The sequence below is a fragment of the Mauremys reevesii genome, linkage group 8 (genome assembly GCF_016161935.1).
Source record: "Mauremys reevesii isolate NIE-2019 linkage group 8, ASM1616193v1, whole genome shotgun sequence".
In the NCBI taxonomy this organism is placed as follows: Eukaryota; Metazoa; Chordata; order Testudines; family Geoemydidae; genus Mauremys; species Mauremys reevesii.
The window spans coordinates 86,412,788-86,989,503 of NC_052630.1; the positions used below are offsets into that span (position 1 = coordinate 86,412,788).

At 41.3% G+C, this 576,716-nt stretch overlaps 7 protein-coding genes and 1 long non-coding RNA gene across 25 annotated transcripts; 4 read left to right on the forward strand and 4 right to left on the reverse strand.

The window, feature by feature from the left end:
* Nucleotides 1-95,855: 95,855 nt before the first annotated feature.
* On the reverse strand, nucleotides 95,856-106,763 carry TYW3 (tRNA-yW synthesizing protein 3 homolog). Its single transcript, XM_039485493.1, has 6 exons — nucleotides 106,456-106,763; nucleotides 104,401-104,481; nucleotides 98,823-98,921; nucleotides 97,897-97,968; nucleotides 97,516-97,649; nucleotides 95,856-96,417 (listed from the first exon to the last, which is right to left on the reverse strand). The coding sequence occupies exons 1-6, from the start codon at nucleotides 106,627-106,629 to the stop codon at nucleotides 96,210-96,212; spliced, it is 768 nt and encodes a 255-aa protein (XP_039341427.1). The 5' UTR covers nucleotides 106,630-106,763; the 3' UTR covers nucleotides 95,856-96,209.
* A 10-nt stretch (nucleotides 106,764-106,773) lies between these two features.
* CRYZ (crystallin zeta) lies at nucleotides 106,774-122,638 on the forward strand. Of its 2 annotated transcripts, none has more exons than XM_039485491.1 (9): nucleotides 106,774-106,891; nucleotides 111,963-112,079; nucleotides 112,414-112,566; nucleotides 114,352-114,515; nucleotides 115,569-115,620; nucleotides 117,870-118,019; nucleotides 120,615-120,716; nucleotides 120,806-120,901; nucleotides 121,209-122,638. In XM_039485491.1, the coding sequence occupies exons 2-9, from the start codon at nucleotides 111,969-111,971 to the stop codon at nucleotides 121,368-121,370; spliced, it is 990 nt and encodes a 329-aa protein (XP_039341425.1). In that variant the 5' UTR covers nucleotides 106,774-106,891; nucleotides 111,963-111,968; the 3' UTR covers nucleotides 121,371-122,638. The 2 variants fall into 2 exon arrangements, with proteins under 2 accessions (XP_039341425.1, XP_039341426.1); XM_039485492.1 differs by lacking the exon at nucleotides 106,774-106,891 and adding an exon at nucleotides 107,371-107,605.
* Nucleotides 122,639-138,750: 16,112 nt separating this feature from the next.
* ERICH3 (glutamate rich 3) lies at nucleotides 138,751-213,267 on the forward strand. Of its 8 annotated transcripts, XM_039483212.1 has the most exons (16): nucleotides 138,751-139,096; nucleotides 155,071-155,164; nucleotides 156,887-157,012; nucleotides 159,676-159,765; nucleotides 163,077-163,205; nucleotides 165,376-165,537; nucleotides 167,893-168,108; nucleotides 170,200-170,380; nucleotides 171,831-172,017; nucleotides 176,762-177,060; nucleotides 180,361-180,597; nucleotides 190,476-190,961; nucleotides 195,888-196,025; nucleotides 200,749-201,320; nucleotides 201,387-202,901; nucleotides 203,628-204,938. In XM_039483212.1, the coding sequence occupies exons 1-15, from the start codon at nucleotides 139,035-139,037 to the stop codon at nucleotides 202,881-202,883; spliced, it is 4,476 nt and encodes a 1,491-aa protein (XP_039339146.1). In that variant the 5' UTR covers nucleotides 138,751-139,034; the 3' UTR covers nucleotides 202,884-202,901; nucleotides 203,628-204,938. The 8 variants fall into 8 exon arrangements, with proteins under 8 accessions (XP_039339146.1, XP_039339143.1, XP_039339145.1 ...); XM_039483209.1 differs by lacking the exon at nucleotides 203,628-204,938 and adding an exon at nucleotides 213,134-213,267 and having other exon boundaries at nucleotides 200,749-202,901; XM_039483211.1 differs by having other exon boundaries at nucleotides 138,751-139,253; nucleotides 200,749-202,901.
* Nucleotides 212,392-378,927, reverse strand: LOC120369671 (serine/threonine-protein kinase TNNI3K). 2 transcript variants are annotated; one of them, XM_039483218.1, is made up of 25 exons: nucleotides 378,829-378,927; nucleotides 378,074-378,182; nucleotides 367,187-367,272; nucleotides 365,334-365,431; nucleotides 362,418-362,528; nucleotides 343,335-343,433; nucleotides 341,014-341,152; nucleotides 329,311-329,455; nucleotides 329,120-329,224; nucleotides 328,083-328,177; nucleotides 326,970-327,119; nucleotides 319,076-319,162; nucleotides 317,548-317,604; nucleotides 316,137-316,229; nucleotides 315,994-316,051; nucleotides 315,672-315,866; nucleotides 315,219-315,323; nucleotides 269,950-270,002; nucleotides 267,904-267,956; nucleotides 266,610-266,742; nucleotides 254,378-254,487; nucleotides 235,099-235,158; nucleotides 233,045-233,214; nucleotides 217,677-217,756; nucleotides 212,392-213,853 (listed from the first exon to the last, which is right to left on the reverse strand). In XM_039483218.1, exons 1-25 carry the CDS (start codon nucleotides 378,866-378,868, stop codon nucleotides 213,777-213,779), a joined length of 2,508 nt encoding a protein of 835 aa, XP_039339152.1. In that variant the 5' UTR covers nucleotides 378,869-378,927; the 3' UTR covers nucleotides 212,392-213,776. The 2 variants fall into 2 exon arrangements, with proteins under 2 accessions (XP_039339152.1, XP_039339153.1); XM_039483219.1 differs by lacking the exons at nucleotides 367,187-367,272; nucleotides 378,074-378,182; nucleotides 378,829-378,927 and adding an exon at nucleotides 366,004-366,062.
* On the forward strand, nucleotides 244,027-250,746 carry LRRC53 (leucine rich repeat containing 53). Its single transcript, XM_039483216.1, has 2 exons — nucleotides 244,027-244,612; nucleotides 248,102-250,746. The coding sequence occupies exons 1-2, from the start codon at nucleotides 244,027-244,029 to the stop codon at nucleotides 250,744-250,746; spliced, it is 3,231 nt and encodes a 1,076-aa protein (XP_039339150.1).
* A 10,072-nt stretch (nucleotides 378,928-388,999) lies between the features above and the next one.
* On the reverse strand, nucleotides 389,000-399,013 carry FPGT (fucose-1-phosphate guanylyltransferase). The gene is made up of 4 exons (XM_039483230.1): nucleotides 398,876-399,013; nucleotides 396,521-396,688; nucleotides 394,872-394,964; nucleotides 389,000-393,621 (listed from the first exon to the last, which is right to left on the reverse strand). The coding sequence occupies exons 1-4, from the start codon at nucleotides 398,952-398,954 to the stop codon at nucleotides 392,174-392,176; spliced, it is 1,788 nt and encodes a 595-aa protein (XP_039339164.1). The 5' UTR covers nucleotides 398,955-399,013; the 3' UTR covers nucleotides 389,000-392,173.
* LRRIQ3 (leucine rich repeats and IQ motif containing 3) lies at nucleotides 399,003-501,154 on the forward strand. Of its 9 annotated transcripts, none has more exons than XM_039483222.1 (10): nucleotides 399,003-399,122; nucleotides 399,602-399,664; nucleotides 408,280-408,392; nucleotides 410,048-410,345; nucleotides 413,498-413,821; nucleotides 417,995-418,128; nucleotides 449,661-449,829; nucleotides 458,923-459,064; nucleotides 464,710-465,424; nucleotides 483,250-483,455. In XM_039483222.1, exons 4-10 carry the CDS (start codon nucleotides 410,085-410,087, stop codon nucleotides 483,431-483,433), a joined length of 1,929 nt encoding a protein of 642 aa, XP_039339156.1. In that variant the 5' UTR covers nucleotides 399,003-399,122; nucleotides 399,602-399,664; nucleotides 408,280-408,392; nucleotides 410,048-410,084; the 3' UTR covers nucleotides 483,434-483,455. The 9 variants fall into 9 exon arrangements, with proteins under 9 accessions (XP_039339156.1, XP_039339163.1, XP_039339160.1 ...); XM_039483229.1 differs by lacking the exon at nucleotides 408,280-408,392 and having other exon boundaries at nucleotides 464,710-464,747; nucleotides 465,297-465,424; XM_039483226.1 differs by lacking the exons at nucleotides 408,280-408,392; nucleotides 483,250-483,455 and adding an exon at nucleotides 501,047-501,154.
* A 35,898-nt stretch (nucleotides 501,155-537,052) lies between these two features.
* LOC120369674 lies at nucleotides 537,053-540,696 on the reverse strand. The gene is made up of 3 exons (XR_005583314.1): nucleotides 540,637-540,696; nucleotides 539,712-540,081; nucleotides 537,053-537,123 (listed from the first exon to the last, which is right to left on the reverse strand). It is a non-coding gene; the product is annotated as an uncharacterized LOC120369674 (long non-coding RNA).
* Between the last annotated feature and the right edge of the window lie 36,020 nt (nucleotides 540,697-576,716).

Sequence of the window (576,716 nt, forward strand, 5' to 3'; positions counted from 1 at the left end):
GCTGCTGCTACCAAGGGTAGTGACTCTGGGAAATGTGCAGGTTATAGTGGATGGCTTTGCTGCAATGGGATTTCCTAACTGTGATGGGGCAATAGACGGAATGCATATCCCTATCTTGGGACTGGACCACCTTGGCAGGCAGTACGTAAACTGTAAGGGGTACTTTTCAGTGGTTCTGCAAGCACTGGTGGATCACAAGGGACGTTTCACTGATATCAATGTGGGATGGCCCGGAAAGGTCCATGATGCTCTCATCTTCAGGAACTCTGGTCTGTTTGAACAGCTGCAGGAAGGAACTTACTTCCCAGACCAGAAAATTACCATTGGGGATGTTGAAATGCCTATAGTTATCCTGGGGGACCCAGCCTACCCCTTAATGCCATGGCTCATGAAGCCATACACAGGCATCTTGGACAGTAGTAAGGAGCAGTTCAACCAGGGCCGGCGCCAGGGTTTTTGCCGCCCCAAGCAGCAAAAAACAAAAACAAAAAAACCTGCGATCATGATCTGCAGCTCTACTGCCGCCACTTCAGTCTTCAGCGGCAATTTGGCGGCTGCTCCTACATTCAGAGAGGGAGTGAGGGACCCGCTGCCGAATTGCCGCTGAAGACCCAGACGTGCCTCCCCTCACCATTGGCTGCCCCAAGCAGCTGCTTGCTGGGATGGTGCCTGGAGCTGGCCCTGAGTTCAGCTATAGGCTGAGCAAGTGCAGAATGGTGGTAGAATGTGCATTTGGACATTTAAAAGCTCGCTGGTGCAGTTTACTGACTAGGTTAGACCTCAGCGAAACCAATATTCCCACTGTTATTGCTGCTTGCTGTGTGCTCCACAATAGAGAGAAACAAAGACAACTGTCACACCGTAGCCTGGCCAGTCATGAAACTGGTTTTCAAAGCTTCTCTGATGCACAGCACGCCCTGCTGTGCTCTTCTAATTGCCCTGGTGTCTGGCTGCAAGTAATCGGCTGCCAGTTGATTTGCTTCAACCTCCCACAAACATCTCTCCCTTACTCTCACAGATAGAATCATAGAATATCAGGGTTGGAAGGGACCTTGGGAGATCATTTAGTCCAACCCCCTGCTCAAAGCAGGACCAATCCCCAGACAGTTTTTTTTTAATTTTTTTTTTAAAACCCAGTTCCCTAAATGGCCCCCTCAAGGATTGAACTCACAACCCTGGGTGTAGCAGGCCAGTGCTCAAACTCCTCATCCCTGTTGCCTGAGACTCCCCCCTTGCAGGTGTCCACGGACAGTGGTGGGATAGTGTTAGGGGCCACCCCTAGAATTGCATGCAGCTCATCATAGAACCAGCATCTATGGGGCTCTGACCCGGAGTGACCATTTGCATCCTTTGTTTTTTGGTAGGCTTGCCTCAGCTTCTTAACTTTCACACGACACTGCTGTGTCCCCCTATTGTAGCCTCTGTCCATCATGCCCTTGGAGATTTTGGCAAATATACTGGCATTTTGTCTTTTGGAACGGAGTTCTGCCTGCACGGATTCTTCTCCACATACAGTGATCTGATCCCGTACCTCCTGTTTGGTCCATGCTGGAGCTCTTTTGAAATTCTAGGACTCCATGGTCACTTCTGCTGATGAGCTCTGCATGGTCACCTGTGCTGATCAGCTCACCACGCTGGCCAAACAGGAAATTTAATTCAAAAGTTTCCGGGGCTTTTCCTGTCTACCTGGCCAGTGCATCTGAGTTCAGATTGCTGTCCAGAGCGGTCACAATGGAACACTCTGGGATAGCTCCCGGACGCCAATACCGTCAAATTGCATCCACACTACCCCAAATTCGACTCAGCAAGGTCGATTTTAGTGCTAAACCCCTCACCAGGGAGAAGTACAGAAATTGATTTTTAAGAGCCCTTTAAGTCGACAAAACAGGCTTGGTCATGTGGACGGGTGCGTGGTTAAATCGACCTGACGCTGCTAAATTCGACCTAAACTCATAGTGTAGACCAGGGCTAGGTAACCCATTCCAGTGCTTCACCATCCTCCTAGTGAAAAAGTTTTTCCTAATATCCAACCTAAACCTCCCCCACTGCAACTTGAGACCATTGCTTCTTGTTCTGTCATCTGCCACCACTGAGAACAGTCTAGATCCATCCTCTTTGGAACCCCCTTTCAGGTAGTTGAAAGCAGCTATCAAATCCCCCCTCATTCTTCTCTTCTGCAGACTAAACAATCCCAGTTCCCTCAGCCTCTCCTCGTACGTCATGTGCTCCAGCCCCCTAATCATTTTTGTTGCCCTCCGCTGGACTCTTTCCAATTTTTCCACATCCTTGTTGTAGTGTGGGGCCCAAAACTGAACACGCTTCTCCAGATGAGGCCTCACCAATGTCGAATAGAGGGGAATGATCATGTCCCTCAATCTGCTGGCAATGCTCCTACTTATACAGCCCAAAATGCCATTAGCCTTCTTGGCAACAAGGGCACACTGTCAACTCATATCCAGCTTCTCGTCCACTGTAACCCCTAGGTCCTTTTCTGCAGAACTGCTGCCTAGCCATTCGGTCCCTATTCTGTAGCAGTGCACAGGATTCTTTTATCCTAAGTGTAGGACTCTGCACTTGTCCTTGTTGAACCTCATCAGATTTCTTTTGGCCCAATCCTCTAATTTGTCTAGATCCCTCTGTATCTTATCCCTACCCTCCAGCATATCAACCACTCCTCCCAGTTTAGAGTCATCTGCAAACTTGCTGAGGGTGCAGTCCACACCATCGTCCAGATCTTTAATGAAGAAATTGAACAAAAAGTGCTATTCATTTTTTCTATTGCTTGTCTCTCTTGAGACCCTCCTTAAGACAGGATCTATGTATTTATGCATTTAGCTGCTACCCTGATGGGAAAAAACGCATTCAGTAGAAAGAGAGATGGTTTTTGTGTCTATCATGTTTCAGTACAACACTAAGCATACATTGCAGGTGCATAACAAGTGACTAATGCACATTATCTCTGAATTAGTTGGGTTTCCCTGCAGAATTATGAGTACCAAAAAAGAGGGAGTTGTTAGGATAGGTGAACAAAGAACCCTTTTTTGTACAGCTGTCAGAACTTCCTTCCCCCAGGCTAGGGTGTCTTCATGTACAGTGTGCAGGGTAGTAAAGTTATGGCCTGCATACAGTAACCAATTCAAGTGAATAATGAGCCTGTGTTATTCATACAGGCCTCTAATAATAGTTGTTAGGTGAGTTTTTAACTATAGGCCTGATCCTGAAAGTGCTGAGCACCATTTGCTCCATTGCAAGCAATCAGAGTAGTGGGTCCTAAGCACCTCACAGCTGAGCTGTAAGGAACATTTATTTATCTAGATGTTTAGATTCCTGATCAGGATTTACAAGAAAGGATTTAAGATTCACCTAACAATACTGTGTTTATTTTTATACATTTTTTATTTAACAGCAGAAGTATACAGATAGAAATACATTAAAGCAGGAGGCATGAATCTTAATATGAGACACATAGCATTAATAATAGTCAAGGCCGAAAAAAGTGTATATTATAACCTGAACCCAGACTTATTCTTCGGTGTTATTTTAAGAAAATAAGCTAATAATGTGTCATAAGCCCTGCTTTGGCTGCAATTCAAATCAATCACAAAAGTCCCATTGATCTGAATGGGAGTTGATTCAGCCCTTTCTAATACCAGCTATTGGTTGGTGTGTTATGTACAGAAGTTCTAATGACTACATGAAACCTTGTATAATTGAAAATCAACCAATGATAGCAGAGAAAGAGAGAATGTGTATGCTTTTGTTAGTTTCATTTGGCAACTGGATTTGCTCTTGGTCACTGTCTGCACCCACTGCAGAAAGGTACGGGACAGAGTTAATTAAAATAAGGCAATTTTGCCTACAACAGTGTGTTTTAATTTAAACTAATTCTCATTGACGACAAAATGTATTTGTCATTTTGTCATTTTCAAGAGCCATTTTTATACACTCATTAACAAATAATCATATGTCATTTCAAAGACAGATAAAGATCAGGCGTTTACTAGTTAGGGTTAATGTTAATCCTTCAAGCCCTGATGCTCTGAGGTGCTGAGTCCCCTCTAATCTCATTGAATGAATGGAGAGTTCTTGTTGTTTTGCACGACCTTTTGAGCCCAATCCTCTTTCCTTTGAAATCCCTGTCAAAACTCCTATTCTCATCACCGGTGCAGGACCTGTCCATTCACGTACCTCCTTTCTGTTGGTGCTGAAGACTGGTACTAAACAAGATTAAGCACAAGTACATGGATCTGATGAAAAGCATTTTAAAGACACAATGATGCGATCAAATAGAAAACAGGAGAAGTGATACTTAAAATATATTCTGAGTTGCAAATACACACTTCCTACTATTTAAAGCTCCTCACTCAAAGCAGTCATTTTAGGGAAGGCTTTGAAAAGTTAACGGATCCCTTCATCAGAGGCATCCTGCCACAGGACTCTGTCGTTTTTTATAGATCCAGACTAACATGTCCCCTCTGATAAAGGAAAAGGTTATGTTAAGATTATATGTGTGCAATTTACAAAACTAATAAACAGTCTTGGGGACAGATTTTATAAAATGCCTTTCAGAGCCATTTAATTCATGTATTCAGCATTTGATCCTGCATCATTGGATGCAATAGAGGTTTTGCCATTGACTTCAGTGGTAGCAGGTTTGTGCCTTATATAAGAGATTAACAATCTGTAACATGCCTCTGAAAAGTTTAATTTAGACCTGGATCGGCCTCAAATTAGGTCTCATCCTGTTCACACTGAAGACAAAGAGCCTATTGATTTCAATGGGAAAAGGACTGGGCCCATTGCCATTCGCATGGAACGTTACCCAAACTAAAAGTTCTCTACTTAGTTTCTAGGGCCTCTAATTGTTGTTCCTGTCACTTGACTCTCATTTGAGTTTCAGTGGGTTGGAGGTCCAGCTCATTATCCAGTTTCATAGCCTTGAATGGAAAATGTGTTCTAATACTTTAAAAGTCTTTATGGTGGGATTTTAAAGAGCACTCAATGCTGGCCTGACTCTGCTTCCATTGCAGTGGGAACAGCGTTAGGCTAACATTGAATGAGTGCTTTTGAAAATCCCACCCAATATCTACATCTCATCCTTGAGTGCATGCTTGATTTTTGTCATAGAAGAATTTTGGAACAGGCTCTTTTTGTGTTTTCAGGATAACCAGAACTGGAGTGAGCATCTTTCACTCCTTGCTACTAGAACACTACGTGTCTGTATGCTGTTTTTCTGGCATACACATATGTGTAAGGTACCAGTAAGTCAGAATAGGATGCTTGGAATGGTTCCTTTCACATAGAGGAATGGGGTGTGTGATTGTACAATTTAAATCTATATTTATGCTGCTTTTACAATATGTACATAGACCTGTTTTACTTGGCCAGAGATAATTTAGAGTCTTTTTGACTTATTCTGTACACAACAGGCCAGTTTGTAGTTAAAATATACCTCTTGAATTTAGAATCACAATGTTTTAATTGATTGCATTTTAGAATAGCTTATATTTTACTTTAGGATTAGGTGTCTTTTCCAAGAAATTTTTTTTAGCCAAGAGGTTCAATCCATATAATACAGTATTTACATTTTAAATGCTGTTCAAAATCTGATTACACGTTTCACAACTACATCTGAACATGTACATGTTATAATATTTTTTAAGTTTTCCCTGTTTATGAGTTAAATCCTGCAGTTTTTGGTCTGTCAGAACCCCCATTGATTTTTGTGGGAGATTTTGACTGAATAATGGCTGCACGATTCGGTTCTCTCTGTGAAGATTTTTAAGAGTTTCTAATGGAAACACACTTGTATGCCAATGAAATACAGATGTGTTTTTTTTCTTCCTGAAATTGAATGTTTAGGTGGATATTTTAGAATATGTTACAGTAAATCCTCTGAGATGCATTAATGATATGAAGTACAGCTGTGTGGGAACTGGACTCTTCATTATGGGGAGTCTCATAATTTTGAAATTTCTTCAATTACAGAATGAAAACAAAAAAATTAAAATTTTCCATGCACTGAAAGTTTGAAAAAAAAATTCATTTCAGGTCAAGTGAAATGTTTTGATCTGATTTCATTTTTTAAATTTTATATTACTGATATTATAAATAGGCTTGGCAGAATTCAATTTCTATTTTCTTTATAATCTCAGTGGAAAATATAGATATTTTAAAATATTTATTTTTATTGATTTAAATTTTCACAGTTGTGGGAAACTATGGAAGGTCTGAAAATGGTAGAGGTCAGACAATAATTATTTAATGATAGTAAACGTTCAGATTTACAGACTTAAAGCTTTATGGCAATTAAAACACACAATGTCAACATCAGATGTCAAAATATTCAAAGTAATTATCCTTAAATCAAACTCTAAGTTCTCGAGCAGCATTTTTCTTACTTTGCCTATCTGTAGATTTTGATTATAATCAATGGGAATATTTGGCATCACTTTGTGTGTGTATGATGAAATTGATGTTTATCAATACTTGCTGATAAAAACCTCATCCTTCCAAGCCTAAAAATAAAATAAATCAATACATCAATCAATAAATAAAAATGAAAAGTCATTTTGAAATGGAAAATCAAAACAGTCCTTTCTGAAAAGTGTGAAATCGAATGTTTCACCTTTATGAAAATGCTTTCAATTTTCATTTCAGAATGAATGTACATTAATGGCAACATGTTTTTGTGAACGTTTCTACTTTGGACAAATTGGCATTTGCAGGGCTGCCCAGAGGATTCAGGGGGCCTGGGGCAAAGCAATTTCGGGGGCCCCTTCCATAAAAATATGTGCAATATTATAGAATACTATATTCTCATGGGGGCCCCTGTGGGGCCTGGGGAAAATTGCCCCACTTGCCCCCCTCACCTCTGGGCAGTCCTAGGCATTTGCTGACAGAAACATGTTGCACTGGAAGATTTCCAACGAGCTCTAATATCAAGGTTTTTTCTTTTTTTTCCCCCAAGCATGACACCCACATTTTTTGTCACATGTGCACTTGTGGATATTCCCAAGCACAGTCTGTAAACCCCGCATCATGTGTGAATACAGGGCTGGGTTATGTGTGAACACACAAGTGGGGATTTGCCTGCCTAAATATTAACATAAATCTCTTGGAAAATTTGGGCTCAAATTTACAAGAGAATTTCTTGAAGGTTAGCAGATAAACCTGGACAGATTGTGGCTTAATCTCATTTCAGTTGCTCTATAGTTTTAAAATCATTTTACATTAAGAACATACAAAATATCAGGGGTTAGAACCTGACCCTGCTGTAGTCAATGGGAGATTTGTTGTTGACTTCAGGTGGCCAAGACTTCACCCCAGTATTATACATTCAGAAGAGCAGGGTCATAGGCATTCTCCTCAAGCCCTACATCAAGCTATAAAAACACATTAAGGGCAGTGGATTGGAAGTCAGGGTATAGTTCTATTCATACATCCACCAGACACTAGTGTGGCTTTGGACAAATTACTTAGTGCTAAAATCTGCTCTCATTACACCAGTGCCAAGCTGGGATCATTATTCCCCTAACTTCATGGAATTATTTCAGCTTTACACTAATGCAAAGCAGAGTAGAATTTGATTCTATACCTCACTGTGCCTCTCTTTTCCTATCTGTAAAATAATTCTTCCCTTGGACAGAGGGATGTGGGGGGTTTATTTCCACTGTGTTTGTAAAGTGCTTGGAGATTCTCTGATTTAAGACATGCCTTGTCCTGATCGAAAGCCTTTTAAAGTCAATGGAAAGACTTTCTTTGCCTTTAGTGGACTTTGAAACAGGCCTCCATGAAAGTGCAATGTATTAAGTCACTCGCTTCAGTAAAATAGTGCAAATGATGTGAAGTTTCTCAAAAGCTTTCAAGTAGCAGCCATCCGCCTTTCTTTTTTCTTTTTCAAGATGCAGCTTTTTTTTTCTTTTCGGTAAAGATGTGGCTTCTGACTGGGGCTTGAGATGTTAGATTTTTAAGAGCTAAAATATATCTAAAAGGGAACCTCTAAAAGGCATAAATCTGTGTGTCACAACATATTTTTTCCTCAAGACAAGCTCAATCCTATTGTCCTCCTGCCTGCAAAAACAGAACTCTCCTTATGACATTTCCCCGAGACCTTAATGAGTTTAGTCTGTAGGATTTCCTTTTTTGGTGACATTATCAGAAGAAATTACCCTGTACCATTACCTATGGCCAATGAGGCCTGACAGGCCTCCTTTCTCTTTCCTCTCCCAGGCTTCCTCTCTGAGACAGGAAAGTATCGTCTAGACGTGACCCTTTGAAGTTTCCTTTACCTCCATCGACCAGCTCACTGAAATTTCAGTGCTGTACTTCCCAGTACAAAACACTCAGAGCTTGTTGATGCTGCCGTGCTTATTATAACCATTTACTGTACTACTCTGCACTGGAGGAAACGCCAGGCTGGCTGTGGAATTTGCCTGGAATTCATTCCGCTCTAGCCCTGGGTGGCCCCGGGCCGGCCTGTGGTTTTAGGCTGAAGTGGGAGGGGTGGGACTGCAAAATGAGAAGGCCCAAGATTGTGTAGCTCTATAAATGATGTAGTAGAATTATTTCTCAGGAGAGGTGAACCTTCAAAGCAATTTAAAGAAAGAAAAAGCATGTCCTGAAAGAATGGTCACTCAGATGGTAATAAAGTAACATCTGAGCAAAGTGCCAGATTTAGGCTTTTGTGGTTATTTTCTGAGACTTCCTTGTCAGTGCTGGAATCTGACTGTCAAAAGTCGGGCCCTCACTTTCATTTCAGTGTGACCTCCCACCTTGAGAACTATGCAGGATCAACCCTGACTCAGCACTGGGGTTCTAATATATCCAGAACTCCCCGTGGGGCTATTGAAATACATAAGCAAGACCAGCATTTTTAGATGAACAAAGCAAAACTCACTGCATTCCTATCACTCAAGTACATGATTATAAGCCAGAAACTCATGGGTTCTAGTCCTGGCTTTGATATCCGTTTCTTCTGTGGCTTTGGGAAAGTTGCTTTGTCATGTACTGACTTAGATATGAGTGAATGAAATGATGATGTGCTCTAGTCCTCGGTCTACTGAGTATCTGCTATTATGGGTAGCTAAGGCAGTTCTCCTGCAGCTCAAATGGCAGCAGCTAATGGTTTTGGAGCTGATGGATGAGGATTCTAATCTCTCTCTGATGTATCTATTAATTTGGCTGTTGTGAAGACGTGTTTGCATTTCAACTTCTGTGTCTGAGTTTCCCTCTCTTTAAGAAGGGAAAATAATATTTACCCCATTCACAGAGGTATTGTGAGGCTTAATCCATGTTTTTAAAAGGTTTGGAAGAAGAAGAAGAAAAGCGCTCTATGATTGCTCATTATTTCTCATACTATTAACTCATGAAATTTAGGACTCTTGTCCTTCTGTGAAAGGCTGCACATGATTTCAGTGTAAACGGTTAGCATAAAGCAAAATAACATTTTCCTGTTCTAGGAACGTTTTCAGCTATGACACACTAAGACAGCCACATTGGTATACTGGCTGGAGGGCTGAGTGGCAGCCCCGATGGGGAGCTGCAAATGTATTAACTCCTGCAAAGCCAGTAGCCTAGATAGGTAAGCCTCTAACCTCTGTATAGCCTGAAAGGCAACGAGCCTAAATGTAAACTGTTTCTAAACACCCAGTAATTGGGTTGCACCAATTTGTTCTGCCCTCCAATCACACTTTACGAATGTCGAATCCAGTGAGTGAGGACTGAATTGGAAAACAGTTCAGTAAGCTTGACAGACTCTGCATATTCCGCGTTTGTATATATGACAGTTCAATCATTTATAAACTTTCCCACAAAATCAAACAACACCCTTTTTAGGGAGTGGTTTTCTAGCTATTCTGAAAAACATGCTATGTGGCATCTAGGGTATACAAAACTGCAGCCAAATAACACTTTTGTTAGTGAGATTTTCCTTTCTCTAATTTTTCTTTTAAACATTTGCTCATCTCAGAGATTTCAGAGGGGCATTACTTACAGGGTATTTTCTTTGTTTAGTTTTCTGCTGGCCTTATTTAGCACTGGGCTACAGCCAGAGCCATTCATTTTCCAGACTACGTTATGTGACTCCCAATGGTTTCAATTTACATCCACTTTATCATTCTGTATCTCTCATAAAATTGCTAAAGCCTCAGAACTCTCTGCTATAGAATTATGCTAAGAAATAGGAACTCTCCACATGGAATCTCGGGCATTGCAAATGCCACCGTCTAGTCAGCAAAAAATCAGAATGTCTTTGTAAACATTAATGTGTCAGCCTTTGTTCGATAATTTTGGGCCACTCACATAGGACACTCCTGTGGACTCACCCATGGGAAGGCTCAGGGAGATGCAGATTCTACAGAGTTTGCTGCCTCTAGGCGGTTGTGGGCTCACAGGGGATGTGAAAATTTGTGCTGCTAACTGGGCACTCATCATCATCATCATCATCATCATTCAAAGGCATAACTTCTGCCTTTTTTTTTTTTCCTGGCCCAAACTGCTGGATTGCTGGGGAACATGCCATGGCTCTGTTCCTGTTCTGCCTGCTAAAAAGCACCACCCTGCTGAGCCGCTGAGCCCCATCCATGTGGAGTTAGCTGGGAGGGTTTTCCCCCAGCCTATTCACAATGAGAGAGGATGCTATGGCCAGCGCTTGCTGATCCTTGCAGAGCATTTTGCTCTTTGCTTCTCTGGGTGTCTGTGAGCAGAGGGATCTTCACTTCCTGCTCCCACTTGAGGCCAGTGACAAACAAGAATAAATCTGTAATGGGAGGAGTCACTGTGGATTTGCACTGCTGAAACTGGTCCTCAACCTGCATCTTTCCCGGGGCTTTATTAACCCCGTTATCCAATTCACAGCTTTGCGAATTAGCATGAATGGTTTTCTCCCACCATAAGGACTCGGGGTAAAGATTGATCTGGGTGTAATTTTCAGTAACTTCAGTAATTTTATTGGACCTCAAAGTGTTCTGTGGTTGGAGGAAATATTCTGTGTGAAACTCATAGCTTCATCTGGTAGTGATTTGTCATTTACAGTGTTTTGGGATTGCTGCCAGGTCAGCTGTTGGCAAACAAAAGGAAGACAAGGGAATAAAATGATTATCAAGAAAAGTCTTAGAAATGTAGTGAATGAAATAAACTAAGAATAACTTAAAACTAAACTAGGAGATAATATAATCAGTCACAGAAACAACAGGGAGTGGGCAGCAAGGGAGATCATGTTCCATCTTATTCACATTCAGAATATTTGAATATTATCCTTAAAATCTATGTAATCAGTTGGACCATGTGAACAGGTCTCTCCTTCAGCTCCTGGACACCTGGCAGGTAAGCGTTTTAGGTGAATTAAACAGCATATACAGTTCACAAGGTACCTTCGCCTCTGGGTCCAAGAGACTGGGCTTCAGCCCGAGTCCGGATGTCTATACTTCAATTTTATAGTCCTGCAGCCCAGGCCAGTGAGCCTGAGTTAGCTGACACGGGCCAGCCACAGATATTTTATTGCAGTGTAGGCACACCCATCGGCCAGTTCTACATTAGAAAATTAGATTGGTTTAACTACATCACTCAGGGTGTAAAAAATCCACACCCCCGCTGACCTAAGTCCCCGTGTAGGCAGCGCTAGGTCAGTGGAAGCATTCTTCCATCAACCTACCTATCACTTCTAAGGGAGGTGGATTACCTATGCCAAAGGGAGAATTCCCTCCTGTTGGTGTAGGTAGTGTCTACGCTCAAGTGTTAGAGCGATGCAACTGCAGCAGCACAGCTGTGCCGCTGTAGTAATTTAAATGTAGACAAGCCCTTATTCTGCTTGCCTTCTCCCAGCTATTGAGCTGGTGAGCTAATTACTTCATTAGCCATCGGGTTCTCTGCAGGAGCAAGTGATCCCTTCTCACTTTCCAAGCCCACTCCTACTCTCACCACACCCAGAACCCAGGGTGCTCTAAGTGACCAGAGTGCTGGCTTCCAAAAGGCTCTATTTGTAGCTGCTAACAGCACCCTTTCACAGACCACCAGGAACATATTTCCTGTGGTGATCTTGTAAAGCTGTAGTTACATATAGGTTAGGTACGTGTGACACTCTGTACCTCAAAATAACACCCCGAAACCACCATATTCACCACTGTGATATGAGGATGATATGTTTTGTACAAAGTATGCTTTGTGAGGTATCATTTGAGAAGTCATTATCTATTGAACATTACTATTCTGTTGAATTGTATGTGTTACCATTGTATCTGAAGTTATGGAATTTAGCTGTGTGTGTGTTACTGAAATATGTTGTGAGCCTGGGAGATGACCACAGCTGGCCAACAAAGGAGCAACTAACACCCCCAGACAGATTTACATTGGGACTCTGCCAGTGGTCCCCTTCCAAAGCACATAGACAATGGAGGCCCAGTGCCTTCCTATTGGCCAGCCATCTCCATGATGGCCATCAGAACCAAAACAGGGCAGCATCTTCCCTTTCATTTCTGTCCTGTACCTGGATCTCTTTTGCTCCAACTCTCCTACTTGTACTCAGAGGGTCCTGAGTGGACTTTTCATAACTATTTAATTTATTTTTGCCTATAGATGAGGCTTGGTTAATGGAGCAGCTGCTGGTCTCTAGGAGGTGACACGGAAGATGGTGTAAGCTAGACTGGGTGAGTGTGGGTTGGGTATGTTTTTTTGCCCTGTCTTACTAGTAATGTATTACAAGTTTTTACCTACTTTTGGTTTTCATATCTATGAGTGTAAGGTCTCAATTTGCTTGCCCTTGTGGGTGGTTCTTGAAATGGGGTTAGATTAAATGGTTTGAAATTTAGACTATCCTTGGATAGGAATTCATGATTCCCCATGCCTGAGGTCAGAATCTGCCCCCTAAATTGGTGAATGGATCAGATGTAGCTGCCTTGGAAATGCCAGTAAGCCTATGATGGGGCGCTGTGGAGATTGAGTAGTTATAACATTATTGACATGAACTGTGACCGTATAGATCATTGTTGCAACCAGGGTCCTATGGTTGTATCAGGTCTTGTACAGAGGAGGTCAAGTGGGGTGTCTATGGAAAGGTTGTAGTTTGTTGGTTATGATTATGCTGTCTGTATATGTGGATCATTTTTGTATTTGAAGTTATGAATATTGGCTATATACCTGTATCTCAATGTATTTGATTCTAAGTAGCCTTAGTGAAGCATTTGGTCCGCTTATTGAGAAAGAATTATTTCCAGTAAGTGCCCAATCATGAAACACTTAACTGACAATGGACTTTGGGAGATGCCATTCCACATCTGAGCTTTCTGGGAATGTTCAAACTAACATGTAAACAATGGCATCTGCCTGCAAAAAGCTGAATCATTCATGGACATGTGACTTGCCTGGTGGCTACAAACTCCATCTTGTTGCTGTGACTTTGCACAGTAGAACAAAGGGGTTTCCACCCACAAGAGAGAGAATATAAAAGGCCCTGGAAACCCCTCCATTTTGTCTTCAGCTGGCTTAAGAGACGGCCTCTCCACCCCAAAGAGATGCCTGAAAGAAACTGGAACAAAGGACAGTAACTACGGGAGTGTGAGTGATTGCTGGATCCAGACTAGAAAGGAGTCTAGTCTGTGAAAGAATCTTATTGGAACATCTCTGAGGGTGAGATTTACCCGCATTCAGTTTCCTACTATATTAGGCTTAGATTTGTGTGTTTTTGTTTTATTTTGCTTGGTAACTTACTTTGTTCTGTCTGTTATTACTTGGACTCACTTAAATCCTACTTTTTATATTTAATAAAATCACTTTTGCTTATAAATTAACCCAGAGTAAATAATTAATTCCTGGGGGAGCAAACAGCTGTGCATATCTCTCTATCGGTGTTATAGAAGGCAGACAATATATGAGTTTACCCTGTATAAGCTTTATACAGAGTGAAATGGATTTATTTGGGATTTGGATCCCATTGGGGTCTGGGTGCTAGAAACAGGAGCACTTCTTAAGCTGTTTTCAGTTAAGGCTGCAGCTTTTGGGGGACACAATTCAGACCTGGGTCTGTGTTTGCAGCAGGCTAGCATGTCTGGCTCAACAAGACAGGGTGCTGAAGTCCCGAGTTGGCAGGGAAAACAGGCTCGGAGGTAGTCTCAGCACATCAGGTGGCAGTGCCAAGGGGGTTTCTGTGATTGAACCCGTTCCAGTGGGTATGGGGAAGAGTGGGCAGGATGGGTTAGAACAAGAGGAAGCATGTCATCCTCTCTGAGTCCCCAGGAGATTCCCCAGAGAAGAAGATAATAGCTGATGTAACTGACACACTGAGGAGCTGGGAAGAAGGTGAAAATTAAAATAGCTTCCAAATGCTTTTAGCTTATTCCTCCCTTTGCTCTGCAGCACCTATATTGCACCATCTTAGGTTCTGAAACCTTGGCAGGGTGGGTGTTTGCAGGTGTAGGAGAGGCCGAGTGTAAGGAAACTGAAGGCCTGTCCCAAAGCTCAGTTTGGTCAGTGGAAAAACTCCCACTGACTCCAGTGGGCTCTGGAAGAGGCCCCTAGTTAGTGTGAGGCGTCTCGCTTACACCATCTTGCATGTCACCTCTGAGTTGGGCCCCTGTATCTCTTCTCTGTGTTCCCATTTGTCTGATCCAGCTCCTACACTGCTTTTACCGTGTACCCGCTGACTATTTTTCTTCTCAGCCCCACTTCCCATTCTTTATCACCCCACCCCTCCTATTTTATCCATCTCTGTCACTATTGTTGCTTTTCACCCCTCCCCTCACTTCCAAATCCATCTCTTCTCTTCCTCTCTCTAATTTTTCTCCTGCTTTGAAATGCATATTGCCACTGCTTCTCTTCCCCCCTGCTGTGCTAAATTGATACTCAAGGAAGCAGTGCCTTCCATCAGTGCATATCACTGCTGATTTCCCCTGGCTGAAAGGAGTGGCTGCCTTCTGAGCTACATTGTAGTTGAGGATAGGCAGCCTTTCGTCTGTTGTGGTGGTAGTCTACAACTGTGTGATCTGGAAGGATTTTCTTGCCCTGCTAATTTTTCTTATTCTCCATCAGTATGAGGAGAATAAGGAACTTAAACTGCGTCAGCAGCAGGGTATCTGTAGAATTAGCATCCTGAGATACAATATTGTTTTGAGGAGGAAGGCAGCAAAGTGTGTACTCTTGATTAAAGATATGGGGAAGTTATCACTACCTTTTCTCCCTTCATTTAGCAGGAAGATATCTGCAGGAAGCCTTGATGAATAATTATTACCTATGAACCTTTAAAGGTGGTGAATGGGTGACTTGCAACATTATTTTTCAGAGGTGCTAGTGTAATGTGTTATCTATTGGATTGAGAGGAGGATTGAGAACCAGAAACCTCCTGGCTCTGGCACTGACTTCTGTTGTGATATTGTGCAGGGTGGCATGAGGATTAATTAGCTGATATCAGTACAATTCTTTGAAGATTAAGTGCCCTCTTTTAATGTTGAGTATTATTATTTATTATTTTATGAATAGAAAAAAGTTTTCCTTCTACAGAAAAAGAATCCCTCCCTGTTTCAAAACTGGTGTTTCCTCCGGCAAGTTTTCCAATCAGACATTCCAGATGACTTGTGATTTCATGCTGGCTTGTTTCAGTAGCGTGTCATGCCAAGTAATACAATACAACTGATGCACTGTGGTGTGTCAAGTCTTGACATAGCCCATCAGCTGCATGTTTTTCAAGAAGATTCAGTTCTAACACTGGAGTTCGTAATTATTTGCCCCCTTAAGACTGAGAGATGTTGTGACACGGTTTGAGCACACATGTCATGGATGGTCAGTGCAGAGATATGTCTATGGGTTTGAAGCCATTCTCCAAGAAACAGCTGAAAACGGAGGGTTTCATGTTTACCCACTCAAGGACATTAGATAATGTGGGCATTGCAAGGGAAAAACACTTTATAATAGACTCCTAAAGAATTCAGTAAACCCCCCTTCCCAAAGGGTATGTTTGCCTAGAAGCCCTTCTCTAGAGACTTGGAGGAAAAGAGCTAAATCTACTATGAAAACATGAGTTATTTTATGTTATTGTGAATAGTCAGACCTATATCAACCAGACAGTATGCTAGGGGTCGGCAACCTTTGAGAAGTGGTGTGCCAAGTCTTCATTTATTTACTGTAATTTAAGGTTTCACGTGCCAGTAATACATTTTACATTTATAGGGGCCGGCGGCCGGAACCCCAGCTGGCAAGGGACTGGCGGCTGCAACCCCAGACCGGCAGCGAGCTGATCTTTAGTGGCATTCTCCTGCCAGCCGGGGTCCTGGCCGCTGGCCCCACTCAGCCCACTGCCAGCCTGGGGTTCCATTCATCCAGGCAGGCAGCGGGCTGAGCAGGGTTGGTGGCCTGGACCCCGGCTGGCAGCAGAGTGCCACTAAAAATCAGCTCGCATGCCGCCTTTGGCACGTGTGCCGCAGGTTGCCAACCCCTGCAGTATACTGTGCTAAAAAGGGAAGTATGTCCCAAACTGAATATGTTTTGTTGCCTTCTGAGGTACCTATAGGAAACGATAGGAAAACTCTTATCTAATTTATTTAATCTATACATATTCAGGGCTCCTATCACTAACAAAATTCCATAAAGCAATATTCTTTCTGAAGGTTTGTATTCTCTGTCCGTCCATTGTTAAAGTCTCTCGCTCGATATGTACATACATTAAGTGTAAATCAGATGTTGCTTGAAAAGCTGCTAGGGTCTCTGGGAAAACAGGTACGTTAGAAGAAACGTTAGTTTGTTGTGCTTGAATTTTTGATAAGTGAATGAAGTGACCCTATCAAAATGGAGCCCAAGAAAGATGGATTGCCATGTTACTAACTAGATTTTACTAAGACAAATCCTGTATCAATATTGCTTTTGTATTCCGTGGCTACATCAGTGAATTTATACACCTTCAGGGAGACACTAGTTTCATTTCTCACCTTGCACCAGACAGGCAGATTTTCTAAACTGTGAAAAACGTTGAGTATGTTACATATAAGATTCCTGCTGCATATCTGTTTTCTTCCATGCCATTTGGTCTGTCTGGGTCACCTGCTACCATTCCCCTTACTTGGTCCACCATGAATATTTATTTGCTATTCTGAAAATCAGATCATCTACATTAAGTCAAATCTGGAGCACCTGAAATATTTGTGGGAGATGAGCCAAGGCATTCAGTTTACTCAACCTTTGAAAGGTTCTTTTGAACAATCTGAATTGTTATTTGAGACTGGTGTTGGAAATGACTTATGAAGCCCAGGTAAAGAAACAAAGGCACTTCTTGTTCTTAACCACAGAGAAGGGATTGGGTGTTGTCATGGTGGTGCTGCCTGGCTTATCCCAATAGTAAAGTTCACTACCATGCATCAAAGGTCAAAGAAAAATAGAAATGCTTGTAGAATTCAAGACACTGAAAAGAGAGTCTGCTCAGTGTCCTAAGATCTAAGAAGCCCTAATACCATGTTACTGTGAAACTGCAAGAAAAGCTGTGGAAATGCTTACATGTCAGTTTTAGGTCAATAAAAAGTGGTTTAAGTCACAGCTAAACTGTCTGAAGTGATATTAAAAAATATACCCGTTCTTTAGATTCACACCAATTGCTCACCCCTTCAGGACAGCTAATCTGGTTAGTGGGCAAATGCTCCAGAGATTCATTTATTAAGGAAGGCAAGGTGTAACCTCGCTCTTTGGTTAATAGATTAATACATGTTAAAGCCCAAAGGGATGATTATGATCATCTTCTCTGACCTTCTGTGTAGTACTGGCCATAGAATTTCATCAAGTAATTTCTGCTTGAAGCCTATGTCTTTATCTAGCATAGATACTCTTGCCATCTTCCTGACACTTCATGCTACAATAGCAACATTTTAAGGAAATAAGTTTTACCTGTTAATTTATCATGCCTGTATCTCTTCATATATCCTTATTTACTGTTGCACTTTTCTGAGACTATCCCTGTTGTGTAATGACCTACAAAGATTTGCAGACATTTATTGATACTTTTGTGACTGATCTACTCTTCCTCTTTTTTCTGACAAAGACTCTAAGTGAGGACAAACCTTCAAGTTCTTTATGTACTACAGGCTAATGGAGTCCAAATACAGCAGAGGAGTGAAATTAGTGCCCAGTTAAATAATTCATTGTCATTTCTTTTTCTTTTAAGTAAAACCAAGTCTCCAAGGTTTAATTAACATTGCAGTATTCTTAAATAGGACAGGAATGCCATTTCCTGGCCCTTAGCACTACAATAACTTACTCTGGAAACAGAGAAAATGGAGTATGTAAATATTTATCCAAACAATATAATAGCTGTGAAAGAGACAGCACAAAGGTGTTGACAATAATCTGTGGAATTATGTAACTATTAGGGATAACAGGAAGGTGAAGAGACTAGCCTGGTAATTTACCTGAGGGCCTAACCTGGAATAATTTAGAACAATCTTTTTCACTTCATTGCTAGTGTAAGGAATTAACAGAACTAAAGAAAAACTAAAAAGGTCCCCAGAAATAACTTCTACTGACATCACGGCCTGACTTCAGGCTAACAAACAACTTTCTCACTTTTTGTTTTCAGACAGGGAAAGCAGTTTCCTAACGTGTTGGATTTTGACAAACTTGGTCCTGTCAGATGGCCAGGTCTTGCATCAGATTTACAAAACTTGATCGGCAGCTCAGTTCTGCCGAACATTCACAAATCTCCAAGTGATTTCAATGGAAGTGCTTGTGTATGAGTAAGATCTACAGGATCCTGAGTGTAAGATAGATGAGTTTTTTTTCATATACGAGCTCACACAAACAGAGGTGCTGGGGGAAGATGATAGGAGTCTGGTTTGAGCTGGTTTCTTAGTTTGGAGTGATGAATTGCATGACAAAGATATCATTGCTAATAAAGGACCCAGCATGTTGGGTAGCACCTTACTCCACAAGCAGCCCCACTGACACCAGTGGGACTATTTGTGGAGGGAAATGTTATTCACTATAAGCACAGTATTGGAATTTGGCCCAAAGAAGGCTGAGTGCCTTTTCCCCCAGGGACTGAGCGTTTCTTGGGAGCTGCCCCTGGGAAGCATTTCCCATTGAAGATTGTAGGAGTGGAGGGTCTCAGTATCTCACAGGGTACTGAAAGGGTAGCTTTCAGGTTTGGGCCCTTGGACAGATTTCTAAGGACTAACTAAATATGGGTAAGAGCTCCACCATTCATTAAAGTTCTCTTGAGCCTTTTCTTTAACTCAAACCTTTCAGTATGGTAATGTTGGGAATGCAATACATGGGGACACGGCCACAGTTGCCTGCTGGCTCCTTTGAGCAAAGGGACTATAAACTTCCCCGATGAACAGCCGTAGCTTAGGGGTCCCCATGCCACACAATCTGTTGGCTCTGCCCGCTCTCAGTTGCCTCCATAGCAACCCCCATCACAAATGGCATGTCTGTGCAGGCTGTGGCTGGCGGACAGGTGAGCCAGAGGAGGAAGGGGAAGACTGGGGACAGGAAGCGAAGTGGCCAGGGAAGTCTTGCATCTTGGAGGTTCTGCAGCCCTGCAGGGCCCCACTACTGCTGCTTTGTGCCTCTTGCTCTTCCAGGTGAAAAGAAGGAGCAGAGGGGATACAGCTAACCTGCAGCCCGAAGATCTGCTTGTATGGCTGTGCTAGGCGACTCTGTAGAGCAGTGCCCCACAGTGAAGAGAGGAGTATGATGTTATAGGGGTAAAACTGCCTGTGCCCTTTCTATACTAGTTTAAGATTTGGCAAGGAGTGGATTCTGGGGCCAAGGAAATAGTGGAGTTTTCAGGGCTCTGCTCCTAGTGTTACTCCCACCCCAGTTTGACCTATCTGTAATCAAGCAACCTTTCCAAGCAGAACTGCTGCTTTCCAAAGCCCTGCATCCAGTGTGGGCCACATTCTGACCTCTCCTACACTAGTCAAAATCCAGAGTAACTCGACTGATGTCAGTTCAGTGACATGGGATTTACATCAGGGTATTTGTATTCAAAATCTGCCCTCAGGTGTCTAAGATTTGCCTGAAAACCTATAAGGAAAATTCTTCTTTTTTTTTTTTTAATTTTTATATTTTTCTGATGTATAGAACATGAGACTTTTTTAGATCAATATATTTTAAAAAATGAACATACCTCATATATATAAAATACCCTTGAATGGTTAAAAAATGAATCTGGTTTTAAAAAAAGACCCATAAAATCAGATTCTCCTTGCTGATCAGCTCAACTTCTGATAAACCATCCATGAGTTAGAGTTTGCTGCTGCAAGAGGCAAAAAGCAAATGCTATTTAAAACAAACAAACGTACCTCCTTTTTTCCTGTTTGCTTATGCCACTATTCCCACTATGTAATGTGAGCATAAAGGAAAACACGCTGCTAAACGTTTTGAAATCATCCTTTAGCATACGACATGATGAGCTTTAAAAGAAATAAAACTAACAAGTAAGATGTATATAAAGAATCTTGGAAGATTATACAACAGATAAGGAAAATGCTTAGGATATTTTTTAATGTAATTCTCCTGCAACCTCCTCACAACACTATTCCCTGTGTGAGGGCCCCCTAATTATTTCATCATGCAGCAGGAAATCCTGGTAGGTCATATATAAACAGCCTGAGGCAGGGACCTCTTCATCAGATAGATCATGACATCTGACATCTGTGCAGCCTGCCATTCGCATGCCACAATTAACTAGGAAGTGCAAACGTTAACAAATGCAAGAGCAACTGGAAGCATGGGGATAACTTGGTATGGCAAAGGTCTTCCCTAATCCAGGATTATAGTTACTGGAGCACACGGCTGGTCCCTTTCTCAGTAATCACATGGCAGGCTCTTAACCAAACCCCGGCCTCTGTTCTACACAGATGTTCCCCTCAGTGGTTGAGAGGATGGAGTTATTTTCCCATCTGATCATTATTCACCTTAAATTCATTGCATCTCCCACCTCCATGGCTGATTGGGCTCATTCAGTGTGTACAGTAGGAATGCGTCTGCATTGCTGTTCTATCTCCACCCTTTCCCCAGTAAGTACCATAACTGGCACAATGAAGTTAATAGAGTTATTACACCACTGATGGATCTGGCTGGCTGTGCTTATACAATCGACTTCTCCAGATGGCTGCTGGAAGGAAGCCCAAGTTAATTTTTCAAAGCAGTAATGAAATAGGCCCAGATATCCACATGGATACCTTTGGCCTGGGGAGGAGAATGTCAGAGAGGCTACTCTGGCTTTGCTCTCCAGAGACTTGATTTCCACCAGTGCAAAGTGGGTCAGAACTGCTTCCTCATCAGAACGATAGAACTAATTTTGCACTGATGTCAATGATCATACAAGGTGCAAAGCAATGGGGGGTGGAGGGTGGAAATTGGGCTCATGGATCTTGATCCCTTTGAAGTTCCTACAGGAGAACTTCTGTAGGCTACTATGGTAGGGGGGATGGTGCTACAATCAATATCCCACCAACTTCTGCACTTTGTGGTGAAATACACCTGAACAGTGCTCTCTTCCACTCGAGAGGGAGAGGGGACAGTGTAGATCGTGCTCTGGAACTGGGCATTCAATGGTTTTACCCTTACTTGGGTCTCAGTCTTTAAAAGAACACCAAGAAGTAGAAAGTTTTGAGTCTGGTAGTTTGAGCCTTTGGTTCTCACAATTGTTCTCTGAGACTTCCAGGAAGCTTCCGATGACTGAAACTTGGGATGGCAAAGTTTTTGGCACACATTTCCTGTCCTTTCCTTTCTCTCTCATCTCACTGTTCTCTTTCCAAATTGTACATTCTGTTTGTGATGCTAAGCTAGGGAGGAAGATAAAACCTTGCAAAAGCAGATGTTAATCTTCTCAGCCCTCAATAGACTTTTCCCCATAACATTCTTACCATTAAGAAAGGAAGAAATGAGCGAGAATGAGACTAAATGAGTGTCATTTTGTCATATGACCTATCTTAAGATCATAAATTAGAATAGCTGATTTTTAGGGATTAGTAATATTGCTTTTTTAGAGGTCACTTCAAGCTAAAACTAGCATGATAGTTGCATAGTACAACTGGGCTTTTTTATTTTCAGTTTAGCAAAAATCCATTTGGTTGGCATTATCTCATATGTGGTGTTAAACTTTGTGTTCTCTACACACTGGTGCTCATATTTTGCTATAGATTTTTTTTGTCTTGGTCCATCATTTGCACTACATTTTGCTGTGTAAAAGGGGCGGGGTCTGACTTTAAATTGAAAGGGCTAATTTTTTAGCAGCCTTATTGTATTCTTGAGTTGTTCCCTTTATTCCCGGTAGTTTAGTGGACCTACTGAATCTCTTGCTAAACTGTATGTTACCACATATCCTAGAGATACGCATTGGCACTTCAAGACATGGTAAGGCATGTGGCACTTGAATACACTCAAGTTTAGAAAGGTACCAGAGCTTTCAGGATATTGGTGAAACTATTCATTCTTGAAGGGATTTTTCTTTGAGAAACTTATTTTCTGAGATTTATAGTAATAGCACGTGAACTCAAGGTGGAAAAAGTAAAGCGATCCTTATACCATGTAATACAATCAATATTTTTAGTGTTGGTCATTATTCAAAATTATCAGAAGGCCCAGTGGATAGAACACCAGGCAGAGACTCAGGAGCAGAACTAGCTGAAATTTTTAATTCAGAACATATTTTGGTCCAAAAAAAGCTTTTTAATCAAAATGGAAATTTCTGTGGGAAATGTCCAATTTTTATGAAATTTTTCAGGTTTTTATAGAAAAAACTGAAACGGTTGCCAAGCAGTCTGAGATCGAAGGATGAAAAGCTCTGTGTAAAAGTTGGATATTAATAGTGTTTATTAAAACACTTTGACAGGAGGTTACCATCTGTGTAAGTGAGTGGAGAATTCTGAGTTGGGGATGGTGTTCAACCCCCATTTTACACAGTTGTGAACGGTGACTACATAAGAAGCAATGCAGAGGAGACTCAGGCCCAGTGTTCTTTCCAGTGTTTCATCTTTTCAGATGATTTTAAAAAATCAGGACCTTTTAAAGATTAGGAATAAACTGTTCTCAAACTTTGCTAGAGCTGGAAGATGCTGTTTCTGCTCCATGATAGTTGATTGCATTTCACCATAACCACAGATAGCCCCTTTACAAGAATGACCTTCCAGGGCTTACCAACTATTCTGAGGTTATGGGCCCTAGCAACAGTGTCACCATCTGAACACCTGTGAGAAGTAGGTCATATGATCTATGAGTCAGACTTTAACTCTTTGACTCCAATAAGAGTACCTGGATGAGTAATTTCTCTGCCACGTGAATAGATTTTGAACCCTTTGACCCCATATCATTAGCTACTTCGAAGCTGTTGGCCTCAGTCAGTTTGCTAAATTCATTGATTTTAGCTTGTATCAACTGGAAGTGTGTCACTTCTGAGATAACTACATTTCTGAGAGACTGTGGGTGTCTTAGAGTCAGCACATGTCTCATTTTAGATAAGCTGAACAAACAGATTTTGCAGCTGACTCTTATCCCCAGTGCTCTTTCACTGGCCCAGTTCGTTTGACAATGTAGTTAATATGACATGTGGAGCCAGATGGGAACAATACACATTCCATGTTACCTTGGTTTTCACACTATCTCCACTGCGTTTTCCAGAGATTTGTTTTTAATAGAGACAGGAATGTGAAAATATCAATGAAACACAGACAAATCTGTCAGATTCAAGGTATGTTATACACCAACGCCCCGACTCAGCAAAGCATCTTTATTTGGGAAGGGCTATTAAAAACATGCTTAAATGCCATTGAAGTCAATGGGACCTAAGCACATGTTTAAGTGCTGTTCTGGCTAGAAAAGGATTTAAGTATGTGTTTAAGAACTTTCCAGAATGCGGACCTAAGGCTGGAAGCTGATACCATTTTGGGTCTTATCTCATTTATGTGGGTGTAAATCTGGAATAACACCTCTTCAGGGAGATACTCCACATTTACACCAATGTAAATCAGAACAGCGTCTGGCCCTTTGTGTTGAATCTCTTAAAAATCTGAGAGGAAAATTACAAACTGGTTTCACAGTGAAATTTCCATCATAGCACCTGACCCTTGTGCAATCATGGTATCGGAATGACTCTGTTTAACTGTGTCTTTAAAAAATCGTTGTTAAAACTTAATTAATGATTATGCTATACAGTTACATAAAAGGGAGGAAATGCACAGAGCCAACGTGCTGAAGCACTCTGTGTAATTTATACATCACAATCAGAGAAATTATATGGAAGGAGTGTGCAATGAACCCAAATGAAACACATTCTGTAATTGTCTTATTCATGAAAATTTGTGCTCACTGAGTAATTCCTCTCTGACCTCAGCTCCACAGCCCCTTGTATAATAACTGCTGCTGAATAGAGGAGCTAGCTGTGATCCTGTGCCTCTAGTCTTTGAATTCCTTATAGGTAGAGATTTCTGATCTTTGTTAGGCCAGACCCAGAATCCAAACACTCCTGGGGGCGGGTGTGTGTGTGTGTCTAAAATCAGAACCTGGATCTGGATCAGAATTTCGTGAATGGTTTCTTTTTTTAATGAAGAGCCGAACCAAAATCCTGAATCCAAACACCTCTGAGCTTTGAGGTCTGAGGGGGTTGATTTGAAACCTCTAATTATTCTTAATGCTAGGAATAACATTCTACTCTCCTGTTTTTCCTGCTGATGCTGATTGCCCGCACTTTCCAAGATTATAGGAATCTTGCCACCTCACATAAATACAAACAGTGTATTTTCCTTTATTTTCTAATGATGGGTGACATGAGGCCATCTTGATTCTATGTGCTGCTATTTCAAGTTTTAGACACATTTCACAGTTGAGTCATTCCATTGTTGATTCATGCACATGTTGATTGGATTCTTAGTGATGTGAAGCACAGTGATGTCATAGTCCAACAACAGATACTTAAGATGTGGGCAAATTGTTTGCTGATTTATGCTCTCTGAAGCCATAGAAGAATGGGGACCAATATCTAGTTTAGGTATCTATATAGCTCCAGTCTCTATAGTATCTAGGTTTTTTGGTGCCTTCTTATGTCCCAGGTAGAATTAAAGTTTATGGGGGGAGGGAGCGGTTTCAGCAGCATCCAAATAACCTGAGTACAAAGTCCTGTTGAAGGTCAGACTTCCTCTTAATTCACTTTTGAAAATCTTACCCTGTATTCTTAGATTTGCTGAATCTCAATTCTAAGTAATTCTACGGAGAGCACAACTAAGGAGAAATAGTTCTTATTTTAAACATATTCAGGAGAAGAAATTTACAAAATGAAAGCATCCATCATGCTGAAACTACTCCCTAGGGACATTAAATGCATGCTTTCACTCAACAAGCATAGTCATCTGAGAATCCTGGAATGTAACGATAGGTATCTCAGGGAGCAAATATCAGAAGGCTACAATCTCAGGAAGACTGATCCATCTCATTTGTGTAATCCCCTGTAATGTGTGTTATTCTATTCCTCATTTACTCAGTGGACATAAATATTACCATGCAATAGAGGATTGTTCTTAAATACTGGCATACTTCACCTTCTCGACTTAAAAAATATATCTTTTATTTCTCGGTTTGTTTTGTCTGCTATTAACATATTTAATGAAACAGGAATCTTATACCTTGAAGCAAAAACTTAACGCCAATGGCAGCAAAAATGACAAATATTTTCATTATTTATCACTCCCAGTCAATATTTATATAACTTAATCCCCTAGGAAGCTGGGGGCAACATGACAGAAAAGGGAAAGAATCCTTGGACATATATTTTGAAGGAGCGCATCCAGTATGCAGTCATAGCAAACCAAACAAGCAGACTGAAGTTGAAAGGAGTAAAGAGCAAAGCACATGAAATTCTGGAAAGAGCAATGAACAAAACAGAACTTTGGGCACTTCTTAGAGTGACTAGGGCAGAGGGCCTGCTCAAGAACCCAAGCCTAGATCCTCAACAATTTTTAGGCACTTAACTCCCATTGAAATCAATGGGAGTCAGGTGCTTTTTGGATCTGGGCCCTAGTCCCTATACTTAAGCCCAGGGGTTTACATGGAGCCTAAGTGGTGCCTTCTGCACTGAAATTTTAACCTAGAAGAGCACCATGTTTTCAGGAGCCCTGAAGGAGAATGGCCACTGAGCCACCCATAGAGACTGTGCTATTGCTGGCCCATGTGGGGAGGGAGGGGATAGTTGGACTCTGGCTCCCTCCCCAGCACACCTCCCCTGGCAGGCTACTACCTATAGTGGTGCTAACCTGCTGGTGTTCCTGAGAGCAGGGGCTGCTATTGTGCATTGGGCCTGCAGGGGTGTGCAAGAGGTAAGAGGATTCCTTGTACCCTCTCCTTCCTCCTGTGTACCCACATTAGGTCAGGCCCATCTGAGGCCTAAATCCCTCCTTGGCAGTGGGGACTCAAACTCAGCATTTAAGACGGGGATCTCAAACTTATCTTGGCTGTAAATGTGCTCACTACTGGAGGGTTCTTTTGAATTAGGTCCTCAGTCCCCCATTGTACAATGGTCTGCTGCAGCTTTGGAGCCCCTGATTGGAATGTGCATTATACATTCTGCTGAGGCACTGTGGGCAGCTGTCTCCCATGGGTTTTTCAAAGGGAGAGATTGTCTGTTTAATTAACTGCTGCGAATGGCGGGTGCCAGGCGCCTCAATGAAAGTTCACTCTTTCTTTGGGCAGGCACTGGGCCACATTTTCCCCTGAGTTACACTTGTGCAATCTCACTGACATCAGTGGGATTATGCAAGTGTAATTCAGGGAAAAATTGGGCCCCACTAGTTTTAAAAGTAATGACACACGTCCTGTGGGAAGAGGAGAACCTTTGTCTCAGCAAACCTTTGTCAAACCAATAAGGCTGGATACAAGTGTGCATGTAAAGCAAGGATTTGGCATGCAGGCCAGAACAAATCATTCCTTTCATCCCTGAAAAATCCTGTGTTCATAAAATGCTAAAATTTACAAATGATTCCCTCATTTCCTCTGTTAATCCCTGAATTTGCTAGAAAAAACTTCTGGTGCCGAGAATGCTTTGTAAATTTTGACTGGTTAGGATAAGCCTCATCCCTAGTATTCCCTGAAATTCAGTTTTTCATTCTTATTGTCATAGGCCTATATGACTACAGTGGTTTTGTTTTAGCCATGATAGTATCCATGCTCACAAATGCTGCATATTAGTTCTCTCAAGAGGCTTTAAGTTAACTCTGCATGAAACAAGTGGTTACGTGTAACTATGGAAGTCGCCCAAAAAGTTATTGTTTACAGTACGTGGAGTTTTCTTTGTTTTTATTCCAAGCAGAATTTGGAGTTTGGTTCTGAAATAAAACGTCTTTTGCTCAATCACAAGTGAGGGGAGCGAATGGTGGTGAGCTTATCAGAACAAGAGCCTCCAAGTTCACGAAGAGCAGAATGTGCTTTTCAAAGGAAATTGTGCATTTGCCATGTATGTGGGCCGTTGCTTTTGATGCTCAGTAAAGTGAGTAGGGCCTGATTCTGCCTTCCCATGGTCAGTGGATGCTACGTGCACATAGGAGACAGTGGCGTGTGACCTTTTTTCTCTAGCAACACAATAGTTACATGGGAAGCACAACCAGTGGCTCTGTAACTTCTAAAATGCAATGGGAATACAGAATGTGGTCCTGCCCCATTGAAATTAATGGGAGTGTGAACATGGACTTCAATGGAAGTAGGATCAGCCTCTTAGAATAGATTGGGGAAAGTAAATATGAAAATACAAGTTGGGAGAGATGGGATCTCCCATCCATATTAAATGTAAAGGAGAAGGATTCTGTCCTTAGCAATTTCTACCATAAAGAGCAATGTCCCAGGTCTCCAGCATAGTTTAATGATTCAGTAATAATACCAGGTAATCACACCAAATATGGAAATACTAGGCAGCCTTTAAAAGAAAAGGGCAATTTTTTTGTGTTGGAAACAGCTCAGATCTCTTGCAGATTATCTCCACACTCATTGACATTAAGCCCTGTGACATTAAATTGTTTCCTTAATTCTCAGTAACTTTAAGATAAATCATGGCCCTTAACTCTCTCATGGGAACTGAAACATCCTCAAATGGCTAAAATTAATTGTTTGTCATAGCAAAAACAGTACAAGAATGTAGAATAATGGCATAAACCCAGCAGAGGCACTATCTAGAGGAGTTGTTCTCAACCCTCGGCCCACGGGTCACATGTGGCCCAATTAACACACAGTTTGTGCTAAACGGTTGCGGGGTCCAAGGCTGGGGCTGCCACGTGGCGGGGTCTGGGGTCGGGGTTGCCACCCAGCTCCCTGTGGCAGGGTCCGGGGTTAGTGGTGGGGTCAGGTTGGGGCTGCTGCCCGGCCCCCTGCAGCAAGGTCCGGGATCGGGAATGCCGCCCGGCCCCAAACAGCAGGGGTTGGGGTTGGTGGCGGGGTAGGGTCAGGGCTGCCGCCCGGTCTCACACAATGAAGTCTGGGGTCCCTGCTACCCGGCCCTGCTGCTAGGGCTCTGCTCCAGGCCCCACTGTGTGTGTGTGGGTCTCTGGGCTGGGAGCGCTGGGCATAGCAGTGGGGAGGGGGATGCTGTGGTTTTCAACCTGTGGCCCAAGTAACACATCATGGGCTGCATATCTTGAGAATCACTGATCTAAAGAGGCTGTGTGGTCCTGTGAATAAAGCAGTAGATTAAGACTCAGGAGAAAAGGATTCTGTTGCTGACCCACTGTGTGACCTTGGTAAGTCACTTCACCTCTTTGTACCCTGGTTCCCCTCCTCCTTTTACCAGTCTTCTCTATTTAGATTGTAAACTCTTCAGGATAAGGACTGTATTATCTTACTACGTACAAGTATATCGCCTGGCACAAAGGGGCCTGATATCAGTTGGGTCCCATATGTGTTACTGTGATACAAATCATTAATAGTTATATTACTGTGGGCCATTACCATAGTTTATTGTAGATTTACCTAAGGAGTGGTTTATTAAAAATGAACCTTGGCTTAACCAATCCTAAAACTACCTACTGTTGAGAGCCCTTTTGGCTAATGTATAAATGCTATTGCTTGTAAAAATGATTGTCTATGTATCTATTTCTACATGGGTCATCTTAAACTTCTGTGTTGAAATAATTAAATACTTTTGTCAGCTGCTACATTTGCAGTAATTCCCTTTTGAGCGCACAGCTTTATCCCTATATAGCAGAAGGGCAACTGAGAAGTAGTGCGCTCCAAGATGCATGTAGAATTGATTATTATTGTTTTGAAATGGTTGTTCTGCAGCCCACAAGAGGCAGGGATCACCGCAGCAAAAGGGCATCTATTTCTTTTAAATATTTGGAAGATTTTTTTTTTTTTAAGATTAATGAAGCAAAATCTACTAAATTTGGTTTTTGGCCAGGATAAACCCCCCAATACAGCAAGTGACTTAAGCACACATGTAACGTTAAGTATCTTAGCGTTCTCATTGACTTCAGTTTTGTTTGGCTTTCAGTTTATTCAACCGTATATAATACTAATAATATTTAAAATAATTGACATAATTGGGATTACTCACACGCTTAAAGTCACCATGTGCTTAAATGCCTCGTTGAATTGGGGCCAAGGAAATCAAATAGGATATTTCAGGCTATGTCATTTTCCAGTTCCTCTAAGGGATCAGTTCTCTAGAACTCCATGTCTGCCTTCTTTTCTAACTTTTTGTAGCTATTTTTGATGCCTGGAGAACTCCTTCACCGTCAGGTGCATGCACATTAGAGTTTGCTCTTTAGTTCCCCAGAGCAGAGCAAATAATACACATATTGTACTTCCTAGTATAACAGTTGCAGAACCATCAATTTTGTTGTACAGAAACCTCAGACATTGCCCAAGGGATCAAATTCCTCCTTGATTTTGAGAAAAACCCATCAAAGTCAATGGAGTTGCCTGGAGTGGTAGGACAGATTTTTTTCCCCATTTAAATTATTAAATTAAAGTCTAGATTATTATACAGCAGATGTTGGTCTTTTATTTTGCAGCACTGTTCTCAAAAGCATCAAATGGATGCATGGGCATGTTGTTGTTATTGATTGTTTTGTATTGTGATAACACCTAGAGGCCCAAATTAGGCGTTAGAGCTTCATTGTACTTGGCACTGTCCACACATAAAATGAAAAGATGGTCCTTGTAGAGAAGAAGAGAAAACTGCTTGCTGGACTGCAGGGAATTTTTGAACTTCTTTTCCTGTTCTTCTAATTTATTACTCTATCTTTCCCATTTCTCACCCACCTCTTGCCTTTTGTTTTAATGCCCTCTCAATTCTTTATGCACTCATTGGAGTTGTACATTGTTTGTAGCAATGTGAAGTGCTGTGTATTTGGTAGTAATGAGGCAAACGTAAGTGGCTAATGCAAAATGCCGTCCCTCCAGACTCTCTTCTGATGGTTTGTGCCTTGTCTTGATGTTTGTATGTGAAAGTGAACTCTGTTCCTTTTTGTTGTGGTTGCTGTAGGGCTTGGCAAAGAGTTCAGGGGCTGGACAGCAGAGAAACAGCAAAAATGAGGAAAGAAAGCAGATGAGAGACAGATGACTCTTTTGAGGCTAAGTGAGAGATGACTCTCTCTTCTGGGGGCGTAGGAGCGAAAGCAGTGAACAGGATTATGGCTCCTGTGGAGCATATCTCTGCCCAGCCTATTTATTTGGGCTAGTTGTATAAGAGGGGATTTGGTCCCAAGTGAGACCAAGAGTCCCCGAGGCAGAGTACCTTACAAACCCTTGTTAAATACTGCAATTCTTAAAGGGGGGTTGGGGTAGGTCATTGCAGCCCCTCAGAAAAACCTCACAAGATACCATCTCTCTGGAACCATAAACCTTTAAAAAGAAGATAAAGTTTCCCAAGGCGTCAGTGGAAAATGATCTGTCTCAGCAGAACTGTGAAGTCCCTGTCCTCTTTAAAAAAAAAAAAAAAAAAGCACATCCTGGAAGATCCTTGCAGCATCTTGAAAGGTCTAATCAAGGAAGCCCCTGAATAGCTTGTTACCAAGAACAAACAAGGCCAACAAACCCAATGGATCCGGGAAATGTGCATAGGGGGGAGGGATAGCTCAGTTGGTTGAGCACTGGCCAGGGTTGTGAGTTTAATCCTTGAGGGGGCTATTTAGGGAACTGGGGTAAAAATCTGTCTGGGGATTGGTCCTGCTTTGAGCAGGGGGTTGGACTAGATGACCTTCTGAGGTCCCTTCCAACCCTGATATTCTATGATTCTGAACAGCTCAATAGATGAGTAACCCTGTTATTATCATCCTTGTATGTACTATAAGCTTGTCCCCCGTTGCATCACAGACAGGCTGAGCTTCTGAGGTAACTAGCTACTGAAAACAACAGAAATTTGATGGAATAAAATGAAACAAAACAAAGCAATTATTTGTCGTTGTAAGTAAAGTGGAAATCAGTGGTTCTAAAGACAAAGGCACAACTCCCATATGTTTAAATTAAATCACATAGGGGATGTATCAGGTCCAAGGGCTAACGTGTCTCTGCTAGGCCATCAATGCACTTGCAGTCACTAACACCAATTAAACGATGTATGAATACAGTCATTTTAATTACACAGCATTTTCTTCCATTGCCATGCTGCAGGTCTTCCACAGCTAGTGTCCACATACATCAGCATATAGTAAAATATTTCCTTAGTAAAGGGAACCTTGTACAGGAGGATGTGCCAGCCTGGAACCAACATCTCTGTGTGGTGTTGCCTCTGCCACATTTGTAAATAATGTAGTGGTTATTCCAAATGAATAGGGCTGCTGATATTTAGACATGGCAGCGCTGTTGCCAGAAACAACATGGCAGAGTGTAAGCTGGTGGAATGGATCAGCAAGTTCAGTAAGAGTAATAAAAAAACCCAAACCCCCAAACTTTGTCTTACGATTTATTCCCAAGTGAGACCAAAATCCCTATTAGGTTTGCCACAGAGATATGTCGGCATTTTCATTCAGCAAGATTTTAGTTGTGAAGGTCTTTTGAGTGGACTGGTATTTGTTTTTGTAAAAGCATGTTAGACAAACACCTGTCAGGGATGGTCTAGATCAGTGGTTCTCAAACTGTGGGTCTGGATCCCAAAGTGGGTCGCGACTCTGCTTTAATGGGGTTGCCAGGGTTGGCGTTAGACTTGCTGGGGCCTGAAGCCAAAGCCTGAACCCCACCACCAGGGGGCCGAAACCCAAGCCCCACCACCTGGGGCTGAAGCCGAAGCCCGAGGGCTTCAGCTTTGGGTGGCAGGACTCAGGTTACAGGCCCCTTGCCCAGGGCTGATGCTCCTTGGGCTTTGGCTTTACCCTCTCTGCCTGGGGCAGTGGGACTTGGGCTTTGCCCTGCCACACATCTTGGGCTGTGAGGGTCAGGTGGGCTAAGGCTTTGGTCCCTCCTCCTGGGGTCATATAGTCATTTTTGTTGTCAGAAGGGGGTCATGGTGCAATGAAGTTTGAGAACCCCTGCTCTAGATAATAGTTGGTCCTGCCATGAGTGCAGGGGACTGGACTAGGTGACCTCTCGAGGTCCCTTCCAGTCATACAATTCTATGACCAAACACGAGCATAATAGTATTATGTAACCAGGAAACAGACACCCCCAACTTAGCTTGCAGTCTAGCCCTGTACCCCAATGGCTCTGGGCTTCTGCTCTCTCTCACGCTCTTCTTTCTACTGCCGACTAGCCAGTAGTTGGCAGTAGAGAGTTTCCAGTATTCCCTCTAAGAGCCTGACTGAGTTCTCAATTCCAACTCATTACTCTATCCCATGCATTATACAAGGCCTACGCAGGGAATTAACCAGAGTGGGTTGAAATTTTTCATTTGTTTTTTGATGAAAAATAGTCTTTTTGTCAAATTGGACATTTAAACCAAATTGGATTTTCACTAAACAATAGAAAAGCAAAAATCTTTTGGCTGGAAGCTGAAACACTGTCGTCGTGTGTGTGGGTGGGGTGATTTTTTTTTTAAATAAAACCCAACAGATTTTAAAGAAAAACTTCAAAGAAAATGAAACATTTTTTATTTTTGTGTAATTTTTTCTCTGTACCGCAAACCATTTTTCAGCCAGGTCTGGAATGAACTCTTTTTGGTTTAGGGAAAGCAAATGGGCTTCCGTACCCTAACAGCATTGCCACAGTCTTCCCAGAAACATCAATTTCAGCAGCAGTGGTTCCAGGAATGTCCAGAAACATATGGTGGCATCAGCTAAGGTCATAGTCTAGGCGGTTATCAAAATACTTTTTGTCACAAATTCATCCTCGATACAACTCCATTGAAGTCAATGAATTTGGCTTCTTGATCCTGAATGCACCTGAGTTTGGCAACCCCTTTGGCCTTTATTGCTGTTTACGGATGATTTCAGTACTCATTCTTTTCCTTTCTCCTCCAAACACAGTCACTGTAGGAAGGTACAGGAGGCAGCAGAACCAGTTTGTGTAACTTGGTAGGTAGAGAGGAGCAGGAAACTTGCAATGAAACACATTCTACAGCTTGGTTCTTTTATGCTGTGTCTGTTGAATCCAGATGGCTTTAAGAGGAAGCTACAGCTTCAAACTTTACCTGTTTTAGTTTGTTACTTTTTGATTCCATTTGTGGCTCTCTTCTGAATTGTCTATATGGAGAAGTCCATCAATTGTTGCCAATGATCTTTCCCTGACCAGGCTGAAATCTAACAACAGGCAGGTGAAACCAAAACACTACAAGAGGTGAATGATATAACCTCTCTTTTTAAATCCAAAATGGAGAGTTAGCTGTTAGAATATTTCTTTTGTTTAAAATAGAGAGAGAGGTTTTTATTGAAGTAAATAAGGCTGATATAAGCTTACTTCAGATCCCAGCTGAGATACAATAACCACCACCACCACAACTAATGATAATTGTCAGTCTCAGAAGGACGCCATGGACTTACTAAGCATGCTGGCTGAGGTATGCTTGTGGTGCTCCCTTCAGGCCAGGGTTCTTCTGTTGGTATTGGAGCAGAGAGGGGAAGATTGCACTGCTGCTGCCAATGCTGTATTATTTTATTATTAATTATTTCTATTGCCCCAGTCAAGACCAAGGCCCCATTGTGCTAGGCACTGCACAAACCTGGACTATAGACAAATAGAGCAACAGAGGGGCTGATTTTCCTCTCACACCAGTGTAAACCAGGAGTAACTCCAGTGAAATTCATGCAGTTGTATAAAATTGGTGTGCGAACAGACTCTTTGTTTAATGTTGAGCCTATAAAATGCTTTTTGTTGTTCATGCCACCTTGCGTCACATTGATCACTAAGCAATGTAACAGTACCCTGTTGACTGGAAACTTGTCTGACAATATGACATTAAAAGCCAAATACGGCAAAGCAAAATATAAATTGCTGAGCTTTCAGTGCCCTGTCTTAAATTTTTCTTTCTTGTCTTTAGGGTATAAATTGGAGATGAGGACTTTTGTCCTAAGGGCCCAATGGATTGTTCCATACAGGCCAATCTGTATTAAGCTTTTAAAAAGAGAGCCTCCTGCCAGACAATGCAGGTATCCTTTTCCACGTGTTGCAGGAGGAATATACATATGGTTCCGGCATTTGGATGAATAATGGCTTAAATGCTTTTGGGACAAGGTAGCCCCACTTTTCTGAGGGCCAGAACTCACAGTGTGGGGTCATGTTTCTGCATTTTGTGCTGCTTTAGGTTTCCCTCACTTTTTTTTTTGGTAATGCCATGCTGCATTTCCATTCTCTGTGGGTGTGTGTGGGGGGGAGAAATGCCATTACATGCGGTAATTATGCTGTTATTCTTATTGCATTCATGTATTGCACTGTTGCACAGACTTTGGAAATATACACCCAGCCATCTGATCCTCCTCTTTTTTTTTTTTTTTTTTTTTTTTTTGGTACTATACACAGTCACTTACTTTTCAGCTCCGAGGCATATAGGCATAATTCTCTCTGTTTTCAGATGCTGTGTGAGGCTTAATCATATCCCAAGGAAGAGGTATAATTATTAAACCACAGGAAAGTTAATGATTGGTATTTGCTATTCAGCATAACACATTTTGGTGTGCAGAGTTTGGCATGCCATCCAATGAGAAAACCAACTCGGATGAATAATCCTCAAACCACACACGATTTTCCCATCTGCTTTTGTATTCCAGATAAAACAATGACTTTGCTAGTCTTTATTAGAATAATACCTTTTTGACCAAGATTCCCTGTAGTTATTGCATAGCAGATGTAGTACCTACTGTATATTGTACCCTAGAATTATCTCATGGGTCATATATGGAGGAAAATGGGTATTTCATCATGTGCAAATTAGATTTTTACATACAATTTGCATGGTTGTATAAACGTTGCCTACTGTACTTGTCATTACACAAATGCATAATTCAGGGTATTTTGATAAATCAAGAGCTCCTAATGTACTTTGCTTATTATGTATAAAATCCTTAGAAAATTGGCTAACAATTGTTCAACATTTTCTTTATTGAAAAGATTACATAGCAATCTAGCAATGGCAATTGGTCTTTAGTGGCTCCCAGTATTTTTAACAAAGTCTGTTTTATTGGAGATTTGTCAATCTATTTCAAATTTTGCATCAATCAAAAAATAAGAGCTTGAAGATGAACAGTTCAGAGCACATTAGAGCCATTTTCACTTTTTTGTTCAGTGTCTCATATTTTGGCCAGCAAAGCAGGGTCTTCAATCAGCTCTCCATTTAGCCAATAGGTCTATATAGTTCATTTCTAAAATCCTAGCAACCCTTTCAGTTTTTGCATCTTTATATGCCTTGCCTGACCATGCCTCAATTTGGTCCAGTTTGGAATTTGTTTCCCTACTTTGCACCACTGTCCACTCAAAACAGGAACATTAGACAGTAGATGGAGGCTTAGGGGCAGATTTGATCCCCTTACTCATGTTTAATAGCATCTTACTTCACGAGTGCTCCCAGTCCAAATTAAATCAGTGGAGTAAAGTGCTACTCGGTATGAGTATGAGTAGAGGCATCAGAATCTGACCTTCCAAAACTGTTTAAAGGGACTGTTGATATTTCTGAAAATACTACAGATCCGAAAGTGGAGGATTAGCAATGGTTCCAAGAATGATAATGGCTGTGATTCACTTTCTGTTTTAATGAACTGTATAAACTGGAATTTTGCCAAGATAATGTAATATTGGCCAGTTCCATGCTGACGAATCTATCCCAGGAGCCTGTAACACTTTTATTGATGCTGGGTGTAACATTCCCCTTTCTCTGTTTGGATCAGTCTATGGTTTACTTGGAGTTGTTTTTAAAAACAAATCCAAAATTCAGCATTTGAATGTTAAGTCTGATTTTTGGCCTCTCACATACAGATTTTACACGGGTGCCATCCCACCAGTGTGAGATCAGAAACAAGCCCTGATTCTCCACTGTATCATTGACACCTGTGCAGAGTGGGTATAAAATCCTAGCATTTATACTCACTTTGCACAGGTGTAAATAATTAGGCAGTAGTGCATTAGGCTTTGAGAGTGAAATTCACCCTCTGCCCCTGGCACAAACACTCTCTACATTAGCTTCTGATTTCTATGTAAGTGACAATCCATTGACTCCATCCATGGCCCGGTCCCAGTGTTGACCTTCAGGTTGGTTGATTTGGAACAGCCTCAGAGTCCCCTCCCCAGAGCAAAGGGTGATCACACCCCCTATGTGCAAACATACCACATGGATCCATGTACTGTGAGGGGCCCTCCCAAAGAATGTGTATTCCACCTTCATGCTCTACAGGAATATTTATGGGAATAGAGGTAACTGGCTTGTTGGGAGTGAAGGCCTATCAGAAGTGTGCTGTGAATTTTAAGAATCTGTTCTGATAACATTTAACAGCCTAAACAGAACTGTGTATATGTAAGAAATTGCAGAGTAATCATGTTTGTGAGAAAGAGATAAGATAAAGTAATTAAAAGCTAGAAAAGACCATTTGAACTAACATTAAACCTGCACTGATGGAAGAGAGTTAATGTGGAAATGAAAAACCAATACATATGTATAAGAGATAACAAAGTTTTATAAATAAGATTGTGTAAGAAAGGAAAGTTAAAGCTGTATTGGCTGGTGCTGGAGGCAACCGGGATGAGATCATCCTGATGATTTTCTCACCTGTGAATAATTGATCACCACTTGCTAAGCGTTTTGCCATAATAAAGATTTCTTAGACCCCTTTGCTGAGTATGTGAATCTCCATCCAACATGGCTGAAATGCTGCAAAACTGACCAGACATTCTGATAGGGTTACTACCTCTGAGGTAGTGGCATTGGCACAATTTTTATCATGGGGATGTTGAAAACCATTGAACAAAACTGTAAACCCTGTATATAATGGAAACCCCTTCAAGCCAGGGGGTGCTGCCACACCCCTAGTTCCTGCACCCCTTCTCTGAGGTACAAAAAAAATCAGGATATCCACTATTTTAATGAGCCCATAAAACTGGCCAGCTGGAAGTGTGTACTGAGTACCCTTACCCATTTCCCAGAACCGCTACCTCAAAAAAGGGACATAATAAGAACATAAGAAAAACCGTACCGGGTCAGACCAAAGGTCCATCTAGCCCAGTATCTGTCTACCAACAGTGGCCAATGCCAGGTGCCCCTGAGGGAGTGAACCTAACAGGCAATGATCAAGTGATCTCTCTCCTGCCATCCATCTACATCCTCTGACGAACAGAGGCTAGGCACACCATTCTTACCCATCCTGGCTAATAGCCATTTATGGACTTAGCCACCATGAATTTATCCAGTCCCCTTTTAAACATTGTTATAGTCCTAGCCTTCACAACCTCCTCAGGTAAGGAGTTCCACAAGTTGACTGTGCGCTGCGTGAAGAAGAGCTTCCTTTTATTTGTTTTAAACCTGCTGCCTATTAATTTCATTTGGTGACCCCTAGTTCTTGTATTATGGGAATAAGTAAATAACTTTTCCTTCTAACTGAACCTAGGAAAACCTGGACAGGTGGCAACCCTACATTCTGACAAGTCTGTGGCTAAGTGAACACTAAATCCAAAGGAATCAGATGACTTTGCATGGAAATGTGTGTGGCATTAGATTCATCTCTATGTTTTGAAGGCATTTGAAATCTAGGAACGTACTTTTGTTTTCTTACATTTGGGGCTTGAAATAAAAGTCACTCAGCAAGTAAGGGAACAGTTGTTCACTGACAAAGTTTGAAAGTTGTTTTTGAAGCAGAACATAGTGGCTTCCCCCCCCCCACTCTATAAATAACTCTTGGCAGGCAGAAACAACCTTGATTGCATGAGATGAAGTAGAGCAACCAGCAGGCTCTACAGCAGAATAAATGGCACTGTGCCAAGAGCTTCATCAAATGAATAATAGCTTCCACTTGACAATCAGTAAAGTGCCTCTTCTCCTGTGGATTTAGTTTTTTAATGATGATTAGAGAGGATGGGCCCCTAAAATTTCTCTGGTAGAAATGACCTCCTATTAATTTCTGTTACTTGAAATGCTGAATTTCAAAGCTATTTTACAGCTGCAAAACCAAAGGCACTGACATAAAGGAACTATTATCTTTGTAATTGTAGCAACAAGTACTAGATTTGTCATTGATTAACAGAGACTTTTTAACTTTATGATCCTTTTGTTGGCTAAGTCCCCTGTATACTATTCTGAGCTTTTCAGATTTACTGACTTTGAAAGTCAAATGTTTGTTATAGCTACAGTGCTAAAGTACATTTGGTTAACAAAAAAAAAATCCCTCTAGAACACTGTCTCTCTTTTTATTTAATTATTTCATAGCTTTTGCTGTAACATCCAGTACTGATCATTATGGGTGGCAGGGAATCCATTTCAATGTGCACAATATATTGTGCACACTGTTTGCTAAAGTATTTTGTGGGGGTATGTGCATAGCATACACATGTAAAGAGGTATATCTTCTCAGGTGCATGCCTCACATCTATACAATAAAAACATCTGTCCTATGTCATATCTAAGATGAGGAAGGGTCCTTTCCCCAATCTGGGAGGTTTAATATTCAGAGGGTTCATCATCCTGGAAAAGCTGAAACTCTAAACTTGCTCCACATCTATTCACTTTCCTCATCTTTCCCAGAGCAAAGTAACAGACAGAAACTGAATGCAGCCAAGTTGCTGCTTTTATCTGATGTTAAAAGGTTCAGATCTGAGCTCACCTGTTCATCGGAATGTAGAAACAAATTATGGTCCAGACTAGGCTTCTGTCCTTGGGCTGCTTAAACTAAAGGACTGGGATGATGCACGTGGCTCAATGGTCCAAAACGTAATTTAACTTTCTATAGCTATAGAAACATTTTGCTCACCTCAATATCAAATTTCTTTAAGGTACATTTTTTTCCCTAATATAGGGCACATAAATGCTCAGGTACTGTGTGAATACCTAGACTAGGTTAGACAGGCAGTGCTTATTTCCAGTGCTCTTTACCTTTTTGTGGGTACACACGGGAATCTGGGGGAAAGAAGCCAAAGACACTGTCTTCCCCACTATTGGAACCTCTCCGCATCAGGGCAGGATAAGTTACCAGGACTGAGTGCCAGGGGAACCCCAGCGGCTTCACCCCAGGGAGGAAGTGTGTGCTGACTTCTCAGCAGGGTCACAAACTCAGCTCCACTCTCCTTATGCAGTGGTCCTCAGCCCCTGTCGGAGGTGGGAGCAGCCATAAGTCACACTCTCTTCCAGCCTCTTTACCCCGTGTCAGAAGGATTGCTCAGGGTTCCTGTGTGGGCTGACACCCTTCCCTCTTCTCAGCCTTTACAGGGCTACTCTGAGTAAGGGCAGGATTTTGCCCATAGAGTAACAAAAGTTGTGGCGTTTTTTAAATGACTTTTGTAACATGAGTGAAAGTTTTAACTGAAGTACTATTAATGGAGAAATGTGGCCACCTGCCTCTGCAACATTTCCCATTCCTCACGGCAAAACACGGTTATCGGCCTGTTTTGTTCTCGAATGTGGTATGGAACAAGCAAACTCAAACTTATCTCCTCTACAGCAACTGATCTGAAACGCGATGAGTGTTAGGCTGGGATTCTCAAAGGTGTCTATGGGAGTAAGGAGCCCAACTCCTTGACTTTCAACAGGAATTAGGCACCTCATTCTCCAAGGCCACTTTCAAGAGAACAGCTTCAGCCTGAAAGTATCACAAATGCATCACATTTGAGATGAATGAAAATAACTGATTTGTCGCTCAGCCCAGATGTTGCAATGTAGTTGCTCTCCACAGGTAAAGGTTAAGGGAGAGGAAGGATGGTCTGGTGGTTATGGAGTTTAGTCTAGGGTGTGGGAAAGCCAGATTCTATCCCTGCTTTGCTATAAGCTTTCTAGGCAAGAAACTTAGGGTATATCTACACTGCAATTAAATTCACAGCTGGACCATGACAGCTGGCTCCGGCTAAGGGGCTAATTACAGTGTAGACATTTTGGTTCAGGTTAGAGCCTGGACAGTGGGTGGGTGCCAGAGATCAAGCTGCAGCCAGAGCCCAAGTATTTACACTGCAAGTAAACAGCCCATTAGCTTGAACCCAAGTCAGTGGGCATGGGCTGGCCGTGAGTGTTCACTTGCACTGTAGACACACCCTTAGTACTAGATTTTCAAAGGTCTTTAGGTGCCTAAAGAGTCAGACAGACACCTGGTGGAATTTTCAAAAGCTCTTCGGTACCTAGAAGCTTTTGAAAATCACTCTGGATATGTAGCAAAGTGAGACTCACTAGCACAGCACCTCCTGCTGGTCACCCTAGGAATTAGCTCTTGTCCAGCCCAGAGTGCTCTCTGCAGACTGGTGTCTCACCTGCCTCAAACCCTGCGTCCCTCCCAGATCCCAGGGCCCTTTTCCTCAGGGTTCTGCCCCCTGCAGTACCCCCACACATGGGGTCTCCCATCCTAGGGAAACCCCCAACCCTCCAAACTCACCTGGCCTCAGTGGCACTGCCAGTCATCATCTTTGCCAATCACTGGGGCAAACTGCACTGTCACCTCTGCCTAAGCCTGGGCTGCAGTTTCTACAACCCCAGTACCTGTTTTGGCCTTGAACAAGGCCCGCAGCCTGGGGATTTACCAAGCTGGAGCTCCCCAGGACCTCTTGTCTTTCCCCAGCCCTCTTCTGTACGCTGCACTCCCAGGCAACCAGGTCCTTCTCTCTCCAGAGCAAGAGAGAGACTCTCCCAGCTCCTGGCTCACAGCTCTTTTATAGGGCCAGCTGTCTTCTAATTGGGCATCGCCCCAGCTGTGCTGCCTCTCCAGTCAGCCTAGCTTGGCTGTTTTAACTCCTGTTCTCCAGAAGTGGGGCAGCTGCCCCACTACAGGGTGCCTAACTGCATCTTTAAGCACCTAAATACCTTTGAAGATCTGGTCCTTAGTTTCTCTGATTAAACTAGTGCAAAGTGCATTAGGAGCTCTTTTCTTACTAGATATAGAATTCTTAGAAAATTTAGCTAACAATTGTTCAACATTTTCTTGACTGAAGAGATACTAGCATGCCTTGACCTTGCAATGGTGTTGTGTGGATAAATACATTGAAGAGTAAGGGGTGCTCAGATATTATGGTGGGGGGTGGACATTTAGCACCTTAGATAGAATGAACTTTTTATTGTATGCAAAAATAGAGTCAGAGAGTAATACCATGTTGTGCTTCAATGTAACATACAGGATAGAACGTTCACAGTAGACAACAACATAAAGAAAATTTAAATAAAGAAATGTTAAATCAATCTATCCATTCAGTTATTTTATACCACACTCCTCATCATGGTGTCTGATACAGACATGCTATATCTGATGTGATTGTTTTCATAGGAGGTTCTTTGCTATCACCACATGGGTGGCTTTTTTGTACTGAGTCAATACAGTGCTTTGGTGACTGTTATTGGTAGTAACCAAGAAGAATGCTAGATGAGCATCAGATTGACAAGAAAAGATTTTAGAATAATCTCTATGTCTCTGAACAGGCCTGGGGTGCCTGGAGTTAAGAACTTGTGAATGGGGTGGATGCTCTGTTCTTCATACCACCATTACCTTGGTCAGGATGAATCCTCTCAAAATTACCAGTGCAAAATTATTTCAGATACTTTCCAAAAGTTTAGAAAGATTCACAAAGCAGAACCCTTTATGGATGAAAACATTTTTCCCCATGGAAAATAAATCAGATTGCACTTAAAATGTTAATTAAATACATTGCATATTTAATTGATGGAAAAACAGCCAGTTCTTAGCTCTTTTTTCCTTGATGGACCTTCCAAGGTTAGCTTTCTCTCTCCAAGACTCATTGGCCTTGGTAGGCAGAATTCTATTTCCCTGAGCTTGGGCATTGTTAAAGGCTTCCTGCCCTCCCTATTGGCTCTGATTCCCTGTGAGTGGCTGTAAGTGGGAGTGAAATGATGCAGCTGGATTCTGTTACAATCTCTCCCAAACTTTTGGTCTATTAAAGTTCTCTTGCAACGTGCAAAGAGCTTTTCTCTTGGGGGCTTTGGCACATACCCTCTCCTCCCTGCCCCAAAGAAAGACACTGGCTCTTCCCTAATGATTTAAGGTGTGACATCCTGGCCCACTTGAAGTTAATGGGAATTTTGGCATTGGCTTCACTGGGGCCAGGATTTCACCTATACTCACCTCTGCCCCGATGAGTACACATTGCAGGGTTTCCTCCCAAGCTGTGGGCCAGATTGTGATTTCTCTTGCATGTGTGTCCAAGGGGAAAAGCAGCGAGAGGAGATGCAGAGAGCAAGAGGAAGCAAGAATGTCAGGGCGTGGGGTATGAAGTATTTCTCATCCCAAAGGTGGCATAGCTAGGCAGGTGCTAGGGTATGGAGGCCAAGCTGCACCCTGCACCCTTCTGAAAGGCAATACTCCAGAGTGTGCTCCCAGCACCCTTGGAAGCATTCTGTTTGCCTCAATAGTCCTGATCTTCAGTGCTCTTGGCCAGTGCTGACCGGTAATGCACTTCCACACCCTACTGATGGGGTTGTGGCTGCCAAAGTCACAAGATAGCTTGAGGTGTTCTCATAGAAATTCCATAGACCAAACCAGATTAAGATCATTATGGCTGGATAGTGACTTTAAAGGGCCAGATTTTCTCCTATGCCGAGATACGATCAGTGTGGGGTGAGATGTCAGGGAGCCCATTACAGCTGTCTCATTTTCAATCTACCCAGGCCCTGATGTACATTAGAGCACCCTGGGGGCTGCTTTAATTTATGACAGCTTGTTATTATCCCCAAGCGGCCATATGCCATCTGAGAACTACCACAGGGGAGGCCTGTCCCATCCCATCCCTGTCTACCCCACAACCTCTATGATGTCAGGGCAAGGGAAAATTTGATGTAGGAGCTGCCTCTGCCCGCTTTGTACCTACTGAGAATTTCCCTGGAGGAGGGGAAATTCTCAGTTGGCCAGATGTGGCCAGATTACATCTCTTCTGTACTGCTCAGGTGGCTCAAAGAAGACAGAACTGGGCTGAGATTCTGGCCCAAGAAATTAAAATCAAACAAACATGGAAGAGGATTAATCATCTTAGCAATGATTTTCCGTCCTACTTTCACTGAAGACAATGGCAAAGGATCAAACCTTAAATAAACGGCAAAAAGGGAGGATAGTGATAATACAAGGCAGGGCAAAGTTTTGAGGACAGTGTGTTATAATCAGCCGTTGCTCACATGGAGGGAATTAAAACACAATTTCTACGTACACTCTACATTACCCACCATGACACTTAACCAGCTCAGACCTAGAGGATGTAGCCCACAATGTGAGTTTATTTATTTAAGTTTTACTCATAACATTTCAAAGACTCTAGTAACGCTGCAGGATACCTAAGGCCTAAGTTTATTTTATTGTTTTGCAGCAGCACGTGTGAGGTTGGGCCCTGTTAGCCATGTGTTAAACAGGAATGGGTCAGCAAAAGGGTTTAAAACGAACACTGCCAGCCAAACCCTGAATTACTTACTCACATGGACAGTCCTACAGAAATCAAGTGAGTGAGGAGATCAGGATAGTACTTACAGCCAACAGTGTCAGTGAGAAACTCTACAACAGCTGGGCAAAAGAGTCCAAGCTAAAATACCAAAGGAAAACAGGGAAAGGTTTGTTTTATATTAAAAACCATATGTTTTTACTACTTTTCTTTTTTTCTTTTCTTTTCTCTTTCTTTGATAACACGTTCTTCATTAAAGTTGAATTTAAAGAGCTTTCCTTGCAGATTGATAAAGAAAATATCAAACACAGCTTTATACATGGGGAGGAAGGGAGAAAAACGGATTGCATTTGTTTTGCACCATTTCATTCATGAGCCAATCCAAGGAAGTGTTACTGTCAAATCAAATCCCATTTTGTGCTGTTAATGGCAGAAACATGTGAGGTGAGGTAGGATTATACATACACTGGTTCTTGTAGGTTTGACCTAAGTACAATTTGTTTTCATGTGTAATTTGTAGGTCTAAAAATCAAAGGGCTTTGCCATGAGCTAGGGCCAGTGTGATGTTGTGCTGCCCCAGGAGCAGCCTTGGAAGCAGATTATGAGTTGCCTCCTGGTTTCCCCCCATTCTATGGGGGAAGTGCCCTGCACCAGGCCTATATGTGGTACAGAATACTGCCCCTGTCACTCTGGCTAGCTATGCTATCTAGTGCATTGGGGTGACTCAAGGCCCCACCCATTACTTCCCACTTGCAGGTGAGGGGCAGTTTAGCAGCATCATGTAGGCTGATCACCTTCCCATGCTGCTACCTGCAGATTTGTGCAGCTGCACAAGCTGGGCCACAGTCTGGCCTCAAATGAATTAATAACACGTTAATAATTAGGACCAAGCAGACAAGCAAAGCAGTTAGTTGATCTGATGAATTTATCAATTTTTTCTCTTTACAAATTCTTCATGGGTAAATTGTGATTTTCTTCAATTTATCCATTGTTAGAAATGCTTTGCCAAATAATTTCTGTCAGTAATATGAGCTACGTTGCCAAGTTTTGGCAGGACAAACAGATTGCACAGCATTGTTTCTGTTTTCAGAACCAACAAGATAACACTTCAGTTAGGATTTGGGAGTAAGTGTTCCCCTCATGAAGACAGAATGTGCTTTCTGTCTATATTGTCCCAACTCTTGCTTAAAAGCAGCTGTATCTGTGACTATTCCCGCTGATAGACTCACCAACTAAACTGTTCATAGAAAGTGAACCGAAAAGGAGTCTGAACACAGTCAAAACAATTTCATTTTTTATTGGTATGAACATTGGTGGAACATTTTTGAGGTATTAGCTCATTTCTCTTAATAACATGCATCAAGCTGATTTGTAACTTACACAAAGAGATATACAGTATGCACATTTATCAGTTATCCTCCCCGCACTGCTGGGGGAATACCTCTTCTGCACAGCTTCTTTTCTCACCAGGGTGGAACCATGAGCATAAACCTCACCACATTAGAGACTGGAGCCAATTCCTACTAATAACAATTGGAGTCTTTCCATTGACTTCAATAGGAGCTGGGTTGGGGCCCTAAATCAGGACTGATTTGTAAGATAGGATATTTTGTGTGTGAATATGTAGTTTGATTGGCTAACTTCTTGTAGTTATCATGGAAGTAATGAATCTTTAGGAAGGATTTGAATGTGGAAAGCATGATGGCTTGGAGGGAGTATTTCCTTGAGAACATAAAAATGACCTCACTTATTAAATAACGTCCTCAGCTTTCAGGTTTGTGCTTTCAAATCACAATCTGAGTGATTTCTATTCCCTTAGACAATATTGTATAGCTCTGTATCAGGCACTATCTACAGTACACAAGCACATAACAAAAACATATGTAGTAATATTGTTTGTGATGGATTGATAAAATCAGGGAAATGCAAACTTCCAGGGGATCACCCACTGTCAGGGCAAAATCTCTATTAATTTTGCATGCAGGATATACATGTACCTTGCCCTGGCAATGGAATAACCTCAGTGATCCAAAGATTTTGTTTTCTCATCTCTAACTGTGGTGATCTGTAATAGACATTCACATATTGGAAAGAGATGCTTGACCTTGATTTCGCCCATTGTGGGTAGATATTGCTATTCATTTTGCATGTACTAGCCTATACTGTGATCATTGAGTCCCTTATGGGTAACATGATACACATTAATGGTGCACAGGTTACATTTTTGTAGTCCCTTTAGAGGTGTGTGTAGGAAACTCCTTTGGAAATTAATCAGACTGCTGAACAAGACTTTGAAAATATACTTGTGTGTTCACCTCTGGCAGCACCTCTTTTGTTTTCAGTAGATAACAGGCACTGTTCAGTAGTCAGCACTTTTCAAAAGATACTACAAAGGTTCCTGCTCTTATTACACTGCTACCCCGATATAACGCAGCCTGATATAACATTAATTCGGCTATAACGTGGTAAAGCAGTGCTCCAGGGAGGCAGGGCTGTGCACTCCGGCAGATTAAAGCAAGTTTGATATAACGCGGTTTCACCTATAACGCAGTGAGATTTTTGGCTCCCGAGGACAGCGTTATATCGGGGTAGAGGTGTATATGGGGAAATGAAAGTGTCCTGGATACCGCACTGTGGCAACTGTAGGCTGTTGGCTTGCTTAGTAACAGTGGCCAGTGCATGTCCCAGAGGTCATATTTAATTAAATTACATTTGGGGATGATAAGATAATTTTAGTGTACAAACCTAGGGAAAAGAAATTTTGTGGAAAACCTCAGAACAATGTGTGTGTGTGTGTGTGTGTGTGAGAAGTGGGTGTTCGGGGGGGTGGGGGTGGTGTTTTTTCTCTCCAAATAGGCAATGACAGTAGAATGTCATAGATCTGCATGATTCAGGTTTAAAATATATGGCAGCAAACAAATCTTCTTTTACAAAATTCCTCACGCAGACTAATTTCCCTGTGTCATATGCTCCTGTATCTTCAAGGGAGCCCAACTTTTTATTTAAAATTTGAAACAAAAAATGTCCGCAGTGCTGACTGGTCCCAAGTATACCAAGCTTCAGCAAGATTTAGAACTTACCAGAACAAGTGTGATGGGAGGCCATTGCTGCCTGGCATTTGGCATGTCTCTGTGTAAAATGAAATATACCTGTGCTATCTTTAAGGCTTTGGCATTGCCTTACATATACCTCATCTCTGTATAAAATCACCTAGATCTGTGGGTAATATTGCAAAAGGGATGTTGCCAACATTCTGAATTGAATTCCCCTAAGAAACGTTAAAGTTTGAGTTTATTGTTTCATGGTAATGAGTATAGCTTTAAATTCAAGGCAAAGACAAGGGCTAAAGCCAGATTATGTGGCTTTAAACCACACAAGAATTTCCCTTGTGACATTTTTTGCTGTTTGAGTTTAGTTTGTATAAAATAACCAAAACACTCTGTAGGAATTATAAGTTTTAAAGTGTTTTATCCCAGCAATGCGGTTTGGATAATTTGTGGCAGCCCAAAACTCAGAATGTGGTCAAAATAATTTATTGTAAGCATTAGAAATCAAAATTAGCATTAGAAATCAACCCCTTGAGAAATTTTTTTTCTGTGATTTCAGTTTGTAGAAAACAATCATGTAGGACTCATGAGCTTCTGGAGTGCTAAATTTATCACAGGGGTAGGAGTGTTTTGTGGAGCTCAGGTTTTACAATTGAATTCAGATTTATAATTAACTTTATAAACATATACATTCGTGTGTGTGTGCCTATATATACACAATATGTATAATCTTAAAAATATTAGATAACTGTAATCTGCTATGTTAGAGGACAATTCACCAATCCTATCTTCAAATTGTTACTAATTTCAAGAAAAAAAGCAATCAACCCAGTACTCACAGATGGTAACTCTCTGATATAAGATAACTGTGTAAGAGATTTGCTGGTTTTTCTAAAGTAAGTATGAGTTTGTCCTCAACTGGTGAACAGTGAAGTCTAACAAATGGTTATTCCAGTATTCCTGACTAGCGCTGAGCAACATGGAAACATTCAAGTTGCTTGCTTTGCAAATGTGACAGTAATAATAGATGTGCATTGGGAAAGTCCTGACCAGATTTTGCTGTCTGTTTTTTTTTCCTAATAATTTACATTACTAGTTTGTTACCGTCATTAATACTGATATCACAAAATCTGGCGGCATGATTCAGCTCAGTGACTCGTACAAAAGAAAACAATAGTTAATTATATGAAATAAGTGCAGTATTCTTCAGGAAATCTGAGCCCGAAAACCGCCATCCTGAGGCAATCTGATACATTAATGATAAAAGCCCCATACGGGACTGTGGGAGTCTAAATATTTGCCATGAGATATGTGTCCATAGAGTGATTGAGCAACTGACTGTTTTACATATATGGGTGGGATTTTCAAGGGAGCTCAAGGCTGGCCTACCCCTGATGTTACTGAAGTTAATGATTTTACCAGTGGCTGTGCCAATGGTTTTACCATGAATTTGAATGGGAGTGGAATTAGCCCAACACTGAGCACTTCTGAAAATCCCACCCCAAATGTACTTTGAAGCTGCAACACCTTAGAAGTCTGCCAACATTAGGATAAAGATTTGATAATTAATTTAATGGTAGATGATCATTTTGGACAAACCACGTCTCACCATACCGAGAACTCTCACTGACTTCAGGCCTATAATGAACTGAATTTCACCTTGTATGAATATAGTGAATGAATCCCGCTATATAAAGCTGGCACAAGGCCTACACACCATTTCAGTCTCACTTTAGAATTTCATAGGACTTGAGACAGCCTTCTCCCCAATGGTGAATTTCACCCATATGGTACAATGGCAGCAGTACATAATGTTTCTAGACGTCCCCTGTTCAACTAGCAAAACTCACGAGCTACTTCTCCCACTCTCTAACCTTCCTCTGCCCCTACTCTCTGTATATGTTATTATCTGACTGTCTGGTGGGATGGGGAATTTAATGCAAATGTTTCATCCCCAAGTAACACGTTAAGGGTCCCTCTAAGAGTGCAGGTGTTCTCCAAAGGGTTAGGTTCACTGGAAGCTTCACACTCTCAGTGTTCAAGCAGAAGGGCTTCATTTGATTTTCACAGTGCCTCCTCACCCTCATCCAAGCTCTTGGGGTGCTCTGCAGTCATTCATAATATATAAATGATAAAAGCACATCAAAAGTAACGAAGCATTAAATTCATGCCCACTATGCTACACATGGGTTTTAACCACAGCCCCGTGTTGGGGGTGAGGCACAGTCACATTGTCCCAGCAGAAGTACCAGGAGCTACTGTTTTTCCTGGAGCTCCCAGGCCCACAAAGGAGATCTTGCTCATTGCTCCATCCCTTTGAGGATAAAGCCAACGCATGTTCCTGTGTGTGGCTGGTGAAAGCAGGGGTGGGCAAGGGGGACTGGCAGAAAGGGCAGGCTGATAAAATAGAAGGAGACAAAGTTATTTGTTTCCCCTCAGATATCAACCTTCCTGCTTTGGGCTGTGATTCAGGAAAGCACTTAAGTATGTGCATAACTTTACAGATTCACTTCAATAGGACTTCAGCATGTGTTTAAGGTTAGGCATGTGCTTAATTGCTTTACTGAACTGAGGACTTTGAAAGCAGAAAGAATCAAATCTCTTCCTAGAGTGAGTATCTCAAAGAGCTGTCAGCATGACAACAGCTGGAAAGGCTGGATTCTGCACAGTGCCAAAGGCAGGGAGCTGAGGAACCATTGTTCAAGTGGTGGTGATCTGGCTGCACTGTTACTTCGATGGTAAGCTCTTTGGGGCAGAGACTGGCATTTGTTCTGTTTTTGTATTGTGTCTAGCCTCATGGGGCCCTGGCTACCATAATACAAACAACAGTAATAATAGGAGAGATGTCCTGTAGAAATCTAGGTCTATCTATCCAAGCACCTGACCTGAAGACCACCTCTGTGTAGCTCAAAAGCTTGTCTCTCTCACCAACAGAAGTTGGTCCAATAAAAGGTATTCTCACCCACCTCCTGGAATAAACATGGCTACAACAACATTATAAAACACCTGTCCTGGCATTCATATCGTGCTAAAAAAAGTGGCATCTTAACACCTTACAAATGCAAAATGCAAACACCACAAAGGATCCTGATCTTTCCTTCCGCTCAAGTCCATCCAGTTTAATTTTTTTTATTTTAAAATGCCCCAGATTCGACCCTGGCTCAACCACATTGATTTCATTGCACTTGTGTCCACTTACAGCCAGTCTGAATTTGACCCTTTGTTTTGGATCATTGCTCTGTCTCTCTGCGCAGAATACCTACTGCAGCTCCAACAAGTTTAGAATCTTAACGGTAACCCTCTTCTTCCTCCTAAACCAAAAGGTTTATATTTCTCATTAAAATGATGTCACGTCCAGTTTCGCTCAGTATCCCCAAAGTCATTTTTAGCAATAACATTTTTACTCTAAACGTAGATTTGATGGAAGATCATCTTCTAGAAAATCCGTTCTAGCAGAACTTGGAATAGCTTTATCTAAGTTTTAAGTTTCTTTTGCTTTGCCCTCCTCTTTAATAACCTTTACATACATAAAAGGAATCGTTTGTCAGTTTCACTTAACAAGAAATTTTTAAGAGAGAGGAGAGCCAAGTTTGCTTTAGAGGGTGTGTCTTCAAGATAGAATTCTTGACCTGAATATGTTCATCTCGGTGAGACTAGCAGCCGCTATCTGGATCTTCTTAGAAAGGAAGTCATGCGTTCATGCGGCTGTTTGGAGCCAGGAGAAGGAGGGAAATCCTGTGAGGACACTATGTTATTCCTGCATGAGTGTTGCTTTCTCCCAAGAGCAATGTACAAATCCTATGTGGATGGCCTGTTCTAGTAGGATTGTTTAAGGGCATTCTCATGCAATTTGAACTTTCATGATACCTATTTACCAATTCTATGGGAATATCCTGTTCTGGTGAGATCTGTGGATAGTGGCATGTAACTGTTGGATATGGAACGGGAAAGAGCTGGGGGGCTGAGCTGAGTCAGGGTAAATGATTTCTGGCTGGGTTCAGGTTAGGCTGGCTCCTGTTGTAAGTTAGGATTTGTAATACCTCTTGTGTATATATATTTTGTGGGTGTGTAACTGTAGAGCTCATGAGTTATTTTCTTCGCTAACAGCGGGGTCCATTGTACACCATGCTGCCCCGGCCCATAGCAATGAGAAGCCCTTGATTTCATCAGGAACACTGATAAACAGAGAAAACACACATGGCATTAATATCATCATCATCTCTGGATGATGTTGAAAGTAACACATGTTGTAACACATAAATCATCTCGATACAGCAGAGACCATAGAAAAGGTCCGTGAACCCCTCACTCCTATAAAATGCCAACTGTTACAAGTGTGCTCTCTGGCTGTATACATGTAAATAGTTAGTCAATAAGGTTCCAGTAGGTGGTGCTCAAGAATATGTAGCATAGTTCTTGTCTGACCAATACAGCTTTTGCTGTTCACTGCAAATGTATTTCTTTGTCATCTGTTAACATTTGCTCTTAAACACCAAGTGTGGAAACTCAAATAAGGGGCTGGAATCTAAAATGCTGAATGGATTGAATTTCTGCAGAGGATGCCATGACTAACAAGGGCTATGGTGACTTTGCTATGTATTGGACAGGGTATGCAGAACTGCAGTGTTTTTGAAAAATCTTTTCCATATGAGTGTTGGTGTGAGATTGTTCTTTCAGAACATTTCACTCTGTTCCTCAGCGTGTTGCGGTTTTTCACTGCTGTAGATCTGTGAGCAGGAAACTGATCTGTTTTCAATTGGTGGCTATAATGGTCACATTTAGATTGTGCATATTTTTTGGAATTGATTTATTTTGTGGGTACAGGGTTGTAGGTATGAAGTTTCAGTGCGTAATCATCTTGGGTAAAGAGAAAACTCAGATGAACTGCAAAGAGGTCAGGTACCTCTGAACTTGGAGATGCTCATGGGCTATAGTTTGGGTGAGGAAACTTGGGGCCCTCTACCATTATCCTACTGGGAAAACAGCCTAGGGCACCCCGTTGTCTACCTGCTAGGGAGATGTCAACTTCCAAATGAACACAGAACTTCAGGTGAGAGTATGTAATCATTTCGTACAATGTTAGAATATATTTATAAGATTTTCTATCTCTTTTTTTAATGTAATAAAAAATCCTATTTGCTTTTCTAGCCATTGCTGTGCATGAGGAGGCAGCAGAATCTAGTGGCTATGATAATGGACTGGGAACCAGAAGACATGGGCTCTAATCCCACTTAGGTCCTTGATCTGCTATGCAACTTGAGTCCTGTCTGTGCCTGTTTTCCCTCTGTCCATGTTGTCGCTCTAGATTGTAAACATTTTAGAGGCAGAGCTTGTGTGTTAACACGGTCCCTAGTGCAATGTACAATGGGACCTTAAGCTCAGTTGGGGGCATTTGAGGGCTACTGTAATAAAAATAATAACAATAATTGAAGAGGAAGGATAGCCCAGTGGTGAAGGGGCTAATCTGGGACTCTGGAGATCTGACACAGACTTCCTGTGTGACCTTGGGCAACTCACTTAGGCCCAGATCCTCCAAGGTACATAGGCTCCTAAATCCCATTGGGCACCTAAAACACATTTGAGAATCTGGGTCTCAGTTCCCCATCTGTAAAATGGGGATAATAGTAATTCCCTACCTCACAGGGGTGTTGTGAAGATAAATACATTAAAAGTTATGAGGTGTTCATATACTATGGTAATGGGAACCAAATAAGTACCTAAGGAACTGGGCAGCCATCTTCTCTGAGCCCTAAACAACAGCTCCTAGGTCTTTTCCCTACGATGATTCTTCCAGCAGCCGAGAGTCTATTGGTGCAGATGAAAGGTCGGGCTTAATAATTTTCATACACCTGTGTTAAAATTCAGCTGCCATTATTTGCTCAGTCCCTAGTCTGATAATGTCATCCATCGCTTCTTCATCACTACCTTTCAGTTAAGAAGAAAATATATGGGTGAATATTTTAGCTACACATTTCCATGCTGCAGTAGAACATGGTGCATGTGTGTGTGTGTTTACTGACTTATTCCTTGGATGTCCGTTTATATGGGATATTGATTAATTATTTTAGTTTTATTGCCTGCAGCTTGCTTGCTTATTTTTAAAGCAGTTCAAAGGTAGTGTCTGCTGGGGATTGTTCTCATTGTGGCCATTGGGATTCTGGAGGTTGATGACAGTTTCTTTCACTGTATGCTTGTTACTCTGATTTATTTTGAAAGTGCATAGCTTTTTGGTTTATTTAACAGAGCCCTAGCCATGGATCTCATCCCAGATTTTCTCTCAAAAAAATTTAAATTGAAAAGGAGAACACTGACATGGCAGCATTTTGGCTTCTACCTTTGCCAGGTAATGAGTAAAAGATGGTGTGGAAAATGAAAGCACGTGTTATTTACATGTACATTCAATAAGAAACAACAAGAATGGTAAGAAGAATTAGATATTCTGCCTTTGGACATCAGGAGCCTGGTCCTGTGAGATGGTAACTTGCAGAAGGTGCTTATCGATGGCTAGATGTTTAAAGGTATGTAGGTGCCTAACAACACAGATAGGCATAGGTGGTGGAACTATGGGTGCTGCACCCCGTGGCTCGGAGCAGTTTCCATCATATCCAGGGTTTACAGTTTGGTTCAATGGCTCTCTGCACCCCCAGTATACAAATTGGTCCAGCACCTCTGCATATAGGTGCCTAGTGGGATTTTCAAAAGCACATTGAAATCAATGGGAGCTATGCACCTAACTCACCTAGCTACTTTAGTAAATCCCACTAAGCACCTAACTGAATCTTTAGGCACCTAAATACCTTTAAAAATCTAGTCCTGAGAGCCCTTACTCCCAATGGGAGTTTCCCTGAATAAGGACAAAGTAAATATGGAGGATGGGGTTCAGGATTTAGCTTTTACTCTGTCTGTCTGTAAATATGTGTGAAGGAAGGAAGCACAATCTTTGCTGTTTTACCAGACATGGGAGGAGCGTGATCATAGGTAAATAGCTATTTGCTATACCAGAGCAAATAGCCATCTGTCCAGTCCAGTATCCTGACTCTCTCAGTGGGTGGCACTAGCTTCATCACAGGAATGTGCAATAAAATCTGCAGTGGGCAATTATGAAATAAGTAGCCCACTGGGGGAGTTTCCTTCTAACACCCACCAATGTTGGACTTGTTCTCTGAAACATGAAGGTTATTTTCCCATATTTAAAAAAACCAAAACTAAAACACTCAAATATTTTCCGATCTAATGGATCTCCTTATTATCTATGACCAATCCGTTTTTGAATGCTGCTCTTGGCTCAGCAATATAATGTGGCAATGAGGTCCGCAGGCTAATTATGCATTGTGTAAAAATAATAATTCTTCCTTTTAGCATTTTTAATCTCTGTCTTTCAATATCATCCCAGACACCCTTGGTTTTGTATTGTGGAGAGGGTAAACAGGCACACCCTATGGCTGATGGGTAGGAATAATTATCTCAACTTAGCATTTTCACCACCACCAAAGAAATAATAACAGCAGGTAAGAAGGAAGAAGATAGAGGAGAATGAATAATAAGACTTAAAACCCCTCCCCTAGCTGCCTTAGTGGGAGGAAGGAGGAAACTAGACTCATGAGTGCGCCTTTTTATACAGGTGGTGTTAGTTTTATTGGTAGGTGCACAGATATGGTAGTGAGGAATGTGGCAGTAGTACTTAGATGAAAAATGCATGGAGGTATGTTTTATTCTTTATACTCCAAAGCAAAAGTGTATACCAGGGATTGGCAACCTTTGGCAGATAGCCCATCAGGGAAATCTGCTGGTGGGCTGGGACGGTTTGGTAACCTGCAGAGTCCACAGGTTTGGCTGATCGCAGACCCCACTGGCCGCGGTTTGTAGCTCCAGGCCAATGGGGGCTGCGGGAAGTGGCAGCCAGCACATCTCTTGGCCTGCGCCACTTCCCGCAGCCCCCATTGGCTGGAATGGTGAAGCGTGGACAGTGGGAGCTGCGATTGGCCAAACCTGTGGACGCTGCAGGTAAACAAACCATCCCAGCCCGCCAGTGGATTTCCCTGATGGGCCGTGTGCCAAAGCTTGCTGATTCCTTGTGTATACCAAGCAGTTTAAGTCAAGAAGAAGGGTGATGCCTGGAAGATACTCTTTCAGATGAAGGCAGTATTAAAAAGAAGGCATGTGTCCACCATAATACAGATAAAAGGTTCCAGGGAAATCTAGGAATAAACTGCAGCAGAAAAGTAATTTTCATGCCCCGCCCTCTTTTTAAGTTATTCTTAGTTGTCCAGTGTCTTTTGAAATCTGAAACAAATATTTAACAGGGATATTAAAAATGTGACTTACCAGTCAACATTTTGGTCAAAGGGCTTAGTTCAGTGTTCATTAGGAAGTTCTAAGTACCCGTGGAATTTCATTTTGAAGAGTAACACTTGTTTTAGATTAAAAGTGTCGCAAACTGACAGAAAGTTCCAAAATTAAAGCTCTTAGTTTCTCTGATTAAAAATGGGTAATTGATTTTGATTGTTTTAAACTGGATTAAAATTATCAAGTTATAAACTCCCCAAAATGGGATTTATAATAGTGGTGACAAAAGCTCCTTTTTTATGGAGTTGAAAAGAACCTTAGGATATATAGGTTATCTCTGTGTCTTTCATTTAATAACAAAAAGGATGTGGCACTACTTTCTAAAGAAGGTGTGGTTTTATTTTATATCCCACTAATGATCAGACATTGCATTTTTATGGTCCCTCCTATAGAAGGATCTAAAAGTGTATTAAAAAAATTCCTTAAATTCAGGGCAAAGTGTGAGGTTGGTAAATAAGATTTTGCCTGTTTTAAAGATATGGAAAGTGAGGCACAAGAAAGGTAGGTGATTTAGCCAAGATCACACAGAGAATCAATGGGAATGCAAGGGATATAGACTCTTAATCTCCCAAATCCTAGGCCTCAGCTATAATCACAAAATCATCTGTACTCTCAATTACATGTATTGTCATCAGGAGCTGATTTATTATGTTCCCAAAGGTCATAATGTTCCCTATAGGAAGAATGAGACAATGCAACAAACTATTGTCTGCTCCATTTGCCATAATCTGATGATATAATTGTTTGTGTTAGCATTTATGTTTATTTATACACCTAGGAAACTCTTTTTACAGTTTACTTATGTTTGCTTCAGTTGAACATTCTCACTCAAAGAACTAAACCATGATATCCCACTGGAAACCACCATCTATCCTCAAATTATTTAAACAATGATCTAAGTGTGCAAAATGATGCAGCTACAAATCCCAGATTCCCATGTCTGTGTAAGAATACCTACTTCAGATTCCATGTAGAGTTTCAGCTGCGGCCTGATGTTATTTTCCAGTTGCATGCATAGATGTCTTATTTTGAGACTGCATAGTGGTTGTTTGTGCAATACAGATTTATGCTGCTTAAGCAACAGAAGAATTTAGTGCCACATTCCCATGTTAACTGCAGAATGAAGATCAGTATTGTTTGTTTTGTAGATTTAAACAGTCATAAGTTCAATATTCTCCTCTTGTTTTTGCCTTTAATTCTTGGTAAGGATGAAATCATGTTTGTATATTTAAAAAGATCTTATGCTGAAGCTAAGAATCCTGCACTGACAGAGGAGTGGCATTTTCTGTCTCTGATTCCTGTGATCCTATGTTTGCAGGAAAAAGTATGTATTTCCCTTACTAGTGAATGAAGTGAGGATTTCCCACTAGAATGTCTACTAAGAATCATTATATTTAAAACTCCCAGCAATAATAGCCATTATTGTTTTGACCATAACCTGTATATGAACAAGCACAGGGAGAATGTGCTTTAACGTAGCAGTAAAACACAAGGTAAGTGACATTGCTAGAACACACTGTTAGCAATAATGGGCTTTGTAACTCTACAGTCTTCCATGTATAAGGGGTGGCATGTAGCTGCACTGTCCCAAGAGCAGACAAATTGTGGCCCAGAGTTTCTGCCCTGCTTTCTCCTTGCTCAGGGAGGGAAGAGAGGGAGTTGCTTCACCTCTTTTCATGGGTGTGCCTCTTTTCTTACTCAGACAGCTACATTGGCCAGCAAACAGGGAGGGTGGGACTAAGCCTCCTTCCATTCCCCATTGTCCTCTGACCTCCCCTGCTGGGGAGAATATCAGGTGAGTAGCCCTTTCTCTCCCCGCTTCAGCTGAGTCAAGAGCAGGGCCAAAGAGATGTTAGCACCTTTCTCTCTCTTACTCCCTTGTGAAGCTGAGTTAAGGCTGTGATGATCTAGCCCTGGACAGTCAAACGCACTGATAAGTTAATAAAGACTCTGCTAGGGCATACTTTTGATTTGTTCTGCTGCAGTTTTCACTTCCATTGACACTAGTGAGAGCTCTGCATTAGACCAAAGGGTAAATAAGGACCCTCAGTTTTTAAAGAAAATGCAAGATCTGTTGCTCAGACCTGCTCTTGAACTTTCTCCACCTGAAGAGGGAGAACGAGCAGAGACTGCACAGGTGTAAATACTACGCAAGGTGCAAAGAGGTGGGGAATCAGCCCCCATGTCTCTTTGGCCAGCAAACTAATCAACGGGAACTTGTCTAGCCCATTGTATCTCTTATTTAAAAAAAAAACCTCGTTTTCATAAATATGGAATAATTACAAATTTCATAGAACTCAAACACTAACAGGGAGCAGTTGTAATGCACCTCAAATGTAACTGAAGAACGAGAGGCTACTATATAATCACAGAGTGATCCAACTAGGTTAAAGGTCTGATTCTGATCTCATTTAAACCACTGTATGTCAGGAATAACTCCACAGAATAGGGCACACAGGTGCAAATCAGTGTAAGTGAGAGCAGAGTCTGGTTCTGAGTCCTATCCTGCAAGTACTACTCACTGAATCGTTACTCAGGCAATGGAAGCTTTACCTGACTAATGCTTAATGGGAAGGTCTAAGGCCTTCGGGGCACTCCCGCGTCTGTCCTTTGGTTCGTATATAGCAGACAATATATGAAAAGCTATGAAATATCACATAGCAGAATAATCCTGCTGGCCTTTGAACCTAGCAGAATTGTAGAATCTGAGAAAAGAGCCTCAATTTTTTTTTTTAAATTTGCAAGCCCTTTGTGGAGAGGCAGTTTCTGTCGTTGGAGGTCAAGAAGAGTGTTGTAGCAATGGAGAGCCTGTGCTACATAGCACCATTCTGTATCTGCAAGTGTAAGTAAGAGCAAGTCACTAAAAAATATAAAGGCCCTCTTCGTAGCATCAAAGTGGCTGTTTTGTAAAAGTGATCCCAATGGATATAGTCTCAACAGAAGCATATGCCATCTTGTTCCACTTGCCCCAGCAATGGCTGAGAAATGTATACAACTTGGCTTGGAAGGATTAGATATTTATTGATAAATGTTGGTAAATGTCAATTCACCCCCCCCACCACCACACACAAATGAAGAATAAATGTTTCCATTGGTTAATAATTGAAATGTACAGAGGCAATGTTTGAAATATGCTGCTTGAGAGCTTATTTGAGTAAGATGCAAGTATATTTCCGTAGTGTATTTTGACATGTGCTATTGACAATTTGTATTTTATGGTTCCAAAGCTTTAATTTTTTAAATCTAAATGTCTATTCTCATGAAATAATTATTGTCTGGCCACCCCAACAGTTTTGCACAACACTGAAAAATTAATTCAATAAAATGGAAAAAGTGCTTAAAAATAAACATTGATATTATCCATCAAAATTATGAAAAATAAAAATCAAATTCTGCAAAGCCTATATATATATAGGCTTTGCAGAATTTGATTTTAATATATATAAAAACTGGGCTTTAAAGAAATACATCAAGAAAGCAGCCAGGAAAGCTCATACAGTGCACCATGTATTGGACCCGTTACGTTCAAGTAGCTGACTTCATTTATTCAGTGTGGCTCCTTATAGTAGTAAATTACCGGTGCTTATGAGTGCAGAGGAACTGCACTGCTAGAATTACAGTTCTTGCCGCTTTCCCTGGCTGGCTAAATGAACTAAAATTTCATACAGACAAAATGAGAAAGTAAGCAATGTTTCAATGTGCTGTGACACTTCTGTATTTTTATGTCTGATTTTGTAAGCAAATAGTTTTTAAGTGAGGTGAAACTTGGAGTACACAAGACAAATCAGACTCCTGAAAGAGATACTGTAGTCTGGAAAGGTTGAGAACCACTGTCTGATAGAGACAGCTGCCCACAGAACGCAACTCGGCATCACTCATTCCTCCCCTACCCTCACCACAGTGGAACTGTGACATATCTGCTGTAATTTGGACCTACTCCATCTACTAAGGGGCCAGGAAGATTTAATACTAAATGACTGAGGACCACAGAGAGATCTTGAGCTTATCCAAGGAGAGGTTTCAATGGATCCACTCCAGTAAAGCAAATAATAAATCCGTAATGCTGACAGAACAAGTTACCTGACATTCCAGATCCTTAAGAAACATTCATGTCATTTGGTAGTGCTGGGTCAGATCCAAGAACTACATTCACTTTAAAGTCTTCAAAGTCACTTAGAGATGGGAACCCTAGAACAAACATAACTGATGGAGCTCTATCCAGTGTCTGGCACACACTCACCATCGTGAAAAACACATACATCTTTTCTACAGAAAGGTAAAGTTATTCTGTGTCTCTTATCACAGAGTTGTGTGACTTTAGATCTTGATCATCTTATTTTCCTCTTGAATTTGTGTGCTATTGGTACTACTATCATGCATGTTCATAACTAATTCATAATAATACCCGTGGTTATTATCAAATGTAGGAAGAGTCTAAGAGGTATAATCTAGTGCAAATATTGGTAATAGTACTTCCTGATCCAAAATAATGGAAAAAAATCATAAATAAAATCCATTGATTTGTGTTGTTTATTGTGGGAGATGGGAACCCCTAATCTATTACAAGACTGCTTTATTTTCATTTGGCTTTTTCATCCAACTTGCTTTCCACTGCATGTTCTTCTAGGTCTTATTGTATGCCAAAGAGGGGAGAGTAGTTTGGTGGCTTTAAGATCATGCCTTAATGGACTGTAGATTTCCCCCCGTAAATTCCAGACACTGTTTTTGCCTGACAAGCAGCAGCACTATCAGCAAGAGCAGCCCAGCCCTCCTTGTGTGAGTCCTACATTATAGTGGCTTTCTCTAGTTGAGAGAAAGTTATAATGGGCCTTGGGAAAACTGCCTTCTACCTGATAGCCTCACTTGGTTTGGACAATACAGTAGATCATGTACTAAAGAAGGGACTTGGGCTGCTCCTATTTTAAATTTTGATACTTTCACTGGGAGACCTGCCTCTCAGTTTTGTCAGCACAGTTCCCAAGTGGCTTTTATGATCTGAGCAAGCACAGGCGCTGGCTTCCTCCAGGCTCTGGGGTGCTCAACCCCACACTCTTGTCACTGGCCCTGCCCTCACTGACCCCTTCCCCCAAGTCCCCCACCTCTTCCCGCCCTCCCACTCTGCCCCAGGAACCTCGCCGCCCTTCCCCCCAAACATCTAACCCTGCCCTGCCCCTGCCCCAGCTCTTCCCTGCCTCTTCCTGCCCATTCCACCCCCCCTCCAAGTGTGCCCCATCCCCACTCCTCCCCCTCCCTCCTAGTGCCTCCTGCATGCCACGGAACAGCTGATGGCAGCGGGCAGGAGGTGCCGGGAGGGAAGGAGAGGAGTTGATCAGTGGGGCTGCTGGCGGACGGGAGGCTTTGTTCCGTGGCTGCTTTAGCCCTGGAGCACCCATGGAGTCAGTGCCTATGGGACCAAGAATGGCTAAATATTGCAGTGTTGTTGATATAAGCCCATGCAACGTCTTGCAAGCTAACACTTGATTAACAAACCTTTGAAAGGCGACTCTTGTAGTAACCCAAAAGGTGACAGTCTAAACTCAAAAAGTCGCAAATCAGTAATGAAGGTGGATTTTGTTCTGTGCTTCACAGTGTTTGCAGGTTTAACAATTGAGGACAAATTAGAGGAAATAGAAGGCAAAGAAATGCATTTATCAGCAAAAGTTGGGATATACTTCAGCAAATTTAGTACAAAAATGGGAAGATTGTAACAAATATTGAATCATTAATGTATTTAGTGCTGATTAATTGTTTGTCCTCCCTCTCTCCACCCTGGGCTAAGGGGGGAGAGGGAAGAGCAGAGAGCAGTAACAAATAACAAACCAACTATAAAAAAAAAAAAAAAAAAAATTAAATACAGATAAATACAAATACTAGTGAGGTATTTGAGGGTATACTTTCTTTTTTTTTTTTTATGTTTGGGAGCCAAGGTGAAACCTGTTGAAAATTTTTGTTTTTTTTTTATGCATAAATGTTTTTTTTAAAATTTTTGGTTATGACATTCTTTATAACTATAATTAAAGTAAAAAACAAGTTTAAAAAAAAAAAAACAAAAAAAAAACATTTTTTTTTATTATCTTTACCTTTTATTTGTTTTTTTTTTTTTTTTTTTTTTTTTTTAAAAAAAAAAAAAAAAAAAAAAAAAAAAAAAAAAAAAAAAGAAAAAAAAAATTTGTTTGCAATTGCATTATTTATTTATTTCAAATATATAAATATATATATTATACTTTGAACCTTTTAACTTTTTTTGAAAAAAAAAAAAAAATATAATATATTAATTACACCCCACCAACCATGATTTTAAAATAAATGTATATATATATATATATATATTTTTTTAAAATAAAATAAACTTTTTTTTTACAAAACAAAAAAAAAATTTTGAAAAAAAAAAAATAGTCACACACACACAACAACACAACACACACACACACATGACATACAGAACAAACTTACAAAAAAAACAAAATAAAAAAAAAATTCTATTTATATTATACAAATAACACAAAAAAAAAAAAAAAAAAAAGGTTAAACATTTGAGTAAACAAATTATTACCTTATTTAAAACTTGTAGCATAAATTTGATACAATACATTTGCAAATACTTACTTATATTTAACATTATTTTAAAACTCTGCTATATGGAAATAAGAAAAGCCCATGTTACAAATATTAGTTAGTGGTTAGAATAAAACCATATCAAAAAAAGGAATAATTCCAGCTGCTGTGTATCTGAAGGGTGGGTTAAAATAATTAATTTACTGTATTTTTTTTTTTCTTGTTTTTTTTTTTTGTTTTGTTTTTGTTCCATTTTCAATTGCTTTATTTTTGGTTTCACAGTTTAGAAATTAATTCTGGGGCTGTGGCAGAGCTGGATACAGAGGGATTTTAGGAGCTTCAAATGAGGAAGATATAGAGTTAATGAAAATAAAAAACACAATGACTAAAAATATCTAAACAAATAAATATTTATAACAAAGATGGCATTTAGTAATAACTGATACTTACAAATACAAACTGCATATGTCTTTTAATGTGTTGTTTACTGAATGATGACAAAAGAGGGAGGGGGCAATACTGGTATGGCAAGTTCTACAGGATGTAGACAGGAACTCATCTCAACACACAGTCTAATGGGATTTGCCAATATGCCTTTATTATGTCCAGGGTAGTTAGGTATTTTACCTTGCCTAGAGTGTCCAACATAGCGTCAATTCTAGGTGTAGGGTATGCATCAGGAACTATAACAGCATTAAGCTTTCTGCAATCAACATAAAGCCTTATGTTCCTATCCTTGGGAACCACAATAACTGGAAAGGCCATGGACTGTTTGACTCTTTAATAATCTTAATTCCCAATATGCTTTTTATCTCCTTATGAATTTTTTCCTTCATTTTTCCGGTGGTCTGATATGCTCTGCTGGAGGTGGGTTGAGGCCCCACAGTGTTAATCTTATAGACTATTTTATGAGTCAAACCTGGCCTGCTGGAAAACATCTGCTGGTGATTCTGCAACACACTCCTAACCTCTGCCTTTTCAGCTGGGGTTAACTCTTCACCTACCTCAGTGCTCTCTAGTGAGGTCTCCCTTTGGCATTCAGCCATCAGATCAATGACGTCTGAGACGCCTGCTCTGCACAGTGTACCACATTTACAAGGGCTACTCGATTGTGATGTGCTTTTAACCTGTCTACAGGGACAGTTTGTGGAGCAACCTGGCTGCAGGGCCTTTGTACTGCATAGGTAACCTCGTTTACCCTTTCCCCCATTTCAGAAGTCCTTTCCCATTAGTTCTGCATTATGAACACTTTCACACAGAGTAACACTAGCACCAAATCCCCTACATCAAATGATCGCTGACAGGCTGTGGTCATACCACGCTTTCTGTGCAGCGTCGCTTTCGGAGCGGTTTTGTTGAACTCTTTCCATAATAGTCTTTACATTTTTTCCTAAACGATTGTACTTATTCAGCCATTGGTTGCCCCTGCCCTGCCACCTCCCAAGAGTCCCTAAGGAGATCCAGTGGACCACTGACCTTTCTCCATTATATGAGGTCAAATAGGGTGAACCCTGTGGATTTGGGGGTACCTCCCAGTAAGAGAAAAAACAGCCAGGGTAACATTACATTGCAGTCACATGCCCTCATGGTACATATACTCTCAGCATAGATTTGAGAGTCTCATTGAACCTTTCAGTTAAATTGTTTGTCTCTGGGTGATCTGGAGCAGATCACAACTGTTTTACCCCAGACATCGTCCATAATTCACTAAATAACTGGGACATGAAATTTGACCCATCAGCTGATAAGATCTCCTTTGGAAAACCTACTCAGCTGAATCTAGTGAACTGTGCCATTGTTTCAGCCTCTGTATTAGACAGAGCAACTGCTTCTGGGTATCTGGTGGCAAAGTTAGCTACTACCAATATAAATTTCTGTCCCTTTTGGGTTGGCCAGGGCATTGGCCCAACGTTATCTATGGTCACCCTGAACAATGCTCCCGTGATTACTAGTAATGGGCTCAAGGGAGACTTGCGGGGTCCTACAGGCTTTTTTTTGCTTCTGACATACATCACCAGTCTGCAGTAATCCTTTACCTCATTCTGAATGGTCGGCCAATACGACTTTTGCTTTAACCTTTCATGTGCCCTATCTGTTCCCAAGTTCCCTGCAAAAGGGCAGTTGTGCGCTCATAACATTAACTCCACATGATGTTTAGTGGCACAATCACTTGTTTGTAAGTCTCCCCGGGACTTCTATTTTTTCCCCACTGGGGCTTCTCCATACATCCTTCCCTCGTCTGTAAAGAACCTCTCTCCATTCTCTTTATCTGAGCCATTACTGAGGATGGCTGCTTTGATCGTTTCTAAAGCGGAGTCTGCCTCCTGCTCTGAAACAAAATCTGTTTGGCTTTTGCTTGCAAGAGAGTGGTCACAGGTAAGCAGACACCCTCCCCCTGCCTTAGAGATGCACTGTCTTTCTCTGCTGACAAGCCTGGCTTGTACATGTTAGCTATTTTGGTAGCTGCTCCTGCTACTTGAATTTTCTCCAATACAGCGGTTCCCACATCCTCCGTGCAGACCTCAAAGACCTGCATATGAACAATCAGATTTACCAGCTTGTAATGGGGGTCTGCCCCTTTACTGTTTATCCATTTTCTCAAATAATGCACCATCTTATGCATGTATTCTCTGTGACTTAAATTATCAACCTTTCTGAGGTTCCTGAATTTCAGGCAATATGCCTTTGGGGTAATTTGAAATCTTTTTTACAGAGATATTTTAAAACCATCTTATTTCATAGCCTCATTTACATCCATGTCATTAAACACCTGCAAAGCTTTACCCGTTAATTTGGAGAGCAAAACAGTCATTCTCCAGTCCTCTGGGATGTTTTGTACACTGCAGATCCTTTTGAAGGTGCTTAAATATTCTTCAGTGCAATCAGTCTCTCTGTAACTAGGATGTAGTTTGTCCTAGGATCCTTGGAGAGGAGAAGTACCAGAACTTGTTTTTCCAAGGATACTTATGGCAGGCAGCCTCTCCTTCTCTTTTTCTTGGGCTTCTGCTTCTAGGGACTCGTGCTTTTTATCTTCTAGATCCAGTGCTTACTGGTGGGCTGCTATCTTGGCTTCCATTTCCAGCCTTTTGGTCCACTCAGCTATTTCTGGCCCTCCATCTCAGTCAATTTCACTTTGTAGCCACAGAGATGATGCTTGCTTATGTTGCATAGAAATTTGCTGAAATGTAAGAGAATAGATTTTTGGGCCTAAATTTGGGTTTAATAATAATAAGGCCTAGTAAAATATGAGTGAAGTGAGACAATTTAGAGGCAAGTTAGAACGTAACCCCAGGCCATTTTGTAAACATGATTTGATTTTAACCAGTGTTTTAGATAGCGTGGATGTTTTGGAAGAAAGCTATCTATATTGATAGTTATTGGAATGATATTTACACAGATGTTAATTAAGATGATGTTTAATGTTAAATAGCAAATGAAAAAGTAGAAGATATTGAATTATGGTGGCAAAAACATAGGTATGGTAAAAGTTAGGCTTAATGCTAATTAATAAAGGTGTGTTGTTATAACTGATTATAAAAAGGGTAGTATGCTAATTTTACGTTAGCACGCTCATCCACCATCAAGGCACCATTCGAGAAAGGCTTATGTACCCATTCTTCTCCTCCAAGGACAGATCACCCTTGGTGTACCATTTCATCTTGGAATGTGAGTATCAGTGCAGTGTATGGTTATAGTGTAACACCTGATTGCATTACCTACTTATTTTATTTTAAATAAAATCTTTGATTCCATCACTCGTGTCATTCACAGCCCTACACTACATTAAGTTATCTGTAAGTGCCCCAGAGGCTCGAATCTTAAAGAGCTGTTTGCTTCTGTTCTTACTTTTAAACCCTTATTTAGGAACACATAAATCAAGGTTAGAACTTGTGTGGTGGCCTCACTGAGAATTGTGTCATGTTGGTCTTCTAAGCCTGTGCCACCCTTGCCTTCAGTCCCTTTCGGTGGATCAGCCTGAACTCTTTGCTGTCTATTGTGTTTACTCCTCTTATACTTTCCTTTGTTCTATCTCTCTCATCCCAAAATAACCTCCCCTCCCGCCCCCCAAAATAACAAACTGTAACTTTTTCTTTGTCTGCTTCCAACCTACTCATGTGTGAATCTCTTGGAATCTAGGTTATGAATGTTTGAAGCATGATCCTTAGCTAATCAGCAAACTGGGTGTAAGATCCTATTTACTCTGATGCTCCCCAGGGGTATCCATAGTTGTGACGTACCTCACCCCCACCTTCCCTTAGCGTGAAGCAATCTTGTCTGTGCCTGCTGCAGGTCAGCTCCCTGAAACCCCCAGCCTCTGGCAGCATGAGCACTGCCTTCCAGACTCCCACAGGCCTCGCTTTCTCTGTACGTGTAGCGACAGGCACACACCAACACCTGAGTCCTTGAAGCGTTCCCTGCAGTGTCCAGCCACTTATCCACAAAACACTCACAGAATTACCAGGCTTGCCATCCCCAAAGGAACGGTACACACAGCTTGTCAGATTCAACTCAGGACCAGCACTTTGCTTAATCCCGCAGAGCGCTTAGATATATTGATAGTGAAAACAAGAATAAGTTTATTATAAAAACAAACAAATACAGATTCAAGTGATTGTGAGTAAGAATATTGGAAACAAATGGTTACATGTAAGATTAAATCAGAACATGCTTTCTAGAGACTCAACTTAACTAACAGGTTAACCTTCTGGTTATCTTTCACCCAAAGTTTTCTCCAGAGTTTTCATCGAAGCCTGGTTGAAATTCCTTTTTCATAAAGCAAACTCACTGTCCATTTACTTCCTCACTGAAGGGTGATCGGGTGTCTTGTTTGCCCCCCAAATATTGTGGCGCAAACCTTTGAGGTGCACCTCCAGATTGCATTCGCTCCTCTCTGGCTGTTTTTCTTGTCCTATTAGTTTCTCCCTGAAGTTCTTACAAGCCTTCGTTAGTATTACTTCAGACTGGGGGGACAAGACCCACTGTGGACTATACAATGCTTAATTTACATGTAAAGAGTAAGCTAGATCAATATTTCTTGCCTGACAGAAAACCTGTTTTACATCTTTGCTGGTGACCAGTACCTAGACACAGACTTTAAGAACATACTTTTCAGTGCAAATATGTAATTCCTCATACAACATTTATACATGTGTTTTACAATGATATTGATGACCAGCGTGACACTGGCTTTTATTTGAGACATATTGGCAATATATAAAAAAAACCTGTAGAAACACTTCCCCCCCTGCACACACAATAGAGATCTTAAGGTGGCCATCCTACAAAAAAAACTTTAGGACCAGACTCTTTTATTTGAGACTTCACGTGACACTCTCTGGAGAATGTACATCCCAGACTCTGGGGATTCCTGTATCCTTATGCTCCCTTTAGGCCCTCTGCCAGTTGGCATCAAGGTGTGAACTGCCTGTCACTCACCCTGGGCATGATTCAAAGGAGGAACAAGTATTCAAAGGAGTAGATGGAGCTTTAGCTGCTCCAGGAACTGAGATGCACATCTGATTTTCATCGAAGCGTCTTATAGCCACTGGGTCCTATTGAATTCACAAGACATGTCAATGGTATGTATTTCTCCATCTGTCACTAGCCAGGACTCTGGAGATGGTGGCCATTTCTCTTGAATGAGAACCTTCCAATGGTCATCCATTCCCATCCCAGGCTTGACAATAGGAACATAATCTACTTCCAGCTACACCTCGAATCCACTTGGAAGCTCCTGTCTGTGGTGAACACAGCTGCCCTCTTCCTGAGTGGCATGAGCCAGTGGGAACTAATAACACCTTTGCCCTGTTTGGGTTTAGAAGCAATTCAAGGTACTGGTCATGATCTATAAAGACCTGAATGGTCTGGGATCCTGGTTATCTAAGAGATCAATTCTCACCCTAAAATTCCTCCTGGTAGTTAAGACTGGCTTTCTTTTGGTACTGTACCAGGGCGTGCCCAATGAATGCATTGGCTCTTTAAAGAAGACTGTGGGACAAGCATAATTCAGTCCCGGTTCAGCATGGAACAAAGGAATTCTAGGGATGTAGTTCAGAGGGACTGATGGACGGTGTACTCCAGGATCGTGTGACTAAGGAGATCATGTGATGGCAGGATTATATAATGCAAGCTGTGTGCTCAGTCTGAGAGGCAAGATTTGGGGTCTTTGGTTTGTTTCTGTAATGGCCCAGAGAAGAGCAGCAGCTTTGTGGAAGAATGCTGAGAAGAGATTGGGGATAAGACCCAAAGACAGGGAATGAGAGCAGGAGGGCTTAGCAGAGAAGGGGATGGGGAGAAAGACTGAAGGGCTTTTTGTTTACTTTGGATTTTTTTGGTTGCCCTGGAAGAGGAAGACTTGATAGTTTGGCTGGAAGGGAAACTGAGACATGGCCACTCGACGCTGGTAAGGTACGAATCTGTTATACAGGTACGTAAGTTTGATACCCGATGATGGGTCCTTCTGTCTGCAGTTTCTTACCCTTGCCAGGTCATTGGAATTGATGTATCTTGACCTTTGTAGCATGATACAAGTGTTAAATTGTTTTGCCTAAAATTTGAACTACATTTGTTCTTGGTTAGTATTTTCATTGCTGTTGCTGAACTTCCCTGTTGCCACGATGATAGTTTAGTTCAGTTCAGTTGTGCTTTGTACTAGTTTTCATAGGGTACAGCCAAGTTAACAGCATGAGGGATGAGAGTCATAGACTCAAGGGAAAATGGGAGAACTCCAGTCTCTGCCTCTGTTTATTTTTTCAGTTTGGAAGGCCCATACTTCTCACTATCACAATACTGCACTGCTGCCAGGTCCACTGATTTCCTTAGCATCATTCTCATCCAAGATTGAGAATATCATGCTGCTTTGTTTAACGGCTTTGTTTAACAGCATGCAGCAATCGTAATGTGCTCTGGGACTTGGATCTCTGAATTACAATGTCAACAACTCCATTGTTTTAGTTTTGTTTAGCAAGCAGAGTTATCAGAACCCAGATGACTCTGTCTGCTTCTGCTTTTGTTCTGTTTTCTCCAGTGAAGCCGTTCTTGCCTGTTTGTTCATGTTCTTTTGCTTCTTCCCATGTTTATCTTGAGTCCATTTCTGAAGCTACCATAGATATGGTTCTGTAACATCTGCAGCTGCACTGACAGTGGCTTTGGTGGCGATGTCATTATGATTCTGTGATGTTGGTGGTTCAATCATAATACTTTATTTATTTATTTATTGTAAAGATCAGCTCAAATGACAGCTGTTGCTTGTTTCCACTCCTTGCACTGATTAATCTGCTTCTCTTGGGTGTCTGTTTCACTTCTGACCATGGTATTTTGTTCTGTCACAGTTATGAATCTGAAGGTTGGAGCAGACTAGTAGTTTGATGTCACTCCTGGGACATCACTATGGCATTTGCTTTCTTGCTTTGATTTGCAAGTAACATTCATCTTTCCTTGTGTGCCTTTAGATTGAATTATCTTAATTTGTTTTTAGATGTTATAAATGTGCCCATCAGGCTACTTTCTGAGCATATGGAAAACAAGCATACTAAGCATCTTCATGAAAGACCCATTTCAGCCCACCCCCAAATTTAATAAGCAATATCTTCCCCACAACTACTGCACTCTGGGAAAAGCCTCAGATAATAGATGGGCCTTTCTTGGTGCCCTGAAGGTCAACAGACTTGCGTTCCCATGGATTAATGGCAGGAGTTAATTTCAGAGTCGGGGGTCAGGAACTTCTTGCCACCATCCCAGAATGTTTATATCTTTGGAGAATAAACAATTGGATGGCACAGAAGTTCTTAGTCACAGTTGTGTCTGCACTGCATACGAACCTAGAACAGTGGTTCCCAAACTTGTTCTGCCGCTTATGCAGGGAAAGCCCCATGCGGGCTGGGCCGGTTTGTTTACCTGTCGCATCCACAGGTTCGGCTGATCACGGCTCCCACTGGCCCTGGTTCGCTGCTCCAGGCCAATGGGAGCTGCTGGAAGTGGCAGCCAGTACATCCCTCGGCCCACGCCGCTTGCCTAAAAAAGCCTGGATAAAGAAAGCCAATGCAATATGGATTCCTAACATCACAAGATAATAAGCTATAAAAAGAAGTTAAAATGAAATCAAGTTTATTAAGCACAAATTAGAGAATGAAGCCTTGTTCCGTGTCAGCTGCCATCCGTGCAGGCTGATTACAAGATTGGGCCAAATTCTCTGCTAAGTTACTCTGGGGCAATCCCACTGGCTCCACTGGACTGCCCCAGTGTAACACAGGAAAATGTTTGTGCAGGTTTTCGGTCAAATCATGTAGTCGCCAGTGAGACAAAGCTCCCATTGAAGCCAGCTATTGAAAATGGCGTGTCACAGAAATCACTGGCTGGAGGGGGTTTGAATTCTTAGAGTTCTGCCTGAATGAGGACTTGCAGGCTTCAGTCCTTCACTTGCAGAGGAGGATCACACACCAAGGGGATCATCCAGAGCAGATCTTCAGCGTGTTAGAAGAGTATGAGTGACATTCATTAGTTAATGAATTAATTGGGCAGCGTTAGCAAATCTAATTTTCTGACAGGTTTTAGTCCATACATTTGTTTTAAGTTTGCAAGGTAAGATACCGGTAACTAGGATTTGTATTTGTTTAAATTACGTACACCATAGCAACTGCTGACTGATTAATTGTGACCCACCACCAAACAACTGTCGTGTGCTTTTGCAACTTAATTTGAAATACAATAGGATTATAGTGAAACATGAGTTCATCAACCTATTGGGAAGCCTTTGCATGTCAGCCTGCTTTAGGGAGCATATTACCTTGTCACAAAGCGGTGAAACGTCAGCAACTGATTTCTATGATACCCCAGTGATTTCCCTTGATACCTGCAAGAAGTCTATTGAACACACTTGGGAGGGATTACTTCCTGTAACTTGTTCAATCTCCACCCTCTCACCACATAAGAAGTCCTGTTGATTTTCAGTGAGGCCGTGTGCAGCTAAGGCTTGTAGGTTCAGCCCTTACATTATTTCTCAGGTCCACAAATACAATTGTACAAACATGTCCAGGCAGGATGTGTGATATAAACATTCCAGCTGATGCTGTAAAGGTAGAATCTTCGGAATGACGCTAGATTGCCAAAACTGTATCAAAGAACGCTGAGCCCTACAATTGCTTACTCTACTCTTTATCTGGCCTTCGGAAGAACAGAAGCTAGCACAGATCTGCAGATTCATCCAGCATAAGCTGTAGAAGTCAACAACTGAGGTTAGAGAATGATTACCTAGAAGCAAGCCTCAAAGGTTAATGCAAATATTCAGTTCCATTTTTCCTCCATAGTAGCCTGGTTGGTTGTTATACTTGGTATACCTTTCATATATCTGATATTCTGAACCTTCTCATTGAATCACTCTTTCCCTTTAACTTAGATTTGCAAATTCTTGGGTTATTTTTCAAGCCAGCATTGTCCCCATCCGCTGTTACCAAACCCTACTACATACTGCATACAGAAGTTTGCAAGGCTCTGTACAGATATATAGGGTACCAGGTCCCTCCTCCAAGAGTATATTGAAGTCCTCTGTTATCCAGAGTCACGTTTTGTTAGATATGTTGCAAACCTTTGTATCAGCAGAGGTTGTGTATCTTGTTTGTCAGGGACAGAGGATGCCAAAAAGAGAGACCCTTTGCACTGTCTTGCTGGTCTACATTTCACCAGCTCTGTGCATTGCCAAAATAAACCCCATACTGGTACAGCATTTCCAAAAACATAAACCCAGAGAAGAAAGATACTTTAATAACCAATAATACCATATTAAATATGAAAAGATCTAAAGTTACAACTGCCCACTACAAACAAAGACATAAAGCATGGGTCTAGTATGCCTAGTTATTAAAACAATTATTCTCTTAAAATCTGTAGTGCATATTGTAAGCTGCTGCAGTTGTATATGTTCTGCTTTAGGTTAATCCAAAACCAAGTCCCTTGGGGCTCTGACTCATTATGCGAATGTATACTACATAGCCAAAGCCCCACATGTTAAAGGGAGAATATAATCTACCTTACAGCTTGTTTAAAATAGCACATAGTTTGATGGATGCTAGCGGAACTAAACTCTCTATTGAATATATTGCAATAATCATGTCCCTAAACTTGTGTCCAGACTTGCTTTGTGGGTCCAGTCCTGTGCCACAGAAATGGATAAGAGTTCGATTGTTGAGCAGGACTGGACCTCTTGTCATGGAGTCGATCGTTGCTTCCTGAGTGCTCTCTCGCACTCCCAATCAGCATGTGATTGAGCACTACCTCTGCCCCAGTCTTTTAAATTGGGTGCTCAAAGGTCTACAGTTTTCCTTTGCCTTTTGGTGCGATCATCAGTGTCCCCACTCCTGCCTGGCTATGTAAGGAGTATGTGCTGGACATTACACACACAACTGCACTCCAGGGAAGGGGCCAGGTACAATCCCAGTTACACTCTAGAGGGACAATGTTCAACTGTGGAGGAGGAGGGGATGAAAGTAAAAAATGACTGTAGACCACCTTTATGCCTACTGATTCTGGGCTGGTTGAGGGGAAAACTGGGCCCTGGCTCAGGTTAGAGCAGCCACAGAGCTGCTCAAACCTGTGGTGACTAGAATGGTCCCCTAAGGGCAATGTCACCCACTGGAGATCAGGTGAGTAGACTCCAGTCAAGCCTGCCCCTGCCATGCTCCCTCCCTGCCCTGTAACACCCCCACTTTGCTCTCAGATGTTGCTGACATGTCCCCTGTGCTAAGGGTGGAGAGGTGCTAGGGGCACCCACTTGAGTTACCTACTTCAGAGGAATCTTCACCAGCCCCTTTGTCAGGTTTAAGGTGCCTTGACACTGGGCCAGGGTAGTGAGACTCACTAGAGTGGAGAAATAGGGCTGCTAGACACAGAGTGGGAGCAGGGAGAACCCAAAGGACCGGAAGAAATCCCAAACCTCCCCATCTTCCATTAGGGAGAAGCCTGGAGGCCGGCCTGATGGAGATACCTCCTTCCCCAAATGAGAGAGAAAACAGGAGATGCCAGAGTAGGAAACAAGTCTGCCGAGCTCCCTTGAAGATGCTAGAAGGTGGCAGCAGGCCACTGTGCTTTTTTTTTAAAGGAAGGTAGGGGGTAGAAGGGACAAACCTCTGCTGGCCAGGATGCAGAATGGAGAAGCCACTGGGGTAGGATACGGGCAGGAATGGGGGAAGCGATCATATGGCATAGAAAGGAGTGGGGGCAGCTTTTGGGGAAAGAAGCAAAGGCTGAGCCATGTGTTGGGGGCGGTGGGGAATGCCACATTTTTAAAAGGACATTTTTTACATTTCAAATAAGCTTGAAGGGAGGGATTGGGGATTGCTGATATGTTCTGTGTGCGTTTGGGTGAATGGTGGGTTTTTCCCTTTTACACATTATGAAGACAATATCTTGAAAAATTGCCAGGATACACATGCATAACCCTGTGGCAACTCGGGGAGCTGTGGCTTTCTTGGAAAGCTGACCACAGCAAAACTTTTTCCAATGTTGAAAACTATGCTCAGGCAATATGTCTGCTGACATCACTGGGAGAATTTTGCTGCTATTAGGCTTTAAACTCAAATCCTGCAGTCCTATTTGAAGACTTCCCGGGTAGAAAGTATGGGAAACAAGTGTTCTCTGACCTCAGTAAATGGAAATAAGCCAATCTGGCCATCTTATAGAATATATACATACCTGCATCTCTTGCAGTTCTCTTACATACTGGGTGGGCATATGGATATCTCCGCTGTACAATTTCTTTTCAGTGTTACGAATCTCCAGTGTCTGGTTTGAATTTTATTACTGTGTATCATTTCCAGATCCAGAATTCTAAGTTTTTTGGTAACTCTCATCTTCCATAAAGTTACAATTATCAAGTATGTATGGACTACATTAGATATTTTTTCCATGTGGGTTTCAAACTCTGGAAAGCTCTGCCATTGTTTAATATTCTCATTGTTCCATGGCACATTAATCACATTGTTACAAATTATTTATGAGTAAACATTTTTCAAAGTTAACAGTCTCCAGTACAATAGAACCTTCAGCGTTCACACTAACAATTGGGAGACCCACTGTAAATATTTGTGGTAAGTGCCTTTCCCATCAGTTCCTCAAAGATAATTAAGACAAGTATTAGAGAGTAATTAGCAATAAACATAAGGAACAAACCAAGGCTAATGGGTCACCAGGGCTGGCTCCAGGCACCAGCGGAGGAAGCACGTGCCTGGGGCGGCACATGCTAAGGGGAGGCATTCCGTCCATTCTTGGGGCAGCACAGTCCGAGCGGCTTTATTTTATTTTATTTTGCTTGGGGCGGGAAAAGATGTGGGTCACAATAGTACACTGCTCACATACTTAGCAAGTGTGGTTGATTTTATTATTTGATATTCATGACAGGGTGCCATCAGCAGTACCCTGATCACGGACATTGCTACAGCCTGCAGAAGGCTGCAGGCCCAGCTGAGGGCAATTGTACACTTTCTGTTAGGGCAGTGATTCCCAAACTTCTGTACTGGTGACCCCTTTCACACAGCAAGCCTCTGAGTGCGACCCCCCCCCATACATTAAAAACACTTGTTTATATATTTAACACCATTATAAATACTGGAGGCAAAGCAGGGTTTGGGGTGGAGACTGACAGCTCACAACTCCCCACATAATAACCTCATGACCCCCTGAGGGGTCCTGACCCCCAGTTTGAGAAACCCTGTGTTAGGGGATTGTGAGCACCTGGGTGACAATCATTGTGCTAACAAGGTAGTTGGGGGAAAATATAAGGAGGGAAAACAGGACATGATGGGCTTGCTTGGAAGGAAGCTGAGATGGGGAGCCGGGGGGAAGTGAGGACTGCAGGGAAGCCTAACCTTGTTGAAAGTCTGCATTGCAGGGTATTACTGTGTAAGAGAGGAATAAATGCACACCTTGGTGAAAGATAAACAGCCTGGTGTGTGTTTGTGACTGTGAAGCTACCTGAACGAGCCAGGCAGCGAGGTTCATTGGGTAGCGATGGAGGTAACCTGTGACAGCGCTGCACAATGTTCCTTGGTATATTCTATAAAAGAAGAAAGTCTTCAGGTACCCTGTGCAGCACTCCGCTATTAAATCTGTGCTGAGAAATGGTGAGCAAAGTGCAAACTCATGAAGCTCCACTATCTGCTTCTAATAAGCCTGGGAGCAACTCCAAGGCTATGGCAGATTGCTAGGATTTTATAGAGGTAGTTTGAGCGACTATTTGAAGGCCTAAAGTTTTAAGGGAATGGGAGAGCCCCCAGAAGTGAAGACCTTGTTTATTTATAGATCAAATAGATAATCCCACCTCCATGACTCTGATACCGTGTGTGTGTGTGTGTGTGTGTATAAACACACTAATTTCAGGACTGATCCTGCAGCTACTCAATGGGATTTTACATGGGTGCCTGCTGAAGGATCATGGCCTAGGTTTTTCCCTCCTACCAGGCATTTCAATGCTTTGTATTAAAAATGGTTGGGGACCAGAACTTCAATTCCACGGGAAATTCCAACAGTTCCAGTTTTGTTTTTGCTCTAAATCAAAATGTTTTGACATGAAAGTAGACATGTTCCTGCAAAACACTTGTTTGAAAAAACTATTCCATCTCAAATTTTGTCAACTAGCTCTGCTGACCTTTGTCAGTGAAAAGATAGAAAGAGAGGATGATGGTGGATTTGGCAAACAGGATTGTTTTATAAATGTACTTAATTAAAAGAGCAAAAGGTAGTTCAATAAGAACTCTTTTTAATTGGGTTAGACAAAGAAAAGTGTTGTCCTAAATAAGACCCCAGACGAGGGGTAAAGACAGTCAATGCAAGGACATTCTGCATGAACTCCCATGCTCTGCATGAACCTAAATGCTCTGGTCACATAAAGGTATGTCTACACTGCACTAGTAGTGAGCATCTCAGCCTGGGTAGACTGACTCGTGCTAGGGCGGCTCGAACCCGGTGTGCTAAAAGTAGCAGTGTGGATGTTGAGGCTCTCTAGCCCACCTGTCCCCTAGCTGTACTGTAGATATACCCTAATGACCTAGGGTATGAGATGTAAATTTGCCACTTTGTGGTGGGGGAAGTCTGATTCTGCTCTGTTACAGTGAGGTAAATTTAGAGTAATTCTGTTGACTCATTGGAGTCCTGCTGAGATAGAACTATTGTAAACGCCAATGGGACCAGGCCGCACTGTGCTTGGAGTGTCTCTGCAATACCTCATTCATTACGGGAGGGTCTGTGTTAAGTGCCAAACTGTACAAGTATCTGCGTGATGTGAGTCATTCCACTAGAAATAGACCTCAAACTACCAAAAGCTCATTGTACTGTGTTAGGAATAAAAATTGGACAGGAAACAGAATCCTTGGCTTTAAGCATCTGAAGTGAACCCCTTGTGAGAAGAATTTGCAGTTTCAAGTGGGATGAGTGGAGGGAGGGATATACAAATAATGCCAGAAAACAGACTCACTCTTTTTGGCACACAGAGTAAGGAACCCTTCTCAACGGATGATAGGGGATATAGAAACAATGTGGTGGGGGTGGTCAAAATTTCAATAAATGGAGTTGCCTGCCTGTTCCGGTCAACAGGGTTTTCAAACAGATCTTGGACAGCCTGCAGTATGTTGCAAAGTCCTTTTGCATGACTACAGCAAAACAAAAAGCAGAGTCTGAGTTTCTGTCAACCACCATATATTCATATTTCACTGGTGAAAACAAACAGAACAGCTAGGCTGCTTTTTGAACTTGGTTGTAGGTGTATACAATGAGATCATGTGGGTCCAGGTGCAGTCATTAAGGAAACATCCGATATTGCTCAAAAGTTCCTTGAACTTTGAATTTTGGTACTAGTGAAAAGGTTTTAGTTAATGAAAATATAAATACCAGGAATGGAAGGGAGCTGTTTTTATAGCTTCTGGAGGTCTCACATATTCCTAACAACGTGCTTGAACATGTAAAGGTTCAAGTATGTCTGTCTGTGGCCCGTTCCTACTCTCATTGTCTCTCTCTGGCACAGCAGGGTCCCTCTCAGACTATCACAGTGGCACATGGATAGATCTGGATCTTCTTAAGCAGAGGCCCCCACCACATAAGCTAAAGGAGAACCTTTGTGAGTAACGCTGATTCTATCCCACAAAAGGGCAATGGCATGCATGCACATTAACCCGTTCATTGCCATTTCATCCACTTGTCATACAAATGATGAATTTTAATTAGCCAAAAAATGCAGAATTTGTCAGATTATTCCTCTAGAATCTGCTGCTAACGAAGACTGTGCTGCTACTGCTCTCTTGTGACACCACCAAAACTGGCACCTTCTCTTCCTTTCTTCCCCCATTTACTACTTTAAACCCAAACCTTCTACTCTGATAAAAGTAAGGTTTTCCATTCCCTTGTGAAACACAAATGCCTTCTTGGGGGGAGCCAGTCTTCTCTTCTCTCTCTCTCTCTCTCTCTCTCTCTGCCCTCTTCAATCTCTGTACCTTGATCTCTGAGCTTTCTTTTCAGAACCGATTTAGAAACATGTTAAATACATTACATTTAGCCTGCCAACCTTCTTGTCAGTTTTGGCTGACAGGTTTTCAGCACTGTTCTGGTTTGCAGCAGTCACAGATGCTATGGGTGGTCTCTGAGCCACATGGTGCAGAAGCTGACAACTGAATTCAGTACTAGGGAGCAGTGAAGCAAGAGGAGGTTATATACATTGAGGCAAATTCTTGCCTCCAATCAGTGGAGCTGCACCAGGGATGAACTTGGTCCATTTTATTTCCCATGTTTCTAAATCTTGGGCACACAGGAGGGGTACAAAGTAAGGTGGGAAGGGGGAACCACTCTACTGACTGACAGGCACTAGGATTTAAAGAAGGAACAGGCCTGAGATGGTGGGGAAGAGTGAAGATTATTAATAACAATGTTCATTTCTCTTGTAATGAAGAAAGGGCAGCCGCCTTGTTACCTAATTTTTCTCAGCAGTAATCTAGTTATTTTCTGAACTATGAGGACTCTTAAAATGGAGCAGCGTTTCTGCTCCCTTTTAAATGAAAGGATGGGTAATATTCACTCTAGTCTATGTTCAATGCCTGTCACTGATGTGGAAGTGATCTTGGTTAGATCTTAACAAATAAAAAAAACTGGAATATTATTAAGCAGACTGCAAACATCCATTGATTTCGAAGCAGTAAGTTAGGAGTTGTATTTTCTCTTTCAGTGTTTCAGTTCTCTCCCTTTTTAAATGGCTTCCAGTTCTTAACAGCCTCTTAACATTATGCCCTTTCCCCAGTAAAGAATCAAAGCAGTAAAAATGTTTGCCTTTGCCACAGTATTAGATTTTCAGTTGATCAGTGTATTCTAAAGGCAGTTATTGGGGAGCAGAGGTGGGAAGTGAAAGGCCAAATATTTATCAACAAAATCTGAGTTTGAATTAAGCCATCCACAGATATTTACACTGTGAAACTATGAGCACACGATCCCTTCAAGTCTAAATATTCCAGTATTCCCTTTTTAACAATACTCTTCAGTTCTCAGATCCTAATATCAAACACAATCACTCAGAAATAACAGTGAGGTTCTTTCCCATTTATATTGACAGGTTTAGATCCCAACATTTATCAGTCATATCTCTTAAGTCTCTTTATAAAGAGCCAGAAATAAATTATCTTAGGTCAAGTTTTGTTTATACAGTGGACGGTTCTTCCAGAATTACCTTCTTGACTTAATAGCTTCCTTTTGGGTGACATTTCTCCCAGAGAGAAGACAAATTGTCTAAGGTCAGCCTGCAGATCAGCTCAGAGTGTAGGAGGAAATTGTAGGGGATCAGTTAAATTGCACCAGGTCTACCAACCAGCATTAGGCAGCACGCCACTAGTCAGAGGTGCACTGAAGGAATACAGCCTCCCTTCCAGGATGGCCTAACATGCAGCTAAGCATATGAAGGGCTCTTGAATTACACTTTGAAATAGAGTAGTACTTTAGTTTTCCCAGTTCAGGCTGTCCTTGAATCTGATGAACTAACCTAGCACAGTGACAGAGAAATTATATCACCAAGGTATCTCACCAGCCTAATAGTGAAGTGTGCATTTTTTTCTAGATTTCTCATATAAAACCTAGCAATTACTTGCCTATATTTGAAGCAGTTAGATTTCTCTGAAGATGTTACACAGTGCAATTTTCTCGGCATCTTCTCTCCCATCACTTCTGCTGCTTTTTTGTGGGAACTGTTGTCTTGTGGATCAGACTGGAAGCAGAGATCTTGGGCCTGATTCAGACCCAAGTTAGTGGAACTGCAGTGATTTCAGTGGAGTTTCTCCTAACATATACCCAGGGTAGGAATAAAACCAAGGGCATGATCTGAAGTCCACTGTCCTTTATCTTTCTATGGGGCAGGCACTGGTCCTGTGGAAGTCAATGACTATAAATATATGGACTTGATTCTCCAGTCATTAGGTCAATCAAGAGTAATTCTGTTGAAGTCAGTGGTATAAAACTTGGGTTAAGAGAAGACAATCAGGATGGTCGATTTCAGAGTGAACAGTAAAAGTCCATGTGTATTTTGTAAATTTTCAAGTGGTTTCTACGTTTCTAGCACAAAATAAAGTAGTATTAGCAGAACTAAGCTAAAACAAAATACTGTGCCTATTGGGAAATATTTTAATCCTGTTAAATAAACAGTGACTTATCCACTTCCGGTATTGAAGGTCTAGAAATAAACAAGGCATTATATTCTAAATGGTACCCCAATATCCCATACATGAACTAACACAAATGAACAACTGCTCCATATTTATAAAATCATGAAGGGATTATAAGGATTTGCCAAGGGAAAAAGGTATTTTTCCTGCCTTCTAGAAAAACAAAAACAAAACCAAAACCCCACAAAAAAAGTCCAAGGCTCTTTTTAATTAAGCTTTTTATCCTTTGAAGTTATTTCTGATTTTTTTTCACATTGATGATGTAATTTATGTAAATAATCATCTATCTATGAAAGGAGTGTGTCTGTCAAAAGCTAAAATAAAAAACATCCGTCATTTTGAAGTGATTAACATTCTCCAGATGTTTAAATCATCAGATTTCAGGAGTTTCTCTTTGTTGTGATAATGATATAGTATCCAGAACAAGAATGTTTACTTTTTTGTATGGGTCAAACACAGATTTTTCACAATCCTATTAAAGCATGCAGTTCATCGTAATTGTATGTACAGATGAAAGCGTATGCAGTTATTATTATTCCCCTTAATTGTAAACTGCTGCTGGTAATTTTACTGTAAAGCTGAAACAAAAGGAGCATACTTGAAAGGACCACCACTGCCCACTTATGTAATCAATTTATAGATGTCAAGTTTGTACAAAGATGGTTATCCCTTTCTGTTACCAGACATGTGACATGCTACCTCCCTGCAGCACTGGGAAACATACACTTGGTCCATCTCTTTATTTCACGTTGCTTAAAAATACAGTAGATGTAGCTGATAATGTTAAATGACAGCTTAGAACTGTTATACCCAAGTGGGTTTGACCTTTGACTCAAAGGAGTCACCAAAACACATATTCCTCCATAAAGTGGTAGACTTAACTTTACAGGATGCGGGGTAGACTGAGAAAGCTTATCCCATTCTCTTACCGCCAGCTTGCTATGGTAACGAGATCTGCAGAAACTTGATTGAAAATTAGGTTTTTCCATTTGTGAAAAACGGCTAAGCAGATATAATATTGCTTTGCCCTCATTCCTTTCTATCGTCATGCACAGCTGTATATTTTAATGTGTAGCTAAAGTTGTTCTATCTACTTAAAAGGTGAATGTGCTTTTATTGTTTTTATTGATTAATTTATAATTAAATGTACAATTTAATTTAAACTCGCTTGTGCTACATACAGTTAATAACCGGTTGAAACTATTTGAATTTAAATTTTTGATGTAACTTCTTCAAAACTGAATCTTGACCAACCCCCCTGCCAGAAAAAATATGAACTTTTAATATTTTTTTTCAGTTTTATAACCAGCTATAGGACTGATCCAAAAGTAATATATAATATAAATGGAGAATTTTCCCTTTTCCCCTACTGTCTCTAAAATATGAATAAATTACTCTCCCTGGAGGTCTGATATTATGTGATAAAGGCAGACCAATTTATATATATATTTATTTAGCATGAAAATTTGACCACCCCACCATCTTTTCAAATATCTCTCCCAGGATTTAGTCTAACATTCTGACTTCCCTCTCCCATTCAATAGCTTCAAAGAGAGACTATTAAAAATAAAAATCTTCAAGGGAAATATTTCTTCCACTTTCCTCCCAAAACATGGAATTTTTTCCTAAAATTGCGCCTGCATGAAGTCCTTGAGCAGAAAGGTTCAGTCTATTATCCCATGCCCCTCCTCGCCTTGAATTGGAGAAGGAGATTTGTTTCCCAGTATGATCCAGCATTTCCTTGTCACTGTGGATGGACCTGAAATAACAGATTGAAACTTCTATTTACCACAAAGTTATTGTAGATAATTTTTAGAAGTTTCTAAAAAAATTTTTTTAATCTGCCTCTTCAATTAATCTAATGTTAACTGAGACAACATGGGGATACAGCTACTCCCAATACAATATCTAAAAACTCTAACACATTCCTAAAGTTGGTCTTCTGTAACATGTGAACTATAGAGTACATGACTATGTGGTTCAGCATAAAGGTTTTAACATACTTGTTTGGAATGACTGGCATAGTTTACTCACGGTCTAAAAATTTGTGAGTAATATATCCAACCTCATTCTGTTAAAACCTACAACACATACTATAGTATATTCTAGGGTATGGATGTAATGTCTGTTGGGATAGTGTGGTATAAACATATATACCATGTATTATAGGCAGAGCTGGTACTGTTACCTATTATTCAAATTGCCTGACACTTCCTTTTATAGCATTCTGGCTTTAGTTGCTTATAACTTTGCCAAATTTAACTGTTCAGGCTGAAATTTTCCATGCTGAGTGTCTGTCTCAGGGTGAATTTTTCCTTGGAAATTTTTAGCCCAAAGGGGCTAAAGAACAGTTTCTGAGAACAAGGTTGGGGAAAACACACTGATTTGCCCTGTTAAATTTTTTTTTGATCTTTTCTTGGAACAGCTCTAGTTCCCTCATGCTTTGGAGCAGGGACTTGAAATGTGATGGATCGGTGACCTTTGTCTCCAATGTGTTCTTTGCTATCCCCATGCAAATCCACTCAAACTTGGCTGAACTGTAAGCCTTTGAAAAATCACCTTTCCTCACCTGTGTGAGGGAGAGATTCCACAGGCAATCTTAAACGTTAGAAAATGTCAGTTCCAAGTGCTCCAATTTGAACTTTAAACAAACATGTAATGTATTGAGTTTAACACACATGTACGTTCTTATTACTATTTTAAAACACACACTAGTAATTTGTTAGTAGACTACTTGAGAGAGTCCTGATCTGATAAGTGTTTCTTTTTATCGCTGGTGAATTCTATGCCAACAATGTTTTGATAGACCAGCTGTCTCAGTTGTTCCCAAGACAAGGTGGGTGAGGTAATATCTTTTTTTGGACCAACTTCTGTTGGTCAGAGAGACAAGCTTTTGAGCTTATACAGAGCTCTTCTTCAGGTCTGGGAAACGTAGAGTGTCACAGCTAAATACGATGTGCAACAGATTGTTTAGCCTAAGGAGTTAACACATATTTCAAGGGACTGTTCCTGGTGAAGCTGTTCCTGACAGCTAGGCTATAAGGTTGATGCTTTTGTAGTCCATCGATGTCCTTGCTCACCTCTTGTAAATGAGGTAAAAACAGTATTGCACTTATAAAATTATTCCTGTTGCACCCCAGATGTATTTGGCACTGTATGACATGTAAAATGTGCCAAAGAAATAGCAGAGCAGCTGCCCTGAAGACATTACAGCCTAAAGGGACATGCTGATACAATACAGAACAGTGCAAAACAGTCTGTTTTGCAACAGTAAAACACAGGAAGCGGTGCAGCTTCTTCCACTTGAGTGCTTCTCAGAAAGGCTGGATTTTCAAGAGTATTTTGGAGGAGAAGGAAGGGTAGCTGGTGAACACGATTTGGAACACTGTTCCAAACATAAGCAGCAACCTGAAACAAGGTCTGGAGTCAGGAGTGAGCAAAGGAGAAAAAGAGAGACGTCAAGAGACAAGGGCAGAGTGTATGGAGCAAATGGGAGTGTAGGAGATTAGGAAAGATTTAGGTGAGACTAGAGCTGGACAGAGCCTTGAAAGTGAGCGTGAATACCTTGAACACCTTTCTCTCTCATGCCTACTGTGACAAACCATGTCCCATCCTAGTACTGAGCTCCATCTATCCCTTGTTAGATGGATGGTAATACTGCCTTCCCCCTTACTTTGATGATGCCACAATCACTTTCCTTTGCAGTAGTAGTGTATGTACATGTGATATCTTTCCTTGCTCCTTACGCAAAACACAATTGAGTCTTTTACTCCATAGGCCAAGTCCTACTTGCCTTACTCATGTGAGCATGACACCCAGCAGGACTACTCATGTGAGTAAGGTGACCTGGATTTGGCTCAACATACTGTATATTGTAAGTGTATCAACAGAATGATGCTTCATGACCGCCTCTCTCTCCTGCTATCCCCGGATTGCTGTCAGGAGAGCACGTAGGTTGGTGCTCTGAAAGAAAATGTCTGTGTGTGTTGTGGCTGTTAAGAAAGTGAATCTTGCTTATCATTCACCACATTTTGGCTTTGCTGTGCTTGCTCTGTGTCTGCATAGTAACAACTTTTACAAGCTTGTCCCTGGATAATGCTGAAACAGATTCTTCACTCCTTTAAAGCAATTTCTTTTCATAAGTCTCCCATTACCTCATTCGAATAAGCGGCCTAACTGGGCAGAAATATGACCCAGTTGTGAGGCTAGCTTCCCCCCGGCCCCGACCCCAAATGGACTCTTAGAAATGACAGCTTTGGACAGTAAATGTAAGGCAAAGGGAAAACGAACTACAAACTGGAAAACTAAAAGATCCATATTCCTATCTTAGTTCATATTTAACTTACAGTATTAAATATTACCGTTCTAATATCACATTACACTACATGGCACAATTTGGCTTGTGTATTAGAGTGGCGCCTGTCTCACCATTACAATCAAGGTTTTGGTACCATTTCAATTCTAAACTGCTAGCTTTAGGGGTTATGACTAGGCCATGAAAATTCATTTCAGGCTGCTCCTTGACTCCAGGTCTCTGCCTGTAAATGTTTTTTTTTGTTTGTTTTTTTTAAATCAAATTTGAAGCAAAATGCATTCGGCCATTTCTGAGCAAAAGGGATAGAAGAAAAAAATAGGTATTTGTGGCTTCCGATGCATTTATATACTTATATAACTCAGAAGCAGTTGTGGGTTTAGCTAAATTGGCTTCAGAGTTTATATGGGCTCTAACAAGAATAGATGATGATGTCCTTGGTTGGGTCAGGTATGGGAGCATTTGTAATATGGGTTTACACTTACAATATGAAAGCTTCCAGCTCACTGAAGAGTGAGTGCCTGAATATGCGTTGGGTCTTATTCTGCCATTCTTAATCAAGCAAAGCTCATGAGATCTTGATCCCACAAACACTTATGTGCACAGGTAACTTCACACACATGAGGAGTCCTATTCAACTCAACTGGACTACTCACTTGTGTAAAGTGTTTGCAGGCTCAGGCCCTTTGTCCCTACTCCTGGTGTTGCAGGCCATTTATCCACAGCAATGTGAGTTTAGAGCTGGAATGTCAGCATTATATTTTACAAAGTCTATAACTCAACCCTATTTAAACTTTACCCTTGGAATTAAAGTCCACATTAAATATTTTCACGTTTTTTTTTTTAAAAAGCAAACACAAAAAGCAGTTCTCTTAAAAATATATTCTGCTTGATGGACGCTAAAAGGTGGCAGCTGTGCAAAAGTAGTGGACCCTAAATCGCAGAGCAAAAATGAGTGGGGAAAGCTCTGATTGCTCCTAGTACAGTAGTGAATATGCGCTCTCAACCACAAATCAAGAAAGCTTAAAAAAAAAAAAAGACTCAATCAAGGCAATAATGGCCTCCACTTCACAATCAGACAAGTGCTTCTACTTCAGAAATCCTACCATTTATGGTTGATTGCTAACCCTGGCCTCATTTCTAATCTAAAGGGCGAGTAATAATTTAGAAAAGGAATTATAACAACTTCCCAACAATTTGGCAAATTGTTATTATTTTAAGGGGGTGTTGTGAAGCAGTTGCTGTTTGTCAGATATTTTTTTCCTGGTGCTCTACCCTTTCCACCAGATTGATTACCATTGATGTCATACTAGAAGGAAAGGTAATGTTTGATGAAAATATATAAAAAGACCATGAGCTTTAGCACGTTAAATGAGCTTCAGCATGTTTCTAGGATGTTACGTATTAATTATTAGTGTTTGTTTATACTGTAGCAGCACCCAAAGACCCCAGATCGAGATTAGGGCCTCACTTTGCAAAGATATAGGAAAACAGAGTTTCTACAACAGATCTTGCATTATTATTTGGTTTCTGGTAGCACCTATAGTGTGCTAGGAACTTTCCAAACAAAAAGTATGGTCTGTGCTCCAAGAAGCTTGTGCATGAACTTTTTTGTAAATATCCTCTAAAGTATTTAATTTTGGGATAAATTCTGCTCCTTTGAGTGAAAGTTTTCATACATCCTCTGTATTCTGAAAATTGATATAGTTAGTTCTGGCTGTGGGTGGGGTTCCTATAGTCAGATATCTGCCTAGGCTGCTTAAATAAGATTGTGTTTTGAATCTATACTTTCTTTATGACTTAGGCTGCCTGGTAATGTCTTTACCTGGAATGATATTGACCATTTTACTGATAATGTGTCCCTATAAGAAATACATTATGTATTTGTCTGTGTTTCTAATATCCTAATGATACCTGTTTGGGTCACAAATAAATATACTCAAGCCATACAACATACTCGGTAGCTATTCAAAAATTCTCTGAAAATCATTTCCATTGTGATTTGTAGAGACACTTTCTGGATTTTTGTGTGTGTGTAGAAAACGGGTTCAAGACTATGAAAAAGAATGTAATCCAATCATTGATCTGAGTGCTTCAGGGAGTGTCACAGTCTCTCAGGATATCAGTGTAAGATTTTTGCAATTTAGAATTCTTACTTCCAGTTGAAAATATTTTAAAACTCATGCAGTTGGTCACTGAGCAAAGATCAGTTGCGACTTGTGGCAAATCTACCTGAGCTAGATAGTAAAGTACAAAACATGTCAGTGTTTCGGTAACAGCAGGCATTTCTGCTCAAAACACCACTTATTTTAGTGATCCAAAATAATGGATAAATAAGAATTCCATGATAGAACAATGATGGAATATGCATCACAGAAAGAAAGAGCAGGGAGTACATATTTGAGGCTGGCAAAATTCCAGTGACTCATGAGATAAACATGGCAGCTTTAATTTGACCTTAAATAATTTACCTTTACAACACAAACCGAGACACAGGATGTAAACCTGACTATTTATCTGTAAACAATAAATACATTTTGGAAAGAGATTCCCATTATATTTCATTGGGTGATTGAATATATGAATTAGCTCATGCAAGACAGAAAAATAACACTCAGATCAAAATAACTACTTGGAATGTGTTTTATTAAATAATGAGTTCATCTAATATTACCATAGAGTACTATGGGTTTTGAAAGCACATTCTTGAATTTGAACATTCATATCCAGATAACAAGAAATAATGAAATGAAAATAGCCGTATATAACTGTGAATGTATTAGGTTGGCCACACTGTGATTCCATATGCCACTAACCATAACATGTAAGAACATACATTGCAGAAGTTATAATACGCTCTCAAATTCTAGTCGACCATTCCTGTCACTAACATGGCTAATATGAGTACAGGAAACATTGTACAATAAATTCTACGTCACATTATTTGTCTCACAGTGCTAGCAGGTAACACTCTTCTATAAGATTACAATTTTTGCAGTAGTGAAGAGCAAAATACATTTCAATCTCTATGAAAGAGAAGAAAATTTGGTCCAAAATATGCAACTGAGAGACTTTGTGCTACAGAGGGTAATAATCAGATATACAAAACTCTGGCATCACTTATTTGTAAGTGTCCCTTGATTTTTGTCAGTGCCCATGCAAGAAATATTTAAATCAGCAGATTAAAATACAAGTAATACTCTGTGATCAGTTAGATATCTGAGTATTATAAAAGATAGAAAAACTTTGTATAAAGTAATGGGATCCATTTACATCTCTATTAGTGGAAAATTAGTGGTCAGGTCAGTTTTTCCAGTACAGCTGTTTTCTAGGAAATGTTGTATTCTCTTAATGTTTAGTATTTCACAGCATGACTACAAGCTTAAATGACCCCTAGTGTCAGAAAACAGCATGCTTAAGACAAATCACAAGAATTGTTTTTCTCTTTTGAACATAGTAGTGTGAGTAAAAATTACTCTGAACCACATTAACAGTTAGGAATAAGAGTAACCTGCTAACTGCTTCACCAGTTTTTTTAAAGGAAAAAATGGAAAGAGAAAAAACCTCTCTTTGCTTATAATAATGAAAGAAAACAGTCATCCATTTGTCTGTCTTGAAACATCACAACTTCCTCTGGGTAAAAGGTGCCCTTTCTCTAAATTATCTTAAATATGTAATTGCTTCACAAATCCATATGGTACACATACATTTTTCAGCAAGATGAGACAAGGGATAATATCATACTATCAGAATTGCCAAGGTTGGGAGCTCTGTAAGGGATAGTAGGAAATTGAAAACTCTCTCATGATAAACCCGCTTAGAGAATTAAAGTAATTCTAGTGTAAGATACCAAATGAGTAAAAATTCCTGTTAGTGAGCTGCAAATTCTAAAAGGCTCAATTTAAAGTTTATGGAATGAAATAATTATGTAAGAGATTTGGGTTTTATATTTTTTGTATGAAAATTACATGGAAAATAAATATCTTTTTAGTTTTCTTAACTGGACATGTATTTGTGTATTTTACCCAAGGAACTCTGAAACGGAGAAACAGTTCATAGTGAAATAAAATGAATGGCCTAGATTGTAATGTGCAAACTGCAGGCTAGAACACATCCTTCAGCAGAATAACCCATACGGTGGATAAAATGACTTCAAAAACTCAGAGCTCACACTTCGTCAAGTTTCTGAGGAATTGTGCTAGTGAGACATCAGAGTTTTTTTCCCCTTGGAAAGGAAGCAGTGGTCTTGACCTAAAGAAATTATTGAATATATAGCAAAAGTGTAGAACGTTCCCAAGGAAACCACTTCTTGTGGGAAAAGTCCCATGATATTTAATAGCAAACAATAACCTTTCTATAGGTATTTGACTATTAAAAATAATTTTTTTCTAGATATCAATTGTGGAAAGACTATAAAATAAATAGAACAGTTGAGTCCCTCTCAGTATTGATTAGAGCAGGCTCCTTACTGCATGCCCAGCTACCTATGGTCCTGTGGGGCTTGCACTAGTTTGCGAACCCTAAGGAGACAGGACCACCTCAGCCACACCCCCTCCTACTCCAGAATGCCCAACAACACCCTGTGTCTTGTGGTTGTTTTGTGGTCACTTTGTACTGGCATAGCTGCCACAAAGTTGCCACAAGGTAGCCATGAACTGGGCCCTTGGAAAGGATATAAGACTTTTTAGAGAAATTTCTATATAACACTATAGGATTGAAATTCTATAGGATTTTTTCATAAGGGAGAGGATGGGGGGAGAGGGGAATGACTGAGAGTCTATTGACCTCACACAGGTCTAGAACAGAGAAGGAGGCTGCTTACATTATTGGGGTACATAGGGTACACAGAGTCAACATTCAGTCACATACATATTTGTAGCATATTTTTTGTTTCCTTTTGGAGATGCTGCTGCAGACAAAGTCCCTTATGCACTTTCTTAACTTTATATCCATGAATAATCCTGAATTTCTGCTTGAAAGGTGAAATTTTGTAAAGTCGTGAGTGACTAAAATAAATTAGAATAAAAACAGTAATCCAGCCTTCTTTATACTGGTCACTGCAGCTCCTATATAACTTATTAAAAAGTAAACTTTGTTGAATGCCATGTATGTAAAGAATAAAAAAGCCTATTCTCATTATATGCTTATAGGGATGGATCCTCATTGGTGTAAATTGTCACAGCTCCATTAACTTCAGTAGAGGGATCTGTAGTGGAAAAGTACATTATGTATTGATGTATCTTATACCAGTGTTGGAACACAGCTTATTTCATTTAAATCTTTCAGATATTTTTCCATTCTTCAACTGGCACATTTGTATGTTCATGTGATGAAGTGCTGGAACTGGAATGTCTGCCAAAGATACAAAGTGATATTAACAGTTAAACTGTCCTAATTTTTAGTCTTCAGGACTTTTAGTAAAAAAAAGCATAATTATAAGAGTTATAAAAATATAATTACTGTCACTTTTTGATGAAAAGATCTATGTTCATGTCAGAAGAAACTCAATCAGCTGTCAGGAAAATACACTTTTCCCCCCCCATTGGATGACGCAGAAACTAACAGCAAAGCAAGTATTTACAGTATAAAATAGTGTCAGAAGTAGCATATTTTGTATCTGTGTCCCAATCAGTTACAGTAAGTAAACTGCACCAGAATGAAAATATGCATCTGATTTTATTCTGCATATTGGGATTTGCTTTTCTTCGCTCTGCTTTGAAAACAGAACATAATATCACTTTGACTTACAGGAATTTGTGTGTTGATATCCCACTAGAGTTAGTGCAGTTGAGACAGTAATTCCTATAGGTTTATTTAAAAAAAATGTATTTAAACAGATGGAATGGATATCTGGGAGAATTTTTCACCATTCTGCAAGCCAAAAATTGTTCACTTTCCTGCCCGAGTCTGACTTTTTAGTTTTGTAATCGAATGCCCTCTCAATCAATACCATATAAAAATGTACAAGAAGCTGCACTGGAATTATTTTTTAGCTCTTGGAAGACAAAACGAAAGTTAGACTTATCTTCTTTAATATCATGTTATATAAAAACTAAATTTTGCATTACATCAGTGATTGTATATTTCCAGCAGCAAACCCTGCTGAAGACCTTCCAAAAATATATCTGATATATTTAATAGCAGCAAATAATTTTTATAATCAAGACTAAATTTTAAATGATTATCACAGTGTTAAGAAATACACATATCCTAACAGAAACCCAAGCCAAAAATGCTTAATGCTTTATTAGGAGTGAAAATTGAGAACTGCTAAGATATCCTGTAATTATTAGTATTTTAACCTCATTTTAAAATATTAATTTCACTTTAAATTAATTGCAATTACCTTTTCAATTTCAGTAAACTGATTTACTTTTACTATTAAGACTAAAGTAATAGAGGGGAGGGGAAGCTGCCTTACTTATCTAAGGCAAACATTTGCACATGTTTATTCGCTTGAAAAGTTCCTTTAGGGTTTATAACATTAATGAAGTTACTTGCATATGTAAGTATTTGCATGATTGGGCTCATATCATGCAATGTATTTTCAGGCAGAACTTGCAAGTGCTTTGGTTCTGACTTAAAATTGATGGCATGATGTGACTTTTGGTATGTAGGCTAAAAAGTTGCAGGCAACAGGCAGAAAATAAACTAGAGAAGGGATAAATATGTCAACTCCCCCAAAACATATGTAAGTCATAAAGCAAATGCAACACTCATAGAAAACATTTATTTATTTTCACTAATCAAATATGTACACTGGAAAGTACAAGATATTAAGCTGAAATTGTCCTTTGACTAAAAATTAGCTATACGTTTTTTTAAAATTGTACCAATTTTAGGACTCTCTAGTTGCACATCAAGGACTTCCCTTCCTCCCCAGGGAACCTCAGAGGATTTTCCTCCATAATCTATGCCATCGCCTGAAACTACTTGTAAGTCTGTTCACAGGTGTGTATACTCAAAAGCTGGACAAACTGTCCATTCTAAATACAGCAGCAATTACTATACAAGTTGTAATTAAAATACAGCTCATCAAACCTCAACCTGAATATTAGTAGTAATCCACTGAGGTTTAGGGTAACAGAATCCATCCCCCAACATACAGGCAAACTATAGGCCTAGAGTGCAGCCCCCCAGATAGTGACCTCTGCCCCTCTATGTCCCCTATATGATAGCTTTGAATCTGTGAAGGCTCCCAATAATCCCTCCTGTAGTGTGCCTCCATTCAAGCCCTCTGTGTTGGTGGTGGGGGTTGCACAACCCCCCTGACTAGATGCTCCATATGCATACCTTATCTGGACTACACATCATTCAGAGGGGTTTTTACAAGCCCTTTAACATGGGGTAAATGTCACCTCAAGAGAATTTGTAATGACAAAAGAGCTTTGTAAAAATAGTGCAAGATTTTGGACAACGGCTAACATACCAACCCAAATCCTGCTCTTATTCACAACCCTGCACCCTGCTTTAAACCATCCGTCTCTCTTGGGTCTTCTTATAGGATGTTTCCAACTGACTTGAATAATTGGGTTCCAGGAGTGTACACTTGAGAGGGTAAAATATGCTAAACCTCACCAAGCTCCGGACAGTGATACAGAATAGATTTTTTAGTATAGCTTGTTTGAGAGGAACGCAGATTGTACCACAGTGATTTCTGAACACCAATAGCTTGTAAAAGTGTTCAAAACACCGTACTAACTACACTAAAGTAGAGGTTTGAGCTGTTGCTGTAGTGCCTATACCATTTAAAATGAAAGTAATGAAAACGGTATTTTTCTCAGCAATAAAATAGTTGTGTGGAATACTTCATTACTCTAAAAGCATTTACCTTCCTCATCTCAACATATGTACACATGCTGAAGTACTTTTAATGTACAATATATAACATGAAAACGCTTTTAAGTGTATTTTTCTAATACAAACACACTGCATGACTGCACAGTTATGAGCAAACACTTGTAACTCACGAGATACATTGCATTTTGCAGAGAGCCTCCCAAGGATTCTCAGGTGTATACAAATCTTTGGACTAGCGATTAAACTCTGATATGGTTTAGTTGTACCCCATCTTTTGCAGTTCTTTATTTTGTCTTTCAAATAGTACTGTAAGAAGGTGGTATTTGTTCAAAATGTCTTTTTTTAAAGCATGTGGAAACTCTGCATGATCACTGACTGGATACACACCCAAACTGACTAGATGGCATTTTAGGTTTTTCATTTTAGAAACTGCATTTAATTCAGAAAGTGGTCATGGTTTTCACAACATTCTGAACAAACCGAGTGCAAGGCCATTTCCCAAAGACCATTTTTTTTTAAAGAGGGGGGGACATGTTTAAGCACAAATTAGCCACATAAGCAAATAAAACTTCATCTAAGTCCTAAAGCTGAAACACTGTTCACTGTGTTGACTCTGTGTAGCACCCCACCATCTAGTGGCCTGTTGTATAAATCTAAACATGTAATGGTACGCAGTTCACCTAATCTCTCTACTGCAGATTTCTCTCCAGTCACCAGCTATGTGAATTCATGAACATATCCCATCTTGTTGAAGCAGCTGTTTCTGCTAGTCGCTAGAACATGCTGGACTGCATTTACCTCACTTCAAAGAAGAAATGCAGATGTGCTGCAGCATGGAAACAAAGATTTATATAAATATTAGCATGTTGAATGGCTGAGGCAGAAGACACTTGATGCATAACTACTATATTGATGGAAGTGGCTTATCTAGCAAAAGAGTACGCTGTCCCCAGCATAGAGGGGGCTGTAGGGGTGCTGTCCTACCCTTTCTCTCTGGAGTTGTTGCCACCTCACCCCTGCCTCTGTGGGGCTGTCAACCCCGCAGCTGCAGTGATCTCTTGGGCTTTTGCCACCATTTCCACTCACACACAATATCCAGTGTGGGGCTCCTGCCACTCTTTTTCAATGCAGTGGGATTTGTGGGGCTGTCACTCTTCTCTACACCCCTTCCCGATGCACTATAGATGCCACTGACCCTACCTCACTAGCAGCCTGGTGGGGCTGCTCTCGATCCCCAGTTCCTCTAGCTTTCTGGGACATACACTGCCCCACCCCCCTGCCACAATTGGCTCATGGAGCTGCTAGCGCACACATACATTCCCATCCAGGTAAAGTTTGTGGTGAACTGGAGCTGCCTGCTGAAGTCTGTACAACTACTCATTAATGAATATCAGTCCAGGTATACTTCTGTGAACTTCAGTCTCTGGCGCTATTGTTCTGGGGCCTTACATAATTATGCAATACCTTAAAGCAGTGGTTTTCAAACTGGAGTACGTGAGCTCTGGTCAGGAGGTAAGCAAGAAAAATCCTGTAATGGTAGACAACTCATTTTATTTAGTAAGACTTGGAAATCTACCCATAGGTATAGTATGACCCTAGCTCAGATGGAGGTATGCGGTACACTACATTATTTGGTAAGGGGTACGCAGCCTAAAAAGTTTGACAAGCACTGCCTTAAAGAAATAATAAAAGCGATGCTCCGGGTCCTGTCAAATCTGAGATATCAAATCCTACCCACCTAGTTACCCCCTCCGAGGGGATGAAAACAGCAAAAAACTATAGACCTTGCTTAAAAGGAGGTGCTATTTCTGCATGCAATCAACTTCTAAGGACAGCACTAAGCCAATTGACATCTCATCTGGTAACCCCAAAGAATGATTAATGGCAGTCATAGAATATCAAGGTTGGAAGGGACCATCTAGTCCAGGGGTCGGCAACCTTTCAGAAGTGGGGTGCCAAGTCTTCATTTATTCACTCTAATTTAAGGTTTCATGTGCCGGTAATACATTTTAATGTTTTTAGAAGATCTCTTTCTATAAGTCTATAATATATAACTAAACTATTGTTGTATGTAAAGTAAATAAGGTTTTTAAAATGTTTAAGAAACTTCATTTAAAATTAAATTAAAATGCAGAGCCCCCCCGGACTGGTGGCCAGGACCCGGGCAGTGTGAATACCACTGAAAATCAGCTCGCGTGCCGCCGCGTGCGATAGGTTGCCTACTCCTGATCTAGTCCAATCCCCTGCTCAAAGCAGGACCAATCCCCAACTAAATTATCCCAGCCAGGGCTCTGTCAAGCCTGACCTTAAAAACCTCTAAGGAAGGAAATTCCACCACCTCCCTAGGTAACCCATTCCAGTACTTCACCACCCTCCTAGTGAAAAAGTTTTTCCTAATATAAACCTAAGCCTCCCACAGTGCAACTTGAGACCATTACTCCTTGTTCGGTCATCAGGTACCACTGAGAACAGTCTAGATCCATCCTCTTTGTAACCCCCTATCAGGTAGTTGAAAGCAGCTATCAAATCCCCCTTCATTCTTCTCTTCTGCAGACTAAACAATCCGTTCCCTCAGCCTCTCCTCATAAGTCATGTGCTCCAGCCCCCTAATCATTTTTGTTGCCCTCTGCTGGACTCTCCAATTTTTTCACATCCTTATTATAGTGTGGGGCCCAAAACTGGACATACTACTCCAGATGAGGCCTCACCAATGCTGAATAGAGGGGAATAATCATGGCTCTCGATCTGCTGGCAATGTTCCTACTTATACAGCCCAAAATGCTGTTAGCCTTCTTGGCAACAAGGGCACACTGTCAACTCATATCCAGCTTCTCGTCCACTGTAACCCCTAGGTCCTTTTCTGCAGAACTGCTGCCTAGCCACTCAGTCCCTAGTCTGTAGCAGTGCATGGGATTCTTCCGTCTTAAGTGCAGGACTCTGCACTTGTCCTTGTTGAACCTCATCAGATTTATTTTCGCCCAATCCTCTAATTTGTCTAGGTCCCTCTGTATCCTATCCCTACCCTCCAGCGTATCTACCATTCCTCCCAGTTTAGTGTCATCTGCAAACTTTCTAAGGGTGCAATCCACGCCATCCACCAGATCATTAATGAAGATATTGAACAAAACTAGCCCCAGGACCAACCTGTGGGGCACTCCGCTTGATACCGGCTGCCAACTAGACATGGAGCCATTGATCACTACCCATTGAGCCCGATAATCTAGCCAGCTTTCTATCCACCTTACAGTCCTCTTACAAGAAGGCTGGTAACTGGCTGGTTACTTTTTCCCCACTCCAGAAGCAGGTGGTGGGCCAGCATTATTTTTAGTGACTGGGCATTGGGTTTATATAATGCAAAGCTGTGGAGCTGAGTAAAGTTTAGAGGAGCACAAACACAGATACACAGGCCCATATCTATTTTTCTTGGCATTCCTGATACTGGAAACACACCCCAATAGACTTATTTTTAAATCTATTAAAAGATCCTCCACATTTTCCCCCCAAGACTGATATCTCATATGACATATTTCAGCTAGAAGCACACTTTTCCAGTGGAATTAAAATCCCCTGAAGACCCAGGGTTATGTAACGGAAACAATGAGAGCTCCTTAACTACAATGACCTCAGAGCACTACTATCCCCCAAATAAACCATTTCCTTAGCACAGCTCTCCTGACATGGTTGTTAGAAACCATTGAATAAGTTTCATAACAGAAGTGATAACTTAGAATTCATTGTTTCTTCAATTATTAATTAATTCACTATAGCTTCATGAAAAACAAAGCACTACCTTTCCCCCCATGGTCAAACGTATGAGCATGTAAATTGTAGTAGCCCAAGAATCTCTAATTTTTTAATTTAAACATTAGGTATATGTTAGTAGCCTAAATATAATTCAGAAAGTTCATTATTGTCTATTACAGCATCCCCCAGGTTGCTTTAACTTGTGCCAAGGCAAAGGCACATCAGGAACTGCAAGACTCCCTAATAGCATCCTGCTTTGCTGCATCCAGCACTATATCTGCTCCAATGGATTAAATTAATCTCTGGTGCTACTGGATTGATTTCAATAATATACAAAAGCTTTTGCTCCAAGAAGCCTTCAGGAGAGTACTTGTATTAATAGGAAGTGAAGACGGAAGTACAAAAAATGAACACTTTAGTAGAGGTAGTGTTTTCATATGCATAGACTTTAGTCTTTTGTTTGATATTTTAAATAAGGAAAATATATATAGTAAATCAATCTTTTATTATAGAGATGTATCAAACATGGTTTAAGGTATAACTATGTACATATGAAAGCTGTTAGCTGTTCTGTTCACTGTTCTTAAAAATTATAAAATATTTATTAAGTCCATGTACTTCTGTTTTCCATGCGGTGTTTTTATGCAAATCAAAGAACATTTCATAATTCTGTTACACTGAATTGCTTGGTTAAGTGAACACTTCTTCAGCATAAACTTTCATGACAGCATAACTTCCTAGAGCACAGCAGTATGAAAGCTCTTATAAAGAGCAGTACAAGAGAAGCATCATTAAAGCTAGCAATCTGCGTTAACATAACTACACCTATATTAGAAAATAGGTATCCTGTATCAATAGATTTCAGGAAAAAATATTGAGATTGGCTTCTGGGTCATCTTCGGTTTCTGACTCTTCCTTATTCTCTGAAGAGGTGCACGCGCTAGGCTCTTTATCTGGTTTTCTTTTTCTTCTGTGAGTGTACACAGAATGAGTCTTCTGTATCGTCTCATGAGGTGAGTTACTCATGCTGAGTTCAGTTTTCAAAGCTAACTGTAGGCAGTTGTAAAACCTGGAAAGGAACAAGTACGTATTTATTATGTTTGCTTAAGTTCTGCAAACAGAACATTAAGACTTCGGCAACACAAAATGTCGTGTATAACGTTTCATATAATTCTAACTAAAATCCAAAGGCCGACCTGATCAGTACTGTGGGGGGGGGACTCAGGGATACCAGCACATGTGTTCTGTGCATGTTCTGTTAGTTCTCTAATCTCTGACCTTCTAGGAATCTAATTGACAGTTATGCCCTATGTATAATGAAAGTCCCACTCATATTGCTGAAAACTACACAACAGATGATCTCAAACACTTTTATGGTTTGCATCACATCTTAATAGCGTCTAATGGTCAATCCTATTCATAATCAGATGCACCATCATCACTCCCGTTTGCAATTACTTTAACATCCCTGTGGCAACTACAGCAATTAATTCAGAAAAATATTTTAAAAAAATCTAAATAAGTGTTTTGTCCTGTATCCTTTTGCTCTGTATTTCTTCTGCCCACCCTCTCTCTTTTGTTTCTCACAACTGGAAATGAGTAGAAAATCCAGTACTGTGTAACTAGTCACAGGCAAGTGTTCCACAGACCAGTTTGGGAACCTTAGACTAAAATTTGTTCAGCAACGTTAACAGCTGCATTCTAATCTGAATAACCTAGGAAATTATGTGTAAATTCCTGTAGAATAAAATGAGATATTCCTGGCTTTATCAAAAGGTGAATCTCCTGTCCTTAAACATTGTAAAATCTAATCAAACACAAACTCCACATGAAGATGCAGCTGTGGAAGTTAATACTCTGAGACTAGAACTCAATGTGCTATTCATGCCAGATATATGGAGCAACAATGGAAGTCCTGTATGGACTTTTTAAAAAGCTCTGTAACAAATCTTCTCTCCACTACCTGATACTGTTGCTTATATATGGTTAAATGATCCTCTAGGGTCATCCATAATTTAAAAATACCAAAACCCTCTGAGATCAGATTTTCAGTTTGTTATACTATTATTTTTTGTGGCTAATCTTCCTGGTCTACTGGTTAGCAGACAAATTTTACACTTCTCTGGATTTAGATGTAGTGACACAGGATGCACATAATCTAACAAACCTGTCAATTCTCTTCATGTTTTCTTCCATCTTCCGATTAGCTATCTGTACCAGAAAGTCAACATATTCTTCAGTGACCATCAATTTCCCCATGTGACTTAGTGGAACTTCTAAGCAATGAGTACTCCGGACAGCCTAGAGGCACACACAGATGTATTCATTTGAATTACATTAGGAGATAATAGCTCTAAAAAGTAGGTGCATTCATTACAGGAAAACCACCTGAAAAGATCTGGTTGTATTTCTTTGTGAGGAGAGTGATATGCCATGTCAGGGAAGTGTCATTTTTAAAGTATTATTCAAATCTCCCACATACTTAAAATGTGCTCATGTTAATAAATAATTGCTAAATTCTATAGCGAAGTAGAAAAATAGTGCATACCATCATAATTTTACCTCTTCTGCCAACAGTAATACCAGAGTTCCTGAATCCAGAATCTATAGCCACCGAATGCTGTGAAACAAAAACATTTTAAACAGCAGTTCGTACGTATTTTGTCAGACTGAAAGCTTTCTGTGGATTATATTGCAAGTTAAGGTCCCAATTTTGCAAAAGCTTAAAGGGCACAGTCCCAACTGACTGCATTAAGAGCCACAATCACTAGTAAGTGTTTATAGGATCAGATGCTAATACTGTAACAAAATACTTTTAAATTAAATTTCAGTGACAAAGACAGATGGTAGTTTCAGTCATGACCCATTCCATCAAGACAAAGGGGGAAGTTCATACCACTTTTGGCACTACATTGTTCCAGTTTAAATAGCGGCTAGTCGAAGCCAATTGTGGGATGGATATGGTCTTAGATGTAGATTCTGCAGACCTCAGCAAAGTTTGTAGAAAGAATCTAAGTAAAGATTTTCTTCCTTATATTAATCAAGGCGGGGTGAAGATGAGGAACAAAATGATCCTGTGCAGGCCTACAAAGCCCCTTTTGAAAGGCAGAAGGCACAGCATTATCCAATGGGCTGAGGTCTGGGAGCAAATGGTCCCAGTCAGTAGTGAACTAATTTCTAAAGAACACTGCCATGGGCCAGGGAAAGCAACACAGATAGTTCAGGCTCTCTCTAGCCAATCTGCCTCAGCTAGAAGACTGAAGTGCATTTAAGTGGTTTTATTTTCTAGAAAGCACCTGCAGAAAGAATCTTAATCCTTATTTGCTCCATCAACATACTTTTACTACCCCAGTTATTAAACATACATTGCTCCTGAGACTATTTCTAAGTGTTAAAATATTGAGGTGCCAACATTTTTACTTATGCAGCAACAAATGTAAACAAAACAATACAACATTGTTGGTCTAATTTTACCAGAAGCTGTGCATCCTGCAACTCTTGACACTGCACATGAAGAATGAATGGTTCAAATTTGAATACAGTGTCACCAGTGGCTTTCTGCAACGCTGTCATCTGGAAAATGCAATGAACAATAATATATTAATACTACAAGGGTGAACTGTTACTATTAACATTTCATAATAAAATAGCTAGTTTGTGAAATGTTTAAAAACACCAGGAATGATTTGGCTCAAACTATCATGTTTGTTATTATTTAATTGCTTTTAACTTCCCATTGCTCACAATGCTGAGGATCTCTGCTGATTTTTAAGTATTAAACTGATTCTCTTGCCAGGAATTTCTAATGGATCTCGACTTTTTTAAAAAATTATTTGCTTCCTTGTTTGATTATTTTGGACATAAGAAAAACCAATGGTGTCAGCACAGCATAGAGAGTATTGTTTTACTACAGTCAGCAGAGGAACCTTGAAGCACAAAATATTACTACTACACAATTATAGTTTGTTTTTGATTTCTTACATTATTGGATATGATCACGGACATGTTGATTCTGAAGAACATTCTTCTTAAAACGGTACAATAGGTTAAACTTGTGGCCTGAACTACATGACCTTATTTTAATCTAGGTTTAAAAAATGACTCATTATACTACTTCTATGATAATGTTAAAATAAGATAAAATAAAAGGATTTATAAACTGAAATTAAACTCATAAGGCACATCAAGGGGAAAAAATAGATCACAAACAGTTACATAGCTTAATAATACTCTAAAGGATGAATTTCACCCTAAGGTCCCAGTTTTGACATAGGGCTCTAAGTGGAAAATCTTCCTGCAACATTTTTCATGTAGATCACTTGAATTTTGGCAAATATGAACACAGAGCAATTAAAGAGAATGCGGCATAATGTACAGTTATAATTTATTATTGTATGCTATGTTTATGTAAAATAAACTTAAGGATTGAGATTATTGGTTTTAGTATATAAAGGCTGCATTGAAACAAGTTACATTGTTCATTGCAGTTTACACCACAGTCTACTACTATATAATGTTCTAACTCTTTTGTTCTTATATCTAATTGACTTCCTCCCCCCACTCCTCCCCCCAATTCCGTGAGCATCTTTAAAGAAAATACTAGTAGCTACCAATTTACTATACTTATATTTAGGGGAAAAAATTGAACTGCTGCACCGTGCTTAATTCTTTTTTGGCTAGCATCCTTCCTCAATGTTTCCTTTAAATTGAAAATATTTCTTTAATCTTTTTTTAAAATTGAGAACTGTGAAAAATTCAACTATTATCTTAAAACATCCACTCAATGTGCAGTGGCAGTCAAAAAAGCGAACAGAATGCTGGGAATAATTAAGAAAGGGATAGATAATAGGACAAAAAATATCATGTTGCCACTATACAAATCCATGGTACACCCACATCTTGAATACGGTGTGCAGATGTGGTCACCCCATCTCAAAAAAGATATATTGGAATTGGAAAAGGTTCAGAAAAGGGCATCAAAGATGGTTAGGGGTATGGAACGGCTTCTGTATGAGGAGAGATTAATAAGACTGGGATTTTTCAGCTTGAAAAAGAGATGGCTAAGAGGAGATATGACTGAGGTCTATAAAATCATGACTGGTGTAGAGAAAGTAGATAAGGAAGTGCTGTTTACTATTTCTCATAACACAAGAACTAGGGGGTCACCAAATGAAATTAATAGGCAGCAGGTTTAAAACAAATAAAAGGAAATATTTCTTCACACAGTGCACAGTCAACCTGTGGAACTACTTGCCGGAGGATGTTGTGAAGGCCAAGACCATAACAGGGTTCAAAAAAGAACTAGATAAATTCATGGAAGATAGGTCCATCAATGGCTATTAGCCAGGATGGGCAGTAATGGTGTCCCTAGCCTCTGTTTGCCAGAAGCTGGGAATGAGCGACAGGAGATGGATCACTTGATGATTACCTGTTCTGTTCATTCCCTCTGGGGCACCTGGCACTGGCCACTGTTGGAAGACAGGATACTGGGCTAGATGGACCTTTGGTCTGACCCAGCAGGGCTATTCTGATATTTTTATTAGTTTAAGATACCAGTAATAGTGGTGTAAAATAAAACTGCTGAGGAGCCTATCTTCCCCTGTAGACTATTGTACAAGATTTAGATGTTCTTATGTAGCATTCTTTTTCTGTAACTATCCTTGTTATTAAGGTATCAATCTTACAAATGTAGGCACTAAAAGTTAGGCCCCTAAATAAATGGCCTCATTTTTAGATGTGCTAAGCACCCACTGCTACTAGTGGAGCCAATGGGAACTGGAGATACTCAACAATTCTTAAAAACCAGATGCCATAGGCCCTGATCCTGCATTATGCAGCATACAGGTTACCTGCTGTGCCTGCATGAGCCCCACTGGCTTCCACAGGGCTTCAAATGGACACAGCAGTCTGCCCATACACTGGGCTTACATATGGATTTTTCAGTGTCTGAAAATTCTGGTCTACCCACCTGAGTTATATAAACAATATGCAGCTTCAGCACAGTTGACTAGTGTTCAATGTAATAGGAAGCCAAGGTAGACAGACTTGTCTCAGAGACAAGTATTATAACAGAATGTAATATTGACTGTGATCAGACTAAGTGATGTTGGTGGGTGTACTTTGTAAAGGGTTTCTGTTTCACTGACCAGGCTAAGTAATTTAGCAGACACTCTAGGGACAGTTTTTTCAGTGACAGTAAACGGGCAAGAAAGTCATACTGACTGCAATGGTCTGTGTATGTTAGTATGTCCCAAGGCCACAGTGACTTACATTGCCTGTTGCACCGAAATGCTTACTAAATGAAATAATTGTGACCAAAGGATTTTACCTTATTGCTTCTAGACCACCAATTTCCTGTAAAAGGCTCAGAATTTAATAAGAAAATTCTAAAAGTAATTTCCTATTAAGCCTACAAAGTCTGAGGCCCAGCCCTGTCCCCAATGGAGTCCATGGCAAAACCCCCAGTGAGAGCTGGATCAGACCCTTAGTCAGTAAACAGTGAAAGCATAACTGCTGTAAATAATTAATAAAAAATGACTATCACTGATAAGATATGCGAGTGACAAAGAAAGAAGTTCCCTTATTTCAAATACACTAATGTTTAATAAAGAATTATATAGAAAAGTTTTGTCATGTGTTGATTTAATGACCATGGACAGCGTGCTCACTGTCTCATTGCATTCTAAGGCTCTGAACCTACAGATGCTTGTGGGTGGATCCTTTTGGGTGCACAGATATCCATGGACTCTAACAGGAATCTGTGAGGGTGCAAGAGTCTTCCTATGAAGATTTTACAGTAGTCAAACAGCAGTCCTATAAATTAGGAATATAACTACTAATATTCCTCTGTACATTCAAAGAATAGGGTTGACAAAGCAATGCAGGTTTACCTTCACAGTCCATTAGGAAAAACTGTACACCACTTTGACATTGTTATATAATACTTTGCACAATTACAATTTTAAAATATTACTTTTTAATTACATTGTAATTGTTTTCTTCTTGTTGAATAAGGCCCAGAAATCTTTTGTGAAGGGATGTTTTATAAACAAAAAAACCCCCCCACACCTTTCCTCAAAGGATCTTAAAGATAGCTATAAAAATTAATTACGCCTCAAATTTCCTATTCCCATTTTACAGTGGTAGATACACACTGAGGCACAATGGGATTAAGTAGCTTGCCTGCTGAAAACTCAACACAAAATCCGGGAGTTCTGACTTCCAGTTCAATTTTCCACACTTTATGTTTGTATTCTATGAAAATATAACAATTTTAAAAGTAGTCCGGTAAAGCTTTCTCACACCTTTAATGGATGCATAAACATTTTTACCGTATCTACCAACTAGAAATCAATACAAAAATTGAGAAGGTTCCCACTAGCAAGAGCCACTGGCAACACCCTAGTAAGCTCAGACCCCACTCCTAGTAGATGGCAAATCAGAGGCTGCTGAGATTATTATGAAGGTGATATCAAGTAAACTAAGAAAAAATAAGATAGACGGGCTTTTTTAACTTTCAATGTATGTATATTATTGTTATGCAGTCTTTACAGTTAATTTTTTTTAACAGAATAACTAGTTTCATTTTATGGGGTACAATGTAAAGAGGAGCATTTGGAGAGCAAAAGGCAGTTTTGGAAGCACAAAGTAGTTCGTAAATATTCAAACTGTTCAACAGTTTCCTAAACTGATTTGATTTTAGGTTTCAAAACATTTTTTTAGGATATAATTTTAATTTAAAAAACTGCATAAGAAAGCCATTGTCTTTTTGCATTAGTTCAGATTTGTAGTTGTAAACTATGGCTGTTTCAATCTTAAAATGAAAGTTGTTAAAATTAAATCATAATGGAGTTTCTGCTGCATACAAAATAACAAATATGCTTTTTCAGGAAGCATGCCTGCCTTTTAAAGAAGAGGACAGAGGTCCATTTGTGTTTGCTTCCTTATCTGCTCCCCCATATAATCAATCATGCATGACAGAATATCCACAGCTCAGAATATTTAATTCTTGCAAGGATTACGAAGGGTAACAAGATTATTATATGGATAGCATGAATATCTAGTTATCATAATTAATGATAAATTGTAAGGGACATTAAACTTCATGCTTCAGACAATCTCTGACTATTAGAAAGTAAAAAGTAAAACCTAATGCAGGAGGCAGATTATCCTGCATCTGCATACTGTGGGCTTCTTACACCTTCCTCTGGAGCATCTGATGCTGGCCACTATCTGAGATAGGATACTGACTAGACATACCTTAGGTATGATTCAGTCTGACAATTCCTCTGTTCCTATTAGAGGAAAGTTTTGTTTCATTGCTACCATTAATTCAATTTAAATTGCTAGTGAAAAAGCCATTACCATCTGAAGACTGTCTGGTCTATGGAAAGTGAGTTTATGGTGTCAGACTGGTTCCTATTGGAGGTGTCTACATCAGTCACTCTTCAGCTGACATCTATGTTGCTTGCCTCAGTGGAGACATTAAATGAATGGTCATGGATGCAAAAATACATTCTGACCACAGAAGTGATCCTTCAATATAGAATTGAGGCTCATTTGCCAGAAACTTGACTGTACTTATTCTATGGATAAAGAAAGGGCTTCACATGCACTAAATTAATATTTTTAGGAGAAAAAAGGCTGATGTAGAATCAGCACAAAATGCTGGTCTTGTGCAAGCCATGCAAAATGTCTAACTAAAAACCACTGAAAGTGGTGGATTTTATAACCTGCTGACATTGTACTCTAGTTCATTATTTTAAGGAGACAATATTTTAACACTAGCCCTGTTTTTATTGACCAAGGGAGCCATATTACCGACTTAAACCATGCTCTTGCTAGAAAGGTGCTAACAGTGTCACCAGCTAACGTAGACAGAATTTTATCCTAATAACAAAACTGCTCTTAAATGAACATAGTCATTCTACTAATATGAAGGAAAAATGTAAATTCTTTTCTAGTTTCTATTTGAAATTGTGTTTTTAGGAGGGCTGGGATGAGGAGAGGGTAAGTACTTATGCATAAACATTGTACATTATTGACATCTTACCACATCCTCTTTTGCACAGAGTTGATGCGTTACCATGAGCCAAGAACAGTTTTTCTTCTGTACCTCATAGCCATTGAAACCCTAATGAAAAACAAATTATTAAAATAGCACTACAGTTATAAAAACAAATGTCCTTTGCATTCTTGGCTTGGGACACAAGGATGTACAGAAATATTCTCTGATCAGTAACCATAACTGTATCAACACTCAATGTTATTTATTTATATAATTTTCATGTGATTTTTTTTAAACTATCAAATCTAGGTAGGTATTTACACCACCTAGATAACAGTAGCTAAGCAGGTAGTTTAATTTCATCCCGAATATTAATGGAGAAGTGTTCTGATTTCACCCACATTCAGCTGTAGCAAGTGAGCTAGTATTTTCAGAAAAACCCCACAGGGATACTAATTCAAGATCTTTGAAAGAACTTTTGTGGTGTTGCACTGATTAATATGAAAAATCCAGTTAGATGTATCTAAACATGAACCTCATGATAGGAAGCAACAAAATACAATCCTATATGCTTTCCTTGTACCACAAAACACTGGGAATGTTCTCTATTAAAATGCATTTACATTTTGAAGTTTGAGTTATGCACACAACTAATCGAAGGACCTGTTTACAGTGGGGATATTTGTACTGATGTAGCTACACCACTGCAAAACTGCAGATGTGTTGCACTGGTGTATTATGGGATCTTAAAATTCTACATCTCTAACATTTAAAGTAAGAAACTAGCATGTTCTACTGTGTAATCTAATCTATGCTTTGCATATAAAACTTGTGGTTTTGATAAATCTGTGGAGAGTGCATGATTTTTTTATTTAAATGGAGATATCCTATTTCCTAGAACTGGAAGAGACCCTGAAGGGTCATTGAGTCCAGCCCCCTGCTTCACTAGCAGGACCAAGTACTGATTTTTGCCTTAGATTCCTAAGTGGCCCCCTCAAGGATTGAGCTCACAATCCTGAGTTTAGCAGGCCAATGATCAAACCACTGAGCTATCTCTCCCCCCCCAAGAAATAATGAAAATTAAGTCCATGAAAAGTCATGTAGTATAATTTGTTAAAGGAGATTGGTTATAATTATCATTACTACAAATCAGTGTCAAGGTTTAACAATCAGTTGCTTGGGAATAGCTAAAGAATATTAGGATCTAGATAGAACTGCCAATTTAAAACTCTATCCTCTGGGAGAAACATTCTGACTACACTATATTTTTGGTGTTGCTCAATCTCAAACTTATGGTTGGTTGCCAGATTAAAAACCTAGACAGATCATGTGATTCAAATTTCAGATGCTGGTGCTGTGTCAATTCTACTTTTTTTTTGTATACTTTAGTATTCTGTGCTCTTAGTTTACATCACATAGACAACAACAATGAAAATGAGATCATTGTATGAAACTGAGCAAGGACTATGAGATCATCATATAAAACTGAACAAGGACTGATGCCAAGTCTTCCTACAAGATAAGGTGGAGGGAAAAATGAACCACTTGCTTTCAGTAAAATTCTCTTCTACTCTAGTGCTGCTAATAACACCACGTTGAATTTGCTATTAACACCAAAAACTTTAACTGTAATATTCCAAAAACTATTTGTAAGCTGGATAAGAGACAAAGGTAGGGTGGCACCTGATATAACATCTCCATGTATTTGCAGAACAGGAAAGCCTACAGCATGCACGTAGCTAGGGATAACCTGGGCCAGGATGGCCACAAGCCTCGTGCCACTTGTGGGTTGTAAGGGCCATGCCTCCTGCACCAGTTGAGCTTGGTGTGGGTGTGTGGGGGGTATTATGGGGTGGGTTTCTAGCCCTGTGACCTCACGGGAGCCCCGGCTGGAGAACAGTGGGGCCAGGAGGGAATCCCAGCGCTGCACAGGTGATGGAGGGGGCGGGGGTTTGTCTGCGGAGCGGAGGCGCGCTCGGCGCTGTCTCCCCCCGTGACACGCCCCCTTCCCTCAGACCGGGGAGCCGCTCGCCCCACGCGGGCTTGAGGGGGGGCGTGGTGGGGTCTGCGGTGCGGCCCCGGCCGGGCAGCCGGACTCACTCGGGCGGGGGCCTGCGCGAGCAGGAGGCGGCCGGCGCAGGAGCTGGTGGTGCAGAATCGCTCCTGCCCGTTGAGGAGCTGCACTAGCTCCGCGATGGCCTCGTCCACGCTGCCCTTCCTGCTCTCATCCGCCCGGGCCAGGCGCTGCGCCTTCCAGCGCCGGAAGGCGGCCATGGGCAGCCGGGCCGGGCCGGGGCTGGCAAGCGGGCGAACCCCGGGCTCTACAGCCGCCCGACTGGCTAACGATGGCCTGGTTGGGCCAAACCTGCCGGCCCGGCTGCAAAGCGCGCGGGGCACTTCCGGGCCGGGGGCGGGGCTCTGTGCCGCAGCGGCGAGTAGAAGCCGGAAGAGGCGGGGCTGGACGGGGGAGGGTCTAGCAGCCCGGCCCTGGGGATGGGCGGGGCCGGGCGCTGGCTGAGGAGATCGGCCCGGGGAGGTGAGGCTGCCTCCGGGCCGGGGGGGGAGTTACGCCGTTAGCCGCGGGAGCTGGGGCCGGGGCGGCTCGAGGCCTGGAAGTGAGGGGGAGGGGCGCGGAGCCCCCGCCGTCTCTGGGGAGCCCCAGGGAGACCCCTGCTCCTGCGCCCCGGGGCTGGCTCCGTGTGTCCGGGCCGAGGCCGAGTGGCTGGGAACGGGCAGGTCCAGCCCGGGGCACGGGGCAGCGCTGAGCGGGCCGGCGGGCTGGGCACGGGGGCTCCCCTCGCTCTTCCCTCCCTGGGCGCGTCCTGTCCGCCCACCCCTGGCTGTCGGGGGCCGCGGCCCGACGCGGAGCTCAGCGCCGGGATCCCCGGGACGCCTGTTCCCGCGTTCGGGCCGGTGTTTGAAACGGCGGCAGCCTCCTGAGCCCTGCGCCGGAGCAATGGCAGGAAACCTTGGGGGGAAACAGCGCTGTAACCTGGGCCGGGTGTGGGGGTGAGTCGACCACGTCATCGGGTCTAGCTCTCTGGGCTCTGGTATCGGCTCCGTGCGCAAATCACGGAGATAGAATTTGAGGGTTTAAAATTATGCCCTGGAATGTGGGCTCAGACACCAAAAATGAAACTACGAAAAGGCTTTGAAACTAACCCGCCGCTCCACTACGAGATAGGAATTGATGCCATTTTACAGATGGAGGAAAGGAGGCACAGAGATGTTCGCGTGAGAACCTTCTAATGTGAGCACTTCGCTTCCTGAAGGAGTGGCGTCTAAATTCACTGTAGTGCCTTACTTTTATAATGTTTAAAATGACAGTCATTTAAAATCTGTTTTGCTGGACCTGCCCCAGGGAAGCCAACTGTACAATTCAAGAACCAGTTTTCTAGAAGGCCTTAATATCTTAATATGAGGATCCAATCCTTCTGAAAACCCAATGGGTGGTTTTAGAGACAATAGCTTATGTTATCAGGTGTCACTGGAGACCTCTCTTAATGGGGAGACAGTACTTTAGCAGATATAGAAAACCTACAAATATTTTATGGAATATGAAACATCCATGCTTTTGGATTTAGGATATTTGGATCTGCAACAATAAGCCAGTTTGGAATGATGTTTAATAATATACAGGGGCACCATTTAGTTTGAGTATGGTGTTAAGCCAAAACCTAGTTTTCAATGTAGGACTGAAAATTAGGAGTAATTCTGAACCTTGCACCTAGAAATGGACTTTGGTTTGAAAGTATAACAAATACACTTTCAACAGGGTATAAATCAAATCTATGTACAGCCTTGCAGCCCTATATTTCTATCGCCCTTATGTGGACCCCTGTTATTCAATTGGAACTTTTAGGCCCTAGTCTGCAAGTGAAATTGCAGTTATGGTTAAGAGTATATGTGTAAAATTTCTACACAGAAAATATAAAATGTGTAGTGTTCTCACAGTGTGCAGAAGAGACATTTAATGCGCACACAGGTAGTACTTTAAGAACTCTGAAGTCTGCTAGGGAACTCACTGCAGATTGAATTTATCTGGGAAAAGTGTAAATAGGCACTATAGAAAATCCTTAAATTTCGGTTTGTCTACATATGAAAATTATTCCAGATTAAGATAAATTCACAGCCTAAAGCCCAATAACTATTTCTGAATAACGTCATGTTTTGATGTAGCTTAATCCAGTTCCAAAGAGGATTAAGCTAATTTGGAAAAAGGCACTCTTATTCTGGAATAATTACTGTATGTATAGATAAACTCTGAGATGAGAGAGCTAATGAGAATTAGAAGTTCTCAAACTAATAAATGCATTTTGCAGTGCCTGTGGAAGCAAAACAGAACCTCCTGCCCCTTATCCAACCCCTCCGCTCCCCACCCCCTTACGATGCTGTTCAGAGCACCTGGACTGGCAGCCGTAAGTAGTACACTGTTAGTAGCACGTTCCTACGGGGAGCAATTTAATACACTATGGTGGTCCTCCATACAGTTTCAGAACCCCGTTGTGGCCCTCAGGCCAAAATATTTGCCCACCCCTGGCATATGGAGAAGCAGGCCCAATATTTCTGCATTGACAGTTTAAGTGAGCAAACTCTTCTTTACGGAAATGCGGTCACTTCCACCTTTTCATGTTCTCTGTACGGTAACGTCTCACTTAACGTACTTATGTTCCTGAAAAATGTAACTTTAAGTGAAACGATGTTAAATCCAATTTTCCCATAAGATTTAATGTAAATTTGGGGGGTTAGGTTCCAAGGAAATTTTTGGGGGGCAGACAAGGCATTATATACTGTACAGTACTGTACTGTGGTGGTGAGGCACCCCTGGCTTACCCCACACAGTCACAGCCTGCTGCAGACAATGAGGCAGGCAAGGATGCTAGGAAGCACCTTTCGCAGCAGCAACTTCCCCCCCAGAAGAACAGGTGCTGACTTTGCTGGGGGATGCTCCAGGCCTGCCTCTTCCTGTCCCTGCTCTGCTCCAAGCCCGCCTCTTCCCACCCCCACTCTACTTCCTCCCCAGAGCATGCCGTGTCCTTGCTCCTCCCCCTTCCTCCCAGCGCTTCCCTGCCGCCAAACAACTGTTTGGCAGCATGTAGGACTTTCTGGGAGGGAGGGCTTCCCCGCTCCTCCCACCAGTGGGGGATTTAGAGTTAGTGGGGCCCTCCCATGGGGGGAGCATTCTCTCTTATCTCTCCCCTCCCACCCCACCCCTGTTTTTTCATTCTTTTTTTCCCCTCCATTCTCCTGGGGCTCAGGGCTGGGGGTGTAGAGTCTGGGAGGGAGTTAACGGTGTGGGAGGGCACTCAGAGTGGGGGTGCTGGAGGAGGCTCAGGGCTGGGGCAGGCAGGAGGTGCAGAGCACTTACCTGGGGCAGTTCCTGTTTGGTGCAGGGGGTGTGCAGATGGCTCTGTGCAGTGCGGCATAGTAGTGATTCTGGGAACTGCCCCTCCCGCTCAGCAGGCAGGGCCACCCAGAATTTAGGAGCTGCAGGGCCCTGGCCTGCAGCTCCTAAAGCCCCTTTTGAAATGCGGCCCTGCGAGCAGGGGCTGGAGGACTCAGGAGGAGCAGGGTGGCACTTTCCTTTCAAAGGAGAAAGCACCGCTTCTCTCCAGCCACTGGCTGTGCGGCTGCCCCTGCTCTTCCTGAGTCCTCCGGCCCATGCTTGCAGGGCTGCATTCTGAAAGAGGCTTTAGAGCTGCAGGTCAGGGCCCCAGGGCCCACTTAGTCCAGGGCCCTGCAGCCCCTAAATCCCCTGCATTCCGGGTGGCCCTGTTTTTTTGGGGAGGGAGGGGCAGGGCAGCTTCCCCGCTCCCTCCTTCCCTCCCAGAAAGTCCTAAGCACTGCCAAACATCTGTTTGGCGGCGGGGGAAGCACTGGGAGGAGGAAGGGAGGGGGAGGAGACAGAGAAGATGAACTTGTGCAAGGCGCCTTTGTAAAATGAGCTAAACGACGTTATAAGGGAGCATCGCACAACTTTAAACGAGCATGTTCCCTAATGGAGCAGCGACATAACTTCGAAACAACGTTAAGCGGGAGGACGTTAAGTGAGGAGTTACTGTATGTGTATATATATCTTCTTACTATATGTTCCATCTATGCATCTGATGAAGTGGGCTGTAGCCCACAAAAGCTTATGCTCAAATAAATTTGTTAGTCTCTAAGTTGCCGCAAGTACTCCTGTACTTTTTTTAAAGATTTTTTTACACAATTTTTTTTTTTGTTCCCATACTCATAACTTCAAAATTACCTGTGCTTTGAGAACATGATGGTGCAGTATATATTAAAGCAGTTGCATCTTTATTATACTGGAAATTTTAATGTAAAGCAGTATGATGAGACATGGTTTGGAAAAGATTACTGCTTCAGAGAGAAATTTTAAATTAATGTTTTCTATGCTGTGTGATATGGTTAGGAGCCTTTTGAGATGAGAAGTCAGAATAGTAATGAAACTGAGAGAGCTCCAGTAAAATAGCATATATTTGGTAAATAAAAGGTTATTTCTTACATACAAATACTATACTAGGATTGTAGTATCGTATATAATAACTAAAGCTGGCCAAATTTTTTCAGCAGAGTTGTTTTCAGTCAGTAGTACAGTATTGTCTAAATCAAAATATTTAGCGGGAATATGTTGATTTTTGTCAACTTGTGATTTGGAAAATGTCAACGTTTCACTTCTATAATGTTGAAATGTTTTGTATAGTCTTCATTATTTTAAAACATTAATATAAACATTATATAATATTTATGTATCTTCAATATAAGCTAAAAGAAAAAAATGTTGACAATTGGAACCATTTTTTTTTTATTTTGGCATTTCCCACAGAACAGAAATTCCCATTTGCAGCCAGCTCTAAACCATGCCTGTCTACTGGGCTGGGCTCAGTACAGAGCTAGCACTTCTAGCTTAGGCCCTGATTCTGCAATCAGATGGATGGTGGGCCTCCATGTAGCTGCAAGAGTTTGCCACTGTAGCTCCAGTTACAAAATCGGATGTTCTTAAAATACTTCACAAACATGCATAGTCAAGCTAGCTTTTAGATACATTAACTGGACACCTCAGGATACATATGTATTCAATTTTTCTGGTTTCTTCCAATATATTTTAATTCCCCATTGTATCTTTTATTTTTGAGGGCTGATGAACAAGGAACTTTTTGTTGTCTTAAATAACAAGCATGAAGAGAACCTGGAAATCTACTTTTTAGACCCTGGCTGAATACTCACTATATGACCTGTTTGTTTGTTTTTTATCAGTGAAGTTGGAAATTCATTTTGTAAAATGCAACCATGGGCCCCAAAGTTGTGGCCTCAAGATGTGATGACATGATGTCTAATACAGGAACTACTGCACTCGTATTTTTAATGTGGTTATTTACATGTTTGATTCACTTTAATGCCCACACATTCCCATGAGAGATGGTGGTAACGGTCTTCGTTTGTAAGATTTGTAAGATGAAAGACCATCTTTTCTATGAAAAGAAATCAGTAGTGAGCCCCTAATTTAAACTGTTGCCTAAAAGTAGGGAGTTTGATTCGTTCCCTCTGATGTGAAAACTGGATTGTGAAGTTAATGCAATATTTTCTCATCTTCTGATATTCAGATCACTATGGCAACTGGAAGAAATGTGATGAGAGCTGTCAGAGTTTCTGAATTTGGTGGACCTGAAGTGCTTAAGCTTCTGTCAGATGTCTTATTGCCGAATCCGAAAGAAAATCAGGTGGAAATGATAGCTGTAAACTAAGATAATTGCACTGAATGGTAATGACTTGAGCATGATTTGAGTGAGTGTCCAAAGCAGAACCATCTTAATTCTGAATATGAGTAGGTTGAGCAGCATATACATAAATAAAGCCACAGGCATCAGATTTAACTAATTAGTTTTGTTATTCTAATGTAGTCTATATATTGAATACAAAAGACTTTCCAAAATTGTTTCACATCCATACTAAGGGCTCTTTAATAGTCAAGTCAATTGCTTTAATAATACTAAGCTGTTGATGCAAAATTATGGTGATTGTAATGATATGTAACAAATAACATTTTCTCTTCAGGTCTTAATCAAAGTCCATGCATGTGGTGTAAATCCAGTGGAGACATATATTCGTTCTGGTACTCATGCTAGAAAACCAGCTTTACCTTACACTCCTGGGACAGATGTTGCTGGAGTAATTGAAGCTGTTGGGGCACATGTAACGGTATTCAAGGTATTATATTCTGTTTCTTTTTTAATTGATTGCTTATGCTTTCCCTACATTATTGTTGCAGTACTTACTGCTACCTCTATAATTTATGGCCTGTCAGAATTTCCTCTGGGTTTTGGCGACCTCTAATTGGTGGTGAAAAGCATGCAACCAGGTCAAATTAGTAGCCTTAATCCTACAAGCTGCTGTGCTGGGCCATCCCTTACACCCATACAGAGCCGCATAGAGATCTGTAGAGTTCAGCACTGGTGCAGGAGCCTGACTGCATGGTGCTGGTTGCAGGATTGGGGTTTTGTTTACACAGTCTTGGTCCAGAACCGTTTTTACAGCATTGTAGGCATATTAGAAATGTCAAGATTGCTGTAATTATTGTCATCGTCATCCTGGACTGACAGGAAGGACTCTGAGGTTATTTTGCTGATATTTTTAATATTCAGACTTACAATGAAGGGGAAAAAAATGCAAGGTGTGTCTACTGATAACAATTTTAAATACTCAGCTGCTGTCTCATAGTGGTTATATTTTACCTGCTGCCCTTTTGGTTAAACCGTATCTTCTTGGGGAGGGGGAAAAGTGGGCTGTTAAAAGATAAATGTGTGCGGTTTTTTTAGTTGGCCTTCTCTTTTATTTCTTTACAGGTCAGTAAGATTCTTGGCCAAAGACTAACAGCAGAATATGTGTTTAAAAACTATTGGGGTAGAGATCTGGGATTCTCCTATTCTGAAGTCATATATGACAGTTATTGAGGAGACAAGAGCCTTTCTGGCCTGGAGATGGAAAATAAGGCAGAGGTGTTAACTTTTACAAATAAACAAAACACTTTCTGTTTCAGCAGATTGACAGCTCCATTTTCTTTGCTTTTAGTTTTTCATGTAAATTTTGGCATTTTCTGCTTAAACTGAAGGGAAAGAAGATGAGAGCAATAGTTGCAGACAAACAGCTTGAAAGGGCTGAATAGAGGAGCCAATCAGAATAGAGAGATTTCCATATTAATGGTATATAAGAAATAGCCACATAGCAATTCTGCAGATCTTGGCACTCTGGCTGCTAATAGGTGTCAGCAAATCAAAGGGCAGGGATTTACATGCTATGCAGGTACTAAGATAATCGTACAGTGATTTTGAAAGTCAGACACCCACAACTGGTCAGAATGTACGGAATTGAGGAAAAACTGTACAAAACATGAAATTACCATGTTCTAAGAACTGGGATGTGCCATATGCAGCTCACAACGAGTACCAAAGTAGTTGATACTGGGTAGCTGCCAGGGCTGGAAATAAGTGTTAAACATCCTGTGTGTTGGGATGTATATTGTTGCATGTTTCTTACTTGGTGATTGTGTGGAGGTTGTGATTTTATCCTGTTGAAGGACTCCAACAATAACTATTACCAATAACTATTCCTGTTAAGAATGTATACTTCTCAGGCTTCAAAAACTGCTTAAGTGCTTTCCATAAGCTTGTAAAATGTTTCTGATGTTTTCCTTGTGGAGTCCAGCTAGATGAATTTAGGTTCATTAAGGATCACCTTAATCATGCAGTAGCTTTGTGTGTGACAGTATAGAACCTAGGATGTAATCTACACACACACCTTTTGAAATCTGGATATACAAAATTGTGTTGCAGAGATTTCACTTCCTTGATTTTTATAAAATCCTGCTGCCTTCCTTTCGGGAAGATAATTATATATATATAAATAAAAAAAAACTTTTACAGAAGTGTTACGTAACAAACTTTGACTAAAGTACTTGGAACTTTTGTCTAAACCTTTTTTATTTTTTCCTGCCAGAAAGGTGACAGGGTTTTTACTAATGGTACCATCTCTGGTGGCTATGCAGATTATACAGTTGCTGCAGCTGACACAGTCTTCCCCTTGTCAGATAAATTAGACTTCAAGCAAGGTGCTGCCATTGGAATTCCATATTTCACTGCCTACCGTGCACTCTTCCAAAAGTAAGATGCCAAGCTCTGTTTGTATCTTCTGCTTTTGAAGACTTAAAATACAAACTATAGAGCAGACACGCCATCCATAATAGCCAGCTACATGGCTTACCATTTCAGGGCACACTGCAAGGCCTATTTGATCTCTCTTTCATAAAGAGATGGGAGACTTCTTAGGTAGGGTAGTGATGGGAGGAGGACTTTGGTGGGGATTCCATTGGAGGGTTAAATTAAACGTGTTGCCTACATTATTGTCAGAGGGTTGTGATCTGGAGGTAATTGACAGTCTTTTTCTTTTTAAGAATGTATATTTAAGAGTGCATCTGGGGCACCCAGAACTGGGATGGGCACTCTATATAATAAAAAAGTGTATACACTGAAAGAAATGAGTCAATTATTTTCCTCCTCCTACCCCTCTTTGCCTTCACCACTATCCTTAAGAAGGACTAGATAGGACTTGTTTCAGTCAAAATTTCTGCTTCTTGATTGAACCGAGGGGTTGCAGTTGCGTACCCTATCTTTCCATCACCTCTGTCTTCAGGAGATGTTGGCAGAACTCCTACTAGCTCATCTAGCTAAGTATTTAACCCTGTCAATCCCCATGGTATTGATTAATAAATCTGTACTATAGTGATAGGCAAGAGTGCCTTGTCAGGGGATAAGAGATCAGGACTGGGAATCCAGTCTAGATAAATGCGTAGAACAAAGCACTGGGCAATCTAGTTTGTCCTTTGAAAAAGTATGGGTAGATTATTTTAAAACCCGGAAGACTAAAGTTGAAAAAAATGTTGTTTTGAATACTAGGCTGGTGTTAATACACACCTATACCAACCATGAAACTGGTACTCCCATTGTTGTAGCTTATAACTATATTTACATTCAGGAATGAGAGCTTTTAGAAACCAGGAATTATTAAGAGATAAGACCCAATTTCTCATCTCTAATCCCAGACTGAATCAGGACTAACTCAACGTAAAACTAAAGAGAGGAAAATTAGGCGCATTGAATGCGTTCTAAAAAGACTTGTATATTAAATAGTTCAATATTTGTCATTTTGTCTTCTAGAGGGCATGCCAAACCAGGGGAAACTGTGCTAGTCCATGGGGCAAGTGGAGGAGTAAGTATTTTGAAAAGACTTAAGTTAGCAAGTATTTTGTATATCTATTTTTGTGACTGGTTCTAAGGCGAATGGTTATCTGTCATGAAGGCTCTTTAGACTTAAAAGTTAAATCCTATCATCCAGAATATAGCAGCCTGAAACTGCACAAATTACCACATATGGCCCCAAATGCTGATGTCATATGAACTTAATTAGATCATATGTAGGGCATCCCGTGGTGTGATCACAAAGTGGAGAATGGTCAGAAGCTGGTTCAGGAGCCATACAGCTAGTCTGCCTCAGAGAAAAGTTAAAGGAAAAGTTATGTTTTGAAAAGTTAGGCAAACTCTCCTTAGTTTTGCAAGAAATGCTCACTGGCTGGATAGGGACCTTCTGTGCTGTTTCTCACCCATTAACTGTAAGGTAGCTAGAAAATGGGAGATGTTGGAGGAGATAAAGTCCATTCAGGTTTGAGATTAAGTTTTCCCAACTAGCTTCTGTATTTACAAAAGGCTAACCTTTGGCTCTGCTGAATAAACAAGAAGGCTGAGGTAGAGTAAGAGGGAATAGTTAAAGTTTAAGTGGCCCCTATTTCCCCTTTCCAGTGGCTGGAAAAAACTATTGTGAGCTGGCCAAGTTTTGTTGAGTTACTCGGTTGGCTGCAAAAGGCTGATTATGAAAGTCTCACATGAAAGAAAACTCAGATCTTTTGTAATGTACTAGATTGGAGGACATTCAGCAATATGTTTTTTCTTTATTTTCATAAATTGAGTTTTGATTTTCTTTTTCCACTTCTTTTATATGCTTCTGGGAACACACACATGTTTTTGCTTTACAATGGCATGGTCCACAAATAAGATTATCCTCTATAGATTTGCAGACTGTTACAAAAACATTTGCAAGTGCAGTGAGAAGAGAGTAGGCAAAGGGACACATACTATTGTGATGTTTGTGGTATGTCTTTCATTGACAAAGGCTTCTACAATGATCCTTAAATCTTGCATTCTTTTCAGGTTGTTCATTGAACAACTTTAGGATGTTGAGATAATCTAGTCATGCCGTGTGTTAGTCTGAAATGTAAATGTCAGAGGTGACTTGGGTTTTTCAAATAGGTCAGTTGATAAACACCTGGCAAGAGTGGTCATGAGGATTTCTTATGGGAAAGGCAGTTTGTTTACTTTACGTAACACTGCTGGGTGCAAGTCTCATTAGCAGAGCCATAAAGGGCAGCAGATGGAATTCTGTTGGTAACAGAAGTGGAATGAGGTAGTTTGCTACCAGTAGAAGAGAATAACAGCACTTAAATTAGCCGAGGAAGTGTCTGTCTCCAGGGCTGGTCAGGATAGATTGCAGAACCTGCCTTCACAGGAGGAACCAGGTTGAGAGTAACCCCAAAAGAGAGGCAGAGTTTTGTGCATGCTTGTTCTTTGTTTTTCTTTTGCATTCTGCATACCATGTAAGCAGTGAGTGTGAGCCAGCTGAGACTGTGATGTGCCTCATGGACTTGAAGCTTGCTTGTCCTCCGGCACTAACAAGACTTTACATCTGCTTGGCACTAATAAAACACCTCTCATCACCAACTGAAATATAAAGCAGGGATGAGAGGATGTGGTGGTAGGGAATGCAGATGTTTGTTTGGCAGGATCAGTGTCTGACTAGGCTTCTAGTGGTTTTACTTGCTGCCTAAGAATGGAAGCTCATGTGTTTACTTCTTCCTCCAAAATCTGTTACCCTCTGAGGCTTCCCTGCTTGGGAGTTTTCTCTGGGGTCCCCACAATAGCTGACAACTACACTTTGCAGGGCTTCCTGAAACTAGAGTGTGGTTTCTCAGGGCTCAGCAGAAGGGGCAGTGAGACTAGGGAGTCTCATCTGTTTGTGGTAATGTTGGGAATCTGGGGAATGAGATGCTAAATGGACCTCTTCTGCGGTTAAGTGTCAAGGTTGTGATATATTATCTGTGGTATATGGTGATCATATTAGTGGTGTCTGTGGGAAGAAAAGATAATATATACTGTTACATGGCTTAACTTTTCACTTCCTTGGTTTTGTGTCAGGTGTGTTGTGTGTGCAGCACCTTTACTAGTACACAACGTTGTGTGTGTGTGAATGTAAATCAAAATACTGTTTCAGTTATGCTAGTGATGTGTTATGCATAAAAACATATTTTAAGTTAATTTAACATGTAAAGTACTGAGTCTCTGATAGGTGATATTTATATTAAAACTGGGAAAACCAATGGTAAAGGGAAATGTAACTCATTTTTCCAGGTTGGAATAGCAGCATGCCAGATTGCCAGAGCTTATGGTTTAAAGGTTTTAGGCACAGCTGGAACTGAAGAAGGAATGAACATAGTTTTGAGAAATGGAGCCCACAAAACATTTAATCACAGAGAAGTTGATTACGTTGATAAGATTAAGGTAATTTACTACCAGATTGAAGGTTTCATAGATCTTTCAGCCTCTTTCTCCTTCCATTAAAATATTCAAAATCCATTTTGGTTTCTATTAATTATCTTCCTTTTAATTGACTAGAAAATGTACTATAGATGGCAATCCTGTGCTGACAGCCAGATGAACTAGATAGATATTTTCTATTCGTAACTTTTATGAAATGAAACATTTGGTAAACAGCTCTTTAAATTTTTCTTTTGAACCAAGATTAGGGTTCTGTAGGGGTCTGCCATTGGAGCAGAGTCTACACAACCTTTTAATTTCTGCTCAAAGGAGAATTGTTCATTTTAACTGTATGGATACCAAGAATATTAAATCATAACTAAGGCTGTGATTCTTTCACGGATGTCACAGACGTCATGGATTCTGCGACCTCCGTGACTTCCTGCTGCTCGGGCACCCAGTGGCCAGCCGTACCAGCTGCTTCTGGAGTGACCCGGGGCCAGCTGCTCCAGCAGTCCCCAGGGCCAGCCACACCGGCCAGCTGGCTTCAGGGATTGCATAAGCAGCGGCCGGTGTGGCTGGTCCCACGGACCGCCCAAGCAGCAGTCCTGAGGGAAGCCCCAGAGAGTGACCGAGCAGCGGTCCCGGGGGTCGCCCCGGAGCCAGCCACACTGGCCTCTGCTTGGGCAGCCTCAGGCAGCTGACTCTGGGGACTGCCGGAACAACAGCTGGTGTGGTTGGCTCCAGGGACTACCTAAGTAGCAGTCCTGGGGGGTGCCCTGGGGACTGCCCGAGCAGCGGTCCCAGGGTGGCAGTCAACCCCCAGCACTGGAGCAGGCTGCCCCCTACCCCCCAGCAGGGGCCCCCAGACAAATAGGACCTCAGAAGTAGAGTTTTAGTCAGGGGTATTTTTGATAAAAAGTAATGGACAGGTCCTGGGCTGTGAATTTTTATTTATTGCCCGTGACCTGTCCATGATTTATACCAAAAATACCCATGACTAAATCTTAGCTTTAATCATAACTAGGGCTGTCAATTAATCGCAGTTAGCTCACGCGATTAACTCAAAAAAATAATTGCGATTAACCGCACTGTTAAACAATAGAATACCAATTGAAATTTATTAAATATTTTTGGATGTTTTCTACATTTTCAAATATATTGATTTCAATGATAACACAGAATACAAAGTGTACAGTGTCGCTTCATATTTATTTTTTATTACAAATATTTGCACTGTAAAAAACAAAAGAAATAGTATTTTTTCAATTCACCTAAGTACTGTAGTGCAATCTCTTTATCATGAAAGTTGAACTTACAAATGTAGAATTATGTACCAAAAAAAACTGCATTCAAAAATAAAACAGTGTAAAACTTTAGAGCCTGTAAGTCCACTTAATCCTACTTCAGCCAATCGCTCAGACAAACAAGTTTGGTTAAAATTTGCAGGAGATAGTGCTGCCTGCTTCTTGTTTACAATGTCACCTGAAAGTGAGAATAGGCATTCACATGGCACTGTTGTAGCTCTGTCAGATATGCTAAACATTCATATGCCCTTTCATTCTTCGGCCACCATTCCAGAGGACATGCTGCTGATGCTCAGTAAAAAAAGAATGCGTTAATTACATTGTGACTGAACTCCTTGCGGGAGAATTGTATGTCTCCTGTTCTGTTTTACCTGCATTCTGCCATATATTTCACATCATAGCAGTCTCAGATGATCACCCAGCACACGCTTGTTTTAGGAACACTTTCATAGCAGATTTGACAAAGCGCAAAGAAAGTACCAATGTGAGATTTCTAAAAATAGCTACAGCACTCAACCCAAAAGTTTAAGAATCTGAAGTGTTTTCTAAAATCTGAGGGGGACGAGGTGTGGAGCATGCTTTCAGAAGGCTTAAAAGAGCAGCACTCAGATACAGAAACTACAGAACCCGAACCACCAAAAAAGAAAAATCAACCTTCTGCTGGTGGCATCTGACTCAGATGATGAAAGTGAACATGCGTTGGTTCGCTCTGCTTTGGATTGTTATGGAGCAGAACCCATCATCAGCATGGACGTATGTCCTCTGGAATGGTGGTTAAAGCATGAAGGGACATATGAATCTTTAGCGCATCTGACACACAAATATCTTGTGGAGCCAGCTACAACAGTGCCATGTGACTGCCTGTTCTCGCTTTCAGGTGACATTGTAAACAAAAAGTGGGCAGCTTTATCTCCTGCAAATTTTAACCAAACTTGTTTGTCTGAGTGATTGGCTGAAGTAGGACTGAGTGGACTTGCAGATTCTAAAATTTTACATTGTTTTTTTTTTAAAGCAGCTTTTTTTTTGTACGTAATTCTACATTTGTAAGATCAACTTTCATGATAAAGAGATTGCACTATAGTACTTGTATTAGCTGTGTTTCCTATTTGCTTTACTATCTCATGAAGGGAGGGAGCATTTAGAAACTCAGATCCCAGCAAGTCACAATATGATGAAGATGGACTTTCAGAATTGCATTAGATATGTCAGACTTAACATGTAGAAACCCCAGGTTACCTACAGCCTGTGAAATATACAGACACCCAAATGTGAACTTTTCTCAATTGCTTATCTCTTTTTATATTCTGTGTAGGAATTCAGTGATGTGCAGGGAGTTGATGTGATAATAGAAATGCTAGCTAATGTTAATCTCACCACTGATTTACAACTACTGTCACCTGGAGGAAGGGTGATGGTAAGTATTTTCTCTGTCATTGCCTTCAAATTAAATTTATAATTTGTTGAACAATGTTTGGATTAAGTGTCTTAACTTTTTTGTATCAGATCGTGGGGAGTAGAGGTCCAATTGAAATATACCCCAGGGACACTATGATGAAAGAATCCAGCATAATAGGAGTTAGTCTGTTTTGTGCAACTAAGGTAAGGCATTTTTAGTTCAAAGAATTTACTTAGATGAGCTATTTTTATAAGTTATTAGCTTTTAGTTTAAGCAAATTAGATGTTTAGCAAAATAGCATAGGGTTTGATTTGTGGTGTAAGGATACAGATTTTATTAGATTATATGCATTTTATTTTTCTAAATGAACAAGTAGAAGAATTAAGATAAATCTCAGAAATGTAATAAAATGCATTTTAATTGTGAAATTTGGATTAAAACTTTGTATAAACATCTAATATACTTTACAAGTGCACATGACTTACAATAAATACTATCTTCACTATACAGAAGTCGATGCACGAATGTGAAACAGCGCTTCTTGCTGGTATAGAAGCTGGCTGGCTTAAACCTGTAGTTGGCCCTGAATATCCATTGGAAAAAGTGGCTAAGGCTCATGAACACCTTATTAACAGCAGTGGTGCTTTGGGAAAGATGGTACTCCTTATATGATAAGTCATGTAATAAAGTTTCTTTCCACTTATATTGTGGCTGTTCTAATTACACCCTTGCTTATATGGTTCATTTAGCATGTTTTACAAAACAGAGTTGATCACAGATATTCTGTAGTAATAGTAAGTCTAATTTAGACAGGGAGGATGCCTTAAATGAAAATGCATTATTATGTAATGAAAAGCAGAGAATCAGATTTAAGCTTCTAAGTACTCTCCCCCATTTGGCTAACCTGGAGATTGCATCTTTTTCCTTTCTACGTTGGTCCCTGATATCTGTTCTGTCCTACCCAGGTTGGAATATTGTACAATGCTGTACTTATTGCTTCCCTTGAATACTACAGGGAAGCTTTAGCTAGTGCAGAATGTGGCTTTCAGCCTGCCTTTTAAAGTGGAGCAACGTGTATGTGTAAGTAGGGCTCCATGTGTTCTGTAGCCACAAAATATGTTGCTATTCACCATCTGCCGCAGAAGTGTGCTTTAGAATCCAAACTTTGATTTTAAAATCATTAACTTTCTGGCCCTTATGATTGCTATGAGCCGCCCTAATGTGAATTGAATGTAAACAGGGGCAGCATTGTGTTCCTGAATCTGCCTCAAACAATATCCTGAGAGGTGTAATTGCCAAAATTATCTCAATGGGATGATGACTCTGAAGCCCAGTGTCATCATTCATATTTTACTACTGATCTCATTTTAGCAGAAATAGCCAGATAATGTGCTGATTCCTTGCTATTGAAAGGGAAGGCAATGAGGAGTTCAATTCCCTCTCTCTTTCTTTTGAATTTAAAGTCAGTTCCTTCATAATGGGAGGGAAAGAGGATCTGCCTCCCTCCTGGGTGCCAAGAATTCAAGCTATCTTTCGCTAATCATCAGTCCCCTTCATGGATACAAAAATATGCAGCATATTGAAAATGTGACCACTCTGTAAAACAAATGAATGTACTATGAAATGAGGACCTCTGTAATGATTGTATTACTCTTCATATCTAATACAATAGAAATCTCAATTTTTCAATTTATTAATCTGCAGCAGAAATTTGCGTTTGCCACACCAGAATCCTATAGAAACCAGGGGAGCTTGCAGCAGAATCCAGGTCTAGCTTGCCTCCATTTTGTAGTCCTGTTTGAAGGTCATTTCTTGAATGAATTTAATCTCTTTACCTTGTTGCCCAAGACAAGTACTAATAATCAAACATGGCTGTTTTGGTTTAACTGCTAGTCAGTGTTCTTGGTTGGCAATATCAATAAAGAGTAAACAAACTGTTATACAAGTGTGGATTTGTTTTTGCTTGCTTGCTTGCTGTTACCACATTCTGAATCTTATTAAACTAGTGAACAGAGCAGAGAACGGTCCTCCCCATTCCTCCAGGACATGCCAACGATAATTTAATCATGATACGAGCACATGTTTTGGATCAATATACTCCTGTCCTGGGGTTAGTCCACTAATGAAGTTGGTAGTACCATGTTGTTGTCCATACTCTCACTTTACATGCAAATATGAAATATTTTGGTCATTGGTTCTAAATAATAACAGATCTTGACATGGATTCAAACTGTATTATCTAGTTCTTGATATGCCAGAAGAGTCTTACTCTAAAAATCTGCACTATTTTCTAACATTTGGTGTGTAATCTGTTTTGAATTCCATAGGGGTAAAAGTAGCAACATTTGTTTTATGTATGTAATACAATTATCATTCAAGAGACAGGAAAAACATTTGTTAGTGTATTAAACTGGAGCCTTGCCAGTTGAAAGCTGTCACTGAGATGCTATCATGGCTCAGCAAAGGCCTTTCTTGGTTCTGAGGATAAGTAGTACTACAATAAGTACAGTTAGCTGACATCAATCGTTTATACCTGTTCTTTGGTTCAGTGCTCTTCCTTTTTTAAATGGATTCCCGGCCAGTGTATCTGTATAGGCTCCCCAGGCATCCTACTGTGAAACAAATAAATTTCATATCCAAAAGCTACCATTTATATTTGTAACTTTGAATCAATGAAAGAGCCTGTGATTATTAAAACATTGTTCATCTAACAGCATGTTTTACCCATTTTATTGAAGACACAAGCAAATAACAAACTACTCCACATCACTTCCTTTGTTCTCACTATCCTTTTAACTGTTTATAGGCTGGTGAAGTCATTCAGCAAAAACCTACTGGGTTAATCATTTGATAACCTGTGCGTGTGTGGGCAAATTTCATGTTTTGGGCAATACACAACCATTTCAAACATCAGATTGTAACAGTGTTTTCCGAGGTCATGGAACTCAGAATGGTGGCCCCAAATTAATCGTACTGCCTTCTAAATAGCCTCTCCCACCTAGGCCTGTTCGTAAGCCTGGTTAATTCATTTGCCAGGGACAAAGAAGTGCCTCTGCACCCTTTCACAGTGCTCCAAACAACTTTCTGGCCTTCTTATTAATCTCAGTTAAATACAGAGTAGATTACACTGCTAATATAATTAAGACTGTTCAAGATATAATCCAAGTAATATAAAATACAAAGTGTTTGTGATACGTGGACATTCGCAGCTTAGACTTTAAAGTACTGTTTGATATTACAGGAGCTTCCCTTAATGAGATGATTTCCCAATGATACTATTTGACCTATATCAGAACATTTCTACCAAGGGTTAAGGAAGAGTTCTCATAATTGCAGTCTGCTAGTCTGTACAGTGGCAAGTATTGAAAGGTCTCCATTAGAAAGGAATTTGTAGCAATTCCACTGTAAAAATTCATCTGTTATATTAAATATATAGCCTGAATTTGTCTGGTTCAACCTATCTTGACTTAAAATCCCCCTATATCCTTCAAGCGGATGCACAAGTTTCTCTAAAAGCCTTAAAGGGTAGTGGTCCCATTACACTTCTGTTTTCTACTCTTTTTGCTTTCTTTGAATAGCCACTTATTCCTACTGACATTTATCTTATTCTAAAGTAATATAGAAAAACCAGTTAAATTGAATCTTCTAAAACATGTAAATCTCTCTTGCTTTTGGGAGTACTCATTAAACTATTTTATTGGCTTGTCCTCGCAGCTCACTAAAATACCATATGTTTTATAAACCTATAATTCATGTTCCTTTTCAACATCTTGATCTGTAGTGTTTAAATTAATGCACCACAGTTATCTCAGGGTGTGCAATTGGGGAAAAATAACCCACTGACTCATTAAGTCTCCCAGGCATGGAATTATTTAGCTGTCTTACCTGTGTGTCATGAAGGAACAGTTGCCCTCATTTCGGAAAGTCAGGCATTATTAGTATTGAGCTGTTTGACTTTCTAATATCTCTCATTGAACTGCTGAGGACACCTGTTTTAAAAAAAAAATCTGTGCTCACCAGATGTTTTTGCAGTCTTGCTCTAAGTAATTGGAATCAAGTTTTATTTGCTAAGCTGCAGTGGTAGCAATGGTTCAGAAGAATACGGGCTATGTAAGCACACAAGCCATTTGAGCACTTGGCAATCAAGAAGAGTGATATGAATGATAACAAATGTCAGTCGGACCCTTCTGCCCCATTCTCTACTCCAATGAAATTTGAAACAGCTTGTGTATTGGGAGAGACTACACTGAGTGTGTCACGTCAGGGCAGACAATCCCCACGAACTGGTGGTTTATTCTATAATTAGCAAACCAGTAGCAAAAGAGCTTCTGTAGCACCAGACTGGTTAACAAGAAGCTTAACACAGTCCCTTTTATGCATTCTGGTCCTGGGCTCCTATCCAGACAAACAGGTCTGATACAGTGAGAGGTTACTGAAAACCTAATTCACCATATGTGAAGGTCTACTCTCAAAGGATCAGATGCTTACCTGCCATGTCAATATGTATCTCAGATCTTACCCAAATATCACACTGGTAGGCAATCCTTAGTAAACTAAGTGAAGATGTATTAACAAAAGAATAAAATGATTGCAAAGTCCTTACGTTTGTAGCAGTGATGGAATAGACTGCTGGCTTGCAAACATCTCTCTGGTAACTTCCAAAAGATTGGATGGTCCTCAGTCCATTGTTCAAAATAAGCATTTTAGGTGTAAATCCGCAGTCCAGAGAATTGGTACAGGAATGAGGCAAAATGGAGATGTCTCAGATGTCTTTTATATCCTCTGCCATGTACATGGAAATTCACTGTCCCAAACAAAGCCCACAGCCCCTTTGCATGGAAAATTACTGACAAAGATTGAGTCTGAGGTCACATGTCCACATCACATGATCTTACATCTTTTGCTGAATAACAGGGGTGGCCCTTGGCTCCTTGCTGCCTCAGGCAGCTGCAGGAAGACTCACTGAAGAGCTGATCTCCCTGAATGGTTCATCAACATTGGGCTGGCTAGACAGGATGTAAAACTACCTTGTGGGTGTCACCCAAGAACAAAACACATGTTTGAGATACAAATAACAAATAGTCATTACTTCAGATACAAAGATGAAACATGCATATAAGTAGGATTAACATACTTAGCAGATTACAACTTTTCCATTGATATTTTACATGACCTACTTTATATAAGATTTTTTGCAATTGTATAACAGTGGTAGCAACAATGATATAAATGGTCATCAATCATACAGCATTGCGGGGGTGGGGGGGACTATTTGTTTTAAACCTCCATTTCAGAAAGTATACTAGACTCCTGTGGCTTGATTTCTCCACTGCCTAATCACTCATCTCTCTGCAAAGGGAGCTGTAGAATGCTGTCAGATCAGAATGTGCAAGGCAGTGAAGAATCTGGCTGCCTACTCATTTTCCAAGTGTAGAGAGGGGCCTTACTGTAGTGGTGAAGTCTATTAATTTAGTAGGCCTGATTATCTCTTGCGTTGCACCTTGTATAGTCATTTACACCAATATAAAGTGTTGCCAAATCAGAATGGCAGCATTTTTTGTGACCTTTCTGCAGTGGTATTAATGACTGCAGTAGGTGAAGGGCAACACAGAATTGGTTCCCATGGCTCTAACAATAAATATTGTGGGAGAGCACAGCAATACCTTGCTAGCCATAAGAGTATTTTAAACATCTCTTTTTTAAAAAAAATTGTTTCTCTGATTTTTTTCCTTGTAGACAGAGGGGCCCAAGTTCAGAATCAATGCAAGTGAGTACGAATCCATTGATTTAATCCTTGCTCCCATTTACGCCAGGACTGAATTTGGGCCAGTGCTTGTAACAGACTGAGCTAATTAGACAGTGCTAGCTAATTTAGTCAGAACATAAGTTAAAGTACAATAAGCCCTCTGAACCAGTAAAACAGTTAACTAATAGCAGGTTCCTTGTAACAGATGGAACGTCATCTGTCAAGATTTCATATTTGATTCAGGATAGAAATTGGTAAAATAGAATTATTGGAAAGTCTGGGTCATGTCTCATTAAATTTTGGGTCCAGAGAGGATGTGATAAATTCCTTCAGGCACAGTCCAAAATCAACTCAATGGAAAGCAAATTGGCATCCAAAAGGATGTCAGTCAGGAAAGGCAGTTCATACTTGTCTAGATTAACTTTCCCCAATTTCGGGCTAGAGATGTTTTCATATGGTTGATTCTATATTCATCTAAATTTCTCATTTTTCCTAACAAACCTCATTTACTTAAAATCCTTGTGCTCTTGGTTTCTTTTTGATAGATTGACACACAGCCATCCTGGAGAGGGAACCAACCTTTAGATTCTGAGGAGGTGTAATACAGAAGACTTACATTTGAGGGTTTGTGGGATTTGGATCACTGACGTGTGTATGTGTTTGCCATTTTGGGGAGCACAGATCTGAAAAGATGGAGAGGATGGGAGCTTGTTGGGAAAGCAGCTGGTGCTGTTGGCATGGGATGGCACCCAGCTCCAGGACTTCGGAAGTGCTATTATAAGGGGTTGTAAAGCTGGCTTCACAGTCCCTTGCTTTCCCTGCCCCAGAACTGAGCCCTGTATGTTTGGGGGCAAGGTCAGACAGAGGAAATGCTGGATGTTGCTGAAGCAGGGGCAGAAATACTGCCCCAGTTCTAGTTACCTGGGATTTTTGCTGCTCTCAGCTGGAATGTTTACAGTAAACAAAGTGTGAAATAACTTCAGCTGAAGTAATGAATTAATTCAGCAGTAGAGCAACAGCTTGAATTACCTGTTTTACCTATAAGGAAGGTCCAATACAAAAGTTCAGCGTTTGAGGTGTTTGATTAATTTTAAATCTGTATGCACATTTTGCTATGCCTATGTAATTTTATGGGCATATATTAATAGGGTAGGCAAACCTGTGTCCTAATTTACTTGGAAATGTTGATTTGTGGTTTATGCTGGTGACATGATCTTTAAGAAATGCATTGTGATTATTTTGTAACGTATATTGAATGGATGTTTGGTAGAGTTTTGCTGCCTGACTTATTTCTGTAATAATACTTATTATAGTTGCAGTGCTTTACAGGTTCAAAGCATGATTCATACATTAACTGAGTAGTTCTCACAACATCCCTGTAAATTCAAATAAGTATTATCCCCATTTTACAGAGGGGGAAACTGATACAGAAAGGTGAAGTGACTTTTCCAAGGCTACGCAGTGGGTCAGCAGCAGGTCTGGGATTAGAACTCGAGACCTCTTCATTCCCAGCCCTGCTGTTTTCCCTGGATTACACTAGTTTGTGAGTATTTTCAATTTGTAGGAAGAAAATGAGCAATAACTTATTGATATTAGCACAGAACTTCTCTTATGCTAAAACTTTCATGAGAAACTGGACTTGTTTCAGAACATGTGATAAATGGGAAATGTGGTTCATCTGCAATCATGTCTTGTCTGGCAATATCCCCTAAACTAGATTTTAATCAGCTAATTTTATCTTTGTATCCCTTTTATGCCACTTGTGTTGTGCGATTTATAAGATATTTCACATTGAAGTGACTTTCTGTTTTGAGTATAGCTTGTATTTTTATGTGCAAGCATAACTTTCACCTTATCATAGATAACTTATCTACATTCAATTTGCATAATCATTTAATATAATTATTAACCTTGTGAAAAGTCATGTTATAGGTTAATAAGTTTAGCTTTTATTTGGATTAAGTTTGTGTGTTGTTCATGTCCTCTTAAACATAAGGATAAAGGACTTAAATCTCTTACAACTATGGTAGATTTAATGCATTTTAAGCAATTTCTTTTACAAGATGCACTGTTCGATATGTTGGGCACTATTGGGTCGTTAAAGCAATTAGTTGAGTTAACTGCATCCATTGTGCAATAGTTCTAATGCCTGGGAAAAGGATAAAGGGTCGTCTTAGAGTTAATGATGTCAGACTAATATTTCAATGCTTCCTTTTGGAAATGCTTGAGAGGAGGATAGCTGGAGGTTCCAGTTCACATTCCTCAAAGGTATAGTATGTCACTTCCCCCGTTTTGCACCCTATGTGCTGTTCTAGAATGCTGTGCAGATGCCCAAAGGAATAGAAGGCAGCTCATTCCACTTTCCTTTCCACTGCAATGGGGAGCTTCTGCTCTACTCAGTCTGAATTGGAAGGTGTAAGAAAAATTACATTTTTAGCCACATAAGTGATGTGAATGAGTAATTGGCTAGTGCTAAAAGTTGCTGATTATTGTTCCCATTCATTTAGTCAGAATGTAGTTTTGCAGTTGGAGTCTGTAATTACACATCTTAAAAACCCCTGGGTGAGGAAATACTTCTGGTCTGATTAACATACTGACTAGCAAATAAGAGCAGCAGTTGATGCATGTGACAGCGGTGAAGGCCATTGCTGGAGGTGACATGCTGGTTGCACACAATTTTGAATCTTTGGCCTTATAGCAGGAAATTCAATTTCTTTACACAGTGTTAAGGCCTTTGAACATTTAGGGCTACTTTTTTTAAATGGCCTCTGTTTTTCTGTTCAGACTACAGGATCACAAACGACAGCAGGTGCCAGAGATGGTATTTCAATATCTATGTGATTAGACCTACAGATCAGATAAGATTAAGAATGCTCTCATTTTCACTTGCAAATAATTGTGGGTGCAAAATAGAGGCTGAGTTGAGGCCTATTAAAAAGTTAGCATTTGGGGCCAAATTTTCAAGGGGGATTCACCCCAGCCTTTAAATCTGTGCCAGCAAGAGTCACATGCAGAATTGTTTGCATGTGCAGCCTGGATTTATGTGTGCAAACAGAATAGCTAAATGTGGGTTGTCTATGCAAGACATTCTGTTTGCACACATAAATTTACAAGTGTCTTTTCAAAATATGGTCCTCTGGGTATATTATGTGATAGCTAGACATGGGTCTTATAAAATCCATATATCAACACTCCAGCTTGCTTTTGCACCAAAGAATTACCATTCAACTAAACAGCTTTCAGGTACAGCAAGAAGGGGGAAAGCAATCAATTTTGTCTAATGGTCCTTCCCCAAATAATTTTCGGAGACTTGTAATGTGTTAGCCACTTCAAGAATTCTTACAAATTTGTTTGTAAATAAGCACTCACAAATATGTCAGCAAGTGTCTCTCTCCAGACTAAATATTAAAGTATGGTACAAAAAGGAGTTAACCCTCTTACCATCACTATGAAGCAGGTAAATATTAGTAAACAGACATGTCGTCAGAACTGGGACTAGAAATGGGATTTTCTGGCTTTTATGAAAAACTAGAAAATATAAATTATAAAACATTTAAAAATATAAATGGATGTGGTTTTGAGGACACTTGCTGATATATTGTAAGTGAGTGTGTCTACATGTTTGTGCATTTTTGGAGTCAGTAACATGACTAGATTCATTTGTGAAAGGCGTATTACAGACTATTAAATGTTATCTTCTCATTGCAGTTGACAGCTGCTTAGTATGGTGGTTATTCTTTGGTGAAAATCTATACCAGTCAAATGACTCTCAGACATTAATGAGATTCCAAATCAAACTGAGTTTCTCTTACATTTTAGGATCAGATTTATGTTCAGGATGTATATGACTCTCCCACCTGCTACCGCTACTCCTTTAAAAGAGTTCATTGTAAGTGTTCCGATTGCCTATTTGTTCTCTGATGTTCTTGACTGCATCAGTTTGTTACATTCAGTCATATTGGATTTTTATTATTCTGTACAACTTTGAACGTATTCAATTCACATTTTACTCTTGAAAGAAGCATTGTCTATTATCATTGGCAGGATGGAGCATGTAATAAGTGAAACATCAAGCATAAGTGAGAAAAATGGTAGCAGCGGTGTACATAGATAGCAAGAGCACAAATGTGTCTTTCAACCTACAGGTCCCCCATATGTCAGTGACACTTATTTTTGACATCTTCTGTTAATTTGCAAACTTGCCTCTGGCAAGAGGACAAGGAAGCAGTAGCACAGTGAGATGAATGAAAATACCCAGCTGTAATAAGTGAGGTGCACAATGATTATAAGCTGTGAGAACAAAGGGATTTAGTATGGAAGATCTGCTTGTTGGGATCCTAATTATCAGAGCTCTTTCTGCAGCTTTGGTAGGGAAACTGTTTCCTTTAGATTGGACAGAGCACTGAAAATGGCACTTAGGAAATGGTGCCATTGTGTGAATGCACTTCAATTGGTAACATTTAGTCCTTGTTTGGATGAGGGAGTCCAGTAAGAGATTAGAGCACAGGAGTTCCTGGTTCCTATTAGACCAGGTTTGACTGTAATAATCAGGCCCTTCCAGCTATCATAAGACTTTTTGATTTTGCCTTGAGTCTGAAAGTGTTGTATTAGCTTTGATCTTTTCTGACCCCTTACTATAGTTTTGTTTCTTATTTTTAAATATTCCCCATACTAGTTTTTTCCCCCATTCTACCCTCACCAATGCCATCGTAATCAGACAAGACGGATTACATGGACAAAAGGTGCATTAATTGCTCTTGCTATCTCATTTGCTTCGTGACGCCACTGTATTGAGCTAACTTTGAGTCTTTTAAGATCAATGTACTGAGGTAATGTTTCTGTCCATCAGTTGTGGCTGCTGTTAACAGTTTATTTCAGGGTTTCTTGCCAGCAGGTGTCATACTAGTTCTACCACTTTTGATATAGTTCATGCTTCACACTTGCCATTGTTTGAGAGGGAATAATAACAATAAATTAGACAGAGTTTGAAGAAACATAACCTTTAATTATTTTGCCCATTGCTTAATGAACCACACAAATTAGAGGGAAAGTTTTAATGTTAAAAGCAAATTGAGTTCTTTTTTGTTCATCATACTCAACATAGAACTGAAAATAAAGGAAGGAGGGAGGGACGGGGGAAGCCAGCCTGCAACAGAAAGGAAGAATGTTCTCATAGGATGGGACTGAGGTTCAGGAGACCTGGGTTCTAATCCTGGCTCTAATTCCCTAGGTCACCAGGTTATTGTGAAGATAAATCCATTAATGTCTATGTGGGTCTTGAATATTATGGAGACTATCAAATCCTATACATAAAAAGAAATTGAGCATTATACCATAAAGACATTGTATACGTGCTGTTCCAGAATAATTATGATCAATGCTTTAAGGACTGATAACTGCAAATACAACTGCTTTTGGACACTGTTAAATCACCCTCAAGCCTTAAAGTTTCCTTTGTTTATTCTGAAGCAGAAAATGAGACTCCTTGAGTCAGATTCTCAGATGTATCTGGGTTATGCTGGCGGCACCACCCAGAGAATACTTTATGTTGGAGTTCCCAGCTGTCCCGTTAGCACAGCTTTCTGTCCTTTTTGTAGAGCACAGCAAAGGGGATAGAATGAGATCTGGGGATCCAGCTCACAGCACCTTACTAAAGAGCCCTCTGAATGAGGCAGAATAGTCCTTTCAGCAGAGTTTGTGGTTGGGGTAGTTTGGTCAGGTGAGGCTAAGTGTTTCTGAAGTGAAAAGAGGGAAGTGTGCTGGAAGATAATACTTGTTGCTCTTACTATGCCTGGGAGCAGTGCTGACTCTGCACGTCACTTCCCCCTGTAGCAATTTGTGCAAGACTACATTCTTGATTTCTTTTTTCTGATGATAAAATAGCCTTTCTATATAGTAACAGCTAGCTGTTAGCCATACTTTCCAAATCTTGGCTTTTTTCTCTAGGGTGTGGTCTCCGTTGCTGTGTTTTACTAGAGCCCAAATCAAGGGGTCTGAGTCAATAAGGTCTTGTATTTCTAGAGTGTGGAACTGCCAATAGAAAGGGTGTCAGCTCCAGCAGGCAGTTTACATTGGGTGGGGTAGAGAGATGCATGGTAGGTTTAGTGAGATGGAAGAAACAAACCATATGCTCCTGACCTTGGTTTCTTCCCAAGACTACAGAGTTTTAATACATGCCAGATGGGAAGAACAAACCCAGAAGAATCTTCCTCCTACAAAGTTGGTTCAGTTACTGGACATTTTCACTTCTACTCTAAGGTGTGGTTTGAGCATGTAAAGTTTTTCCCACAGATTACTGAACAGACACAAGCTGTGGGCATGTTTGGGAAACCACTGGGGTTTTAAAAATCCTGCTCGTATGGGGCCTAAATCCTGCAAGTAACTGAGGGTCTGTCTGCACAGTGAGCCTCCAACCCAGGTTGACAGAAGTGGGCTAGTGGGGTTTGCAACAGTCCTCTAAAAATAGCTGTATAGACAGTGCTTTGAAGTTGTGGCTCCGGCTGGAGCGGTGGCTCTGAAGTCCACCTCCCCCACTCCCTAGGCTTCAGAGCCTGAGTGCAACTTCAAAGTGCTATCTTAACAGCTATTTTTAGAGTGCTAGTGTGAGCCCTGTTAGCCCAAGTCTGTTCATTCCAAAATGCTATGTTAGCGGTACCCTATGGGCCTTCAACTCTCATTCAGCATGTCATGGGATCTGGCTATTGATGCATGGTGTATGCTTCTCATGCGCTTGGTTGCCGTGTACAAAACTCCCCTGAGAAAAGCTAGCCTTTCACTTTATTTTTAATCCCCTTCTTACAACCTTTCTTTTACTTCCTTTCTTTAGATGGCTTTTTATAATCCGTACACACATCCTATTTTGCATTCTTAACTCTTTGGAACCCTTTAGAGAGCGAAAGTCACCTTTTCATTTTTTCCCCCTCACAAACACAGCAGGTGAGCATATATCTAAGATAACCATCTCAAAGTGGGTTTGTTATTGGCTTGACTGCTGCTCAGAGGTCATGTAAAGACTGCAAGAGCAATGTCAGCCAGGTTTGGGCTTTGTTTTAGGTTCTCAACAGATCTTCAAGGTTCCAGACCTTGTGATGTATTTTTATGCAACACCACTACTGCCGGACACTATTATAAGAGAAACTGTGTTTTGAGATAAGGCTTACTTTAGATTTTATCCCCAATCCAATGGTTTCCATATTTTAGGATGTCTGTTACTTCTCTCTTATTCTGTTGCCTTCTGAGTAGCCAAAACGTGTGTAGAAAATTATTACTATTAAAAAAGGTTAGGGTATTTTGTTGCTTCAAAGGTCTTCAGTTGCTCCAGGTCCCCGCCCTCCTACATGCTCACTTAATACACAGTAAACAAAATGGAGTATCAGGAACCTGTGTGAAACCTCTGTCTAAAAGCAGATGAATTGCGTATCCCAGAGCAGAATTTACCCTTTCCTTGTTCTTGAAAGTAACCTCCATAGAACTGTTACAAATCTGCTTTCTCTAAAGAACTGGGGTGTCTTTTCTTTCTTTTCAAGGCTAAAGTATCTGAGAATGAATACAAAGGGTTTGATTCAATCTCAGGCACACCGGTTTTACACACGTGTAACTCCACTGGCTTCAGGAGTTGCTTCTGATTTACACCAATGTGAGAGCTAAATCAGTCCTGCAATGTGAAGCTGAATCCTGAGGCATTCACTGAAAAACTTGTGAATCATGGTTGCCAGCTCCCTTCAGGTTGAAGAGGACAAAGTTGAAGAGTCCAGGTTTTTGTTACTGGTTTACATGGACAACAAAGAAATTCCTTGTATGGTTCTTGATAGACAACTAGAATGGCATGAGGAATTAGTCAGGGGAAGATATACATTTACTTCTGATAAAATATGTAAACTTGTTAACAAATTAGGTGTTTGCTTCAGGCTCCTGGCACAGTTTGGGCAATCCTGACTTCAGGCCTTGGTCCATAAGTCAAATAACAGATGAGTAATGGTTAAGAGAAGGCATGTGTTAGAAAATCATGAGTTCCTATGGGTCAGCAGTAATAATATCTCCTGACATAAAGCTCCACATCACAACAACCTATTGGTGTGAACGTCAAACTATACAAACACATCTCTGCCTGTCTGCGCTCTGATGTGCCCATCGCTGAGGTAGTGAGCCACCAATGCTAAGCACAGATGTACTCCAGTGAGGATTCTCTGAAGTCATTAATCACATGCACTGTTGCCGATATTAAGCTGAAGTCTGTCCAGCTCCAGGTAGGTAGCTACAACCTTCTCTTTAGTACAGTCTATTCACTTTTATTTTTTGATCCTTTGCTGTCTTCTGCTTTAAAAAGTTCCTTGGCACCTCATCCTCATGTCGTATAAAATGAATGAATATATAACATACAAAGCAGTTTCCAATTTATTTTTTCCTGACTTTTGATGTGACTGAAAAATTAATGAAAAAAATAAAATATGGTCTGACTTATTTCTTCTCTTCCCTGGGGCTTGTGTTTTCAGGCTTTTCACCATCTGGTCCCCTACCTCCATCAGCAGAGCTACATTGTGGCTTTTCTTTGGTAAATAGCTTGATGTATTACTCTTATTTTAGGTGCAGATCACTAAGGTGGGTCAGGCATATTTCTCCTGATCCAGTTGTTTTGATGCAAAAATTGCAGTATGCCAGCCTAACTGCCAGAGTAGCCCTGCCAAAAGCTGCTTCCCAGATCATGCTCTCAGAAGTGAAATATAATGATCGTGTTATAAAAGTGAAACTGCTACTTGGACTATGGTTTCTCGTTGCAGCCGTGATTGCACGGGGCCAAGATACCTCATCCACAGGACAGCCCTAAGTTAAGCACTCATGATGAAGGAAGGGTGAGGGTCAGTTGTGGGGGTAATGGTGGTGAAATAAACATGGTTGTACTTTACTTTTGATCTGATAGTCTCCATCTTTGTGTTTCCCTCCCCAACTGTGGAGCCTGTGGACATACAGAAATTGTACTAATTTAACAAAATCTGTTTCTAAATCAAATTAGTTAAATTTGTGCAACTGTCTTCTATGGACACTGCTTAATCATTTTAACAGAGAATAAAATTTATTTTAGCTGAGTTTAGTTTTTACCAAATATTCCCATTGGTTTCAAAGGGATTTGGATGAGGCCCTTAAAAAAGTGCAAACATACACTAAAAGACGAGAACGCATGCAGCAGCGGCTTCAGTGCAAACATAGTTGATGTTTAGGGACTTGGGAGTAGGTTGGTGGATGTTAGAAAAGCCAAGCCAGAAAATGAGATTAAACTGGCTAGAGACATAAAGGGTTTAAAAAACCCCTACAACTACCTTAGAAGCAAGAGGAAGACCAAGGATAAGGTAGGCCTGCTACTCAATGAGGTGGGAGGGAAGAAACTAACAGAAAATGTGGAAATGGCAGAAGTGCTAAATAACTTTGTTTCAGTTTTCACCGAAAGGGTTAGTAGCAATTGGCTGCCTAATACAGTGAATGCTGGTGAAAATGAAGGCGAATCAGAGGCTAAAACAGGGAAAGAACAAGTTTAAAAATTACTTAGACAAGTTAGATATTTTCAAGTCCCAAGGGCCTCATGAAATACCTAGAATACTCAAGAAGCTGACTAAGGAAATACCTGAGCCATTGGCGATTATCTTTAAAAAATCATGGAAGATGGGAGAGATTCCAGAGGACTGGAAAAAGACAAATGAAGTGCCAGTCCATAAAAGGAAAGAAGGACAACCCTGGGAAATACAGACCAATCATCTTAAATTCATTATGCCAAAAGATAATGGAGCAAACAATTATGCAATCACCTATAAGATAAGGTGATAAGTAACAGCATGGATTTGTCAAGAATAAATGTCAAACCAATCTGATAGCTTTCTTTGACAGGGTAACAAGCCTTATAGGTAGGGGGGATGTAAGGTTTTTGATACGGTCTCACGTGACCTCATAATCTAGGGAAATACATTCGAGATGGAGCTTCTATAAGGTGGGTGCATAACTGGTTGAAAAACTGTTCCCAAAAAGTAGTTATCAGTGGTTCATAGTTAAGCTGGATGGGCATATTGAGTAGGGTGCCACAGCAATCAGTTCTGGTTCTGTTCAATATCTTCATCAATGATTTAGATAATGGCATAGAGAGTATACCTATAAAGTTTGTGGACTATACCAAGCTGGGAGGGGTTGCAAGTGCTTTGGAGGATAGGATCAAAATTCAAAATGATCTGGATGAACTGGATAAATGGTCTGAAGTAAATAAGATGAAATTCAATAAGGACAAATGCAAATTACTCCACTTAGGAAGGGACAATCAGCTGCACACATACAAAATGGGAAATCACTGCCTAGGAAGGAGTACTGCTGAAAGGGATCTGAGGGTTCTAGTGAATCACAAGCTAAATACGACTCAACACTGTTGCAAAAAAAGCAATCATCATTCTGGGATGTATTAGCAGGAGTGTTGTAAGCAAGACAAGAAGTAATTCTTCCGCTCTACTCAGTGCTGATTAGACCTCAACTGAAGTATTTTATCCAATTCTGGGTGCCACATTTCAGGAAAGATGTGGACAAAGCAGAGAAAGTCCAGAGAAGAACAAAAAAAAACACAAAAAAAAGATTAAAGGTCTAGAAAACATGACCTTGGAGGGAAGATTGAAAAAAATTGGGGTTGTTTAATGTGGAGAAGACAGAGCGGGGACAGGATAAGTTTTCAAGTATGTGAATGGTCGTTACAAAGACGAGGGAGAAAAATTGTTCTCAGTCTCTGAGAATAGGACAAGACGCAATGGGCTTAAATTGCAGCAAGGGCAATTTAGGTTGGACAGTAAGAAAAACTTCTTGACTGTCCAGATAGCTAAGCACTGGAATAAATTGCTAGGGAGGTTGTGAAAAATCTCCAATGATGGAGATTCAAGAGCAGGTTAGATAAACACCTCTCAGGGATGGTCTAATATTTAGCCCTGGTCTACAGGGGATGGGGAATTGATCTGTTATGCAACTTCAGTTATGTTGACTTACTTAGATCGACTTATCCTGGTGTCCACCGCAGTGAGTCGACTGTTGCCACTCCCCTGTCGACTCTGCTTGCACCTCTCATGGTGCTGGAGTACAGGAGTTGATGGGAGAGGGCTCGGGGGTCGATTTATCACGTCTAGACTAGACGTGATAAATCGATCCCTGCTGGATCGATTGCTGCCTGCCAATCTGGTGGGTAGTGTAGACATACCCTTAGTCCTGCGATGAGTGCAGGGGACTGGACTAGATGGTCTCTCAAGGTCCATTCCAGACCTGTGATTCTATGTTGCAAGGTTGTGTGGATTTAGAATGGCACTATGGGATTGGGTGGGGGGCTAGCAGACCTGCTCTCCTTTGCTCCAATGCATTCTAATTCTGTTGCTAGTCCAGAGAATCAGAGACTTCTAGGCTATGCGTAGGAGGGTATTGGTAGAGACAGCACGGAGACCTACTGTGATCCAATATTTGTATGGATTAGTTCTCTGATCTAGAAGGGCTCTTACACACAATTTAAGCACATGGAACTACTCACATGCTTAAAAGTAAGCAAATGTGGAAGAGTGTTGCTGCATCAGCACCTTAAATTCTCTAACATATCTGGTCTGAAGCAGGATTTCCATTGACTTTATCAATGCAGGTAGGCAAGGCACTTTAATACAGATTTGATTATAGTGCCTGCCAAATGACATCTAGGCTCTTGTCCGCATACATAAGAGCCTCTGCTATCAATTCAGTGGGAGGCAGAGAACTGCACCTAATGTATATAGATCAGAATGTGTTGCCTATCACGGGGAAATCATAGAAGGTGTCACCCACAAAGAATAGGTCCCAGTACCTCCTGTCAGCTAGCTCTGTTTACTCTGGGGTGCCTGATCATCTTGATTAAAGAAAAATCCTAATTAACTAGAATGGTATAGAACCAGGCAACTCCAACCACTTTCCTTAAAACCTGAGAGCTGCCTCCCCATCCTCATTTACTGTTGTCTGTCTGTCTGCCCTTCCCGCTGGGTCTGACCCTTGCTGAGCATTAGGCCTTGTGTGATCTGTAGGATATAGAGAATTCCTAATGATACCAATGACATACGCGCCTGAGGGCCAGGACTGCATCATCTTATATGACTGCAAAGCTCTATGCCACCTGGGGGCAATACAAACCAGTACCAATAGCCCCACTGCTTGGATCAAGGGGCAGTGCCGGCCCGGTGAAGGTCAAAATGATCAAGGAGTCACACTTAGGACAGAGCCCACGTTACTCCTCTGCATTTATTTCCCCACACAATGATTAAACTCTGCCGGGCACCGTGCTGTGAAATCCAGAGCGCTGGAGCCATTTTTGCCACCCGCAATATCTAAACGCTCCCCGAATGGTACCTGGAGGCAGCTCGGAGGGGAGCGAGCCCTGGGGCTGTGTGCGCCCGTGTCCGGTTACGGGAGCCTGGGGAACCTGCCTACAACACAGCCTGAGTGGCAGCCCAGCTCCCCCACCCATCGGGGCCCTGGGAGAGAGGAGAGCCATTGGGCTAAGCAAGCCTTTCTGCCCGCCTCCGCCAAAGCATCACCACGTGGTCCTCCCCTAGCAACCGGAGGGGATGCCTTGGTACAGGCAGCTGGGGCAGAGAGAAGGCTCCGCAAGCTGGGGTATTTGTGTTAGGTAGGTGTAAGGCTCAGCTGACTGAACTCTCTAGCGTGAGCTGTGACAGCTGCCTCCTCCCAAGCACCCAGCCATTAGCGCAACAATCTGCAGCTCACTTTGCATTTCCTGCACGATCAAAAAGGCATCCTGCAAAAATGAGTCACCCTCACCCTGGGTAAGTGAGAACTGAGGTTGCCAGCTATGCAGCCAGGGGGTTGGGCCAGCTGTGCTTCCACTGGCTGGAGAAGCCGAAGGTGGCAGATTAATTAATGAATAAGGGTTGTGGGCCGATGCTTAATGGGAAGAAAACTATTTTAAAGCACACAAAAATACCTTTCAGCTTATTTCTTTGCTGAAGATTCTGAAGCCCTGTATGTTTTAAGATGTCATTTGTTTTTAAATAAAGACTTGTCACAAGCAGCATCCGTCACAGGCATCAGGCATTAGAACCTCAGTCACAGGAGTTGGTGGTTGCAGGATAATGTTTGCATGGACAATTATAAATAGGAAAAAAAAATGCTAGTTGGGAGAACTAGGACTAACCTATTGCACATTCTCCCGGAGTATGGCAATGAGAAGGAGAGTGGGGTAATTCAGTATTAAAAAGCTGTATCGACACTGGGGCTTCTATAGCTTGGTTGTTTTTTAATAGAGATTTTGACTCTCTTTGGCTCTCTTATTGTTGTTTAACCATTGCTACCTCTTACTAAAAAGAACTGCAGTCCTTAATAGAAAAAAAAGACCCAAACCAATAATAGGAATCTAGTATTCTCAAATTCCCTTCTGTATTACACAGTGGAATGTATCTTAGCCTAGTCTCCCCCCCCCCCCATCAGAAATACAAATAGTAGGCAGCTATATCATAACTTTATTTTACAAATAATTTAAATATGCTTTTTCGCTTTAATTGTATCTGTTATACATTTTAAAGAGTTGAACAGCCTAGTTAAAATCAGTGGATGTTCCTCATGTTTGAAATAAGACTCTAATCTTTGTTTATGGCTATTTGGCTTTCTAATTAATTTTATGGGAATAATGGAATAAAATTCAGTGAAGCAAACTACCTGAAAGAATTTAGGGCCTGCTCTTGCATTCAGATTTAGACAAAACTCCCAGTAATTTCAGTTACTCAGCTCTATAAGCCTTTGTAGAACTGAGCCTTTACCTGGCATTTCTAGGTAGAGCACATCCCTAGATCTCAGAGCTCTTTGCAAAGGTGGGTAAGTATTCCTGTTTTATGTATAGGGAAACTGATACACAGAGAGGTTAAGGCCAACATTGTCAAAAGCATCCCATATTTTGGGTCCCTCAGTTTTTGGGTGTGCAACTTGAGACACCTAGGGCCTGATTTTGAAGGTACACACGGCTCCTGTTTCAGTTCCTGTTGAAATCACTGGGAGCTGCAGGTATTCTGAACCTCTGCAAATCAGGCCCTATGTGTTGAAGTGACTTGCTCAAGATCTCAGTGCAAATTAATAGCAGAGCTGGGATTAGAACCCAGATTGCTGAATTCCCATTCCTGTAGCTATCCACTGGACCTGCTGTAAAAGGTGTAACTGTAACATAGTTTGGTGACAATTTAAAAACCTTTGGAAACATTTGTATCCTATATTTGTGAATCTGTGTGGTTTGTACAGTTGATAGGCTATAAGCAAAAATGTCTAAAAACCCTTTGTTTTTGGAGGGTTGTGTGGCATGAGTTATTGCACAAGGGATCCTTGTGTTACAACTGGTATCGATTGTACTTAGGGCTACAGACAAATGAATGCTTCAGTCACGGCTGTCTTAATATACTTCTCAAAATACTTGTGAAGTAGTCTGATTAGACTGGGTAATCATCTGTTTAGTGAAAACAGTGAAAATTACAGCACTGTGGATAATTAAGATCAGTGACTATAATTTAGGGAAAATATACTTAAAATAAATGAAGGCATTTTCAACAAGAACAATATGGATGGAAAAATCTTTAATGTATTCTGTCATTATCAAAACCACAACTCCTTAATGAAGCAGGGATGCATTACGAAATTGTCAAAAGCCAGTATTCAATATTTATACGTAAAGCTGATCCACAGCCAGCTGAAGTCAGTGGAAAGTCTCCAATGGATATCAGTGGGCTGTGGATCAGATCTGAAGGCCTTGCCTTGCTCTTGTAAACATTTAAGTAGTGTATGTAAATTTACTCATGTGAGTAGTCACACTGCTTTCCCATTGGCTCCATGGAATTATCATGTGAATAAAGTTCTGCATGTGTTTAAGTGTTTGCAGGCTTGGGGCAAAGTGATCAACCATCTGCCTGTTGACTTCAGTGGGTTTTGGATCAGCAAACCAACCATGTTACAGCCAGTGTTTAAAGTGGTCTTTAAAAAGTGTGTCTATCATTTCCTGCAAAAGTAAAAAGCAACATCACATCTTCTGCTTCTCCCTCCAGCCCCCACATCAATTCTACACCCCTCCCTCTAGCCTCATCTCTGCTCCTTCTGCAACTCCTGATGTTCTTTACTTCCCTCAGTGTGAGGGGGGTACAGCAGAGTCTCTTCTCCCTCTGCCCAGGCCTGGTATAGCAGAATAGGAGGAGCCAACCCATTGCTTACAGGAAGGGAGAAGCTGCTGGACTCTTTCTGCTGTCTCCTCCAACTCCCCACCTGTGAGAACAGCTTTGACTACAGGGGGGAGCAGGAGACAGCACTACTTGCAACAGCACTGATTGACTGCTCTTCCCAGGAGATAGGACAATGGGGAAAGAAGCAAGTCACAAGGGTTTTACTCCCCAGGCAGGGCTGAAATGTTTACCTCTCACTCAGCAACATTGTTCATGATTTTATAGATTTCTATCATATTTCCCCCCACCCTCCCTCTTGTCATTTTTTTTCTAACCTGTAGGGTTTGGCTCTTTTGTGTTGCAGAGTGTTGAGTAAGCTGTTCGTGGCTGATCATTAATGCATAAAGATAACACACTTCTCTTAGATTTCTTCTGTTTGCAAGATAAGTAAGAATAGGGAGAGTCCATGTATATCACCAGCTGGAAATAATGCAAGATTCCATAGCTTATTAAAATTTTTATTAAAGCTGAGAATGCATCTCCATTGTGGCTAGAACGGTTTGTTCTCATTATGGTTTAAGTGGAAAAGTGGCAATAAACTGCAATTGTACAATATAAAGCAGGAATTGTAATTCCCAGTGATTCTGCCAATCAATAAATAAGGCATTGATGCTCTCTTAGTCTATTTCTTTGGTAGAATATCACTAACTTAATTACACCATGAACAATTAGCCATGGAGATTTGATTTATAAAAATAACATTACAAGCCTACACAGACTTTGTTCAAATACACTTATGAATCAATAAAAATGGTCATAAAATCATTACTACAGAGACAACGTTGTTTGTCTCCAAGTTATAGTACATTGTTAACTGGTAAATGCCAGATATTGCTGAAAAATATCTGGCACTGATGTTGCAAATGAAAACTCTGTAGAGTAGAAAATTCCAAGTGAACAATCCCTTAATTCACTAAATGCTCAGTGGGCTGATGGTTTAACCAGGCTGTGCTGGGTGGTTGGGTGAAAATGACATGGTTCTAATGGGTACCCCACGGCTGTAAGAGAAACTTATCTGAAGTCATGTGCAATATGAATGAGCAGCACATACTCTGGTATTTGAATAACTTAAGTCTTCATTGCAGGGTATTTTGGAGAGCTGCAAAATTTGTTAGCCTGATAAATAATTTTTTTAAAAAGGCAAAATTCTGTGTGTTGGTTTCTATACATGTAGTTGTAGCTGTGTCGGTCCCCGGATATTAGAGAGACAAGGTGGGTGTTGGTTTCTAGGCATTTGTCCAGTCTGAGTATTTGTACTTGTCTTTATTAATTTATTACTTTTCTTAATGGAAAAAAGGAGAGAGGGCTCTAGTGACAGCAATTTATTTTCTTTAACAGGCTGTTAAGATGTTATCCTAGCAGTGTAAATGATACCAAAGTGTGAGTTGTAAGCAAATGAAATGATGCATATTCTGGATGATGTAAAGGCCAAGCTGTCTGTTATAGGCATTTTCCCCTGCCCCCAAACAGCTTTGCTGGAAATGGAGCATTTTAGCAAATTTCTTGAGTTTACTGTAGGCCAGATTGTGTGTGGTCCCTGTGCAGCTATACAAGAGTGGGGAGAGGGTACATGCTTTTTATGACCATTTTTATTGATTGGAAAGTATATTTGAACAAGGTCTGTGTAGACCTCTAACATTATTTTGATGGATCAAATCTTTATCGTTAATTGTTCATGGTGTAATAAAGTTAGTGACATTGCATCAAATAAACAGACTAAGAGACCATCAATGCCTTATTTATTGATTGCTAGAATCACTAGGAATTTTTTGAAAATTTTGTCAACATTTTTCAATTTTTTTTTTCAAATTCTACAAGCTCTAATTCCTTATTATAAGCAAAATAAAACTCTATTTACGTTAAACGGTATTTGTACATTGAAAGGTTGTAAAGTAGGCCAGGGGTTTTCCATGTTTACTGTCTCTCAGTAACTCCACAGCAAAAAGTTCTTTGTCCTGAGTATTATTCCATGACTGGAAGTTAGTTAAGAAGTTAACTCATGATGCATGAGCCAGAAGAGAATCCAGTTCAATCTCCTGTTTATATTTTGCAGTGCTAACAAGAATCAAAAATAAAATAAAACAAAACAACAACAACAAAAAACCCTTGCTCAGCAAAGTGAGCAGAGATGACTCCAAATATGTGCAGATCTCTCCCATGGTACTTCAAATAGGAGGTGGTTGCTCTAGTGCATTTACCCATAATTTACTTTCTGGTAGGCAGCATCCTCTGTCAGTTATTTGGCAGGCTGCTATTTGCTGCTGTACTTCAGTGGTTCTGCAGGCAGATAGGGACAAATTCACAGCTGTGAAGGACCTTTTCTCAGTGGAGCCACTGAGATTCTGCCACACAAAGTGGGAGGAAATGGAACTTGGAAATTGCAGAGATAGCACTTGTCCTCTGTGATATGAAGTCCTACTTGTTGGGGCTCCTTGTAAAGCAGCATGCAAGAAGTGGTTAGAAGCATGGCCAGAAGACCTTTCCTGCACAGATCCTCTGCTGCTCCCTTCCCTGGGTATGTTGGTTGCTTGAGGACTGAATTGTGGCTACTCTTGGACATGAGATAAAAATCTATATGGATCCTTCTGGAATGGCAATGCTAAGCCTTCTGTAGTAAATACCTGAAAAATGAATGCAAATATATGGCGGTCTATTAAGGCATCCATGCTAGGAAATTAGGATATTCATCTCCTGTCTTTCAGCACCCAAATAGGCATTTACATGTGTAAATGCCTATCTTAGGTGCCTAACTACTGACCTGAATGTTCACATGTGGGATTTGGGCATTCTACTTTGGCCAATAGAGAAATTACAAATCAAAAATAAATATAGAATAAAACAGTGAAACCAATGAACTGGTAAAAAAAAATATAGCAAGCAACGTAGCACATATGAAATAGCAAAGAAAAGGGAAATGGTAGTAAAATTTCCAGAGGAGATGGGCTTTTGAGCTTTTTAAGTCATAGCAATAACAAGCTATGTGAATATACCGTAGCAGAAGACCAGTGATACTAACTTGTTTATGTGTTGTCTCTGTCACAAATTGTTGGTTCGCTTCTGCTCGATTTTCTGCATCTAATTTATGCACTTTGTCTTCCATAAAGGAGCTTTGGGTGACATTTGTATGTAGCTTCTTAAATATCTTAATCTTTGGGATGTGGCCTTTAAAACATAACAACAGCAAACACACTAACATCTCCTTCCCCACAATATTTAGGAGTACAGGGACACAGGAATTGCTATACTAGATCAGATCACTGGGCCATCTCATTCAGTAGCCTGTCTCTGACAGTGGCCAATACAAAGTGCTTCATAGGAGGAAATCCTACAATAGCTAGTCATGGGAGAACCTGCTTCCAGGGAAAGTTTCAGCCTAACTCCCCAAAGTTAGAGGTTGCTTTATGCCCTAAAGCTAATTAATAACTCATCATAAAATATTTGCTGGTATCTAAACCTAAGTCTACAGTGATGCGATATTGTTACTTAATCTTTCTTGACTGTTTCCCTGCTTTTTTCCACCACAACCGATAAACGTTTTTCTGAATTTTATCTCAAGATATGATTAGTGAATTAGCTGGTGCTGGAGGTAAATAGCACTCCATAGAGTGTCTGGGAGAGGTAACGTGAGAAGACAGCTGCTGGTGCCCCTGTCACAACAACAAACATATTATATCTGTGCCATAGGTAGCTTTCAGCACCTGAGAACACAAGCCTAGTCTGAAATTCAGGCCTTTCAATAAACGGTGTGCCTTTTCATTTGGAAAGTAAAGTCTTACATGGGAATACATTCCATATGAACAACATGCATGCACACAATCCTTTTGGAGTGCTAACAGGGCCTGATCCAAGGCCTACTGATTTATTTCAGTGGGCTTTGGGGCCAGCCCCTACACAGTGTTAGTATTCCCCATGTCTGCATAGTCTTAAGCGATAGCAACCACCGTTGGTCATGTAAGCAGTTCAGTATTTACTAGAGGTTGGATGACTCTCCTGAGCAAGGCTTTGTAGAATCAGGCCCATACTCCATGCATGGGACTCAAGTTTGAATTCCAGTTGATGTCTCATCACACTGTACGGGTCAGTTACATGCTTTTTTTTTTATTTATTTTTTTTACAAATCAGACCCCAAACAGGGTAGAAAGCACAGGCTTTGGGTGAGCACTATGGGCCTGATCTCAAGCTTGTTAGTCAGTGGGACTCTTTCCCTTGATTTCAATGGGCTTTTGATCAGGCCCCCAAAGAACATCTCTGCCCCCCACCCCTCTCCAGTATCCAATTGAACTTTGAATTTAAATTAATTATTTTTGAGGAGCTGTCTGTTCATAATTCAAAGGAGACTCAAGATCATAAGTCTACCAAGAGCCAGGTTTGGTACATGCCCAGAGATCAGTTGTATTCTGACTTGTTATATGACCCATGAAATACTAAATGGAAGGAAGTAAATAAAAGGATATTGGGTTAAGTTTCTCTTCTGTCTTTACTAATACGGTACAGCATTGCCAAGTGATTGTGTAAATCAGTACTTGGCATAATCGCTATAATCTGGCAGTTTCAAATGCAAATGCAAACAAGGGATAAAGACAGTAACATAAAACAGTTGCTATAGTACCAATGTTTAATCTCCATGCATAACATGGTAAACTAAATTGTTTGTTTAAAGTGTAATTTGTCTGGTGTAGGCTACCTGTGAGATTATTGTGAAACCAAACAATATATTTCCGAGAAATCTGTTACCTTCCTCATGTTTTTCTCAGGATAATTTCCCCGCCTCTCCCCCCATCTCCTTGAGAGCTCTTTTATATATAGTACTTCACCACTATGTAATAGAAATGAAGCCTGTTTAGACCAATTGAAAGTTACAGGTAAAAATGTACTTCCTGGCTCAGATTGAAACAAACACAACTATTCAACAGATTGCTCATTCATCTACTGCGTCTTGCCAAGGTATTACACAAATATTAATGAGCTAATTAGTCTCAACCTTTCTCCTCCCTTGAGGTAAATATTGCTAGTCCCATTTTACAGAAGGGGGAACTGAGAAACAAAGGTGCTAAATTTTCATAAATATTTACTAATCGATGCCTCAGTTTTTGTTGCCCAGTTGGGACACCTTGGGTTAGATTTTCCGAACTTCTGAGCACCTGCAGCTCCTATTGAGTTCTAATGGAGCTGTGAGCACTCAGTACCTTTTGACAATCAGCCCCTAGTTATCTCAGACTGCGCACCCAAAAATGGAGGTGCCTACAGTTAGTGGAGACTTTCCCAAGGTCACTCAACATGTCTGGGATAGAGGCAGGCACAGAAGCCCTATTTCTTGGCTCCCTGACCATCCTCCTTCACTTGTTTAATAATGAAAAACTGAAAGAACGGCAAGAGACACGTTCATTGGTTATTCTGGATGGTCATGTGCATTAAAACGGATGTTTAATACATAGAAAATAGAGATGGAAGAGAGCCACTGGGTTAAATTATCTTGGACCAGATCCTGGACCACACTGGGACCCCTTTGTGCTTCTCTAGTGACATGAAGGCGACTTGAAGTTGCCCCAAATGGAGCTCTATGACACACGCCCCCAAACCACTAATGTATTGGGGCAGAAGCTGGTGTTGCCCCAAGCACTTTGCACGTCATCAGTCATGAGCCAGCACAATGGCCTGTGAGGGGCTGTTAGATGCAAATGCAGTTTAGAGCAGTCGTGAAGTTGCTCACATTGCACTGGGGCTGAGCCAGTTCCAGTACGGGAGGAAGAATGGGTGATGCAAACCCATCTTTGCTTCTACTTCCTCCCGTGTATCAAGTGTAGCGCAGTGCACCTGATGCTTGAGCTCTCCCCTGTTCTGCTAGTGGAATCTTGTTCCCTGTAGTATCGTTTGAAGCTCTCTGTTGGGCTGTTCTAGTGTCAAGGTTCCTCCCCCACTCTGAACTTTAGGGTACAGATGTGGGGACCTGCATGGACACTTCTAAGCTTAATTACTAGCTTAGATCTGGTAACACTGCCACCATCCAGAAATTTCAGTGTCTGGATCACTTTCTGTCCCCCCAAAACCTTCCCCTCCCTGGGCAGCCTTGAGAGGCTTTTTCACCAAGTTCCTGGTGAACACCGATCCAACCCCTTGGATCTTAACACAAGAAGAATTTAACCATCCCCCCTCCCGTCCCCCACCAATTCCTGGTGAGTCCAGATCCAATCCCCTTGGATCTTAACACAAGAAGAATTTAACCATCCCCCCTTCCGTCCCCCACCAATTCCTGGTGAGTCCAGATCCAATCCCCTTGGATCTTAACACAAGGAAAAAATCAATCAGGTTCTTAAAAATAAATCTTTTAATTAAAGAAAGAAAGGTAAAAATTATCTCTGTAAAATCAGGATGGAAAATACTTTACAGGGTAATCAGATTCATATAGCCCAGAGGAACCCCCTCTAGCCTTAGGTTCAAAGTTACAGCAAACAGAGGTAAAATCCTCCCAGCAAAAAGGAACATTTACAAGTTGAGAAAACAAAAATAAGACTAACATGCCTTGCCTGGCTATTACTTACAAGTTTGAAACATGAGAGACTGATTCAGAAAGATTTGGAAAGCCTGGATTGATGTCTGGTCCCTCTTAGTCCCAAGAGCGAACAACCCCCAAACAAAGAGCACAAACAAAAGACTTCCCTCCACCAAGATTTGAAAGTATCTTGTCCCCTTATTGGTCCTCTGGTCAGGTGTCAGCCAGGTTTACTGAGCTTCTTAACCCTTTACAGGTAAAAGAGACATTAACCCTTAACTATCTGTTTATGACATGTAGTTTTAAACATCCCAAGTAATGGATTTTCCACCTTTTTCTCTTGGGACAGTGTGCTAAAATCGGCGTGGACCTTATTTACTATTCCACAGTCTGGAAGGAAAATAATTTTTCTGATATTCAGCCCACATATTGCTTCTGTCATGTTTAATCCCATAAGGAATCAATGAGTAAGTGCAGGCTGGGAGTCAGGAGGTCTTGAATTATAATACTGGCTCTGCTGCTGACTCAGTGTGTGGCTCTATACAAATCTCTTTGCTTCATTTTCCCCATCTATAAAATAATTCTCTCATAGAGTCTTCCTAGGGATGCTGTAATAATTAATGTTAGTTTACTATATTAGAACTGTCATATATGCTTATAAATGCTGTATATTATTACTATCATAATGCCACTAAGCTTGGTTATACCCTAAATAATTCTCCATTCCTTAGTGCTCACACACTAAAATATGTGTAGAGGTTTATTATGTACACCCTTACTGCTCATTTGTGAAGCCCCCGCAGGTCAAAAATTAAAAACATGTAAAAAGTGAACAAAGCCACAAGGGCCTAATTAAAAGTGGACAGTAATACAAGGAAAGTCTGAAGTGCATAAGTTGGATACTTTTTTATACATGTTTATGTCTGTGTGTTCTGTTGTGATGAAGTTTCTGTTTCAAGTGAAACTGAATACTTTGTACAGAGAGAGATCAGGAGATGTGTTGGTGGCCAGAGAAGGAGAGGCAGAGGTGGAAGGAGGAGGCTGGTCACACAGAGGCTGGAGAGGGGAGAGAGAGGAGTTCAGAGCTGGCTGCCCAAGACCCACCCCTCCCAGGTTTTCTCGTTCTCCCCTCTGTTGACCTCACCTGATCTGCTGGTTGTGTGTTCTTCTGTTCTCTGTTCTGCTCTTGCTCTGTTGTCACTGCTGACTGCAGAACTGGGGGTGCACTGGCTTTCTCTGACATCTGACTGCAGAGTTAGCCACAGTGTGGAGGGTGCAGCGTGGAAGCCATGCTGTGGACACGAGGTCAGGAGCCAGGAAGTGGAAGGCAGGAAGGGGAAGGGCATGCTGAACCCAGGAAGAGTCCCCCTTCCTCCCCTGGCTTTGTATGGAGGAGAGAGAGAGAGGAGAGAGTCAGAGTCAGCACTTCCCACTGTATGGAGATGTCCCAAGGCACTGACACTCCCTCTCGGCCTTTGTCTCTTTTTCCAGGCATTAGAGGCCACCACCTCTCTCTGTTCCTCAACACCTTCAGTGGGCACCTTGCCAGATTTGATCTCACTGAAAGAAGTGAAAGCTGCCCAGGCCAAACTGGCAAGGCTGGACTGATTTTGAGGAAAAAAGTAAAGGGAAGTGCACTGCAGGGGTGGGGAGGGGGTGTGGGGATCATGGTGGATGCAGCTCTCTGGTGCTGAGCTGGGGAGGGGCTGCCGCTGGTCTGAGTGGCACAGAGCAAGCAAGGGGGGAGGGGTTGGAGTAGGCTGGAGAGGGGCAGCAGAGGGGGGGGAGGGGGAGGTTGGGGGGGGCAGAGGGGGCAGGGGGAAGGAGCAGGGGGAGGAGGGGGGGCAGAGGGTAGCAAGGGGGGGCAGGGTCAGGGAGGTCAGGGTTGAGACAGGTAGGGGAGGGGGGTCAGGAGGGAGGAGGAGGTGGGGAGGGGGAAGGGGGGGTTGGGAGGGGGAGGGAGAGGGGCCCAAGGAAGGGGCAGGGGGGAGGGGGGGGGAGGGGGAGGGGGGCAAAGGGGGGCAGGGGATGGGGGGGGGGGGGGCTTAGGAGGGGGGGGCTGGTCTGGGGGGGGGAGGAGGTGGGGGGGGCAGGGGGGGGTCTGGGAGGGGGGGGGGCTGCTGGCTGGAGGCTGGGATTCATTCAGCCTGGGGGAGCCCGCAGCCTGGGACAGAGGACCCTGGGAATCAGGCCCGGCTGGGAGCCCCTGGACTTGGGCTGCTCAGCCGGGAGCCCAGGAGCAGGCAGTCTTAACCCAGCGGCGGGGGGCTGGGGACTGGGCTGGCTCAGCGGCTGCTGGCCAGCCTGAGAACTGCTCACCTGCTGGGCTCTGCAGCCGCTGGGCTGCAAAAGCCGCAGAGCCAGCAGGGATTTAAAGGGCAGCTGCAGCCTGCAGCCAGGGGGGCAGCCTGCCGCCTGCAGCCAGGGCGCCGGAGCCCTTTTAAATCCCAGCAGCGGCCAATCGGGGAGGCAGAGCCCACAAAATCTCAGCCGAGCGCCAGAGCCTTTCTGGGCTGGTCTGCGCACTGGGCCTCGGGAGCTTTGCCTTTTAAAGGGCAGAGCTTGGGAATCCAGCCAGGCCGGATGGCCGGCCCCAGAATCAGAGGAGGCAGCAGCCGCGGCAGGCAGCCCATTTGCTGGGCTCCTCTGGGCACTCTGGGCTCTGGGCTCTGGGAGCTGCAGCGCTCGGCCCAGCTGCTCTGATTGGGGGCTGCCTGGGCTTGCCTGCAGCCGCGGGTTGGAGCGCAGGCCGGGCCAGCCAGACTGGCCCTCTTGGGCTGCTGGCTGGGCTCTTGAGGAGCGAGGCCCGGGGCCCCCGGCCGCCGGAGCCCAGAGTCAGCTGGCTCTTCCATCCCTGCGGGAGCCCAGAGGCAGAAATCCAGGGAGCGGGCGGGGAGCCCAGAGCTGCTGGGACAGGCTGCCGGCTCTGGGGGGGCAGCCAGGGCGGCAGGCCAGCGCGGCAGCCCAGCCGGCCGGGGGCTGGAGGGCGCTGCGGGGCTGGGGGCCCCGGGGAGCCAGAGCCGGGCCATCCCAGCCTTCAATCCTGCTGGCTGCTGCTGGGCGGGCAGCGGGAGCAGTTCGCGCCTTGCAGCCCAGAGCCTTTAAATCTGGGCCGTGGGCTGCCTGCAGCGGCCGGCGCGAGGCCCAGGGAGCCCTTTAGCCTCAGCCGCGCTCACTCAGGGCTCTGGAGCTGCCTGGGCTGCGCGAGGCCCAGAGCCTTTTTAAATCAGAGGGAAGCGGGAATCAGAGGGCTCTGGGCTGTCTGGGCAGCGGCAGCCAGCCCCCGAGCCAGCCAAATGCCGCCGGTCAGAGGCTCTGGGGCTGGCTGCCTGCTGCGGGCCAGAGCCAGCAAGCCCAGCGCAGCCGCCTGAGGGAATCTGGGGCTGCCTGGCTGCCCGGGGGGGCCGAGAGCCTAGAGCCTTAGAGCTGCTGCTGCTGGGGCTGGGCTGGCTGGCTGGGCTGCCTTGAGCCCAGAGGCCTGCCTTCAAGCTGCTGGCTGGAGCTGCTGCTCTGGGCTGCTGGGCTGCCTGGGAGCCAGAGCCTTTTAAATCCCAGCCGCAGCCCAGCCGGGAAGGGCTCTGGGGGCTGCGGCAGCACAGGCCAGCCCCCTGATTCCCGGCCCGGCCGGGATTTGGCTTTGGGCAGTCTGGGCAGCTGGCCGCGGCGGCGCGGCGGGGCGGCAAGCAGGGGAGAAAAAACATTGGTGGGGCAGAGCCCCTGCTTGGGATTTATTCATGGGGCTAAAGCCCCAGAGCCCCATATAAGTCGGCGCCTATGTTACTGCTCACTTACCTGCGCTATATGTATTTAGACTGAGCTTTTCATTGGAGTCTAAGCGAGTTAGGAGCCCAATTCCCATTTAAATTCAATGAGATATGGCTATCCAGCTTCCTTGGGTCCTTTAAATATCCCAGTATTAGCTTCTGTAATCATCTATTTTAGTTATTACTAGTTAAAACAAACAAAAGGAAGTACTTCTTCACAGAACACAGTCAACCTGTGGAAATCATTGCCAGGGGATGTTGTGAAGGCCAAAATTATAGCAGTGTTCAATAAATAATTAGGTACATTTATGGAGGATAGGTCCATCAATGGCTATTAGTCAAGATGGTTAGGAATGCAACACCATGCTCTGGGTGTCCCTAGTCTCTGATTGCCAGAAACTGGGAGTGGGCGACAGGGGATGGATCACTCAATGATTTCCTGTTCTGTTCATTCCCTCTGAAGCACCTGGCATTGGTCACTGTTTGAAGACAAGATACTGGGCTTGGACCATTTGTCTGACCCAATATGGCTGCTCTTATGTTCTCATGTAGTTATTACTTCTATTGCAGCAGCATTTAGGTGCTCCAGTCATGGACCAGGGCCCCATTGTGCTAGGTGCTGTACAAACACAAAACAAAAAGACAGACTCTGCCCCGAAGAGCTTACAATTTAAGTAGCTGGTTTCCTTAAAATCTCAAGGCCAGAGTGCAGCACAGGAGAGATGGGATATCTAACTACTTTTCCTTTGCAAGGTCCACGTTGTACATCAGGGTGGGTTGTTCTGTATCTTGAGCTTTCTAGGCTAGTAGCACTTACATTCTTGAAAGGCTAGTGACAATCTTTCACCATGTCTTCTTCTGTATTAGTGTTGGCCTTAGATGAGGGTCTTTGCCCAACCTCTTGGGCACGCAGCATATTCCTAGACCAAGGAGAGTACAAAGCTGATCTTCCAAATATGATAACAACATTTGATATCAGTTTTTGGAGAGGACAGTGGGAAGGCCTAGTATTCCCTTTCATATTTTCTGCTTCTGGTTTAAAATGTGTGTCTGCAGTTCTCAGGATGTCCATACAACGGCAGGTCCAGATTCTGATTCATGCAGACAGAACACTCATAAGAGATGAGTGTGCATGTTGGCCTTTTGTACCAGCTCTTCAGTGGCTTGTGGAGTAAGTTGACTTCCTTATTTAGCTTGAGATTCTCAACCTTGCAGAGTGGATCTAATGATTTTCTGTAATGGGCTGAAGCTACAGTGGGGGGAAGACAGAAGGAGCAATCTCACCATTACCAGCTGCACTTTTAACAAACAGCTGCCATATGGTGAGTGCAGTCTAAAGCATAGTACCATAGCATCATGATCTTGTAATGTCATGAAATGTGTGAATATGATGCAGTGCAAATTCTGTGCAGATGAATTCAGGCATATTTATATGGGACATGTAGGCTTGTGTGTCTTGTTTAAATAATATATTCTAGATGCATTGATGTACCTTTGACTTTTTTTTTAAACAGCTCCTAAAACAGGTGGGACAGATACTAATCCTATTGCCATGAGTTAGTCATCTCATCCCATACAGAGCTTGAATTCTGCCACTTTTAAGGCCCAATGCAGGACTCATTTCTTGAAACAGGCCTTTCCTCATTAGCGAAGTAGCCTGCTGGCCTAGCAACATTTCCTCCTAGGAAACAACCACTTAGCTGAATCCTTGTGGAGAGAGTCGTTTAAAATAAAGAGAGAGACTGGGCTCTTCTTTTGGACACACACAACTATGACCTTTAGTTTTCTAAACTAAATGTCCCAAGTAATGTCTGTAGGCATTGCAGTAGTGGAAGAATTAGAACTAGAGATACTCTAGAAAGACAGACGGATTCATAACTCCAGAAGAAACACTCAAGAAGAATGCTAAGGTGGAGACGTAAGCTAATCGACCATTTTTAGAAAAGAATTTTGCATCTTGGACTGACACCTTGTATGTTAATTTTCAAACCAGCACAAATAAAAAGGGTCCAGGGTTTATTATGGAAACAGTATTTAAGGATGCCAACGGCATGACTCTCATGGGTAGTGATTATATGGACACTACCTGGAAAGAGGAAAAAGAGCGTGACCTAGAGAAACATTTTGCAGAGCAATAGAGAAAGAAGCCAAATCCCTTGACAAGATACTCAGAAGCCTGAACATATCAGCACAAAACTGAAATAAATGGTGGAAACTGGCAGATGCCCTATGCACCTGCGGGAGGAAAAAGAAAGACAGACTGACTCGTGTTCTTTATATTTAGTGGGGCTAGAAATGGATGCTTTGATTGTATATATTGAAAGAGGCAGATTCTTTGGTCTGCTATCTCCATTTTGGGCTAAGTAAGTAGTACAAGAGGACTTAAATCAGCTGGAGAAGGCCAGTGGAGTTTCCCCCCCTGTGTAGGTGAACTCTGGATGCATAAAGTAGGCAGAGACCACCTTATGCACCATCCCCTTCCAGCGCCAGTGTAAAAGGATGGTGGGTGCATGTTGGAGGTGTGCTGGAGACCAGGACAGGGGTGTAAGGAAGCAGATTTCTAGTAGCATGATCTTCCACTGATGCAAATTAGAACTGGTCCTCTGTTACTCTAGCTTGCACCAGGGCCAGACATGTTGGGATTAGAGAGCTGCAACTGGCTCATTGAAACCTCCCCTTCCGATCTCACTGTACTCAAACTCCAAGCAGCCAAATCTGGCCACAAATTACTTATGTCTGAATGTTCATTGGTGCTATGGGTACGATATTAAGCTACCATAAATCCAGCCATTTCTTACTCTGGCAGACATCTCATGGGAAATTAGTCTGAGCAAGAACTGTGGCTTGGGGTCCACAGTGAAAACAGTCTTTACTGGTTGATATTTTATCTAATGTTGAGCAAACAAAGGGCCTGTGTATCACAGGATGAGTGTTTTCTGGAGAGGATGTAAATCATGGAACAGGGGGATGTTACCTCCATGGAGCATTTGAAGGTTATTTATCTGACAAAATGCCTGAATTGATTCCTCAAGACAGCACTTGGTGCATCTAAATTTCACACAGATTATTTATAACTTCATCACTAAACTCTGGGTTTACATAATGTCTCCATGGTGACTTCATTTATTGGTTTCAGGTCACTCGCAACCTACAACAGCCTTACAGACAGACACTTGGCTGGATACTTCAGCAATACAAGGATAAGACGGCATCTTCAGCGATCAGGGCTGGTAGGCTCCCTTTTTGTTACTTTTACCACACTGCTGGATATTTTTGCTTTTCAGTACAGAAGTAGGGTTGCCACTTTTTAAAAGTTTGCCCATCTAGACAGACACATATCATGGTGTCATCCCATGCCCACATGATGTAATGTGATCTTTTCATTGCGTCAGAAGGTCGTCCACTGCATTACCACCCAGCATCACAGTGTGATCACATATGGCAGAACCCTATGGGATTTGGGGTCCTGTAAATATAGCATGGTTGTGGGACACCGGGCTGTGCTGCTAAAATCTGGACAATTGTAGAGAATCGAGGACAGGTGCTAATCCTGGGCCTGATACTGCAATGTGCTAAGTGGCATCAAAGACTTCATTGGGAGTTGAGGAAGTTGCAGTTAGTACACTGCTGGAGGTACTTAGCACTTTGCAGCATTGGTGGCCGAGGGATGCTCATCTTATTTAAGATGCACAGCACCACCATATGTGATTGGGCTGTAAATGTGTTAACTCGTTATTGGTAGGGGGCGTGCACGTGACAAGGCAACGTTAACTGATTCTGCTCTTACCACGGGTGAGACAATTCTCATACCTAAGATAGGTATTAACTTAATACAAATCATTCATTTTCTCCCAATTTAATATTATTGGATTAAATTAATAATTTGTGGAGACTGGAGGAGAGGACACTGGTGGAATTCCAGCAGGAAAAATTCCAACAGCAATAAAAAAAATAATACCTCCTTATGACCCAGTTCGGATTTTCTAGTACTATGAAAATTCCCCAAGTGATATTAGCAGCAGAATAAAACTGCTTCTGAATGCTGAGGATCCTGAACTTTGATTGGCTCGTGATGAGCTATTAATTGAAACTGAGGCATTGTCTCTTAATAATAAACGATTGCCTATCAGTCATCTGTCTCCATGGCACTGGAGACCATTATTGGCATGGATCAATTCTGTACATAAACACTGGGTAACCTTAGCATAGGCCTGAGCTTGTGGCAGAATTGCAGTATGTCATTACCGCACAGTAAGGCTGCTATTAAGTCATGTCACTGTACTTGTATTTCAAATCTATTGTGAGGAGAACTTTTCTTTGAATGATGACAATAGATCCAGTATGTCTTTGCTGCATATTTCTGGTTGTTCTTCTTAGAATCTGTAAGTCATAATTAAATGCTATTAGATGATTGACTTGTTTTTAAAAAACAGTGTCAAAGTTAACCTATTGCCTATAAAGTCGATTAGCAATTTTACAAAATTCCAATTCAAAATTAAGTTAATACCTTTAATTTTATTTTTCAGCAATCTCTATTGTCTTTAATTGTTTCATGCAGTGTTTTTGTAGCTGGGTTGGTCCCAGGATATTGAGAGACAAGGTGGGTGAGGTAATATCTTTTATTGGACCAACTTCTGTTGGTGAGAGAGACAAGCTTTCGAGCTTACACGCCGTCTTCTTCAGACCTCCATGCCTCTCTGTGCTGCCTTCAGACCTGAAGAAGAACAACAAGCTCGACAGCTTGTCTCCCTCACCAACAGAAGTTGGTCCGGTAGAATATACTATCTCACCCACCTTGTCTCTCATGGTCTCTAATGGAAGTGGGGGACATAGTAAAGGTGCAGAAATGGTTCAAGTAGTTTTGCTCTCCTTTTGCACGTGACTTTCTTTAGAATACACCTTGTTCTCTCATCTCTTTTTCTCTATATTTATATTTTATTTGCTTATGGCAGATCTCAAGAAGTGGAAGAATAATATCTGAGAAGGAGTATCGGCTAAATGCTATGAGGAAGGATCACCAAAGATACGTACGGGAATGCCTAGCTCAGGCCATATTTCACAAGGTCCTTGACATGGAGGTATGAACACATTATCCACATATAAGCCTTTTAGAATAGTTCCCTAGTCATGTCTAAGGGCTGTTTACTAATGCTGGTGTGTCATGGGGCTGCCCCTGAGAAGAGGGGTATTTGGTGGAGAGCAGGGCATGGAGTCTCCACTCTTGATGACTCCAACCAGGAGAATGTTTCTGGAACACCCCCAAACTCAACACTCATCCCTCCATCCACAAGACTCTGTGTTTGGTGGTGGAAAATGTGCCTACTGTGCTGCCGCCAGCCATGTGAAGAGGAGAGGAAGCCACCTCAGCACTCAGAGTCCCAAGGTCACGAAGGTCAGATAAATCACAACCCCTCGTGTGTGCCAAAAGATCTAGTCACCTCAGTATATTGTTACTTATTAGCTTTAGTTAGAACTGAGAATTTGAATGTCGTTATACACTCTTCTGTGTTTTTTCTGAACTGTGGGTCTGGGTACAGCACAGCCCTTTGAAACTCCAGCCCTCACCATCTGTAGCTCAGTTTCCATTCCCGAAAATGAAAAAAAAAATGACTAACATCTGTTTAAACACAATTATCTCCATAATCATATTGCATTTAGCTCAAGCTCACTAGCCCCTTAAAGAATCTGAGCTTAAATTGATCCCAAGCTTCAGCTGCAAATTCCAATGGGTTGCAGAGCCTGGCATTTAAATACGGCCCTTGTCACTCTTGTTTGTGTTGCCCAGCTTGGCTCCTTAACAAATATTCAATTAATGGTTTTCTGATTAACACCATTCTTAAATCTGAATATTCAAATAATCCGATTCATTGTTCAAGCCTGCACCATGCAGCTTGTAGTGTCAAGCGTTAAAGCAGCTGCTTCAGTCCTGTTTTTGAGACCACAAATCTTATTGTCTCCATCAAACAACACAACATTGGAGTAGAAAATTTGCCTTGTGAAATTCATAACTAGATGGAATCAACAGACTGTCAGTAACACCACCCCACACAGTTTTGGGGGCAGGGACTGTTGTCCTGTTCTGCGCCTAGCAAAATGGGGTCCTGGTCCATGGCGAGGGCTCATAGATGCTCCCACAACAGATTACACATGTGGATCCACTTCATTTTATAAAATACATTCTAGATAGAAGGCCCAATCCTAAGTGGGGCATGGCTGTGAGTATCCAGTCACAGTTTCTCCATTGCATGATCCCCTCACTCACACAGGTGGAAGGGAGCATGGCCATGGCTTAGTAGGTCAGAGATCAGCTGGCAAATGTGCAGCCTCTTAGATCCCCAACAGATCTGCAGAGCAGGTCGTCCGCATGCCCTAGGTCTTGGTGTCCTTGCTGGTAGCTGGTTCTCTGCCGTGTTGCTACTGGAGTGCTCGGTGCAGCTTCCCTTTGTCACTTTGACATAGAAGGGAAGATGCTGCAGTTGGGGAATTACTGCTACCTCATTGCCTTCCACCTGGTGTAGTTGTTTACACTAGTGCACAGTGGGGTAAAAAGCTGCTCCTGGTGTAAGTGCGTGTGGAATTCTGATTTGGCAGCGCACTTTCAGGTGTAAATGCCTGCACAAAGTGCAGGGCAGTGGGGAATCAGGCCCTGGCTGCTCATTAACTGATTGTCTAGATCTTATAGCCTGCCCCTGTAAGCTGTGGAGTGCCTCCTGAGGGACTCCATGCTCCCTCGGACTTGAAGTGAGGGGGCTCAGCGTGTTTACGGGCACTCTCACCCGGTCCATATGGAGCTCCGTAGCACACAGGTGCTTGCTTCCTAATAAACATCAATTAGGGGCAAGATTCTCTCTTGCCCTCTGCTTCCACACAGAGGAATCAGACTGGTCCCCCTCCCGCCCCCTTGGAGTGCAGTCGCTCCCCCTCTCCCATGCAGCATTCTCCAGGAAGCTGAGACTCTCAGCTTTCCTTGCAAAGCATCTGTTCAACTGGTGCCTAAGTGACGTGATGGATGAAACCAGACCCAGTATCTTACTCAGAAGCCCCCTAAATCTCTGTCTCCTCGCCCCTCTCCAGCCTGCTTCCCGCCAGGTAAGCGCAGGCTCTACGCGATGGCATTGTGCAACAGGAGAAGAACGGGCACAGCGAAGGCGTTGCTCCCTATCTCCATCCCACCCCCCATCCTAGTGGAGGAGGAAGGAATCTGTTACAATGATAGTCCAGTAGCAATTACTTCCCCCTGGAGTAAGAGGGAGCCCTGGTCCCTTTCTGTGGCAGTACCACAGTCTGCCCCTCCCCCCACCCTCGTCAAGGCAGACTGCAGGGTCGTTTCCGCAGGCACATACCGTCTCCTATAGGAGAGCAGTTCAGGTTAATATAAATAATTAAACACGTTGTTTATGGCTGTGGTATTCACTAAGCTGATCATCGTGCAACTTTCCTAAGCAAAAGAAAGGAAAAAAACCCACCAACGTTCCCTCTGGCCGTACAATTCTGCCCTCTGTATCCTGCCCTGGCCGGGGGAATAGCCTCTGCAGAAGTAAAAGCTGACTGAGCCACTATAGCTTTAAAAATGTTAATGTTGGAAAGGGAACGATTTCACATGCTGAAGTGTAAGGCAAGTCGATGATAGTTACTGAGCAGTGATCAATGGGTGTAATAACCAGGAGGGCAGATGAGAAATACCCAAAGCTGGAGCTCAGCCTTGTTGTGTTCACTGACACCTCATTATGGTAATTAATAGGCTTTCTTGCACTGGCAGCGTCATCATCAGCTAGAAATAAAAAGAAAACTGGAAAATGTTGTGAGGAAGGAGCGGGTTCAGAGAATCAAGGTAAGGATGCGTCGCATGAGTGTCCTGAGCCCCTTGGCAAACTTGCCCGGTGTTACTTGCCTCAGCATGATTTTTATCAGAACCAGCCCCACGATGGGGTAGAGTCCCTTCAGGAGTCTTTATTCTGGAACCACTGTGTTTGGGCTCGATGGTGCAGCCACTGGATTTGTGGAAATCCCCTGCAAGTCAGTGGCTGTTCTAGCCAGGAAGCCAGACCTCACATGGCGTGAATATCTCTCCAGCTGAATTTCTTCAACTCCTGGCTGGAGTGCTTAGAAGACCATACTGGGGATCCCATCTTCTCAGTTGGTCTCTTATTCTTTATCAGTAAGAATGCATACACAGCAGAGGGCATGCAGTATTGCCAGACCCACATGTTAAAAAATCAGGAGATTGGCTTTAAAATCATGAGAGTATATAAAAATAATAGATTGGGTGTTCTGTTTTGGGGGGAGGGATAGCTCAGTGGTTTGAACATTGGCCTACTAAACCCAGGGTTGTGAGTTCAATCCTTAAGGGGGCCAAAATCTGTCAGGGATGGTACTTGGTCCTGCTGTGAAGGCAGGGGACCAGACTCAATGACCTTTCAGGGTCCCTTCCAGTTCTATGAGATAGGTATATCTCCATATATTTTTTTATTTGCCTTCTGCTTTTTGGTCCCTTAGGGTGCACTGGGGTCACATTTTGGAGCTTTCTCCACAGCCACGAGGGCTAGAAACTGACTTTTTCTTTAAGAATGAAGGCTGAAATCATCATATATCCTCTTGACTCCAGGAGCTGGGGCTCTAAGGAAAACAATAATTATTGTGAGACTCATGACAATCATGAGAGTTGGCAACACTGGGTATGTTAAGAAGCTGTCTGGTCCTTTGATGACGTGCAGAAAGAATGCAAACCTCTTAGGGGTTTGAATTTCACTTTTCTCTGCATTCCAGCTGCAACAGGGAGAAGGAAAAATAAATGAAAATACCAATCCTGTGATATTTACAGCCTCAGTTCCAGTCCAGGAAGTACTGGAGAGAAGCTGTGGTTTAGAGTCTGCCCAAGTTTATATTCAGGACCCTTTATGGCACAAGGCTCTTATGTAAATTAAGCTGTCATGGGATAAAAGGGAGGAGAAGGAAGGTGGATTGAGAAAGGTAGGAAGGACAGGAAAAGGAGGAGAACAAAGAGGTAAATTCTAAATGAAGAGAGAGGGAGGGGTTTGTCCCAAACTAATCTATTCTCCAATAATAGTCCTCATCTATGGAATTCATAAATAACAGTGAGGGAGCAAGGTGGGTGGCAAAGTTTAAAGATGATAGACTACTACTCAAGAAGATTAAAAAAGAAGCAGATTGTGAAGAAGAACTTCAAAAAGATCAAAAAAAACTGAAGCAACAACACAACATAAATAAAAATAAAAAAAATGAAATAAAAAAATATAAAAAAATAAAAAAAAAAATAATAACACACATACATAATGATGGGGGCTAACAGAGTGGGAAAAAGATCTTGAAGTAGATCTGGAGGAAGAGTAGGATAGTTCTCTCTGATGTGCACGCAGAGGTCAAAAAAAAAGCAAAAAAAAAGGAATCATTAAAAGGGAGAAGAATAAAAAAGAGAATATATAATTGCATATAATATATTTATATAAATCCATGGTATCAATACATACTGTACAGATGAGGTCTCCTCACCTCAAGATCTCAAAAAAAAAAAATAAAAAAAGAAAAAGTTCAGAAAAGAGCAAAAAAAAAGAGAGGGTGTTTAAGAGAGAAGAAAAGAGAAGGAAGGAGGAGACTCTTTAGTTTAGAAGAAGGAAAAAGAGAAGAGAGAGGGGGACATGATGATGATGAGTGAAAAATGAAAAGGATGTGGGAAAAGAAAAAAGATTTATTTATTTTACTATAATACAGAGAACTAATAGTAGGGAAATTAAATTAAAGCAAATAAAAAAAAAAAAAATAAAAGAGTCCCTCTTCATGGCGCACAGTCAACTTGTGGAACTCTTACCCTGAGGAGGTGAAGGTGGCTAGGACTATAACAATGTTTAAAAAAAAACTAATATTCATGGTGGCTAAGTCCATGGCTATGCTATAGGATGGAGGATGGGTAAGAATGGTGTCCCTAGCCTCTCATCAGAGGATGGGGATGATGGATGGAGAGAGGAGAGATGATCATTGCCTGTTAGGTTCTCTCTCTCAGGGGCACCTGGCATTGGCCACTGTCGGTAGACAGATACTGGGCTAGATGGACCTTTGGTCTGACCTGGTACGGCCTTTCTTATGTTCTTATGTTCTTAATGCCTGCTGCAGTGCTAGGTAATTTTGGATTTCTGACCAGAAACTAAAACTGCTCCCTTCTGTGGGAACTCTACGGTTGGTTCTGGTTGTCTTCTGTCCACTGGGGTTAATTCCCTTTGAGATTCAAGAGAGAGGCTGATGCAGGGAGGTGTAATTTACATCTTTCTCAGGGGTGGCTCTAGGTATTTTGCCGCCCCAAGCACAGCAGGCAGGCTGCCTTCAGCGGCACACCTGCGGGAGGTCCGCCGAAGCTGCGGGACCAGCGGACCCTCCACAGGCATGCCGCTGAAGGCAACCTGCCTGCCACCCTTGTGGCGACCGGCAGAGCGCCCCCCGTGGCTTGCCGCCCCAAGCACGTGCTTGGCGTGCTGGTGCCTGGAGCCGCCCCTGATCTTTCTTCACCATCTTCCGCTAATCTGGCCAGCAACTGATCTGAGATTACACAGTAAAAGGGATAGGGGGTAAAGGCACATCCAACCCTTCGCTGCCAGAGGGAGAATCACCACAATATGGAGACTTTGCGAGGGAACAGATGTCAAAGGAAGGAAGTTGGGGATTGCAGAAGATCCTCTAACTTCAGAAAAGAAATGGGGCTTCAAACAAAACAAAGTGTAAGAGACTGAAATACAGAGGGAGAGAGCAGAGATTCAAAACATATAGGGAAACAAGGGGAGGAGGAGTGGAACTGATAGGATTCATCAGGTGTTTGGACAAGACTAGAAGGGGAGGGAGAAGGGAAAGGGACAGAAAGATGGGAGAGAAGCAACAGGCCCGGGAATCAAAAGGAATGGGCGATTCTCATTCTCTCTTTTCTCCTTGCTTCTCTCCCATTCTATTCATCTGCCCCTTCCTTCTGCTCTGGTGTCAGACCTGGATCTCTTCTTCCATTTAAAGGATAATGATCTAAGCACCTGCCAAAGCTGATAGTTATTCGTGGATGCAGAAGGCTGGGTTAGTGTTCCATGACAGGATCTATAGCCTCCTCCCCCACCAAGAGCTCAGATGTATAACTTTCTCTTCCTCTAGGTGGGACGATCAGGAAGATCAGTGGAAGATATTAATCCTCTGCTCTCTCCACACCCACCTGCTGGCCCAAGAAATCACTATGGGCGCCATGCTTTAGTTGATGGAGAGCAATCTGGCCCTTCGCTATCAGTGAGTCTTATCAAATACCCCTAATCCTATACCATTCTACAGACATCTATTACATCTCTACTTTCTAGCACTGACTGTCCTGATTGCTCCAAGGGGAGTAGGATCAGGCCCTTATTGAGGAGAGTGGCATGCCAGTTCTGAGAGAACGGTGGCTTTGTTTCATGATAAACCTGTTTTAATACCTTTAATTCCCTTTTTTTATTTGCACTACCCTCCAAGATCACTACACTACATATTAGAGAGACAGTGGGTATGTCTACTTGCATGGCTGTTTCACCACTGCACATCTGCTGAAGACGCTCCATGCCGATGGCAGAGTGCTCTTCCATCAGCCAAATAAAACCATCTCCGTGAGTGGCGGTAGCTATGTTGGTGGGAGAAGCTGTTCTGCCGACAGAGCACTGTCCACACTGGCTCTTAGGTCGGTGTAACTTACGACGCTCATAGGGGGTGGTTTATTCACACCCCTGAGCAACATAGTTTATAGCAACCTAAGCTGTAGTGTGTACATAGCCTAAGTGGTCTAAATTTTGGACATCTTTATCCAGTGCCAAAGCTGGGAGAGTGGCGATCAGCTCGTTATAATCACAAGTGGGCAGCATTGTTAACTGACAATAGAAAAAGCTAGATTATAGTCAAGACTTTTCAGAAGTGAATAGAGAGACACGGTGGGTGAGGTAATATCTTCTATTGCAGTGGTGCCCAGCCTTATTACACAGGAGAGCCACATAAACCTAAGCATGATCTTGTGTGGGCCAAACAGATTTTACATATTTTAATAAGGGCTTGTTAATGTTGGCATAAGTTATGTCACTGAGGGGTGTGAATAAACCATTCCCCTGAGTGACGTAAGTTACACCGACCTAAGAGCCGGTGTGGACAGCGCAATGTCAGTGGGAGAGCTTCTCCTGCCCACATAGCTACTGCCTCTTGTGGAGGTGGTTTTATTATACTGATGGGAAAGCTCTCTCCCATCGGCATAGAACATTGGCACCAGATGTATTACAGCAGCACAGCGGCATCTGTGCTTCTAGTGTAGTCTAGCCTTAAGATTTAAAGTCCTCTGTACTGATTGATATTTTAAGTTCAGCTTGTTTCGTATGAATTTAGTTAGTGTCTATTTTCACACTTGTATAAACTAAAATGGTATAAACCAGATGACCATACGCGACTGAACCAGCCACTAGTATGTCATGTTGAAGCAGGCCGCTGTTCATAAGTTGGGCACCCCTGTTCCATTAGACCAACAGAAGTTGGTCCATTAGACGATATTACCTCACCCACCTTACCTCTCGAATACCCTGGGACAGACACAGCTACAACTACACTGCATACAGAAGTGAATAGTGATTTTGGGTGCTCCAGGTTTTGGGTGCCCAATTTGACACACCTTCAGGGGACATGATCTTCAGAGGGAAGGTTTTCAGCTCTTTCTGAAAATCATGCTTTCTTAATGTCTCTCAACTTAGGCACCCATATTCTCTTGTCAGTTTTGAAAATTTTGATCAATAACTTTTTTGTGTCCTCAAGAGATTTGTATCTTGGGATTACGCACTTTCTACCCTGTTGTAAACCCTGTTTTCGTAAAGACACATTTCTACTCACCTGTATTTTACAAGAAATCTACATGTCAAATTTCAAGGGCTTGATTAAATAACAGGTTAAAGGTTCATCTATAATTGTATTGAGTCCCTTATTGCAGTGGTTCTCCACCAGCGGTACATGTACCCCTGGGGGTACACAGAGGTCTTCCGGGGGTACATCAACTCAACTAGATATTTGCCTAGTTTTACAGCAGGCTACGTAAAAAGCACCAGCAAAGTCAGTGCAAGCTAAAATGTATTACAGACAATGACTTGTTTATACTGCTCTATATACTATATCGTTGTTTCTCAACCTGGGAGAAACTAGACCCCGGGGGGGTCACAGGATGGGTTTAGGCAGGGCCACAAGTGCAGGGCTGGCGTTATGGGGTGGCAAGCAGGGGTCCCACAAAGCTAAGATACATGCTGAAGCCAAAGCCCCATGGCCTGGGGCTGAAATCAGACTTCTGAAAGGGTACAGTAGTGTGGAAAGGTTGAGAACCACTGCCTTATTGGATTACTCCTAGGTTCTGGAATGTGCATGAATGCTCATTTTAAAGAGCTCTTCTCTTATTTCAATTGTCCAGTCTTCCTCTCCTCGGCCAAACACAGCACCAGGAAATATGCAACGCCCAGTCCGACTACAGCCACTTCCTGGATATCCTACAGCAGGATCCACACTCAAGACTTCTTCGAGATCCAAACAAAAGCTCTTGGAACTTGAACATGATCATCAGTTTCCCAATGGGGTTAGCCCTTTTTTCTTTTTTTTAATGAGAATTACATAGTTTCAGGAACCCATCAGAAAGAATGACTGACTTAAAAGTAGACTAATACTGTACATCTCAGAATCGTGAACCACAGACTGTGTTTAATGCACAATTATTTATCATCAGCTTTTTGTTCAGACTTTCCTTCTTTCCCTTCCTTTTGTTTTGCAAAAGACATTGTCCTACTGACTTCATATTCAGACCTGGATCACAGCACTGAAAAACACAGTGGATGCTTTTTGTATAGAGTAGTCTTTCTTCGTATATAAATTTTTCACTCTCTGTGGAGATTCTCTATAGGGGGAGTGCCTACCTCTTGAGGGTATTTGTAGAGGATCTAGATGGAGCTACTATAAGGTGGGTGCATAATTGGTTGGAAAACCATTCCCAGAGAGTAGTTATCAGTCGTTCATAGTCAAGCTGGAAGGCGCATATCAAGTGGGGTCCCACAGGGATCAGGCCTGGGTCCGGTTCTGTTCGATATCTTCATCAATGATTTAGGTAATGGTAGAGAGAGTACACTTATAAAGTTTGCAGATGATGCCGTTTGCAAGTGCTTTGGAGGATAGGATTAAAATTCAAAATAATCTGGACAAACTGGAGAAATGGTCTGAAGAAAATAAGATGAAATTCAATTAGGACAAATGCAAAGTACTCCACTTAGGATGGGACAATCAGTTGCACACATACAAAATAGGAAATGACTGCCTAGACTGTGGAAAGGGATCTGAGGATCCTAGTGGATCACACGCTAAATATGAGTCAACAGTGTAACACCATTGCAAAAAAACCCAAACAACATTCTAGGATGTATTAGCAGGAGTGTTGTGAGAAAGATGCAAGAAGTAATTCTTCCGCTCTACTCAGTGCTGATTAGGCCTCAGCTGGAGTATTGTGTCCAGTTCTGGGTGCCACATTTCAGGAAAGATGTGGTCAAATTGGAGAAAGTCCAGAGAAAAGCAACAAAAATGATTAATTATCTAGAAAACATGACCTATGAGGGAAGATTGAAAAAATTGGGTTCATTTAGTATGGAGAAGAGAAGATTGGGCGGGGAGGAAGGGGGACGGACAGACATGATAACACTTTTCAAGCACATAAAAGGATGTTACAAGGAGGAGGGAGAGAAATTAACCTCTGAGGATAGAACAAGAAGCAATGGGCTTAAATTACAGCAAGGACAGTTTAGGTTGGACATTAGGAAAAACTTCCTAACTGTCGGTGTAGTTAACCACTGGGTTAAATTGCTTAGGGAGGTTGTGGAATCTCCATCACTGGAGATTTTAAGGAGCAGGTTAGACAAACACCTGTCAGGGATGGTCTAGATAATATTTAGTCCTGCTGTGAGTGCAGGGGACTGGACTAGATAACCTCTCAAGGTCCCTTCCAGTCCTATATTGTATGATTCCAGCAAAGCCTCCCCTTCACCATACACAGCTGTAAAGGAGCAGCAACCCCCTCTCCTTTCCTCACCACAACTCCTCCTCCTAAGCCAAAGAAGTAGGAATAGGGAAGGGGAGCTGCTCAGACTAGTGGAACCTGCTCACGTGGATATGTAATTACCTAAAGAGGAAATTCAGTCCTTCTCCCATAGCTTTGAAAAAAAGGAAGTTAATAGGATTTATGTTGGTAAATATATGAGTGGTTCGGGGGCTGTGACCCTTGTGCAGGGCACTGCAAGGTACTGCAGTAAGTTATCATGGACCATCAGCCCTTCTCCCAGCCGGCTCCCATGGCTGCCGGCTCTCAAATGGGATGGTTTATGTGGACCTGCTGCAGAGCCCAGTTCCAACACCTGCAAGGGTCTGAGTTACTTCTGTACACCTGCCTCCTGCTTCAGGGCCTTTGGCTCCTGTGCCTTGGATGCATTTCATCCTGGAGGAGGAGTAACGTCATTTGAAAAGCACTGAGGTAATTTTGTGCCCAGTAATTTTATGAAACTCCTTAGTTTCTGGCCCACAAATGAAAGGAAATTAGTACTGCAAAAGCACTGTTAATTCGTTCACTATTCTGGCTGGCTGTGGTTAAGAGTCTGCTAGGATCATAAGTAATACACAATTTAAAATTTTTTTAATCAGTTCTTAGGTTAAATTTTCAAGGTACCTGGACCCAGGTCCTCTAGCTGTGCTTCCAGATTCATATTCAGGGTTTTGCTCGCACAAATCATTTCGCAAGCAAATTTGTGGGCACCGATTTAGAGGCCCCTGTTTGAAAATGTGAATGTAAAATGGAAGGAACAGTCAGATCATGTACATCCAGTATGGTCCCGAGTTGTGCTGAGCAGGCTCAGGGTTTGCATGAACTTGGGTTTGACGTGGTTAAATGTGATTGCAGGGAGAGAAAAGCATGATGAGGCTTATGAACTCAGTGGATTATTCAGGTGGATTATCCCCATATCAACTTCCCATCATTAACAATTACGTGATACCGGTGCCACCTCCACCCCAAAAAGGAGATAAGAACATAAAAGGAGTTAGGCATGGGACTTCCAGGGGCAGGCGCTTTCGCCCGACCACTGCACCAAATGGCTTCGAGCAGCTGTTAACAAAGGTACAGTATGTGATCTCTTTTCCACCCCCTCACCCCGATGGCTATATTTCTTGCTCCAGAGGTGCTTTTACCAGATATACTGTCTTGAGAGCATGAAGAGGCAGTGAAGTGGTTCAAGACATGCTGAATCTGGCTAGCAGTGGAAGTAGTGCCAGCCTCCTCAAGGGGCCAGAGAGAAGCAAGATCAGCAGGCCAGGGCCAGTGTTGGGGGCACACACCCATGGTGTTTTGTCAGTGCCAGAGTTACAGTGCAAATCTGAGTTTGGAGCTCTAGTTTGGAGAATGCTTGATGGCACAGTCTGTTCCTACATGTTTGCTTTCATGCGGTGCTGAGATATTGTATTGTCGTCTATTCAATGCAGTAGCTTGGAATTGTTTTCCACAGTCAAATTAGTTTAATCAAATATATTAATAACAAGACAGGCACTAATTCAACTGAGCAGGACTGAAATCATCACTTGGAAGTGAACCAACTCAAAAACTAGAAGCAGCAGCTAGACCCTACCTGTTTTTGTCCTCCTCCCCACCCCCAGTTAAAGCTCTGTGTACTCCTGAAAACCCAACTTTTGATTGTTTTGTTTTGTGAGCTCTTTCCAAGGATCCATCTATAAAGCATTTCCAGTGAAGAGAGTGGTTTTACACGTGTTCACAAACATGAATCTAAAATCATTTGTTAAAGAGAATCAAGTGTATCAAACCATTCAACAAGCAGGTGTGTTCACAGAATCAAGATCAGAATGTTGGGAGAATAATCTACTCATGATTTGTCCTTTTACCCCACCGAACCCATTGATAGCCCCATTCAGCTAAACAATGTATTAGGTTTCCATGCCACAGAAGAACTGAAAAATTGGCTTTTATGGTGCAGGCCCCTGGCGTAAAGGACTCAGTCCTTTCTCAGGCAGAACTACCATTAACTTCCATAAGAGTTTGCCAGTATGGGGCTGCGTGCTTAAGCCCACATTATAGTCAGAATCATACAAGGCAGATGTGGAAAAGACTGATTGGATCATTTGGTCCATTTCCCTACCAGGGCACGATTGTTCTTAAAAGCCCTTAGTCAGCAGCTGTGCTGGAAAATGCCCCATCCCTTTCTATGATGTCATAAGAGAGAGCAGAAACAGATTAAATTTGCGGACTACTTACATACTTAAAGTTAGCCACACACTTGTGTGTCTTGCTGAATCAGGACAATAGTGAATCATGAAGAGCTCAGAGGCTGAACTTTTTTCCCCCCACATAAAACCCTAATCAAAGAATTTTTAATAGTGTACAAATTAATAACAATCAAAGGCTGCTTGCAGAGCATTCACAAATGGAAACATGAAATTAAATACATGATTCGCTATGTAAAGTTCACGCAGCTCTAACTAGAATGGCTTTGCAAAGAGAATGGAGGAATTCTAAATGGATTCTATTCAAAAAGTAAACTGACATACAGGAACTATTTAGATGTTAGATCTATAGCTGGGAGGACAGTTGATTTGGGTTTTGGATACCAAATACAGGTTTGGTAATTTCAGATTTGGATAAGCATTTGCCAGATCAAAGGAAATATAATTCATCTATCTGGACAGCCTATGTCTGGTAAAGACACACAGGATCCGATCCTTGGGTCTGGTGGAGCTGTGCTCAATGCAGGACCCTAGGTGATGGGCAAACCTAGCTGTATGCTACCTTTGCACATCCCTGATCTGCAGGGTTGCCCAAGTGTGTGTAAGAGCAGCTAGATTGACCTAAGGGTCTATTACGCCATCTGGGGACTGCTGGAGTCCAGCAGTGCTCTGGCCATGCCCTTTTCTCCCATGTACATTCATGATATGCCCAATGTCCCCATGCCAGGGAATCCTCAGCTGACTCAGTAGGGCAGCCGGAAGGCCCCTTTGCACCACTGGAGTGTTACACAGAGTCTGAATCAAGGCCCCCGATTGGGCACAACAGTTTGATCTATTTACAGTTCAGGAAGGTTAAATTCAGTGAGAGAAAAAGAGGTGAATGAACACTTTAAAAATGTCTCACCAGTGCTGCCCCTTTGTTCACCTCTAGTTAGGAGTCTGGTTATTGAATGCATTTTTTGTGCTCCTGTTGTAGGACTCGGGAAAATTCCATAAGCCCTCATTACACAGCAATGCATCTGTTACAATGATCTACTTAGGAAAAAGTGTGCACTTGTCTCATGATGACACTGATTACAGAGATGAAATCAAAGTCTATCAGCAACATTGTGGAGGAGAAAACCTTTGTGTCTACAAAGGCAAGCTACTGGAAGGAGGTAAGGATTAAAAGTTGAGGCGTTCATTTTAATTCTGGCAACATCTTATTTTCTGGATACGCTGTTGATGTGATATCAAAATGATTTCAGCTGAGCTCACTCAAGATATGCGCATCCAGGGACTTATAAACCAGCTGCCTCCAACCTAAATCGAGATTTACTGTTCCATGATTGAAAATGAGGCTGCAATTACTTTTGCAAATTATGGAAGAAGGAATTTAGAGGAGTGATTTAACAAAATACTGTGGGTTAGATTAATTTGTGGATAGAGATGTATGGTTAATAAAATATTTGCAGGAGTAAACTGTCCCTGAATACTAAATTATCTGTTTCTGAGTAGCAGTAATACATCAGTGTATGCTTTTTATTGTTCCAGAAGGAAAATTATATTCTGGGGGTCTGATTCTGAGCCGTTTTACACTAGTGTGACTCCATAGACTTCACTAGAGTTACTCTGGTGTATATCAAGAGTGAGAGGAGAATCAGTCCTGGGAATCTACTATTCCTGATAGCTGAAAATCACCTCTAGGTTAAGATCAGAAGTCCTCAGATGCAATGAAATCACAGTTGTTCTCCTGCATGAGTGGTTGTGGTGCGGGCACAAGGGAGTTCTCCACAATCACTATACATCACGCAATTGTGCACGGTTTCGGCTCTGCCTAGCTGACTGTGGAGGAAGGAGGGGCATCTACAATTAAGGAGGGAAGGGTTACCACAGATCACAATCCTTATTCCAGCCTGGGGATTGGAGGAAGACTTCTTCCCATCACTGCCAATGTTATGGAGTTCCTCTGCATAAAGCCTATACCCAGGAGCAGCACAACCCACCCATGGTGCCATGCTAATGAGTCTCTGTAACCTGAAGTGATGACTACTATTGCTGAAGGGGTGATTTTAGTCTTCCAATTGAGAGAAGCATTTGAACCAGCAGTTCTGTTTCACTCAATGAGTAGTATGTAACTGATTGTGTTTGTGTTTGCTTCTGATTTTTCATTGAATATGATAAAGAGCTATGTATGCGTCCTACTGCCATTTGCTGGAGAGAATTAGCACTGCTCAGCTGTGTGTCATAAGCCCTATACTGCTAGCTAATAGCTAATGGATACCTTTCTGCAAATCAAGTGGTAGGGGCCTGTGTTTTTGAGATGGGAGGCTCAGGGTTCTATCCTTCCTGCAGCTGTGAAGTTTTGCATGGCTGCAGTGACAATGTCCTAGCTGACCACGGATATGTTACAGCACCTGCAGGATGCTGCTGTGGGGGTGGGGACAAGCTTGATTTTTGTGGATATCAGCAGGTGGAATTTCACAACATAATGATCTTTAATGCAGATGAGAGGCATAGAGCCTGATCTCACAGGATCCATAGTTTTGGCACATATGCAGACAAAATGGAGGTCACTGGACTCAGACTGTCAATAAAGCATTAACCCCATTCTCTCACCAATTACAGAGACCTTTCACTTTACCTCAAAGCGGCACCATGGTTTCCCCTTCAGTCTCACCTTTTTCCTCAATGGGATACAGATGGACAGGCTGAGCTCCTGCTGCGAATACAAGCATCGGAAGGGTGTGAGATTGGGAGGCAAGCATGGATACTTTGGCTTTGTGAATGTGGATAGAGCGTCTCCTTGCTATAGGTATGCTCACAAGTGTTTAGACCACAAAACTTTCCCCACTTTTTTTAATGCATCTATCAAACATTTCACCCATTGCTCTCTCCAGAGCCCAAGCCACATCTCAGATGAATGGGGATCTATTGCTTCCCTTGTCTTGAAACCAGTTATATCGTCTGAATATTGGATCTACTCTTGCAATCTTCCCATAGGCAATCTCCTATTGAAGTCAGTCAATTTTTTTACATTGTCCCCATTATGACAGTTCTCAGGGTCCCCAGGACTGAGTCACCATGTTACCTCCCATGCCTCCAGTGTGAGGGAGACTTGCTTGTGCTGAACTGGGTATCTGTTCCTTGACACCACAAGCCTGTGAGCCACCTAAGCCTTCTCCTCTGGGCTACGCCAGTCCTCACTTTGCCATGCAGGTTAACAGTTGGTGTACTCTAGTCCCTGAGCCCCTTTGCAGCATTCCCCTATAGTATCCAGCCCCCTTGCCACTCACCACTCACAGAAATACCAAGGTCAGTTGTCCCCAAGGGAACAATGTACACATCAGCTTGTAGGATTCAACTCAGGATCAGCTTCTTGCTTAATACCACAGCACTGATAATGACAACAACAAGAAGTTTATTATCAAAGATTCAAGAGACTGTAAGTAAGGATAATGGAAACGAGGGTTTACCTATAAAATAAAACCATCACACACTTTCTAGAGGTTAAACTTAACTAGTAGATTAACCTCCTGTTTAATGAAGTTCATCTCACCCAAAGCCTTTTGCAGCATGTTCAACCCAAGCTGGTGGGGCTCCTGTTTTCATGAATGTCTATGCACTGTCCGTTCGGAGGATCTTCTTTGTTCCCCAAATATAGTTCAGCAAACCTTTGAAGTGTATCTCAAGATAAAGTTCTTTTCCTCTGCTGTGTGTTCTTCCTTGTTGACGTCACATCTTTCTGTTGACTTTGTATGTAAATACCTCCAATGTGTTAGCTTACCATGCTTAATTTACGCACCAACAGAGAGACAGGTGAATAAACATCTTTTGACTGACAAGAAACCCGTTTCTCCACCTCTGCTGTGATACAGAATCTAAATATATTTTCAGTATTCCCACATAGCTCCTTACATAGTAACTGTCCACACATTTCACAATGATATTAACAATGTGTGTGACCCTGACTTTCATTTAAGACCTCACATGACATTCTTTGTTGAACCAGAATGCACAGACCAGAATCAGGATATTCTTGTAACCCCCCTTCCTAGTTGACACTGAGGGTTTTTTGGGTTACAACCATGTTTTCTGTTTTCAATATGCCAGAGAGTTTTGAACTGAAGATGTATAGCTATATCAGAGCATTTGTCAGGGGGAAGTTGGAATATATGTTAGCATGGGAAGGGGCAAAAAGGGCCTTTTGTCAACCAGAGAGGCATAGAAGGTGGTTTGGCGTTGTTGGATAAGTATGTCAGCTGGATGTTTATGCTAAAAATGATAAGCAGTGATGTAGTTTAACGGTGCCATTGTTACTTATCTGTAGGTTCCAGAGTTAACAATCCATTCATCTCAGTGAGTCATTCCCATCTCTCAGACCTATTGTTGACTCAGGCAGATATCACTAAATCAGTTTACACTCAGTTGTATTCTTAAGGTTTTTCTAGGCCACCATGAAAGCTAGATACATAATTTAAAACAACAAGAACAAAATCTTAGATTCAGGAGCACAACTCTGCCTCAGCATTTGAAGTCCACAGTAATTTCCCTGGCTGCAGAGTAGCCAATATAGGACATTGCCCAGGATGCAGAAAACAAATATGCGCACAACAAAGCATTCTGTTTGTTCATGGCCAAAGACAATGCCATGATCAACAGCTGCAGCGTATGCCAAGAAGTTTAAGTTTTAATTAAAAAAAAAAATCTGCTGGATTTTCAAGGCAGTGTCACACAGTAGAACTGCTGCTGCCATGTATAATTTTTATTCTTTTCATAATATATTTTTAAAACAATAAGCAGTTGGATGCAGCGGGGAAAGCGGAGAGAGGGGAACTCCCATAGAGCCAAACTAACTTTTTAGATAAACACTAAATTCTGAGGAAAAATTCCATGTCTTTCCACGTCAAACTAACATTTAGATGATTTATGTAAATGTTCTGCTATAGTTGCTGTGACAAGGTTTTCTGAGGAGTGAAAAGCAGCAGAATTAGGATGGAGGTACTGTTTCAGTAAATATCCAAACTAGCTCAAATCTCAGCCTGTGTGCACGTGTGTGTGGCGAAGAAAGTGAATTACTTTTATCTAAAATGATATGAGCCTTGAGAAATGGTTCAGATTCTTTCATATTGGAAAAAACCCAATGATTAATAAAATTCTTCTTTCTTCCACCAGCCCACCCAAATCTAGCTATTGACCTAAAGATGCCCGTTTGTAGGTTCCTTTCCCAGCAGTTACAGCTGTATTTTCATGTCCCCAACAAATCACATCCCATAAAGTCCTGCTTTACCCTTGTACGTTTTGGAGGGGCAAAATGGTGAGCACAAATAATTTTGGGCGTGATTTTGTGTCCACAGATCCCAGGCTCAGTGAAGGTTCCCATTGATTTCCATGGGTTTTCGGTCAAGCCCTGAGTGACTTTGCCCCTGATTCCACAATAGGTTCTGCCTGGATGCTGGGGTTAATCTATGCAGAGCTTACTGTAGGCTTGAAGCCTTAGATAGCTGTGCACATGCACATAGGAACTCCAATAGCTCAATGACCTTTAGGAAACTATGGGCACTAATAACGGTGAGGACAGAATGCCTAACACAATTATTCACACCTACATTTTGTGCTCACAAAATTGGAAGTCAGTTTCTGAAATTCTAGCCTTGGAAGTCTCTAGGATGCCTCATGGCAGGTTCGAAGCAGCTGTAGAAAAGGTTAGCATGAGAGGTTGCTGTATGAAAGCTTTATGTCAGAAGAGCTGTTGGAGAGGTCATAGCGTTCTAGGAAGGGAATGAAAGGTATGGGAAGGGGTTCCTGGCTATGGGGAGAACTGCTGAGAGTAAGGGAGAGGGATCAGCCCCAGAAGAGTTGTCTTGAGGAAAGAAAAAGGAATAAGCAGAGGGGGGTTTTCATTCTTCACTAGGCCTTGGCACTGAGCCTCTGGGTAATGTCTACACTACAGACATTACAGTGGCACAGCTACAGCACTGTGCCCAGGGCCGGCTCCAGACCCCAGCGCACCAGGCGCGCGCTTGGGGCGGCATCCCACGGGAGGGCAGCAGGCGGCTCCGGTGGCGCTCCCGCAGACATGCCTGCGGAGGGGCCGCTGGTCCCACGGCTTCGGTGGAGCATCCGCAGTCATGCCTGCAGGAGCTCCACCGGAGCCGCGGGACCAGCGGACCCTCCGCAGCCACGTCTGCAGGAGGTGCACCGGAGCCGCGGGACCGGCGACCGCCAGAGCGCCCCCCGTGGCGTGCCGCCCTGCTTGGGGTGGCGCAAATCCTAGAGCTGCCCCTGACTGTGCCATTGTGGTGATGTAATGTAGGTACTTGCTACAGTGACAGACAGGTTTTTTTTCCATTGCTGTAGTTAATCCACCTGCTTGAGACGCGATAGCTAAGTTGACCGAAGAATTGCTTGCAGCGTCTGTACTGGGCCTTGGTCAGCTTAACTGCATCTCTCAGGGGTGTGAATTTTTTTCACACCCCTAAATGATGTAGCTAGTTTGATCTATGTTTTATGTGTAGATCAGGCCCCAGAATATCCCCTGGATCCATATTATGTTGTGCAAAATTTCCTGGGTTGTACCAGAGTTCTGAAGCAAACACCACCTGCTATGAACTAAGAAATCTTTCAATATGTGGGAGGCAGATGAGGAAGCAGGGTTGGTTGGTGGAGGTTAAAGCAGCATTAAGAATTGTTTTTAAAAAAAACTAGAGGGAGGGAGAAGAGGAATTGGGCTTGGTCTACACTTAAGTTATGTTGGCATAGCTGCAATGGTCAGGGGTGTTAAGGAGGGAAGCAAGTAGGGAGTGTACTGTCTCTCAGCAACATGGTCCCGGATCTCTGTTCAGCCCATTGCTAGTTGGCCAAAGTGCACCTATAAAGATGCAATTTGGGGCTTGTCTACACAGCAAGTAGCTGCACGGCAAGCCAGGGTGTGAATCTACAGCAACCAGGGGCGGCTCTAGACATTTCGCCGCCCCAAGCAGGGCGGCACGCCGCGGGAGGCACTCTGCCGGTCGCCGGTCCCGCGGCTCCGGTGGACCTCCTGCAGGCATGCCTGCGGAGGGTCCACTGATCCTGCAGCTCCACCGAGGCCGTGCGGGACCAGCGGACCCTCCGCAGGCACGCCTGCGGGAGGTCCACCGGAGCCGCCCGCTGCCCTCCCAGCGACCGGCAGAGCGCCCCCCCGCGGCATGGCGCCTCAAGCACGCGCTTGGCGTGCTGGGGTCTGGAGCCGCCCCTGACAGCAACATGACAGTAACATGCTGTGTGGACACTGCCGCAGTGCAGTGAAAGTCCTGGAGAGTAGCTCAGTGCAGTAGCAGTACTGATGCAGTACTGTACGGGAGAGCAGGCCCAGGATTTGCTCGAAAGGGTTTTTTAACCCTTTGGATTCAAAAGTGCTTTACAGAAGAGGGTAAACGTTATTGTCCCATATTTAGAGGTGGTGAACCTGAGGCATAGGACAATGTATTTAATTTTAGTTTTAACTCACTAGGCATGTGGCAGGTTATGGAAGGACAAATGTGTAGTTTCCAAGTTTCTCGTGTTGTTTTTGTTAGGTGTATCATTGCAATGGGCCTGGACAAAAAACCCTCTCCTCCAAAGAAGAAGATGAAGGAAGACTATGGAGAAAAGCAAGAGGATTCTGTGAAGGATGAAGAGAACAATGAGCCAAGTGAGGGCAGCGTTGAGCAAGAGGTGACCAAACACTCGACAGTTGAAATTTCATCAGCTCACGGAGAGGGTCAGGAGCCTGCAGAGGACAGCGTGGAAATTGGAGAGGAGGAAAGAGAAGAAGAAACACAAAAAGGACCTGAGGATGAGTCTGAAGATGACCAGGAAAATGCTAGTAAAGATGGTACAGTATCAAAAAGCCCTATTAAGGAACACAAATGGGGAGGCAGAATTGTCTAATGGAGAGGGCATAGCACTGCTAGTCAGGAGACCTGGGCTCTATTCCCAGCTCCCAGCCTATGTCTAGCTTGTCTGTTTGGACTGGATGATTTTATGGCAAGGACTGACTCTTGCAGTGTGTTTGTGCCTAGCACCAAGGGTCTTGATGCACTCCGTGTGGTTCTGGGCTACAGAAAGTAACAACAGCAAATATGATTTCAAAATCTTTCATAATCTAAGTTTAAGGTTTTGTTTACATTGTGACTTTAGCAACCAGTGTAAGTGCATTGATACAGACAGTTTACTATGGCAAAGTAGGAATTGCCCCACTCCAGATTACTCTGGTAATGAAGGACAGAGATTTAAGAAGTGTGTGTGTGTGTGTGAGAGAGAGAGAGAGAGAGAGAGAGTGGGGGCGGGGAGGGAGGCGAGAGAGAGAGAAAGCATAGGCAGTGCAGGTAACAATTCCTATAGTTAAGGTTGCAGGAGCCATGGGATATATAGGAGCTGAGTGGGAGAGAGGGACAGGAGATGTGGGGGGTTAGGAGGGAGACAGAAGACAGTGGAGATGCAACAGAGGGGGAGAGGAACCAGAGCTGGTGATGGGAGGGGAACAGAGAGGGATCTGGGTGGTATATAGACACAGAGGAGGAGGTGGGGGTAGCAGCTGAGGGGTGGGAGATGGTGGAGAGTAGGAGCAGAACAGGGGGTGGTGGTCAGGAGCTGAGGCTTGAGGTGGGTGCATACGAGCAGAATGGGGACATGGCAGGAGTGGAGGGGTTAGAGGGTTAATAAAAGGATGGGGACGGGGCAGGAGTGGAGGGTTTTGGGGGTGTATAGAAGGATGGGGCAGAAGTGGAGGGGCTATAGGAGGAGGGGGGACGGGGCAGGAGTGGAGAGGCTGGGGGTTATAGAAGGCTGGGGCAGGGGCAGGAGTGCTGGGATTGGGGTTTATAGAAGGAGGGGGCAGGTGCGGAGGGGTTGGGGTTTATAGAAGGATGGGGAGGAGGCAGAAGCAGTGGGGCTGGGGGTTTATAGAAGGATGGGGATGGGTGGAGGGGTTGGGGGTTTATAGAAGGATTGAGGGGCAGAAGCAGTGGGGCTGGGGGTTTATAGAAGGATGGAGGGGAAGAAGCAGAGGGGCTGGGGGTTTATAGAAGGATGGAGGGGTAGGAGTAGAGGGGCTGAGGGTTAATAGAAGGATGGTGAGGGTGTGGAGGGTTAGGGGTTATAGAAGGATGGGGAGGGTTGGGGATCTATAGAAGGATGGAGGGGGCAGAAGTGGAGGGGTTGGGGGTTATAGGATGGGGAGGGGGAGGGGTTGGAGTTATAGAAGGATTGAGGGGCAGGAGTGGCAGGGTTGGGGGTTTGTAGAAGGATGGAGGGGGCGTGGAGGAGTTGGGGTTTATAGAGGGATGGAGGGGGCAGGAGTGGAGGGGTTGGGGGTTTATAGAAGGATGGGGCAGGAGCGGAGGGGCTGGGGGTTAATAGAAGGATGGGGCAGGGTTTGTGGGTTCTAGAAGGATGGGGAGGGGGTGGAGGGGTTGGGGGCAGGAGTGGAGGATCTATCTGCAGTAGATTATAATTTTGAGTTGCATAGTTCATTCATTCTTTGCATTGGTGATCAGCATCTGACTTTCAGGGTCATTCTTGTTCTGCTTAGATTTATAGTATCTCCTTTCTAAGGTCAAATCTAACACAGAAGTTTATGTCTTGAATACAGTATATCCTCATTCTATCATTCCTACTGGGGCTATAGCACTAAAAGCTGCCTATGTGGAGTGAAATAAATCTGTTCACCTCTTGGTTAGAGTCTTTTCTTGGTTTTAAGCTGGCAGTTTTCTTGTACCATATAACCACCAATGCCTTTTCCATCTATTGTTTGGCTTGTGCATATCTATCTATCTGTCGATACAAAAAATGTTAGCATCTCCTGTTTATACATTTACTTATTTAAGAGAAGCCTTTTTCATAATATATTGTATTATTTCTCCATAAATATTTTCCCACTTTTTACTCCTGTCCTCACTTTCATGAGTTTTCTGCACCCACACAAAACTCTCTCATTCGGCACTAGGAATATGCTTTTGTGATTAGCCAGGCCTTTTTCCCTTCAGGGGATGGACACCTCTCTGACAATTACTGAGAAGGCTTGCCACCTCAGAGGCAGCTGGAATCTCAATTGATTTGAATGTAGAAAATAAATCTACTCATTTTCTTAATTCTCATTTTAGAGTAATTGTTTATTTGCCTAATTGGTTCCACATCAGATACTCTTCCTTTCTGTCTTTGACATTTTGTCACTTCAACAAGAAAAAGAGGTGAACAATTAAATTTGAAAGGTGAGAAATTATCGCCCCGAGGGACAGCTGGAGTGTGTCTGATGTGACAATTCTCTTTCATGATACAGTTTTGTTGTCTCTCTGCAGATTGTGCAGCAAATTAATGGTTGCAAAGTAAATATTTTATTGTGAAAGGGATTTACGTATGTTCTGGTTTGTGGGAATATAATTAGTCTGTTTCTGGGTGGAGCGGATAATATTTTCCGATACACACATGATTTCAATTTTGAATTACATACAAAGCCCTGATGTTATCAAATGTTCCTAATCAAATTCTCAGTAAGAGACTTTGGTTGAAATCCTGTTCCCACTGAAGTCAATATGGGAGTTTTGCCAATAGTGTCAATAGAGCTAAGAATTCACCCTATAACCAAATGAATATATTAGAAGAACCGTGCAATAATCAGAGTATTCATCTGCAGTGTCCTTTGGCTGAGTCTGAATAATTTAATTTATTTTGTAGGACACCCCTCTGTTAATTAGCCTTGTCAGTCCACCTTTCTCTTACTTCCCATTATAGAAAAAACTTGCTGCAAGAAAAATTAATTTAAGCAAGGGATAAAGCATCAAAAGGACAATATGTTCTGTGGGATCTCTTCACTTTATATGTTATTCCTGCATTTGTCTATCTGACCTATCTTTGCTGATTTTATTCTTTACACTTGAATGACACCTGCTAGATCATTGAGTAGCTTTGTTCCATTTCTGTTACTCTAGATTTAAAGAAAATGATTTGTTTTTTGAGGTAATGTACTTTTGCAATCCCTCCTGTGGCCTCATATATTCACTTGTTGCAAAAAGAAGTGAGGAAATGCAAAGAGAAAAGAGGGTTAATGGAGTTAACCTCTCTCTGGTTAATAAGAACTTTAAGTAGTTATGAATTCCATTTTCTGTCTCACGCTAGAGGTCTTCTTTTATTTCAGAGTATGATGAAGATTTTGAAGCCGACGAAGAGAAATCAGATGAGAAAGTTAATGAAGAAGGACAGGCCAATGATCAAATGAATGGAATGTCAAAGTCACCCTCAGATGATGAAAAAGATAATTTAGACCATGAAAAGGAGAGTAAAAGCTCATCACAGAAGGCGCTGCAGGCTTCTGACAGCGAGAAAGATGAAAGTGATGGATACTCAAACAGTGACTCAGAGGAAGATAAACAAGGTTAGTTGTTTTTTCTTACCTTGGTGCAGGATACTTGACCTGATCTGTGTTTTACATTTTATGTATGCCCTATTGTGTACAGCTAGCCTGCATTTATGTTGAGCTACACATTACACTGTCATGAAAGTGACACTTTAGGGCATCATCCATCACACAATTTCCTTGGCACAATCCTTGGCACAGAAAGCTATGGATCCAGTCTCCCCCGCCCGTTTGCCGGGCTGTCCACAGGTAGCCTGGCTCTGCAACAGCATGCTGTGGAGCTAACCAGAAGTGAAGAACACAGGCCGACTCTATTCCATTTTAGCTGCAATATTCCTGATTCTCAAGACCCTTCGTCCCTCCCCGCTCCATCCATTCAGTTAATCCAGCTCTGGTCTACAATAATATTACTGCACAGCCATGGACGAGGAGAAAGAAAGAAGGGCACGTTATTAGCCACGTCACAGCATTGTAACACTTTACACTGCCATAGTGCCTTTCATCTGAGAATCTCAAATGTTAATTATACCCAGCAATATTCCTCTGATGTATATAACAGGTAAGGGACATAGAAGAATCACTTCACACCCCATGTAGAAATACAGTCATCTCTGGAATGCAATGCAACAACTCATAGCAATGTTGCAGAACAGTTCAGGATCAGAAATGAAGATGTAGCTACTAGGGGAATTTAGGGAGGAATTTAGGCAAACTAAATACTTTGGGGGCAGAGCTTCAGCTTGTGTAAATGTTCATATCTCCATTGATTTCAGTGGACGTATGGCAATTTACATCAACTCGGGATCTGTTCTTTTAGCTGTAATTTGGCCAGTAGACCTTGGTCCAAGACCCCCACTCTTATGAGGTGTGTGTATGGTGACCAGCTGTCCTGATTTTATAGGGACAGTCCCAATTTTTGGGTCTTTTACTTATAAAGGTTCCTATTGCCCCCAACCCCATCCCGATTTTTCACACTTGCTGTCTGGTCACCCTAGGTGTGTGTAGTCTTTAACACATCAGGTGTTTTCCATCTGACCCTCCTTATATGTGAGCTATTTGCTCAAGTTAAATGTAAATATTACTTTCATGTTTGTATTTCTATGTGAAATAGGCAAAGATAAAGCAGCTCTTGGGGAAAAAATTGCAGCTTTCTATAGAAAGACTAAAAATCTTCAGACACTCAAACCAGGTTTGAAACATGTTTGCATATAAAAATCACCACAATGATCAGAAAGAATCTTAATTTTTCATTTCTCTAATGATTATCAGGAATAATTTATTTACTGATTCCTGGACAATCAGTACACTTTTAAAAATGATTTTCTGCTTATTAGTATCTTGCATAATCAGCTTTCTTGTGAACAAATTAGTTGCTTCTTGAGCTGTATCAATTTTGTTATGGTCAGGAGAGAGAGAGAGAGAGAGAGAATGTAAAGATAGCTAACATAACAGTGAGGGTCCTTGGTTCTTCCTAAATGAATATACTTCTTATTTGACTATTCAGTACTGCAACACTGATAACATAGTGTAGTTAAGGTGTAGTGAGGTGTTTCCATTAACTTTGTTTCATGCCACCATCTGAAATACAAGAGAACCTCAAAGATACAAACACCAGAGTTAGGGATTGGCCCCTCAACTTGACACCATGTGAAACCAGAAGTAACCAATTAGGCAGCAGCAGAGACAAAAAAAATGTAAATACTGTACTGTTCCTATATTGCATCTTAAAGGTAGGCACATCTGAACTGCCTGTCCCCACCCCACCCCTACCCCCACCCCCACCCAGAGGGGCAGCCACTCAGCAAGACGCTGAGACTGCCAGCCCAAGGCAGCGGGCCTTCCCCCCATCCTGGGAGGGGTGATACACTGTTCTCTCTCTCTCTCTCTCTCTCTCTCTCTCACACACTCACCCTCTCATGCTGGAGCTGAGTAGGGAGCTCAGCTGCTGCTGAAGCCTGGCCTGGAGTGTTAGCTCCTGGATCTGGAGCCTGAACTGCGCTTTGTTCAGCGTTATGAACATTTCAGAGTTACGCACGACCTCCATTCCCGAGATGTTTGTAACTCTGAGGTTCTACTGTATATTAATACTCACTGTCTGTGAGTTGTGCACATGGATAAGGGCATGGTATGGCCATTCAGAAATGCCTGACATTCTTTTATAATTGACAAAATGCTTTCAAAAGTATGTGCACTGTAATTCTCACATTCCATCCCTTAAACTATTTTAATTTGCTTTGCTTCAATTGCAGTTTTTAATTAAACTGGGTAAATTCTATCATTTAGTAGCAGACATTGTATTTCCTGGAAAGCTCCCAGCATCATGCAAATAAATAGACACTCTGAATTTTTCCCAAGATCAGTTTTCAAATCAGTTGCTTTTTAAATGTAGCTCCTTACTGATTTTGTGGGCTAGTAATTGATCTCTTCCTCATGCAACCCCAATGAGAAATTATTTTTGGCAGAATGATCACACTAATCAGATAGCTATGAGACTCTTTACTGAAGTGCAGTTAGTGGGTTTGCTTTTGTTCTTCGTGGATAGTACTCACATTGCATGAACCACAGCTCAGAGAGTCAATATTTCTTTCTCTGTGGTTAAAAAAATAAAGAGAAAAGGCTATTAGGATGCCATGAGAAACTTGAAGACTGGTCAAGAAAGATGCATGTTTAGCACCATCATAATGGAGCGGTTAGAAATATTTGTGAGAGCCTTATTTTCTGGCGGTTGGTGCTGTAAATGCTTTTCAAGCTCTAGCTCGCCTCTCTCCCTGTCGACATGGAAGTGCTTGTCAGTAAAATTTACGGTTACACTGGCATTTGTATACTGAGGGTGGAAAGTCTGAAAGAGTCCTGTAGTTTTTATTTAGCAGCAGTCAACAGAGGGCTGTAGCACTGCACTTGGTTACAGCTAGAGATGGACCCAAACTGGAACAATGAATCCAAAAGCTGTTGGATTTCCAGCGGGTCTGGATTTGAATTCTTTGATCTAAAGCCAAAAGGGTCTTTTGGTTCTGGCTGCAATGCACCCAAAGTCTCTGGAGAACGACTGGTCTCCTTAAAGAGATTTCTCCCATTCAAGATGGCAGAAATCACCAGAAATGAGTTTGTCTTATGAGATTTTCATCATTGTGGGCTAAAATCTCACAAAAACAGCTTGTGAGATTTCACCACCATTGAACCCAAACTCAGTGTGCTTTCAAACATTTCTTTCTACTTAGAACTAAAAGTCTGCCACAGGAAAGATTTATCTTCTCCTAACATCCGTTTACTTTATTGGCATCATAATCCTTAGCCATTTTTATCTACCTCCAGTGTGCTGAGCACAGGGTTTTGTTCTTAGAGAGCCAGCTAGCAATAGCTCATTCAAGCAGGGCTCTTTTGCTATTGAAGTGAAAAGCTGTGTTTATTGAAAGTGAATGCTGAAAAAGAGGCAGCTTTTCAATGGACAAGATTCTGGTTCAACAATACAAAACAGGAGATGACATTGTGGCAGTGGAATTCAAGCCATCAGTAAATCCTTTCCATTGCACATGATTAACTATCTAGTTATTCATTCTTTGGCTAGGCTTAGTTTTGCCTAGATGACACATGCTCCTTGAGGGCAAGAAGTTACAAAATATGTTACAAAACTGTGAAAAGTATGGAAAATTTGAACTGCTGGCTAACAAGCTGATGCATTTGATAAATATCCATGCTGGGTGACACAAGTGTAAGATACAGTAGTGTGAGACTGGTAAGAAAAGAAGAATCTAGCTTAGGAATAGTGGATGAGATTTGTTTTTAATCATCGGAAAAGAACGACAGCTTTTCTTATTGTGTTTTTGTTAACCATCCCAGGCACTGACTCACCTGTTGAGAGTGTATTGTGATTGTCAGCAATGAATGATGGGCAAGAAAGCAGACTGTCAACAGACAATTCACTAGGATACTGCTTGTGATCAGTGTAGATGACCATTGCTAAAAATGATTGGCATGAGAGCTGTGAAATGAAAACCAAAAAAATCCACATTCATTTAAAAATATGTTTAAAAAAGAGGCTTTATAAGCTAATGGAAGAAAATCCACTCTTTTGTAGTTAGATATAAGACATACTGAGTCAAATTCTGCTCTCAATTATATCCATACAATTCTATTCGAGGTCTCAGTGAGAATTTTTTTTTTTTAATATATATTTGCCATCTTGGCAATCATGGACTCATATAAAGCAGAGAAGAAAAGGATCTATTTTATATCCTATTCCTCTCAAATATTAATGCAGGATTTGTTTCCTACAGCACTATAGCAATGCTCTTGTTTTTAGGGATTGAATGCAGTACCTTTTGATCTAAAAGCACGGGCATCTACTTCTTTAGTTAAGGGGCTGTCATAAACAGATAGTTAAGGGTTAATTCCTCTTTTACCTTTAACGGATTAGGAAGCTCCCATAACCTAGCTGAAACCTGACCAGAAGGACCAATAAGGGGACAATATACATTAAAATCTGGGAGTGGGGAAAAGTCTTTTGTGTGTGCTGTGTGTGTGCTTTTGCTGGAGACAGAAAAAGAAGGAGCCATAGGGTAGTGAGTATTTAGAGAAGGAATGTATTAGATTACTTTTATTTTCTTGTTTGTGAGTTCTTTTGCAAATAAGAGGGAGGATAAATTTGGGTTCTTTCTGGGCAAAACTTTAAAGTTTTGCCCAGAGGGAAACCCTCTGTGTTTGGATTCTGATTATCTTTCATTCTAATTTTACAGAGGTACTCCTTTTACCTTTTTTCTTTAATTAAAATTCTTCTTTTAAGAACCTGATTGATTTTTCATTGTTTTAAGATCCAAGGGTTTGGCTCTGTGTTCACCAGGCCTAAGTGGTGAGGGGATATTCTCAAGCCTTCCCGGGGAAAGGGGTGTAGGGGCTTGGGGAGGATTATTCTCAAGCCTGCCCAAGAAAGGGGGGTTAGGGACTTGGGAGATATTTGGGGGAAGGCAGAGTTCCAAGTGGCTCTCCCTAAATATTTGGTTAACACTTGGTGGTGGCAGCGGAATGTTAACCTAAGCTGGTAAAAAGAAGCTTAGGGGGTATTTCATGTGGGTCCCCACATCTGTACCCTAAAGTTCAGAGTGGGGAGGGAACCTTGATAGGGGCCAAGTCAGTTAATTTGGGAACAGTAGTAGACTCCTAAGCCCCTTTATGTAGTCCCACCACTATAGGAGGACAGAGATCCACAATGGGTTAATGCAGGGTACAATTAGAGATGGGCAGGGAATGGTTTCCCCTTCCTGTGAAAATGTTTCAGATTTCAAACATTTGCCTGTTCCGCACTGGGACAAAAATCAGAGTGAATGAAAGAGAGAGCGAGAGACCAGAATAGTCAATAGCGTGCGGTTTAGGGCACCTTCTGAGTCAGGCAGAGCAGGCACTTGAACCTGTTTTTCTCCCAGAAGGCCTGGATTAACCAGCATGCACTAAGTGTGCTCGCACTGGGCCTCCAGTCACCGGGGAGCCCCCTCCCTGACTAGGTATGGGCTGGCCACCCTTCCATTATGATGGAGGGACAGCTGGGCCAAATTGAGTGGTGTAGGGGGGACACACACAGAGGTTTTGACCCACCTGCATGCTGTAGTGTGAGTCAGTGGGCTGGAGCAAGCAGCTAGGCCAGCCCTGAGGGGGCCTGAGCTGCTGTAGGATGTGTGCAGGGCAGGCTCGCTCTCTTACCCCCACCCCTTGAACTCCGTACCCGTCTCCTTGGGGCAGGATCCAACCCCCCTGTGGCACCCACCGCTTGGAGGCAGCACCCAAATCCCCCCCTCCCTCTGGACTTCTCACCCCCTAGGGGCAGGATATCTAGGATCACTTCATGCCACCAGAGTGCTGGAAAGGGGATTGGAAATCCCCCCAAAATGGCAGGTGTAGAGATTTCACCATCTCCCAGTGTAGGTGGCATGGACAGAGCACTGTAGCATTCCAGAAATCCCTCTCGGGCTTTCAGCTGCCTTTGTTCTCCTGTACTCTCAAGACCTGAGAATCAGGGCCCATGACTAGAACAAGTGCTATTCTCTACTCTTACATTAGAATTTTTTCAGGGTAGGGGAACATGTCTCTCTGTATGGGCTAAATTCTGTCATACTGGTGACGTGGGTGGAAGCCAAGTTTTCTTGCAGGGAGCTTCTCCCTCATTCTCTTTGTGCATTAATCATAGAATATCAGGGTTGGAAGGAACCTCAGGAGGTCATCTAGTCCAACCCTCTGCTCAAAGCAGGACCAATCCCCAACAATTTTTTTGCCCCAGATCTTTAAATGGCCTCTTCAAGGATTGAACTCACAACCCTGCGCCAGCAACACTGGGCTATCTGTGCAGAGTGCTGGGCTGTGCTACTACCTCCTGGACTACTGCTGGGGGATGATGGGATGATGCTGACAGCAGACAGTGGACAGGCAGTTTGGGCAGTGGTTTTGTGGCAGTGGTGTGGCAGCCCCACCTGCGCCATCGGGCCAGCCCATCGGGAGCGAGACAGACATGCAGACATTTGCATTGAGCATCCTAGCCCCCCCCCCTCCCAGTGGCTGTGGTTTGCTGTTCCCAGCCAATGGGAGCTGCAGGTTGCTCACCACTGCTTTGGGGCCTCCCCAACACCCCTTGCAGACTGCAGGAGTGGGTGATGGGGTCGGGGCGGGGGCACCCAGAAAGCTCTTTCAAAACGGCACTAAGTGCTGAGTTCACTCTGCTAATGCCCCACCTTGAAACATTCGGCATGTTTGTGTGTCCATTATTAATAACCACTGTCATCACTAATTAAACTTGGTACTGCTAGCCCATCTCCAATGCTCAAACCACTGGGCTATCCTGTGCAGAGTGCTGGTACCGATACTCCTGGAGCACTGAAGATGTGGGGCTGGTATGATGTCAAGCACCTGACAGCTCCAGTGGGGCATAGCTTTTAGGCCAGGAGTGGAGAGGGGTGTGTGTGGGAGAGGTAAGGAAGGAGAAACGTAATTTTTTGAGCAGTAACGTGAGTTCTTCAGCTACATTATCTTTCAGCCACATGGTCACCTCCCACCCCGCATCTTCCTCTTGTGTTTAAAAATCCTGTTAACTCCTGAACAGGCGGGGCATTGCAACTGAGGGGGAGCTATCATGCCTCAGCGTTTCTACTTTCACCCTCTGGCTTGGCATATGTAGTCCGAACTATCATGGTTAAAATGTTGACACTATTGCTCAAACGGCTCCTAGAATCACACGGCACAGCATACTGTTCACTGACCCCAGAAATGGGGATATTTTGTGGGGCATGCTATTGGAGAACTCATAGTTCTGGTAAGTGGTTTACTTCCTCTTTGCTTCTAGATAAATGTGGAACATAACAGGGATGTGGGTCTTGTTCTGGAAACAATTGCTAGTGTTCTTAAACCAGTAGCCTATAGTAATTTGCTGAATTCATATTTAGGCACATAAATAAGTGACCTACTTTTCACAGGTGCTGAACACCTATAGATCCCCTTAATTTCAGTGGGTGCTCAGAGCCTTTGAAATCAGGCCACTGATTTAGGTCTCCAAATATGGAGTTAGGTGCCCAACTTTGAAAAGGTTATCCTAAAAGGTCTTGAAAAGCTCCATGTGCAGGGGAAAGAAGCCTGTCAAATGAAGTCTTGTAGGTTTTCTCTAAGTGAATTTTTGCTATTTTGTTAATTTGAATGCAGACTTTGTATGACTAAGGTATGTGTTCAGGTACCGGGTGCTTGTTACATGGAATGGACTTTGGCCTAAACTAGTACCGTGACTCACTGGTCATTTTCAGGACAAGTTTCCTTTTTGGTAAAATCCTAATGGCAAAACTCTTGTTACCATAACAAAACCACCGAGATATGCAAATTATGCAGCTGACTAGTTTACATAACCAAATTATTTTATTTTATTTTATTATCATCTTCCTTTCCCCTCCATCCTAACTACTGTGTGCAAAATTCATTTATGTCTTGAATTTATCTATGTCATGGTCCTGCAAACCCTTAGTCTCATTTTGTTCTCAGTGGGACTTCTCACTTGTTTAAATTTACACACGAGTGACTGCTAGCAGGATCAAGACCTTAGACTGCAAGCTATTTGGGGGCAGGGACTGTATATTTGTAATCTGCCCAACTCCTGTTGGGACCCCTGGGTGCTACTGTATTATGAGTAATGTCTGATGATAATAATGGGACAAAGAATAATACAGGGGGATCAAATCTTATCTGATTTCATCTTATCTCTGCATTTATATTGCACTCATCACCATAGCGTCTGAATTCAACAGGATTGCATAGGTATATCTGAAGGCAGAATTTCACCCTGTGTGTAGAGATTTAAAAACATATCCCGATAACTGAGTAGCCTAAGTCCTTATTTTTGCATGTAATGTTATGGGTTAGGCACAAATAAAGAGCAAGGAAGAAAGACTTTGGCACTCAAATCCTTATGGCCCATAAGCCGATGAATACATTGTAAAGAATCATTGGCCAGTGCTCCTGGAAAGAAACATACACTGCTTATCTGAGTGTATGAGAGATTTTTTTCTCAACTGGCCTGTTTATGTTCTTGTTAGTGTCTTTAATAATTTTATAATGTTGTTAGGGAGCTGGGTGGCCATGGGGATTCAGAACTTTTTACCTCTAGGTTGCAGGTTCAGATCCAGTGCAGACAGGTAGCAACTGGAAGTCACTACCATGGGATTGGTGTTCCGTAGTCTGTGTGTGAAATGTCTCTCAGTCAAGGTACAAGCAGGCAGATTCCACATCACAGCTGATACTAATTGTCAGTGTTGCTGTCAATCTCAGTGAAGATGACAAAGCTTGAATGGGCAGGTGATGTGAGCTAATACAGTGATGGCCTGTCTAGAACAGAGTTGAGGCACCCTGGAATTGCTCTGTGGGGATGTTTGCACTGTCCTGCATCTCCTGCATCTCCTCTGTGATAAATAGAAGACTTTAGCCTCCCAGTCTGATAATCTGTCACCCTTAACAAGCATTATATTAATTTAGGACCACATTCCCCACACAAATATACCCTCACAATTCTACTGAAGTTCATGGGAGTTGTATATGCATATCTGAAAGAAATGTTTAGCTCCTGTAAAAATATTGTATTTCAGTTAAAACAAAACAAACAAACAAAAACAAAAAAACCCTTCAGAATATTCATAACAATGCATTTGGAAAGAATAATTAAAGATGTGAGCACAGTTGCCAACTTTCACGTGGTAAATAAGCACCCCGACTTTCACAATAAGACACAGATCAAGCTAATCCTATTTCAAAACAAGGCCAAAACAAGCCAATCCCTAAGAACCCCAATGCTTTATGTGACTAGCCAACTCACAAGCCAATTAAGCCAAAAACAAGCCCAATTTCTGCATTTTTTTTTCCGTGAGTTTGGCGTGTCTGGATGTGAGGGGTGCTGGAAAACCAGAACTACATTGTAAATACAAGGATTAATACTGCATGGTGTTGGTTCCTGTGTGGTTCACAAGAGATTTCTAATAGATCCACCGAGATGTTATGAATGTGCCGAAGAACTCTGACTTGAAACTTCTTGTCGAATACAGCAGGAGTTTTTTGTCACCCCTTTCCAACTGTTTCAGAGGTGGTCTTGGAAGCAGATCTCATGTACCACTGGTAGAGATTTCCTGTGGTATGTTTACATTATCCAAAATAAAATATTTTAAGTGGCTTTGATTAACTGCTTGTTGTTAGTTTCAGGTAATGGGCCTATCTATACCATTATAAGGCATTTTGTGCCAGATCCTCAGCTGGTCTAAAGTCGAACAATGGCACTTTACCCCTGATGAGGACCTGGCTCTTCGGGCACAGCTAAATGAACTGGTGCACAGTGAGGACAGATGCTTTATAGAAAAATATTAAAATGAAATTATGTTTACTGTTTGTAGATAGGAACTCTGCATCCTCTCTCTCATCCAGCAGTACTCTGTATAGCAGTGAAGACGACTCTGAAGCTGAAAAGATGAAAGACCATGTTAAGGGCAATGAAAAGGAAGACATTGACAGGACAGCGACACGTGAGAAGTATGGAAATGAGACTTGGGAAAGCAAACCTGAGGAAAATCAGGAAATGGATGCAGTGGAGGAGGAAGAAATGGATGAAGCAGAAGAGACAAAAGCAGAGGCTGTGATGAGGGAAGAAGTTGAGGTTCTTCATGGACATATGATGGAAATACATCATCAAGGCACAGATGAACTCAATGGGGAACTCAGACCTGTAGGGTCAATAGAAAATAATGCAAGGGAAGAGGGGGAGAAGGATGGAAGCAACACGAGGGAAGATGGGAAGGAGGTTGTTCTAGTGCATTTGGAAGGCAGCACTGTGGAAGCAGAGGCTACAAACAAGGATCCTCCTGAGGTTGATGAAGGAGGTGGTAAGTATAGTCTCTTGGTGGAGATGTGATGTGTCATTGCATGTAAGTGTTGTGTCATTTGCTCTTACCATTAGTGATGGAGATGGCATTTTGATATAGCATAAGAAATTCAGTTTTTGGACTATTCTTAGTGTACAATGTAAAACTGTTAGAATGTCATTTTGCTGCGTGTGCCAAATAACCACCAGTGATGTGTTGTAAGTTCGTTGTTTGTTTGATTTTATGGGTTTTCCAATGTAAGGTTTGGCTATTCTTTTTTCATCTCTATCACTCGTTGGGGCAGTATGTGATAATAGATTTATATATATTTTTTCCCATGGACCACAATACCCTTAGGTTTGACATCTCATGTAATTTTATAAAGCTTAGTGCCCGTTTAGATCTCAAGCATAGGAAGTCCTGGAGAATTCATATGCCAGCTCAGATGAACTGGTTTGTCATTCTTATAATTCCAGTTTCCATAAGGACTCCTAAAAATCTCTTGTAAATCATGGTGCAGTGCATAGGCAACCAGATTGGGAGTCAACAGACATGGTTTCTGTCTCCGGCTCTGTCACTGACACACTGGCTCACCAGGAGCAAATCACTTAACCTCCCCGTGCCTCAATTTGGCAGTTTGTAAAATGGGGATATTTGTGCTCCAATCTCACAGCTATTGAGGGATGTTTTGGGGGCTGGGCAAGGAGTATAGCTATACCCACATGAGTAAGGCTGTGCAGGATTGCGTACTTGGGTGGGAAGAATATAAGTACTTGGTGTGGAATTTCATCTGGATAGCGGGAAGACTATCCTGATAATACTGGGAATGTCAATGTAAAGTAATGAAGTGGCCTTAGTGATGCAGATGTGAAGAAAGGGAGTCATAAGCCACGCTAGACAATATTTCTGACTGTATTTCTATGGATGTCGATTTTGCAGTGGATTATGTAATGCTCTCATTTAGTTTTAATAGATGTTTGTGGTTTGTTTCTATTGCTTTCTGCTCGAGTGCTGCATGTATCAAATAGCACCATGTGTGCAAAGCAAACACTGTTGAATGCTATGCTGTATTATTTGCAAGTCTCTTGGTGTTGGATTGCTTTGGATTGCACTGTGCTTTGGTTTTGCTATGTTATGCATTCAGAATTGAAGAAGAGGGAATAATTTATTATTCAGGGATTATATTGAATTATTTATAGGTGTGTGTTTCTTGAAATGTTCCTTTCACTTGCATAAGGCATCTCAGCTTAAGCAACTTCACCATTAGACTGTTAGATAAGTAGTAAGTGTGGTTGAAGATTGCTAATGATTTCAATCATACAAGTAGGATGAAGTGCTGTAATTTAAAAAAAAAAAAGGGGAAGAAAGGGATAATATGTACTGAGCTAATGACCTGCCACGGTTTTGGCATAAAATAAGACCATTGTTCTTATTTGATCAAATTCTTGGGTGCTGACATTTAACAGTCATTTTATACTGTAGTTATAGATTTGAATGATCATCGCATTTGGGATGACTTTTCTCTCTTTAAAAGGCCCTATTTCAGTTGTCAGGATGAGTAAGTGACAGACGGGATAAGCGTAGTCCAGATAAAAGAACGTATACTTCTCCATCAAATCTTACAGCATCTTTACTGCCTGGAGAACGTCTAAGACTCAGGGGCAGACTACGGAAAATGAGGACAAAACAAGGGCTATGTGGACAAAAATAATCACTTAATCATAGAAGTTAGAGATACAAAAGACCTAGTTGATCCCATCCAATCCAGCTCCTGGCCGGTACAGTATTGTCATGGTGATTTTGGGAGAAAATAAAGAATTTGTCAAGGAATGACATGTGAGTAATGAAAAAATAAGGGCAAGGACCTCTTTGGGGCATGGGTCACTTGCTGGAGGATTCTCTGCAGCTTGAGGTCTTCAAACCACAATTTGAAGACTTCAATAACTCAGACATAGGTTAGGGGTTTGTTATAGAAGTGGATGGGTAAGATTCTGTGGCCTGCTTTGTGCAGGAGGTCAGACTAGATGATCATAATGGTCCCTTCTGACCTTAAAGTCTACGAAAGGAAATTAACATTGTGAAAAAAAGGATTTGATGGGTAGCACATGCCACCTTGAGAATCAAACTTTCTTTAGGGCCTGATCCTACATTCACCCCCTGCTCACTAATCTAGGAAATCTTGGGCCAGTCCTGAAAATTTCTGATTGGCTTCCACTTCCAGAGAGAGCCAATGAGAGGTGAGCAGTTCAGCATCTTAAAGCAGTTGCAAAATTAGGCTCTTAGCTCTATTCTGCACCTGGGCTCCTTTATTTCCTTGTTAAACTTTCTGTTGCCACTGCCCTTCCTCCTATATCAGGTGTTTCTGCCCTGTTGGCTGGTAGCAGATCCAGTTATTGACTATGCTTCTGCTAACCAGTCTGGTTTTAGATGTTGCGGAAATATTAACCAGAGATGAATTTACATGTAAAAGGAGACCATAAGTGGAAAAGCTTGTGTGGGCTTATTCAGTTGCCAGCTGAGGCTGGGGAAGGCACCATAAACGTGGGAATTAGGATTTTAAATACCTGCTGTGTATTCTCTGATCTTGTTGTGGACTTTGTGACAAGAAGGAGATGTCACTCATTCCAAGAGACAGAATTACTGTGCGCTGTATTTGTCATCCTGCCTGGGGCTCTGTGTTTTGACTGACTGTCAATACTCCCTCTTGTCATATATGTAAACTGGGAAGAATGGGAACTGCCAGCTAATCAAATGGCAGGACTATAAGCAGGTCAAAGTAATAAGGTACGGACCATATCTAAGAAAGCTTATGGGGCTTCAGTGGGCCTGAAGAAAATGCCGTCTATGCTTCTTTATTCTGATGCAGCAAAGGAATCTCCTGGGGGTGAAGGTTTCTCCTCTTGTTTGCAGAGTTTAATCATCATTGTTATTTACTATTGATATTGCAATAGCGCCCAGAGACCCTAGTCAGGACCCTGCCCTGAAATGCTGAAGGGGGTCTGTATAGTGTCCAAATAACTCCAGGGAAGTGCAGTGGCTTCATGCTGGGGCTAGTACATTATTTAACCAGAACAAGAGTGGGTGGAGGTAAGGCCTGAGGAGAGAGAACAGAGAAGATGGGGAGAAGAAGCGTAGCAGGAAGGCTGAGGTGTGGGGAAGAGATGAGAAAAAAACAAGGAGGAGGAAGAAAAAATAATCATCTAATCACAGATTCAGAGCCAGGAAGGACCTAGTAGGTGCCATCTGGTCCACCTCCCTGCCTGCATGGATTGTCCTCTGCAGTATGGTTTGTTCAGGCTCCATTTAAAAGCCTTAAGTGAAGATGTCTCTCATCTCCCTTGGGAGGCTGTTGTGCAGCCTGAAACCGATCATGCTTGGAAAGCTTTCCCTGCCATTCAGACTAAATTTGTCTTTCCTTGATTTTGTCCTATTGCTCCTGGGAGCTAAGGATGCAGGGAACTGGAGGAGAAGGAGCGGAGGAAACAGTGTGGGGGAAGGAAAGGAAGGAAGACACTGAGAAGGCTGTGGTGAGGAGGAGAAGCAGGAGATGTTGTAGATAAATGGCAGATAAAGGAAAAACAAAAGGAAAATATAAAGGAAACAAAGTAGAATGGCAAGATATGGGTTGAGAATGGGGGAAACGAAGAATATAAGAATGGGGGGGAGGAGGAGTTTGACTAGCGACCATCTTGTCCCTAATCTCCCCTGAAAAGCCATTTGGACATAAATGTGTCACCTTTAGTTCTTCCAATAGAGTCCCTCATTGCCATGAGTAATTCTGAAATACCAGGCAGCTTAAGGCCCATTATATACACAGCTAGAAGGTTAAACAATGTTGGTGTTTATTCTCCAGTCTCAAAAGCATTAATAGCTGTTATTTTCCATGCATAGCTAGGAGGAACCTCTCCCTTCCATACACTCCCTCCGCCCAATGGTTTTATTTTTCTCACGGAGCATTTTCTTTGCATTTGCCATAACTCAGTAGCATTATCTGAAAGCAGGAAAGTTCGCTGTGTTGGTTTGGAAATGGGGGTAGATTGACAGAAATGCAGTGTTGGTAATACATCTCCCTTAATAAAAATTAAATGCAATATAACCATGTTATATAACTCTTGAAATTGAAGCTATAATTGTAGCAACCTGCGTGGTATTTGGAGGGAAAAGCCCAGTTTGGGAGTTCGGAAGAGGCACTAGGAAGTTAATTGTATACACGGCTAGAACCAATGCTAGCTGCCATTACAGCATCTCTGTAAATAGTTCTTTTAACAAAGAACCAGTGTAGTTTTACAAGTATATTATCCTCTAATTTTATTCCTTAGCACGTGGTACATGCAACGCTAATGGAAGGGATAGCACAACCTTAACTGTAATGCTACAAATGTAACACGTAGATTTTGACTATGAAACAAAATCTTAAACATCATAGATGTTGCTTTTAGGAGAAGCAAATATTTCTCTGCTTATATATAGAGATTTACATTCATGTATGACCATGCATTAAGATAAGACAATGTCTTCAGCCAATTTAAAGAATCATCAGAACTGTATATGGAAACTTTAGTATGTAAAAATATGGTGTAATTTTTTTTTTAAAGTCAGCACAGGACAATAAAAGGTTTCTGTTCATCAAACAATTTTGTTGCTTGTGCATGAAATGCATCTTAACCAAGGTAGTTTTGTGTCTTTGTGATGATTTTGTGGCTGATTTCTGCATGTATGTTTGTAGATCCTCCTGCATGAATTTTTATAATGGGTTGCCATTTGATTTTAATATACTTCAAAGCATTATTACAGGTGAAGGCTTACTGGATTTTAATTAACCCTGCACTGATAATATGGCTCTCGTTAAGCCAATTTCAGACAACTGAATGATTCCCTTTTCCCTTAAGCTTTCGATTATTTTTCTTCCTTGCTCCTTGTTTAATAATTTTGTGATATTTTTTGAAGATTGCAAATCAGTCCAAGAGAAAATAGCAGAGGCAATTGAAAATGGCCATCATTTGAGTTCTGAACCTGAGCCCAGTGATTCCAGTACAGATGAAGAAGAGGAGAACTTAACAAGTACAGCTCATGATATAAAAGAAGGTGAGGTCAACTAATATGATCAGGTGCATGGATTAAATTTCACTCTGCATTGAAAAGCCATTTATAGAACAGTTAGTTCCCTCTTTCACCTTCCTTTTCATACTGGCATCTCTGGCTTCTGTTTTCCTTTTCTTTCCTCCCCTGAATAAAATTGTTGCACTGATTGATTAGCCTCTAAAGCTGTAAAGCTTGTAAAATTGATACCATTTAGGAGCTGACAGTGATTCTGGATAAAGAGTTGAGGCCATGAAAATGTGATAGCTAGTGGAGACTGCTTCAAAAAATAGGAATCTGGTAAGTTTCACTTTGCTTCCAGCCTGTCAACCCGTATGTTAATATGAGGCCTATGGGAAAATGCAGATTTAAGACAGGATGCTTCTATTTCTATGAATGGAAAAGGTATCACCGTTCACTGGAATGATTGTCAATATGAATGAAAGTGCCAATGATCTGAGTCCCAGCCTAGAGTTCAACAGACTATATTGTGCCCCCAACTCACCTTCCTAGAGCTTGGCATTATTGACAGTAACACAACAAAACCTCAATTGGAGCTTGGCTTTTCCAAGAATTTCCATCCAGGATTTTCTCTGGGCTCACCAGTTCCTGCCTGGAATCTTAATCCAGGAATTTAACATCAGAACCAAGGATTGCTGAACAGAAGAGCCCAGCATTTTTATTCTGGGTTTTAGAGTCGGCCAAGTTATGTTCGCAACAAACCCTAATGAATGTAAGTGTTAAGGTTCTTCTTCAAAATAGAAGTGAGGTTCAGAGACACATAATGGAAAAAAGAATAAAGCCATAAATTGTTTGACTTTAATTTCCCTGATTGTACCTGATTATCACAGAATATATCACGGTTGCCTCTCAAATGCCTGGAATATTCTGTCCCCAAAGACAGAAAGAGTTCACTGGTAGAGTAGTGATGCTGCAGTATCCTCTGGAATAGCAGAGTGCTTTGCATCGGATGAATGTTTGGACTGAGCGTTTGGAACCCACCATTTCTGGTGGATTCAATTTTCTTTTTCATTCACTAGGGCCAAATTTTTCAAAAATGACGGGTAATTTTGGGTTCCAAGTTTCAGACAACTTAAAGGGAGCTTGATTTTCAGGTGGCTTAGATTGGGCACCCAGAGATTGAGATACCCAAAGGCACTAATGACTATTTGAAACCTTGGCCTAGATGTTTCTCTAGCTTTATTACACAAGACATTGCTTTTAGGCATTAGCAAAATGCGGCTGATTTGTGAGTAAAGCACATAGGCATAGACAACTTACTGTAAATGTGAAAAATAACCATACACATTTGGCTACTCAAATAAATGTAGACAATGTTTCTGTTCTTTGTGATAGTACCTTTCTTTACTCCTGTTCTCCTCCTTCATGAATTACAGAAGCTTTCAGATTCCAAAATTTGTCAGGTTTGATTGTGTTGTTCTGTGAACTTTAAATATAATGGCACAGATGGATGCCATCGGCACGTCAGCTCCCAGAATTTTTGCTGCAGACTGTTAAATTACACAGGCGTATGGGTCAAAAATCACTATCTTTTTGTGGATTCTATGATGTTTTTTTAAATTAACCTATAAATATAAGGCCCAGTTATTAAAAATAATTACTAATGAACAGTGGGTGTCTGGCAAAATTGCCATGGAGCTTGTTTTCTTACAAACTTCAGCCAGAATATCTCCAATTAAAGAACAAAAACTGTTTGTAACACATCAGTCTGTTGAAAGAGCATATGTTCCTACCTGGATTTTGTCCATTTCCTAACTCAATATAATATTAGTTGCTGGTTAGTTGTGTTGCCACCGGGAACAAAGGTGGTTTCAAAGAGCTGCATTGCTGCATTCAGACACTCCAGTTGTGCTTTGCAGCCTCAGCCAGGAAATAAAATATTCTCTGGGCCTGACTCTGTTCTCACAGCACAGAGAACGCCTTTGAGGTCAATGGAGTGACACTGATGTAGACCAGCATGAGCTCAGAATCAGACCCTCAGGGTTTCATCACAGTTGTACAAAGGAGCCGTGTTTCAATATGAGATAATTGCTGTCAAACAGGTGAGCAGACTGGAACAGGATCAGAACTAGAGACACTTTCTAGACCTGACTTTGCGTACAGTGCATGTCACAGCTCGTTCTGTGGCTAGTGCTAAGGTGCTAGCTGAAGTGTGTATGGGTGTGCATAGATGTGTGTGTGTTGCAGGTGGCGAAGCGTATATGTGCATGTTGCAGGTGGCAGAGCTCTGCCCTTCCCTAGCCTGCTCTGCCCAGCTGTGTAATGCCAGTTGGTCTTTTGAATGAGATACATTCAGAATGAAAGCAGCAAAGAGTCCTGTGGCACCTTATAGACTAACAGACGTTTTGCAGCATGAGCTTTCGTGGGTGAATACCCACTTCTTCGGATGCAAGCCGAATGAATGAAAGCTATTCTTTGGAGAGGGACCCCCTCTCATGGAACACCCAGCTGACTGACTGTTTTTAAATGCTATTTTAAATAAATACATACAGTTTATTTTTTCTGCATTGAAAATCAAATATTAGTAGCCTCTGTCCTATGGATCAATTACATATTAAGAGCAAAATACCGAATTAGTCCTAAGCAGGAGACAATAAAAGCAGCTCTCTACAAGCTCTTTTAGCAGAGGAGGAAAGGAGGTGGAATACGCTGACTGCAGTGAACAAAACTGAATGCATCACCAATCAGTTATAACTGGGTGATGATGACACTAAACTATCATCATTCATTGTACTCATAGCATACTGTATTTTTTCACCTAAGGGTTCAGGGTCACATTAGCAGAGGAAAAGAAAAAGGGTTATTGTATTAGCTATTTCCAACCCAGAATACTTTGTCCAGTGCCAGCTACTATTTAGTAAAATAGAAAGGAGATTATTGCCTCAGGGACGGTGCAGCATATGGCATAAGACATTATTCACACTGCAAATGAAACTTAAAGATGATTTATTAGACGTTTTAAGAATTATTGGCAATTGGACTGAGTTTGGATGAAGATTTGAAGTGACCCAAATTCAGGAGTGCCTGGATGTGGTATTTTTGGTCTGAGACCCTTTTCTATAAATTATGATGGGGATTGATAAATGAATGGAGAGGCAGGTTTTTTTTAACACTGCTAAAAGTCTAAAACCTGAGGGGCATAAAAATGAGGAAGCTAGCAGTAAATATAAATAACTCACTGCAAAGCACATCTATCTAGGAGGGTATTGGCGGAGGATGGAGGGCAGGATTTCTGTCAGGTAGCAAAGTGCAACGTGGGGGTTTTAAGCTGTTATTGGTCACATGACTAGAGATCATATTATGTGAGGTAAGGTGAGAGGAAAAAAGTGCCGCTGCTTCAGTTGATTTTTATTTACATTTCTCTTTTGCACGCCCTTCAACTCAACCCCCTTTTCTCTCTCTCTTCTTCCACCCATCCCTGATCTCTGTCTAGGGTGACCAGATGTCCCAATATTATTGGGATCATTTCGACATTAGGGGCTTTGTCTTATATATGGGACTATATCCCCTCGTCCCCCCCCAAAAAAAGTATCCTGATTTTTCACACTTGCCCTCTACTCTGTCTACTCCAGGGCACTCTCTTTCTCACCTGTTCTATCACTGCCATCCTGTTCTCCGTCTGCTATCAGCCTCTCCAGCTGCACAATGCTTCCCCTGGTTTTTGCTCAAATGGACCTGCTTACAGCAGTAAACTCTAGCCTCCTGAGCTCAGTACCACTTGCAGGACAGGATGAAACACTGCAGCATGTAGGTTCATTCACTGATTCCTCTCTTGTGTCAGTGCTGATATAGAGTGAGGAAAGTGATATTAGGAAGTTGGCCAGGCTGGCGGAAGGTCCTGGGAGAGCCAAATGGGGAAGGTGAGAACCCATCCATCTTCCTGTGCCAAGACTGTGGCCCACAGAGCAATGTGCTTCAGGCCAGGGATCTGAACCATCTCTAGGGAGACATTTTAGAGATGGCTGATGCAGCATGAACACATATTTAGGCCTAGCCAGGCTAAAGAACACAGTGACTGAGGGTTGTGGAAATATAAGAAGGTGACAGTAGAATAAATCAAATAAAGGCAGGTATTATGGGTGGCCTTTCCTCCACTTTGGATTTTTCATATGTCCCACCAGAGCACAGTGTCTGGAAAGCATGATTCTTTTATTCGCTTCAATGACATTTAGGCCAGTTTTTCCAAAAATATGACCAGATCCTGAATAATGTGTACAGACACAGGGGCACTGGCACAAATAGGTAATTGTGCTTGCCAAAAGCTTGATCCTGCGTCACTGAATTCAATGAAAGCTTTGGCCATTGATTTCAAAGAGGATAGGATCAAGCCCCAAACGTGCATAAGCCATTACCCATTTTGCATGCACAGATGTATATTCTGTCTCCTGTACCTGATTATTTTGCATGACCTCTTTCTGCATATTTAAATCTCCTATCGCTACTTCCTCTATTTACCCTGAGGTCACTTCTGGGCCATCCAACATCATTTTTGTTTCAATTATTTGTGCCTGATGCCAGAATGACAGCACTGGAAACAGCCACAGGACAGGTGCATCCTGGGAAGCAGCAGGCCAAGTTTCCCTCCACATTACTCAGCCTAAAATCCTTTCACTGATTTGGAAAATGGCATCTCTAATAATCACTTCATAAAAGCCTTAAAATTAACATATTTATTACAATAAAACTAATGTTTTGATTATTTCCTCAGATGGAGCCTTCTTGGCAGAAGCAGCAACAGCATGTGAAAAGCAGAAGGCAGCAGAGCAAGGGGTACAAGAGGAAAAAGCACTTGAGGAGCAGGAGGAGTTTGTAGCTGAGGAAGGAGCCACTGACACTGAAGAGGCAGGCAATGAAACAGCTCTGGAGTTAGACTTACTGGCTAAGAAAGAAGCAGCAGCTGTGATGGGACAGACAGTGGAGAATGTACTTACTGTAAAAGAAGCAGCATCTGAGGAGAAGGCTATAATGGAAGAAGCTCTGGAAGAGAGTAGGGTAGGAAAGGAAATGGCATTTCAGGGAGAGGAGGCATCTGAGGGAAATGTAGCTGTGGAGGAAGACGTAAATGAAGGAGAGGAGCTAGTAGAAAAGGCAGCATATGAGGGAAAGGTGGTGGAGGAAGTATCACCTGAAGGAGAGGAGGTTGTTGAGGAGGTGCCTGAGGGAAAAGAGGATGTGGAGGAAGCAGAATCCGAGGCAGAGGAGGCTGTGGGGATGGCAGGAGGTGTGGGAAAGGAAGATGTAGGGGAGGCAGCATCTGAGGCAGAGGAGGCTGTGGAGGAGGCAGAATCTGAGGGAGAGGAGGTTGTGGAGGATTCAGTTGCAGAGGCAGAGAAGGCTATGGAGAAGGCAGACTCCACAGGAAAGGAAGTTGCAGAGGGGATAGAATTGGAAGGAGAGAAAGTTGTGCAGGAGGCAGCTTCTGAGGGATGGGAGACTATGGGAGAGACAGAATTTGTTCTGGAGGAGTCAGTAGAATCAGTGAAGGTTCCCATACTGGGAGCAGCAACTGAAATGGAGGAATCAGTAGAATCAAGAAAGGTTCCCATCGGTAAAGCAGTATCTGAAGTGGAGGAGGCAGCAGCAGCAAAAACATCTGAGGAGGAGGAGGATGTAATGGAAACAACCCCAGAGGAGGGAGAGACAAGAAATGAGGCCACAGAAGAGGAGTCAGAAGTAGAGGAATCGCCACCTCTGAGGGAAGAAACCTCATTGGACAGGGAAATAAAAAGGGACACTGCAACAGAGGAAGGAGCACACAAAGATGGGGAGAGCATAGTGGAAGCATCTGAAGAGGAAGCAGCAGCAGAAGATCCAGAATCTGAAGAGGAGGTAGTAGAAGAAGGAACAGACATAGAGGAGTCAGTGCCTGAGGAAACACCATATATGGGAGAAGAACTGCTGGAGGCTGGTGAGGAGGAAGTGATAGAGGAAACAGAAGAGAAGGTGGTGTCCCAAATAGCAGTTCCTGAAAAGAAGTTGGTAATAGGAAAAAAGGTACCTGTTACTGAAGAGGCAGTAGATAAATCCACAATAAATGTAGAGGAGGTGGCTGAGGGAGCAGCAGTGGAGGGTGTGGTGGTAACTGAGGGGATGGCAATGGAGGAAGTGGAGGTGGGTGAGGGGGTGGCTGAGGAATCAGCAGAGAGAGAGAGAGAGGGAGAGGGAATGTCAGAAATAGAATCTGAGGAGGCAATGTCAGTGGACGCAGCAGGCAATGGGACAGTAATGGGCAATGAAACACCACCACAAAGGGAGGAGATAGTAGAGAAATCAGAACTTGGTGAGAAAGAAAATGCAGAAGTATTATCAGACTGGGAGGTGCAGACAGCGGACGGAGGACATGAGGAGGGCATGGAAGAGGAGGAGGCAGGATCGGAAGAGCAGAAGGTGATGACAGAGAGGATAACACCCGAAGAAGATATGAGATCAGAGAGAACATTGCCTGAGGTGGAGAAATTGATGACGCCATCATCTCTGAGGGATGAAGTGGAAGCTGTGGAAGCAGCACCTGAGGTAGAAGGTGTGACACAGGAAATGGCATATCACCCAGATGTAGTGGAGAAGCAAGCAGTCCTTGTGGAAGAGATAATGGCAAAAGTGAGACACACAGGTGGGAATGACAGAACAGAGGAGCGAGAGATGGAGACAGTGGAGGAGAAAATCACACTGAAACAATTAGACACAAATGAAAAAATAAAAATAGGAAAGACAGAGACTTTGGCTGAATATCCACATGGGATTCATGGGCGTACAGATCTGCTTGAAGTCCAGCACAAGGAAGAAAGCCTTGAACATATAAAGACAGACACCATAGAAACGTCCATTACAGAAGAGAAAAACTAAGGGGCTCTGTGGCACATGGTGAGTATCTGTATGAGCCAGATTGCTACCTGAAAGAGGAATTGATTTTACTTTTATTACATTCCTTTGTAAGGTTTCCAAAGCTGCAGTACCTAGGCTAGTGCTATCAAAGCACCAGCTCTACTGGATGGTGAAATGGAGGAGAGAGAGAGCCATGATTTTCTTCCACCATTTATTATATTCTTTATTTTCGCTTCAAGGGTTTCCTAAGGGTTTTTATTGCAAAGTCCAAAGTGACTTTGAGTTGCATCATGAACATTCACAGCTCTGTTTAATGTCTGTGTCTCATAACTTCATTCACACTGAGTGGTACTGTCATCCATGGGTCGTGCCATTGGTTACACTGAAACTATGTATAGGAAAAAAATGTACTTATGGCTGACAAGGCAATAGATAAAGTCACAATGAATGTAGAGGAGATGGCTGAGGTAGCAGCAATGGAGGTAGTGGCAGTGACTGAGGGGGTGGCCGTGGCCGAGTGGTGGTGGTTGAGGGGGGTGACAATGGAGGAAGTGAGTAAATGAGCAAGAGAGGTAGCCTCTGACCATAACATTTCAAATGATTTTGATATTATGGAGCTATAGCAATAATCAGCCCCTGTGTTTCTGCTTGCAATCTATCTCTCTATGAACTTGTATGGCTCATATTACACTAGTAGCCAAGCACCTCACAATCTTTAATGTACCTGTTTACCATACAACTAATACTTTGCTTGATGTTTCCCAGAATGCTCTAGAGCTGGACATAATTATCTTGCCTTCGATACAATCCCTGGATGGGGGAGAAAGACACATCTGAGCATCCTCTGCAGTTCCTTCAATGATCTTATTTTAGTAACATTTTTTTACAAATCACTGTAGATTTGTGTGGTTTGGGACATTCCTTCCCCATCTTCATTTGATTTGATGAGTAGCATAACCATCTGTTTGTTTACTAGACCAGCAACGGAATGTGCAACAGATAACTGAACTAAGCTTACAGAGCTAGTGTAGGAAATCACACTCCTTTATCATTATGACGACAATAATAATAAGGAACTTTCCACAGCTGTCATGAATTTCTTTTCGAACTACAGAGAATTCTTACATTGGTTGAACTTAAATTCCCCAGCCCCCAAAGAACTCAGTGGGTTTGTGATGACTAGCTTGAAGGGAGGAGGAGGCTTGCTGGCACTTTATGTATAATAATAGAAAGTGCAGTGTACGTATGTATATAAAATTGTATATATGTGATTGTATCCTCCCCCCACACACATCTGTTGCATGTCAATTGCATTTGTAGATTGTAAACTCTTTAAGACAGTGGCTATGTCCTCATGTATGTATATGTGGTTTCCTAGCACAATAAGGTCTGGATTCTGACTGGAGCATCAAGGTGGCATTGTAATGTAAATAGTAGTAATAACAATAAGAAGCCCAATTCTGATCTCACACATCGATGCCACTGGGAACTGTGCTATCTAATGGAGGAAAGAATTGGGGGCTGTAAGGGTAATTCCTTCCCTCTGTTGCATGCATCCATTAGTGGAGAAAATGGCCATAGAGAGGATTTTTCCCCCCTTCTACATCCAGAGGAGCAGGTCAGAACTGGACTTCAGAGAGCATTAGGTAAGGGGAGGAGTCAACACGTGAGTGCACCTTGGCTGTAGCTCTAATGAAATCTAGTCAGGCCCCAGATCCTCACCTGTGCACATGCTGGGGTATAGAGAATACAGTAGGTGGGCATGCATACTGCCTTGCTGCTACTGCTTAAAGGCATAAAGAATGGCCCACCAGGCAGGTTCCTGCTGCTCTATGCCCACGCTAAGCCAGCCTCTGCATCTGGGCCCCATCTGTGTTTGACTGCTGCGGAAGTGGTCACATAAATCTGACTGTGTTCCGCTGGCATTTCCAGCCAAGTTTGATTTGCTTCCCATAACCATTCACAGAAGCAGATTTTGATTTGGAAGAAAGTTCCTGGAAAGAGAGTTGTGCATGCTTGAATGTCCATACACTTGAGCATTCACTCGGGGAGGGGCGGTTTGACTATCTTTAAAGCTATCAGGAAGTGGTCAGGAAGCAGGACCTGCACCACATGACCTACGTGACCAGTCACTTAGCATGAACAGCAAATAACATGAAGCAGTAGGTATGTTAAACAGCCCGCAAGCAAATCAAGGGCTGAAATGTTCTCTCAAACCATTCACCCAATGGCTGAATGTCAGAGAAATGGGTACCAACAGGTAAGTCAGACACAGCAAAGGTGTCATTGTCATTGAAGAGATGAATGGCTGGGAATACGTTGCTCAGCTCTACTCAGCACCCCTGGCACCACTCTGCTTTGCCCATCTCTGGGGCTCCAAAGAGTAAGGCCAAGATTTTTTTTCCAGTATGTAGTAGTGTTTGTGTGGAGTGAATGCCAAGTATTGTCTTTACGAGGCTTACTAACCAGCACCAACCTGTTTGAAATGTGGCTCCTAATATTTGTTTTAGTCACCTGAAGGCTATTTTCCCCCTGCCTCCGTCTGCCCTTGGATGCCATTTAGTAACAGTTAGTAAGACCTTGATTGTGTCTTGTCAGCATGGCCTGGCTCTGAGGAACAGTGCGGAGCTGCCCTGGCCAGAGGGAGCTCTGGGACCTCCCAGGTATGCCCAGGGTGTACACCTGCTCATATTCCCTTTCTAGGCTGTGGCTGGCCTACCTCTTTGGGGCTGGCCAGTTCTATGGAGTGAGGAGGCGGTGAAGGTGGAACCCATGACTCAGCCCACGTTAGCCCCCTTGAGAGTGCTTTACATTCCCATGGATACAGGGACAGAGCAGTCCCTACGCTCCCCTAGGTAAAGCAACTGGAATTCTGTCTGGTCTTTACACAGGCCATGAAAGGGTCAGCTCTGTGCGCCATCCCCCAACGCGGGCCCGGCTAGGTTCTATGCTAAGTTCTATGATGGTTTGTCCAGTGGCCTGGCATTTCCAGAAGCTTCACTCCAGTGTAGAAAGATACATAAATTGCAATCAGGGCTCTGCACAAAATAACTGATATTAAATATCTCTGCTAGATTAGGGCAGAAAAAAAATAAAGTGATCAAACCCCTACAGTAAACCCAACAGCCAGCAGATTCCTTCAGAGTGAAAATTGAAAACAAGCACCATAATTTCCATGTCCGTTATACAAGTGAATAAATACAAACTTTGGATTCCAAACAGCACAGGTTTAGGTATAAACAGCGGGCCTAATCCTCCTTTCACTTACCTTGCAGTCAACCAGTAATAACCCGAGGGGTGTGACTGGTGTTATACTGGCATAAAACTGATGGAAGTGAGAGAAGAACACTTGGCAACAACTGATTTTTCTGATTTACATAATATTAATCAGACCACTCCGTTTTTAAAGCCTCACCTTCGAAGGCTTCCCACATTGGTGGCAGCTCTACCAGTGAGCCAGGCTACACATAGCATCTTTAAGAGCCCATGTGTGGCATGCATTCACAATTCGGCATTGCTAGTGAGTGCTGAGAAATGCTTCTCTCTCTATGGCCTCCCACATGCTGGGCATGGCACAAGTTTTATTTTCCATCTTAGGCAATGGAATAAAATCAAATGGCTTTGCAGTGCTTCATTACACTGAATTATTTTGGGTTTCCACATGGGGTAATGAATGTAAACATGGTCAAATACCTTGTGTTTGTTTTAATAGATCGTTGGATTTGTGTTTCTGGGCCAAAGTCCCTAATATGCACTTTGAGAAAGAAAAGTACCCAAGATAAATAAGCTAAATGCATTTATTGTAGTAAAAAAGGAATTTAGTGCGATTAAACAAGAATAATGACAGATTATATTTGTCAGTAATTTAAATTGAGGCACTGTGTGCAGTGAATCTGTGCTGTACAATTTAAATCCTTATTCTCGTGCAATTTGTGCAATACTTTGCTTTGAAAGCATGTACTTGAGTTGCGACCCTCTTGGTCTCTTTTTAATCCAAGGAATGTCCATAAAATATGAAACAGTCTCTTCCATGGACCAATATGTTTTCAAATTTGTTCAATATTAACAGCACAGTAAATGGATAATATATGTTTATGCCTTCTACAGGTGAATAAATCTGGGATGTTAATTGTTCTGAATTAAAACTTTTCTTCATGGTCTTCCATTAAAGATTTTCTTTGGGGGGGGGGAGGGTGTGGCGGAGGCGGAGGCGGAGGCGGGGGGCATGTGCACACACTCGTGTATGTGCATAGACTCACATATTTGCTTTAGTCTGTCTCAGTGATGCCAGTCTGGGAAGCTGTTTGGATTTTTGGAACGCTCGTCAATGTAAGAATACTAATACTTAGCATTCATACAAAGCTCCTTGAAGTGGTGATCTTTCCACTGGCTGTAACTGGCTTTGAACCAAGTTTGATACAGCTTCAAAGCATTGTTCCTACATTAACTAATTAATCATCATAATACCCTGTGACATAAGTACGCCTAACAGCTGAACTTAGCCTCATTTCCTGCCCCATAGGCTAGCCACAAACAGAATGAAAATGTATTACTTTTTTTGAAATGATGATGATGAGCTATTTTTTTGTTGGCAGTTTTTTAAAACTCTTTGGTGAACAGCTCTTTGTAAGCATTCAATAGTTGAACTGGGTCGAGGAATTGTGCTTGGTCAAATAAGTCACATGATAGGTGTTGCTGTTCTCTGATTGAAGGAGTGCCCAAGTACTACATGTATATTAAAAATGTGGTGGCGGTGAATATTTGTGCCGGGAAAATTTTTATCACAGGAATGTTTGCGGCAAGCAACAGCCGTAGGGACCTGAGCATTGCACGCACAAATCCATTTATCTGGTCATGGAAAACTTGTTCCAGTGTTTCTCAGCTCTAGTATGTGCCATTATCCAAATTTAATGGACAGACAAACTAAAGCACACAGGAGTAAAATGATTTGCTTGCACAGCAAGAGCCAGAACTAGCACTAAGTCTGTGCTGAGTTCACAAGGCCGCCCTGTCTCTTTGTCAATAGTTGTTTTACTGAACACAATGGGCGAGATTCACAAAGGGACATAGGTGCCTAATTGCCAGTTTAGGAGCCCAAAGCTGGGACTTAGGTGCCTCTGGTATTCATATAATCCCCACTCAACTGCTGCCTACCCTGTAGATGTCAAAAGTCACTGAGTCCCTATGTTTTGTAGGAAAAGCGCCTGTGTTTCTGTCTCTAAGCATGTGCACTGCTGCCTCACTCTGGGCACCTGGATGCCTGTCTCCTGCCGAAGCCCCAGAACCATTTACAAACCAGGGAAAGAGAGGTGCTCAGTCACCTAATTCACCTGCGAGACCCATTCCAGTAGGTGCGCTCTGAGTGCAGCTCATGCCACACACAAGAGGAGCAGGAGGCCCTCCCTTTCAGCCTTTAGCCCAGTGGTTAGGGTACTCACCTAGCACCTCCCGCCAGCCTGGATTCAGGTGTTGAACTCTCGGAGATGCAGGACGTAGAACACACATATCCCATTGGCTAGGTTGGGGAGCCACCTAGCCTGTTGACTGTTGTGAAGTTTTCTGTCTGACAGTGCTCATTTCTTTGGTCTCTGTTTTTACAAAATAAATATATTTGGCACGCTGTTTCTAAATCAAAGGAGCTGAGTCAAATTTTGGATAATCGTTATAGCTCTGGATGAAATTGATCATTTCAAATTCAGATCATCATTTGATTTTTTTTTTAACTTTGCTCCACTGGCTGTAAAGATGGCTAGTTCAGATAAAGTCACAATGTGGATATATCAGGAATCCAGGCAGGTAGAATTTTGATAAGGAAAACAAACAGGTGAAATTACAGCATTTTGTAAAATGTTAGCTATATGCTCCCTTGCTTACTTGTAGTTAGGTCACAAAGGAAACCTGAAGGACACATTTAGGCGAAAAAAATTAGGTATAAAAGAGACTAATGATTAGATGAAAAATGTGAGCCCATCAAAATATTTAACTGTGTTGCCACTGGCATAACGCATCCCTGGCTCAGCAAAGAAATCTTTAGCATTCACTATACCAGGTCAGTGGACAATGGCTACTGTACTTCATATGTACCATTGCTGGCTTTCACAGCTGAAATTGAATCTGTGTAATTTGCTAGAGTTAAATCCCAGCTGTGAATTAGATGTTTTGTATGCAAAAAGCGTCTTTGAATTCCAGCAACTGGAGAGTATGATTACAACAAGCCTGTGTCATCACGTGTGGGAGCATAATGTGGTGGGCTTGATTTTTTTGGGTGCTGTTTCTATTTCTATTTCTTGAATGGGGACCAGTGTAGAGTCCATTGAAGTTAACGGAAACATTTTATCTTATATGGAATATCTAAAGTGCGCACAATGAAAGGAAAGTTTTTAGTTCTGGTTTGTACTATGTCTGCTTGTTCCTTTATCTGTTTTTAATGTGGATCCGATAACTATCTGATTATCATTCATGTAACAATTTGTAATAGTGCTGTAGCTATCATGGACTGGATGGCATTGAAAATAAGGTAATTTATCTCAGCAGGGGCTCATCCTTTATAAATATTTCAAATTTCAAATGAACTGGGTTCTCTGGGTTTGTCCGGGAAAGGTAATACTAATTTGCCTTCTGCAAGCCATTTCTGGAGCACATTCTAATCAGTATTTCAATTTTGCAGAACTTCCATTTGTATTAATAACTGATCACTATGTTTTCTCCCTTAAGGCCTGATGTTTCATCTATAGAGACCAATTAACAGGGAGATTGTTTTCTTCAAGTACCAATTATTTTAAATTACTGGTAAAAACTGTTTGCTCTGCATAGATTCGATCAGTTGGGCGTGTCTAATGCATTACATTTCAAAGTTTGCTTTCATAGATGCTCAAAATTACTTTCCCGCTACTAGCAAATATCCCCAAATAACACATTGGGGTAAACTGATAAAAGCCCCACATGTAGTACTACAGCTCAGATAGCGGCAGTCACAGAGGGCTATTAAAACAAAGGCATTTTCCTTGCTGAGTCCTTTTTTCTTTTTCTAATCCAGATTCATTTCCAGATGTGACATGGAGCCACTCTGTTAATGGAGAGTCATTAAGCATTGGCTGCAAGTTAGGGGAACGTACAATACTGTCACGTCCCATGGGAAAACTTTCACATCTATGGGAAAACTATTGGCTGCAACAACAGACTGTTCAGATGGGCCTGTGGGTTCATTTACCACACCATCCTGCCTACTGCACTGGCCAATGCAATTATTTGAGGCCTGCAAGCAGAGGTTCTCAATCTTTTTCTTTCTGAGCCCCCACCCCTGCCAACATGCTATAAAAAAACTCCACGACCCACCTGTGCCACAATGACTGGTTTTCTGCATATAAAAGCCAGGGCCGGTGTTAGGGGGTAGCAAGCAGGGCAATTGCCCAGGGCCCCATGCTACAGGGGGCACTGCGATGCTAAGTTGCTCAGGCTTTTGCTTTAGCCCCAGGCGGTGGGGCTCAGGGTCCCGGAGTTCAGCCCCACGCAGTGGGACTTCGGCTTTCTGCCCTGGGCCCCAGCAAGTCTAACACTGGTCCAGCTTGGTGGATCCCCTGAAACCTGCTTGAGGCCTCCCCAGGGGGCCCCGGGTACCTGGTTGAGAACCACTGCCTTAAAGGAATGTGATATTGCTGTAATTACTCCCTACTCTCACTATCAGCCCACCCCCATGGTACTCCCGGACAGGTTTATAATCCAGCAGTGCCCTTCCAGTTTCCCTAAGAGAATCAGTATCTTCCCCCTTTCAGCAGCCCCTTCCCTAATGCCCTCACTCAGCCCCAGTACCACTCTTGTGTCTGGAAAAAGGCACTGCCTCCCATCCCTTGAGGAACCCTTTCATTTCATTTTTCAAGGGTTTGTTTTTAACTTTTTGATCTTTGACTAAAATGGAGGTACGAGTTGAAATGAAATGTCATTTTGAACTGAAAATTCAAAAGCATTTAATTTTGAAAATGGCAAAACAACATGTTTCAGCTTTTGGATTTGTGTCCCGCCAAAAAATTCAGTGAATGTGACACAAATTTGAAAATGTTTCAGTCTACCTAAACATGCATTTTTGGCAACATTTCGCCCAGCTCTATCGCCACACTAGCTATGCTTGAATGACTCTGTTTGGAAATGGTTCATGCACACACAGCCATTCTCCCATCTCTGCTGTTTCCCTACAAGAGGTTAGGATAGACCATGCACAGGTGTTACCATCGTGTTATCTAGCCCTGCTCCATGCAGGGAGCTGCACTGACTCTAGCAGTGGGGAGAGAATCTCTAGAAATGTTCAGTGAGCAATACAAAGCCAATAATGTAGATTTCACAGTCTGTTGCTGGGATGGTTAACGTTCTCTTTCTAGCAATAGACAAGGCTGAAGACCTCATGCTCTTTTTATTAGTTTTTATCAGTGGCTTTATGTAGCCAACTAGTGATGGCTGTGGGCAGGTGGTTAGTGGGGAGTCAGTCCTTTCTTTCCTGAATAGTTCAGAGGATGGTTCAGTGCACTTACTCACCTTCTGTGGGGTCACATACATGTCTCTGCTCCTGGTCAGCTATGAGATATTCAGGGCTGCAGTGGCAACACTGTGCTGACAATGCTCAGCTCTGCTTTTCATTGGCTCCAGAGTCCACAGTCTCATGGCTTTCCCAGTGTCAGATTGGGACAGTGATCTGGATGGAAATGAACTAGCTATGACTCAGCCGAGATATGGCAGACACTGTCCAGGCTGGCAGGCAGGAGGATTTAGACATTACCTATTTAATGAGTAAGAGGAGTGGAAGCTTTCTGATTTTGGCTTAGAAAAATGTCTCAAAGAGATGGTTAAAAGCGAGAGCAATGCTTTGTGGGCCTGCTCCTGCTCCCATGGAAATCAGTGTAAAACCAGATAGTAGCTACAATACAAGCAGGAGGACATGAGCTCTTATGAACACAAACTCCATTGGTTAGTTGTGAACCTTTGTGCCCCATGGGAATTATGACAGCGAGCAACACCACTCCACCTCTTTCCTTGTGATGGGGGGGTCCTAGGCAGAGACGTTGCTGTCTTGCTAGAGATGTCCAGGAGTAGGTGTGTCAGGTTTGGAAGCCTCAAGGGGGCTAATCAGCTATTGGGCTGGTGTTCCTGGTGGAGAAGAGCTTTCATTTCTATGGAGGGAAATGCTATTCTGACGATTAATCCTCTTGGTGAGGAGCTGGAATCTCAACAATTCTCTGTATGACTAGCCATAACATTTACATTTACCTAATTGGGTTGTTTCTGTAAATGAAGCCTCAGCCTGTCACAAGCCAAAGGCGTTGCTCAGGGGATGCCTGGGGCTGAGAGTGAGGGAGGGAAGCCGCATCCTGACGATGTTAATATTTCAGTTTTGTTTTTCCTCAGAATGCATCAGATAACTCTGAAGTAAAACAAATAATAAAACACTATGCCACCTACAAAACTCTCCAAGCTAAACCGTCCGCATTTTTATTGCTACAGGATCCTGAAACTAACAACATGCAGAGAAGACTCGAGTCAATAAAATGTATTACACATTTATAGACCAAATGCTATAGCACTTACAATGCCTAATCACAGAGCTCAAAATCAAACACCAGTCATGAGAAACAAACCTACAGAATATTCTCAGAAAGCCACAAATCTTGAATATGAGTTTCTACTCAGCCTGACAGTTATATACTGTAATGCAGCTAAGAAAAAAATATTATAGCAACAGAATCTGTCTGCTAAATTTTATTTTCCAAACAATATTAAATAGTTACTAAAGGATTTAACCTTGCATTAGCTCCCAAAACAATAGTTCAAGTTCTTTTTCTTTCTTTTTTAGTGTGTACGTGTGGAATAAAAATGGGTTTCCGGTAATTCAAATTTTGTCATAGAACCAACGATTGAAACACTTGCTGTGAAAACGCTGGAAGCCAATACTAATGTGTGTATCCTAGAATCACTAGATGGCACTGCAGAGTAGTTTTGCTTTGGATGAGTGAAAATGTAACCTTTTATCTTGCTGCAAGGTTATTACGTTTGTGACACAAAATTTTTATATGGCTACATTAAACTTAGATGGGTTGGGGTTTAGTTTCTTATCTCTCTCTAGCGGGTTAATTTTTTTTAACATACGCATAAGGGGACTAGAGAGCATTTTCTATGTAATTTGAGGATGTAAGGCACACAACCTGAAGTAAAAAGCAGATATGACAAAAAATCTGTTCAGGAGCCAATTAGGACAGTCAGCTAAGGATTTCTTAATTTTCATACAGAGGGGTTAAAGCATCCAGGACCCGGGATTGAGAAGAATTACAGGATTGAGGGCCTGGAGAACTACAGCTGTGTAACATAAGGAATTGGAGAACTGGAAGTTTCAAAACACAGACAAACCCTAAAAGAAAATGAGGAAAATGTTAGGAAGCTGGCACAACATTGGCTGTGCTGTGTTCTGCTGTGGCTGCAGGAATTATGAGTTGATCCGTTCCTGTGATTCAGGCTGGCTTTGTTGCTACTTTGTTTGTATCAGTCGGGAAGCTTGTGATATCTGCACAAGTCTTACTGCAGTCCAAAGTAAAACAACTTGCCCTAGACCTCTGTCACTTGAACAGATTTATTTTTGCTTTAATCTCTTTTCTCAGATTATTAATGTTCAAGTTTAAGGTGCAGCATTCCTTGTGGACATTTGCTTTTATTAAGGAAAGACAAAAAGGTGCACCACCAGAAAACCCTAAGCAGGCTGGCAGGAAAAATAGGTTACAGCATAATTTATGATAGAAATATTCACCATCAGTAAATAAACAAGCCAATTTAGGCATCTTTGGTGTAATGTATGATGACTGGGAGCTACGCTGACACAGTAAGAATTGCTGCTGTCAGTTTATGGGGAATCTCTCTCCAGGTAGATGGTTCATGCTGTCAGCTGCTGTCTTCAAAGCTGCCACTATTACTGCAGGAATGAAATCGCATAGAACTCATGGGATCAGACACGTAACCTGCATAAAGCAGAGAGAAGTTCACGTGTTATTCACAATCACCTCGCAACATAGCAACACTTTTCTCCTTTCCAGCCAGTGACCATGTCATAAAGATAATGCGAATGTCTTTTTGAGATAAATAAGCAATGCACATGCTGATGTCTTTTTGCTGCCTACGAACCCCAAGTCAATATAATCTTCCGAGGAAAATTTCAGAAATAAAACACAAAGCCTACAGCATGACCCTATCGTTCATGCAAGGAATTAACAGCAATCAGGCACAGTAAAACATCAATGCTTGACACAAAACTTGAGTCCAAGTATTTTAATAATACAGGGCATGTTTTATATTAAAATATCTTTTTTGACCTTTCAAATTGGGGTCCAAAAGGGCCCAAGCAAGCAGCCTGTTATGAATAACTCTTTATGCTTTAATTCTTGGAGGTTATCAAGAGGGGATCTACTGCCATTGCATTATGTTTCCAATTAAAGGTGAACTGGTTCGCTGGCCAACAGTTATGGCTGTTCTTATGGCTCTGCTGTAACTTGTCTAAATCTGACCCAATCAGCTCAGATTTCTGGCTACTGAGGAATTATACAGCTCTAGTCAGATGTCACGTAACCGAAAAAAGTTAATAACCCAAATATTTCTTGGCAAAGATAAAACATATAATAAAGAAGGAGAAAAAAAATAATCAAACAAAAACCTCGACAGCTAAGCTCAGCACCACGGCACATTAGCAGCCTGGAGAAGAACGGGCCTATGGGGGCCTAAGCAAACTCTGGTTTTAAATTGATTTCAAGAATTTGAATGAGCACTAGGCTCAAAGTGAGTGACCAGAGAATAAGATCACATGAAAGAAAAGTTGTTTGTGTTAAATGTGTAATGGCCTTGGCAAGAGCTGTGTCATCTTACTGAAGTTCTGTGCTGATCTCATAGAAATATAGGAAACCTGGTTCACTGGGCACCAGGGACAGGGTTTAGCCCTAAAACTCCTTTTTGTATCTTTGACTAGAGCCTAATAACCAGCTTGTTTAGTGTATAAAAAGCAAGGATTTGAGAAGTTTTAGTGTCAGAGCTTTTTCCTTCCCCCTTTGAGTCACACCTTGACGGGAAGGAATCTCCTGGGCCTGGTTCTGTTGTTGGTCTTTTGGCCAATGCTTATAACTGTATTGCTGCTAGGATATAAAATCTCCGTGTGTATGTGCTTGTATTGGCATTTTGGATGTAATTAGCATCACGTGGCCTTTGGACTAATAAAGGAATACTTGTGTGGAATCATGGTACACCTTCATATACTTAAAAGGGAAATGATTTCCAACCCAGCCCTATCTATGAATATAGCTGGGTTAGATTCAGTATTGTAGACATAGCCAAGCTAGCTTTATCTAGGTAGCTCAGGTGCCAGAGCAGTGAAGCCACATACAGTGTGTGCTAGCCACTCAAGTTATGACCCAGGGTTCTGGGTGGGCTAGTACAGTCACTGCTGAAACACATGCTGCTGTGGCTTCACTGCTCCAAGACCCAAGTTAGCTAGGTTGAAGCTAGCTTGAGTACATCTACATGTGCTGCCATCACAACCCTTGATTGCAGTATAGAGCAGTGGGCCCCAAACTTTTCCCAGTCATGCCCTCCCTTATCCTTGTCTGCGCTCCCCTCCTTCCCCGAAGCCAGGAGTGTGACTGCGGCTCCTGGGGAGGAAGGGGGGTCACGGACAGGGGTAAGCAGGCCGAGGCTGGGGCTGCAGCTGGGGGCAGGGCTGGAGCCGGGAGCAGAGCCACAGACAGGGCTGGGGGTGGGGCTGGGGCCAGGAGCGGAGATGCAGCTGGGCCGAGGCCGGGGGGGGGGGCCTGGAAGCTGGGACTGAGGCTGGAGCAGAGTAGGGCTGGGTGGTGGAGTGGGGCTGGGTGGCCAGCACATCCCTTGGCCCGCGCCGCTTCCTGCAGCCCCCATTGGCCCGGAACGGCGAACCGCGGCCAGCGGGAGCCGCGATCGGCCGAACCTGCAGACACGGCAGGTAAACAAACCGGCCCGGACCACCGGGGGTTTCCCTGAACGAGCGGCAGACCGGCTTTGAGATGCACTGGGCTAGGGGACTGATTGGCAAGATGTGTGTGGGTGGAGAGGCAGGAAGTCAAGAAAGCAAAGAGCCAGTGAGAGAAGCAGTTGTGAGTGTGGCCCTGAGAGGAAGCAGAGAGACAGTCATCCCTGGGCACAGAACTAACTGGAGAAGCAGCTTGTAAATTGCAAACAAGAAAACTGCCTGCTGTTGTTTGTTTCTACCGTGTTCAGGGAAACAGGGACCTTGTACATTCCCTGTAAATAAACTGGATTGCACCAATGAATATACCAGACACCTATAATCAATTTCTGCACCTAATGAAAACAAACAAATCCAATTATTAACTATGCGCGCAGACCAGAAGGGTGACAATATTATGAACCCTCCACTTATATTACATCTAGACTTTCAAAAAATGAAAGCCTAAAACCTGGCTCTGAACTCCATATTTTGGCACTTAAATAAGTGTGCACATTTTCCAATGTGCTGAACAGCCAGCACCTGTGATTAGGGGACTTCAGTGGGAGCTGCCGGGTGCTCAGCATGTTTGAAAATCTGGCCACTTATTCATGTCATAATCTGGATTCAGGAACATCACTTCAGGCACCTGCTTTTGAAAGTCTAGTCTCCAGTAGCTATTTAACTGCACCCTGCTGCTTTTAATTGCTGCTGTGGTCTGGGGGAAGAAAGCACAGGAGACATGGGTTATGTTCACATCCTTGCTGTGTCACCTTGGTCAAGTCAGTTCAACTTTCCGAGTTTCAGTTACTCTATTTGTAATACACTGGGGATAATCCCACTGGCTCTCCTTAGTAAAGTGCTATGGAAGAAGTGTGCCACATGTTATTTATTATTAGCATTATTTCCTGTGGAACTTCTCAATGCTACTGCCATTGAGAGCGCTCGTTCTTGATAACACCTCTGTGTTATCGACACAACCATTCTCTACTGCCAGTGGGCTAAGGCTATTTCTGGGCAGTGCATTTTCTTTTGACAGCTTTCCAGGTTTTACCAGTTGTCCCATGAATCCCCCTGCAACTGTGAGTAAGTGTCACATTTAAAGCAAAGGGTGAGAATGTCACATTGTGGAGCTCCAATTTCTTCTCAGAAGAATCTGTTCCCAAACCAGCCTGTGACATACCAGGATCCTTCTGACAAACTGAGCTGTACCACAAGAAGCGGCAACAAGTCTGAGGTACTTAAGCATCTTTCCTTAAATGTTTCCATTTGCTCTAGCACCATAAACCTGTTTTTACAACTATTGTTATTTTTTATTAGCACTACAGCAGTGCCCAAAGGCCCCAGTCAGGGCTCAGGGCACACTGGGCGAGGGACTTCACACACACTCTTAATGAACAGACAGTCCCTGCCCCAAAGAGCTCAGGGCTAGATTTTTAAAGGTATTTAGGCCTCTAGCTGCCATTGATTTCACTTGATACCTTTAATAAAATACCTTTAAAAATCTGGCCCGTACGGTCTCAGAATATGACCAAAGAAAACAGGTAGATACGACAAACAGCTACAAGGTAACAGTGTGACAATGCTGCAGAGGTGGTACTCCCCTCTACTAAGAGCCACTCCCAAGAGCCACTGGAGCTTTGGTCTTCTTTGCCGACATGGTTTGCCTCCCCTAAGGGCTGATCATTTTCAGCTTGGGGTGAAAAATGCCTCTCATCACTCATGCCACTTAAATTCAAAGGCAAGTATATCAGCCCCAAGGAAAACAAGTACAATTAAGCTCAGCTTTTGCTGAAGATGATAATTCTGCTTGGACTCACCATTTCTGTCAATAGGTGGGTACTGGAAATTCCTCCTCATGTCATCCAAGGAGAGGCCTTGAGAAGGGTGTTGACCAGTGCTGTAAAATTGACATGACACCTCAGTTACGGTGACTGAAATGAGTTGCATCAGATTTTCCATTAATAAACTTTGAGGCAAAAGACAGTAGCATGAAATATACCTGCTTGGGTGCCCTGCTACCAACATTCACAATGAGATCTTTGGCGTGAAGGGCTTTTATTCAGGATCGTGAATCAAACACATGTGCACACACCACACATTCCCAGAGTAACTGTCTCCAAATATCTCGTTTTGGCTTCACAACTGCTTGTAAATTGCTATTTTAGTAGCAATTCTAGGCATCAATATTTTATGCATCACTGCTATCAGGTTCCTGCAAATTAGTTTATCTGACAAAGACCATCCCCAAGCTGTCTTTCAGTGGGACTGACCACAACACTGCCAATGGGTTTATTTATCCTCGATCATCAAAAGCTATCAGGTAAAGATTGTCCTTTACCGGCTCTTCTCAGATAACAGGCAAACAGAAATTGAGCATGCCCAGGGAAAAGAAAACAAGAAGCCCCAAGAGAACTGTATTTCCAGGGAAACATAAAAGAATAAGGCAAGATATATAGTGATTTGCGGTGGTTACGGTGACATAGCATCTCCAGGCACACTGGTTGGAGACATCGCTGGAAAGGACACTTGAGATTATTTGCAACAATGCAGTTTCCTTGGTGATTTCAGTGAGGCAAGCTGCTAACTAATGGCAGGTAAGGTTGTCACAACCTGGCTGATTTTACCCCTGAAAAACTTAGATGACTTTCAAGAATGGTTAGACAGTGGTAATATTTTATCCTTTAGTCTCCATTGTACCAAAGCTGATTTTAGATCAGACCTTTTTCATTTTTAAAATCTCTCTGCTCTTCTGTTATAACCTTTATTACAGGAATGAAATGACTTTTCTTCTTCAAAAGGACACGCTGACTAATAAAAACATAAAAGATGTTCCTTTCCTCCTTGAGATAGCAACTTATTTTTGTATGTATAATGATACTTGACATTTTTATTCTGGATGAGCTTTTATAGGGAAGGAGACAAAAATTTGGTTTTGGGAGCAGCATCTATTGTTTCTTTGGAGAAAAAACTTTTTGGGGGAATACTTTTGCAGTGGGTGAGGGAGTTTACATAATAGTGTAAGCATTAACCTGAAAGGCTTTATTAATTTGTTGCCTCTCTGTAACCACTCAAATCCATAATGTCTTACAAATATTGATCAGCCCACTGTGATAACTATGAGCTACATTATTATACCCATTTTACAGATGGACAAACTGCAGCACAGAAAAGTTAAGTGGCTTGCTAAAGGTTACATAGCATGTAAGCAGGAGAACTAAGAATAGAAAATGGACACATGACTCCCGGCACCTGTACTAAACACTAGACCATACTCCGTCTTTTTAGAACTCTGAATAGAGCTTTGCTGTCATTGATAAAATGTCCTAGTAAATATTCTGCAATTGAACTGTGGAACCATTGCATATCTTAGACCAGCGGCTCTCAAACTGGAGTCCATGGACTCCTGGTGGTCCACAAGAGTACTCCAGGGGGTCTGTGAGTCATTTCCTGGGTTGCTGGCCCCAATGATTAATTCTTCTCCCTCCCTCCAAGTGCCTCCTGTGTGCTGTGGAATAGCTGTTCAGCGGCATGCAGGAGACACTGGGAGGGAGGAGGAGGAGTGGGGATGGGGCGTGCTCGAGGGAGGGGGTGGAAAGAGGTGGGGAAGAGGAGGGGCAGGGGTGAAGTGGGGGTAGGAAGAGGTGGGTGGGGTATTGGGGGAAGGGGTGGAGTGGGGGCCGGGGCCAGGGGCTGAGCGGGGGTTAAGCACCCCCGGGAAAAATTAGAAGCTGACTTTGGGGTTTGTGAAAATTTTTAAATCAAAATGGGGGGGTGGAGGGGGGCTTGAGTTGCTAAAGTTTGAGAACTACTGTCTTAGGTGGTTAATTCAATTGGCTTTTGACTTTGTGCCTTACACCAAGTAGCGTGCTTTAATTAGAGAGGAACCTGAACCAGATCTAACTTTCCCAAAGACTGTGGAGGTCTGACCCAAGAGTTTTGGTTTGTCCAGCCATTAACGTCAGATCCAGATCTGAATTTTCCCAAAGGTCTGGCATTCTGATTCAGGCCTGATTCCAGTTACAATCATCAAGAAATCCACTCAGCACTCAGTATATGGAAGATTTATATTTTTAAAAAGGGAATACATTTCCACGCCACATTTCCTTACAGCATGTCTCCTCCATGACCCCAGCAGCGAAGGTGCAGTTCTGTGGGACAGAGGAAAGAGAAAACCTTTCCCCCAAAATTCCTATTCTTAGTTGAATACAAATTTTTACTAATTTATCCACTAACCTCAACTCATGGCTTCATTCTGGCTATTTACAGAAGCAATACTCTGTCTCTGTCACTGCTCCATCTCCACAGTATCTTAAATTAATACTAATTTATGGCCCCCCAAATAGTGCCTGGGCAATGCTACCTAATTTGTGTCGTGGTCAAAAATGCAAAATATACAATTTCAATAGCATCCAAATCGCTCCCAGCAGTTTTCATAAAAGAAACAATGTCTCAAAGCTACATTTACCCAGGCAACTTATATAGCAGGAGCATCAGCCTGCTAATAAAGTGCGCTCATTTGAATGATGAGCTCAGAAGGCACAGCAATGGGGAAACATAAGTCACAAAAAAGAATAAATGCTTAGAGACCATTTTGTGTTCTTGTTAAAGTCAATGAGTACCATTTTCAGAAATGCCTAAGGCCTTGTCAGTTAAAGCAGTATAACACCCCACTGTGTGAATGCTATAAATGTGCTTAGACCAGTACAGTTTATTCTCATATAGCAAGAGGAATAAGTTACACTGGTTGGTGTAAGGCACCTTTATACCAGTGCAGCCACGTTAGGGGTTGTACCAATATAACTGTGTTGGTTAAAAAATCAGACCCCTAACCAACATTGTTATAGCAGTACAAAAACGGTGTGTAGCCCAGGCCTCAGTCACTTCAGAGCCCTGCAGTGTGGACTATGGGGTGTGAATTGCAGTGCACACTAGCCTGACGTGCTGTACCTCCCCCACGTGGCTGCTGCGGGCACAAAGTAAAAGGTAGCTAGTTCATGCTCACTTAGGCCTGGTCTACACTGGGGGGGTGTCGAACTAAGGTACGCAACTTCAGCTACGCGAATAACGTAGCTGAAGTCAAACTACCTTAGTTCGAGTTACTTACCCATCCTCACGGCGCGGGATCGAAGTCCGCGGCTCCCCCGTCGACTCCGCCACCGCCGTTCGCGGTGGTGGAGTTCTGGAGTCGACGGGAGCGCGTTCGGAGTTCGATATAGCGCGTCTAGATGAGACGCGCTATATCGAACGCCGAGAATTCGATTGCTACCCGCCGATCTGGCGGGTAGTGAAGACGTACCCTTAGTCCTGTTCAAAGAGGACTACATTAACCCAAACTAGGTACCCGTTAGCTTGTACCAGCAGTATTCACACAGGGCAGTTACCAAGCACCACTCTGGTGCACGCTGCATTCATAGCCCTGTAGTATGAACTGCAGAGCCACGCAAACCTAGCCTAAATCCCCTGGAAAGTCAATAGCAGTTAGACTAATAAGTGACCAGGCTGCTTTTGAATATTTTACCCTCATAAATAGTTGGCAAGCTGTTCAAAGGGTGTGCCCACTATTCCAGGGGAATGCTGCCAAAGTAAGACATCTAGATTCCTCAGCTGCCATATTAATCACATATGGTCTCACAATAGCAGGGAAAGTGCATTTGTACAGTTCAACAGATATAATATGCGCTGTATGTCTGGGATCCAACATTTTGACCTTCTATTTCCCTTCACTCAAGCATTATAAGTGTATACATATATGTATGTTCATAGAGAGAAATAAAAGTTTGTCTCTGATCACCTCACTTCTATGTGTTGGACCCTGAATATACATGACATGTCATGTCCAGTGAGTGGTATACAGATATTATGCATTAAGCCTGTGGCTGGGGTTTTTCAAAGGAATGCAAGGGAGTTAGGTGAATTTCAATTGGAGTGGGGCACCAAATTCCCTGAGGTTCCTTTGAAAATTCCAGCCTACATTGATACAATGGCTTAGAGAAACACAGTGACTCTGTAAAGCACAAGTCCATTTCTGTGAAGCACATTGGTTTGAGCTTCCTGTACAGAATACTGTTCCTTTTTCTTCTGAGTGCAGAGAACTCATCTTTATTTACCTCAGCGTCCTGTACTGGGTCACAAGAATTCTTCGAAGGAATCTCATGCTGCTCTGTTGTTAAGACAGGCCGGTATGAATCTAATGATTTAAAACTAGAGAATTCCTTCAACGTGCAAAACATGGATCATTGCCAAGTATTTGAAATATTCCACAGAGGCTACAAACTTATAACTATTGTTTTGTTTTTGAGTAAAAAGCATATCGAATCTTCGGGGATGTTTGCATTAATACAGGACTTTATAAAGCCAGACTCTCTCTCTCACTCTCTTTGTGTGCATGTATGGTGGGTACATACAAAAGAAAACAATGTATATGTCACTGTATTTACTCTGCACAAAAAATGTACAAAGGATCACTCTTAATATATCCCCAGTCTTAAGAAAAGAAAACTTCCGTTGAGCACCAATTTTTATCAGTCCTTTGAGCTTATGATGGCTTTCAGTGTGTGTGTGTGTGTGTGTGTGTGTGTGTAAAACACAACGAGGTAGATGCTGCAGAAAAGGATTAATGAACATCAATTTTAATTAAAAAATGTAAATTGTATTTTGAACCTTTTCATTCATTTCCCATAGACATTAGAACTTAGGATTTTTTGGTTGCTAGGGTGTCCATAGAAAGAGACAATGTCATGAAAACTTGTAGAAAGACATGCATGAACAGTCCTGCAAGCCCTTTGGAAGAGTCCTGCAGAACTGTATAACAATGAAAAAACAGGTTTTGATAGAAGTTATGTGAAATACAGACTTTAATCATGAATAAGCTCCTTTCCATAGGTTTCTTGGAGCAAGCTACAGAATTCTATCTCACAAAGATATGAATTTCTATTTAATTCTATAGGATGGTTTAAAAAACACATAGAAAGGCTATCGTTTTCTATTATATCCTGTAGGACTTTTCTGTAAAGAGGAAGCATTTGGTGATCCTTGCAAAATCTCTTTGTGGGGCTGAGGGCTGGTCTACACTGGGGGGGGGGATCGATCTAAGATACACAACTTCAGCTACGTGAATAGTATAGCTGAAGTCGAAGTATCTTAGATCGAGTTACCTACCGTCCTCATGGCACGGGATCAACGTCCGCGGCTCCCCCTGTCAACTCCGCTACTGCCGTTCGCGTTGGTGGAGTTCCGGAGTCGACAGGAGCACGTTCGGGGATCGATATATCACGTCTAGATATATCGCTGTCCCGGATCTAATCTCATTGCATCTACCATGCCACTATCTAAACTAATGTTTCGTATAATTAATATTCCATTTTAAATACAAATCAAAATTGATTTGGTACTAAAGAACAAAATTTTCTTTTTTTAAAAATGGGCTTTGCTATAGAAACAATATCTTAATTGTGTAAACCAGACCACCTTGAATACACAAATCAAGAGCAAAGTATATATCTGCAATATTGACTAAGCACATGGTTCATACTGCAGCTAGTTATTCCACTGGGCAGCCTTTGCTGATACAGCTTTTCTGTAGAAATTCTTTAGCTCCTTGGATAGAAGATACTGCAAGGGTAGCACCCATCTCAATACTGGATATAAACTATTCACAGAGACGGCTTCTAGATCAGGAAGCGGAAAACTTCCCTGAACTTGAAGAATATTTTTAAGAACCCTTCAGAACAGAGGACAGATTTTTGACTTCCTGAAGGCCCATATATTATTAAGTATTGATATTTTTTATTGCTATTACAGTAGCACCGAGAGGTGCTAACCAGAATTTGAACTCCATTGTGCTAGTATTTGTTCAAACACATAGTAAGAATCAGTCCCTGTCCCAAAGAGCTGTTAGGTATATGCAGTAGTAAAGTTTGACTTTAAATCTGTTTATTTTGTGCAAAATAAGGAGTAGATGGATTCCTATAATGATTTTCTGGTGCTTTCCCCACACTGAAATTTTAGGGGATAAACACACAATAGAAAGTCCTTAAATTACACTTGCAAAATTCTACTCACCCATTCAGCTGTGATAAAATAATATTTATTGGTGGGTGGGTATGTCAGACATTTTTCTTTCATAATCATCACCATCATCTAATGTAGGTGAACCTGTGTCTGCACTGATATTTTACCATGACATTTTTGCAAATCTGTTGTAAACAATTTGGTTTGTAAGAAGGACAGTCAGCCTGTTGTTCAGGATTTAAGGTCACTTTGCAAATGGATTAGCTATGGGATAAATCTTAAATATGTTTTTTAGTGAGCTAAGAAGCATAATTCCACAAGCACTGCTCTGAAAATGTACCCTGAAGTCTATGATTCTCTATGAGAAACTAGACTGAAAGGAAATCCTAGCTGAGGAATAGGTAATCTAATATTGCAAAGGTTCCCATAGGAACACACTTCTTTTATTTATACCTGTTTGGATCAGCCGCCTCATTTGGAGTCTGGCTCTTGGAAAGTGCAGACAGATGCCCCTAGAGTAGAGCTGCAGTAAACTGGTCTCCCTGCTGGCAAACAAACTCTTCAAAGCTCTTGAGCCTACTGCCTGTCATTTGTGTCTTGTATCTCACTGTACATTGTGGGCCTGAGCGCAGCAACTTTAGACTCATGACAAACAGCCAGGCAAAAAAATGGCCAAAGAATCTTGGTATAAAAGGAAAAGCCAAGCAGAAGAATATAATCTGAGTCACTCCTTCCCCTGCCTCCCTTCTTTGTACAGCTGCAGAGTAGCGGGATCAGGATACAAATCCTCGACAGGTAGTATGTTTTCAAGTGTGTGATTGGCCTCCCTGTGTCCACTGTTTCATCTCAGAAACAGAACTGGGAATGAAACAGTGATCATCTGAAGTTTACTGTCATTATTACTGAGCCATTGTCAGATGGTTGGAACGCTCATAAATTTCAGCTGAAATCTGCTCACAAGAGCCATTTCAAACAGCACCTACACCCATAGGGTCTTACAACTACATAATGCCTTCAATTCACCCAGTACTCAAGGGCTGAAATCCTGGTCCCATTAAAGTCAATGGCAAAGGTCTGAAACTCTGTGGCATATTTACTTGGAAGTATACATAAACTGTGTGCATGTGTGTGCAAGAGTTATCATTTACACCCATGAAATCCACTGGGCAAATGTGTTTTTTCAGTGCAAATTCTAAGCGGTCTATGTATGCTGAGGTTGGAATTTTTGATCTGTCTGTAGTTGGATGTGCAAGTATGTGCATTGCAATTTTGTGACTGCATAGGTGGAGGCGCAGCTGAAACCCTGACCATATACCAAGCAAGCCAATTAGTTGTAATTATTATTCTCGCACAGTTGGACATATTAGTTCCTGATGACAATGGCAGTTCTGTACAGGGACCAATTGCATGATAGGATATATGTTGCAATCTGGAGAACTAATACACTTTATTCATGTCTTCTGCCTGTCACCTACATGAGTACGAGCTCAGGGCATGTCTACACATACAGTGCTGCAGCTGCACCGCTGCTGTGTGTCTGGTGAAAACACGCTATGCTGATGGGAGAGAGAGCAAACTCACCTGTTGGCATAATAAAACCACATCTGCAAGGGACAGTAGCTACGTTGGTGGGAGAAGCTCTCCTGCCGACATAGCACTGTCCACACTGGCGCTTATATCCGTGTAACTTGTGTCACTCAGTGGGGTGGTTTATTCACACTCCTGAGCAGCATAACTTATGCCGACACAAGCAGTAGTGTAGATTTAGCCTCAGATCCCGAGACATTCTGTTTACACTGGACTAGAATCTGGACTAGAATGAAAGTAACTAAGTGTTCCAATGCACAACAACATGGAAATTGCAATTCCAGTGACAGTGAAATTTCACCCAATGTAAAATTGTTCTGTGAAGATTTTAGAAAGGACCATATGAGGGTTCTACTGTATTGGTACATATATGCATATTATATAAGCCAGCCATGGTGAGAACCTAGCAAATAATCATCCTCTTTTATATTTTCAAACAATACTGTTCGTGGGTATGCTTGGCAAACAGAGAATTTACTGAAATGCTTTTGAACTGTTCTAGGCATAAAAGTGAGCCCACCTCTATCAGACCATATCTGATACTCAGTTGGGAGAATAAACAAGGACTGTTGGTTTTAAATGCTCCATAAAAACTGCATTTCAGTTCTGTACTTAAAAAAGAAGCTTTTTCATTTGGTCTGCCTTCAGTGAATATGCTTACGTAACCCTTGAGAAGCCTTTGAATTGAAAATATCATTAGCCATGGCTCTAGGACTCTGACACTTTTCGAAGTGCAGGCAGAAGCCGCATTACTAAACAGAACTTTATTTAAACTTAATTAGTCTTTGGGGATATTATTTACTTCACAGAGTAAAGAAAAACAAAGGTCTGTCACCACTAGACATATCTGAACATAGCAGATGTATTCATGGCTCCTGGCTTCTATTAAGGATCTTCTAAAAATATGCTTTCAGGTCTTCCTTTTGTGAAACTTTGACAGGATAATAGAATGAGATTTGCTGGATTCCACTAAACTGTAAAGTAACGTGTCATCAGCTTCACTTACTCTTCAAATGTTTTTCTCTGGCAAAGCTCATCAATCCAGCTTTTCAACCTCTAAAACACAAAGCCATGAAACAAAAAAGGGCGACTCAATCACTTGTCCAAGTGACAGAACATGAAATGTTTAACGTTAGCTACCAATGGCAGGATACAGGCTGTTTGTTTTAGGTTTGCTTAGAGTTTGTCTGTATTTCCAGCCTCAATGCAAATATTATTCTAGGGCTGAGGTGAGTGTTGTGAGGCTCAGGCCTGTTCCTGGGGCTCTTGCTTTCCCAGCTGCTCTGAGACGTGCATTAAAAAGATAAAGTACTTTGCTCCGGGGACTGACAGATGCAGTTTTCTTAGAGTGCCACCGCTTGCTGATGCATGGAGTGGCACTGTCATGGCTCTGGAGGAAGCTAAGCACCAGCATCCAGTACAGGTAGGAAGCAGAAAGAGAACAGGGACAGAGAGAGATTCCTATAAAGAAGCAAGGAAAGCTCATTCTGTCTAAGCCTAATATCCTCAGTATTCTTCTTCTGCCTTACTCTCCTTATAGGCTCCTCCTGTCCCTTCTCTGTGCCCCAGCTTCCCTTCTGACTGGAACATGTATCCCTTTTGCCCAATACCCACATTGTGTCTTTTCATGCTACCCTATATTCCTGGGATAAGCTCCCTGCTCTGCACGCAAAGTTCTCTTCATCTCCTCCATGGAACAACTACGACTTTTCTGTGAACCATCCAATAATGGCCATGTTCCCCCCTCCCCTCACATTTATGTTCTGCTCTAGCTTGCTTGTGTGCCTGCCTTTAGATTAGAAGATCTTTGGGGCTGACCTACCACAGTATAAAGTCATGTGCATTTGTGGTCCTAGAAACATTATTAATATTAATTTGTAATTTATAGCCCCCCCCGCCCCGTTTGTGGACGAGCACACTAGAGGCAAAGACTAATGCAAAACATAAAATCATAGAAAGATAACTATGTACCTGAAAGGAACATAGCAACCCCTCTGTGCGTCTGCATGCTATTAGGGTGCAGCTCCAACAAAACTTGGGGGAAACTTGGCTTGAATTACTTAGTGCAGCATCTCACAAAATTAATACCAAGGCACTAGCCTAGAGAAAGCGGCCGAGATCCTCAGGTCTGGCCAACTGTGTTTTATACAGAATCAGTTGGGACTGGGGGTAGCAAAGCTTGCTTTAAGGAGCTTTGTATCCCTGGTCCAAGGCCTGATTTCTGCCAGGCCAGACTCCAGGCAAAAGTCAGTGTAGCATTAGCAGTGGAAATCCTCAAAGTGGCTGAAGGGCCACTTTCTACTTTCAGGCCAAAGCAGCCAGAGGGGACCGAGAAGCTCATGAATTTTAAATATCTACAAAAACCACAGAGCTGCTGAGAATTCAGCTGTTGGTAGGGGGACTACAATACACGTACACGCTTGCATGAAAAGCGGCAACCCTGTACCATGGCCTTGATTTAACAGGAGGCAGAAAAGCTAAATCTCTAAAGCTGCTCATCCTTAGAACATCTTTCTTAGCCCCATCCACACAAACACTTCACTGAAAGGATGACTCGACAAGTTGTTGTCAACTGGATAAAAAATGATAATAAACAACTAGAATAACAGAAACTTTAATAAATCACTTAACACAGCCTCTCTGGATGTCAGGTTTGGAGTGAGGGGAAACAGCAGCTTAAGGAAAGCAGAAGTAGCGATAAAGCTTGGAAAAATGACCTTTCCCTTAATAAAAATGTAAGGCCTTTTCCTTAGGGATTGTGTGGGGAAGAATTTCAACTTGGCTTTTCTCTCCTGCTCCCTCCTCTTTTTAGTGGTTAGCAAAGGACACAGCTCTGATCCTTACTCCAAGTGGACAGCTACCTAGGAAAAAGTTCAGTGGTGCCAGAGATGGAAAGAAGCTGGGTGGGGAATATAGAGCTGGTGTTTTAGTCTATGCTATTTAACAAAACAGAGAAGAGTCTTCTTGCTGGAGGAACCCGATCACTCAAAATGCCTTGGTCTTGCACAGCTGCTTCCTGGATGTATCATGTTTCTTTTCCAAACCTGTGCTGAGGCACTGCAAGTAGAATCTCCCGGCCTGTGGCTGGAATCTCAATGTGTGTGTGTGTCCTACACGTACACTGCCCAGATTCAAAATAGAAGCTCTGTGGTTTGCTAGTGGCACCACTGCCTTCTTAGGCTTCTATCTTTGAAAGATGTCCACAAGCAGACTCCTGTAGCTACAAGCCCTTTCGCTGGCTTGGCTTGAGACGTATTTCTATAGCGTTCACATGGTATTAATTATGAGGCAACGCATGGGCATACAGGTCTGACTGCATGCATATCTTTGCAGGATGGAGGCTATCTGGGGCAAGGACTGCATCTTTCCTATATCTGCATGGATCGCACAAAGTGCAATGGGGTGAAGATTCTGACTGGGGTCTCTGGCACGTCTGTACTATCAATAATATATGGAAATAAATAGTAGCGTGCGAGTGATATTAAATGTGTCTATAGTCAGGTCAAGCCAACGCAACACAATACAATACAAGGTGGGCCAAGTTCTGCATAGGAGGAAGCTATTCTTGCATACATCACACAAAAATGTAGGTCCCTGCCCACACTACAGATTGAACTATGTTGGTAGCAACCTTATTCAGAAGCAGTTATCAAACAAGGTTCTGTTTGAATGGTGCCAGGGAACTGTTCTTGTAGCATGTTTCTGGCATGACGCCCCTGTCCAGAATGGAGAGGGAATTCATTTAGTACCATGGTAGGTCACACCAGGCTCTACATAGAAATCTTTGGCCACCTGAGCTGGCCTACAGCATGGTTTCAAACACATCTACACCATAGTTTGTAACCAATGCTTAAGAATGTGTTAATTTCACACTTCAAAGAAAACGAGGCACAAAATCATTCTGCTTCATCCTAACTCCGTTGAGTCTGGGGTCTACTTAGAATAAGAGGAATGTTATTCTTCTGCAAATCTGCCCTCATATAAGAAGCGCTAAAGGTGTAAAGAAGTAGAAAATCAACTATTAAAGCTTCTACTGTGTGATGGGTTGATACATTAAGCAGCCTGATTAGACAAGCAATCAGAATGCATTGCTATTGCACCCAATTCATTACGAGGGCACTGTGACCCGCCTCTTATTACTTCACACATGGTAACTGCTGCCACGCAGGAGGGAGACTCACTAAACACAAACACTAAAGTTACAAGGCAAGAAGCAAGCAAATAACTTCAGTGTCATGCCTGCTTAACTCCATGTATGGGACAGGGAGATTTCATTAGATGAATTGTCTCAGCTGCGTTACCAAGCTGCACACTGCACAGTATTGCAGAGAATATGAAGTGGTCAGAACTGAGAAAGTAGAAGAGATGGAGAAATATTCCAGTGGAATGCAGCCAGAAATACAGAGCCCCTCTCTGTTCCAAACGTATACATTTCCCAAAATTAAAACCTTCAGAAACCATTGTCATTAGAAAGTCAAGTCATTAATCATCTCAGTATGTTGTATAATTGAAAAACTGCAGAAATCATTATCATTTTATTGTACATTTTGCCTCTAGGTGAAGCTTTCTAAGTTCTATTTATAGGGTAGCATTTAGTTAATTTTTGTTGCAGAGAAATTGAGAGCGGGGAGAGGGGACTTTCAATAACCCTTTGGGTTATAGAGGAACCCATTCAATGAACTAACGAGCATGGCTGGCATACTGAGAATACTAAATTATAGGAGCAGGCAGGCTGTAGCAATAGCTTCTTCACTCTCTCTCTCGGGTGTCTGCACTGTAACCTAAATATGTCACTCCCTCATTCTTTTCCTGCAAAACTATTACATTCCACAGCACTATCTGGTTCTTTACGGAAGAAGGATTAAAGCAGGGTCTCTCTTCCTTTCTCCTGACCCCAATCCCCACCTTCACTTCCCTCTCACATTTAAAGCAGAGCTTTTATTTCACCAGATGAGGATTTCTATTTTTAACATGGAAAGCCTTCACATCTAAGTGCAGCTGTGCGGTCCCTCCCTCCCCATCTGGGGCCACTACTTTCCAGCTCAGGCCTTTCACTCCCCATAAGAGCCAGGAGGGCAGGATGTCCAGGTGGTTTCTCTGCTGTTACAGTTTTTGACTGCTTGGTGGTGCTAGAGAGTAAAGCATAAATCTGTGTCTTCTAGCAGAAATTAAGTGTCATTTCATTTCAGCAGTGCTGTCAGTCCCCAGGAGACTGAGAAGGGAGATTGTTAAATTTGCCCTCAAACCCAGGTCTCCCAAGTGGTAGCACAGACTACTTCAGATATGAACCTTAATGTTACAATAATACAGAGAACATAGATCTCAGACAGCCACAGAAAATTCTGTAATGGCTTCTCTTCTGTAAAGAAATGTAACACATATATTAGCATCAGTCCTTATAGCATTTGCTGTTCCTCTGTTTTGATTTAATTGTAGCATATATTAGGGGTGAAGTCCTGACCCTACTAAAGTCATTGGGAGTTTTACTATTACTGCCAGGGGGTCAGGATTTCATCTGATGTCTCTTGAACACTAAGGACTAAATGCTCACTCTAGACAGAACCCTGGGCAACTCAGGGGCAGTCCCAGGAAGCCCTGTGACTTGGATACACATCTGGAGGCACAATTCCTTCCTTGCTTCCTCCCTCTTGTGGGAGGAAGGAGACAGGGTCAGGAGAGAGTAATTTGCTCCTGGCATATAGGGGCAGCGAATTGCAACATGCTGGCTGCCCATTGCGCAGAGCCAAGACTCCACCCACTCCAGGGATGTGTCCAGATACAGAATACCCCTGGACAGGTGGCCCACGCAGGTTCTCCTGCAGCATAGTTCTAGTCACAGTCTAGCCCTGCTGATTCCATTTAATATCAGTGCACCATCATTAGCGCAATAATTTTGTCCACAGGCCTCACTTCAGTCCTTTCATTTCGCTCAGATCACAATTTAAATTAAAACAAACAAACTAACAAACAAAAAAAGAGAGCCTGGCACTAAGAAGCATATTGCAAAACCACAGCAGCTTACTTTGCTTTTGTACTGCAGCCTTCTCCCACTACCTTAAACCTTTGTCTACTTAGAGTGTAAGCTGTTCGAGGCAGGGAGCTGGGCATTTTTTATGTCTGTGAAATCCAAATTTAGTACATACATACATACATACATACATACATACAACTACTAATTTACTGGAGATGATGGCATTTTATTGCTGTTGCAATATGCCACTGTGAGGAGAGAGTGTTCAAACACCACTCCAGATAATGGCTACACACTTCATATTAAAGTAATCTTAACGTTAAGCAAGGGTGGAGGAAGGTTTCCTGGTAACACAAATAATAATATAACTTTCTCCCCAAGCCTGGCTGTATGTAGTGTTCCCTGAAGGAATGACTCTCTCTGCCTCTAGTTCCCACTGGCCAGAAGGCCACGCCCATGTCTCTTATATCTCGGTAGAGTTCACACGCTATGTTTGTCATAGGGAGTCAGTGAAATCTACTTGGCAGATCTATGCAGGGTTTTGCTGCCTGCTAACTGGGTGAGCCACCAGAAGAGCCCTGACTTCTACTAGCTTGTTTTTATGAATGTGTCTCACATGAACACAGTTCCCTCTAGTGGCTAGATAATGTATAGACGTTTATGAATCTGCTATTGTCTCCAAGGTACAGACCTGGTCCTTTAGCTCAAGCAAGCTCAAACTTGCCCCAGTTCCCCTAATAAGAAATCGAATCCTATAACTGATGATAAAGCCTATTTTTAAAGACTGAACAATGCCCCCATGCTAAGAAAAAAACTTGACGGACTATGTGTAACAGCACCAACTGGCTACACCCACATATTGAAATGATTGTCAGCTATCTGACCTGGCTTTTCCATCTTGTAGCCAGAAGCCCCTATCCTAGTAGTTTACATATACTATTAATTATTCACTATTTTTTTTGCTAAGCATTTTGATTGCTTAACTTTTCTTCGCTCAGAATTTCAAATGCAAACAACAAACTATAATGTAAAAATCCACGGGCTCCTGCGGGTTCACTGGCAGGTAGTGGAAATATGTGTGTCTACCTGATGAACACTTGTAATGACACCCCTCGATGGGTAGTCATCATTCTTTGTTGTCCTGCGGTAGAGCAGTGTTGCTGTGTATGCAGTCCAGCCAGTGCAGGCAATTGTCTAAATACCCCCATCACTGTTTTTATTTTTTTAAATCATAAACAAAATCTATATTAATATTAGATTTTGTGAAACCTTTAGAATGAAGCACCCACTTGTGGCCTACCCAACCAGATAAAGTCCATCACATTTTAAACACCTCGGGCTCATCATACTGTTGTAGGACTGTCTGAGAAGCTAGGATTCCGAAACACTTTTCAAACCTTTATACAGCAGCAACTACATATCAGATGATTATTTAGTTATGGCATTGCCCACTATCTACAAGGTGCTTACCAAACACCCAAGAAGAGTGGTCCCTAATCTGGGAATCTCACAGTCTATGGAAGATGATGGATGTCTCCTTGGATGCACTTTCTTGATGCTGCCCACCACACTGTCCCATAGTAAGAGCTAGTCCAACCTCAAGGGGTTGCCACTTACCTTTGTGACCAAACAGCATAAGCTCTTGCATTCAAGGCGTATTCCAGCTCAAACCGGCTACGTAAAGCTGCAACATGGCTACGGCCAGGACCTCCTCGTGCAATGAGACAGTCAGAAGAAGAGGAAGGAGACAAAGAGCCACTGCTGTTGCTGGAGGCTGGAGACATCAACTGGATTTAAAAAAGAGCATTGTCAACATTTGCTCATGAGCCTTAACAGTGTTAAAGAGGCTTCAACGCACTGAGCATGTGCAACAGAACACAAAAATTTTGCTGCAGTCCTGGATTATTTTTATTCGCCTCTTTCTCATTAATATTTGTGTCTAGGGTGACCAGACGTCCTGATTTTATAGGGACAGTCCCACTTTTGGGGCTTTTTCTTATATAGGCTCCTATTACCCCCACCCCCTGTCCCAATTTTTCACACTTGCCCTCTGGTCACCCTATTTGTGTCCCTTCTTTCTTCTGCTGCATTGGCTGAAAAAAGCAGTGCCTCCTGACTTTGATCAGCAGCAGATGAGAGCTGCATGCAGCTTACCGAGGGAAGTGGTAAATTCATCATCTCTTGGAGTCTTTAAATCGAGATTGGATGTGTTTCTAAAAGATACGCTCCAGTTCAGCTGTGAGTTATTGGGCTTGATAGTGTTCACTTACGTAGCAGGGAAGAGCAATTCCTTCCACTTCAGGAATTATTGGGTGAAATTCTATGGCCTGTGTTCTATAGGAAGTTATGCTAGATGAGCATAGCAGTTAGGGTGACCAGACAGCAAGTGTGAAAAAAAGGGATGGGGGTGGGGGGGTAATAGGAACCTATATAAGAAAAAGACCCAAAAATCGGGACTGTCCCTATAAAATCGGGACATCTGGTCACCCTGACAGCAGTCTCTTCTGGCCTTATAACTCACGAATCTCTAAGTACAAACCCAGAATGGCAGGGCAAGCGTGTAGTGCTAGGACACATTTAAAAGTTTAAAAAGGAACAAAATTAATTTTGGGAGTGAGGGGAGAGGAAACAAAAGGGACAAAAAATCTTATCACCCCAGATTTCATCCTTTGTTGCTGTAGCACTTAACAACTCTCCACAGATTTTGTTCCTTAAAACTCTCCTAAACAGGGTTTTGCCATGGAGACAATGGAGCTTAAGACTAACTCCTCAGATAAATAAAGCTTCTTTTTTTGGTTCATAGCCCAGATTTCATCCTACATGCACTGCTGCCTATGTATCACAGAAGCCAGTTCTCCCATGAGACAGCATGGTTACTTGTGATATAGTACTTCACTGGTTCTAAAAACTTAAAAGCTTCCACCTACACATAAAGCAACCTGCTGCAGTCAGAGCATGAAGAAATGTAATAGATTATGGGAGTCTGCTCTGACCCTTTAGCTCAAGAGCAGTGATACATTTTAAAGAAAAGGGGGAATTTTTGCGTACACACACACACACACACACACACACACACACACACACACAGAGTAAATTCAGGACTGGAGTCCCTAATCAAGCTCACTTCCTGTTTGATCGGTTATCTTCATTGGGCTGAATGCTGATAGATCCATTTGTTTATTAGCCATAGAGAGAAGCAGAAATGCAGCGTTGTATTTCTCTTTTTATGTTTGCTCTTTTAATCCCCCTCCTGAAAATCCATGTCAGATTCTTCTTTCTAGCCAAGCAGTCCTGGGATTTCTGGGTGGGGAGAAGTGGGTCTGCCTAAGACTACTGCAAGGTACATCCCTGCAATGCTGAACAGTCTCTCTCTGCAGCATTATCATCTCTGGAAATGCAGGGAGCCAAGAGCAAGGGAGAGACCTGATCTCATATCATACTCACAACAGTGTGTTCTGTCAGGCTGGCCTTTGGCCTTCTTCTTCTTAGGGCACTCATGGGGCTATTGTTTACTGTATCACCTTAAAATTTAGTGGGGGAGGTTACAACTGGGTGAAGCGGGTCAACAAATTCTATGGTCTCTTTCACACTTGTGTTGCTCTCCAACTTGCATTCACATTTGCTCATTTGGTGCATTCACATTACTTAACTGCAGGAGCTTATATCTTTACCTCAATATTGCACAGGCATTCTTCTAATTTTGTGACTACTTCAGAAAATTCTGGTCTTCCCTGTGAATACAAGAGAGAGAGAGAGAGAGAGAGAGAGAGAGAGAGAGAGTATGCACATTTTGTATTGCAAATAAAAGAGGGGCTGGTAGTTGCAGTTTTGATTTTTAAAATGTGGATATCTGCGTTTGTAGGAGGCTCTGACTAGGAAAGCTGACACCATTTACAGATAAGCCTGTTCGCGTACAGCCGGTTCTAACCTTCCTTCTAGACACTATACCCAGGGCCGGTTCCAGGCACCAGCGCAGCAAGCAGGTGCTTGGGGCGCCAACCGAAAGTGGTGGCACGTCCAGCTCTTTATGAAGCGGCAGCAGTAGAGCTGCCGCCGAGGTGCCGCCAATCGCGGGTTGTTGTTGTTTTTTTTTTGGCTGCTTGGGGCGGCAAAAGCACTGGAGCCGGCCCTGACTATACAGATTAAAAGGGGGGGGGGAGTGATTGTGGAGCCTCTCCACTTCTCTCTGCATTCCTTGGTGCCACCATGAGTATACTGGCATGTCCTATACAAATGGCATGTTTAGATCTTATAGCATGAGCATTTTCTAGGAGCCACAGGTGCAGTACTTCTGGTTTTTATAGGGCCTGCCAGTGTGTAACTTATCAGATGCGCACTTAAGAAGACTTTAACGCCAAGACAGGGATCAATTCTTGGGCTGGTGGCAACCCCTCCCCTCCCGCGTCCCACTTTAAGAGTCTTAGGGTCAGTCCCTGCAGCTCTTACTCACATGAATAGTCACGCTGACAGCAGCCAGACAACACACATGAGCAGGACTTCAGAATTTGACTCTAAATCTCAGTGTTAGATTTAGTGGGGTTGTAGCCATACTACGCTAATAGGTTCTTATTGCTAATCTAAGGGCCTTGTGACACACTGTGCAATGTGTCCCCAGCAAAGGGCCAACTTGCGTGATGCTAAGAGCTCCTGTTACATGCTCCAAGCTGAGAAGTAGTGGGGACACTTTTGAAAGCTGTTGTGTCTCATATTTCTGAGTGCCTTGCATTAATACAACTAGACTCAGTACTTAAAAACCTATTCACTTTATTGAATAGCTTTTCTCTTCTATGTTAACACTGAATAGATTAAATTATTCCAATGTATCCTGACCCCAGTGCACAGACTCTTTTTTTTAAAACCAAATATGGGTTCTTGAAGACTGTCTCTTCTTCAGTTGTTCTATGGCAGTGATCAGGAGCATGGAGGAGCATTCTCTGGGCATTACAGAAGGCCTGGATGTGAAATTATTTCATGGGGTTTGCTTGATATCTCAATCTATTCATTATATTAAATGGACTGTAATTATGGAGATATCTGTCTGCCTGTCTTCTTGTACTGGGCCTGACAACATAATCTCTGTGGCAGTAGTTCTGCAAAGCACGTAAGCACATCTTACAGAGTGATTAAATCCCACTGACATTAATGATCTATTGGAGTTGATGGAAGGACTCCCACTGACTTCAATGAACATGGATTAGGCCCATAATTATTAACGTTAAGCATGTGTTTATGTACTTTGCTGAATCAGGACCTGATAGAATCACATAGTTTTATTTTGATCAAAACACAAGAACTAGCTCAATATAAAAGGAACTGATTATGAGTCACTGTCTTTTATTTTCTGGGAACAAATGTGCCTTTGAAACAACCACAATTATAGTTTGCAGCATGTAGATGTCTAAGTACCTGCAACATGGGTACAGTCTGGTGGTTAGGTGAGATGAGCCATGAGTTTGCCTTAAATTAATTGCAAATGCTAAGCTGTGCCCTCTAAATTTGAGGCCCTTTTAAGAACTGGACCAAACTATCACATAAACATACACTGTTGTCTTACTTGTACTGTATCTTTAATAAACCAGGAGTAATGGAAAATTTCAGTCATAAGTGCTGTCCACTGGACATCTTTCGGGCCGTAAAATTCACCATTCTCTCATGACAAATTAAAATCTCCTTAAAAAATGCAGAGGCCACTAATGTACTTAATTAGCCACTTGCAATTAATTCCTGAATAATAAATGTCAATACCATGAAATATATGCTCTTTTTCTTTTAGGTACATTGCTCATTCTACTTGCTTTGGTGATTCAGTTAATAACATCATGTCCCTCCTCATGCCTGGTATGCTCAGAAAATGTTACTCTGTGTCAAGGATTAACATATATACCAGGTAATTAAGTAAGACACTCCAAGAGAACTGATATTTATTATATATAGTGAGCTCACTGCAGTCCTCTAATTGTATTGACTGTTTCTGGACTCTGCTTCTGAAAGCAAATCTCTGCACACACTGTCTAAAGAGTGATAACATTGTTTTATTTCTCTTTGCCTAGCGGCCTTACCAAAACTATTCTAAGGCCTTCAGAGGTAATTGAAAACCTTTGTTACTGAGAAAGGAGTCATTTCATGCAGCAAGACACTTAAAAAAAAAGATTGTTTTAATAAGTTATTGTTCACATATTGTGCAAAGTTCAAGCCTTACACTGGCTGAACGAACTTTGGATTGCCAGGCAATTCTACAGCATTAGTAAGATTAAGTGATATTCCAGCGATAGAGATTAGAATCAAAGTGCATTATGACATTATAATTCTGAAACAATGGTTTCTTTTTATTGGGGCTAAATGAGCTGTGGAAATGCTACCAAGATACGTTGACTGTATTCATTACATATTGTTTGCTTAAGTCAACAATTTAATAAGACACCTTATTAACAAATTTAAACCGAATGTGACTTTCATACTGATGCTAAAGAACATACTTGGTTTATTGCTAAAAGCAGCACACCTCTAACACTAGCACAGAAAACAGAAAGGCATTATCGGCTTAAGAAACCAGAAGTACAAATAGTCATAAAACTAAATAACACTTGGCACTTAAACCGTCTTTCATCCATAGTTCTCAAAGTGCTTCACTAAGGTGGGTAAGTGTTATTAAGTCCAGTTTACATAGGGGGATGCTAAATCAAAGAGCGGTTAAGGTCCGGATGTAAAGCCCAGTGAAATCAACAGGCTGCCAGTGACTTGTCCAAAGTCATATAGGCCTTGATTCAGAAAAGTATTACATATACCTAAGTCCCATTGAATCAGTTAAGCAGGTTCTTAAGTGGTATCCTGAATCGGGATAGACATAAGCCAACGTAATTTTCTTGTGTAGACCAGGCCAGAGAAGACTAATGTTACTAATATTGCTATTCTATGTTACTGAACATATTACACAGATTGTATTTTGAATTCCCAGAATGTAACATTTGTAGGATCTGATTGTCTAAAGGTGACATCACCTGATGCCATGTGCAATTGCCATAATGTATGTGCTACCACATAATTAGTAAGTCAGTCAGTCAATAAATGTTTTCTGTTAAAGCAGCATATTTTCCTTAATGCAGAAACAGGAACAAACCACACAAACAAAAATAAAATGAGACTTCTTTCTACACCATTTTATGTTATCAGAAGGTTATTTGCTTGAATGTTACTGTGCAGTCTGTTGATTGTCATTTTAAAAACTGCCCTAAGAGTCCAATAGCTTAAATATGTTGGAGAGATGCTGCAATAACTTATTGTGATATCCCTTTTATCATGCAAATGCTGCTGGACTCCCGAAGAGAACATTCCAAGTCACCCTCAGGTGATCATTCCAATGGGATTGACCATAGTTTGAAGCTGAGAGGACGTTTTCCTTTTATCACACAGAGGAGTTTATTTAATGCAACACGTATCTGATAGGGGTCTGTGCTCACCAGCGCATATGGGGCTGCCATGTGAAAATCCTCAGGGCATCCATAACAGAAAAGGCCCCCTTCATGTTTATTAGTTTTAGTCGCAGGACAGGAATGAGGCCTGCTGACAGAGCTGTACGTGGGAAGTAAGCATAGCGCTTTGCCTGCACTATGTCTGGCACAAAATGTTAGTTTCGCACTTCCAAAAGCAATGAAAAATTCCTCCCAAAATAACAACAGTGACAGTAGTAAGCAATGCATTAACTTTGACGTCTAGTGGAACAGATGGTTTTCTGTTTCTTGAACAAATATGTCATGTCAGTGCACAGCTAAAAAAATAAAATAAAAAATCTAATGTTCTGATGCATGTGAAATGACATGCAGGTTATGATGAATAACCCAGCACTTAGATGAGCTCGGATGAGGGCTAGCTGGCTGCAATGTAATCTAGACAAGACAGAGATTATGCTGGTGGGTTGGGGGAAGCAGCTGGAAGAGCTGGCAGAATTTCCATTGGTGCCCCAGACTGAGGGAGTGTTGTTACTGCAGTTTGTAACACAGGTGTGTAACCTGGTGTGTTAAATCCTGGGCTGCTCCTGGATGCCCAAGCAGGGCCAATGGCCAGTAGCTCCTCCCCCCACATCTATGCCTGGCAAGAAGAATGTGACCTTTTCTCCCCGATGCAGGGACCTTGCCACAACTATCCCCCTTTTTTCATATTGAGATTGATTGCTGCAATGTCCTCTACATGAGGCCGAACCTTGAGATCACTTGGAAACTGATGCTAATGCAGAATGCTGCAGCCTGCTTATTACATGGAGTTTCATGCAGCAAGCGTGTTACACCGATGCTCTGGAGACCAAAACATGTCTGGGTGGAATGCAAAGGGTTGGTATTAACCTTGGAAGCTAGTCATCTAATGTAGAGACCTGGCAAATCCCCCAGGCACTGGTGCCATAGCTGAGACCAGTGAGGGTACTAGAGCTGGAGAGCCATTGCTGTAACTGGGAGAGAGTTGGCAGCAGGCTGTTCTCTGTGAGGGGCTCAGCCCTTTGGTCCACCGGAGGCTAGATCAGTTAATCATCCAAGTACACTGCAAAGTCCATCTTTCCTCCAGGTTTCTGGGGATGGGAGAGGGCTGAGGGGTTTGGATCTATTTTAATACCCTCAGTACATTTGCTTGTGAATATTCATGTACCTGTCAAGCTGGGATGAGCAGTCTTTTATCTCACAGTATTAATTTATTGAAGCGGTGCCTATAAAGGATTTCAGAAATCTAAATAAATAAAATATGAAGCATTTCCTTAAAATCAGAAGTGAAAAAAAACGATTGTCCCATCTGTAACAGCCTTTGTTAGTATTAAGATATTGATTGAGACCCAGCCCATGCCTACAGCCTGTAGATAATGCCTCTATTCCTTTTTTACAGCTGCTCCTGTAACCACAAAAGCATTAATTGTCACTGATGGAAATATCACTTCAGTAGAAAGCTTCAACTTGTCCCTCCTGTTCAACGTAACTCTACTAAGGCTGAGCAGCAACAGAATTACAGACATTAAAGAAAATGCATTTAATGGCCTTCGAGATCTGAGGACTCTACTGCTAGACCAAAACCAAATATCGAGCTCTTCTATCAGTGATAATACCTTCAGTGAGCTTCAAAAGCTGCAAGTCCTGGTGCTAAGCAACAATGCTTTGAGGAACATCTATGGGACCTGGTTCAAAAATATGAAGGGCCTTATGAGACTGCAGCTAAATGGGAATCACATCACTAATCTTACGGACAGCAGCTTTGGAACCGCATGTCTTCATAGGCTTAGGAGTCTGGATTTATCTAACAATTTCATTAGTTACATTGAGAAAAATGCCTTCCAACACCTACCTCAGCTGAAAGAAATGGACCTTTCCCGAAACAGGCTGGCGCTCATTCCAGATACGTTTTCTCACCTCCCTCAGCTAATTCTTCTTAGCTTAGATCAAAATCAATGGAATTGCACATGCAAACTGTGTGATCTAGCTTTCTTCTTAAGGAGCTATGTGAATTCTTCAACCAGGTTGCTCAAAAACGCCAATGATATAAACTGCAGAGCTTCCAAAAACCCTGCAGTTCACAATGTGCTTGAACTAACTGAGGCCAACTGTAACTCAGATCCTAAGAACTTTACTGCTGTTCTAAAAAACAAAAAGATGAATTCCTATTGGCGGGATGTTACTCTGGTAGCTGTGTTTTGCTTTGTAGGTAATGTATACTCTGGCCCTCTTTTTTTGTGCACATTAACTTAATATAAAAAAATACAGGCCAAAATCTTCAAACTTGGGTGCCTAATGTTAAAGGCCTACATTTATAGGTAGGCTCTTAAATACGCGGTCTGATTTTCTGGAGTGCTGAATACACTCTGATCCTATTTGTCAACTGTGGGTTTAGTTACCCAACTTTGGGCACCTAATTTTGAAAATTATGTCAACAGTGTTTATTAATTGGCCAGACTTTTACAAACCTTCATGTTATAAGAACATAAGAATGGCTGCATGGGATCAGACCAATAGTCCATCTAACTCAGGATCCTCTCTCTGACAGCGACCAGTGCCAAATGCTTCTGGCAGCTGGAGGTTTAAGGACACCCACAGCATGGGGTTGCATCCCTGACCATCTTGCTGGATCTATCCTCCATGAACTTATCTAATTTTTTTGAACCCGGTTATACTTCTGGCCATCACAACATCCTATGGCAATGAGTTGATTGTGCATTGTGTGAAGCAGCACTTCCTTTTGTTTGTTTTAAACCTGCTGCCTATTAATTTCATTGGGTGACCCTTAGCTCTTGTGTTTGTGAAGGGGAGATAACATTTCTCTATTCACTTTCTCCATACATTCATGATTTTATAGACCTCTTTCATATCCCCTCTTAGCCATCTCTTTTCTAAACTGAACAGTCCCAGTCTTTTTAATTGTTCCATGTATGGAAGCTGTTCCAAACGCATGATCATTTTTGTTGCCCTTCTCTTCAACTTTTCCAATTCTAATATATCTTTTCTGAGATGGGACAACAAGAGCTGAATGCAGTATTCAAGGTGTGGAGGTATCATGATTTATATTGCCACCTTATGATATTTTCTCTTTTATTATCTATCCCTTTCCTAACATTCTGTTGGCTTTTTTGACTGCTGCTACACACTATGCAAATGTTTCCAGAGAACTATCCATGACTCCAAGATCTCTTTTTTGAGCAGTAACAGCTAATTTAGTTGCCATCATTTCATATGCATATTTGGGATTATTTTTCCAATGTGAATTACTTTGCACTTATTAACATTGAATTTCATTTGTATATTCAGTAGAACTTTGGATGAACATTTTATCACTTAGCCTAATATTCGGTATTGATTCAAACTGGGACATGGCAGGCAACATTAGTAGCAACCACTGTCACAAATCATTTGATTGGAATGGGTTGGTTACAGTGTTTTTCTCCTCTCCGTCAAATTCCATCAAATACATAAAGAGTGTTGCCATCCTCCCTACGGAATGAAGGAACAATTGTGCCTGGTATGTTGCACAGATTCCTGTGCAGCTGGCAACTGCTGTCCTTGTACATACATATGTACAGTTTTACCTTATAATCTAAAGTCTAGCCTGCAGACATACCATTGCCTGAAGTCATACCACCTCAGGCTGTGATCTCGTTTGATTTCACAAGCTAAGAAAGGTTAGACCTAGTCAGTGCTTGGATAGAAGACTGCCAAGGAAAACAAACAAAACCAATCACAAGGGGTTTGCGGGCAATGGTAGGTGATATTTCTCCCGCTGAGTACAGAGAGAACCAATGCCCTGGAATATTGCTTGGGGCACCATGCAGCTGGAGATGCCATCAGGCCTTACATTCATCTGCTCAGGTTCCTTGAAAAAGCCCTCAACTGCTTACCTATCACTTGGATTAACCATTTGCTGCCTCATTGATGTGTTACCCATGACCATATGCCAGCCTCTGAATGGCCGTTTGGACCCATGAGACATGTGCCACAAATTCAGGAACTTGATCTTAGTTTTTGGAAAGCCACCATATTAAAAATTAGCATTTGTTTGTAATGTGCCCCGGTCTGCAGAGGTGCTGCTTTCCCTCTGCCTCAGAGCGGCAAAACCTCAGTAAAGGCTGTACTGAGCTACACACAAACACTCAGCCCTATCTTGGCAGGGCGGTGGGGGGGATCAACAGAGTGGAGTAATCCTTTCTCTCTGACCACAGACACAACCCCAACCTAATGGTGTAGCATCTGCAATGCTAGCACCCCTCCATTCACAGCCTGGAGGAAATGTCCCAGAGTGTCTGCACAGTAGTGAATCCTACGACCTGGCCCCTCGACCAACCATCACCTATGCCCTGCTACAGACTGAGGCCCTAGGGAGCGACCAACCCACCCCCATATGCAGCTCCCCCACATCTCACATATTAATACAAGACGACATATTTAGCTAAGGCTGTAAAAAACTCATATGACTTTATACTGTCCTGTTGGAGATAGTGATGATGCAATTAAACAGCACGGTAATGCATTCGCAGAAGCAGGCAGAGTTAAGGTTGTGGCTTAATTTTGGCATTTCCTGATTTTGGGTGCTTAAAGATACCACCTTAATACTTTCTGAATGTCGGTTTTCAGTACAGAATTTTATATATGACTTATCCTTTCTTGTCTATGTGTCGCGTTTGTTGTAGAGTTGCTCATTCTAGGCGGTTGGGTTTTTTGAGCTGTTTTTAACTTCATTTTGAAGAGTTTATATAAAGCTTCCTTCATTTGGGAGTCAGTGGGTGGCATTTCAAAATGGTAAAATGACCTTTCTAGAAAGAGGCAAGGGAATTTGAGCCTATCAGACTTGACAGCACCCTTTAATTCAGTAATTGTACCACAGAAGGAATGGAGTCTCAGCGTCTCACTTCTGCTAAAGAACTCTCAGACATATCCCCAGCCATTACAATGTATTTGCTTCTTGAATAATTGCTATAGAAAAAGTTGCATGAGCTATCTCTATGGAAAGATGGAATAATACAGATAAAATATTCACTGCTTAATTGGATATTTTTTCTATATTTTAAAAACCCTGTAAGGCAGGAAAGCTACCGTCCCAGTTATAATTAATTACATTCCTACATGTATGTTTAACATTGGATGATTTATACCTTTATGTACGTGATTGTGTCTTTGACGAACCTTGTATCTGTCGCAGGAGCTGTTGGTCTCACTTGCCTAGTTTTAGCCCTCCTTAACTGGAAACTTCAACAAGGCAAAGCAAATGAACACACATCAGAAAACTGCTGTTGCAGAACTCTAGATGAATCCCAGTGTGGTCATGAGCCAAGAAATTACCTCACTGAGGGAGCCTGTAACTGCCACTTAACTCAGGAAAATGAAATAAAGGTCACGTCCATTGTGGGGTCTGGCAGGGAAATGCCACTTTTACAGGAAAACAGGCATCGAGCAACAGTAAAGGCAGACGCTCTGTCCGTAGGGCTAGACACACGACTCAGAAGCATTCAGAGAGAGAATGAATATAAAAAGAGTGGCTCATTTTTATGCCTTAAATGCAGAATGGTAGAATCATGTCCTCAAGAGCCTTATGAGACTATGTCTATAACAAAGGAAGCAGGGGCCCTAACAAAAGATTTCCACAGGAGCATTACAAAACCAAGCACCTTTGATCAGTGGGAAGATCTACAGACTACAGTGCTGCAGGAACTTTCAAAGACTGATAAAGGTGAGTTTCCTTTTTAAAGACAGTACTGACAGGATCCAACGACAATGAAATATGAGATACAAAAGTAAATGTTCTGGGCCTGATTCTCCACTGCCATGTACCTTGGGCAGCAATTGATACTTGGGCAAAGTGGGTGATTTGGTAACATTTTACACCCACTCGGCATGGGTATAAATGACTGTAACAAATGCAATATAGTGAAGAATCAGGCCCGGACACAAGATGGTGAAAGTTTCCTGTGTCTGAAATTGGTGTAAGCTCCCTAACACTCATCTATCATGTCTCCCTAGTACCCCTTCACATTCCCAAAGCTTTTTCTCAATAACAAGCTTGTCTTTAAGAAGAAACACCCCATCCCCACACACCCAAATGACAATAATGGGAGGATACTGGCATTTGATATTGACATTTGATGGCTCCAACTCTAGAGTGGCTATCCATCTTGTTGTAATGATATCGCAGCTAATACTCCTCATGGAAGGTGAAAAATCAATACAGTGATCTTGCATTGCCCTTTCATGACGACAAGAAAGGCACACTGATTTTGTGGCTGGTGTTGGAAAATACCTGCATCTGCCACAGTCCCTGCCAGTGATGTACATTTTCTTGCATTAACAAGTTTTTAAAAAGGAAACACAACAAACTTCTGATGTTTGGGGAAATCCTAAAATAATGCATTCATGCTATTGACCAGGACTCCATGCACTCTCACAACCAGGGAATCTGGTCCCTAGGTGAATCTCCTTTCTGGAGGAGAGCTTTCTCTCAGTAAATGAAGTCCTTCTAGATCTCTCTCTTCATGGGGGGGCTCAGTCAGTGGAGTTTTGGCCTGCTAAACCCAACCCAGGGTTGTCAGTCAATCCTTGAGGAGGCCACTTAGGGATCTGGGGCAAAAATTGGTCCTGCTAGTGAAGGCAGGGGGCTGGACTCAATGACCTTTCAAGGTCCCTTCCAGTTCTAGGAGATTGGTATATCTCCAATTATTACCTTTACCTATGTCCTTTGCTCCCTCTTCTCTGCTTCCGTACTGTTCCCTAGGTATGGATTTCCCTCCTTAGCCTACCGAGGCAACACTCATCTTGCAAATTCATACGGTAACATTCACTGCTTTCAGGAAGCCTCACGAACACTCAAGCACAATAAAATCCTGCCAATCTGCCACTACATTAAACATAACTCTAGGCAGGCTATTCCTCTGGTTCTCCCTCTTCATTTTGTGATCTCTCTCTATTTAGGTGAATTACGCAGGACAACATGAAGCACATTAGCTGCTTTGAGAGCTCCTACGACAACAGCTCATATCCAGCAATTTATGGGTTTAGTTCATAACCAGAAATGTTATTGTAATATATTTGTTTCATACGTTATCTGCTTTCCTTTTTTAATGTAGAGATTTATTCCCCAGGGCTTCCAGGTTATTCTTCAGATGCCACGTTTATTAATTTATTTTCTAAAGTTGCTACTTATTTTAAATTAGGATTTTAAAGCTCTTTTATGACAGGAAACAAATCTGGATTTATTCATTTGCTTTCAGAAGTGTCACTAAACTAATTGCTTTTTATGAAATATTCAGGGCTAAAGGCAGAGCTTTGGGAGAGATATGCCAAAAGGTAAAAGTTATGGAGACAGATCATGAGAGGCGCTGAGCAAAATGGAGATTCTCAGCAACTTTCAATAGAGCTGTGTGAATAATGGATTTTCCAGTTAGCAATTCCAAAAAATCCGGAAAAAAACTGGTTTGGGTGGAACCAAAAATGAAATGTATCAGAATTTTCCACAAATCAAAAAGTAAAAAAAAAATCATTTCAGGTAGAAATGTTTTGTTTGACCCAAAACAAAAGGTTTCATTTCAATTTTGACCATTTTAAAGGTTTTGGATTTTTAAAAACATTTTAAAGGAAAAGTTGTTTCAAACCAAAAGATTAATGTTTCATGTCAAAATGTGTTGCAATGCAGTGTTTGGTGGTGGGTTTCGTTTTTCGTTTTTTTGACACACACAATTTTGCAAAACCAACACAAATTGGAAAAAAGTGTCAGTGTTGCCAAATCTGCATTTTTCACCAAAAAAAGTTTTGCTGAAAAAAATTTCACCTAGAAGTACCCTCAAGGCTTGATGAGAAGGAAATTTAGCATTAGATTCCAAGGCCTTTATTCACATTAGTGAGCAAGTTTCACAAATAGTCCCAGTGACTTTAATTGGGCTACTGCTCCCCTGAGTAACTGCTCATTATTGATTAAAGATTTCACAATCTGGCCCCTGGTTTGCTGGCTGCAGGTAATTCTGATCCTCCCACCCCTCTGTCATCGTCACTGTGGGCTCTTTACTAACCTAAAGGATGATCTACAAGGACACTACTGCTTGCTGTCATTCTATTATCTGAGGGTTCACCCTCTCCACCTCTCTTCTTATACCAGGTGGGGAGGACAAGACAAAACATCAATATTGTGTGAATTGGCTCACTGAAGGGAATGGGGAAATTGTTCCTATGGTACTTCCTGCATGGAGTCTGAGTACATCACCTGCATGATGCAATCAAGTTCTGTCAGTCTAGGCATTAGAGGTAACATTTTCAAAAGCACTTAAGTGACTTAAAAGCCTAAGTCTCATTTTCAAAAGTAACTGTTCCGTTGACTTTCAATGAGACATAAGCTTCTAAATCTTTTTTGAAAATGGGTCTTAAGCACTTCTGAAAATTTTGCCATAAAGATTCTTTCATTTCCTTCCAAACTCAAATTCCCATATGACAAAGCATCTCGCTGTCCCAAGACACTAGGTTGGTAAGAGCAGGGAAATGTCATTGAAGAAAAAACAAATACAATTATACAAAGGAAAACTGAATATGAAGATAAACTGGAAGGAAGTGGGGTTCCTACCCATTCTTTTGGTTGGCCTTTATTATTTCACTTAAATAACAACAACAAAACAAAGACTTAATCAAAGCTTTCTCCTGAGCTTGACTATTCCTAGCGTTTCCCCTGCAGATCACCTCTCTAGTGCCCTGTGTAGACACCTAACTCATTGATATTTTGGGTGGCACTAACAAAATCTACCTGTTGGCATCAGTCAGAAAAATACTGTTGCATCTTTATGCAGTATTCTACGTGCCAGACAGTATGGCATATCAGCAGAAGAGCCTTGTATTGCTATACCCAGTCTCTGAATATACCGCCTGTTACCCTGCTTTAACAAAACTATAATCACACACATTATTATATGGATAGATCTGATTAAGATTGAAGTTTTCTAAACTTCTATCGGTTAATTTTAATTCAACTGATTCAAAAGTGACCACAGTGTGTGAGTGTAATTGCCACAGCACTGTAGAGTTAAAATGTTTTACCCAGATTGGACTGAGATGTTAGCTAAATATTGGTGTTATGCCACAAACAGAGAGAGCTTTTTTGGCACTACATACATAGTTCCAAACATGCACTTAATCAGTGTAATAAAACCCTTCCATGTGCTAAATTTTAACATTTATTATTCAGCAGATATAAGGCAGGACACATTTACTAGAAGATGTGCAACTCCTACGCCTGCCTTAGCAAAAGAGAGACTTGAAAAGCATTTAACAAATGAATCGTGGCAGTCTCCACCAGAAGCAGAAGACAAGTGTTTAAAATCTCATAGGCAAAGATATTTTATTACCAGCCCATCAGCAGCACCTAACACATCAGTGGAGTCAAAGGAACATTGTGTGCAAAAGACTTTACAAAGTCATAGATCACAACATGATGATCAATGTGGATTGCTGGAAAGGAGCAAAAATATTTCTTTGCAGCTACACAACTCCCTTATCTGTAAATATGTGAACTGTGATAAATTCCAGGGCTATACAAAAGAAAAGAAAGAAAATCACAGGGAAAATTTAAAGTTGGAGAAAGAGCAAACCAAAGCTAATAGAAGAGTAGGAGAGGATTGCTTTATGAGTGATGAAGAGGTGCCGTTATCGCCAGAAGTCAAGAAAAGATATATACCAAAGAGTGTTAGCTTTTATGTACCTGACTTGGCAACAGTAAACAGGTTGGATGTGACGATGATGGACTCAAGTGAAGTAGGATCTCATAAGAAGAATGTTCAAAGAAACCAAGGTATCACCTTGGAAAGCAGAGAGCACAGCAATTCAGAAACAAGAAGTGAAGAAGGTAAATTGTCTTCTGCTAAGGGAGATATTGGAAGGAAAACCTGGTTGAGGAAAGATGAAGCCAACTGGAAGAGTAAAATGAAAACTAAAGGACAAGACTTTTTAACTGTAAAATTAAATTTACATCCCTTCAGAAAAGTGAGAATCCACCCAGAGAAATCACCATGCAGTGAAAAAACACAACGAAAATCCAACCATCAACACAAAGAACCACCAATTGAATCCAGGAAGAAACTGTCACAGGCTTCCAACAAAGAGTTGACAAGAAAAGAAAGAAAATCAAACCAAGGGTCTTCTGCAGTTCCCCAAAATCATCCAGGTACCAGAGAACAGAAGGAGATTTATTCCAAAAAAGTTGTTTCTCAATTCTCTGACAAGCAGACCTTGGCTAAGAGCAAAAATGCCAAAAGTGAAGCTATTATAACAAGTACTGATGCAGCAGAATTGTCTGAAGAAAAGTGCAATAATCCAATAGTGAGTGTCCCTCAGCCGTTCAAGAATATTTCTGATGTAAGAAATTCTAAAGATCTCACATCTGTGCTTGCAGAAGCTGTAATGTACAGCAGTAACTTACCTCCACTCTCAAAGGAGACTGCGAGAAGTATTACTCCAACTGTATGTCATGCAACTCAGAATTTAGCAAGTACTTCACAAAATGGGGCAAATGATATTTCCATATCCCTGTATCCTAGAGAAGTAAATGAAGAAGACACAGGGGCTACAGAGTCATATGGGTACCAAAATTCACAGATGACTACAAGAAAGGAAAAGGATTGGGATTCTTCTTCAGCTCTTATTATCCAAACACAAATCATAGGCAACTTGCAGACAAAAAATCCCAACAGTGAATGTGATTTGGAACTAAAGTCAGTTATGGAGGATACAGTGAAAAATGTCAATCAAGGTCAGATGGACAACCGAGTATTAAAAAGCCAAAGTGAAAACTTAAACAGGATAGAAAGATTGGAGAGCTGTGAAAAGGCTAAAGAACATGAATCATTAGAAGGAAATCTACTTGCTGTGGACTCTTATACTTTCACTGTTATACCACAGATTCCACCAGATATCAACCCAATTTCAACAGAAACATATTTTGTTCCCAAACAAAGTAGCACAGAGCCTCCAAATCACATCAGTAGTTTGCTTCTGTATACTGAAGCCAGTGAGCATTTAACTTGTAGTAGCAAAGATGGAACTGACAATACTGATAACCCGCATGGAACAGTTAACACTGAAGACGATGGGGTAAAAATAGAACAGAGAGAAAATAAACAGCCACCTAATGACAGTGAGTCATTGGCTGAAGTGCTAATCCCAGACACACAAATGAACTCGGATGGTCTAGCCGAAGACGTACCACAAACTCAGAATGATGTGGAGAGTGAAAAATGTAAATTATTTTCTACAAGCACTGTCAAAGTATCTATTATGTCTAATACATCCAGTATCCCCAGTTCTCCCAAAACTAGAAATATATCACCATGTAGCGACATCAATTTTCAAATAAACAATAATAGGCACACGAAGAATGTGCAGAATTTGCAACACATTCAAAACAATCAACCTGATGAAGATAACAATATACATGAAGAAGGTGAAATGCCACTGGGAGAGCATAAAGAGCCTTCGGTGTTACCAGAGTTAAAAGACATTAGTTTTGAGGCAGAAAATGAGGTGCCTTTAATTCCTAGCAGAATAAATGATGCTGAAAACTCTGCTCCAAAAGCTACACTGTACCCACCATCTGCTGAATATGCTAATACATCACCTTTAGAGTCAGAACAAAGTGAGGAAAATAACTCAAATAACAACCACATTCCTCTTTTGCTTTCTTCAAAACTACAGACAAACCACCCCAGCCTTTCTGAAAATTCAAAATTCATTATTGTGGCAGAAAATTTCAACAAGTCAATGAACATAACACAATATTTGATTGAATGTGATGAAAAAATGCAAGACCAACCAACTAGAGACATTTTACTTGATTAACTGAATACCATTTCTGGGGAAAGGAGAAGTCAGAAGAGAGAGACGCATGTCTGGTATTGTCAGAGCAGCCAAACAGTAGAATTCAGGACAAGAGACTCAGAAAAACAAACAAGAGAAAGATAAAACAGGGAGCAGAGCAGCAATTGATATTTATGATTTGGAATATATAGTGTGTATTTCAGGCAATGTACAAAATTACCTTTACAGCTACTATAAACACTAGTGCTTCCTACTACGTACAGGTTACATTATTTAAAATATTTCTGTGATCCATTTGTTGAAGATTATGTAAAACCTTCTTTTTATCTGTAACTGTTACGTTCTATTTTAAATTCACCTAGATCTCTAAGATTTCTGGTCTCCTGGAGCTGTAAAACCTTTTATACCCATTAAATTATTTTTTGGGGAAAGGAACGAAATGAAATTTGGCCCAGTCTTTGGGGCAACAGTCTGTATAAAGCCTGGTAAATTATGTTTAACCACTAGGTGGAGATCTCTGATTCAATCTTCTCAGACTCTCAGAACGATTAGCTAGACTAGCTACACGAACACAATGGTTTCTATACAGAAAGGGGGTTAAGCAGCTCCAAGAGACTTGCATCTCCTCATTGTTATAAACTCAAGGTTTTGAAAAATAAATATCTCATTAACATATCAGCTTCCTAGGACTGATCTCTTGGGCTAGGCAACACATTATCATTTGGTTTTAGCAATCCTTCTTACGAGAGAAGAATGGGCCTTGGAGAGCAGGAAACAAAATAAAAAAGAAAATGTATATTTATGACAATGACATTTCATGGAATGTACAGAAAGAAAAGATCCTACTTAAGAGAAGTATCAAGTTAAGAAAAGTAGAAAGCACCCAGAAGCATAGAACACTAGGGGCCAAGTCCATAAATCCCTTGCATAAAAATCTGTCCCAAATAATTGGGATACTGTTTCCCATTTCCTTCAGACACAAGAGTTATGAAAACTCATAACTCATGATTGCTGGCCATTTACCCTGTTTCAACCAACTCGCAGTGCGTCCCATACTATTGTGCACATTAGGGGCTCTTTAAAGTATTAATTTCCCTAGAAATTAACTGGAAATTTAACATCTAGCTTTCTTCCTCTTGTTCTGACTTCTACATGTCTCATTTTTTTAGAACTGTACTAATACAGAGGCAGGGAAGTTTGGACAGTAGCATCACCTGTGGAGTTACCTGAATCCTCTTTGAATATATGGATTTCATTTTGTCCAGAGAAGAGAAACCCAACAATTTAAAAGAGGATTTAGAAATGAGCCGTCAGAACAGGTTACAACCTCCCACTTCTTCGGTATAAGTTATAACACTGGCCTAATATTGGAAACACCAAAAGGTTTTTGTTGCATGCCTAAATAATTATTTTCTTCTCCACATAATCCATCTACTCTTTTCCTTTTCCCTCCTTTATTTGCAGGCTCTTGTAGATCCACTTCTCCTCTCTCTGCAGACCTCTTTTCTGCCACACCTTTCTCTTGCATTTCAATCAGTCTCTTTTCCTTTCTATTTTTTTCAGCCCTTTGGTTTCTTTTTTTCCCTTTCCTGCTCCTAGTCTTCCTTTTGTGTCTGGCTGCAAGATTAAATAAAATACTCCTCCTCCCACCCAAGAGAAAGCCAAAGCATATGATTAATTTGGCACTGAAAAACAAAACAAAGCACAACACCCCCCCAACCATAAAGTAAGCACAATGAGCAAAAGGAAAGGTGCGTTTAGCATCCCCCACAAGTAGTCAGTGTGTAGCAGACGTATGGTATATCTACCCAGATTGCCTTCACATCATTACCGTCAATCTCTTTTATATGTGAAGTTCAAATATTAAACAAATTAAGGGCTCGATTGAGACTTTAGGCAAGGGTGGTGCATAAGCAACATTACCCTAGTATTAGCCCTAGAAGGCTTTGTGACTCAGAGACACGCTGTTGAGTCTCAAATCCTTCCTTACTACCACCTTGTTGTTGTTTTTTTTTTTAAGTCAAAACATTTTTATTTTTTGCTTGGTATGTAAAACTGATTCCCTCCTGGGCAGAGGTCTAGCAGTTTGCTGATGGCTTATGTCAGCAGTAAATACAAAACCTGTTAAACAGGCTCAGCTGTGTTTGCCAGTCCATGGAGGAGGGACTTCTAGAGCCAAGGTCATGCCCACTCCTCCCCCCTCCCAGCCCACTCTCCAACCACCTGCGATGGACGGTGGAGTAAAGAGTGCCCTCTTATTCATATGTGCCCACACTGCTGGCTCAGGCAGCCCATGCAGAGGTATAACGGGAGTCCTGACTCCCTCATATGCACACACAGGCTAAGTCACAATTTAGCCCCAAATGAGAAGTTGTAAGAGCAAAATCCTGTCTATGGGCTATGCATAAGCCAAGCTCAGAGAGGGGATCGAGAGAGCAAAGTGTTCTTCCTTCTTTCTGTCTTCTCTAAAACCACTGAGAGGCTGCTTTACAAGCTGTCTGCCTGTCTGCAAGTGTTCCGTGAATGGTGTTTCAGAAAGGCATTCTAGGTTACGAGTCAGGGGTGTAGTTCCTGAGGAGGAAGGATGGTCCAGTGATTAGGGGCACAAGCCTAGAACTTGGGAGATCTGGATTCAAATCCCTGCTCTGTCACAGACCTCCTGTGTGACCTTGGGCAAGTCGCTTGGCCTCTCTGGGCCTCAGTTCTCCATCTATAAAATGGGGATAATTGCACTTCCCTCCCTAACAGGAACTCTGGGAGGATTAATATAATGAGGTGCTCAGATACTAGGCACATCTAAATACCTTAGATAGATATCTAGCAGATAGTGTGTGGCACTTACATACCTGGTCAAATCCTGAGACCCACTTCTTTCAATCTGCTCTGCAGTGGTGATCCTCGTAGAGCCCTACTGAAGACAGTAAGGCTCGGTGTCTGCCAGTACAGAATAGCTTGCAGGAATGGGGAGCTAGAGTCCCACAGCCTGGCCTTGAAGATTTAAAGCCATTTACTGATATAGATACCCAGCTTGTATTTAGAAATCAAAACAGAAGATGTTAATTATGATACTAGTTAGGTTTCTTTGTGAAGGGAGTAAGGACCAGCAGTCCCAGCCTGCACTGTTTCATGACACTGGGGTCTTGTCTACATATACCGTGCTGCAACTGTGCTGCTGTAGGGCTTAGTGAAGACGCGCCTACGCTGACGGGATAACTTCTCCCATCAGTGTAGGTACTCTACCTCCCTGAGAGGCGGTAGCTATGTCGATGGAAGAAGCCTTCTATTCAATGTAGTTCTGTCTACACCAGGGGCTAGGGTCGTTCAGCACACCCCAAGCGATGTCAGTAAAACTACATAAGCTTCAAGCCTGAATCAGTATTCCCTGCAGAGGTTTATGCTGGGATAGAGATTTGTCCACAGGAATTCATTTGTAAGAGACTCCTCAAAACAAGTGTGAGCCTTTTTGTCACAGTGCTTTTTATATTGTCAGGTCAATAACTAGGAGCCTTCTAAACCCAGAAAAATGGAAGGTGGCAAATTTAAAAATACCCACTTGCTCACCTTCTCTCCAAGGCTCTCGGCAAAATAGCCATTTACACATGACAAACATTGGTAATCACCACCTCATAGGTCAAAGAAGGGGAGCACTTACCTCAGGACATGCGTTCCAGCCTCTCATTAACAGTGATGATATGGGCTTGGGAATTGAATACCCTATTGGAGGCCGGATGTGATGATAGGCCATATCTGCTGCTGCTGCAGCTACAAATAAAACAGTATAATAATGCTTAATTACAATTCAGATATAAAAAAAATCATATGCCAACACATTTTACTTTAGTATTTGAATGAAAAACAGATATGAACAGATGGAAATGCTTATTAAACTTGCAAATGGAGTGGGACAAAGAAGCTTTCAAAACCATCAAAGCTAGACTAGACTAGATGACCTCCTGAGGTCTCTTCCAACCCTAATATTCTATGATTCTACGATTCTATGAAAGCACTATTTTTAATGCACTAGATTAAATCAGCCAACTGCCCTCCATTGATGTTGACACATTTCTGCCGATGTTTAGCCTGGCTGAAAATGATCTGATTCAGGTGTACCCTTAAACAATAACCTTTGAAAAAAAACATCAACTGACCCTCACCTCATATGTGACATAATAATAAAGAGAGAATGACTGAGCAGCTTTCAATAACATGCATTAGATGCATTTGACTTACAGATAAATTGGTGCCAGATTCTGACTTCCTAAAATAATCTCTAGTTAGCTCTGGTATGGCTGAAGACTAAAAGTAATTCCAAGCATTCATTTAACAAAAACAAAACAAAACAAAACAAAAAAAACTGGAGTGCCTTTTTATATGTGCTAGTTGCGACTGACTAAGAAAAAATTGCCAGAATGTTTCCCTAATTGTGTTTATATATACAGTGATTTAAAAAACATAATTAATCCCACTGTATTCTTTTAAAACAGCTTAGCTGTGGAAAGTCAAAGCAAATGTATGCCAGCCTCATAGCAGGAGCTAAGTAAAATTCTTTGTTAAACTGACACGATTAAGTGATACATCACCGGAGTATATAGCATTTGAGGGGGACCAGGAGATTGCAATCTTGAGATTGTAACAAGAATGGTTTAATTTTTTTTAACCATATCCCATTCTCATTACAGTCTTTGTCACAAGAATAGATTAATTTGTGCCATTGTCTGTTCTCATTGGAATCTTTGTCAATGTAATGAAGTTTCAGAATGTTAATATCAGATACATTCTGTGAAATGTTGCAGTACGCAGTAGGGATGGGGAAACACATTTTGCCTAATTTTGATCCCATTCTAATGTGGGTTTGAAAGTGTGATTCAAACATTACCGGGTTCATGTTCTGCTTAGTAGAGACAGTGAATAGGAGCAGATGGGGGAAAAAAGATGTTAATGAAAAATAAATATAACCTACTATCTTTCTATCTACACTCTCCTTCTCTTTTCCCATAATACACTACAGGAAGACTGTGCTATGTATTAGGGCTAGAAGAACACCCAAAAATGTTGGTTGACACAAGTAGACTACACATGGTATGATATATACATACACAACAGAGTACTGTGATCTCTCTCTCCCTCTATGTGTGTGTATCATACACACACACACACACACACAGGATAGTATGTGTGTGCGTGTAAAGAGAACTAGGTGCATGATGCAAAAAAAGCATTGATAAACATCAGTTTTAATAAAAATTGCAAATTTTTGTATCTTATTTGACCCTTTTTATTCATTTCCCATAGACATTAGTAATAGGATTTTTTTTGTTTTCAAAGGTGTTCATAGAAAGAGAAACTGTAATGGAAATTCATAGAAATACTTGCATGAACAGTCATGTAGATACTTTGGAAGAGTCCTATATAATTTTATAACAATGAAAAATAGGTTTCTATATAAGTTATGTGAAATACCATAGATTTAATCAAGAATAGTCTCCTTTCTATATGTTACACAAGCCATTCTATTGACATTATAAACAATGGGAGATACTAAGGTATACATTTTTTTTACTATAAAACTGAGGGAACAGTTGTATTTAAAAATCAGCCTTCTGACTCGGGAACGCGGTTCACCGTATTAAAAAGTCATGACACATCAAAGATGTATAGACTTGGACTGAGACTGAGATGGAAATAGGAAATAGACTTGTTGAAAGTCTCTGCATAAGGATAAAGGGGTAACAAACAAGGGTGATGTCATGGAAGGGGTCTACTATAGGCCACCTAACCAGGAAGACGAGGTGGCTGTGGCTTTTTTTAAACAACTAACAAAATCATCCAAAGCACAGGACTTGGTGGTGATGGGGGACATCAACTACCCAGACACCTGTTGGGAAATAAATACAGCAGGGCACAGATTATCCCAACAAGTTCTTGGAATGCATTGGAGATAATTTTTTATTTCAGAAGGTGGAGAAAGCAACGGGGGGAGACAGGCTCTTCTGGATTTGATTTTGACAAATAGGGAGGAGGAACTGGTTGAGAATTTGAAAGTGGGAGACAGCTGGGTGAAAGTGTTCATGAAATGATAGAGTTCATGTTTCCAAGGAATGGTAGGAGGGAAAACAGCAGAATAAAGACAATGGATTTCAAGAAGGCAAACTTTAGCAAACTCAGGGAGTTGGTAGATAAGATCCCAGGGGAAGCAACTGTAAGAGGAAAAACAGTTTAAGAGAGTTGGCAGTTTTTCAAAGATGTTATTAAGGGCACCAGAGCGAACTATCTCACTGCATAGGAAAGACAGGAAATATGGCAGGAGACCACCATGGCTTAACCAGGAAATCTTCAATAATCTGAAACTCAAAAAAGAGTCCTACAAAAAGTGGAAACTAGGTCAAATTAAAGTGGATGGATACACCACAAGCATGTAGGGACAAAGTTAGAAAGGCGAAAACACAAAACAAATGTAAACAAACTAGAGACATAAAGGGTAACAAGAAAACATTCTACAAATACATTAGAAGCAAAAGGGAGATCAAGGACAGAGTAGGCTCATTACTTGATGAGGAGGGGGGAAGACAAATAATAAAAAATGTAGAAGTGGTGGAAATGCTAAATGACTTTTTTGTTTCAGTTTTCAGTTTTCACCAAAAAGGTTAGTAGTAATTGAATGTCCAAAATAGTAATGCCACTGAAAATCAGAGGCTAAAATAGGAAAGAACATGTTAAAAATTACTTAGACAAGTTAGATGTCTTCAGGTTGGGAGGGCCTGATGAAATACATCCTAGAATACTCAAGGAGCTGACTGAGGAGATATCTGAGCCATTAGTGACTATCTTCAAAAACTTATGGAAGGTGGGAGAGATTCCAGAGGACTGGAAGAGGGCTAATATAGTTCCAATCTATAAAAAGGGGAAATAAGGACAACTCTGGGAATTACAAACCAGTCAGCTTAACTTCAGTACCTGGAAAAATAATGGAGCAAATCATCAAGCAAGCAATTTGCAAACACCTAGAACAGTGGTGGGCAACCTGCGGCCCGTGGATAAAAAAATGAAAAGTAACAGTCAACATGGATTTGTCAAGAATAAATCATGTCAAACCAACCTAATAGCTTTATTTGACAGGGTAACAAGCCTTGTGGAGGGGGGATGCAGTAGATGTGGAATATCTAGACTTTAGTAAGGCTTTTGATACTAAAGTAACTAGGGAAATACAACCTAGATAGAGCTACTACAAGATGGGTGCATAACAGGTTGGAAAACCATTCCCAGAGAGTAGTTATCAGTGGTTCACAGTCAAGCTGGAAGGCCATCTCGAGTGGGGTCTTGCAAGGATCGGTCCTTGGTCTGGTTCAGTTCAATATCTTCATAAATGATTTAGACAATGGCATAGAGAGTACACTATAGTTTGCAGATAATACCAAGCTGAGAGGGGTTGCAAGTGCTTTGGAGGATAGGATTAAAATTCAAAGTGATCTGGACAAACTGGAGAAATGGTCTGAAGTAAATAGGATGAAATTTAACACAGAAAAATGCCAAGTCCTCCACTTAGGATGGAATAATCAGTTGCACACATACAAAATTGGAAATGACTGCCTAGAAAGGAGTACTGCAGAAAGGGATCTGGGGGTCATAGTGCATCACAAGTTAAACATGAGTCAACAGTGTAACACAGTTGCAAAAAAGAGCAAACATTATTCTGGGATGAATTGGCAGGAATGTTGTGAGCAAGATGCAAGAAGTAACTCTTCTGCTCTACTCTGCTCTGATAAGGCCTCATCTGGAGTATTGCATGTAATTCTGGTTACCACATTTCAGAAAAGATGTGGAAAAATTAGAGAGAGGAGAGCAACAAAAATGACAAAGGCCTAGAAAACATGACCTATGAAGAAAGATTGAAAACATTGGGTTTGTTTAGTCTGGAGAAGAGAAGCTTGAGGAGGGGACATGATAACAGTTTTCAAGTACATACATGGTTGTTACAAGGAGGAGGGTGAAAAAATGTTCTCATGAACCTCTGAAGATAGGACAAGAAACAATGGGTTTAAATTGCAGTAAGGAAGGTTTAGGTTGGACATTAGAAAAACTTCTTAACTGTCAGGGTGGTTAAGTACTGGAACAAATTGCCAAGGGAGGTTGTGGAATCTCTTTCACTGGAGGTTTTAAAAACCAGGTTAGACAAACACCTGTCAGGAATGGTCTAGTTATTACCTAGTCCTGCCTTGAGTGCAGGGGACTGGACTAGATGACCTCTCAAGGTCCCTTCCAGCCCTACACTTCTATGATTCTATGACAGTCAGTTTTCCTGTGCACTCATGCTCCCAGAATAGTGGTGCTCTTATGGGCCAGGCAGGACATATGTGTTCAGTTTCTGCTTCCAGTTTCACATCCATAGTTTTAAAATACCTGTGACACTGTGCTTTCAAATTCTTCCCATAAATATATGCAAAGCTGGTTCATAGGCCTGGGCCAGAATAAATTTGTATAAGAGAAAACTATTCAAGAAGGCCTTGTACCACATTAGGATGCATTCCTTCCTCCAAGGCCTTACATGAACTCTCGGAAGCTAGGGATGTTGCCCATCAGCCCACATCTACCATTGCCTTTGAACATCACCTAAAAATGCAATAGGGTATTTTAAAAATGGAGAATCATGACTGTATTTATGAGAGACTCAGAATACTTGGACAAGGACAACAGACTTACAGGAAGTGGTGCGGGCTGAGGGATGTGCTGTCCGCTGCTTCCTGCAGCCACCCTTGGCCTGGAATGGCGAACTGCGGCCAGTGGGAGCTGCAATTGGCCGAACCTGTGGACGATGCAGGTAAATAAACCAGCCCGGCCCGCCAGTGGATTTCCCTGACAGGCCACGTGCCAAAGGTTGCCGATTCCTGGATTATAAGGTCCTTAGAGCAGAGATCATTTCTGTGCTCATTAAATACTAGCAATGAGTGCATTTTCTGATAACTCCTCAGTATACTTATTTCAGTTCTATGTTGTATACTGTTATCTCACCTGTTTTGGGAGTTGGCATTGTTGAACACATATAGTAGTTTTTCATTACTGACCATGGGACATGCTGCAGTCTTTGGTATTATAGAATTACATGATATGGTATTCAGCAAATATTATATTTGACTTAATACTGAAATGATTTCACTGGGGATTCCATTTGATTCAACAGATGCTCCATTTGATAAAATAAGTAGTGATTTTGATTGAATAGCCCCGAGACTCTTTATACAATCTGAAAAATGGATATCTAATTTTGTATACAGCATACCCTTACTGAATTGAATAATATACTTGATACACTAGGGGATACAGAGGTGTAATTACTGCAAAAATAACATCCATTTCAAGGGATGATGTATAGATTTTACAAGGGCTAAGTTTTATAGTTAGGTATTCTTTCCAACATCTAAGTATTCCAATGTACTTGACCTGAATGGCTTCCTATACTTCTGTGCATGTACAAAGGTCAATATTAGACAGAGGGAAGGTTAAGAGTATGTAAGTAAAGCTACAGAGCTCCACAGACAGCATACAAAAAAGTTTTAAAAGAAAATGTCTCTCTCATCATCTGAAAATGTATAGTTGGTGAAAAATATGGAATTTATGTTTTAAACACTCATCTGAATGTATGTAATAATGAGGGTGGAATTTGCATATAGGCTATGAAAGATGCCTCATCCCCACAAGAAGTGTTTGCAAGATTTGGCCCTAAATCAGATGTACACAATGAAGTTCAGACATAGTTTTCATATTTAAATATACTAGACTTTTCTTAGGCAGTATGGGTTGAGAGGCAGTGGAGTCTAGGAGAAGAGGCTAGATGACTACTCAGTTCTAATCCTGAATCTGACACTGGCCTGCTTTGTGGCCTTGTGCAAGTCCTTTCATTTTCTGTCTTAGTTTCCCCAACTGTAAGCTGGGGATGATAAATTTCCCCTACCTTACAGAGCAATTGGGAGGATTAATTAGTTGATATTTTGAAAAATCTAAGTGTTATATAAGGGTAATGATGATGGTGATGATGGATGGATGGGATTTTCAAAAGTGCTCGTTGACTTTCATGGGAGTAGAATTAGGCCAACACTTACTACTGAAAAGCCTTGTAGTAAGAGATCTTTTGGTTGGTAAGCAGGGAGTCATCAAAAAGAGACTATAGAAAGGGCATTAACTCAGAAGGAGTGTACAGACAAAATAACATGAGACTGAAAATGGACCTCTGAGATGCTGCAATAACAGAAAGAGAAATCAGTGAACCCATGCTCATCTAGCTGAAGGGGCATGTGGTTCAGCAGGTGAATATAAACAGAATAAAATTACCAAAGCAAAGAATACTAGACAGGGAAGAAAAAGATTAAATCATGACACCTTTCAGAAACATGGTGTGACATTCTGTACCTTGGGAGAGCACCCTGTAACCCCCATAGTCCTCATTTATATACGAGTGTGATCTTGCATATAAAGCAGGCCGTGTAAGGTATTAGGGGAAAGGTTATGATCTGCTGAACGTAATTTTTCTATCCATATATGTATATCATTAATGCATATGAAGTTATGAGTATCCTGTTGTATGGTTGTCACTAAAACATGCTGTAAATTGGGGAATCAGCCAGATATTAGCTCCCCAGAGACAAAAGCAAGGAGAGTAACCAACACCTGGGTGGGGTATCAAACAACCCATCAACAGCAATTGTCCAGTAAGGGAGCTACAATTCAATGACTCACCTGCATGAGGCCACACCAGGGGAACTGCTCAACATTGCCTGGAGACTCAGCAATGCACGCAGACATGCCTGGACTTGTGTTCTACAAGCACACGGGACTGAGGATATAAAACAGAACACAGGGCCCCGTGCTTGGCCTTTTCTCCTGCTCCCACCTATGCTGCAAGCAACAAGGATACTGAAGACTTGAGACTTCAACAGAGGACACTGGCCCAGATTTCAAGGGTGAAATCTGTGTACTATGAACTGCAATATACAGTGGAGTGAGAAAAACTGCTAATCTAGATGTTGCCCAGTCTATGAGAGGTTAGACTGCATGCTTATATTTTCTTTTCTTTTGGTAACTAATTCGAACTTTTTGCCTATCACTTAAAATCTATTTTTGTAGTCAATACTTTTAACTGTTTATCTTTATCAGTGAGTTTGCTTGAAGTGTGTGGCAAATCTGCTCAGGTTTGCAAAGTCTGGTGTATGTCCACTTTCCATTGATGAAGTGGTGAACCAATTAATAAATTTGCACTGCTCATCTTGAGCAGTGCAAGACAGTATATTCATAGAATCATAGGACTGGAAAGGACCTCAAGAGGTCATCTAGTCCAGTCCCCTGCACTCACGGCAGGACTAGGTATTATCTAGACAATTCCTGGCAGGTATTTGTCTAAACTGCTCTTAAAAATCTCCAATGATGGAGATTCCACAACCTCCCTAGGCAATTTATTCCAGTGCTTAACCACGCCTGACAGTTAGGAAGTTTTTCCCTAATGTCCACCCTAAACCTCCCTTGCTGCAATTTAAGCCCATTGCTTCTTGTCCTATACTCAGAGGTTAAGAACAATTTTTCTCCCTTTTCCTTGTAACAATCTTCTATGTACTTGAAAACTGTTATCATGTCCCCTCACAGTCTCTTCTTTTCCAGACTAAACTAACCTAATTTTTTCAATCCTCCCTCATTGGTCATGTTTTCTAGACCTTTAAATCATTTTTGTTGCTCTTCTCTGGACTTTCTCCACATCTTTTCTGAAATGTGGTGCCCAGAACTGGACACAATACTCCAGTTGAGGCCTAGACTAGAGCGGAAGAACTACTTCTCGTGTCTTAGGGTACGTCCAGACTACCCGCCGTATCGGCGGGTAGCGATCGATTTTTCGGGGATCGATATATCGCGTCTCATCTAGACGTGATATATCGATCCACGAACGCGCTCCTGTCGACTCCGGAACTCCACTGGAGTGAGCGGCGTTAGCGGAGTCGACATGGGGAGCCACGGACGTCGATCCTGCGCCGTGAGGGCCCGAGGTAAATCGATCTAAGATACTTTGACTTCAGCTACGCTATTCACGTAGCTGAAGTTGTGTATCTTAGATCGATACTCCCTCCCAGTGTAGACCAGCCCTTACTTACAACACTCCTGCTAATACATCCCAGAATGATGTTCACTTTTTTTGCAACAGTGTTACACTGTTGACTCATATTTAGCTTATGGTCCACTATGATGCCCAGATCCCTTTCCGCAGTACTCCTTCCTAGGCAGTCATTTCCCATTTTGTATGTGTGCAAATTTTGTATATTTTTGAGGTACATTGCTGGGAGCTGCAGGGATTTGGCTGGTGCCTTTCCCCGTGTGATTCATGAGTGGCTCTGGGAGCATTCATGCAATATTGCTGGGTGTGGGGCTCCACATGCGGTTGTGCTGAGTGATAACAGCACCTGAAGGGGTTTGCTGCTGTTCACTAGCAAGGCATTGTGAGAGACAGCCCAGGCTGGAGAGAGTTCAGGTGGGCACAGCAGTCCCACGGTCCCAGGCTGCACCCTGGGGATCCCATCACACATGGGTTTCATGTTCCCCTTTCTTTTGTTCTTCCTCCTATTCATCCATCTACTTATAATGCTTCCATCACTCTGGTAGCTGCTGAGCAGCAAGGTATACTTCTCTACACCATTTTGTTGATGTATTACGCTCTAGCTTATGCGCAGTGGAATACCAATGACATACCTAGTATATTTGGAGTGTTTTTCTCACACATCTGGTATCTTATACAGTAGACAAATGGTTAACACAGACTGAAATGGGATAAATGGCAGGAATAGTCATGTCACGCAGAAGCAGATGAAGATTTGGGCTACAGGGCACTGGAGCTATGTCCTAGATGGCATACGCTGGATCTTCAATTAAATGGTCAGAAAACAAGGTGCTGCAACTGGTGGAAATGGAGGAATGAGATTCAGGTTTGGAATCTCGGTTGACAATTAATAGTGTATATTACTAGAAACTGAAGTAGGATTGAGTCAGATATCTGACTACTATATTCAAATGTCAGCAGAGATAGAAATGAATGACTGGGAAGCTATAAACAGCTAATGCCGTTCAGAAACTCCACACTATATACTGAATTGGAATGCCCCTTGTTATTGATGTAATGACAGCTACACCATCTGTATAAGAGCACCTGACTTTTTGAACAGCGTGAAGAACTCCAAAGGACTGTAGAAGTAGCATAAAAGTAGCATAATTGTACAAAGGGCAGAGGAGAAATGAATCTGGATTTAATAAGATCTCAGAGGAAAGGAAACAAGGAAACTTCCCCCAACAGACACCAAAAATAGTACCAGACTCTGAGATCAATAAATATAACTTTAAGTGTATCAGAAATAAGGCCCTGAAAAGTTAAGCACTCTCTGTTAAGGAGAGAAAGGCAGACAAGAAAGCCTAATTAAACAGGAATCAAAGGATTTACACTTAGACTAGGGAAATGTGGAGTGTTAATGCGTGGCTACCACAGCATGACTGCTAGAGAAGAAATAGATACAAGGAAAAGAAAAGGAGCTGTTACTATTTGGGTTAATTCACTTAGCAAGGAGTCCTCCCTTCCCCATCTCCAATAAATTCCACTTTAGTTCAGAATGCTTCCCCCAGCTCTCCTCACTTCTTAACCCTGGTTTAGAGCTACCCATGGTGCACTGCTCTCTGTGTCAAGGCCAAAGCTGCTACTGTGGATCCATTCTGCCGATACAAGAAACAGCGGTTTAATTACAGAGCCGGCTGTACATCAACGTAATTTGAATCCACTTGACTCTGTAGTGTAGCTATAGCCTTAATCTCATTTATGGGCTTGAGTGGTGTGCTGCACTTGTGCCGACCCTATGCCCATTAGTGAATTTCACCCTCAGAGCTGAAACAGGATTTAACTGGCATGGAAAGCTTTTCATGAGCACGCTGTGTAGGGGGTGAATTTCACACAGAGGAAGCAGGGTTAAATAGCAATGTGTAAAGTTACCCGAAAGTGGTTAATACTATAGAACATCAAGAATGTGAAGATTTGCAAGAAGCACACAGGTATCTCAACCCAGGTGATATTTTTAGCATTGATGGATTCTAGTGAATTTCCAATTAAAAGTTAATACTATATCAGCACATAGTAATGTAGGATTTATTGTCACCATCACCAGGATGCAGAACAGCATGAAACACCAAGATGTTATCTTCCTGCCTGGAACATACTGTGCAGGAAGGGGAAATGAATAAATTGTGCTTTTCAATTCAGGAAAAAACAGGTGCATTACTCAAAAAAGGGACTATGGTACCATGCCTCAATACATAAGCCAAGATAGGCAGCAATGTGTGGCTACTGTGAACAGAGCCTGTGCTAGAAAAGGTGTTTGGTGGAGGAGGTGGTAAAGGAGTGAGAGAAACCAGAAAAGTGGTACAGGAAAAGAAAGAGACAGCGGAGATGATGCAAGTAACGGAACAGAGGATGATTTTGCACAGCTTCTGAAACTCAGCAAGGGTAGACAGCAATAGAATGGACATCCATTCCTTAGCAGGCCTGGAAGCAGGACTTCTGAAATGCTACAGTTGCTAGAATGCTGCTAAGAAACTGAATTGATGGGTATTACTGTCTGCTGCTTAATATGGCCAAGCTAAAGTCAGGAGATGGAAAGAGAGACTGATGAAAACTACTGATGTGTGAACCTTGAGATGCTGATCTGAATTTATCTCAAACTCTTTGTTCTGAAAATCAGATTAGAAATCATGTGAGACTAGATATTCTTACAAGAGTTCCTGCGATTCCTGCTTTTGACTCCAAGATAAGCTGTCATGTGATGTTTGGTACTTCCAATTCCAGGCCTGGCATAAATTATATATAAAAATAATTACCCCAATTGTTTTAAAAAAGAAGTGATTAGTCAAATTCCACTTAAAAAAATTTAATCAAGAGGAATAAAAGATAGGTTACTTCTACAGGATTCCATAAAAAAAAAAATTAATTCACTTCAAACTTAAAGAATATCAGAAAATTGGAGGCACTTGACGAGCCATACCTAAACAGGCCTATGTTAGCAACAGCTTTACAGCCATTTCACAGATAAGAGAGCTTCCAGTAAACTGTTTCCAAAGTTGATGTTTCAATTACTGTCTGATATATCATTAACAAGTTGCTTATATAATGCTACATACCACACAATACGTTTAATTTAATATTCATTTTAATAATGTGGGGATGAAATTGATTTGATAAGTCATGTATGAGATTTCATTTAGCATTTGAATTATTATTTTATAAAGTAATTGACCTAATCACGAGCTCCTGATACAACAGGGATAGGTACCTTTGAAACAAGCAGGATGATAGATAGATAGATAGATAGATAGATAGATAGATAGATAGATAGATAGATAGATAGATAGATGGTTGTACACAATTGTTGATGGTTATATTGTATTGGGTAAAGAATTCAATACAGTACAAGTGAAAACTACTTTTTCCTACAAAACAATTTTCATGCATAGCCCTTTCTTCTTCCAATTGGTAAGAAAGCTATTTGAAGTCCCTTTCTGATAGACCTTGCAGATATCACAGCTCTTGTCCTAACTACCATCCTTTCCTCCACTTCCAACTCCAAGAAAAAATCCGCTACACATCCATGGCTTTACAGTTTCTGGAGTGACATTCCTTCATTCCCCAAAGTTCCACCCAAATCCAGAAGCACACTGAATTCCCTATGTTTCCTGCTACCTTAACAAAGCTGAATTTTTAGGTGAATACTGCCTAATATGAATTCTAGTAAAATACGGATTAATAATGCTATGAAAGGCAGCTACTTTATTACAGTTCAGAGATATAAGTAGTGTTCATGTTAGTTCAGTGAGCATCTTACCTGGTTTGAGGTGAGCAAATGGAATTTCACCTGTTAACAGTTCCCAGAGACACAAAGCATAGCTGAAAACATCAGCTTTTATAGTGTATCGAGTACACTGAGTGAATACCTCAGGGGCCATCCAGCGTAGGTTCTGTGCATCAAAAAAACATTAATAATATGTTAATGGAGTGTTTTGTTCCTTTGCAGAGGATTTTTCTTTCTTTCTTTCTTTCACAAAATCTTCTAATAACAAATAGTTATGATAGCATAGGCAATTCGTGCAGTAAATCACCATACATTATATTGTGTCTTCAGGATTAGCATGGAATTCATTTCACCTGCATAAAGCTAGCATAATCAGGCTTTAGGTAAGAGAAGAGTAGCGTTGAGAGTGGTGCAGGAGTCAGGACTGGCTCTAGGCTCCAGCATAGCAAGCATGTGCTTGGGGCAGCACAATTCCAGGGGCAGCATTCCAGCCATTCTTTTTTTTTTTGTTGGTTTGTTTGGGCAGTAGTGCTCTTGGAGCTTGGAGTGGCAAAAAACCAAGAGCTGGCCCTGGCAGGAGTTGAAATCTACACTTCCAGTCTGAGACCAGGGTACAGAGCTTTAGCATGTCTAACTCCCTTTAACTACTACTCCAATTTAGGAGCTGGAATAATGATAATGACAACTATGCAGGGTATTAGAAGGACTGGATTGGTGTATACATTAATCCTTTGGCTTCTCTCCTGGGCTATCATTGCATTTTGCAGGCACACATCTATGTGGCTGCTTCACAAACAACCTGCCACCCACTGGGCTCATGAGGAGTAGTGGGTCTTACTCTGCTCCTCTGCTACAGGGTATTGTCTTTTAAAAAGTTGGGCCCATATGAGCAATTTATTTGAAATAACTATACTGAGAAAAGAACTCAGAAAGAAAATCCATGTTGGATAACTGATTCCCTGTCAGAAATTCAGACTATCAGAAAGCAATATATATATATGGGATGGTTTGCATGTTATGCCTAAAAATTCAGGGGTGATAGTGCTAAAATGAGAACCATATAATAATATTGTTTTTTGGGCACACAGTAGGGAGCTCATTTGTGAGTGCATAGTATGCATATTTTGTATCCAATAATTTCTGCTATTACAAAGGCTGATCTCAAACACTAAGAAAAAATTAGCATACAAAAGAAACAAAGCATTACACTGTCACTGTACAACATCATTGATTCCAGCAAAAACATATCTAATCTCATCATTTTCTCCTAGGCTGAGTTTGCACATAAATAGTATACTAATTAAATGGAAAAGAACAAGAAGGAAACCCCAGGTTGTTTTGTCATGTTGTCTTCATCCAGGGACTGCAGAAATCTAGATTCTGAGACAAAAAAAAGGAAAGCTTTTTAAATAAACAACACTAAAGATAAACCTCATTTTACAGAAGTCTTGGTGGAAACCCAGGACTTCCATAAAATTGGGGTTTTGTAAAATCAAGAGGAAATACAATATCCCACTATTAGATAAAGATACATGAAGGTATTCCCGATAAAATGGAGCGTCTTACATCAGCGAGCCAGATCTTCAGCTGCTATAAATTGGCATATATTCATTGGCTTTCATGGCGATTTATACCAGCTGAGGATCTGTCTCAGAGTTTCTAAACTCAGGGTTAACTGTACTGGTGTGTCTAACTTCATTTAGATTCAAAACAAACAACACCAAAAACCTATACTAAAATTCAAAGGCACAGAAGACTGGCACTCTGATTTAATGTCATACTCCCTTTCAGCTGGCTGGTGATATGAAAGCTACAGGCTGCTCTAGTAGACTTCAGTTTCATAAGATCTTGTATGACTATAGCAAAGGCAATATATGAAATATTGATTGATTTATTTAGATGTAAATGATACATAAGTGCCTACCCAGAACTTTGGTACTTTGAGACACGTTAAAAGTACACTCCTACCTGTACAAACAAGAACACACCTAGCAGCATCCCCAACCAGAATATAGCCAGCAGAAAAGAAAAATATTTATCCGCTCAGCCATCCCTACAACTACCAGACCCCACTGCATCCCTCCTTCTCCAGTAGCCTAGGAAAGTAGGTGGGATTTGCAAAGTGCCTTACTCTAATTTGGACTATTTCAAAGTTAAGGGCTCCTCACAGATGCTGTCCAGAGCATCGCCCTCCTCCCTCTCTTTAAAATTATGCTCAGGTACCTCTGCTGATTACAACTGCACTGATGTGGCACAGCGACTGAGTTGGTATCTCAGATAGGCAGGTCCCAGGACATTTAGGGCTTTATAGGTGGAAACCAACTCCTTAAATTTCACTCAACACCAACAGGCAGCCACATGTGCCTCAGCCAGAAAATCTACTTAATTAGTGAGCCATTGCATTTGGCATCAGCCTCAGATCATTATGGGGAAGCCCGGTCAAAATTTGTCACGACAAGAGGTATGATTACACTGCGAACACGCCCCTCCCCCCAAACCCGGGGCTGCGAGTCTCAGAGCCTGGTCAGCTGACTTGGGCTCATGCTATGGGGCTGAAAATAGCAGTGTGGATCAAAGGTGGTGGGTCACAGAGCCTGGGATCCAGCCTGAGTGGCAACATCTGCACAGCTATTTTTACCCCCATAGCATGAGCCCTGATAGCCTATGTCAGTTGACCTGGGCTCTGAGACTCGCTCTCGCGGGTGGTTTTGTTTTGCAGTGTAGACATACCCAGAGTTCCATATCTGAATGGAATAGCCACAATCTCTTCTCCAGATGAAGATGAAAGAAAGCTCTCCTGGCCCCTGCTGCTCTAGGATTCTGTGATAAAAGCAGGGCTCCAACACTACCCCTGGACTGTGAACTCTAGTAACAAAAGATAGGAACACATCCTCAATTAAAGGGGCAGACAAAACCCTTGCCATTTCCCCCAGTTTCTTCCTCCATCCTACCAGCACAACTGCCTTCTGATCTAGATTGAGGCCAGGCCATTAGAACCTCATCCAGGATCCAGTCTTGGCTAGACACTGGGTAAGGTGTTCAACTGCACTGGTTGAGTTAAATGAGATATGTGGAGCAGGGGCTTATTGGCATTCTGAAAGTACTGTAGCTTGTACATGGACTGCAGCCTTGCCTCCTCTCTTACTCTCCACACAACCCTATATGCACCTTTAATAAGAGAGAGTACAAGATGGAACCCTGCAGAACTCAGCAGGACACAACTGCAATTGCCCAAATCTACTCTCCGGGATATTTTTCAGAGAGATAATGAAGCAAAGTACAGCCTCATTAACTTTCTGATTCAGCAGAGAAAACAGAGCCCTAGTTTTTGAGAACTTGCTGACATTTTTCAGATTAATCACCAACACCTCACCTCCAAAATCAGCAACAACAGCATGGCCATCTTCATAGAGAAGAATATTGTGGCTGTAAAGAAAGACAATTGTTAGCATAGATAACAGTACGATAGTGCCCTGAAGCAATAGTGCATTTTAAGGTTCTACCTCTTTTAGGGTGACCAGACAGCAAATGTGAAAACTTGGGACAGGCATGGAGGGGGGGAGGGGTTAATAGGAGCCGATATAAGAAAAAGACCCAAAAATCGGGACTGTCCCAATAAAATCAGGACATCTGGTCACCCTAGCCTCTTTATTGTGCTTGCTAGTATCTCAACCCCTTTTCAAGCAGAGGCTTGTCTGTACAACTGCCATCTCGTACAACAGAGTATACCTACCCCCACTCAGAGGACTAAAAAAGGCAAACCTGACAATTTTATAAATCAAAATGTCAGAGACATTTTCTAATTAGTTGTGGAACAAATACATTTTCTCATTAGTAGTAGAGCAAATATAACAGATTTATGAATTACCGGTATGTGCACAGCATTACCAAAGTGAAAAAGATGACATTTGAAGATGAACCCAATGGTAGCCTTTAAATAAAATTATAAGGCCTGATTCTCCTCTCACACTAGTTTTACACCACTGTAACTCCATTAAATTAATCCCTAATTTACATGGATGGAAGAGCAGAAGCAGGCCTGTAGAGGCTAAATATTAGGGGATAACTGCTAGGAGGCACTGGAGCCTCATGAGGATGAGAAAACATAAATACATATTTGAAAATATTTTAGACTGATTTTCAAAAGATTATTTCCCTTTGCATCACAAAGGCCTTATTTAATTTGCCCAGAATTACATTCCACTTTGCTCTGATTTTCATCAGCTCTAAATGGAAAAGTGCCAATTTGGTATTGCTCACCTAGATTTCAGATCGTTATGACGCTGTCTGAGGAGGTGGAAAAATGGGGGCCCTTATCATATTTCTGCACAAAGGGACCCTAGGCTACACTGATCACAGAGGAAGTATGGTACAAACTTCACTGTTATGAGACACAAGCTACCTTACCTTTTACCTTAGATTTTTAAAAATATCTGTGAAGACATTATTTGTGTATAATTTCTCAAATGTTTTAGGCACTTAAGTTTAGACACAGTCTTTCCTTCAGCAGCAGATATACTGTGCACCTCCTAATTATGCCTGGTTTATTTTAACTGTCTGATGCTCACAGACCAGATGCCAGCTCATGCCAAGGCCCGAGACCTCACTGAACACTTATAAATGCATAACTGGAAACCAGTCTTACTTACCTGTGTGTTAGCATTATCAAAATAAATATTAAATGTTAGGTTGATGAGAATGTGTTTAGTGTTCTATAAAATGCTCGTAGTAGGCCACATGTATTCTTCTCAGCCAACTATACCCCAGGTTATAAAGTAAAAGCAAGCATTTGCATTGGAAACCTCTGTGACTATGTAACTCATCAAATAGGGAAAAAGCCTTGTGTAATGCAAATGATGGCCTCTAACAAGAAGTTAAATCCTGTTCATTAAATGCAAATGAGCTATTGTGTGAGGTTAAGGATCAAAGACTTTATTAAGTGCATTCCTCCTCCCGCTCCCACACCACGAAGAAGGGATCTTCATGGGAACTGTTGATGTCAGCTTTGTTTCTGTGAGAAGGAGACACATGGAAAAAATCTACATCTCTTTGCTGTTTGAATTCACATGGAGCCAGAGACTCTAAACTGAAGTGAGAGATCACCCAGTTATCCCTGGGTTTGCCCTGAAAGACATTTTGAATTGACAGATCACTACAACTCTGCCACTCTTAGGATTTAGATTGCAACTTATTTGTGTTATATGCCTGTTTGCTTTAACCTGTAAATAACTCTCATTTCCTTTTCCTAACTTTAGATAGTTTATTACAGGATTGGATACAGGCTTTGTCTTTGGTGTAAAATCTAGGGTGTACCAATTGATCTGGGTTAAGCGACTGATCTCTTGGGACCGGAAGCAACCTGAATATTTTGTGATGTTTGGTATAAGTGACCATTTTTCACTAAGTCCAGCTTGCCTGGATGGCAAGACAGACTGGAGAACCTAAGGGGATTGTTTGTGATTCTGTGGTACTACTGATACAGTGATCCAATCCAGGAGTTCACATTTGTTACTGGGTGGGTGAAATCTAATTATAGAACATACCACCAGTTTTGGGTGTCTGCCTGGTGTTTGACAGTCTACCCTGAGGTAGGCATTCACAGTCATCAGTCACTCCAGACAATGTGACAGACTGAACATCCATACGACTATAACTTACGCAAACAAACTCCAAGGTGAAATCCTGGTCTCATTGAAGTTAACAGGAGTTTTGTGATTAATTTTAATGAGTCCAGGATTTCACCCCTACACTCTATTCATGTTTGAGCTCCATGGTGTCCCTGTTTATAGTATCTCAGGGAATTAAGTATGGAACAACTCATGACTTTTGTCAAAACTTTTTTGACAGAAAGGGCTAGATCCACATCTGGTGTAAATCGACATCGCTCCATTGACTTCAGGGGTGTTAGTACCACTTAGTGCAGTGGTTTTCAAGTCTTTTCATTTGTGGACCCCCCAAAAATGTATAATTGGAATCTTAGACACAGTCTGCAGACGCCCAGGTGTTTGTGGAGCACAGGTTGAAAACCACTGACTTAATGTATTACTGCTTTATCTTCTGAGTAGTGAAATCAATTTTCCTTGTCATTGTGTGACTCTGGGGTGATTACATTTGTAATATAGTATTCATTACTGGACACCACATTACCAGAAAACTATTGAAAAAAAACTGGGGGGAGAATAGTAAAGATGCCATATATTCTGTCTACTCTGCTGGACACAGTATATGGGATAAATTTACAAAAATGCTTGAAAGTATTTAGGCCCAAAGAAGTAGACAGGTAGGAGTTAAGAAGGGAACTGATTTCAATGAGGATTAAGTGCCTCGGCATCTTTGAAAATCCGACTAGGTGCTTATCTGCATCTTTAGGCACCAAAATACTGTTTAAAAATGTGCTCCTTACAAGCCTATGCCCCATTGACTTTCAATGGTACTTAGGATCCTTAAATACCTACGTAACTTTGAAAAAGGAACTTAGGATTCTAAGTCTCTTAGGCACTTTTGAAATTTTTACCTTAGATCTTTAAAACTTGGGAGGTACAATAGCTTACTGGTTAGCACCCATGGTAGCGAGTTAGTGCACCTGAGTTCCACTCCCATCGATACACTAACTTGCTCTACAGACTTGGGATACCATATGCCCTCTCTATGCCTCAGTTTCCTCATCTGTAAAATGGAGATAATGCTTACTCTGCTCTTTCCTGGGTGCTGGCTGGTGAGTCTTGCCCACATGCTCAGGGTTTAACTGATCACCATATTTGGTTAGGGGTTTGTTACAGGAGTGGGTGGGTGAGATTCTGTGGCCTGCATTGTGCAGGGGGTCAGACTAGATGATCATAATGGTCCCTTCTGACCTTAAAGTCTATGAAAAGTGCTTTGAGATCTACAGATAAAAAGAGATATTCAAGTATCTATGTAGGTCTTTGTATCAAGCCAAACACCAGGACATCTGAGTATTATTATTAGATAAGGGCACAAAAATGGTTCGGGAGCTGACTTAAAAGGAAAGATTTCAAGAATTATAAAGACGTAGCTTGTTAAACAAAAGGTAAAAGGGGAGCATGATAAGTCTATACATTTTTTTAAGGTGTCGACACTATGCATAGAGAGTAATCATGGGATGGGACGCAAGAGGGAGTACAATTAGGAGTGATGTGATGAAATGTAAGAGGTCAAAGTAGCATTAGATCTGCTTCCAGTGAAGTTAGTAGCAAAACTCCCCTGAACTTCAGTGGGAGTAGGATCATAGCATTGGTTTGCACTGCAGGAATCAGTATTTAGACTATCGCTTAGAACTCTGCCCTTAATCATAGCACTTACATCGAATCTTCAAAAAGTATAAATCAAACCATGGAAGAAAAATTACTTTTTCATTATTTTGTGAGTGAAAAGCCAAACTTTTGGGTTTCACTTGTCATAGTAAGCTTGTCTCACAGTTCTAGTGGAAAGGACCAGCACTGGCTGATTTTTGGAACAACATATCAGTCAGTGGATCTCAATTATTTATATGTGTTCTGAATATATTGAACTCAAACGTGACAAATCTATGTGACAGGCCATTGGAAGTTCAAGCCAATGCCAATTGAAGAAGATGGACTATATGCAATACTCAGATACCACAGATGACTGCCACTGTATCTTCTCTTTTTTCTAAAGCCAGTCTCAGGGTTCAGGGGACTCTGGCAACAGGACTCAAGCGTGGTTCTGTTCACCTAAGAATATTGAGGGCACTGATCTGGATCTAAGTGAAATGGGGAGATTCCCTTTTAAAAATACCATCTGCCATTGCTCGGGGTTACTACCAAATACTCACAGTACTCATAGGCACCATCACCCATCATGCAATTTCATTATTCCCAGATGTACTACTTCCAAAAGGCACTTACCACTTGCCCATCATACTGAGAAAATGATGTCTCCAATGAAGTTGGAGCACTTTGTGATACATCAGTGAAAGTGATTAACCTGCATGATGAGAGAGGCATAGCCATAGATGTGCCTGGAAGCATTCCAAGGGTTAAATATACTGAGCTAATTAGGCTTCATTTTTAATCTCATCACATCATTAAAGTCATTAGTTTACAAACACATCTGCCTGATGTGAAATCACTCATATAATTAAAAGCAAGACAATATATGGAAGCTGGCTGTTAGTAGCTTGATAAAGTGCAGGAGACTCAGGTCTGGAGGTGAAGCAGGATTTCTTGATGCCTACACTAGCAGATCAGAGGCGCCAAAGAAATTATGTGCTAGGGTTTGGGGCTGGGGATGTGGGAGCATGCTGCAGCTGCTTACCAAAGAGGGTTCATGGGAAGGAAATAATGCTGTTCAGAATGAAGGGGTGGAGACTCCTTAATAATTGGCATTTGGTCATCTAGTGGCATGGGATAATCCCTGCTCAGAGCAGGGCAACTGCAGAGTTATTTGTAAAAGCTCATTAGCTGTACTGACATATGTAAAAAATTTAATTTCAGTGAAATCTTTGAAACGATAGCAACTGAAAACGCCAATAAATGTGAAGGATTGCAGAACTATGACGTTACCTCAGACTGTCAGCAGAGGTATATTTGAAGGCTTACAGCTAAGCCTTGGATTTGTCCAATAACCACTGGGATTCAAGAGGTGAATTATGAGATTTGTATCATAGTTAAACCCATTTATTGAGGGTAATGTGAACAAAACACTGCCCTCTTTATTGACTATTTGTTCAACACCAGGGAATGCAATGGGGGACAGTGATAATGTCTATGAATAAATCTAACTATACACATGTATCCTCTCTATAATGGGATTCCTACAAATAAGTTCCCAAGAATCAACAAATCAGCTACAAAGTAAATTTCTATGTATGGTTATAAATCCTTATCTATTTTATAGGCGTGTGATCTCGTGAGCAGTTAGGTAACAGAGCCACAAAGCAAAATAAAGCAGAGCAGTTCTGACACGGAAACTGTGAGTGAGATGATGCTCTAATTAGATAAGAACCAAATGGGCTTTCTTTTTATATTTTCACTTTCATAGCTTCAAATGAGAAGAAATGGTACTTGGCTCTTGGAAAGGAATGAATTTTGATTTAGGGGGCAAGTCACTGCTGGAACTTGACTGAACAGAAAAGGGACAGTGTGACACAATGGGTGAGCATGTTAGCCTTTTATGTCTGGAGATTTTGGCTCAAATCCTATTGTAATGGGCTGTTTTTGTGTCTATGAGTGATATTGCGCTATTGTCGCTGGCCCATCGAGAATCTCTGAGTCCTACTAACAGGGTAAGCTAAAGGCATCGTTCTTTAGCTCAAGTAGGAGAGGCCTGTATTTTTGGATGGGAAGAACTGGGATTCTAGGCCCTGTGTTTGTGCGGGTCATTTATATATTTATATTTACAATAAATGCCTAATTCAGCCTAATTCCTGGGGGACACTTACTCACATGAACAATAAAAATACAACTCAATTCAGTGTGTCTGACAGCTTCTGCTTAGGAGAAACCCAGGACAAAGACTGATAAGGGATGCTGTAATGTGGGATTTTGATGCAGGATGCCACAGAGATTTGAGATTTGTGCATAGAGCTTCATAGAGGAAGTTTGTCGCCAGCTCTCACTATACCTAATCATAGCCAGTTCCATCAGCTCCTCACTTTTAAGAGCACCAAACTCACCCATAAAATGTAAGAAAATCAAAATAAAGTTAGCTGTATTTCCAGTATGTTACTTACCTCCTTTATCTGTTTGTTAATCACTTAAACTTCCTAGGTCAACATTCTGATTGCTGGAACAATCACTCATCCCAGTTAAAGTTATAAAGAGAAGAGAAAGTTCAATAGCGAAATGAGAAAGGAAAGGAAGGGAATCAGGTTAAAATGCTAGAAATCTGAACATTCTTACATAGCCATTTTCTCATTAAGAGACATGGGGGGGAGGTGGGGGAGAAGCATTTGTAAGTTTTAGAGTCAAATGGAAGAGCGCTCCCAGAGAGAAGCAGCTGAGAAGAGCTGTGATTGATCAAGAACAAGGCTTTATATAGTTTATCAAAATAGATCATACTCTGGCAACTCTGTGACACTGGGATGGCTTAACTTTATCTCTCAGAAACATAAACTTCACTCATGCAGTTCCTCAGCCTCCAAGGATTTGAAACTGCTAACATCTGAGGACGTGCTGTAAATTACTACAAAAAATATTGGCTCAAGGATATTTGTCTCACCCATCCACATGAAGCTGAGATGTGTAACATCTTTAAATATACATACACAGAGATAACCCAGCAAAAGGAGCTGATGCTACTAACCTACAACTACTGCATGTTTGTACCTACAGTTCTCTGAGTAGGTTTCTCTCGAAATTTGAACTGAATCAAGATTTTAGAATTGGGTTCTGAGGGCTAGATCCAATTTTCACTGAAGTAATTGGAAAGCTCCTCTTGATTTCAATGACAGTAAGATCAAGGCCTTTGCGCATAAAACAGGATTTAGTGCAGTTATGCAGTGATGGGGGTGGTAGTTTACTGTTTTGCAAAATATTATCAATAATGGACCAAGTTTTTACTAAACAATAAGAGAATTAAACTTTTATTTAAAAGTAAATGCTGGGCAATTCCACATATCAGAGATAATACAATGCACATCCCATGGCTCTCCGTTTCTAAGTTACCTAGACCTGAATCCAGAGTCCAGCACAAACCCTGAGTAGCCACACTGGGCACTGAGGATATATGCAGGATGGGTAGGAATGCTCCCACAAGTCATGGAATTGCTGCATAGCTGTTTTGTGGTGTCTACTCCAACCCAATGGATGTGGTGGACTCCTGTAGCCCTTTAAGCAGATTGGAAAATGGGTGATTCTGCATAGCAATGAATACTATGGTTCATCCTGTATCTTGCCTACCCCTACCCCTATACATTGCCACACACACACAGAATTCATTTGCAACTGAGCTCTATGCAGTGCAGGTGTCTCACTGGAACTGAATTGGTCCGTGGCGGAGGGGCCTAGATTTGTTGTGCAATGCTGAGTTCCTAAGAGGCAGCTCACAGGAAGCCTGGAGTGCCTTAGGATCTTCAGAAATGAGAGGAGATGATTGATTATGTGGCTCTAGGAAGAAGGATGAAAGCGTTTGGGGCTCAACTAGTGTTCTTGTCCATTCTCCCTGTTGAAGGAACAGGCCCAGGCAGGGATCATTGAATCGTGGAAGTAAATGCATGGCCACACAGGTGGTGTTAGCGAGAGGGCTCTGGCTTCTACAATGAGCTGATGTTCCAGGAAAGAGGATTACTGTGCTGGGACGGGCTCCAGCTATCAAATACTGGGAAGAGCATTGTGATGGGGCGTCTGCCCCACACTGGCCTGTTAGAGGTTAATAGAGCTCTATGGTGGCTGCGTGAAAAGCAGCCAACAGGAAAGGAGCTGTGAGGAGCACCCAGTCAAGGCTGGACAGGCCCATATAAGAAGAGCTGCAGGGCACAGTAAGTTCAGTAGTGTCCTGGAGCTCAAGGTGGGAAGATCAGGCTCTTAGCAGGAGGAAGGAGAGCCAGCACCCTGGATAGAGCAGTGCTGCTAGCAGTGACTGGGCGGTGGGAGGGGACGGGACAGGGAGCTAAAGACCGCTCTGGGTTGGCTGCAGAAATTCAGTCTGAGGCCTGAGGCAAAGGCAAAGAGGGTGCTGAGGCCACAGGGAAGTGACCCAGGGAAAGATACTGAGAGGTTGGAGGGGATACAGCATGCGGCTGCCATCTACAAGGTTCCTGGGCCGGGACTCAGAATAGTGGGCAGGTTGCATCCCCCCTCACCACTGAGGAAATGGCCAGACAACTGGCTGCAGTTGCCACTGAGGGAAGTGGCTGGACAGCAGACTGCAGCTTCCCTGGAAGGGGGGAGAACAGAGTGGGCCATGGCCAGAGGGCTGTGTCATGAAGAGGATGCCGCAGTCCTGGAAGTGATGTGGGTCCTGGAGCAGAAGTGACAGCAGCGAGAAATCACCAGAAGAAGGTGTGCTGGCAAGTACAGTTAATTCCCAAGACAGCCAGCAGGAGGCGCTAGCATGGTGAGTCCCACCACATCACAAGCATCCTTTGGACATTGTCTGGCTAACCTGAGCTTTAAACTAGATCCTATGGGGGATGGTGACAAAAATACAGCCAATGCGCATGTAGGTTCAAATAATGAAGACAAGGGGAAGAGGTTAATTTCTGGAGACGAAACTAGAAACCAGAACTTCATTAAAAAGGCAAGAAAAGCAACAGAGCAGTCTGAACAATATTTTTGACGCCTGTAGACACATGCCAGGAGTATGGGGAACAAGCAGGACAAACTGGAAGTCATGGTACATGAAGAAAATTATGACAATTGGCATTACAGAGACTTGGTGGGACAACTCCCATGATTGGAATACCAGTATTGAGGGATGTAGCCTTTTACGAAAGGATATGTCTGGGGGGAAAGGAGGTGGTATTGTGGGGGGTCTATTACTGACCACCATATAAGGAAGAAGTGGATGAGTCATTCTATAAACAGGTAACAAGATTAGCTAACACACATGAGCTAGTATTAATGGGGGATTTTAACTTCCATGATATTTGTTGGAAGACTATTACAGCAAAACCTATATCCTGCAAATTCTTAGCATGCATAGGGGACAACTTTCTGATTCAATCAACTCGGAGAAATAGTAGACAAGGTCCCATGGGAAGACCAATTAGGAAGAAAAGGAGTTGAAGGGGGCTGGCAGTTTTTAAAAGACATAATACTAGAGGCTCAGCATCAAGCTATTCTGAGGCAGACGATAGATAAGAAGAGTCACAGCCCACCCCTTAGCATCCAGGCCCACCCAAATCTGAGTACGGGTGTAGTGCTAACACATCAGCCTGGAGCGTCACTTGGGCACCTGAAATCCAGGACGAAGCGGTGCACCTGCCCTTCAGACAGCTATGCTCTGGCAGCTCTGCCTTGCCATTTTCTGAGCTGCCCCATGTGCGTGCCCAGCTCGGCAGATGAAGTCTTTTGTCTGGGGGCACCAGGGTTAGAAAGAGGGAGTGGCGTTGGGGGAGAAGCTAAGCTAGCACAGTCTGTCATTGCGTGTCCACCCTAAAGTTGGGGCTCATCCAAATTTCCACTCCTAGCTACTCCGCTGTTATGCCGGGAGGGGGAATTTCACTCACAATGTAATAAACATTTCACATGATTATTGTACTGAGCATTCAGTTAAGTATTACAGCATGATTGTAACACATGGCTGGATGGCCTCACTTCCCAGCATCAGCATGGCCTGTACTTGGAATCCAGTGCAGAGGCAAAAGTGCCTCTGTGGGCACAGCCCTGGCTCGCAGCAGATCACCCAAGATCTGCAGGTTTTCAGGAGCTGGGCTGCCTTTCAGTTCTAGTGGGTGAAGCACCTGATAGCATAACCAAGTGGAAAGCCAGTGAGTCAAAACTTGTGGAATTTCTATTCTCCTTCCTGGAAACTATCCACACAGGTGACGATTTAGCTCTCTATATAAGGAGGTTGCGCATTAATCTTACATCAAAGAAGGGAAATGGCAGTTGAGCGCGATGTCATTTTCTCCAGTTATATCCTGCTTTTTGCACAGAGCTCCTGAGACTTTGCAGACCATATTCAAGTTGCAAATAGTTAGTATTCTAAAGATGTCCATGTCTTCAGACTACATTGCACGTTGTGGATACTTTGTATTCTGCACTTATCCAGCAGTTCAGAACTCTTTCTTCGCCAAGAATTTATTTTTTCTTATTTGGTAACTATGATATTTAACCTTAAAACAGTAGATACAATAATCCTGCTGAAGCTTTGAATGCATCACACATACTTTAGAAACTGATTTCTGAGTGGATCTGGCCACTGATTCTCTAAAAATGAAGTTTTTGAATACAACTAAAAACTACTAGGCAGCTGTGGTTTAGTTCATCCCCAAAGCAATGCTGCAGAGGGTGTGGGAGAGTCATTTCATTTCTTACTAGTCACAGAAAGACATTGTACAAAGTACGCAATTAAAATGATTATTTTTACAAGATTTAATATGAAAATTTATATTAACTATTCAAACTATTAGCTATTATATTTATATTCAAACTAATTAAAATGTCAGAGAAAGTCAATTTATAATATATTAAACTTCCTGTTTTCAGGCCAACTTCCACTCTCAGTTACACAATTGCAAGATCACCGACCAAGTAAAATGGAGGGTTTCAGTATAAGCAATTAAAAAATTAACAGTTATTTACAGAAGATTTCTAATTACTGTCAAAATGTCCCATATTTGAACATCCAGTGGAGTGTATTTTGCCTCTTTTGCTGACTTTTCCATTTCTAAAACCACCTTCTGGTAAATTAGAGATTACTACTGAACTTTTATTATAGCTTGACCTCAGACATTTTTATTAGAACATAGCTGGTTTATGATGTGACAAGACACGCAGACCACTGCAATGCTTGTTTGCTGGGTTTTTTCTTGACACAGTTGTGGGAAAGTCTGACCCTAAGAGCACCCCAATGCCAGCTGGCACACTGTTATCATGATATTTACCCCAAAGATGGCATGTAATATATCATTGGGAAAACAAATGATTCGCTGATCATTAATATTCCTGCATGATGTATGTACTGTCAACCCGCAAAGGATTTAACAGAGGCGCTGGAAATATGTGACTAAAATGTGTTTAAACCAGGCATGTTAGGGAAGTTGATAAACAGGCTTTCTCCAGACAAAAGAAAGAGGCCAACAGCTCACAATAAAACTCATTTATATTGGCTGTTGTGGGAAGAGATCACTTGCACTCTAAAAATCACCAGTGGGGGAGGAACCAGCATGGAGTCCACACCTGACAGCATGGTGACCGTCTAGACCCAGCAGGGAAAAGGAACTTTTTCTGGGGATACCCTTCAGAAGAATATATATCAAAAATGTATTGGACTATAAAGAGAGGGGGCAGTACCTCTATACTATCTTTCACCTGAAGAGACAAAGGAACCAAGCACTTGGAGCTCTGTGAAGGGCCCTGGCCAGAGAGTCTGGTCAGCCATGCTGGAAAAGAAACTTGGTGAGAAACAGTTCTTTGAACAAGAGACTCTAGTTTGTTAAATCAGGTTTAGTCATAGAAGCATATTCTTATGTTTGTAACCATCTCTATTCTTACTCCTGATATCAGTTAAACCTGTTTCCTTTTATTAATAACCATACTTTACTTTTACTACTATCCAATTCAGTGCTTTGATTTTAATAGAGTGTTAACACCAGGTAAGGTAGCAAGCTGCTCTCAGTACTCTCTTTAAAGGATCAGCAAATTTGATAAGGTTTTGTGAATGTTACAGTAAGGAGGAGCAGTGCACTGCAAAAAGGCTTCTCTGGGGAACTTGGGAATTGGGGTTTACTGATTGTTACTGGCTTGGCAAGGTTTGGATGGGCAGAGTCTGTTGGCAAGGCAGACAAGCTGGGGTGTCAGGGAGCTGGCACATACCTTAGCAGCAGCAAAACTCTCTCTTGCTGAGGCTGAGTGGGTGACAGAGGGGCCACAATTTTGGGAACCCCAGCAAAGTGTCACAGTAAAGTACAGGACTAGATTATGGAGCCGCAGCACCTGGCATAATTTAGACTCACTCCATTTATAGTGGTTTTCTCCAGAACCACCAGTGAACTGCTCTGGTTCCCTAAGATTGGCTGAGGGTACAGTAATTTGTTTGTTCGGTTTGTTGCTACCCTGGAACATTGCCTCATAATTTTGTATTTCTATTTTTTAAAGTTCTGAGTGCTTACACACGCCTGGCTGGCTAGCAAGCTCTGTTTACAAAGTTCTGCTAGCTCACCAAAGCCCTGTGTCTATAGGCATGCAACATCAATGAAGAAAAGGTGGATTGTAATTCTTTGGTCTAATTTTGGTTGCTGGGTTTAGTGTGTGGGTGCTGAGGGGTGGTGGTGGCCCATGATATACAGGAGACCAGACTAGATACTCCATGGTCCATTCTGGCCTGAAACTCTATGACCCCATAGATATGTCTACACTGATATAAAAAACCCATGACAGAGTCTCAGAGCCTGAGTTAGCTGACTTGGAGTACAGGGCTAAAAATAGCAGTTTAGATGTTCAGGCTCAAGCTGAAGCCTGAGCTTTGAGACCCTTCCCCCCATAAGGCCTCAGAGCATGAACGTCTATCTCTGCAGTTTTATAGCCCCCCAGTCCAAGCTCTGTGAGCTTGAGTCAGCTATTGCAGTGTAGACATACCGTGTGACTCTAAAACAGGGGTCCCCAACGTGGTGCCCGTGGGGGCATCTAAATGCGCCCGCATCCTGGCTGGCGGTCGTGCAGCCGCCGAATTTCTGCGGCGTTTCTGCAGCGACACCTCTCGATGATGTCACTTGTCAGGGGCAAGTGGCGACATCGAGATGCGTCGCTGCCAAAACGCCACAGAAATTTGACGGATGCTTGACCGCCAGCCAGGCAGATGCTCCACCACCGCCACAGGTGCCAGACGAAAAGGTTGGGGACCACTGCTCTAAAACTTCAAGAAAAGAAAGCTAGTCACTTACAGTAACTTCTCACTTAAAGTCATCCCGGTTAACGTTGTTTTGTTGTTACGTTGCTGATCAATTAGGGAACATGCTTGTTTAAAGTTGTGCAATGCTCCCTTCTAATGTTGTTTGGCAGCCGCCTGCTTTGTCCACTGCTTGCAGAAAGAGCAGCCCATTGCAGCTAGCTGGTGGGGGCTTGTAACTAGGATGGACCGGTAGCCCTTCTATCAGCTCCCCACTCTCCTAAGTTCCTGTGCAGCAGCTACCCAGCAGGCTATCAATTGCCGGCAGTTCAGCTGCCCCTCCCCCCACTGCCATGTGCTGCTCCTGCCCTCTGCCTTGGAGCTGCTCCCCAAGACTCCTGCTTGCTGTGCAAGGGGAGGGGAGCAAATGTCAGGGTGTCCCCCTCCCCCTTGCTCCTGCATCCCACTTACCCCATCTTCCATAGAGCAGGGGGATCACACAACAGGGCTCAGGATGGAGGGAGCTTGCTGGTAGCAGCTGCCGTCTCAGCAAGCTGATCTAATTAACAAGGCAGTGTACTTAAGAGTAGAGTCAGTGTATTTAAAGGGGAAATGCCCATCTCTCTCTCTCACATACGGTGTGTGTCTCTGTCTCTGTCTGCGATGCTGTCTCCCTTCCCTCCATTCCTGCTGCCTTGTAGAGTGTGAGAGTTAACCCTTGAGGGCTCAGCCAATTGCTAGTTCATCATTTAGCAGTAAGGCATTCCCTGGGAAATATCCCACCCTCTGACTTCTCCACTTCAACCAAGCTTTCACAATCATCATCACTGTGTACCAGTATTAAATTATTTGTTTAAAACTTACACTGTGTGTATGTGTGTGTGTATATATGTGTGTACACACATATAGTCTTTTTGTCTGGTGAAAAAAATTTGGAAATGGAAAAAATTTCCCTGGAATGTAACCCCCTCATTTACATTAATTCTTATGGGGAAATTGGATTAGCTTAAAATCGTTTTGCGTAAAGTTGCATTTTTCAGGAACATAACTACAACGTTAAGTGAGGAGTTACTGTATAGGGATTACATAAATAAAGATGACACTCTGTCTCTCTGACTGGTCTGACTTTCAGGTAAAACACTCAGGGCATGATTCTGATTTCGCAGTGGTTAAATAAGGCATGATTCCATGAAGTCATAGTTCTCCTCCAACCTCCCTTGAAACATAACAGATAGGCAAGCAGAGGAGGGGAGTTACCTGTGGAAATGTAGGGAGAGCAGCCATCAGCTCCATTTCTTCTCATGCAATCCCAGCCAATGACACAACTATGTTTTTCTGTCTTATAGACTTTATTAGGAGAGCCAGAAGCAGCTTGGCAAACCAAGATTGCAAGTATGGGTGGGCTTAGAGCAATGTCTGGGACCATCCCTTTCAGTGGAGGACCAAACTGGAGCACAGATTTCTGAGGACAGAAATAACTATTATCCACCAGCTAATGACTTAGTGTTTTCAATGTGTGCTACTGTGACCTCTAACTCCTATTCCACAGAGCTGGAGACAGGAGTAGGTCATGCAAGCCTAGAACATGGTTGGCTGGTTTTGGAGGTGCTGGCTCTCATACTGGTGAATAACAACAGTGTCACTTTAATGTTTATTCCCTGTATATTTTCCAAGCATTCTTCCCTACAAGGAAGAATCTGAGCTTGCTGGGAGTTTTCATTCTTCTATGGAAGGCTTCCACCGAAAAAAGGGTGGGACACTGTCAGGACATCTAAGCAACTAGCTGTGGCTGGAGCAGGAGTAGTGTGTCAGAACTAGCAGGGAGCAACCCCGACAAGGGTTAAGGAGACCAGAGAGACTACTTTCATTAGGAGCCTATATACCTCCAGTGGGGTCACCTGGTTAGACTCTTGCCTGCTTGTGCACTGGCTGGGTCCTTAGGCCTCTCAGGTAATTATCTCAAATAACGCATCAAGCTCAGAACACTCAGGCTCCAGGATGACTCATCAGCTTCAGAACACTCATCTCAGACATAATATTCTGAAATTCCAGAAACACTCTTTCCTCCCACCCCTTAACTAATTCCAGGTAGGCCCCCCACCGTTGCTGAGTAAATCCTGGATAGTACAAATGTACTTTAAAATCTCATACAAAATACAAATATTACTTCCCACTTTTCGATTTCCTTAATAGTAGTAAGGTGTGTTTAATAGGGAGGTTGCTATAGTCTCTCAAAGATGAGACTTGAAGGTATTCTTAACAATGGTGCCATTCAGTAAACAGTACTATCTAGCTTTTTATAGCACTTTCCATTAGTAGATCTCAAAATGGTTTACAAAGGAGGTAAGTACCATCATCTCCATTTTACAGACAGGGAAACTGAGGTACACAAAGGTGAAATGACTTGCCCAAGGTCACCTGGCATGTTAGCGGCAGAGCTTGAAGTAGATCTCAGATCTGCTGAATCCCAGTCCAATAGTCTGTTCATTAAGCCCCATCGCCTGTTATATTATCATCCTATCTACCCACTCCCAGTGTGAATACATGTGCATATGAGTGATGGACTCTATCTTGACTGATACAACTGGGGGTGCCTGGAGTTAAAAAGAATAGGCTACAACAGCTTGAGCTTAAGAGCCAAAACATGCGAGTTGGGACTGTAACAAGCTCATATCTCCTGTGGATCAGGCACAGAGGGGGACCTGTAACATGCACATTAATAACTAGCTACAAGTATGTGAGTAACTCACTTTCTACAAGCATTTGTGCTACTACAGTTTGACTGCTTGAACATTTGCAGAAAGTGAATACAAAGGGGCCCTGGATAGGGCAGAAATGAGCTCATGTTTCTAGCTGAGTAAGTATCTGTGGCTGTATTTTTGCACTGTGTAGTTCTGATTTAAACTAGCAATGTTGCTAAAGTCACATGTCCCCTCACCTTTCCCAAACAATCTCGCACCAAACAAAAAAATCAGACTGAGAATGAGATTACACAGCCAGGGTCTCATGTTGAGCCCTGTCTCATCTTGTTTTGGCAGCACGGTTATTAGCTGGTGGAGCAGTATGAATTCTGAAGGTCACCAGTAGGTCAGGATAATTCTTGGCAGCATTTCTGCTTGTTTTTGAGCTCAAACATAATGGGCAAGCAGCAGTCAGTTCACAGCTATGACCCTAAAGTAGCTTGTTAGCCAGAGTTTGAATCTCTGGCAAACAGCTTGATGCTGCATTTAATAAGTAACACATAACTTTATTTGAAAGCTTTAGATATCTTCGTTCCACTGTATGCAAGCTGATCAACATTTCCCTCATAAACATCCCCATTTCAATGGTTTATAGCACAGTCAAAAACATTAAATCTGTACTGAAACTTGGTTCACAGACAACCAGGTATAAGAGCTTAAATTAAAAAATTCTATGCTCTTGTATTTTCTACTTCTATTGTGACTTGGACGTGTACTCAGATGGCAACGGCACCTTTCATATGTGTATCGAGGGCTATATATAACTCCAGAACAACAATATTATTAGCACTTTTGGGGGGCTCGCATTACTCGGAGATGGTTTTGTTCTAAGAAGCAATTCCCCCAAGGGAAATTATGGGAGCCACATCACCTGGGACATTTCAAATAAGACTGGATGAGGCCCTAGTAAATGGACAACAGGGAACAATGCTGCATTGGTTGGGACATAAATTCATAGATTTTTAAGGACTTGGGGAAACCACTGTGATCACCTCGTTGGACCTCCTGCACAGCAAAGGCCATAGGACTTCCCTGAATTATTTCCTGCGTCAAGGTCAATAGCTGTAGCTGAACTAGAACATGTTTTTTTTAGAAAAACAAGACATGACCTTCATGGGCCAAGTTGCTGCTCCTGCTCTGAGGGTGCAAAGCAGCCAAAAGGCCAGTTTCACGGCTACCTGAGTATTCCTTTGCAGCTGGCCTAGAACCTTTATGGCATCTGTGCGTCAGGTCTCCAGCACAGGGACCATTTCCAAGGAGAAAAGAAGCCTGGGTCGGGAGCCTCTGAGCTCTGGCTATTCTCAGCTGGGATGGCCCCTTGGTACTGTGGGCAGCCAGACTACTCTAACTTACACCAGAGACCAGACTCCGGATCCAGGGCCTGCAGTGTACCTACTGGTTAGAACAGGAGCTGGGAATCTAGCTGACTTTTATGGCTGACTCTCACTCTTCTACTCAGTGGCTTACTGTGAAAATGTGAGCAAGTCACATAACCTGCCCATTCCTCAATTTACCTCTTTATAAAATGGGAATAATAATTATTCCATTGCAGACATGAAAGAATGCTGTGAGATTCAATCCATGTGTATAAAGCCTTGAGCTCCTCTGAGGAAAGGAGCTATATGTGTGCAAAATGAAGAGAAGTTGCCTAAAATGACAAAGGGCTCTATTGTGCCTTTAAAGTAGAGCCCCTGGCCCGTGGTGGGGCTGATCAACACTTCCCAGAGTGCTAGGAAGCACCGTTGCTCTGCCACCCTTGAAGAAGCTGCAGTGTCTGATCAGCTCTACTAGTGAGTGCATAGGGGACGGTGGTGGGGACAGGGGAAATGTGCCTTGTCCCTGCACTCCTTGCATGGAGAGATTAATGCTGGTGCCTGCTCTAACTTTCCACCCTTTGTGATCAGGGTAAGTAAGGGTCACATTGTGGCCAATTGCTCTGCTATTGCTGATGAGTGGGGGTAAAGGATGACTCCATACCTCTGACCTTAGCTGTGTATGATCAAAAAAGACAATAGCCAGCACCATGCAAATCCTGATGCTGTACCTTTTTTGCAATAAAAATTTCTTAAGGATTTTTAGCATGCACTCCTATCACACATGCCCAGCACAGGCATTGAGCTAATAAACCATTACAGCTCCATAACAGATCTGTTACTGTCTATCGACTCAATGATCCATGAAATAAAAAATCCAACAGTAGACTTTGATCAGAGAGAATGAAGGCCCTTTCAGAGCACTGATAGCCTCTCACAAACCTGGTACCTATTTAAAAAGGGGTGGTAGTTTGTAAGCACTGCAAAAAAAATTAGTATGCATCTTCTCAAAATCTATAATCATGTCAGTAATGAACAAAAAGTTTAAAGCACCTCTAAGCTTATATTCTCACAACACTGGCTACATCACAATAGTCTGTATTCAGGTTCATCTGCTGATGTGATAAATATTGGGGAGGCTTCCCCCCCTCCGACTTTTTCTTATTTATTTATGTTTGGACTTTCACATAACATAGTCTTTAGAATAAAACCCAACGTATTTCAGCAGTAAATCACCAATGCTAAGAGACAAGTTATGGGCCAAAGTCTGCCTTCAGTTAGGCCTCAGTCCTGCATTCTGATCTGCAGGGTGATGATGGCTGTGCTGTCAGCTCCATGTGTACATAGGAGACCATGTACTCATCAACTGCAGGATCGGGGTCAGAGGTATGTCGTTGTCTAATCCTGAGTCGCTTTGGATGAATGCAATGGAATGGAATGTCATGGGACTCTGGGATTGTTTGCTTTTGTTTTTTTACCTCGATGGAAGTCAAGGCTTTAAGGCAGTGGTGGGAAACCTGCGGCCCGTCAGGGTAATCCACTGATGGGCTGCGAGACAGTTTGTTTACATTGACTGTCCACAGGCATGGCCATCCGCAGCGCCCAGTGGCCTCGGTTTGCCGTTCCCCGCCACTGGGAGCTGCAGAAAGCGGCGCAGGCTGCAGGGATGTGCTGTCCGCTGCTTCCCGCAACTCACAATGGCCAGGAATGGCAAACCGTGGCCACTGGGCGCTACGGGCAGCCGTGCCTGTGGACAGTCAATGTAAACCTGTCTCACAGCCTGCCAGACGATTACCTTGACAGGCCGCGTGCAGCCCGTGGGCTACAGGGTGCCCACCACTGCTTTAAGGGATCTCTTTGTGATATTCAGCCTCCACTTCTATACAGCTATATCATATATGTGCATAGGTGTTAGAATCAATCACGTTTCAGAGGGATGTGTGTGTGTGTCTATGCGCATGCTGATGAAAAGTGAACAGGAATGTGTGCCTGTGCAGAAAATAATGAATGCACAAGTGGAAGTCAGGTTGAGGCCCCAAAGAAAATCAGCCTTTAAGAGTTACTGAAACAAGCTTCACTTTATGTCATGAGTAGAGCTGGTAAGAAAATGGAATTTTCATCCTCAATCAGAAAAAAAAAGTCAACATTTTTAAATGTACTGGAAAACAAAAATTCCAAATATTTTGTTTCAGAAACATTAAACACAAGAATAGCCAAACTGGGTCAGAACAATGGTCCATCTAGCCCAAGATCCTGTCTTCTGACAGTGGCCAATGCCAGAAGCTTCAGAGGGAATGAACCGAACATGGTAATTATCAAGTGATCCAGTCCCAGCTTCTGGCAGTCAGAGGTTTAAGGACACCCAGTGCATAAGGTTGCATCCTTGACCATCTTGGCTAATATCCATTGATAGACCTATCCTCCAGGAACTTATCTAATTCTTTTTTGAACTCAGTTATACTTTTGGCCTTCACAACATCCCCTGACAAGGAGCTCCACATGTTGACTGTGTACTCTGTGAAGAAGTACTTATGTTTAACCTCCGGCCTATTAATTTCATTGGGTGACCCCCTGGTGCTTGTGTTATGTGAAAGGGTAAATAACACTTCCTTATTCACCTTCTTCACACCATTCATGACTTTATAGAACCCCTTAGCTGGCCCTTTTCTAAGATGAACAGTTCCACTCTTTTTAATCTCTCCTCGTAGGGAAGTTGTTCCATACCCCTACTTATATTTGTTACCCTTCTGTGTACTTTTCCCAATTCTAATACAGCTTTTTTTGAGATAAAGTGACCAGAACTGAACAGTGTTCAAAGTGTGGGCACACCATGGATTTATATAATGGCACTATATTTTCTATTTTATTATCTATCCCTTTCCTAATGGCCCTTAATGATCTGTTAGCTTTTTTGACTGCTGCTGTACATTGAGCAGATGTTTTCAGAGGACTATCCACAATGACTCCAAGATCTTCTTTTTGAGTGGTAACAGCTAATTTAGACCCCATCATTTTGTATGCATAGTTGGGATTTTCCAGTGTGCATTACTTTGTACTTATCAACATTTAATTTTACCTGACATTTTGTTGCCCAGTCACCCAGTTTTGTGAGATCCCTTTGCAACTCTTCACTGTCAGCTCTGGACTTAACTATCTTGAGTAATTTTGTATGGTCTGCAAGCTTTGCCCCATCATTGTTTACTCCTTTTTCCAGACTGTTTATGAATATGTTGAACAGCACTGATTCCAGCACAGATCCTTGGGGGGACCCCGCTATTTACCTCTCTCCATTCTGAAAACTGATCATTCATTTCTATCCTTTGTTTCCTATTTTTTAACCAGTTATTGATCCATGAGAAAACTTTCCCTCTTATCCCATGAATGCTTACTTTATTTAAGAGCCTTTGGTATGGGACCTTGTCAAAGGGTTTCTGAAAGTCCAAATAGTCTATATCAACTGGAGCTCCCTAATTCACGTTTGTTGGCACCACGAAAGAATTCTAATAAATTGATCAGGCAATAAATTGGTCCTTTTACAAAAGTTGTGTTGATTCTTCCCCTGTGTATCATGTTTATGTGCGTGTTTGATAATTCTGTTCTTTATAGGTTCAACCAATTTGCCTGATACTGAAGTTAGACTTATTGGCCTGTAATTGCCAAGATCACCTCTGGAGCCATTTTAAAAAAAAATCAGCATTACATTAGCTATCCTCCAGTCATCTGGTACAGATGTAAGTGATATGTTACATACCAGAGTTAGTAGTTCTGCATTTTCATAAACATAAAAATACTCATAAATAACATATATTTTAAAATGATAGTCAAAACTAAACATTTGACCTTATCAAAATGAATCATTTTGATAATTTTCCATTGAAAATCTTGATGAAATACGTTATTTCAAAATGTATTTAATCTAATCAGCATTTTCTGATGGAAAACTAGCGGTGAGCAGGTTTTATATGCGGACTAGCCACTAGAGGGGGATGCAATGCACACTTTATAAGCATGTCACATTATCTCTGAATTTTTCTTCATCTATGGGTTGCTGTGCTTTTAAAGATATAGATTAGTTATACCCTTCAGTTACACTTTTAAAATTTAATTGAACATGTTCATTTTAGAGAGATACTTCAAATTATATTTACTTTACCAATAATAAGTAGTGCTGTGTAAAGAAGCAAAGTAAACAGTTAACAAGCCTGAGAACTGTCAGAGTAGATAAAACCATGTTTTTGCCAACTACTTTATCATACACAGTATTGTAATTTTCTGATAGTTTTGCACATCACTAATACTTGTCAGTGTTTTTCTGGATCAAAAGCTTAGCACACAGTGGGTGTTCTGTGGTGTAACTGCTTTTAAAAAAATATAAAAAGACCACCAAACCCTCAACCCCTTCTCCCTCCAAAACACATGCACGCTACCCTTTAATTGTCAAAAGGAAAAAAAGAGAGAGATCTCTTTCTCACAATCTCTTAATCCCCACAGGATGAGAGTGAGCAGTGAATGAAATCAGTCTGTTTGACACTCTTGGCTACATCCCTCAAAGACAGACACATCCTGTGATCATTTACACTCACAAGACATGATACTGTAGGTAGGGTTTAGCAAATCTTCAAAAAATTAATCTCATTTGAAGATCTATCTTTCCCCCACAACATCAGTGTTGGTGTCCTGACTTTTAAATGTTTGAGGGTATTTAAACTAGCACTGTTAGCTGTATTCCTTCCTGTTCTGTGATGCTTTCCCACAGAGGGTAGGGAATATAGAAAACGGCAGTGGCCTCAGAGCTGAGGTGATCCATTTCATGGTACCTACACCTTATAGGATTAGAGTGACCATATTTCCTATGCTGAATACAGGACACCTGGTAAAATTACTCATATTCAGGCAAGTTCAACAGCAATCAATCAGAACTATGCAGTACAAACATTCAAATTAACATCAAGTTGACTGAGCCCCTGTTAAGAAATACTGCGTAGTCGGATTCTTTTTTATTTACCTTCTTATCTTTAAGGCTTTAGGGTTCATACGGGGAAAGGTGACACACAGCCCTCCCCACACAGTCCCATATACCTCTCTGACACAGGAGGGGTGACTGACCTACCCGACCCTCCCTGCTCAGCTCTCTCTGTGGCTTGGCGCCTGGGATGGACCTTCAGGGACCTGGCTCCGCGTCCTCCTGAGGCAACACATGGGGTGTGTGGACACAGGATCACATGCTCCCCTCCCCAGATTTCTGCCAGGGTTCACACCAGAATGTGGCCAGTAGCAGCCTTTCGGCCCTGTGTGGGAGGGAAGGGGTGGGAGCTGCTTCCAGCCACAGGGGAAGGCGAGGGAAGGGATCACCTGACCCATGTCTTTGTAGAGTTCATTTCTTCTTCCCGCTCCCTCTCCCCTATGTGGCTGGAAGCAGCTTGTCCCTTCCTGCCCGCACAGTGTCGAAAGGCAGCTAACATCTTCAGGCTGCTGCTGACCATCGACATAACCCAGCCGCCTCCACGTACAGCACGGGCAGGAAGAGGTTAAGCCCTAAGGCTGCATTGTGCACCAGGGCCCAGGGAACCTGACTGCAGGGGCTTCATGGAACCTGGCCAGAGAGGAGGCACAGCAGGGGAGGGTCCCTAGGGGAGAGAACAGGCCCACACTCCCTGGGGGCAGGACCCAGGGTGGGATGGGGGAGGGGCGGGTGAAGAGGGTGCTAAGCCCTGCCCCAGGGGCTGCTGTGGAGCCTGTAGGTTTGGGGCAGGAACAGGCTGGAAATTGCTTCCCCCCACACACTCCAGAGCTTAGCTGAAAGGTGGAGAGGCTTCCCCGTGCCAGCGCTGTGCGGGGGCTTTGGCACATGCTCAGCTCCTCCTGGCCAGTGCCCTGGGCAGGAGGGTCTTGGGCTTTCCTGGGGCACCAGCCCAGCCAGAGGCAGTGGGGGAAGGAAGGCTTGCCGGCCAGGCTGTTGGTGAGCTGAGCAATCTGACCAGTGGCTGGTTCTCCACCCAGCGCTGGGAGTGGGATGCAACCCGCTGGGGGGGGATATGGAGGTGCAGCGGGGGCTGGGGGACGAAGGAGTAAAGCAGGGAGAAGACAGTGAGAGGGGGAGCACAGAAAGGGCCAATAGGTGGGCAGCAGAGGTGACACGTAACTGGCCGCAGCCTGGCATCTGACCATACTCACCGGCCACCGCAGCGCGCAATGCGCAGCCAGCACCAGCTGGAAATGGGATGGAGCCCTGCTGGCCAAGAGCCAGCACGCAGCAGGGACTGTGCTGACTGACCAGCACAGGGAGCGGCTGGCCCCACGTGATACATCTTTGCCCCGCCACCAGCCTTGCACACCCACCCCCATCGTTGGCCACTGGACCGCCCCCACTCACCACTGGCGGGCAGGTGGCTGGTGAGCAGGGATCCGGCCAGCAGCAGGACCCACCAGTACTGATGTGGGGGAGAGAGAAACTACGGGACAATTTGCCCATTTTAAAGAAAAAGTCGGAACACCTGCAGGAGGGCTTAAATATGGGACTGACCCTTTAAAAACAGGACATCTGGTCATCCTATATAAGATCTATAAGAGCAGTGGGTTTAATTATGAATTGAAATATTGTCAGAAATTAAGATTCAAAGTTGGCATAGTGTAGTGACATTATTATCCCTTTGGCGATGTAGTTTACCATTTCTCAGCATATAATGAACTTTGCTCTCTCGGTGAGTGAACCCCCTTAGACCTCCACCTGAAACAACTAGCTTTGTGCAAGGAACTATCGACCACCCAGCAAATTATCCCTCTCCCAGCCTTTGAACAGGTACATATGCTCACATGCACACACACATACTTTTGCTCAGCTGGCTATGGGGCTGCTTGGGGACATGAACTCCTTTCAGATACATTTATTCCCTTGTCTCCAATGTCATACACATTTCCTGAGCACATGGCATCAATTCCCATGATGGCATATAGTCACCAGAATTGAAGAGCTTGATCTTCTATTTTCATACTTTAATCATCGGTACTGAGTCACTAACCTCACTGAAAGGTTGCTGCTTTCACATTATTGCAACAAATTAGGGATGCTGAACCATTGACCAGTTCCTTAACATCAGTTCAACAAGTTAGATGTGCTGAGCCAATGATCTCAAAAGGCCTGTGCTGTGACATCATCCCATCAAGCTTGAGTTGTTAAGGCAAAGAGCACACAGAAGACCATTACTGGAATGCCATGTCCAGTTCTGGGGCCCACACTTAAAAAAAAAAAGATGTTGAAAAACTGGAAAGGGTTCAGAAAAGAGCAACAAGAATGATTCTGAGGTCTTGAAAATGTGCCTTACAGTGTAAGAATTGTAAGAATTTCAATCTTTTGACTTATCCAAGAGAAGGTTAAAACACAACTTAATCATAACCAATAGGTATCTAAATGGGGAGAAAATTTCTGATAGTAGAGAGCTCTTTAACCTAGCAGACAGATGCATAACATGAGCCAATGTCTAGAAGCTGAAAGTAGACAAATTCAAATTCGAAATAAAGTGCAAATTTTTAACAGAGAGGGTAATCAACCATTGGAACAGCTTAGCTAGAGATTCGATGCATTTTCTGCAAAAACAACAAGGAGTTTGGTGGCACCTTAAAGACTAACAGATTTATTTGGGCATAAGCTTTCATGGGTAAAAAACCCACTTCTTCGGCTGCATGGAGTCAAAATTATAGATGCAGGCATAAATGTATTGACACATGAAGAGAAGGGAATTATCTATCACTTGAAGTCTTTAAATCAAGATTGCATGTCTTTCTAAAAGATCTATATTTAGATCAACGAGAAGTTATGGCGGCATTATACAAGAGGTCAGACTAGATGATTATAATGATCCTTTCTGGCCTTAAAGTTTAGGAATCTACCTGAACAAGTACAATTTAGCAGTTGCAAGTCCCAAGTACTGGAAAGTGGTACTTCCCAAATGCGAAAAACAATGTGGTTCCACTCCCTGCTGTATAGAAACAGATTATCGTGGATCTTAGGCCTGGTCTACAGTCCATGGTTAAGTCGACGAAAACTGCCTTGCGTTGTTGACCTAGCTGTGGAAGTGTTTTCACTTAAATTGGGTTCCTGCTGACATGAGGGTCTCTCTCTGCCGATACAGTAATACCATCTCTGTGAGCAGTGTAGAGTTATAATCGATGTAATTGACACAGTGTCAATGTAAACACTGCATTGCTTACATTGACTGTTACTGGCTTTCCGGAGATGTACCACAAATCCCCACACTGACAATACAATTGATACAAGTGCTCCTAATGAGGATGTGCACCGCCAAGACAAGAAGCTAAGCATGTGCACTCACAAGTGATTTAATAACTGCGGGGACTGCATGCTGACAAAGTTAGCTTGACATAATTTTGTAGTGTAGACTTTGTTTTACAGGCTTTTTTAGGGTTAGTCTGGCTCAAAAACAGTGAAGCTCTGAAGTGAACTCTTTTTATAGGGGAGGTAAAAGTTGAGTGTTTAGGCATAAGGCTTTCCTGATGTCCTTACCTTAAGGGACAGGAAAACACCCAATTGTGAAAAATAATGTGCAGTTCCTTTCAAATAAAAGAAAATTACTTGTTAGGATAAAAGATAATCTGTTTCATTCATCTGATGAAGTGGGTATTCACCCACGAAAGCTCATGCTCCAAAACGTCTGTTAGTCTATAAGGTGCCACAGGACTCTTTGCTGCTGTTTCATTTTAGTGTATTCATATCTTGACTCCATTTAAAGATCCCTTAGTCTTAACTGTATAGTGGATCATTACAACTGCAATGCAAGGTATAAATGGTAACACCTTGCAAGGAGCTTGTCATTTCATAGGATATTATTCTATACAGACTTCTGATGTGAGCCATAGTACATACTGACTTCATCAATGTTTGAATTACTTTTCTGCTAATATTGACTTTTCTGCAAAACTATACAAGCGTGGGCAGAATAGTCTTCCCATTAAAGAGTCCAGCTTTCAAAACAGTTAAAACCAATTTCCATGCTGTCCTTTTGACACCCAGGCAATGTTCCTGAATTACAAATCTCAGGACTGTAGGTAGCTAAAAAGGTAGGCTAAATAAATCACATGAGGCACTATCTGACATTTGATTTCTACACATGGCCCGAACTGACTTCAGTAGGAGTTGTGGGTTTTCAGCATCTCTGAAAATCAGGCTGCTTGTTCAAGTGCCTAAATATACATTTAATTGTCAAACTCTAGGCACCCAAGTTTAAAAATGTGGTTATATTTCTTAGTTTCTTTCCTTCCCCTCCATTTTTAAAGATGCAAAGAAACTAGGTTAATGCACCATTAATGTGAATATAATTTCTCACAACTCATTCAGTGTTAAGGTTTCTGGTAGCAACCTGAGCGCTAGTCTGTTTAAGGGAGGGAACAGACTAGAGATCAGAACATAGTTACAACTCTAGGCTCCTATTTCTGGCCCTCTCACTAATTCTGTGTGATCCTTGGTAACTCATTTTTTCCTTCCTATGTCTCTTTATTGTTCATGTGTGACATGGGTTTAAAAATACATATATTGTACCTAGGGCAGGAAGCTTATTGATTGTTTGTAAAGCAGCTCCAGATTCTTAGGGGGAGAATGCTACAGAATTATTAATATTCCAGCAGGGGAAGGTTCAAGAGGGCAGGTGAAAAAAGATACAAAGTTACCATTTCTGCCAGTTTGCTCCAGTTCAATACAGTAGTGTTTGCTGGGGTATCATTTGCTGTTCGGAGAGCCATGATCATGTCAGATTTCCCCCTCCCCCCAATGAGTTTAGGATGTTTCATCTTGACCTTTTCTTTCTCCCCTCTCTGTCCTTCTGCCTCCTGAGGGATCAATCACTAATCAGCAGTGGGGATGTTTATTTCTCCTGTGTGCACCATGAGAGAATGGGATTGATCCACCACTTCATCTTTTTTTCCCTCAGTAGTTCTGCTTCACTGTTCTGTGAGTACATGTTGGCATCAGCATAACTTGAAGATGACAATTTAATGGACAGTTACATATTCCTATAGGTAGGAAGAAACAGCAAAAAGATAACTGTGTTCTACCCAGTGCTTTATAACAAGTCACAGGGGATTGGACCGGGGTGAGGGAGATACAAGGGGAAATATTCCAAAGGAAGGCCTACAATTTATACTTAGATCATCCATTTGGAACAATTCCCCAGGATTGGTAGGATGGAATAGAAGGATGCAGGCACTGCTACCAAAATTATCCTGAAGGTGATCTGAGAACTAACTCATTCACTCAAATGATTTACCAATCCTGAGAGATACTGAATACATGCAACTTCCACTGACTTCTCAGGATTTGCAATATTAAAACTGAAATTACAAATCTGCAGTTGGAGGTTAATAGTACTTCATTTTTAGCTCAAAGTGTTGCTGCTAAAGCAGATAGCATAGTCTAGCTAATAAAAGAATGGTGGTAGCTTAGGAAAACACTGCTAAATCTAAGAATACTGGGTTCACTGAAGGACTTGATAGATCATATTTACTCCCTATTATACTAGCAGAAAGTCTGGACAATTAAGTTTTTCTCCCAGTAAACACTGAACAAGCTTTAGAAATTCTAACTTCCTAGGAGAGATTTTGTAGAAGCACCGAAATAAAAAATGGACAGCAAACTTGTGAGGAGCAGATATTGGGGATTAATAGAACTGAAGCTTTGATTGTTTTTCTTTGTTTGGTTTTGGCTCTATGTTTGATCAAGATAAAGCACTGCCAACAGCCAAATGAAAAGGAAGCTCAGTGCATGTTCAAAACAGAACATTACATATATCCCATTTTGAAAAGACCTGTTCAAGCATTTTGTCAAAAATTTGTGAAGTCAGGTTAACACTGCAATCATTATTTTATATGCAGCACAAGTTAGGATAATTTTAAAAAGGCATTTATGACACACTAATGATTAGGAAAAGAATCTGCATGCACAGATGGAGTTAGAATACTATTCTAGTCAGATGTTTATACTGCACTCATCACTACGGTATCTGAGCACCTTCCAGTAGAGCATTAAGCAATGCCAGGAGAACCAGAGAGCACAGTTTGTTCTCTCATCCTTAGGCCTGGTCTATACTACATGTTTATACCGAATTTAGCAGCGTTAAACCGAATTAACCCTGCACCCGTCCACACAACAAAGCCCTTTTTATCGATATAAAGGGCTCTTAATATCGATATCTGTACTCCTCCCCGACGAGGGGAGTAGCGCTCAAATCGGTATTGCCATTTTGGAATAGGGTTAGTGTGGCCGCAATTCGATGGTATTGGCCTCCGGGATCTATCCCACCATTGTGACCGCTCTGGACAGCAATCTGGAGTCGGATCCACTGGCCAGGTAGACAGAAAAAGCCCTGCGAACTTTAGAATTTCATTTCCTGTTTGCCCAGCGTGGAGCGCTGATCAGCACGGACTGTATGGGAGATACTGGATCTGATCGCTTTATGGGGAGACAAATCTGTTCTATCAGAGCTCTGTTCCAGAAGACGAAATGCCAAAGCATTTGAAAAAATCTCCAGACAGAGGCCACAGCAGGGACTCAACACAGTGCTGCATGACAAGCGTAACGGAAAGCCAAAGAATCAAATGGATGCTCATGGAGGGAGGGAGGAAGGAAGGGGGGACTGAGGACTCCAGTTATCCTACAGTCCCCGTAGTCTCCGAAAAGCATTTGCATTCTTGGCTGAGCTCCCAATGCCTGAAGGGTCAAAAACATTGTCCCGGGCGGTTCAGGGTATATCTCATCAATTTACCCCCCTCCCCCACCGTGAAAGAAAAGGGAAAAAATCGTTTCTCGCCTTTTTTCAATGTCATCGTATGTCTACTGCATGCTGCTGGTAGATGCGGTGCTGCTGCGCTGAACAGCAGCATCCTCTCCCCTTCCTTTCTTGATGGTAGATGGTACACATGGTGGAAAACTGTCCTCATCATCCCGTGAGTGCTCCTGGCTGGCCTTGGTGAGGTTGGCCAGGGGCCCCTGGGCAAAAATGGGAATGACTCCTGGTCATTCCCGGCAGACAGTGCAAAAGGATTGAAAACCGTCCTCATCATAGCAACTGGGGGCTGAGCTCCTCACCCCCCCCTTTCATGTCTAATGAAGATTCTGTACTGCCTGGACTATCATAGCAGCTGGAGGCTGCCTCCCCCTCATTTTATCTCACTAAAAAGTCAGTGTTTCTTATTCCTGCATTCTTTATTACTTCATCACACAAATGGGGGGACACTGCCACAGTAGCCCAGGAAGGCTGGGGGAGGAGGGAAGCAACGGGTGGGGTTGTTGCAGGGGCACCCCCTAGAATGGCATGCAGCTCATCATGTCTGCGGGATCTCTGGGGCTCTGACCCGGAGCAGCTGTGCTCTCTGGCTGGCTCTGGCTCTCTCTAGTACACTTGCCCCATATTCTAGGCAGGACTGACTCTATTTTTAGACAAAACATAAAGAAGGGAATGACCCGGAGAGTCATTCCCATTTTTGTCCATGCACCCCCGGCCGACCTCAGCGAGGCCAGCCAGACAGTACAAAAGGATTGATAACCGTCATCACCAATTTCCAAATGCAAACGGTGCAAAATGACTGATATCCATCATCTCATCGCCAATTTACAATGGCAGACAGTGCAATAGGGATGGTAACCGTCTCTGCTACCTTGCAAAGGCAAATGAATGCTGCTGTGGAGCACTGCAGTACCGCGTCTGTCAGCAGCATCCAGTACACATACGTTGATAGTGACAAAAGGCAAAACAGGCTCCATGGTTGCCATGCTATGGTGTCTGCCAGGGCAATCCAGGGAAAAAGGGCGCGAAATGATTGTCTGCCGTTGCTTTCACGGAGGAAGGATTGAGTGATGACATTTACCCAGAATCACCCACGACGCTGTTTTTGCATTGGGATCTCAACCCAGAATTCCAATGGGCGGAGGAGACTGCGGGAACTATGGGATAGCTACGGGATAGCTACCCACAGTGCAACACTCCGGAAATCAACGCTAGCCTCAGTACATGGATGCACACCGCCGAAATAATGTGCTTAGTGTGGCCGTGTGCACTCGACTTTATACAATCTGTTTTAAAAAACCGGTTTATGTAAAATCGGAATAATCCCGTAGTGTAGACATACCCTTAGAGGAAGAAGCATGTGGAGTAGAATGCCTTGTTTTGTTAGGGTTTGTCAATATTATTTTATTTGTTAAATGTACCTGTTGCTATGTGTTTATGCTAGAGAAGGAAGGTCCAAGAAAAGTGCCTTGCACTTACAGCGCAAAGTGGTGACTTGTGTGCTAGTCCTCAGCTCCCAGGGGAGTTAATTCAAGAGGTTCTGTGTCCCACACAGACAAGCTTCACTCTTACAGTTAAATGTTGAGGGGGAAGAAGGTAGGATCCACAGAGTAGCAAAGTCTTTAGCTTTGGGGCTTCAACCTCACCTGCCTCTGTAGAGTGCTCTGTGCCATAGAAGGGCTCTGCACCCACAACATGGTCCCGCAAATCCTGCACAGCGTAATCACAGTAGTCTTGTTACTGGGCATTCCTCTGTAGCCAGGGATTCCCAATGTAGGAATCACGTGAATGTGCCTATCTCTCTTTCTCTCTCTCATATACACATACACATATATTATATATGGGTTGCTTAAAATGTTTTCAACAAAAAAATTATGTCAAAAATGAAGTTTAGTTGAAAATACATTTTTTCCATGAAAAAAAATCATTTTTGCCTAAATTTATTGTTTCTGGAGCCTTTTTGCATCCTCCTGATCCTGGGCTCCTCTGGGGGCAGGCAAGACCGCGAGGGTAATCTGGACAGTCTGGAAAGCCTGCCTAAATGATGACACCTTCTCTGAGACTGCCCTAGAAACTGCAGCACTGCCCAGAATCTCTGCAATACTGCATACTGCAGCCCTGCCCCGACACACCCCTTTCACTCCCAGGCCAGCCCCGCCCTGGCACACTTCCTACACCAGTGCTTTAAGGAGCTCCAGAGAAGGCAGCCTTATGGTTGTCTTGCTCAGTTCCTGAGCTGGAAGAGAGGCTTTTAGAGCCTCTTCACAGTGCTCCACCCTTTTTCTGGCACAAAGGGGCCAGAGTAGGGGTCAGGATCTCACCCATAATGTTACCATCACTTTATGTCTTTAAAAATGAAGAGGGGGGAAATTAGAACCTCTCCCCCCCATATTTCAATAAGCACTCTGTTTTGTCAAAGAAACCCAGACATATTCACTTGACTGTCTGATTCTCAGAAATGTAGGAGAAAATAAAACACTTCAAAGCCTGATGCAGGAAAGTAACCAAATGAGTATGTACCAAATAAAGGATTATGCTTATTTGTGAGGACCTGTGTCTGAAAACAGAAAGGCTACGAACTGAGCTAACGGGGAATCTGCTTTTTCTGTCAGTAGTAGTTCTATGATAGTCTGGGAGAACAACCATGCATGTCTTCCAGATTCATCTTGTCTTCCAGATCTCCTGTCCAAGAACTGATTAGGCCTGAACCCAAGCCCCAGATATGAGCCCCTTCCTGCAGTAAGGAGGCAGGGATAATTGAAATCTCATGTGACTATCAGATGGATGTGAATATAGCAAATGGTCACTGGGCCTGATTCTGCTCTTGCTTATACTGTTTTTGCCATAGTGAAACTCCTTATTTACAGCACAATGAGTGAGAGGAGAATCAGGTTCCTTTTCTTTACAATGAACTGAAATTAAGTTCCTAGGTTGAATGCTGGCTCCACTGAATTAAATGGGGCCAGGATTTCACTCTAGATCCCAGCATCTCTGGGGCCCACCCCGTCCCTCCTCTCCTACAGGTTCTGTGTAACTCCCATTAAAGCCCAATAGTTACTCATAGCTGTGATAGGTGGGTGAGAATGGTGCCCTGAACGTTAAACCCATATTTAGTTTTAAAGCCAGGTATTATCAAGCATATTTGGACTAATACAGCTGTACTTTCCCCAAGCCTGTAGCTCCCAGGACTTCAACTGAAACATTTTGGGACTCCCACAGATTTCCCATCCCAGAATACACCCATACATCTGTAGACCGTTAGTTTGGGAATGCTCTGAACCACTCTGCAGGTGACAAGGAGAGAGGTGAAAGAGGATTGTAAGTGCCAGAAGAGGATGTTGGGTAATGCCCACTATGGATAAAAGTTCCATAAGTAAGTCAACTTGCCAGATGATCCTTAAAATACAACTCAAGAGCTCTTTCCCTTTTCCCTCTCAGAACCTGATCCTAAAAGTTGCTGAGCACTAACAGCTCTCCCTGAAGTCAACATGATTTCTTAACTATAGTCAGCATCAGGCCCTCAGCAATGACTACATTTTCAGGCATTCCCAGCAATATGTTTCAATACATTGTTATAAAGCAGAGAACAGTATCCTCCTACTAATGGCTATAACTTTGTTATTACCAAACTAAATTCTTTCAAACAAAGCAAAGCACATCCTTCCTTTTCAAGGGAAGTATGTATAGGACATTCGAAGCTTCAATATTTAAAGTTGAACTCAACTCTAAAAAGTGACTATGTGAAAACATCTCCTTCTTACTCATCAGATCCTCTTGCTTTCATACCTGCTCACTATATTGACAAAAATAAGTTTTGACTATTTTTTTTTAAACTTGGGATAACACTGAAGAGCAACCGCAGCTATGGGAGAGGGTAAGCTGGGTTGAATTCTTTCTTGTGCATCATAAACATATTTGTTTATAACTTGCAATTGCTCACACCCATGTCACCTCAAGGAAAACACTGAAATTGCACAGGAATCACTTACAGAATATCCTGTACTGCAAATGTTCTACTTCTGGCAATAATGTACAACAAGGAAAAAACCTAGCTTGTCTTGAAGAGTTAAGGTTGAGTTTAGATGGTTGGTGGTTTAAAAAAAACCCTAAATTTTTTTTTCTCACTTGTACACAGAGGCCATTTGGCCTGTAAGTCATTGAGACAATAAATTTTGAATCCCACTACGCAATATTTTTTTTTACAAAGTTGCTCTTCAAAGTAGAACCACACTTTAAAACAAAACCACCTTTGAGTTACAAAGAGGGGAAAAAACAAAAAAGAAGAAAAAGCATCTGAATAATACTTAACTCTGAATAATACTTTTTTCCCCACATTTGGGTAATACAAATGGAGCTCTACAGCTCAATGGTGTTTTATAAAACTTTCACATAAAAATGTTCTTCTGGGTTAAGAATAAGCATAAGAAATTTCAGCCCAAACAGTAATTTATTGAAAAAGTTATAAGTGACTGGAAGTAGGGATTTACAACGGAAGTGAATTCTAAACCATGACTACAGCATTGCTCCTGCATCACTGTAAGGATGTACTGAATAACTTGTTACCACTATTGAATGCATATTTAGGCTGTTCACTAACCTTTTCATATTACTTTCAACTCCCACTGTCAATATTTCCCTTAATCATGGGTACATCTTGCTAATACAGAAGCTCAAGTGATTATTTTAAATATTCAATAAAACATTTATCACCTGGACATGTGGCATGTACTGCTGGCTAACTGGAAATGATCTTGGCTGCAGTGTCATGACCACAAGCTCACGCCGCCGTATGAATAACAGAACTATTTCAGGGATGAAATAAAATGACGTATACAGAATGTAAATCTGCACTTCTGTGGTATGTTAGATATGTACTTCAGCATTTCTCAATACCTTCAAAACAGGATCGAGTAACTTGTTTAATTCAGATGCTGAATGCAAAGATAAAAAAAATACTCAAGAGATATGCAAAGAAAGTGTAGAATGGCATCTTTCTAATTATGAAAGGAAAGTTTGCCATTTTTAAGTCATAAAAGCGATGCAATAACCACTTGCAAAGAAATCTCATCTAAGATATCAAAAGCAATTCATATAAAATGAAAGGAGTTGACATAAGTGAATTGGAAAAAAGAAGGTTTACTTTGATACTGTCACAGAATGCAAATGTGTATTGCTACAAGGACAAGCCATCTGCCATAAATGTTAGCATCCACAAAAGCTGAAAACTGATAGGAAGAGAGAGGAAGAACATATCCAGGATTGTGCATCCAGTACTAGATTCAGTTAAACAAGGTCTAGTCAGATACAAACAACATGTTCAAATATTTTAATATTCTGTAATGAAATGTGGAAATGTCTGCTTCTATTGAGGAAAGTTATTGAGAGAGGAAACCTTTAAAATAAATGAAAAAAATTGAATGTTGTCAGGGTTGCATACATTTAAGACCTCTGGAAAATTTGGAGCAAACTGAAATCACATATATAGAGAAAATGCACCTAAAAACCTTACTGGTTAAAGCAATGTACTGTATCTAAGAGGCAGTGCAAAATTGTAGATCATGGCCATACAGCGAAAATGGATTTTGCCTTTTGCAAAATGTCATTTAGGAATAAAAGCATCTACAGAAACTAATGAAAATTGATGTACTGACTTGGGAAAGCTATTACAATTGATTTAATTTGAAGCAAAGAACACGCAAGAGGAAGCACAAAAACACAGGTTGCATGCAACAAATACACAAACGGCAAGGCTTCTGGAAATTAGAACTATAATTGCTACGAGGATTTGGAAACCTAAGCTGTGAATATGGCTAAGGATTTAGAAAATGATATTGTATATGTCAAAAACGTCAAGAAACTGTGAAGATCAAAGTGTTTAGAAAGTTTTCATGTGCCAGCTACTATACTATATGTTCAAGGCACAGGGCTTATGAAAGGCAGAGCAAATTATAACATAAAGAGGTATGAATGTGGACACAGCAATGCTCTTATGATATTTATCAAAGTGGTGACTGATCCAAGTAGATTTAGGGTAGTGAAAAGTATTTGAAAAGAAAGAAATGAACTAGCAGGCACCAGTACACATGATAAAGGGAAAATGAAAGTAATATTGATGGTCTCCACAAAAAAAGCATAACATGCCCATATTTGAGCTGTTGATAGGAGAACAGTCAAGTGAGGAACACAAATTCTTGCCAGATAATAGTTTTCAAGACAGATAAAATTTAAACTCCACCAACCAGGACTCCTACAAATCACTGTCTTCAAGATTTTTAGCGTCACATAAACCAAAACCACAGGATGATAAATTTAATCATAAAAATGTAATGGGTTCATACAATGTTTCCACGATTCTTTGAGTGTCTAGTGAATTTGATTTCAGCTCCCATACTTTCCATCAGAATACGTAAGTGATTTGAATATGACAAGTAGAATAGTTTTGAGACCCCATGAGATGTCAAATGAAAATATTAATCAAATACAAAACTAAGCCAGACACACTCAAGAATGGTGTATGCTGGTAGTAATGTAAGCAAAAAAAAATCAGTATAGAATTATAGACTCCTCTAAATTCTTGGTTCAAATCTATTCTTGGTCAGTAGATCATAGTGGATAGATTGGCAGTGGCGGCGATCCCTCAAGGTCGAGGATGATCTCTTTCACAGGTTTTATCTTTCATAGGTCCTTTGGTGAGTGAAGAGTCCAAATCTTGAGCCACAGGCTCTTTGGCAGACATTGCAGGTGGCGTTGGAAGATAGGGTTGGACTGCGATTGCTGCATTACTGTTGTCTTTCCTTTCTTTTCTGGTGTTTTTCTGCAACCAGGGCAAGGCGAATTTCCTCAAAAATGGATGTTCCCTCTCTGACAAGTCTTCACCAGTTATCCCTATCCTGGGCTGCTGTCTCCCAGTGTGTGGTGTCGATGCCACATCTCTTGATGGTTATCTTGAGGGTGTCTTTAAAGTGTTTCTTTTGGCCTTCTCATTTCCTTTCTCCTTTGGTGAGTTGGGCATACAGCAGTTGTTTTGGTAAGCATACATCAGGCATGCGCACACAGTGCCCGCTCCACCTCAGCTGGTGCTGGATAATCAGGGCCTCAACACTGAAGATGCTGGCCTCTGTGAGGACACTGACATTAGTGCGATGATCCTCCCACTTTATGCTGAGGATCTTCCGAAGAAAGTGCTGGTGCTGGCATTCCAAGTTTTTCAAAAGCAGCAAAGAGTCTTGTGGCACCTTATAGACTAACAGACGTTTGGGAGCATGAGCTTTTGTGGGTGAATACCCACTTTGTCGGATGCATGTAGTGGAAATTTCCAGGGGCAGGTGTATATATAAGCAAACAAGAAGCAGGCTAGAGATAACGAGGTTAGTTCAATCAGGGAGGATGAGGCCCTCTTCTAGCAGCTGAGGTGTGAAAACCAAGAGAGGAGAAACTGGTTTTGTAGTTGGCTAGCCATTCACAGTCTTTGTTTAATCCTGAGCTGATGGTGTCAAATTTGCAGATGAACTGAAGCTCAGCAGTTTCTCTTTGAAGTCTGGTCCTGAAGTTTTTTTGCTGAAGGATGGCCACCTTAAGATCTGCTACTGTGTGGCCAGGGAGGTTGAAGTGTTCTTCTACAGGTTTTTGTATATTGCCATTCCTAATGTCTGATTTATGTCCATTTATCATTTCTGTAGAGACTGTCCAGTTTGGCCGATGTACATAGCAGAGGGGCATTGCTGGCATATGATGGCGTATATTACATTGGTGGACGTGCAGGTGAATGAGCAGGTGATGGTGTGGCTGATCTGGTTAGGTCAACTACAAAACCAGTTTCTCCTCTCTTGGTTTTCACACCTCAGCTGCTAGAAGAGGGCCTCATCCTCCTGATTGAACTAACCTCGTTATCTCTAGCCTGCTTCTTGCTTGCTTATATATACCTGCCCCTGGAAATTTCCACTACATGCATCCGACGAAGTGGGTATTCACCCACGAAAGCTCATGCTCCCAAACGTCTGTTAGTCTATAAGGTGCCACAAGACTCTTTGCTGCTTTTACAGATCCAGACTAACACGGCTACCCCTCTGATACTTGACAAGTTTTTCAAGTGTTTTCTGTAGGTCATCCAAGTCTCACAGCCATAGAGGAGAGTTGGGATTACCACCACTTTGTAAACTAACAGGTTAGTATGTGCTCTGATGTTGTGATTGTTGAACACCCAGTGAGACAGTCTGCCAAAGGCAAGGCTGGCACAGCAAATTCTGTGCTGAATCTCGATGTCTATGTCTGCCCTCTGTGAGAGATGGTTGTCAAGATAGGCAAAGTATTCTACATTTTCCAGTTCTTCTTTGTCAATGTAGATCTTCCTTGCTGGGTCTGATGATTGACCAGGGACTGGCTGGTGGAGAACTTTGGTTTTGCCAACATTCAGAGTTAGCCCTAGGCTTTTGTAAGCTTCAGAGAAGCAATTAAGGGCTGTTTGAAGAGTCTCCTTTGAGTGTAAGAACACGGGATCTAAGAGCTGTAAGAATACAGTGGACAGATATGCATTAAATCAAAACAGCCCAGGAATTGGTGCTGTCTGGAACCCATGTAACAGTTTATGCAGAGAGGTTCAATAGACATAGAGACAGTACAATGCTGTCATCCCCCTCAACTTAATATTAAGGCACCTTAACAAGACAATATTGGTTAACCTGTCTTGCCTCCTGTGTTGAACCCATCCTCTGGAAAACAGAAGAGTTTGCTCTAGAGGTGTCAATCTGGGCATCTGGCACCTTCCATCAGTACTATATGCACCAATTTTTCTACTTTAAAGAAAAAAAGAAATAGCCCATAGAAACAGAGCTCAGATCAGAGGGCGCACAAATGGTATTGCCACCTCAATGGCACTTAGAACTTTGAAAAGTGCAGACAGAGAGAAAGGAATTCTTAAGCTGCAGACTCGGGAAATACAAGAGAAGACACTTCAGTAGAGCCAAGAGAAGGTTAATAAAGAGTTCAGAGGAATCAGGAGTAAATTGTCTGATGTTAAGGCCGCATGCAGCTCGAGATGGTGAGACCAAGAATATCTTTTTCATTCTTTCACTTGTGGATTGAAAGAAATTAGAAAAAGAATTAGAAGAACATGTAATCAATCCTGTTCTTTACAAAATCCAGTAGTTGTGCTCGACTGCCAGATTCAAGAGCATCTTTCAGAGCAAAAGACAGGCAAAGCCTATTAAATGTGTGTTCCTTTTCCAAAGCAAAGGGTCACTAAAAGATCCTTCTACCTTTAATACACTGAAGATTTAATGAAAGGCAATGCTATTTTAAGATTTCGTAAGGGGCTTTTTATAACAAAGAAGAGTTGCAGACACCATCCTCATTACCGCCAAGCTTCCATCCACTCTTTCATCTGTATCACCAAGCCCGATCTTAAGAAACTTTTTATAGATAGTTAAAGCCATCAAATGAAGCTCAGTCGCTAAAAAGACAGATTCTAACATGGTCAGCTGTTACGGTTTAAATGATACCGATACTATAAGTGTATGTTTTTATTAAAGTGCTTTAATCATGCTGGTTGAGCTTGCTCACAAAAGTAATATTTGGTCAAGATGGAGTTCATCCCTAATGCTGGTAACCATCAAAACCTTGAAGATTAGTTGGGAAAGCAAAATCAAAAATCCAAATTATTCTATTAATGGTACAGAGGAGACAACCTCTAATCCAGGATACTGAATATGAGAGATGCATTTTGTCCTTAGCTTCCCTCGCCTCATGTTGAGGTTTCATTTAATTTATTATGTGAGACATTATGTGATTTCCAGAGATGAAAGTAAGCTGGTCCGGTCTGGCGTACTGGCAAGAGCGTATTGGCAGGGGGCAGCTTCCCCAGGCCAACAATTTAAAAGAGACCTGGGCTCCTGGCAGTGGCCAGAGCCCCTGTCCCTTTAAATGACTGCCAGAGCCCCAGAGCTCCCGGCTGCGGCTACTGCTACCATGGTGCTCCGGCAGTGATTTAAAGGGTCTGGGGCTCCCGGCAGCCACCACCGCTACCCCGGGGCTTCAGCGGTGATTTAAAGGGCCCAGGACTCCAGCTGCGGTAGCAGTGGCTGGGAGTCATGGGCCTTTTAAATCACAGCTGGAGCCCCATGGTAGCGGCAGTGGCTGCCTGGAGCCGCTGGCCCTTTAAATCACTGCCAGAGCCCCAGGGCTCCCGGCTGCCTCTGCCACTACCATGAGACTCTGGTGGCAATCTAAAGGGCCCGGGGCTCCCTGAAGCCGCCACCGCAGCTGGAGCCCCAGGCCCTTTAAATCGTTGCCAGAGGCCCTGGGGTAGCAGCAGCAGCGGCTGGGAGCCCTTGGGCTCCAGCAGTGATTGACAGGGCCTGGAGATTTAAAAGCCCCACCCCTTCTGCCAGAGGCCCCACCCCTTCCACCCGAGCCGCAGCCCTCCCTCCCCAGGACCCCGGCCCTGCGTACCGGCAAGTCTCTTACGTTACTTTCACCCCTGGTGATTTCTGAACTTTACAAAGATGATTATAACCGATGAACAAATTTGAGGTGAACAAATTTCCACTGACTTAACTGGAGTCAAGATTACACTCTTGGTGATTTGCTTCATCTACGACCAAGGAGCAATTCCCTGGACTTTCCCTCCAGGCTGAATGGGATTCATGCTGGGGAATGGGATGCATGCTTTTAAAAGTAAAAGTTTCAAAGTTCAAGCTACTCTAGCAGTGACAGGCATCACCAAAAAACTGCAAACATGCCTTTCACATCATTGACATGAAAGCAAAATGTCACCTTTTGGCAAGTGACTTGATAGAGATTCCAGCATGGCAATTATACGATCTATGGCCTTTTTGTGAGATGACATTTTGGATTTGGATTTGGGGTTTTGGTTTGTGTCACTGTAAACAGGAACCTAAAGGGGCAACAGTTGTGCTTCCCTTACAGAACATGGCCGCCTCTCTGTGCTCTCTGGTTGGGAAACTGGACAGGGAAGCATGAGGGCGGCAGGTTATATAGACCTGCGGTGCCCGGGCTCCAGGAATATTCAGGGCCGGGTGCCCTGCTCCAGCAATATTTGGAGCTGGGTCTCTCCCCCGGCCCTGCCTGGATGGGGCCCCGCCCGCCCCGTCGCGTCTCTGCCTGGAGCAGGTCCGAGCCCCCGCCTGCCACCCCCCCCCTCGCGTGTCCCCGCCGTGCGGGGTCCCTGCCTGACAGAAAGCAGGGTGTGCCTCTTCCTCATGCTGCCAGAGTAGAGCAGCTCCTGGCAGAACTGCTGTCTGCTGCCCCAGGGTCCTAGTGCCTGCCCTCCATTAATGGCAAGGCAGGCTGCCCTTACCCTGAGCCTCTCCAACGCCTCAAACCCTCAGCCCCAGCCAGAGCCCTCATCCCCTCCGCACCCTAATCCTCAGCACCAGCCCTGAGCCCCCCGCATCATGAACCCCTCATCCCCCAGCCCCAGCCAGAACCCTCATCCCCTTGCACCTTAATACTTCTCCCAAGCCCTGACCCCCCCCATGCATCATGAACCCCTCATCCCCTTGCACCCTAATCCTCAGCCCCAGCCCTGAGCCCCTCCTGCACAGCATGAACCCCTCATCCCCCCACACCCTAATCCTCAGCCCCAGCCAGAGCCCTCACCCCTACACCCTAATCCTCTTCCCCAGCCCTGAGCCCCCCCCCCATGCAGCATGAACCACTCATCCCCCTGCACCCTAATCCTCTGCCCCAGCCCTGAGCCTCCCCCTGCAGGATGAACTCCTCATCCCCAGCCAGAACCCTCATCCCCTCACACCCTAATCCTCTGCCCCAGCTCTGAGCCCCCTCCTGCATCATGAACCCCTCAGCACCAGCCAGAGCCCTCATCTCAGTTGATTAGACTTTTCCTGTTGTTATGCATACTTCCATCTTTTCATGTTCTCTGTATGTATAAATATCTCCTGTCTGTGTGTTCCATTCTATGCATCCGAAGAAGTGAGCTGTAGCTCACGAAAGCTCATGCTACAATAAATTTGTTAGTCTTTAAGGTGCCACAAGTACTCCTGTTCTTTTTAAGAGAAATAGTGAGAGTGTAGGCCAAAAACTGAAGAAGCCATAGCTGACATTTTGAAAAGCTAACTTACTTCTGGACATATCCCTGAACACTGGCAAATAGCAATGTAAAGGAGCAGTAACACACCAGGAAATTAGAGGCCAGGTAGTTCACTGCTAGTTGTAGAGAAAACATTTGGAAATGTTTTTGAAGATCAAGAGGTGTAACATTTACTGCACTAAAAGCACTGCCTGGTTAAGAGTAGCCAACACAGTTGCAAGAAAGGAATATCATGCCTCAGTGACTTGCTGCAATTCTCTGACGATGCTTCTGGCAGGGTAGATGAAAGTGCAATGAAGTGGACATCACATGATTTTTTTTTTTTTTAAAGAATGCCGTCTACCAATTTCCACATTGAAGGGTAATGTGTAAGGTGAGAAGTCATTAATTAGTAGGAAATCTGTCTGATTGGATTACAAGATGGCTAGACATGGGACTTTTTCAAGCTGGAGAAATGGAATGGGGATGCCATGGGGTCAGGGTTGCATCTACAGCTTGTACTTGACACAATAAGGATTTTAAAATGTAAGAGTTTAGAGTTTACAAATGAGAAAGTGGGAGAGAAAAAAAACAAATGTGCAGTATGCCATAGGGACTTCCTCTAACAGCTCATAGGAAACATGGCTTTTTGAATGGAGATAAACATTTCCCCAGTGCCTTTGCATTGTACAGAGCTGGTTATTGCAAAGCTTTACTGTCAAGCATTCCAACTTGTTTGATAAATGAGCTGCAATTAGTACAGAATGCAATAGACAGGCGTTCGACTTATTCTCAGAGTTTGGTTCTCATGATACCAATGTTCCTGCTCTGCTACTTAGTAATAAAGTTGCACAGTAAGGCTCAAATTTTCAGCTGGCCTCCACTCATATGCCTATAAACATTGTTGATTGGTCTATTTGTATTTGGAAATCCCCAAATCTGCACAGTCAAATCAAGTGATTCTGTGTGCAGTCAGGCAACTGGTGCGTAGCTATCCATTTCTGCATCATAATACAGGCATTTGCATGTACAGATAGACACACACAGGCATTTGGTAGGTGGAGTAATCAAAGCATGCTGATCATTTGAGACAAAGTATAAGGCAGAATTTATGCCAGGATTGCCATCCTGAAGCATCTAAAAATAATGAGTCAGGCCCCATGTGATTGGCTTAAATATTGTGAGATTTTAAAAATAATTCAGTTGTTTTCTGTTTTTTGAGACTTTATGGTTCATAATATCAAGCTTTTATCTACCATTATGAGGGATAGAATTACATTTTTTTAAAATGAAATGTGAGATTCTCACATAATAACATGACTAGGAGCTGGGGCTTTAAACAAAATCCCAGGTAATGTATTTGGGAAACTTGTGATAAAATCATGAGAGTTGGCCACACTGCTCATGCTTACTTTTAAAAGGACCAAACTTGAGAGATGGGGATGGTGGGGGGGGGGGAATTGTCATAGGCACAAAGGGTAGTTAGATTCCTGACTTCCATTGAAAGTCAGTGGGCACCTAACTCCCATGTATTCCTTTGAAAATCCCCCCTGCCCATTTCCCTGACTGAGATAACCTGGCTTACACCTCTTACAATCTTTCATTGATAGAATGTGTTGCATTGACTTGTAATTATTTGTAGGTACTGTGCATATATTGTATGGAAGTTATTATCCATATTCTAAATTTTTGGTTCCTCCTAAGTATCCTTTGCACCACCCTGGTGGCACAAAGTAGACTTACAGTTACTGCTAGGCAGCACCTGAAGATTTTCCTAGGGCAGGGGAATCACCAGCTGGGGTATGTCTGCCATATCTACTTTGTCTCTCCACCCCTGCCAGGGCCTAGCGAGTATTCTAGGGTGGGACGGAGACATGTCAGGGAAGGTGAACCAGAGCAGGGCCTGAGTCCAATGCAATGCACTCCAGTTATCCCATGTGGTGGAATGGCTCCTTAGGAGCTATTATCTGCCAGAACAATTTAGAACAGCTCTGAGGGGTGGAAAAGTGGCAGAACCCCATGAGAGCCAAGTGCTGCTCTTGAGGATTTTGGTCTATTTTTTTGTTGGGCTTCATATGTTACCATTCAAAATAGATATACAAGTAAAGTCAGAACTTAAAAAAGCCCAAAGGGTTAAATGTTACATTTGAAAGTCGTCAGTTTAAGTGTGGATGGAAGCAAGACAATATTACAGATGTTTTCAAATGTTAAATCCATACAATTAATTCTCTTGATGCTAGCCCTGACAACATCCAGAAAAGCTACTGCTGCCTCAGTCTCCTCTTGTTGGCACTGACTTGGGAGACAATACAATGAACGCTTCTATTTCTTCACAAAGCAAGAGGAGAAAAGTCCAGTTCCATCCCCCAGAGAAAGAAGTACTGGCACAGGAAGCTTTTAGTGTAGCTACCAGTTACAGTAGGACATGAAAGCTTTGAGCAAGGATCAAAAGATCATACAGAAAATGAGATGTGTGTGGAACACAGTTCTGTATTACAGCAGCACTAGGCTGGAATACTGGAAGTGGGTCATTGGGGAACACAAATGAAAATGAATACTGTAATTTCATTTACCAAAAATGCTTATTTAGTAACCGGAGAAGAGAAAAGAAGGTATATATGCCTGATATGGAAGCAAATCCTTTCTGTGCCTAATCAGGTCCTAGCCCTTTACAGTTTTTCATGTAAGGGATTTATTGTTTTACAGGGTGAATTCCATTGACTTAACAGCAAGTTCCTGTATAAAAATCATTTCCTTCCTTCCTTCCTTCCTTCCTTCCTTCCTTCCTGAGAGGATGAACTTAAAAAGACCTGGATTGTACATTGGAGAGAATATAGTTGTTGAACAGCTGCATCCTTTTGGAAAGATTACCTTCAGAATTCAGCAGACATCACCACGAGCAGTGGTTAGATATGGAACATATGCTAGGAGTGTGATGGGCAGCTGACAGTTTTCAAATCTGTTCCAACATTTACATACATGAATTTGTATAACCAGGTCTTTCATACTCGAGCCTCTCCTGTCACTTTGTACACACCAGGAAAAAGATCTTGGAGTTATCGTGGATAGTTCTCTGAAGATGTCCACGCAGTGTGCAGAGGCGGTCAAAAAAGCAAACAGGATGTTAGGAATCATTAAAAAGGGGATAGAGAATAAGACTGAGAATATATTATTGCCCTTATATAAATCCATGGTACGCCCACACCTCGAATACTGTGTACAGATGTGGTCTCCTCACCTCAAAAAAGATATTCTAGCACTAGAAAAGGTTCAGAAAAGAGCAACTAAAATGATTAGGGGTTTAGAGAGGGTCCCATATGAGGAAAGATTAAAGAGGCTAGGACTCTTCAGTTTGGAAAAGAGAAGACTAAGGGGGGACATGATAGAGGTATATAAAATCATGAGTGATGTTGAGAAAGTGGATAAGGAAAAGTTATTTACTTATTCCCATAATACAAGAACTAGGGGTCACCAAATGAAATTAATAGGCAGCAGGTTTAAAACAAATAAAAGGAAGTTCTTCTTCACGCAGCGCACAGTCAACTTGTGGAACTCCTTACCTGAGGAGATTGTGAAGGCTAGGACTATAACAGCGTTTAAAAGAGAACTGGATAAATTCATGGTGGCTAAGTCCATAAATGGCTATTAGCCAGGATGGGTAAGAATGGTGTCCCTAGCCTCTGTTCGTCAGAGGATGGAGATGGATGGCAGGAGAGAGATCACTTGATCATTGCCTGTCAGATTCACTCCCTCAGGGGCACCTGGCATTGGCCACTGTCGGTAGACAGATACTGGGCTAGATGGACCTTTGGTCTGACCCGGTACGGCCTTTCTTATGTTCTTATGTTCTTACCAGCTGACTACTCCACTGAATGTCAAGTAACTATATTAAGGGGTGCAACTTAGTGTAAATTACACAACAGATGTGTATTTCCCATGTCAATTTTATTCTTACTAGATGCATATAAATCATAAATCATTTCAGAATATGACACATTGCTGTGAAATAGGTATTAGTATGAAGGATAAATAAAATGTATCAAATAAATATTTCAAAATAAATGTGTTAAAGCATTCAACAACACTGACACACTTAGGCCCCATGATTCAATTGATCCACACAGGTGGCCCCATGTGCCTGTTGAGAGCCCCACAGATTTAAATGAGATTTTGCACAGGTACAAGGGTCTGGGTGTGCAGAATCAGACTGCAGAATACTGTATTTATTTTAGGGCTACATCCTCCACTGAATTTGAGGGACAAGGAGAGAAACTTACCTGTTCAAGTCCCGATGTATGATTGGCTGTGTAAGATTATGAAGATACTCCATACCTTTGGCAACATCTACAGCAATGATTAATTTAGACTGCAAGTCGAGATTCCTAGATTTAAAACATACAGTACTGGTCAAAACAGACAGATATAAGACAAATTTACTTGCAACATTCTGAAGAGCTCACAGTAACCTGAAAGTTGTGTCATCTGCAAATCAGAACTGCCTTTTTAGTTGGTTTATTTTAATTTGAATACAAAATCTCGCCAAGTAAAATGATAATTAGCTAATAGTTTTGTGATTAATTGATTGTTTACTTCATATACCAAATTGTCTGGATTAAAACAATGATTTGGTACATTCCTCTAACTGAAGTGGATAATAAATATTTGCACCAGTGGAGTTCTTATCTCCAGAATTATTTATAATAGGGTCATACAAAATGTTAATCAGATACCTCTTCTGTTCATGCAGCAGAGAAAACAGTGATCCTCCAGAAATATATTGAGTGACTATAGCAAACTGACTTGGATCATCTAAGCAAGCACCAACAAACTGGATGACGCAAGGATGATTGAGTCGACAGAGGATAGAAACTTCACGGCAAAACATGTCCACATCTGATTTGGAACAGTAGGTGTTGGCTCTGTAGCTAATAATTGACATGAAGAGAAATCAAAAGTAAGCAAAAAGTAGCATGAAAATTATGTGGTATGATTTTTTTGTACTCTAAATTAGGATACTAAAGAAGTAAAATGGAAAAGTCTTCGCAAACTTACCGTTTGATTGCTACGATTTTATTTCTGCATTTTCCCTTATACACTTTTCCAAAAGACCCTAAAATGATTAAAAATAAATGAGCACAAAGATATTTTCTGTGTGTATCAAACATTTTAAATGGATGCATTCTGCTTTTTGGTACCTGAGCCAATAATCTCATGGAACTCGATTTCAGAGAGCTGAAGATGGAAATGTGATGGCAAACCAGCACGGAGGAGGAGAACATCTGCCTTTTCTGCAAAAGAAAATCGTTATCCTTTTTTGTAAAATGCATGTGTGTGGGGGGAAATAAAAGCACTTTTAAATTGACAAAAACATTACACAGTAGCAGCTGATTTTCCTACCATAAATTGGTTAACTAGTAATCCCATTTCTTTTTGTTTCAAAACCCACGATATGCCCCAATAATAAACAAGGATTTGCAACATTACATCTGCCTCAGGGTTTCTTGGCTGTAAAGTCTTATCACTGATGAACACTGTCCCATAAGCATATTCTGTCTGGATCATGTGATTATTGCATAAAATCCTTTATATAAGGAATTTGTTCCCTATTCTGTGTATCCAGCACTCACTACCAATGCTGTGGTTTTTATTTGTGATCTGATCTACTGTTCAATGGCACTTGGAATCTGAACTCTGATGTGCAATTGAATTCACACACCAAACATCCCTAAACTGTTGATCCATGTGGTCTACCACAATGTGCTTATACGAATATTTCTAAATAGAACATTTTAATATGCATGGTGATTACATGTAAAGAATATAAGCACTAGAGTACACCCAGAGCTAACATTTGAAATGGAAAATCAAAAGGATCTCAAAAAATGAAATACTTTTAAATATAAACATGCAGCTGAATTTTTTGGCTATGTCTGCTTCAATACAACACCATTCATTTTTGGATAGCATCTTTCTTACAAAAGTATTCCCAAACATTTCACAGCAGATTTCAGTCTAACGTTTGTTAGCTCTGCATTCATCTATTCATGTTTGTTTCTTTAGTATCAATTCACACTCATATTTTTTCTCAAAACAAGAGATTTTGGTTTGAATCTTAAAAAAAAAAGTAAATTTCTCTGGAAATTTAAAAGTTTAAAGAAAATAAAGAGACATGGTGGGTGAGGTAATATCTTTTATTGGACCAACTTCTTCAGCTCTGTGTAAGCTTGAAAATGTCTCTCTCTCAGCAACAGAAGTTGGTCCAATCAAAGGTATTACCTCACCCATCTTGCCTCGCTAATATCCTGGGACCAACAGGGCTACAACAACACTGCGTAAAAAGAAAACAAATTAAGACCTAAATAGTATGGCTTTGTTCCTGTCAGAAACTGAGCACCTCTGTCTCCATTAAAGTCAATAACTCAGGGTAAGTAAATTGCTTTCCAAAACGCTCCCACAGGAATACAGCTCCTGTTTCGTCACATTTTTCTTTACATTTCTAAATAAAAAAAAGCAGGTAAAATTGATCATGTGCAGTATATTCAGGATGATTAACACCTTTAGCAACAGAATATAAAACTTGTTCCCCTCCCCCCACCATTAAAATACCTTTTGTCATGCTTTTAATTTTCCCTAGAGGGGATGGAACAGAGACGTAAGAACCATCTGAAATCAAAGAAGAGAATGAAGTTTATGGACTTTTCTGAGAACAGTACAAATGCCTTTCTTGATCAAAGAAGTAAGGCAATTGTTACTTAAAAAGTAGAGAAAAAGTGGGCAAAAATATCACTTTAAAAAACCTGATGGGACAGTGAGCTTGTATTTTTAAACACACATGCTAGGCCAGATCCTCAGCAGGTGTATTGGCATAGCTCCATTGGTGCCCATTAGAGCTACAGTAATTTATACTCACAGAAGGTCTGGCCTAATACAGTTATATATATGGACTGAATTTTCTAAAGAGCTTTGGGTCATATTTGCAAGTGCTTAGCATCAACCACTGGAGACAAACTTTCCAAAACATTCACCACCCAAAAGATCACTCTTTTGACACTTTTTGGCCAGATTCCTAAAAGAGCTCAGCACTCACTCTGCACTGAAAATCTGGCCACTTGTTTAGATGCTTAAATCAGAGCTGAGCTCTTTTTTAAGATTTGGCCTTGATTGCAGATGCTGAACTTTTAAAAACATGACCCTCACCATACAGTATACATGGAGGTATCAAAAGAGGTGATGAACTGATGAAAAAATCTGGGATTTAGCTGTTCCGAGCAGATTTAATTTCTGTGTCTGCATGTGTTTGTAGCTTGCTGGAGTTGAAATTCAACGATTTGTGCAAGCTCAGCCCTCTGGAGATACACATGCTTCGGAAATGCAGTGTACCTGAAGAGGAGCACAATGCACTTGGGCGATCTGGGCTTTCAGGGCCCAATATTAGTCCTATGGATATCAGTGGAAATTTTTCCATTCACTCACTGGGAGCAAATTCTTGCCCTACGTATAAATCCATAGAATCTAAGCAAGGATGCTTCATGTCTTATTTTCTCTGTAGATACTTTTCTTAACAAAATATAAAACTTTTGTGAGCCCATCCCACAGCTGAGATTAGCAAATTTACTTCTTGCCACTTGTCACTTAGTCAGCAATAGAGAGTGATATTTTTGTAACAAAAACAGTAATTAATCCTTGATAAGGGGGAATTAGGTAGCTAAAGACATTCAAAAATATGAAGGATTGGGTTGAATACAGAAACTTACTGCATGTGAATAATCAGACAGACATCAAAGGAAGACAAAACAAAGAGAATGCCTAAACAAGGTATTAAATATGTAGAAAGGTATGCGTAATGATTATTAAGGAATGATTTTTATTTCAAAGTTCAGTTTTTAATCTCTTACCAGTATCAAAGTGACAACACTGTTCTAAGATAAAGGAGAAGTTTGGACACACATCAGAGACGCATAGTACCTGAAAAACTGGGACACTCATGCCATTAAATTACCTTCAAATATAAACTTACTGTACCAGATAGGGCCTGATCCAAAGCTCACTGATGGCATGGGAAAGTTTATCATATATTTCAATGGGCTTTCAAAGGCCCTTCAGACGATAAAGTGACTAGCTTATCAAACTGTACCTCCTCCAGGTTGGGAGTATTCATTACAGGGTGAGTCATCCTGGGGTCTTTTATAATGCTTCAGAAGGGTAACAATGGCATCGTGTCCTAAAAGGAGGAATGATGGATTTGCATATTAAATGTCAATATTCGTTACTTATTATTTCTTTATACAAAAGTAGGAGAGTTTTAAAATAAACAGTGCTTCTGTTTTTGAAAACAAATTAAAAAAGCATTCAGTGACTGTGATCAGAAATGTGATGTGATTTTGAGCTAGGTGAACATGGGAAAAATCTGGCTGAAAAAAACAAATGTAATTTTTCACCACAGGTTGGAATGGCATGCTGGGTTTGATTACATTAAAACAAAAAACAAAACAAAAAAACCCCTATATACGGCAGCAAGTTTCAGACCCTAGGTCAACTGACGGGCTCCCAGGGCTTATGCTATGGGGTTAAAAATAGCAGTGTAGATGTTCAGATTTTCACATAATCACATGACTCCAAGAGCTGGGACTTCAAGAAACACACCATGAACCACGAAATTTGCTATGAAGTCATGAGAGTTTGCAATACTGAGCAACTGCTTCCATTCCATATTTCAAGGGGAAAAAAAGTCATATTGGACTAAAGCTGGAGCCCAAGTTCTGAAACCCGGAGACAGGGGAGGGTTCTAGCCCAAGACTGCACATCTGCACTGCTATTTTTAGCCCTGTAGCTTGAGCCCTGTGTGCCCGAATCAACTGACCCAGGCTGTGAGACTTGCTATTGTGAGTTTCTTTGTTTGTTTCTTTTTTGCAGTGTACACATATCCACAGTGATAGATGCCAGTATAAACTCCCAAAGTAAAAGCTGAGAAAAATCTTCATTAAAGTCAATGGGGAAAAAACTAAGACTGAAAATATTTCAGCTATTAAAGTCTCAGTAGGCAAACATATTCTCCATTTTTTTTGGTGAATATTTGTCACTCTGTTTCAGCAAGGAAGCAGAGGGGAATAGTACATGCACAGATTAGTCACTATATTATACTCTCAGTCTCTCAGATGCTTTCGTGATTAAAAAAACTCCTCGGCACTTCAAAGTGATGTTTGGGGTTCCATTCTGCACACTCAGATCGCTCAGAACTATAGTCTGAGCTTTCCCTCCTGTTCTCTCCTCTTTACCTATCGCAGATTTTTGAATACTCTTTTAAAAGGAGGAATTCCTTATTCTTTTGAGGCTTTGCTCTTGGTTAATTAGATGCATTTTCAACATTGTGTTTTTAATGCTTTTTTTGGAATCTCAGAATCCCCATTCCATTCTTTCCACTTTTTCCAGTCTAATGGAAAATGTTTGGGGGAAATAGCAATTTTATCATGGTTTCTTGCTCCAGGCATCAGCAAGGTTTTCTGTTTGCCTCTCACAAAGAGGAGAGCAGAAAAAACAGATACATTCAGAATGAGATTGTGATGCAGTGCTCACATACCAAATGCTACCTTTCATTTGAACAGCTCTCTTGGCTCTGTTTGCTTGGAAATATTTTAATTCCCTGCCAACTCAGTGGCACAATTTGTTGGCATTTTCTTAGGGATATTCTTCATCAACAGCCTAATGAGTGCACGCATTCTGGCTCATAATGAGCACAAACCTGCCAAGGAAATGCCAGTAAGCTCACAAGCGCTGAAAGGTTTCCTCACTCGAGTTCTAGAGTCCTGAAGATAGTTCAGTGCAGCTCTAGCAGAGTCCACTATAACATTTTTCCGTCTCCTTAGATGATCCTGGGGATTTCATTTGGAAACAGACATAACACTACCTTTGTGTAAAACTGGCTGGTATTTTAATACAGTTGTTGAGGCAGCAAAAATTTCTGCTTGGAGCAAATCTTAAGTAGAGCTATTGGCAACTGATCAATCAAGACAACCTACAACCTACTGATTGATGATATGGTGTTACTTATAACCTTAGCTATTGTATCGCTATATCTACTGTAACTGAACTTCCTATAATTCCAGTAAGTGATTGACTGCATGCAAGTATTCATTCAAAACCTGGGTCATACAGTTATCAACATGGAGTTAAGGAAAATGACAGTAGTTTATTATTTACTCTGCACTGCAGAAAGATTAACTGAACACTCATCACCTTAATAATTTGGTTTCAGAGTAGCAGCCGTGTTAGTCTGTATCCGCAAAAAAAAATCAGGAGTACTTGTGGCACCTTAAAGACTAATGAAGTGAGCTGCAGTTCATGAAAGCTCATGCTAAAATAAATGTGTTAGTCTTTAAGGTGCCACAAGTACTCCTGTTTTTCTTAATAATTTGGTTATAAAGACACAATAGTAAGTTAAAGGTATAATGGCAACTAGTGTCACATGTAAAAACATACTTGACATATTCATAAAAAAACCCTAGTGTTGCCCTTGATTTGAGGGGTGGGTATACCCCAGAATGTGATCAAGCTCATTACAACCATATAGAATCATAGACTCATAGGGTTAGAAGGTCATCTAATGCAACCTGCTGCTCAAAACAGGACCCATCCCCAGATTTTTACCCCAGTTCCCTAGATGGCCCCCTCAAGGATTGAACTCACAACCCTGGGTTTTGCAGGCCAATGCTCAAACCACTGAGCTATCCCTCCCCGCCATTCAATTGTGTGCATTCAGCCAGCCTGAAGTAATGCTATAGCACACAATATAGTTAAGAGTTAATTGGAGACAGGCTTTCAGAAGCAAGGTCAAAACTAGCTACAGTTTCTGCTAATCAGAATGGGAGGAAGGGACAAATAAGTAACCAACCGAGACTGAAAAACCTTGGTGGATGGAAAACCTTGAGTCTAGATGCCTCTGATATTAAAAGTTTACTGAAAGTTAGAAAAGTGATGATACAGGAGTGGTCATTTTGACCTACATGTTTTGTAGAAGTTAGTTATAAAAGATTTGCTAACAGAGCGTACTTTGGAGAAGTGGACTTAAAGATGATAAAAGAAACTAAATGGATTAATTGGAGATGATAAATGATCTGAGAGCCTTTGGAGCTTTTTGGCTGCCCACTGTGAGGGATGTGAGGGAGATTGAAGAATCAGAATGAGAGTTTGGGTGGAGTTGAGAATTGATTGAAGTAACACAGGAGGAAATCCGGGACCAGATGGCACACATTAAAGAGTAAAGAAAAGACAAGAAAGAAGTTTAAACAAACTAATACCCAAAAGTTTGAAATTAAGAACTATGAACTAATAATTGTAAACTGGAAGTTCAATTAAATCGGCTTAAATTTAAAAAGGCCGCTAATGACTAATATTTAATAATGTCACGATAATCTTTAAATAACGTATTAGGCAGATGAGTTAGTAGTGCCAATATAAGTCTAAAATAGAAAGAAAAAATTAAAAAAAACAACAAACACATAATAAAACAAAAAACTCAATAAAACATAATAGTGAACATGGTTTCTGTAAAGGTAATCTTAAGAAACTAATGGTCCAAGTTAATCTACAGGAGTTCAATGTGGACCAACAAACAGATGGACAAGGGGTGTCGTGGAAGTCCCTCACCAAGATTGACAAAGGTCCACGACAAGGTCCTCAAAAAAAGGCTAAGCTGTCATGGGATAAAAGGGGGGGAAAGGGAAGATTGATAGGGGATTGAGAGAAAGGTAAGGGAAGGGAGGAATTAATGGAATGGGGTAAGAATGAGGAGGGTAAGTAGTGGTAAGTAGTAGGGTATTCAATAATCAGTATCCTATTAATAATAGAAACATTGTGATCTGGAAAATGATAAACAGTAAGGTAAAAAAGAACTAAGATAACTAAAAACTACAAGAAAGAGAAAAGCAGATCTCAAAGAAAGAAGAAAAGAAAACAACAAAAAAAAAAAAAAAATTGGGGCACAAAAAAATAAAAAATAAATTTAAAAAAAAAATGTAAATATGCATAAACCAAAAATACACTACAAACATAACATAACTAACAAAGGGGCTTATCTGAGTCAGTCAGGAAAAAAGATTATCGAGTAGTTCTCTGAAGATCTGAAGATGGTGTGCAGAGTGCAGCAAAAAAAAAAAAAGCAAACAAAAAGGGAACAAAAAAAAAAGGGAAAAGAGGATGAGAATAATATATAAATATTATTGCCGCCATATAAATAATGCCATCTACAGATGTGGTGAATACTGTGTACAGAGTCTCTCCTCAACTCAAAAAAGATATTCTAGCACTAGAAAAACTAAAATGAAAAGGTTATTAAAGAAGGTTTAGGATGAGGAGAATATGAGGAAAGATTAAAGAGGCTTAAGTTTCAGAAAAAGAAAGGAGAAGATAGAGGGGGACAGGAAAGAGGTATAATAAAATCATGAGTGATGTTGAGAAAGTGGAAAAGTTATTTACTTTTTCTTATAATACACATAATATAGGGGGAAAAATGAAATTAAAAATAGGCAGCAGGTTTAAAACAAATAAAGTTCTTTCTTCTTCACACAGCGCACAACTCAACTTCAAAACCCTGAGGAGGGGAGGTTGTGAGGCTAGGACTATAACAATGTTTTAAAGGGGGACTGGATAAATTCTGGTGGTGGGTAAATAAATAAATGGCTAGCCAGGATGGGGTAAGAATGTCCCCCCCCTCTGTCTGTTGTCAGAGGGATGGGATGGCATGAGAGAGATCATTTGATTTGATCATTGGTTAGTTCTTCACTCAGGGGGCACCTGGCATTGGCCACTGTCGGTAGACAGATACTGGGCTAGATGGACCTTTGGTCTGACCCGGTACGGCCTTTCTTATGTTCTTATGTTATGTTCTTAAGTCCTCTGAAGACATCTTGTGAGACGTTTTTCCTGATACCCTTTCTCCCCAGTGGGTGAGCGATTGGCCACTGCAAACCTGCTGTTAATTACTCAATACCATTCCAGATGTTAGGTAAATATCTGGGATGTTCTAAACATCTTGCTTAATTTGTGTGTGCTTAAATCTAATAAACTGCAGTTTTAGATAGAGCACGCTTACTTGCATGAATCTTATCAGACAGAAGTGCTGTGTTCCTGTTGATTTATTCCTTATACCGCCTGGAGTGAAATAGTTAAGTTGCCCCTGTTGGGGGTTCTGAAAACCCTGAATAACACTAGGACTCTGACCAGAGAAATTCTGCTGACTCACCTGCCACCATCGTTAGTTCCAACCAAGGAATATAAATGTGTTTGAGTGTCTCTCTAATGTAGAAGAATCCAAGAACAAGAATGGGATCCTACAGGTAGCAAGCCTATGAGCAATGAAACTCAGAAAATGTTTAGACTGAGGTTTGTGATTTGATGCTCTATAACAGAGGTTCTCAAACTAGGGCCGCGGCTTGTTCAGGGAAAGCCCTTGGCGGGCCAGGCCAGTTTGTTTGTCTGCCGCATCCGCAGGTTCGGTCTATCGCAGCTCCCAGTGGCCGCGGTTCGCCGCTCCAGGCCAATGGGGGCTGCAGGAAGTGGCAGCCAGTAAGTCCCTCAGCCCGCGCCACTTCCCGCAGCCCCCATTGGCCTGGAATGGCAAACCGTGGCCAGTGGGAGCTGCAATTGGCCAAACCTGCGGATGTGGCAGGTAAACAAACCAGCCTGGCCCGCCAGGAGCTTTCCCTGAACAAGCGGTGGCCCTACTTTGAGAACCACTGCTCTATAATGTAACACAAAGGCAAGGAAGTGGGTGAATTTGGACTAGATTCAATGTATGTTAGGGGCAGAATAGGAGAAGCACCTGCGTGCACAATGCCTCTAGAATTCATTGGCATTTCTGGGCCAAAGCTACAGCTGCTCTTGTAGGATTGTAATAGATTTATGAGACTGTTCCTGTGCGTGCCCAAGTCTGTTTCACCATAAAATGCTATATCCATTGCATTGTATTTTGTTCAGATGCTCACAGATCCTTTTCTTCTGGAAATAGCAAAACAGTAAAATTTGAGGGTTACCCAGAGTAGCAGTGCAAAGCAGAACAAAAAGAATATACTGCACATATCATCCCTTTATACACAAATCATTTGACCTTCACTATAGTTACCCTGGGGGTAAATTAGAAATCTATTCTCTCCTTGATCTCTGGACACAGCTACCATTGATATCAACAGGAGCACCATACCCAGAAGAGGAGGAGAAAATCCTGGGGCAATTTACTGACTGGTCTTTGAATTAGAGATGGGCAAAATTTTTTGACTGAGACTGCTTTTGGCAAAAAAAAATGCAGATTCAGCAACATTGAACATTTTGAGAATTCATGTCAATTTTGCTGAATTCTTTTATTAAAAACAAAACAATACCTCCACAGCCTAAAAAAATTCCAAAATGTTTCCTCATTTTCTAAACAAAACATTTTGATTTTTTTATTCAAACCACATTTTTTGTTTAGAAAAATTCCTTTGATTATATTTAAAAAATGCACAAATGTTAAAAAATGCTCAAAATTGAGACAAAACATTTTGTTAGAAACAAAATGGTGGGGTGGTTTTTTTTGACTTTTTATTCACTGAACATTTTGAAAATTTTCATTGAGTCTACCCAAAACTTTTATTTTTGGATTTTGCAGAATTGCTAGTGAACTGAAAAATCCATTATTCTCCCAGCTCTAGTTTGCACATATTGCTTAGTGGTGGCAGAAAAAGTGTGGGGTCACAGGAGAGGACATGAGGGCTTATCTACACTGGGAAGTTAGTACGCAGTAAGCTAGTGTGTGAATTTAAAGAGCACTAGCCATTCTGCACTATCTCCCCATGTGGACACTCTTACTGTGCACTGAGTGTGCCCTTGGGCAGATTAGCTTAACTTACTTCCAAAGTGCAGTAAACTAAAAACTTGTCTACACTCTGAATTACTGAGCACTAGCAAGAGTGTAAATTTTAGTGCACACCAGGGTGTCGTGCACTAACTGTCCATGTGTGGGCTCTGCTGGCATGCACTAAAACCTCCCTAGTGCACACCGATGTAGTCCTGTTTCAAAGAGTACTATATCAATGTGCACTAAGGACCTTTTAGTGGACGCTAGCAGGGTCCACACAGACAGTGTGTGACATGCTGGTGCACACTAGAATTTACACCCCAGCTGGTGTGCACTGATGCAGCCTGTACACAAGCATGTTGGCAGTCTTAGTGAGCAGTTAGAGTGTCCACTTGGGGAATCAGTGCTGAGTAGCTAGTGTGCACTAACTACTATGGGCTTGTCCACATGTGGGAAAAGCCCTGAGGAATTTTTCCACTTGAATTCTGATTGCTTACCAAACCCACAGAAGCAGCAAAGAATCCTGTGGCACCCACAGAGAGACTACTCCACTAGCCCTCTATGCCATGAGCTATGGAGTGGTGCTATATGCAGGGTGGAGGAAGGGGACTCACACATTCTTACACCTGCAGCCCCCCCCAGCCCAACGATGGTTGTGCACAACTGGAAAAATTTTCAGCAAGAAACAAAGCTTTTGGGTTGAATAGGAAAATGAAAGAAAAGCAGACCACAAATCTGACATGTTAGTGAGGTGATTCTGTGAGACACATATGGGAAAGTATAGTAGGAACTACTGAAAAGTGCTCTGCTCTGAGGGATTTTTGCAGGAAATCAAGGACTGCTATATTCTAATGCACTGCTTCTTATAATGCGTCTTCCAGTCATAAAAGACAAACCCTCATCTATATAAAATAGTTCAGAATTTGCATTTTCTGAACTGTCTTTCTGAAAAAAATGGATTTCTTTTACTTTAGCAGCACATTTTTCAGCTGAGTTTGTGTGGAACCAAAGTGATGTTTAGCAGTTTAGAATATCTGAGAAGATAAACTCCAGCTTGGTTTTCATAACCCTTGATGCCAGGAGCTGGCATGCAGATGGTGGGAGCTCCCAATCTACTGATGCTGCAGGGTTATTTTGTGCTATTATCTTCTACCTGTGGTGTTCCTATGTATTTGCAGCAGAAAGTGGAGAACTGAAATACCTTTCTCATAAGCCCACATCAAACAGGTCTGCTCATCTTTTTCTCCACTAGACCTGCTGGGATCACAGGCTACCAGATTCATATCAGCTCCATTATCCAGTAAAAACTGTACTAGACGAATGTGACCATGGTAGCAAGCACAGTGTAATCCTAGAACATTAGAGAAGAAAGAACAGTCACTGTGGTAAGCACAGTTGTTACAACATAATTGAACTTGTAGTAATAGCTATAAAACTGGAATTGATTTCCTTGATAAATGAATATATTATCAGACAAAAGAACAGAGAATATTATTCTACTAGAGCCAATCTATTGCATGCCCTATAGTAAATGTTATTTTACAGTACTTATTTTATCATGTGCAATTCACTACCACAAACCTAGGTTAGCAACTTGATAAGGATGTAAGAACAAACAGAAAGAGAAAGGGCTCCCCCGACCTAGTTTGAGCAGGTCTCCTCCCTTCTTGTATCTCTGCACTGGTTCTCCATTTATTCAGTGTTCTCCTCTGCACTTTCAAAGCACTTCACACCCCCTCTGCCTATCTCTGTCCCCAATCCTTATCCACCCAACTTTCTCTCAGGACTGATGCTTTCATCTCCTTAAGCCACTCCCCTCTTTGCACCCTCTTCCATGTCGCCATGCTTAGTTGGAACAGCCACACAATTAATGTACTACTCCCCCTCATACACACTGCCAACATTTTCTAAAAAACCACTTGTTCTGTGAAGTGTGCTAGTTATAAAGATCACATGCTGCTTTGTGTTTGGTCATTGTTCTGTACCTGCTCATGCTTTAAGGCACAATACTGTCAGGTGCTCTATGCTCTCAATGCCTATTGGCTTCAGTGGGAGCTGAGAATGCTCAGTCCCTTGCAGAATTGGGTACTTAGTCTGTAAAGTTGGAATTTCCAAAGGAGCCTAGGAGTGTGAGAATCTCTTTGAAATTCAGTGGGAGACTGAGGACCTCACTCCCACAGGCAGGCACCTTTGGAAATCCCAGCCTAACCACTTCAGGTTGGAAACATGTCCTCTGCTTAGTATATTTTACCTGTTAAAAAGTGTGGTGTTATCTATATATGCAAATAATAAATCACAGTCCTCACGATCGTACCTGTATGCCCATCTCTTCCTTGATGATTGATGCTTAAAACATTCTGGTCAAGCAGAAATTTTACTAGTTCTATGTTCTTGCCATAGGTACAGGCACTGCAAGAAATAAACAACAAAATAAAAAAGAACTCCCCAGTCCCCAGAAATAGCAAAATTAACGTTGGTTACCTAAAGATTTCAAGGGAGTTACATTGGCATAAAACCCATGTAACAGAATGGAGAATCTAAATGAAGGGTTTATCTACTAAAACAAGTATGTGCTTTTCTGTTACAATGGAAGTATCCTGAATATCCTGGTGCCAATATCAGACACAGTTGTGCAAAATTAATTGGGTCTGTTCTGCAAGTGCTTTTAAAGAACTCTACATTTTCATAAAATTGTGGCCAAAAATATTTAGAACAAAATTTCACACAAATTTTGCTGTGCCACCTTGTTAGATGAAAAGTCTGGAGGACAAGTGGATTTTGGGTATAATGTTGTTATACATTAGGTACACACATTTAACTTTACACCCAGCAATGGTGCAAGATATGGAACTACTTCTTTGAGTGATGTTAAGCAGGTATGTAAATCTTTGCAGGATTGAGATAAGACATTTTGAGTCTCTGTCTCTTGCACATAATTATACATGGAAAACATATGATCCTGTGAGAGTTTGGGATGGTTGCATTATTCTTGAAAGGCAAGAACGTTTTATAGCAGTGTCATGGATTTTGTATGTGGTGGCATATAATGTGGTCCAAGCTTAGATTCCCTTGGTCAGAAAAAGGAAAAGAAGCAATGCTTTATACAACTGTTGATGAACTTCCAACATCTCTCTCATGCCTGCTATTACCATCTGGTTCTACCTCTTTTCTCTTTCTCCACCGTCTCCTTTGTGGCACCTAACTCTAGCCTTGCCTCTCTCTCAGACATGAGTCTAGCATCCACACCTTCCTGCAGTCCTGCCCCCGCTTAGGTTGAAGTGGCTGCTACTGCCAATTTTGCATGCATTTGTAAGCAGCAGTCTATTGACAATGGTGTTTAAAATGTCCTACCTGTGAAAAGCTGTTTCACTGAATATATTTTCCTTAGTCAGACTTTCTGTTCCTGACAGCTGGATTATTTCCTTGACAACTTCAAACTTTCCATTGTAACAAGCACTGAAGACAAAGTCAGCAGAGTGTTATTGATAATGCTATGAATTACACCAATGCAATGCAAAGCAGTGCTTCTGTGCATTACTCACAGGTGTAAAGGTGTGTCTCCATAAATATTGGCCACATGGGGCTGAACTTCAAAATTGCTTTGGAGAAGGAACTTCACTATTTCATGATGTCCAAATCGAGAACAGAAGTGTAGAGGAACATGGTCTTCATTGTCCTGAGCATTCACTATCATTTGAATCAGACAGAGGAAAGTGAACTGTTTATACTCACTTTTTCAGAGACAGCAAGAGAGAGTTTGCGCATGCACACTATGAAATCCCAAGACAGTTAATTGATGAAATATTTATGGACCTACTGAAGTTAATGGGAGCTTTTCCATTGACTTCAATGTATGCAGGATCAGACTATGTAATCTGACACTGTTCATAATAAATGACTAAGGCCAATTATTCAGGATGTAATTAGTTATTGCAACAGCAGATTTACTGAATCTTTCAATAAAGTTTTCAGTGAAGAAAAGAGGGAGGTATTAATGAATTAGTGGCCCTCAGAAAGTGGATTACTGCCAGTGTATTAACAATGTGAAACAAAACTATAATCCAAAGACATTAGGTATAGGAAAACAACCACCGGAGTTATTTCAAATGAGTGGAACAAAATTCATTCACTAAAAAAATCAGGAAGAAAATCTTTCATTGCTGTGGAATCCAGAGTTATTTTTAAATAATATATTAGGCTTCTTGAGTACCAGCATTAGAACCATGGAACCAGGAGCAGTTACAGAGTGACAGAAAAAAAATCAAAAACAGATGTACAGGAGATACAAGTAAGGATATAATGTTTCATGCACATTAATAAAAATAATTTATAAAAAGCAAACAAAGAAAAAAGGTATTTCCCTCTTCTGGATCTCACAAGTTTTCCCTTTTCCCTTATGGCTATGTTTTAGGCCTCAATCCTGCAACGTCTTAGAGTCATAGAGTTTAAGGCCAGAAGGGACCACCTGAGCATCTAGTCTGACCTCCTGTACCATACGGAGTGCATCGGCATGCTAATCCCAAATCCCAAAATTAGACCAAAGACCACAGGAGACTAGACTATTATGAGCCACAAGCAGAGAACGGGAAGAACTGAGGTGCACCAGTGCCTGAGGCCCCCAAAATGGCAGGGAAATGATTATGTGAGATATACTCAGATAATCCTGCCAAGTGACCTGCACCCACGCACTGCAGAGGAAGGTGAAAACCTCCCAAGGACATTGCCAATCTGACTGAGGAGAAAATTCCTTCCCACTCCCACATATGGTGATCAGTTAGACCCTGAGCATGCGAGCAAGAACCAGCCAAGCACTTTTGAGAGAAGACACTTGGCCACTTCAGAGCCCTGACCCTCCCACCTCCAATGTCCCATCTCTAGCCATGGCCATTCCTGATGCTTCAGAGGAAAGAGATTAAAAAAAAGAAAAGAAAAGAAAGGTACACATTTAACTTTACACCCAGCAATGGTGCAAGATATGGAACTACTTCTTTGAGTGATGTTAAGCAGGTATGTAAATCTTTGCAGGATTGAGATAAGACATTTTGAGGTTGGGACAGTCTCTCTCTCTGTCTCTTGCACATAATTATACATGGAAAACATATGATCCTGTGAGAGTTTGGGATGGTTGCATTATTCTTGAAAGGCAAGAACGTTTTATAGCAGTGTCATGGATTTTGTATGTGGTGGCATATATTTTACAAAAGATATAATCTACAGATGTTTTAGAAAGAATTTTAAAAAATGTATTGAGACAATTTCTTGTCTCCCTCCACGTGTAAAGCCAGTTGCCTTAGTTACCATGTAACTGTATAAGCCTGAGAAGGAAAGCAAAATTAAAATGAATTTAAAATACCTCTAAACATAACTCAAATCCACCAAGGGTCCTGTTGTGATACCAATGCCCTAAACTTCTGTAGGATTATGATTTCCCAGTTTAATTAATATATTTTTCTAAAAAAAAATGCTGGGGGACAGATTGCACTAATTAGCAATTGGTGCACTTCAGAAGAGTTGGGGTGAAATCCTGGTCCCAATGAAGTCCATGGCAAAACTCCCATTGACTTGAATCAGGACTTTGTTTCCATTAGCACTCAAAAGATTAGCAAAAATGCTATTTTCACTGAAAGACAATATCCTATAAAATCTTCGTCCTGTAAATAATAACTTCTACAGGGGAAGTTTCCTTCTAATCCTCTCAAATTAGCAGCTGGTTTATACCCTGAAGTGTGAGGGTTTATATAAATTCTTTTTATCTAAACCAGTGATACTCAAACTGAGGCTCGGGACCCACAAATTACTTTTAATACGTCTCCTATGGCTCTTCGCAACACATGATATTAAAACACTGTGATTTAATTATTAACCAATCTAAGTTATTAACCAGCCAGGATGTTTTACTACGTTATTACCAATTGTAGAATACTTGGTTAGTCATTTTGCTGTGAGTGTGTGTGTGTATACAAATTGTTTCATTTACAATTTATATACTGTATATAGTAAATGAAACAATGAATTCACACTACTGTAGCTCTTTTGGGTAATGTTGATCACTAATTTGGCTCCTGAACCACTGAGGTCTGAGTATCAATGATCTAAAGTAACTGTGGATGTTCACAGTACCCATATAAATTGTCCATCACCCTTTTGGAGCCAACAAACTCTTGGCTTCAATGATATATTGTGGCAATAAATGTCATGGATTAGTTATGCATTGTGCAAAATCAGTATTAAGTTTGTTGCTTTTCAGTTCCATCAACTGTCCTTTTGTTTTTGTAGTCTGAGAAGGGGTAAATAGCCTACAATTTCATTTCTCTCTAGACCATTCATTATTTTGTATAGCTCTAGTGTGTCACCTTTGAGTTCTTACTATTGTCACCTGTCATCCTGACAGAGGCTAACTCATTTGGAACTAGCATAAATAAGAAGGGAAATAAAATGTCAAAGTTCAACTCTCCTAGAAGACTTTCAGTCTGATAAGCCCACCAAGTGACCTGAGAGGCAGGAATACTTCCGCACATTCCAAACCACAACAAAAAGCAAGCCCGGAGAGCTGTGGAGCAGAGCTTGCCACATTCACTTATGCCCTGGAGAGTGAAGCTGAAACTATTTATAAAGCATTTCCTTTTGCTGAGGTGGGAGATAAGAATAACGTTGACATTGTTTTTTTAAAAATGCAATAAGCATTTTCATTCCCAAAAGGAATGTTATAGACAAACAGGGATATATTCCCCAAGGGAGCAGAGGCCCAGAAAAAGCGTGAAAGCTTTCATAAGGTAATTATATGAACAGGGAGTGCATTGTGATTTTGGCATCAGTAAAGAGGAATGTATAGAGATCTTCTAATAGTTGGATTTTAAACAAGGAACTTTTAGAAAAATCACAGGCAATGTCTGAGCTAACTGTGGGACAGCTGGTGCCACTAGCATGGCAGTCTGAGGTAGCAAAATGCAAGTCAGACAGCAAGAAAATAGTAGATGCATGGTAAATAAAGAAGAAAAGAATAAATTCCAATTGGGGAAAAAGAGAAGCACTTTCAGACCATCAAGTAACCTGGGCAGAAATATGACAGGTATGGCAATTGCCAACTAGCAGAATCAAGAAAAAGAAGCCAAGGAAATAGTCCATGTGAGGGTGAGTGATACCTCTTTACAGGAATCTGTATTCAAAAACAAGCAGGCTTGTCCTGTTAATCTTAAAATCTGATATCTAATTTCAATTTGACTTTAATTGGCAGAGGTGATTGTGATTTGCAGAGAGACTTTTAAGAAGATGAGCCACAACCCAGGATAACGTTCAGTAGTCCGAAGGGGCAGATAAGTTTCCTAGGTTAATTAAAAACCCATAGGACCTACATGGGCAATGAATACCTGTTTGACAACCACTGCAGCAATCTACTAGATCAAACTATGGTCACTGATATGGGCTTCATAAAAGGCATAAGAAGAAAAATGCATTATACCTGTGTGAAGATAAAGGACATACTTGTCTACTAGCTACTGACTACTTTTCTAGATTTGTAGAGATTCTACTTCTTACTATACCCACTAGGTTGGCAAAACAGATAAAAGGCATTTTTTTCTCATTTTGGAGGCACAGTCACCCATAACAGACCACAATCTGCCAATTTAGAGTTCCAAGCTTTTGAGAAACAATGATTTCAAGAATATTACTTCCAGCTCCCACCACTGTCAAGGGAATAGAATCTAAAAGAGAGCGTTCTAAAAAAATAAACCTGAATCTTGCCTCCATGTTCTGCTGAGTTAATAGGGAAACCCGCACATCAGGCACCAATAAGACAGTTCAGCTGGTTATGAGTCCACAGTTAAGAATAATATTGTCAAACTCAGAGGCAAATCTTCAACCTAAGTGGCCCTGTTTAAAGGATGTGAAGCTGAGAAACAATAAATATAAAAGGTCTCAGTCTTTCTTCTCCAACCATCAGAATGAATATCAAAGTTTCTCCAATCTTAAATTAGGAGACCCAGTCTTGATAATCCTGGAGACAGAATAAAATTGGACAGCACCAGCTGTTGTTGTAGGGCACAGTTGTACCAATATTCCACATGAGTCTTCATTCTGCACCCAAGGGGGAGACTGATCAAGATACTCAGCAGCACGGAAGAAACAGGTGGCATCTTCAGATGGATCCAAACCCAGCAGAATTGCTATATGACTCTACTTGAAATGTTCCTTTAGTGAACGGAGATAATGCCATTGAGAAGAATCTGAAGACTATTAAACTGGAGTCTACAGTCCTAGAATTTGATCAACTAAATGAATCAGCTGGACAAAACTCTCTTGAAGAGATGTGTTGTGTTTCTTTCAATCTGTAGCAGAGAGAGAGGCAGCAGAGAGATGAGGAAAATTCTAGGAAGTTCTACAGTGAAACATGATGGGGGTGTGTGTTATTTTAGGGATAATTCTCTCTTCTTATTCTAAGCAAGTTCCTTCTTCAGTGTTAAAAGAAAGTGATTCTTTACCATTGTCACATGACAGAAGGATCAAGTTACATGAAAAGTAGCATTGACTGACATGAAGTGTTTGCGGGATCTAATCCAAAAATCAGCATGTTTTGTATTGTAACCTAATAATAAAGAATTTACTACTATCATACAGTTTTATTTGGATTTTTTAAAATAGAACTTACCAAGATACTACATAATGCAAATAGGTAAAAATAATGAATGCATAAATAATACAAACCGCATATTAAAATAATGGGAGCACAGTGGGAGTGAAAAGAGGAGAGAAAGATAAAAACATACAAAAATGAGATTTTTCATGCTAAACAAATCAAGGTCAGCAATTAGATGTTTTCAATATTAAGGGAATTTCAAGTGATAATAGTTCTTAAAGGTAAATTAGACTTTTAAAATGTATTAGTGGCCTAAAATAAATTGAGAGTTTATAAGAATCTGATCAAAATGCACTGCCACTGTCTTGGTAGGGCCACAATATTTAAGAAAAATGTTTTATTTATCTGGTTATTCTACTAAGAGTTCCTTTCCAATGGCGTTCATATTGCATGTTAGGGAATTCCATGTAAACAAACTATAGGACTAGCATTTGGAGAGAGAGTGCACTGTGCTTGCAGCCTATTGGTTACAATATAAAATACATGAATAATGCATTTGTGTATTTCCTTTTATATATCTTTGTGATGGGGATGAAGCAGAACATTGGCACTCCCTGGATTTTGTAAAGGTTAGTAAAGTTTGGCCATGCTTTGACTTTTTCACTATGTTGCAATGGTCACTGATTTTCTTTCTCTATTTCGGAGACATGAAAGACAGGAATTGAATGTCCAACCTGTCAATATATATTAAAATGAATAGGTCAAACTCATTAAACATATTGCTGAATTTCAGAGCATGTTTTCAGATTCCTTTGGCTAATTTTATATCATAAATTATTTTCATTCTTAAATGTTTGAGTTCTTCCTCTGTTGTCATGGTGATTTCAAGTTTCAAAATGTGCCAGTTTGGGGGTAAGACATTTTCAGCTTTCTTTGCTTTTTCTATTGAGGAATTGTAATGGGGCGAACTGCCCCACTCCCTGTGAGAATGGGCTGTGGCAGGCCAGGGCACCTGTGCAGACAGGAAGCCAATCAGAGAAGGGCTTATTGTGAGCCAATCAGGGCCCAGTTTGGAGACAGCCAATCAGGGCCAGGCTCAGACATATATAAAGGCTGCCCAGAGCAGGAGCAGTCAGTCTGTCCTAGGCCTTTGAGAGGGGAAGGTCAGTCTCCAAGGGTGGACAGCGCAGTGCTGGCCAGGGCCCGGGGAGGCTAGAGAGCTTGAGCCCATAGCTGCCAGGCTGCAGGCCCTGAAGGGAAGGGCCTAGCGGGTGCGAGGGGCTGTAGGGGAAGTGGCCCAGGGAAGCAGACAGACGAGGAGAGAGAAGGAGGACAGCGAGGCTGCCACCAGAGGGTCCCTGGGCCGGGACCCAGAGTAGTGGGCGGGCCTGGGTCCCCCCCCCCCTTTACTCCTTGCAGTACACCCAGCCAATGGCCGTAGGGAGTGGCCATTATACTACGCCAGATCCCTGATGAGGGATTGGACTCAGGGGGCGGTTGGACATAGGGGCTGGGGTGTGGGACTGCTGATCACTGACCCCCGGAAGGGGGTGCAGATGGACTAAGGGGCACTGCTGGAGGGCAGTGGCCTCGAAGAGGTCGCCGCTGAGCAGGCAGCAATGCGGGTCCAGAGAGAGCAACAGAGGGCGGAACGATGGATGGGACACCACCAGGAGGGGGTGCTCCACTGGACAGAGCTAATTCCCGGAGTCACCAGCAGGAGGTGCCAGGTGGTGAGTCCCCACCCCGTTACAGAAATGTACAAATTTTAAAACAAATAATCTTGAATGGGGCCCTAATTTCCTCTTCTTTTGGAATAAATTAACTAAGTGATGATAAACCTTTTACAGCCTTGTACGGTGAATGCACATCTCTTCTCCTCTCCCTCTACCCCTTTATTATAATTATATTGGTTCAGTGTGCACATATCAAGACTTAAATATCAAAGGCTCACTGTTCAAAAAAATACTTACAAATCTGAGTCATGCTGTTTCCCCATTTTTTCCTAATGAGTTAGTAGGAGGGATGTAATACATTCATGACTCTCAGAGAACATGTTAAATTTATACTCCCAGATACCAGTAAGTGGGAGGAGTGTGGGTGCAGACGCAGTTACAGTGTAACTTGCAGAACAGGTCTATGACACTGTGGAAATCATGTATATGAACGATGCTGCTTTTGGCACCACTGGTTTTGGAGCTGTGCACAGAAAACCCGAGTCCTGTGTGAAATGATCAAAGGAAAAAGACATATGGAATGTTGCCTTTTGTACGGTGTGGTTATTTAGCAAAGGAAAGTATATTGATAGATATGAGAGTGAGATCGATATTAGAATAGATATACCCACACACATATATAGACCCAATTCAGGACAACATTTCTATTCAGAACAGCACTGAACCATGTGCTTAACTCTAAGCATGTGCTCATACTCCATTGAAGTCAATGGAAGTTATGCATATGCTTAACTGCTGTCATGAATAGGGATGGATTTCAGCACAAGCTCATGTGCTTTCCTGAATTTAGGATTTAGAATTTAGGCCATTTACTGCAGGCTTGAGAATGCAGTACTCCCACATACAAAACTCCCACAATGACCACTTCCCACTGAAATTAACTGAAAGATTCCCATTGACTTCAATGGGCATTGGATCAGGAACTAAGGACGCCGCTTGTGTAGGGAAAGCCCCTGGTGGGCTGGGCTGGTTTGTTTACCTGCCGCGTCCACAGGTCCAGCCGGTTCGTTGCTCCAGGCCAATGGGAGCTGCAGGAAGCGGCGCGGGCCAAGGGACGGGGCAGGTAAACAAACCAGCCTGGCCCACCAGGGGCTTTCCCTATGTAAGCAGAGTCAGGATGAGCCCTACCCTGACATCTGGTGGTAAATTATGAGGAGTGGGCAAAGGAATTTCAGGAATGCACATTTGCATTGGTAAACCCACTCCACTTAGCATAACACACAGCAGCATGGGATGGTTATTTTCACAGCTGTGGAATCCTCAATTTCTTTGTTATTGGGGCAGGAAGGAAAAAAAAGGGCTGTTACCTTAATTATGTGAATGAGGAACTATGAGACTGCTTTATGACAGAAATGACTCAACCTACATTAAATAGTACTTGCTAGACAAGGGACATTGGTTCCAAAACCCAGTGAAGGGAGAGAGGTTGGGGACTGGTGTGTGTACCTGATGGTATGGGCCCCTTTTGAGGGCCTGGAACACCAATTGCACTTCCTCCTCTCTCCACTGTTAAAGAGCAGAGCTAATTTTGAATCCTTTAGGAGTCCCTCTAGAGGTTGCTGACCTGAATTCACGTTGGGCCATGTGGCACTGGGGCTCTCCTACTACAAGTTGAAATCACTAAGAGCTGAAATCACTAAAAGAGCTAAGCTTACTGAGCTGAGATCACTGAGTGCTGTGTTAAGTAGTGGGAGAGCCTGAAGATCTATCACCAAGCAGCTGGCAGAGCGGAGCAGTCTGCAGCACGTTGGAGCAGCCCATGGAACAGTGAGCAGTGTGGAGCAGTTTGCGGGGACGGCTGATGTGGTTCACGGGTCTGCTGAAGGAGCGGCACAGCTGGTGGAGTGGAGCCAGTCGTGGTGAAGGCTGCAGCAGAACTCCACGGAGAAGCGGGGCAGTCGGCCCTGGCCCACGTAAGGTGTCCCTTAGCACCCTGTGGGCGTGACCCCCCCCCATTTCCACCCAGGCTGGGGGGGGTAAAACTCTGCAGATAAACTTTTGAACTCTGGGGTGGCACTGACCAGAGACTGAGACTTTTGGGTTGTTGGACTTTGGGGTGATTGGACTTAAGATCCTAAGGACAGTGCCAAATGTACTTGGAGGTGGGTTTTGCTTATGGTTTGTGTATAGTCCTGTTTGTGGTGTCTCTCCAACGTGATGCCGCATTGTATCCCTCCTTTATTAAAAGGATTTTGCTACACTCAGACTTCGTGCTTGCGAGTGGGGAAGTATTGCCTCCTAGAGGCGCCCGGGGGGGTGGTAGGTAATTGTCCCAGGTCACCGGGTGGGGGCTCGAGCCGGTTTTGCATTGCGTTATTGAAACGGAACCCCTGGATACTGAACCCGGCCCTTGTTGCTGCCAACTTAGAGGGGCCGAAGGGTTACACCTACACAAGCAGCATCCCAAGCATGGGAAACACTGAACTAAGGATTGCAAGACTGTGAATTTTATATGATTTTCAAATATGGATAGATAGAATCCTTTTTAAGCTTTGTCTGCTGTGCTCCATTGTGTTAATTAATGACTAGCTATGAATATTGATTGGCAGAAGACATTGAATGGGGTTCTAGATTGTGAGACTGAAGTAGAATAATGTTGATGACTTTGTTCTTACCATAGTATGTAGGATTCTTGTAGCAAATGCCAATTGCCCAGTCCCCTTCTGTTTTGCTTTTTATTAGGCCTCTCAAAATCACATGGAGATTGTCTCCCTGGGCAAAATCCTGACTCAACAGAAATCAATGGAAGTTTTCCCACTGACTTCTGTGGAGCCAGGAATGTATGCAATGTATTTGGGATATAAGTGTGTTAACAGTACTAATATTAAAGTAAATCGCTTTGTTAAAAATAAGTACTTTTTTCAGACCATGTGCTGTCACTTTTTGAAAGCTTTTTTTGTCCTATCTGAAGATGAGAAATATCCCTTTGAATAACTTGAATATAGGGCTGTGTCCAATTTGTCTACAAGAACATCTGAACTAATACATTTCACATACATTTTTTAGCTAGTTAATTACAAGTTTTAGTATTTATAATTTTCAAGGTGGCTACACACACACACAAGTATCTATCACATGAGTATCACAAAGACAGATACGTAGTAGAAGCATCCTCAAGATAAATTGCAGTCGTGATGAATTGCAATATCCAATTGCAGTATCCAATATATTGTAGTTATCACGTACCTTTGACTGTCTCACCCACACTCTGCTCACCACTTAAACTGTCTGACTTCCTCTGACATCCCAAATCTCTGAGCAGCTTCAAAGAGACACCATTTAATAAGACAAAAATCAGCCTACCAGAAAAATGCTTACGTCTCTTTCTCCCTCCCAAAATTGTACAGCCCTAATGTCCAGAAGAGGCAGCAGTCGGTCCCTCACAGATACCAGGATTAAGATTCAACATCTCATGATTCTGCAGAGCTAGACATGGGAGCTTTATGCCCTCGGCAAGAGCAGAGTCCCCCTCAAAGACACAGCACTTGCTGCTAGCACTGGAAGCTCCCAGGATGGCGAGGATGCCACAACAATTTTATGTGTAGAAAGGCTAGCTTAGGTTATTTTAGAGGTTTTACAAATGTATTATTTATAGTACTCCTCTCCCCATAGGCCCTTTACCAACAGACTCATGGGATAAGCCATTCCTTTCCTCCCACATGACACTAGGCTCAGGAAATGAGGGAGGTGGGAGTGGGGTAGCGAAGATGTCATTAAGCCACTTTGGTGTCTGCTGAGTTTTCAGCTTTAGGGCTGTTCTACTTTGTGCTTAGCTGCAACAGCCCCCTAGCAGCTGTTCCGCAGTGGAGAACAGTTGGAGCAGAGCAGTACTCTGCCCTCCCACACCAAGTAGGTCCCATCCCAACAAAGGTTTGGAGGGGGATTGATATAGAGTCATTTTCCTGTCTCTGCGCTGTACAGGGAACCTCCGTACACAGGGAGTTTTACCGTGAGACTTTTTTGGTAAGTTTTGTGCCCTTTATGTTATTGAAGCTGTATAAAGGAGATGAAATAGAACAGCAAATCCAGTCCATGGTAACTAAAGCACATGGTTTTACAACTAATGGGATGAAAGAAACCCTGACATATATTTCCACAACACATTTTTGTTCTTTTGCTTCATCTATGGCATATACAGAATATATAATGTGGAATTGTGTAGCAATTTTATTGGCATTAGCTTGGTATGACCTGTAAAACTCACTCAGATTCTGAGTTTGGGAATAATGCAAACATTTATGCTGATAAACCTTTACATTGTTCCATCCAGTCATGTATTAAACACACACAGACACACAAACTTATATTACACGTGAACATTTTATAATGAATAATGAATTAAAAAAATTCCATTTCTTTTTCCATTCACAAATTGTGCGTGAACAGATTATGGTTTTTCTCTATATTATTACTTGAAAATATTTACCACATAATTTCTACTTAATATCCTTCATCTGTAGCTTGTTCACTAACAGTTTATTGTGGGTATTTGATAGCCAAAATCTGAATTGTTTAGATTGGACAAATACATCACATGGTTTCTTTCTGTTCTCCGGTTGGACCAGCATATCTCTTAGAAACAAATCTCCACTGTGAGTACTTGTGACTATGAATTTCAAATTTGTTTCCTCCTAATATTCTCCAGTATTCACTTGCAACTCGTTGTTTCTACGAGCACTTTTGCCAAAAAGCTAATTCTCTAGTTTATTCATGAGAAGCACCACAAAGGGGGCAGAAACATAGACAAAGCATATTTGGAATGTGAATAAATATTCCCAGAATTTTTTTTTGCACTAGTCACCGACTTCAATACACAAACACACATGCACACACCATATCAGAAAGCAAAATCCAAGGCTGGTGCAAAGTATGTGTCAGCATTTGACACTATATACAAAATATAATTTTAATGTGCTTTTAAAATCTTCCCTTACCATCTGCCTTGCTGCCCTCTTCCATCAAGAGTTTTGCAATATTAAGAAACCCTTTGGCAGAAGCTAAGTGGAGGGGCCTGTCTCCAACTTCCCCACTCACATTCACATCAGCACCAAACTTCAGCAAGAGGTGGGTAACCTAAATATTTCATCAATGTAAATTAGAACGTCAAGTGAAAACAAACATTTCAATGAAACCAAAACATAAGAACAGCCATATTGGGTCAGACCAAAGGTCCATCTAGTCCAGTATCCTGTCTTCCGACAGTGGCCAATGCCAGGTGCCCCAGAGGGAATGAACAGAACAGGTAATTATCAAGTGATCCATTACCTGTCGCACATTCCCAGCTTCTGGCAAACAAAGGCTAGGGACACCATCTCTGCCTATCCTGGCTAATAGCCATTCATGGACCTATCCTCCAGGAACTTATCTAGTTCTTTTTTGAATCCTGTTATAGTCTTGGCCTTCACAACATCCTCTGGCAAGGAGTTCCACAGGTTGACTGTGCATTGTGTGAAGAAATACTTCCTTTTATTTGTTTTAAACCTGCTACCAATTAATTTCATTTGGTAATCCCTAGTTCTTATGTTGAAGTTTACTCTGTATTGGATTTCTTAACATCTTGAGTGAGAGATCTATTTTTTTAAATTAAAACTGGGTTATGTAAGTATATATAATTTATTTTCATTAAACTCATTATAAATTCCATTTGTAAGTTATATATCTATAAAATATTGTTCACTAGCAAATGGCAGTTCATTTTTTAAAATGAAATGGATAGCAAGGAGTTGGGAAAGACTTATTTGTTTAACTGACCTAGTCAGCATAATAAAGTAGATGTCCTTAACATCCATAAATTAGCTATGTCAGAGCCATAGCTTCCTTCAGAAAGTAGAGTCCCTTATCACAAAAGCACCATATGCGTTTTAGCATAATTTCACAAGACTGTGACTATTTGTTCAAAAGTGGTTCATGGGGAAATAAGCTAACTAATCTCTCAGCCCAACATGTAAAGAGTTTCTTAATGTTACTGGATGATGAGGTGAATATATAAAAAAGGAGGGTACAGGAATGCATGCTTTGTGCACATCCTTACTTCTATTGAACCATAGAAGTATAGAGTTTTCAATCATCTGTTCTCTTGGAGTCTGTCCTTTCAAAAGCATTTTCCTGGGAATGACTCTTCAACGTACTCTAAATAAACTTCAGTGAAATGAAAAATATACTCTACCTAGAGGTCATGCTTTGAAACTCTGAAAATGTCCCAGCATATGCATGTTTCCAGGAAAAGAAAGGCACAGGGACTCACTCGCATAAGCCAACACAGACACAAGGCTACTTTTGAACCAAAGGATTTCCTACAGTGCAAACGAGCATATTGCCCACTAAGCCACAGACACTTCTATATTAGCAAAGAGAAATAGAATTCGGAGGGTTTGATGATAACTTAGGGTCAAGGCTTCAGTGCTTTTTTAAAATTTCCCTGCTGGTGAGAGTAAGACAAGCAAGATTTGGCCCTTTGCAGCTACAACACGCTGGGTGAAATCCTGGCTCCATTGGATCCACTAGGAGTTTTCCCATGAACTTCCATGGGGCCTGGATTTCACCCATTAAATCCAAGGTGCACCAATCTGTTTGTTACTGAGTACTATGGGTCATTTATACACATTTCTGTAGAGGTATTTAAACTGATACACCTAATGCAGTGTTTCCCAAACTTGGATGCTGCTTGTGTAAGGAAAGCCCCTGGCAGGCCGGACTGGTTTCTTTACCTGCTGTGTCCACAGGTCTGGCCAATCGCGGCTCCCACTGGCCGCGGTTCCCTGTTCCAGCCCAATGGAAGCTGCAGGAAGTGGCGCGGGCCAAGGGATGTACTGGTAAACAAACCGGCCCAGCCCACCAGGGGCTTTCCCTACACAAGTGGCATCCCAAGTTTGGGAAACACTGACCTAATGGCTACAAGGCAGCTTCAAGGTTCAGCGTTGTATTAATTGTATCTCTGGGTGAGAAGCCCTTTCATAGGTTAGAAAAACTCTCTCTCATGAATGGCAACTAATTTCAAGAACTGTTTTGGGGGGGTAGTAAATTTGGCTGGTGATCCTAGCAGTGAGTAGTTAAAACGTGAATACCCACATTCCTATGAGCTTTCAAATACCTGAAAATGTCAGCAATAGTTCAAGGCATAACTTAAGGATGTGAAAGCCTCTCTCTAGTAGGACCCTTCCAAATATAAAGACAGGCTGGCTGACAGTAAACCTACATATGGCTCGTAGTGTGAATGCACTCTTTCATCTTTGTCAGATTCTGCCCATTTAGTTACCTGTTCATGGCCATAGTATGCAGCAATGTGTAATGGGGTGAAGAACACTGCATCTTGGACATTGACATAAGCTCCATGCTGCAAAAGTATATCCACAGCCTAGAGGAAAAAGAAATAAAAGATTCCAATTAGAAGCTCTGTATGTGGTCACCTTATAATAAAATTCTATAACATTATGCCAAGAAAGAACAGACACCAACCTATAAAGGCAGAGAACTCTGTACATCATATAAAAGTGATTAACTTACAGTACTATAACTGAACACTGAATGTCACTGATGCCTTATAAATAACCTGAAAATGTATTTGCCAATAAAATGCCTGTTTTGTGAAGGGAAAGCCCCAGAAATGACTGACTCAGAAGGCTCAGACTAGCCTTTAATTTTCTTTTAGGCTTCGCGAACAAACACCAATAAACATATCACAGTTCTTAAAATAAAATAAAAGACCCCTTTAAATGTAAATGCATGGAGGTAAATTCACAAGTATAATTCACTCAATGTATAAAGACTTCAGTGTATTTAGAAGATAATAGCCCTTAGACTTCAATATATAACCAAAGTGGTTTCTTTCAAATTTTCACTCTCTTAGTCATTCTGGAGGCCAATGGTTTGGTTGAGCAGCTATTAATTTTGAAGCATTGGCCTTCTGAATAACTGTCAAAATGGAAATTTGAATTAAACCATTTTGGATTATTTATTGAAGCCTAAACACTGTTATTTTTTTGAAGCCCAAGGGTGTCTTTATATCCACTCAGGGTCTTGTGCCACAGATCATTTGCATAATTCTACATACAGTTTTATGGAATACTATTGTTTTTCCATGTAGCCTGCATGTGAGTCTAATGATTGTGAAAGGTGCTGGAGTGACAGCCCTAGAAATTATCCACAGCATGGAGAACAGCAGGGAAAACACATTCCAGCTCAACCTACCCATATGTCTCAATGGTGACATAAAGGGACCACCTCTAGTGAGGGGATGAGTGGATAGTGTCGATTCCACTGCTATTCACTCATCCTCACTGCCAGCGATGGTCCCAATTAGTGCCAGAGATGATGATTCATTTGTGATGTGGGCTCCTGTCAACTAGTAACTGGACTGAGACCACCAATTCATTTCACATGGGCAACAAAGAAGCCAGTCATTTGAATCCGTCACTCACAAGTACTGGCAAAACTAAGACCTGTTACCAAGCAACATTGGTGTTCAGGGATTATTTCTTTAGACTACTTAAATGACAAAATATTTTTTTCAAATGTACTTCACTGAGTGAATTTTCTGTGTAAAGCCCTTTCCATACCACACTTAATGCATTTTCTCTTGTTTAATTATTTCACATAACATTGGCTGTAAGCCTCCCTAGGACTAGTGTTTTAGGGACTACTCCTGCCATGTACAGAGCCTCCTCAAATCCCATTAACTTCAATAGGCTCTGAAGGCATTTATCACCTTCTAAAAATGTCCCAAACACTGGAAGGCCCAAATGCTCTTGAGCAGAAGAGAACCTGAATTTGCAGGTCTGAGAACAGGATGCATGGAAGGGTATGTTCCCCTAGCACCTGGAAGCCTCTCTGCAGGGGCTCTGCTGATGTGGAGGGAGGGAAGATGCTGGCCTTACTTTACCCCCAGGGCTATGGAAACCAGTCCAAGGGAACACAGATGGCAGCCAGTGGCGGATGGTGTTGTTAGCATCACAGTTCCTCAAGCCGTATTGTCCAGGGGATCAAGGAGTTAGTCTAAAATCCTTAGCCTGACCCCCAGCAGGGGTAACTCAATATAGCTCCACTGACTTCAGTGGAGCTTCTTGTGAGTCATCTCACTCACCCATAAATGATAAGAGGGGGGAGACAGAGAAACAATATTGTTAGATTCACAGATAGTAATGCTTGTAAGAGAGAAGAATGGAAGCTTAGAAAAAACACAAAAGCTTTTAATTACTCTCAGAAATTGTAAATTCTGGGGTGATATATATATGGGTAGGCTTGTGCTTCCGAGAGAGCTTTGGATGAGAAGATAGTTTCAGAACCTCATATAAACAGCAGAGAGAGAGAGGAAGCAGGCACTGTGAATAAAGGTTTGACTCTTACATCACAGGAAGTTTTCATGCAGATCTGAGAGAGAAGCTCCCACTGATTTCATTTGGGGTTGTGGGTGTTCAGTATCTGTAGAAATTAGACCATAGGCATCTAAAGGTACCCAAATTATAAGCCAGTTTGGAAAAACTGAGCCTTAACTGCTAAGTGTCTCAGTTTCATCATCTATCACTGGGGGAATTGTAAAGCACCTTGAAATCTCTGGATTAAAAGCACTACACAAGTGTTAGCTAAATCATCATTACTGACAAAAAAAATCACACAAGAATAGCATTCCTATGAGATTTTGCCTGTATTTGAACCAAATCAGAAGTTAGGTCCTTTCTGGTTTTAGGTTTGAACCAGAAGGAAAATCGTAAGAGCGGAGATTTGCATCATTACAACCCAATATTCAAAGGGAGTTAGAGCTGAAATTCCAGTTTTGATGCTATGATACATATAGTATTTTCCTGCAATATTGTTGGAGATTTTACTGTATTAAGGTTATGGATCATTGTGGGCAAGGGATTGTACATAATTCTAGGAGGAAGAGTGACCGCAGCTTCTCCAGGAATTAAGAAGGGGGGGCGGGGAATGGGAGTGCATAGGCAAATTGAATTGCATTGGAACACCTCCAGAGAAGTGCCAGCTGCAGATGCTGCAAATACTAGTTCACACTAGATTCTCCAGAGACCAACAGACAAAAAAAAAACTTTTGGATCAATAACCTGAGTTTAGACTGACTCATGTCCTTCTTTCTGATCAAGAAAATGGACAGGACCAATTCTTCCTGAGATGGGACGGAAGGACTTTGTCCTACTGAGATCACCCATCATTGCCCTGTATTGCAACAGATCCATCTCTAATTTAAAAATGTCTGCAATTTCTCAATTGTTCTTAACTAATTGAAAATACTTAGTGCAATCAGCAATCTTCAGCAGCTTATTACCCGCTTTCTCCTCCAAAGCTTTAGTTTATTAAATAAGACTGACCCTCGTGGTGCCCCACTATTAACTTGCTTTCCACTCTGAAGAGTAATCATTCAGTACGACTCTATTTCTATTTCTTCTTGCTTAACCAGTTTTTAATTCACAACATGACTTTTCCCTTTACCCTCTTGTTATTTACCTTAATAGTCTTTTATGAAAGGCTTTATCCAAAGCTTTTTGAAAATTCAAGTAATTTATGTCCACTTCAAACAGAGACTGTTAATTAAGGTAACTTTGAAGGTTAGAGAGAGTCAACAAATGGAACATAAGATGGACTACATAAAGATTTTGTCTCTTAGAGAAGGGCAGGAGATAAGGATTCTTCTAACAAAATTAAATCAATGGATATTGACTTTCTAGTAGGTAAAATTAAAATGAGAGACAACTTCAACAATTAAGCCATATGCATCCGCATTAGCCTATGTATATCCCTGTGTTAACACATCTAAAGTATCTGCAATGCTTTTCAGAGCTTCTTTATTAATTAAGCCATTAAACCTAAATAAGAGGAGCATCAAGCACTGGCCTAATTCTTTCCAAATGAGCAGATATAGATATAATCAGTCATGTCCTGTAAAGATCCTTTGTACAAAACAGGCAAGTCTCTTAACTCTTTGCTGGTCTGTAAGAATTGTAGAATTAACCTTGATCAGAATGATGCAGTAAATGCCTAAAGAAGCTTCCAAATGGTTGTGAAACACTAGTTGACAGATGTAAGATACAATTAAAGGAGTTGTCTGACTAAGGAAGAAGTCTATTGAAATGTTTCAACATATTGGTTTTTGTTAGACTTGGGGACAGAAGAGAGAATTGAGACATGGTATCTGTACGTTCTCCTAGCCTTATTGGAGTAGATAAGATAAATACAATTGGGTCACAGATAAAATCAGTAATGAAAAATGCATAAGAACGACCGTACTGGGTCAGACCAAACTCTCCATCTCCTAGTCTGCGACAGGCCTCCTTTAATCAAATCCATCTGGGAGACTGGACAATTTCTGCTAAAATGGCTGCTGTATCAAGTCTCATTAATTCAGGTATCTCTCCTCCCACTCCTCAGGGTTCAGACAAAGGCAAATTCTGGAGAAGACCTAGGCCTGATTCACCGTTGCCCTGCAATTTGTGTAGTCATCTACATCTATGCAAAGTGGGCATAGCCCTACTATCCTGGTTTGGTAGCATTTTACATTGACTTTGCACCAGCATAAATGACTACAAAAAAGCTTCAGACAAGTTGCAGGGCTGTGAAGATTCAGTGTCCCTGAATTCATGAGATTAGATTTTTCTAGCCAGCCAGACTGTAACAGAGAAATACAATAAAACTTCAGACTAGACCTCTCCATTCATGACATATGAAAGGGAGGGGGCATACTGGATGTCAGGTGGAGGAAACTGGAGATGCCTGAGACTGAAAGTCAGGAGAAAAATAGAATTAGGAGGAAGGGAAAATATGTAACCGTAAAAGTTGGAAGGATTAGTGTGGAATGGTAAGAAAGATGAAGGAAAATGAGGACTTTGAAATATTCAGATAAGTTTCAAATAAATATGTAAACTTTCCAAGGTTTCTCAAGTTGTTTGAGGTTCACCCATAACTAGTAATAAAACTATTCAAGTGAAAACTAGAGATGAAAAATATTCCATTGTAAAATAGGATCTACATGTAAAAATCTATATTTTATTCTTTGAAAGCTATCCTTATAAGACAAATTCCGTGTTTACCAACAAGTCCTTGTTGCAAGAAAACAAATGCATTCACTCATTAGAGTGTCAACTGTACATGTGGCAAAATGAAATAACACTCCTCTATCCCAACTGGAATCTCAGCTCTGTTCACAAACCTCTCTGCACTGTAATCTGCAAATGCCAATTTTAATTTATAAAATGAAATAGGCCACAATATTAGTTTTTCAGTGTGGAAATATTGGATAACACATCAATGCATATTAAAAATGTATTATTAATTCAACAGTGACCTCTCTGGGCTTGAAATATTTAATGTTTTTAAAACACCAGGTTTAAGAACGGTTTTTTTAAACTCATCTGAGTATCTAATTTGGTTTCCAGCATCTCTTATTTTTCTCTAATTCTGTACACTTCCCACTGAGGACTCCAGTCCTGGGACTGTGCTCTGAAAATGTCCACTAAACGATAAAACAAACCAGCAAACTAGTTTTGCTAAAGTAAACAAATATGACACAAAATACAGAGAAGATGAAATATTTATGTACCAAGCTGGCTCAGCTGAGTTGGAACATCTCATTTACAGCAGTGTCCTTCAATCTCCCAGTTTTATAGAGGTGATTACCATCGTGGTTTCAGGAGGTGTGGAGATTGAGCCAAGGTCACAAACTGGCCCTGCAGCAGAACTGAGAATCAAAGCTAGGTTTTCCAGTTGCTCTTTGTCTGGCTCTGAAATATAATGAGTATCTTTTCTCAAGAAATGGAAAAGTCAAATAATATATATAATAGGCTGGTGTGTATGTTTCTTTTATTTATTTAACTGAATAAATAACATTTATTTTCTTATTTTATTGAAATGGAGGAAATGTCAAAAATATATTTTCCCTCTCTGACTTACACTTCACTGCACTTTTTACAGTTTTTTTTATAGTTCCAATTTCCATGAATATTAATGAAATTCTGTGCAAAGTAAGCTATTTAACCTAGCAGAAGAGATTCTCAGTAGACTGACAATTTCAAAGTTCTATAAAAAAGAGAGAGAAAAAAGCAGAACTATAAATCTTCAGGTTCCAAATCAGCAACAGAACCAAATGAGGTATATGGAGTACAACTCTCTGTAGGGGATGTTTCTGGCAAAGAGCTGATCATTACTAACAGAGAAAACAATGGGTCTTTTCTAAATTGCTCTCGAAAAATGATTCCTCATCAAATTAGGGGCTTTATCCTTGCAAGGAGCTGAGTATCCTCAGTTTTCATTGACTTCAGTTGGAGTTGAGGGGACTCCGCACATTGCGGGAGGTGCTCTGTTACTCATAGGATCAGGCCCAAAAGTTTTAAAAAAGCAACTTGAAAAAGTAAAATAAAGCAAGGTTTTTGCTCATCGTTCTTCATTTTAATGATCAGATCTGAAGCACATATTTACTTTATGTTCTTGTGCATCTCATATGTATTATTTACATTAGAGCATTTTTCTGTTGAGCAACAGAAAATACAGAATTATGCAAAATCACACCTCCCCCCCGGCTTATACTTAACACTTCGATCCTTTAATAAACTCTGTCATGAGGAGTGTATTGCAGGATTGGTGCCTTATTCGTATAATTTTCTAAGGGAAAAAACATTGACAGAAGTAGACATGGGAAACAATAGAAATGGGGAGAGGAATGGAGGTTTGGAGGGCCAGAATTTCAAAATATGGACTCTAATCTGAAAAATTCTTTTCCACTAGCACATACTGCAATTTATCTGCTTTAAAAAAGGAAGTTAGATCTCATCCTGATACAGATATATTGAAAAATCATGTATAATTGGATCAATGATTTTTTGTTTCGTTTAGTCACTTAATGATAATTAAGTAACAAAGAACTCAAAGTTGTATGTGAAAGATCAGTTCTGGGAAGCTAAGAACCTGCAAATTGTAAATTAATCTGTCTCCTTACCCAGAAATCAAAATTTATTAGTGTAGCTGATTCATTTCTCTCCGCAAATAATTCTGCGTTAGTAAAGGGGAAATAATGAAAAAAGTTGCATTTGCAAGAATGATTTTGAACTCAATACACAGTATTTTTCTGCAAGCAATACAAAGAAACCAATCAACATTATGTGCTTAAATTTATAGCCCAGCTTCAATATTTGTTCCTAAATATTTTATGTAACAACATCCACACATGTTAAGTATTAAATTATTTGATTTGTGCAAATGTAGGATTTGTGAATGCAGTATTTTTCTGCCCATATTCATAGGCCAGACTGAAAATATGGCTTTTCATGTTGTAAAATATTAAGGGAGAAACCTTGGCCACTTTAAAGTAATTGGACATTTTCCCATTGACTTCAATGGGGTCAGGATGTCATCCTATATGTGTCTCATTAATATTAGGGCCTCTTTACACCACTCTGGAAGTTTGCATAAATTACATTTATACTAGTTTTAAGCCATCTTTTACAATACCAGAGTGGTAGAAAGGGGTCTTAGTATATGACAATCAGGCTTCCATTATTTATATTTAATATATAAATATTTCTTCACTAATGAGTGATTCTAACTTCTATGTTGCCTTTCTGTAACTTCTGATCTGCTCTCACTATATCTTTTAAAATACATTGACAAGTTGTTCTCTCTGCATGTCCTGTCCTGGCATTTCGTACAAGCAAAAAAACCCTTAAGAATTACAAGGTCCAGTTGGCTCAAACCAGCTCTTGTTTCTGTTTGACAAATACAGATTCTTCATATAGGTTCCATCATACTTATTATTTTCCTTGTTCGAACTGGCTGCTCAGCACTTGTTCACATGATGCTGATAATGAAAGACTGCACTTCAAAATTAAGGCTACTTGGACTGGAATTTCCAAACATCAGTGCATTCAGTCCACATGCCAGAGAGATAATCAGCATGTTGAAATACATTGAACTGAAGCAAAACCTTTGAAAGTGTGCAGGGAAACAATGACTTTTCTAGATTTATTTAGAAATTATCTGGAATGGCAAAGTACTTTTCATAGTCTCCAGCCTGTGAATAAATCTTCCTCACTTCTGCCTAGAAGCATTTATAGAAATGGTCAAAAGCCACAAAATTCATGGCTGGATCTGATTTTTCCCAGGTTTCCAGATCTGAGATGAGGAGGAGACGATTCAGCCAATTATGACAGAGGCCAGCCACAAGTTTGGATCCAAATATGAGTGTTTATATCTTGGCTTGTTTTTCAGGCTCTTCTCTAGCTATTTGGTACACGACTAGAAGCCAGCACACAAGATTTCAGGGCCTCCTTTACTTTACTGAACATTTCTTTTGACATGTCTGTCAGTATGTCTTTTCCAACCTCCTATGTCTTTCAGGGTATGTCTACACTACGGGATTATTCCGATTTTACAGAAACCGGGTTTTTTAAACAGATTGTATAAAGTCGAGTGCACGCGGCCACACTAAGCACATTAATTCGGCGGTGTGCATCAATGTACTGAGGCTAGCGTTGATTTCCGGCGCGTTGCACTGTGGGTAGCTATCCCGTAGCTATCCCATAGTTCCCACAGTCTCCCCCGCCCATTGGAATTCTGGGTTGAGATCCCAATGCATGATGGGGCAAAAACAGTGTCGCGGGTGATTCTGGGTAAATGTTGTCACTCAATCCTTCCTCCGTGAAAGCAACGGCAGACAATCATTTCACACCCTTCTTCCCTGGATTGCCCTGGCAGATGCCATAGCATGGCAACTATGGAGCCTGTTTTGCCTTTTGTTACCGTATGTGTACTGGATGCTGCTGACAGACGCGGTACTGCAGTGCTCCACAGCAGCATTAATTTGCCTTTGCAAGGTAGCAGAGATTTCTACCATCCCTATTGCACCGTCTGCCATTGTAAATTGGAGATGAGATGATGGTTATCAGTCATTTTGCACCGTTTGCATTTGGAAATTGGTGATGACGGTTATCAATCCTTTTGTACCGTCTGCTGTTGTCATGGGTGCTCCTGGCTGGCCTCACTGAGGTTGGCCGGGGGCGCGTGGACAAAAATGGGAATGACTCCCCGGGTCATTCCCTTCTTTATGTTTTGTCTAAAAATAGAGTCAGTCCTGCCTAGAATATGGGGCAAGTGTACTAGAGAACCAGAGGGCACAGCTGCTCCAGGTCAGAGCCCCAGAGATCCTGCAGAAATGATGAGCTGCATGCCATTCTAGGGGGTGCACCTGCAACAACCCCACCCATTGCTTCCCTCCTCCCCCAACCCTCCTGGGCTACCGTGGCAGTGTCCCCCCCTTTGTGTGATGAAGTAATAAAGAATGCAGGAATAAGAAACACTGACTTTTAGTGAGATAAAATGAGGGGGAGGCAGCCTCCAGCTGCTATGATAGTCCAGGCAGGACATTAAAGGGTGGGGGGGCTGATGGAGCTCAGCCTTCAGCTGCTATGATGACAGTTACCAAGCCTTCTGTACCGTCTGCCGGGAATGACCGGGAGTCATTCCCATTTTTACCCAGGCGCCCCCGGACGACCTCACCGAGGCCAGCCAGGAGCACTCACGGGCTGATGATGACGATGGATACCAGTCATTTTGCACCATCTGCCACCGGGAAGGGGATGCTGGTGTTCAGCGCTGCAGCACCCTGTCTACCAGCAGCAATTGGAAAAAAGGCGAGAAACGATTTTTTTCCCTTTTCTTTCGGGGGGGGGGGGGAGAAGGGTGTAAATTGATAACATACACCCTTAAACACCCGGGAAAATGTTTTTGACCCTTCAGGCATTGGGAGCTCAGCCAAGAATGCAAATGCTTTTCGGAGACTGCAGGGACTGTGGGATAGCTGGAGTCCTCAGTACCCACTCCCTCCCTCCATGAGCATCCATTTGATTCTTTGGCTTTCCGTTACGCTTGTCACGCAGCACTGTGCTGAGTCTCTGCTGTGGCCTCTGTCTATCATAGCCTGGAGATTTTTTTCAAATGCTTTGTCATTTCGTCTTCTGTAACGGAGCTCAGATAGAACAGATTTGTCTCCCCATACAGCGATCAGATCCAGTATCTCCCATACAGTCCATACTGGAGCTCTTTTTGGATTTGGGACTGCATCGCCACCCACGCTGATCAGAGCTCCACGCTGGGCAAACAGGAAATGAAATTCAAAAGTTCGCGGGGCTTTTCCTGTCTACCTGGCCAGTGCATCCGAGTTCAAATTGCTTTCCAGAGCGGTCACAATGGTGCACTGTGGGATACCGCCCGGAGGCTAATACCGTCGAATTGCGGCCACACTAACCCTAATCCGACATGGCGATACCGATTTCAGCGCTACTCCCCTTGTCGGGGAGGAGTACAGAAATCTGTTTTAAGAGCCCTTTATATCGATATAAAGGGCTTCGTTGTGTGGACGGATGCAGGGTTAATTTGGTTTAATGCTGCTAAATTCGGTTTAAACACGTAGTGTAGACCAGGCCTCAAAGTATAGTTAGGCCTATTTTATATCAAATTGAGTAGTACACTGTCACATCAGAAAATCTTTTGCAACTGTCACACCACTTTTTATATAGCTACAAGATTTTTATTAAAGGTGGATCAGAGATGAATCTGCCACTTATTTCTTACTTATTGCACCCAAAAGATTGACAGGTGTTGATATTTACTTTGTAACAAAATAGGCAAAACACCCTCTGAGCAATATAAGTTTCACCAGCATGAACAGTACTGTGCACAATGCTATGTTAGCAGATGAGCTTCTCCCACCAACATAGCTACTGCTGCTCATTGGGGGTGGTTTAATTATGCTCATCGGAGAGTTCTTTCCCATTGGCATAGAGCAGCTACATGAGAGATCTTACAGTGGCACAGCTGCATCAGTACAGCTGTGCCACTGTAAGCTTGCTAGTGTGGATACAGACTAGGAAACCTGAGTTTGGAAGAAACGTTCATTCTTTACTCTGGTGTGTCAGAGTTCATGTAAGTGTTAGAGGTGGTATGTATTTGTTTTCTAGGGAAACACTACACAGCTTCTTAGAACTTCTAAACAGATGACCAGATAATCAGAATAACCTTCTGAATTTTCAGTGAATGTGATCTTAGCCCACCAGGATAATAGCACCTTCATTAGTGCGCAAACATGGGATCATGACCATCATGAATAATTTTTTTCAAAATTTCACTGTGGATATCTCCCTTAATGATGCCTCTTCTTAAGAAAGTAAGAGTTCTGGGATGAGACATCTGCATAGATGTGTGGAAGATTTCTAGAGATTTCACAATGCTTATTAAAATAGAGGGGGGGTTTTCAACTTTGCCATAATTGCATAGTATTTGTTTTCTGTTTATTGGTCAATGAATTTAGTGTAGATTAAAATATTGGAAAGAACCAGGCATAGTGCAAGTAAATGCGGTGCAAGATTCGCTCTATCTATGAATTTCAGTCCCTGCTCCCAGTCAATATGAACACTGCCAAACTGTGACTAGTTTCTCAATATTGTCAAATAATGACTAGGGCATGACCACCAAAAACAGTTTAAATTGTTACCAAGGTCAGGATTTGAACTGACATTTCCAGAGGAAAAGGCCAGTGCACAAACCCACTGAAACACTTATTAAAATAAACTTTAATCAAGATTCACTCTTGGGAAGAACAAATAACTACTGGCAACAATTTTGAGGCAACTTCCTGGAGCCAGTAAAAATGTGCAATTTCTCCCAGAAGGGCAGAACAATTTTTACATGACTACATTGTTTAGTGCATGTGCATGTGCGTGTGTATATTTATAGGCTTTCAACGACATCCATTACTGCGGAGGTAGGGATGCTCCACTCACATCCCCATTTTAGATCATTCTGTTTATACAGAAGTGGCACTTTCTTCTGTTGTGGAATTGATATTTCACACATATGGTCCAACAATATTCCCCATTTGGGGCCTGATTCTCATTTACCCTAAAACTCCCTTCTTTGGCAGTGTAAAGTGACCTTAAAGTAGATGTAAATGTAATTTACCCTTCAAGTATAAGGGATCTCTCATATCAACAGAATCTTCCAAAAATGGACAAAAGATTTTAAGTGCAACATTGTGTATACACACACACACATATATATATATATATATATATATATATATATATATATATATACACACCTGCATCTCTTCAACATAGCAAAAATTAGGTCTAGGTACTATAATTCTATATGGTAACCACCATTTTGAGTATAAAGTATAGCTATGAATAATAGATAATAATCCTTTATCTCAGCTATGTACTGTATACCTTTATTTAAAAACGTCTTGATTTCATAATGGTTTGCAAACATATCCTTGCTGCAGCTGTTAGAGAACTTACAACAGCATAAGGCTCTGACTCAGTGAATGATTTTATGCCAGACTACTTCTTCAGTGAACACATTTCTTGTGTCGCAGAGAGGACTGTGATGAAGAGGATGAAGTAACTATAAAAATGAACCAGAGTCTGATGCACAGGGTAGGCCATTAGTGTGAGAAAGTCAAATGTAAGAGTTTTATCAATGGACTACCCAGTGATAATCCCACTATGATGGTGAACAGTGCTCCTGTGACTCACTAAAAGTTACTTTTTCTCATTGCAGTACACCTGAAACATGAACAACAAAGCAGGGTACCCTAAGATATTAGCTCACTTGTTGATTTAATTAAAATTAATAAGTTTTATTATTAAAACTCACTTAAAAACTATTTGCTTACAAAATCAGACATAAAAATACAGTCACAGAACACTGTTACTGAAAAATTACTTTCTCATTTTTATCACGTAATTATAAAATCAATTGGAATATAAATATTGTACTTACATTTCAGTGTCTAGTAAATAGAGCAGTATAAACAAATCATAAACAAAAAACATTGTATGAAATTTTAGTTTGTACTGACTTTGCTAGTGCTTTTCATGTAGCCTACTATAAGCTTTCGTTCTTATCACTGGGTTGAATCAAATCACTCCCACTTCCCCCCAGCATCAAACACAAAGAGTGACTGCAGCACAAACAAATACAATGGGTGAAATCCTACTAGGGTGATCAGACAGCAAGTGAGAAAAATTGGGACGGGAGTGGGGAACAATAGGAACCTATATAAGAAAAAGACCTAAAAATCAGGACTGTCCCTATAAAATTGGGACATCTGGTCACCCTAAATCCTACCCATCTGAAATCAATGGCAAAATGCCCATTGATGTTCAAGGTCAATGCTGGAGTCACACATTGCCAAACTTAATTGACTAGGCCTGACAAGCCTACCCTACCAATAGGTGTGTATGAAGCAGTCCTCCCGCTCCTGTGTCCATTCCTGACAGGTACTATTTTCTCTTTGTTCTTCTAACTAAGGAAAACTTTATTAATGTTAATCTAATGATTCAAAAAGAAAATAGCCTTTGAAAGGACAGAAGCAAAAAAACAGAAGAGTGAACCATTGACACCACTACCTGTGATCTGAGTTCATTGTATCTTCAGTGACTTAAAAGTAACTGAAGAGTGGATGGGGTCACTGTCAGAATCCTCTCCAGGGAGGAGGGAGGGGCCAGTGGCTCAAGGACATTGCTCTCTAGCATATTCCACTGCTCAATGCCAGGAGGCACCAATCACAGAAGTGGAAATATGCAGAGGCCACTCAACAAAAACAACACTATGTACATGCCAGATTGATCATGTGCAATTTTCTATAAATATTGAAATCCAGTAATCATCATCAAAAGCATGTGTTACTTTTGAGTTTAACTGCAGAGGAAAATCATTTTTGGTAATTTTTGAAGCATTGGGTCTCTTGTTCCAAAGTCCCATACAGCAGTGGCTCTCAACCTTTCCAGACTACTGTATCCCTTTCAGGAGACTGATGTGTCTTGCATACCCCAAGTTTCACCTCACTTAAAAACTATTTGCTTACAAAATCAGACATAAAAATACAGTCACAGAACACTGTTACTGAAAAATTACTTTCTCATTTTTATCATGTAATTATAAAATCAGTTGGAATATAAATATTGTACTTACATTTCAGTGTCTAGTAAATAGAGCAGTATAAACAAATCATAAACAAAAAACATTGTATGAAATTTTAGTTTGTACTGACTTTGCTAGTGCTTTTCATGTAGCCTGTTGTAAAACTAGCCAAATATCTAGATGATTTGATTTACTCCCTGGAAAATCTGTGCGTACTCTTAGTTGAGAGTGACTGACAAATAGTGTTAAGTATGTCACCTATGCACCAATATAGCAGTTTTCAACTGAAAACACCTTTTTTTATTTTTAATATATAAAAATATCTGTAGCCACAGCTGATTATTATGCCTTCTGCCTTTGATAAACATTTTTTTAATACTATATTTTCAGACATAGGTGAAGTTCCACACTGGAAATAGGGTGTCCCTAAGAATTATTCATATCTGTCTGCAGCAAACCCTATTTTGAGTTCCAAAGTGGAAATAAAATGGTGCATAGTCCCTCTGCATTCGGATGAATAACACCCATACATGCATACAAGTATACTGTACTGTGATATGCACCTATTTTAATGCTTTAAAAACGCATAAATATCAAACCTTAATTATTCCACAATCTCAATTAAAAGAGTCTTTGCTTCAGTCCTTAGCTCAATATACTGTCAGGGGATAGATAAATCAACTTGCAGCAATCTTGGATTGGTATTTAGGTCAGGGCCTGAATAGCTTAATACTTATCCAATTTTGTACAGATACTACATAGCTGGCATCTTCCCTATCATCATCAATAAAAATGATGTACAGCACAGTGTAAAGTTATTCACTAAACAATTCCCAAAGATCACCTTTACTATTGACTATGAAATAGATCCACCCTATGTCCATAAAAATAATTTGGTTATGGGACTGTCTAGCAAAATATGACCCTGATCCTGCATCAAGATACAGTTTAGTCAATCTAGCTACACACAGAGAGAGGGAACCACACTAGCACATCTGAGTGCAACATTGGGACCTATTTAAGGTAGAAAAAGGGATTCGATAAAAGGTCTACCTGGCAATGTACCAGCTGTGAATAACACTTATAGGAAACAGTGAGCTATTAAAATGACCCCAGTAAATAACCCAATCTAATGAGCGTCCAGCATAATGGGGAAGACAACATAATCAATAAGATAATATGATCAGATAGCCTTACTTTATATACATGGAATTTTTGAAAAAGATAGACACTGTTTTATTAAGAATATATACTACAGATTGTACCTTAGATCAAGGATCGCACCTTTGGCACACAGCCCGCTAGGGTAAGCCCCTTGGTGGGCTGGGCCGGTTTGTTTACCTGCCGTGTCGCAGGTTCGGCAGATCGCGGCTTCCACTGGCCACGGTTCTCTGCTCCAGGCCAATGGGGGCTGCAGGAAGCAGTGCGGGCTGAGGGATATGCTGGCCACTGCTTCCTGCTGCCCCCATTGGCCTGGAGCGGAGAACTGCAGCCAGTGGGAGCCACAATCAGCCGAACCTGTGGATGCGGCAACCTGGCCCGCCAGAGGGCTTACCCTGGCAAGCTGCATGCCAAAGGTTGCCGATCTCTGCCTTAGATACTTGGGGCTCCATTAAAGAACACATACAATTCCCTTAATGCCATGCCCCCAGCAAGGCAAAATATCACTCCGTACATAAGATCATTACCAAGTAACACACAGTCCACACACAGAACACAAAGCACGTTTCAGAGAAGATGAAAGGATCATAAAACGAATAAGACTGTTGCTAACTTACCTATTATAATTCTTGCACAGAATGATTGGATATATATTTTTTACATTGTAAACAGCAACTTCTTTTTTGAGACAGGATATGCTAGGAAGCATTTCTAGTGAGTAAACAAGACGACCCAGGAATATACTTGACTAATGAAGGGAATGACATGATGTCTCATGAGTTTAAGAATGTAATGCTAAAAAACAAACACCAAAACCACCAGCAAAACCTAGTCCCTGAAAAGCTAACCTTCAAAATAAAGTATTTAATGTCAGTCTGCTCTATTAGCATGCTTCTCCATCCACAGACTTAAACAGTTGCCTACAGATGCTGCAAATTGATTTGTCCCTTGATAACTGTTGGAGTTGCTGACCGAAACATTGAAGAATAACAGCTTTTTAATTGAGTTTTTGTGTGTGACTAACTGTACAGTGCTTTATCCTTTTTCTCACTTTGTCACATCTGCACAGATTTCAGAGGTAACGCCAGGCTTTCGTGTGACTTATCTTTATGGCTTCTATCTCGAGCGCTCAGTCAATCAATGCAAAAGTAACATTTGGAGTTATTCTCATTTTGGTGTCTTTTGTATTCACCGTTTCTAAATATTTAGAGGATACAAACATGAGGCAAGAATCAGCCAAAGTCTGCACTGGGCCCACTTCTCCTGGCCCAGACCCTGGGGAGGATCCCCAATGGCAGAAAGTCTGGCCAAGTGAAGGGATGAAACAGCACACTGCACCCTCATCCTCCCCTGCCCACACCAAGATGTGAGGAGTTGGGGATGAGGCAGCCAGCACATCTTAAAATGTGAGTGATGCTGGTGACGGAGGGAAGTGGCTGGGATATGGTGATTCTGCCCCTCCACTAGGCATCCTTTGCCAGTAGGGCTCCTATGGAGTACTGTCAGAGCATGAATCTGCACAGAGTGTAACAGAGCACAGAATTTCCACTCCCAGTGGAAATGTTGAGGAAGTGCAGATTACTCAGGCTGGCTTTGCAAAGTGCCTTTGAACCTCCCTGGGACAAGATTGCTGTAGTTATTATTTATATTATGTTAGTGCCCAGAGACCCCAGATTGAATCAAAGCCCCACCGTGCTAAGCAGTGGATATAAGCAGAGTTAGAAACGGTGCCAAATATTCAAAGATATTTAGATACCTAAAGCTGCAGCGAGGTGATTAAATATCTTTGAAAATGCTCGTAAGGAGGTTAAGCTCCCCTTGATTTCAAAGGGAGATAGGAGTCTAACTTTGGTTTGATAGTAAAGACATATTTAAGCTGACTATGCCTTCAGTGTAAACAGGAATGTTTCAAAAGTTTACAAGTGGAGTGAGGCCAAGATGGCAGCCACATGAAAGTGTAAGCACAGTTTTGTTGCTTCTGCAATTTCAAAGCCTGTGGGATTAGCAGTTTTGTTACGCTCTCCAAGTGGCAGCACTGTCATTTTTGGTGATAAGCAACAAAGAGTCCTGTGGCCCTTATAGACTAACAAACGCATGTGTCTGATGAAGTGGGCATTCACCCATGAAAGCTTATGCTCTAATACATCTGTTAGTCTATAAGGTGCCACAGGACTCTTTGCTGCTTTTTACAGATCCGGACTAACACTGCTACCCCTCTCAATTTTGGTGATGTTTGCAATGCAGGATGAATGACAGAGTTTAAATCTTACCTCTGAACCTACTTGTTTTCTGAGGTTTCAGTTAGCTCATGAATGTTGCTTTACAATAAGTACTTTCACAGAACTATTTCCCCCTCCATTAGAGGAGTGTTAGTTATTTAGTCTTCTGCTTTCTTCTGAATTTAATAGTTTAAAAAGGACTGGATTGAAGTAAAAAAATCTCTCATTATCTGCAGAACACCTACATTTCCCTCCGCCTCTACCCCCATCACCCTAGTGTGCTTCAGCATGAACCTAGATGGACCTTGTGCTCATTCAGTCTTCATCTTCTCTGCTGAGCATGCTAACAAAAGTGCCAATTAGTACAAACCAGGGTGTTAATTCTGGTGATGTTGACACTTCTCTACTAGGAACTGAACTGAAGTCTGAGTTGCTTTCTAATAAAATTATTTTTAAAATATCAGGTTTAGAAAGAAAGTCCATTACCTAAAGCAAGTGTTTTCCCCAGAGCAGTGTCACTGCCTGGTCCTTCCCATAAACTGCGAGTGGGTCCCAGCTAGATCAGAGACAGAGAGGAACCCTAGTATGGAAGAAGGTTGAGAAATACCACCCGAATATAATATGGACCAAAGTTTCAACATGCCTTCTTAACTGCATCAATCAGTTGTTTGCAGAAGCCTCCAGTTACACAAATAATTCCTATATTGACACCACCAAGTGGATATTTTTGAATGCAAATGAGGTGACTGTACAACTGATTATACAACGGTGAATATAGTCGCCAATGTGCTCTATATTACCTTCTTTGTAACTTCTTGTTGTTATCCTGCATTCCTTGCCCACCAGCCCTATTTCAGGAAATCGGAAGTGTCTGTTTCCATAAGTTAGCCTAGTTTTGTTGTTTTGTAAAAGTCAGTAATTTCAACTTAAGCAGCAGAATTGAGAACACAAATAGTTGTGCATTTATGATTATGTTTGCAATTGTGAATCCTTCATTACAAAAGTTATTCTGCACACATAATATTAAACGCTTCAAGAAATGTATTTTAAAAAAAATGAGATTGAGTTAATTGTTGCTAGGGCAATGCAAAGGAGATATGAGAAGTGATTGAAATGAGGCTGGAAAGTGATAGGCTAACAGATTCATGACTAAAAGCATGTTTTGATAAGGAGGGGCTGGACTGCAGCCTCCAGTGGAACTCCTCTTTCCCCACCCCCCACCACCTCAGTAGCAGATTCTGCAGGAAGAAATCCTTTCAAGGGTCCCCTCACTGAATTCCTCCAGATCATTCTGTCAGGGAGGGAGAGCCATAGGGCTCACGCCCAACCTTGGCGGAACCCCAGGAGTCCACAGAAAGCAATGGCTGACGCTGGACCTCAACAGCTGCATGGCTCTGTTGCATTCACATACTAGGGACTTCCCCTGACTGCAGCTGCTCCTGGGATCCCCAGACAGAACTCACAGAGAAGATAATACAACTCTAAGAAAAGAATATCTGAGTAGGCCTAATCTCTGCCCCCTCCCTGAGTGCAGAACATGCACTCAGCTTGTGGAGCATAATCTACAGGATCTAGAGAAAGGGATGCGACAGTGCCACAGAGCCCTCACTTCCACACTGGAGAGGAGCTTCCCTTCCATACAGAGATCTGTGGAGGAAGCAATGATCCCACCAAGGGTATTCATATGCATTCATGTCACCACAAATCTTTTGTTAAATTCTTTGATATTAATAAAGGAATAGCACTGGTTTCCAACAAGACTTTAAAGACATTTTATACAAAGAGCAGGAGATGTATGAATATGTCTGGTACATTTACTCATGTGTATTCTATGTACACACAAACCAAGATAAACTTTTTTTAATCCTAATAGCCTCTCCAAGGGGTTATGAAGTGCCAGTAAATGAAGCTTGGATATACTGAGTTATTGATGTGCTGTTTTGTCTGTGTTTTAAGCAGAAACACGCTAAAAGATAAATGAGCTGATTAATCATGCCATTCACTCTCACCTTTTCCTGTGTAGAAGAGGAAAAACGTACCTCATGATGACCAGCTATTGTAGCAATATGAAGCGCCGTAAGAGCTCCGTATCCAACTTGCTGAATGTCAGCTCCACCATGCAGCAGGGCTGTCACAAGTTCTGCACTGTCCTACAATGCACACATTTCAAATGTTTTTGTTAGGCCAATAGACATCTCTAAAGCTGTGTCTCTCCCTGATTGTATGAGCTATTTAAATATCACTTAGCCTCAGAACCATTTTTAAATGCTCGGATGGACTATTTTAAATATCAGAACCATTAGAGTGTCAAACCCAGAAGAAGGGCACATTAGAACTTCTCCGGATCTACAATGGAAATTCCACAAATACACAGGATAGTGTGCTGAATGCCAGATTTATGAGCTTGGTGTTTTGGATGGGTCTCCTTGTTGACAACATAATGGGCTAAAGCTCTGCTGATATTCCTGCGAGATATAACAATGGAAATCATAGTAATAATAACAATTTGTTGAGACTCTAAGATCAGTTCACTCAACCGTGTGTTATGAGGGACAATATCCAATTGAGGTGGATATTATTGAACTCATTTACAAAGGGGTAAACTTATGCACAGAGAAATGAAGTAGCTTGCCTGGGGTCATTTAGTGAATCAATGGCAGAACCATGAACAGAAGCCAGGACAACTCCCAGTCCCCTATTCTAACTGCAAAACTAGAGTTGTTCCTGTATTGAGCCAGATCCTCAGCCAACTCCAATGGAGTTATGGTAATTTACATCAGCTGAGTATATTGGCCCTGTCAGCCATCTTGGAAATAAAGCATCTTCAAATGACTATTCAGCATCCAATAGCAGCACACACAACATTGCCTGTCATTCTGACTAGTATTGTCCCATTATTTCCTTGTACTTCACTGTCTGTCTGTATCCATCCATTGTCTCATGTCTTAGACTTAGATTGTACTCTCTTTGGGGCAGGGACCAGCTCTTTGTTGTTGCTGTTCTGTGTTGATCTGCTTAGGATAATGGGGTCCTGTCTATACCTAGGGCTCCTAAATGCTACAGTAAAAAATCATAAATAATAAGAACACAACAGCAAGAGATGCTAAAGCTTGTGCCACCACCACAGCTCCTTCTCCCTGTATTGTATACAAAAATGAGCATAGACCATGAATGAATCAGCATTACAGAACATACAGTGGAGATGTGACTGCTGACCCAAGCCATTTTGTTAGTGTTGAAAATATATGTGTTCAGCTTATTGGAGCAATTATCAACTTCCATGTTTTCCCTAACACCACCCTCCTTGCCAAATTTTAAGTCAAAAAAGAAAAGCAATCTTTTTAGGCCCAAGACTATGGAAGAAGTCTGTATTACTGGATGTGATATTTTGACCTGAATTTAGTGAGGAAAAAAACCCTGAAAATAAAATGGCCTAAACTAGGAATTCCTTGGAGAATTCCTTTCCCAAGTGATGACTCGGTCCAGTCTACTTAGCTCTGCTGTGATCCCATCAAATCTCACAAGGTAATCTGGCCACAGTCCAGACACAGGGAGTGCCATTAAAAAGTCATCCTTTTCCAGCACTTACCACACCATTGTATCTGGGATCTCTATATTTCCCTATGCGTTCCATATACAATAGATGTTATGGTGTGTTAACTGTTGGTAAATCCTGCAGCCTTAACATTTCAAATGTCCTGCAAAAGAAATTTCAGATTGTATATTTGCTCCGAAATTCACAGTTTGCAATGGTTTGCTTAGCAGTCAGAGCACAGAAAAAAAGCATTGTGTGACTTGGGTGACTAACTAAGATCCTGATTCAAGAAATCACTTAAGCATATGCTTAACTTTAAGTATAATCCTAAATTTCATTGGCTTCACTGTATGCATTGAAAAATGTGAGCAGACAATGCAGCATTTACTAAAGAAACTTGGAAATTAGTCCCATCTAATGAATACTTGAGAGTAAGGCAACAAAATTCCTATAAGGCACTTAGCTAATTGTGCATCATTGCACATGAGTGCAAGTTTTCTTTATGACTGCTATAGAGCATCATCCTACATTCTGAAGCATAAGACTTGATTACCCTTATTATTTTGGTTGGCACACGTCAATGTAATTGTTATCTGTAGTCATAAAATCAAACTAGTATAAGAATTACAGAAATAAACAAAGAAATAGCAAGTTATCATAGTCAGGGCTGTCCCTAGTGGAGGCGCGGGGCCCAGGGTGGAAGTGACGATTCCGTCACTTTCGGGATCAACTGCGTCCAGTGCTGGCCAATCGCACCGGCCTGCGGGGCCCCCCAAAGTGTGTGGCCTGAAACAGTCGCCCCGATTTGCCATACCCAAAAGACGGCTATGATCACATTACAATAATTAGGAAAGAAAAGACAGTCTTGTGATGAGCGAATAGAAAGTTAAGCCAGGAACTTTCAGTTCCAGCTCTGCCAATAGATTTACTGTATAACTTTGGGCGAGTCACTTACTCTCTCTGTGCATTCAGTTTCTCTGTCTGTAAAATGGGGATAATAACAGTGCTTCAGGGCAGGTGTTGTCCTTATTTTTCGGCTTCATTAATCGCCAATCACAATGTCAGTTCTTAACAACAGATAAAATAAAAAGTAAAATAAAATAAACAAATATTACTGCTGGCTGGGAAACTTTAGCTGAAACAAAATTGTGACAAAAAAAAGGCAGAGAAGCAGCAAAACTTTTGTGAAAATGTTTTTCTTTCTGTAACCATAATCATAACAATACTTCTCTAACTCACAGACATGTTGTGAGGTTTAATTAAACAGAATTCATGAAAGATGCTAAGTCCATAGTATGTGTGCAAACATTTATACGTAATTTTCCTATATATTGTATGCAAGGCATAAAGATTTTCATTGGGATTAGTAATTTAGAGAGAGCAGACTACCAAACATACTGACTTCTCATTTCTAATTTACCTTGTAAGCTGCCAAATGCAGAGCTGTAAATCCATTTCTTGTTAACCTGGATGGACGCAAGCCTTTTAGCATAAGAGTTCTAATATGGGATTTGTTACCTTTATAATAAAAATTGGAAAGAGAAGTCATTTACAGAAAAGAACATGCAAATGAAGGCAATCAGCTAAGAGCTTCCACACTTAGTGTGTGGCTGCAGATTTGTCAGTTTCTTATTATTAAGCTCAGATCAGATCTCAACACTTTTATTCACATTTGCAGTACTCAAAATGCAAGCAATAGTCCTTGTAACAGACAGTGTTACTTGGATTTAGAATTAAATAGTAGACTGTGGTGGCCTTTGCATGGGTGTACAATGAGAAGGGAATGGATTGCTCTCCATCCTAGTGTCCCCTGACTTTCTAGTGACTCCAAAGTGGACAGGGGAATGATGACACCTTCAACACGTGGCAGGCACCAGCCCCTTATGATACCAGTCACCATCAGGCACAATCTAGCCATTAACAGGAACACTTGTGGCACTGGGCATCTATTCGCTTGCTAATCTCATTCACATCTTTGAGGGAGGACTTTTTAGAGATATTTGAGGTGCTATAGAGCACAAACTCCTCTTTCAGCATGAGACTCCCTCCCTCCCTCCCTGCCTTACAAGTTGGGTTTCCTGGACACCTACCTTGTCAATTGATCCTTCCAAAAGTGACGCTCCACCCGGTGCCTTTACAGTTTATTGTTACTGGGATAGTAGTTTATAGGAATACTAGTGAACCATAACATGAAGACACTCATCTCCTGCCACCTCTGTCTTATTCACTTAAGTGCTGTGATCCATATTATGGCTGCCTCCTGCACAGCTATGCTAGAAGAAGGGTTGCCACAATTTAGCTGACATTGTGACTACAAAATAACCCATTTCTTAATGAACTCTCAACATGTGGCAGGGCACCACTTCCTTATGGTACCAGTCAGCATCAGGCACAATCTAGCCATTAATGGGAACAGACTGTTCTAAAACTGCCTAAAACAACCCTGGTGTTCTCTCAAGTCTTGCAGGCACTAGAAGCTAATGGAAAGCTCCCACTGATTTCAATGGTGCATAATCAGGGTCTCACTGATTATACATCTGGGCCCAGATTCAGCAAAGCATTTAAATGCATGTTTAAGTGCCCTGTGGCACTGAAGCCTTAGGGTACAATTCTCTTTGATTCTGAATGCTGACCTCTGTTGCATATTGTGGAACAAGTGCAAAATGCATGAGCACAGTGTGGACAAGAGATCTGCAGTATGGAGTGCCCAGATGATCTCTCACATGACTTTTCTTGTTCTCCTGGTTTGCTATCTGCAAGAATCTCATCAGAGAACATTCTGGGCTAGAAGATCTGATTTTTATTTTATCATCATTATTATTATTTTAATTCGCCACGTTGTAAAACATTTTCACAATATTAAAAAAAGGAAATGTTATTTCTGTGGGAAAAGAGTATCAAAAATTCAACTTTTATTCCAGTCTACAATGTGTATATTTCATATAGAATTATACTATCCCTTGATTACAAACTAAATATAACAACTAATTTCAAGTTAGTTGCACATCTGTACTTAAATATGCATCAGAGGTGATTGGAATTTTTGCTACACTGAAGAATGATTTAGAAAGGAACCCAAAGTTTACTTGGAGCCACTCCACCTTGTTGCTACAGTTTAGAGTGTTGTAACTAATGCTTACCTGAGCATCAACAAGGACAATGCAAAGAAGGCAAATAGTTTAAAAATATAATGTTCCTGTGGGTTATTAAACAGACCAAATCACTAACCATGTAAATAACATGCTTAAAGAGTATGAAAGTTCAAATACTTACCACCGCAAATACAACATAAATGAAGAAGAGAGAGCCCATTTTCTGTGCGGTAATTTAAATTGACTTTGCTGAAGGCTTCATCGGAGCTGAAAAAAAGAGATTTTACAGATGATCACAATTTTCAACTTTTAGCATATTTTCTTTTATTTGAAAAATTTGAAAAGAGAAATCTCACTATAGTTTCACTCATTCACAACACTGTAAATCCAGAGGTACTTCACTGATGTCAATGGATTAATCTACGTTTCTACTGTTGCAAGTGAAATCAGAATCCAACCCTTACTTTTTCCTGAGCTGTATTTCTATTTTGATATTATTTCTATACATACATATACAAACAGTTATGTTAGAAGAATAAAGGGAGAAGAAAGCTTCTTTTAAGAAAAAAAATAAACTGCTATAAGTAGAAAGATTCCTTCTTCCCCCTCCACTCCATCTTTCAGCTACAGTGGCACAGGAGCCAGAAAACAGAGCTGTAAACAGGGAGTTTGAGTGGGAGTTTGGGGGGAAGACCAAGAGGCAGGCAGAAGAACAGACAGTCTAGTGAAGGAAATGTGTGGTGTTCTAGCAGCGTTTTGGTGCTTGTTGGGGTGGGTTTTTTGTTTGTTTGTTTGTTTGTTGTTTGTTTGTTTTGCTGTGGGTGGTGGGGTTGTGGTTTGCTTTGTTTCCCAGATTTACAGGATATAGGTGGGAAGCCTATGACAGATACAGAGGCAGCAGTGGTAGTGACCCAAGCAGTGGAAGAGACAATGAAGATGACTGGATGTGGAAGCTGTGGCATCTACATGATCCTGGAGGGGGTACCTGAAAAAAGTTTCATCTGCATTAAATGCCACCTGATAGAGCTGCTGGAGGAAAAGATCCGAGGACTGGAGATGCAGGTGGAAACTCTGAGTTTAGAAAGGGGTTCGAGCAGATGATGGAGCAAAGACATGAGGAGTCTGAAGGGAAAAGCTCAGACTTGCAGATGGAAGCAGGACCAAAGAACTCTGAGGGGAGACTGCTGGGTGAGGAAAGTGGACAGTGAAAGCATGTGACTAAGAGAACCAGGCAGAGGAAAAGACAGACTAATGAAGGAGAAATAGAGCTCAGGAACAGGTTTGCGGAGTTGGAAAATGAAGAAGGGGCACAGCAGGTGGTCACTGAAGGTGAGAGGGCAAGGAAGAAGAGAAGAGCAGCTAGTCCTATAGGAAGAGGGGAAGAGTCAATGGAGATAACAACACCAAATATAAGCCCCAGGAGGATACGGGATGGGTTGTGGAGGATTGCAAGGGTGAATAGGAATCAAGAGGATTTGCAGCCAGAGGGTACAGGAGATAGACCGGAGAATAGCACCATCACCAGGAAAAGGCAGGTCTACGTGATTGGGGACTCCTTACTGAGAATAACAGACAGGCCTGTAACCAGAGCTGATCCAGAAAACAGAAGGATGTGCTGTCTGCCAGGTGCTATGTCATAGGTTTCTCCCCCACTTGGAGCTGATGGGGACCTGCATGGACTTCTCTAAACTAAAATCCTAGTTTAGATTTGGTTTTTTCTATACCAGAGCTGATCCAGAAAACAGAAGGATGTGCTGTCTGCCAGGAGCTAAGATACGGGATGTGGACCTGAGGCTGAAGAGGATCCTAATGGGAGTGGGAAAGAATCCACTGATTGTCCTTCATGTGGGAACGAATGATATGGCTAGATTCTCACTGAAACGTATCAATGGAGACTATGCCAGGCTAGGGAAGACGCTTAAGGAAATTGAGGCTCAGGTGATCTTCAGTGGGATTCTGCCTGTTCCTAGAGAAGGGCAACACAGGTGTAACAAGATTATGATGATCAACAGATGGCTCAGGCAGTGGTGCTATAAGGAGGGCTTTGGGATGTATGGCCACTGGGAGGCATTCATGGACAGAGGACTGTTCTCTCGGGATGGACTTCACCTGAGTAATAGGGAAGTAGACTTCTAGGATGGAGGCTGGCACAACTGATTAAGAAAGCTTTAAACTAGGAATTGGGGGGACATGGTTGGGAGATGTCCAGGTAATCGCCATGATGGATTTTAACATTGAGAGGGAAGAAAACAAAGTAAGAAAGGATACTGCCATGGGTAGGAGAATGGACATAAGGAGTATGGGTAGTGTAGATACCATTCTAATAGGTGATACTGGGGGCAGAATGTCTGGGCTAATCGGGTAAAGAATGTGAGCGAAGCCAAACAGCAAAAATTAAGATGTTTGTACATCAATGCGAGGAGCCTAGGTAATAAAATGGAGGAACTAGAGTTACTGGTGCAGGAAGTGAAACTGGATATTATAGGGATAACAGAAACATGGTGGAATAATAGTCATGACTGGAGTACAGGTATTGAAGGGTATGTGCTGTTTAGGAAAGACAGAAATAAAGGCAAAGGTGGTGAAGTAGCATTGTATATCAATGATGAGGTTAACTGTAAAGAAATAAGAAGGGATGGAATGGATAAGACAGAGTCTGTCTAGGCAAAAATCACATTGGGGAAGAAAGCTACTAGAGCCTCTCCTGAGATAGTGCTTGGGAGGAAATTAGTTAGGGAAGTGGATTGGACTGAAGAACTTGAGGATCTAAAGGTGGAGGAGGTCTGGAATTACTTCAAGTCAAAGTTGCAGAAACTATCAGAAGCCTGCATCCAAAAAAGGGGAAAAAATTAATAGGCAGGAGTTGTAGACCAAGCTGGATGAGCAAGCATCTCAGGGAAGTGATTAAGAAAAAACAGAAAGCCTACAAGGAGTGGAAGATGGGAGTGATCAGCAAGGAAAACTACCTGATTGAGGTCAGAACATGTAGGGATAAAGTGAGAAAGGCTAAAAGCCATGTAGAGTTGGACTTTGCAAGGGGAATTAAAACCAATAGTAAAAGGTTCTATAGCCATATAAAGAAGAAGAAAACAAAGAGAGAAGAAGTGGGACCGCTAAACACTGAGGATGGAGTGGAGGTTAAGGATAATCTAGGCATGGCCCAATATCTAAACAAATACTTTGCCTCAGTCTTTCATGAGGCTAAGGAGGATGGTAGGATGACAAATGGGAATGAGGATATGGAGGTAGATATTACCACATCCAAGGTAGAAGCCAAACTCAACCAGCTTAATGGGACTAAATCGGGGGGCCCAGATAATCTTCATCCAAGAATATTAAAGGAACCGGCACATGAAACTGCAAGCCCATTAGCAAGAATTTTTAAAGAATCTGTAAACTCAGGGGTTGTACTGTATAACTGGAGAATTGCTAACATAGTTCCTATCTTTAAGAAAGGGGAAAAAAGTGATCTGGGCAACTACAGGCCTGTTAGTTTGACATCTGTAGTATGCAAGGTCTTGGAAAAAAATTTAAAAGGAGAAAGCAGTTAAGGACATTGAGGTCAATGATAATTGGGACAAAATACAATATGGTTTTACAAAAGGTAGACCATGCCAAACCAACCTGATATCCTTCTTTGAGAAGGTAACAGGACTCTATATTGTTGGTGTCTAGGACTTGAGTGAGAAGACCCAGGATATGGTCTGAGTCCAGGCAGGGCAGAAGTACTGTGAAAACAGAGTTCTCACATAAATTCCTTCCTCCAAAATACCATTAATGTCAATCAGAGTTATTCACTCTTGTGCATCAACAAGGATATGGACCCCACAGCAGCAAATTGTGTGATTAAATAGCCCTGTTTTCCCGCTTGGTTTATTGCACTGGAATGTGATATTTTAAAATCAATTTTAGAACTATTTCATTCAGACTTTCCATTAACTTCTATTAAAATGTTTCTGGTTTTGGCATGTGCAATTAAAATATAGCTATAAGCCACATCCATCCTAAGAAAGAAATGCAATTTCCTTTCTTTTTGCCCTCTCTAGAGTAATCGCACATAAAGCTTTCGGGCAACCGACCACCACTTATCTATTGTGACATTGGAAGTTCAGTTTAGTTTTTAATTTTCCTCTACATTTTTGGAATGTCATGCTATGTTTTAATATAGCCTAATGATTTTATGGTGCTTGCAACTTGGTGAGGTGACTAATTAAAATGAAGTAATTATTATGAATAGATTTCTAATAATCTCTCTCTCAAAAAGGATGAATAGCCATTCTGACTCATTAAAAAAAGAATCCATCATTCACACTGGAAACTTGCATCTTTTTTCTGCAAAAAATACAGAACATACTTTTAAAAAATGTTAGTCTATGTATTTTTATGATTCATTAAGCTCTGTTCTCCACGTGTACAACTCAAGTGACCTCTTTTCCAGAACAGCGCATGTCAAAGCCGCAAAAGGGAATTCATTAATAAAAATAAACCTAGAAAAATTGACAATAAAATTAATGAATAAATTAAAGCTGCCTCATGCTTTGCAAATAAACATGTACAATATATTTTATAATATAAGAGACAATTACACTAGGCATTCCTGCCCCCTCATGATTAATGACATATTATGGAAAGGCACTAACCTCTGCATAGTTACAGTTTTACCCATCTCCCCTTATAAAGCCCTCAATAAACAACCACTGTAACTTGGCTTGGATAATTCCGGAAGGCCTGGAAAGTGCTACATTTATTCTTGAAGCAAGGGAGAATGTTTCTGCGAAGTATGAAGGAAATTGATCAATCTGATTTTGAGTTACAGGTAATTAAATAATAACCCTGATAGAGAAATGTTAGACAAAAACCAAAATTTCCAGTCTTCTCATAGGGCAAATCATCTCATTACTACTCCTTCAAAATTCAAAGTAGTTACATCTCTTTGAAAACTGCTGTGTGGACAATTCAGGCCCCATTGATATCAACAGAATTTTTTGCCAATGACTTCAGTGAGATTAGGATCGTCACTTTTGGTTCAGCAGAACACAAAATACAAACTTAATTTGGACATGCTTAAATCCATTCTGATTCAGCAAAGCACTTGAGCATGTTTAATTTTAAACATGTGCATAATTCCCATAGATGTCTATTAAATGTTATACAATTCCCCTTCCAAATGTAAAACCACTGTTAAAATGAGTTCAGAACCCGGGCCTGTTTTAATAAGTTATTCATTTTAAGTACAGACAAAAGCCTTTAAACCAGAAACTTGCACCATCATGGCTGATGGCTTTTTGCAATGAATTATTCCATCTTTAGAATTTTTTTTGAGGGGTGGTGGTGGAACAGTGGGCTTGGCATCAGCAGAGCTGAGTGAAATTTGAAATTTCCATCCCATGGGAAATTCCAACATTTCCACATTTAGTTTCATACCAAATTGGGTTGAGAAGTTTAAATTTTCAAAAATTTATTTCCAAAAAATTTCAGTTTGGAAATGTTGAAACATTTTATTTGAACATTTTCAACAAAAACAAAACATTTTGATCAAAACAAAATATTTCAACATACCCTCAAATCAAAATGTTTCTTGTTTGGTTTGTTGAAGTCATTTGAAATGCTTTCAAGTATCAGAGGGGTAGCCGTGTTAGTCTGGATCTGTAAAAGCAGCAAAGAGTCCTGGGGCACCTTATAGACTAACAGACATTTGCAGCATGAGCTCTCGTGGGTTAATATTATTGAACTACCTTGTTATCTCTAGCCTGCTTCTTGCTTGCATATATATACCTGCCCCTGGAAATTTCCACTACTTGCATCCGATGAAGTGGGTATTCACCCACAAAAGCTCATGCTGCAAAATGTCTGTTAGTCTATAAGGTGCCACAGGACTCTTTGCTGCTTGAAATGCTTTATTTCAAGTCAGTTCAGCATTAAACTGCATTTTCCCATTGTGGGACATTGCCTCATGGGAGTTGTAGTTCAGAAACCTCATGCCTCCCATTTGTCCCTTTGGGCCAGGCTCCCTGGCTGGATTATACCACCCATGACAAATCTCGATTCATGTTACTCCTGTGATGCATCTTGCTTGGCCAAAGGGAAATCCACATTCTATTATGGGAGATATAGTCTTCCAAGGAGCTCAGCCCGTAGAAGAGAATGGGGCCCCAAACTCCACGGCATTCGTTGATAGGCAAATAAATACAAGTTGGTGTTTTATTGAACTGATTTGAAATGAAACATTTCGGGTCAGTTCAACAAAACAAAATATTCTGATCAGGTAAAAACAACCCAAAATTTCATTTCAAGTTTTCCAACAGAAAATTTCATCATAAGCAAGATTTTTCCACAGAAAATTTCAAGTTTGTGGAAACCGCATTTCCCATCACAAAATCATCCCAACAGAAATTCTGGACACGCTCCAGCGACTAACTTAGAATAGGCTCTCAAACCTAGGTCTTTAGGCCCATTCCATTAGGAATGATATTCTAGTAAAAAAAAAAAGGGTGTGTGTGTGGAACTGATACATATGAATATGTAAATCCCATTAATAAAACCAAGAGCTAGACTCCTTTCTGAAAAGTTGCATGTGTTTGTGCATATGTTAGTTTGACTAACTTTCCACATCTGTCACTTAGAGGGCAGGTATTAAGCATTCAGGGAGCTTGCTGGCCTTATTTCTATTTTCTTAATGTAAACTATTCTGATACGGAATAATTCTTCCACACATTACAGTCACATTTTTTTCTTTAGTGACTGTTCTTCATTTACCACTTACTTTTTACTAAGGAAAACAAAATGTTTTGCTCACTATAAAGAAAATCTCATTCTTCAAATATATTATAGCTCCATACGTGTCCTCTCAGGCATAGCATAGCATGATTAATGATACTGATGTAAGGCCCATCTATTCTTTCAGATTTTCCTTGAGGGGTGAAACTCCAGGGGTTGGGGGAAAACTCCTTTTTGTTAACATGTTACCCCCCACCCCCAACCCTATGCTTGGAATTTATGTTTCAATACATTTTGGTGCATGATTTGAGAGATGGATTGATTCATTTGATGGCTGAATTTTAAGAGGAGTTTCAAAATATCCAAATATGATTATATTGGAAAATCATGTTTCCAGCCCTCCCTTCTAGAGCTCAGTGACATAAAACAAATGGTAGCACTGAAGGGGATGCTGTCAAGTTCAAAACTCACATATTTTTAAAGATCAAATTCCCTTCCCTATTAAAAAGACCTCATATATTACTAAAAAATTAATTTTTCACCACTTAGGCCATTTGTTTACATTTTCATTTTCTCTCAACATGGAAGAGGAAAATAGATTTTCAGTTTCTCTGGTTTATAGTCAATTTGTACTCAGTTACACTTAGTGGTTCTCATACTCTGACAGCAATGGTTTAGTTGCAAACACTGTAAGGGAATGTTTATGTGTTGAAAAGGCTTCCCTGGTATTTATTTTTTTTAAATTCATAAAACCATTTCCATTGGTCTTAGATTTTGATGAAGTTTGTGGTTACAAAGTCTAAATTTGAGTTCCCCAGAGTGTGCTTCAAATCCCCTTCTGAACAAATAAGTTCCTCTTTCAGGAAGTTACTGTGATCAGCTACCCTTCGGAAAAGGATGGGACTGAGGTTAAGGCACTGCACTGACATTCAGGTGATCTGGGTTCAGTTGCCAGCTTTGCAACAGATTGCTGGTGTGACCTTGGGCAAGTCATTATATCATCCTGTGCCCAGATACCACAACTGCAAAATGGAGATAACACTTATTTTCTTCTACCCTTTGTCTGCCTCAATTATTTAGACAGTAAATTCTTCATGGCAGGTACTTTCTCCCCCTTGTGCTTGTACAGAGCCTAACACAATGTCTATCTGAAGTTTGTTGTGGCCTCTAGACACTGACATAATACAAACAGTAAACATGACCATCCAACATTTGTGACAATCCAAAGCATACCCTGTAACAAGTTGTGCAATAGTAGACTGACAGCAGAGGGCATATGTGATAATATCAAGAACATCAGTGTGAATAAATGAACAGTGTGAATTGTGAACTCTTTATTTATATAATAAAGCTACATGTTTCTGGCTTTTGGAGGCTGTTTCTTTGCAAAGCATGTCACATAAAGTGAAATTCCAGACACAACATTAAAAATCTACACAGATGCAAATACGTGCCACCATAATTTTGATATTGTTTTTGGGAAACTGCATTTAGCCTTACCTTCCTTTTAGCCACCAAGTCTGAGCACAGGAAAGAGAACACTTTTTCAAAAATCTTCTGCAAGTGGTATGTTATGAGGAAAAATGTACTAGCTGAGTGCACAAGACTTGCCACTCCATATTTCTTCTCCAGCAATCTGATAACCAACTTCTCCCTGGCCTCTAACGTGTTTCTCAAAATTATTTTTCTTCCTCACTGAACAAAAGGTTTTCTCTTGTGTGGGAGTATCCTACCAGGCTCATTTAATGTCTCCTCAGAAGTGACAGAGCCACACAGAATAATTATGCCATTACTATTAATCTTGGACAAAAACTATAGTCTTCAAACCAGATTCTGATTTTAGATTCACATAGGAAGACTGACCAATTCCAGTGACCCATGGTGGATGGGAGAGCTGAACCTGTCGATAGATATTTCAACCCTGATTAAAAGTCAAAAGTCCACTTTTCAGATGTCAGTAACAGAGGGCCCAACCCTGCAATGTGCTAAGTATCAGTAATTCTCATTGGCTTCAGTGGGAATTAATAGCATTCCCCACCTAACAAGAGAAGGTTCATTGACACATTTAGGGGTCCTACACTTGGTTTCAGGACAAAGTGGTCAGCTTCCCATGGCCAGCTAGCCACATAATGAATTATTTTCTTCTCTTTTACCTAATTGAGAGTCAAAAATACACTTTCTACTGCAGCTCAGTGGACTCAATGCTTCAAAGTGTTGAGCATTCTAGCAAAACATTTAAGTACACACTTTAAAGTTAAGTCAATGGGGTACTTGCATGCTTAAAATTAAGCATGTACTTAAGTGCTTTGTTGGCTCAGAGCCAGAATGCTCAGCACTTTGCAGGATCCAGCCCAATATAATCAACAATCTGCATTTCAAATTGGGGGTTCAAACAATGGTAATTAACATAGCTGAGTGAATAATCATAATTAATAAGTTAGCTGACCAATTTTGCTTTTTATTTGTTAATTGTCGGGCAACAGAACACATTATTTTCTCAAGTGCATTTGATGTTTGAAATTATTTACTAGATAGTTTCTGCAAATTAACTCATGCACAAGCCATTTGTTGAGTGCATTCATTATTCGAGCTGCCTTGAATGGACACACAGCTCACATGGTACTATTATCCCTTTTAACCTATGGCTAGTGGAAAATTCAGGGTCTTGTAGCTTGTTCCAGTTAGGAGAAATTGACAATAGGTATTTCTTTTATGTAAGTTTTCTTTTCAAAGTCCCGTTTCCCTGAACGCAGAAGGAAACAAACAGCAGGAAACAGTTCCTTTGTTTGCTGATCCAAGCCTGCCTTCCCATCTGGTACTCTCTTCCCAAAAAGCTTTTTCTCTGGATTATGTTACCAGCCTTCTTGGCTTTCTCTAGCTGCTTTTAGCTGCCCCAGCCCCTGCATTTGGAAACCCCCACATGATTCAACTTTTACTCTGCTTTTCCATGTGTCTGTATTTTGTGGGCTACTGTTATTTCAAGTACACCTCTACCCCGATATAATGCGACCCGATATAACACGAATTTGGATATAACGCAGTAAAGCAGCACTCCGGTGGATCAAAGCAAGTTCGATATAACGCAGTTTCACCTATAACATGGTAAGATTTTTTGGCTCCCAAGGACAGCGTTATATCGGGGTAGAGGTGTACATAAAAGGTGGTTACAGGGAAGAGGGAGAAAAATTGTTCTCATTAACTTCGGAGGAGAGGACAAGAAGCAATGGGCTTAAATTGCAACAAGGGTGGTTTAGGTTGGACATTAGGAAAAACTTCCCATCAGGTTAGTTAAGCACTGGAATAAATTGCCTAAGGATGTTGTGGAATCTCCGTCATTGGAGATTTTTAACAGCAGACTAGACAAACATGTCAGGGATGTTCTAGATCAGTGCTTCTCAAAGTCGGGCCACCGCTTGTTCAGGGAAAGCCCCAGGCCATTTTGTTTACCTGCTGCGTCCGCAGGTTCGGCTGATCACAGCTCGCCGCTCCAGACCAATGGGAGCTGCGGGAAGCGGTGTGGGCCAAGGGATGTGCTGGTCACCCTTCCTGCAGCCCCCATTGGCCTGGAGCGGCGAACCGCGGCCAGTGGGAGCTGCGATAGGCTGAACCTGTGGACGCGGCCAGTAAACAAACCGACCTGGACCACCACGGGCTTTCCCTGAACAAGTGGCGGACTGGCTTTGAGAAGCACTGATCTAGAGAATACTTAGTCCTGCCTTAAGTGCAGGGGACTGGACTAGAAGACCTCTCAAGGTCTCTTCCCGTCTTATGATTCTATGATTCTATTTGTTTCAGCCCTGATTACAATGGTTTCTTTACATTTATTCTGAATGTTAGGCAGTGGTCATGCCTGACCCATAACAGTATGTTATCTTATTGGATGAGTAGGAGTTTTAGAACCAGGTGTCTTGACAAAGTGACTACAATTAGGATTTTGAAATTACTTTCAGCAACTATTCTGCCTGCATCTTTGTGTAAAAATCTGCAAATATGCCTGCCAGTAGACTTGTTTGCCAAAGTATTTTTGGAGAATGAACAAAAGGAGGTATGTACACTGCTAAAGCAAATTCCTTAAAAAATTCAAACCCATTTGCAGTAAAATTTTGGCAGTATTCACCCAGCTCTAGTAATAAGCAGCCATTAATCTTGGTACTAGGATGTGGGACACTGGCCCAGAATTATAAGGACTTACTCCTGAAAACAGATAGCGGATATAAATAGAATGCAGATATAGACTATCCATAATTGCAACACTCATTGACACATACATGAAAACATTTCCAACCACACCAACATTTAAACGCTAATTATTGTTTCGAAATATAATAAACAAGTTTCCAGAATAATTTACCTAAAGACGTGTTTCAGTTCTGTGAACTCCTTTTCTTTGATCTGCAGGTCATCTTCTAATCTTTCTAAGATTATAGCATATGATTCACTAACTTTCTTCTTCCATTCATCTAACAAGAAAAAGCAAATATGATTCACAATATACTTCATGCCCTATAAAAAACTAGCACACCGATCACAATCTCCCAGTAATCAAAACAACTCCACTATCAAATTTACCAAATGATACTTTCAGTTTAAATTATGGATATTTGCAGTTTAAATGATATGTATTATGCAAAAAGAGTTAGGAGTTTTTTCCTTGTGTAAAACAATATATATACACACACATACCTATGCTAGACATACATATTAGATATATCAATCTTTCTGGAAAACTCTTTTTATTTGAATAGTGAAAAGCTAAGCTCATAAGGTTGTATTTGTTAGTTTTAAATATCTAAGTTTTAACAGTATAGAAGTACAGAATAAAAATAGTTCTAAATTTTGTAATGTTCTAATTAAATATTAATTAAATCAACAAAAGAATCTAATTTAATGGTTTGAATAAATTTGCTGGCTTTTCTTCCTCTTTTTCTTTCATAGATACTGTATGTGATTTGAGTCAAGCCAATTTTCATATAGATTCGGAGCAATACAATACCTTATCCTTGAACTCAAGAGTATATTAGCAAATGAGTAAATTTGCTAAAGCTACATTTGCTGCTGGTTGATGGATTTCTATCATATTGCATTTGAAGAAGCAACATTAATTACCAGTGCAAGTTTGGGTTGGTCTAGATTTATAATTCCCCATTTGTTCAATATTTCTTCTTTGTTTCAGTAAAGTTCTTGCAGTAATGATTCCTTGTTCAAGTGCAGTGACAGTCCTACTGAAAAATACTTTGATAGTCTATGGCTAAAAATAAACCGTGTGCCAAATGGAATGTCATGCAACAATGACACAGAGCAAAACAGTGTGTGCTATGAAGTGTAAAATAATAAAGGTAACTAATCAGTCTGTTTAAAATACAGTGTCAAGAATAAATTGCAAATGTTTCAGCAGAAATATTTGCTTCCATCTGTTGACTACCCATACATAGGGGAGGGTGAGCAAACTGCCACCAGATCAGTGATGAGGACTAGACATGGAATTGACCCCCAATAACAGCGTGTAATCCTATGGTGGGTAGGTTGTGTTTACCTCTGAGTACGCCTCTTTTGTACTCTTTGGCAACGCTTGTCCAGCTTGTTATGCCAATGAAGTATCATAGAATTGAACGGAAAAATTGATTCACCCATTAGCTCAAGGTTATGGTGTATGTATGCATTTTGTGTCCTTGTTTCCTGATCCACCCCACAGGAGTTCAACCCTGGGGACAAGAAAACCAGCTCTACTGCCATCATTTCTGCTAGGGCAGTCCGGCCTGGGGTTTTATTGGCGTGCTAATGGAAGAGGTTGCCCTGGAGAATGCTGTACTGGCCAGCTCTCTTACCCCAAGAGGAGTGGGAGATGCAGTCCACATATATGGCTTGCATCCCTGCTGTAGGTGGACTTTCCACCGTCAGGGACTGCAACTTGACATCGATCAGTGTCTTTAAGGAGGGAGGAAGGAAGGAAGGAAGGAGAGTAGTTTGGTTATCCTTGAGGCTTTAAAAACATTAAAATAAGCAGTTTAGTGCTTTGGATTCTACTTACCAATGATCTGCTCTCTTGTCTGTCTGTCTTTCTCTCCCAACCCCTCCCAACCTCCGCCCCCCAAAAAGTCTCTTTCATTCTTTTTCTCGCTCCAATATTTTATTCATTCTGATCTCTGCACTTGTGAATCTTCTATTTAGTTTTTATACTGGTAGTTTAAAATAAATATTTACAGTGATAGAATCGAGGTTAGAAAGCACAGCAATTGACCGTGACAGTTGTTCTGTATAAAATTTCTTACCTTAAGGATTCCAGTCAAGATAATATGTGCATGCATGCATATACACACATACGTACCTAAAACTTCTAATGTGCTACATCCCATTGTAAACAAACCAGCACTCCTGTTGTAGTTTCTATCACAGCATGACTGCACCAGTTTATTTACATACAAACTAAAGGATGTATTTTTAAATACTTTGAGTTGCCTTGACAATACACGCTGTGATATGCACCCAAATATCTGAGAAGACACCAGTCTCATAACTGATACTCCACCTCTAAGCAACTATCAAAGCTACAAACCTAACGCCATAACGGGTGTCTATATTTCCCAGCTTGTATTAACTTCATATTTATTTATTTTTCTTCAGATTCCTAAAATGCAGTTATGGGCACCCATCCAAATATAGGTTCTGTGAATACTTAGCCCATAATTTAGAAACACAACATAAACAAAGGATTACCCATAAACATATTCACTTCTGTCCTACCCCCGCCACTTCCTTAGAAGCTTTAATGGAGAAAAAGAGATTAAACAGATCAATGTCTGTTTGTATTAATGTAACTTATGAAGATAGTTTGCTGAATAACCTATGTATTGAGGGTCTGTACTGTTGGGAGTTTTGTTATGGACATCAGTGGAGGCAGGATCTGGCCTTACTTACTGCATAAATATCCCTATCAGAGGAACTGTCTTATAAAAGGGGCCCAAAACTGTAAACTACCAGAAGTTTCCAGATCACTGACATAGACAGCAGAGTCAGGCTGCAAACATCCAAGTGTTGTGTTTGGGATCAGTGAAAGAAATCCAGGAAAGCAGCATGGTAGGGTATTGTATGGAGAGTCAGAAGACACGTTTTATTCCTGGCTCTGTCATTCATTTGCCTTATGACCTTGATCAAGGGCACCTCAGTTTGTACCCTAGTAAAATCAGAATATTAATGCTCACTGTAGAGTTCTTTGAGATCTATGAAAGAAGCCACTCAGGCAAAATAGCAAAACTAAAACCAGTAATGGGGGAACCCCACAGGCTCAGGTCCTTAAATTTGGATTCTTATCTGACCATATACCAGTTCAGCTAAGGCCTGGGCGACCCCCTCCTCTGAGTAGCCCTGGAGCCACAATACTTGTCATCCTCTTTGGGGGAAGTCCCAGTGGTCCTGCTCCCCTATCCAGTGTGATTGGGACTGCTGTTTCTCCACCCACCCTATAAAATGAATTGTGTTTGCATTAAGAGTTTGTTCAATAACAGAAAACAATGACCAAAATGGTAAAAAAGAAAAATCACAGTTTTATATCAGGCAATTTGCAAATTAAAGAAGTTGTAAATGCACTGATTGAACTCTTAGACCAGTTCTAATTAACATCCATACAGGTAGCATTAAAAAGCCAAGAGCAATATTTTTCAGTAAACATAATCCTCAGAAATAATATCTACAGCACATTCAGCTGTACAGCTCTTGGATTAATTTTTACAGTTTTGTCTAAAATTTTATATTTGAAAATGTACAACCGTCAAACTCGACCTTGCAAGAGCGCTGCATGCCAAATTCATTTCCCATTTCAGTCGATACAAGTTGTTTTCATGGAGTCTTTACAGGATTAGGCCCTTTGAAATTATCCTTATTTCAGATTAATTTCTTCCCATTCTAAGCATATCTATGTGAAAGGGCTGTAAGTCACTATTATCCATTTCAATATTGTTCCAGTAACATCCAGATAGATCACTGATAATGACAAGAACTTTAAAATAAGGCACATTATTATGAAAATGAAAGACAAGGGACTCAATAGCCTATAAAATGAAGCAGGTGTTTACAATGGCTCCTCTGTGACAGTGGATTAAAAGTACAGCTATTTTTGTTACCACAGTGTAACACTGGCATTTGCAAAGGGATTAATCTTCCACATGCCATCTATTGAGCTGCCAGTAGAAAAGAGAGAGAAAGCAAAGTGTGTGCGTTAGAGATTTAGGAACAAGAAGAGGATGGAACCACTGAGCTCTTGTATTACAGATAAATTCTCTTTCCAAGGCAATAGTAGTTTCTATTGAGATCCAAATCATTTTCACCCTTCTCTGTATTGCTATTCTCAATCTCCCCTATCTTTCTGGCACTTATGTCTTTCAGGCTTTCATTTGTTTTTTCATCTGCCACTCCTGATGTTCTTCTTTAAGTGCCCAATTTCTCAGATTTCAATTTCCTGCCTAAAAGGTTACTGAAATAATACTCCCCTCTCAAATTTCATAATATATACAGTATGGCCAAATCTCTTCATTATACCATGCTCTCAAAGCATTCAGGGAAATCATTAGGATGATGTTCATTATGAGCCCCATTATTGCACTACACAGCAAAACTAATTAAATAAAGAAAGCTGACATGAATAAAATCATTAAACACTCATCTTGGCTTTATTAGAGTCTGTACCATCCTGCACAGTAACATTTCAGGATGGATGGAAGCCAGGCAGCCCTATAGGGGTCTATAAATTCTATATCTGTCTAACAAATCCAGCATATGCTCATTTGGGTCAACTCCTGCATTTCTTCATTATTTAATGGAAAGCTTCTGCTGCATGGAATGTGAAGTATTAATTAGTCCTGCCTAAATGAAGAGTTCATCAGTGGATCCTTTATACCCTAAAACGTTCGTAAATGTTCTTGGTCTAGTGGTCTGGGCATAGGACTAGGTGTTGGGAACTCCTATTACTTTGTGGTCTTGTGCAAGTCCTTTGACTGTGTGAGGCCTTGCTTTTCCCATTTGTGAAATGGAGACAGCTGTAGTTATCTACCTCAAAGGTGGGCTGAGGAAAAAATACTTCACTTTTGTAAAGTGCCATGTAAGTTAAAAAAAGAAAAAGGCAATGGGTAAACCAACTTTAGAGCATGGGGACCAATGCTACCTCTACTGAGTTCCTGTAAACTGGCTCTTATTAGACCAGGAAGTCGGAATGAGCCACAAGGAAAAAATATGTATGTAAATATGTATGTATTTCCAGTACACATTCCCAGGTCCTGAGAATTTCTGCTGGACAAGCAGAAGCGTTTCTTTGCACCCCTTTCCCTGCACACCTTATCCTCTGATAATTGATAATATTTATAATCTGAGCAGAGTTATTTGTATTGCAGTAAGACTACCGGTTCAATTGAGATCAGGGCTCTTATTATACTAGGCACTTTACAAACATGCAGGGAGATGGTTCCTGCCCCAAGGATTTTAGTCTAAACAGACAATGGATGAAAAGGGAAACAAGCACAGAGATGTGAAGAAGTGGAGCTAGGAATAGAATTCAGGTCTCCTGAAGACCAGTCATAGGACCACATTGCCTTGCAGGCATCTTAATGATCTCTTCATCTGCTTCTGCAGGGACTCCAAGTTTTGCCTCAGACCATAGAATCATAGATTAGGGTCAAGCCAGGCCTTAAAAACCTCTAAGGATGGAGATTCCACTACCTCCCTAGGTAACCCATTCCAGTGCTTCACCACCCTCCTAGTGAAATAGTGTTTCCTAATATCCAACCTAGACCTCCCCCCCCTGCAACTTGAGACCATTGTTTCTTGTTCTATCATCTGCCACCACTGAGAACAGCCTAGCTCCATCCTCTTTGGAACCCCCTTTCAGGTAGTTGAAGGCTGTTATCAAATTCCCCCTCTTCTCTTCTACAGACTAAATAATCCCAGTTCCCTCAGCCTCTCCTCGTAAGTCATGTGCCCCAGCTCCTTAATCATTTTCGTTGCCCTTTGCTGGACTCTCTCCAATTTGTCCACATCCCTTCTGTATGTAAGGGGACCAAAACTGGACACAATACTCCAGGTGCGGCCTCACCAGTGCCAAATAGAGGGGAATAATCACTTCCCTCGATCTGCTGGCAATGTTCCTACTAATACAGTCCAATAAGCCATTGGCCTTCTTGGCAACAAGGGCACACTGCTGACTCACTGTTTCCTCCTGGTATTCCATTTCCCCACTTACCTCTGAGCTTAGGTCACCATCCCCTGGTGAACCTAATTTAAAGCCCTCCTCACTACGCTAGCAAGCCTGCCTGCGAAGATGCTCTTCCCTCTCTTTGTTAGGTGGATCCCATCTCTTCCTAGCAATCCTCCTTCCCGGAACATCCCATGGTCAAAGAATCCAAAGCCCTCTCTCTGACACCATCAGCGTAACCACGCATTCACCTCCACAATTCGACAGTCCCTACCTGGGCCTTTTCCATCTCCCATCCCCCAGTGTGGCCTAACAACCTCCTTTCCTTTGAATACTCTTTTAGCTAGTCTTCTGCTACTAATCTCAGCTCACTTAATCCCACTGCAATCCATCTGCCTGGTCATATTAAAATGATAGAATTCATGATTTTTAACCCCCCCCCCCCAAAAAAAAATTAACATATCTCAACTGGTCATCACAGCAAACAGCAAACACAAACACAGGACCAGATTGTGAGCTGCTTTTCCACAGGTGAACATTTAGTCCCATGAGTCCCACTGGATTCAGTGGTAGTAATCATGTGAGTAATTACTCCTCTGTGTGAGAAAAGACTCACAAGCTGGCCCACAGCACACTCTCCCAGCATTTGCCTCCTCTTCTTTTCTTTGTTCATTCTACTAATTCTTCAGATCGTAAAACATGCTGATGGTGAGGCTTTTACTTCTGTAGATTTCTATCTAGATAGGACTGTAAAGGCCCAAAGGGCTGGAACCATGCGTTATATTATGCCTGCAAAGCAATACAACACCTTCCCCCAACCCATGGCACTATATCATTATAATTTTCAACAAAGAATAATCTCATCCCCAGCTAAAGGTGCTTAACCCCTACACTATCAACAGAGCACTTAGACACTGGGTTAGTGTCCACATTCACCCCCCTCTGGGGTATGGCTTTGTTAACTCAAAAATGGGATCACATCAGCCTGAAACCAAACATTTTCCTTGATATTTTCCTCCAAGGCTCCTGTGTCCTCGCTCCTTACTCTAGTGAGCCACTCTAGCTTCCTTAATGTTCCACAGGAAGTCAGGAGCTGCACTAGTCCCAATAAGTCAGTAGAGCTTCAGCAGCTTTATACTATTTGCTGACAAGCTGGTCAACAGAAACGCCATGAACCCCTATTACACTTTGTTTAAAGAAATCATATCCCTGATGTAGTGAAGAAACTTTTGATGTGCCTCAACAAAATACCAGAGGTTAAATCCTGGCTTCAATCAATGGCAAAACTCCCAGCAACTTCAGTGGAATCAGGATTTCACCCAAGATATTAATGATAGTAGCTATCTTTTGTATGACTCTGCCATACCTTGCTATGGTTGAACACGTGGAACTCCCACTGAAGTCAATGAAAGGATATAGTTTTAAACAACCAAAAATATTCAAGAGAATCCAGCAGCTGGCAATTAACAGATGCTTTAATTTTTTTTAAATGGACTAATAGAGATCCCTTTGGGCATGGTCATGTGTATGCTTTTTATTCCCACTAATCATAATTTCTCATACAGAAATGTTATATCATAATTCCTTTTCTCCCTTTTTTGAATAATGCAGTAATATAATAATCTGATATTGTATATTACAATCATTTCAATGTCAGGAAGTCCACATAATTTTATGGATTTCTTGAAGAGTTACTGGGCAAAAAATTATTTTCGATCATAACTCAGTTGAAATCAATGGATACATACATAAGTGCTTATTCATGAATGATGGATACGGCTCCGTATCTGTCACAGAGGTCGCGGAAGTCATGGATTCCGTGACTTTCCACAACCTCCATGACTTCTGCTGGGGCCAGGGTGGCTGACCCCACAGCCGCCGAAGCAGCTGGCTCTGGGGCCAGCTGCTCAGGTGGCCCCCAGGACAGCCACACAAGGTGCTGCTGTCGGCCCCAGGCAGCAGTCCCTAGCTGGCTGGAGAAGTTGCGGTCCATGGCCCCTGGCAGCCGCTGGCTCCGGGTGGCCCTCCTAGCAGTGCTCCCCCTCTCCCCCGATTTAATCACAGGTAGTTTTAGTATAAATCATGGACAGGTCACCGGCAGTGAATTTTTGTTTATTGCCCGTGACCTGTCCATGACTTTTACTGAAAATACCCATGACTAAATTGTAGCCTTAATGATGGATCTGCAATTGATCACGCAAAGTATGTGCATCAGCCATATATACTTACAGATGTACGCATAAAGCAAAACACTGCATATGATAAAATATTTATAATATTTTATTTGAAGTAGTATATGGAAAACTATAGTTTATTTAAAACATAGCTCTGTAAATGATTGCTTTTCAGAGGTACTACACTAAACCTAATTGTATCTTAAATACTAGAAACATGAAATAAATATGTGAGGAACCCCAATTTTATTAACCATGGCTCTATCGATCCCAATTTGCTTTCTGACAACTTAAGGCCAAAATATATAGTGTAGAAAGCAATCATGGACTGACACAAGCCCATAAAAAAGTCTAATCTTTCTCACCCCGTAAAAGAAATCTACACTTATTCTGTTACAAAAGATCTGTTTTTATTAAGCTCTCTGCTTCAACATTTAAATGTTTTATTTCCTCTCAGGGCAATGCATTGACAAGCTACATGTTAAATGAGACTGGACATGAAACACCTCACTGGTTTGCAAAGGAAAAAGAGTGGACATTTAATGAATCTATTCAAAAGTGATAGGAAAATAGGAAATTACTTAGCCTTGAACAGTTTGTGGCTATCACATATTTTAAGAGATGTAGATGCAAGTTAACATTTGAGCAATGAATGTAACATACAGTATATTTAATACAGTCAATTGTTTAAGCAATCTCTACTTTGGTAATAGTAGTACTACAAAAAAAAAAAGTAGAGATCCTGCATAGGAGAGATTCCTCAATATTCTGAAGCCATAGTCAACCTGTGGAATTCCTTGCCAGAGGATGTTGTGAAGGCCAAGACTATAACAGGGTTCAAAAAAGAACTAGATACATTCATGGAGGATAGCCATTTATGGACCTATTAGCCAGGATGGGCAGGGATGGTGTCCCTAGCCTCTGTTTGCCAGAAGCTGGGAATGGGCGAAAGGGGATGGATCACTTGATGATAACCTGTCTGTTCATTCCCATTGTGGCACCTGGTATTGGCCAGTCAGAACACAGGATACTGGGCTAGATGGACCTTTGGTCTTACCCAGTATGACCATTCTTATGTTATGAAGCACAATACAATTAAGTGCAACTCTTTTTTACTGTGTCCATTTAATGGGTCAAGTTCTGTAAAACTGAATGAAATTATACGCCAGACTAATTTCCGGCAGATAGGTAAAACTAGGCCTATCTGTTACTTTTTATGGGGGATGAACTTGTACAACAATTTTGAAATCTTTAGCCCACGTTGTTTGAATTAAAAGTGGAAAAAGTAATTGTTGCAAGGTCATGTGCTTCAGCATTCGTTTGTGGCCTGCCGTAGTACTACTCACCGTGTCTCAGTTTCCTTCCGGTTCTTCAGTAGTCAGCATCCGCCTCCAATGTGGTTAGGCCCCATGCTGACTTAGCTCTCCAGCTAAATCACACTGAAGTTCCTTCTAGGGTATCCAAGCTCCAAAACAAATACAACAAAACTAAAACTGACAGTCATCCGTCTTGGACCAAGGTAGCCTTTCTATTCAGTTTGTCTTTTACAGTTAATACTCATCTGGGCTCCCTGTTTCAGCCAACCTTTCCTCAGGAAGGCTCTGACAGACAGCAGTCTCACTCAGCTCCCAGGCTTCCATCACCCAGTACAAGTTGGAGATCTGCTTCCCTTCCCCATCAGCTATCAACTGAGCTAGGCCAACCTCCATGCATGGCACCTACTGCAGATGTAATGGAATGGGGCTGATTGGAACCCACAGGCTCTTGTAAACCCTTTGTAGGCCAGTGTGGGGTTTACACCCCTGCACAGAAATGTTAACACAAATTTTCAAACTGTTTAAATCCACAATTTTTTCCCCAAGGAACATGCTCAAACAGCTTGTGCTGTTGCCTTTCCCAAAAAATTCCTCTCCGACAAAATGAAAAACAAAGCAAAACAAAAAGAGGAAAGGATGTGTGTGGGCTTCAAAAATCAGATTTAAACCAGACACTGTTTTACAAACTATGCAATTACTGTTCTACCGTGACACCATAATTAAAATATACATATTTCCATGTTAGGAAAAAATATTAGGCACAGATTTGTGAGCATATTTTGGCAACAACAGATTTCAGTGTAACTTGGCCTTGATAGGTTATATCAGTTCTGTGATGAATTACATTGAGCCTGACATCCCACCAGCTCTTACATCGTGAATGCACTATTTCATAGCTAGTACTGCTAATAGGATCCTGGCTGAACAGCTCTACATAATAAGAAACCTTGTTGGGGACAATTATTTTCTTTGTCGTTATCAACAGTTCTGCTTGTAGAACTAACTAGCAGAAGCAAAGGAAGCTGTGTGGATTATAACAACACAAAGGAAAAACAGAGATAAGATCAACCTTTAACCCCGCAGTATGTTTTAACAGACACCCTCTGGCTAGTGTTGGGAAGCATGCGTAAATGCTGGGAACAGAAATACTATTGAACACAGTAAGTAAGCAGCACATCCATGCTTCCACATTCTGGGACAGATTGTGCTTCCTCTTCTGAAGTGGAAGAAGAGCCCTCAGGGAGATTTTTGCTTCTGCATGCACCTGTGTGGGGCGTGAAAGGTGGGCTACTACAGACTTGGGATATGTGTACACTGCAATTAAATACCCACGGCTGGCCTGTGTCAGCTGACTTGGGCTTGTGGGGCTCATGCTATGGGGCTGTAGACATTCGGACTCCAGCCCAAGCCCAAACCACAGAGGCATGGCTGGGCGAGGGGGGGTCTGACCAGCACTCTACTCCTTCTGTCCTCCCTGTTGGGAGGAATACAGACTGCAGTCTTTTCAGGAATGCTGCAGCTGCAACTCCATTAAGAACTCTTGAGACTATTTGGTCAGTGTGCCTCTCTCTCAGCTCCTCATCCCCAAATACCAGCTGTGGCTACAAAAACCAAAAGCTCTGTCTTTATACTAAAACTAATTTCAGTGAACAAAGTGGTTATTAATGCATTATGTTTGGGGACCCTTTTAAAATAAATCTTATAATAGTTAATAATGAATGAGCATGCTAAAAGAATACAATTACTGCTTATTGTGTATTTAAGTCTTTATATTGATGAGGCAATACAGCATGAAAATGATCTAGGAGCAAAGTCTGGTCTCTAATTGAAGATGCAAAGTCTGTATGTCAAACATTTGTGTTTTCCACAATGTTTTGCATAACATCACAATAGTTAATGACACAAAGATTATGCAAATTTGATGCTAGATTAAGCATTCTCATGACTTTATGCACCATATTCTATGACTATTTTTACTTCTTGATTTGCATGGTGTTTGATTGTAATCTTTAATCTCAGTCTTCACGAACATACTCCTCTGCAGCCATTTTTTAAAAAAACATGTCACTCCTAAGTTGCCTAAGACCATTTTTCCCTGGCATCCATCCTTATCCCCATTGCAAATTAAATCCACACACTCACCCCCCTGCAAGCCTGCGAGGGGTCTAGTTCTTCTGTACTGATTCACACACAGAAGACTTTTAACTCAACTAGATAAACCTTCCAAAAGTAGTGTCTTACCAGCGACATGTGATGAAGGTTAAGGAAAACTTTGGTATTAAATAATATTGGTGAAACATTCCATTGCCTTGGAACTGGCATCAAGAAATACACCTCTACCCCGATATAACGCTGTTCTCAGGGGCCAAAAAATCTTACCACGTTATAGGTGAAACAGCGTTATATCGATCCACCAGAGCATGCAGCCCTGGCCCCCTGGAGCGCTGCTTTACCGCGTTGTATCCGAATGTGTGTTATATTGGGTCACGTTATATCGGGGTAGAGGTGTATCAATAGGAGTTAAGAAAGCAGCCCACAAGCACTTTGTTACTGTGAGATATGTCAAAAAGGTTGGTACAAATTTAATCTGATAATACTTGTCTTTGATTACAACACCACTCACAAGCACAGGAGCTTTTGTGAACCATGGCACACTCTCTCATTAGGCTCCCTACCCTAACAAGCCAAACCTCAAATTCCACATTATAACCCTATGCTTTCCCTTCCTCTAAAACCTCTGGAGAACTCAAAAAGGGATAATTTTATTACTGATAATTCCATGATATGATGCTACATGTACTCAACATTATTTTGCACTCAGTATGCATTGCCGTGTTTAGTTATTAAAACTATTGTTTAACATTAAAGATATTGGGCTCAATTCTGATTTCCAAGGAAATCCAAGGAGTTCCTCCAGATTTACACTAGTGCCAGAGATCAGAATCTGGTTCCATGCTTATAATATAAAATAATTAATTTTAGGGGGCTGGAGACTGACAAACATAAAATTCATGTTTGACTTCAAATATATTTTTCATGAGAAATGCAGTTCTATTTTTTGCTCATATTTCCAGCTATTGAACAAATACCTTTCACTTATGCATAGCAGAGTCATATGTTGTTTTAACTCATTTGCCCTAGCATTGTGACAGCTTAATGGGCACATTCTAAGGGAAAACAAGTTAAAATATTTTAAATTGTAACAATGTAGTAAAACAATCTGAGAAAAAAATATAGTTAACATTACTTTGTGGAGTGTGCAGAGTTAACTGGCTCAGCACACAGACACAAAGTGGACAGCCAGGGCACAAGATCATCCACAGTCAACACAAGAATAAGAATGCATGATGGAGGGGTGATGTGTATTGGGAAATGTTACTTCATGTTCCCAGATGATTAAAAAGAAAGAGCAGGTATATTCATCGACTAAGAAGCTTCTGGAAAGTGTGCAAGGTCTAAAGGGGGAAGGAAGAGTTGTCACAGAGGAGACTGTGTATGGTTACAACATTCTAAATTCTGGGCAAAACAGCTGTTCCCAGTGCCACTGAATATTGTGAATGTCAGGGTACCTCTACACTACCCGCTGGATCGGCAAGTAGTGATTGATCTATTGGGGATCGATTTATCGACCACTGATCGCTCTGCGGTCGACTCCGGAACTCCACCACAGCGAGAAGCGGAAGCAGAGTCAACAGGGAGCGGCAGCAGTCGACTTGCCACCGTCCTCATGGCCAGGTAAATCGACCTAAGATACGCTGACTTCTGCTACGCTGTTTGCGTAACTTAGGCCAATCTCCCCCCCTCTGCAGACCTAGCCTCAGTATTATAGAACGAAAAGGGACATTATTTTGAAGGAGAGATTGCAGGTAGCAAGTGGACTCAGATGAACATGGGGCAATGAAGGAGGCATTACCACAGCTTGCTACTCAATGTTGATACTGAACCAGAACATTCTATTGGCCCTGGTCTCCTTTGAGAACTGAAGTTATGAAATGACCACAAGATGTAAGAGACTTGAGAGATACTTGTGCACCATAAGGGGATTCAAAGAATTGGAACCATAAGTTAATGAGCCATTAGATTCTGGAAATCTTTGATTCAGAAGCGACCATGATGCAGAGATATGGAAAGTGTATTCACTTCAATTTACTTATGATACAATATTTCAGATCACAGCTTTTCAGATAAATTCTTTCCACAAATTATTCGGTATTCTGCAAGAAGATATATTTAGCACACATACACAAAATTTCTCATTGCTTGTGAGAGTGATGACGAGCTAAAGTTTAAACAAATATATAAAAATTTCTTTTGTTTTGCTTAAGATAATGAAAAATTACCTTAGCCTCTTAAAATACCCATTTTAAAAGGATACCGTGAAAAGAGGGAAATGTAACTCATTGCTATGCCACACTATGTTGCAAGAGCCAACATTGTACTTCGAAAACTACTTAAAACTTCTTCAAACTAATTAATGTTCATTCCATATTCTTAACAAAAACTAAAAAAAAACCCCATATAATGGATACCCCAAGAAAATTCACTTCTTAGTTTTTTCATAGATTTGAAATATTTCATTAATTCTTTCATCAAAAGAATAGTTTATCTGTGTTTTTGCATTATTAATGTTATGCTACAACAACGCTGCTAATGCAATTTCATTATTTCTACTTCAATGAAATCAGAAAAGAAGATGTATACTTTTTGCTTCTGGGTTTTACAAGCTTGAAAACAATCAATCATCTTCATATTAAAGAAAGACAAAGGGTAAAAATACTGTACATTTACAAATCAGATTTCTCTTTGTGTCTTTGTAGAGTGATTTCTTCGTAAATTTGCTGCCTGAACTTCAACATGTCTTCTACATCTTTGTAGAAGAGCATTTCTTCAATAGACAGGAGCTTCCACCCATTCAGTTTAAAAGCTGACTTGTTTTGCACAGCATTTAACATCTTTAATGACACTCTAACTGAATCACTTAAAGTAGAACAAACAGGGAAAATCCGAGCAGTCCACAAACCCAAACTTGTCTTGTCACCAGAGAAGAGTTGGTCTGAAACTCTCAGGTCCCAGAGGTCCAAGCACTGCAGTAAACTGATTCCAAAAAACTGAAGGGAATGTATGTCTGACAACAATTTCACATTCTTTTTCAAGTTGTCTTCTACACCAAGCACCATACTCACATACATTACTTTTCCGTTAACCCTGATGCTCAATGAACTCACAAAAGAGTTTGGTGGTACATCTGCATTAGCACTTAAGCAACAACCACTGATAATGCTGTTTGCCCCTACTGAAACCTCAGGTCCCAGCCTAGAGTATTCAATAACAGAGGCAGGTGCTACAACACATCTTGAATCCAGTATGCTTTGAATGATACATGCCGATATACCTGAGTTTTCTGCTTTATCTGGAAAGATGCTAAACGCTTTAGATAGAAAGCCAAGCTCCAATTTCAATTTACTATCAGAAGTAAAATGAAACAAATACTCTTGTGTAGTCCCAATATGATAGAACCTGGAGTTATTTAAGACTATAACGTTAAGTGATGTTCCTTTAAGAAGAGAAAATAGCTTCTGTCTTATTTCTCCTAACTGTGATCCTTCTTTTGTGACATTATCTGTGATTTTTGTGTAATCATGAGTTGCTCCAGGTCCCAGAGCTTGGAGAAAATCACCATATGCATCTATTTCACAACAAAGAGTATCCAGCTGCTTAAAAAATGTTAGTAATTGTTTTGCAATGCTATGATCAATGTAAAATAAGCTGTCTGTATACACATACTCGTAGTCCATTTTTAAGTCATTGTGTTCTCCAGAGGAGTCTGGTTGAGAGCAATTCCTCCTTATGCATACTGCACCAGACTGATGCATCTTTTCAATATTAGGTTTATGTAGGAAATGATGACAAGATCTGTATTCAAGCTCTTTTTCTGATAAAGGAGATGAATCTAACACAAATACTCCATGAGTGGTACCAATAGTCAAATCTGATGGGTGAGCTAATGCAGTGAACCCAGGTTTATCAAACTTGATGACTTCTGTTGCTCCAATACTATAAAGTTCAATATCATCTGCACAAGTAATGAGAATTCCTGGATTCATATGGGTAGGAAAATCAATGTACATTGCCAACTTCAGCTCCAACATCTGGTAAATAGGGTCACCAAAAGGCAAAGCTGTGAAAATTTTTCCCAGTGCACTTGCATGTGGTAAACGTTGACTATAACCACCTTAAAAAAATGATAGTTGTATTATATACAAGTTTCTCTCACACACACACACACTCCTCTTAAAAGATCTCTTATTGGTATATACAATTATCAAGAACTAGTTATGAGTTACAATATCAAACTGGCTATTTTACATATGCACGTGGCTGTATTTTAAGCATGCCTTTAAAAAGAAAAATGAAGATTTAAAGAACTGACATTTCTAATGTCAGTCCAACTCTTTCAGACAGAACTAATGATGGATCCTGATCTTGATCCTCAGAGCGTCCAAAAGACAGTATGCGTTAAAGAGAGCATTTCCTAATTTACTGACTTCATCCTCTACAGCAGTGTTTCCCAAACTTGGGACGCCGCTTTGTAGGGAAAGCCCCTGGCGGGCCAGGCCGGTTTGTTTACGTGTCCCATTCGCAGGTTCGGCCGATCGCGGCTCCCAGTGGCCGCGGTTTGCCGCTCCAGGCCAATGGGAGCTGCTTGAAGCGGCGGCCAGCACGTCCCTTGGCCCACGGCGCTCCCAGCAGCTCCCACTGGCCTGGAGCAGCGAACCACGGCCAGTGGGAGCCGCGATCGGCTGAACCTGCAAACGAGACAGGTAAACAAACCAGCCCGGCCCGCCAGGGGCTTTCCCTACAAAGCGGCGTCCCAAGTTTGGGAAACACTGCTCTACTGTTTGGGCTCAAAGTAAACTAGGGAAAGGACTTTTTGCATACAATGGAAACAAGAAAACTGAATTACTTCCATTTCATCTTTGATTTGGTAGATAAACCCTCCCACTCTCCTGTCCTTTTCTCCCACGTCACCATTTTTTATATTTACTTCTCCCACCTCCCTTAAAATCAGCAAATATCTGGCATAGAGCCAAACTCTGTCAGCAAGCAACTGGCATTCAAGTCTCTCTTCTTTCTACATGTAAGCAGTCCCTTTTGCAATTTCAAGCCATAGATGAGCCAAACAACCCATCTCCCCCAGAGGATGTTGCTGTATGATGACATAAGGCTTCTTTCTCTCAAAAAGCTGAGGTTGCTGTTTCACAGAACTTCCAGATTCTTTCAGCTGAGATAGTTGGACATGAACTGCAAACCCGCATTCAGATGCTATTCGATTGCCAAATCAGCCAGCCAAATCTGAGCTCACTTAAGAGAGATCACATTTGATAACTTCTTCTCCCCAACACCACCCCAACATTTTCATTCGGGGGAAAAGAAAGAAATAGCATAGTGTCACAGAAAATTTAAAACAGGAAAAGGATTTACCAGAATGAATTATTATGATAATAAGAGAAGTCCATTTATCACCATACATCTCTTCCAAGCACTGAAGGACATGAAGAGTTGATCCACCATTTCCTACAAAATATTCAATACATAAATTAAGAACATCACCATTAGTTACATAAACATGTCAAATGTACTAAACTCATGTGCTAGGGGTTGAACTGGGCTGGCTTGGGGAAGCTGGTCACGTAAGTGCTTTTTAAGATGCTGACCTCTTGCTCCAGAGCCTAAGTTGTCAATTATTTTTAAATGAAGTCTCTAGTCCTCATGGCTGCAAAGGTAATTTTTAAATAGTGAACTATCTATTGATGCAATGATATCTACCTGAGATTGCATAAAACAACTCTGAAATGATGGTACTATTCATCTCCATGTCAATACTGTTGATCAAACCTTGCAGGAAGCAGGTTGGGCAGTCACCTAATGATGCTCTGCACAATCCACTATAAACAGCATCTCAAATGGGCAGGCCTTGCGGGGGGAGGTGCACTTTCTCCCCCTCCAATTCATCCTCTGAGTGACATAATTAAAGATCTGTCATCAGTTCCAGAGGCTATAAAAAGTGGCTCTGACATGTAACCTGTCATACAAAATCTCACTAATGATTTTAAGCAAGTTTTCAAAAGACCTTTTTGATGTGAAAAGTACAGAAAAGGAAAAAAAATAGACATTTACCAGTATTCTGATATTTATTGTTCTCCTGTAACAAAATAATTTCATTTCTGAAAATTAATCTTTGGAGACTATACTATATTCTAATCAGATTTGTTACTTTCTAAACAAACAAATGGCGGAGCTAATGAAGTTTACAAGATGACACTGTGCGTGTGCATGCTCAGTGGCTACTTTTCATTAAGACTCTTGCTGGGTTTTCAGTGTTATGAATCTAATAGGTGTAAACGTATTCCACTATAGACCATAATGGATCTGTTATGATGTACAATATGAATATATAAGAAACAACATGAATCAGTGACGTTCTGTGTTATGCACTTATATTATTAACATACAATCAAAGTCTAAACCAGCATGATATATACTGTGAATGCACCTTAAGGGCAATATATAAATGTTACTAGGTAAATTTTAATATATCTGCTGAACTGATATGAAGTCCAAAGGAGCACCAGACTCATTAATGCTAATAATTACACATTTGAATCAAAATACATTGCTTAATGCCATTAGAACATTTTTTGTGATTTAATTAATATAATGCTGCTTCTAACAGCTTTCTGGAAATCTTTCGCTGTAAGAGACACAACTGTCATAATACTTACTACAATGAGCACTTTTTGTCTGTCTGAAAATTAGTCAATTTATAGTGAAATCTTAAACTATGAACCTTAACAATGGCTTAGGTGGCTTCTGCATCACTGGAAATTTTTAATCAAGATGGGCTATTTTTCTAAAAGATATGTACTAGTATAAATATAAATTAATTGAGGGAAGTTCTATGGTCTATATTGTACAGGACAGACCAGATGGTGACAATGGTGCCTTCTGGCTTTATACTGAACGTAGTGAGAGACTGGCAAAGTTAATTTCTTTGACTGATGTCAGAAAAAGGTATGTCAACTACTATGTCATGTAAGAAAAAACAGAAAATTTGGCAATAAAATACCCACCAATTTTTGGTCCAGGAGGATCCACAAAAACATGGTAATGAACTCCAAGAGGGAGTTCCTTTCTTTTCAACTTTTCTGATAGCTGTTGCTGGTAAGCCAATTCCTGTTTTTTGTCAGCTGCTGTAATTACAACAACATCCCAGAATTCTCCAGTTTGTGTGACTTTACCTATTTGAAAAGTGAGTTAACAAGAGAGACCATCAGCAGGGTATAATAGTGAGAGATTAATGACATTCTCCATAGTACGACATACAAAAACTACATTACAGGAACTTACATTTGTAAAAATCAGGCAGTCAAATGTTATTAAATGTCCAAATAAAAGTGGCCATATACAACATTAATTTTGTTGCCTCATGAATATTCACTATGACAGACTTTCCCAACAATGCTTAGGAAATCCAGAAATCTTAAACTTCCTACTACGATTTCCCTCGACTGGCTACATTAAGATAAAACATTAATGACTGGATACATTAAGATAGCTCATCTCAATTGATTAGACTTTTCCTGTTGTTATGCATACTTCCACCTTGTCATGTTCTCTGTATGTATAAATATCTCCTGTCTGTGTGTTCCATTCTATGCATCCAAAGAAGTGAGCTGTAGCTCACAAAAGCTCATGCTAAAATAAATTTGTTAGTCTTTAAGGTGCCACAAGTACTCCTGTTCTTATTAAGATAAAACAACAGTTTGCCCTATTTACACTGGGGTGAAATAAGGGCCTCACTGAAGACAATGGGAGTTTTACCATGGACTTCAGTGGAGCCAGGATTTCATCTTAGGATTTTATGTATGTATCTTGTTCTAAAAACCTTAGTGTGCTTAAGGAAGTGATAGCATGTGTCAGCAGGGTCCACATGAACACTTAGTGCACAGCAGACTAGCCTCAAGTAGATTTATCCCCCAGTCTGCTGCGAACTAAGTGTTGTTAGTATGGACAAGCCCTTAGTCTAGACATGGCCTTATAGCCTTATTCATGTAACCATTCTAGCCACGTTAACACTCTGTGGTGTACAGTGTTGATCTCGCTCTTTATGGGTGCATCAAGGAATCAGCATACTCTTAACTAGACCCTAAATAATAAGACAATACTATACTACATTTATTCCTTAGAGTTAACACATGAGTGATGCTCTAAGCTCAGAGCTATCCGTCAACCCGTTGTAATTCAAATCCCATGAAAATTAAATTATTCTTTGTCTGTATAACGGTCACTCTTAATGGAATTATTGTTTTATAAAACATTGATACATTCATATAGGGCAGTTCATATACACCTCTACGCCGATATAACACAACCAGATATAACAAGAATTTGGATATAACGCAGTAAAGCAGTGCTGGGGGGGGGGAGGAGGGGAGCGGGCTGCGCACTCCGGCAGATCAAAGCAAGTTCGATATAGCACGGTTTCACCTATAACACGATAAGGTTTTTTTGGCTCCCGAGGACAGCGTTATATTGGGGGTAGAGGTGTATTCAATATGCAGCATCTCTCCTGTAATCTGAGTCTCAGTAAACCTTCTCAGATTCAGTCTTGTAACATCATGTTGATCTGCAGAACTAGCAGTTTTAGGAAACACTGTATTTTTCCTCTCGCCCCCCTTTTTTGAAATCCCTAAAAAAGTGGCTTTTTAAAAAAATTGACAATAAAATGGAAAAATTTAAAAATAATGTGCAACCCTCCCTACTTACTCTTCCCCTCGTCCCCTAAAACTCTGTAGAATCTACAGAAGTTTTCCCCTCAGAACTCATTATTTCAGACCAGATCTGAACTTTTTTTCTCCCCTACTTTTAACATCACACTGCATGAAGTTGTGAACCAGCCAAAGGATCTACATAGGCGGAGTCACATTGATGTAAGAATCTACCAAGTGGATTCTTTTGAAGGACTGGGGAGTAAAACAGTGAATACAGAAATGGAACTAGGAATCAGGAGACCTGGGTTCTATCCCCATCTTTACAAATGACTTGGGCCTTGATCCTGGAAACATTGATGCATGTGTTTAACTTTAAATATGTGAGCAGTTCCAATGAAGTCAGTGGGAATACTCCCCTCCTTAGAGTTAAGCATATGTGTAAGGGTCTGCATGACTGTGGTCTTGCTGAGTGGCCCTCTGGGGTGCTCACTTGGACACAACGCTCCACCTCTCTCTTTGCAGGGTCAGGGCCTATGCTTGGGACAGTTAGTCTAAGGAAGGGGAGCTTGACACTGCGGTTCCGGGGTGACTCGCCTGAGCGTGAGGCCCCGCTGCTGAAGCCGGGGAGGGGGGGCGTTGCCCAGTGTCGGAGCCTGCGGGGCAGCGGCTCCGCCCCAGAGGCCAGCAGCGACCCCGGCCCAGCCCGGCCCCTACCTCTCAGCTCGTCAAACTTCGCCAGTCTCCGCCGAGTGGCCTTTTGGAGCAAAACGTCGAGCTCTGCCTGCCCGGGCATCTCGCGGGCGCAAGGCCTGGCCTAGCAGGGGCCTTCCGGATTCGGCAAGCGGCCCCGCCTCCCCGCACGGCCCAGCCCGGCGGGCGCCTCTCGGGCCGGTTCCCATGGGAACCGTCAGACAAACAAGGCCGCAGCTCCGCCGCCGGCCGGGCTGGGAGCGGGCCGCGGGTGAGTGCAGTGGGGTGGGAGGCGGGGTAGCTTGCACCCCGGCGGGGCTGAACTCCGCGGGAGCCCAGCCCCAGGGTCTCTCCCGGGCGGGGGGCTGAACCCGCGTGTCTCCTAACGGGCCCAGGGGGGCTCGGAACCCCGGGGGACCAGAGGTCCAGGAGCCTAGCCCCAGGGCCTCTCCCGGGCGGGGGGCTGATCCCCAGCGTGTCCGACAGGCTGGGATGAGTGAAGATTTAAGGCAGGGCCCTCCTGGTCGCTAAGGGCTAACTGTGCAGTCCCGGTCGGTAATTTCTCACTACGGAGTTTGGGGGCAAATTAGAGTCTGTAGCTGAAAAGTTCGCCCTTAACTCTGCCACTGAAACTGACAGCACGTCCCAAAGCTTCCTTGGCAGTTTTTGAAAGAGTCAGGTTGTCAAACTCCATTCCCTGGCTGGATTCCCACGGGCATAGCTCCCTAATTCCCAATTTACACCTTCCAGTAGCTGCGGTGTTCTTCACCTCCTGGCTCAAGCAGCAGTGTTCTGGCCCGGAACTGGCTGCAGGTCAGTAGTGCATAAAGTGATCCATGTGTCTTGGTTTAAGTTTCTTAAGACTTGGAGTTATAAAATATGACAATACCTGATGGTCTGTGTACTATGCTGAGAAGTATAGTAATAAATGATGTGTTAAAGTGGCACAGTAACTTGTCTTTAAATTATCTGGTTCAGAAATCTTTTATAATACTCACATACATCTCAGTATTTTGGCCCAATCTTACAACTAGATTCATGTGGGTGCACTTGAGTGCACATGGACACATAAAAGTCTGCCTAAGTGGTTCAGAGCCCTAGTTTTCTATTTTTACTAGTTGAATTTCAAGAACAACATGTGTAGATTGTACAGTTCTCTTTCTGACGCACACTGATAGGAAACTTGGAATTTATTATGTGTTCATGATGTGTAGTATCATTTATTTTCCCTTTGTACTTTCTCTTTGTTATTTATTGAAAAAGAAAGGGTTGTTTCTTTTGCTATGTTCTAGTGTCTAAAGATGTCACAAGTGATAAAGAATTACACTGTTTATTCAGTTTGATTAAAAACATCTACAAGAAAAAACAAACTATGCATTTAAATCATAAAAGCAGCAAAGAGTCCTGTGGCACCTTATAGACTAACAGAAGTTTTGGAGCATGAGCTTTCGTGGGTGAATACCCACGTGGTCGGATGCATGTAGTGGAAATTTGCTTGCATATATGTACATGCCCCTGGAAATTTCCACTACATGCATCCGACCACGTGGGTATTCACCCACGAAAGTTCATGCTCCAAAACTTCTGTTAGTCTATAAGGTGCCACAGGACTCTCTGCTGCTTTTACAGATATAGACTAACACGGCTACCCCTCTGATATTTAAATCATAAGCATTCTTCAGTGACTGCTCATACCGAATTTTTGAATAATACTGCTCAACAATTTGTATATAAATTTAGTGATATTTTGGTTATTCAATGCAAACAAGGATTATCAATTAAAGAGAAAAATAACTTTCCTTCCAGTTCTAGTAATGGGTGGACTTTGTTGGAACCTATGAATGTATCTTCTGTGCATAGGCTCAAACCTACAAAGATTTGGGGTATGTCTACACTTAAAATACTACAGAGGTGCAGCTGTTTATGTAGATAATCCACCTCCTTGAGAGGCAGTAGCTAGGTCGATGGAAGAATTCTTCAAGGGCAGTGCTGTCTACCCTGGGAGTTAGGTTGGGATAGCTACATCTCTGGCTATGTCTACACTACCGCGGTAAGTTGACCTATGCTACGCAACTCCAGCTACATGAATAAACGTAGCTGGAGTTGACGTACTTTAGGTCTAGTTACCACAGGGGCTCAATGGGAGAAAATCTCCCATCGACTTATCTTACTCTTCTCATCAGGGGTAGAGTACAGGGGTTGACTGTTGAGTGATCTGCAGTCGATTTGGCCGGTCTTTATTAGACCCGCTAAATCGACTGCTGGTGGATTGATCTCAGAGCACTGATCCCAGTTGTAGTGTAGACTTGCCCTCTTAGTGATGTAAGCAGAGTCAGGATGCGCTCTACCCTGACATCTGGTGGTAGATTATGGGGAGTGCGGAAAGAAGTTTCAAATATTCGCATTAGCATTTCAGTTATTTGCATGGGCACTCCCACCCCACTTAGCATACTGCAAAGCAGCCTGGGATGGTTATTTTCACAGCTATGGGAGCCCCAATTTTGATGTTATTGGGGCAGGAGCAATAAAACGTTGTCATCCCAATTAAGTAAATGAGGAACTACAAAACTGTCTTATGATAGAGGGTTTCATTGTCAACTAAATAGCACTTGCTAGACAAGGGACATGGGTTCCAAAACCCAGTCAAGAGAGAGAGGCTGGGGACAGAGATCTGTACTTGGTGGTGCAGGCTCCTTGTGTGAGCCAGAAGCACCAGTTCTATCTATGCCTCTTTCCACTGTGGAATGTCAGAGTTAATTTTTGATTCCCTTAAGAATCTAAATGCAGGTTACTGAGCTGAATTCACTGGTACTGGGGCTCCCCTACTAAGAGCTGGAATCACTAAGAGCTGGACTTGCTGAGCTGAGAGCACTGAGTACTGTGCTAATGAGTGGGGGAGCCTGAAGCCATACTGTGGAGCAGAGCAGCTGGCAGAGCAGAGTGGAGCAGTTTGTGCAGCCACTGGGTGAGTGGAGCCAAGCAGCTCGCGAGGACGGCTGGAGTGGCTCACAGGACAGCTGGTGGACCAGACCAGCCCACAGAGCAAGCGGAGCTGAGCTGTTTGCGGAGATGACTAGTGGAAGCAGAACCCCACGAAGAGGCAGGGCAGTTGGCCCTGAAACCACGTAAGGTGCCCCTTTCTACCCAGGCTGGGGAGGGGGACCTCTGCAGAGAGACTCTTGAGCTCTGGGGCTGCACTGACCTGGGACAGAGACTTTTGGATTGTGGGACTTTTGGGACTGTGGGTGATTTGGGGGTTGCTGGACTCAAGGGCCCTGAGAGAAGGACATGGCCCAATTTGCTGGAGTGGGTCTTTGCTCACGGTTTGACCTATGAACTCTAGCTGAGGTATTTTCCCAATTTAATGCTTGTTGTTTGTCATGTAATTAAACCTTTTCTGCTACACCAAGACTCTGTGCTCGCGAGAGGGGAAGTATTGCCTCTTCGAGGCGCCCAGGGGTGAGTGTAAGATTTTCCCAGGTCACTGGGTGGGGGCTCGAGTTGGTTTTGCATTATGTTGTGGGGAAGGGACCCCTATGTATTGAACCTGGCCCTTGCTGCTATCGTTTTGGCCCGGCAGAAGGGTTACAGTGATATAGATTTTTTACATTCCTGAGAGAAGCAGCTATACTGAAGTAAATTCCTAGTGTAGACCAGGCCTTGGGCACATAAATAGCTTTAGTCACAGGAGTTGTAACTTACTCACAAGCCTAAGGGTATGTCTACACGTAAAATGATACAGCAGCACAGCTGTTTTGCTGCAGCGCTTCAGTGTAGACACTACTTACACTTATGGGAGGGGTTCTCTCTTTTGTGTAGGGAATCCCCGAGGAGTGGTAGGTAGGCTAATGGAAGAATTCTTCCGTTGATGTAGCACCACCTACACCAGGGATTATGTTGGTTTAACTATGCTGCTCAAGGGTGTGGATTTTTCACACTCCTGAGAGACATAGCTAAAATGACTTAATTTTCTAGTGTAGACCAGATAGGCTGGTTTTAATTTTCTAGTGTAAACTGCTGTTAATTTATCAACACCAGTCCAAACGGAATGCATCATTGTGAGGCGGGGTTGTTTTGCTCAGTACTCAATTAGTAATTTATAGGGCTGTCAAGTGATTAAACGCACTGGTAAATAATAATAGAATACCAAAAATAGTTTTGGATATTTTCTACATTTTCAAATATATTGATTTCAATTACAGCACAGAATACAAAGTGTACAGTGCTTTCTTTATCTTATTATTTTTATTACAAATATTTTCACTGTAAAAAACAAAAGAAATAGTATTTTTCAATTCACCTAATACATGTACTGTAGTGCAATCTCTTTATTGTGAAAGTTGAACTTACAAATATAGACTTATGTACAAAAAATAACTGCATTCAAAAATAAAACAATGCAAAACTTTAGAGCCTACAAGTCCACTCACTTGTACTTCTTGTTCAGCCAATTTCTCAAACAAGTTTGTTTACATTTGCAGGAGATAATGCTGCCCGCTTCTTGTTTACAATGTCACCTGAAAGTAAGAACAGGCGTTTGCGTAGCAATGTTGTAGCTGGCATCGCAAGATATTTATGTGCCAGATGCCCCAAAGATATGTCCCTTCATACTTGCGTATGCTGATGACTTGCGTCCATGCTGATGACAGGTTCTGCTCGATAACAGTCCAAAACAGTGTGGACCAACGCATGTTAATTTTCATCATCTGAGTCAGGTGTCATTAGCAGAAGGTTGATTTTCTTTTTTGGTGGTTCGGGTTCTGTAGTTTCCACATCAGAGTACTGCTCTTTTAACACTTCTGAAAGCATGTTCCACACCTCTTTCCTCTCAGATTTTGGAAGGCACTTCAGAGTCTTAAAGCTTGGGTCAAGTGCTATATCTATCTTTAGAAATCTCACAGTGGTATCTTATTGGTGTTTTGTCAGATCTGCAGTGAAAGTGTTCTTAAAGTGAACAACATGTGGTGGGTCATCATCCGAGACTGCTATACCATGAAATACTGTATATGGCAGAATGTGGGTAAAACAGAGTAGGAGACATGCAATTCTCCTCCAACGAGGTCAGTCACAGATTTAATTAACACTTTTTTTTTAATGAGCGTCATCAGCATGGAAGCATGTCCTCTGGAATGGTGGTTGAAGTATGAAGGGATATATCTTTGGGGCATCTGGCACATAAATATCTTTGCTATTCAAACGCCTGTTCTTTCAGGTGACATAAATAATAAGTGGGCAGCATTATCTCCCATAAATATAAACAAACTTGTTCGTTTGGGGGCTCGTCTGGGATGGCAACGCCCACAGACGGCTACTACGGATCATTCCCCTTCGAACCCCATGGCGCCACATGAGAGGTATGAGACCTTTTGAAATCTCTATTGGGGTATCGGAGGAGGACTGTCCGTGAGGACGTCTGTCTCTGTTGGGCTCACACCATCTGAACTTATTGACTGTGCAGCAGGATCAGATGCAGAGTGGTATTGGGGAAAGGCCCCAATAAGGTTAGTTTATAGCAGTACTGGGAACTGCTGAGTTGGCCAAGGAAATGCATAAGGTAATGCATAAGTAAATGCATTAGAATGCACCGGTGCTGAGGGGTTTTTACCGCCTCAAGAGGGGTTGTCATACCGCCTCATGGTATTGGTCCGGACCAGGTAAAGATGCATCGTGGTTAAAAAAAAAAAAAAAAATTAAAAAGAGATAAAAAGGTTAAAAAAGGGTTAAAAAGAGAAAAAAAGAGGCCTTGGTGTGTGTGTGTGTGTGTGTGTGTGTGTACACCAGTGTGAGTGATCGTTATCGGAAGACGCCCAGAGTACCCTGTGAAGCGGAAGCTAATGATCAGGACTGCTCTAACGCAAGCCCGGTAACTAGTGGATCTTTAGGAGATCCGACCCACGGTGGGCTGACTCAGCCTGGCATAGTCCGGCGAGGAAGCTGCCTGGGTCTTTGTGTTCATGGTTTATGTGTTCATGGCCAGGTTTATGTGTTCATGGTATAAAAGAAGGTGTATAAGTAAAGAGTACAAGTTTCCTTTGTAGGTTAAAAGAAAAATAAAATAAAAAAAAGCCATGAAGGGAGAAAAAGGGAATTGACCAGATCCCTGTGGGCTGGGGCCAATAGTGTAGTAGCCATTTGGACTATTCTTAAAAGCCAAGAATGTGATGAGAAATTGGGCCAACTAGAAAAGGCCACTAGCCTTATTTTTGAAGCTCAGCTATCTTAAGTACAGGCTGGAGTTGGTGAGTTACATGTCATTTCCACCCTTAGTTCTATGACCCAGAAGTTACTGACAGAGATGGTATTAAATATCACTGTGGCTGGGAAGGCATTGCAGTGGGATCTAGACCAGACTTAGCCCACTGCCCTTACGGACACATCAGGAGTACCATCTGATCTGTGGTCATGAAGCCATACTTGGACACTTTCTGGATGGAAGTGTGGACATTCACAGTGCTCCTTCCAAGCATATGGACCGGTTAAGGGGGTGTGGGCTCCCACATACCGAATCCTGCCGGGTCCATGGGGAGGATGCATGGGGAGGATCCATGGGGAGGATGCATGTGGGATTGGGTGATTCACCGAGATATCTGGGAAGTGAGACCGCCTGATACTCCTAATTGATTTTTAGTTAGTGCTCCTGGGATTACAGCTGATATTTGGATGGGGTTAGGAAATCTATGGACATTTTGGCCGTTAGAACCACCACGGCTTCAGTGTGTACAGAAACTGAAGCCAGGGGAAGTTGTCACTGTTTATGCCAATATTTGCTGGGAGGGTAGAGGTCAAGGAACTACCCTGACAGGACACCCACTTTTTCAAGCTAATGATAGATGTGTGTACGTTAATGCCACCACTTCACAAGATATACATATTAATCTTACCACTGCTGCAGGCAATCATATCATTTATTGGCCTGCAGATAGACTGTTGCAAGTAGCTCTTAGATTTCAGGTATATTTTAATTGGACTAGAGTAGTGCCTGATCGGTTTCAAAATTTGCTTTCATTGTTACCATAGGTTTGAAGAATCTCTGAATTGCAAAGGCAAATTCATATGCTTCAGAATATATATCATGCTGAACAGAATGCCTTTCATACAGCTTATAGAGTGTCTACTTTATGTACTAAGTATGCTGTATTGTGCTTTGTAACCAAAACTGTACAACAACCCCATTATTTTATTCCTATGGGAATGTTATTGTTTGTAGTGTTGTTAGTTAATTTAGGATTATGTTGTTGTTGTTGTAAAAGACGTAATGATAGTAATAATACCTTTCATGTTCATGCTAATCATGCATTGTCATTACATCCCATGAAAACCCCTAAGGTTGACATATCTGCTGTAGAATCTGAAATCCATGGTTTAATGTGAATTGAGATTTGAAATTGTTTGTTGTACTAGAAGTACAAAAGGGGGGAGTGTGGAAGCCAGTAAATAATTAACAAGGATTTGAAGGGATCTTAATGAATGTCAGTTACTTAGCATGAGTTATGCTAGCTGTGACCCTAATGACGTGAGATTTGTAGAAGCAAGATAATGTGAGACAGAGTGAACCGTGTGAAAAGTTATTACGACCTTGCAAATATGCAGGCTTGCTTTTCTTAGTAGTGAGATAAATAAGATAGCAGAAAAGCTTATGTATAAACAAAATGTTGCTTTTTATCGTCTGTATTATTGCTAGAAATTGTCTGTAACAAAGGTATAAAGCTTGCTGTAATTGTTTACCAGTGGAGAGACCTGTCCAGGACTGGGGTGACCCTGTGTCCTATGACACTCTCTCCCTCCATTGTAATTACTGGAGAAATAATAAAGTATTTGATTTTGCTGCACCCAAACAAAAAGCGAGAACTGAGTTTTTCTCCGACATCTGAGCAATTGGCTGAATAAGAAGTAGGACTGAGTGGACTTGTAGTTTTACAAGTTTTGTTTTGGGTGCAGTTATGTAACAAACAAGTAAAAATCTACGTTTGTAAATTGCACTTTCACAACAAAGGGATTGCACTACAGTACTTGTCTAAGGTGAATTGAAAAATACCATTTCTTTTTATCATCTGACAGCGCAAATATTTGTAATAAAAATAATAATATAAAGTGAGCACTGTACACATTGTATTCGGTGTTGTAATTGAAATCAGCATGTTTGAAAATGCAGAAAAAAATCTACAAATACAGTAAAAACTGTTTTACCCAGCAGTTCATCAACTGGAAAGCTCTATAAACTGGCATTTCTGATCTTCATTGAAATTCTGGTTTATAGTCTGGTTGGCACTGGGCCAGCAGGGGGTTGGGGCGCAGGAGTGGGTGTGGAGCGTGGGCTCTGGGTTGGAGTTTGGGCGCAGGAGGGGGCTCAGGGGCGGGTTGGGGTGCCAGATCTGGGAGGCACTCACCTCGGATGGCTCCCCAGAAGCGGTGACCTGTGCTGGCTGCTCCTAAGCGGAGGCATGGCAGGTGACTCTGCACGCTGTCTCCACCCACAGGCACCACCCCTGCAGCTCCCATTGGCCAAGGTTCCCAGCCAATGGGAGCTGAAAAGCTAGTGCTCGTGGCAGGTTGAGGTGGGGGCAGCGTGCGGACTGGTCACCGCTTGTGGGAAGCTGCCTGAGGTGAATGCCCCCCGGATCCAGCATCCCGCACCCACTCCTGTGCCCCAACCTACTGGCCTGCATCCCCTCCTGCACCTACACTCCCTCTCTCTTAGTTAACTGGCATTTTTCACTTACTGGCACCACCCATTCCCTCAACATGCTGGATAAAACAGCTTTTATTGGTATTTATTAAATTTCAATTGATATTCTACTATTTAACAGTGTGATTAATTGCGATTACATTTTTTTAATTGCGATTAATTTTTTGGAGTTAATCGCATGAGTCAATTGCGATTAATTGACAGCCCTAGTAATTTATACTTTGTTAATGTCATAGAGATACTACAGGTAAGGAATTGGGTCCTGATCCTTCAAAGACTTAACACGTATACTTAATTTTACACACACAGCTGTCCCCTAACCTACAAACAGTTCAGTATTGGTATAACCCACATTGCTGAGAGTTTTTCCTGCCTCATTACTTTCTTTTGGATGCTATGGCTCCTGAGCTGCGACCTTCATTTGTTTTTCTGAATTTAGATTCTACGGGTGCAGAATATAAACAGAGGAAAATGAAATGGTGGTATCTTTTGATAAAGTCTCACCATTCACAAATCTTGTAATAAAGGAAGCCTTAAAAGTAATACAAAAACTGCTATAAAGAATTTAGGAAACAAAGTATATCATGAGAAAAATATCCTAGTTCTACCAAAAAGCCATTTTTTATCACCTAGTTATAAAGCGCTAAAAGTGGTGGCTTAGAAAGTAAATGCTGATGGACCCTAAAATATCAAAGTGCTACTGATCTGGAATTATCTGGAATTTACTTATTTATTTTTCCAGTCTCAGACTCCTATTGAAGCCAATGGCAAAACTTTCATTCATGTCGGTGAGAGAAAGTTTGGATCCTTCATTCACTGTTGCAGATATAATTACACAATTTGTTTTTAATTAAGGTGAATATTCCTACAGTTTTAGGTTCTTGGTACCATTTTCATTCTGTTCTGCTAGTTGGCAGAAATGTAATATTATTAATGGATCCCATTAATTTGTCATGTTTCATGAACACTATATCCTTGTTCAAAAGTACACTGTACAAAATGGATTAAAACATGTCCCCGGTAATAGATAAACATTTGACATTTTAAGTAAGAAGCTAGTAATAAGTGCCTCTTGTAACAGTGTAGGACTCGCAACAGATAACCAGCAAATTTTCATGTATTGTATTCTCTCCAGATGGAATAGTTCCTTTAAGTGAAAATTCCCATCCTTCTGAACTGGAGAATGATTTGCAATCCTGTTTAATACTTTATCATAGACTCTCATTTATTCAACCCTTGTTTCCACATACACCTCTGTCACATGTACTTCACCTAATTGTATATGTTAATGAATAAAGGTTGAGAGTAGAGTGATGTCTGTTGTAACTAGTATGCACTATACTCTATAGAGGCATAGTTTTCACAGTGTGATTAAAAATGTGTGTAATTTACAAGGAATTTAGGAAATCGCTGAAGATATAAAACTCATGAAAAGTTTGCTGACAATAATATGATTTATGTTCAGTTGAAATCTTTGAATTTATAATTAGATCCCTAATATTGGAGTAAAATATTTCTGTACTTATTTTTTATTCTTTATATTGTGGCATTAATTGGTTTTGATAATTCATACATTTATGTGTGCATTCCTTATGTTACAATAATCAAAGTCTAAAAAAATTGCTGAATCCAGCTGTTCTTTGCAGTTACATTAAAAAAAAAAAAAGATAATTTCAACTAAAGGGACATTCCTACCTTTATCAATAAAACCACATCAAATTGCGCCTGATTCCAAAAATGTCATACAGCAAATAGTGTTGGATTGTCTCAGTATTTGAAAAGAAAATAGTGGTATTGATGATTCATTAAGAAATACTAGCGGCAGGGACATTTGTGCTGCTTTAGGTGCTCTCTTTTGGATAAGATGTAAAACAGAGTTGTTCACCATTTGTGGTTATTAAAGAATTCATAGAGGTTTTTTTGTAAGAGCAGGGCTGTTAGCACTAGTGTCCTAACTAGATTGTAACACAGGAAGTTGCATTCTGCCAACAAATTTCTCTATGCAGTTTCAATGGTTCATGTTATTCTTTGCTTTTTCCTGTCTAATTTATTGTGTTGTGTTGCTGTGCATTCTTAAACATTGTCTCTCTTCCAAAGAGGCTGCATTTAGCAGCTGATGAATTCATCCCTACAACCCCTACTCATGTTAACAGATCAACTAATAAACATCCAGTACATTTATGTATGTACTATTCATTGACTGCTTGATTGAATGAATACAAAATATAAAGGGTTGCATAATCAAGCCTACAGTTTGCAAAGCACTTTTTGGGTTCCTTTGGAATAAAATGTACTATATACTAGTAACATGCACTTGCACTTTTTCATTCACTTTTATGTTTTCAGATTAATCCCATAAGAGATTCCCGCGCCCCCCAGTGGATGTGTAATGTTTTACAGAGCAAGCAGTGTTGTAACAAACAGTTGTATATTTATTTGGGGTATTTGAAGCTTTTCTTTTGAAAGTTGAATAAATGCAACCTACTGTGTAGTCCTTCTTCTTTTCTTAGATCTCTTGTGGATGAACCACAAAGCAAATAACCAGCCATGGAGGAATTAACAGAACACCTTGTTTCTACTTCTGAAAATCTGTTACTCAGATATGGACAAACTACCAGTCAAGCCCACGTAAAGAAGCTGAAAGATCTTGTTATACTTCAGTTAAATGGGCTATATTTAAAGAATGTGAGACATTTGCAATACTGTGTTTTGCTTAAAGTGTGCATCCTGTCTAATAATTATATTACAAATATTGATGCACTTGAATGTTGTACTCATTTAGTTAAGCTGGATCTCCATGGAAATCAGGTAAACAGTTGTTTTGGAAATATGCAAAATAGAATATTTCAGTGAAGTAAATTTATCTGTAAACTTGTGTGTTTTCCCAGGATTTCTTAGAAACAATTTAGATTTTAAATGCAGACTTTAACAGTATTATTTGTACATAGCAGTTGCTCTTCTGGTTTAATATTTTAGATTTTTACTCTAAAAATATCTGTTCAGGAACAGTTGGTATAATCTTGGCTGCACTGAAGACAATTGGATTTTTGCTATTGACTTGAATAGGGCCAGGATTTCACCCTATGTCTACCTTTTTCTAGCACAACACCTACCACAAGGGGGTTGTGATTCTTACTGGGGCCTCTGCGCATTACTGTAACTTAAGTCTTAAGTGATGATAATAATAGCTCAACACATCTGCACATGAATTTATAAAGGTACGTCAAGATTATGTAAATATAGAATTTGGTTGACTGACGAGTGATAGCATGAAATGGAGTTTTTCCCAGTAAAAATTTTCCATGCATTGTCTAATGCATAGATGTTAGCAGTGGAAAAGACCCACTAAGATAGGCCATTTAGGGTATATCTACACTGGAATTAGAGACACCCACAGCTGGTCCCTATCAGCTGACTCTTGATGCGGAGCTGTTTTATTGTGGTGTAGATGTTCTGGTTCAGGCTGCAGCCCAAGTTCTGGGACCCTCCCACCTTGCAGGGTCCTAGAGTTTGGGCTTCAGACCAAGCCCAAGCCCTGCGAGCCCGAATCAGGTGGCATGGGCCAGCTGTGGGTTTTTAATTGCAGTGTAGACGTAGCCTTGGTTTTCTCCCAGTATTAAAGGATTGTTCCCTGTTGTATGTTAACATGCTTTGTCCAGTCTAGTTTTAAATGATTAAAACATTAGGGCTTTCACTGCTTCCTTTGGGAGGATGTTCTTTAAAAAGTAGAAGTTAAATCCTGGTGAGGAAAATAGAAAGGAGCATAAACTTTGGCAAATAAAGTGTAAAAATATAATTAGGAAGGCTAAAAAAGAATTTGAAGTACAGCTAGCCAAAGACTCAAAAAGTAATAGCAATTCTTTTTTATGTACATCAGAAGCAGGAAGCCTGCTAAACAACCAGCGGGGCCACTGGATGATCAAGATGCTAAAGGAGCACTCAAGGACGATAAGGCAATTGTGGAGAAACTAAATGAATTCTTTGAGGGGGTCAACAAGCAGGGACAAGGGGGAATCCAGTAGATATAGTATTTAGATTTTCAGAAGGCCTTTGAGCCCAAAGGCTCTTAAGCAAAGTAAGCAGCCATGGGATAAGAGGGAAGGTTCTCTCATGGATTGGTAACTGGTTAAAAGATAGGAAACAAAGGGTAGAAATAAATGGTCCATTTTCAGAATGGAGAGAGGAAAATAGCGGTGACCCCCAGGGGTCTGTACTGGGCCTAGTCCTATTTAACATATTCATAAATGATCTGGAAAAAGGGGTAAACACTGAGATGGCAAAAATTGCAGATGATACAAAACTACTCAAGATAGTTCAGTCCCAGGCAGACTGTGAAGAGCTACAAAAGGATCTCTCAAAACTGGGTGACTGGGCAACAAAATGGCAGATGAAATTCAATGTTGATAAATGCAAAGTAATGTACATTGGAAAATATAATCCCAACTATACATAGAAAATGGGTCTAGATTAGCTGTTACCACTCAAGAAAGAGATCTTCGAGTCATTGTGGATAGTTCTCTGAAAACATCCACTCAATGTGCAGTGGCAGTCAAAAAAGCAAATAGAATGTTGGGAATCATTAAGAAAGGGATAGATAAAAAGACAGAAGATATCATATTGCCTCTATATAAATCCATGGTACTCCCACATCTTGAATACTGCGTGCACATGTGGTTGCCCCATCTCAAAAAAATATATTGGAATTGGAAAAGGTTCAGAAAAGGGCAACAAAAATTATTAGGGGTATGGAATGGCTGCCGTATGAGGAGAGATTAATAAGACTGGGATTTTTCAGCTTGGAAAAGAGACAACTAAGGGGGGATATGATAGAGGTCTATAAAATCATGTCTGGTGTGGCGAAAGTAAATAAGGAAGTGTTGTTTACTCCTTCTCATAAGACAAGAACTAGGGGCCACCAAATGAAATTAATAGCCAGCAGATTTAAAACAAACAAAAGGAAGTATTTTTTTCATACAACGCATAGTCAACCTGTGGAACTCCTTGCCAGAGGATGTTGCGAAGGCCAGGACTATAACAGGGTTCAAAAAAGAACTAGATAAATTCATGGAGGATAGGTCCATGAATGGCTATTAGCCAGGATGGGCAGGGATGGTGTCCCTACCCTCTGTTTGTCAGAAGCTTGGAATGAGTGACTTGGAATGGATCACTTGATGATTACCTGTTCTGTTCATTCCCTCTGGGGCACATGGCATTGGCCGCTGTTGGAAGACAGGATACTGGGTTAGATGGACCTTTGGTCTGACCCAATATGGCTGTTCTTATGTTTGCATTATTATAGAATTTACTTTTAAGATTTTTTTGTTTATCTTTGGTCTATATCTTCCTTTGCATGGTTCTATTTCATTAATACTCTTAAAATATAATAGATTGGAACTGGATTTTTTTTTGTTTGTTTGTTTGGGGAAAATAGAAAAATCTATTCTTCTTGGGTTGAAAAAGTGTCATCTATTGGGAATAAAGCTTTTAGCATGTGGCATTGGAAATGTCTTTTCAATTCATGGAGCAAAAGTTTTCAAGTAGATTTGACCTTCTGATCTTTTTTTGTGTGATGGAGATCTGTTGAGACAAGCCACAAACAGAAAAATGCTGAAAAACAAAGTTCAGAAGAAGCAAATCCAAAATTGCTGCCTAACGTGGTTTGTAGGGACTTGTGGTTTGATAGATATGTGAACTTATGACATTGCAAATAATAATTAGCTCCAACATGTTTAACCTTTTTACATTGTTATAGCTCATAGCCGTGATGCCCGGGGAGGGTTATGTATTTGGTGGCATCCTGGTCACATCATGCAGTAGCTCAAAATAATAATTAGGGTCCAGATACAGCCCCGGTGTAGTCAGTGGAATTGCAGCTACTTACATAGAGAGTATTGCTCATTTTATAATTTAGGATCTAATAAACTACATAATTCAAAATTTCATTTTCATCATTATTTCAGATACAGCATCTTCCTGGCCCAACATTTTGGGAAGGCATGAAGGAATTAAATCTACTCTATCTTCATGACAGTGGAATTGGAAAACTGAATAATGTGCATTCGTTATCTTTCTGCCCTAATCTGATAGGCCTCACCTTGTTTGATACTCCACTGAGTCTAAGAATAGCATATAGGCATATTGTTGTTAACAGCATTTTATCTCTCAAAGCACTGGATTACTATGTAATTTCTGATCAGGAAATTGTTGAGAACTGGAAACTTCCCCAAAAATATAAACCATTTAACCCTAGCTTTTTCCTTGATTTTTGCCATGCTCCTAGAAAGGTAAGCAATTATGTTACATCAAATTATATTAGATATTCCTTAATAAAATGTTAGTGTTTTATTTGACTGTGTTGCACTGATTTATATACATTTTATGATAGCTGTGTTAAAACTGTGTTCCATATTTTTTGGTTAGAATAAAGCATTTATATATTAAAACAGTTGTATGCGTTCAAAATGCTTAGTCTGTCTATATAGTACACTCTCTTTGGTTTGCCATTGTATTCCTATGATTTGATCAAAAACAAAATTCAGTAATCTGTTATACAGTATATGAACATTTCCAACAGGTTGTGTCGCTTCTCACGAGTACCAGGGTTGTGAGGCATCTCACAACTACCTGCCCTTAGCATAGTCTTGTCTGTGCCAGCTGTAGATCAGCTCCCTGAAACCACCAGTCTTTGGCAGCACAAGTACCACCTTCCAGGTCTCCCCCTCTCTGTACAGGTAGCGACAGACACATACTAACCTCCGAATATTTGGTGCGTTACCTGTAGTGTCCAGCCTCTTATCCAGTGAACACTCACAGAATTACCAGGCCTGCTATTCCCACAGGAACAGTACACACCAGCTCATAAGATTCAACACTTTGCTTTACATCACAGCACTTACATATATTTATAGTGAAAACAAGAACAAGTTTATAGTTAAAAAATAGAGATTCAAGTAATAGTGAGTAAGAATATTGGAAACAAATGATTATATGTAAATCAATATCATAACATGCTTTCTAGAGACTAAACTCAACTAACAAGTTACTCATCTGTCTAAAGAGGCTTAACTCACCCAAAATGCTCTTTAGCATTTTCAGACACTGATTGAGACCCCTTTTGCATGATGCAAAACCACGGTTCTTTTTCTTCCTTAGTAAAGGGTGCCAGGGTGTCTATTTTGTCTCTCAAATATAGTAAAGGAAACCTCTAATGTACCGCTTACGATAATAAGATTCTCTTCCCCCACTGTATTTCTCTTCCTATTAGATCCTTTCTGAAGTTCTTTCTTACCCTCCTTACTCAGTATTCAATCAAGACTAGTGATAGGGGAACCATTGTGAATGAGACAATACTTAATTTACACATAAACAGATAAATGGAGAGATATGTTGTGTCTGACAGAAAACAACATGTTTTTCACCTTTGATGGTGACTAACATCTTGATATAAGCTTTAAGAATATATTTTTAGTATAGATGCATAAATCCTTACAGTAGTACCTGTGCATACATTTCATAATGATACTGATGACCAGTATGACACTAGCTTTCATTTGAGACCTCATATGACATTCTTTGGTGACAGGGCTGGCTCCAGGGTTTTTGCTGCCCCAAGCGGCGAAGAAAAAAGAAAAGCCGCGGTCGTGATCAGCAGCAGTTCCACCACGCCACTTTCTTCTTCAGCGGCAATTCTGTGGTAGGTCCTTTCCTCCGAGAGGGACAGAGGAACCCGCTGCCGAATTGCCGCCAAAGAGCCCGACGTGCTGCCCCTTCCCCTTGGCCGCCCCAAGCACCTGCTTGCTGAGCTGGTGCCAGCCCTGTTTGGTGAACAAGAATGTATGTGCTAGAATCAGGAGATTCCAGCAACCTCTCTGCACTTGGCAGTTGGCATTAAGAGGTTCTTCGGTCACGACACACGTATTTAAGAAAACCTATCTATTAGTACCAACACATAGAACAATAAGCATTGATTTGCCATACAATACTTCTAAATGTACAGTGGCTATGGATAATAACTGCACCATGTCAGAAACTCATTCATCCAAGCTAATGTCTTCTAAGGCTGATGACTAATGTTTTGTAAATGACTATGTTTTACTTAATTTTATTATACCATATACCATTGAAATAAATCTGTTGCTCATGCAGATAATTTCCAGAGTCTATTTATAATCAATCACTCATTTTTCCCTCTGCAATGTGCATCATACTGGTAGTTAAAAAAAGATAATTCTTTGACATTTTTACTTGAAAAGTAATTGAAAAATTGTGTTATAAGAAATGGCACACTTTTGTACTAGAATAGCACAACATTGACTTCATAAAATAAATCTGTGATGCAGAAATGTAATAATCCTGTATTATATTATGTGATGCAAAAACTTCAATATCATTTACTATTTCAATAGGACAATTAGCTGCTGTATCGCAACAAAAATTGAAAATATAGTAATATATTATTCAGCAGTGGTGCTGAGCCAAAACGCTAGAGCTGAACAACATTGAACTGGGGTAGATCTAAGATTCTTATCTGAATCCAAATATTATAGTTTGTTCTCTTGCACTGTTGCTATGGAGCATGTGCCACCTCTCATTTTGTGAAAATAGGTATTGAGACAGTGAATCAGACCATTAGACCATGTAGTTTACTATTCTCTCTCTCTGACAACAGTCAGTACTAGATGGTGCATGGATGTTACTTCCTAGCCCCCATCAATTGGAGGTGGATTTTTGCAGTGGGACACAAACATGTTAAACCCAACTAGAAACATGAATATTTTCATTATAATGCACTAGAAATGAGGTGCAACTTGGAGCTGTGATGATAAGAGATGTGCATAACACATATGTACTAAAATAAAATTGGATTATGTCTTCCTACAATATTTTTTGCCTAAAATAAAATGTATAACTTTAAAGAAATTGATATATACTATTAATTAAAGTGGTTTTTGAAAATACAGTCTTTGCCCTAAGAGGAATAACTTTAAGAGGTGTTTTTTGGTGCTCGTAAACCCTGCATTTCTGAAGTTCCAAAAGCATAGAAAGAATCCCAAAGGTGACAAAATATATTTGGATGAAAACAATCTGGGGAACTTAAAGTATTAACATATCTTGAGAAAAAGCATTCAGTAAATGCAGACAATAGGAAAACTCCCCTCAAGAATGCTATTTTCCCCTCTTTCTTATGGAACTATTTTAGTGGAGATGGGACTATGTCTTACTGAAGGTGGTAGCAAAAGATTATAATGACAAAACATTTGTGCAGTTAACTTCACAGCTTCTTTGGATGGTTTACAATAGAAAAATTAAAAACAGTAGAAAATGTAACCTTTCAAACACCAAGCTACTGAACGGGGTGATACCACTTGATTTCATTGGCACTACCCACATTAGTAATAGCTAGAGTATTGGGCCCTGAAATAGGAACCAGTTCTATTTTTGGGAGAGATAGACACTGAAAATATTACCTTCTATCATTTTTTCTAAGTTATACCTAGGATATTGTAATAAAACCATGCTTGAAAATTTTTAATATGCTTTAATATTGAAATCTGTTTGAAACCCACCCATATAAGGCATCTTTCTGATTTAAGAGACCTCTTCTAAGCATATCCAAATGTATTATGCATAATTCTACTCCACTTATGGTAGAAGACCATCTCCATTAAACAACCAATTTTGTCAGCCCATTTGAGTAACTGCTGAAGATATGTTTGACTGTAGTAACATTTTCTGAATTTGAATGTTTGTAACTGCTGCAGGCAGAATAAAGTAGCAACCTGTATTTTAGGCCAACTCCATGTGGGTTTAGGCATAAACAATTTAGTAGGTGGAGCCTGTAGCTGAGAAGAGAGATAACATTTTGTGAAAAATGAGAAGTATATTTTTTTCATTTTTGGCTTGATCAAGTACTATAGAAAAGTGAGCTGTCTCTTGTTTTACATTACTTTTTATTGTATTTATAATCAAACAATATTCTCATTTTCATAATTCCTAATCATTCATAACCTGTTCAGTTATTCAGATATTTTACTAAAGAAAGAACACAGTATTTTTTCATTGTCCTACAGTAACAATAATATTGTAATAATCTAGGGTTATCTTTATGTTCAGAGCACTAACTAGCTTTTCTGTAACTTAAAATGAATTACCTTTCTACAGTAGGCAGCATAGTCTCACCGACAGGTGTTTATTTTATATGGGAAGGAGGGTACTGACTCAGCTTTGGGTTATAAATTATTTCTCAGCTCTGTTTCAATAAAAATTGACAGTTTTTTATTCTGCTTGTTTTAAGTTTTCTTCAAGCAAAATACTTTGCTCTTCCCCTTCAATTGTTAGCTATGGAATGAAAATTAAAATAATAATCCTTTTAAAATACATTGTTTCAAAATTATTTATTAGAGAACTACAGATTTTAAGGCACAATATTCAACATATTTTCATTTGAATTCATACAGGAAGCAACCGTTGAGGAGGAGATAAATGTGGTAAAAGATATCATTGCAAAAATCAATCACATTCTAGCTCATCACTCACCAGTTGTGATTGTTCAAAGATGGATAAGGGGATATTTAACTAGAAAAAGATTTGGGTATGTACATTTTTTTTTATTTAAAATTTTCAGGATGGAAATGGAGATTTTTTTAATGCAGAAGAATAAGTACATATTTAGAAAACCTATAAAATACTTTATCACAGTTGTAATCACTTTTTATATAGCAGGTAAATATTTAAGGACAACCAAGGTATATTCAGGAATGATATACCTATGGCTATTCAAGAAATAAAAAAGGTTCTGTGTGCTTATAATATACAGTATTTGAAGAAATCATTCAACAAAATTCTTCTGTGTTGCTTGATGGCTAAAGTGCAGAGTCTCTGAATATGTCCTTAGTTTACTGTATAGCAATCTACTAAATGGCAGAAAGCACAGCTGCCATAAATAGTGTTTTTGCACTGCAAATAACATTTTTAGTGCATTATTTATTTCTATTCTATTTTCATTTTATCTTAATCGCTATATATCTTACAAGTTGATTGAATTTTCCTTTGGAAAGATGTAACACAAATTCATTTTCATATAGAGTTGTCTATACATCACATCTATACAGCTCAGCCAATCAATAATAATGATAATAAGGACAAGATGTTTGGTACTTATATTGTAGAATGTTTGCTTGGATGATTGCACCAAAATAAGTATATCAGAGGTTTTGTCATTATGCAAGTGAGCCGGGCTAATGCTGAAAGTATTCACAGCATTTATTCACAATTGTTCATTTTTACTATCTGCTGAAATAATCTGCTCTCAAATCGTACTCTCACACTCTGAAAATTGCAGCTTAACCTGGGAAATGTTTATAGAGCAAATAATGTCCACCATGCACGTCTCTTTGGAAAATGGTCAAAGAAAGAAACTGTAAATCAGGAAGCACTAAGGTGGCAGAAGTCTTTTTATTTTAAATTTGATTGTAATATGTGGGTATTATCTGAGAAGTGAATCATATCAATATCTGTATTACAAGAGAAAAAATTATTTTGATTTAACCACTTGGTTTTTAAAATTTTAGTGAATCCAGTGTCCTAGGTATTGGGGGGCATATCTCCTTGATGTGGGTCTGCTAGAGAGTCAACTCCTCCTCAGTCTTCCAGAGGTATGGAAGGTTTTCACCATAAAAGGATGAGCAGGATCAGGGCCGGCTCCAGGGTTTTTGCCACCCCAAGCAGTGGAAAAAAAAAAGCCGCAGTCGCAATCAGCGGCAGTTCCACCACACCGCTTCCTTCGGTGGCAATTCGGCAGCAGGTCCTTTGCTTCGAGAGGGACAGAGGTACCCACCGCTGAATTGCTGTCAAAGAGCCTGACGTACCACCCCTTCCCCTTGGCCGCCCCAAGCACCTGCTTGCTGAGCTGGTGCCTGGAGCTGACCCTGAGCAGGATTTGGGAATCCAATAATGGTGTATACATCCGGTCTACCACAGAGTAGAGTCCTGTGTGGAACTATTATTTTTAATCCCGCTCCTGTCCTGCCCCGCAATACCCACTCCCACCCACTCCTCTATTGTTTCATGCATTTTATCGTACTCCCACTTGCAAAAACCTTAGATCTCACAAATCGTGGAAGAGAGACGGATTCCTTCATGCTACAAAAAAACCCCAAACCCCACAATGTTAATGTGGTTAATGTATCATGCAGGAAAAGCTTTATTTGGCATGTTGAGGTAATGGGGGGTTCCGGTTAGTCAAAAATTCCAGTTAACTAAGAGTTATACATACGAATGGAGGGAGTGAGTTTGGGTGCGTGAGGGGTTTTTGGGGAGGGGATTGGGGAGCAGGAGGGGTTTTGGGGTGCCAGATCCGGGAGGCACTCACTTTGGGCAGCTCCCCACAAGCAGCAATATATCCCTGCTGCTCCTAGGTGGAGGTGCAGCCAGGAGGCTCTGCACACTGCCTCCATCTGCAGGCGCTGTCCCCACAGATCCCACTGGCCACGGTTCCCAGCCAATGGGAACTGTGGAGCCGGCGCTTGGGGTGGGCTCCGCCTAGGAGCAGCAGGGACATGTTGCTGCTTGCAGGGAGCTGTCTGAGTTGAGTGCCGCCTAGATCAGAAATCAGAGATATTAGAAATGCTGGGTTCTAGAGCTTTCCAGGTGGTAAAGTGCCAGATAACACAGTTTTTACTGTGTCTGTATATAAACAGAATTCACACACAATTTTTACCACTAAAAGAATAAAAGAAATGTTGCTTAAACTATTTAAAATACTTTAACTCCTGTTATAATAGACATCAAATCTCTTTTTATCCCTTGCTTAAATTTAAGTATTAAATCCTTTATTTAAAATAAAGGGAAAACTTCCTGTAAATTCCTGAAATTCTATTTATGACAAACTGATGAGAGATTTAGTATTTTCCCACAAATTACTGCACTCTGTTCCCCCCCCCTCCCCAATCCTGCCTGCAACAAAGTACATTTTACCCGATTCTGCTATTATGGCAGCCAGTCATGTAGGACCCACAGGATTCCAGTCCTGCTGCTGGGCTCTACCACTAAGCTCTTTTCCAGGGGGTTTCCTGGGTACAAGCATGTAGCATTTGGCAGGTGATGGTATGGAGTGGACTAGTTGAAACTTGATAATGTGGCTCCGCAGCATCCTCCACTGAAGACCAGTAGCACGTCGGTTTAGGGAATATTGCAGACCAGAAACAGGCATAGTGCAGATTCCAGTCATTGGCCTTGATTTGAAATTAGAGATTTGGCCTGTGAAGAAAACTCTCCTCCACTGCCACCTCCCTCATACCATTTTGTCATTAAATATTTATGGAATATGTTAAACCCAAATTTAAAATAAAGGAAAAGTACACAGATTAACCATCAGCTGGCAATCAGTATGACTAATCTGTACATACTGTCCATAAGCAGAGAGGACGAAGTATTTGAGAGAAACAAAATATGAAGTTATGGTATAAGGGACATATAATATTTTAATTTTTTAAAAATCATGTGTTTTTTTTCCAAAAGTGCCTAAAGGTGTACATGGTATACAAACAAAGGAAAAAAAGTATGAATAGCTTAAAGGACTAATGGCTTACCCTCTCCAAACCAGGTCTCAGTTCAATAATATAAAGCAACATGCCATTTAAAAAAAAATCCTCATCAAACCAATGAAAAATCCTGAACAGTTACATGAACCTTGCAGTGTTCCCTAATGGTTAACAACTTGGGTTCTGTCAGGCCAAGTGTAGAAGTGACTTTGGGTACGTCTACACTACGGGATTATTCCGATTTTACATAAACCGGTTTAGTAAAACAGACTGTATAAAATCGAGTGCACGCGGCCACACTAAGCACATTAAATCGGTGGTGTGCAGTTGGGTTCTGGGCAAAAGTCAGTCATTCCTGTGGAAAGCAAAAAATGTAATCAGTCATTCCTTCCTCCAGGATTTTTCTGGCAGATGCCATAGCATGGTTTCCATGGAGCCTGCCTGCTTTGCGCCGATTTCATGGCACATGGCATCCTGGATTGCAGAGCCTCATGTGTCAGCTGCTTGTCATAGCAGCATTCAAGAGCATTCGCAGCATTACAGATGCATTAGCAGCATTTGCAGCATCAGAGCATCACATTTCCATACCATGCATGCATTCATTACCAATGTACCATGAGATTGTTAATTGGCACCACCATTGCTTTGTGCTGCCTCATCTGCTGCTGCTGGGTGCCTGGGGCCGACAAAAATGGCCTGGTCATAAAAAAAAAAAAAAAATGAAATATACTCCAAAAAAATAAAAGTCAATTAAAGTATAATAAAATAGAACCAGGCAAGTGTACTAGAGAACCAGTGTATCAGAGAACCAGAGAAGTGTAGCAGAGAGAGAGTATCAGATGCCGAGCATGCAGCATGAGCTGCACATGACCCCCTGTTGCCCAACCTCCCCCCTGCCCCCTCCCCCCCCCCTCCCACCCCCCCTCCCCCCCCACCCGCCCCCCCCATCCCAGTGTGCCCCATTTGTGAGAAGAAGATTAGAAGAAGAAAAATAGAAAAGAAAAAGTGATGAGGAAAGTGAGATAAAAAATGATAGGCTAGACAGGACAACATTGAGAGCAGCAGGGAGGAGGAGGCTATGCCAGGCCAGGCAGCAGCCACAGCACCACAGAACACAGAGACAACAGAAACTGATGGCGAGGGGCTGATGGGCGGGGCTATGATTGCTTGATGTGATTGATATTGTTTACCACCGTACCATCTACTCTACTTATGACCATCAGGAGTGAGCAGGAGTTTTTACCCAGGCGCTCCCAGAGACAGAGCACTCAGGATGATGAGATGCTGATGATGAAGACGATTTTTTACTGCACCATCTGCACCCATGATGATGATGACGATGGATATATCAGCCATATTGCCACCAGCCACATACCAGGCCGAGGATGGATGCTGCCGCTGACCTGCTATGCATGCTGCAGCATCAGCATTCAGTAACAAGGGTGACATTTAAAAGAGTCAAAAGAGGATTTTTTTTTTTTTTTTTTTTGGGGTGGTGGGGGGGTGGGGTGAGTGGATGAGCCTGAATCACCCCACAATGACAATGTTGACACAACACTACAGTACTTGGGAGGCAAGCCAAAAATGCAAATGGCTTTGAGAGACAAGGACTGCAGGAAGGCGAGAGTCCCCTCCCCCTCCCCTCCATCACCCTCCATTTGATTTTTTGGCTTTGGCTTATTTTTCATGCAGCAGTGTGTTGAGTGAGTCCTGCTGTGGCTGTCTCTCTGTTTTTTTTTAAAATTTTTGGAATTTTTCTTCTTCAACAGACTCTGATAGAACAGATTTGCCTGCCCATACAGCAATCACATCCGCCATCCGTCCATGCATGCTTTTTTTTTTTTTTTTTTTTTTTTTCTGCATCACCCACCGTGCTATCGGGAGCTCACGCTGGGCAAACAGGAAATGATATTCAAAAGTTCGCGGGGCTTTTCCTGTCTACCTGGCCACTGCATCCGAGTTCTGATTGCTGTCCAGAGCGGTCAGTGGTGCACTGTGGGGTACCGCCCGGAGGCCAATACCGTCGATTTGCGGCCACACTAACCCTAATCCGATATGGTAATACCGTTATTAGCGCTACTCCTCTCGTTGGGGAGGAGTACAGAAACCGGTTTAAAGAGCCCTTTATATCGATATAAAGGGCCTCTTAGTGTGGACGGGTGTGGTGTTAAATCGGTTTAACGCTCCTAAAACCGGTTTAAACGCGTAGTGTAGACCTGGCCTTTGAGAATCAAGAACTATTTACAGAAATGCCCTGCTATCTGTCTGTCTCTTTTAAATCACATTGGAGCTATTAGAGCATCCCAGTGATCACTTTAGTAATATCACAGAATGAAAGAGGCCCTTAGGCTGCCTGGATCCAAATCAATTATGACTTTACATGTAAAAGCCAACACCTGAAATTCTACCAAGAAATTAATTGGAAGCCACTACAGCTCACTCATGTATTCTCTGTGTGAGGCATTTCTTAGTAAATGGGCATCAATCTTCTTCATGAACCTAAGTTTCCAAATAGTCAAAAAGTTCATGTAATTGAGATATAGAAAACTTTCCCCTCACTAATTTCAATTTCAGAAGAAATTGACAATGTTGTTCTTAGGCTAATTTCAACATGTATTGATAAATGTGGGTGAGTAGTTAAAGGTTTTTAAAGACTCCCTAGTTAAAATGATTTCATTAGAATGACTGGGAGCATGCCGAGTTTATAAGATGACCAAGCTGTCCTTAGTCCTGAATCAGTGAATTAACAATATCCATTGGTGTTTGCAATGGTATTTTTAAGTTCCTGAGTTAAAGAACTGCGGATGTTGTCTTTTTAATTGTTTCCTTTGAAAAAGTGAAATAAAATGTAAAAAATAGTAATTGTGCATTGCTGAAGTTAGGATATATCAAGTTAGGAATTTCCAAAAACTAAGCTTGCTTCTGTAACGTTAACTCAGTGTTTTCTATTCCCATTTCATTTGTTAAATGTAATTTAACATATTTTTGTGTGTTAATGTATACTATAATTACAGCATGTGCAGCATGGCAGAGTTTATGTTTTGAGAGCACCGTATATGTTGTAAATTCAGAATTTTGATATGTTATTCAAGTTTCATGTCTCGTGGCAGAAGAAAGGAAATCAGGTTGCTAACAGAAATGTTTTAATTCCCACTGCTTTTATTCTAACTCCACAATAATTAATAAAAGAGTTGTCTGTAGTATGGAGTAGTAATGTACAAAAGAAAACAAAATATTCATGCAAAAGTTTGGCATGCTTAATTTAAATACCAATAGCCCAATCTTTCTGTCTGTGGATAATGGGGAAGGAATTTAGGAGAACTATATCAATAGAAGTGTGTGTATGTGCTGTGGGGATGGAAGTTTCAGTCTGTGAACTAAATAAAAAATAAGTTAATTTAAAAACAAAACTATTGGTACACTAAATAACCCCTTTCCCCCAAACCTTCCAATTTGAAGTATATATACCTTATTTTAAAATGATATTCAAAGTTCACTGTTTTCTCCAATGGGAAACAATTCTCTGTCTCACTAAAGCTTTCTGACAAAAGGACATGTCAGCCATGCTGAAGTAAATAGCCATTTTTGACATAGAAACGTTGACATTTCCACAAGTATTTCTTTAACACTGTTTGTTATTTTTGAATGTTACTTAATTAGGCAAAGTCAAGTTTATTAATTTAGAACCTTTAGCTTTAGCAAAATAAAAATTTTAAAATCAACACAACTTAGTAAAATAAATAAAAACACAAGATCGGCCCTTCTCCAAGAATCAGTTACCTGTTTTAAGAATGCTCTCCCTCCCCCCATCAACATATGAAAATAAGATGATAACAGTTAGAAATTCATTGGTTCATTTAGTTTATAAGGAACCTTTCCTTCACATATTTTTTTCTTGTTTTTGCTGCTGATGAGGCAAATAGAGCGGCAACCCATATAACCAAAACATTTTCATTACATAGTGAGTATGCTAGTTTTTGAACTGGTGTAGCGAAAGTCTTCTAAGACAAGTTATTTAGGTTAAAAGAAAGTAGATTGTCTGGTAAATCTTCAACTTGGCCAGACCTACATGGGCAAAAATTATTTTGTCTCTCAATTCCAGCATACCTCCTTTCTAAATAGGCCAACTGCATAGGTAGAAAATGGAGAGCTGTAAAGACCGTCCGTAACATATTGTTGTTCAAAATAGCCAAATATTTCTCATAATTATGAATGTTCTTTAGAGGAGGAAGCCAAGGGGACATATTTATTGTATGGATGACTGACATATCTAGATGTGTGTAAATATCTTTTATTCTAAGCTTAATTACGGATTTCACACTCTTGCACACAGTCCTAGTCAGGTTCTGAGAATCTCAAGGAATGGGCTGGGAAAAACCAGAGGAAGTCTAAAGTTTGTGTCTTGTTAAGGTGTTCCTCCAGATTTTACCTTGTTAGGTGCTCTAAATTTATATGCAGAATACACAGCCTGTAAGTGCTATAAATGTATTGAACTTTGATCAAAGTAGTGAATTCTCTTACGTGTGCTGTAAGTAAAGCAGCTGAGCTATAAGTTGGGAGGCCAAGCATTCTTCTTAAAAATTTGTTTTGCACAAGCTTGTAGCAATTAAAATCTCTTCAGCCCCAGATTTCCTAACCATATAATATTTGGGCACTGACTTCAGCCTGCCACCACAATTAAATTGCCCCCATGGACATGGATGAAACGAAGCACTGCTTGCACATACCTTAAAGCTCTCCTCTATATGTTTGTCTCGTTGGTCATTATATGTAAAACAAATAATTTAAGAGTAGATCAAACCAACCAAACCAACTTCTTTGAGAGAGAGAGAGATTTTTTTTTTTTTTTAGAGGGAAAATCTCATATATATCTATATTTATTTTTTTTGATTTGATACGGTACCGCATGAAGAATTACTGGTTAAATTGGAAAAAGGGGGGATGAAGTGAAATCCAGAGGTGGAGGAGAGCTGGTTAAAGGGAGACTGCAGAGGGGTAGTATTGAAGGGGAACTGTGTCGTTGGGAGGGGTTACCAGTGGAGTTTATCCAGGGGAAAAAGAGGAGAAAGGAATCATCAGAATGCAGCTGTGGTGCTAACGACGACTAATATATACTGTCAGTCAGGAAATTGTCAGAAAATCAGAGGAGGAGGAGTTTCTAACCATCAGTTTCTAGTGCATGGAGTGCAATACTGGAAACAAACAGGGGAAGGACCTCCATGACTGACTAATTAAAAATTAGAAGTTTTTTATGGAGGATGGAGGATGGATAACGGAGGGCTTAGTCAATATAGTCAAAATGTGCCTGGTATGATATAACCTTTTCCCATTTTTTTTTTTGTTTTGAGTGCATGCTTGCTCGGGGTTCTTCAGTGACCGCCATATTTTGGGGGGGGGGAATTTTCCTCCAGGGGGAGATTGGGCTGGCCCTGGAGTTTTTCGCCTTCCTCCGAGCATGGGGCAGTTCACTTTGCTAGAGGTGTGGTGATCGGCTTATGTGGCCTGCATCTTGCAGGAGGTCAGACTAGATGATCATAATGGTCCCTTCTGATCTTGAATTCTATGATTCTATGATTCTAAATACCCAAAAGGTGGGAAAAAACTGACCTGTTCAATATAATGGCCATCAGTCTTCCACTTATCCCGCTTTGGTCTGTAGATGGTGGCCAAAGGAAATTACTTTAGTTTTCTTATAATTTATGGTGAGGCAAAAAGCTAAAATCCCTTAACATATGCTTCAAGTCCAGAGGAGTTTGGGAAAGCAAAATCCTGTCATCTGCATAAGGAAATACTGGACACAAATCAGTCCAAATTTTTGAGGGTAAAATACTGCAACCCTTCTAAAATAGCCACAGCCTCTTTAACAAATTAGAAAGGAAAGGGGCCAATAAATTTACCTGGTGGACGCCCTTTGTGATGGGATCAGTTAGGTTACCTTTCCACTCTGTCCTAACTCTGGCCACTGGCTGTGAAGGGTTCTCAAAAGATGGAGGAAAACTCCCTGTACTATTTATATTTGTAAATAATTTTGCTACAACAGGTCCCACCAGTCAATGTTGTCCTTGTAAGCTAGTGCTAGGATAAAATCCTCCCCAGAAGCTTTGTTATGGCATTTTTGGTTGATCAATATTCTAGCTTCCCTGGTGGAGATGGGGGCCATTCTAGAGATGATGAGGTCCACTGAAATAGACCATAACAAATGATTGATAGATGGAATGTCATTACAAAAGGCAGAAAAATGTGGGTCTCACAAGCATGTTTGGTGTTAAGATTGAATCCCATTCCCAACAATTCCAAAATAGAGATGATGTTTTTCTCTGAGGCAGCAAGTTCAAATTCCTTCCAAAGGGCCCTCTAATCCAATTTTTTCTTTTCCAGCAATTTTTTATAGTCCCCTCTAAGTTTAAATAATTTCTTAATAGAATCAGCAGAACCATTGTTACTAACTGTCCTTATATTCTGAAGCAGTGTCTCATAACAGAAGCAATCCAAATCATAGCATATTCTTTTATCTTTTGAATGATGAAAATATCCCATTTTTGCTAGTCAAGTCATCCTGTAATTTTTTTTAATAATCTCAGTAAATATGGTATGGGCTTGTGCTGGGTCATTAAGATCCAAAAGCTGGTTCTCCAAAGCTAACAAATAATTGGATGTGGGTTTCTCTCTGATTTTAGACTTGGATTCCACTTAATTTGGCTTGAGTTTACAGCTTCAAAATCAGGAGTGAGATACAATTTATCTGAGGCTAAAGTAGTGAAAGAGCAGAAATGCACCCGTATAGCAGTTGATGATCACTGTCTGGTTTAAAAGCTACTATAAAGTTGAGAAACAAGACCATTTTAAAATAGAACTGTGATATAATCAATCACATTGCACACTCTAGAAGAGGTGCATGTGAAATAACCTTTCAGATCATCACCTCTTCTATTATTCAAAACCTCCAGCCAAAATTTATTTAAAATTAAAAGAAATGTACATTGTGGGATATATCTCACCTTGTCCATAGAATGACTAGGGAAAATAAAGGCAACAGCTGGAGGAAAAAATGAAAAAAATCCTTATCTCCAGGGGCTAGTTAGGCATTAAAATTTCCCCAAAGTACAAAGATTGCTGAGTTTAATGAGAGATTCAAGAAGCAGTTTAATGAAAGATTCAAGCTCTACTGACAGACTCATTATAAAAAGGGGAAACCAAAGAGACCAAATAAACATGCAGGACTAATAGAATAGATTAATCTGGGAAAATATTATTGTAGGCCTGAAAACATGGATTGTCAGGTGTTAACTTGCTAATTATGACAATCCATGTTAGCAATCAGAAGGCCAGACCACTTACAGGTCTACCCCCTTTGCACGCTTAATTCCCCTTTAAAAAGAGTCAAAGCCCAATAGGTAAAATGGCTTATTCTTTGAAAGCCAAGTTTCCTGGAGAAAACTAAATCAAATTGAGATAAATACTTCCTTAGTTAGTTAAATTAGTACTGGTGGGCTGCACACCACCTGACCTGGACCAATCAGAGATGAAACTCCTAAGAGAGAGGAGGAAACTTTTTCTCTCTCTTTGGGGGTCTTTGTCTTTGGCCGTTTGGAGTTTAAGAGACCAGACAAGTTAATTAAGTTCCTACAAGTTTTCTCCTTTCTAATTTCTTTTCTTCAAGATAAGTAGTATTAGATAGATACTTTGTGTGTGTATCTAATATCTAATAATCCTATATTTGTGTGTGTGTGTGTATTATTTATAATAATGCTTATACTACTGGTTGTACTGAGACAGAGAGGATTCTCTCAGAACTTCCAGGTTATACCCTATGAGTGCCCCCAGCTTGGATTCATAGAGATTTATTTATTTCTTTTTTTCTCTTAATAAATTCTTTTTTTTTTTTTTTTTCTTTTGGACTCTTCCCTTCCTTTGGGGGGGGGGGAGGGGGGGAAGTGGGCTGCTTCCCTGTGTGTAGAGATTCAAGGCGTTTGAATACTTCCTAAATTCCAAATCCTAGTTTTGATAGGAGTTTTACTGGAATCCCAATTGGGTCCATCTATCAATCCACCTCTCTCTTTCTAGGGCCTCATTACAAACCTTTGTACAAGATTTGATAGACATATACTTGTACCTTCACTTAAAGGCAATATTGATAAACGTTATGCACAGTTGCTCTTATGGTTCCTGATAATGTGAGGCAATATCCAGTAATTTTTTTCCTACATAGAGCAATTGATAATTGTGGGTACTCTCTGAAATATAACAGCCATCTCACCTTGATTTATCAGAACTATTAAGTGGCCATTGTAGTGAAGAAGTATGAGTTAATTGATGTAAGCTCTTCTCTCAGAGGAAAAGTTGACAGAATTCCCTGTTCCTTACCAACATTTGAATTATTATTGAAGGGTTAGGGAAGCTGTGGTCTAGAAATGGACTGAGTGTGAAGCTGGAAGTTAGGAGACTGGGATTCTACTCCAAACTTTGCCACTGATTTGCTGTGTGACTTTGGGCAGGTTACTTAATCATACTGTGCTCCAGCTTTTTTCTCCATTTGTAAAATGGGGACAATACCTACCTTTTTAAAGCACTATGAGATCTATGTATGAAAGTGCAGATTATTATTTTTAAAGGAAAATTCTGCCCTCAGTCAGATCCCAACAGACTTTGGTGATGAGTCACATGGGTAGTTGAAGGCAGAATTTGGTTCTAAGCCACTTGACTTCTATCCTCTACTCTGGCAAAAGAATTGTTGTTTCAATTAGTAGATTTTTTTTTTGGCTTAATCACTTCTTCACTCAAGTCTGTTATGAAAATACAGTATGATGCATCTTGGTTCTCTAGGTAATACTACATATTTTGGTTTCACTTTGTTGTTTGTGTGTTTTATTTGTATTTTTACAGGCTTGTGACAATTTGTATTCATTCTCTTACTCTTTGTGTTCTTCGAGCAATAATTTTATTGAGCCTTGAACTTTTGCATAGTTGGCATTTTAGCATACAGTTGTTCTTCCATCATTGTCATGATGTAGGTTATATTCTCATCATCTTCTAGAACAGGGTTATAGCTTTAAAGTTTTTATTTATCATTCGTGATATCTAGAATAAGAATGTATTCATGGATCATCAAAGCAATATTACATCAAAAGGGAAAAAAATCTTCTCCCTTGAATGTTTAGATTATATTCTGAAGAAAATGCATTTATCCAGCAGGAAACACAAGGAGCTTCAAAGGGACTAGGTGTATCACATAGAATTACTACTTGTAATTCTCATAAACTTTGGATTGCTCTTACATATTTATGCACTCTCCCCTGCCTGCTTATCTCTGGAATGAAAAAGTGTTATCCTGAGATGTTCGAATGAATGCAATGTCAAGTACAATAAACCATAGGTAGGCAGTTCTTATCCAGGACGTGATTTCATAGAGAAAGACCAAAGGCAGGCCCCTATACAGTAGATACAATATTAAAATAGTGAAACAGACAAATATAGGTTAGAGACTAGACAGAAAACAAAGCAAAACAAAACAAACAAATCCTCATTAGTTCATTAAGCCCTCAGCTTTGAATATCAAGACTCTATAGAAATCCAGTTTCAAATTACAGTGGTGTCAACTTTGTTCTTCATCTTTCTGTAGTAGACAAGGTGAGTAGTGTACTCTCTGTGTGATTTTCAAGGTGACACATTAAAAACCATGATCCTGTTTGCTATGTATGGCCATAAAAGAGCCCATGGCATGTTTTATAAGAATAGAAGTTTCCCACCGTTTTTTTTTTATTTATTATTATTAGTAGTATTATGATCGCACTTAGGAGCCATAGTCACGAACCAGTTTACAAACACAGAACAAAAAGACAGTCCCTGTCCCAATTCCTTGCAATCAGTTGTGCATCTGTTGGTTACTGCTGTCCACTACACAACTGTCTAGAGAAAAATGTGTAGTAATAACATTGCACACTCTAAGACCTTTTTTAGGAATCCTGAGCTCTTTATTGCATTCTGGAGGACTATGATGATTTTACCACACATGCTATGGCGCAGTGCCATCTTATGGAATCTGAATGTATCTGTAAGGAACTACAGAGGCAGAAGGAAGTAGTATAGCGACATGAAGACATTCTGGTTAAATCCAGGTCTCATGGAAGTCACTAGGGCCAGGATTTCACCAATGGAGTTTATGGATTCTCTGAGTTAGGGACTGAATTTGTCCTTGGCCCTGCATTAAGATTCAGGGTAACTACTGCTGATATCTGGGTCCAGTTAGTTCCAACCAAGAAATAGAAGGTTTGGGAATGTCTCTTTTGGCTAAAGGACCTTAAGATCTAGGTCAGAGAAGGAAACCAAAGAACAACCAACCTTGGGTTAGAAGCTTAGCCTGTGGTATTATATGTTCTTTTACTGAGTTACCAATTTCCCAAGGAAGAGGGTCAGTATGAACATTAACTATCTGGGCTGAGTCCATCCCCCCGTATCCTCAGTCTTAAAATTTCCTTTAGCAGAACATACAACAGGCAGAAATATCTCCTAGATTATATCCGTTAAGAAATATTTTTAGGTTTTAGGGTTTTTTGCAGCTTCACATTTCTTTCTTGAGAATCAATTATTTCTTTATAGTCTATCCATCAGGGTGATAACCAGGACTGATATAGGATTGTGACATTTCTCTGGATATTGAGTCTCATTTCAAACACTTATTTCAATTTGTTTCAGTGAAATTTGGATCCAGTTTTACTTGGAGGTTGAAAAAAAACAAACATATTTCTGTGTTCCAAGGATAATTTTGTTGATCATCTATCCTTATGAAGAGTGACAGGTTCTGTGTGATTTGGGACATAGATAAAGTTTTTTCTCTGGGAAAGTGACAGTTTTCCACTTTTCAACTAAGAAAAAGTCTGTGGACTAAGCATTCCCAAAACATTAAAATGGAGTTGGTGAGGCTGGTGTGGTTAGGTATGCTTCAGTGTCAACCTCTGCTATATTGAGAGTCTCCGAGGGACACAAGTGTGGTCTTCCATATTCCTCAGAAGCTGAAGTTGAAATGAAGGAAACAAGTTATTCTCTTCCCTTTTTGGACTTATGGCTTTTTAGTAGGTGAATTGTGTGTAAACTTAACAAATTTCTTTGACCCAACATAACTTAAAAATGGCATTTTGATAGTTTGGGAAAAAATTGTTTTACTATGGAGATATAATGCTTCCTGTGCTTTAACAGGCCTCATGATTTTGCTTCCTGTTTTGTATCATCCTATAGTTATTGGTAATCATTGTATACAGAGTAATCCAAGATAACAATATTTATTAGCTCATTATTAGTAATATGGAAGATAAAGCATATCACTATAAGGCTGAAAAATAACTACTACACAAGATTAGTACTGACTTTTAATGAGATTTTTATTACATGAGAGCTCTTAGAACATTATTTTAAACCAAACTTTGGATAATTTCCTCCCCATTGCAATATGCTAGAAAGTAAGTTTAGCAAGAAGAACCTGATGCAACACCAAGGTGTCTTTATGATAGAAGAATGAATGCATGTCACTGAGGACCTTATAATGATTAGCGAAGCGTGAACAACAAAAGGCATGAGAGCTGATTCACTTACTGGTGCTTGCAGTGTGTTTGTTTATTTGGACATGTTCATCGCCCCAGAACTTTTTTAGCTCCTTGGTCAATTTAGATTTGAGTGGTCCTGTAATAATCTTTCCTTCTTCTACCATTTAATAGATTCAAACATAACTTGTTCTTCTTAATGCTGTCAGCTAGCATGCTGTCCTCTCATACTTGCTTCTGCAATTATTCTTTCATGCCCTAAACAACTGAACCTTGTCTTAGTTTCTTCCTCAACTGTAATTTTGGGCTCATTTATGCTGTGTAGGCCACTTTTAACCTTTCCTTTGTCCCCTTGGAGCCATATGTAACTGAACCAAAAATTAGTAACATACAAAATAAAGCCTGTTTTAACTGATTCTGGGATCAGAGGGCAATACTTTTGCTCAGATAAAATAAAATACTCCCCTAGTAGTCCTACTGAAATCAGTAAGGCACTGTTCTTTTTGAGTAAAACTGTCACAGTGTGGCCTTTTGTGATTAACTTCATTACCTTAAAATAGTAACTTCTACCCCTCTTACACGGGTTCATTTTTAATTGAAGCATCATTAATAGCCAAGGATTCAGGCTCATCTAATGGTTAAATCAGGCTCATCTAATAGTCTTATGGGACTCAGAGAAACTCACACAATGTACAAGGCCCAGTGCCCTGCCCCACCCCACACATGAGGAACAATTGCAACTGTGGCCCCCTGACAGCATCATTTATCCAACCTTGAAAAGAGTGGCAGAACTATACCTGCCATCTCCCTTATAACTTTGCTTGTACTTGAACAATATGCTCTATCTTTTCATCTCCGCTTTCTTTTGTAGGTGGTAGGTTTCTTTTTGTCTTCTTAGATTGTTAATTCTTCTAGATCAGGAACTTTCTATGTGTCTTAATAGTGGGTTGGGGCCCTGAGGCTAACTGGGACCTTTGGAAGTAATGAAACACAAAAGATAACAAGTGCTCTGGAACTGAATTGATGTTCCCAGTCAGCAGGAACGCACAAGCTGTGTGTTACTTGAAGACTCAGGAAAAAAAACACGCCGGCTCAGATCCTTAGGTGTTCCAGGCTCCGCTTAACCCAGCTGAGTTGGGGGGAAAGGTAGCTTAAAGCTATCTTCGTGTTTCCCCAGTGCCTGGAATACTTGGGGTGCCTTGATGCAAGTTGGAGCAACCTTAAGGCTGATATAACTTGCTCTGGCTTCTGATGGCCCCTGTTCAAGTGGAATTCCCAACTGCCCTTCAGATACTAATCCACAAAAAGAAAAGTGACTGATTCAGCAAATGACTCTGCAGTCATTATGGTGTTGGAGGAATAAAGACTTTTGGCAATCCATTAGGATCTACCTGTAGGGGAATTCGGGAAACTGCCGTCCCAGTTACAGTACTTCAGAAAGTCTGTACCACAATCTTTTCAGGAATCTCTAAGGAATTATTAATTATTCTGATAGCTCCTAAAAGCCCCACTCAGGATGAGGTGCTATGCACTATACAAACATATATAAGTTACAGTCCCCTCCCTGAAGACTGCCGCTTCTCCTTCCTGCTGCAATGAGCTGTTGACTGTCCATTCCAAGCTGAATATCAGAGCAGCAGTGTGTGACCAACGTGCCTGAATTAGCCAGCAGTGTGAGGGATAGCACAGTGCAGCACTTCTTCAGCCCATCAGGGGCTTGCCCTGGAATGGGGAGAAAGCAGTGGAGATACTGGAAAAACAAGAGGAAAGTCTGAGGAGATAATGAGAAAATTAGAGAAAAGTGGGAGCAGGAAAAGCCAGGAGATTTAGGGAAACCAGAAGAAAGAGTGATGGAGTCAAGACTTGGAAATAAAGCTAGGGGGAGCCATGCTAGGAGACAAGGGTTCAGAAGTCAGCCCTGGAACCAGCTAGCAACAGGTAGTGGGTTAGGATAGAATCAGCCCACAATAGGGTAATAGTTTATGATATAATCTATTAAACAATCTAAGATATCTACAAAAATAGACCATTGCGATAATCCAGTCTGACCTCCTCTATAATGCAGGCCATAGATCTCCCCCCCAAAAAATTCCTGGAGCGTATCTCGATTAAAAAATTGCCAATGATATAGAAACCTCTACGACCCTTGGTACATTTCTCCAATTTTTAGTTATCCTCACTGTTAAAAATGTATGCTTTATTTTCAGTTTGAATCTGTCTAGCTTCAGCTTCCAGCCATTTATACCTTTGTCTGCTAGTTTGAAGAACCCATTATCAACCCCACTGTAGCATTATAGTCTGTAACCAAGTCATCCCTTAACTTTCTCTTTGTTAAGATTAATAGATTGAGCTTCTTGAGTCTATCACTATAAGACATATTGTCTAATCCCTTAATCATTCTCATGGCTCTTCTCTGAACCGTCTCCAATTTATCGATGTCCTTATTGAATTGTGCACACCAGAACCAATATTCCAGCAGCAGTTATACCAGTTCCAAATACAGAGGTAAATTAGCCTCCCTACTTCTACTCAAGGTTTCCCTGTTTATGCATCCAAGGACTGCATGAGCCCTTTTGGCCACATCATCACATATGTTCAGCTGATTATTCACCATGACTCCCAAATCTTTTTCAGTCAGTGTTTCCCAAGATAGAGTCTCTCATCCTGTAAATATGACCTACACTCTTTGTTCCTAGATCAGGGGTTCTCAAACTGTGGGTTGGGACCCCAAAGTGGATCATGACCCAATTTTAATGGGGTCGCCAAGGCTGGGGTTAGACTTGCTGGGGCCCAAGGCCGAAGCTGAAGCCTGAGCCCCACCGACTGGTGCTGAAATGAAAGCCCGAGCCCCACCACCCAGGACTGAAGCCCCAGGGCAGGAGTACTAAGGTTACATGCCCCCCCCCCCCAGGGCAGCCGGGTTTGGGTCCCCCCGCCTGGGGTCATGTAGTAATTTTTGTTGTCAGAAGAGGGTCACGGTGCAATGAAGTTTGAGAACCTCTGTCCTAGATATATACATTTACACTTAGCTATTTTAAAGCACATATTGTGTACTTGTGCCCAGTTTACCAAGCGAGCCTGATCACTCTGTGTCAGTGACACGTCCTCTTCATTATTTACCACTCCCCCCTATTTTTGTGTCATCTGCAAACTTTATCAGTGATGGTTTTATGTTTTCTTCCATGTCACTGATAAAAATATTAAATAGCATAAGGCCAAGAACTGATACTTATGGGGACCCCACTAAAAACACCCACCCACTGGATGATCATTCCCTGTTTGCAATTACATTTTGAGACCTATCAGTTAGCCAACTTTAATCCATTTAATTTTATATTGTTCCAGTTATTTTAATGAAAATGTCAGGTGGTACAAAGTCAAACACATTACAGAAGTATATTACATCAACACTATGAGCTTGTCACTGTGCAGGGCTTCTCCTAGCTCCAAAATATAGGCTGCCACACCCAGTTCTCTTGCAAGGAGGTTTATTTTCTTAATAGAAGCAAACAGAAAAACAGTCTAAACTCAGTCCTTACTTTCAGGTTTCAGCTCCTCCCATCAGGGGCCTCTAGCAGCTTTCCCATTTCAACCAGCTCTATGCTCTCTGGAACAGTAACCTCAAACCTGTCTGCATGAGCACCTGGCCCCTTGTTCCAGGAGACCGACCACACCACAAGTTAGCTCTGCTTCACTATGGCTTTTCCTCCCCGAGGCACAGCCTGTCTCAATCAATCCCTCTTTCTTTTTGCATATTAGCAACCCTTTACAGGCCCAGATGTAGGCCAGGCCAGGCCCCTTTAATTGGTTGGATTGGATTTATCTGCTCTGGTCCAGGGGAGCTCCGTTTAGTCTGTCCACAGGGACTAGCTACCCTGTGACAGACCTTTATTAATCAGACTTGTAATCTCATCAGAACAAGATATCAAGTTAGTTTGACGGGATCTATTTTTCATAAACCCATTGATTGGAATTAGTTCTATTATCCTCATTTAATTCTTCATTAATTAAGCCCTGGATCAGTGCTCCATTATTTTGCTTGGGATTGATGTCAGACTGGCAGACCTATAAATACCCAGGTCATCTCTTTTGTCCTTTTTAGATATTGGCACAACATTAGCTTTCTTCCAGTCTTCTGGAACTTCCCTAGTGTTCCAAGATTTATTGAAATCAATAGTAATGGTCCAGCAAGCTCCTCAGCCAGCATTTTTTAAAGTCCTGAATGCAAGTTATATGGACCTTCTGATTTAAAAATGTCTGACTTTAATAGCTACTGTTTAACATCCTCCTGAGATTATAGTGGAATGGAATGAGTGTTATCATATGATATAATTACATCTTCTATTTATGTTCCCAAATACAGAACAGAAATATTTATTGAACATTTCTGACTTTTCTGGATTATTATTGATAAGTCTACCATTTCCATCTGGTAAGGGGCAACACTATTGTTAGGTTTCTTTTTGTTCCTAATATCCTTAAAAAACTCCTTATTAACCTTAACTCTGCTGGCCACAGATTTTTCCTTATGTCCCTTGTCTTCCCTTACCAACTTTCTACAATTCCTAGCTTCTGATTTATATTCATTACTATCAACTTCTCCTTTATTCCATTTATTATATAATATAGCTGCCTTTACTTTCCCTCTAAATCAGGTTGGTTTCCTCAATTGTAGGATTGTGAGTTTTTTGGGTTTCTAGTAAAGACCTCTTAAACAATTTCTAATTACACCTCTACCCTGATATAACACTGTCCTCGGGAGCTAAAAAACCTTACCGCGTTATAGGTGAAACTGCGTTATATCGAACTTGCTTTGATTCACCGGAGTGCGCAGCTCCGACCCCCCCCAGAGCACTGCCTTACCGCGTTATATCCGAATTCGTGTTATATCAGGTCGTATTATATCGGGGTAGAGATGTATCATTCATATTTTTCTAATTCTTCCTCCCAACTGATTTGGCTCATAATTGTTTTCAGCTTTGTGAAATTGGCCCTTTTAAAACACCAAGTACATAGATTACTAGTCTGGACTTCTGTTTGCACATTATAAATGTGATTGAGTCATGATCACTTGTGCCTAAGCTACCGTTAATTCTTAGTTCTGTGATCAGTTCCTTTTTATCTGTCAAGACAAGGTCTAATACAGAATTCCCCTGTGTTGGATGTAACACATTTTGAGTTAGTAAATTGTCATCTATAATAAGAGGTGGAAAGAGAGAAGAGGCAGGGTAGGAAGGCAGCCCACTTTAAAGTTGTGCTTCAGAGATCATCCACATGTCATTATGCCCCTGAGAAAGGCCATACAATTTAATACTCTTTTGCAGTGTAATCTATCTCTGCTAGTAAATACCCAACATAGATTACAGTAGCACTGCACATCACTAATGAGCTACACTGGGAGCTTAAAGAACATACCAGGGCTGTATATTTTCATTCCCATGCTCTCAAAACCTGTACATTTGTTTCAAGTCTTTGCCTCAAAATGTGCTATTTTATTATTTATTACAGTTTTGTATTTTTTAAAAGTAATTTCACTCTCTATTACAAAAGAACACTGTTGAGTTACTTGTTTTTCAGCATTTTCTGCCTGGGTTTCTTATTGTTATTCTGGAAGAGAAATGCTCTGAAGTGGCTGCAATGTCCTAATCATTTTCAGATAGAGACAAGTAACCCTAATGCCTAAACACATAATAGCACAGCTGTACTCTCTTAAAATAATAGCTGTTCAAAGTATAGACCTTTAAAAATTTTGTCCTTCATGCTTATGCATTTTACAGGTTATTAATGGCACACTACATATTACCATAAAAACTTCAATGTCTCCATAATGGCTTGAAAACTCTTTCATTAATATGTTAATATGAAGCCCTTTGCAGATAATGTGTTGTCAATCTTTTTAAAGTACTGTATGTTACATTCTAAAAATTATACTTATTCTTTGTACTAAGTAATTACCATGACCAGCAAGGGTTTCCTTAAGATTTGAGGATCATTTTCAAACAGTAATTATTATAGTTAAATTCCACCCCAACTTCTTTTTTAAAGGGCTAGTGTCAAAGTTGTCAGGCCTAAACTTTTCTCAATTAGATAAGAAACACGAGTAAAAAATTAAATTAGAATGGTGGTTGACTCTATAATGACAAACCCAGTGTTTTGTTGGAACATAGGATTTGCTGTGCTGTATTTGACCAGTGGTCCATCTGTCTTTTGTGGTGGCCTGTACCAGGTGCTTCAGACAAAGATGCAAGAAACTCTGAAAGGCGCAATTATGGAATTACTCACCCACATGAAAAGTTTCCTCGCAACCACCCATCAGTTAGAATTGGGTTATTCCTTGAAGCACAAGGATTTATATCTCTTTCTGCCTTTTTCTTTTTTAAAAATCCTATATAATATAACTGGATATTCTCATTCAGATAAATTTCCAAATCTTTTTTGAATCCTGCTATGTACCTGACATCAATAACATTTTATGACAATGAGTTTCACAGGCTAAATTATACATTGTTTTAAAATAAAAGCATTTCCTTTTATCAGTTTTGAATTTGTAGTATTTAAATTACATCATGTTTCCTTTTTCTTGTATTATGAAAGTGAGTATGAGTGCTCAGTCTACCTTATCTATAACATTCATTATGTGAATTCTTCTGTTATGTTCCCTCTTATTTATCTCTTCTCTAAACAGTTCCAATCTTTTCACTTTCTCTTCATTTGAAAGTTTATCAATGGCAGGTGGAACCTGGGAGGGTGACTTGTTGGTCAGTAATAATGTGCTTGTTTGAAATGGTAGATGAGGATCCAGACACTTTGCCATTCACTGGCCGGATCCAGAGACATGAGGTGTTCATGTGTGGTCCATAGTGGTTTTTATGATTTCAGGCGTTATTGAGATACGTTATCCATTACCTGCTGATGGGAAGTTCTGGGTAGTCTTCGGTGTATTTAAGTTCCGTACTGTGTCTATATTTCAATGGATAGGTTGGGGTTTGTTATTAGCTCATACAGAAAGCCATTGTAGAGGTGTTGATTTTAAAGTTCCCATGATGATTCTGTCATAAACAAATAGTTAAGGGTTAATGCCTCTTTTACCTGTAAAGGGTTAAGAAGTTCACCTAGCCTAGCTGACACCTGACCAGAGGAACCAATGGGGGAACAAGATGTTTCAAAAGGAAAGAGGGAAGTTTCCTTTGTTTAGTTTTTTTCAGTTTCAGCCAGAGTGAAAAAGATCAAGGAACCAGCCTCTTATCAGAGTAGTATGTTTTAGAAAGGAATAAATAGGTTTATGTTTATTTTCTTTTGTGACTTGTCTTGGTGCCATTAAGGGAACTATCAAATTGGGTATTCTTGTGTGTATTAAGATTTTTGCCCAGGGGAACATCTTGTGTTTTCAATCGATTGTCTGTGAGATTGGGTGATATGCTGTCCCCCCAGAGGTTTTTTTTCCTTTCTTTTACCTTTGTTTTATTTAATTAAAAGCCGCCTTTTAAGAACCTGATTGATTTTTTCCCTGTTTTTTTAGATCCAAGGGAATTGGCTCTGGACTCACCAGGGAATTAGTGGAGGAGTCTCTCAAGGCTACCCAGGGAGGGGAAGGTTTTTGGGGGAAAGGGAGTGATCCAGGTACTCAGAAATTCTGGATGGTGGCAGCGAGACCCGATCTAAGCAGGTAATTAAGATTAGAAGTGTCCATGCAGGTCCCCACATCTGTACTCTAAAGTTCAGAGTGGGGGTGAGACCTATGACAGATTCACATGGTCAGATTTAGATTCCTATTCACAAGTTGGGTATGACAGCTTCTTGTCCACCCCCATGCACAGTACTCCACAACTGAGTACACCAAGGCCAAGGCCAATGTTTTTAGCATTAGGGCAGTTGATTTCCAGCTTGTTCCTGCTAATTTTTGAATAATGTTGCCACAAGTCTTCACTTTAGAGGCTACTTTCTTGAGGTGGTCATGAAAGGTCAGTGTGCAGTCAAGAATGACACCAACATATGTTGGCTTTGGGTCATAACGCAGTTTCACCACAAAATTTGACAGTTTTTGTGCGATTCTACTGTCAAGGTGGAAAGCAGAGACTACTGATTTGCTCAGATTTAGTTTCAGCTGCCACTTTTGAAAGTACTCCTCCATGATCTTAAGGTCAGATATAAGGATCACTTCAAGTTCTTTAAAACTACAGGCCTAATTGCAGGTAACAAATCATCAGCATGTGCAAACTTCTGTGCTGTCATTTCAGGCATATCATTCATGTATCTAGAGTGTCGGAGGAAGTACAGAGCCTTGTGGTAGCCCATTATTCAAAGTGCACGATTTGCTGGTTTGACCTCCAAGGTAAACACATATCCTTCAGCCGCTAAGCATAGTGTTCAGCAGCCTGAGAATCCACACGCAGTGGATCACTTTGGCCAGTTCAGTAGCAGACCATCCTTCCAGACTGGGTTATATGCTGCCGACAGATTGATGAAAGCAGTACAGTCTTGAGTTTTGTTGGAACCCTGCCTCAATGTTTGTAGTAAGAACCAGGACCTGGTTGCAGCAAATTCTTTGTGGTTAAAAACCAGCTTCCTCCTTGGGTAGGCTGGCATCCACAGTGGGCTTGACTTGATTCAGAATCATGTACTCCATCACCTTGTAGATGGTGCTTAAAAGGGACAATGGCCTATAATTAGAAGGGTGATCTGCAGTTTTCCAGGCTTTAGGAGTGCAATGCCCTTAGCTTCTCTCCACACATGGGGGATTGCGCTGGTCTCCAGGATCTTGGTGAAAAGCTGAATAATAGGACTGAAAGGGACCTCGATAGGTTATCTAGTCTAGTCCCCTGCGCTCATGGTAAGAGGTATTATCTAGACCATCCCATCCCTGACAGGGGTTTGTCTAACCTGCTCTTAAAAATCTCCAATGATGGAGATTCCACAACCTCCCTAGGCAATTTATTCCAGTGCTTAACCACCCTGACAGTAAGTTTTTCCTAATGTCCAACCTAAACCTCCCTTCCTGCAATTAAACCCATTGCTTCTTGTCCTATCCTCAGAGGTTAAGAAGAATAATTTTTCTCCCTCCTCCTTGTAACCTTTTATGTACTTGAAAACTATTATGTCCCCTCTCAGACTTCTCTTTTCCAGACTAAACAAACCTAATTTTTTCAATCTCTCTTCATAGGTCATATTTTCTAGACCTTTAATCATTTTTCTTGCTCTTCTCTAGACTTTCTTCAATTTTTCCACATCTTCCCTGAAATGTGGCACCCAGAACTGGACACAATACTCCAGTTGATCAGCATGGAGTACAGCAGAAGAATTACTTCTCGTATCATGCTTACAACACTCCTGCTAATACATCTGAGAGTGATGTTGCTTTTTTTGCAACAGTGTTACACTGTTGACTCATATTTAGCTTGTGGTCCACTATGACCCCCAGATCCTTTTCCACAGTACTCCTTCCTAGGCAGTCATTTCCCATTTTGTATGTGTGCAACTGATTGTTCCTTTTTTAGTTGAGTAATTTGTATTTGTCTTTATTGAATTTCATCCTATTTACTTCAGACCGTTTCTCCAGTTTGTCTGGATCATTTTCAGTTATAATCCTATCCTCCAAAGCAACCCCTCCCAGTTTGGTATCGTCCACAAACTTTATAAGTGTACTTTCTATGCTGTTATCTAAATCATTGATGAAGATATTAACAGAACTGGACCCAGAACTGATCTCTGCGAGACCCCACTCATTATGCCGACGCCGTCATCATCCGTTTCCATGCCAGTGGACCCAGGTTATATAGAAACTCAGGATAGATGCCATTTCTACCTGTTGCTTTTCCCAATTTCATATGGGAGTTTTTATTGTTCATAGTCATAATGAAAGTGGCCCTGTATGCTTGTTAGAAATTCCAGCATGCCACCAGTTTTGAGTAGAGAACTGGGATTTGAATGCTAATACGGGTCAGTACTGGTCTGTGCTGGCTGTTCAGAAGTCATTGAGGACAATCCACAATGCAGCTGTAGGTGTGACTGTATCATCTTTAGAGATGAAAGTCAGGTCAGGGTAGTATCCTGTAGAATAGAAAGTGATGCACTGTGTTGTATCAAAAAGGAAGAACATATTATTTGCCAATGCTCAGTGTGTCAGTTCTTCACCTGCAATGTCGTTTGCGGCATAGCGCCATTGCCCACAAATATAGCAGGGTTCCTATGCATTCTGCAGAGCTGGTTGAAGCCGTATGTACCAGCTGGTTTGTATGCGTTAATGATGGTTAGCTTGCTGATGCACAGAGATTGCAATTGGTTCTTTGTGTGCTGTAGGAGGTAGAATCACATATTTGTTTATCTCCTGTTTTATGTAAGTTGCCAGTCCATATTTTGGGTGGAAAATGATGACCCTGTTAAGTGAGAAACCATAACTAATGTCTAACCAGTGACCAAAGTCAACTGTCAACTTTCTGGTCAGAAGAGCAACAAAATAAGCCTAATGCTTCCTATGACAGAGTAGGAATATCTGGAAGCTTCCCCTTCCTCCCCCATGGGCTAAATTGGGAGATAATTGATTAAAGACTGGCTGATTAAGCAGTTAATAAGGGAATCCAGCTCATCAGCTGGGGTTGGTTAAAAGGGAGACAGGAAGGCATAAGGAAAGGAAGAGCAACAAAGCTCAGGATCTTAGACAGGTGGGAATCCCCCAGCCTTATGTATAGGAAGTAGGGAGAAGCTTGGGGAAAGTCTTATGCTGTGGGGACGCAAAACTATACAAGACGTAAATAAAGCAAACTGTGATGAAACTACACAGGAGTGTGTGAGGACTGCTTGCATAGTAACATGCAGGGTGTGGGGCATGCTTCCTGTAGCACTTCCTTTGTTCTCTAAATCAGTTAGTTTTCAAATGCAAAACATGTTTTGATAAATGTTTTTTTCCCTCTTACATATCCCACACATGTAAGGTAATTTTATTTAACTAATACATTTTTTTTGAAAATGCTGTTTTTGTTCATTTTTAATTGAATTTCTCTTTCCATCCAAATGCTTTACACAAATTGTGAGTAAAAAAAAAGTAAACATCATCTAGTAAATAAGAAATGCATCATTCTCCATTTCCTAACAATTTATAAAATCTAAAAATTAAGAATCTGAATTAATGTATATTAAACTATGTAATTGCTTAAATAAAGATATATAGATATAGCATATCCTGTTGGTTAGCAAAAAGAAGTACCAAAATGAGTGTAAAGGCTATATTTAGTTGCTAATCAACATGTTTTAACCGTTACCAACCAATGAGGATCAACATTTTTAGTTTAGGAAAGTAACTAAAATGTACAAATGCAAAAGAATATTAAAATAAATTATTTAAATCATGGTTTCTTGCTTGTTGTTTTAAATCACGATTTAAAATTTGGTGCTTTAAATCATTTCAGTTTAAATCCATCCACCCTACAGTTACACCTAGGTCTTTCCTAAACTGTTACAGTTATTTTAGAAACCAGTAAAGTTTATGAATACTTCAGATTTTTCTTTCAAATATGCATCACTTTGCATTTATCAGCACTGGAATTCATCTGCTGTCCATTTATACATCTTCCATATGTAAGGGGACTGTTGCCTCCTTACTAACATTCAGTAGGGGTGTTTGGTTGCTAGCTCCCAGCACTAAAAAGGGAGGGGTCGATGGGAAATCAGGAGCCTGAGACTGATAGTCTCCAGGAACAATATGGAGAAGCCAATGCTCCAGATCAGCCTGATTGACAGAGTGGGCAGGCTAATCAAGGAGTGAGGAGGCCAGGGCCAGGGGGGTCCTGTCCTCCCTGTGAGCTGGAATTGTCTGAGTCAGATGGAGTGGGGCCAAGCTAAGGAGAGAGCAGGGGCCCACGCTAAGCTGCAGGGAGCAGAGCTGCAGCCCAAAAAGCCAGAACACAGCCCAGTGAGAGCAGACTTGCCCTGGGAGGAGAGTTGCAGCAACCAGAGCCAGAGGGGCCAGACAAGCAGCCCAGGAAGCAGGTCAAAGCTGGGAGCAGAGTCACAGAAGCAGCCTGCAGAGCAGACCTGCCCTGGGAGCAGGGCTGTAGCAACTGGAGCCAGAGAAGCCAGAGAAGCAGCCCAAGGGCTGAAGGCAGAGCAGTAGCCGTGCTGAGGCAGTGTGGAGCTGGGGCTGGAGCAGTCCAGAGCTGGGTGCAGTGAGCAGCTGGGGAGAGCGAGGGGGACCCTGGGCAGTGGGCTCAGCACAGGGAGATGCCTCAGCCAAGAGGCCCTGCAGGCCAGACTTGGAGGGGGATCGTAACCCTGATAGGGTGGGGGTGACGCTGTGGAGAAGGGTCCTGCCACCTAGAGCCTGAGAGCGTGTGGCCACTGCCAGAGCAAGTGTCCAACCCGCAGCGTCCCTGCAGCACAGCCAGGGCCTGAGAAGGAGGCCTGGGACCTACAAGGAACAGACTGTGAACTGCCCTGACATTCCAGAGACACTGTTTGTGATGTTCCCTGCCACAGAGTGGGGTGATGTGTTTCCTTTAACCTTTCCCGTTTTTCCTTATTCTTTTTTTTAAATTAATTGTTAATTAAATAACTTGTATTTGCTTTAAATTGCATGATGTGATCAGTGGGTCAGGAAGATGCGCAGTGCAAAGAGAGTACCCCGGAGTGGGGACACCCTAGCCCCTGTCCTGGGTGACCACAGCAGGGTTGGGGGGCGAGCCCCCCAGGAATCCTGGGCCCAGCCTTGTCGGGGTTACGAGGACTCTGCCAGACAGGAGAGTGGAAGGGGAGTCCTCAAGGGCAGGAAGGCCTCTGGGTAAAGGAAGTGGGAGCGAGGACTCAGATCCTTTCGCTAGCCCACTTCACCGGGGTAGTGTAGAAGCCAAGAAAGTTCCCCACAATAGCGGGACCATTCCCCCGCTTACACATAGGGCCCTCTGAAGTTACTCACAGTCGTCTGTAGATTTTACTAACCCAAATAATTTTTTTGTAGTCTGCAAGTTTTGCCACATTGCTACTTCCTGCCTGTTACAGATCATAAATAAGTCTTTGACAAAAGCTGTGTATATCCAAGTAAATGATGTAAATCAGTTCTCCTTTATGTACTATTTTGTTGATGCGTTTAGAAAATTCTAATAGTAAGTAGCGAGGCTTTTTTTTCCATATCAGAAGCTATTTTTCTTTGTCCCTAGCATATCATGATCATCTAGGTATATTATAATTCTGCTTTTAATGGTTGTTTCAACCAGTTTACCTGGTACTGAAGTAAGTCCCACTTGTCTGTGATTCCCAAGATCACCACTTGTGCCTTAAAAATAGGTAGAACGTTTGCTATCTTCCAGCTCACCGTACAGCAGTTCATTTTAGTAAGAAATTTATTTTTGTTAGCAACTCAGCCACTTCTTTCTTAAGTTCTTTCAACAATAAATTTGTTAGTCTCTAAGGTGCCTCAAGTACTCCTGTTCTATCTGAGCATTGTAACTTGTTCCTCCTTAATTTATCAATTTGTTTTAGTCCTTTTGATATTTCAGTCAGAAACTACCTCACCTTTATTACCTGAAAAACTATGTCCAGGGGAGATATTTCCCCAATGTCAACTATAGTGAAGACTGATGCATATAAGTCAGTTAGTTTACCTGCAATGTTATTATCCTCCTTTTTGTCCCCTTTATCTGTTAGTTTGACCGCACCACACTGGGGAGTGAGGGGGGTGTTGTCTGGCTTGCTGAGGGAGAGGATGCTTTATGGGGATGTGGGGGGCAGGTGGGGGTTACCCACACTGTACACTTTTACAGCAAATAATAAAGTTGCAGCCTGATTAAAACCATGTCAAGTGTCTCCTGTCCTTCTTTCGGCATAGCCGGACAACAGCAGAACTACCAATTCTCTTGCAGAGATCCAATGCCTGAGATACTGAATATTTTCTTAGTTTTTATACCTTTGGCTTTTTGCTGTTCAAATTCCATTTTAACCCCCCTAATTTCCATTGTATATGTTGTCTTAAACTCCACTAGTGTTGGATTTCCATTTTTGTAATTATACTTGTTTGGCCTGAATAACCCTCTCGAACCTTGCCATTTAGTTATACTGTATTTCTTACCTCTAATGGTATGTTTATATCACCTCCATGCTGGGTCTAAGGATTTTAATTTCCTAGTGCTTATAATCACCTCCTCCTATATTACACCCCTTTCTACATTAACAGTAGTCATTCCTACTTGTGTTATGATTTGTGTTGTACAGATATCTACTAAATGGCTCTTGGGAATAGCTTCACTGCAAAAAAGGTATGTTTTTTTATATTAACATAGCAAACTTGAGTAGGTATCTTGATGTTAAGTCCAAGTGTAGACAAGTCATGTGTAGTTTTATCTCAGTGTAGCTGAGGTCAATACTATATCCCCCAGCTGTGATTTATCAACTAACTACAAATTCCAGATAGGGGAGGTTGATTTTGTCTAGCTACATTGACATGAAGACTTCTTATGCCATGTCTACACTAGGATTTTGCTTGTAGATAGCTATCTTGATGTAAAAATACACACTTTTTTTTGCAGTGAAGACATAACTTTAAGTGCTGATACAAAATCCCATTGAGGTCAATGATAATGGATGGTGCCCCCATTTGCCCTCTGTTACAAAAAGAAAAACAGTAACAAGCAAAAGCTTGTTTTTGCTGATCCTATGATTCAACATAAATATTACATTTTCCCTTCCAAATCTCCTCTTCATTCCCCACAGATGTAAATTAATTTGTCTCAAGCCTAGTCCTCTAAAATACTTCCTTTTTTGAAAGAGTTCAAAATTGTAACCCTGCACCCTGTTAGCAGAGGTAAAATATATTTGTTCTTGTTTTCTTCAATCCATTAAATAGAAAACTCACAACATACCATATTACTGGAATTTGTACAGTTATTTGGAGGTCTTTTTCCTAGTTAGATGGGAGATGTAAATTGACACAGTAAATTTGGATCTGGGGCTTGCTTCCAGAGTGTGAGTTAGCTGTTATCCAAATATTTATTAATAACATTTAACACCACTTTGGGCTTTATGCATAAGAATTTATTTTGTCACAGTTATTTTTAGTAAAAGTCATGGACAGGTCACGGGCAATAAACAAAAATGAATGGAAGCCTGTGACAGGAGGAGGGACAAACAGAATGCAGCCAGGGCTTGCAGCTGCTCCAGCCCCACGGCTGCTCTTGCATCAAGGGCAGACCCAACCTCAGCTGCTGCTCCAGTGGGCTGGGGATCGCTGTTCTGGTGGTCAGCTGGCCAGCCATAGGGCTGCCGGAACACCGGTTAGCTGTTCCGGCAGCCCCGGGGTTGACAGCTGCTCCAGCCCTGCCCCAGAAGAAGTCCTGGAGATCCCGGAAAGTCATGGAATCGGTGACCTCCCTGACAGAATTGTACCCTTACTTATGCATTTGAAATTATCTACTATCTTCTGAGCTGTACAGTGACAGGTAGAAATACTATATAGGACCTAAAACAAAGAAGAGAACCCTATATTTAGGGCCCAAACCCATTTAAATCAATGGGGGAACTCTCACTTGATCTCAGTGGGAGTTGGATCAGCTTTGGGAAAAGGAGCTCATGTTTACAATACACAGTGAGTCTGAGTTTCATTTACATTATACTGTCAGTGTGGTGTGAAGGGGCTATAAAGTATCCTTAAAGTGAATGTAAATATAATTAGGCTTGGAAGGCTTTGGTAACTATCCGTAAACATTGATTTTCACTGTACATACACAGACAAATATTTCCACTGATAATCAAAATGTACAGGTAGGCAAAGTTAGAAAAATGCTGCTTGAGAATTTATTAGAATTAGATTTAAGAATTTGTATATTTTGATGTGATTTTGACAGTTTGTGTTAACATTTTATAACTATTAAAATGTTAACTTTTTGAATTTCAATGTCTGTCACTAAATTATTTTCTGATACCCCCTAACTTTCTATAGCTATGAAAATTGAAATAGATAAAAATCTAAAACAAATTTAAAAATAAGTTTTAGAAGTCAAAATGATTAAAAAAAAACGAATCTGCCAAACTTAAATGTAATTAAAGATATATAGCATGGAATTGAGGGTAGTAGAGTCATTTAAAAATCAGTATAGAGAGGAAAAGCAGAAAAAAGTCAGAAATCCATGTGTATGTCTAAATGTATGTTTTAACTAGCAATAAAATACAAGTTTAGCTAATTTACAAGTTTAGCTTTACAAGTTTAGCTAATAAAAATCAGGTAATATCTATACAGTTTACAAGTTTAGCTAATAAAAATCAGGTAATATCTATACAGCTAAGAGTCCTGTGGCACCTTATAGACTAACAGACGTTTTGGAGCATGAGTTTTCGTGGGTGAATACCCACTTCGTCGGATGCATCTGACAAAGTGGGTATTCACCCACGAAAGCTCATGCTCCAAAACATCTTTAAGTCTATAAGGTACCACAGGACTCTTTGTTGCTTTTACAGATCCAGACTAACACGGCTACCCCTCTGATTCTATACAGCTAGACACCACCTCTAAAGACCCAGTTTTACAGCATTAGAAAGCTTTTGCCAAAATCTTGACCTGAATGGAATCTAACATGGATTAATTTGTTAGGCCTTTTTGTGAAGCCTTTTGGTATAGGCCTTTTTCTTACTTCTCCTTCACCTCAGCCAATCAGCCAAATGCACCTTTCCTTGCTTTTTTCCCCTTTGAATACCCTCTTAATACAACTGCGAGACTTGCTTTTAACTCAAGGGCCTTTCCAGCTTTTCTTATTTTGTATATAGTAAAATAAGATATTTTACTGCATATATCAGCTAGGGAATCGAGTTAAGTTAGAAGTGGGAATCTTAACTGTGTATTTTCTGTCTTTTATGCCAATAAGATTTCAACCTAAATATTTAATTAACATTGTTTTTGGCGTATAATTCCCTCTCTTTTTCTTAAGTAATAATGATGTACAGGAGGAAATTATAAGCATTGCGGTTCACTTTGTTCTTTAGCAACAATAAACGAATCAACTGTCCAGATTATTCAGAAGTACCTACTTTTTTATTTACTGTGAACTAAAGTAACAGAAGTTCTGTTTTTACAGCAAAATTCCTTTGGATGAAGTTCTTCCACAGAGACATTATATCAGAGATGGAGTGAAACAAATTTACAGTCAAAGCATACTTCCAGTATGTGATAGTAAAAGCTTTATGTATCACATCATTAAACAAGAACAGAATACTGAGGACAAAAAGCTTACATCTAGGAAACAAGTGAGTGTACTATTAAATATAAATTTAATAACTATTTTCAGAAAAATCTGGACTCTGCATATAGCGCCAAGGATCATTCTAAATATTCCAGGAAAATCTGTTAAGAATAAAGAGCATCTATTGAAAAACTTTTGTTCTTGACATTTAAGGTTCTGTTTTACAAGCTATATTGCAATCCATACAGCCTCAAAGACAGGATGGTCTTTGTCAAGACTTAGAGGGGGAAACGAGTACTGGGTCCTTTAAGGGTTCCCCCTCTCTTAGGGATTGGGAGAGAGGCAGGGAAGGCATCAAGTGAACAGGTGGGCACGTAAAACATTGGCCCCAGCGCACCCAGGGGAGGGTATTTACACCCAGTCCTTACAGCAGGAGCTCCCTTCTTTAGGGAGAATGAGGTACACCTCTCTGACTGGGGAGTGGGTATATTTTTGGCTCAAGTTAGTGACAGAAACGTTAACTATCTGGGAAACCAGCTGAGGGTGGGGAGGGAAGCAGCCAAGCTAATTACAAGCATCTCCTTGTGTCCAGCACAGGTATTTATTCTATAGGGGGACCAGGTCCCAGATTAACTGGAATTGAAAGTAGATGTAGGGTATGCTGGGGTGCCTGATGTCTGGTATTATGAGGAGCTAGCCCCATAACCCATATTTGAGGGAAGGGTGTTGAGGTCCCAGCAGCTGGCTGGGGAACAGCTGTGGAAGGAGGATGGCAGTCCTCTACAAGGTGGAAATGATTAAGGAAGGAATCATCACCTGTATTGTACAGTATATTGCTGGATAGTTCCCAGATGAACTAAATTAATAAAGTTATGGCCTAATTAAACCACATCCCTCACCTCTTGTCTTTCTTCCTGCATGTCCAGAACAAATAATAAAATGCTGGTGTGATACAAATGCATGATAAAGACAGGAATGCTAATGTTTAGTGTACATGCTGTAGCTCTAAATATTATATTATGTTAATTGTTAGTGCTATGCAATTTTGTAAAAACTACATGCCATTCAGTGCACTTCCATTATTTAAATATCTTTTTCATATCTTTTCACACAGTTTAAAAGTACAATGCTGCTATTCTGTGGTACAAAAGTAAAGAGCATTAGAAAACCCACTTTTACAAATAGAAGAGCATATTCGTTTCCTTTTTACAAATAGAATTCTGTTTTCCTGCCTTCTCTGTGCTTTCTTACTTTTGTCAGATACTACATAGGATGCCATGTCCCACTTTTGCACGTAACTGTAGTTTTCCTCCTCATAGAAGAGAATCAGGAGTCTTCTTTTTTGGAGTTAAAACCAAAATAGGCTCTTTTTATACAGTAAATATGGTTGTATGTTACAACTTTAATTACTGAATGAATTTAATGTGGATAAAATTCTTAATGTTATTTTGATCAATTTTAAACCACCTATCTTGTTAATTTGAACTTAAAAAAAAACATGATACATTACCAGAGGTGGTTCCAATCATAGCTGCAGGCACCCCAAGAGTCTGGAAAGGTACTTGTCAATTGCCAGCGATCTGATATTGCCTGTAAATTTCCTTATCTGATTCTAGCTTTTTGGGTTTCTTTTATCCTGGGCCTGACACAGAGCTCCTTTAATAATCAGTTTTATAGCCTTAAACAATGTGCTTTCCTTGTCATCTGTTTTCCAGTGAAAGCCATAGATCTAACCCTTTCCTTTCTGGTCACTGGTCTAGGAGCAGTAATTAGAGAAGCTCACACGGTATTTCCATCCCTAGTATTGTGAGATCTCCAACCTTAAAATCTGCAGTTAGATTTTAACAGATAATATCTGGTGAACATGTAATACAGTTAATGCTTTATTGGTGTGATCCTTCTTTCAAGATCTGTGGGAATTTGGCCTTTCAGTTAATGGGTCATGCTCTATAACATTTGAATGATTGGTTCAAAGGTTTCAGATGTATACAACTCCAATTTTAGCTCTTGCAATATTTGGTATAACTGGTGTTGAAGTAAGGGAGTGGAAGTGAAAGGAAAAGCAAACAAGTAGCCAGAATAATAGAATCCTGGAACTTGAAATTATATGACTTGCCGGCATTAGATACACATGATATATAACAGTGGAAAAAACTTGCCTATGATATACAGCATTAGTGTCTAGCTCTGATCATATGTGAGTTATTGAACTTTAAAACTGTCACTGATCCTTTAATCTAGCAGTGCTTTTTGTACTGGTCTAGAATGAATATGGCAAATCTCCATAGAAATGTCCATAAATAAAGTTCCGACCTTTGGAAAGGGAAATTTTGGACCACAGAGGAAACTGCTGCCAGGGCTGCCCAGAGGATTCAGGGGGCCTGGGGCAAAGCAATTTCGGGGGCCCCTTCCATAAAAAAAAATTGCAATACTATATTCTCGTGGCCTGGGCCCGGGCAAATTGCCCCACTTGCTCCCCCCCACGGGCGGACCTGGGAAAAATAAACCTTCCGCGTCTCAGCACAAGCCCAGTTTTGAGAAAACTTCTTTACAAGGTATCACTGGTTCTCAGAATCAGCTAGTGCTAAAAGGCACTAAAGCTCATTAAAAAGGTTGGACAAATATTTTCTGTCAAAACTTTTTTTGGATCGAAAACTAGGGGGTTTTAAAAAGCAGAAAAAAATCACGGACAATGTCTTCTTTCCTTCAAAATTTGTTGTGTTTTTTTTATAATTGAAAAGCTGAAATTATTCTGCCAAAACCTGAATATGGTTTGGCGTTTCAGAAGTGTGTGGCCAAATATTTGCTGCTTGCTCTGTTTGATTGTTTAAAGAAACAATAAAAAATTCTGCTAAAAAAAAAAAATCCAAAACTTTTGAACCTTCTCAGCTTGTGACCAAACGCCTGAGCCCATCCAGTCAGAGATTTTTCCAGGTTTCTGATACTCTGCTGGCTTCCTTGACTCATATCTGTCTCCATAACTTTGGGTTCATTTAGCTTAGAACATAAGAACAGCCATACTGGGTCAAACCAAAAGTCCATCCAGCCCAGTATCCTGTCTACTGACAATGGCTAATGCGAAGTGCCCCAGAGGGAGTGAACCTAACAGTGATCTCTCCCCTGCCATCCATCTCCACCCTCTGACAAACAGAGGCTAGGGACACCATTCCTTACCCATCCTGGCTAATAGCCATTAATGGACTTAACCTCCATGCATTTATTTGTTTCCTAGAGACTGGCTCCATGGGGTACCTCACAAACTGGAGACGGTTACTGTGGGTTTGTCTTTAGTATAGACTATGTACATACTCCACGAACTGAGCATTTGAGCTTGTTCCAGAATCTGGGATGAGTTTATGTTGTGAAAACTACCACATGCATGTGAATGGACACAGGGTGCTAAAATTAAATTAACTCAGGGGTTCTCAAACTGGGGGTCGGGACCCCTCAGGGGGTCACAAGGTTATTAATGGGGGTCACGAGCTGTCAGCCTCCACCTCAAACCCCACTTTGCCTCCAGCATTTATAATAGTGTTAAATATTATAAGGGGAGGGGGGTCGCACTCAGAGGTTTGCTATGTAAAAGGGGTCACCAGGACAAAAGTTTGAGAACCACTGAATTAACCCCTCTGAAGCCTCAGGGAATGCAAGAGAGGAGGAGGGGGGGGGGGTCTCCCTTGGTAGGATTGCGAAGGAGGTAGGTGGTGTAGGATATTGGTCTTTTCATGTGATCCCTCCCCCAGTGGCTAATTTTAAACAAAGCTACCCTCCCCTGACATATATTTCCCTATGGCACTGAAATTAAATATAGACTATAATTTGGCATTTGAGAAGTGAAAGGGATGGTAGCCCTAATGGAAAAGCTAACAGCTTGGCTCTTCTGCAAGCCTCAAACTGCTGAATGAGCTTTAGAGTAGGCAGGGGTGGCTCTAGGTATTTTGCCGCCCCAAGCATGGCAGGCAGGTTGTCTTCGGCGGCCCGCCTGCGGGAGGTCCGCCAAAGCCGCGGGACCAGTGGACCCTGCACAGGCATGCCACCGAAGGCAACCTGCCTGCTGCCCTTGCAGCGAGTGGCAGAGCGCCCCCCGTGGCTTGCCGCCCCAAGCACGTGCTTGGCGTGTTGGTGTCTGGAGCCGTCCCTGAGGGTAGGGAAGGATGTGCCTCCCAAACAGCCTGGCCCTGCCCCCTATCTGACCTCCACCCACTTCCTGCCCTCCAACTGCCCCCCTCAGAATCCCCGACCCATCCTGCTCCTTGCCCCCTCACCATCCCCCAGAGACCCCCAACCACCACCTCGGGACCCACCCCTGCTCCCTGTCCCCTGACTGCCCCAACCCCTATCCGCCCCCCCAATGAGTCGTGACAGACCTTCAGAATGCCCACGATCCAACCCCCCCATTCCCTGTCCCCGACCACCCCCGCAGCCTCTGCCCCCTCCCTGCCCCTGATCCAACCCCCCCGGCCCCAGCCCCTTACCCCGGCTCCCCCCTCACCCGGAGCCTCAGCGCGTCGTATCCAGGACCGTCCCTGAACAGCAAAGCAGCGTGGCTCGGCGGGGCCTGTGCGCCGCCCACTCAGAGCCACGTGATAAGGGGGTGGGGCTGTGAGCTCCAGCAGGGCCTGAGCTCCCAGCCCCGCCCCCTTACACGCAGCTCTGAGCGGGGAGGAGCTCAGGCCCCGCCGGAGCCACGCTGCTCCGCTGTTCAGGGACGGTCCTGGGTACGCTGAGGCTCCGGGAGAGGGGCGGAGGCAGGGTCGGGCTGGGGCGGGAGCCTCACCCGTTCTCTTGGGGGCCCCTGCAGAGCCCGGGGCCTGGGCCAAATTGCCCCACTTGCCCCCGCCCTCTGGGCGGCCCTGACTGCTGCTGAGGGTTGTGTCTTTCAGCAGAGTGGTTGCTTGGTTTGCACTCCAGAGATAGATACATTTTAGTGGTGGATGATATGATCACTGTACATAGAGGACCTGATTCTCATTTATAGTAAAGTTCTTTAAACCATGCTAAAACTCTTTTACCATGCCAGGGCCTGAGTGTAAATGAGGCTCAGGCCTAGAGTCTAAGGCATTTTGTCATTTCATAAGTCTATGAAAAGCACTATTCTAAATGTATACTATTTTAAATTTTTACATATTTTGTCTGTTACATGGCAGGTCTTATGGGGGGGTGGGGAATATGAATCATCCTCAGCTTAGGTCAGAATGGAAAACTCCATAAAACAGTGTGACTGTGATGACAAAGTGCAGTGAATTTTAAACACCCTGAGCTGAGGATTCTTCCTCAAGTGTTGTGATGAGTCAGACTCTTGAGGCCAAATTCAACCCTACTTTAAGCAAGTGGAATTCCACTGACACCAGCAAAATTGCTTCGTCTTAACTGGAGCTGAAATTAGCCCTTGAAGTTTTCGCTTCTGTTACAATACTTCTTGGTTCTGCTTATGAATCTATAAATGTTGATTTACAGAAGTCTTCTAAAAGCACTGCCCTAAGACTCTTGAGTGGCTTAACAAATGGATATAGTTAGGTTAGTGTCCTACACACAATTAGCATTTGGTTTCTCTTTAAAAAGTGTAACGAAATTAAACATTTAGTTTACAACAAATGTAGATGGATGCTAATAAAAAGTGATTTTAAGAATTAGAGAGAAAGACAGGAAAACTGCACTCATTTTCCTTAGCCTAACTGTAGCAGTGCAGTGCTCACTCCTGCCGCGCCTCCTGCTGGTTGTCTCTGGGAATTAGCTCTTTCCAGCAGAAAGTGCCCTCTGCAGGCCGATGTCCTGCTGCCGCTGCCCCCCCCATGTCCCAGTGCCCCTTGTGTTTGGGGTGCTGCCTCCTGGCAGTACCCCCACTGTTTCTCCAGGTCTCCTCACTCAGGGGAACCCCCACCCCTACCCCCGCCTTGCCTCAGTTATGGGCTACTGCCAGTCGCCATCTAGCCCCCGCTCACTGGGGCAGACTGCAGTGTAAAAGCCACTCATCACAGGCAAGGGGGGTTTGGACCTGCTGCCTCCTATCTCCCAGTACCTCTGTGGACCTTGGACCAGGCCCTGCAGCCTGGAGCTCCCCTGGCCTTTCCCTAGTCCTGCTTCACTCCCAGTACCCTTTCTGCAGGCAGCCAAGCCCTGCTCTCTCCCAGCCTGGAAAAAGACTCCTTGGGCTTCTGACTCACAGCCTTTTTATACAGGCCAGCTGTGGCCTGCTTGGGGCATGGCCCAGCTGCAGCTGCTTCCCCAGTCAGCCATCCCCAGGCACAGCCCTCTCCAGAGCTACTTTTAACCCCTGTATTTTAGGAGTGGGGTAGTCACCCCGCTACATAAACATTTACATTTTTAAGAGGTAAAAATAGTTTTCATCGCAAATGAACTATAACATAGTCTTTTTTCACAGTTAATTAAGATTGACATTTTATAGAATAATGCTAGAGGTGGACATTTTGTTGAGCACGTGTCATTTTTGACATTAGTACTGTTGGAGCCTGGTGTAAGACTGTACATAATTTTTTCAGTTCCCTTAGAACATATGTATTTAATGTTTATACATATTGAAATAGTTCTTATGATTAAGTCGTTATTACAGCAGATCACAGTCATCATTATTGCAGATGAGCCTACTTTTCAATAACATGGCTGCCTCCACCACTGGTTTCAGAAATACTGATTGTTTACAAAATATGTATTTCAGTTTATTCAGTGAGAATTGATTCTTACCCTGTGAATTTGCATACTCTAGGGGTGGGGAGAGAGGAATTTTCCGTTTAGAGGAAGGAGGAAATGTTTCTCCAGTAAGGATTATAAAACTAATGGCTGTTTGAAACTGTTCAATCGTCTGGAATTTGGGGGAGCAGGATAAACTAATTATCACCCTGCTGTGCAATTTATGTGGCTATCATTTCCATATGTGTTGCAAACATGCAGTAAAAGAAAATATTACAAAAACAACTTATTAACAAGAAAAATTACTATTTGTTAGCTATCCTAATATTAAGAAATCTTACCAACAGCCTCTTGAAAGGGACTGACTAACAATGTAGTTGCTCTGGGAAACTCAGAATGTCATAATAAGATTCCAACCTTGATTAGGCTATTGAGAAGTCTCTGCTCTCTTTCCTGTACAACTTAACCAGAGAATCTAAACCACCAACATACCCAAGCCAGTGTAAACACTCAAGGTCAAATTTAGTCTTGGCCTGGTGTAAAAGAATGTAGCAACCATTGACCTTGTAGTGTTCAGGTTTGCTTTTCAGTCTCTGAATACTACTGCATCAGTTGGACTTAAACAAAAAGATGCTTTATACCATGCATCACTTCGTTGTTGTAGAGACACTGTGCACACATCTTCAAATTCAATGCCTATCAGTAGGACATGCTTTCTTTACTTTCATACCTTGTTATTCGGCATAGTGGTGATGCCCCACAAGTTTTACAGTGAGCATTTTGTAATGCTATTCCATATTTTCTTCCTTTTTGCCGAATCTTTTATTGAACTTTTAAAATGTCTTACTTCAAATTTATGATGATTTTTAATTCAAAAAATATGTACTGTATCTTATCAAGTTGTATTTAACTTTTGTTTTTAACTAGTTAAAATGTATTCTCAAATAAAAACATCCTTTATGAATTTAAGTTATGGCACCTATTAAATTGTCCAGGAGTCATATTTTCTTAGTACTGTGGAAGATTAGAACTGTGAAGTTAAATACTAATCTGATAATGTTAAGACTGCTCCAAAATAATCATACACATAAATTGTAATTTCTTGAAAGAGAAGGAATATTATAAGAATATGAACATGATGAAGGCAGACTTATCAATCTAATAAAGCAGTGAAGCAATAGTGCCAGAGTTCTGAACAAATGGTTTAAATTGAGAATAGCATCCTGTGGTTTTCAAAGGAAATATTAGTGATAATGGTGAAAATTTGCAAGTATTTCAGAAGTAATCTAGGAAGCTAACTGGATCACATTAATAACTGATGAAACTCCAGGAGAAAGAATGAAACTCAAGTATTTACCTGCCGTCAGTCTGTTAATATAATGTAGAAATATGCAAGCATTTTGTCTGATTTTACAAAACCAGTGAAATAAATGCAATGCTACTGATAGGTGTTCTGTTACTGAAAGTGTTTTAAAGGCATAGGCACCTCCTTGCAGCTCGGATTTAGGCACTGATCTCTGAGAGAGGGGCATGACTTAGGACACACTTCTCTCATTTGCATCTCCCACTGGCTAGTTTAGGAGGCTCTCTGCCTAGTGTGTTGGCTTTTGTGGATTGCCTATGTCTCCCCATTAGTGCATAGGGAGCCTAGGCACTTAACTCAGGCTTTGTGGATTGTAGTGTTGTTCCTGTGATTTTCTAGGTGCATCTAGGCCTAATCCCTACAAGAAAGGATTCATGGCTCTAAAAGAGAAAAATGTTATCTGATAGCTGTTTCGCAGTGTACGTGAAATGAGTTTCAGTCCAATTTCCAGTTGGCTGGTATCTACATCAGAAAATGCATCACCTCCGTTAGTATCAGTTGGCATCCTTGTATGACAGTCTCAGCAAAAAAGCCAGAATGCAGTGGGCACAGAAACAAAAACAGCCTCTAACCCTAGAGTTGGAAACAGTAGGTCAAGGATTAGACGCATTTGCATGACAACATGTCATGAACTGCTTCTGCATATCATGTACCAGTTCTGTGGATAAATAAAGGGTGTGAGCTTCAAATGTGTTTTAGAAGCAAGCACTGTATTTACTTAAAAAACTGAGAATATCATAAACTGTTCTTTAGGGCTCCTTGTTTGTTCACACAGCTAAAGATAAGGTGTCCTTGTCACTGAAAAATGACAAAGGAATGCATCTTGGTATAACAGATGATGAGTGAAGAGTTGTTTAGACTAAAAACTGGGATTTTTTTCCAGGATTACAGAGGTGTGGGGTTGGAACAAGTATTCACCTCGCCAAGCAAATAGAGACTCTGCCTAGTAACAAATAGTCTTGCAAAAAAGGGGTAGCAGCCAACAAAAAAAGGAAGGATTTTTTTTGGTCAAATCAGTAAAAAAAGTATATAGGATATCTAATTATTTATAGGAAAAAGTACTATATGCTGTATTTTTGCTATAAGTCTTCATTTTCTTGATTATAATGGCATGTTTAATTAAAATAAAAATTGTTTTGTTAACAGGTCTTATATATGAATAATTTTAAAAAGCTTCCTGTTTTATGTCTGAGAAGAAAAAAACAACCAGTTTTCTCCATTTCACCCACATTGAGGAAAAAAGAAAAAACGAAAAAACTAGAGGAACAAAGAATTCCATTGAGGAAGGGTTAGTAATGTAATCCTTTTGTAATACTTTATACAATAAAAAATCTAACTAACCATAAATGAGAAAAAGATTTTAGCAACCATATTACAGTAACTCCTCACTTAATGTTGTAGTTATGTTCCTGAAAAATGCAACTTTAAGTGAAACGATGTTAAACAAATCCAACTTTCCCCATCAGTCCTCATCCTGAAAAGAAACCTGCACAACACTTTCAAAACACAAGCTTGGGAGCTTAAATTCATAACTTTGCTAGACACTAAAAATCATGGTCTTGATAAAGACACTGGATTTATGGTTTATTGCAACAATCTGCAACCACTAATTCCCCTTTTTGTCCTGTGTCTGCAGAGGTGCTAATGGGCTACTTCAGATTGAATGATCCCTTAAAATATGTGCTAACTACTTATGCACACAGTGTAGTCACTCCTGATGTCCTCTCTCCTGATGACAAAAACTTCTACCCCCAAAGAGCTGCGGAGAGCACTCCTACCAACAAAGGGCTGTTCCCACCAGTGTTTGTTGTCAGCAAAACGTTTGTCTTTTGGGAGTTTTTTTTTTTAACACCTCTGAAAGACAAGCATTTTGTTGTTCAGTTGCCAGTAGACATAGCCATTGAGCCTTTCCCAGACCTTAACAAGAGCTCTGTGTAGCTTGAAAGCTTGTCTCTGTCACCAACATAAATTGGTCCAATAAAAAATATTACCTCAACCACCTTGTCTCTCTTAATACCATAATCTTTAATTTTTATTTGAATGGTGAAATTATGGAGAATATGGTGCCCTATAACATCAACAATTTTTATCTTCCTCAAACATGGGTTTTCAGGGGACTTTTTAATCAGTCTAATGTCAAGTTTGTAAATTATTTAAAGGACCTTGTCAGTACTTTTACCGGTTGCATTTTGAGGTGCTTCTTATTTTAATATACTTCATGATATTTAATTGTATTTAATTGCTCCCCAGTACAACCTACTGTTGCTATTAGTTATTCTGTTAATTCAAATGGTTAATTTAAGTTACGATTGGTTGTACGCAATGTAGGCTGAGCGCTTTCATAAGAGACTTGTGCAACCATAGTGGTGTGATCATTCCAGGAAATCAAAATAATGTCTATAACAACATCTTGTTACTGAACAAAGTCTTTAAAGCATTGTGGACATTTAAAAAATCGAGTATACATAAGGAGATGTTGACTCAGTAAGTGATGTGCTAACGAAACACAGGGGGCCACTCTATCTGCCTTATATGTATATTGGGAGTCCCTCTTAACAATGAATAGAATGATGTCAAGAAAAGCATTTTTGAATTCCCACATACCTCAAAGAGTAAGAGAACATCCTAGTAGACATACTGAACCATTCCAGTTGACATAGTCAAAGGATTATTGTATTGAGGATGGCAGGGGGGGAAATATCTGAAATATGAGACATGAGCTTGATCTACATTGTTTGCCACAAATCTTAGGTAAAACTCATGTATTCTATCACTGATATGTAGTTATATACCCTTTTCAAAAGGAAACTTCATGTAAACCTTTCTCCAGTTTTCACCCACAAAAAAACGTTTTCAGCTTGAAAAGAGAGAATGTTTATGCACGCTTCTTATATGATTATGATTAGAAAAATGATTCTGTAAAATGACATTTTGGTGTTTGATATTTATTCTTAAGTCACTCTGTAACAAAATTGCTCAATTTTCAAATCAAAACAAGATTTTTTAAACTGACAGCACTTCAAGTATCTTGAAATCAAGCCATTTTCTTTTTACCCTCATACATTGTCAACAATAAATATTCTATAGTCAGCATATGGCTTGTTTTGCATGATGATACGTGAGGCAGAACAAAATATAGCATGCTCCTATGCAACTACGGCATATAGACTTTGCAGTTCTTACAGTACTAAAACTTATTTTATTAGTAAATGAAGCAATGTGACTGGCACACATGTAAGAAGTGGATTTGATCAGAAAACAGGTAAAACAACAAATCCTTTTGTGACCATGGCTATATTGCAAATGCAATTATTGCATAAAAATAACATTAAGACCTTAAATGAAAGCTACAAAGACCAAAAAATTCACTTCATACTTCTTACTATGTTCCTTGGCACTGTAAAGCTCTGAGAGAAGTGCATGAGCTGAACATAGAATCATAGAACTGGAAGGGACCTTGAGAGGTCGTGTAGTCCAGTCCCCCGCACTCCAGGTAGGACTAAGTATTAACTAGACCATCCCTGACAGGTGTTTGTCCAACCTGCTCTTAAAAATCTCCAATGATGGAGATTCCACAATCTCCCTAGGCAATTTATTTCAGTGTTTAACCACTCTGACAGTTAGGAGATCTTTCCTAATGTACAACCGAAACTGCCCTTGCTGCAAGTTAATTCCATTGCTTCTTATCCTATCCTCAGAGGTTAAGAAGAACAATTTTTCTCCCTCCTTCTTGTAACAGCCTTTTATGTACTTGAAAACTGTTATCATGTCCCCTCTCAGTCTTCTCTTCTCCAGACTAAACCCATTTTTTTCAATCTTCCCTCATAGGTCATGTTTTCTAGACCTTTAATCATTTTTATTGCTCTTCTCTGGACTTTCTCCAATTTGTCCACATCTTTCCTGAAATGTGGCACCCAGCACTGGCACAATACTCCAGTTGAGGCCTAATCAGCTCGGAGTAGAGCAGAAGAATTACTTCTCATGTCTTGCTTGCAATACTCCTGCTAATACACCCCAGAATGATGTTTGGGTTTTTTGCAACATCATTACACTGTTGACTACTACTTAGCTTGTGATCCACTATGACCCCAAGATCCCTTTCCACAGTACTCCTTCCTAGGCAGTCATTTCCCATTTTGTATGTGTGCAACTGATGGTTCCTTCTTAAGTGGAGTACTTTGCATTTGTCCTTGTTGAATTTCATCCTATTTACTTCAGACCATTTCTCCAGTTTGTCTGGATCATTTTGAATTATAATCCTATCCTCCAAAGCACTATCCTATAATCCTATCCTCCCAGCTTGGTATTGTCCGCAAACTTTGTAAGTGTACTCCTCTATGCCATTATCTAAATCATTGATGAAGATATTGAACAGAACTGGACCCAGAACTGATCCCTGCGGGACCCCACTCATTATGTCCTTCCAGCATGACTGTGAACCACTGATAACTGGTTGGAAAATCATTCCCAGCGAGTAGTTATTCATCCACCTTATAGTCGCTCCATCTAGGTTGTATTTCATTAGTTTGTTTATGAGAAGGTCATGCGAGACAGTATCAAAAGCCTTACTAACGTCAAGATATACCACATCTTCCACTTCCCCCCATCCATAAGGCTTATTACCTTGTCAAAGAAAGCTATCAGGTTGGTTTGACACGATTTGTTCTTGATAAATCCATGCTGTTATTTATCACCTTATTATCTTCTAGGTGTTTGCAAATTGATTGCTTAATTATTTGCTCCATTATCTTTCTGGATACAGAAGTTAAGCTGACTGGTCTGTAATTCCATGGGTTGTCCTTATTTCCCTTTTTATAGATGGGCAATATATTTGACCTTTTCCAGTCTTCTGGAATCTCTCCTGTCTTCCATGACTTTTCAGAGATCATTGCTAATGGCTCAGATATTTCCTCAGTCAGCTTCTTGAGTATTCTAAGATGGATTTCATCAGGCCCTGGTGATTTGAAGACATCTGATTTCCATACCGAGATGTGGCCCTCAGGCCAAAAAGTTTGCCCATCCCTGCTCTACATTGTATTCATCCCAGGAGCACGTGAAATTAGATCTGACCACCTCTGAAGTCCTGGAGAATCCCTTGAAGAATTTTCTGCCTTACTGAGTGGGTTTTCATCATATACATGTTTAATTTTGTGTTTCATGTTTGTGTCACAGCTTGTTTGCTGTTTATTTAGTTACTCTGACTTTTTATAGCCAGTTGGTAGTGTTTCAAATTGAGTATGTTCCGAGAGAGTAGCTGGATTAAGTGACGTGGCCCCTGTGTACATAGACTGGGGGGAGAGGGCACAAATGGAACCTTTTGGAACCAGATGGATGCTTGCTCAGGTGAACTATTTCATGGGGAGGGTGGGTGTCCAGCTGAATAAGCCACAGATCAAGAGAGTGTCATGATTTTTGCTGAAACCTGTGATGGCATGTGTCATCAAGGCACATGGGTCAGGCTGCAGTTCAACAAGGATCACTCTGTCTAATTTAGTTCAGTTGATTTGATTGAATTAGTTATTAAATAATAGCGTATGCAAATTTGATACCATGTCACATATCTGCCTTCATTTACCATTTGCCACAAATATATCTCATCCCATCACTTCTTTCTACCCAGGCCATTCCCTTGGACACTTACTTGTTTTTGAACCTTCTCTTGAACAATAGTTCCCACTACATCCAAGTTACATCAGTGGAAAGTCCAAAAAAGTAGCAGAAAAAAATGTTAAAATCCTCACGAGGCAAGATAATCATTTATTTTATTTTTATTTGAATTTTCTTTTTTTCTTACCACACAACAAAAAGCATATCCATGGCTTTGGAATATGCTTGAAATGAAAGTCATTTATGGTACTCAGACAAGCTTTAGCTTCATTTTGTGCTTTATTCTCTGTAAAAACAATTAATTGCCTTTATACACCTCTCCTGTAAACATTTTCATATAAATAAAACCAATGACAATATTTGAACATGTATTATACTCAGAGTATAAAAGGGAGGAAGAATTTGTTGTGGACATGAATATAGAAGATGGAGTACTCAATTGGGGAGAAGGATAGCTCAGTGGTTTGAGCATTGGCCTGCTAAATCCAGCATTGTGAGTTCAATCCTTGAGGAGGCTATTTAGGAATCTGGGACAAAAATCTGTCTGGGGATTGGTCCTGCTTTGAGCAGGGGGTTAGACTAGATGACCTCCTAAGGTCTGTTCCAACCCTGATATTCTATGAATATGACTAATATTTAATTTTAAAAGACACAGTGAAATAGAGGTTGAGCAAGGGATATATTTTTTAAAATGGGAATAAAAATTGGTATTATTTCTAATAATATTATTTAACTGTTACATTATTTTATGCTGTGATTTTTTAATGTCAGTAGGTTAAAAAATTCTGCCTTTAAAAAGATAGCAGGTATAGAAACTTGTGAAACTTTCAAAAATATCATAATTTTCTTTTGATAAGTAATAGAGCAGGGTGCTGATCTAAAACTTATTAAAGTAAATTGAAAGATTCTGATTGAATTCATTGAGGGGTTGGATGAGGCTCCAGCAAGACTAGTAGCTGATTTTTAACCTGGCACTTACTACGATTATTATTAAATATTTTAAAACTTTTGCACAGCCATTTTGGCACAGTAAAAAGCAGTCTATTAGACTTAACTCTGAGGCTTTGCTTGTCATTATTAGGTGTGTTGAACAAGCAAATTTTGGCATATGATATTACTGTACTGATATTACAAGATAATTTAAATTCTTATTTCAAAGGAAGATAATATTTAATTCAAACTCACAAGAGGATAGAGTGACTTAAATAGGACATTTATCATCAGTAGATATTAAAATCTAATAAAGAGTCTGAAATAATAAGAAATAGTAAATTTTTATAATCAAATACGCATCACAGATTAAATATTGCATTCTTTGTATTGTAGGTTTCTTGGACCTGGAGAAACCTAATATGGAGGAGCAGGTAGGAACTAAATTTAGGCTTTCAGTTTGTAAAGCTGCTTTTCATTCAGTGAAGGATAAGCTGATATTTCAAAAGAAAGAGGAAGAAATTTGGCATGCTGTATACCCGTTTCATTCTCTTGTTCATCCTGCTCCACAGCTTAAAGCTGTGAATCACCCAGTAAGTATAGAGAAGAGGATTTTTGCTAGAATGTATGGATCTGTAAGACTTGGACCATTTTATGTTATTGATAAAGCCTACAGGGAGAGTAAGAGATGCGAGATCCAAACTAAAAAGATATGTGGGGTTATGCAGATGCAAATAGCCAAAGGCAAAGCTGACTACTGTATTAAGGGTTTTCTTGAGGAGAAAAAGAATGGTGTTCAGAAAAGATGCAAAGAAGAAGACATTAGAATTCAAGAAGCTTTAAAACAACATCAATTGAGAAGATCAGGATTTATTGAAAAAGTAAGGCAAAGGCATGCTTGGTTTTTAGAAACCAAGAACCAAAAAGCATCAGAGTATTCATTAATTCAAGACTTCAGCATTCAGCATGCTTCTTTGACACAGAGTTTGTTTAGAGTTGACAGATTGAGGAAAAGTGAGGAAACCATAAAGGAAAGAAAGAACATTGTTATGGAAAACAAAGAAGATATGGAAAAATGGAAGGAGCTGGTTAAAAATTTTCAGGAGCAGAGGTATGTTTCTCTTAATACTCAGTATTATAATATGAATGCTGGATTGGATGTGGATCATTTTTCTAGATTGAAATACATCCATATTTTAGAATGTTTGGGATTTTTTTTGTAGAATAAGCAGAAACACAAATAAATCACATCGTTGATAATTGATCTGTTTTTGGAACTGAGCAGAGTTACAGTATTGTAAACAAAGTGTTCCTCTAGAAGTGGAACCACAAAATCAAGAGGAACTTTAAGTACATCCTTAATACCTCTCAGCCAATCCTGTCCCTTGCACCAAATCTCAGTACAAGTGCTAGGTACATGTCCTGGGTACTTGGGAAGGTGGGTTGACCTCAGGCCTGAAGTGGCCTGTATAGTGATTTGTTTGCCTCCCATAGGGAAAATCCAACAGATCCACAAAGTAGTGGAATTCAGAACCACCTTCCTCAGCTCACCCAACTCTGCAGCAGCGTGGAAGTGCCCTATGTGCATCGCCTTCCATGGCTAAGGAGGACAGGGCAGGATTTGTCCATTTACATAAAGTGAAGACAGTGACCAGAATCACATTTCAATACTAATGTGACTTTTTTAAGGGAAAATTCCACAAATAAAACATTGGGGTTTGTTTTTGCCCACAAAATAAAGCAGACAGTACATTATTCTTACTATGCGGCATCACTTGTGCTGGATTATACTGCCAAAAGTCCATAGAAAGCAAACAAAAAGCATCAAAGTATTCATTAGTTCAAGACTTCAGCATTGTGGTTAAGATTTCTCATTCTTTCCTCTGAGACTTTGCATAGTAGAAAATATATGCTTGCTTAATTATGCCCTGTTCAGATAAGACACAACAGCAACCTTTTTGTCTTACGATGCAGTGTCTTTGTGTGTAGCACAATGCCATATTATTTTTACTAAGCAGAGTCAGATTGAAATGAGTGCTGCAAATAAATCTTCAACAGTTTTATCACCCAAGACAATTTTGGGGCAAAAATTGAATCAAGGATGTCAGTGCATTCATTAGAATTCAGCTTGAAACAATTTGAAATAGTTGAGCCTTGAACCATGAAAGTTAGGATTTTGTAAATGTATGGGGAAAGTAAATTCTATTGTGCAATATAACTATTCTGCCCACATACTAACTACATTTTTCAGGCAATTACATTATCTATATTAAAGTAATTTTTTCCAAATCCCTAAAGACACCCATTCACATTAAAGCATAGCTCTGCTCTGAAAAATGACTTGTGAGGGTCAATGTTTGTTAGCTTCCAATGACATCCATGTGAAATATGCTTAATTTACAGTAAAAATGTTTTTCTCTAAATACAAACACAACCTCCAGTCTGAGAGGTGAGTGAGCCAATTTCCATCTTTACCACAAACAAAAGTTCTGCAATCCGTATTAAGTCCTTAGTTGCACCCGTGTAACCTTATTGTCTCAAATTATGCCATTAGTGACAGCTGAGCAATTCCATTGTCTTCAATGGGTTTGCACTTGTGTAACTGATTGGAAATTTAGTAAATGATTCTGTTGATGATGCACGAAATGGAATAGAATCTAGCTCTCTCCCTCTTAGTTATTGGCTCTGCCATGCTAAGGGGAATAAAAAGCAATCATGGAATGAAAAGACCATATCTGTTCTACAGAACGATCTGGACTGCTTGGTAAAATGGGCTCACTTGAACAACATGCATTTTAATATAACCACTATGTACACCTAAGAACAAAGAGGTATAGGTCACACTTACATGATGGGGGACTGGATTCTGGAGAGCAGTGACTCAGAAAATGACTTCAAGGTACCCAATGGATCATGAGCTCCAAGGATGATTCAAGGTTTGGAAAACCTGCCTTACAGTGAGAGGCTAAAGAAGCTAAGTCAATTTATTTTATCCAAGAGAAGATTGAGGTAACTTGATCATGGTTTGTAAGTACCTATATGTGGGAAAGATTTCTGATCAAGCTCTTTAATCTAGCAGACAAAGATATAACTAGATCTAGTGTCTGGAAGCTGATGCTAGACAAATTCAGACTAGAAATAAGATACAGCTTTTTAACAGTTAGATTAATTTGCCATTGAAACAACTTACTTAGGAATGTAGTGGATTCTCCATCACATGAAGTCTTTAAATCAAGACTGGATGTCTGTGCTCTAGATCGGACAGAAATTATGGGCTTGATACAGAAATTACTGGATGAAAATTTATTGTGTGGTGCAGGAGATCAGATTAGATGATCATAATAGTCCCTTCTTCTTCGAGTGCTGTCCCTGTGGGTGCTCCACTCTAGGTGACGGTGCGTCCCGGCGCTGTCGATCGGAGATTTTCGGTAGCAGTGCCTGGTTGGGGCGCACGCACCCAGATGGTATCTCCCGTCTAGTTGGAATCTTCCTGAGTGTGTGCGCCCCACACCCTCCTCAGTTCCTTCTCAACCGTCCTCGGCTGAAGACGGGACTCGGAGAAGTGCTGCCTTCTCTTCCCTGGTATCTATAGGAAACAGTAACAAAGAACATAGAAATAATTATTAATTACTTCCCAGTTGTTTCCCTTCCTTTAGTATAGTTACATAGTTAGTTACTTAGTTTAAAAGAAAAAAATCACGTCAGACTTGTCTCTCACTGAGACACTCTCCCCTGCCATTTCTAATTTACAATGCCAGGGGCTTCAGGATTCAAGAGGTGTGTTTTCTGGCACGACTTCATACCAAGGTTGGATGGGCACTCACATTGTGTGAAGTGCCTCGCGGAAGCCTACATCCCTGCAAAGTGCCTCTACTGTATGAGCCTCGAGTCGAGGGCTCGGCACGACAGAGACCTGCAGCTTAAAATGCTTCTCATGGAGAAATCCCCGCAGCCGCTTTCGGAGATGGGGAAAGTTAAACCCACTCCCACATCCTCCCCAGCCAGATCGAAACCGGTGGGGAGCGTTGCTTCACCCTCCCTGGAGCGGAGGCAAGAAGCAGAGCAGTCTCATAGGAGAGACACTAACAATGGTAAGGGGTCTCCTGCGAGATCCCTACCCTCTGTGCTGACAGCGCCAAAGCTAGGCGCCTCAGCCCCAGATCACGCCTCAACAACGGCTCCCACAGACCATAGAGGCGGAAATTCAACCTCCCGAACACAGAAGGATTCCGCGGCACCAAGCGCCTCAGCGCTAAAAACAGCCGCGAAGCTGGCTGCGCGCTCTGTCCCGGTGCCGACAAGGATGTCGGCATCGCAAGCCTCAGGGCTAAAAATATCCACGAAGCTGGCTGCGCACTCTGCCCTGGTGCAGACAAGGATGTCGGCACCGCAAGCCTCAGAGCTAAAAACAACCGCGGAGCCGGCTGCTCGCTCTGCCCCGGTGCCGACAAGGATGTCGGCATCGCAAGCCTGAGGACTAAAAATAGCCGCGGAGCCGGCTATGCGCTCTGCCCCGGTGCCAACAAAGCTGTCGGCACCGCAAGCCTCAGGGCGGAAGAAGAAGGAGGAAAAAAAAAAAAAAGCCGCGGCTCCGACCGCGTGCTCTGCCCCGGTGCCAGGAAGGACGTCGGCACCGAGCCTGCCTTCCGCCCCTGCACCAACAGCAGACCCCCTGCAGGGCACCTCCAACCGACCCACTGCACCGCTCACACTTTCACTTTCGCTTCCTAACATGACACAGCACAGTCCCACCACCTGAACTGGCTACCTTCACTGAGCGCGAACCTGATCTACAATGGCAAGCAGAGTTCTCCGCACCTCCCTCTCCTCCCTCACTGGAGCCTTTTTCCACCTCAGACTAAGGTCCGCAGCCTCCAGCCTCAGTTTCCCTACTTCGCTCCCTATAAATGAGGCACTCTTGGAACCAGCTGACGCTCTCTGCAAACTCCAGCTTCTTTATTACCAACCTGCAGAAAAGCCAAACATAGATACTATGTTCCTGCTAAGGACGCTGACTTCCTATTTTTTTCACAACTGAACTCTTTCATTATCAATGCAGTCGCACAAAGAATGAAACAGCCACAATATCAGTCCACCCCACAAGACATGGACCTTAAACGCCTTGACGTCTTGTGTCGCAAGGTTCACACATCCTCCACTCTACAATTCTGAATCGCAAACTACCTTGCACTCCTTGCCAGGCATGACTTTGATGACTACAATAAACTTTTGAATTTGCCTCTTACATTCCAGAGGACAGGACAGCGGGCTTTAAATCAATTCTGAGCGAGTGCCAATTGATTTCCAGAACAGCCCTACAAGCCTCTTTAGACACGACAGACACAGCAGCCCGTACATATGCACCGGCTGTGGTTATGCGCAGATCTTCATGGCTTCCTGCATCTGGCATCCCTAAAGAACTGCAGAACAAAGTGGAGGACCTCCCCTTTGATAAACATAAACTGTTTTCTTTAAAAACAAACAAAACAAAAAAAACACCTGATGAACTACTTCATACGATGAAAGATTCTAGAGTGACACTGCGCACCCTGGGCATTCACCCATCTCTTCCCAGGGGTCAACGATATCAACCCAAACCTTACCACATAAATAGGAATTGCACTAGACCCCCCTAAGCGCAGACAAGATCAAGCTCAAGCAACCACTTCCCATCCATCTGGGAATAAACAACAATTTTAAAAGGTTGGTTCAGGGTCTGTGCGACCACTCCTTGATTCCACAGCCTATTTACCCATTTTGCTACCGCCTCCAGAGTTTCCAACATGCCTGCCAGCAAATTACACAGGACCGCTGAGTCCTCGAGATAGTTCAGTCTGGTTACTCTAGCCCATTCATATCCTATCCGCCTCCCCTTCCCCGTCCCTCTTTAAGGACCCCTCTCATGAGCACCTGCTTCGCGCAGAAGTTGCTTATCTTCTACAGCTAGGCGCAGTGGAGCCTGTGCCAATGCTACATCCAGGGAAAAATTTCTACTCCCATTACTTCCTGACCCAGAAAAGGACTGGGGGCTGGAGGCCTATACTAGACTTACTCCAACTGAACAAATTCGCGAGGATACAAAAATTCAAAATGGTCACACTGGGCACATTAATTCCTGCACTAGATCAAGGGGACTGGTTTTCAGCCCTCAACCCACAGTACGTCTCTTTTCATATATCAATTCATCCAGCTCACAGACGCTTTCTAAGCTTCACAATCGGTCACGACCATCTCCAATACGGAGTTCTTCCTTTCGGCCTCTCCACAGCGCCGGGAGCTTTTTTCCTAAATTCTAGCTGTACTCGTGGCTCACCTCCACAAACATGGGGTCACGCAGTTCCCCTACCTGGACGATTGCCTCATCAAGGGCAACTCCTATGGAAAGACACTCCAAGCTACTCTTTCACTATCACCCTCTTTCACAGCCTAGGCCTCCAAATAAACGCCCAAAATCCACCCTGACACCTACACAACAGATTGAGTTCCTCGGAGCTCATCTCAACTCAATCCAGAGCAGAGCCTTGCTCCCATATCACAGATTCCTCGCTATCACGCACCTCAAACGCACGCTCTCTATTCATCCAAGGACACAGGCAAGACTCTGCCTACAGCTCCTTGGTCATATGGCACCCACTACCTTCATACTCCAGTACGCCAGGCTGCACATGAGATGTCTTCAGGGCTGGCTCAATTCCAATTTCAAACCCAACAGACACACCTTAGGGATGCTGTTAACTCCGCCTCCCAACTTTCTAGCTTCCCTTCAGTGGTGGACAAGACCAGAGAACCTCTGCACTGATCCCCAGCACTCATGCTCACCACGGACGCTTCCCTAATTGGTTGCGGAGCGCATTTAGAGGGACACAGGGCACAAGGCTAGTGGTCTGCATCAGAGTCGCACCTACACATAAATCTCTTATTGCTCAGAGCTGTGAGATGAGCGTGCCTTCATTTTCTTCCCCTCATAAAGAATAAATACCGGCGAGTCTTAACAGACAACATAGCATGTATGTACTACATCAACAGACAAGGGGGAGCACGCTCACATTCTCTTTGCATGGAAGTAATCCGTTTATGGAATTGGTGTATATAACGTCAAATACAGACCACCGCTTCCTACCTGCCAGACTGCCACAACACTACTGCCGACGCACTCGGCAGGCACTTCTCGACGGAACACGAATAGGAACTGCACCCCACAATACTTCAACAGCTCTTCTCCCTCTGGGGCACCCCGTCAGTAGACCTCTCTGCCACAACCCAGAACCGAAAATGTCCCCAGTTTTGCTCCAGAGTGGGACTCAGAACTGCATCCCCAGGAGACGCATTCCTCATCCCGCGGAACACCTCTCTCCTGTACGCCTTCCACCAATCCCTCTGCTACATGGGGTTCTTCGGAAGATTGTGGACCATAAGGACCGGGTCATACTTATTGCCCTGGCTTGGCTGTGACAGACGTGGTATCCCTACCTACTCTGCATGTCCTCCCGTCACCCACGGGCTCTCCCCAACAGGCCAGATCTCCTTTTCCAGAACAATAGACTGGCTCTTTACCCTGAGCTCCTCAAACTCCACCTCACAGAGTGGTTCCTTCATGGTTTCAAACCCATGAACTAGCCTGTTCTGGGCAAGTCCGATATGTCTTCCTGCACAGTAGGAAAGACTCCACTCATAAAACCTACCCGCAGAAGTGGAAGAATTTTGTCCTTTGGTGCTTACGTAATCACTTAGAGCCCAATATGGTGACCCTCCCTATCATTCTAGACTACCTCTTGGAACTAAAACAAGACGGACATTCGCTCAGCTCCACCAAAGTGCACCTGGTGGCACTTACCACCTTCCATGACCTCTTAGCAGGTTATTCACTCTTTACTCACCCAACCATAAAACGATTTCTCACAGGCCTGCAAAATCTCTACCCTGAAATTCACCCAATAGCTGCTTCATGGAATCTTAACCTCGTTCTACACGCTCTCATGAACCCTCCATTCGAGCCCTTGGCTACCTCCTCTCATCTCCATATATCCATGAAGGTGGCTTTCTTAGTTGCCATAACATCGGCAAGGAGAGTAGGTGAAATGAGTGCCCTGATGGCCCACTCTCCCTACACAATCTTCTCCAAAGACAAAGTCACTTTGAGACCACATCCTAAATTTCTTCCTAAAGTGGTATCTACCTTCCACCTCAACCAACCTATATACTTACCCACTTTCTATCCCGAACCTCACAAGACTCCACAAGAGGCAACCCTGCATACTCTCGATGTCAGGCGAGCAATTGCCTTTTATTTAGACAGGACTAAACCATTTTGCAAGTCTCCGCGACTCTTTGTTTCCATTACCGAAAAAATCAAATGGTATGGCTATCTCTAAACGACGTCTGTCCAAGTGGATCTCTGACTGCATCAGATCCTTCGAGATGTGTCTCCCTGTGGGTGCTCCACTCTAGGTGATGGTGCGTCCCGGTGCTGTCGATCGGAGATTTTCGGTAGCAGTGCCTGGTTGGGGCGCACGCACCCAGATGGTATCTCCCGTCTAGTTGGAATCTTCCTGAGTGCATGCGCCCCACACCCTCCTCAGTTCCTTCTCTACCGTGGAGAGTAATCGTAGTACTCCAAAGTAGAGGGGAGGAGAGCGGGGAGTGGAGCACCCACAGGGACACACATCTCGAAGAACCTCAGTTACTGCAAGGTGAGTAACTTTCTCTTCTGGCTGTCAAACCTGTGAATCAGTAAATGCTTATTTTTATCTCTAAAGTTAGCAGATGTGATTCTGATTACACATAAGAAGTAGATCTGGTGGTGTCATTTTATTACTCAGCCAAAGAGGTAGTTCATGGCCCAAATTTGGTCCCTCTGATACCCTGGCAAAACCCAGTCACTGAACACTTACAGTACCATCTAGGCAGTAGTCTGCACTTCACTCAGGACTGACCTCTTGGTACCGACTTTTGTGCACAAGGTGCTAATGACCCTGGCACCCATGACGTCGGTGTTGACCGCTATGATACAGATTCTCCCACCACTGATTTCCCAGCACCAATGTTGTTTTTGGTACTCAGTGATGTTGCAATGACAGTACAACCTGAATCACCACAATTGTCCTCAGCTGTGGGACTGCCCTGCACTTAAGTATCAACTACCAGTAATGTTATGGTATTAGTGAACTCTTCAGCTCCAGTGGTGGAAGGCTGGGGAAACTTAAGCTCACCCTAGAATTCTGAATAGGGTAAACCCACCATTAGAAGAGGGGTACTCATTTTCTTCCTACCCTTCTGAGTATAGTAAGGAGGGAGGTATCCTCCACCTGCTCATCTTGTTCCCATTCGTCTGATCCCTACTGATCTGACAGGGAATCTAAGAGCTGTCACTATAGCCACAGACCTATGAGAACTTGAAGAGAGCACATACCTCTCTGGCCCCAGCCTTTTACCCCTAACTAGTGTTACATCTCCTTCTTTTATGAAACTTTGTAGAGTTGGTCAAGAGGAGACACTGCCACAGGCTCTCACTGTACCTCAGGAAGAACAGGAAAGTGATGAAGAACACCTGCTGAGGAAAAGTGCTCCATCCCAACAAATATCTCCTCTTCCTCACTGGATGAGGATCTGAGTTGCCAAGGAAGAAGGGCAATACAGAAGGCCCTCTACCTTTTCCTCCTCTACTGCACACTGTGTCTATCTCATAATAGCAAATTTTATGGCATCAAAGCCATAAATAGCCTTTGAACATTATATAGTCTTACCATCCTGTGACGGAGCGATTCTGGCGGGACCCAACTGAGAGTGCCAAATCAGGACCAATTGCTTAAACAGGGCAGTCACAGCCCTAGGCTGGGGTTTTTCCACCTCTAAGGCAAACCAAACCAGCCAGACAAAAAGGACTTTGGTCTCACCCCACTGGCTAACCACAAGTCACACAAGCAATTTCCTTAGACACTCCAGTCTCCCAGTATCACCACCAGTGCACTCGTCCTGGGGATAAATGGTTATGAAAACCAACACCCCAATAAAAGAAAAAGGTTCTCTCAATCCCAAAGGACCAAGCCCCAGACCCAGGTCAATATGCACATCAGATCTTACCCACAAATCACGCTGTTGCCAATCCTTTAGAATCTAAAATCTAAAGGTTTATTTACAAAGGGAAAAAGGTAGAGAAGAGAGGTAGAATTGGTTAAATGGAATCAATTACATACAGTAATGGCAAAGTTCTTAGTTCAGGCTTGCAGCAGTGCTGGAGTAAACTGCAGGTTTAGATTAAGTCTCTGGAACATCCCCCGCTGGGATGGGTCCTCAGTCCCTGGTGTAGAGCTTCAGTTTGTGGCAAAGTCCCTCCAGAGGTCAGAAGCAGGATTGAAGACCAGATGGAGATGAGGCATTGGCTTTATATAGACTTTTCCAGGTGTAAGAATCCCTTTGTCTTCACTGTGGAAATTTACAGCAACATGGAGCCTAGAGTCACATGGGCCAGTCCTGCATACTTTGCTGAGTCACAAGGCGTGTCTGCCTTCTCTCCATGGGTCAATTAGGCCGATGGCCCTTTAATGGGCCATCAATCCAGCTATGCCAGGCTAACATCAGCTTGTCTGGGACACTTCCCAGAGGCAGAGCAGAATACAAACTATAGACATTACAGAGCCAATACTTATAACTTTAACTACAAATGATACAGACATATAGACAGCATAATTATAATCAGCAACCCATAATCTGGTCTTAGACACCTTAGATGACCCCCTTTATCTAAGATTTGGTGCCACTGCAGGACCTTGGTTGCAACCCATGTTCTATATGGTCCCCATTTATATCAATAACGTCACACCCCCAACGCAAAATTGATGCAGGAAGGGATGACAAAACATCGCTGACTGCATCCCAAGAGCCCCCTTTCCTTGGGTCTGTCTCACTACAGCTAGTGTTGGGCTAGAGGCCGTACCAGTGTATAACCGAAATGGTTTATCAAAGTCATTCTGGCGGGACCCAATTAACATTACACCAATGTAGATATTGATGTTGTTCATAGAACAGGAATCTTGGCATTTAGCCATGAAAGCGATATGGTAGTGTGCCTCAGTTTCCCCTCTCATACAGCACATCAGGTCTGGAATGTATTTTCCCCTGTGAAAAGTTCCAACACTGTTTACAGGCATTAACTGTGAAACATCAGTATAGTAAGGCCCTTTAACATAAAGTGTTTTTTTATGTATTCCTTTCAACATGTTCAAGGGATTTTCCAAAAGATTAGGTACATTATACATTGTTACAGTTAGCATTAGCAATAACAACAAATTGATTGCAAGTGTCCATCTACAAACATGTTTGTCCTGCCACACCCTTGGCTCAATACCATTGGAGTTTGGGCCTTTTAGGGTTAACCTGTGGGTTCCCTTTGCAAAATTCAGTCTTCTCTTTCCTTCTTGTTCTTCAGGATTAAATCCTGATTTCTCTTGCTTAACAAAATTCACTGGCTGATGGGGCGGGCCCTCTGTGCTAACAGCTATTAGCAATTCTGTCTTCTCCCTGCCAGCCAAGTAATTCGCATCAACACAGACACTGGCTTTTAACTCTTCAGCTGCTATGGATTCCAAGGCTGGACTTTGTCTCACAGAGATACCACACAAATCCAAAGAGTCTGAGGGTGAGAGCTGGCTTGCTCTCCCCTGCCTCCTCAAGCATTCAGCCATAAAACTGTTCTGCTTTGAAAAACCAGTAACTGAATCTGTCCTCAGACCCTGAAGCACAGACTGCTCACTTACCGATTCAGCATGGAGACATTCCTGTCCCAACAGCATTGTCTCCCCAACAAGCTGGCTACACACAGCCAGGTGGTTATAGGGCTGCTCAACTTCCTTAACAGCTTCTACTCCACCTGAGACCTTTTCAAAGCTGCCCACACTGGATCTCTCAAAAGGAAAGTCAGTGGATCCATTCACAACAGAAAATTTCTGGCTGTTAGGAACTGAAACTGTCTTGATTAAATCACTTTTACACCCTTCAGTTGCAGTAAACTGCTTGCACAGGCTACCATGAGGATTCCTTTCCCTAGGAGCTTCTCTAAGCAGCAATTCACCCCTCTCAGAAATTCTGCCCTTCCCCTCTTCACCTAGGGCTTGCTTTAAAGGAACACTTCCCTGAGCAACCACAGATGCTACAGACTTTCTAGATAACAAGTCAGAAGCAGTCTCCTTCCCTTGGCCATGAACAAGTTCAGGAATCTTTTCCTTTTTGCTACAAGTTGTCAAACTGTCAGTCGGTAACACAATTAAATCACCTTTATGCTCTCCTTGTGCCCTGGCTGGGGTATCACCCTGATCAGACAGAGGTGCTGCACCCTTTTCCAACCACACATTAGCAACTGGCAAACCACAAGCACCAGAATTGTCTGTTCTCTGGGATTTTGCTAAGACACTAACTGGATGCAACCTAGTCACAGTGCCATTCTCCCCAGCAGACCCAAACTCAGGACCATTCCCTTCCTGGGCTTTAGCTGTATTTACAACCAACTTCGAGACAACTGAATTACCCTCAACCATCACAGGCTGCCTAGGCTCCTGCAAACTTTCCCTACCAGGCACATTGCCTCTCCCAACAGATAAGCTGCTGCTCTTTTCACTACACTGAGCTACTTTTAGCAAATCACAGTTACCCATTTCAGGTTTACTTCTACAAGCTGCACTAGCCAACAATCCATTACCCATTACAAATTTACCCTCTCCCTCCTCAGTTAGGGATTTAACCTGAGAAACATTTTCCTCCCCAATGAGATCTTTCTGCTCTTGATTTAACTCCAGATTCACTTCTGAGACATTAGACAGACATTCAGAAACTTCATTCCCAGACAAACTGCTTTCTTGCACAGACAAACAGATATTTCTCCCCAGGTTAGAACTCCCATCTCCCCAGCCATAGCAAAACTGGTTAAACACAGAAAACTGCCCAGAGTAACCCCATATATCAACACAGTTATAAACTGGATTTTCAAGAGGATACAGTTTCTGCCGTTCTTCCCTTGCTTTTTTGACTTGGAGCTGGAGTCTAGCAGTTTCTTGTTGCATCTTGTGAGTCTCCTGCTGCACCTTGCGAGTCTCCTCCTCAGCAGCCAGCAGCTCTTTTTCTCTCTCAGCAGCCTCTCTCTTTCTCTCAGCCGCCTCTCTCTTTCTCTCAGCTGCCTCTCTCTTTCTCTTAGCAGCCTCTTTTTCTCTCTCAGCCGCCTCTCTCTTTCTCTCAGCTGCCTCTTTCTCCAGCTGGGCCAAGACTTGCTTCTCTTCCATTCGAATTTTTGCCAGTTCTTGCTCATAATCAAACTGCAGGCTGTCTCTCAAGGCTTGCAGTTTCCTTGCTTTTCCTGATGCTTTCTGTCTCATGGTCACTGACCTTTAACCAACCAAACTCTCAATCCCAAATTTAAAATTTGGATAGCGTGGGGTTCTGACCCAAAGCTTAATTGACCTGGTTCTGTGGATCCTGCCGACTACGCCACTGTGACGGAGCGATTCTGGCGGGACCCAACTGAGAGTGCCAAATCAGGACCAATTGCTTAAACAGGGCAGTCACAGCCCTAGGCTGGGGTTTTTCCACCTCTAAGGCAAACCAAACCAGCCAGACAAAAAGGACTTTGGTCTCACCCCACTGGCTAACCACAAGTCACACAAGCAATTTCCTTAGACACTCCAGTCTCCCAGTATCACCACCAGTGCACTCGTCCTGGGGATAAATGGTTACGAAAACCAACACCCCAATAAAAGAAAAAGGTTCTCTCAATCCCAAAGGACCAAGCCCCAGACCCAGGTCAATATGCACATCAGATCTTACCCACAAATCACGCTGTTGCCAATCCTTTAGAATCTAAAATCTAAAGGTTTATTTACAAAGGGAAAAAGGTAGAGAAGAGAGGTAGAATTGGTTAAATGGAATCAATTACATACAGTAATGGCAAAGTTCTTAGTTCAGGCTTGCAGCAGTGCTGGAGTAAACTGCAGGTTTAGATTAAGTCTCTGGAACATCCCCCGCTGGGATGGGTCCTCAGTCCCTGGTGTAGAGCTTCAGTTTGTGGCAAAGTCCCTCCAGAGGTCAGAAGCAGGATTGAAGACCAGATGGAGATGAGGCATTGGCCTTATATAGACTTTTCCAGGTGTAAGAATCCCTTTGTCTTCACTGTGGAAATTTACAGCAACATGGAGCCTAGAGTCACATGGGCCAGTCCCTGCATACTTTGCTGAGTCACAAGGCGTGTCTGCCTTCTCTCCATGGGTCAATTGTGTAGCCGATGGCCCTTTAATGGGCCATCAATCCAGCTATGCCGGGCTAACATCAGCTTGTCTGGGACACTTCCCAGAGGCAGAGCAGAATACAAACTATAGACATTACAGAGCCAATACTTATAACTTTAACTACAAATGATACAGACATATAGACAGCATAATTATAATCAGCAACCCATAATCTGGTCTTAGACACCTTAGATGACCCCCTTTATCTAAGATTTGGTGCCACTGCAGGACCTTGGTTGCAACCCATGTTCTATATGGTCCCCATTTATATCAATAACGTCACACATCCCCACCACTCTTAGGCAGCCACCAGGGCCGGCTCCAGGCATCAGCTTAGCAAGCAGGTGCTTGGAGCGGCCACTCCGGAGAGGGGCAGCAGGTACAGCTATTCGGCGGCAATTTGGCGGAGGGTCCCTCACTCCCGGTCGGAGCGAAGGACCCCCCGCTGAATTGCCGCAGATCGCGATCGTGGCTTTTTTGTTTTTTTTGGCTGCTTGGGGCAGCAAAACCCCTGGAGCCGGCCCTGGCAGCCACTGTTTTATTGTTGAGAGGCCTGGAATGGAATTACCTCAAACCACACCATTTTAGAGATTGTCAGTGTGGGGTATTCTATTCAGTCCCCGTCCCTTCCTAGCCCAACTCCTTCCTTGTCCCTCTTTAAGGATCCCTCTCATAAGATGTTGTTAAGATAAGTAGTGGACTCTCTTCTGAATCTTGGAGTAGTGGAAGATGTGCCCCTGGAGGTCAGAGGGATGGGGCCTTACTTTCTTTATTTTCTAACTTGGAAGAAGAAAGATCTGGAATCCAATCCTGGATTTGAGCTATCTCAACAAGTCAAAGTAGGAAAAAATCAGTGTTTTTTTTTTTTAAAATTTAAACTTGATTTTTTATTGAAAAGATATAATTTTTTAAAATAAAATATTTAAAATTAACTGAAATTATGACAACCTATATTAAGGACTAAACTTATTATAAACTATTACAATTATTTAAATTAATTTTAAAATAATATCAAGCAGTCCATGTTTGTTGTCAAGTTTTAAAGAAAGTCAAACCTCCAAACTAGTGGAGGTCAATAGCTAAGCACCTGGAAGCCGAGTTTGTTAAAGTGCGAAACCACCTTTTGACAGCAGAGGCCGCTACTATAGGTACAGAGAGAATATTTTCTTCAATTCAGTTTATTTAGTTAGCTCAGTTCAATGACTAGAACATTCAGAGACAAGAAACCAATTGGGAATTGAAAAAGCAGGAACACTTGTTTTTCTTTTTGTTAAACTTTTTTTCTTATGCGTCTAGCATAGTTGGATAAAGCTACCAAAATAATAAAAAGACCATTTTAAAATTCTGTTTTGGTTCACTTTTAACTGAATTCTAATGTCCATAAAAATAGAGCTTGACACAAATCACAGGAAAAATTAATGATCATTAGCAAATGACAAATGCATCACTGACAATTTTTACATTTCTGTTATGTTAGAAAATGAAGAAAGTGAATAAATGTAAATTGTCATCTAATTATGTAAATAAATAGTATAGGTAGATGTAATGTATGCTTTAACAAAAAGAAGCACCAAATTTAGCATAAATGATATATTGAGTTGCAAATCAACATGTTTTAAAGGTTACCAGCCAGTGAGAATCAACTTTTCTTTAAGAAATAACTAAAAAGTACAAATGCAAAACAAGATTAAAGTTGATTACTTATATCAAGGTTTCCTGCTTGCTGATTTAAGCCATGATTAAAATTGGTTATTTAAATCACTGATTTAAATCAATCCACCTGCAACAGGTTCATCTGTCATTTCAAATGCAGTATGATAATGTTGGCCTCTATAATCCAATTATTAAATTCCCAAATCCCTAGGCCTGCTTCCTGGCTCACTATTTTACAAGACACTTACTTTATTTATCAGTTCAACTGACACACAGAAAATACCTGAGATTCCAAGTGGGAGCATCTACCAGTATAGAGTTCTGCTCTTTGTCTTTCATCAGCACCAAAGGTATTCACCAAGTGATTGGCAGTTGTGGTGGCTCACAGCAGACAAGGGATCCAGGTATATCTGTACATTAACAATTAACTCATTTGAGGAAAATCACCACAGCAGGTGAACTATCAGTTCACCTAATTCCACATCTTTCCACTACTCTGAGTCTCAGGATCACACTGTTGCCAATGCAGAGAACAGTTCATGGGGCAGTGCTAAATTCCACACCAGCAAGGGCTTATCTACCACAGGAAAGATTCAAGACCATGGTAAGTTTCATCAGCAGCTTACATGCTTATCCAGAAACATCTATGAGAGTATGCCTCAGGCTTTTGGATGTGGCCTCATAAAGTAACTGTGGTTCTTCAAGAAGTGTTGTCCACATGGATTCCATGACTCTTTCCTTGCTACTGTGGAGTCCTATGCCATCTGGATTCTGTATTGGCAAAGGAACTGAAGGACAATTGAGCATGCTTGTGCCTTGTTATAAATTCTCCGTTCAAGATTTGTATAGGCAAAACTCCCACTGCTTTCAAGAGGAATTTTGCCTAAGTAAGGATTTCAGGATTGGGCCCTCAATTAATACTAAGATAAGTAATTACGTTGTTTCTTAGATCAGATTTGGAGTTTTTGCTTTGTTTTTATTTGTTTTGGTGGAATTTGTTTTTTTTGCTGTTTTTTCTGTACAGCAGTGAAAAAAGAGATCTCCATTGTGTGTGGACTGGGGCACCTACTTTATGCACTATACCTAGAGGCTTAATTGATTTATTTTTTACATTTCCATAAAAATATCCTGGCCTCTTTTGGAAGCTAAGTTGTCTACTGATGTTCAGTTTGACGAAATGCACTATGGCCAAATTATAAACGACATAAATTGGTTGATAATAGATATAGTTGGAGACTTTTAACCACAGCTATACTGCTTAATCAAATTTAAAAACTAGAGCACAATGCAACATTCTAAATAAGTGCAAGTTTTAATAGTTTGACCATGAGGATTCCTCATGAACAGGACAATACCTACTCTTTTTGAGTGTCTTTTTAATTTCTGATGGTAGAATCCCTCCACTGGCATAAAATCCAAATAAAGGGGCTCTATGCAAGTGAAGTGCAGTAAGGTTTAAGAAGGTGAAATCCATAATTTGCAGCTAGTGAGTGATGCTATTGCAGTCTTTGTGGTTACTGTTCCTATGGCTGGAATAGTTAGTCACAGCCACTTTGTGCTCCTGGTGTTCAGTACTGGGACTGTTTATAAGTGTGAATCCTGTGGCACCATTCCTGGCCTACCAATGTCATAGCATTCTGTACCAGTCTGTGGAATTGGCACAGAGACCCTCTCCATGGCTGTCATCCCTGTGCACAGCCCCCTCTGTGGTGTCTTTGCTCCTGTGCAGAATTTAAGTCATGCAGAGCAGTGGTTCTCAACCTACTGTATCCCTTTCAGCTCACTTTAAAACTACGGTACTTGCTTACAAAATCAGACATAAAAATACAAAAGTGTCACAGCACATTATTACTGAAAAGCTGCTTATTTTCTCATTTTTTACAATATAATAAATAAATATAAATATTGTACTTCCATTTCAGTATGATAGTTGAGCCTGTTTTTCACTTGTGAGCCCTGCCATGCTGGGAGGCAATGAAGTGACAGCAACAATTAAGTTTTTCTCCACGTTGAGTCTATTCCTACTCTCTGGGCCAGCATTAGGGGGTCACAAGCAGGGCAGTTCCCCAGGGCACCATGCCACAGGGAGCCCTGCAAAGCTAAGTTGCTCGGGCTTTGGTTTCAGCCCGGTTGGCAGGGCTCGGGCTTCAGCTTTCTGCCCTGGGCCCCAGCATGTCTAACTCTGGCCTTGGCGACCCCATAAAAATGAATTCACGACCCACTTTGTGGTTGTGACCCAGTTTGAGAAACCCTGATATAGTTTATACTGTTCTATATACAAGTTATTGTCTATGTGAAATCTTAGTTTGTACTAACATTGCTAGTGCTTTTTTATACAGCCTTTTGCAAAACAAGGCAAATATCTAGGTGAATTGATATACTTCCTGGAACATCCTTTGAGAACCCCTTGTGCAGGGGGCCTGGTGATAGTCCTCTGCACTGTAGGCAAACTTCAGCCTACAGGAGCAAAAATTATTCCTACGGCCTGTCTAAATTATATATAAATTAATTACTGTGGGAAAGGAGGTGAAAGAAGAGGAGCATGGATATAGTACAGTGGTCCTCAAACTTTTGTACTGGTGACCCCTTTCACACAGCAAGCCTCTGAGTGTGACCCCCGTTATAAATTAAAAACACTTTTAAAATATATTTAACACCATTATAAATGCTGGAGGCAAAGTGGGGTTTGGGGTGGAGGCTGACAGCTCATGACCCCCCATGTAATAACCTCACAACCCCCTGAGGGGTCCCGACCCCCAGTTTGAGAATCAAATTCCAAATCTAGGAGAAATTTTCATTAAAATGAATTTAATTAATCTAGCTTAATTGGAGAACAAAGAAGCTAGACACAGTTGTAAAATATAAAGAAGAAGCCAAGAGCATATACGTATGAAAGAGTCTAACTTTTAGAGACAAGACTTTTATCAGGAAATTTGCTCAGCTGATCTATGAATGGTAAACCATGGCTGCAAGTTGTATGAATAAGACTGAAGTCTCTTCCTTTATTTTCCTCCAGGCAATTGATGTTACGAAAAGAAAACTTAGTAGAAAAAGTAGTTCTGGGTTCCATTGTTTCTCAAAACGCTAGTGAGAGATTACAGCAAGCCAAGGCAAAAGTTGCAGCTGTAAAGGATCATCAAGCCAATATGAACAGTATGATCAGGCTGCCATTAAGCAGCAGTGCAATAAAGCATGTATAATAAACTCCAATGTTTAAAATGCTAACTTGCAACATTGTAAGTGAATATAAACCAAACCGTGTCTTTTTATTTGAATGCTAAATGTGGAAGTCTATACTCTCATCACTTAAACTGAACTTCCAGGCCTTTATTTAAGAAAAAAAACATAATGAAGAGAAATAGTTATGTTTGTTTACTTCTAGAATGTATAAAAGTGTAATGCTAAGTGTACTTTCAACCCTGGTCTTATTTTAAAAAAATCAACATTTACTATTAGATACTCTAGTGTATGATATAGCTCAGTATTTTCCTAACCTTAGAAGTGACTGTGATATTTCAGATTGCATTGTGTGGCAATTGGTGGTAAATGTTTACTTTAAAATGGCGAGGACAACAAGTGTGCATACAGTTATCATCTGTACTTACTCTGAAAACTAAATTATTCAGTGCGACAAAAATAATAGGGTTTTTATGGTTGCTAATGTACCAAATAGCAAGAGTGCAATTAAAATTTTGACTACAGTTATTGCAGACAGTGCTGCTGAAGCTTTGCATCAGTGCTGCCTCAGTAAATGTATACATACAACAATGCCATAAGCATTTAGCTCTATTTGGAATGTATTTTCTGTTTCATTCTGGCAACCCCTGGTGCATTTTCTCCTAGCTGCTAACTTTCATTAGCACGCTGTGTACTTTGATTCTTCTCATTAGCTGCTTTCGTACATGTAATTAATTATGTTTCTAGTTTATTCTACTTACATTCTTTTTATACATAGTTCTATGTATGTGTACATGTGTGTGCATGTCTATATAAAATATGAACGACAAAGTGGGTGAGGTAATATCTTTTATTGGACCAAGAGAGAAGATCTCTCACCAACAGAAGATATTACCTCACCCACCTTGTCTCTCTAATATCCTGGGACCAACACGGAAACAACTACACTGCATATATAAAATATAGTCATTTTTATTATTATTATAATTATATCTTTCTTGTGCCAGCGTTGGCACGCAGGGCGGAAACTAGTTTCTTCCAGTACTCTCTTATTTGCTGCTGCTTCTGCACTTTGATGTGGCTGTTGGTCCCAAGCCTGGATAAAGTTGGGAGGATTGATAACACAGCTAACCACCTAGCCTCATTTAAAAAAAAAAGTCACTGGTTTAAAGAAACAGAATCAGGCTACCATTCTGATAAAAATGGCTCCTCAGTAGGGAACACTGCTGATCCTTCATGCTACATGGTGGTAAAAGCCAGTTTTGGGAAGTCAGGATCCCGAAAACTTTGATATAGCAGCAAGAAAACACTTTAAAGTTGTTCTTTGGAAAGTGAGAACAATGTTTCAGACATAAATAGTCTCACAGGTCATGAGGGAGATAAATAACTATAAACTTTAGTATATTAATTTTGCTAAATAAATATCTTTAGGTCCCCTAAAACAAAATCATTATGATTGCTTAAAAAAAAGACAACCTCCTTACTCTACCATTGTTTACTACGTGAAGTTATGCAGTTTTTTTTCATTCTCTTCTCTCTTTTTCATTCATTCCACATGATATTTCCTATTGCCAATTCGTCTCTTCCTTTAGTTGTGCATAGGCCACAGCCATATAGAAACAATCTTTTTTAATACGCAGGTGTTAACTGTTAAGATAGAGCAGAAGGGCACTATCATGCCCTTATGTTCTTATGTATGAACACACTTTGAGCTAGTCCTGTTACAAAAGGGCTAGATCAAAGCATTCTAATGAACTGTTAGTGTGTGGCAGCAGAGTGCACAATGACCATTAGATCATGGCCGACAAGTGAAGAGTAGATTCACACCCCAGCTCCCCACAATCTAGTTGTTTGTGTCGACAAGCCATAAGTGTCCAATACTCTTGTGTGACTGTACATGAGTACTAGCTAGGGCTGTGATCTCTTAAGCTAAACAGGATGAGCCATAGTCAATTCTTGTGTGGGAGAGTGATGAGGCAGAGAGGCCCTATAGCAGCAGAGAAGGGGTTAATGAGAGCCGTTGCTCTCAGCTAGCCCTGCCTCACTATACCTGCAGCCAATGCCAAGCCTTGAAGAAAAATAAAAAGACAGAACTTGGCTGTTCTGGCTGGGAAGGAGCTCTACCTCTCTGCCTGAAAGGAACTTTGCTTGCAAAGTTGTGTAGAGAGGCCCCCAGAAGACAGGGGGATGGCCTAGTATTGAGTTACATTTGCTTTTTGCTGTAGAACAGCCTTTCTCAAACTTTAGCAACCTGAGGATTTAAAAATTTTCAGAGACCTCCAATCCCCCGCTCAGCCGCAGGCTCCGCCCCAACTCCACCCCCTCCCCCAAAGCTCCACCCCTGTCCCACCTATTCCCGTCCTGCTCCGCCCCTGCCCCTCCTCTTCCTTGTCCCCTCCCCTGAGCATATCCCATCACCGCTCCTCCCCCTTCCTCCCAGCGCCTCCAGCATGCCTCTGAACAGCTGTTCTCCGGCATGCAGGAGGCACTGGGAGGGAGGGGGAGGAGTTGATCAGTGAGACCGATGGCCCCAGACATGATTCCACTCCCTCTCCCAAGCGCACCACATCCCCGCTCCTCCTCCTCCCTCCCAGCGCCTCCTGCACGCCAAGGAACAGCTGTACCCTGGTGTGCAAGAAGCACTGGGAAGGAAGGGGAGGAGTTGAGTTGATCAGCGGGGGCCCTGGAGTACTGTGGGCCCCAGTTTGAGAAACGCTGTTGTAGAACATTTTTGCAGCAGAGCCCCTCAGCCACACCCACAAGGAGATAATGCTAAAGGGAGAATTAGCTGTTGGGGCGGAGCCCACCTCAGTGGACATTAGAAATAGAGAATTCTTCCCACCCAGGAAGACCTGTGTTGACAACAGGCTGCCCAGAAGTTCCACAAGGACGCTCTGCTCCTGCCACACCGCAACAGGGGGACTTCCATGGAAAACTTCCATGGAAGTGGTGCCAGCATTTATGTAAGTCCCACTTTTTTCTCTGAGACTGGCTGGTCTAGCTGCCCAGTATCATGTTAGGGGTTGTTGGATGGAAGGGCCATCTTTTGGATGACATGTAAAGGAAAGCTCCCAACAATGTAATGTAAAAAAATATCTAGACAATTTATAGTAATTCTAACTCCATATTTGGCTTCAGTTTGTTGTGGGGGGGGAACTATTCTTGTATGCCCCCAAACTTGTAAATATTTATGCATATAGTTATCTTTAAAGTTAAGTATGTGTGTGTTTGCCAGCGAGTGGGATGAGGGTACGTGTGTGTGTGGGGGGGGGAGAGAATGGGGTGGATGAGTGGTGGGGTGATAGCAAACTGTTTAGGGATCCTTTATAAATGCAGGCATCCATTAAGACAAAATCCTTGGGGATCTGGAGTCTGAGTCAGAATCAGATCAGGAGGCATTGGGACAGCGCAGTTGTTTGCTTTGACTGGCCATTTAACTGGGATAGACTGCGTGGGTTGATTCTTTGATGGATAAGACCATGATCTCAGCAACAGAAGAAAGAAACATTGAGTGGTACTGGGAGAGTCTGTGACTGGTGGTATTTTTCTGGATCTGTGCTCTACTTCGCTTTAATTTGTCCCTGTATAAGTGGGATTAATTCTGAGCTAATTGCAAGCACTTGTCTTTCAGTCTCATACTTTGCAACCCGCCTGTGATTTGGGGGTAGCTTATATATTTTATTCCTTATATAATATAGAAATCCTCTCTAAGCCTTCTTAATAAAAGGCCAAATTTCAAGTAGTCTTAAATTTTGTACACCCATTTCCTGAGGCTACTTGAAAATTTGTCCTTGAATAGAATTTTTTTTGAAATCATGATGCTCAGTAGCATCAATTAATTAATTAGCAGAACACAGAAATCATCCACACACACAGGCAGTTATAGAACTCAGAAATCATCCCAAATAGGCAGTTACAGAAAACTGAGATTCAATTTGTTTATAAAAGTCATGTTTTAAACAATTTTAAAAATAATTTTGCAAGCATTTAAACAGTACTTGAAACTTCTAAACTTTGGTTAGTAACTAGTAGAAAGTAATATCTGTAATTTACTGGAGAGAAAAAAGCAAGTGAAATACCCAACCTAAGAAAAATGGTCATTTTAGCAGGAGTGTAGAATTAACTGATTAGAATAGAAACATTTCATCATATCTGCTGTTCAGCTTTTACAGCAATTTTAGACATTTATGTAAAATTTAAGTAGCCTGTCTCTGATAGTGTTTTCACTCTTTGATGTGGTATAAGAGTTTTCGTTCATCTTTCTTCATTCGTCTAGATTATTTTCTTAGGCAAACAATATTTCTAATTTCTGTCTTCTGATCTGCTCAGTGTGTCCGGCCATGTGTTGAATTAAATTGCTAATGAATCCCATAAGGAGAAGATATATTAAATCACAAGTACATTAAAACCTTGTCATAAATAAAAACATGAGAAGGTCTGTCTCTAAAACAGTGTTTCTCAAACTGGGGTTGCTGCTTGTGTAGGGAAGCCCCTGGTGGGCTGGGCCAGTTTGTTTACCTGCCCCGTCTGCAGGTCCAGCCGATCGCGCTTCCCACTCGCTGCAGTTTGCTGCTCCAGGCCAATGGGAGCTGCTGGAAGCGGCACGGGCTGAGGGACTTACTGGCCGCCGCTTCCAGCAGCTCCCATTGGCCTGCAGCAGCGAACCGCAGCGATCGGCTGGACCTGTGGACGGGGCAGGTAAACAAACCAGCCAAGCCTGCCAGGGGCTTTCCCTACACAAGCAGTGACCCCAGTTTGAGAAACACTGCCATAGAGGATACAAGGAGTATGGCCTTCTGATTCCATTGATGATTGAGATCAGTGGGAAAAAGGAAGCACCCACTCTGTGGCAAACTGTCTCTCTCCACTGCTCTTGATGTCCCTGCTCCACCCTGGTAGGATAGTTCTATAAGCAACTGGCTTGATCACCCTCCCCTATGCGTCTGCTGTACTCTTTCTCTATGAGGGGACATTAGCATATAGGATGATTTAGTATATGTCTGTGTCTATATGAGACTATAATCTCCACTTTGTTTGGAGAGTGTCATTTTGATTGTACAATTGTACTGTGCCTTCCTTTTTATCTCCATCTTGGACTGGGATATCTTGAATTATTGACAGAGGGTGAACAGTGCAGAGCAACTAAGGGTCATTAACCTTGAGAGTCTCCTATTCAAACAGAAGCATCCATAGACAATGAGTTAAGTACCATCCAGAGAAACCATTTCTCCCAGGTGGCCTTGTACCAAGCAGCAGATCGTCTATTGAGGGACTGCAAGCAGCTCAGATTGGTCACCCGAGAAAGGGGACAGCAACTTTATAAAAGATGGACTCTCTCAACAACCATTTTAGAGAAAAATGAACAGAAGCAGGTAAGAGAAGAAGGAAGAGAGGTGGATCTTAAGACCCTGAAAATACACTGTCCAAATCCCAAAGGGCTCTTGGAAGGGAAACTGAGGCAGGGATTTAGAGCATAGGTTCTGTTCTTTTTGTTTCTTAGCACAGTATATATCTAATGCTGCCTAAGAATTGAGTGTGAGAGCTAGAAATTCCTTTGCAGAATCTGTTATTTGCCTATGCTGCCACGTAATCCTTGAAGAGGAAAACAGTAAATCAGAGAGGGTCCAGAGCTTCGGCGGAACTCTAGGAATATGCTAGTTTCAGGGCCAACACAATTGGACTGTGGGATTTCCCACAGCCAAGAGATGTCAGCCACAAAGGCTGCACCTTGATGTGTGTCTAAAGGTTTTGAAAATTCAGAATGAGTGTGTGTCTGTGTGAAACATTTTATATTATGACTTACACACAAAAAGGTAAAAGAATGTTAATATTGCAATTCCAAGCACTCTGAAGTTAGTAAATGACATAAAAGTTGCCTGTATAACTTTCTCATACCCTTTGTGTGTATGTATTATGATAATTTTGCCCAACATCATAGGAAGTTTGTGTCAGAGCCAGAGAAAAAAAACTCAGTTCAGTGACTTAAATGCAAGATTATATACTTTCTCTTGTTGCAAACCTCTGTCTCATCCAGTGTGCTGAACGAGACAGGGATCTTGGAGAACAAATAATATGTGATCATGTAATTAAAAACTGTATCATAATGTATATGCATGAAGGGCAAATTAAGGATGAATGGTCTGCCTTTATTCTAGAATTTGTAAATTTCTGAATGCTTGACTTTGCAATCTTAATAATGTTCTTTTAAACATTAGTACTATTTTGTGTTTAATTTCCTAGGTTTAAATAAATCAAACACACGAAAAAGCCATGAGAAATTCCTTTATGTGGAATTACATTGGCACCTCTCATGTAGCAGCCGTAAGGTTAGAACCCAGCTCCTTTAGAGCTACAGTACAGACCTTTAGCGCATGAGATAAAGGGGTAACTGGTAGCATTAGTAGGCTGCTATAATATATGCAAACTACCCACTGAAGGGGGAGAAAGACAGCCTGTTGCACCTAAGTACAAGTAGCTGAAAGCCGGTGCTATCTCATATGTGTAATTCATAAAGTCAAAATGGTTTTGGTATTCAAGTATATTGTTTATGGGAAGTATGAAAAGAGGGTGAGTGAGTCTATGTGTTGTCCTGTTAATTTTTTGTTGATATGTGTGTGGAAAATGAGAGCTATGCATTGTAGTTAAGGGTTATGTGTGTTTGGGTTAGTTGTGTGGGTGTTTGTGTTGATTTGTGTCAGTAGTTGTATTGTGCAGGAAGATTTGTGTGGGTGGTAAATGGTGGCAGGGGCTGCAGTCAGGTGGTACATGTCCTGGGGTTGTTGTGTTTGCTGCTTCTGTTGTGTGATTGATTGTGTTGATTTGTATCTAGAGGGGATTGTGCTGGAGGATTCTATGTAGATTAGGAGGGGTGAGTGAGATTTGGAGGGTTGAGTGCTACATTGAGGGCTTTTGTGTGTTGAGGATTATTATGTATGCTGGTTCAACAGACATAATAGGCTTCAGAGTCACACACAGAGTAACAATCCCGGAATCTTCTTGTATAGATTTGCTAGATAGCAAAGAAATGTTAGGAATCCTGGGTTTTATTGCTCACTCTGGAGGGGAGTACTGTCTAATGGTGAGTCAGTACAGCCAAGCACATACATTTGACATATTCATTCTGAGGCAGTATGACTAAATGGTTGAGTCTTTGGTCTGCCATATTAGAGACCGATATTCACAGCTCTCCAGAAGTGACCTTTTGTAATCTCTCAGTTGTCTAATTTCTAAAATGGGTGAATGATTGTGGACTGCCTCCAAAGGTCAAGATAGGAGATGGTGCTCAAGAATAAGGGCTGTGAAGCTCACAGGATTATTAATACTAATGATCAAGAGAGGTAAATTTATAATTCATGGTCTCATCTTGGCTCCTAATCCAGTTCACCTTTCCATAGGCCAAAGTGGCTATTAATGAAGCAGCATTCACTCTCCCCCCTTCCTCTGGGGCTCTAGTTGTGTGCCTACCAATTAAGAGGATCTGTGGGGGCTGCATGCTCAATGCAGTCAGTATGTAGGAAGCTGGAACATCCTACGGGCTGCTTAAAAGTTTGGAGATTTTAGCAACAAGCTCTACTGATACTGTGCAAATGGGTGATATCCGGAGGCTTACAACCCAGTCAAATCTAGATAGGTTTTCACGTTGGCAGTCCTGGGATCACATATCTTATGCTACCACCTTTCGAAACATCAAGTTCTTGCTCAAAAGCATGAAGGCATTAGAACTTTTTAAAAACAAAAAAAAAACCACTTAGATTTTTTTTAATATTAGCAAAAAAATTTCCTATAACTTCTTTCTCAGATTTTTGAGGCTGAACCATTTTCATTGAAAGTTTCAAGAAACAGAGCAAACATGGACATTTTCAGCTTGATCAGCTAAAGTTTGACAAAATTACAAGCAATTGATTTTCTGCTAGCCAGGCCTGTAATTATGTATGTGCAGAGAAGGTGCAGAGAACCTGAAGCTTCATATCTGGGGAGTAATTAGAAGACCAGACATTCAGCTGGATTCTCTAATCAGATCCTATCTCTTTGTGCCACTTAGGAGGTACAAAGGGGCTGGAAACTGGCCTCTAAAGCCTAACAGAGAATTCCCCAATCCTAGGGGTACTTCCTGCTGGTGCAAAAATTCTGATTCTGGGCATAGAATCTACTACCATCCCCTCTCTCACTTTTGGCCCAAAGGATGACAGGGTCTGGGAGGGCCCTGGGGAAGCCACTGTGCCTATTCTCCTTTGGGGTGTGTTCCATTTAGCATTTAGAGATGCCTGTCAGGATCTCTACATGTTGTTGAAGCCAAAACCGGTCCCCTGACAGGTCCTCTGCCACTCCCATGCTGAGCTGAGCAAAAGTTTTGGAACACAAGAAAATCTGTCCCAGTATCTATGACTTTTAATGATTTTCTCTTTCAGTATATTATATTGGGATTGTGTTAGTAAGATTAGACATACATTCTAAACAAATGTCACCACTTCAAGGAGATTTTCATTTTCTTGTTTTGGTTGGTCTGTAGTTTAATCACTTGATTCATTAACTTTCCAGCCTTCTTGCCTTCCCTATATCTGATATCAGGTGCTGAAGGGGTGAGGTAATGCTAATATCAAAGGAGTAAAGCATCTTGAGGAAAATGTAGCAGTAAATCATAGTGACCATAAACACTTGGGTTCCTTAAATGCAAAGTGCAACAGAAAGTTGTTTTCTTTATTAATTATATTTTATTTATTAAAAATAGCAATTTGCTGTTGGACTTTGTAATATGCAGGCTTGTGGCTGTTGGTGTTTCCAGCCATATGTGATGGACAGCCTTTAGTATTCAGTATCCTTTCATAGTTAATTTTATATTTGATTTAAACATAAACAAGGAGTGAAGATTTTTAGCCTTAAACTTGACCTAGCTCAAATTTAAACAAAAGCACATTTCTGTTCCACTCAAACTGCAAAAACTCCTTGATATTTCCCAAACGAAAAAAGAAAATTGATAGGAAAAAATCAGCATTACGAACTATAAAGAATTTTAAAAACAAAAGTTAGAACTATTGATATTTTTTCCTTTTGGGCGGATCTCGTTTAAGTCCATGTAACGATAGCATTTTACTAAACTCCTGATCCTTCAGGAGTTCTGCATGCCCAATTCTCACTGATTTAATTCTGCCAATGGGTGAAGTTCACCCCAGTGCAGACAGCCTGTGCACTGTCCGTCATACCACTTCAGCCCAACATTAAGGGATTTCATAATGCAAAGTGTCTTGAGCAGATCCCCTGCACCAGACCCCTAAAAACCCAATAGATGTATAAAAGTTACATGAGGAATCCTACTGATTTCACTGGGACATTATTTGAGTAAAGATATCTCATGTGCATAAAGGTATATGTGGAATGGGTTATGGTACTACTTATATGAGTAATAATTACTAATTTTTGTAAGAGCTTGGTGATCACATGGAGTGAGATTTTCACCCCACCACATCCCCTATATGTTGCCATAAAAACCCCATATCAGTTTGGGGGCGAATTCTCCCAGTGTTAGCACTGGATAAGACAGCTATAAGTTGTTGTACACAGGCCCCCTCACAAAACCTGGCATAGGGGTGTTCCGGGGTGACATCAGAGGCTAGCGGGGACATGCTGGGGGTGGAAGGGTAAAGTATGTGGTACTATGGGGATTCTGAGCAGCACCAGCACTCACAGCTATTGAGGGCTACCAGAATTGAAAGTGCCCAAAGTTAGATTAAAACCTTTTGAAGGCACAGTGCAAAATCTTCCCTGGTTTTCAGAAAGGCACATTAAAAACATCTCCCATTATTGCCTTAAGGGACACTGAACCAAGTATCTTTTAAAGTCATGCAGACTGCTCAATAGAATTCCTTGGAAGCATAACAATGAAATGTGGTTGGATTATTTTTTTTAAACCAAAATTGTATTTCCTGCACATCATGTACAGGACCAATTTGATATGTTCAGTTCTTTCACTAGCACTGGTCTTCTGGCATTGATAGAATGTCAGTGTGGAAGAGCAAGGCAAGGCTATTCTATTGACGTATGCTAGCAGCCAGTCCAGATGGATCTCATTAGATCCAATCTGTGGTGTGCCTGTTATTCTATGGGGAATGAGAGACTGGGCAGTGAGGGAAACTCTTTAGAAAAACCAACTTAGGTAGAAACTCAGGCTACAATGTATGTTGTGTTATTCTTCAACTGGGGATAAAGTAGAGCCCAAGAAAGGGGGCTGGGCATTTGGATGTTAACTCAGCATATGTGTGCTGTGTAGAGGGTAGTCTGGGAACTCTGCTTGTTCGCACTGGTATTATTGGGTTGAATTTATTAACAGAAAAATAATGCTGAACTCTTTGTTTTGGTGCAGGAGTTTAATTCGTAATCAGATATAAAGTAGATTAAGTTTGGGTCCTACTAACCTTGACAGTATCACTTCAATATTCTATCTGAAGATCCCTTTCCAAATAAAAATAAATGACAATTTAAAATTTCAGAGGGGTAGCCGTGTTAGTCTGGATCTGTAAAAGTGGCAAAGAGTTCTGTGGCACCTTATAGACTAACAAACCTATTGGAGCATGAGCTTTCGTGGGTAAATACCCACTTCGTCGGATGCATGTAGTGGAAATTTCCAGAGGCAGGTATAAATATGCAAGCAAGAATCAGGCTACAGATAACGAGGTTAGTTCAATCAGGGAGGAGGAGGCCCTCTTCTAGCAGCTGAGGTGTGAACACCAAGGGAGGAGAAACTGCTTTTGTAGTTGGCTAGCCATTCATAGTCTTTGTTTAATCCTGAGCTGATGGTGTCAAATTTGCAGATGAACTGAAGCTCTACAGTTTATCTTTGAAGTCTGGTCCTGAAGTTTTTTTGCTGCAGGATGGCTACCTTTAAATCTGCTATTGTGTGTCCAGGGAGATTGAAGTGTTCTCCCACAGGTTTTTGTATATTGCCATTCCTAATATCTGATTTGTGTCCATTTATCCTTTTACATAGGGACTGTGCAGTTTGGCCGATGTACAGGGGCGGCTCTAGAAATTCCGCCGCCCCAAGCAGGGGGGTGCGCTGTGCCGCTCGCGCTGCCCTTCCCCGGTTCCGTGGCCGGGGCAGAAGTGCCTGCGGACCGTCCCGTGGTCCCGCGGCTCCGGCGGAGCATCCGCAGGCATGTCTGCGGGAGCTCCATCCGAGCCGCGGGACCAGCGCACTCGCCGCAGTCATGCCTGCAGGAGCTCAAGTGGAGCAGCAGGAAGAGGGGACCCTCCGCAGTCATGCCTGCGGCAGGTCCGCTTGTCCCGGGGCTCCGGTGGACCTCCTACAGGCATGACTGCGGAAGGTCTGCCGGAGCCAAATGCCGCCCTGCCAGGACAATGCCGCCCCACGCGCCTGCTTGGCGCGCTGGGGTCTGGAGCCGGCCCTGCCGATGTACATAGCAGAGGAGCATTGTTGGAACATGATGGGGTATATTACATTGGTGAATGAAGTGGTGATGGTGTGGTTGATCTGGTTAGGTCCTGTGATGGTGTCACTGGTGTAGATATGTGGGCAGAGTTGGCATCGAGGTTTGTTGCATGGATTGGTTCCTGAGTTAGAGTTGCTGTGGTGCGGTGTGTAGTTGCTGGTGAGAATATGCTTCAGGTTGGTGGGTTGTCTGTGAGCGAGGACTGGCCTGTCTCCCTATATATATATATAATTTGTCCATCGCTCTAAGATTGCTAGATTGCTCTGTAATTTTGATCAGTCCCCTTTGGAGTGTGTACTTTCCCTTCTACAGCGCTTAGCTTAATTTGTGCCCAGGGCTTGCCCGGCATCTCTAGGCTTCGCAGTTCATAGTCCCGCCACCTCGGGGCTTGCTGCGTCCATTATGAAAGTAAACAAAATTGCTTCAGCCCCAGCGCCTAATTCATTACAAATTAAGCATTGTCCTTCTACTTTAATATCCTCATATGATTTTATTTAATGTGAAATTTACATTGTTCTTCAGATCAAAACCCTGCAAAACCCCACTTGATACCTTCCTATATTTGGAGATTACCCCCAGTAGTAATTACTTGGCTCTTGGCCAATTTATTTCCCCAAATATGTGTTCAAACCGTACAGCCTGTTTCCAACTTCTTAGTAAGTTTGTGTTATTGTATCAAAAATGTACTCATGTCAAGTTAAGTTATATCTACTTCATTATTGCTGCCCAATGTTACATAGAACAAAACATTTTTAAAGGCATCAGTTGAAATTTATTTGACAAAACCTGTTTGATTAGTCCATATGCTTCCTTGCCAGCATCTCCTCTCTGTTGCAAGTCAAATGTTTACATTTAGATTTTCTTATTATTAGTTCTAATATCTTACATAGAACAGAGTTAAATTAATTGGTCAATACTTCCCCCATTCTCCCTTTTAGAAGATTGGAACCATGTTGGCTTTTCTCCCGTCAGGTGCCTAATCTGTCTTCCAACATTTATCAAAAGTGATTGCTAATAGTTCTCTTTAGTCCACTCTTGGGTATATCTTGCTCTATCCTGCTGATTTGTATGTTTAATTTTAATGGATATTCCTGTACCATCTCTTTTTTGCTAATTTGCTCTGGATCACTTCAATACTCACTCATTTAAGTTTGATAACTTAATAATTAACACTTTAATTTTTATTATAAACTGAAAAGAAGTATTATTTACTACTTCAGCTTCCTTTGTACTTCTTCATCTATTATGCCACCATGAAATTTATTTAATAGACCCTATTTATTCCTCTAATTTTATCTTTTTTGTGGAATACGGTATTTGTAGAAATTTTCTTATTTCCTTCAGTGCTCTTCATTAGCATGATTCTACTGTGCTTTATTTTTGCCCTCTATATTTCTTGTTTTTACTTATTCTTCCTTGTTTTTATATATTCCATAGTTCTATTTCTGTTTCATTTGTATTATTAACCTTCTTAGCTACGTTTGTCTTACTGTTCTTCTTTTATTTTACACCGAAATGCTTGCCTTTCTCTTTTTTATGCTATTCCTCAACATATCTATACTAAATTAGCACTCTTTTTCTCCTGATAACTGTACCACTATAGAATCATAGACTTTAAGGTCAGAAGGGACCATTATGATCATCTAGTCTGATGCAGGCCACAGAATCTCACCCACCCATTCCTGTATCAAACCTGTGTCTGAGCCATTGAAGTCCTCAAATCATGGTTTTAAAGACTTCAAGGTGCAGAGGAACTTCCAGCAAGTGACCCGTGCCCCATGCTGCAGAGGAAGGCAAAAACCTCCAGGGCTTCTGCCAATCTGCCCTGGAGGAAAATTCCTTCCTGACCCCAAATATGGCAATCAGCTAAACTCTGAGCATGTGGGCAAGACTCACCAGCCAGACACCCAGGAAAGAATTCTCTGTAGTAACTCAGATCCCGCCCTGTCTAACATCGCATCACAAGCTATTGGATTACATTTACTGCTAGGAGTCAAAGACGAATTAATTGTCAAAATTAGGTTATCCCATTACACCATCCATAAACTTATCAAGCTTAGTCTTGAAGCCAGATATGTTTTTTGCCCCCCACTACTCCCCTTAGAAGTCTGTTCCAGAACTTTACTCCTCTGATGGCTAGAAACCTTAGTCTCATTTCAAGTTTAAACTTCCTGATGGCCCGTTTATATCCATTTGTTCTCGTGTCCACATTGGTACTGAACTTAAATATTCCCTATCCCTCTGATATATTTATAGAGAGCAATCATATCTCCCCTCAGCCTTCTTTTGGTTAGGCTAAACAAGCCAAGCTCTTTGAGTCTCCTTTCATCAGACAGTTTTTCCGTTCCTCGGATCATCCTAGTAGCCCTTTTCTGTACCTGTTCCAGTTTGAATTCATCCTTTTTAAACATGGGAGACCAGAACTCATTCCAGATGAGGTCTCACCAGTGCCTTGTATAACAGTACCAACACCTATAACAGGACCCTTCTGCTAACTAACTAACAATTTTCTGCTAATTTTATTGAGGCAATGGTGTTCATGTCACCATATGCAACAATTCTGTCAGGTGTCTGTATTTTCTACCCAGTCCAGGTGAATGCACCTCACCCACCACACCCAAACTGAGCCTGGACACTGTGTCAGGGAAAATGTGCAGCTGCTTCCCCGAAAGATGAGAGATCATGAAGCAATACTTACAATCTATGCTGGACCTTTGGGTAAATGAGGAATCCAGTAGTGATTGGAGAAGGCCAGTCGTGTTGGTCTGTAAGCCAGATGGAACTACCCGATTTTGCATCAAATTTAGAAAAGTCAATGCCGTGTCAAAATTTAACACATAATTCATGCTGTGCATTGATGAGCGAACAGATCACTTGTGTGAAGCCAAATATATTACCACCTTGGATCTTACCAAAGGATAGTGGCAAATTCCACCCATGCCGGAGGCTCAAGAAAAAATGGTCTTTGCTGACCCCTTTGGCTTGTATCAGTTCCAGACCATGCTGTTTGACTTACCTCATGCTCCAGCAACATTTCAACAGCTAATGGAGCAACTCCTCCATCCCCATAGTAGTTATGCCACCGCATTCCATGACGATGTCATGATTTATAGCCAGAGCTGGGATGACACCTGAAGCAGGTTGCTGCTATATTCTGGACCCTCAAAGAGGTCAGACTAACAGCAAACTCCAACAAATGCAACATAGGCAAAGACAAGGCAATCTACCTGAGGTTTACCTTGGGGGAGGGCAAGGTATGACTTCTGGTGGACAATGTCCAAACCTGAAGGATCTGCCACACTCTGACTTCAAAGAAGCAGGTGCAAGAACAAATGGATATAAACTGGCCTCCAACCAGTTTAGGCTTGAAATTACATGAAATTTTCTAACCATCAGAGGAGTGAAGTTTTGGAACAGGCTTCCAAGGGGAGTAGAGGGGGCAAAAACCCTAAATTGTTTCAAGACTGAGCTTGATAAGTTTATGGAGGGGATGGTATGATGAGATTGCCTACAATGGCATATGGTCCATCTGTGACTGCTACTAGAAAATATCTCCCTTTGCCAGAGATGGGACACTAGATAAGGTGGCTCTAAGTTATCACAGAGAATTCTTTCCCAGATATCTGCCTGGTGGGACTCCCCCACATGCCCAGGGTCTAACTGATCGCCATATTTGGGCTTGGGAGGGAATCTTCCCCCCAGCTCAGACTGGCAGAGACCCTGGGGTTTTTCGCCTTCCTCTGCAGTGTGGGGCATGAGTCACTTGTAAGTTTGAACTAGAGTAAATGGTGGATTCTCTGTAACTGGAAGTCTTTAAATCAAGATTTGAGGACTTCAGTAACTGAGCCAGAGGTTATGAGCCTATTACACGAATGGGTGGGTGCTGTTCTGTGGCCTTAGGTGTGCAGGAGATCAGACTAGATGATCATGGTGGTCCCTTTTAGCCTGAAAGTCTATGAGTCTTTGAGGTATGCAGGTTTCTGGAATGGTGGGATAACTACCACTGGATTCTCATCTACTGTGGCCCTTCTCACCAGTCTGCACAAAGACAGTAGCCTGAAAAGATTCACTGGATGAAGGCCTGTGAGAGAGCCTTTCAGACTTTAAAGGCTCACCTCTGGAGTGATCTTGTCTTCTACAGCCTAGATTTCACCGAAAAATATCTCCCAGACTGATGCCTCTGAAATTGGGTTGGGAGCATTCTTGTCTTGAGTGGCTGGCAGGGACCATCCTGTCCTCAACCTATGCGGAAAATTGTTCCCAAGAGAAAAAGCCTACTCTGTGTTAGAAAAAGAAGGTTTGACTGTGATGTAGGCCATGGAGGCACTCAGATGTTACCTTGTAGCATAAACTTCACCCTAGTCAGGTGCTGCCATTATGGCTCCATGCCATGAAAGACACCAATCCCTGACTCATGATTTAAACCATGCTTCCACTGTTCCTGCCCATGGTACTGCAGCTACACTGCTATTTATCCCCATTGAGATACCACAAATATGTGTATGCGAGCAGGGGAATCCCACCCTTATCTCGTAATGTAGACATAGTCATAGTGGTCTTTTGGCCACCAGTGTCTCTGGACCACAATTTGGGGACCACTGAATTAGGGCACTAGTAGATGGAGGGTTCCTTTTAAATAGGACAAGGGAGACCTGTTATGTGCCCCATCCAGGACAGCACTAGAAGTAGAGACATCTTTATTCGCCAGTGAGCTCATGTTGTTATCCTACAGAGCTATCAGCCTTACACAAAGCAGCATATACTCTATGCAGTGGTTCTCAAAGCATGTGGCACTGGAGCATGATTGGTAAATATCACACTAATGGAGGTGCCTCCATGAGCTCTCAGCACTGTCTGAGTGTTAGTTTCCATGCCTCTTTCACCTGCCTAACATGTCCGCATCTCTCAGGAAATTACTAAGCAGCCCAGGTGTTCAGGTAAGACCTACCAGTGAGGGTGAGTGGAAAGGGAAAATGCAGAAAATGATTTTAATGTTAAAATACAGAGACTGATTCTTCATTATTTGCTCAGGCAAAACATCTGCAGAATTCACATCAGTTTACATGTGCAAGGAATGAAGCCTGAGGTCCACAGCTGGAAAGGATATTCTGTTACAATTGTTGTTATTTAGTGAGACTGTTTTAGCTGGCCATATTTGCTGGACAGGTGCAGGATCTGAAAAATTAATAATGAAGAGAACCCACTCAGGAAAGTGGGGTAAAAATCATGAGACTTTCCCATTTAGCAATGTTATTGGGGGGATTTTATGTGTGTCCTGTGGATTTTTTTGTTTGTTTCCTTTTTTTTTTTTTTTTGGTTTGTTTGAACATTTTTTTTGGGGGGGGTGGTTTTGTTTGTTTTCTTTTGTGGTGGGGTTGTTTAAATCTCTGGGATTGGCAACACTGTAAATAGTGAGTAGTCAGGCTGAAAAGCATGAATCCCAGATATTATTCCTTTAACCGAAAGCTTGTGTAAATATTCTGGGAAATAATGCATCATTTACTTATTTTTCCTAATGGAAGGGTAGATGATATTGATTGTATCATTAGACTATTTACTATTACTATTTGTATTATGGCCATTCCTAAAGTGGGCAATTGGACCAGCCTTCTTTTTTGCTCGGTGCTGTCCCTGTGCAAAGAAAGAGAGAGTCCACATCTCAAGGAATTTATAAGATTCCGCATCTATGCAATAGATTTTTAATTGTGTTTTTTCCAGTATAGTTGGCACTAATTTAGGCTCCAGTCATGCATACACTTCTGTATGTGCTTTATTTTAAGCACCCAAGTGGTCCCATTGACACAAAATAGCTACTCATGGGAGTAAAGTGAAGCTTGTGTTAAGAGGAATGTTTCAGCTTTGCTTGATTAAGTAGTACTTTCCAGTAGATGGCAGCATACATTCAAATTTTTTTTAAAAGAAAACCCTTTGAATTTAATACGTGAAAAAAATGTGAAGGAAAATCTTACTGAAGTCCACAAAACAATCTTTAAGACATTGTTTGCTAAGTGCCTATGTTTGATGTAATCCCCAAATATTTGATTTCTATTTGGTTTTAGTGTTAATATATACTTTGAGAAACTGGTGTAGAGAACCACGCTCCAGGAGCTCAAAAAGGAAAATTCAATGTGATCTGGAGTAAATAGAAATGAGTCTCCCTTTGTCTGACTGTAGGTTTTTGTTCTTTTTCAGGCCTGAAGCTGTGTAAAAAGGTTGAACCACAACAGAGGAAAAAATTATGTTAGATTTCATAGATTTAATTTACTTTAAAAAAAATTGACCTATGAACCATGCTGTAATCTAAAAGTTACTATTCAGGAAGGATTTAATTGAAAGAGAAGAATGTAATTTGTAAATTGCTTTTATTTTTATTTATTTATTTATTTATTTTTTTGGTGGTGGTGGTGGTACCCTTGGTTGCAGTGTTTTTCAGAAATGTCTAAAGATTCCATTTCTACCAATCCAAGAATGAATTATTATAATGACCTACATAGTCACCTAATGCTACTGATTAAAAACATGATTGCCTGCACTGGAAAGATAAAAATATCCTTTCTTCACAGACAGAAAGGCATGAAAAAAATATTTTTCTGACAATAAACAAGTTCACCTTGGACTAAATCCTGTGAAGTGCTGAGCATTCTCAACTCTTGACTCCACTGAAAGGTCAGGATATTCAACACCTCACAGTATCTGGCCTCTTAATTCTTGCAATAAGTATTAATATTTTATGGCAAAACTTTATCTTATGTGATTAATATTCTATAGCAACAATGTATGAAGAAATGTTCTAATGCAGAGAGACCCAAAACATTTCTTTGTGTTGCTATTAGGCAATACTTAAAGGTTTTATTATTATTCATTACTTATTGATTCAATTAAAATGAATGTCAAAAATAAGTGAACTCTGGTACCTTTTCTGTAATCTTTTAAATAAGTTTAGGGTTATTCATTTTTTTTAAATTTAATCCAAAGGCTCACAAACAAAAAAAGGAGCCCTGGGATAAGAGGAAAGGTAACTCGTGGATCAGTAATTGGTTAAAACATAGGAAATAAAGGGTAGGAATAAATGGTCAGTTTTTACAGTGGAGAGAGTTACATAACAGGGTCCTCCAAAGATTCAGGATTCAGACCAGTGCTGTTCAACAAAGGGGTAGACAGTGAGGTGGCAAAGGTTGCAGACAATACAAAATTACTCAAAATAATTAAGTTCAAAGCTGACTGCAAAGAGTTACAAAAGGATTCACAAAACTGGGTGATGGGGCAACAAAATGGCAGATGAAATTCAATGATGATAAATGCAAAATAGTGCACATTAGAAAATACAATTTCAACTATACATACATAATGAAGGGATCTAAAGTAGTTATTACTACTCAAGAAAGTGATGGTGGAGTCATTGTGGATAATTCTCTAAAAACATCTGCTCAATGTGCAACAGATATCAAAAAAGTAACCGAATGTTAGGAACCATTAAGAAAGAGATAGAAAATATCATAATGCTGCAATATAAATCCATGGTAGGGCCCAGACCTTGATTATTGCATGCAGTTCCAGTCGTCCTATCTCAAAAAAGATAAATTAGAATTGGGAGAAGGGCAGCAAAAATGATTAAGGGTATGGAATAGCTTCCATATGAGGAGAAATTAAAAAGACTGGGACTCTTTAGCTTAGAAAAGAGACGACTAAGTGGGGGATATGATAGAGGTCTATAAAATTATGAATGGTGTGGAGAAACTGAATAGGGAAATGTTATTTACCCCTTCATGTAACACAAGAATCAGGGGTTACCCAATGAAATTAACAGGTAACAGATTTAAAAATAACACAAGGAAGTACTTCTTCACACTGCTCACAGTCAACCTATGGAACTTGTTTCCAGGGGATGTTGTGAAGGCCAAAAGTATAACTGGATTCAAAAAAAAATTAGATAATTTCATAGAGGTTATGTACATCAATGGTTACTAGCCAAGATGTTGAGGGACTCACCCCATGCTCTGGGTGTTCCTAAGCCTCTGTCTGCCAGAGGCTGGGACTGGACGACAGGATAGCTCACTTGAAAATTGCCCTGTTATGGTCATTCCCTCTGAAGCATCCGGTACCAGCCACTGTTGGAAGACAGGATACTGGGCGAGGTGGACCATTGTTCTGACCCAGTAGGACTGTTCTTATGTTCTTAATCATATAGTTCCCAGTTCTACCACTGTTAGACACAGCGAGTACATTACTCTGCAACTAATCCCACTAATATCATTCCACAACCTATTCTTTGGACTCATGTCTTTTCTGGCTAGTGAAAGTGGGGAAGACAGAGTCCATTGCTTATGGAGGTTGTCAATGCAGCCATCAGGATAAGCATGTAGTCAATTTCTCTCATGGAAGTTGCTATGTGGCTTTCACCCAAGAAACCAACACTGTCATTGCTAATCCAGCCAGCTGTCTAATTCACTGTCTACAATTTTGATTATAGAAAGGACTGGACAAGACAACCCTGAGTACTTACATGCCTTCAATTATCTTTACCCATGTCAGTGTTAGTACAGAGATTTGGGTCGACGTCAAAGACTGCATCAATGGTGTTAGTAGCTGGTGTCCTCATTGCATTGCATATTTCTGATTGTGAGCTGCTGTCTTACCTGTGGATTGTAACAAGTGTGGATGGAACTACTCTCAGTGACTCCATTCTATCCTTGCTGAGTCTTTCCAGAGGAGGGTCTTGGGCAATTGTCTTTATATGACAGCACTATAGATCGAGTTCTAAAAGGGTATGTCCTGTCCCACTCTTGTTCAGCATGTATATGGTGCCATTGGGAAGGTTATTGAGGAGGTATGGGTATGGTCATCTCAGTATACTGATAACACCCCAGTCTATATTTCAGTCTCATGTGATCATTGCTATTGAACAGCTTGTCTTGATGAGATTGGGCATAGGTGAGAGCTAGCTGATTGAAGAACAATCTGAATAAGTCATGATGCTTGTAGGCTCGCAGATGAAACTAGAAGACAGAATTCCTGATGCATGGTGTATGTGGTATTTGTTACTTAAGTTAATATACTGAGGGTAATAGATCCCCAGATGCTATTAGATGCCCAGATAGTAGCAGTGTTGAGGAAGGCTTTTCTCCATCTTTGTCCAGCTTGAAGAATTTTTTTCACATGCTAGTTTTGTTACTGTGACTCATCCCTTTGTCACCATGAAATTAGACTACTGTAATGCACTCGACATAGGACTACACCTTAAAGCAGCATAGAAAATGAACCTGACGTAAAATGCAGCATCTCACCTGATAAACCCTGTTTTCTTGCCAAGAGCATGTGACATCAATGTGCCATGATTTGTATTTGACACAAAGTCCTGTGTGGCTTGAGTTTGTCTACTTGAGAAGCCACATTTGTGATTAGTGGAGGTGCTCAAGCTGGAGCTCCCTCAGTATGAATGAGAAGAAGCTGTCTGCATGGCATTCTCTATGAGGGCCCTCCAAGTTGGTTCCTATTCCACCTCTTGCTCCAGTATACTCTGAGTTTGTTGAGCACACTCCCAGACTTGCAAGTATACCCAGGTTTGAGGGAATGGAGGAACAAAATATGATCTGATTTTTGTGGGGGAGGAAATTAATTAGTTTGTTTGATATGCTGTGATTGGTTATTTTCTGGCCTGAGGTATTGGGAGCAGCTACTGGCTTTATAACTGATTTTTATTTTGTTTAATTTTAGAGCTTTCGACAATGGCCTAGAGATCCAGATAAACCCATTTTGTATATATTATAAACAAACTATGCTCTTCAGTGTACAGAACACAAATATAATAATAGACCCTGCCACAAGGAATTTTTTTCATTTCTAAAAGAATCTCATGGATATTGCTTAATTTATCTCCACTGTGTCCCATGTGAGGGAAACCATGACACCAAGTTGAAATTTTGGCCCTGTGGAAGTCAACAGGAGTTTTGCCAGGGATTTTCACCCAAGAGATTAAATAACTTGCACAAGAGCACACATGAAGTCTGTGGCAGAACCAGGAATTAAACCCAGCTGTCATGCATCTCAGTTCAGCCCTCTACAGTCAAAGAGGGCATGATCATCAGAGATTCAAGGACAGTTTCTAGTACATACAGGCAAGACCAGACACACTGGTGAACCAAGTGGACAGTGCCAGGTTGGAGATATACATATCTCATAGAGCTGGAAGGGACTCTGAAAGATCATTGAGTCCAGCACCCTGCCTTCACTAGCAGGACCAAGGACTGATTTTGCTTTAGATGGCCCACTCAAGGATTGAACTCTCAAACCTGGGTTTAGCAGGCCAATACGCAAACCACTGAGCTATCCCCCCCAAGGTTAAGGGCTTTTGATTGATGAGGGGTTTTTTTATATATAGTTTTCATGAACTTGCTGTCTTCTCATCTAAGATAATGTTGGGTAAGTTTGTGGGCATTGTGGCCAAAGTGAATCTTTAAGTTCTTCTTCGAGTGCTTGCTTATATCCATTCCAGTTAGGTGTGCGCGCGCCGCGTGCACGTTCGTCGGAAGATTTTTACCCTAGCAACACTCGGTGCGTCGGCTGGGTGCCCCCTGGAGTGGTGCCGCCATGGCGCCGGATATATACCCCTGCCGACCCATCCGCCCCTCAGTTCCTTCTTACCGCCTGTCACGGTCGTTGGAACTGTGGAGCATGGCTTCGCTGATCTCCACATCCCTAGCTACTCATAGTTCTGTACAGTTAATTGTATTATAGTTCAAAGTTTTATAGTTACAGTTAGTATTAGTTGTTGTATTGATAGTTAGTGTATATAGTTAAACGGGGGATCGGGGTTAGCCCCTTTTCCCCACCCCAGTGCGGGCTCAGTGGAGTCAAGAGTTGAGAATGCTCAGCACTTCACAGGATTTAGTCCAAGGTGAACTTGTTTATTGTCAGAAAAATATTTTTTTCATGCCTTTCTGTCTGTGAAGAAAGGATATTTTTATCTTTCCAGTGCAGGCAATCATGTTTTTAATCAGTAGCATTAGGTGACTATGTAGGTCATTATAATAATTCATTCTTGGATTGGTAGAAATGGAATCTTTAGACATTTCTGAAAAACACTGCAACCAAGGGTACCACCACCTTACGGACAAGTGCCGCATCTGCAAGTCCTTTAAACCAAGGACAAACAAGGAGCGGGACTTTAGATTGAAGCAGCTCCTCGTGGAGTCGGCACTCACTCCTGCAGCTTCGGTACCGAGCGCCCAACAGACTGCTTCGGTAAGGAGCGCCCCTTTTGCCGCGGGACCGCTCCGATACCGAGAAGGAGCCCCGGCACTGACCTCTGCCGGCACCGACCTCTGCCGGCACCAACATCTGCTTGGCACCGCTCCCTGTCCCTGAGACCCAGGAAGCAGCAGAGTGCTCTGACTTCTACAGCGCAACAGAAGGAGCGCCCTTCAAAGATGGCTCGCCCGGCACCGTCCTCTGCCGAGGCACCGTCACTCGTGGCACCGCCACTGCGACCCCGCTGAGCTCGGCACCATCGATTCCGGTCCCACAAGGGCCGTTGAGTCTGGTGCCTGACAGCTCCCCAGCTCATGCTGTGATTGAGCTTGCCCTCCCTTCTACACTGGAGACTTTCTCCACGGCATGGGAGCTCATTGCCATGACGGAGTCCACGCGGCCTCAACCCCCAGCTCCGCCGGTGCGGGTTATTCAATCAGTGGGGAAACTGGCACTGATAAGGCCACGTTCCGTTGCCCCAGTGGAGAGGCGTCGTTCAAGATTGAGATCCCACAGACGCTCTCATTCACGATGTTCCCGCTCCCGGCGCCGCTTGCAGTCCCGGTACCGCTCTCCATCCCGGTACCGGTCGCACTCGCGGCACTGGTCGAGATCTCGGTCGCCGACCAGATACTCCCGGTACCGATCCGACTCTTGGCACCGATCTCAGCACCGTGTTTCCCGCAGTCACTACAGACAAAGGGACTCGAGGTACCAGTCGACCTCCCGGCACCGATACGGTAGAAGGTCCCGGTCTCCCTCATGGTATCATTCCGGCTCGCGGTACCGCTCTCCAGCACCGACCCGAGAGCGCACATCCGCATCTGTTGCGCCTCCCGAAGATTTCTTGGCACCGCCGTGGCCTTCCAGACACACGTCGGTGTCTTCTCAGGCCAGTAGTGCATCCTACCACCAAGATAGGGATGCTGACATCCCCAGCCAAGGTCCTCATCACTGGGCCCTCTGGATACCGTGGGCGTACTATGAATCCCAAGATGCTCCATCAGTGCCTCCACGGTTGGTCCCATCACAACATCGGGCACCGGAGGTGACGATAAGCCGTCCTCTACCTGCGGGCACGGACGAGGCTGCGCTACCAGCAGCGGACACCGAGACTCCACCTGACGCAGAGGATGTTCCGCAAGTACAGGAACCCCTACAGGACCCATTGGTACCGGGCCTCTCCTCGTCGTCCTCACCTGATGAGGTGGTGGCGGGAACATCCTCCTCGGGCCCCCCGCCAATGGATCTCAGGGCCCATCAGGACCTCTTGAGACGAGTGGCCCTGAATATGAGCCTACCGGTGGAAGAGGTCCCTGAGGTAGAGGACCCTGTTGTGGACATCCTCTTGGCTGATGCACCCACTAGGGTAGCCCCTGCCTTTTATCCGCACCATCCAATCCAATGCGGATACCATCTGGCAGTCCCCGGCCTCGGTTCCACCTACAGCAAGGGCAGTGGAGAGGAAATATATGGTCCCCTCCAGGGGATACAAATACCTCTACACTCACCCACCTCCTTGCTTGTTAGTGGTTCAGTCGGTGAATGAACGAGAGCGCCATGGCCAACACGCCCCGGCCCCTAAGTCAAAGGAGGCTAGACGCATTGACCTCCTAGGCCGTAAAATATACTCTGCTGGAGGCCTCCAGCCTAAGCCGGTATAACTTTAACACATGGGTGTCTGTGGGGAAGTTCACGGAGCTTCTCCCGCAGGAGTCCCGCCAGGAGTTTACCGCTCTCCTCGAGGAGGGTAAAAAGGTAGTGAGAACCTCCCTCCAGGCTTCTCTGGATGCAGCGGACTCTGCAGCCAGAACTTTGGCGTCAGGTGCATCTTCTGGCTCCAAGTGTCCGGCCTTCCCCCTGAATTGCAACAAACAATTCAGGATCTGCCCTTCGACGGCCACGGCCTTTTCTCAGATAAAACTGACCCCAGACTGCAAAGTCTGAAGGACAATTGCGTTATAATGTGCTTGCTGGGTATGCACACACCAGTGAACCAACGTAGGACCTTCCGACCACAGCCACACCGCCTGTATGCCCCGCCTAGACCGCGTCAGGACTTTGGCAGATGGCGTAGCAGGGGCAATCGTTGACGGCAGTCTGGCTCTCAAGGAGGCCAAAATCAGGCGCCCCCTAAACCACCAGCGGGGGCTAAACAAAACTTTTGATGGGACGCCCGAGGGCGGCCCACCAGTTACTTTCCCGGATCCTTTTCCTCCATTCCTCAACCGTCTCTCTCATTTCCTCCCTGCCTGGTCCCAGCTCACTTCTGACCGCTGGGTCCTGCGCACAGTGGAATTGGGATACCACCTCCAGTTTGTTTCAAACCCACCTTCCCACCCTCCCTCCCCGTCCCTCTTCAGGGACCCCTCTCAAGAGCAATTCCTATTACAAGAGGTCCAATCGCTCCTACCTCTAGGAGCCATAGAGGAAGTACCAAAAGACATGAGGGGCAAGGGGTTCTACTCCCGCTACTTCCTAATCCCCAAGGCAAAGGAAGGTCTGCGACTGATCTTAGACCTGCGAGAACTCAACAAATTCATGACAAAGCTGAAGTTCCGCATGGTAACCCTGGGGACCATTATTCCCTCCCTGGATCCAGGAGACTGGTATGCCGCCCTCGATATGAAGGATGCGTATTTCCACGTCACAATTTACCCGCCGCACAGATGGTACCTCCGTTTTGTGGTTGGCCATCAACATTTTCAGTTTACTGCACTCCCATTTGGCCTTTCTACAGCTCCGCGTGTGTTCACGAAATGCATGGCCGTAGTCGCCGCCTCCCTCCGCCGTCGTTGGGTACACGTATACCCGGACCATTTGATCATAATGGTCCCTTCTGATCTTGAATTCTATGATTCTATGTACCTCGATGACTGGCTCATTCGAGGGATGTCCCAGTCACAAGTGTTGCAGCACCTGCGCGTAGTCAAAGACCTCTTCGGGAGTCTCGGCCTCATGATCAACACAGAAAAGTCTACTCTAACACCCACACAGAGACTAGACTTCATCGGAGCGACTCTGGACTCCAATCTGGCCAGAGCCTGCCTCCCACAGTCGCAGTTTCAAGCAATGGCTTCCATTATTTGGGGTTTTCAGACCTTCCCAATGATGTCGGTATGCAACTGCCTCCGCCTGGTAGGGCACATGGCCTCCTGCACCTTCGTGACCAAGTACCCGAGACTACGCCTCCGCCCCATTCAAACTTGGCTAGCTTCGGTATACAGGCCGCACAGAGACAGCCTGGACTCCATACTCACCATTCCGCAGGAGGTCCTGGACTCCCTAACATGGTGGCTGAACCCCACGATAGTTTGCGAGGGGATGCCATTCCACCCACCTCAACCCTCGATGGCCCTAACCACGGACGCATCATCTCTGGGTTGGGGTGCCCACCTCGAGGGCCTTCACACTCAGGGTCGCTGGTCACCTCAAGAGCTGTCTTTGCACATCAACGTGCGGGAGCTGAGGGCAGTCCGTCTAGCATGCCAAGTGTTTCGAGACCATCTCCAAGGCCGTTGTGTATCAGTATTTACGGACAACACAACGGCCATGTTTTACACAAACAAGCAGGGCGGAACACGCTCCTCCCCCCTTTGTCGAGAGGCCGTTCGCCTCTGGGACTTCTGTATAGCCCAATCGATCGACCTGGTAGCGTCCTTTCTCCCCGGAGTCCAGAACACTCTGGCGGATCACCTCAGCAGATCCTTCCTGTCTCATGAGTGGTCAATCCGCCCGGACATCATCTATTCGGTTTTCCGGAAGTGGGGCTTTCCCCACATCGACCTCTTCGCTTCTCGTGAGAACAGGAAGTGCCAGAAGTTCTGCTCATTCCAAGGCCTCTCCCCGGGCTCGATGTCAGACGCATTTCTGATGCCGTGGTCGAGCCGACTGCTGTACGCTTTCCCACCGTTCCCGCTGGTTCACAGGGTCCTGCTAAAACTCCGCAGCGACAGGGCGCACCTGATCATGATCGCTCCAGCGTGGCCCAGGTAGCACTAGTACACCATGTTGCTTGACCTGTCGATAACCAGCCCCATTCCCATGCCTCTCCTCCCAGACCTTATAACACAGGATCACGGCAGACTTCACCACCCAGACCTTCAATCCCTGCACCTCACAGCATGGCTGCTGCATGGTTAAACCCATCCGAGTTATGTTGCTCTACCTCGGTACAAGAAGTTCTATTGGGTAGTAGGAAGCCTTCCACTCGGTTAACATATCTGGCCAAGTGGAAGTGTTTCTCCTGCTGGTGCGAAACGCACAACGTCACTCCTACCGAGGTCCCGATCCATTCCATCTTGGACTATCTCTGGTCTCTCAAACAGCAGGGCCTGGCAGTACCGTCATTGAGGGTGCACTTGGCAGCCATCTCTACCTTCCACCCAGGGGAGAGTGACCGCTCCGTCTTCTCGCACCCTCTGATTTCTAGGTTCCTCAAGGGCTTGGAGCGCTTATACCCACAAGTTTGCCACCCCGCCCCAATCTGGGACCTCAACCTGGTTCTAACCAGACTTATGACTGCCCCATTCGAGCCGCTGGCGACCTGCTCGCTGCTATACCTGTCCTGGAAGACAGCTTTCCTCGTAGCCATTACATCGGCTAGACGAGTCTCTGAACTTCGGGCTCTCACGGTGGACCCACCGTATACGGTATTTCACAAGGACAAGGTGCAGTTGCGGCCACATCCGGCCTTCCTCCCTAAGGTTGTATTGGCCTTTCATATCAACCAGGATATCTTCCTTCCGGTCTTCTTCCCGAAGCCACACTCTTCACGACGAGAGCAACAATTGCACTCCCTAGACGTCCGTAGGGCGCTCGCGTTTTATATTGAGCGGAGAAAGCCCTTCCGTAAAACACCCCAACTCTTCGTCGCACTGACAGACCAAATGAAAGGCCTACCTGTCTCCTCCCAGAGGATTTCATCTTGGGTGACGTTGTGCATCCGTACCTGCTATGACTTGACCCATATTCCATCGAGCCACCTTACCGCTCATTCCACCAGGGCTCAGGCTTCTTCTGCTGCCTTCCTGGCTCATGTTCCCATCCAGGAGATATGTCGTGCAGCTACCTGGTCTTCGGTCCACACCTTTGCCTCACATTATGCACTGGTCCAACAGTCCAGAGATGATGCAGCCTTTGGCTCGGCAGTTTTGCATTCTGCAACATCTCACTCCGACCCCACCGCCTAGGTAAGGCTTGGGAATCACCTAACTGGAATGGATATGAGCAAGCACTTGAAGAAGAAAAGACGGTTACTCACCTTTGTAACTGTTGTTCTTTGAGATGTGTTGCTCATATCCATTCCAAACCCGCCCTCCTTCCCCACTGTCGGAGTAGCCGGCAAGAAGGAACTGAGGGGCGGATGGGTCGGCAGGGGTATATATCCGGCGCCATGGCAGCACCACTCCAGGGGGCGCCCAGCCGACCCACCGAGTGTTGCTAGGGTAAAAATCTTCCGATGAACGTGCACACGGCGTGCGCACACCTAACTGGAATGGATATGAGCAACACATCTCGAAGAACAACAGTTACAAAGGTGAGTAACCGTCTTATTTCTGTTAAACAAATGGTTCCCATTTGCAAACAGATGGTAACATTTTCAAAAGGACCTAAATTGCATTTCCAAAACAATCTTAAGTTCCAACCACCTAAGTCTTAAGTTAACTAAGGCACAGATTTTTAAAGGTATTTAGGCATTGCTACGCTCAGCGTTGCAACATCTAACTAATTTTGGTGCCTAATTCTCATTTTCAAAAGGGCTTTAGGCAATTAGGAGCCAAAATCCCATTAACTGTTAAGCACAGCAATGCCTAAATATCTATGTGTTTAGGAGCCTAACTCCTTCTTCTGAAAATGCAATTTCGGGTCCTAAGTCACATAAGTGGTTTTGAACATTTGACCCTGAATCTAGTGCTGCAAGTTTTCTGTAATCCTTCTCTTCATACGCTGAAGAAGTCTGACTCTCTTCCATCTCTAATTTGGTTCTTTTAAACTAAATTTGGAAGGCATTTTATTTTGTGTAATTTTCCATGGGGAATGTTGTCCTCTTGCCACTTAGATTTCCTGCTAACAGCCACTTGGAATCTGTCCTGTACCCAGTGGGCTTCTTTAACTTGTGGAGCCAGCATGTACTGTACTGTATGTGACAGATAAGCCAGGTTCTTGCTGAACTGTTCTTGAACAATTTCTGTAATGTATTAAGCATAACTATCTTTCTTTCGGTGTCAGGCATGCATGTCTTATTCTAATTACTTTTTCCCTCCAACATTTTTGTTCAAATTGCTGCCACAAATAATAGTTATAATGGTCTCTTTCCATTGTCACTATAGAGAGGGGATATTCTATAATTATTGCTTAAACTGAGATTTTCTCCTTGAAAATGTTAAAATATATGTGGATGCATAATAATATATTAACCGGTCCACCCAGATATTCTATTTTAGTTCAGGTGAGGTAAAGATGCTATTCTTCCTCTCTTAAGCCATGTCTACACTACAAAATTAAGTCAATCTTACTTATGTCAGCTGCTGCAGTAATTACATCGCTTGTGCATGTCTACACTTTGCACCTTTTATTGGCGGTGTGCATCCTGACCAGGAGCACTTGTATCGATTGTACCATCAGCATGGGGCATTGTTGGATGGCTCCTGAAAACCAGTAACAGTCGATGTAAGTAACGCAGTGTCTACACCAGGGGTCGGCAACCTTTCAGAAGTGGTGTGCCGAGTCTTCATTTATTCACTCTAATTTAAGGTTTCGCGTGCCGGTAATACATTTTAACATTTTTAGAAGGTCTTTTTCTATAAGTCTATAATATATAACTAAACTATTGTTGTATGTAAAGTAAATAAGGTTTTCAAATTGTTTAAGAAGCTTTATTTAAAATTAAATTAAAATGGAGAGTCCCTCGGACCGGTGGCCAGGACCCGGGCAGTGTGAGTGCCACTGAAAATCAGCTCCAGTGCCACCTTTGGCACGCGTGCCATAGGTTGCCTACTCCTGGTCTACACTGACACTATGTCAACCTAATTACATTGACCTTGACTCTACGCCGCTCGTGGAGATGGAGTTATTAAGTCAGCATAGTGGGGCAGTTATGTTGGCAGGAGTGAAATTTAAGTGTAAACACTTCCATAGTTAGGTCGATGCAAACTGCCTTGCGATGACCTAACTCCGTAGTGTAGACCAGACCTTAGTCCTCTATCACCTGAGTTGCTCATGTGATGACAACACAAATAATAAAAGAGACGTCATTGGATACTCAGTGACAAAGCACAGACAGATGCAGGTATGCTAGGTGCTGTATTTCCCTTTCCACCCACAAAGAGCTGTGAGCATCTTGCTATGCTACGCGAAGCCACAGATGTTCTTGTTTCTTATTCTTTGGGGGGTAGCTAATCAGCATCAGCCTTACCTCTTTCTTCTACTACTTTTCAGTAGTATTTGTTTTTACACTCCTGCAAGGCACCTAATAAGACAATTTTCATTAGCAGTTTCTTTTTACTCCAGGGGTGAACCATCTGCTGGCATCTGTTGCTCTAAGTCTCTCACTACTCTATTAACTAATATAACAGTTTAAAACTGTACAGCATGTTTTAGCTCCATACTATGCAAATTTAAAATTGTGTTGCATTCATGTTACAGAACTACATTTGAGCGCTGGTGGAGATGGGGGTTAAGCTCATATATAGTCTGACTAATGCAGTTCACTACCCCTTTGGGAACTATATCGGACTCACTAAACCAGTTCTGAAAGCTATTTCAAAGCAAATTATACTTAAGGCTGGGTTAGCTTACTGCCAACGTGGACATGACTTATGTCAGACTCTGGACAGACTTATAATGCTATAAGCAGTTGTAAGCTGGTGCCAAAGTCACAAACTGAGCAAACAAAGCAACAAAACCAAAAATGTACTTCAGCACCAGAAAGAAAGAAAGAAAGTGATGTCAATAACTCTATCAGATTGCTTTTTAGAAGACACTATAGAATGATGCGTTTAGAAAAAGGAGGCAGAACGGCAATGGACCAGACTGTCACACGATTGACTCTGCTATGGTTGTTTGCAGCAATGATTGCACTGAGCTACTTCAGCCTTTGTGTGCATTTTTCCCTGGGGTTTCTGTTAGAACTTTGAAAATTCTCCTGTTTTTCTTCAGTCTACAGATCTCGCAGTCACCTTATTTCTGGGTAAGGAAAACTTAATAGGATTCCTCTTGGAACCTGAAACCTTGCCCATTAATTGGTACCAAAATCACCACTGAACAATGCCAGCTACACCTTTGCAACCTCAGCCTAGAAAGCAAAATTGTGGGAACGGGAATTAAACCCAGGTGTTCTTCATAGCTCTGCAGAGCACTACCACTAGGGCACAGGACTGCAAAAAACGGTTGTCTTTTACAGCAGAGTGGTTTTCAACCAAGGGGTCCACAGACTATGTCTAAGATTTCAAAAGGGATCCACACCTCCTTTCAAAAATGTTCAGGGCTCCACAAATGAAAAAAGGTTGAAAAGCACTGTTTTAGAGTAACGGCTGTACATGTGCAATTTTTGGAACATGTCAGTAATTATGGCACTGGTGTTATAAAATCTGTAGATACTTTTCATTCTACTTACTCATCTGTATTAAGTTGCTTTATTTGTAAGCCAGATGAATAGATAGTTTGCCTGCACTTCATCTGTACTTTTCCCCCTTTTAAAGTGGATTCAGCTGTCCTCCAGTCTAAATGAGAAAAATATACCTAAAATGGCTGCACGCCTGTAAATAGAGACTGGATTAACCACAATGGCAGCTGCTGCATCTCCAGAACTTTTTGCCTAAATATGGCGGTAGGAGCCTAACTTTAGGCACCCAGGCAGATTAGATATTCTGAACAAGTCAATACTAATAATACAGTTTTACTGCTGTCAAAAATAAATGCTCTTGGAATTTCTGCATCCCCATTTTTGTTTTTAAATCCCCAAGTTTTGTCTTGACTGAGACAGGTGTCATTTAACTTCTACTTTCTGGGTTTGACCCACCCATTGCCATTCTGCCTATGAACCACTGGAGTTCTAGTCTAAATCCCTTCTATGGTCATAGGTAGGACACAATCAGCAAGATCAGGCACTGGTTGGGAGAAACAGATTGCTTACTAATTAGGTTTCCTTTGGGGTTTGAGCATAATTTCGTGCGGTTTTGCATGAACTTTTTTGAGAACCAGGTCTTGCCAGATAATTAGACAGAAGGCCACTCCTAAAAAGCAAATAAGTAATGGGGAAACATTGGCCTTGTTGTCTCAGTAATTCAGTGGATGTTATACTTATTGCTCTTAAATTGAAAATATGCTGAAGTTTCTTCTGCTGGTCACTTTGTTGCTTGTACCAGAGAATTACAAAGAGGCCTAATTTCTCCACAAAGGTTCAGTCTGAGAATGTATGTATTAGATATCTGAGGCACTTAGTATTACTATAAATGAAGGAGATAAGAGGGGAAAAGTATCTTTCTTTCTCTCTAACTCTAATTTGTTTACTTTGATCGATTGACAGTGCTTTGTCTGGGACCCACAGGGCTACAACTATGTATAATGCTTTGTGTAGTCTGTTTCATTGTTTCCCCTTTAGAGTCACTGTCCCCTATAGTTTGGGTGGGTCTTTCAGACTGCAGGTGGGGAGAGAAAAACGTCTTTAAAAGTAGGGGAATGGGATTGTAAAACCGGTAACGGCCCTGAAACTATTTTAAACTTATTTTATAGAGATGGACTAGATTTCAAATGCTGGAGTATCTTAAACCATTTTGTTGTCATTTTTTTTGTCTCTTTTGTAATAAAAAAGAAAAAAATAAGTACAGCATTTGAGGAATGAAAGCTGTGAGTGCAAGTGCTCTTTGTGACTCTGATCCATAACTGAGCTGTATAAGGGGGATTGAACTTTAACATAGTGATTTTCCTTTTGCTGGTGCTTCAAAATGAACCATTTAAGTGACTCTCTCCCTTTTTAAGAATGTCCTTCTAACCACCCTGAACATCCCTGAAGTCCTAGTCTTGCAAACACATATGCATATGAACAAGAAGGAATCCACTGGCACCTTAAAGATTAACAGATTTATTTGCGCATAAGCTTTCGTGGGTAAAAAACCTCACCTGAAGAAGTGAGGTTTTTTACCAACGAAAGCTTATGCCCAAATAAATCTATTAGTCTTTAAGGTGCCACCAGACTCTGTGGTGTTTTTGTGGATACAGACTAGCACGGCTACCCACTGGAACTTGACACATATGCATATGAATAATTTTGCTCTTATGAATAGATGCATTGAAGGAAATGAGACGAGTCACATGAATCAAATTACTTATGTGCCTCAGTGTTTACAGGATCGGGCCCCGAGTTACTGGCTGCAGCAGCTGCCTTTTGTTTGCCATTTTATTAGTCATACAGGACAATTAAAAGTTACTAATACTAGAATAGATTATGCAGATTCCTTCTTTTGATCTGGTGACTAGCTCTTGTGTAAGGAAAATATATTCTTTAGAAAGAGACATTTTATTTGAGATCCAAAATAAAATGAGCTAAGAACTCTGCCAACAGGACCGAACACAGGATTTTTGTGTGTGTGTGTGTGGGGGGGTGGTTTCCTAGGCCCATGAAGCATTTTGGGTACATCCAGACTACCCGCCGGATCGGCGGGTAGCAATCAATCTATCGGGGATCGATATATCGTGTCTTGTCTAGACGTGATAGATCGATTCCCTGAACGTACTCCTGTTGACTCCGGAACTCCACCAGGGCGAGTGGCGGAAGCAGAGTTGATGGGGGATCCTGTGCCGTGAGGATGGGAGGTAAGTCGAAATAAGATACATCGACTTCAGCTATGCTATTCCCGTAGCTGAAGTTGTGTATCTTACATCGACCCTCCCCCTGCCTCCCAGGGTAGACCAGGCCTTTGATATCAACTGTTTTTTACTCCAGGTCCCACGTGCACCACCACAATTGCCCAAACAAAATAAAAATAGAGCAAACGAGTGTGGCCCAAAGACACTAGTGACTTAGGACCCAGTCTTGCAAACATGTATTGAGGCCAGTCCGATTCTTGTGTGGGCAACATTACTCAATTGTGTACGTGTTTCAGGATTTGGGCCCCAGGAGTGACAATTTTCATGAGTTTTATTCACTTCTTATACGTTGATGACCACCCATGAAAATCATGCTGCTGCCATAAAACTCCATATTTCAATTACAGGGAAAAATAAATATTTTCTGAAAGAGTTCTGCATATTTCACATAAAACACATTAATTTATAAGATTATAATTATGCCAACAATTACAAAATCTCTTTAATCAAAGTCATGTAATATGAATGGTTCTTCAGTATCAAGATCATATCGAGTTGGATTTTTCTCTTACCTGCACTGTAACAAAGAAATTCCTGATTTACTCTGATGAAAGTTAGACCAGAATTGGACACCATGGTGTCTGAACTACATGTTACATCTACAGATTATGGTCTAGCCAGGTCAAGGTTGAGGATATAGGAGAGGCACGTGAAGGAACTTGCATTGCAACTGCCTAATTGTACTTTCAGTGAGGATTTAAAATAAAGGTGAAAAAAATTAAATATAAAGGTATTTGTATCTTAAGCCATATGTTTAATAAAAATGTAATGAAACTATGGCAAAATGGGTGAGTAGGAGTTAGATGTATAATTAAACCTTCTGTAATATAGGGCACTGGAAGATCAAATTAATAATATGAAATTTCCTTTCCAAATATGAGATATATTGCCTTACTGAAAGCTGTCAATATTTTTAGACTATGAAAACTTTAAAAGAAATGGTGTTTTCAAAAATGAGAAAAAGTTATAATTCATTTAGCGATCTAATATTAATTCAGAAAAAGTGAAAAAAATCAATAAAGAAATATTATCAATTATTTTGAGGACAAGAAGTTATATTTTTGGCAGTCTGGAGACCATATTTCTTAAATGTTTTTTAGTTCTAATGCCTACAAGGTATTTTTAAGATTATTTCCAAGATTTAGTCCAGTAATGATTTATGATATTAAAAACATGAAGGGTAGAATCATGTGATGAATGGCATTTCATATGAAAACACTGGATGTTTGAATTTGCCCTTTTTATGACATCTTTAAGAAACAGAAAATAGGCATGAGGAACTCTTCACAGCTAGGATAAAGGAAATAAAAATCCAGCAAGACTTTTAAATATCATTCTATACAGATAGTTCCCACACAGTGCAAAGAGCAAAGCAACCATTTCAATTACCAGGAAAAATAAATATTTTCTAAAAGAGTTCAGCATATTTCCTATAAAACATGTTAATTTATAAGATTATAATTATGCCAACAATTAGAAGACTGTGGATATTATTAAAAGGCTATTATCCAAACTGAAGTGCTAAAAATAAATGAGGTCATACATATTTTACAGAACATACTATACTGCAAAATAACTTGTCATGTAGCCATGGCAATCACTTTTAAGCTGGGTGGCTTTATGTACAAGCTCATATGTTTTTGATGTAATATTTTTGAAAGTGCTCAGCACTCAGCAGCTTCCATTGAGAACGAATGTGTGAATGGGCAGTCTTTCATCCAGCTGGCCACTTGAATATAGAAATACCCACTTTGCTTGCACGTTGTAATTACATGTGCAAATTAGGTGCACGATTGCACATGTCTTTGTATGTGCAATGAGAGTTGTTGGGTGCTGAACAGTTTTGAAAACCTTTATTTTGGTGTTTAAATGGAAGCTGAACTCTCCTGAAAATCTGTTCTTTCATTTGGGTGCCTAGCTGGGATCTGGGGAGTACTGAGTTTTGTTTTGTTTTAAAATCTGGCCATTTATCTTTCTAGTAGCCTTTTCTGTGTCACACACAGTCCACCATCCCAGAGCAAGGATTGAGCAGCCATGCAGATGTTATACAGCTGCCCACTACTCGTCTCCAAGGGAGTAATGCCCCTCAGAAGCAGCTATGTGGCTGCCCAGCGCTTCTCTACACCCGGGGTGGAGCACAGGCTCTGCTTTACTTGAGCGTAGGAGAGGAGATGACCTTAGGGAACCTGAGCATGCTCTGTGCCCTCTCAACATCCCAGGGCTTAATCCTGTCAAAAATTGTCATTGCCTTCAATGGCAGGGGGAGGAAGGAGTCCTTCCCATTTGAATTATAGCTGGGGGATCATTAAGGTGCCTGTACAGGCCCCACAGAAATCACGCAGACACCAGCTGTGAAACACAGCTGTCACTCACAGACGCAGCAGAAGCTCACTTTGAAAAGTGGGGTAGGGGGCAGGGATGCACAGTGAAACCTAAGTGTACTAAGCGTGGGGAGCAGTGAGAGTCAGGGGAGTGGGAGGAAGTTGGGGTGCCAGGGACAGAAGGGGGTGCTCTGCATAGGGTGTGGGGGGAGTCAGGGTGCCAGATAGGGAAGGGAGTTGGGGGGGTGCTCTGCCTGGAAATGGGGACAGTTGGGGTATGAGAGAGAGAGAGGGTGAGCAGGATGGGTGCTTTGCCTGAGGAGTGAGGGGATCTAGTGAGATTCAGCAGGGAGGACTGGGGGCGTGGCCAGCTCCTGACTGAGAAGTGGGGATGGTCCAGGTAGTTTGCATCTTTCTTGCTGGGAGTAGCTGTTCCCAGCTTGATCACTGTAGTTTCTACCTTCACCCTGGCTGATCCCAGGCACCATGGTGGCTGTCCCAGCCCCTCCAAGTCCTGCTGTCTCCTCCACTCCAACAGCCATGGAGTCCCGCCCAGCCTGAGGGTGTGAAATAATTTGCTTAAGACCTGGACACATGGGCGGAAACTTAAATCAGCCCCCACAATATTTCCACTGTGGTGACGCTAGCCCCCACTGCCTACCTGGTTCCACCATCTCTGGTCAGCCAGTATGAGTTCAGGCCTCCCCTCTCCAAGGTGATTCGAGGAGTGGGTGAGGTTACAAATCATCATGTCCTTCTTCTCAGCATAAGGTACAATTGTTGTTGTACATGTTCTGTTACATTAGAGTCCCTAATGTGAACAAGAGTTAAGGAGCAGGATCTAGAGAGGGTTAGTGGGAACATGTGTGGAGTTGATTTGCATGAGTTCCTGTCTGACACGTGCACACCTCAGTCAATCCCATGCCTAGCTCTTATGGATTGTTTATAGCTCACCCCTATTTCCTCTGTGAACATGGGCCGACAGTCCCCAGGGTCAGTCAACCAATTTCTGTGTTGGGGGTACATGTGCCATGTACGGCTGTTTTAAACCGGATTTGGCCCTTTCTCTGTTCATGCTACATAAATCTCTGTTGTAATACAAAACAGTATCGTTGCTTGAAGTTTAATACAGGTACCAAGTACTTAATACCCTACTCAGTTGACTTTGTGAAATTGGTGTTGGCACAATGTTTAGAGTTCAACTTCTGACACAGTTGCAAAAAAGTTAATTCCTTTTGACTTCTGCCAGTTAGTATTAAACTTATGAGGCATGAAATCATCTAATTCTCGATAATAGGTTTTCTATAGAGCTCCCAGTAGAAAACATTTAAGCTTCAAACATATGTGCCTGGATCTCACAAACCACAGACACATTTATTTATTAACATCTAGACTGTCTGCACTTCTAAGTGCTCAGGAACTAAATACATTTTAAAGATATGATGAAAAACCAGATTCTGATATTGTCACACCAAATTCAGGGCTGATGTGACGGATTGTAGCTCAACTGAGGTAAATGGAGGTACACTGGCTTACTTTGGGTCTGAATCGGGCCTGTAGCTTTGATGATGTCTCTGATAATAAAGCCAATTGAGAATTCTGATATAGTTATGAATATAAAATTCACATTTTATACCTATTCTCTTCCTATTTAATTTTTGATGTCTCTTTTCTACTTTTATAGTTTGAGTGTTGTCTTTGATGTCTGTGTCAAAGATCTGGATGCCAGATAAGATCCAACTGAGATTAAAAACTATTCTGATTTGCAGTACAAAAGGGATCAGTTTTAACATGTCAGGTTTCATAAAAAGACAAGGTAGGTGAGATAATATCTTTTACTGGAGCAACTTCTATTGGTGAGAGAGACAAGCTTTCGAGCTTACACAGAGCTCTTCTTCAGGTCTTCAGAGCTCTGTGTAAACTCGAAAGCTTGTCTGTCTCACCAAAGCTTGTCAGTCTCAGAAGTTGGTCCTGTAAAAGATACTAGCTCATCGACCTCGTCTCTCTAATATCCTGGGACCCACACAGCTACAACAACACTGCAGAGGTCTCATAAAAGGCAGAAGGGATATATGTGTTATGGACATTGAACTCTCATTAACGCTCTCTCATATATCGCAGTAAATAAATGTTGCTTGATGATGGCACTTTAGGTGGTGATTTGGAAGTCTTCTCTGTTTCAGAGTTTAGCCATGTGTCTGTTCCCTTTACCACTTAAACAAAGAAACAAAACCCTTAGCCCTTCATCAGCTTTAATTTTACAGGACGTAGTTGGTTCGTGTTGTTTTCTCATTGGAAAGGAGAGTTGTTCGTCCACATAAAACTTTGTTTTGCTTCTTACAAACTACTGAGCCTTTCAGCCATTTACCTTCCAACAAAGGACAAGATCCTCAGTTGATGTAAATCCATGTAGCTCCCTTGACCTCAACTGAAATATACCAGTTTACGTGCGCTTATTATCCAGTCCATCATCTGGAATTTCAGGAAGAGCATCCCAAATGGAAGGTATTTCTAGGCAAAAATAAAGAGTGGAAAGAAGCAAGAGTTCTGTCTGAGAGGTAATTCTAAAGAGAGCAAGAACTGGAAACAAAATAGACATAAGCTGACTTTAGAGATGATGTCCTTCAGAGAGATGCTACAATAAGAATAAGAACAGTTTCTGTATTTGTGTTTCCCTCTTACTATTTTTAATTAACTGTAGCAGAAGGAGTGCATTTTATTGGTACATAATGTTCTATTTATGTTTGTTTGTTTATTTAATAAATCTGTTTTGCTTTATTGTTAATAAATTGCTTAACTAATTTAGCAAGGGTATGTCTTTTTTTGCCCCCTCAACTGTGTGTGGGTTAAGCTATGCCTACCAAAGGCAAGTCATTGCCGTGTCAAATTTAATTACACACTGTATTGTTCACCTACTGTGCTAACTAGGTCAAAGAGAAAGAAAGGAACGAAGGCTGGGTTTAACACTTGGAAGAGGGAGGGTGGGAATAGGAAGAGACCAAAGTACATAATTAACCACAGAAAAAAAGAGAAGAGAATAGGGAGGTGTTTTCTGAATATTTCAGCAACTTACTACAAATGCATGAGTAGTGTTACCACAGTCCATTTCATGAATGTTATTTTTCCAGCATAGTGGTATAATCTGCTATAAATGTTTTTTCTTCAATAGGAGAGAATTAGGAATCCTATGGACTCCGGGTGTTCCTAACAGAGGATACTTTAACTTTCTCAGGGCCAGACTTTGTTACCTTACTCAAGTTTAGAAGTACCATACTACACAAGGAACCTCATTGAAATCAGTGGGGTCTTTGCCCAGTATGGTACTTTTCAATGTAAGAGTGGCAGAGTCCATCCTAAATTAAAATGCATTTATAGTTAAATGGATGAAATCAATGGTAAAGAGTTAAACTGAGTATGTAAACCTGGTACTTTCTAACTCACCATGCATATATTCCATGCAGCATTTAAATCCCATGTAACCCCTATTTTAAGGACTAACGTGGTGCATAGGTCTGTCTACACAAGAACAAATTTCACCCTATATCTTCATGTGTGTCATCAAGTCCCAGCTGCATGTTTTATTAACAAAAGCAAGATTTTTTTGAGATTCTAGTCCTGCCTTGTGCATCAACATCAGAATTGTCATATAAGTTCTGACTGTAATTTTTTTATTTCCGGTGATAAGGAAGGTGGAAGTTACTCGGAGAAGTTATATAGGGGAAATCCACAATATCATTTTTGTAGAGTCACTTTTTTTGGCTGTAATTGCACTTTGGGTCAAGTTTGCACTTTGATAAGTGTGTTCAAGTACCACTGGGATAAATTCTCTCCATGTGCACGAGTGACATTAGTATAACTGAGATGAAAGATTGGGGAGTGAGGCAGCGGAACCAGTTTTGTATTAAACTGGAATAAAAATGTTGGTTGCCTGGGGAAATGAACACAACAAAATAACAGAATTGTTGCTTATGGATTTTGTTCTACACTAATTGTAAAATAGAGAAAGAAACAACTTATTTATTATGGGGGGAGAGAGATTTGGGGTCAGATTCTGAAACCTAACTTACATTGGATGGCACTAGTTGTGGGATAAAGTATTATTCAGTGTGAGTAAGGGTTTCACAATCTGGCATTCATTTAAACTAGCTACACAATATATGCACATGTATTGCAATGGTTTATGGCAGTGGTTCGCACCTGGTTATTTTCCAAATACAAAGAATGTGTCAATACATAGCTTCTTACAGTCAGGAATATATATATATGAAAAGTTATTTCCACACTCAAAATGAAAGAGGCTAATTCAGATTCACATTTTGTTGCTAGTTTTGCTTTGGTTGCAAAATTTTAAACAGTTCTAGCTAAGATGGCACGTTACTCTACTCCATGTTTCTAAAATATTAGCAATCTAAGTGACTGTCTATACCTAAATAGCACACACCCACTTGTAAGGTAACATTACAATCATTTCATCATTATCACAATCATAATGCCTCAAACAAGCTTCAAGGTGACATTGTAGTCACTCAGAAATTACACAGAAGTATTATGAAGTGACATTTCATCCTGACGCAACGGTGACATTAGCATCTAATTACTTGGTAGTCAATTTAACATCAGCCACATACTGTATTTCATGTACAGTACAACTTTGATTATCTGAATGTCCTGGGGGACACTACATAAGTTTGGTTAAACGAGGTTTCAGATGATCGAGAGACTATTCAATAAAATTAATAGGCACTGAAGGACATAACTCTGTTTTAGATACTAGGGAGTTTTAATTATTTGAGGTTTGGTTAATCAAGGCTGATCATAACCGCAATGGCCAACCTGTGACTAGTATATCATATCATATTGCATGGCAGACCAAAACCTAGTGCCTATGTAAAACAAAGGCTTAGATAAATTCTCAGATTTGATCTCTCCCTGTTTTTCCTGCTTACACACATGCACAAAGTTTCATCTCTGGCTATATCCTCTTTTGATTGTCCAGTTAAGTTAAAGGATGCATCTTTTCATCTCAATATATGGGATGTATTCTTATTACCTCTGTTCATTACAGTGGGCCTGATTCTTCAGTCCTTACTTGAACAAAATTCCCATTGAAGCTACCTCCTTCAGGGCAAAATATGATATACACTTCTTGAAGCTAGATTTCCTGCTTAAAAACAGACACTCAAAAATCCCCTTTCACTGGGTTACAAACAGAGAAACTGGGATCATATATGTATCTTTTAAAAGGTGGAAGGTTCCCAGTCATGACTGTTGCATAAAAACTGAGCTCATTTAACTATGATAGAAATGGGGGTTTTACTTGAATAGGACTCTAATATGTAGCTCAGTAAGATTATAATTGGATCAAAGCGAACCGTATCATTCTGCTGTCCTTATTCTTCAGGGCCATCACTAATTTTTCATCAACAATTGCCTATTTGTCATTACTGTGTCTGATTCTGACTTATTACTGTTCTGAGATAAAGAGAAACAGAAATAATCAGCTTTCGTATTAACACATGAATAACAGTATTGGATACATGATATGGCCCAGTCTGTAGCCTTAGCAAGATCTTCCATGGATGCATGGTTCCTCCAGGAGCTGGCAGACCAATATATGTTCCATGGTTTGTGTTTCACTGCAGTTATATGTCTGGGTCATTTGAATAACCCCACATCCACATATTGACTTTTGACTTGCCAACTCTTGTTTGGGGGTAACTTAAACATCTCCAGGTCCACCAATCCTTCTCTGCACCTATGGGAAGCCATTCGGCAATGTCAGTGAGCATTTTGACATCCTTGTCAAGTATTTTGAGCTGTGTGCACCACATTTTCAGTTGTACGGCCATTGGTGATTTTTTTTTTAAGCAGTTCCATTGCAGCTAGGAAGCTTTTCTGCAATTTCAGGCTGCTAACTGCCATGATGTGGCCATATAGCAGATGTCTGGTATCCTTGATCTGTTGCCATCATTCCATTTTGCCTGTGACCACTCTCTTAAGAAGCAGTGGAGCAATTCCTGCAAGCATATGAAGGCTGTTAATGTTTGTTGGTTTTAGACATCCTATGATGTAGCAACAACTGTCTCTTAGTGCAGGCTCCAGCTTCTTTGAATGAGCTGATCTTTCCTACACTGGACAGGTGTATCCAGCCATTGAATAGCAAAATGTGAGTGTGGTGGTTCCTAGTGTTGCTGGGTCAGTGCCTCATTTTGAATTTGCAGGCTCTTCCTAAGTATCTTGTTCTGGGTGCTAACTTTACCTTTTATCTTCTCTATGTATGCTTTGAAGGGGAGATACAGTCTGGCATCGCTCCAAGATAGACAGGATTCCAGCTGTGGGCAAGTGATACCCACTACCAGATGATGTTGAGTTGTCTATTGGCCTCACAATTCTGAAGATGGAGGCTACTTGCTTGCATTTTGGCTGGGTTGGCATGCAATTGATTCTTGGTGTAATAGATGGAGAGCCCAGACATCTCCAATGTTAATATAACTTTGATCTGGGTGAAATCTTTGGGTTTGGCAGAGATGCATAGTTCATCAGCATAGATAAAACTTCATGTGCTGAGATGGATTAGCTGCTTATTCATGTAGCTGTTAAAGAGCATGGGTGAGAGTACGTTTCTTTATGGTGGGCTGTTTTTATGTTGTTGCCATTGGGTCCACTTCCCGCATAGTTTGATGTACCTACATCAGTTTTCTAGTAGAGATTGTATCAGTCATACGAGATGATGAACTTTCATCATGGTATATATTTTTGTGAAGCACCTTTGGTGAGGGCATATGGAAGAGCTTGTCTTAGGCCGCTGATAGGTCGACAAACATGGCACCTGTTACCATACCTAGTTCAAAGTCATCTTTGATGTATTGAGTGAAGTTCAGGACTTGAGCAGTGCATGACTTCCCTGGGTGGAATCCAGATTGCTCTGGGATTAGGTGCTTTTTCAGCAAATGGTGATAGGCAGTTTAAGATAAGAGGCTTGTTTACAGTTGTAGTAGTGATATAGGACTTTAGTTCTTAAACTCCATTGCATCCTTCCCCAGCTTCAGGAATGCCACAACCAAGACTCATTGCCAGATCTTGGGTACTCCGTATGTGGCTGAAAATCTGCTAAACAACTTGACTTTATTCTTTGTGGCTGGTCTGAAGTGTTTGATTTGTTCAGTATGAATGTTGTGTAGACCAGTGGCTTTGCCATTCTTGAGGATATTAATTCTGAAAGTTTATTCAGTCATTGTGAATTGTGCTCTAAAATTATGTGTTTTGTGGTATTGGTTTGATCTTTCTTACTACAGTAGCAAGATCTTTGGTGAAGCCCTTCCATTCTGACTTCTTAAAATTAAAGCAGCATGGAGTGGTACTGCATTTGGCATTATGGCTGCATTGATCTGGATGGCTTTGGGCCAGTGGTGTGAATGTGGAACAGGACCCAGACTAATTTTTTTACCTGAACCAGCTACATGGTTGCTGACAAATGCCAGATCAGGGTTGTAGCCCCATTTCCATTGGCTGCTGTTGAAAGAACTGGGGAGTTTGGGTTGTGAATTAAGCTCAAATGGTGTTCATCTGCCCACCATTCAACTTGTTCACCATTTTCATATTATTCATTAGACCTGTTTGACTCTGTGACTATTAAAGTCACTGATCACATTTTGTCATGTTTCAGGTTATGTGGGCTAGTGAACATGGCGGTTTGTAGGCAGATGTGATGGAAATGCCACCAGTGTCTACAGTCAGGACTTCAATGTCATTATTATCGGTCATGGATGTTGTATTGATGATAAGATCAGGTTTGACAAAAATGGTGCTGCTGTATTGCTTGTGTGGCTTTCAATTGTCAAGTTCATCCTAAGTGTCTGGGGGCAGTTGTTGTTAATCCCTCTGTATGTCTTCTGGAGGCACAACACCTGGAAGTTGTAGTTAGCACATATTTTGGCTCTAAGGTCTTGTTTAGCACCTGAAAGTCTTTGACATTTGCTGATGTTATTGTGAGTGCCAATGATGAGGACCCTTTTGAATGACACTGAGGACTGAGTCGGGCATCAGGTAGTCAGTTGGTTATGCTGACAACTGTCTGCAGGCATAGACGTATTTTTTGGTTATATTGTAGTGCTTGGTATTTAGCAGGATTCGCAGAACACCTGACAGGGCTGCGACATGACTGCTCCTGCGGTGGCCCTCACTGGAGCCATTGGGAGAAAATTCATGAGAAATGTAGACTATAAAAAATCCAAAATGCTTTGGATAAATGATTTTCATTGAATAATTCAACTAGCTATATTGTCCTGAAGCCTTCACATTCCAGCTTTCCTGTAGGAGATTTCTTGCCCAGAAGGATGAATTCTCTTGAATAAAATTGAGTTCCTCTCAAAAATATAATGCAATGCAGAGCAGCTGAGATTTTAGGGGTATGGGGCCTTAGATACCACAATATTTCCCTATACTTAAAATAGAAAACAATAACCATATCTTAGAGAGAACTCACTGTGGGTAAAGGACTATCTTTTAATGGCAGCAACTGCCTCTCATACAATATTGTTTTTATTCAGACCCTACACACTATTGTAATAATATTTTGTTCAAATATATATGCCTTATGTTATCATAGTTATCATTTGAAAACTAATATCTTGCTGGCCAGTAATAGCACCGTGAAATGTATGTAGGAACATTATATGTAAAGTGATGAACATAAGCTGAAATCATGACTGAAGTGTGTTTAGCAGACAAATCTGGGGAGTGGGCAAACCTGTTTCTCAAAGACAAAGGACAAGCTGACACTTCTAGCCCAGTGTCATCAAAGCTGATGGGCAATCACCTATCAAGTGTCCATTTTTTTGGTAAGGAAGGTGGGCAGAATCAAACAACAACATGGAACCTCTTTCCCTGTCTCCATCCCCACAGAGGGAATTACCTTTATCTAGGAGTAACCCTAGATAGATGGAAAATGCATTTCAAAGGGTGACTGAACTATACAAGTGAGGGAGAAAAACACCCCAAGTTATATCTCCATATCCATCTCTCTTTTTTTCCTCCTAAGAAGACTAAATAAAAGCCCTTGGACTTTGGCAGAAGTTCCTGACCTGAAACTTGGTCAGCAATGCTGCTGGAAACCCGTGGTAAGAATTTCACCTTGAACCAAGTCTAGTTAGTTAATTTTATAAAATGTTTTATCTTTATTTCTCCTGTAACCATTTCTGACTTTAATCCTTATACTTGTACTCACTTAAAACCTCTCTCTTTGTAGTTAAACAGACTTGTTTTATTCTTGAATCCACTGTTGTCTTTAAACTGAACTATGTGAGTATCTCCATTTATGGTAGCAAACTGTAGTATACTGATCCCCTTAGAGGTGCAATGGACCTAATAAATCTGGAGTGGCCTGGACCGTGCAGAACACACATTTTTTGGGGGGGAATTTGGGACTGGGAGTGTGTCCGGGTCACCTGGCAAGTAGTAACCAAGGCTGCTGGAAACCAGAGTGTGACTGGTGTGTTTCTAACAGGCTGCTGGGGTCAGAATTTCTGGACCAGGGCTGTGGATACACACAGACACTCAGGGTGTGATCTTCCTGCTGTTTGGCCATTTTAGAGGAGCCCAGGTTGGGAGCTACAGCAGCAAAGTATTGTGAGGCACCCCAGATTGCAGAGCAGGTGTGACACAGTCCCTCACTGGTCTGGATTGCACCCCGGAGAGTTATAGAGAGCTTTCTGTTTCTGAATTACCCTATTTTCATAAATCATTTCTGATTCTGATTAATCTCTGTTGTTGTCCTAGATTCTTTATCTGAGAATATAGTCACATATTCCTGTCCTAGTCACATCATGTTAGGGTCCCATATCATAAAAATAAAACCATAACTTTACACCCCTGTCTTATTGCAGTTCTTGCTTATTCAGTTCAAAGTTATTCAATCATCCCAACACCAGGCCAGTCATTATATTGCAAAAGTGATCACATCCAAATGCTATCATATTGCTTACTACCAATCCTTTACATTAATTTTTAAATTGTTGTTAATGACATATTTAATAATGAATTTCATTGGCTATCAGAACTGTTGCCCCAATGTTATCGATCAGTTACTTCAATATTCGCAAGGGAAACCTTATGATTATCCGGAGAAACACATATCAAATTGAATTGTGCTACTAGGCATCAGAGTCATAAACTTTATACAACAGTTATTGTTTTTATTACTTATCAATTCACTTATAATTATGCTATACTCACAAAAAGTTAAGAATCTAACAAATAGAAATACAGCTTTCTCTGCTGTTTATGTAGAGATAGATAACGGATGAAGAATATAGTAGAAAGAATGAATATATTACTTAGTGACACTAGTATATATCTTGTTAAATGCGTTTACCTTTTAGGGTAAAAATATGAAGTTGTATAGTCAGTTCTCTTTGCATGGCCCTCAATTCAGCAAAGCACTTAAGCACCTGCTTAGCTTTAAGCAGGTGCTTAGGTATGTCCCTACTCAGAAAAACACATAAATGCATGCTTGAGTCCCATTGACTGAGCTTCGGTCAGATCATCTTTAGATTTATCGAGAAGGACCCTAATTCAGCAAAATTTTTAAGCACATTCATAATTTTAAGCATGTGAATAGTCCCATGTACTTCAACAGGAGTGCCCATGTACTTCTCTAGCTTGCTTCTTGCTTGCATATATATACCTGCCCTTGGAAATTTCCACTACTTGCATCCGACGAAGTGGGTATTCACCCACGAAAGCTCATGCTGCAAAAAGTCTGTTAGTCTATAAGGTGCCACAGAATTCTTTGCTGCTTTTACAGATCCAGACTAACACAGCTACCCCTCTGATACTTGACACCATGTACTTTAAGTTATGCATATGCTTAAATACCTCACTGAATCTTTCTCTTACTGAATAAGGAAGGACTTAACATGTATTATAACAGTGTTATACAGGAGCTTTCATGAAGCAGGTTTATATAGAAATATATTTGCTGATGTCATTTAAACTAACTAAGCAAAAGGCTTCAGAGGTTGTCTTTCATTACCATACTATATTTGATAATAAAAACATACCCATTGACTGACTGATTTTTTACAAGCAACTGGATATAACCACTAGATATTTATACAATTATTCCTGTATCTTGATATTGTTATTTATGATCCGAAGTTTATCACACAGGGTAGTATATGTTGTTAGATATTCGGCTGCAGGTGTGTGTTCTCTCTGTGTGCTGTCCCAGCTCTGCACAGGCAAGTGGCACAGCAGACCTCAATCGAACTGCCCAATAACTACAGGATCCGTTAAGGCATTAGGTCAGGTTTATTGTCGTCGAAGCACAGTATTGGTGCTCTATACTGTTAGAAGTGCACACAATGCATGTATGCCCATGACAATGGACGCAGCTCAGTTAATGGTGGGACTTTCCACTATCCCCTAGGCTGGCCAAAGACCTGTCCTCTGAGACTCCATTTTATACACCGATATAAACAAATTACATATTACTCCTCTGACATGGCTAGTTGCCACCCTCTGACATGGCTAACTACCACCCCTTACCTTGTACATGTTGGTGCGATCAAAACATCTCTATCCATCACACTGTCATCCTGACCTTATCTTTAGGAGGGGTCCGTGTGTTCTTGTTATCTTGTGGGGGGCTTGTACCATACTTGGTATGGGGTGCTCTGGTACCCTTCTGGAACATGTTTACACTAGTATCCGGTGCCTAGCACTTCTCAGGAATGTGTGTATGTTGTTGCAATACCAGTCCTGTTCTTGCCAGGGTCTGTGAGCATGCACATAGGCAGCGCTTGACTTTTGCTCACAGCCTGTTTTTGGTTTATATCAGCAAAGCTTGGCCACTACTTTAGTTGCGGTCTCAGGCCTCTGATACAAGGGCATATATTTCAAATAATTGTTATTAACATATTGTAGCCAACAGCTGAACAAATAATGCAAAAAATTATTTGTAAATTACTGTTTGATTTCAAAAGTGAAATTAGATTTAGCCATATTTGCAACTACATATTCAATTATGCTTGTTCAGTGCTGCCTTAGCGCATTGTGGGCCATAGCAGAATACAAATAAAAATATATAACAACATTTTTTTTAAAAATTATCCTCAGAATACATTTGTGAAGTATTTGCTCAGTGATATGAAACACAGGTAGTTACTGAGTTTCTGTTATATCCTGGCATTAGAGGAGATGTATTCATAATTTCCCATTGTAATTAATTGAGAAATTTGGGGTGGTTTTGATGCTCTGTGCTATGCTGTCAGAGATGTTTCCAATGGCAGACACAATATATGCCATGTTTCTTCCAAGTCAGTAACATCTATTATGTAGCTGTAGTTAGGCATCTGAAGACTAACTGTTAAGCAGACCAAGAAGCCAGCTTATTTTGAAATGATTACAGTCCCCACAATAAGGCTTTCATGTGCTGCAAAAAGTGAAGGGACACAGATTAAAATACTTAGGCTAAGTGGCATTATATTTGAAACTACTGGGGGCAGGGGGAAGAAGGATCATTTTGTAATGTGTTCTTTACTTTCACAACGTTGAGGCAAGCAGTTTGTTTCAGCACATTTTAGATGTGTATACGCTTGATATATATTATGTTAATAAAGCCAAGGAAAATTTAATAATCTGTGGCTCTTAACATTCTGACTTGCCATTATCCAGAATGTGCATGGAAAATGAAAATCTCAATAATTCATAAATAATGGTTTGTACTCTGCAGAATTCAGAAAGAATAAGGGTAATGCTGCCACATAATGTGAGTTCCCTCTCTGAAGTAAATCCCTTTAGGAAGACCAACCCTTAATAAACAAGAAATGTCTGGAGCCACCAAACTCTTCTGTTACAGACAAACAACTCCCCTGTTATTTCTTTCCAGACTCATTTAATTGTTATGCTTTCTGTCTCTCTCTTCAAGCTCCTGTATCCTCCTAAAATATCTCATGCTCTTGTTGATTCATTTATTTTTCTTCTACGTGCTCTGTGTTATTTTGCATCAACTTGGATATCCATTCCCTAACTCTAAATATTGCCCCTCCATTCTGTCTCTCTAACAAAATCTGTTTACTTGTGTACTCCTTTCACCCCTTAGTCCGAGATGTCATGATGCATTCAGAGAAACAATTTGTTTTTTTGCATGAGTGCATAAAATCTGCTTTAGCATAACACAGAAGAGCTCCTCGTAAGAGGAGTAATGGAGTCCAGTAATTCTTTCCTCTAAAATACTTTCAACCATCCTACAATTACAAATTAATATGTTCCCTCTGTTGTTTGCTCATGACACTGTGATCCAATCTGATTTGGCGCTGTCTTCATAAAAGTGTTTAAAATCAGAAACATGCTAGTTATACTGCACTGCAACTGTGTATTTTATTTCTAAATTTTATCTATATTTCTATGCATTACCTAGCAGTACAGATTATATCTAAGTATTTCTGCTGTAGTATTTTGCTCTTCTTATTCAATCCTTTGTATTATAAGCTGAATAGCACAAACAACTTAGTAAAAATGGATCCCTTAGCTTAGGATATAATGTTTTTCTGTCATTTTTAATACAGTGCCCAATTTACACTATTCTGCATACTTACAAAGCAATAAAACGATAACAAATTACCAACCTCATTTATTTTGCTGCATAGTTTGTTTTGTAATTATAGAGTGATGGTGGTTACTGAATGGTAACTTGGGTTTCATTTTATGTGTTTCTGTTTGGGGAAAGGTAAGAGTTTCTGACTCGAAATTTAATATTTAGTCATTTACAAAAAATGTGTGGCTCGGTGAAATTGTCTGCAGTCATTTGAACTGTGCCGAAGCAGCGAAGGAGTGTTGTTTTTGCTAAATTGTTTTGTTTTTCATACGTTGAGCTAATTATCCATTGTATATAAAGCTGTTACTTTTTCAGAGGTATATAAGCTTAATATTTCTGGCACGAGGACATGATTTTAATAAAAGTGTTTTTCTAAACATACATGACACTCTTTTCGTCATCCTTAAAACTAAAATGGACTCTATTGTGATGAAAGTGCCTTGACTTCAAATCAGGGAGCTGTGTGCTAGGTGGTTTAATGTTCACTCTTGCAGTCCCCTGGTCCAAGTGCTGCCCTGTGCCATGTTAAAGCAATCAGCTGGGCTGTTCTAACTTCTGACGGACTGCAGTGGTCAGAAAGGACAAAAGATTCAGGCAGTGGTCAGAAGGGGCTGAAGATTGATGTAGCACATGACCATCCAAGCTGCACCTGTTTTTCTTCAATTACACTTGGCTTTCCACTGTTAACAGGGAGGTGAATGGCATAAATGCCCCTGTGTTGGCTGTACACCATCAAAAGTCCCTCAAACACTGAGGCAATCCTTTCCGGACTGGTTAAAACAGTTTTATAGCCTGATTATACCATCCATTCAACACAAAGTGGCTGCACTGCACCAGAGGGGCTGAGCCTGAATTTGATGGGACGGTTGTGAAAAATGGGCATTGCCAAGGGCAGACATATTTTATGTTAAAATGATATATAAAGCCACAACTTTATTATCAAAACAGTCCCAGGCAGAAGGTCTTTGCAGCTGTCAAAAGCACAGAAAGCAACAGTAGTCTCCCTGAAGGCCTTTTCTCTTTTTACTAAATCCCTTCCCCATTTCTTTCCTCAGTTAAGACTGTTGATACTAATATGCATTAACTGTTCTTCTACTTCATACTGTGCAGCTTCCTCCATGCCCATGGGGAATCAGGGATTAGCCAATGGCATTCCAGTCATTTGAAAAGGCAAGTGCCAATTTTTTGTGGGGAGATAGTAATGCAGGCCATGAGGGGATGGGTCAGTGGATCCTTAGCACATACCCTGCAAAGCTTGTATGTCCCAGACCGCTTGAACACAGGTTAGCAATAGGTAAACCTAAAACTGGTCAACGTCAGCTAATTTCAAACTGGGCGTTGCTGAGATACAGTTTCAAGTGTTCTAGTGGGGAGGCAGTGTGGCCTAGTGGACTGAGCCCAGGACTGAGCCCAGGACTGGGACTCAGGAGACCTGTGTTCTCATCTCAATACTACCACTGGTTTACTATGGGATGCTGGGCAAATCATTGTGCTGCTCTGTGCCTCAGTTTCCCCAAATATAAAATGGGGATGATGATGATAGTAATATTGACCTTCTTTGTGAAGTGCTTGGAAATTTATGGCTAAAAGTATTACATAAGAATATTACCTGTTTATTTGGGCTTTTCTGGCTCTAGTTCCATCTGAAGCCAAGATGTGCAAAGGTGTAGAAAGGCTATAGGCAGGAGGCAAACAAACTTCCATGAAGGTTCTGTTTGTTTTCTTGTGTTTTGTTTTCTCCTAGGGAAGGGGATTTGAGTGGGTTGTTGATTTACCTGAATTAGTTTGTCCATCCCTAGTTCTTGATATGAGCTTTTAGTTTGTAGTTTGTTTATTTTATTACTTTACTTTAATACCCAATATCCCCAGTTAAAATCAGGGCCCTCTTTCATTAGGTGCTTTGCTAACACATAGGAAAACACTTCCCTGAAGAGTTTAGCATTTAATTTGAAAGACAATGCAACAAGTGAAAAAAATGCAAAGACCTATCTGGGTGAAGCAAACAAATGAGTGTTTGAGAATGGTTCAACTGGCGGAGTGGAGGGAGTGGTGGGGGACAGTATGGGCAGATAAGTAGGGAAGTGCAGAGCGCTGAAGGTTTCTGAGAGAGAGAACAAGTGCCTTGAATTTGATGTGGTAACAATCATAGAATCATAGACTTTAAGGTCAGAAGGGACCATTATGATCAGCTAGTCTGACCTCCTGCACAACGCAGGCCTCAGAATCTCACCCACCCACTCCTGTATCAAACCTGTGTCTGAGCCGTTGAAGTCCTCAGATCATGGTTTAAAGACTTCAAGGTGCAGAGAATCTTCCAGCAAGTGACCCGTGCCCCACGCTGCAGAGGAAGGTGAAAAACCCCCAGAGCTTCTGCCAATCTGCCCTGGAGGAAAATTCCTTCCTGACCCCAAATATGGTGATCAGCTAAACTCTGAGCATGTGGGCAAGACTCACCAGCCAGCACCCAGGAAATAATTCTCTGAAGTAACTCAGATCCCACCCCATCTAACATCCCATCACAAGCCATAGGGCATTTTTACTGCTAATAGTCAAAGACCAATTAATTTCCTAAATTAGGCTATCCCATTATACCATCCCCTCCATAAACGTATCAAGCTTAGTCTTGAAGCCAGATATGTCTTTTGCCCCCTCAATGTAGTGGAGAGGCCTGAAAGGTATTTGAACAGCTACCTTTCTGAACTGCTTTCACATGATACTGAATGAATCTTCTGCCGTAGAGCAGCAGGGCTCAGTGATAGTGCAAGACAGGTAAAATTTAATGAGTTACATGCATGACTAAATTGAGCCTATCCCTTCATGACTTCTCAAGGGTGGTGGTGGTGGGAGGACCCAAGAGCTTTTGCCAGTGTAATAAATGCATGCAAATGTAGCCCTTGTTCTTTCCTGACCACAAGGACTACTTCAGTCTTATTCTGCTACCAATACCAACTTCCCCAGAGGTACTAGGAAGAGCTGGGCATGGGTCCTTACCCTAGGCTATTGCTATTGATTGGTCAATGCCACAGTTGAATCTCAAATTAGTCATCAATGTGAGTTGCTCAAGCAGTGTTAGCATATCCAACTGGCAGTTATGTACAGATAACCATTACAGGCAGTAACTCTGGCAGATTTAAAGGGGAATTACTTCAAAAGAATGAGTTATTCTTTGTCTGTTTTCTTGCATACAAACACCCCTGGCAGAACTATGAGTGCTCAGGACATCTAAAAATCAGGCCAATACAATATCCATTATCTGTTTTCTAATAGGGGTTTTGTGAGACTTATTGTTTCTAAAGCATGTTGAGATCCTCACACAAAAGATGCTGTCAAAACAGAATGAACATGCCCTATTAAAAATGCCATTCAAGAAGAGTTCATCCTTGTGAAACAATGACCTAGATGCTATCAAGGTCAATTACAGTTCAGGTCACCTGTCATGTAAACTAAACTTGTCCAGCAGTTACTGTGCTGTGTACTGATTATTTTTTTTATCCTGAATCATCAGTCTCAATGGTGCCAGTTCTACACTGACATAACTTGTCTTTATAGAAAAGGAGTTTTTTCTAGTGCACATGGAATAACCTGTATTAAATTCCAGCGGCATCTAATTGCAGGAAGGTAAGCTTGCTCCCTGGAGCTTGTCTAGAAATGATGTGCCAAAGTGTTGAAATTTGCTTGTGAATACCAGCCATTAGATCTGTCTACAAACATAGTACATGGGAGATTAAGCTGTACGGTGAACCACAGACATGGGACTGTGAAATCACTGACAAAGTGGATCATAATCATTTCACAACAGTAAAGTGATCACACATTAACTACACCTAGTGTCTTTCTAACTGTGTATGTGTTCATGCAGAAAAGGCCCAATCAAGCACTCATCGGAGCCAATAGTCATGTTGGCATTAGCTTTCATGTCTGCAGGATTAGGCTACCAAAGCTATTAATGTTCACTTATTTAGGGCCTAATTCTGTGAGGTGCTGAGCACCCTAAGCTTGTATTATCTTCAGAGTGGAATGAAACATTTCAACACCTACAACTTTGTGAATACACTGTTATGCTTTACATACACAATGGGCAACCATGTACATTAATCTTAATGACTGTGGGAAAATAGCAGCACAAGAAAGAACAAACATAAAGCATCCAAGAGAGAATAGAGTGAGTCTCTTCTATAATGTGTTGCATCTCATCTGAACCCAAATGGCAGCTGCCTTCTTCACACAGCAGTGTCCTTGACATTTAGAGGTGCAGAGAAAAAAAGATTATACTAGTTACATAACTACATGCATTACATGCATCATAGCACAACTAAAATTAATATATACTAAAAATAGCTTTATTAGAGCAACTCCAGTTTCTTTGTGAATGATTTAAATCTGTTTCCCTCTCTGAGTCTGCATAATATTTGCTCAGGTTATGTATTCATGAGCTCTAGGCACAAGTAAATTATGAAAGTTAATTCTCCCGAGTGGGGTTAATATCCTATTTTACTTCTATATGATCATCCAGTATCCTTTGTATTCCATGACTCATTTAACTTCAAGAATTGAAATTGTTTTTCAAAATGTCAGTGAAAGAGTGGCAATTATAGCAGCATAGACTGTGTTTGGTTTTCCTACTGTATGTGCTATTTTGGACATTAGGCAGAGTAATTTTATCAGTGTGATAATTTATTTATTGACTTTTAATCTATGAAGGGTGTCAAAGTGTAGATATTAATTACACGGAAGATTTAAGAATCAGGAAGTTAAACTGTGCATCCATAAGTCTTTTGATAACAAAATTTAGAGGTCAGAGCTTTGCTAAATTTGCCTTCAAAGTTTATGGTCTGCACTGTTGAAATATTTAGTTACAGGCCAGTCTGTTCCTTAGCCAATGTCAACCAGTCTATCAGTGCTTAGATATGAAAGTCTGGATCTCATTCTTGTTTTGTTAGTTGAGTATTTGCTATCATGAAGAAATTACCACTGCTTCATGTGGCTCACATAAATAGTTATCTATGAGTGATTAATATGCAAATATTACTTTCTCTCTATGGTTCTACCTAAACGATGTAATTCTCTATGGATCCTGTTTCCAAAACATATGATATATAATTTATTGCATATAGGAATTCCTTAAACACATGCACAACACAAGAGAATTGATTAAATTCTCCCAGTTCACCAAAGTCCTCTTTAACCATGTGAATTACCTGATTTTATAATGGTCATATTTATAAACGGAGCTATCCAAGTGAAAAGGGCATGCCGCACAGAAAATACAGAGAAGAAAAGTAAATGAATGAGCTCCAACTGCTAGTCACAAGTGAAATACTTCAGAAACTTCACTGAATACATTTTCATTGTTTATTCATTTCATATTATTTAGTGAAAGTTACTATCCGATTATTCAAGGGATTGATTACTTTATCCAGTTAAATCAAGAACCAAGAAACAATTTCAAGTGTGTTTATGAGTTACCTTACCTGGATAAAGATTCCATGAGCAAATAGTTATAAGCTACTTTGTATTCCACACTAGAGCTGGGAGAATAGTGTAAAAGCAATTTCCACAAATATTAATATAAATGTTTAAATTATTTTGCTTTGACAATGCTGCTTTTGTGTTCACTTTGTACAAATACTAGGAAATGAATTTACTGGCAAGAATGTTTGCCAAAAAGGAAATGTTAATTAAAGGATGCTGAATGTTCATGGAAAATGAAATTAGAATTTAAGAATATGCTCACTAGAAACCTGACTATAAGGGCCACACTCATCCAATCATTCACCAAATTCATTCAGTGAATAGTTTCATAGTAAGAATACATTTGAGACAATCATATGTGCACAAAGAACGAGGCAAAATTCATAGTGTACATTATTTGTTATAAATTATTCACCTAGCTCCATTGCACACCATGACCTCTTAAAACTTCACTGGTGAACACAGCTCAAGCTGTTCTGCTCCTAATATACATTCCTTTATCATTTGAGCTAAGATAAACCCTCCTTTATCTATAATATCTATAATAGTATTAAAGTTTCTCTCCTCTGTGGTAGAGTGACTAGTCAGAAGACAACATGGTCAATGCATCTCCAGTAGAGAGCAGGGTTACAATATATAGCAGCCGATCAACTATACATTCCATTTCCTCCCACCTCCAAACAGATATTGACAATATTCATTATGCTCCTCCCCCCTTCATTACCTAGAAGTAGGCAACAAAGATTACAGCTAATGACAGTCATGTTCTGGACATGAGTGAGCCTCCATTTTGTTTACTGTCATCAAAGTTATTTTAATTTTAAACTAATTTTTTACAATGTCAGACTCAATATCATCAGAACACCATCACACCTTTCCACAGCAGGGCTGCTGCTACTGCTCGTAACACAGTGGTCATGTGAGTCACTTCTGATAATTTAAGTCTGACATTAGAAAGATTAATTTATGATGAAAATGACCCTCAGGGGACCAGTCCAGACACAGAATGATTCATAGTTGAAAAATTGGATTTCTCATTGTTTCAGAAGTTCTAATTAACTTTTCCAGACATCAAAGGTAGTGGAAATAGATAGATAGATGATGGACATCCCATTCATTTCAGCAGGATGGCCACAGGAAACCAGGAAGACCCTCTTCCTGTTCTGTGGTAGTATAACATAATATTTGGGACCACAACTAGCAGGAGACAAACTAGACCCAGAGCTAAGCCTGGGCAGAGCTTACGAAATTTACATTTGCAGCTGATTCTCTTCCTGTATATTTTTCTAAGTGCCACACAATTAGAGATAGTGCTGAATGTGCACTATGCACTAATGACCTCATAGCCTACCTTGTTCCTGCTGTGCATGTTTGGCTCATTCTTCTCCCTGCTCCTTCTTTTCATCTTGCTGGTAGGAGTTCTAGTGCAGGGTTAATCAGCAAGGTGCTCAGAATGGAGCCCAGAGCTGGGGAGCCATTCCCACTGAGGCTCCTACTGCTGTTAACAACAGTGCGGCTTAACTGGTGGGATTCTTTTTTCCTTTGGAGTAGACAGTAAATCTCTGCTTGTAATATTCATGACTACAAGTTTCCTGATGGCTCTTGATTGGAAACTTGGCACTGCTGAAATTGGAGGACAGAATACTCTTGTGTACTGCACTTCAAACAGCCACAGAACAGCTTCTCTGGAAAGGGAATTCAGTAACGTGTGTCAGGTCCATCTGCACATGTAAAATATAAAAACTCTTACTGAAATGTAAATACCAAAATGTTAGAACAAAGGGAAACACATGGAGACTGGTATTCTTTAAACTATCTCCTTTGAGCAAGCCACAAAAATACAACCTGTGGCAGAGCTCTGACCTTGCCCCCGTGGGTCCTGAGCTTCTAGGGAGTTTATGCTAGCCTCAGTGGCTCACTGTGACCCTCCACGTAGCCCTTCTCTCTCTAGGGCCAGGGTTACAGTCTACTGAGCCCTTTTCATCATAGGCCAGCAAGGAGGCTGGTGAGAGAACTCCCACAGTCTCTGTTGTCCTTGGGGGCTTATTTCAGAACAGTTTAGCCTCCTGTCCTGACAGGAGCCTGACTTCCCCTCCCAGGAGGTGTTCCTGTAGTGGTGGGTTGGAGGGAACCTGGGCTTGCCCTCTACTCCAGGTTCTAGCCCAGGGACCCTAATGGTAGCAGCTGTTGGCAGCCAACCTTTCACTACCAGAGTCGCTACATTTCCCTGGGCCACTTCCCCACAGCTCTCCTGCTTCTTCCTTCTTCACCCTTACCTTAGGGCTCCCTTACCGATGGCTTGAGGGTGTCTTCATTAACCAGTCCTTCAGCTGCACTTCCTCTTGTCTGGCTCCATGGCTATCTCCTGCCTGACTGGAATGAGCCCTTTTTATAGTATCAGCGGGCCCTTAATTAGAGTCAGGTGGTCACATTAGCTTAATGGCCTCACCTGACTCTTTGCAGGTTAATTAGAGTCAGGTGTTCTCATTAGCCTGGAGCAGCCCCTGCTCTGATTTCAGTCAGGGAACAGAAAACTGTGTTAATCCAGTGGCCAATATATCTGCCTTCTGCTATTCTGCTGTACCCAACTGGCCTGGGTCTATCACAAACCATAACACCCCTCATTTTACCAGTCAATCTCTATAATAAATCCCTCCGTGATCCTGGTCAGTTAAGAGGAGCTATGGGTGGCTTTTTATGGGCTTCTCAAAACATATTGCTTGGGCTATTAGTGCCCATCAGTCCAGACCTACCCTTGTGGGGTGTCACTAGAACAGGAGAGACCTTCGTGAGTCCCTCTACAGATGAGTGAAGAAGGGATTCTTTGCACTTCCAGCCAGGGCCCCGGCTGGGATGTAGGTTGCATCTTCTTACCCGCACTAGCCTGTATCTTAGGCTTTGTCTACACCGCACAGCTTACAGTGGCACAGCTTACTAAAGCTTTGCCATTGTAAGGCACATGGTCTAGCTTCTCTTTGTCACCAGGAGCGAGCTCTCCTGATGGCAAAATAAAACCACCCCCAACATGGGGCGGTAGCTTCATTGGCGGGAGAGTGTCTCCCACCGATGAAGAGCTGTCCACACAAGTTTAAACGCCGAAAGTGCAGTGTAGACATAGCCTTAAGCTGCCATGGCTCTGCTCCTCCTGCCTCTCTGGCTCCTGCATGCCTCTCTAGTTCCCCTCACTGAGCCCCTGAATTGGGCCTCTAAGCTCGTTTGCCCATAGAGCCCTTATTACCACAAATAATGAAATTCTACAGGCAAATGTGTTCTCTAAATGCCTTTCTCTGCAGAATTGTGCTTAGGTTGTCAGTTGCGTGTTCTCAATGATGTGGGTACCAATAGTAACTTAGGGCCAGATTTTCGAAGGTATTAAGGGACCCAAAGATGCAGATAGGTGCCCAGTGGGATTTTCGAAAGCACCTAGCTGCCTAACTCTATTATACCAGACTGTGGAGTTGCTGCAGGATACTTTGGTGTTTGGTGCCCTTTTAAATATCCCACTGTCAAAGTAGTTGCTATTCATGGGAGAATGGAAACCAGAAACCACAACAGCAAGAACAATGCAGTTAGTTGCAGCAGAGATATTAATTGACAATGTAATACGCAACAGAGTGAATGAATACCTTGGGCCATTTGTCATCAACCACACACAGTCAAAATTCTCTACAGCTGTGTTAAAGGAAACAATAGCTCCATGACAAATCCATCAATATCAAGGACACCCCCTAATTTAATGACAACTGAGATGATACCTGCCTCTGGGGAAAAAAAATCATTGTTACCTACTAGAGCACCATCCACTGAGCAGAGTGTGCTATGCACTATATCGGGTGATGCTGGTGGCTTCGGTACTGACAGGAGACCCTTGCACCGCACGTGCAGTGTTGAGCATCTCACTTGCTTAAAATGAACCGGGAAATCTCCCTAGATGATGCAGCACATCTAGTCCTTTAATTTATCCATTGGAGTTTGAGCTGGTTGAGAAGAGGCAGTGAGGTGGGATACTATTATTTCTTCTTAGTTCTAATATAGGGATTTTATGCCTTTTTCTTGGGGTATTGAGGGGAAATCTGGCTGCTACTGGTGATCTGGCAAGTGCAAAAATCCAACACCTGTGCTGCTAGTTACTGTCTGAACAGCAAGCAGCATGTTTGCCTCTCTGACTGGTGAGCCATCTGCAGTATGTCACATGTCATTTGCACTACTTGGGATGGAGTGGGAAGGGATCCATTTGAAAAAAGGTCCAGTGCAACGGTGCAATTAAGAGAGAGTGTTGTTTTTTTTCACCTCTGTAATTTTTAAGTTCCATTTCTCGTATTCTTTCTTGCTGCCAGGGAAGGGAAGGCTGAATCTTGATGCAATGAATATTCCATAGGTTATACCCAGGCAGTAATTTTCTGATGAATAATTTAGGCATGATTTACAATTTTGTTTAGTAGAACTGGATAATATTTTGCTATTCACAAAGTACTATACAAGTGGGGAGTGAGAATTTCAGCTTTAAAGATTGTTGGAGAATTATTGTTGGTGAGTTGAAGTTGTTCTGGGGTTGACAAATAATGAATAGCATTCATTCATTGCATTTGTATAAGTGCAAATGGGTGAAAAATCAAGCAAAAAGAGAATTCAGTTGTATTTATTGTTAATTTTGACTTGCTTCAGCAAATGTTTTCTGGGAACCATTTTAACTTGCTTAATTTGTCTCTGTATAATGGGAAGCAGATACTGATCAGTCTGTTAATTGAGGCTAAGTCCTTTAATGAGTTTCAATAGTTCTAGTCATTATTGCTGATACAGTACACTGAACGCTGGGAGTTGGGATTTGAACATTATTAGTACATAAAACCTGAACAACTGCACGGTTTCTGTACAGTGAATTTGCTAGTTGTCTACCTCTTCCCTCCTGTGTGTACATGGAAAGATGCAAAGTAATAGCTACACATGACATTAAATTAAGAAATACACAGAAGCTATTTTATTGGTTTGCGGGTTTTTTAAATTATTTTTTGGTAAATCATAAAATGACACCTTCTAAATAGGACATAAAGGATAATAAATGGCCCTGTCATCATTCTGCTGTTGTAATTCACTTACTGGGCTCTGCTGACACTGAACCACAGGAAATAAATGGTAGCAGATCCCTGAATGTGAATTAAAGCAATGTGTTAATTTAGGGTCACCTTGTGTCTTTATCGGCATTTACAATAAAACAAATAAATTAAACAACAAAAACTTATCATGTAACAAGTATGATGCACAGAACAAGAGCTATAATAGGTGCAACTCATCGTATGTAGAGTATATGAATAACCTTTCTTTTTTATGGTAGGTCTAATTGATATATGGTATAGTATCATATGTATATAATACACACTACATTATATTTTTTAGGATCAGTTGTAGAATAATATGGTATATTACATGTATTTTGCAAGTGTAACCTTTTCTCCTGAAATATACCCATGAATTCATTTCAGCTCTGACTATTTCTAGCATTCCAAACATCTGATCAACTTTCAAACAGGCACCACTTTATTTATTTATTTACTTGCTTGCTTTTAAACCAGTGGTGGAATTTCCCTCCCCAAATTGTACTGGCCCAAAGTTCAGGGTTAAGAATATTTTTTCCTGGACAAGTGACACTTCACAGCCTGATATTTCATGAAGCATACTGGCCAGAAATTGTTGCTTTATAATATGCGGCAGCTGTGAATCCATCCTTACCCTATTATAAGTGAACCATCCTAGCCTGCAATGAGACATCAGACCTTAACGTTATGACTCTTGACTCTCAGGAAGGAAAAGCTTTTTTTTTTTTCTATCATTAAAAGAGGTTTTTAAAATGAACTAGTCCTAATGTTTCTCCTTTCGCAGGTCTGTACCACTGGGTTCATGGTTCAGGTACTTAGGCAGCTCAGCTTTATAGGCAGAGGGATACAAAAATTTAGTACTGATGAAATGTTTAAAAGGTCTATAATTTCAAAAATGATGTATAGTGCTGTAAACATACCAGGCCACATTCTGGTCAAATTTATACCCAGTGACCTTTAGTCTTGATGAGTTTAATAGAGTTATGGTGGCTATTAGTCAAGGCAAAATGCCCTATACAGTAACTCCTCGCTTAACATTAAAGTTATGTTCCTGAAAAATGTGACTTTAAGTGAAACGATGTTAAGTGAATCCAATTTCCCCATGAGAATGAAGGAAAATAAGGGGGTTAGGCACAAGGGAAATTTTTTTCACCAGACAAAAAACTATATATTATATAGATATACACACAGTATAAGTTTTAAACAAACAATTTAATACTGGTACACAGTGATGATGATTGTGAAGCTTGGTTGAGGTGGAGGAGTCAGAGGTTGGGATATTTCCCAGGGAATGCCTTACTGCTTAATGATGAACTAGCACTCAGCTGAGCCCTCAAGGGTTAACACATTGTTGTTAATGTAGCCTCTCACACAAGGGGAGACAGCATAGCAGACAGAGACAGACACACACCTTGTGTGTGGGAGAGAGAAATGCACACTGCCCCTTTAAGGAAGCTGACCCACTCTTAAGTGCATTGTCTTTTTAAATGGATCAGGAAGTTGAGACAGCAGCTGTTGCCTCAAGCTATCTCTGTCTCTCTCCGTTGGTGTCCCCTCTCTGCTCTTTACGGAGAAAGGGTAAGTGAGGTGCAGGAGCAGGGGGGGAGGAGGACACTCTGACATTAGCCCCTCTTTCCCCTCCCGTATAGCAAGCAGGAGTCGCTGGGAGCTGCTCCAAGGCAGAGGGCAGGAGTAGCACATGGCAGTCGGGGGAGGGACAGCTGAACTGCTGATTGATAGCCTGCAATTATTAGCCTGCTGGGCGGCTGCAGCACAGGGAACTTAGGGGAGCGGGGATCTGATAGGGCCAGGGGGAGCTGATAGGGGGGCTGCCGGTCCACCCTGGTTACAAGCCCCCACCAGCTAGCTGCAATGGGCTGCTCTTCCTGCAAGCAGTGGACAAAGCAGGTGGCTGCCAAATGACATTAGAAGAGAGCATTGCACAACTTTAAACGAGCATGTTCCCTAACTGATCAGCAATGTAACAACGAAACAACATTAACCAGGACGACTTTAAGTGAGGAGTTACTGTATTGGCAAAAGTTTGAGATGGTCAGGCAGTATGACAACAAATCATGTATAGTATAAATTCTGTCTGTCTGTGTCTCAAACACACATACCCCTCCACTCCTCTGTAGTTTTATGTTCATGATATTTATTGTGAGATTTGGAGGACTTTGTACATAACAGTAGAAGTGGATGAGAAATGGATTTTTCATTTCATGGGAAATTCTGTGATTTTTAATTTTCTTCTGTTCCAAAATGGGATGAAAACACAACTTAGAAATTTCCCACAAAACAAAAGTTCAATAAAACTGAAACATTTTGTTCCTATTTTGACCTTTAAAAAAACGTTTTTATTAAAAACAATGAAATTACTTTCAAAACAACTTTTCAAAATGAAAATTGAAATGTTCCATTCCAATGTTAAAACAGGACACTTTGACATTATTGAAATACTTTGTTTCATTTTCTTAGCCAAAATTTTGTCAGTTGACACATTTTCCAACACATTTAGATTTTGATGAAAATGACATTTTTCGTTGAAAAACTATTTCAGCAAAATTTTCTGACCACCTCCACACAATATCCTTAGGGTATAGGGCATGTAGACAAAAACTGCTCTGATATACTTCCATGCACTAATCTTTCAAGATCTTGAAATGTTATTCTTCATTATTTTTCAGAGTGCAGACAGTGTGCAGGGTAGTCAGGACCCCTAGGGCCCAGATCATCCTCTTCAGTATATCATTAACCCCCATTAAAATTAACTGTATTTAGATACAACGAAGCCATGGGAGTTATTTATATCTTGCAAGAAGAGAAATACACCATTGGGTTCCATTCCTAATTCTATCACTAAATATGCCTCAGTTTCCTTACCTGCAAAATAATCATAATAATATTTACATCTTCCTCACAGGCTGAATGAATTATTGTCCAAGAAGCTAGGATGAAAGCTGTGATAGAAATGCAAATTCTTATTATGAGAGAAAGTGTTGCAGTCCATGCCCCAAGGTTTTTATAATCTAAACCTGTTGTTTGAGCGTACCATCACACAAAGCCATGCCAGTAAACCTCAATTATCAGATTGCTTTCCGGAGACTTTTACAGCCTTGCCCTCCTTCTTCGTATATTTCTATGCGTTTATTTTTGAGTTTCAGTGAACAAGCCCTAGCAAGCAACAAAAGAACTTTTGCCCCTTGATGTGAAATAATGGAAGGTTTTTTTCCACTGTACTCTCTTAGGACAACATAAAACTTCATGACATTTATAGAAGTATGTGTCATGAAGCAAAAGGCTTGTTAGTTTTTATTTTAGTAGACATATTCATACACAAATAATATTATATCTTTGTCATCAGTTTGTGAATTATGCAAAGATGGTATATGATGTTGCCATCCTCGAAGCCAGAAGTACCTTTGGAGAGAGTAATTGAGAAAGCAGGTACTCTTGTCTGATTGGGAGTACAGTACAGTACTTAACTGTCCTGTATCACAAATGGATGTAGAAGCAAATTTGAGCAAGTCACTTAACTTCTTTGTTTCTCAGTGTAAGCATCTGTAAAAATGGGCCCAGTAATTCTTACTGTACCTAAGTTACAGGGATGGTGTGAGGCTTACAGTTATTCCTGATGTGCGTTGTGAACCACTGCTGAGAGATGCTCTAGGAACGTATTATTGAATATTTAATAATTGCAAGCATCAGAACTTGTTATTTATCCAAATGCTGAGACTTTTGAGACTCACCCATCTATATTAATGACTTCAGTTCAATTTTGGGCAAGACAGGAAGCATGCAAAAGCAAAGACATTTGGATACTAGCCATTGGCTCCAGTGGCTAATGTAATGGATAGATGGGTAGGAGACAGAGATAAGTAAAAAAGGGATGTGCACATGACCCCCAGCACTCAAAAACTGAATTTTTCCTCTAATTTCAAAGATTATACAGCCATAGCACCACACTGGGGCACTGGTTCAGTACCAGTAAAATTCCCTCTGTTCCTGCAGGCTGCTTTCTGCTCTGCAGGGTGTACTGCACAAGTAACACCGAGGACCTGTCTCAAGATACTCCTTCTTATAGGACTGTAGGAATGTTAAGGCTCTAGGACTAAAGGGAGAGGATTCAGTTTCTTTTGTCAGAAGACAGCTATTAAGTAGTTATTTGACATGATTAGATGGTTAATCATGAGTGCTCTGCATTATAGTGAAACCTGTACTTATGGCCACCTGCTATCTGCAGTCACCAGTGTTAATAACTGGTGAAATCTCAGTCCCCATGAAATTTCCTATGCTTTACATAACACTTCACTCTCTAATAGGCAGCCACCTGCCTAACACACTTCTGGCCACCTGTAGACCTGTCCAGCTGTGTAAATTGCATTGCAATCAACCTGCTAAGGCAGCTGGAAAGGGAAGCCAATTTGAGATTGTGAATTATTTTGTAACACATTTTAAATTCTTTGACTTTTAAATTGCAAACAAAGTCATTTTATTTGACCTTTTAAATATTTTGTTATAAAACGTACAGAAGTGCTTCAGCAATACATATGCGGAAAGTCTGCGTGGTGTATTCGTAGTATGTGACCACCTGTTACAATGGCCAAAAAACCTGGAGTCCCTATGGTGTCCATTATTAACATGTTTCACTGTAATCCATTAATGGCATTTTTTGGCCAAATTCCCAGCAGATATGTCTCTGGGGTTAGTACAATGACAAGCTTATGATTTCAAAAGTGTATGTTCCAAGCATTCCACAGGCATTCTATACTTTGGTGCAAAACCAGCATCTGTGCTAGTATGAACTTTCCTCTTGGCAGCTTATCCAGCACAAGTGATTAATTGGTCACTACATCATTCAGCTTCATTGGGTTGTACAATCTGAACACTATTTCCTACAGCCATTCATGAGGAGTATATTATAGCTGCATATTTCCTGATCCACTTGCATAAGATCTCATGGAGTTCATGCTGTAAGCATGTGCTTAACTTTAACCATTTGAGTAGCTGCACTGACGCTAACGGGACTAAATATTTTGCTGGATGAGGGCCCCATTTCCCCCTCACAATCTTGGAACCAATCACAGGGACAAAGTTTTGGGTTGATCAGATTTGAAAGTACATTTTGTCTCTCTGCTTCATTTGATTATAACTTTTATTTCGCTGGGCTCTCCAGTATGGATCTGGGTATATTCATCCTGTTTCTACTGTCTTCATGACACTTAAACCAAAAAAAATGCATTTGGTGTCTGCATGCTTATGTACAGTAGTTAGCCCCATCACTTTGAATATATGCAGATGACCAGTTGAGTTTACTTATTGCATATCTGGATGAAAATATGCTGTTTCATGGCTAATTTTATTGAAAATTATGTTTTTGAATACACACAATAGTTAAATGATGACTATTTATTTAGAAAACCTGGATACTTAAGACATTTTAAAATGCAAGCTCAGTCATAGTTTTCTCTGGAATCGCTTCATCCGTTTCCCAAGACTAACTTGACCCTGATTGAACTGCAAAAACAAAAACAACTTTTCCAGGCATCCTATGACACTGGTTCCAATGTGTTGGTGATACTACTGAAACTGATCATAAGAGGCAAGCAACATATATGCAAAACAGATGTTGTACTTACTGACCTTCACTCATCGAAAGCTTATTACAAGACTGCTCTTCCAGGCACTGGAGGTTCACATACTGTACAACATGAGTGATGTTGAGAAAGTGGATAAGGAAAAGTTATTTACTTATTCCCATAATACAAGAACTAGGGGTCACCAAATGAAATTAATAGGCAGCAGGTTTAAAACAAATAAAAGGAAGTTCTTCTTCACGCAGCGCACAGTCAACTTGTGGAACTCCTTACCTGAGGAGGTTGTGAAGGCTAGGACTACAACAATGTTTAAAAGGGGACTGGATAAATTCATGGTGGCTAAGTCCATAAATGGCTATTAGCCAGGATGGGTAAGAATGGTGTCCCTAGCCTCTGTTCGTCAGAGGATGGAGATGGATGGCAGGAGAGAGATCACTTGATCATTGCCTGTTAGGTTCACTCCCTCTGGGGCACCTGGCATTGGCCACTGTCGGTAGACAGATACTGGGCTAGATGGACCTTTGGTCTGACCCGGTACGGCCGTTCTTATGTTCTTATGTTCTTATGGGTGACAATTGCTGCCAGGAAATCTGACTCCTTTGGAAGAAATCTGAACTCATTCTGAAAAGGAAAACGTTGCTTCAGGTGGCTTTAAATATTTGATGCCTGTAGAATTACACTGCTTGCTGATCAGTTGCTAGGTGAAATTCAAGGTATTGTACTGGCTCCTGTTCACAGAGATCAGAATGAAATACAATTGCTTTACAGACCACCTCACTGCATCCACCTCACCACACTCACCAGATCCTATGAGCCTGACTGTGATCGCAGTTATATTGATGTAAATCTGGAGTAACTCCACTGAACAGAATTAAGCTGATGTAGGTGACATCAGACTCAGGTCCTCTGAAATCAGTATTCCAAGAGTGATGCTTCTGAGCACTGGTTGTAGGGTGATCTCAGTGGCAGGCCCACATGTCTAGAATCTCTTCCCAGCATGAAACTTGACAAGGAGCAAAATGCTCCTTTTTGGCCAGATCTTCCCAGCAGATTAAGGTCTGGTTTCTCACCTGACTGGTAAATCTGTGGGGAGCAGAGGAACATGGTTTTTGGTCTCTCTAACTAAATCTTGAATGTCTCTATTTATAAGGTGCTCAGAACCACTAAATTAGGATAAAGCCTTTTTTATGCCCACAAACAGTGATTGGAAGTGCTAGGCTAAAACACTGCTCTAAATGTTATGAAACTATAGGAACTGAGTCAGACATGTATATTGCTCATTAAGATGCAAAATTTTTCAATGAATAATAATCATTATTTAAAATTAATATACAAATAACCTGGAACCCTTTTATTGGAGGCCAGATCATGAAGTCTTTATTCAGCCCTTACAAATTCACTGTAAGAGGTATTTTAATATGTACAGTTTTGCATTAAAATCAGATAAAACTTTGTTCTGGTTTATTAAAACCAGAGATGCACTTCAATGGCAGTTTTGTTTGAGTAAGGATGGAGTGAAGCCTATGGCCAAGATTTTAAAAAGTGACTAGTTATTTTGGGTGCCTCAACTTTTTGTTGCCCAATTTGACACCCTCTGAAGGGACCAGATTTCCAGAAAATGTGAAGCCACCCATGCTTTGAAAATCAGGTCCGTTTGAGGTATCTCAAGATGACCACTAAAAACCACTAGTCGATTTTTAAAATCTTGGCCTATAGGATCTGGCCCTTAAGGAGATCTCAGTTTATACCTCCGTCCACAAGCCAATACGCTGCTAGATTACAATACTTTGTGTCAGTACACAAAGACATGTGTAGAAAACTCACACAATGGGAGAAAAAAGGGGATGGTGGTCCTTAATCTACCATAAAACCCCACCCAAAGAACTTCACCACAATCACACTGACTATATAAACGTATAGGTACTGTCAATGAAAAATAACATTCTAGACATTTCAAGCAATTTTTTTTCCCTAAAAAAAGAAGCTTTCAGTAAAATACTGAAAATAAAGAAGGAGTTGGCAGAGAAACTCTGGCAGACAGTACCACAATAAAGTAGTAAATTTTCAAAGGAAAAAAAAAGAGACTCCCAACAAAACATACCGCCCCAAAGACCTGATTGATACATATAGACAGCCAATAATCCAACATTGCAAGGCCTAATCTCCAGCTGGCTTCATCTGCAGATAATGATGCTCAGAACACTGCAGGATGGGTCCCTAAAAGACCTCAGCAGATAGACCTGTGTTTAAAAAAAATCAGTGCCATAATCAAATCCTCAAACTGTCATGGGTTTGAAAGCCTGAAAGTAGAGCTTTGCAATTGTTTCTTGATGAAACAGGAAGCCAGTGAAGGGCTGCATGACTGATATAATATGTGCTCATTTCTAAAGGTGCCAGAGATCACTCATGCTGCTGCTGCATTCTGAACCAAATGCATTTTCTGTAATGATGATGTTGGCAGAACTGCAAGCAACGAATTATGATAATCCATTCTAAATGTTATTAAATCATGTACAACTGTTTTCAGATCAGCAAGGGGCCCAGCAAGATTTAATCCAAGCAATGTGTGTAAGATAGTAAAAAGCTATTTCAATGGCATTTTAATATGTTAGGCTTTCAGATCTCTTTTGACAAGCATAGCTCCCTGATTTTTCACAGATGTATATTATGGGAATAATAGATTGTCTGTGAAACTTCAGAGGAGTGAAGTTCTGGAACAGCCTTCCAAGGGGAACAGTGGGACAAAAGACATATCTGGCTTCAAGACTGAGCTTGATAAATTTATGGAGGGGATGGTATGATGGGATAGCCTAATTTTGGCAATTAATTGACCTTTGTTAGAGGTAAACATGCCCAATGGCCTGTGATAGGATGTTAGATGGGGTGGGATCTGAGTTACTACGCAGAATTCTTTCCTGGGTGTCTGGCTGGTGAGTCTTGCCCACTAATCACCATATTTGGGGTCGGGAAGGAATTTTCCTCCAGGGCAGATTGGCAGAGGCCCTGGGGGTTTTTCACCTTCCTCTGCACCGTGGGGCAAGGGTCACGTGCTGGAGGATTCTCTGCACCTTGAAGTCTTTAAACCATGATTTGAGGACTTCAGTAGCTCAGACATAGGTTAGGGGTTTGATACAGGAATGGGTGGGTGAGATTCTGTGGCCTGCATTGTGCAGGAGGTCAGACTAGAGGATCATAATGGTCCCTTCTGACCTTAAAGTCTATGATTCTATGATTTAAGTAACTAATTATTACTTTCAAGGATAAACAAAAAAAAATCCTCAGTTCTACTTAGAATATAATTCAGAATTCCTTCTGCCTTGAAACAACTAAACATAATGACCTGACAAAGGAGAGATACAAAAGAAAGATGTGAAGAAACTGTGTGTAATGTTCTTAGAGGTGACACAGTTAAAGTGACACCCTCAATTTAAAAATTACACTTCTGTCTGCAAATGTTTTACCTACAATTGCTATAAGTAACATCTAGGATCATTATAACAGAAAGAGAATAGAGAAACATAATTTTTCTTTAGAGAAAACATTGCATTGTCAGTTTCACGGTTTCTCCTGATTCTCACTTAGGTCTTGTGCCTGCAACCGCTTATGCACTTGGTTCACTTTGCACACTTGGAGTAGTCTCATGAAGTCCAATAGGACTATTTATGTGATACACGCTAAGCAGTGTGTAAATGCTTCACTGGATTGGTGCCTTAGTCAGTATCCCCTGTTGTTTATGCACATCACATAGCAGTGGGGGATAGAAAAACTTTTTTAAAAAAATAGTAAAATTGTGCCTATACAGCATGAAAATCAGCAGGAGGACCAAGCAGCAGCTGTAGTATTTGAAACTACTTTTAAATCTTTTTTGTAATTGACTAAATTTCAAGTTGATGGTGTCTTTAATATACTAGTATTTTACCTTTAAAAATTGGCTGCTAAAGTTAATTGTCAATCAGAATTATAACTACATTTTGGCCAGAAAGCTGGTTAGATTATCTTCAGTAAGTGACCAGAGAGAACCTGTTGTAGTATTCTTCCAAAACAGCAAATGCTTTATATAATGGAAGATGTGTAAACCCTACTGACATTGACAATAAACTAAAGCACAACCTTATAGTTTGCACAGCTGCAAAAAGCCAAGGGCACATTTAATTGCTGGACACCACATGTAGTAAGCTTGTAAATGAGCAAGTACCAAACTTTATGGCTTGGTACTCAATGATTGATTGGCACCAAAATGTAAACAAGCAGACAAAGTAAAGGGGTAAAACTTAAACTAGGTCTGTGCAGTCTCTGAGAGGTCAAAATATTCTTTCACGTGAGGACTTCAAACATGGACATCCTCAGATGGAGCAACTAGAAATGTGTAAGAGAATCTCAGCTTTGTATTTTTTAAAACATAAATTGCTTGCCTTTCCCCGCACAAAGATAGCTTTGAAACTGATAGGTCTGTCAGAAATGAGCAAGGAGGTAGAATCCATTTCTGCAAAAGGAAGTGGGGATGAAGGGAACCTAGGGATACACCTCCATGCAGTGCAAACATTTACTTGTACACACATGTGTGTGCGCACACGCACACACTCAACACACACTATGTAAATAAGTCATTTATAGCAAATAACTTAAAGAATCATCTCACTCAAACCTCCTTAGGCTGGCGCTATGTATGGAAATTTGATAATGGTGGATGGGAATCAGTTACATTTGGAGTAGCAAAAAATTGTTCTAGCCTTATCCAGCCATTAGAATTTTTCCTTTTCTGAATGCTTTCCCTGTCAGGTCAAGACAGAGAGAGAGAGAGAGAGAGGGGTGTGTGTGTGTGTGTGTGTGTGTGTGTGTTGGAGGGTGGGGGCCCTGACTGTCATAGGTCCTAGGAATCATTCTCGGTCTTTGCCTCCCATTGCCCAATCTCCTCTGCCTTGACCTGACAGAGAAAGCAAGCAGAAGAGTAAACATTCTAAAGGCTTTGTGGCCCAGCATTAGCAATCAGGCAGGTCCCTGGGTTTGGGAAATAGGGCCATGAAATCTCCTCATTTCCAAGTTATTTTAGCTTGTTTATCTGGTCAGTGCCTGTCTATACTCTGGGCAGCTTGTGCTCGTCTCAAGGTATTTGGGTTTGTTAATCTGATCAGTGCCAGTACATTCCTGGCTTCTCTGTCCACCTGCTGGCTCCCTAGTGCTACCCTTCTGGTGCTCTGTCCATCTGTTAAGAATTTACTTACAAAGTGCATTAAATAAATCATTTTTAGCATGTCTTCATGTGTGTGAGGAGGGGGAGAGGAGGTCTTGGTCCCCAGATTTCTGAAATAATAATTCATAATAATATATAATACATAATAATAAATTAATATCCCTTCAGAAATTATTCTGTGATGTCTTTCATTTTCTCTTTAGCTGACTCTCACCAGCTATTCCCAGAATGCTATGTCACTCAAAATATAGTATCTCAGGATTCAGATTCTGTACTTTTAGGTAATAATTTTATTATTTGTTGACATGTTACCCTGATATGAGGAGTCATGAGAAAATCCTCAGAGTGCCTGGGTGTAACAGTATCTGACCCCCAGTCATTGCAGAAATAAATTCAGACATAGACTCTAATAAAACCTTCTATTTAAATATCACTTGTTATTAAAGAAGACAATAACTTATAGCACTGGTTAGAAATTTTGTTTCTGACATTTTGTTGAAAATTTCAGCTGAAAACAACAACAAAAGAAGGAAAAAGGCAGTTTGGGGTTTTTTTTGGTTTTCTGATGGAAAAATTGAAAAAGTTTGAGGCAAGCAGGCACTTTTTTATGAAAATTGCGGTTTAGCTGAAAACCTAATTTTCCATTGGGGTAAAGAGTTTAGAGGGGAAAATTTTTGATCAGCCCTAATAATCTGGGAGTTTGGGGCAGCTGAAATGAGGGATCAGATTTGGGGTAGACACAAATCTTGGTGTAGGATACTGACTTCATCTACATATGCTTAAAGGAAGAAACTCAAATACATGGAAGCCTAGACCATTTTCCCCCACATATTTTGGCAGAGGGGAATATGGGGATGGAGATTGTAAGGAAGGCAGGCATTCTCAAACATGGTACAGTGAAGGTGCCTTATCCAGGCGTGGTCTGCTGCTCCATTGCAATCAGTCTGTTAAGGAAGTTGGAGGGGAAGGGGAGGGGAGCAAGGAGCAAGGTTTGATAGCTGCTGGGAGGCAGTGTAAACGCATATGGTCACTGTGGGAATGTTGCTAGCATTTGGGGATCTCTCAAAAACATGTGGTTTCTGAAAGGCTGAAGATAAATGGTGGGTCCAGGGTAGGGCAGTCCTAATCTCCCTAGCTCCCCTTGAATGATGTGCAGAAATTCTTTAAAGAAATAGATCTTCAACTGGTGTAAATTAATATAATCAACATCAACGGAGCTATACCGATTTACACCAGCTGAGGATCTGCCCCTTGGCGTGTAAAGTTACTAAATTTCCAGTCTTTTCTATGGGATTAACCCCTACGGGGTCCAGTATGGCCCACTGTGTAATAAGAGGCTAATGCAGTTTTATCTTCACTTTGCACATTCAGAGGCTGTAATTTGTTTAAATTATGCTGTTACCTATAAAGTATCAGTAAGTTCCATATTGTTGTAAGACAAAAACTTAGCTTAGTTGATGAATGAATTCAGAAATCCCTTAGCACTGCATCCCAGAGAGGGAGTAATATGATTAAAAAGGAATTCTAATTCATCTAACAAAACTGAAGACAAGAAGACCTGAACAAAACCCAAAGTATGCCAAAGCAACTAACCTAAAACATAGATCAATGTTTTCAAAAGTGTGGTAAGTTAATGCTCTTTTTGGGCAATTAATCATTATTTATCAATATGCTAATCACAGAGAGAGAGTGAGCAAAATACTGTAGAAAATTCACCAAAGCTGGAGGAAAATCAGTCCCTGTCAATAGCTATTATTATTATTTTATTTTTTCACATTCGAAAAGAAAGGGAAATTAATTTTGTTTCAGTTTTAAGGGTGTGTGTGTGTGTGTGTGTAAAGTCAATAAGTTTCCTCCAAAAAGTTTTTATTTTAAGACAGTGTTACAAGAGAAGGAGAGATGCTACAAACACAGCAACACTAGTAATGGAGGAAGGAGGCTGGGGCAGATGCTACAAAGAAGCTGTATCAGGATCTGCATCAGTTTCATTCTAGTCTTGATCCTACAAGCCATGTTGCCAACTCTTACGATTTTTTTATCATAAATCTCTTTGACATTTGGTGTTAGGGTGACCAGAGAGCAAATGTGAAAAATTGGGACAGGTTAGTAATAGGTGCCTATATAAGAAAAAGCCCCAAATATCGCGACTGTCCCTATAAAATCGAGACATCTGGTCACCCTATTTGGTGTCTTTCTTAAACCCTAGCTCCTGAATTCCTGAGATTATGTGAGAATCTGTTTTCATTTTAGAAAAAAGCTTCTAACCCTCCTCGTTGTGGATTAAAGTATGAAATTGTGTATCCTAAAGCCTCAAAAACCAAAAGGCAAATTAAAAGAACCTCAAATGTAATAAAAGCAGCGGAGAGTCCTGTGGCACCTTATAGACTAACAGATGTACTGGAGCATGAGCTTTCGTGGGTGAATACCCACTTCATCGGATGCATCAAATTTAATGTTTTTTTAAACAAATCTCATGATTTTTAAGACAGTCTCATGATTTGAGAACATGAAGCTAATCACATCCTTAAGTACTTTGATGGGCCAGAGCTAGAATACTAAACATATTGCAGGAAGCCCTCTTATTGACAAAACAGAGTTGAGAAGAATAAAAACTTTTTTTTTTGCTGTTACCAATAGGACTGAGGTAAAATGCTCTATTAAAATGTATTTAATTTACAGTTTTTGTATTCCTCAACAAAGGTAAGCAATAATCATACTGTCAGTACCAGGTCATTTATTTTGTATTGCAAAAAGTAATTAACTCAAGAAATATCTGCCAAATGTTAAAGTTATCATCACAGAATTATTGATATTTATCTTCTTATCAGAGATTTTGCTAAGAAAGAAGCACAAAATGGAATACGTAGGATCTGCTCTGACTACTGCAGTACATCTGCCCTATTGTCAGAACATGAAATCTTTATGAAAGATGGATTTGCCAAACAGAAGTAGACTACAAAAAACTGAAACCACGTATATCACTTTATAATGACCTTGTTCTCTCTCTTGTAAAGCAGTGAAGTTGGTAGCGCTTGCATACTGTAAATCAACTTAACCTAAGATGAAACAAAGGAAGGGGACATTTTTGATTTGCATTGTGTTATATCTTTGTAGAACAAAATTTAAAAAAAATGATACAGCAAAAGCTCTCAGAAGTGGCAATGTAAGCTATTGCACATAGTAGCTATTGCTATATAGAGCTACTGCAGCCCAGAGGGCTTACAAAAGGGCTTTGATCATTTAATGCTTTTGAGTCTTACAACTTTTTTCCTCCACCTAATACTTTTGTAACTGATAACTGTTTCATGGTTTCTCCTCTTCTAAAGGAGGATCATATATAACTGAATGTCTGAGGGTAAATGGGTTGTTTTGTGGTATTTCTATTAGCTCTGAAAGAAAATATCATTGACTTGCATAAAAAGAGGTCTCGATTTCACATAATAGAAGACATACATCAGAATGTGTGTTGTTCATATTTGTGGAATGTATCATAAAAACATCCAGACCTCTTAACCATGCACTAAATATAACTTTAAAGTAATGCTAATTCAGGAGAAAAAAACCCAGTACTCATCATCTGTCGACAGTTTGATACTCTGTGATATGTGTAACCAATTGTTCTTATTTACATTAATTTGCATTGTGAAAAGCAATTTTACAGTTTCAGTCAGACTTAATAGGCAATTTGCAACTCAGTGCCTAATGGCATAGTTACTTAAGCCTGCCCCAGGGGTGCTTTCTAGACTTGATATGAGACTAAACCTTTTAAATGTTCAACTGAGCATCTTAAAAAGTCAAAAAGTCTTTAGCTATTAGACCTGGTTTGTACTTGCCTTGTCATATTTAATACTATTGCCAGAGATGCCCTTTGATTCAGATTCCATTTTGTTCCACATTTCAGAAGTGCTGATTTGATTCGGAAAAACATGATGACACAAATGAAATATATTATCCATCCCCCCTGCCCCAAGATATTTTAATGAAACAAGGAGGTGTAGGTAACAACGCACTGGCAATATTTACAGTTGTGTGTCTGGGGTTCAATAGGGCTACTACCTTCATTTCAGATCTGACTTTTCACTAAGGCCGATGAAAAGGTACTTGCATACTTTCTTTCATATTTTTTAATCCTATGGGAGAAGTTCATACAATGATAAAACCACACTCTAATAAGTCTGAATACAGGCAAATGAGCTAGATTCTACACTCACTCAAACAAATTTTACCTCAGCAGGAGACCATTAGGCCTGAGGTTTTTAAATGAAAATAGACCAAACTGGAGACCCCCAAACTCATGGCTATTCCTGAATATTTGACCTATGTGTGGGAAGCAGTGGAGGTCCTGTCATATCATTTCCAGAGCACTACTTCACAGGCTGTGTCTGCCTTCCATGAATTACAACATGAGCTCATCAGGATTCCAAAAGTACGGTATTACTTCTGGAGAAGTACTTCTGGACATGGTAACAAGCATGATACTGTACTGAAACCTACAGGTTCTGATCTCTGTTAGCCTAGCAGTCTGAGTAGCATAAGCTCCCAAATGTTGCAATCGTACCATTGTAAAAAAGAATGTACTCTAAGTACTGAATATAATTCCTTAGTCTGGTTACAAATAACAAGTGGGAATCATAGGATGCCTGGAACAAAGTCTGATATGCCAGGGTTATAACTCTGGGAATGTCTACACTACCCACTGGATCGCTCTGCCATTGACTCTGGAACTCCACCGTGGCAAGAGGCGGAAGCGGAGTCGACGGGGGAGCGGCAGCGGTCGACTCGCCGCCGTCCTCACAGCTAGGTAAATCAACCTAAGATACACCGACTTCAGCTACGCTATTTGTGTATCTTAGGTCGACTCCTCCTCCCACCAAGTGCAGACCTAGCCTCCAAGTACAATACTTCATGGGATTAAAGCACGTCAATGTTGGTGCTTTCAGGGATGGTCCTGACCGAGGCTCTGGTATTTACATGTGACGTCTCAAGTGGAAATGATCACTGGTAGTGATTTTTATTAGAAAGAGATAAAGCCTTGTTCTCTTTACACCATCGTGGTATTAATTATAATGGAAGTCAATGGATAATCAGAACTACTCATGCGCTTGAAGTCACACATGTGCTTACACATACCTGGCTGAATCAAGGCCATTATTAATGTTATAGATCAACAACCACCCTCCTTCACATTCTATAACCCCAGGCTAATTGATTCCCAACAAATTTCCAGATCTTTGGGGGTATTTTTTTTCTCAGCTGTCTTGATGGTACCTACCTAGCTATCTACACTATGCAACTTGTGAGAGTATTAAAAAAGTGATATAAGCATGTAGGATGTTATTGGATTGCTGCCTCTGAGGTGTAGAGCGATCACAAAGGGTTTGCTGACTGCCATTTTCTAAAATAGAACACCGTGCCATGCTAAAAATAATGGAACACCTTTACCCCTCTTTTCAGTTTTCTTTATTCCCGCAAGAAAGGTTTTATTTCAAAAGATGTCACAATTCACTTCACAGTGGTATACAAGAGAGGTTCCAAATAAAAAATACTGGAGCTATGTGCCACAGGCATATCTTGTGTTTGCAGCACTGTGCAGCAAATGGAAAGATACAGTTAAGGAAAGTTATATATCAAATCACCCCAAGACATAATGCAAAAAGTCCTTTATCTGTAATGAATGCAACACATGTTAGTTTGTGAATATTCCATTTAGTTTAGGAAAAATAAAATAAAACAAAGCTCTTATATTGGTTTTCAATAAGACCTAGCTAGTTACAGTCCAGCTGAATTTTGCAATGTAGTTGGTGTATACATTGAGCGGCAACCTGGTGATGTCTGTGTATGTTCTGTGAAAATCAATGGGATAGTCTATTGTAGGATTTTTTGTTTTTTGGTTTTTTTTAAGGTGGTCATTGCAGTAGTATCTCACCGGTGCATACAATTATAGAGCACAAAAGCGCAGAACCCAAAAGGTGTCATAAGTTGAAAAGAGCCCTTTGAAATGGCATACTTAGGGCATATCTCTACTTGATCTGCATTGGAAGCAATCTCAACTACTTATCAGAGAGTCACCTGCAACACAAGTTACATTTTTCAACATTATATCCAGAAAATAACAATTATGGTTATATACAATGCTAAACATATTCCGCAATTCCATGGCTATAGAATTTGCATCTTTGTTGCAGAATTGTGCTCCCAAATATAAATTTTCTTCAGCCCCACTTATCTCAACAGGATGTTCACTTGGAAACCTGAAGAGGATGGTTTAAATGTCAACACTGTTAACCCTTTTGCTACCAATTGTTTTAGCAGAAACATCTAATAATCCTGAATAGCTTTCCCATGCTTGACTTGTGGCAAACTCCCAGCTGCCCTTGATTCTTCTGCCAGAACCTCTACCTTCCTGTAACAACTTCTGTGAGGGAGTTGTGTTTTGTGCAAAATCAGAGTACCGTGAAAACTTGAAATTCAAGGAGAACATAAATACAGTATCAAAATAAAATAGAGAGGTTACTGTGCTGGTGTATTATCTATTTTCATATTTTATTCAATAAAAACATCAATTTGGGAAAAATGCGCTGATGTTACAAAAATAAGGGGACTTTGCTGAAGAACTTAGGGCCAGCTTAGTTCAGAACACATAGTGCCTTGATTGTAGATGATAGTCCCAATGCCCAGGGAAATGTTCATGAGAGATTTTGAAAATACAATGTGAATGCATGCATGCAACTTTCCAAATGTAAACAGAGAAATTTGACTGAAAAGATAATGATTACACACTTCATTTAAAATATTTCTAAATGAAACACGAGAAAGAATTTTCATTTAAATGGTCATTTAATTTGTTCATTATTAAGATTTCATGCCCATAACACAGTTGGATACAATCATTTTCTCTTATCAACTGCTAGTGTTACATTGTTACAAAATACTACAGATATGATGGCCAAATCTAACCCTTTTGTTAACAGGCACCAATCTTTTCACCAGGATTGAATCTAGCTCCAAATCATTTGTCATATAAAACCTTATTTCAAACAAACTACACGGATTTCCCTTATAAACAATGTTCCCTTTCAAATTCATGCTGATAACATAGTATATGCATTACAGCATACAGAATAAGTCAGCAAATAAATTTTTCCATTAATCACTTGCCTGTATAATAATGACCTTCATGCTTATATCTGAGTGGTCGGCCTGAATTGCAACACCAAAGCAGATTAACTTTTAGTCCAGAAAAAACTCCAGAAATCTGATTTTGGGAGGAACTGAGTTCCATGAAGAATGGACATAGCATGCAAACAGCCAGCCATTGATAGAGGGTGTTGCCAGAAATAAACAGCTGTGGAGGTGTGGTTGGACATACAGATCAGTGAGATATATAAGGAACCAACATATTCCCCAATCTGGCAAGCCTGGCATCTGAGGTATGGCTCTACAAATTTTCCTCTTTGCACTGTCATTCAATAATATGAAACACTGGGTTCCAATCTGTGTACAGTCCAGCCTCCTTTAAGAAGCTATAACTCTTTATTGAGTGATTCAACAAGTGCACTTTGGGAGTACATAGCTGAAAGTCATTATCAGAATGAAATAAGGGATGTCGTTTTTGCTTTAAATGCTGATATCCACAGAGGGATGCAAATCTAATATTTTGACATATTGAAATTACTAGCTACACAGATTATTCACAGCTGATTTGCATATGACTGTTTCATGTCTTGAGACCCCTTTACTAGCTAAGAATGATCCTCAAGGCAAATTGGAAATGAAATGAACAGAAATGTGCATTTTAAATGAACGTATCAACAGTTTAAAACTGTTTTCAGAATAAAACAAGTGAGAATGTTTCTTCAACAGGAGTTATGTACAATACTTTGAAACCTTTTCTGCAAGTATGTCAGTAACAGAATATAAAGACTCTTCAAAAGGCAAGACAAACAGCAATAAGAAAATGATCAGTTCAAGTCAACTTTTCATTTCCCTGAGCCTGATTGTCCTCTAATACTGAGGAAATTAGGGTAACTCCTTTGAAAGCAACACACCATTGTAAGTGAGATGAGAAAAAAGCTGGTTAGGTGCATCACATATCACACATAGCATTCATAAGATATATATTTCATATACTCAGTATTTTATGTTAAATGTGGACATGGATCATAAAATCTGAGCTTTCCCCAAGCTCCAGGATTTGAGTATCTACCTCTGCAGGACTATTGTAGACAGCCAAGAAGAAATGGAGTCAACATGTTTTTTTTAAAATAAACCTAGCTAAAAGTCATTTTGAAAAGATATGTTGAAACGTTTAATTTTGACACTTTCAATTTTTAATCCCCCCCCCAGCTGAAATAATTCACTGAATTCAACTCGATTTTGTGAATAGTTTTGGTTGATCTGAAACTACATTTTTTTTTTGCATTTTTTTTCTGAAAATTTTCACCTAGCTCTATGCCTGACCATTTCCACATAGTTTTAAATTTGCTTTGTGCAGTTACAACAATCTAAGTCAACCTTATTGGGGCTGAGGATCTGGTCCAGAGCCTCTAAATAGGTACCTACTCCCTACCTATTTCCCATACAAATATTTAAGTATTTAATGTCTACTCCTGAACCATTAAAGTCAATGTTACTGTTGCTATTGACTTCAATCAGAGCAGGGTCAAAACCTTAAAGCCCAGTGTAGCCATTTTTGTAGAATATTTTTAAAATATAAACCCCAAATGACCAAAAGGTAAACAAACTACAGCATGTGCAGGGCAAGACCCTCACCTGTAAGTCTGCATAGCTCCATTTAGGTCAGCTCAGGATTTGGCCAATCATAAGGAAACGTGATCAAAAGTGAAAGCTATGATGAACAGCTAAACTGTCAGACAAAGTATGGAGAGAAGGTGGTGTGGGGCTCCTATGAAAAACGTCTGCATTGTCACTGGTTGATGCCACTGGATTTTTGCAGTGATGGTTTGTTGATTCAATATTTGTCAGCGTGAGAGTAAAGCCATTGTCCCACACTTAGTCTCATTTTACACTGGGCATGCATGTGCCATAAATGGTTTACAGACTGTTGAGGGAAAGCAGCATGTAACAAACATGGGCAAACGTATGAAGCAGCTTGTCTGATGAAATAGGCATAGCAGAAATATAGAACAAAAGTCCTGCACATGCATTTCTGGTGCTGCTGCTGCTGTTTGGCTGATGTCAATTCTTAATGATTTCAATAGGGACTTTTACTTAAAAATTGCTGGTGTGATATGGCCCAAGTAATATATGTGGGATTCATTTTTTTTATACAAGTACTTTTCATTTGATTTGAAATGAAAGATGTACACTGGCAATCTGGATCTCACTGATTTCAATTTGGATTATTTTTATCTAAATGTGGATTATTTTAATAATCTGCATTCTGAAATTAGACATTTAAGAATATATAGACAATACAAAGGCTTAGCCAATATTAGTTTTCTCTACCTCATTTAGATCATTTTAGCAATATTTTCCCCAGTACACTGTAGTGGGTGGCCATACTGAACTACAGGAAGGCTGTTGTGAAGAAAACAACATGCAAATAAGGCAGATAATTTCATGCTTTTATCACTGATCTCAGAACATTTGCATTTGAACAGTTTGTCCAGGTTCTGTAGATTTTATTTAGTAATTGCTTGGGCAGTTGCTTTTTGACAAAGGTATGATTAATGATTGCCTCTCTTTGCATGTATCTTCTAAATGAGTTTAAAAAATGGCTAAAGGTAAAAGACTACATTTTTACATCAAAATCAACAAAGGCTGTGCCTCTGTCATTTATTATAAAAGCCTTTCACATTTTATTTTAATTAACTTACTAAGCTATTAGCACTCTTGTAGAGAGAACAACATATACGGTACACCACAATAAATGCTCAGATACCTTGATGAGGGGTGTGGTTTAAGAACAAAACTTTTTTTTTTAAAGAAAAGAATAGCTGTCAGTAGTGTAGTGCAATAGACTTGATAGATAGAAAAGAAAGAATGACACCCAATATATCTGTGGAAAACTAAATTGTAAATTGTGGTACTTGCCTTTATAACGGAAGGTGGGTCAGATCCTCAGCTGGTGTAAATCAGCATAGCTTCACTGAAATCAAGAAAGCATTGCTAATTTACACCAGCTGAGGATCTGGCCTTTCAAAATGGTTCGGTGTGAGTATTTCTATCCTTGTGATGTGTGTGTGGGTAGGGATATTTACCGTTTTGTATAATCTACATGGTGAGACTGTATACTGCGAGTGAAATCCTGCAGTTCGCTCTGGGTGACATTGACCCTCTTGAAGTCAATGGAAGTTTTGCCATTGGTGTGAATGGGGTCAGGATTTTACACCGTGAGCCTGCCATACCATCTGGTGCACGGTGCCCATTTGACAAGCAGGTATGTGAGTTACTCCTAACTGTCTCTATACAGGTGTAAGTTTCATGCACAGATACAGACAGTGTTGCTCTATGCTCCCTTCACATGTGACTTTGAGTGTAACGGGTTTGGTAGTGCCTGTGTTGTTGCAGAACTGCTATGTATTAATTTATGAAAACTGATGTTAATAATGGTTTGAATATTGTAAGTGACCTGGTCAGTGAGGTAAAGTTACTGGTGATGGTGTGGCTGATCTGGTTAGGTCCTGTGATGGTGTTGCTGGTGTAGATATGTGGGCAGAGTTGGCATCGAGGTTTGTTGCATGGGTTGGGTAATAACTCTAGCTCAGGAACCAACCCATGCAACAAACCTCGATGCCAACTCTGCCCACATATCTACACCAGCAACACCATCACCGGTTCATTCACCTGCACGTCCACCAATGTAATATATGCCATCATATGCCAGCAATGCCCCTCTGCTATGTACATCGGCCAAACTGGACAGTCTCTAAGGAAAAGGATAAATGGACACAAATCAGACATTAGGAATGGCAATATACAAAAACCTGTAGGAGAACACTTCAACCTCCCTGGCCACACAATAGCAGATTTTAAGGTGGCCATCCTACAGCAAAAAAACTTTAGGACCAGACTTCAAAGAGAAATTGCTGAGATCCAGTTCATCGGCAAATTTGACACCATCAGCTCAGGATTAAACAAAGACTGTGAATGGCTTGCCAATTACAGAACCAGTTTCTCCTCCCTTGGTTTTCACACCTCAGCTGCTGGAACAGGGCCTCATCCTCCCTGATTGATCTAACCTCGTTATCTCTAGCTTGCTTCTTGCTTGCTTATATATACACCTGCCCCTGGAAATTTCCACTGCTTGCATCCGAAGAAGTGGGTATTCACCCACAAAAGCTCATGCTGCAAAACGTCTGTTAGTCTATAAGGTGCCACAGGATTCTTTGCTGCTTCTACAGAACCAGACTAACACGGCTACCCCTCTGATACTTGACACCATGTTCACTGTTTTCTACAATATGTGCCTCAAAGACAACCTTGTACCAAAATAGATGGGCATGCACCAGTATAGAAGAATTGGATCTCTTTGTGCAGGCCTTTCATTTTCAGATATTTTGTTAGCACAGCTGGGTGGGAGAGGTGGAGAAAGATGGCCTTAAAGGTGCCCTTTCCATTTCGCCAGTCCTGGGCTCTATACCGCGTAAGGTATCCAGCTGTATCCATGTGATTTTTCCCACTCTGGCATGCCTGCCACACTGAAGGAGAGGGGACTGGTAGCATACAGTCATCCATCTAGGTTTAATATTCCCCTGTGCAAATCCTTGATTGTTTCTATAGAGCAGCTTTCTCACTTTTTTGCACTGCCTCAGCACTGCAAAGGAGTCAGAACAAGGGCCAAGGATTAGCTGATTGTGTGTGGCCAGTTATTTCCCTGCTTTTCCATACAGCACGTTGAATTGACATTAAATGGTAACTTCTGCTCTCAGAGCCAGTTCTTTGTTCTCCTTATATGCATGGAGGTCCCACTGCCATCAGTGCTTGGCATCAGGGGGAGCTCTGTGCATGTGGGGAGACTGGCCATGCAGGACTGAGAGGAAGGTGTTCCTAATGACACACTCTCTTGCAAGCCTTTTGACTGCTGATTGAACATCTTGAACTTTTATTTTCATTCTTGTTATTTTTACTGTTTTATTTCGTGTACCGTTTTTCTTGATGCAGTAGTTAGAGAAGACACTGGACTTAATTGCCCACTGCTCGCTACCAAATTGTATAACATTTGCTTCCTACAAACGTTCACTTCCCATTTCTGTCTAATCCTAAGAAATCTCTGGTAATCAATAAGAATGAATCATTTAAGTTTTATTTTTTAAAATACATATGAGTTCTTAAAGACATAGACAGACATAGCAGAACAACATTTGGGAATGGACCTGCTTGAATCAATCTTCTGTTCAGTGGGCTTGATTCTCCTCTCACTTGCACTGGTGTAAATCAGCAGTAACTCCATTGAAGTAAATGGAGTTATATGAGGTGAAATTGGTATAAGTGGTATAAAATCAGGCTCCCTGTGTCACACACATATTGCAGTATTTTAGAAGGTCTGATTCAATTATATCTAAAAGGCATATGCTTGATTATATATCTTCTGAGGTTTATGTATTTGCTATGTACAACAAAACTCTTAGTACAATGGAACGTTCTTTAGAGAGGTAGCTTTAGGCTGGAAGCCAGCACTTCCATTGGTGCAAATTGTCATAGCATCACTGACTTCCATAGTATTTTCTTGAGTTCTCTGGAGCTGCTGAAGTGTGACTGTCATGTTTGTGACACTGTGGACTTATGGACTAGTCAGTATATATATTTTTCGTTCGGTTTAAAAAGATGTGCATGATATACCAAGGTCTTCTGTAGTTTTGTTTGGCAACATCTGATAGACAACACTGCAGTTATTTTTTATTCTAATTATATGAAAACACGGTGATACTTCAATACTGTTTTGAGTAACTGGGTAAATTTTGCCTTTTACATGACGTGAACTGAGGGTTTGATATCTGGAGTATGGTGTACTGCTTAGGGGGCCACAGCCCCAACGGTCAGAAATTGACATAGATCCACTGATTTTCAATGGAGCTAAGCTGATTTACACCAGTTGAGTATCCAGTGCCAGGTGACTGTGTCAGAACTGACCCTCTATTTGTATATTCATTTTGGCTCCCAAATATGAAGAAATACAGATAGGAGGCCATCGAATCTAATCTCAGCTACCCTGAGGTAAATCAAGAATAATGTTAGCACCATCAGTGGAGTACTCTGGATTTGCTCCAGTGTAGCCAAGGTCAGAATCAGGTTCAGACATATTAGCCCCTGAGTACAGCTTGATAAAATATCAAAAGAACACTTTTACATCACAATACATTTTAGACCCAAGCTTTCAAAAGCCAGATGATTCCACATTGGAACAGGTCCTCAGCTGGTGTAAATTGGTGTCCCTCAGTTGATTTATACTTAATTTACAGCAGCTGAGGATCTTCCCCGTTCTACCTTTTAACCTCACTTTTAAGATTACCATTTTGTGTGCGTGAGCTAAGGTGAGAGGGTAAGTTACCTGAACTTCTAATTTCCTGCCTTTCATCGGTCTGATCTGTGTAGCAGCCTTAGCATATGTCACTGTAGTTGCTCTAAGACTGAATTGTAATACATGTAATTCAAAGAACCCAACCATATCAAATGATGACTTTTGTTTGTTTGTTTTTGGCCTTCAGATTAGTGTCCTCTTTGTACTGCATCTTCATTTGCTACTTCTGTTACTGCTAAATACTGAGCACAAAGACTTAAATAGAATTTTTAATGGCCAGGCTTCAAATATAAATTTGGCAGCTACCAGTAATTAGACTCACCAGAGTGCAATGTGGGGAGCAGGAATCTCTGCAGGAATCAAAGGTGCACAGTCAGGAAACGAAGCAAAGCTTTGTTTCCCCAGCCAAATAGAAGGGACTCCCTTGAGTTTGCTCTGCATTATTATAAAACGCTTAAAGGCAAAGGTCCATTATTTCTGACCTTTGTCTGCACATCCAGCTGCAACTGTTGTCATTTGGGACACTTTACGGGCTTCAAACCATGCTGTAATAACCAGCACACCATTTTAGCATTATCATTAGTGGATGCTGCTATTTGTATAGACTAGAAGAATACCTAATGGCAATTTCAAGTAAGATTCTTTTAGCGTTATTTGCTGTTCCATTAGTTAATGCCAAATACTAATGTTCATTTGTTGTTTTACCATACATGATAATTAGATGCATTTTTCAGATTTTTCATCTTCTTTCAGGTAACTAGAAAGAAACAAATTTACTTCATGCTGTTGCTTGCTGGGAAAGGGCTAATAATTGATGACAGTTTACTCAGGTATTCTGAGAAACTGGCAAAATAGGGTGTTTTGATCAATGTTTTTAATCTTGCCACTTTATTTTTTAAAAGTTACTTGTCAGGTGTATTGCTGCATCCAATTGACCTAATTCTGCTCTGTAACCCTGGGTGTAAATCAAGAGAAACTCCACTGAAATCAATAGTTATTTTGGATTTGCAAGGTGTAAAGGAGAACAGATTTTCTTATTATGTGAATAAAAGAGAGCAAGAACTAAGAATATAAATCTAGGACAGGGAAAGCCGAGAACAGTTTGGGCTCAGAGTAAAATTTCATAGGACTTTAAAGAGTTTTAAAATCATGAACCACCCAACCTCAAAGCCTGGACATTAGTGATGATCTGGATATCAATCCTGTTCACTTCATGAACTTGACAAACTTTGTCAGGCAAGTTAGAAGGCTCATGCCCATCATGTCTTTTGCTTAGGGCGATCCCAGTTCTTCATCTCATTCAAAATCATTTTTGAGAAATCTCTCTCTTTATTTGAAGAATGTCATCTGATTTAGCACTGGTGTAATACTGCTTGGCTTAGGAGCAGACATCTGAGAATTTGACAATGACACTGGTACTAGTCACGGAAGTATACACTTCAGGCTAGTGGCTTGGACTCATGTCCAGTTTCCTAAAAAACATTCCGGTTTAGTGTAGAGAGGATGTTCTGTTGCCTTTTGGCATCTACGCCAGCATCTCCAGTTCATGTTCAGTCCGTATTTTATATAAACAGCCATTTTGATAATGGGCATGGCTCAGTTTACAGAGAGTGTTGTCTGGTGATTGTAGCAGAGAACAGGGAGTTAGGACTCATGGATTATATTCCTCCATCTACCAATAACCCCCTGTGTGAACTTTGACTCTGCATTTTTCCTTTCTGCCCTACATGTTAAATGAATTAGAATAACAGCTAACTCACAGAGTGGCTTGAGGATTAGTTTATTATTTTTCTAAGTGCTTGAGAGCCCCTGATCCAGGGAAGCTCTGTCTCTATAAGAGCAAAGTATTTGTGTTATGAGTACTTTCCCCCTTAATCTAACATTTCTATTAGGGGGTAAGTAGTAGATAGTTATATTATGGTAACACCAAATGTCTCAATCTGGAACAGGAGCCCATAGTGCTGGAGGATCTTCTTCCTGAGGATTTTCTTTAACCGTATTAGAACTACCATCATAACCTTTAAAGTAGTCTTATTCCCATTTCCAATATCATAGAGAAAACAGTTCTCAGAACATTTGCTGTGGGCACTAACAGCAGACAAGTTCTCTCACTGTCTCACTGTATGGGGCATGCTCTGTCCCCATCTTCAGATGCCCCAGGGACCTCTCAGACTCTGCCCATTGAGTGGCAACTTCATGTGTTTTTATTTACATTCATCACCAACACCAGTACAGTTCCAGGCAGCAATATTATATACAATGCTTCTCTACCTTTAACCCTTTCCTGCAGGGCCAGGGAGGAACAGACATCGCCCTTCCTTGAGAACTGTGCACACACTGGGCTCAGCTAGCCATGTTTTTTGTTTAACTTTCTTTCGTTCCACACACACCTACATGCATGCGTGCGCACACATGCACAGACTGTAGTACAGACTGGACATAATCTATAATGTACAGTATAGTGAAATTGATCAAATATCGCTACTATGCAGCCAAACGCCTAGGAAACATTGTTACTTTTAAATTTAGCTAATTTAGTGCTTATAAAAGATGCCAAATTGATAGTTCAGGAAAAATGAAATCCTCCAATTATCCATGGTAGAAACACAGGACAGATAGTAGGTGTGCAAGCTTCCCCGTACTGTCTTAGTGATGCCTTCATCCCTTAATCTCTAGCAAGAGGGTAATTCACTCTCCATGCCTAATTGGCTTCTCTTGGCTCCTCTCCTGAAAATGACAGTAAGGGTAGTCATTGTGAGCGTGATTTTGTAAAATGGACATTTGTATTTGAATTGTTGACCTAGTGGAGAAAGGCTTTGTTCCTAATAGTAAAATGACATAGTATCTCACATTTGCATAGCACCACTCATCCTGAAGGGTCCCAAAATACTTTATAATTAGTTTAAAAAGTCTTTACATAGGGTTATTTTCATCCACCATGTTGAGTAAATTGTGGCAATTGTTTAACAACAGTTTAGGAGAGCATGCAAAGAATATGTTATCCAATCAGTCAAATGTACCCACGCTAGAGTTTGTCCAGGACAACAGGTTAACATCCATACTCTTTGAGAAAGTGCCATGGGATTTTTGATATCCACAAGTGGGCATGTTGTCAGAGATTCATTTCATCAACAACAAAAAAAGGTGAAATCCTAGGTCTCCAGAAGTCACAAAAGATCTTCTATCCCAACCCAACCCTGTTTAGCTTATGAGCCATCTACTCCCTATCACCCAGGTGATATCATACCTGAATCTTCTTCCCCAGGTCTTTCTTCTACCCTCGTCTTTTCATTTTAGTTTCAGTTTCTCTCCTCCTGTCTAATACTATCAAGTCAAAAAACTCAACACATTTTTCCAGCTCTTTTTCTCCAGTTCGCTTCACACTTCAACGATTATGGAGTTAACTAAACCAAATATCCATGAAGCTCGTTAAGCCCTTTGGTCATATCCCCATAGCACTTGCCTTTGTGAAAAGATCAAGCTGGACTATTCAGCTGTATTTCCCATTCAGACATATGGCACTAAGACAAGAACTTGTTACTAAAGTCATATGAATGTGCTAGCAAACTTCTATAAAAGACACATCCTGAGTACATAGTGGCATGATCAAATATCCAGCACAGTGTTGGAGTATGCTAACCTTGCTGCTACACATATAATACTGATGAAGATGTAACTTATTGACAGTCTACCAGACTGGATGGATTTGAAGTTCATTGGTGAATGAGAGCTGCATTTCAAATAGATGAAAGGCCTTGCGATGGAAGGATGAAAAATACAAATTATTAATACAGTCTAGGATATGGAAAATAGAAACAACATCAGCATAGAAAAGATGTGAAAAATACACTTAGAACTCACAGCTGAGTAATATTGACGGAGAGTATTGGGAATCTATAGCTGCTAATCAAATGATGCCATGATAGAGCAAAAAAAATAGTGTACATGTTTTGAAATAACCATTTGTATATGTGTAAAACAACGTGCCAACTGCATCTACAGTTGCATCTAGTGCAGGGGTTCTCAAACTTCATTGCACCGTGACCCCCTTCTGACAGCAAAAAGTACTACAGGACCCCAGGAGCGGGGACTGAAGCCTGAGCCCACCCAAGCTCCACTGCCCTGGGTGGAGGGGGGGGGAGGGGTGGGGGGGGTGTCCAAAGCCCGAGCCCCACCTCCTCTGTGCGGGGGGAGGGGGCAAAGCCTAAGCCAAAAGGCTTCAGCCCCAGGCAGAGGGCCTGTAACCTGAGCCCCACCATCCAGGGCTTGGGTTTCAGTTCTGTGCAGTGGGGCTCAGGCTTTGGCTTTAGCCCCAGGCCCCAGCCCCCAGCAAGACTAAGCCAGCCCTGGTGACCCCATTCAAACGGGGTTGTGACCCACTTTGGGGTCCTGGCCCACAGTTTGAGAACCACTGATCTAGTGCATCAACCTGAACTGCACCTTTGCCCCATCTGTGGCAGGGTACATTCATTTTGAGAATACGTGTTCTCTTTCTGTAGCAGGAAAGCTGGCAGGATAAGGCTGAAGCTAAACAATGAAACAGAGACGAAGCTTTAGGACACACATTATTAAAATATAGCTCTTTGCTCAGTGTTGAAGAAATTAACTGTTTCTGTCACAAGGCCTAGGAGAGAGAGACACACACACACACACACACACACACACACACACACACACACACACACACACACACACACACACACACACAGCTCTGCCGCCAGGGGTGGATAGCATGCCACAGAACCCACAGGCCTGGGGGATGAGGGACTAAGGCAGCTCAAAGCCACCTTTGTGCCCTCCAGACTGAGAGTGCAATCATGAGCTAGAATAGACCCTGAAGGGCTGCCAAAGTTAGGACAGCCTGTCACTGGCTACCCAGAATCCCTCTCTTACTCCTAGCCCTGCTCCTAGAATTCTCTTTACACTGTGGTTTAGAAAGGGGTCCTCAGAGGATAGCATGTGGCTGTCTTCCTCACTTCTAACACGGAGGGAATTCTCCCACAGCTGGATCTGGGGCTTTTCGAGCCCGTTTATGACACTCAGTCCTTTGATCAGAGATCAGGGATCAGAATGGGGCTGAGACTTTCACCCACAATCTACACAGTCTTATCTGTTTGGGTACAAAATAGGAACCATGACCACCTTTGACTCTTCCATGATTTACCCATCATTATTTCTTCTGAAATTTGTATAACACAGAACATGCATATTACAATAATCGGCAGCTGCCTTATTTGACTTTTTATAAAAAGCCATGTGAATCATTTTTATTGTAATCATGGTTTTGCTCTAGTTATTAAGAAGTATTATGCCATTTATAGTTGATTAAATTTTCCAAATGAGTGTGTTTGTTTTTTATCCACTAAAGTGAAATGCCGAGGGGAATTTTGTTTCTAATCCTTGAAATGAAATAACGGGAATCCCTCACATCCCAACAATAAGATGACTCTCAAAGAACAAGTATGCTTTTACCACTGATTTTATTCCAATAACTTAAGGTCATTAAAAAGCTTCCTTAATTAATTGTACTTACAAGGAGCATTTCTAATATCATTTTAGAGTACAATGGAAGTAAATACATCTATTTTACCAGACAGCTTGAAGAAAACCTATTTAGTTCAATCATTAGGTCAAGCCAAATAAATTTCTGCCTTCTTCAAAGAAAATTGCTAGTGAATGTCTACACTGAAGTGATTTTAACTTCCTTGACACTGAAGATTTAGTTACGTGAGACAATAATGAACAGCTGAAAGATATAATTTCAGATGTAAAGAGTGCAGCATCTACACATTTCAGAAATGAATAACTCTTGCCATATATTGCCCCATAAAAATCATATACTTAAGGCATTAAGTACCCGAAAGACTTGCAATGGATTAAAATGTGCTTTCACGTAGATTTGTTACAATTGATACAAAAGATAGTAATTCATTCTCTCCATCAATATTCCCTGTATTGTAGCTCTTAGAACATTTCAGAAAGCAACCAGAAGCTTCAGCCTGTGCAGAATGCATAAACTTATCTTGAGTGAAGAAGGCTGCTACTGAATAAGCATATAACAACAGTGATTTGCACTCTGCACTGGCAACCTGTTCAATTCCAGCAGCAATTCAAAGTGTTGGCTATTCTCTATAAACTCTTAAATGACCTAAGTATCTGAGAAATCTCTTGCTGTGGGAGTAATGATCCACTGGTTTCCTCAGGTTGTCAACTGAATCCTTGGCGTTAAACCAGAGTGCTTGGTGTGGCACAATTCCGGGGGTGGCATTCCAGGAGGGTTTTTTTTTTCCTTCGGCAGTTGCACTCTTGGAGAGTTTTTTTTTTTTGCTTGGGCTGGCAAAAAACCTACAGCCGGCCCTGGTCTCAATAGAGCTCAATGCCTCTGAAATGTAGAGTTTGTCTACATGGCGACATTCCAGAAAGTAAATCTAAATAAAATAAAAGTGTGAATTTCAAGTTGATTAGTTAAAAGTCATTAAATCTCTACATGGACACTGTTATTCAGAATTAAAGTGGTCTTTGGTTTATCTTAGTTCACCGTGTAAGTGAATTAAGCTAAACCAAATAAAAAGCCATTTTAATTCTGAATGAGAATGTTCGGACGGGGTTTTAATGCAATTTAATTTCAAATTCACAACTTTAGCTAATTCGGATTAACTTTCCTGGATGTCCCCATGTAGACATGTCTCTAATCTCTTCAACAATATTCCATAACCTAAGTTTCAGAGTAAAATGTGCAGTAAGTCTTACTTATTTGGTCACACTTTTTGTTGAACCATAGTTTAGTTAATGGCGGAGGATGGAATTTTGAAGAAGGGAGTCTTGCTATTAGGCATTCTAAGTTGAAAATGTTATTTCGTGTCTTTTTGGAAGGGGTTGTTATTGATGTAAATTGCCCAGCGGCCTGGGTGCTGGACGCTAGTAGTAATGCTGACTAAATTAATGTACATGGATCTACTACAATATGTTTCTAGAGAAGGAGCTCAGTGTAAACTTCCAGAAATGAGGACCAGATATTCTTAGCCACCTGAAAGGTGTCTATCTCCTAAAACCAAAGTAACTTTTTTCCATTAAAGCCAGCTCCAGCTCTAGGGTGTTTGGTGATTTCCAAGCTTAATATAATAGTCTCTTGGAAATCATAGATGCTTCTCTTGAAAGATTCGTTTTTATAATAGACTGAGATATGAATGAGCATGTAAAATATCCCAAATAAAGACATTAGGAATCAAAGGAAAATAAAAAAAATGTTCTGAGGTTTGCTTTGGTTAAACACCCAAATGTCTGGATGTGTATTTGAAACTTATTCAAAGCTCTTAACTCTACAAAATGAGTACTAGGCTATTACCTTACTGCTCTGTGATGGGAAATCTTGGCATATGAAGTCCCAAATTACATTGACCTTTCTTGCTGCCAAAGTGCATTGCATTTTTATGTCTAATTCTCTGTCCACTCCAGCCCTTAGGTCTCTTTCAGCCTTCACTACCTTTCTAGATTTCTGTCTCCTACTTAATATTTGTGGGGGATTTGTGTCCCTCCTCCTTAACTGCTGCAGAATAATAGTTTTCATTTTTCCAGTTGAGTTTCTTCTGATTACTCAGAAAAGCAGGAATTTTACTATGTCAGCCCCAGTGATCCAAGAAACCTGCTATACTTTCTCTGACATGCGTAAGAGAAACTTTAATGGACAATTATTAAACCCCCATCAATAGAGATTTTTTTTCCTAGCCAGACTCCCTAGCCTGCTTATGCCCCATCTTCTCATTATTAATATGCATATCTAATTCTTTTTTAAATTCTATTAAGCGCTCAGCCTCAATAATAGCCAGTGACAATGAGTTCCACAAGTTTATTATGAAGTTTAATTGTTGCCTTCGGTCTATATTTATAATTTTTTTTTACTTCTTGGTATTATTTCTCTATCTGTGCCGGTTTTCATCACATCTTCTAATGTATGAATTCCATTGATGTGGTGTTTACCCCTCTCCTAGAGTTGGAAAGAAGATGCCAAATAAGATAAAACCTAGTACAGATACCCAGAACCTGTGCCCTGATTTTATAAATGTATCTTTGGCAACATTCCTGTTGTCAGGTTTCAGAGTGGTAGCCGTGTTAGTCTGTATCAGCAAACAGAATGAGGAATACTTGTGGCACCTTAGAGACTAACAAATTTATTTGAGCATAAGCTTTTCATGTATTTTCCACTTCATCAGATGCATGCAGTGGAAAATACAGTAGGAAGATATATATGCACAGAGAACATGAAAAAATGGGTGTAGCATACTAACTATAACGAGAGTTATCAATTAAGGCGGGCTATTATCAGCAGGAGAAAAAAAATTTGTAGTGCTAGTCAGGATGGCCCATTTCTAACAGTTGACAAGAAGGTGTGAGTAACAGTAGGGGGGAATTAGCATGGGGAAATAGTTTTTACTTTGTGTAATGACCCATCCACTCCCAGTCTTTATTCAAGCCTAATTTAATGGTGTCCAGTTTGCAAATTAATTCCAATTCTGCAGTTTCTCATTGGAGTCAGTTTTTGAAGTTTTTTTGTTGGAGTACTGCAACTTTTAGGTCTGTAATTGAGTGACCAGGGACGTTGGAGTGTTCTCCGACTGGTTTTTGAATGTTATAATTCTTGACGTCTGATTTGTGTCCATTTATTCTTTTGCATAGAGACTGTCCAGTCTGGCCAATGTAAATGGCAGAGGGGTATTGCTGGCACATGATGGCATATATCACATTGGTAGATGTGCAGGTGAACAAGCCTCTGATTGTGTGGCTGATGTGATTAGGTCCTATGATGGTGTCCCCTGAATAGATATGTGGACAGAGTTGGCAATGGGCTTTGTTGGAAGGATAGGTTCCTGGGTTAGTGTTTTTGTTGTGTGAGGTGTGGTGTGGTTGCTGGTGATTATTTGCTTCATGTTGGGGGGCTGTCTGTAAGCGAGGACTGGTCTGTCTCCCAACATCTGTGAGAGTGAGGGATTGTCCT

Excerpts from the sequence above, each read along its gene's own strand:
- TYW3 (XM_039485493.1), bottom strand. The coding sequence starts at position 106,629 with ATGGCCGCCTTCCGGCGCTGGAAGGCGCAGCGCCTGGCCCGGGCGGAT. Across the intron at positions 104,482-106,455 it reads TCGCGCAGGCCCCCGCCCGA|GGTTTCAATGGCTATGAGGT; the intron begins GTGAGTCCGGCT and ends GTTTTTCATTAG. Across the intron at positions 97,969-98,822 it reads TGCAGGATGCACAGCTTCTG|CATTCGGTGGCTATAGATTC; the intron begins GTAAAATTAGAC and ends TTTGTTTCACAG.
- CRYZ (XM_039485491.1), top strand. The coding sequence starts at position 111,969 with ATGGCAACTGGAAGAAATGTGATGAGAGCTGTCAGAGTTTCTGAATTT. Across the intron at positions 112,567-114,351 it reads CACATGTAACGGTATTCAAG|AAAGGTGACAGGGTTTTTAC; the intron begins GTATTATATTCT and ends TTTTCCTGCCAG. Across the intron at positions 114,516-115,568 it reads TACCGTGCACTCTTCCAAAA|AGGGCATGCCAAACCAGGGG; the intron begins GTAAGATGCCAA and ends TTTGTCTTCTAG.
- ERICH3 (XM_039483209.1), top strand. The coding sequence starts at position 139,035 with ATGCCTTGGTACAGGCAGCTGGGGCAGAGAGAAGGCTCCGCAAGCTGG. Across the intron at positions 163,206-165,375 it reads AATCTGGCCCTTCGCTATCA|TCTTCCTCTCCTCGGCCAAA; the intron begins GTGAGTCTTATC and ends TCAATTGTCCAG. Across the intron at positions 168,109-170,199 it reads TCGAGCAGCTGTTAACAAAG|GACTCGGGAAAATTCCATAA; the intron begins GTACAGTATGTG and ends CTCCTGTTGTAG.
- LRRC53 (XM_039483216.1), top strand. The coding sequence starts at position 244,027 with ATGATTTATACCTTTATGTACGTGATTGTGTCTTTGACGAACCTTGTA. Across the intron at positions 244,613-248,101 it reads ACTTTCAAAGACTGATAAAG|CAGATATAAGGCAGGACACA; the intron begins GTGAGTTTCCTT and ends TTTATTATTCAG.
- LOC120369671 (XM_039483218.1), bottom strand. The coding sequence starts at position 378,868 with ATGGGGAATTATAAATCTAGACCAACCCAAACTTGCACTG. Across the intron at positions 267,957-269,949 it reads TGTTGTTGCTGATTTTGGAG|AATCTAGATTTCTGCAGTCC; the intron begins GTGAGGTGTTGG and ends TTTTTGTCTCAG. Across the intron at positions 233,215-235,098 it reads AATGCCTGTGCAATATTGAG|TTGATGTCTCCAGCCTCCAG; the intron begins GTAAAGATATAA and ends TTTTAAATCCAG.
- FPGT (XM_039483230.1), bottom strand. The coding sequence starts at position 398,954 with ATGCCCGGGCAGGCAGAGCTCGACGTTTTGCTCCAAAAGGCCACTCGG. Across the intron at positions 396,689-398,875 it reads GAAGTTTGACGAGCTGAGAG|GTAAAGTCACACAAACTGGA; the intron begins GTAGGGGCCGGG and ends CTTTTCAAATAG. Across the intron at positions 394,965-396,520 it reads TCCTCCTGGACCAAAAATTG|GAAATGGTGGATCAACTCTT; the intron begins GTGGGTATTTTA and ends AATATTTTGTAG.
- LRRIQ3 (XM_039483222.1), top strand. The coding sequence starts at position 410,085 with ATGGAGGAATTAACAGAACACCTTGTTTCTACTTCTGAAAATCTGTTA. Across the intron at positions 410,346-413,497 it reads TGGATCTCCATGGAAATCAG|ATACAGCATCTTCCTGGCCC; the intron begins GTAAACAGTTGT and ends TCATTATTTCAG. Across the intron at positions 459,065-464,709 it reads AAGAATTCCATTGAGGAAGG|GTTTCTTGGACCTGGAGAAA; the intron begins GTTAGTAATGTA and ends TTTGTATTGTAG.